Source organism: Crassostrea angulata, chromosome 4, assembly GCF_025612915.1.
Source record: "Crassostrea angulata isolate pt1a10 chromosome 4, ASM2561291v2, whole genome shotgun sequence".
In the NCBI taxonomy this organism is placed as follows: domain Eukaryota; kingdom Metazoa; phylum Mollusca; class Bivalvia; order Ostreida; family Ostreidae; genus Magallana; species Magallana angulata.
The window spans coordinates 28561173-29013965 of NC_069114.1; the positions used below are offsets into that span (position 1 = coordinate 28561173).

At 34.0% G+C, this 452793-nt stretch overlaps 27 protein-coding genes, 2 non-coding genes and 2 pseudogenes across 50 annotated transcripts; 14 read left to right on the forward strand and 17 right to left on the reverse strand.

Annotated features, from left to right (window-relative positions):
- Positions 1–4017: 4017 nt before the first annotated feature.
- Positions 4018–15356, reverse strand: LOC128181527 (G-protein coupled receptor 83-like). Of its 2 annotated transcripts, none has more exons than XM_052849954.1 (2): positions 14841–15356; positions 4018–5333 (listed from the first exon to the last, which is right to left on the reverse strand). In XM_052849954.1, exon 2 carries the CDS (start codon positions 5264–5266, stop codon positions 4031–4033), a length of 1236 nt encoding a protein of 411 aa, XP_052705914.1. In that variant the 5' UTR covers positions 5267–5333; positions 14841–15356; the 3' UTR covers positions 4018–4030. The 2 variants fall into 2 exon arrangements, with proteins under 2 accessions (XP_052705914.1, XP_052705915.1); XM_052849955.1 differs by lacking the exon at positions 14841–15356 and adding an exon at positions 9471–9535.
- A 12477-nt stretch (positions 15357–27833) lies between these two features.
- On the reverse strand, positions 27834–39386 carry LOC128180429 (succinate--CoA ligase [ADP/GDP-forming] subunit alpha, mitochondrial-like). Of its 3 annotated transcripts, XM_052848540.1 has the most exons (10): positions 39280–39386; positions 38902–39005; positions 38506–38622; positions 37966–38178; positions 37354–37573; positions 35903–35976; positions 35394–35582; positions 35229–35250; positions 34500–34535; positions 27834–28205 (listed from the first exon to the last, which is right to left on the reverse strand). In XM_052848540.1, the coding sequence occupies exons 1-9, from the start codon at positions 39314–39316 to the stop codon at positions 34513–34515; spliced, it is 999 nt and encodes a 332-aa protein (XP_052704500.1). In that variant the 5' UTR covers positions 39317–39386; the 3' UTR covers positions 27834–28205; positions 34500–34512. The 3 variants fall into 3 exon arrangements, with proteins under 3 accessions (XP_052704500.1, XP_052704501.1, XP_052704502.1); XM_052848541.1 differs by lacking the exon at positions 35229–35250; XM_052848542.1 differs by lacking the exons at positions 34500–34535; positions 35229–35250.
- Positions 39387–39480: 94 nt separating this feature from the next.
- On the forward strand, positions 39481–42276 carry LOC128180428 (5-hydroxytryptamine receptor 1B-like). The gene has a single exon (XM_052848539.1). The coding sequence runs from the start codon at positions 40632–40634 to the stop codon at positions 41706–41708; it is 1077 nt and encodes a 358-aa protein (XP_052704499.1). The 5' UTR covers positions 39481–40631; the 3' UTR covers positions 41709–42276.
- A 999-nt stretch (positions 42277–43275) lies between these two features.
- Positions 43276–54227, forward strand: LOC128180430 (retinol dehydrogenase 11-like). The gene is made up of 6 exons (XM_052848543.1): positions 43276–43531; positions 47315–47557; positions 47983–48072; positions 48953–49138; positions 49709–49812; positions 53475–54227. Exons 1-6 carry the CDS (start codon positions 43381–43383, stop codon positions 53679–53681), a joined length of 981 nt encoding a protein of 326 aa, XP_052704503.1. The 5' UTR covers positions 43276–43380; the 3' UTR covers positions 53682–54227.
- A 2339-nt stretch (positions 54228–56566) lies between these two features.
- On the forward strand, positions 56567–59466 carry LOC128180793 (glycoprotein 3-alpha-L-fucosyltransferase A-like). Its single transcript, XM_052848949.1, has 2 exons — positions 56567–57545; positions 58597–59466. Exons 1-2 carry the CDS (start codon positions 56629–56631, stop codon positions 58919–58921), a joined length of 1242 nt encoding a protein of 413 aa, XP_052704909.1. The 5' UTR covers positions 56567–56628; the 3' UTR covers positions 58922–59466.
- Positions 59467–59816: 350 nt separating this feature from the next.
- LOC128181159 (uncharacterized) lies at positions 59817–65604 on the reverse strand. The gene is made up of 12 exons (XM_052849453.1): positions 65591–65604; positions 65215–65423; positions 64662–64824; positions 63138–64022; positions 62668–62854; positions 62394–62499; positions 62073–62210; positions 61868–61966; positions 61637–61730; positions 61531–61578; positions 61390–61475; positions 59817–60763 (listed from the first exon to the last, which is right to left on the reverse strand). Exons 2-12 carry the CDS (start codon positions 65378–65380, stop codon positions 60738–60740), a joined length of 1998 nt encoding a protein of 665 aa, XP_052705413.1. The 5' UTR covers positions 65381–65423; positions 65591–65604; the 3' UTR covers positions 59817–60737.
- Positions 65605–71402: 5798 nt separating this feature from the next.
- Positions 71403–80286, reverse strand: LOC128180890 (uncharacterized). The gene is made up of 11 exons (XM_052849073.1): positions 80200–80286; positions 79327–79499; positions 77411–77573; positions 74166–75056; positions 73892–74078; positions 73652–73757; positions 73003–73140; positions 72475–72573; positions 72264–72355; positions 72051–72154; positions 71403–71889 (listed from the first exon to the last, which is right to left on the reverse strand). The coding sequence occupies exons 2-11, from the start codon at positions 79487–79489 to the stop codon at positions 71865–71867; spliced, it is 1968 nt and encodes a 655-aa protein (XP_052705033.1). The 5' UTR covers positions 79490–79499; positions 80200–80286; the 3' UTR covers positions 71403–71864.
- Positions 80287–93989: 13703 nt separating this feature from the next.
- On the forward strand, positions 93990–98324 carry LOC128179436 (collagen alpha-1(XVI) chain-like). The gene is made up of 5 exons (XM_052846851.1): positions 93990–94026; positions 94798–94937; positions 95660–95749; positions 97022–97156; positions 97266–98324. Exons 1-5 carry the CDS (start codon positions 94009–94011, stop codon positions 98173–98175), a joined length of 1293 nt encoding a protein of 430 aa, XP_052702811.1. The 5' UTR covers positions 93990–94008; the 3' UTR covers positions 98176–98324.
- A 6885-nt stretch (positions 98325–105209) lies between these two features.
- On the reverse strand, positions 105210–120803 carry LOC128179437 (uncharacterized). 6 transcript variants are annotated; one of them, XM_052846854.1, is made up of 3 exons: positions 120669–120803; positions 106352–106501; positions 105210–106137 (listed from the first exon to the last, which is right to left on the reverse strand). In XM_052846854.1, exons 2-3 carry the CDS (start codon positions 106387–106389, stop codon positions 105465–105467), a joined length of 711 nt encoding a protein of 236 aa, XP_052702814.1. In that variant the 5' UTR covers positions 106390–106501; positions 120669–120803; the 3' UTR covers positions 105210–105464. The 6 variants fall into 6 exon arrangements, with proteins under 6 accessions (XP_052702814.1, XP_052702813.1, XP_052702816.1 ...); XM_052846853.1 differs by having other exon boundaries at positions 106352–106498; positions 120669–120781; XM_052846856.1 differs by lacking the exon at positions 120669–120803 and adding an exon at positions 109148–109286 and having other exon boundaries at positions 106352–106498.
- A 15664-nt stretch (positions 120804–136467) lies between these two features.
- On the reverse strand, positions 136468–159771 carry LOC128179435 (major facilitator superfamily domain-containing protein 1-like). Of its 2 annotated transcripts, none has more exons than XM_052846850.1 (14): positions 159469–159771; positions 155705–155913; positions 155126–155193; positions 153709–153817; positions 153290–153392; positions 152814–152912; positions 151963–152074; positions 142197–142253; positions 141779–141935; positions 139219–139316; positions 138237–138349; positions 137839–137886; positions 137404–137477; positions 136468–137164 (listed from the first exon to the last, which is right to left on the reverse strand). In XM_052846850.1, exons 1-13 carry the CDS (start codon positions 159632–159634, stop codon positions 137404–137406), a joined length of 1413 nt encoding a protein of 470 aa, XP_052702810.1. In that variant the 5' UTR covers positions 159635–159771; the 3' UTR covers positions 136468–137164. The 2 variants fall into 2 exon arrangements, with proteins under 2 accessions (XP_052702810.1, XP_052702809.1); XM_052846849.1 differs by having other exon boundaries at positions 136468–137168; positions 137408–137477; positions 159469–159770.
- Positions 143436–149324, forward strand: LOC128179438 (uncharacterized; annotated as a pseudogene).
- A 185-nt stretch (positions 159772–159956) lies between the features above and the next one.
- LOC128179439 (chromatin complexes subunit BAP18-like) lies at positions 159957–164092 on the forward strand. 2 transcript variants are annotated; one of them, XM_052846859.1, is made up of 6 exons: positions 159957–160062; positions 160410–160504; positions 160745–160846; positions 160978–161159; positions 162029–162118; positions 162861–164092. In XM_052846859.1, the coding sequence occupies exons 1-6, from the start codon at positions 160045–160047 to the stop codon at positions 162881–162883; spliced, it is 510 nt and encodes a 169-aa protein (XP_052702819.1). In that variant the 5' UTR covers positions 159957–160044; the 3' UTR covers positions 162884–164092. The 2 variants fall into 2 exon arrangements, with proteins under 2 accessions (XP_052702819.1, XP_052702820.1); XM_052846860.1 differs by having other exon boundaries at positions 160745–160795.
- A 2734-nt stretch (positions 164093–166826) lies between these two features.
- Positions 166827–179401, forward strand: LOC128179440 (uncharacterized). 3 transcript variants are annotated; one of them, XM_052846864.1, is made up of 3 exons: positions 166827–167055; positions 178346–178522; positions 179001–179401. In XM_052846864.1, exons 1-3 carry the CDS (start codon positions 166945–166947, stop codon positions 179049–179051), a joined length of 339 nt encoding a protein of 112 aa, XP_052702824.1. In that variant the 5' UTR covers positions 166827–166944; the 3' UTR covers positions 179052–179401. The 3 variants fall into 3 exon arrangements, with proteins under 3 accessions (XP_052702824.1, XP_052702822.1, XP_052702823.1); XM_052846862.1 differs by lacking the exons at positions 178346–178522; positions 179001–179401 and adding exons at positions 167315–167494; positions 167594–167824 and having other exon boundaries at positions 166842–167055; XM_052846863.1 differs by lacking the exon at positions 166827–167055 and adding an exon at positions 177915–178115.
- Positions 179402–181659: 2258 nt separating this feature from the next.
- LOC128179432 (VPS10 domain-containing receptor SorCS1-like) lies at positions 181660–202339 on the forward strand. Its single transcript, XM_052846841.1, has 26 exons — positions 181660–182001; positions 184218–184279; positions 184733–184832; positions 186149–186304; positions 187354–187424; positions 189088–189149; positions 189407–189525; positions 189803–189898; positions 190399–190575; positions 190909–191070; positions 191481–191660; positions 192314–192405; positions 193274–193381; positions 193790–193907; positions 194237–194364; positions 194582–194701; positions 195235–195406; positions 195849–196032; positions 196539–196675; positions 196790–196925; positions 197389–197501; positions 197845–197958; positions 198087–198198; positions 198323–198494; positions 198819–198991; positions 199289–202339. Exons 1-26 carry the CDS (start codon positions 181699–181701, stop codon positions 199360–199362), a joined length of 3441 nt encoding a protein of 1146 aa, XP_052702801.1. The 5' UTR covers positions 181660–181698; the 3' UTR covers positions 199363–202339.
- A 3216-nt stretch (positions 202340–205555) lies between these two features.
- On the forward strand, positions 205556–216791 carry LOC128179433 (U2 snRNP-associated SURP motif-containing protein-like). Of its 3 annotated transcripts, none has more exons than XM_052846844.1 (24): positions 205556–205679; positions 207735–207833; positions 208014–208131; positions 208369–208496; positions 208670–208743; positions 208834–208976; positions 209088–209161; positions 209383–209548; positions 209690–209916; positions 210375–210418; positions 211708–211812; positions 211920–211986; positions 212169–212356; positions 212469–212631; positions 212800–212879; positions 212966–213053; positions 213174–213278; positions 213573–213750; positions 214520–214633; positions 214865–214964; positions 215059–215173; positions 215279–215389; positions 215669–215787; positions 216014–216791. In XM_052846844.1, exons 1-24 carry the CDS (start codon positions 205611–205613, stop codon positions 216123–216125), a joined length of 2787 nt encoding a protein of 928 aa, XP_052702804.1. In that variant the 5' UTR covers positions 205556–205610; the 3' UTR covers positions 216126–216791. The 3 variants fall into 3 exon arrangements, with proteins under 3 accessions (XP_052702804.1, XP_052702806.1, XP_052702805.1); XM_052846846.1 differs by having other exon boundaries at positions 213579–213750; XM_052846845.1 differs by having other exon boundaries at positions 208014–208125.
- Positions 216792–231880: 15089 nt separating this feature from the next.
- Positions 231881–234416, reverse strand: LOC128182199 (collagen alpha-3(IV) chain-like; annotated as a pseudogene).
- An 8044-nt stretch (positions 234417–242460) lies between these two features.
- LOC128179431 (collagen alpha-1(IV) chain-like) lies at positions 242461–270934 on the reverse strand. Its single transcript, XM_052846840.1, has 40 exons — positions 270686–270934; positions 268698–268754; positions 268403–268537; positions 268201–268245; positions 267178–267240; positions 266944–267024; positions 265991–266065; positions 265802–265864; positions 265518–265598; positions 264959–265123; positions 264285–264347; positions 264068–264166; positions 263655–263708; positions 262587–262683; positions 262147–262269; positions 261528–261833; positions 261014–261192; positions 260390–260587; positions 259819–259987; positions 259322–259432; positions 258741–258955; positions 258330–258489; positions 257628–257744; positions 256726–256896; positions 256318–256407; positions 255871–256032; positions 255514–255609; positions 255208–255297; positions 249001–249134; positions 248291–248597; positions 247867–247917; positions 247377–247562; positions 247077–247210; positions 246533–246677; positions 245861–245992; positions 245058–245265; positions 244782–244894; positions 244247–244452; positions 243725–243811; positions 242461–243555 (listed from the first exon to the last, which is right to left on the reverse strand). The coding sequence occupies exons 1-40, from the start codon at positions 270752–270754 to the stop codon at positions 243304–243306; spliced, it is 5289 nt and encodes a 1762-aa protein (XP_052702800.1). The 5' UTR covers positions 270755–270934; the 3' UTR covers positions 242461–243303.
- A 725-nt stretch (positions 270935–271659) lies between these two features.
- LOC128179430 (collagen alpha-2(IV) chain-like) lies at positions 271660–307092 on the forward strand. Its single transcript, XM_052846839.1, has 40 exons — positions 271660–271982; positions 272134–272188; positions 281590–281664; positions 283177–283311; positions 283608–283652; positions 283802–283864; positions 287200–287319; positions 287423–287458; positions 287569–287631; positions 287755–287952; positions 288837–288890; positions 289722–289784; positions 290133–290177; positions 290290–290409; positions 290591–290795; positions 291151–291450; positions 291794–291972; positions 292398–292485; positions 293552–293667; positions 294797–294974; positions 295392–295508; positions 296051–296140; positions 296972–297079; positions 297448–297723; positions 298298–298468; positions 298779–298922; positions 299129–299263; positions 299968–300143; positions 300241–300304; positions 300752–300931; positions 301329–301436; positions 301562–301633; positions 301884–302111; positions 302299–302433; positions 302603–302737; positions 303123–303275; positions 303769–303885; positions 304358–304549; positions 305039–305325; positions 305778–307092. Exons 1-40 carry the CDS (start codon positions 271870–271872, stop codon positions 306042–306044), a joined length of 5406 nt encoding a protein of 1801 aa, XP_052702799.1. The 5' UTR covers positions 271660–271869; the 3' UTR covers positions 306045–307092.
- LOC128179434 (solute carrier family 22 member 4-like) lies at positions 306912–321051 on the reverse strand. 2 transcript variants are annotated; one of them, XM_052846847.1, is made up of 9 exons: positions 320892–321051; positions 314788–315156; positions 314079–314500; positions 312895–313125; positions 312271–312405; positions 310193–310275; positions 309425–309548; positions 309192–309264; positions 306912–309016 (listed from the first exon to the last, which is right to left on the reverse strand). In XM_052846847.1, exons 2-9 carry the CDS (start codon positions 315142–315144, stop codon positions 308873–308875), a joined length of 1569 nt encoding a protein of 522 aa, XP_052702807.1. In that variant the 5' UTR covers positions 315145–315156; positions 320892–321051; the 3' UTR covers positions 306912–308872. The 2 variants fall into 2 exon arrangements, with proteins under 2 accessions (XP_052702807.1, XP_052702808.1); XM_052846848.1 differs by lacking the exon at positions 320892–321051 and adding an exon at positions 319725–319991.
- Positions 321052–328063: 7012 nt separating this feature from the next.
- Positions 328064–333715, reverse strand: LOC128182411 (uncharacterized). Of its 2 annotated transcripts, none has more exons than XM_052851027.1 (6): positions 333586–333715; positions 332718–332815; positions 332455–332611; positions 331570–331875; positions 330462–330560; positions 328064–330017 (listed from the first exon to the last, which is right to left on the reverse strand). In XM_052851027.1, exons 1-6 carry the CDS (start codon positions 333665–333667, stop codon positions 329860–329862), a joined length of 900 nt encoding a protein of 299 aa, XP_052706987.1. In that variant the 5' UTR covers positions 333668–333715; the 3' UTR covers positions 328064–329859. The 2 variants fall into 2 exon arrangements, with proteins under 2 accessions (XP_052706987.1, XP_052706986.1); XM_052851026.1 differs by having other exon boundaries at positions 332443–332611.
- Positions 333716–335895: 2180 nt separating this feature from the next.
- Positions 335896–349402, reverse strand: LOC128181747 (chordin-like protein 2). 5 transcript variants are annotated; one of them, XM_052850260.1, is made up of 12 exons: positions 349315–349402; positions 347153–347215; positions 342881–342993; positions 342055–342145; positions 341726–341898; positions 341387–341483; positions 341179–341223; positions 339107–339204; positions 338617–338812; positions 338186–338482; positions 337696–337794; positions 335896–337140 (listed from the first exon to the last, which is right to left on the reverse strand). In XM_052850260.1, the coding sequence occupies exons 2-12, from the start codon at positions 347208–347210 to the stop codon at positions 336995–336997; spliced, it is 1413 nt and encodes a 470-aa protein (XP_052706220.1). In that variant the 5' UTR covers positions 347211–347215; positions 349315–349402; the 3' UTR covers positions 335896–336994. The 5 variants fall into 5 exon arrangements, with proteins under 5 accessions (XP_052706220.1, XP_052706221.1, XP_052706222.1 ...); XM_052850261.1 differs by lacking the exon at positions 349315–349402 and adding an exon at positions 347428–347612; XM_052850262.1 differs by lacking the exon at positions 349315–349402 and having other exon boundaries at positions 341726–341874; positions 347153–347405.
- An 11130-nt stretch (positions 349403–360532) lies between these two features.
- Trnal-cag (transfer RNA leucine (anticodon CAG)) lies at positions 360533–360616 on the reverse strand. Its single transcript has one exon. It is a non-coding gene; the product is annotated as a tRNA-Leu (tRNA).
- A 213-nt stretch (positions 360617–360829) lies between these two features.
- LOC128182604 (interleukin-1 receptor-associated kinase 4-like) lies at positions 360830–364642 on the forward strand. The gene is made up of 2 exons (XM_052851327.1): positions 360830–361119; positions 361347–364642. The coding sequence occupies exons 1-2, from the start codon at positions 360902–360904 to the stop codon at positions 362737–362739; spliced, it is 1611 nt and encodes a 536-aa protein (XP_052707287.1). The 5' UTR covers positions 360830–360901; the 3' UTR covers positions 362740–364642.
- A 1090-nt stretch (positions 364643–365732) lies between these two features.
- Positions 365733–382606, reverse strand: LOC128182602 (alpha-1,2-mannosyltransferase ALG9-like). Its single transcript, XM_052851325.1, has 17 exons — positions 382518–382606; positions 381620–381755; positions 380954–381088; positions 380604–380674; positions 380325–380487; positions 374370–374431; positions 374154–374241; positions 372894–372999; positions 369556–369644; positions 369150–369186; positions 368740–368810; positions 368450–368521; positions 368212–368341; positions 367746–367896; positions 367321–367450; positions 366693–366823; positions 365733–365898 (listed from the first exon to the last, which is right to left on the reverse strand). Exons 1-17 carry the CDS (start codon positions 382595–382597, stop codon positions 365775–365777), a joined length of 1776 nt encoding a protein of 591 aa, XP_052707285.1. The 5' UTR covers positions 382598–382606; the 3' UTR covers positions 365733–365774.
- LOC128182610 (U2 spliceosomal RNA) lies at positions 374769–374961 on the reverse strand. The gene has a single exon (XR_008243438.1). It is a non-coding gene; the product is annotated as a U2 spliceosomal RNA (small nuclear RNA).
- LOC128182607 (golgin subfamily A member 6-like protein 26) lies at positions 375108–377993 on the forward strand. The gene is made up of 4 exons (XM_052851331.1): positions 375108–376011; positions 376510–376641; positions 376750–376971; positions 377775–377993. The coding sequence occupies exons 1-4, from the start codon at positions 375796–375798 to the stop codon at positions 377973–377975; spliced, it is 771 nt and encodes a 256-aa protein (XP_052707291.1). The 5' UTR covers positions 375108–375795; the 3' UTR covers positions 377976–377993.
- A 7-nt stretch (positions 382607–382613) lies between the features above and the next one.
- Positions 382614–395619, forward strand: LOC128182603 (propionyl-CoA carboxylase beta chain, mitochondrial-like). The gene is made up of 17 exons (XM_052851326.1): positions 382614–382862; positions 384161–384274; positions 384377–384445; positions 384725–384781; positions 384903–385016; positions 385115–385175; positions 385512–385561; positions 385681–385722; positions 391167–391233; positions 391635–391755; positions 392555–392636; positions 393050–393173; positions 393695–393802; positions 393890–393990; positions 394435–394533; positions 394904–395000; positions 395279–395619. The coding sequence occupies exons 1-17, from the start codon at positions 382656–382658 to the stop codon at positions 395398–395400; spliced, it is 1635 nt and encodes a 544-aa protein (XP_052707286.1). The 5' UTR covers positions 382614–382655; the 3' UTR covers positions 395401–395619.
- On the reverse strand, positions 387577–391080 carry LOC128182606 (beta-1,4-galactosyltransferase galt-1-like). Its single transcript, XM_052851330.1, has 2 exons — positions 389899–391080; positions 387577–389596 (listed from the first exon to the last, which is right to left on the reverse strand). The coding sequence occupies exon 2, from the start codon at positions 389225–389227 to the stop codon at positions 387824–387826; it is 1404 nt and encodes a 467-aa protein (XP_052707290.1). The 5' UTR covers positions 389228–389596; positions 389899–391080; the 3' UTR covers positions 387577–387823.
- A 1159-nt stretch (positions 395620–396778) lies between the features above and the next one.
- On the reverse strand, positions 396779–408545 carry LOC128182605 (uncharacterized). 2 transcript variants are annotated; one of them, XM_052851329.1, is made up of 12 exons: positions 408418–408545; positions 405221–405301; positions 403835–404439; positions 403656–403712; positions 403361–403432; positions 402011–402154; positions 401337–401423; positions 401048–401137; positions 400487–400627; positions 400047–400106; positions 399165–399344; positions 396779–399040 (listed from the first exon to the last, which is right to left on the reverse strand). In XM_052851329.1, the coding sequence occupies exons 2-12, from the start codon at positions 405237–405239 to the stop codon at positions 398948–398950; spliced, it is 1548 nt and encodes a 515-aa protein (XP_052707289.1). In that variant the 5' UTR covers positions 405240–405301; positions 408418–408545; the 3' UTR covers positions 396779–398947. The 2 variants fall into 2 exon arrangements, 1 of the variants encoding a protein (XP_052707289.1); XR_008243437.1 differs by lacking the exon at positions 396779–399040 and having other exon boundaries at positions 399287–399344; positions 400446–400627.
- A 6482-nt stretch (positions 408546–415027) lies between these two features.
- Positions 415028–422737, forward strand: LOC128182200 (propionyl-CoA carboxylase beta chain, mitochondrial-like). Its single transcript, XM_052850803.1, has 5 exons — positions 415028–415061; positions 415407–415514; positions 415860–415960; positions 416383–416481; positions 422714–422737. The coding sequence occupies exons 1-5, from the start codon at positions 415028–415030 to the stop codon at positions 422735–422737; spliced, it is 366 nt and encodes a 121-aa protein (XP_052706763.1).
- Positions 422738–424384: 1647 nt separating this feature from the next.
- LOC128182201 (uncharacterized) lies at positions 424385–441137 on the reverse strand. Its single transcript, XM_052850804.1, has 5 exons — positions 440514–441137; positions 440348–440404; positions 430929–431027; positions 424651–424713; positions 424385–424393 (listed from the first exon to the last, which is right to left on the reverse strand). The coding sequence occupies exons 1-5, from the start codon at positions 441135–441137 to the stop codon at positions 424385–424387; spliced, it is 852 nt and encodes a 283-aa protein (XP_052706764.1).
- Between the last annotated feature and the right edge of the window lie 11656 nt (positions 441138–452793).

The following is a 452793-nucleotide window of genomic DNA, read 5'->3' on the forward strand; positions in this document are numbered from 1 at the left end:
TGCCCATTAGACATTTTTTCTACCTGAGTAAGGCGTGAATATTTTAGCCATGAGATAGACATTGGATATACATAAGAATCGGTTATTCAAACCTGCTAAAATCGTTTTGTAATTGCTTCCGGAGCAGTGATGTAAGTGTACTTTTGGGTTACAAAATATCTACTCCGCACCTGTTCGCGAACTATTTTGCTCTTTTTTCTCTCAGCTATTGTAAAATCCAAGGTATCGTTCTCCTTTTAATTTATCTAAAATTATCCAAAATGATTTGAAAGGACTTAAAGACGATTTGAGCTCATTTTCCACTATTGTAAAATCTAACTTACGGCATTGAATTTTCTTTTAATTTTTTCTACAATTACCATAATGATTAAAAAAATTTTAAAACAGTTTTGTTTGATTGAATCAGCAGTTGACATCTCATACACACTACATGTAAAATAATAGTGGCATTGGTCTTCAAATCAATTGATTTTATGGCATAAACCATACGTCTGGTCTATGAAAGTGTTTTGATGATCAATATTTATCAAAAAATGAATATACAGTAAAACACGGTTATAACGAACACGCTTATAATGAATTGACGCTTACAGCGAAGTGATTTTCATTCCCAGTGACTATATTATATAAATAGTGCCTGTTTGGGAGGGTAACAGTTGAAATTGACACCCCGTGAAAACCATTGTCAACCGACGCGAAGCGGAGGTTGACAATGGTTTTCGAGAGTGTCAATTTCAACTGTTATCTTCCCAAATAGGCACTATTTATTTTATTATACTGAATGTCATAATTTTATAGATGTTTTTACTGCTTTTATATAGAAATGACGTGAATTCCACGGCGAACCGTACGCGCATAATTTACGCGCATGTAACAATTCGTTGTGTTACCCGTTGCTAAGTGTGTTGCTAACGCTGAGGGTAATAGAACGGATTATAAACCGCGTCTTAACCAATAATCAGATTTCAGTATTTAACATGATAACATAATAATACATGTTGTAAACTTGACGGATATAACGAATTACGCTTTTAACGAAGCAAAATCGCCCATCCCTGACGCTTCGTTATAACCGGGTTTTACTGTACTATTCCACTCGTTCATAATTTGTTAAATGATAACGAGTTTACTGGGCATAGTTTTATATTTAACATATATTTATATATGTTAAATATAATACATTTATATTATAACCCTCTTAATATTTCTTTCTCTTACTTTCTAGTAATATATGTTCTGACCAAGATTTTTTGCATTTAGTTTTGCCACTAAATCAATATTTTATTTCACGATTAAAAATTAATCACATGCTATCCCAAGTTATCATTTCAAAGACGGTGGTGTGGAAGGACCAGATTATTAGATAAATAAAACTTATTTGTTCGGACGAGTTAGGATTTGTTTCGGACAAATTAGGAATTGTTCGGACGAATTAGCTATTTGTTCGGACGAATTAGCTATATGTTCGGACGAATTGGGATTTGTTCGAGAATTTATATTATGTGTGTAATTTAAATACAGATTATATTCTACTTGCCATGCAAAATAACATATTGTTGATTTTAAAATGAATAATTAATCGATAAGTACTGCCAGTACTTCAGTACTTTGATTATTGTTTACAATGCATTAGTACTTAATGCAGTAATGATCAGCGAAATTACGACTGACACTTAAAACTTTTAAGTGTCAGTCGTAGAGTTATGAGCAAGATACATAAATCACAATTCCTTGTTATGTAAACAAGGCTCTTACCATGGTTTTGATTACATTGGTTCAACATACCGGTGCTTTTTCTTCCTATCTGCTTATTTATTTTTGAACATATCAAAACGTTTCCTAGTGTCTCTTTCATACTCAATTTAGGTCTTAATCTGGAATTTTCTTTTCAACATTCAAAAATTCCGTAATGCATTAGATTCTTCCTCCTTGAAATGCACGATATATGAAGGACTTATTGCAATTGTATTGAAACCGGCTTTTTGTGACAAATTTTTAAGCAGCTAGACATTATAGTGTTGGCAGTTTGACAGGAGGTGAGTGTTGTTCATCTTCTAAGAGTTTGAAGCAACAGAAATAGCATGAACCTTTTATCGGTCGGTTTGATCATCTTTATTTCCGAACTTATTAGTAGCCTTTAGCAACTAAGCTTACATTGATATTTCCATTTATTTTTGTTTTGATTAATAAAAAAACGTAATTACAAGAAAATGTTGCCTTAACAATTCCAAACTTGATTATTATCAAAATGGGAACTTGAAGGCACAATATGACACAACGAAAATCTCGTTGGAATAAGTATTCTTCATTATATGAGTAGGAGTATGATTATGCAAATAAAAAGTGCAGAAAATGTCAATTACCGCAAATTAAAGGCATATTGCTAACTAATCTTTTTTAATGGATCAATTTAATGTTTAAAACGAAGGTAAAGTTTGACGGCAGTAGCCTTGAAATGAGGGGCTTTCATACCGGATTTGTCATATTTGTATACTTATATCCGCCGTTTTAGTTGATTTGGGGCTTGTTTTCAAGGTTGAAACAAAACTGAACCTATTTTCTTATATAATCTGTTTTGATTGTAATATTTCAAGTCGACCTTTAAATATCTTTATGTCTTTCTTTGTTTCGGATAATTTTTCTGCTATTGTGCCAGATGGCTTTTTTGAGAGAGTCACGTGTTCGAAAGAAGAGCAAACAAATTGTGTTCGAATCCATTTGAAATTTTATCATAATTGCTAACTTTTGATTCTTACATCTCAAAGAATTTTATTTGGTCTTATTTGATTGATTTTAATCTTTATTTGACGACTGTTCAGTTTGTTGTTTTGAAACAACATTTAGATTATTGTAAAAAGAATAAGTCAGTAAAGACTTATAGGCATACCATTAAGGAGGCTGAATAATCAACAGATAACGCATTTGATCTCCTTTAACATGTAACGTTTGTTTTTCGAGCCGTAAACTATTATTAAGTAACAAAATTCAAAATGGTCACGTTCATTCAGACCTCTACAATATTGGTTTTTTTTTCTCTACAAAAATATATATTTGGTGTTTTGTATATCTTTATCATTCTATTTTGCTTAATGTATCCTTTACAACATGTGTAATTTTAAACTTATAAGAAGCATAATGGTGTGTATTGGAGCGTAAATCCGATGCTCAGTAGAATATTTGCTTAATTGAATTGACCTGAATAGTTCGGAAATGCAATCCCATTTTTAATAGAAGATTTTAAATATCACATTTTTCTAAGGGCATGTCCAATTCTCTCAATTACAAAGTGAAGTCCACTAAATTGATATCAACTGTCAATGGTGTTAGGTGTTATGATAATATATCTATAATTGTGTGCAATCCCTCCCGTTGATAGCTAACTGCAATTCGATGTATACCATAAAACTGCAGCAGTAATTGAGGCAATTGCAATTGATAAGAGGCAGATCATATGACATGCTAAAAATCCGCTTTTGATTTAATCTTTATGCGCATTTAATTTCCATGTTTCATTAAACCATGTTTCATTAAAACGTTTTCAGGTACATGTACTAACTTCTTTTCCTGGAAGAGATTTTTATTGACATTTTTCCAAGTCCATATTCCTTAAAGTACACGGTAGCTGTTGCCCACCTTCCAAATCTTGATCCTCTTTTTTCATTTAATATTTAATACATATACTAACATTTCACATTTTCCTGTATCTTTGTCGCTGATAACACTACGGGTCATTTTTGTAATGTATACTAGTGGAAATACATTTCATTAATGACTATTTCGATGGTCATCAATTAAACAATCGCTGAAAATTATATAAATATACATGTACATCTAAGTAATGAGGAATAATTCTTTGAGTATTATGAGGTGATCAAATACGCTCTGATGTGATCAAATCTATCATAAATCCCTTCTGGCTAGAATATTTTAGATTACCCCTCGACCGCCTTTGATCACCTTATAATACGCAAAGAATGATTCCTTATTTCTTAAAAAGTAACGAATTTAATTTGCTTCGCATCATTTTATTTCATATGTTACTTAATTTATACGTGCACCTACAGGTGAATTTACATTTCTTGGGAATTTCTCTCTCTGATCGCCTTGAATCGGAAGAGGAAGTGGATATCAGAGGGTTCGAGACCGACCTGCGGTCTTGTCGGTTACGAGAATTGGTTTCTTTCGTGAAAGGTTCTTCAACGTCATGTGAGCAATTGCTACGTTTCGTTAACGCACACCTTAAACAAGTCACGTGCTTTTTAATCTCAGAACGGAAGGACTGGTTCATCCAACAATAAAGAATAGGATTTATACAGGAACTGGAGACGGCAATCCAATGGCAAACAAAAAAAGCTGTACCGTTGTAACGGAAGGTAACTCTGTTCGGATGAAGGTCCGTCAAGAGATGATAGAAATTGATCGGCGCCCAGCATACTGTGAAGACTAACATGACAGCAACCAATAACTTGATTGTTTTTCTTTTCTTTTGAATTTCTATTCTTCTCTGTGTTTCTGTCACCACCCCCAGGTGCGTTCGCAGCCAGAGTTTCTGTATCACCCTTGAATAGGCTATAGCAATAACCCCCACAGGCAAGAAAAACTGTAGGACCGTTGTGGTAATGGTCAGCGCCTGCTCCCACTGATGAGCAGGATGAGGAAACACGGTCGTACATCGCTTAAGCTTGGCCAACAGGAAATCAATCACTGCCACTTTGGTGAAAACCCCATACGGTAATGCTAAGAGGATTGACACGAACCAAATAGCAAAAATGATTACGTAACTTATGCGTTTGGTGATTCTAGGCTGTAGAGGATAGAGAAGCACCTGATGCCTGTCTAGAGCTATGGCGGTCAAAGTGAAGGTCGAAACGTAAACTGACAGCATCAATGAGAAGTTCAACATGTGACAACAGAAGTCTCCCAGGGTCCATTCACGCGCTAGATGTCTCGCGATATTAAGCGAGACATTCAGAGACACTAGAATTAAATCCGACACGGACATGTTCACAATGAAGACATTTGTCACCGTCTGCATTTTCTTGTTTTTGCCCACGACGTAGCAAACAATGATGTTGCAGACAAATGTAAGCATGGCCAGAGGACCAAACATTGAAATTAGAAGAATCTGGGTCGTTGGGTTGCTATCGAAATACTCAAAGTTTGATGTATTTTCAAAATCATCCGAGAAAACGTCATGTAATGTATCATTGTCCAAGGAATAAAGTAAGTTTTCTATGTCATCCATTTGGAATTGTAAAAAAGACATCGCGTCTCTGAAGAAGACTGGATGTCACGCACTATCCTAGAAATACTGTCATCCTATACACACACATCTGCAAAATGAAAAAAAAATGATTTACGTAATCATCTTCAAACTGATATAATTCACTTAAATTCAAGAATTAAAAAAGGGGGGTTTTTTCTAGGTATAGTTATGTTCCGAAATAGAAATCATAATGCACATGAAATTGATTTTAATTGTATATGCATGCATGGATTGATACAATTGGTTGAGGGTTTTTTTTAGATTAAAAGTGAAGCTTTTAATTCACAATCATTGTATTGTCATTCACAGTGAAAGGTAGATAAGGTACGCGTGCTTAAAATGATGAAAATCCGTCATTGTAAATGGTGTCCTGCATACTGCAGTTCAGCTACAGCTTTACGGACTCAAGAATCTTGTTATCCAGATAACCACAACCTCTCAGGAGTTTACGTTTGTGTTGCAAAATTCAGTATCCCTTACTGTAGATGGTTCTTCGCTCTTTTCATCCAAAAATAAAACAAGTTCTTCAATAGACCCGCCGGTATTTCCTCATTATCTTTGACACAAAACATCCCCGATAACGTATGGACGATTGCTTCTTACAAAATTTGAAAACATCAAGATTTTTAGCGTTACTAGTATTTAATTTTATATGAGCAAGTCGTTGTAATTTCTGCGTAAAAGCAAAACGGCTAAATTTTCGAAACTGACAATTTTTATTCGATCCAACAGTATATCGCAGAACTAGTTCCGAGGTCGCTTTAGCTCCTATCCTATTATCCTATAATTCAAAGCAACGTTAAACATGTTGAGCCTTCGTCATTCTCGGCAACAAGGACATAATTGCAGATCTAAAAGAGAGCTTTGTTCGTTAAAGATGTGAATTGGGTCATTACTCAATACGAAGGCTTTTCTGTTTAACCTAGAAGATTTGAAACAAATGACTGTCCTCTATCGATCTCAAAGTTGCCATAAAAAGAAAGTTTTTGCAGAATGAAAAAAAATACGTTTTTATCATTTTGAATATCGTGGTTTTGTTTTCTGAAATCGGTTGATCGATTTTATTGAGTACAAAATATCCTTGCATTTTGTGTAAAATTGTTGAATCATGGGTTAATTTTTTAACATTAAAATTTCAAAAAATAGATTTGTAATTTTATCGTTTTTACAGTAAAAAGGTTCGTGGAATAATCAATTGAAGGCAATCCACACTTTAAGCATAATAAAAGACATCATAATAAAATATTTACGTTAAACCACCTATTAATAGGAGAAAGTAACTATATTTATTTTCCTTGGCCCCATCAAATTTTAAGTGCATGTAGATCACAGTGCCTTAAGGCCTAGATCATAAACCAGATGTAATTTTCTATGCAACACTTAGCGACGAACATTTTCATTAATTTTAATCACTACTATAGACCAGTTTCAACATCAGAAACATAATTCATCGGAACGACATTCCTATGGGAATAGTATTTAGATCATATCAAACTTTTGCTAAACCGAATGGAAAGATTGCTGCAAGACTACATTTGTAAATTTCAATTGCTATTTTGGACACTTGAGAGAATGAGAAACTTATGTCAGAGAATAATTACAGAATAAACTTTAGAATCATTTGAAAAACTTTTTAGAATAATTTTTTTTATTTAGAAAAAATTCTAAAAATATAGACCATCATATACAGGTGCTTAAAGAAATTGTAAACAGTGTAAATAATTTGAGGCATTATTTTATCAAAGTACTGAAGTACTGAAAGCCGGGCTCTTTTGGTGTGTTTTTATGCATATTGTGTAGTAAAGACTGAAAATCTCTCTCTCTCTCTCTCTCTCTCTCTCTCTCTCTCTCTCTCATGTTTTTAATGTCAGCAAAGCGTCAGAGAGCGATCAAATTTTGTAAGCGGCTATAAACAAAAATATGTCTGTCTAGTAAAAAAAAAAGTTCAACAGTTGCTGCCTTGAATTTTGCAACAAGCGTTATAAATTCGATCCCCATTTCTTCGACGCGCAGCAAAGTAGTTCATGGAAATTCATGCGAATTGTATGTGTCCAAAATGCATAGTCTTGTTTTTAAAACACTTTATTTATAAGAAAACTAAAAAAAGATAGACAATTTTCTCGAAATTAAAAAAAAAACCAAAGATGGCAACACTTTTGACAAAACGTGGCTCTTTGTGTAACTATTTGGTATAACGGAAGCTTTTTGATGCGTTTGGTCTTTTGTTTACTTTTAAAGTTGTGCTATTTATAGTAACATAGGCGATTCGCCTGCCTACAGCCAGGATTCAGCAGAGCCCGGCTAAAAATGAATCTAGCTCGAGTCTCCTATTTGTTTACATGTAATGTAAGAAATTGCCATTTCTTTGACAAAATTACTTATAGCGAACAAGATAAAATCATTTAATGTGTTCATAAATAATTAAATCAACAACAAAAAGCAACATTAGACTGATTTAGAAACTTAAACCAAGTATAACACATATGAAAACAATAACAGGACTCGAGCCAAGAAGTCTAACCTCTGTAACTCGCTCGTAACTTGATATTTGACTTTCAAATTTTGATCAAGCATTTGAAAAATCCATATTAACCATTCTAGACATTAAAAATTAAAAAAGAAAAAAGAAAAATCTGAGCTGAAGTCGTGTCTTAAATCCTATAAAATGTAACTGAATTTTATCAAAATTAAAGCATAATTTACCGGTTCATACGTGTAAATGCAAAGTCACCATTTTCCCCTAAATTGCATCTAAGAATACACATTTGTAAGAAAAACACTTTAAAAATGTATGTTAATAAACATTTAAATTGTCTGTAAGTTGGAAATTGACAATTATATATCTTTTTAAAGACAGACAGAGGGGCAGACGGACAGAAGGACGAACGGACAAACAAACCGGTGTCACGACTGAGTTATTATTGATAGTTGTAAACTTTTCTAATGGTCCTTAATTCCAGTAATGATCCCCATTTCAGCTAATTAACAATTCAAATGATAGTTAACAATTTTATTGACTATATGATGACCCAGTATTCACTCGAGCTCGTACATGGCGTGGCATGTCACACGGCAAATGCCTCTTCTGCAGCACGTGTGAGCCCACGTGTCAGTTGTTTCTCTTTGAGGACATATTTAAGATAAAGTAGAGAAACAAAAATGAAAACAAAATTGAAACAAATAAGCAAAAGAAAAACTGCAGTACAAACGAAACTGTTATGAAAGAGCAAAAAATATTATTGGTTACCGTATACAGAAGCAAAAGAAAAAAATAGTTCATGCATAATTGATATAGAAAAAATCCATAGTTATTTAAATGATTTGAAAGCGCCAAAGAAAAAATATGTAAGGAGGCAAATGGTGAAGAAGATAAATGACTGATATAAAAGAGAATCGATGTTTCTATTACACGTTGTACTTTAATTTGAAAGAAGAACCACTCATTATTGTTTTAGCTTATACAATTAAAAAAACTTGGCAATCATTGGGTTTTTTTACATCACCGGTAGTGGAACTTGTTCTACTGTCTCAATATAATCAGTGATAGACGTAGTTTAAAAATACCCTTAGCTTTTTTATGACTTTACATGTGATAAAATCAGTGTAGCTAAGTCCTCTAAATTGAAAATGATACCAAAAAAAACCTTCAATGTTGAAAATAGTTTCACTTGCTCTTTTAAAGGTCATAAGACAAATTAGTATTGGATTCTCTATGAAGAATTACCAGACATGAACTAGAATACCTTGTCTTGATGAATCGAGTTCGAATAGACACAATTGCTCTGTGTTTGCAACTTTGTCTTTTGATTAGTAAAAAGGAAGTTGCATCCTACCTCTATAGTCCTACAATAATTAATCATTTACCATAGAACCACGCATTTTTCTCTGTTGATGGTTTTATGCATTATCAGATATCGAAATTTAGTGATAAAATACTTTTTGACATCAGGCGTTAGACACTGCTAGTAGGAATCACCGGCAGTTGTTCAGACATAAAGAGCTATAAACTAAAGCAAAGTTAAACATTCAAACCAAAATTGGTATATCATTTCGCCCCATCAATATTCTCTCTCTCTCTCTCTCTCTCTCTCTCTCTCTCTCTCTCTCTTAAACACACACACACACACAAACACACAAATTTAACAGCAACCATAACACTTATTCTCCATTTTATGTCTACGAATTTGAAAAAAAAGTTCATTACCTTTGCTTGCTCACGGTTATTATATTGTGTTAAGACATTTCCTGCATGCTTTGAGGCAAGCTTTATAATCGTCCATTCAATTATTGACCAGTGCAAAATGTTAACGCCCACTATTGACGTAAACACGAGCGCGAGCAACTTGGAACTGACCATAACAGATTAGATGATTAGTAATGGTAATTAGACGCTTAAATTTATTCAATATTGCTTTCATCTGAAACTTATTACATAAACTCTTGTGCTTTTATGCACGACATAAACTACTTTGACGAATACCTAAACCTATTAAAAACAATTAACATTTTTCTATGTTTGTTTGTCTATTTGGTTGGTTGGTTTGTTTGTTTGTTTGTTCGTTCGTTTGATTTAGAAAAAGGCTGACGCTTCGATATTTTGTTGACTGTGGAATTTTTTTTTTAACAGTTAGAAATAATACATGCTAGTATGCACTCGTCAACTCGATATATGCATCCAATTTCATCACTGAACTAGGTCCACATTTGATTTAAATTGGGAAAATTGTATTGATAAATTTATTTGATCTCAGTCTCGAAATTATAGGAAATCAAATGATTTCGAGATGGATCAAAGTTATCCGTTATGAAAGCTTAGAGCGTCGATGTAACACTTTTCTTCAAAGATAACAAATGTCCATTTTGTAACGATAGCTGTCGTAAATAAGCTTAAAGAGCATTTCAAATCTTTTTGCAAATGTATCATAAAGCCCTGTGGATTTGGTCACCCCGACCGTATTTTAGCACCTCATAATACCCGAAGATCCTTAGATAAATATGAAACTGTTTATATCTTATAGAAATGAACACTGAATAGTTAATGCATTTCAAAATGCGTATATGACAGGCACGTAGCATTGTTTCTGAAAGTAGTTGGGGGCCAGATTCATCCAAAAAATCTTAACAAGCAGAAAAAGGCAACTTTCAAAAATCATGAAAATTCCTAATCCTTGGGAGGAGGGGGGTTAGCGTAGTACACCTATAACTTTAATTTCATAGTTCATTTTCTTATTTTTACTTTTCAATTTTTCACTTGTCTTCTCTCTCTCTCTCTCTCTCACACACACACACCAATACAAATAAATTTTGCAACAACTCTCAGCATGCCCATCTCTCTTTCCCTAGGGCCAGAAGAGACCGAGAGTCAATGACCAACTACAGTAAGTCTTGGTCAACGACCCGCATATTTACCACGTTTGTATCCAGAGAAAGAAAGTCGGGGGTCAGATACCCCGGGTAGGATGACCATAAATAGACCACAAAACACGCTTGTGGTGTTATTGTAATTTCTTTTCTATACCTGATGTCCGGATTATTGCTTTCCTGCACGTAAGGCGTTTATAATATGTGGCTGGCGGGTTTCATACGCTTAGCGATCTTCTTTTTTATTGCAAAGTACTTTAAAGAAATTGCTTTCCTTATTGGTATTTTATCATTTTCGTCTAATTTAAATTTTCTTTTAGCTGTTAACGATGTCGGAAAATCAAAAAGTTGTTATTATTTTGTCTCGACTGTTGTTAAGGCTAGAATTCTAAGATTTTTTAAAGAAAAAAAAAGTTTCACGTAAATTACATTCATTTTTACTAATTCTAAACGGAAATGAAATGGTTAAGGGAAGAGTTATTTTGTCAACGTGAATAGAATCATTACCGGTAAATGGCTTGTATTTGTCTTCTAAGGCTAATGAAAGCATGTCAGTTTGTCATCTGCCTCATTGAGTCCCGTTCGAATATCGCAGGGAGTGTATATTTTTCAAAGATCTATCAGGAAAAGTGATAAGTAATAGCTACCTTGATTTAATACTTATTTCCCTAATTAAATCCAGTCGACATGGAGGAGCGCTACCGATGATCAAGCAGAATCAAAATCTCTTCATCAGATCATTCTCTTATTGCTACCTTTTATACTATGACACTTTTTTTCATAAACTCTATGTCCCTTAATTAACCACCAGCTCTGGGTAGCCTTCGCATTTTTCTATCCGTTTCCATATTGTATTTTGATTGTCCAAATATGGGGCTTTACGATCACTTGTATCAAAAACAACTCCAAACAAAAAAACGCCTAAATATTTTGTTTTGGTAGAATAAAGAAAGGGAATATTAAAGGGTTTCTTTACCTTTGGGTCGACCCCCAAAGGGACATAACTCAGCAAACTATTTGTAAAGTAGTGATTGCCAATTATAAATAAACAAATATTCAAGTTAACAAATACTTTTTTCGTTACATTGCAGCTGAAAGTCATTTAAATTTCATTTAGAACTTGAGTAATTGGTAAAAGTTTTGATTTTATGCTTTTGATTTCCGAAATTTTACCAATAACGTTTGTATTCTATACAATTTAAAGTAAAGCTTTGAGCAGCTTTCCACGGAAGGATGCAAACAATGATATTGGTATTTTTGACGAAAACTTATTTCTTTTGCTAATTAAGTTCGTGTTAGCTTCTCTTCATTGTGGGTCCTTCTTGAGATTTTTTTCTCTATGATTGCTTGTTCTGCAGCCATTACGATTTGGTTTCTCTCTAATTCTCGCATCTTCGCTAGCCAAGGGTTTCCGATACACTACGCTTCTCATAATGAGAAGCGTGGTGTATCGGAAACCCTTGGCTAGCGAAGATGTAATTCTCGAGAGAAACACCCAGATGCTTACACAAAGATGTACCTGTATTTTATGCGGGTAAGGCTATTTGAAAAGTGTTCCGTAAGCTATTGAGAAGGCTTAATGGTCAGCAAATTAAAAATCAGAAATAAGATCTATTTGGAGGTCCGTGTTGCTCTGCTTTAAATTTGTATTTCGTTTTATGGATTTTTTTTAGATGGTTTACGGTTTGTTATTATCATTTTTTTTTCAAATCTACCTTTTATTTTTCAACGTCGCCCATAAACCATCATACATGTATGCATTTAGTGAAGAAAATATCCTAATATTTTAGCTTAATAAAATTTGAATATTTTTCTATAATCTTTAAATAGAGCTCTTCCGAAGAAGAAGATTACCGAATAAAACTAAGAATGGGTTATTTACGACCATCCTGCTGTCCTCTCAATTCGATCACTTTAACCCATATGTCAACGAGGTGTTTTTTATGCATCAAACCATTCTTTTTTATAGTAAGACAATCCTTTGTCACAAATATGAAGTCAATGATGTAGTCCCCTGAGGAACAGATCACCGCCTTTTCTTTACGGTTAATTCTGTTATGTTGCAATTATTTGACTCGCTCAAAGCCAGCGGTTTATCTGACAAATTTAAAAATCGGGTTTCTACGTATATATACCGTATACTAGTAAATCTAGGATAAACTGACATCAATCACAAGTTATATATCATGTAAGCTATTCCTTTGAAGATATTCATTAAAAGGATTGACTCTATGGAACAAAGTCACAAATAAGGAAATATAACAAAAGCGTATGTATTAATGTACGTCCAATATAATCCTATATCTAACAATAAAACATGTTCATTTTGAATTGGTAATAAACAAAAAAATATGTTATCTTTAGCTTAATTACATATATAATAATTACGTTTTAAACGGTCATGTATAAGTTTTAAGAAAAAAGGCAAAATGAATGAAATTTAAAAGCGGGATTGAGAATGTGTTTTATCTATTATTTATCTTAAATGATTATTTATCTTACATTGACCTAATCTATACAATAACATTAATATTAAAATGTATACAGTTAATAAGCTTCATAAAAATAGACGCCAATTTCAGAAACATGCAGTCAATTCATGCCCAGTCCTGCTTGCTGTGGGGTGGGTTTTACCCCTATGCAATTACTTTGGCAAAACGGAAGTGAAGCGGAGTTTGGACCTAAGCACAAATCAACATGCTGACTAGTCTTAGTACTTGAAAATAATCGATAAATTCGATGTATTTCTACAAACAATTTAGATATTTTTTGTAGTCGTATATGTATTCCTACGCCAGAGTTCAATAAGACTGGTTCGCTGTCTTTGATTACCAAGCGCCATTTTTACAGAGGTAACGTTTGGAATCATGGGTAGACTATTCAATTTAAAGATAGAACACGTGCTGGCGTAGACTAGACTCTGTTGTAATTTGTTTGTCAAAAAACTGCTTGGATACAATTTTCAGAAATGTTTCGATTACTGATACAAAATAAGAGTTTGGTGGCCTTATATCTATCTTTAAATATGAGTAATACACAACAGGATTCATATGGGATTTACGTGTATTGCTCGGAATACTTATCGGAGAAGACCGGTAATTCTTATTAGAAAAAAATGTACGTAATTAATAAGATACAACTAAGAAACTACTTGCCATGCGAAATTACGTTAATCGTTGAATTTTAAACAAAAAATAATCAATAAAATCAATTCACATCAGTACTTAAGAACTTTAATTATGATGTGGTATTAAAACTGTAGATTTTTTTTTTGCTGACAATCAAAACCTAAACCACAACCATTACAAGAGAACGGAATTTGCTGAAAACCGTGTGGAGTGTTGGGATGAATGAAGATGTTAGCTAGAATAGGAACATTCACAAAAACATCCTCGATATACACTTCAAGATGCTATCTGACGCTGACATACATGTATGCCCTGTTACAAAGCACTTTGAAAAGTTTAAGCAATATGAGCTGTATTTCTTCGAATTTTATTTTGCTGCAAAAAGCTGCTAGTATGATAAGGCTGCATGTAATTTAAGCTTTAATGATACATAAGATTTTTAAAAAACATTAATTTTTGTCAGAAGAAAGATTTCTCTTCAAAGGAATATATGGCATATCAATTTTTGTACAGGATGACAATAATTCAATTTTGCTCCAATTAAGGCTTCTTAACGGTTTTTTTCCACAAAAATATTGCTAACAGAAATTCAAAAACCATGATAATTATATTTTGTCATTTTAGTAGAAAATATCATTTTCGTAAAAAAAAATTTCAACATGAAAATTGCAGCTCATATTGCTTTAAGCACTTTGCGTTGCCACAATGCAACCTATCATAAAAAAATATAACGTATAAAAGATAACCTGAAATATGTTTTCATTGTAATTTTTTTCTCATTTTTCATAGATAAGAATACTATGAAACAGAACTAGCCTTGTAATTTGAGTCCAATAGAGTCTTTCGCAAAAATATACCGCGAATTGTCATGAACACAGCGAAATAACCCCCTTGAAATTATCTACATATGAAGCAATGATTGAGTAATTTTACATTTTTATCTGACGCAAATATTGTAAGCATCAATATATGACAATCAAAAACAAGCATATTAGGAATTTATTATAAGCTTAGACATTAAAGATGTCCAAATTTTGTTATATATAAAAATAAATACAACACCGGTATTTAAACGTAAAGTTTACCTTTTATTCGTTAAAAGCCAAAATATTTCTGGTTTCCTCTCTGTATTTCTTACGGAAAGCATTTTTTAAAAAATCCATTCACATCCCTCTCCAAGGTCCATTCGCGAAGCAAATGGAACAACCCATGCAGGTCGATATACAGTATAGGTACAATCTTAATGGATGCGAAACATGTAGGCAGTTTTCATGTAAACATATTGAAAGGTAATGGCGTGTGACTAACACTGTCACCGAAGAGAGTTTTAAGTTTCATTTTCGAGAAACAAGATATTATTCGCACTAAGCGGTAGCTGTTATATAGACGTATATATCATCTGTTTTAAAAAAGTGCACAGTGGGACAAGCCATGAATCAAAAATCTCTCCCTGGGTGGAAGTTTCCCTTTGCTACATAACTTGAGGAGAGCCATTTAAAGAAACATTTTAAAGACCTCTTGGACAGGATTGCAAATTCCTATTTTGATCTTAAATATATCCGTTCGTTTCCTGAGCCCTTTCGCACATAAAAGCATCCGCTCCCAATTTTTTGAACGTCTCGGGGCTAAGTTTTTTGGAATCGATGATAATAGGATGCCGTAAAAGTCAACCACAAGAATAACACCCATGTGTCACTGAAAAAGGGAAAAATACGCTCAAAACATTGGCTTTTTTATTATATGCCAATCAATAAGTTGCATTGACTTATTCATATATATATTTTAGTAATAAGCCTTACAGCATTTTGGAAGAAAGTAATTTATATTCCAAGAAGCTTAGTATTGAGGAACGACATCTTCAAATGGGGCTTTAGATACATGTTACATTTTCTAAGGGACTTAGGTCTACACGATTTGACTTAAATTTTTCAATTTTTTTTATTTTTCCATTTTCCATGTTTATAAAGATAAATATGGAAGTTTATAATGCTGTGTCAAAATTTGAAAGTCAAATATGAAGTTATATGCAAGATACAGAGTTCATAATTCTTTGTTTTGTAAAAAAAAAAAAAGAAGCTCGAACATGGTCATTTTTACATATGTGTTGTATTGGTGTAATTTTCAATCAAATGTATCTTTCTTTTGTTGATAACAGTAGTTTTAAAGATATTGAATTAGTTTAAGTTGTTTTTACGTGTCATTTTGTCTAAGAAATGGTAATTCTCTACATTTCATGTTTTGTAAACAGCTATAAGACTCGAGCTTTGTTTACATAACAATCAATTCTTACCTCTTTATCTCGCTTGTAACATGGCTTTAACATTCAGTATTTTGGTTAATCATTTTAAATGCACAAGTAAACCATTTTATACATTAAAAATAAAAATAAAATTTTGATCTGAAATCGTGTCCAAGTCCCTTTAAAGGTGCATCCATACTTTAAAATTGTTAAGACGAAAAGTTGAATATTATTACCAGACATTTCACATTGATTCTTTATTGTGTTAATCCAAAAACGAAGAAATGTGCGGGGAAGGGGGAACACAACGCAATTCCTTCTCGTTTCTTTTGTTTTATTAACCGGGTTTTCTAAAAGAAAAATCGGGTTATATTGAAATGTTGAAAATGGCGGACAGACCGGGCGGCTGCCAAAAGAGTGCCCCTATTGTACGGGTAACTCCTCCAACAGTTTTAATTCAAGATAGGAAGTTGTTGTTTTTGGAGATGAATTGCACATATATGAGAGATGTGCATATTACTTGGATTTTGATTTTTGATTATTTATAATCTATGATAAAAATACTTGCTATAATTTATGAAAAAAATACTAGCTGATAAACTTAGTCATTTTCTCGCAGAATATATCATATATTTTACGGTTAACTCTTCCTACAGTTTTCAAGATAGGAAGTTTTTGTTTTGTATAGTAGTTGGATTTTTGATAATTTATGGAAAAAAATACTGCATGTATATATTGCAAGTAATGTACTCCATTTCTCAGGATAGGTAGTGTTTATCAATTCAGGGTTGACATATGGATACTGTTCCAATAAAAGAAAACCCAGTTTGCTGTCACATTGTCAGCTTTTCACTTGTATCAAATTTGAGATAAAATCATAGGATTGATAGTTTAGTTCCTAGGCCAAATTTTATAAAGAAGGGTGTCGTGGACGCATTTGCATTGAGTAAACGTTATTGTCAGAAAGGCCATAGAAGTTGGGATGGTCGTATTTTAAGGTAGCTCAATGCATCAAGACCAACTACATCAAGACCAACTACTATACAAAACACAAGATGGCGATTTAATGTTTTGTTAATTTTTTTTATATCGATTTGGTTGAATGTCATCATAGCTCAATGTGTGGTTAAAGTTTTGGGCCAGTGAGGCGCAAATCATGAGTTTGGATCCGCTTGGGGCTTATGTTCATAAGTTTGGTAGCATTGTTACCAAAATGGGGTAGGCTTTTCCGGTAATTTTTAAAGTCGACGAGTATAATTCTAATCTTTAACAAGGAAGGCTATACAACGTGTATGAAGTTTGATATCCGGTTGGTTATGATTTGCTTCCTATATTTACCCACTCCTCAACATGTAATTGTTATAAGACTATAGGCGAGTAACGATCTAATTCATATTGTTCACTGTGGAGTTTCAATTGAATGGTATATGTAATTACCTATTTAAAGGCTTAAAAAGCATTTAAAAACTTTAAAATCAAAGAAAGTGCCTGTTTAGTTATTTATTGCATATCAAATTAACATTATTTTCCAAAAAATGTATGAAGATGTTAGCTTTCCATACAAACATTTTATCTATATGATTTGAATAAACAGTAAGTTTTTCCTTCTTCTTTTATTGTATTTTTGTTTGTTTCGGTGTTTATCATTAGGTTTTAGTATATTAAATGAAGAAAAATGTCTCAAATGCTGCAAAAATTTACGAAAACTTCAAGAACCCGAACAAGCATAATTTGATATACGTTAACATTATATATATAACACATTATTTCCACTTTTTAATTAAAGAAAAAAAAAACACGCACACTATTCCATTAACATACATGTAATTTTGAAATTGGAGTATATATATACCAGCTAATTGGCTACATTGATTTCAATCCTTATCATAAAGATAGTAAAAATATACCTTGACCCGACCTTGTTACGAAAATTTGTTCCATTTGATCTCTGTAATTGGTATCATTGATTTCCTTGTGTAATAATACAGTGATTTCTTTAATAAAAGGCATTTCACACAACTGCATCCTCAATTTTTTAAATTGATATTAATGACAGAAAAGGTAAGCCTTTTCATCACGTATGTCCCATTTACTGAATTTCACCAAGTCAAGGTCTGCTGGATTGTTTTTCTGAAGTAACTAAAGACTAGTATAAAATGAATTATTACAGTCAACAAATACTTTATACTAAATCAAAGGGCTGCATACGAACCCCCAGGGTCATGGCAAGTTATAAAAGCAGCGTACTTTATATTAAACGTTTCAACCTTTTCAACTAATAGCAGATAACCGACGCTGTGGAACTCGACCTTAGACGTAAAGTAAGAGGAAGAACGAGTTGTTTACCGGTGAATGCTGGACGTTATACGTGGCGCACGTATAGGAGAAAGCGCTAAATGTGTTTTTGGAAGGAATTTGCTCACCAGGAATTTTTCTGAAAGACATGACATATGAATTTTTATAGAACATTTCCGTTATCCATGCGTGGATATGGGGGGGGGGGGGGGGGGGGGGGTCAGGGGGTCTAGATCCTCCCCCCTGCAAAATTCAAATTTCTTTAGATTTAGATTACAATATTACCTAAATTATGCCTTAGACCACTTTGAAATTTTTTTTTTCAAAATCCGTGATTTTTCCTAGGTCGCTATAGGTTCGGACCAATAGATAAACAGGGCGTGTCGATATCTGCCCTGTCATTTTCTTGTCAATTTCAGCCGCTGTAGATTTCGACCAATCGATAAATGGGGCGCGTAGATATAAGTCTGGCTGTTTCTATAGAGCTATGAATTAACTTTAAGTTTCCGTAAGAAATACAGGGAAAAATACTTGGGAGATGTAAATATATAATAATAAACCAATTATTATTTGCGGCGACTTTATTTCGCGATTAACCTTAGATGAACGGCGACTACTTTTTGCGACCAATTTAGCCTTATCCACACCTGGTTTTTTTTTTTTCTAATAACCAATTCTAGGCAAATACTGGTCCATGGCGAGAAATATTTGCGACAATAACGCTCTCGCGAAGCTCGCGGAAATTTCTCGCACGCGAATAAAAGTTGGTTTGCAGCAATGAAAGGAATTTTTGACACTGTGCCACATTTTGCAACTGAACTAAGGACTAGCAATCATTATTTACCAGACATGGTGAAATGTAAATTTGTCAATTATAGTGATTTTTTAATCCCCACCCACCCGATTTTCATGATTCGAGACTCATAATGAAATAATTGCAAGTTCAAGCACATACATGTACTTTAGCTTATCTATAAGGTTTAAATTGCCCGAAGAGTTGTAAAAGCAATCAAACTAAAAGCCTCGTAAATGAATGGAGGAGTAAAAACTGAAAAGTATTATGTCATAATGGTCCTTTCAGGGAGAGAAGATTTACTCCAGCATTATTAAAACGAAGTTTTTACCGACAATGTGCATTTCCTGTTCATGTATCTGTTTTAATTTGAATAAAAAATATGGAAGGTCTGATATGGAAAGAAAGAATGATAAGTCTCCCGTTTGTTAGTAGAATTTTCAAGTTGTCATTCTTATGAAAATTTCAGACAAGATTTTAAGACATTAGGTACTACATTGTATTTATTCTCTTTATGGACTATAATGAACTTTAAGCAACACTAAAATTCGTACTACATGTAATACTATAAGGACACATGAGATGTTTCTCAATTTTAAAATAGATTTCCATGAAGATTAATACCTTATTTATCTGCACTTAAACATGTTTATGCCAGACTTTTCGAGGCACATTACCAGGCTACCTTTTGAGTAAGCACATTTTGAATTCTCCTTACTGAAGAACGCAAAATGCAATTGGCTGCATGGAAAGACGGTCAAAGTATATGTTTTCCTTTGAAACTACATATCAAAAACAAAAAATGATTTTATAAAATGAAATAACATCACGGAATTACGTAGTGGAAATCTTCACACTGTGGAGATAGAAAATATTGTTAAGTAATGAACGATACTTTCTTGAAAATATGGAAAACAAGAACGACAAATTATTTCCCTTGCCCATTCAATTTTTGCATCGCACTGGTCAATAATACGACACATACCTTTCTTCGCTTTGAACTGATATTTTATTACATTCATTGTGTGATTTCACATATTAACCCATTTACATCTTCGTTAGCCAAAGGTTTTCGGTGTTGGTGGGGAGGTGGTTGATAAAAAAAAAACCCATGGTAGCGAAGAATACTCATTTATTGAGAAATTTTGAAAACACATTATTTTAACAATTGCTTTCTTTGGTGGTTTAATACGAGGATGGATTGCAAAAAACAAAACAAAAACAAAACAAAAAACCAATAATCCGCGTGCGCAGATTTGACAATTTTTCCTGCAGCAATTACTACTTTCAAAACCCTAAGAATAGAGAGAAATTTTTATTTGTTGTTAAACTAAATCACCTAAATCTCTTGTCGAGTGCCTGTATAAAAGTAAAGTAAATAAATTTTCGCCAATGTCAGTGTGTTCGATAGAAGGAAAAGACAATTTTACCATGCATGTAAATGCATAGTGAATACAACGTTTTGGAAATCTTACTTTCATAATTCCGTGTTGTGTGACAAAATTGCGATTAATCGCAGAACAATCCATGCACCCAAGCCTCAAGAGAATTATATTACATAATAACAATGTTATCATTATTTATCATATAGATGTATGAATAAACCATGTCAGTTTAAATAGCCTGAAGTTAAGACAGTTAATTTCTTTGATATATGTTATCTGCATCATATTTTAACCTTGTTAAATACTTTTAACTTCCTCCAGCATCAGAAGCCTAAATATGGCACAGAGACAACATGCAAACATGTAAAACATGTCAATTAAGGAACATCAGTACTAGCCACTGGATGCCTTTTTGCCCAAATTAGATAATCAAAAAAAAACAAGAAGTCCAGGGGCCCCGTCGCTCTTCTGAGAAACAATAGCCATAACTGTGATCAAATCAGCATTACAGCATCAAAATATCTTTACAACTAAGTACAGTATATCTTGCTCAGAAAGCCTCTTCTGTTGTTTTAGTATTTGTAAGAGGATTTATCTCTATTCCTATATAAAAATTTCACATTTTGTGGCCCCGCTTTTCTCTAGGGAATAACGGTTGGGTCAAACTTTAATCTGCACAAGCTGTGCTTTCATACAATTTTCTCCTTTTTGGACTGGATGCTTTTCCTGAATATTTTTTACAGATTCTTCTTTATATCTTCCTATGTAAAAATTTGTGCCCCCCCCCCCCCCCCCCCCGCATGTGGCCCTGTCATACCCCGGGAATCTACACTATCTGTGAATGCATCCACACAAGTTTAAGTTTTCCTGGCCATATTCCTATGTAAAATTTTGACCCCTCCCCCCACTGTGGCCCCAACCTATTCCTAGGGGTCATGATTTGAACAGATTTGAAACACAACACGAGAATGCTTCCACTTACTAGTCGTTCAAACTGTTCTGGCTGTATGGTTTCTGAGAATTTTTTAAAGGTTTTCTCTATTTATTCTTATGTAAAAATTGACCCCCCCTCCTTACTGTGACCCCACCCTACCACCGGGGGCCATGATTTAAACAAATTGAATCTACACAACCTGAGGATGCTTCCACACAAATTTGAGCTGTTCTTGTCTAATAGTTTTTGAAAAAATACCATAATTTATTTTAAATCATCTCCCCTTTGAAGAGGGTGTGGCCCTTCATTTGGAAAAAACTTAAATCCCCTTCACCCAGTGATGCTTTTCGCAAGTTTGATTGAAACTGGCCCAGCGGTTCTGGAGAAGAAGATGAAAATGTAAAAAGGTTACAACGACGAAAACAGAAAACGGACAAATCTTAATCAGAAAAGCCCACGTGAACCTTTGGCTCAGGTGAGTTAAAATGGACCAGTAATAGCTGAAACATGGAAATCATGGGGCACCTGCTTCAAGAACTTCAACGAGCTTCAAGCACCGAAAACAGATATATGTGCCATCTTTAGGATGGTAGCGATACTTCGCTTTAGATAACTTACATTTGAATATCGTAAGATGATATTTCTATCATAAATTTAATAATTTTTAGTGTCGATTAAAATAATCAACCAAAGCTAAGCTAGCATTTTGATAAATTCATAATTTCTAGCTTATTAATCACCTCATGAATTGTGAATTTTCCACGCTTATTTTCGCGTTAAAAAGCTTTCATTTGAATTCCATGTGGAAAATAATAGTGTACTATACTATCATTATATAAATAGTGCCTGTTTGGGAGGGTAACAGTTGAAATTGACACCCCGAGGAAACTGTCAACCGACGCGAAGCGGAGGTTGACAATGGTTTTCGAAGGGTGTCAATTTCAACTGTTATCCTCCCAAACAGGCACTATTTATTTTATTATACTGAATGTCTTAATTTTAGAGATTTTTTTCCCTGCTTTTCCATGGCGAGCCGTACGCGCATAATTTACGCGCATGTAACAATTCGATATGTTACCCGTTGCTAAGTGTGTTGCTAACGCTGAGGGTAATAGTAAACAATTATTTAATGCTTGAGCAGTCAATAGACCAGAATATTTTTACCGAGGTGCAGGGAACAGCTCAGTATGATCTATTGCCCGAGGCCAACGGCCGAGGGCAATAGATCATACTGAGCTGTTCCCTGCACCAAGGGAAAAAATTCTGGTCTATTGACTGTTCAAGCATTAAATAATTGTTTTATTACCTAATTCCTTTTTTACTTTTCGGGGTTTATAATTTGCATATTGCAGATGGTTTTCGTGCCATTATGCAATATACTAAGATTTTTTTTCATCTTTTACGTGCACAACACCTGTTGCATGCATTACAACATCTCAATTTAATATTAGTTTACACAAAGAAGGGGGAGTCTTCAACCCCTTAGATTTTAAATCCATGTAGTCTTTTACCTTATATGAGGCTTTAAAACTGTTGATTATTTGATACTCCATTTTGATATAGCATTGAATTTGGTTTCACCAAGTACTAAAAACAGCGTCTGTGTAAAGGAATATACATTCCCTGAGAACTATCAAAAAGATGTAACATTAACATACCCGCGTTCTGAAATACGTTGCCGGTCCAATAGATCGCAGTCTATTGACCGGCGGTCCAATAGATCGAAGTCTATGGAGGGTAATCGTGTTCAAAAATCCAGACATGTAAACTTGTAAATCCGAATATGCAATCGTGTTGATGTGTGAGCCTGAGCATGAATATGTGTAATTCTGATCGTGTAACCTATAAAACTCGGGCATAAACACGTGTAAGATTTGACTCAGTTCCTTCGCATGATGCACATTTTGCAACTTTATTGTTTACATTATTTAGTTAATTAAACCTTCAACTTTGCACACTTTCAATCCGTAGTTTCTGCGTTTGTAACGTCAGGCTCGGCAATAGCACATCTGACATGATACAAATTGACAAATGTAAAGTCTACAAGTTTGTCAAATTTTGACATGACCTTATATGGAAACAGTGACGTTACTGATCGAAAAAGGCTAGCTGCAGGTAAAGGCATGCCGTAATCGCCGGAATAGGGACGGAATAAATAAATAAAAAAAATATTAGGTAAGCATGTAATCATATTATCTCTCGATAACATTTCATAGAATATCATTTTTCGGAAAATTAAATAATGAGATTGGTGTACATTTTATCAAGAGAATGTATAAAAGATGCGAGTAAAGAATTCGATCGGCTTCAGATATCCTCTTAGAACTGAAAAAAATTACATTTAATTTATGACTTTGTTTGAATACACATGTATAAAGATATATACGCATTTTTATTCATAGGCGTCTGAACCGGGAGGGGGGGGGGGGCTAAGTCCCCTCCCCCCCCCCCCCCCCACTTTTTTGCCAAGTTAGACCTAACCATTAGGAACATAGCAACAGGGAGGATTCAACCCCCCTACTTTTTCCTTGCAACAAACAAAATTGTTCCTTAAAAGACCTTAAAGAGAATGAAATATTAATAGTGATATTGAAAATAAGAGTCATAGTAGGTATACTAGCACACCCCACCACCACTACCACCACGACGGATTAGGAATTTCATGATTTGGGGGGAAAATTGGGCAGGTAAGAATGGATTTATTGGTATACCCTCCCCCCACGGATTAGAATTTTCATGATTATGGGAATTCTTGTCACTATTTTTCATGATTAGTTTAGCCCCCCCCCCCCCCCTTCAATTTGCTTCCGACGTCACTGTTATTAGAGTACATGCAACAAATTGTTAAAGTATAGGCCTCGGCTGAATTAAGAAAATATCTCCAAATGCATCCTTATCGCTACCAAAAAGTTGTGACAAGACCCCCCCCCCCCCACGCGAAAAATTACACGGGGTCCGTCAGCTGAGTTGCAAAGTTATCGATAAGAAAAACAAACTATTTAAAGACATTGGTTTTGAGATTGTGATTACCCCGTTATATGAGACATAAGAAGCGACACCCTCTTTAAAAAAATGAATAAAAATTCCAAAGATAAGGTTAACTGTCGTGAAATTAAAATGTGTATAAATTATTTTTAGAAATGTTTCTTTGCATTGTCGGCAATATATAGGGAAAAAAACCTATCATGCAGGTAAAAATTGACATTTTTAAAAATTATTTTAAGCAATTATTACGGGATTGAGTATTACGTCCTGAATGTCGGTTCAATACAGACTCACTTTGTGAAGTTGGCTGATAAAAATTTTCTGGAGAGCTAGTATAATACAGCTTTACAGCCACTTGTGAACTACCTGCAGGTTTGTAGCTCCCTATCTAAAAATACAGATGAACGATCTTTGAGCTACAGTGCCTCCCATAGTAAAACTTCAATTTACGGCGCACATAAAATATGCGCTAGTTTTTTATTAATATTATTGAAGATTGTGTTATTATTTGTCTTTCACTTACACAACAACAAAAAGTATAAATACATGTAAAGTATCATAAATTTTCCGCGAAAAATTACCAAATCCTTGCAGGTCGTTTATTCTAACAAATTCAGAAAAATAACAAGAGTAAAAATGGGGTACTCTATATGCAATGTTTTTGCCCAAAAATGACTAAGTTCAACAGCTGATATTTTTATAAATTATCAGAAATCAAAATCCTAGCAATTTGCATACTTCTGATATATACGTATAAATGATCTGCAAAAGAACAACTTCCTATCTTGAAAACTGTTCGATTTTTTTAGAGATATAAGATATTAGGCATTTCCTTTTATAATTCCATGAGAATTATATTACGGAAATTAGCGCATTCGTCACATCGGCAACAATTTTTTTTTCTACATGAACCTCTTCCTGTTTGGTCCAGTTTCAATCATACCTCAATTTTTTTTTTCTAAAAATAATACCGGTGTTTTCGATAGAAAAGGTGTCGTTCATTAAAAGCTTATTGCAACAGTTTAGCTGAATATTATGTTTATTTTTCGTTCATTCCGGTCCGGCGGTTACTGCATGCCTTTTCCCGCAGCAAGGCAGTTGCCATATAAGGTCATGTCAAAATTCGACAAACTTGTAGACTTTACATCTGTTAATTTGTATCATGTCAGATGTGCTATTGCCGAGCCTGAAGTTACAAACGCAGAAACTACGAATTGAAAGTGTGCAAAGTTGAAGGTTTAATTAACTAATGTAAACAATAAAGTTGCAAAATGTGCATCATGCGAAGGAACTGAGTCAAATCTTACACGTGTTTATGCCCGAGTTTTATAGGTTACACGATCAGAATTACACATATTAATGTTCAGGCTCACACATCAACACGATTGCATATTCGGATTTACAAGTTTACATGTCTGGATTTTTGAACACGATTACCCTCCATAGAAGTCTATTGACCGGCGGTCTAATAGATCGCAGTCTATTGACCGGCACTTCAAAATAGACGCAAATATTTAATTTGTAATAAAACAACAAAATCCCTTTGATTAGGTAATAAAACGGATTATCAACTGCGTGTAAACCTATCAGATTTCAGTATTTAATATGAAAGTATAATAGAATCTAATGTCGAATGCATATGATCCTTTTTAAGCGCAACTAAGCAATTTTGCACCAAAATATGTGAATAAGTTCCACGGATGAAACAAATGAAAGAAAATCATCAGTTGTACTAAGATGTTTATGCCAGATAACCATTTGATTTCTTTTGTTTTCTGAAGACCGCTAATCATTTCTTGTTATAAAATATTTTTTTTAATTTTGCAACAAGCGTACTCAGAATCACGAGCAAGAAATCTGAGAGGAAAGATGTACGTTTCCGTGTTTCAACTACTCGGTTGTTTTCAGTACTCCTGTACCTATTATTGACTTTGTTACTTGACTTTATAAATTATCTTGAAAAAATGATTATCTACAAAAATTTGTTATCAATATTTTTAGAAAGCAATTTTTGGAAACGTAATATTTCCCTCATGTATACATTCTATGGTTTTTGTGGTTTTTTGTTTTGTTTTTTGGTTTTTTTTTTTTAATTTTTTTTACAGACCCTTCATTATTTATTTTTATTGAACCTCCTTTCTTGTTTTTATATGTAATATACCTGCAACTCTATTAACTGTTTTTGTATGAAGAAGCTTTCACAATCATATACAAAAGTCTATATATGTATATATGTGCTATCGTACCAATGTATGGTATTGACTGACACATCATTTATTAGGTCATGAAAACTCTTCTAATATTTAGAGTGTGTTATCTTAAATACCATTGCAGAAATTGGCCACTCGTTTTCGAAGTTGGGGAAAGTCTTTCTGCAGCTGCTCATAACCTGATCTAAAGTCATTATCTCTGTATGACGTGCGTCTTAATATACAACCAAGTGAAGTGCATACCCAATACTATCCAACTGGGTTAACGAAAACTTAATAAAATGAATAAATAAAAATGAAACAATATATAAATGGGTTTAAAAAAAGAAAGAAAGCAAATTTGCAAAAGATAAAGAAAATAAATACCCCCCCCCCCCTTGAGATATTTTTTTTATCTAGATGACAAACAGAAGTCAAGACTAGAAAAAACTGACGTATTTTTACTATATTTTCAAAAGAGCCACGTCTTTAAATAGCTCAAAATGGTAAATGTTCCTTGCTTAACTTGGCATCACTACTCTATCTTATGATCAGTTTGTCGATTAGAAGCGACACATTTTCAATATATCATCAATAGTTAGACCCCTATACGGTTCAGTGACGTCGAAAGCGAACTGAAAGTGGTTGGGGGTGGGGCTAGGCTTATCAAAAAATCTTGACAAGCAAATTAAAAAAAAAACCTTTGGTTATGGTTATATGTAACTTTTCCAAAAAAGTGTGTGTTGGGGGGGGGGGGGGGGGGGAGGGGGGCTAATTCCTCTGACTAAATCGCCAACAATAACAAATAGACACGCTTACGATAATTTGATGTTTGAAACAACTACCAAAATTCCATGGTTTCTCTAAAAATGGTAAATTTTAAAATATTAAACAATCTTGGACTCTTCAACCATTTCAAATCGAACAAATTTCGAACCTGGGAGCCAGTCTAACTTAGTCTGTGCAGAATTCATTATACTGAAGCCTTTTTCCTGCACTGATAATCGAGATGATTTAGGTTTGATTTTAACAGTTACTGCACTAGTTGCACTAGTAGGCGTTTTTTTTTTTTCGTTTTTGCCTCAAACCACTTAATGCAGCTGCTCAAGAAACCATTTACTGGGTGCAGTTAAAGTCAAAACGCGGCCTCTATACACATTTATTCCAAGGGACCTTCTGCTACATGTACGTTGGTTGAAATAAATCCCTTATTTTATAAAATATTCTATTTGAAAAAAAAAAAAAAATAACCAAGGAAATCATTCATTCTTCCGACGGAAGATAAAATACTTTTTTTATTCATTCAATATCAATTCCATAATAAATAATCATTTCTCCAAAATTCTAATAACATAAATTTCAACACTTTTTTTCTTACGAAGTATAATTATACAGAAGCAGCGCTATGCAGCAGAAACATTGGTATTTAGTGATTTCATCATCAATGCATGAGTAATCATCATTTGCTTAATTCCACAGATATTTTAATAGTTTCATACCAAAGCGGTTTTATAATAAATCACACATCTTTTTTTTTTAAATTCAATGGTTGGTATTTCACCGACAGATCGATTTGTTGTCCTCATTAACTCATCACGTGACGTCATTAGTGATCACCTCCTCCCATTCTCTGTAAAAAAAAAAAGTAAAAACTTGATCACGTGTCGATAGATGTGTCATCTATATCCGTATTAAATATCAGAATGAAATGAAGGTCTTTTGATTAATAAAATATAATCTTGTTGTTCCGCTATTAAAATGTATAAGGAAACAGTGTCGTTCCAGTCCATTAACTCTACACTTTTAGTTTAATTGCTACGGGTAGCATGCAGTCGGAAAAGCCATTCCGCGAACAACTAAGCTTCAATCTTACATGGCAAGCTTCAGATTATTCCTTCGCTACATGTAGTTGCACTGATTCGTGCGTACAGTAGATCAAGTGTTTTATCAATGGACTCTTTTTATTATTTAATTTTTCCTAAGTTTACTATGGAACCTGAACTTGAAATTTGATTAACGGAAAAGAGAAAATTTCATTATTCCGAATGCATCCAAAACAATGAACAATTATATGCATGACAAGTCAGAAGGGAAATCATGACAAAAATTTAATTAGTATGTTCAGTTTATTTCATTGGTGGTTCATTTGGTATGACTGTTAAAGCGAGAAGAAATGTGTATAATTCATTCGCAGACTAACTGGTTTAACTGGCTAGATTGTGATTTGCTTTGGTCAGATGCATTTAAACACAATCGAATTTCTTAAGAAATATGAGAAAAATGCGCAGAGGATGTAAACACAGGTACGTGTAACTATGTTCTTTTCGAAATCTCACTCTGTACAAGTTCAAGTTCCATCTGAGTTCCAAATCTGATGTCAACTAAAGCCTGGTGATATATCACAACAGATTATTGTTGTGTCCATGAGATCCAAAATCAGCCTTCATTAACCAAATTTTTAACATTCTCATTTCTCTACCCCTGGGCTCAGAAATGTGTTAAATACAGCTAATGCTCAAAGAATCAAAGTATTAATAGATTGATCAAAAACCTAATGATAGCAGGAAGAGATAATTACATGCTTTTGGAAGTCACTAATCAAGTACTTGCAATAAATTTCCTGCAAACAAAGGCAAAAAATGTGTTTATTCAGAGAAAACCATTTGGATACAAATCTATTATTTTTAAAATAGTATCCAATGCAAAAGCGATGCTATAATTCAATCAATTCTGCGAGAGTACCCGGTATGTTACATTATTTTTTCATGTCTGCATCAAAGTTTCATATACTCTATATAATTGTAAGTGACGGATATCATTGACAACGTCTTTTCAACAATATCAATGCAGGCAGGATAAATTCTGAAGACTAATCTAAAGATCGATATTCAGAATTTGAATTTCTTACTTATATTTATACATCAATAAGAGACAAACACTTATTCATGCTTGTTTTCTGAACTTGAGCCTACTTCATTTCTATTAAAAGCATACTACTTGTGTAATGATATTTCATTCATCCCTGCATCTCCCTGAAAGAAAAACCCTATTATCCAAGACAAAGACAAGACGTACATGTTAAATGATGTATACTCCTGAAAAACAATTGTAGAAATGGGGAAGGTGGCATAAGCAGAACAAGACAAAGCAATGGCTACACATAAACAGTTTCTATCATTCAAAAAAAAATTTCACTATTTTGATTTTTTTCAAAACCTTTTAAACAATAAAAATATGGATACTTTTTTAATGTATAAAATAAACAAACTCTGAACTGTACTGGTATTTCTTTAACACTAACAGATTACGTGGTCAACACACCAACCATTAGATTTGCCTTCTGTATATCAGTTATAAATGTCTTGATACTTTCAAGGCAGTAACTATTACTTGGTAAAGAAAACAAAAAATGTTTCTAATATCTTTTAAATTAAAAATTTAATTCTATTTGAATGGTTTGCTATTTCTTAAAACAAACAGGTGCCTCTTCTGATCAAGAAGGTTTAAATAGTCTGTAAATAGCTATGACACTCAGTTCTTTACAGTGCTAAGTAGAGTACACATGTAGGTTTCAAGGTCTCTACTTGAGTGATCTGTAAATTGGTAGGGTACAAAGTATCTGTTGCTTGAGGCTGAAGAACAGAGTCGATCATTTCACTGATCAATTAGTGCTCTTGTGCCAATCGAAGCATTTTCCACAACAAAAAATTATTGGGAACCTTTTGGGTTTTTTTTTTAATCAAATATTTATATATATTCACCTGGAAAATGAATCAGTTTGTGAAGAACTCTCTCTCTCTTTCTCTCTCTCTCTCTCTCTCTCTCTCTCTCTCTCTCTCTCTCTCTCTCTGTTTTACACTGAACATCTCATCTTCTGCAATTGTATTGTCACAAGCCTAGGATATCAGGCATTTTAGCTTCAAAAAGACTAGATCAAAAGGTAATGGAGGATGAGCTTGAAAAATCAATACACTTTTATTTCCTGTTAATAGGTTTCAATGCTTGCAAATCAGGCACAGTATTTGCAATGTTTTACAATATCACTTTAAAAACGAATGATATGACTAGTGCTAAGCCAAACGAGTCTTGTTTTTTGGTTCAATCATTTAATTGCATGCAAAGATATCAATCTAGAATACCAGTCAAAATGAACCACTTTCTTATAATAACTTTTTTGCTTGATTATTCTTTTCAAAGAACTATATATGATATGAGTTAAATTTGGCCCCCATAATTCACCATTTTTTAAAGTGTTTCTTGTACAATAAAATGTTAAGTTATATTTTAGAAGAGTTGATGTAAAATATATTTTTCACCTATTTATTTGATTTATTTGCACTCACTGGCAGTATATGACATCAAAAGTGACGCTATTTCTATAATTCAATCAAAATTACTCAAAAATTAACATTTTTCTTATCTTTTTATGAATGGGAATGGGAGATACATGCTTGAGCAAGGATAACTTTTTTGTCACTTATTAGTCTTGTTTAGATACATCTCTGATTAAAATATTTTGTTTGTTCAAGTGTGCGATCTATGTTTCCTGAAAGAAAAACTGCTTGAAAACAAGCTGTTTAATGTTAAAAATGCAAAAATGGCGGGAAAAAGTTGTCTTCACGATGTCATATTTCTAAATTAGGGGCAGCTGAATCACAATGAACATAATGTAAAAACATCGCATATATATCTGTACAAAGAAAACAAATAATAACAGTAAAAAGATGATCCTAGGGTTCATTTTAGGGGGCCATTTTAGGCCCTTATCATATATAGTCCTTTATGCAATTATTCAAAACAAAAATCTATACAGTGAAACTCCAACATGGATAAAGTAAAGTTTTGTGGAGTCCCCGGAATTTTTTTTTAACAAATCATTGCAAAATTTATGGTTATAACCATTTTGGATATTACAATTTTATGGATATACCGACTTGATTTTGAGTCCCTAGGACTAAACAAGAGGCCCATGGGCCACATCGCTCACCTGAGGAACAATAGGTATGATAAAGTCAGCTTAATGGAGTCATAATACAAACAATCTGGACAATGTACAATAATACATGTAGATCCTGTATAAATAAAATCCATTTTTCCCCCTTGGAACTCGGATAGCCCTGATTGCTGCCAATATTTACAAGAGCAGACTTTAGTTACCGCTCCTGCACATGTATAGGGACTCAACATTACACAGGCAGGGATGTCCGCACACCTACCCAACTCAACAGGTACCAACGTTAACGCAAGCAGGGCTAACGCAAGCAGGAATGACTGCACACTTGCGCCAACAGCTCAACATAACACAAGCAGGGAATGCCGCACACTTGCGCTAGAAAGGCCAGAACACCAGCAGAAATGACCATTTACTAGTGCTCCGCCACAACCACCAACCTGTTCAAGTTTAACCCCAAACAGTCGCACATTGTTATGGAAGAGACACTGTCCCTATATATGTGCCGACCTAAAATAATTCATAGTATCTAAAAATTGGAAATCAAAAATAAACTAATCCGGCCTGACCCAAAACTACTTACGCAGAACAACTTATATACATTGAATATTTATTATTGTATAAAAATAATCATCACAATAATTGGTTAACAGTGGATGCATTAATTAAAATAATCAAGAATCAATAAATCAAGGGCAATAACTCAATACAGAAATACAAAAAGATTTTAATGAAGAAATAGCTGCCTGCCTCAATTTTATAGTCATATCACATGTTGAGTATTGCAGTTTTCAAAAAGATCCTTTTCAATTGTTTATATATGGGATTTTTAGCTGCATCAAACTCTGAACCTTCTTGTGAGGCTGAAGAATTGTCCTGGAGCCAAAGTCTTAACAATTATAAAGTATCATCTTGCTGATCCGTTTCTAAGAAGAAGATTTTTAAAGATTTGCTCTATATATTCCTATGTAAAACTTTAACACCCCCCCCCCCCAATGTGGCCTCACCCTACCCCCAGGGATCATGATTTTCACAACTTTGAATCTACACTACCTGAGGATGCTTCCACACAAGTTTCAGCTTTCCTGGCTGTTTAGTTTCTTAGAATAAATTTTTAAAGATTTACTCTATATATTCCTATGTAAAACTTCGACCCCCATTGTGGCCCCACCCTACCCCCGGGGGTCATGAATTTCACAACTTTGAATCTACACTACCTGAGGATGCTACCACACAAGTTTCAGCTTTCCTGGCTGTTTAGTTTCTGAGAAGAAGATTTTTAAAGATTTACTCTATATATTCCTATGTAAAACTTCGACCCCCCATTGTGGCCCCACCCTACCCCCGGGGGTCATGATTTTCACAACTTTGAATCTACACTACCTGAGGATGCTTCCACACAAGTTTCAGCTTTCCTGGCTGTTTAGTTTCTGAGAAGAAGATTTTTAAAGATTTACTCTATATATTCCTATGTAAAACTTCGACCCCCCCATTGTGGCCCCACCCTACCACAGGGGGTCATGAAATTCACAACTTTGAATCTACACTACCTGAGGATGCTTCCACACAAGTTTCAGATTTCCTGGCTGTTTAGTTTCTGAGAAGAAGATTTTTAAAGATTTACTCTATATATTCCTATGTAAAACTTCGACCCCCCCATTGTGGCCCCACCCTACCCCCGGGGGTCATGATTTTCACAACTTTGAATCTACACTACCTGAGGATGCTTCCACACAAGTTTCAGCTTTTCTGGCTGTTTAGTTTCTGAGAAGAAGATTTTTAAAGATATACTCTATATATACCTATGTAAAACTTTGACCCCCCCATTGTGGCCCCACCCTACCCCCGGGGGTCATGATTTTCACAACTTTGAATCTACACTACCTGAGGATGCTTCAACACAAGATTCAGCTTTCCTGGCTGTTTAGTTTCTGAGAAAAAGATTTTTTAAGATTTACTCTATATATTCCTATGTAAAACTTCGACCCCCCATTGTGGCCCCACCCTACCCCCGGGGGTCATGAATTTCACAACTTTGAATCCCCTTTGCCTAAGGATGATTTGTGCCAAGTTTGGTTGAAATTGAAATCTGGTTCTTGAGAAGAAGATTTTTGAAAATTTCTCGAAATTTTTCATTAATTTCAAATTATCTCCCCTTGAAAACGGGTTTGGCCATTAATTTTCACAACCTTGAATCCCCTTTGCCTAAGGATGATTTGTGCCAAGTTTGGTTGAAATTGGCCTAGTAGTTCTTGAGAAGATGTTGAAAATGTGAAAAGTTTACGGACAGACGGACGGACAGACGGACGACAGACAAAATGTGATCAGAATAGCTCACTTGAGCTTTCAGCTCAGGTGAGCTAAAAACAACGAAATTAAAATTTTTTATTTGGAATTTCCTATTAGTTGAAATAGTTTGCAGTACCAATTGACATAATAGTTTGAATGAGCTTTTTTTCACACAAATCCTTCAAGTTTTAATCCGATTATCATTTTATGCCTCAATTAGCATAAATTGTAGCCAAGTAAAAAAAAACACGTATCTAGCGAATTTGGTATACTTATCATTACAAAATCATTTTATGGATATCGTGAATTACGGAATTACGGACATAGTAAATCCACTGGTCAATAGGACTTTGTCAAACCAAAATTTACTGTAAAATCACCCAGTACTATCTTTATCAGTTACATTCTTTTATACATGGAGATATACAGTAAGCATGTTTTTTTTTCTTTCTTTTTTTTTTTTTGTGGGGGGGGGGGGGAGGGGGGGGGGGGGGGGTTTGTAGTGAAATGTAATTCCATTAATACAATGCACCCCAATTCAAAAGTCTAGAATCCCCCCCCCTTCCCCCACAACTCTCTCTCTCCTCCATCAATCTTCTGATGTAGTTTCAGACAGAAAGTGTTTTGTTACAAGCAGAAATCAAACCAGGAGAATTCTGAGGATCAATAAAGCAGTGTCCCTACCTGTTAGTGTCGTTTATACCTCAGGACCTCCATCGACTGGTGTAACAAATAAATCACAGAACAAGATTTATCATCAAACAGGAATTATTAGTTACATTGGAATTTTAAAAAAAAAAAACATTGCAAAATATTCAAACTGCAAAAATTATTATGGCATGAAAGAAGAATCTGATTAATGTAAGATTTTGAATGATGAAATGAACTATTATCAACATTTCAAGGTTTTTTCAACCATTTTTATTGATATGGATCAGCTGTACATGTATATGACACAGCGATTTTCCATGATAGGATTTGACCTTATGAAGTTCCTTATCAGTATTGTGTTTGCGTAGATAGAAAGTAAAATAAGAATTTGTGTAGAAGCGTTAATCAATTTAGAAATTTGCATATGCAATGTGATTTTATGAAACTTAGTAAAGGGCATTCCACATTTCTACATAGACTGTGGTTATGATGAAAAAACATTGATAGAATGTAGGCAAAGAAAATCATAACTTTTATAAAACAAAATTTGAAATACATGTATCTGGAATTTATGGAAACATTAAATTTTTAAAAATCTAAAAAAAAAAAAAAAAAAAAAATAAGAAAAAAAAGAAAAAAGATAAATTCAAGAGATACAAGAATGATGAATGATATTTTATTTGACTGGAAGCAAAGAAACATGTAACACTGAGAAAGCAGTTGAGGACATTTATACCATATATGACTACCGTGGGTATATACCTTCAACTGGTGGATAGAGAGTCTAACAGAAAAAAGTATCACACATAAAAACTATAAAATCTGTCTGAATAAAAACATCTATCAAAGTCTTGTTCATTCAAATCTATAAACTAGAACTACTCAGTTAGTAAAGAATCCAACACAAGGAAAGACAACTCTACTGACCTCTAACATAGTTTTTCCTATTTCCGCTGGAGACATTGTGACCGTTACACCAGCTTCCTTCAGGGATGCTATTTTTTCGTCGGCCCCTCCTTTACCACCGGCAATGATAGCACCTGCGTGGCCCATTCTCCTACCGGGTGGGGCAGTCAGCCCAGCAATGAAGGACACAACAGGCTTGGCAGTAGGACCCTGAAATGTTTAAAGAAGCATTAGTCAAAGCAGGACTAAAGAATATGTGACTGAGCTTTTAGGAAGCTAGATAGTCAACAAATTGGCCATCAGATCTACCTTAAATTTTTAGATATTAAAGATATTATTTTTTTCTAGCCATTAACAATCATTTAATAAAGAAAAATTCCATGTAATTTAGCTTTGAAATTTCAATTTCAAAGCTCTTCTACTTATGAAGATAGTAATAAGCTAAAAATGGCCACAACCATCCAGCCCTCTTATTTACCATTTCTCTTTTTGGAAGAAGTGTACATAATAAGAGATTACATCTGACTTACGTAGTTGTTGTTTCTGAGGTATTCTGCTGCTTTTTCTTCGGCTCCGCCACCAATTTCACCAATTAGTATAATTCCTGTTGAAAAAAAAAAAGTTTGTATATCAAGATAATATAATATAATTGCAAAATGAAAATATATCCATTTATTTCACAATCTGTTCTGATATGATTCTCCTCGAGAACATCTGAATCAACTTGCTTAGAGGTGAGGACCAGGCTACGTTTTGATAAATCAATCAAATCCAGGCTGGCAAAACTCTGCCTGCAAAATTTGCGCGAATATTAGTATTCAAGGTGGTACCATTGTCAAGATTGAAGAAAGTGCTACAGTAACTCCCAAAAAAATGTACAGCTATGTAACATGTGCATAGTATTTGGGTTTTTGTTTCTGCAGACATAAAAACCCACTGAAAAGGCTTGGATTGTATTGAATGAAACAGACATCTTGATTTTATTCCTACTTCTGAGAGTATTTAAGGAAAATGAATATTGATTTGACAAAAAAGGTTATGACCTTATTTTCAAATATTTAGATTCTTGGGTCACTAAGAGGTCATGTGCCCTCTATGCAAGTTGATTCAGATCTTTGAGAGAGGAAGCATATCAGAAAAGGCAATTTCAATCAGATTTGTACATTTCTATAGAAAAGGCTGCTTGTTAGAATGATAATGCCACAAAAACATTGGTACTTAGACTGTTTTTGTCAAAAAGTGGGTAAGAAATTTTTTTTTTACTTCGTAAAATAGGATAAATTATTCTTTTTGCAACGAAATCAGTGTGTTTACAATCAAACTAGAGCTTAGTGTGTCTTGATATATTAAATTTGGTGATTGATTCAATTGCAATTTTCTAACTAGTCCGGATCATTATTTATCCTCAACACAAACATAAAGTAAACTATATCATAATTATTACTGATTGGAGTACTGTAAACATAATTATTTACTGATTGGAGTACTGTAAACATAATTATTTACTGATTGGAGTACTGTAAACATAATTATTTACTGATTGGAGTACTGTAAACATAATTATTTACTGATTGGAGTACTGTAAACATAATTATTTACTGATTGGAGTACTGTAAACATAATTATTTACTGATTGGAGTACTGTAAACAGACTTTTATTCATGACACCTTTCTTTCGAGAGTTAATAGATACTAGTAACTGGTTCACTGCAACAAATTTTCATGATCAAGATTTGGATTACTTAAAAATAATATCCCAGAGACATTTTATGACCTTTGTGGCGAGGAATATTCACATAAGCATGGCTCTCGAGACCTCATGAAAATTTCTTACACGCAAATAAAAGTAAAAGTTGAATCTTAAATATTTTTTTAGTTTGCACCATTCATGTGAAAGGTATCATTGATACATGTTTAAAAATCAAGATGAACAAAATGCCTTGTCCCAAGATAATGGCAATTAACATGAAGATAGTCATACCTTCTGTCTTTGGGTCTGCTAGGAACACCTCCAGGCAATCTACAAAGTTGGTTCCATTGAAAGGATCTCCTCCAATGCCCACACACAGGGTCTGACCCAACCCGGTCATGGTGGTCTGGTGGACAGCTTCATAGGTCAGGGTTCCGGATCTGGACACGATTCCAATACGCCCCCTTTGGTGAATGTGACCTGGCATGATTCCAATCTTGCATTCTCCAGGCTAGTAACATCAAAAGGAAAAGCTTGTTTACATCAAGAAATGTCTGGTTCAAATATTGTGAATGTCCATAAATTAGGGCACTAAATATTAATTAGCACAACATTTGACTGATCAGTGTAATAATAAATTAATGCATATAGAGATAAGCTTTTATGGGTAATTCAAATATCTGGACATAATAGCAAGTGCTTGAAATAGTGAAGAAGCAGCACAAAAATGTGCTAAATTAAGTATGTGTACAATAGAGTTAGTTCAATTTTTAATTTTATTTTTTCAGAAGTAATACCTCTATATTATATATCCATAGTCTCTTGATTAGTTACCTTAACGTACTACGTATATTATTAATTCTGTGCTATAAGTACCTTCTTTTTTCATCACTCGCTACTCACTTTAATAATGCCCGGACAATTGGGTCCAATGAGTCTAGTTTTATTCTGTCGTACAAGCTTGTGTTTGACTTTGACCATGTCTTGCTGGGGAATTCCTTCTGTGATACAGACAACTAGTGGGATTTCTGCATCAATGGCTTCAACAATGGCTGCAGCTGCAAATGGTGGTGGCACATAGATGACGGAAGCATCACAGTTCGTTTTATCCTTAGCCTTCAAATAAACAACCATATTTTTTATTTCAAAACCCATCAAAATTCAGGCATGAGTTTTGCATGAATATCTGCTGTATTTATTTATTTAAGGAAAAGGTTTATCATCTGAATATCCAACCCAGTGCCCCCAATGAAGGCACCAATAAGATTTTTTATTCAAAGATGAATCTGTTCCTTGCGTTATAATATAACTGTGTTGTTTGCAAAATAGGCTAAACATGGCAAGTTAAATATATATTGATGACAACCAGAATAGTGACAAGAATGTAAGCATGACTTGGAGCACTAAAAAGTATGTAGCATAATTTCATCAATCTGCACGTACCTCTTGGACTGAGTTAAAGACAGGGAGACCTAAGTGAACCTGGCCACCCTTACCAGGGGACACACCGCCAACCATTCTAGTCCCATACTCAATAGCCTGCTGACTGTGTATGGTTCCCTACAAAGACAACATCATTTTGAGTAAAATCATGGAAGTAAGAGTAATACGTCGTGTTAATGCGAAAAAACGTTATCATAATATCATCTCTTAAATCATAATATGCTCTAATATTTCTGTGTATTGCTTTGATCTTCAGACAATCTTGAATCAATTCATGTTTTGGTGTGAGAAGGTTAAAACTATTAAATGTGTACATCACCATTATTTGGATAACTTTATTAATGTCAAGGACATCTATATCATTATTCGAGCTTTTATTTCTGGCACCTAACTTACCTGTTTTCCTGTAAATCCCTGACAGATAACCTTGGTATTTTTGTCTATCATCAAATTTTTACGTGTTGTGGTGTAACATGACCTTACTCCAGACTTTGTAATGCCTACAAAACATGGACATTGAAAAATATCGACATAACCAATGTTATTCAGTTATAAACAATGCATCTCTTCAAAATCTAAATAACTAAAGCAAGATTTATAGCGCAAAACGTTTATAAAGAAGTAGTTGAGGAAATTCGAAATGATAATGTCACCTTGTCTTAAAATAAAATATCAATGCACACCATATTCGTAGCTAATATAAGAGAATTCGAAGATGATTTTGCAACTAATCTTAAAATTAATCAATTTCTTTGTCTCCTGTAAAAATCATACCCGAAATCCGACAGAGAAGTTTTCCGGCCGCAGCCATCGTGTAAAATTCTAATAGCTAAAACCCTTTAGATGGGAATGAAGTGTTCCGAATAAACGAACAGTGAATGTAGGAATATATGATAACCATAAATGAATTGCCAACGTACATGTAAAAGTAATTCACTTTACAATAATTTTTATCAAGTTTTCCATGCATCGCAGAATATAATGTCTAAAATGTTTAGGTTTACAAACAACACCCCATCCACGTACTAAGTTGTATACGATTGTCAGTTTCAATATATGCATGTACATTCTGCAACCCGAGTATTCATCTTTTCACAAAAATGCATGCTGGTATAACTATTCAATCCCAAAGTTAATTTGACTTCACGAAAACCCGTGGTTCTGCACAAACACTCGTGCAGGTGTGACTGGTAAATTAAAAAAAAAGAGATTTGTTCAGTTCAAATCTGATAAAGTACCGGTAATTGAAAATATTGATCAATATGTTCTTTTATTTGAACCACATTGTAGATGAAATGTACATAAATTTCCATATTTTTTTTTTCATATTTACAATTTTGTATAACTTTAAGGAAAGAAAACCCCTTATTTACATGTACATGCATTATGATAGAGGCTTAATGAGGAAAATGGTGTAAAATTAGAATATTGTCTAAATTCCTGTAAATCAAAAGGGCATGCTCACGATTTCAACTAAAATTTGCAACCTTCCACTGCAAATGATAATCAAAAGGTGCTAAAATTAAATCATTTAATGTATATATGATTTTAATGCCAGTTGTAAAATTTAAATCGAAATACAGAATGATAGAGCTCATATGCACGCAAACTAAACGAAATATGTGATTGTAATACTAGTAGATTATAAATACTAGCTAGAAAAATTTAATGCATGATTTCATATGTCATGCTCTTGCATTTTGTTAATAAAAATCAATGTGTCTAAATATGGTTAACTTTGTGGGGTTTTTTTATTTTGTTAAAGATTTTACATCTTGTGTTACCGACCAAAGTTCTTTACTGGAATTTTCTTCCTAAGACGTCCAAGTCTTATCTTTGGTCACCAATGGCAACTGATCCGGAGCCATCAGCATTTTATATGCAGATAGACCATTACATTGAGCGAGTTAATCAATGTAAGACTAAGGAACAATAAAAATCATAAAATCATCGCTTTAATTGTTCCGTAATAGAACGGAAAACATTGACATTAATTGGCTGATAAACATCAACGCACCATTAACCAACACGCAACCTTATGGAGCAGAAACCTTCATCTCCCAGAATAGACCTTCCAAGAGTTCGAGAGTCCCGTGTTTTACGTTTTGAACAGCATCACTCCCAATATGGCTCCGGTGCTCAGATTGTTGTCCATCTCTCTATACGTGACTTCAACACTGGTCGTTTTCCTGCTGAACCTTCCAGTTATCATTATTTTAATCAGTGGTCGGTGTATGGGGCGGAAGATCCGGAACGTCCACATCCTGAGTTTGAGCATCACCGACTGTATGGTCAGCGTCAGTAGCGTGTTCTTATTCTACGCCCTACGTGTCACCGACGGAATTAACGACCCTAAACCTCCACTGCAGTACGCCAGGTGTTGGGTGGCCCTGGGTGTTTACCTGCTTACCATTGTGGCCTCCCTGTTACACCTGTGCTTCATTTGTGCAGATCGTTGGTGGATATTAACCAAAAATTATTCGACAGAACGAACTAAAAGAGTGTTTCGATTTTGGATAATCATCATAGCAACGTGGGTCTGCTCTTTTGCAATTGTGTTTATACCATTTACCGCTTTAAGGAGGGATCATACAATAACTGTATGTTCCATTCCGGAACTGTTTTCGGATTTTGGTGCTCATATAATATTTCGTTCGTGGGCAATTCTTCTCTTTCTTGGCCTCTTTTTCATCATAACGTCCTGTGGGTGGATGTTATATCGAATTCTTAATCTTCAAAAATCGCTCATACACCCAGCAAGGAATGGTCAGAAGGATGTTTTCACAGTCAGCAAACCTCGCGTCATCTTTGTTCGGCCTCGATCTGTTGTTCAGGAAGGCAACCATGCTCCATCTAAACCAGATAAGCCCATGAGAGTCAAACTAAATCGACTTTCGTTGAGGACCGTCAAACTAGTGGCCCACAGGAAGGCGGTGGTAACTTTGTTGATCCTAGCAGGATGTTTGCTCTTCTGTTTATCTCCCCTGTGTGCCGTTAACTTCCTGATGGGCTGGAGCCATACGTTTCCAAAAAACGCGCGTAGCCAAGATGCCATTTATTTTGTCTGCGTGCTTTCAAGCCTGAATTCCGCCTGTAACCCATTGGTGTATGCGTTCAGAGTGAACGAAGTGAGACACAATTTACGAGCGCTGAAGAAGAAACTCACATGTTGTTTCTGTTCATATTTGTGGCATGTTGACTGATACAGGAAATGTTTTATACCAAATAAATTCTCTTCTTTATGTATATAATAGAGCCAATTTTACGCTTCCACTTATTGATACATTATCTTTAGCCTATAACTCTTTATATAGATAACTACAACTTTATACAGTGGTGGAGCGGAAGACCATTGGGATCGAAGAAATTTAATTCATTGTGCAAGTCTTAGGAGAGAGAGAGAGAGAGAGAGAGAGAGAGAGAGAGAGAGAGAGAGAGAGAGAGAGAGAGAGAGAGAGAGAGAGAGAGAGAGAGTTAAGCTTCGATTTTAAGACATCCCTAGTCCCTGGAAGGAACACGGCACTGTACAATATATCTGGAGAGAACTATTCGGACCTCAAAGAAATTCTATGATTATAAAAAGCACGTCCTTTCAGGCACTTTTCGTCAAGAAAATAAGTAATAGGTTTTTGTTTAATTTGCTTATTCTATATGCATGCATATAAGAAATAGAATATGTCATAAAAGAGAGTTATAGAATCTAACAAGAAATTCGCTACAACTTTGTGAATATTCAGTCTTTTCGAAACATACCTCAACTTACACAAAATTTATTTAAATGAAAATAAATATATTAATCGATATGAGAATCTTGTTTAAATATAGTTTATTTGTACATTAAGTTGTAATTAGTTAATCTCTAAAAATAGACATTATTGAACGAAGTCGCAAGTTATATTTTTTACCTCATTGATCAATTGTTCAAAGGTACTTACATGTATATCAACGTGTATGGAGATTATTAAAAATGAATATATTTCTAGTCTTTTTATATTGGAGATTTTTACCGTACCAAAATGCATTTTACATTTTCAAATTTTGATAAGAAAAGCTTGTAAAATTTTATATCACTAATTAGGAGTATACATTTTTAACAGACAATCAGATATCTATTATAAGCAAAATCTATACGGGTAACTATAATTTTGTATCACTGATATATAAATTTGAATTGCGGGGCGGGGGGGGGGGGGGGGGGGGGGGAGGGTGTTAGCATATGATAGGACTCTTATATGAATACGTTAAAAATCTTTTAAAAGATATTTTTTATCATAAGAAATGAAAGTGAATGTTGTTGTTTTCTATAAATTATGATTTAAGAAAAATTGAGATCTTTATTTTGGAGATAAAACTGATTTTACAAGGAGAAAACAATTCACAACATTTTTTTTTCTAATTAATCAGAAATATACTGCGCCCCCGAAATACAATTTATGCTTAACATCTAAGTTAATGTTTTTAAATCAAAAAGGATAATTTATCACAATCACCATAATTTTAGACACAGTGCCATGTACGTTTGTGTAGATATTGCTCTTGACCATTCTTGGTCTGTCTGAGCCTCGGGAACTATTTAAGCGAGGAGGAAGCTAGGACATTAACTGCAGTCTGTATTCATGATTTTATCTTTCAAAACATTGCTCAAGGTGAAATGTCATTGTTTTTTACTAATGCACAGTATGAATCGATAAAAATAATTGCCAACTTCAAAGAAGCAGGTAATTTCCGGAACAATCATTAACGAGGTAGACGTTTACTCATATTCTTCTCCCACCCATATCCGGTTTGATCTTATAAAAGTGAAACTAGATCTGGTCTGTAAGGGTAAAAGCTAATATAAAAGCCTCTTTGAAGTTACAGTCTTTAAAGATTGCAATGGATCTAATTTCCATATTCTGTGGATTTTGTTTATTTGTTGGGATAGTCCTCACAGCGGTAAAACTATACGAAGTGTCCATAAAGAAGCCTTTCGTATCTGAAATCAAGTTACATGGTAAAACGGCTATTGTTACCGGTGCCAATACGGGTATGTTGATTCATCTTTGTTTGTTATGTAAGTTTACTCGTGTTTGTTTCTTTGATCATCAACACGAATGAAATACCAAACACTGCTGAAGCACAAAATCCTATTTTCAGCTGATTTGTTGAGACAGCGATTTACATTAAGCAATCTACAATTAAAATTAGACTTGTACAGGTAAAACTGCTCCTCTTCTTACCATGCTTGGACTGGTGATCAAGCATATTTTCAGAAGTTTTACCCTTGCATGGCTGTATGTCTGTCCGTATCAAATTTATAATGCATGTTTCTCAGCAACTATTAATTAGGCCTAAAAAAAAAAAATACTGTGTGTTTAGGGTAACCCAACCTACCAATCATAACATTGCTCGGCTTTATAGGTTGTTATTTTCATATTATTTCCATGAAGGTATTTGATGTATAACGGCCACATTTTGTACCAAATAAATGAATGGTCCAATATTTTTAATCATGATATCATTATGAAGGTGTTATCAAAATAAAATACTCCACCGAAGGAATTTTCAAATGTTGATTATGGTCCAACTGATTACAGTAGTTCGCCATAAGTATGTTCCCAAAATGGTCGACGTTAACGTAGATCTCGTCATCGCCTGAAGTTTTTTGACTAACTTAACTTCTAACAACAAAGAAAACATACTTATGGCCAACTAGCTACTGTACAACTTGAATTTTGCATTGAAGTCTATGGGCCACATATATGTTTTATTAAGATATTGTAAAAAGTAACTTATGATTAGTAAAACTCTCTTGGTTAATACCTACATTAACTGTCTCTATTAAAATAAAATTAATCATTTACCACAGATATTATGACGAAATCAAAATTTTCTTTTTTTTATCAAGGGGAGATAACTCTTAAAAAAAGTAAGGTGCAAAATGACCAGCTCCTTATATGTTGTCTGTCATGTGAATTTGGTTCATTTCACTTTCATAGTTATCTAGCAATACATATTTAACTACTTTAAAATGATTCAAAATTGTTCAATATCCCTTTGTTATAAATGAATACCTTAAAACCCACATTTTTAAATATGACACAAACAAATATTCTAAGGATTTTAAATTAAAATTGCATTTATGCCCTCATGCCAAAAAAATACGATAAGAATTTTAAAAATCCTAACTCTCTAACCTATTGTTTTCATCAGTGTAACCCAAAAATAAGCTCAAATTTTTGGGGGGCCTAATTTCACCTAAATGGTTGTAAATATTTTTAACACGTACTATATGGTTTTTGAACAAATTCAATGTCAACTTCCTGTTGAATGTCAACTTTGCTTATTTTGTGTATTCACATCACAGCGGAAGTACAGAATCAGAAGTATGCATTGGCCTACAGATATCTTGTTTTTTTTTAAGACATAATTAAAATATCAAACTGCTGTTATGATTTCATTATCATCCCAGCAATGATTCAAACAAGTGGTTGGTATCTGATAGCTATTGTTGATATGTATCATAAGGTCTATATAAGTGCAGAATTTTACAATTTTAGGCAGATAATAAGTTTTACTCTGACTGTTTGGAGGTTGAAGTCAATATTTCACTATTCACTTTAGTCTTTTGATTCATTTGAAATGTACAAACTGAATCTGCATATCTATTCATTTATTATATTAAAGATCCCTTGCTCAGACGTGATGAAGTCATATAAAATGCAGATTTCACTTGACAATTTCTGTAAATGTGAAAAGGCTTCAAACAAAATAATAATTTTATGGTAGATAGAAATTACCTGTTGTAGGAAAGACTGATATATTATTTTAAGACTGATATATTTTATCCAACATTCAGAATTTGAGGTGCAGCCTGCATGGGGTTTTATCTGAGATTCTGTAAAAATGTCTTTAGACAGCTAGGATTTTAAGGTGAAAGATTTAAATGGCAACATGTAATGGACTGCCAACTTGAAGTACATTTAAATTTGTAGAATACTGGTACATGTATTGTTTTTTGTCTAAAGAAAAGTTTTCTTCTCTTTTAAATAAATGTAGTACGTTATCTATAGAGAGGGCTTAATTTGCTCTCACTGACCCTTTAGACCTGTTAGAAGGCTTTGAGAAGGAAATATAACCATGCAACTGCAGGAATTAAAAGTAAGACAATTAAAGGCAAAGATTTTTTTTTTGCATTTATTTTAACAATGCTGAGGTACAAAATTTATCTGTAAGTATTAAGGAATTTTTATGTACCAAAGATGGAGAACTATAGTATATTTTTATATCACTATGGTGACCACCCCTCCTGATGTACGATTTAATTGCTGTAGGTAATCTAGCCCTCTGATGTCGATTCACAATTTAGATTTTTATCAACTTGGTGATTCAGATTGAGTGTAATTACTAATATTGTTATCTTCAGGTGATCAAGGTTCATTAGTGTTTTCTGATTGCATGAAGTCAGTAAAACATTCAGTATGCACATAGATTAAGGAATTAAATCAGGATTGGTTTAAATACTGTAATCAGGGGTTTATTTTATTTTTGGGTCCGTTTACTGGACCCATCCCCAAAAAATCATCAATATTTTCCCAATTCAAGACCATTTTTCCAGATTAGGTACCGGTGTCCATAGACGTTGGAAATTAAGAGCTGCATGTTGACATTTTAAGAGACAAAAAAGAGCAAAATATCATTGTAATAAAGTCATAAGAATCAATTCCTAACCTTTCTGATAACTAACCCACAGCTTTTTTCTTCACTTTTGTTTATATTTTGAAACTAGTAGTACTTTTAGAAAATTTATTATTTTTCCAATATCAACATGATCAACAGTTTAAAAACAGTAGGAAAACCCGGAGTAAATACAATGTAGTGTTGTTATTGAATAAGACTCGTAAAGCCGCTCCTCTATGGTACACTATGCAAAATGTAATGACATCCCATATGAGGTCATCTCAGAGCAACCTTTCAAGTATGAATAAACATAGATATGTAAGCCAATCTGATTCAAGCTACAATAAACAAGTCTTTAAATAGTAACTTCGATAGCTTTATCTATTACCACTTTAATGCTTGCTCATTTATTAGAATTCTTTTTTTACCATTTATAATATCCAATCCTACTGATATTCTTCCATGAATCATGCAAACAGCAAGAACATGGACTTACAATTGACACATGCACTTCGTCATACTATATGAGGCACCTCTGGGATTAAGGTTCATTGGTGATAAAGAAATACATGTACATAACTGAACTACCAGCCAAGATTTTGACAGCAGTGACTTCATTGGCTATTGGAAAGGTCACTTTGAAATGACCCTGTGTGGAATGTTAGAAATTTTATAGCTATCGCAAAGGAGCAGTTTTACAAGTCAGTCTAATTTTAATTAGATAAATATATCACTCTGTTAAAATTACATAGGCGAGTGGAAAAAAGCCAAACATTAGCAATAAAATTCATCTTTAAGTAAAATTACCTTAATTTAAAACCATTTTAACAAGATCTTGGACTTTGGGCAGTTGTGTCAAACAGCAATGTGTCGTAGGCCTGTCTATTTCATTGCTGGCCACTCGACCATAGCTCATTGAAATCAACTAGATTTATCTGGCTTTTGTGTGAGTTTAACCTATGCAATTGCAATCAATGCAGACTTTGCTTGAAACTAGCATCATTTTTAACTTGTTTTGAGGCAAGAAATAGATATATAGTTACTACTATGTCCTACCAAAAGTCCAAGGTCTTGATAAAATAGTTCTATCATGAAATATACAACACTTTGAAATTAAGGAAACCATGAATGTAAATATCACATTTTACAGGGCTTGGGTATTGGACAGCACTAGATCTAGCCAAACGAGGAGCTCACGTCATTTTAGCTTGTAGAAACTTACAAAAGGCAGAGGAGGCAAAGAAAAAAATCCTGAAGGAACTATCCGATGGAGGTGATGTGGTCGTCAGACACCTAGATCTGAGTTCTATGCGATCTGTACGGCAGTTTGCACGAGAAACTTATGAACAAGAATCCAGATTAGATATTCTCATCAATAATGCAGCAGTTTCAAGTGAGTTAGTTTTTTTATTCTTTGAATAAATGTTTCAAGTTCTGGTGAACTTATCATAGTAAGTAATTTTCATTCCATAAAATTAAAGGGAAGTTAGTGTACTGAGATTATTGTCTCCTTTAGGGCTGTAGATAATTTATCAGTATGACTCCCATTCTATGCATTTAAATACACCTGCAGTTTTAATATGTTGAATACTTTGTTTATCAGAAAGTTTAATCTGGGTTATATCGTTAAATTGAATATTTTTAGGGTCATCATGCAACTTGCAGTTCATTTTAGACACTAATACTCAGTAGCTCAAACTATAACAATAACACAACAGAGTTCATTACACAAAGGTGAAGGTTGAGATTGATAAAATTATTTGTATAAATGACTGACTGATAGTTATTAATTATTTTTGTCTCCTTATATTTTGATAGGCATGCCAAAAACCATTACAGAGGAGGGATTGGAATTTACGTATGCTACAAACCATGTTGCACCATTTCTTCTTACCGATCTTCTTCTTGGTAAGATTCAAATGATGGGAGAAAATTGATTAAAAAATTTTAATTATTGAATACAAATTATAACTTTTTTGAAGAGGATATTTAACGATCATTGCAAGATACCATATCCACTAAGTTAAACAATGATTGTATTGCAGTTCAGTCAATTAATTAAGGAGGCTGGATGGTTAACAAGTTACCTGTTAGATCCATCTCAAGATTTCAGATGTGATTTGTTTATCATAAAAGAAAAATTCAGTGTATTTTAGCTTTTAAATTAGAGTTTTTTCCTACTGTCCCTGAAACATTGTACTTTCCCATATGAATGGTTAGTGAACGGTGAGCGCACGCTGAACGGAATTTGGTGAGCGCTTATGAGCGGTGAACGGTAAGCGAATGCAGAGTCCAAAGTGAATGGTGAACGCTATGTTAACAAAAGATAAAAGATTTATTGGAGTACCTGGGGAGTTATCCTTACATTGTGTTTTGTCTGTAATCGGGAAACAATAACAAAAAAACTACATGTATGTATTGTTATCAGCCTAAATATGATATTATCTGACTGAACGAAAAGTGAACGCTGAACAGACAGTGCATGAGCGCAAGGTGAAAATTGCAGCTCATATTATAGCTTTATTATAGAGCTTTTTTTTCAAGATCAATTTGTCTGAAAATGGTCCCAACCATCCAGCCCTCTAGCCTGTTATAATGGGCACTTCTAGTGCATCAGCCAATAGATCTGTCGACAAAAGTTCTGAAAATGTTTCATGAGTACAACATCAAATGTTACAAAGCACTCATTTCTTTTCTTCCAACAACTACTCCTAAAGAATTGTGGAATATTGTTGTTAGATAACATATGCATATTTCCTGGGAATTTTTTTTTTTTTCAAATTTGAAGATTTGCTTAAGAAGTCTGCTCCAAGCAGAATTGTAAATCTGACCTCCATCATGAATACTTTCGGGAAAGTGGACGTAGGTGACCTGCAAGGCAAGAAGGACTATGATGGCTTCTCATCCTACTGCAACACAAAGCTGATGAATATTCTGTTTACCAAAGAACTTGCTAGGAGGCTGGAAGGAACAGGTAAACTGTAGCATAAAGATAAATATACATGTATGATACTGTATATATGGTTATTTTCAACATGTGTTATTATTGCCCCTCTTCACTTGCAAACGGTTTCTTCCCATCTTGAATTCGCTTAGACACAGTTGTATTTAAACAGAGATTTTGGAATTGGCCCGCTGAAAACAATTTGAAGGGGGCAAAAATAAAAAGGGGGCAAATATTTTGTGTAACAATGATTTAATTGTTGAACACTGAACAATAGATGAAGTTATGGCAAACTTAATTTGCAGATGTGTAACAGTGATTAATTGAACAGTGCACAGTAAAAATCAGTTAAAGCAAAGCACCAGACACAAGTGATTTGTTTTATTTGTAATCTTTTACATGAGTAATTGTTATAAATACAATCTTGTAAGGGGAATTAATCTGACTTCACTGTAAGCATGAATTCATTTTAAGCATGGTCATTGTTTTATCTTTTACTGTTATGGTGAATGATATATGATGCTTTCTCAAGCTCACCTTCTTGAGAAGGTGGTGTCAGAGTGTACGTATTTCAGGCTGTCCCACATATAAATGTTGTAGGTGTTTCTACCTGTTGTGTGCACCCTGGGGCTGCTGGGACAGAGATTTTCCGAGGTCTGCGGGGGAACCAGCTGTTCACACCTTTCCTCTCACTGTTCTTTAAGGTCAGTATACAACACAAGATAAGCAATGAACAGAACTACTGAACAGAATTTTGAACAAAGGATTATGCATTTCTCGCCCCAAAAAGTAAAGTTCTATAGAGAGCTTTGAAAATAAGGTTAAAGATAGTTGAAATCATTTTGAAAATAAGTATATAAGTTAAAGGTTGTCACCACAGTGATGTCATAATGTAGAATGACGTTATTAGTCCCCTACCGGTTTTCACCAGAGGGGACTATAGCTTTCCTCTGTGTCCGTCAGTCCGTCCGTCCGTCTATCTGTCCCACTTCAGTTTTCCACACTTTTTAGCTCACCTGAGCTGAAAGCTCAAGTGAGCTATTCAGATCACATTTTGTCTGTCGTCCGTCTGTCCGTCCGTCTGTCCGTAAACTTTTCACATTTTCAACAGCTTCTCAAGAACTACTGGGCTAATTTCAACCAAACTTGGCACAAATCATCCTTAGGCAAAGGGGATTCAAAGTTGTGAAAATTAAGGGCCACACCCGTTTTCAAGGGGAGATAATTAGAAATTAATGAAAAATTTCGAGAAATATTCAAAAATCTTCTTCTCAAGAACCAGAAAGCCAGGAAAGCTGAAACTTGTGTGGAAGCATCCTCAGGTAATGTAGATTCAAAGTTGTGAAATTCATGACCCCCTGGGGTAGGGTGGGGCCACAATGGGGGGGTCGAAGTTTTACATAGGAATATATAGAGTAAATCTTTAAAAATCTTCTTCTCAGAAACTAAACAGCCAGGAAAGCTGAAACTTGTGTGGAAGCATCCTCAGGTAATGTAGATTCAAAGTTGTGAAATTCATGACCCCCAGGGGTAGGGTGGGGCCACAATGGGGGGGTCGAAGTTTTACATAGGAATATATTGGGTAAATCTTTAAAAATCTTCTTCTCAGAAATTAAACAGCCAGGAAAGCTGAAACTTGTGTGGAAGCATCCTCAGGTAATGTAAATTGAAAGTTGTGAAAATCATGACCCCCGGTGGTAGGGTGGGGCCACAATGGGGGGTCGAAGTTTTACATAGGAAAATATAGAGTAAATCTTTAAAAATCTTCTTCTCAGAAACTAAACAGCCAGGAAAGCTGAAACTTGTGTGGAAGCATCCTCAGGTAGTGTAGATTCAAAGTTGTGAAAATCATGATCCCTGGGGGAAGGGTGAGGCCACATTGGGGGGGGGGGGGTGTTAAAGTTTTACATAGGAATATATAGAGTAAATCTTTAAAAATCTTCTTCTCAGAAACTAATCAGCAAAATGATTCTTTATAATTGTTAAGACTTTGGCTCCAGGACAATTCTTTGGCCTCACAAGAAGGTTCAGAGTTTGATGCAGCTTAATATCCCATATATAAACAATTGTAAAGGATCTTTTTGAGAACTGCAATACTCAACATGTGATATGACTATAAAATTGAAGCAGGCAGCTATTTTTTCATAATAGAATCTTTTTGTATTACTGTATTGAGTTATTGCCCTTGATTTATTGATTCTTGATTATTTTAATTAATGCATCCACTGTTAACCATTTATTGTGATGATTATTTTTATACAATAATAAATATTCAATGTATATAAGTTGTTCTGCGTAAGTACTTTTGGGTTAGGCCAGATTAGTTTGTTTATTTTTGATTTCCAATTTTTAGATACTATGAATTATTATAGGCCGGCACATATATAGGGACAGTGTCTATTGCATTATGATGAGCGACAGTTTGGGGTTAAACTTGAACAGGTACGGATAGAATGAGTGTGTGGACACCCCTGCTCTATCTAATCTTCACGTTTTCTAACCTATGAAACAGAGTTTGCAGTCATTCCTGCCCTGCATCGCATTGATAGAAGTGTGTGGTCATACCTGCTTCTGGTGGTTGCGGTGGAGCACTAGTGTATGGTCATTCCTGCTGGTGTTCTGGCCTTTCTAGCATAAGTGTGCGGTACTCCCTGCTTGCGTTAGGTTGAGCTGTTGGCGCAAGTGTGCGGTTATCCCTGCTTGTGTTAACGTTGGTACCTGTTGAGTTGCGTAGGTGTGCGGTCATCCCTGCCTGCGTAACGTTGAGTCCCTATATATGTGCAGGAGCGGTGATTAAAGTCTGATCTTGTAAATATTGGCAGCAATCAGGGCTATCCGAGTTCCAAGGGGGAAAAATGGATTTTATTTATACAGGATCTACATGTATTATTGTACATTGTCCAGATTGTTTGTATTATGACTCCATTAAGCTGACGTTATCATACCTATTGTTCCTCAGGTGAGCGATGTGGCCCATGGGCCTCTTGTTTTCTTTATGTGTTTGAAGAATAATATGAAATTTGCTGAACAGCTTCAAAATGCCAAACTACAGATCAAGTATACACTTTTGTAGCGTCTGGTTGACGTATTTTCGAAAAAATTGATTTGTTATATTCCAATTTTTTAATGTTCAGGTTCGATATTCTGCATAACAGTGCATTGTTTTCACAATTTCCACAAACCGGTAGGGAAAGTGTATTGCTTATGCAATACTCTCAGAATGCTTGTTGAGATTGTCTTAATTTGATAAATTCATATTTTCTAGCAAAAAATGGGTACCGGTTTTTCAACTGGAAAATATTGAGTGCAGGCTTGCTCAAGTACCATATTTTAACTCTGATGTGTATAATTATATGAACAAAACAGTGTGAAAGTTGTACTTGAGCAGACCTGTGCTTTATACTTCCAAAGGCAAAATATGAAGGAAAAATTACAATATTTTCATTTACATGTATTTGTAAAATTGCAGGAATAAGCACATTTTAGTGACATTAAAGATAAATAGCTTTAGGACAGTGATGACTAATATTAAGATTATTGTGAAAGACATCCGCTGTGTAATGTTTCATGGAAAATTTGATTTAATATGATACTATTCAAAGTGCCATATCAAATGTAGGCCTTGTACATGCAGAGTTATATGCCAATTATTATTTTCATCTAGTTGTATGTAAATGGAAAACAATTTTGACAATTTGTCCAGTTTGAAAATTTACAAAATAAAACAGTTTTGAGATACTAAACAGAAACAGAATTGGCCATTTTAGTTCAGTTTTTAATTAGCTCTTTGTATCAGCAAAAGTTGAATGAGACAAATATAAACTATATGTTGTGAAGTAGATAAATAAGGAATAAGGAATCATTCTTTGAGTATTATGAGGTGATAATTTCGGTCGGGGTGTGATCAAATCCAATAAAGCCCGAAGGGCTTTATGGTAGATTTGATCATACCCCGACCGAAATTATCATCTCATAATATTCAAAGAATGATTCCTTATTACTTATATTTATATAATTTCAAGCCATCATAGGATTATACAATGTATATTAAAATATAAATAAGCAAACCCCGCTGGCGCCTCGATTTGGCGTCATTTGTATTATGGATTATATAGTACAAAATTGATACGTAGTGTTATCACAGGCAAAGACACTGGAAAATGTAAATATCTATAAATAAAGCAATTTCAATAAAGAATGCTGCAGTTTCAAACCAAAGATGATATGTCAGTCCCTTGATTGCCTCATTTTATTAAATGTATCCCTCACAAAGATTTAAAATCTGTGGTCCAGTCATTTGTCCTTAAATATGTAATAACAAGCAAAAATGTCAATCATTACATATATTTCCTCTTTGCTATGACAGACGCCCAGGGATGGTGCCCAGACAACACTGTATGCAGCAGTCTCAGAGGAAATGCGGAATGCTCGGGGTGAATACTTGTCTGATAGTCAGGTATACGACCACACCTGGTGGATCAGTGGGTCAGCATATGACCAGGGACTGAGTAAGAAACTGTGGGAGGCCACAGAAGCCATTATTGCTACAACTGATTTGTCCTCTTCAAATTAACTGTCATTTAATTTACATGATTGTGTACAAATGTAAATGTACACTTACATTTTAACAAAAATAATATTTAACTTCAGAGAGTTGTGATTCATTTTTGTGTGTTGTGTTTGTGCCATATGGCAACCTCTTTGAAAAGAAATAAGAATGTATTCTACAGAGCAGTATTTTAGTAAACAATCAATCCTATACAAATTTTGTAAACATTCCGGTAGTTGTGTAACATTTTAATGTTGTTTGCGTTTATGCCTTACGATAACCTAGTCCTTCAAAGAAATCGAATAACAGAACAGTATTTTTAGTTTTATACAGGTGCCTTTTTATACCTGAAAAGGTGTCAAGTCAAGCCTCAGGTGTACTTTATGAATGTATATATGTACAAGTATGTACAACATGTATATATGAATATGCTGAGTTTAAGCTTTTTGCAAGATGATTTACCAAATCTCAGGACTAATTTATATGATCTGATCAGTGTCAACTTGGTGCATTTTGGAAAATTTATTTGTTCAAACAATATTTTTAAAAAATATACAAAAAAATACAAGATGTAGTTTTGTTAATTCACTTTTTATTGATATAATAAATACTGTACATTTACATCATAATTCGTTTGTGATATTAATTATTGGGTGAGGAGTACCCACCAAATCCACGAATATTAAGCCACCGCTAATTCAAGTGATTCCACAGAACAGAATTGTTCAATTTGTGTCAATATTTTTCCAGAAAAAGTGAAGATTTTCACCGGTAATTTGTTTAATTTAAATGACTTTTGATATTGGTTTTCGTCGTCGTCGTGCGTCGTGGACGACCAAGGTTTTCCATCCGATTTTTTTCAGATCGGGAGCTACAGACCTGCAGCTATAAAATGACTAAGTCCAATTTGGTGTTAAACAGTGATTTATTTGACCCTTGGTATCAAATCTGATCTGATTAAGCATCTATTAACAGTGGGATTAATAGATATAGTTTCACATACACAAAGAGAGAACAATTTAGATTGGTTCAGACCGTCTGGTATAATCGTAAATAACTACATAACAATTCAAACTGGGTCATTTACAGATTGGATCGTTAGTAAAAAATAATTGGAAATTGTATTGAATACTTTAAAATGCGTCTGAATTAATTAAACTGTATAATTTGCAGACAGTTTCTTCTATAACCAGAGATATATATGTCTCTGCTATAACTTATACATGTATAGATCGTTGGTCGCGTTTCCAGCAACGCTAAAAGCTAAATTGATAATATTTAATACAGCAATTTATTGTTCATCACCTTCTCAACTACATTGACTCATCTACATGCAGTTCACAATACGGCCAAAACCGCTGTCTGGTTACACGTTTACAATTTTACATTTCAAACTTTTTGAAAACTACTAAGTACAAGACCAATTTTTAACAATTTTAGTTTATTGCATCTCACACATGATAAGAGGAATCTTAATTACCTTAACACCCCCCCCCCCCACCCACCCGGGACTCACGCGGGGCCAAATATGCCAAAAAAGCCACATTATAACGATTTTCTTCCTACGTGATGACTTGAGCTTACAATTTGTTCAAAGATTTCCCTTCCTACCCGAAATGATAAAGAAGTTTCGTTAAATGCATATACGCTTTTTGAATCGCGGATTGGGAGGGGGTAGCTAGCTAGATAACTTGTTTTTTTTCTATTTAATTAAATCAAACAGTAAAATATGTTTTCAAAACATAAAACAGGTCTTTAGACATCCTTGAAATGTTTGGATCATATGATAGTTTGAAAATTAGTTGAATTGCGACAAAAAGCTGTCGAAAAGGGTGGACATATCCCACATACTCACAAACTAATTTAAACCATATGAAAAGAAAATTCGAGGGAGGGGGTGAAGACTGTCCAACACAGGCGAGGACCGTTCTCTTCAATGAACTCTTCTAAAGTCTTAATGGAAATGTCTTTTGGAGAGAGAGTGTGTATGTAGAATGGGCATAGTTCAGGTATTGTCTCCTTTTTATGGTTTAAAGTTTAGTGCCCCATTCTAAATCAATTGAAAACACAAATCTATTAATCCGGATTTCCTTAATTGAAAGACATCTAGCACATAAATACGAGATCCCTAAATAAATGGGGTATGCCAGTAGGGGAGATGAACATGGATTGTCAATTCCCAAACATGATTGCTTTATTGATAAATATAATTTTGTTTTAAGGCTACTCATTTTTACCTTTAGTCCAGGTAACGGACAGTATAAAAAATGTTTTTGAAGAATCGTGAACCCTTTTCCTGAAAGCATGGGGCCCTGAACGATTAAGTGTCATTTTATCTTTCAACTAACAAGACATATAGACTTTGCTCATTTCTTTTTCAAAAACATTTAGACGCATATTTCCCCCCCCCCCCCCCACCAAGTAAAGTTTATCCGAATATCTTTTATAAATTAATAAAATAAATCCACAGGTCCTCCAGGACTTCGCTATATCCGAGTTTTATTGTATTCTAAAGAAATTCATGTCGGTAAACAATTAAGGGTGAAATCGAACAAATAAAGAGAAATTAAATAGATTACATACTTGTCCAATACAAGTTGTGGTGCTAGGATAGTATAGTGTAGTTTGAAACTAGAAGCGATGTCAACATTTGGTATATTATGAGATTTCAAATCGATATTTATATTTTCAAGTACACGCATATACAGATCGAGTGAACGTTTATGATAATAACAAAACTTTCAACTTTGCATACTTTGCGGAATATCAAGCTTATTCTCAGGGGTTTTTTTAAAATAAAGGTAAAGCACTCTATAGTCAATTACATGTAATTGTAAAATATCCCCTTATCTGTCCTCATATAGGATCGTTTGTTTAAGAAAATGTTATCAAGCGTAGTGGTAGTGCATAATTATGTGACACGACCTTGGTGTTATCTAAGAGGAGTCGACATTTTAGGGTTTCCCCCAAGATGGAAAGACTTTATCGATATTTTCTGTTTGTTGTCATTGTATTTATAATAGCCAGTTGTGTCATAAATTTTTCTTCGATATTTCGGTGCACTTCACTTCAAAAGAGGGAGCTGTCTAAAGCCGTTCCGTGTGTTCCCGTGAAATCTCGCGGAAGTGCACGAGACGTGGTCAAAGTGCTCCGCAAGGAGACGTCACCAAACTTGACTTCTGTGTGGGACGCCGCATCAGGTGAAGATCGAATTTATCAGCAGATTACTTACAGACCGGAAGTGGACTTGTCTCGTAATAGGATTATTTTGATATCTGGAAGCGGAGATTTTGACATTCCAAGAGGGCAAGAGAAATTTATCCAAGACCAATGTCCGATTAAAAATTGTGAAATACATCGCGACGATTCAAAGTCATTGAAAGCCGATGCAAGGCTTTTCAATATTCAAATAAGTAACAGTGAATTAGTTTTGTTCAAAAGAAACCCAGGTGAAATTTGGATCCTCTATATTTTGGAGGGACCACTGGCTACGCTTGATTACACTTTATTGGGTGAGGTCTTCAACTGGACTGCGACTTATCGCCATGATTCTACGATCGTAGCACCGTATGAAAAATGGCATGCATTTCAGGAGGGAAAAAAGAACCAAACTTTGTCTGTGAAAAACTATGCGGCGGGAAAGAAGAAACTGGCTGCTATATTTGTCTCCAACTGTGAGACCAGTAACAATAGAATGGGGTATGTTCGCGAGTTACAGAAATACATGACGGTCGATGTGTATGGCGCCTGTGGACACCATCAGTGTGATAGGTCTTCGGAGCTGGAGTGTTTTGAGATGCTGAAGAAGGACTATAAGTTTTATCTAGCTTTTGAAAATTCAAACTGTAGAGACTACATCACGGAGAAGTTTTTCAGAAACGCACTAATGTAAGTGATCGATTGTCACCTTTCTGTTGTTGATATGAGGAAACATCTTACTTTTATATAGGTCTGTAAATTTATCCCAAAAAGATGAGATACCGAGGTTAATGTTGGCAGCAACATTTTCATTTCGAAATTAAATCAAATGTTCAGGGCACATGAAATGTATCAATTTCAAGAGAAAATCATAATGCAAAGAATTATATCATTTCCAATCATTTAACGGTTTTGCCGCATATCCCCAGTGAAATTGGTTTGATCATTCAGAACTCTTCGAATGGATGTCCCACATATTTGTTAAGTGAACGAGACATTCTAGAAGTCCAATTAGGCATTCTATAGAGACTCGAGAGAGTGGCTTACATCAAGTGCTTTCGGAAACTCAATTGATTAGAAATCCGAGAGTAATTGAGGATATCAATTTTATTCAACTGCTCTGCTAATATCGTGTTTCCACTGTCTAGATTTGTTGTTAAAGATTTAGGAAACATACTTTTCGTTCATTAACTAATGAGTTATCATAAATGCTCTAGAAAGTAATTCTCGAGAGTAAATAAAAATTCTCAGATATATGTGTAAAATAAAATTGCTTATACATGTATATCTGTATGTAATTTGACTTTGAATGCATTGTCTTTTAGACCTATACATGTATGTGAATGCATCGAAAACAGTAGAAACATTATTTAGTACTTGAAAAAATCTTAAAAGTAAAGTTGATTTGGTTGGCTATAATGGCCATAAATTACACAATTTGTGCACGTGTACCATCGCACTTACGAAACCTTCATCTGTCATTTCCTCAAAAAATGTTTTAAATATGACTGTACTTTATTGTGGGAAGTTTTGGCAAAGTTCTTAATTCTTCGGGGAATTTTGCTGTTGCCCAATAAATCTGCAATTGATAAGAATGTAGCCAAGTGGTTTTGTTGGGATTCTTCGTTAGAGTCGTTAAACTGGTAAAATCTGATGATTTTTCTCAAACTACAATCATAATAATTATGACCATTTTGATATTTTAAGAAAAAATGATTTTCTGCATCTCTTCCATTGGCAGGAATGACGTAGTTCCGGTGGCGATGGGTGCACACCCAGACGACTATGCAAGATCCGCCCCGCCAAACTCATTCATACACGTTGAAGATTTTGAATCTCCTCAGCATTTAGCGCGTTATCTAAAAGTTTTAGACAAAAATGATGAACTTTATAATGATTACTTTAGATGGAAGGGAACTGGAGATTTCATAGACACGAAATTTTGGTGCAGGTTATGTGCAATGTTGAATGACCTCAATAAGCCAGAGCTCATTATCCGCGATATTGCAGCATGGTGGAGACAACCGGAAGTGTGTATACGAGGAGACCAAAGATGGCGGAGGTGATGTTTCCTCAATCTAGATTTGTTTGTTCAGTTCAGCCCTTTACAGTTGAAAATCGTTTGTTTGTTTTATGAAAGTTATAACCATTGTGTTCATGACGGCTGGTAGCGTCTAAAACCAAATGAAAAGACGGGCGTTAACTATTTGAATAAAGTCGTTCGATGACGACCCGTGACGTCAGACTAATGATATTCGACAAGGAACGACTCGCGGTTGGTGATATTTATGATATTTAATGTGATATGAGGTGAAAATTGTACATCAAATTTGATTCCAAATAGTTTTTTCTATTCATTTTACATGTATATACATGTATCTACTAAGTAGATTTGATTTTAGTAAATAATTTTGAAATGTTTTAAGTTGTAAACTTGTGATGTTGCAAAATGGAACGATTGTCATTTCTTAAACTATCCGTCGGGTAGTTTAAAATTTAAAAATTGAGACAAATGATACTTTTTGGAATGGACGCTTAAAAACCAAGATTCCATTATTTAGGTTCTATTGCAGCCTATTTTGACATTCGTAAATAAAAAGTAAGAAACTTCTTTTATCATTGACCTACTTTATTTAACTGGAGGATGATATGTATGAATTATTGATGAATCATTAAATAATTTGTTTACGAAGAGTTATTTTTCGAGGCACCAACCCCCACCCTCTCCCCAAATTATAGGGGCTATTCTTGGTTTCAATAAAAATGTCGGTAATAATATAACAGCTTTGTGTTTTTAGCTATCATGACTATAGCTAGTTGATTAGGTGTGTGCATGATTATTACATCAAAATAGTATAACGTATTGCTTTTGTCGAAGTTCACGAACATTTGAAAATTCCTCAATAATTTGTGCACAACAGTCAGGAAATGACGCTATGGTTGGGTTACGTGAATATTTTGAGGATATACTAGGGCAAGTGAAAAAATAAAGACTGCGATGTTCACAAAAACTATAATATACGGGATATCATATCCGAACGAAACAGTCGTGAGAGCTGACAGAGGTCTTTCAATATTCAAAAAACTACAAATGAGTTACAGTTTATATGAGAAAAAATAACCAAAGGGTGGACGATTTGTATTGTACAATAAAATGATCTTTACATTTGGCCACGTTCGAAGGTGTCTTTAAATATGTTGGTAAACTATTGTCTTAAAATCTCTAAAAATTTGATCAAGTCTTGTCAACCGATTTCAATGCGAGTTTTGAAACAAAATTTTATTTCATATACTTTACACAATGAATACAAAACATAAATGTACTTCTGTGAAGAAGTTAAGACAACCATAGTTTTAAAAAAAATTCTTGTATAACCAAGAAAATTATCTTAACGGAGATACACTTCCAAATTAATGTACCTTATAAAGGTTTTGATAATTCTTACAACACGCATACAAATAATAATATAAAAGTTAAAAAAAAACAAAACAAAGAAGTTAATACATATAATTTGAAAGTCCCTCCAAATTTAATTGCTTTTCTTAATATCAAAAAATTACAAAGCTTAAAATCATTTAGCTAGACATATACAAAAAAAGGTAATTTCAATTTGTAGTTAACTGCTCGAAATAACTTTATAAAATCATACTATAGTAATTGTAAATAATGAAAATTCTGAAGAAAAAAATCCGATTGTGGAGAGAAAAAAATTCATAAAATGTAAGCATTTTAAACGCACTTGTTAAAAACGAGGACAAACAGATCCATCACTACATATATAAACAAAGCGAGGACATAATTATACAAACAACACTGATCTTGTTATATACATGTATTATGTTGTCTTGATTTTACGCAAATTGTGTTCGCATATCGTATTTTTAATGTAGCCAGAAACTTTTGGAGCCTGAAAAAAATAAAGGTAAACCATTAAAGTGTATCAGAGGAATATGTCAATTAAGATATTGTTAATCGATGGTATTTACAACTTTCATTATCATGTTATTCTACAACTATGCACATGAGGTTTTGTTTTTGTTTTTGTTTTTTACATGAAAATGACATTTTAATACATGTAATTATGTGTGTCATTTTAAATGTGGTGTTGTAAACTAAATTCGCATATGTCCGTACTCTCCGGATATTATCGAGAAAAAAAAACATTTCACGTCAAACCATGCTATCTTTGGAAAAAAAAATTTTTATGATAAAATCATTAAAGATGAACCATGATACTTATGATATGATAACCGAAACTCCGTATCCCACCCCAAGATAATTTTTAAAAAAAAATTATGCAAGAAAAATATTTTAGACCCCCCCCCCCCCCTAAAAAAAATATAAAATTGATTATTAAGTAGCTATTGATAACTGACATTCTTTAAGCAGATGTCGAGCTAGATGCAGATTTTTAGCTGTACTGGGAAATTCGGGTTTATGCCCTAATCTACCAAATTTTTACGTATAGGAGCTACGGACCCGCGGCTAATATCGAGCTTGGGCACGTTCCCCTCGCGCCGTTTTTGGCCTCACCTGCCACTCTCTCGTGCGGCTCCTCGGGCTCGGTCTGCACAGAGTCGGTGTCCGTCTCCGTGCCGTCCACTTCCGCCAACCAGTACAAGATGTTGAAAATGTGAAAAGTTTACGGACAGACGGACGGACAGACGGACGACAGTCAAAATGTGATCAGAATAGCTCACTTGAGCTTTCAGCTCAGGTGAGCTAAAAAGGGCTTTATCCTAATATTTTTTAGAATACTAGATTTTGCTATTAAATCCACACCTTGGCTATGTTATCCTTTCTTTCATGCATTGTAAATCCTCCAATAGATGTCAAAATATCGTATGTAGTCTCACTCAAGTGTATTTTGTTGGCTGCATAAATAATACATGTACTAGTAAGTCATAATTAATAATCTATACAGCTGCTCAATTTTAATACCAAATGACATTTTGGCATCGCAAAATTATTAAATTTATGGACATTTTTAAATCGGATTCGAACAGCTTACCTTTTCCGAGAGATTCCATTTTGGAGGCAACACTCACAGTCTCCCCAAACAAACAATACCTCGGCATCTTGTTTCCCACCACTCCCGCAACAACTGTGCCTAAAGCAGGAAAAGGACGACAGTAACTAAATACATGCATATAGTTGCAGAATAACAGGGAAACAATCAAACATAATAAGGGCGCCATTTTTAAACAAATGCCTACCAGAGTGGCAGCCGATCCGGAGAGTGAACTTTATGCCGGGGAGATGCGGTATTTCTAAATGTCGTAGTCTTCTAACGAGGTCAAACGCCATCTTTGCTATTTCTGAGGCATGCTGTTTTCCATTATGCCTCGGAACACCTGTTTTTTGTATTTTACATGTAAATGAATGTCAAACAAAACGTCAATCTTTTTTATTTTGTTTAATAAAAGGAACGTTTCGCTCTGAAGAGCACAAAAAGCGATAAACATGCACTTTGGTCCTTTTGGCCATCCGACCCTTTCACTTTAATTACACAATAACTTCCCACAGTAAGTACGTACCTGACACTACCATGTAGGCGTCACCAATGGTCTCCACCTTGTACACATCATACATTTCTATCCTCTCGTCAAAGCACGTGTACAGACTGTTCAACATGTCGACCACCTTGTGAAATAACAAAAATACCGAGTAAATTCGGATTTAAATGTATGACATATCAGTACAAAGGCGTGTTCAGCATAACGTTTTTGCACTTTGGAAATGACGTCGGTAGAAAGAGCTTGACGCATTGAATACTAGTAGATTCACGTTTTATCAGACCTCTGGTTTTACCTGTAAAGGGGAACTAGACGAGGAGATTTTGGTAAAGCCCACAATGTCGCTAAAGAAGATGGTGGACTGCTCATACTGCTCGGCCTCCACTTGTTCGTTACATTTCAGCCGCTCCGCCACTGACTTGGGCAGCATCTGATACAACAGTGTGTCCGTTCTTTTCTTCTCCTTGTTCAACGCTTTTGTTCTTCACCAAAGCAAAGACAGAAAGAACTATTATTGAGATATATACTAAGTATAAAAAACACAATTTGACTTTATCCCAAAAATTCTACGTATTTTATAATATATAATATTTATAATAATAACTTGATATCACAAGTTTCAAAACTTGACTCCACTTGACACTTAGGGGATTTCCCTTCAGAATTTTCAAGTTATAAGAGAATTAATAGTACAGTGTACATAGGGATTTAATTTTGTAAAAAAAAAATATTATGGTTGTTTTAAAAAATTTTATAAATAGTTACCGATTAGCGATGGATATGGAATACTTCTGAATTTCAGACGTTAAGAAATAGACCCCTATAATCACCAGTGGACATACTACCATGATCAGCCCAAAGATACACGCAATGGTTATGATGGTGTATACGTCTTCGTCGCTTTTTGCAGTGAGCATGATGTCTATCTTATTAGCCAAAGCCCTCTGCGTGCCGCGCACAATATCTTGGTATATTGTCATGTTGTCGAACCATTCATTGGCTTTATCTAGCGACCCTGCGAGTTGAGCGCTTTTATTCGATCGTATGTTTAGCCTCATTGCCCGCACAGGGGCTAAAACCAAATCATTTTGTAACATCTGAACTTCATAGAGATTGTACGCCAGTTCAGAATATCGCCTACAAGACTGAAAAGTTATATTGGCAATATCCTGGGCTTCCAGAAACAGGAGGTAATCTTCTTTAGCTTTGAAACCGCCGAGAGCAAAGTAGGTCACACCCAAGCCTCGTTCTCGTCCGATGTATTCACTGGCTACGATGATTTCCTGGTAGGCAACAAGGGTTTTCCAAATGGCACCTGACCTGGCCTCTGACACAGCATCATAGAGCCAAGTGATGAAGACATCGATCACGTCCGTATAGAAGAAGAGCTCCTCCTTGGCCGTTCTGTTGTATAGGTCGAGCTGGTATCGATGACGGTTCAGAAACAACAGGAAGCGGTCCTTGGACTGGAACTCTTGACGATTATTCTTCTTGCTGACGGGCCAGTGAGACAGATTTTCCAGGGCCATGTCTGTGTCGGGGTAACGCTTCAGAAGGAACTCTTTCGTGTCGGGACCAATGGCGCTCACGTAGAGGGCGCTCATGTCGCGTTCTCTTTGCAGAAAGCGCATCATCTGACCAAGTTCAACACTGAAACAAAACCATTAAAAGGAGAGGTGTGGTGGGGGTTTAAAGTTGTGCCATAAAATATACAATCGGCAACTTAATTCTACTTTTGATGTGTACGTTTACAGATATATGGCTTTATTATATTTTTATCTTTAGTTTGTCTAAAAGCTATCAATTCAGAAACATGATAACATATCATCAATATTATCATAAATTAAACATTTTCAAGCTATTTTATCAAATTCTTTTGCAGAATAGTGTAAGAAATTGAAACTGATCACATGCTTGAACAGATTATATTTTTATCCACGTTGCTTCTTTCCAAGTAGTTGAAATTTGCGCCAAAGCTTTTATAGTACGAAAATCACTGATATTAACTTTGTCTCATAATTCTGATTGGATTGCACAAAAACACCCACTGTACGTCATACAATTAAAAATATATGCCATTTTTCTACAAAATATACTTGGCTTTGAAACAATTTTTAATAAAATTTTGAATTTTTATAGGAACTAAATTTGACTTTTGTCATTGTGTATAGTCCTCATATAAGAATGGATACAGGAGCAAGACTGGTAGCGAGATACAATTCTAATATTAAGATACATTTGATTAGATACATTTAATATACAAGATTACAATGTCAGATCTGTACTCACGAGAAGGACAGGGCCGATCTGGTCTCCTTCGCCTCGATGAAGTTTTTGACAGTTATCAGGAATACATTTCCCGTCATGCCTATCAAAATGGCCATCGGCAGCAACACGACGGACAACATCTTAAACAACTGCTTCCTTTTGCCGGTGTCGGTAATGGGGTTACCTTTTAAAAGGCATAAAATTCACTCATTGTTTTCATATAATATCGAATTTCATATAATATCGAATTTCATTAACCCCCCCCCCCCCCCCCCCCCCCGGTCCCTCTGAACGCTTTCAAGTTGGAACCCGTAAAATTTTACCGATGCATGTAAGCCTTTTTATCACTTTTTACCATCGTTAGAAGCTGACAGATTTTTAATTTTGAGTATGAATAATTCATGAGATACACGATTTGCCAACGAACTAATTTCAATACATTTTAATACATACTTATGTAATAAGTCTTAAACAGTTCATGCATGGAATGATTTTAAAAATAAAAAAAAATTCTTTGAAAATTGAATGAGTAAGAATTAAATGTAAAATGTGTAAAACTTCGGATTGAACTTACCCCTACATACATAATCACACCCGTGTGTGCTCTGAGTCAGATTCAACATCTCCATAATGGCCATGTTGAGCTGGGAGCGGGTCATTGAGCCTGTCGAACTGTTAATAGACTTGTTGGACTTTGATGAAGGTCGGATTTGGTTGTCTTTTCTCTTGAACAAACCCATTTTTTTGTCACTGCAATTCTCGCCGATTCGATTCTCCGATTTCCTAAAATTATGTCTTGGTCTTTTTAACAAAACTTGATGCCTATGGACATGTTATTAAGCAACGGTACCGGTACCTAAAATTATGTTAAGGCGATTCATTTAACGTAATTTAATAATATTCCGCTTTAGTTATAATATTTTAAAAAAAAAGACAACACATTTACTTACAAGAACGTCTGCCTTTTCTCAAACCATTAAAGAAAAGACCAAAAGTTTAAAATGTGGCAGATGTCGTGATAGCGGTTGCCATAGATACGATGTATTTACTATTTGAAAGTGTTAATCAAATTTCAGATGTGGAATTCTTTTTCTTAGAAAAACATATCGATCGATGTTTATGAAACAGTTTCAAAATATCTATCAACCAAATATTTTCAGTGACCATGAACATCAACAACGAATACAGACGTTGCGGCAAAAATAACACATTAGAAATGACTCTATTTTATACTACTTTTGTATTTCATTATATGATTTTAACATATAATTTTTGACACTGTAGTTTTCTTGTCTTATAATTTGCCTAAATTTTAATTTATACATTATTTATCTAATTAGGTGTCAATTAACTCTGAAGCTGTTTAATTTTTTGTTTGTTTGTTTGTTCATTTGTTTGTTTGCTAATTACATGTATTTTTTTTACTGCACTGAATAGTATTATTATGTTTTTCTTTTTTAAAGCCAAAATGGCGTATCATATCTTTATCAACACAATAATAACTATGATACAAAATAAAGAATTTGAAACACAGAAAGTGTATTAGTACAACCGCTATGCTTCAGAACAGAATTCTATTTATTATATCTTATCTTATGACTCACTTATAATTAACCAGAATTGTCTTGAATATCAACAAGTGGGTTTCTGTATGTCTTTGCTCTCTTATAATTTTCAAAAATAATTCAATTCATTCACATTCTTTCAGTAGTAAGAACAGGAAAAACTAAATAACTGGTGATTTACACCCTTGCCCCAATGGTTCCGATATAATAAGGGCTATGCTCTATCCGTAATATTTAAAATGATTTTGATCCTTTGTTAATATTTTTCTCCGCTAATTGGTTAGTATACTATTAGAAGACAAACTAAGCACAAGGGTTATGATGAGTGAGAGGAGCGGTGATGGGATGGTGATTTGTTGTTAAGTGTCCCACAAAAAAAGTATCTAGTATCAGCACAAACATATTTTAGAGATGTGAAGTTTTTGCATGCGCTCGACTTGAAAATGACAAGAAAAAGGTACAAGTCTGGCGGAATAAAAGCCAAAATTTTACAATTGAATGTATCACTTTTGATTGAAATAAAAGGTTCTGCTGTATTCGAACCCAGGACCTCAAAGTTACATGTAGTAGACCAATGCTTCAGTGTTAGGTAACTATTAATAACTTAACAATGGGTTGAAATTCGCCGGATATCTGCTTATTAGCGTACTGTCATATATAGAGTAAAATTCACGGGGTGTTGATGATCCTAAACTGAATATGCAAAAATGCATCTACATGACTGCACATACTCATAAAGTGTTTCGATATTCTTGTCTCAATGTAATGGATGCGGGATTGAAATTTGGAGCACACTTTTCAAATCCTCTTAAATATGCATAATACTCCCATCCCTTAATTAAAGGCACATGATTACTACTTTGAATTCGCTAACTTACAAGCAAATACTTAATACTTTTACCTAGGAATATCTTGTTGGATTAATCTTGAAATTTTATAAGCTTTAAGTTGAAAATCCTTTCTGATTGACGGTATATCACAATTTTCGTTATAACTGCTGTCTATTTTGATTAAAGGAGTGTTTATTTTATTCTAATAGGATTTTATGGTCGTGACTATCTTTATACTATTATATTAATCTTATTAAAAAGAACTTAATGAAAAGATGTTTAAAAAAAAACCTTTTTAAAATATTCATTTAAAGCGTAAATATTTGGAAACTATTTTCAATTTATTAATAATAGTCTATTGCTTAAAAAAACATAATATACTAAAACTGATTAGTTTATTAAATATCTACCGTCCTTAATTGTATAAACTGAGCATAGAAAATACATGCACAAAGTCAAGGAACATTGACAATTAGTATTTGTTAAAATACGCTGCATTTTTGTTTTTCAATGAACTGTTCAGGGATTGTTTCAAATTATGAAATTCTTGGTTTGATACGCAGTGCTCTGGGATATACGAGTAACTTAACATGCAAAAAAAAAAAACATGCTAGGTACAGGGTGTGGTAAAATCAATTATTAAGAATATCAGTAGATGTCTTTGCTAAAGGATTATTTATAATATCGACCTTATGTCAACAAGTGGGGTGTCATTAAAATTTTTAGTAACATGACCTCGAAAATAGATAAAAGAGTCACAAAGACTTAAGATAGGAGAGTGTATTAACGGTTCATTTTCCTAAAATCTTCCAAGTTTTGCAAAATATTGGGGAAACATATAACCTGACATTTTGAATCAATGATTATTTGTACAATCGTTTCTGTTATTTAAAAGTGTGTTTCCCCGAAATTAATGTCACACTTTCTTGTATTGTAATAAGTTACTCATTCTTCAATATACATGTAAAAGACCAAAGGCCGATTAATTTAAATGCATCACCTTTAAATTACTTTTTATGTGCATTCTTTCTATTTTGAACACTGTCTAACAAAGATAAATCCTATTGCAAATAAGGCATTAACTTTGGAACACTTGGTTTCTATGGTTATATTTACGCACTGCTTACCTTGGCGACAGTGTCAAAAATCACGTGACATGCAATTACCGAATTGTTGTTCTCACTGAAGAAAGACATATTTTGAAGCGATAATTAGTATTTGTGAAAAATAAAATGACATTTAGTTTCTCCTTTCTACGCACATAAAGATGACCTAGATATGTGTTTTCCAAACACTGTTAATTTAGTGTCTTAAACTTAAATTTTATTAAACATATACCTATGATATTTAAAAACGCAACTCTACATGTACATCTTGATAAGTATAGGTTTTATGTAAGTTTGTACGTTAAGCTATTGTGATGAAGGATTTTAATCTTTAGTTCACGTCGTTTGAGCATTTTTTCTTTTTTTAATTAAAGAATAACATCTAAGTATTTTAGAAAATATTATATTCATACCAAGATTATATCTCATTTTCCTATTTTCAGTTAAATATATTGTATATTTAGCATATTTTGCAGTTGTTCCAGACTCAACTTGTGTTTTGTAATTTAAACACCATTTGATTCTCACTCTTTTTACCACATGACGAATGTATTTTCCGTTTTCTAAATTTTTATGCAGATTGATGAATAAAAACACATTTGAATCTTATAAAACACCTCTTTTACATTTTCAGTTTGATGAACATGGCTTTAAATAATTTTAAAAACAGGAGTAAAGCTGTCAATTTGACAGCAAACCGGGTTTTCTTTTGTGAGAACATTATCTATAATCAATTTGTCAACCCTGATGAACACTACCTTTCCAGGGAAATGGGGTACTCTATATGCAATACTTTGCCAAAATATGACTAAGTGTATTTTTTTTAAAAATCATCAGAAATCAAAATTCTAGCAACATGCACAACTCTGATATATGTCCAATTGATCTGCTGAAGAACAACTTCCTATCTTGAAAACTGTAGGAGGAGTTATCCGTACAATAGGGGTACCCTATATGCAATATTTTGCCAAATTAACAGCTGGTATTTTTTTCATAAATTATATTATCAGAAATCAAAATCCTAAAAGAAATATGCACACCTCTGATATATGTTCAATTGATCTGCAAAAGAACTATATTTCTTATCTTGAAAACTATTGGAGGAGTTATTAGTACAATAAAGGTACCCCTTTGGCAGCCGCCCGCCATTTTCACCATTTCAATTACCGGGTTTTTCCTTTAAAAATCCCATTTAAAAATGTACTGTGATTTTGCATTGCAAAACACAAAAGTACCCGAGCGATGTGCAAGTTGTTCCCAATGACTTTGGAATGGAAAAGGTGTCATATTTACCCATCGGTGTCGAACTTGTATTAATTTTAGTTCCTGTGAATTTCTCTGGATAGAAATTGATTGCATGTCAATAATAAAGAATTGGATTTGACCCCTTTCATAAATTTCGATTGACATATACTCCATCTCAGGCAAGTGTAACTTGGTTGATAATCGTCAAAAGTAAAGGAAACTGTGATTTGGAACAAACTATGTAAGATAATTATGGTTGCCCGCGTATTGATATGCGCATTTCACTTACTTTTTACAGCTGCATCAAATGTTTTGTTATCTAAACGTTAAATCAAATAAATACGTTTAAAACTATCCATTGGTTCTTGGGGCTTTTAGTAACAAATATATTGAAAGCACGAACTCTATGACCTTGCATACGCTCACCTCAGACTTCAACTTACTTTTAGTCACCATGGTAACCTTCAAACAAAGTGAAAAAAAATATGCTGTTCTTTCTATATTACCTGCTGACCGACGACAACAATAACTAACTTACCTGTTTTCACTTGTTATGGATAGTTGAAGAAAAGAATTTTTGGTATTTTATATAGACACTGACTTTATTCGTTGTACAAACTTTATCTTATTGGTTTTTTTTTTAAAAAGATGAATGTATGATGTACATCTCACTATAATGATCTGCATACGTTGTTTTTTTAAAACTTAGTCGAAATCTTGGCCAAATTCAGCACGTACCACCACTACTCAACTTTCACAATTACTAGTAGTTTGATTTTAGACTGCTTCTTGAACACAGTTTTTTGAAAACTACAAAACCACAAAATCTAAAAGAAAATATAAAATTGGAAAGATATGTTTCAAAAGTTGGATTATATTTCAAAAGTTGGATTTGAAACTTTTTTTTCCAGAGATACGTATCCCTGAAATATACAAAACCGTGCTCTAATATGTTGCACATATTTTGATTTGTTTCAGTGATAAATTTTTATTTCTAATATGTTTTACGGTGCTACCATTCTGGCGAGCGCAGCAAGAAGTACACATACCTTGCATCATTGTCAACCTAGTGTTGTTTAGGTATCAACGAACGTCAAAGAATTTTTTAGAGAGTAAAGCTCTACAATAAGTATGCCAGAGGTACTAATTTTAATGGTTATGATACATACAGAGCAGCCCCCTACAGAGAGAGAGAGAGAGAGAGAGAGAGAGAGAGAGAGAGAGAGAGATAACCCGGTCCTTGTTTGTAGCTGTGTAATTTCCCACTTTTAAATTTAATGGTGTGACTACATTGTATATGCAATATCTACATAAATTTTTTAACTGTTTATTTTTTCATTTTATTCCTTTTTATTTAGTTCAAAATGTCCTATTGTTTATTTCCTCCCTACTCATATACTTACCTGCCTACTCAGGTACATGCATGCACAATTAGCTTAAAAATGGATCGATCTGACATTAAAGTATGGCTCCTGCTAGAATATATTTATATAATCTCTATATAAAAAAAATAAAAACAAATCATATGTCAATGAGGCAGGTATCGCAGTCTATACTGAAATAGCTAGTACACTCTTTACAGATGTTTGATCCACCTCTAAATTTATCGCGGGAAATATAGCGCGAGGGCACTGTGACGTCATCCATGACTTTGTTTGTCTTTGTTTACTTATCTCGACTCAATACGAAGGTATGGAAGCATGTAACAAATCTTTTGAGTCTCTCCAAAGCATATGCTGTACTCAAAACGTGTCTTCAAACTGTAAGACACCTTAAATTACGAGTTAAAAGTCGGCCATTTTTGGCATGGCACCACGGGTGAAAACATTAGAGAGCATTATAGGACGTAGACAAAAAATTTTGTTTGATGAACTGTAGGTTTAGCTTCATTTTCCCGCGCACACTGGTTCTTAGAGCTCGCTTCGCTCGCACACCGGCGCTGCGCGCCGGCGAGCTGCGCTCGCTATTAACATTTCAAAACAATCAAGCGTCTAAAATAAATTTGACCACAAACAAAAACATATAACATTCAGAAAGCAATTCTAATTGTGCAAAGGTAGCTTTATGCAAAAGGCTTTTCCGATTAAAAAAGTGAACACAGAATCAAATGCATTTTCAAACATTTTCAAAAAGAAACTATAGTATATATACACAATGGACTTGTTTTTTTAGCTCACATTATTATAAATAGAGCGATAATTATATAAATGTATGTACAAAAACACAAATTGATTGAATTAAAAATGAATACACACTTTTTATAGTTATATATACAAAAACTAATGAAAACTAATATCAATTTCAACAAAGTGTTTTAAAAATGTTGACAAAACATATGAAATGAAACGAAAAACTATTTGATATTGACATTGCAAATGTTAGAACTTAAGCTGAGGGTATATATCATTCCAATAATTTCCCTGCCCTCACGTATTTCTCAGAAACATGTGGTCGCAGTCAAATAAAAAATGTTAACGTTTAATAATCCATATCCATGCTTTGACTACAACAGAAAAACAAAATATCAATTTAAAAAAAATAAATTAACATCACTCAACGCACAACCCATCTCCTTCCAGCAAATGGAGGCTTTTCAGATAAACAGGACGCATATGACGTGGATGTGTAGATCAGTATAAAATTTGTTCCACCTAAAATACTTACTCATCAGACATTGTTGATCTCTCGTCGGCGGGAAACTTCATGGATCCCAAAAGCCAGTAAGTGTGAAAAGTTCCCTTAAAGTGAGTTTTTAAATCCAGGTCCTCCTAAAATTTAAAAGGAAGAAAAAAATTATTTCAAGCACATAATATGCTTGACATTGCTCTCTCTCTCTCTCTCTCTCTCTCTCTCTCTCTCTCTCTCTCTCTCTCTCACCTGAACACTTTCATCCAAACGTTCCGTCATCTTGAATCCGCCAATGGATAGCAGAATATCGTATGTCGTCTGGCTGATATGAATCTTGTTCGCTTTGAATGAAGACATAATACTTTCTATCAATAACAACCATTTCTTTTTTTTTAACCTTTTATTTATAGTGTCAGCAAAATCAAGATTGGGCGATTCCATTCAGGAACCAGGTACATACCCTTTCCCAAGGACTCCATCTTAGAAGCTGTGTTGACAGTATCGCCAAAGAGGCAGTATCTTGGCATCTTAGTTCCCACGACACCTGCTACCACTTGGCCTGTTGTCGGGGATCAAAAAGTGAAGTTAAAATTACCATTTGATCACTTATATGGCATATCTTAGAAAACCTTTGTCCAATAGCAACAAGGGACTATGTTAGGTAGAGTGAACGCTTTAGTTTTTTTTTATTTTGGACATCGGCCCTAGCTGTCTTAAATTTTTATACCAAAAAAACTGTAAAGGTTTTTTCACATGCGCTATTTTCTTTCACTTCAATTAGCTTGTTAAAATATTTTGGGATGGTTCTGCCAGCCGTTTTGGCCCCTCCACTTTGAAAAAACAATGCTACGGGCCTGTGTAAGCCCAAAGAGGACTGACAAGTATGATTTATTAATAATATTTAGTTTTAGTAATATTAAGATATGTGCATTCTTTTAGATACAGAATCGTTTGGAATTAAAAGATGAACTGTCCCAATATTACATACCAGTATGGCAACCAATACGCAGACTGAAGGTCATCCCGGGCAAATGAGGAATTTCCAGGTCCTTGACAGTGCGCTCCAAGTCTAGCGCCATGGACGCTATTTCCGCGGCATGTCGATTTCCGTTCTGACGAGGGACACCTGTCATTTAACAAACGAAGGTATCAACTGTTTAAAAAAGTAGGCATTTTTTATCAGTAGGTTAATCATTTCATTTACTCTTGAAGGGGACCACTTCTTCATCATAGATTTTATAAGGAAAGCTCGGACTAGATAACAGTACAATGCGTCTATTTATAACTTAAGCTAGTTCAATTTCTGCTGTTTTTAATGTAATCTTTTTTCATGATATTATGACTAAATTTGTGTAAAAGAATATTATAACGTTGCTGGTAAAATAGTAAAGCACAAGCGTGCATCGAGTGTTCAGTGCATAGGTTTCTATTTTACACGTTTGATTATAAGGATACTATTTGTTAAGCTGCATTTTGATATCAGTAGAAAACAACAAAATATTAAAATTCAAACTTGGTAAGCATTGTTACACTTTGCTAAAAAATAAAAAAAATTCGATTCATTGTTTTTGCAGGGGGGGGGGGGGGTTGGGTTATAAAATTAACGCTCTACATGTTCGTAAATTTAATAAACTCACCCGAAACAACCATGTAGGCGTCACCTATGGTCTCCACCTTGTACACATCATACATATCTATCCTCCCATCAAAGCACGTGTACAGATTGTTCAACATGTCGACCACCTTAAAAGATTGACCAAAGAATGAAATGAAATGACATTGAGATATGGACAGAATGATGTGTGAAGAGAGAGAGAGAGAGAGAGAGAGAGAGAGAGAGAGAGAGAGAGAGAGAGAGAGAGGAAAATGCGAAAAACCTGATATGGTGAGCTTGAGGATGCTATTTTAGTGAAGCCCACGATGTCGCTAAAGAAGATGGTCGCCTCTGGAAAGTGCTCAGCCTCTACCACTTCATTGCTCTTCAGTCGCTCTGCCACCGACTTAGGTAACATCTGGTAGAGCAAAGTGTCAGTTCTCTTTTTCTCTTTGTTCAAGGCCTTTGTTCTACAATTACACAGTTGCACATCATGAAACCATGCATATTGTTTTCCTATTTCAACCTGTCTTTAATGAAAAAAAGAGAAGACAAACCTGTTTGCAATAGTCACTGAGTAGTTTTGTATCTGGACAGTTAACTTGTAGACGCCAGTAACTACCAATGGACAGATGATCATAACAGCAGCAAAGATACAACTGATCGACACGATTACCTCCAGGTCTTCGTTTTCTCGGATTGTCAGCTGTTTGTCGATTTTCTCTGCCAGTTTCTTCTGTGTTTCTCTGACTGTCTCCTGATAGTAGGTCATGTTTTCAAACCAGTAATTGGCCATTTCAAGAGACGCGTTTAGTTGGATGCTGCTCTTGTTGGAGCGTATCATCAATCTCAGGTTGGTTATCTGGACCAGCAGTTTATTCTTACTTTTAAGCTGTTCCTCATGCATCTGGTATGCAAGTTCAGAGTAGCGTTTACAAGATTGAAAACTGATATTGGAGTTGATTTGAGCTTCCAAAAAAAGTAAGTAATCCTCTTTGGTATCAAATCCACCTCTTGCAAAATAGGTCACGCCTAAGCCTCGTTCTCGTCCGATGTGTTCACTGGCTACGATAATCTCCTGATAGGCTACCAACGTCTTCCATATCGCACCGCTCCGGGACTCGGACACACTTTCGTACAGCCACAAGATGAACACATCTATCAGGCTGGTGTAGAACTCGATCTCCTGTTTTGAGGTTCTGTTTTGCATCTGGTCCAGCTGATACCTATGTCGGTTGAGGTACAGCAGGAATTTGTCCTTAGACTGAAATTCGAAACGCTTGTTACTCATCCTGACCGGCCAGTACGACATGTTGTCGACCGCCGCGTCAGTTTCTGGGTACCGTCGAAGTAGTAGGTTCTTGGTCTCCATACCAATGGCGCTTACATAGAGGGCGCTCATATCGCGTTCTCTTTGCAGATATCTCATCATTTGACCGAGCTCGATACTGAAAATATGACATCGTGTAAGTTGTTAAAAAGTAAATAATAGTGTCATTTTTGTATCATGTTTGAAGTTGTTTGTCTAAAATTTGCTCCTTAGAACCCACAAATAAAAATATCAAAACCACTTGTATCATGTAAAATGTCATGTAAAAAGATTGGAATTATATATATATTTTTATGTGGCACATATTACACAAGAAAGCATAGTGGGGGCCGTTAGTTATGGTGGTAATAGTGTTATATTAAAAGTTTAAAATCAAAGATTTTTAAACTTATCTATAACAAGATTGTTATAGATAAGTTTAAAAGTCTTTGATTTTAAACTTTTAATATAACAATAGTTGTATAATTTATGTCGACTCAAGTTACATGTACATATTTGCTATATATTTACATCTATTGAGTATGATTCAGTTTATTTCTTACGGAAACTTATTCATAATTGGTAGAAACATACAAGACTGAAATCTACCCGCCCCATTGTCGATTGGTCGAAACCTACATCGACCTGAGAAAAATCACTGACTGTTCTCATAGGAGACGATTTGGCTAATTTTTTTAAGCTAAAGTACTGATGTACTTTAACAGTAATTTAGTTAATTTTACTTTGTACAATCATTTTATATACTAGCATTTGTTAAAAGAAAGATGTAAATATATTCTTGCGGATTATGAAAATAGCGGATACAAAATTTTATAACACGTTAACGCATGTTATGTATTTTTTCTGCAATGTCGCCGCCTTCCTAGCCAAGAGTTTTCGGTCCACTCCGCCTCCCATAATGGGGAACGGAGTGGAATGAAGACTGTTGGCTAGCAATGATGCCACCAATCACCAAAGAAAGCATTACATTGTTTAAATATACAAATTTGCAAATACGGTTCCTTGTATGAACCTACAGAATTACGAAACGTTCAAGTCTGTACTTATTAACTTTTTCATGACGTCACAATGATCATAATGCTCAAACGGTTTGTTGGATTATTGTATACATAAAATCTTGGTAATTTTGACAGTTCTTATTGGTTTGCCCTTTTCAAATGAAAATATAAGTAATAAAAAGCAATGTTAAAAAGTTAATCGGGATATGAACTTGGTTGGTATGTGATCAAATCTTCTAAGAAGCCCTTCGGGCCTCACGAACAGGATTTGACCACAGGACCAACCAAGTTCACACCCCGGTGAACTTTTTTAACTTGCTGTTTATTTCTTAATTAACGATTGTCTGTCAGTGACAGGCGTACGTTAATAAGTTTGAATAATCTTGCCTGACTCAGTTATTTTTTTGTTTTTGCAGAGGAAGCGACTGTAGGAACATGCTTACAAGTCATCTGTACGTTATTGGACGAACTAGTTGGTAGGTATAGGGTAGGGCAGCTAGTGTCATAAACAACACTTTTCAAAGGAGTGTTAGTTTGTATCTTTATCATAAATATCAACATTATCAAAACTTAGCCTAAAACTGATCTGAAAATCGGTTTTTTATGTTGTTTGAAATTTCAAAGATATTTTATTGTCTTTTTAACTACTAAATTGAAAATTTTTACCGATTAATCCAACCCAGTATTAAAAGGCTAAAGTCGCAATTTTAGTCAAATTCATTTTTTCGTTGTTTGCAATAATTCAGTAAGGCATTATGATACTTAACTTTGAATGTCATCGGTCGAGTTATAAGATACAGACAACCAAATTTGAATGTCAGTGGTCGAGTTATAAGCAAGATACAATACTATATTAATATATATTATATATTGATAGAGTTTACAATTATATGTTATAAAAACAAAGTTCATGTCATGTTTTTGTTAACATTTTGAATGTTGAAAAGAAAATTCAAGGTTAATGCTTTAAATATACATGTATGTGGCACATGCTAGAAACTATTTATTTCTGTTCACAACGAATTTAGCAGACAGAAAAATCAGTCAGAAAAAAAACGTTTTCTGGTATATTAAATCAATGTAAACAACAGACATATATCGAGTCTTGTTTACACAGTAAAGATTGGTTGGCTCTGTATCTTTCTTATAACTCTACGACGGACATTTATAATTTTTGTTGATCTTTAGAAATACATTACTAATAAAAGCATTGCAAACAACAATAACAGAAAATACCTAAATCGGACAATATTAAACATTGAGCATTGAACAACCATTCAGTAGAGATTAAACTAAGGAAAAAGCAAAAATCGTGGCCACGTCCTTTTAATGCATGAAACAAAACATAATTTCCATTCATCATTATCTACATTGATCCGTCATTTTGCAATAAGCGTATAATTCACGCTTTAAACGTGCCCATTTACACCCACAAGAAGCGGTGGCATGTTTTTTGTAATGATTGGTCACTTACGAGAAGAACAGAGAACTCCGGATTTCAGACGACTCGACATAGTTCTTCAGGACGGAAACAAACACATTGGACATCATTCCCACCAGGATTCCCATGGGGAGGAGCACAATCAATAGCATTTTCAACAGCTGCTTTCGTTTTCCAGAATTGGTAATTGGGTTGTCTAAAAAAGCAATTTTTCTGAAATTGTCCATGTATTTATCGTAAATTTTGTTTGTATATATCTTATTATTTGTATCCTTATTAATTTTGTCATGATTTAAATTTTAAATTGTTCAAGCCATTTATTATATAGAAAACAATGTTTACAAAAGATGGAATTTACATAAATTCAAATGTCTACTTGTGGCGCGCGTTTTCTTTCTGTTTATTTGTACACTTGTGTTCCTTTAGTGTATAGAGTTCAACTACCCCAGCGAAGTAGATTTTTTATCATTGCGAATGTTTTTGCGCAATATGGTAAATAAAATGTATTTATACCCTTTATGAAATCGTTTCAAAACTATTAATGAAATAAAACATAATTAACAAATTACAGTTGAAAATCTTTCAGTTTTTTTAAGGAAAAATCAATTTTTTAAATGAATTTCCGCTGTACTGTAGGTGAGCGTTGCCATTGTGCTTTTATGATGTTATGATAAAAATGAAGCTTTGTAGGAGTACGTTGTAAGAAATAACATAAAAAAAGTAAAGAGTGTGCGATTTTAAAATTTTTGTTACAGAATTATAATTAAGATTTTCCTCAATTTTTGAATGAATCCATTGTACCAATCTACATTTTTAATACTCTAAATACGTATCAAAACATGGTGATATTTTCATCAGTTTTAATATCTTGATATTTTGAGATGACCCCCATTAAAAACCAGATGGTAGAATTTAAAAAATGATATTGCTAATCACATTTTACAATTTGAGGATAATCGCTAATGTATTATTTTTCAAATCGGCTTCGAAATGTGGAAAATGACAATTTCCTATGTATTCCTATTGTAAATGTATTTTTTACGCAAAAACCCGAATCATCCTCCTTATATGTGAAATATATAATTCAAAAACAAAAATAGCAAACCCTTGGTCTGACCAATGTTAGCAAAAAAACATTTAGATTAAAGCGTATGTGCATGAGATGAATTTATTTTGCATTAAAGTAAAAAAAAATATTTTTCTTTTGGGGTAGAGATTCATGGTCTGAGTTATGTACATGCAATTCATTATATTTATCAAATTTGATAGTATAAACTAAACTCATTTTAAAATATATTTGTTTCCTTAACTAAGAATAGAAATCACAGATTAAAACAATGATTTTAATGTATGATGCATTTCATGTTAAAGGCAATTTTTCAAAAAAATCTGGGAGACACAAATACCTAAACAGAAAGACAATCTGAATCTTATTACATGGCATTTTATGTTTTCATTATCTAATATGCATGGTGCCTAGATGAGTTTACATAAGCAGAAGGAATTGGTATTTTCTACTTCTGTTGTAGGCTTTGAATTTTTTTTGTAAGTTAAAAATAAAACATGAAGGTCAATTGCAGTTATCATCAACTACCGTTCAAATAGCTGTGTTACATGTAACATAGTTCATTGAAATCATCAGAGTGGATTGAAAATGATTGTTTTTTACCAGGATATTTTTACTGTTTAACGCATTTTTAAGCATGATTTTGTTAGTGGTCAACACACTTACCATCAGATTTGTCTTACATTTTGGCATATGGTATTTTTGACAATAAACTAACATTAGTAAAGAAAAAATCCAAATAATAAAGCTTTAAAATTTGATAATTCTCCTAATTCATAATGTAGAACTCTTTTTCTTCAGAAGATCAAAGTGGTCTAAATATGGCCACGACCAACGAGCTCATTTAAAGGACCCGGACACAGATTCTTTGTTGACCCCTCACCTCTACACAGTGTCTTGCAGGCGTTCTCCGATTGAGGCAGACTCAGCATGTCCATGATGAGAGTGTTAAGTTGGGACGGCGTCATGGACCCCATGGAACTATTTATGGACTGTCCCATTTTTGACGACGGCCGGATTTGGCCTCTCTTCTTGAAAAACACCATGCTCTCCAACCTGTATTACCAAACACAGACAAAAATGACTATATGGATCGCCTGTTTGATTTTATCTTTATCTACAGTAATAGTTTTAGAAACACGCTGTATGTTTTTAAAATTATGACTGTAAATGTTGTCCTTAATTCTTAATAAAGCAAATCTTAATTTTCGCGGTTTTTTTTAAATGATTAACGGAATCAAAGAGAAAATAATCCTTGAAATGACATTTTTTTTCATTAATTCACTGTGAGGAGATATTAAATTGGCAAGAATAATGCTTGTATGCGCATTTTCGCATATACATGTAATCAGTGAATTTTTGGAACTATAACTTAAGATTTATATTCAGACGCTATCTTGTATTTATTATTGTATATGTACTGTTTGTTAAAAAAAAAAACTATATTCCTTAGAAGTAAACGTTTTATCATCAAAGGTTCAAAGGTCATGCTTCTAAATGGGCAAAGATACATTCCCCTTTATCATTTGACCTTTTATCTTGCAATCTCCACTTGGAAAATATTTTGAATCAGAACGAACCAAAACTAATTATCTGATCGAACGATGACCTTAATTAAATCTATAAGAAAAAGCAAAGGCGCTTACCAGGCTTAAACATTAAACATATACAGTACATCACATTTGAACTTGAAAAATTAATTATAATTTTTTTTTTTTTTTTTTGCGAAGAGCATATAATGTTAGTTTTCACCAACCTTTGGCAACAGATATCTCAGCCCTGTTTGCTGTATGTGCTATTCATGATCTCCGCCTTTCTATCATCTTCGTAATGAAGCTGAGAGTTTTAAATTAACAGTTACGTGACGTCATCGATCGATTCCGCAATCTTCGAAGGGGATTTGTCTAAAATCAAAATCATCACATTCTCTTCTCATTAACACTAAATACAGTCACGTACGTTTAGTTATTAGATAAGATTTAGGGATCAGAAGGTCTTATGATTAATTAAACATCGTATCAAATTCAGGTAACTTTATTCAATAGTTGCATCGTTATTAAAATCTATGAAAAGTTCAAGATGTATTACATGTATGTACTATTCTAGCTGACATCCTTTCCTGCGTTTGACTTTTCATGTCCATGCCTTTTTCTCCGTTCCTTCAATTCAATTTAGAATTGTTCATACCTCAGCTTTAATATTACGTTACATATTTTTTTTTCGCGAAAAAAAAGTACTACCAATAATTCGGCTTCCTCTTTCCCATCATTTTGTACCTCTGTCTAATCTAAGCATTCCAGATACGACTATCTGACTATTCCGAATCTCTTTTGTGTCTAATTCAAGTTATATTTTCTCACCGTTTCGAATCTCTAAGGGGCAATCTAAGCATTCCATATACGACTATCTGACTATTCCGAATCTCTTTTGTGTCTAATTCAAGTTATATTTTCTCACCGTTTCGAATCTCTAAGGGGCAACAAAAAAATGCTGGCAACAAACTTTCACCATATTGTGTCTCTGTCCTTGGCAACCAATAGTTTAGATACACTATTATGAGTTTATGTTGTATTCTATTCAAGTAATCTATATATGATTTAATTGAGATTGTTTTAATATTTTAATGTTTTAACATCAACGGGTTATTCTCTCTTGAAAAACTTATCACAATGCTACATCAATGATAAATAATCGTTTAAATTCTCAAATCAAAGGAAGCATTCTTACATCACATAGATCGATGGTCATAAAATTTTCATGATTTTTTTTTCAAATATTAAAAAAACAATTATTTACATGTATTACGCAAGTAATGATTATAAACATAATTTGTGTATTGTCTTTTTCTAATGTACATGCCAGCGATAAAGTACACAATATTTTTGGTATACTCGAGATGCTAGCTATTTATTAATTTCTGATGGTACTCGAAATCGGCCTTACCAATACCTACATACATCCATTTCGCTGTCTTAAGAAGTGAATAAGGACGTGTTTGTTAATTAAAGACGTGATAATGGTATAAATGAAAGATTCTCGTGATCCTCATCACCTGCATGTGAGATACATGATTCAGAGCTCCCGAAGTTTTTATTATGTAATCAAAACCATGTCAGGTTTTTGTTTGCAAATGAAGTAATTTGATTAAAATAAATTATACCACATCTGATACAAATTGACACGTGACAATCAATATAACTTGTTTCAATGAGCTCATTTCTTTAAATAACATTAAAAAAGTTTACAAACAGGAAAAAAATGATTTGAATGAAAAGTTTACAAACATAGCAGCTATTTTAACAACAACAAAAATAATCTTGACTTTTGGAAATGAAATTTCTAAATATCCATCCAGCTTTTTACGTATTGCATTAAATTTCGACTTGGCATTAGAGATTTTGAGTTAACCATAATAGGCAAGAGAAAAAAAATATATGATTTAATTTTTTATTAAGTCAATTTTTATTACTGTAATCCACAATCATGAGATTTTTTATGGAAATAGGACTCGTTTATGTTCAGCCGTTCGTTATGTCATGTTGTAAATTTTCAATTTACCGGATGGCAGTAAATACAAAATTTACAACTACAAACTTGTCATGCTGTAAATTTTGCATTTAATTTACAAGATGAAAGTTATCACAACCATTTGAGGAAACCAATTGAATTATGGTAAGAATCACTCTTGACACCTATTTTTAAATATTTCAATGAGCTCGAGTTTGAGTTGACCAAATGTCAGCATAATTGGCATAAGAAGCATATCAACGCTGGCCAATTACTGGTGGTAATTTTTGAGGATGTTTAATAACATTTGCGAATTCCATTTTAAATTGCAATATTTTTTTTCTGCAATAATAGCGACGTTTATCTTCATACTCACATGAATCACAAAAGAAAACGTTTGATGCTTAAATGAAGGTACGGCGAGTATTGTAAAACAAAAAATACACAATCCGTGAATAAAATGTGGTGATTATGTAATGGATAAATAACGAGATGGTGTTGAATAGTTTAGAGAAAACATTCCCTCCGAGGGCCGAAGGCCCGAGGAGGGGATGTTTTCTCTAAACTATTCAACACTATCGAGTTATTTATCTTACTTAAAAAAATTCCCCCATTTGAGCCTCTAAGAAACTTTGACCCATTCATATATCCAACTGTGATGTCATACAAAAGTATAATTCCAGCAATACAATACACAATAGCCTAACCAAACACACCTTTTTAATCATGGACGAGTGAACAGGTGCGCATGTTATAGAAAACCATACCGCTGTACTGAGCAGACATAGATTTAGAAGATGAATTTTTTAACGAAAAGTACACACTTGTACAATGTTTATAGAGATCCACAGTTCCTGGAAAGACATGGATACCGTTTGAATGAATGATATTTTAAACTTGCAAGGAGAAAGGAAAAATCAGAATTTTGACGTCAATTAACAGACGATGATTTCTCTAAAAAAATTGATAGGAGTCTTATGAAGTCATAGTGCGACAATATTTCCTATATTGTTAAACTAATTAGAAGGAGTGATATGGTTCAAGGTTCAAAGAGGAAGTCTAAAAGTTTATGAAAGTGATTTATATGTGATCCCGAATCTATCAAAATTAAGAAAAGGGGATATTTCTGCCAAAAAATTATTCGTGGCTTATCGGATATACATTTATGGATGACAAAATTCTGTTTTATAAATTTGGATTTATGTTGGAAATACACGTTTCAACATTTTTTCAGTTTTCTATGTTTAATGCCCAGTTGGATATTTAAATATCCAACTGATTGACGGTTGGATATTAAAAATATCCAACTCCTATCAGTTGGATATTTATATATCCAACACCTGCTGGTTGAATAGTGAAAATAAACGTTGACTAAATACAATGGGTGACGTCATAGAAGTTTTTTAAACCCTAGTGTCGATATGAGAGAAAAAATTTAAACAACGTTAATATTGGTCTTAATATTTAAATACGAGTCATGTCCGGCTTAAAATTGAGTTCAGTAACAAAAAACAATGCACATGTACATAAACTAATGGTTAAAGAAACTCAGTTTAAATACATATCGTTACAACTGGACCTTTTAAAAATTCAATCATACGTAATCATAAGTATTTTTTAATCCACGACAATTGTCCGCGACGATTCATAAGGATTGACCACAGGGGCATCGTATCCTTTCTATACTCTATGACATGTATATAAAAAATACACTTTGTGTGTGTGTGTGTATATATATATATATATATATATATATATATATATATATATATATATATATATATATATATATATATAACAAGCACAAACATTGCAATAACTCTCAAATTGACATATACCTGCCCATAGTGAATGATAAAGATATATATAAAGCACAGAGAAATTCACTTTTGTTGGAGCTCCACAATCCGCCCCGACCGAGGCTTGAACTCACGACCTCTGGAACCCATTCTCCTAGCAGTGACTGTGTAGTGCGCGGCCAGCGCGCTAGGTTCCGTTCGTTATCGAAAGCAAGATTTTTGTCTTGCCTAGATAGCCGAGTGGGGAGCGCGGTGGCCGCTCACTGCTCGGAGAATGGGTTCCAGAGGTCGTGAGTTCAAGCCTCGGTCGGGGCGGATGGTGGAGCTCCAACAAAAGTGAATTTCTCTGTGCTTTATATATATATATATATATATTTATATATATATATATATATATATATATATATGTCATAGAGTGTAGAGTGTAGAGTGTAGAATGGATACGATGCCCCTGTGAATTAAGGTGTATAATTTATATATATATATGTCATATAGTGTAGAATTGATACGATGCCCCTGTGAATTAAGGTGTATAATTTATATATATATGTCATAGAGTGTAGAATGGATACGATGCCCCTGTTGATTGACGGTGTTTGTGAACTCTAAAGGTTTTAGTTATATTTGTTGATAAACATGCATGGTTTTGATTCATGAGGAGATTCCTTAGATATTTACATTTTTATGTTTACAATAAAGTGATTTTCAATATAAAAAAAGTATCATTTACGTCGAATAAACACACTAAAATTATACATTAAAATTGCAGAGATAGAAATGCAGTAAATCTTTAAAGCATGAATCCCTTTTATCATTATAGCAATCATGTTTTTCCCCAATCAAGAATTCGATCTATCAAAAATTTTCCATTACAATCATTTACATGTCTTACAATTAACATATAAGACGGAAATAAAAAATGTTCTGTCAAAATACTTAGATATTCTATGTATTATGTAGATAAATCTTAATTAATTCAATAGATAAAAATTTCTTATGCACTGTTGTTGCACATTTATATGAAAACTGAAAATAGTTGCGTTTAGGACCATCTGTATACCCTACAAGGTACAAACTCACTTCTGTGAATTAGAGATGCAACAAAAAACCTTTTAAATAAATTATTTAAATGTTTTAAGGACATAATATTTATGAATATTTTTTTTTATCCCATAGGTTTCTCAGTGAACTTTTGGCATGCGACATTATTCTAATATATTTACATCTACCAAGTATGATTCCCTCTATTTCTTACGGAAACTTACAGTTGATTCTTAGCTCTATAGAAACAGCCAGACTGAAATCTACACGCCCCTTTTATCGATTGCTCGAAATCTACAGTGGCTGAAACTGACAAGAAAATGACAGGACAGATATCGACACGCCCTTTTTATCGATTGGTCCAAACCCATAGCGACCTAGGAAAAAAAACGGACTGCACGAAATAACCATGGCGATGTCAGACTCAAAGTCCCACAGGAGACGATTTGGCTGTTTCTTTTAGCTAACTTACTTACGTACATTAACAGTAATTTAGTGAATTTTACTTACTTTTCCTAGTCAATTTATCAATTAACTTAAAGAAAGATATTAATATAAACAATAAAATGCTTTCTTTGATGATTCATTCGGGTTATGAAGGTAGTGATCATTGCAGAAAAAATTTACATAAGCTGCTAACGCGGGTTATGTATTTTTTCTGCAATATCACTACCTTCATATCCCAAATGAATCACCAAAGAAAGCATTTTATTGTTTAAATAAAACAATATACATATAGGGCCTACCCACCTACAAACGAAGGTGGGAGAAACTATATTAATTTGCAAAATTAAATTATAATGGTTCTTCTCATTTTTTATGTTGATTTCAATTTCATTATTGATGCATTATGTTTTAAGTATATTTGATTTTAGATATCATATAAGAATTACATTTATATTGTTGTCTAAGAAAATTATACACATTGAGTCGAATTCTATAAAAGAAACCTCTGATCAAATGCAGAAAAACTGAATTATAATGGTTATAAAGCATTTGTAATTTAAGTGTAGGCTATGCATGGAATTTCCTCGATACTTTTGAAATATACATGCATCATCTAGCACAAAAAATTTCATCTTTTTTTAAAAGTTTGCTTTCAAACAAAATACACGTATCGTTATAGTTAAGACAAAATAATAATGCAGCAATTTATACAAATTTCGATTAATTGAATCGTTTCTTGAAAGAAAATGTCAATAATATTAAATAAAATAAGTATACTTTCCAGTGTCGAAAATAAAAAAAAAACCAGCTTAATACTTTTCCTTTTTAAGAGATGAGGGGTGGTAAATATATGTGGTACGACGAGCTAATCTCTTTTTTTTTTTATCTTGATGCAATATTTCCGTTCGACATAAAATAAAAATTGTGTTCCTAGAACGATAACATTTTCTAATTAACTGGAAAGTTAATGTTTTTTTTAATCTCCTTAATAATTTATGTACCGAAAAGAGGTACAATATATTCCTACTTGCGATAACATTGTACAATTTAAGCATGAAATTTCCCACGTCATGAACTTAACCAATAATAAATTTTTAAAAAAAAATTGCGTGATCAGTTTAAAGAAAGGCATGGTCATTTAAGTTGAAACACCCCCTCCCTTTCATTTTGGTGTTGATTATGCATTATTAGGGTATCTCCATTTTGTATTCGTGATTTGAATGTCGACTGTCGCATTTTAAGCGAGATACAGGCATCAGAGTTAGTTGTTTTGAAAATAAAGCTCGTGCTATGCTATTTGTTATTTGTGGGGTATTTTAACATCTGTTGCAAACTAGTAAAAACTTCATTTAATTCAGATTTTTTTCTATTAACTTATGGACCCTGCACACATTTGATCAACTCTACTGTATTTTGCTTTAAATGGGATATTTTTGTTTCCGAGAACCTCATGTACACAAAACATAATACGAACGTTGTTTCATAGCAAATTGAACATGACACCCTGATTCTGGTAGACCATTTAAAAAGCTTCTATTGCTTAAAAGGGGCATGGTCACGATTTTGTTCAAATTCAGTTTTACTATTTTTATTATTTAGAATGCTTTAGGAATGTTATTCTACTGATCAAGTGAAATTTGAGAGTCAGGTGTAGAGTTACGAGCAAGATACATGGGTCACAACACGTTGCCATGTAAACAAGCTCGTGCCCTGTTTTTGTTTACATAGGGTCAATATACCAGTAAAAAATCTTTTTCAAGCTGATTTTTCCATCGTATTATTCATTATAAGCATAGAAAAACAGTTTCTAACATTCAACTTCTTCATTTTAAGTCTAAAACTGGAATTTTTACTTCAACATTCAAAATGTAAACAAAAGCTTTGTTTACATAACAAAGAATTGTAAGGTCTGTTACTCACTTAAAACTCAGCAAATAGTACAACAAATGAAAAGTTAAAGTTAACGTATATTGTTGGCAATTTTTTGCAAATCATAACAAGAATTTTCAGTGTTGTTGGACAAACGTTGATTTCTTTTTAATATGTATCTGAGGTTTATAACATTAAAACAAACATAATTGCAAAACTAAATCAGTTTTCATCTCCTTAATGTACGAATCATCAAAAGTAGAGCATATTTATGGATACCCAGAAACAGTTTTTCCTTTTCTATAGTTGGGATTCAATCTTTAGTCTTTCTTACAAGAAGAACGATTCTACACCCCCTCTTATCATTTAAAATCATTTCAAATAGCAAAAACAAATTCCTCCACTTTTTAAAAAAATATGCACATATGTACATGTTTATATTGCATATAATTGAACAAAAATAGTACAGTAATTTAGACTATAGTCTAAGACAGCCACAACTATAAAATAATTGTTACTAGTTTATCATTCTTGTCAAGACTTATGGACTGAAAAATTATTCTATTTTTAATTAGCATGTAAAATTATCAGAAAGCAAAACAAATGAATCGAAATTATATCCAATTTATTTTTAAAAACTGTTCTACAATTATAAATAATTCACATACCTTGTACTCCCTCTCTATTTATCATTTTGTCATCAATTAACATTTTTTGAAGTTCCTTACCAGTAATGAGTTGAATTTGTATGGAAATACATTGGTGTACTAAAACCAAACCATGCCAAACCAAAAAAGCGAAAAAATATCTTTTGGTCTTTATAAAAATATATAATTATGTAAAAATTCTAGTCCCTCTAAAAAATGAGACCTTTTGTGATAAAATGAAGCTGGTACTAAGCACAGTTTTTTAAATAACATACTGTATAATTATCATTGTACTGTGTGGCTTATTGTCCTCCAAATTGATCCATACCCTTTTACAATGAATTTACAGTCCCAGTGATATTGCTACAATTAGTGTAAATTCATTATGCACGCACTCGTATAAATTATACAAAAGATTTTATGGAATAAATGATTATATATTCTTAAAATATAACCAACCCCCATCCCGGTCTTAATAGTTGTTCTACCAGTGTAAAAAAAATCTGCTATTCGGTCAATTGTAAAATTACCTACCACTTGCTCTAAGATGAGACTTAATGCCATGACTTTGGTGCTCAGTCATTTTTTCAAAACCTTTCCGTATTCTTTCACATGAAAGCATTGCAATTTATTTTCTATCGACTGATCTTCAAATGTGATGCCTGGCTTTACGACTACCTTATTCTTTAGATGTGAGTCCAAAGACAAACTAAGTTCGGTTGAAACACCAACCTCTTTATGTCCTGATTTCAAGCTGTCTTCAGACTTTTCAATGTTTTTCTGTATAACTTACCGTTATCTTTGCATGTACTGGGTATGATAATTTTTCCGCGTTTCGTAGAATAGTGAGTTGTGTCCAAGACACGATGTAGTACCGATATCGATTATATCGACAATATTGTATCGACTCATTAATTTCAATATTATAGAACTAAAATGCATAAGTACAAAACTAAAGCTGTCCATATTTTAAGTCGATATCGACGATATCGTATCAAACTCGATTTCTCTTTGTCCGCAACTGAAGTTGTCCATATACAAGTCGATATCGACGATATTGTATAGATATCGAGTCGCATATGTAAAAAACTAAATCTGTCCATATTTAACGTCGATATCGACGATATCGTATCAATATTGATTTCCTTTGTTTATAACTGAAGTTGTCCAAATTTCATGTCGATATCAACGATATCTTATCGACATCGATTTGCATATAAACACAACTACAACTCACCATATTTTAACGTAGATATCGACGATATCGAATCGATATCGATTGGTATATGTACAAAACAAAAGCTCTCTATATTTATTGTCGATATCGATGATGTATCGATATCGATTTGCTTTGTGCAGAATAAAATCAAGTACTTTTGAAAAATGTGCCATGCTTATCTTAAGTTTTACAATATAGACGATCACAATTATAATATTTTACAATCCTTAAATACCATCATTTAGACAGTCTTCCCATTGTTATTGATGTTGATTAATAGACTATGTGCGGTATTATGCATTTTTCGCCCAAAAAATTAAAGTTTTATAACGAGCTTTAAAAATAAAGTTTTCTAGTACAATGTGTATAATTATCTGAAAAAAAAAAGACATATTTAAAATCGTACTTGAGCTGACCTGCGCTCTATATTTCCGAATGCAAAATATAAAGCAAAAGTGAGAATATTTCCATTTGGTTGCAAATTTGGGTGACGTCATAGATAAACAGCGAATGAGCAATGATGACTTAAATCAAGATAAAAGTGAAAGGCGTCCACTGTACAATGATTTATGGAAATTTGATTTTTGTACGATACTATTTAAAAATTGGTTGAAATTGGGGGCAGATATTTGACCATACCGCACATAGTCCTTTTTATTTCCAATGGATTCAAAAGATTTCATAAGAGTCAATATCGAGGTTAATACTGTCATTTTTAATTATATTGTTATGGTTGTTTTAAAGCAATTATAAAGATCGCTATCGATTATGATATCGTCTTTTTGTGTACGACATCGCCTATACATAGTTAGTTTTGAAACTTTTTAGTGTCGATATCAATATTGTCATTTTGTGTACGATATCGTCGATATCGACAATATAATTGATTTCATTTTGCAAATTCATCGGTGAAAATCGATATCGATGTCGATATCGTCAAGTTGTGCACGATATCGACATCATAATTGGTCTAGCATTTTCCAAAATTCGATATTGATGCCGATATTGTCATTTTGTTGTCCATATCCTCGATATCAACAACAAAGTTGGTTTTGGACATAAGAAAATAGCGGGAAAACATTGTATGATAATAACGTGTTCGGATAGATTTGCATAGGAATACAGGGCAGAGCCATAAGAAGGCCAGTATAAAAGGGTCAGTGTTAATATTAAAGATCATTCTAGTCAGTTTCACTCAGCGCACGACGCTTAGATTCTTTTATAAGTTTTTTGATGTCGCAATTATATTTATTGAATGATTTATCTGTAATTAATAATAATATTGATAATAATGTATGAATAAGTCCAATATTTGCCCCTAGATGTTATTTACACTTGCGTTCGGACACATGTTTCCATAGTTTTTTCAAATATTTTATTTGTGATGTTTCCTGGGCGGTTTATAACGTCAATCATGGGGAAGTGTATTTATATGTTCATTTTATGTACACATGATTTTGATGATGTATTATCATTAAAGGCCAGCTGCTTGCAAAGCTCGTCTGGCTCACACCTAAGTTGTGTTGTTGTTAATGTGTTGGAAATATTCTTATAAGTGTATACCATACAATAAATTTTCTGTTGGTTGATGTTTCTGCAAAGTATGCGATGTCAATTGTTGTTCGATAGGTGACAATTACTTGAACTGTGTTGCTTGTCTAGACCTGCCAACATTTTATGACCCACCCCCGTCTCCCCAAAGAGATGCTTTTTATTGCTAAAATGGCAATTGTATTTGATTTTTTGTTCTAAGGTGAAAGGTGTATACTACATTACCTTGAGCTAGATCAAAACAAGAGATGTACTTACATTCGCCGAAACGTTGAATCAGATACAAAGGCACTGTATCCTGTTTACAAAGATAACTGTCAATTTCATCTACATATGCCCTAATAATATTTCATGGGTTATTTGAACATTGATGCGTAGCAGGTAAAGTCCCTGAAGACAACTTACAAAAATCGAAAGCGTCTTGTTTAATATGTTTAACTATCAGACAACCTTCACTAAACAATCATGCATACACTAGTTTTTTTCAATATGTTTTTAATTTTAATATCCTTACTGGTCCTGACATATATAATCCAACCCAACAAACTGTTAGAAACGTCTTGAAGTATTGTATGTTCCATAAGTAATGTACATGAGCCAAATTCGATACTCGCACATGGGTTCGACACTTTATTTCACATTTAAAAAGGTGGCTCTATACACCACTTTTTGATGACGCAGTACGCAAAAAAGTAAATCTGGAAACATGCATTTCCGGTACTGGCTGATTTAAACTGAGGTGAATTGTATGGGAACCGCTATTTTGAAAAAATTGTTAAATGGATAGATTTAATTTGATAATTGGAAAATTCATTACTTACAAGTAATGTGGTATGTGACACCTGCACGTTGTGTGGTATTATTTATCGAAATAAACAATAAAATCAAGTATAAATTTTTAAAGAGTTTCTTTAGCATCATCGATATGTTACACCGTAGCGCAGTGGGTCAGTGGGTTCACTACAAACCAGTAGGTCATAAGTTCGATTCCCGTTGAGGACAATACATTTTTTAACTTTCCAAAAATTTCTAAAACGTATTTTTTGGTTGAATACCGTGAAAGAAAATCTAAACAGGTGAAAATATTTCAATTATAATATACTTTAATGCACATTAATATCGACACCTAACGGGGATGAGAGGGTTGCTTTGAATTTCTCTCAGGTTGGGATACATAAATCCTATTAGCCTAGTCAATGTTCCCCTTTATTTATTTGACTTAGTTTTGCATTAAAGCAAATATATTCACTTATACAGGGCAAAATCTATAATGAAATATGCATGTATTTATCATTCCAACATTATATTTGGGAAATTTTCTTCAACTCAGAAATGAAAAGTCCCCAAGGTGTTTGGGCCTTGGGACTTAGGAACGATAACCCTTACATGAGGAACTTTCATACCAAATAAAATTTAAAATATTTTTTGTGTTTATTTGCAATGGTTTTCATTCAATTTTTTATGTCACATTTATTAAAATACGTTTTCTTATAACATCAAGCAACTTTTTCAGATGATTTGTCAACAGAGTAAGAAAATATGAAAAATTATGTTTTGGGGAAATACTAAAAAAAATTGCAATAATAACATTTTTGAATGTTAAGAAGTGTTATATTTTTTTTGTGTGTCCGAAGGAAATATCCATCATATGACAAAATAATTTCTCTCAATTTGTTGATAGCTGTCTTTTTAAAAAATATTTTACAAAAAAAACACGAAAAAACATTAAACAATTCTTTAAAAATACCTATAGTATCCCTATCGTCATTTTAATATTTGATAAGTAAATGTTTTGTGGTCTTCTATTGAAAATTGGAATAAACTGTGGGTGTATAGAGCCACCTTTTGTTTGATTTACCTGAGACAGTCCGATTTTGAAGAATATCAGTACTGTAACCACTGGTAACGGTCTGTCATTAAGAAACTCACTAATATCTGACTGTCACAGGTAAAATTTTAGAATGCAGGAACAAAGGAATGACAAATTAAAACAGCAGTGTTTTAAATGTACAGTATAACATTATACAAGCAACAATACATGCATAACTCAGTTTTAAAAATCAATATTTTCTTACTTTAAAAATTTATATTTGATTTTACCGCTCTGATTTATTTTATTCATGTTGTATGGATACGGCTTGTCCAGGTATTTTCAGCAAGCATACTTATATGTATTAAAGTATGTCAATGTCTAATCTTTCGTGACAAGGAATTTCAAAGTATATATATTTAACGTTAGAGAGGATTCCCTGTAAAGAAGCTTGGTGATCATAGCATTTGTTGTCTTTATTTATTTTCTTGAGAAAAAGAGATCTTTTTAAAGGAGGCTCAACAAATAACCATCAGACCTGCCTAAAATCTAATCATATAATTTGTTAAGCTATAAACTACATGTAATTATTAAAATTCCATATATTTTACCTATTTAAGAAAAAGGTACAGTTTCTTTCAATATTTGTCGTAAAATTCAAAAGTTGTTTAAATCTCATGAAAAATACACTTAAACCATCTTGAATATGTTTGTACATTAAGTACAGTCATACACATTAACCTTGGCACATTTTCTCGTAGTTTTGTGAAGAGGAAATGTGTCTGCAGCCATCGCCCGCAACAAAGTCAATATATTTTGAGTGATATCACACGAAAAAGTTATAATGTGAGTTTCATCGTGGGTGACAGCTGCGGACATAGTTTTCTTTTCAAAAATAAAAAAAAAACACTGAAAAACTGTTATCTTATATTATTGATTCTTAGTATATGTGTATTTATGTGTAAATAAATGTTACATTTCAATTCCTTGTGATATTTTAGATATTCACTCTAAAACAAAATATGAACTGAAACTATACCTAGTTCTTTGGGTATGTACCTATATTTTTTTTTATAGAGCTTTACTTCTATAAGAGATTAATACAGTCTCAAAAAGCTACGATCTTTGAGCCCTTTTAAGATCTAAGCATAATTATATTTAGATTTTCAAAGATAAAATATTGGATTTTACTTTATATTAATCAATGGCTAAAATAAAAGCAATTTTTAAAGTTGGTGATTTGTTGACCAGGGCACCTAAAACGACCCTTTCATTTAAAATTTTAAAAAGTATGTTCACTATCAAATGCGCTTTATACTTTAACAAGTTTTATAACATTTTGCAAATAGATAAAAATTATTTGCATAATGTTACGTCAGAAAAGATGTAGTCCTGCCTAGTAACTACAAGTGTAAGGTTTTTTTTCTCTTACATCAGATTAAGCAATAAAAAGAACTACCGACGATCGCTATTTGATTATTTTTATTATTATTTTTTGTGTGTGTCAAATGCGCATTTGTTGAGCAAATAAAACATATTTGCGAATAATCTTTTCAAGAAATCACAATAACTGAATTTTATCTTCTTTTTAATCAAACTTTGTAACACAATATTGATGTATAAAAGAGGCTCGTTTCCTCATGTCATTTGAGACAAATTCATAGCCAAGAAGGAGATGGAAGGAGCAATGGGTGTAAGTTCATTTACTTCTTTTGAAAATAGCCAGTATGTTCTATTTGGAAAAATTGCGTTCGTGGACTAAAATACATTTTGATTTAAAAATTACGATAAATATGTTCTCGATATGCCCGATATTATCCTAGTATTCTCCTATGTTATGAAATGGCGAAATAATATCAGGATATTGAGCGGCAATATAGGTGCCTATTTTACAACACGAATGCAAATCAATACAAAATTGACTACAGATCGATAGTTTATAACTTTACATAAGTCTCAAATTACGCATCGGATCTAATTAAAAATCTTCAGTTGTTTTTAGGTCACAATACGGGTGCAAAAATGAAGGGGAATCAAGCTTATTGGTGTGAAGGGATTTTCTTTAGGGGGGGGGGTAAAACTTATTGTCTTTTTATGTAAAATTAACATATTTTCTTTACTAGGATGTAGATACTTGAGTTAAAGAATGGAACAAATCATAGAGATTATGTTCTTTGGTTAACTGGCCCCGCTCAAACTGTATTGATGTAAAATATGTTTCTTAAATATTTAACTTAAACTCCTTACTACGTTAATCAGAAAAATGATTCCTTAAATACACTCGGCATGGTCTTTTAGATAGAGATACACTAATAACACGTCTTGCCGCACAGACAACTGCATCTATCTCATCTGTTGCAAAGTTTCTTCAAAGCAACACGTTGGTGAAACAGGTGACCTCCATTTTTAATAGCCTGAACACCTATCAAACTATATTTCCATGTTCTCTTTTATTCGTTTTCAGCTTAAGTCCCTGTTTATGCTCGTGGTTGTGTACTCAGAGTGGTCAGTCTTCGCATATAGTCAAGAACAGTATTGTGTGACCCAAGAGCCTCGGGATCCTAAGCTCAACGTCTGTACCAAACCACAAAGTGAGGATGTCAGGTAACCAAAAACGTTACTCAGTAACTGACGACCAGAGACTTAACACATCTCTTGTCAATTTTAGATATCACACCCAAGCTTTACACTATTATTAAGCTTTTTTAAATCTAAGGTTTATTTAGGAAAAGTGATCATTATTCTACGTTTCTTACAAAGGTCTTCTTTCAGAGGGATAGAAAAGGTTTTTTTTTAAATGGCGAGGAACAAGCCAGCTGTTTTAACTTCATTTCCGTGTAAACAATAAATGATCAATTATGTTAATCAAGTCTATGTACCATTCAAAAAAAAGTTGTAAATGTTGTATAAATTGAATAAACCTTTAAAAAAAGAATTAATCAGCATTGAAATGCATATGTTTATCATCGAGCCGCCTAATCAGAAAATCATTGTCTTCTTACTCAAAGCGATTTTATTTTCTCATTAGGCTAAAAACGGCCCACACAATCTTAAAACATAGGGACTTTTATTACTAATTACAAAGTGGAACTTTTTTTTATTTTCTTATATTCTCAATTATCATTCTTTTATTTTGAATTAGAGATGGCTGCCATGTTTTCTTTGTCCCCCTTTGCAAAATAAAATTATGTTATGCTAAAACGATGGAAAATACATCAATCACAGTTTCCTGCTGATATAAATGATGGAAGACGGGTATCTGTACCATTCGAAATTTGACAAAAAGATATTTTTATATTAATACATTTTTTTGTATAATGTTATAGCAAAAAAATAGAAGACGCTCTTGCGGGTAAGACAGACATCGAAGAGTCAATTGAGGAAATTTCTGCGGAAAACTGGAACGTTGAATTTGAGTAAGTAGGGTTTTACACAAAAGAGAATATATCTTAATGAATGATTATATGTTCCTGTATAAAATGATGAGCCTTCAAGTCGTTATCAATACAAGCATCAATATGAAAGTATTTAAACATTGATGAGTATCGTTATTCGTATATTTGATGATAATTTTTTATACTTTCCTAAACATAAATTAAACAGCATGTTACAATAATAAGTACATGTAAGAGTATAACATAAGGTTATTTTCATTGCCGAATGAATAATTAATTGATAAATTATGGGATTTCTAAAAACAAAAAGACAGGGTATCTCAAGTTGGACATCAAAACACTTTCATTAGGTAAACATGCGTATATAATAAAGGCAATCTTGGTGTCCATTTTTCGTCAAAATAAACATATTACTAGCTATATGAATAAGCAAACAATAGCTTTTCATGTAAATTTATTTAGTTATATAATTACTATATTTTGTCTAAAGAAATTCTTGCATAAATTTTTGCTTAAATTTTCGATGTTCATAAAATAAATATCTTTGAATTCAACCGAATTTCATTCAGTAGTATAAACCACTCATTATATTTTTACTTTAAAGCGTCTTTTAAGTTTGTCGGGTTTGAAAACACAGCTTAAAATGAAAAATATGTAAGATTTTCCCATTATATTTCTCTGTAAGCATTCTGTTTTCTTTTTTCGTTCCTTTGAATATTTCTGAGTAAAACATAACATCGTGTCTATGAAGAAATCGTTATCTTTATCACTTTTATCCGTTTCTGTTACACTTTGTTGACAGATATGTGTATTTTCATTAAAATCGTTGAAAAAAACTGCCAGAAAGGGTAACGTTGGTCTACCTTTATTAATCACACACACACACACACACACACACACACACACACATATATATATATATATATATATATATATATATATATATATATATATATATATATATATATATATATGTATATATATATATATATATAATGCAATCAATTTTTGTACATACCCTTTGTATATGAAATGTGCGACAATTATTATCTTTTTTACACTATATAGATATAATATCAAAACCATTGGTTGTCGTCCTTGTCATTTGAAAAACATGCTGCTCATTAAAAAAACTTTTAAGATTTCCACAACATAAGTTACCCTGAGTGCTTTTTTTGCCGCTAAGTTGCTGCATATTTCAGTTTATAGGGATGCTATATGAATATATGTGCATACAACCGGAGTGTACATTTGTATTTATAAAATATATTATAATATAATTATATATTACAGGGAGCAAGAGTACTCCAATCTCCTTACGGCGTGCTATTATGAACAACGTTATGTAACAACTGTCAAGAAAGACGGAAAAGAATGCTACGTTGTTAAACCGGAAATCCAAAAGATTCTAGTGGCAAAATGTCTGAAGTAAGATTTTAATCATATCGTGTTAAAATTGTTTTCATACATGTTATAACCTGATGATTACATACACTTAAAAACATGCACAATTATAAATGATTAATTATAATTTCAGCAAAAAATGTAATAACCAGGGCTATTACAATCCATCTGGCTATGAAAGTAATTGTTACAGAGATGGCCTCAAACAATTTAAACTTTGGATATACTGTGAGGAAGAAACCAGCAATCTTAAGATGATTGAAATTAATTTGCCTCAATATTGCTCATGTAAATCTTTCAAGTATTGTGGTGCACCATATGTAGATAGACCATCGAGTTATGGTAGGCATCGGTGTCAGTGTGATTCATGTATCCAAGGTCCCCCGGGTCCTCCTGGAGAGAGAGGTCCCGGGGGTGAAACTGGAGAGCGCGGGCCTAGAGGTGATCCAGGTAATAAGGGGGATGTTGGACCTCAAGGGCCGAAGGGTAATGACGGTGCAGTGGGAATGAAAGGGGATCCCGGGATGAAGGGGGAGAAAGGTGATCAAGGACCTCCTGGACTGTCAGGTGTACCTGGAAAAGACGGTCGTAAAGGAGATCCGGGTATGAAAGGAGAACCGGGACCCCCAGGTTCCAAAGGGGATCCAGGACCACCGGGACAAACAGGCCCAGCTGGACCTCCTGGACAACCAGGAATGAATGGTATGCATGGAATGAATGGAATGAATGGAAATGGAGGAGGCTGTGGTAATTGTGGAAATGGGGGCGGCTGCGGTAATTGTGGAAATTGTAGTCCTGGAAGTCCTGGAGGCGGCAATAGTCCTGGAGGTGGCAGTAGTCCTGGAGGCGGCAGTACTGATGACGACTGTAAAAATGGTAATCCTGGAGAAGATGGAAATTGTGGCAAAGGAAATGATGATGGAGACCCTGGAAACACGACAACAACTCAAGGAAGTACGGAAACTCCAAGTCCCACTCCCGCTCCCACTTCCACGACAACAACTAAAGGAAGTACGGAAACTCCAATTCCCACTGCCACCTAATCCATGAAGTTCAGAAACTCCTATTTCCTTTTCAACTTTCAGGCCCACTCCACCTTAATGAAATCCTGTTTTTACAAAGATTACATATATTTACTGATATAATATACCAATTTAATTTTGTTGCAATTGTAAGATACCTTGCAAGAATAAACGCATTATGTTTAATGAAACAGTACGAAATTATTTTTATTTACTTAACATTTCTTATATGATAAATACAAAGAAAAGGAAAGTCAAATGCACTTACAAATAAAATTGCCCAAGGATAACAAATACATGTATTGGGAATCTATCACATTCTTCATGTTTTATGCGATGACGTAAAAATAACACTTCCTAATTGATCTTTTCTGCGTGTATAATATCTTTGAGCATTGATTTTTTTCTCTCAATATTTTACTGGAGATTACATGAAATTGTTTACGACAAAGAAAAATTTTTCATATCCACAGAAAGTGAAAACACACAAAAAATTATTTTTTGCTTAAATACTGTACGTAACGGCCTTTGGTGTATTTGTAGTTTTATAACTTCAGGTAAGCAGTGAAAACAAACACATTATTTAATGTAACATTTTCGCTTTCTCGTTATACACAAATGAGATAATTTTATTACTTTTACCATTGAAAATATCATTTCTCGATAAATAGGGGAAGTAGGGGGTGGCTCGCTTAAAGAGCGGTTAGAGGAAATGCGGGCTGAATCGTTCCCCAGTTTTTCTGCTTTTGCTGAATCGCACTGGTAGTATTTATATTGCCCTCTCTGAAACAGTTATATTTAAAAGGAAATATTTATATTGCAGTCCCAAAACTGTTTTATCACCCTCGCGTGCAATACATAACGTAATTCTGCTTATTAATTACGCCGGATTCGCAATTTAGCTAAGTGAACGTTAGGACAGCGTCTGCTCTTTAGAGGAACTTACTTGATGGTTTAGATTGAAAAATTATCTACTTATTGAAAGCACCAATAGACATTTTACAAGACATTGAGTTGTAAGATTTGAAGATGCATTAATAAGTAAAATACGCTTGTTAATGAGGTAAACATGTTCTTAAACTGATTTTGATTTTTGAAAATTTTATTATATACATGTATATTACATCGCTTCGAGGGTGACATAACAGAATATTTGCCCCGAGGTGACAGTAAAGCCAGAGAGTGTAATGTCGCCCGATGTCGAAGGTAGAGGGCGACATAATAGCATTTTTATTGGTCAACCAAATTTTGAGATATAGTCGTCGAGTTATAAAATTATTTAGAGCCCTTAATTCTTTTATTATGTAAACAAATTCCGTGTCATGTTACTTTTTCCATACCGAATGCTGCATCGGAAATAACTTGTACCAAAACTGAATTTGGCATATGCAAGTAACCAAAAACTAGCAATGAGAGAAATGTTGCTTAAAACCGAATTTTTACCAGTACTTGTGATCAACATAATCATAAACATGGCACAAGTGTGCTTATACAACAAAGAATTGTGAGCTTTGTATGTACATGCATCTCCCTTATTGCCTGACAAATAACATTCAAATTTTGTTTGGTTATTTAAAAAAAGTTTTAAAAAGCATTGTAAACATAAAAACTTCAAAAATAAAATCTGGGGATTGTCAATTCCAATCTTAAATCTGTGTGACTTGGATTGAGCTTGGCTTAATACATGTATTTTAGTTTGTATGAACGGGAATTATTCATTTTTTCACCTTTGCAAAGGAGTTTTACCTACATTCGCCGAAGAAAAGATTTTAGCAAAAAACACCCTGTTCCTTCTTCAAATAAGTAAATATGGCGTTTTTACATATAGAATTGTTTATAGGCAGATCTATGTAACGAATAAAAAAAATTCTAGGTATTTAAGAGTTATCAAACATTGCAGAAGATCGCAGATTGCTAGTGAAAAAAATTCAAATATTTCATCACTGATAATAATAATTCTTTTTAGGGTTGCACAATTTCAGGCCGATGGCAATTTACGTACCAAGGACTTTTTCAGTTGGCCCTGTCACACGAGGATGTTTGCGTCTAATGATTTCTTGAAATAGTCACCTATATGACCTAAATCAACAACAGTAGACAAATGAATAACGAAGGAATATAAATAGTTGGTTATCATACTATATACAGTAATATTCCTTTTTTTCGTTTCACGTAATTGAATATTTCCAGTTATCCTCAACCTTCAATGTAATATCCTGCGTCTTGATATTAAACAAATATATTTAAAAATAATTTAGTGTAAATACCAGATATTTGCAGAGAAACTCAAAACCAACTGTCTACTTCACATAGACCGTATTAAACAAATTGCAGTTTTGTGAACATGACAAAGACACTGTTTCTATTGTGACACAATATGCTACCAAATAACCAAATTAGTAAGCATAACTTATTTTGTAACAACTTTAATCTCGATTTAGCTATAAAATCATTTTTATGACTACAATAAGAGCGTAAGTTTTATTTTTTTTTTAATCTTTAGAATCAGTTGTTAAACAATGGTGGCATACATTTGTATATTAAAGTGTTCAAAAGTATGTTTGGAATAAAAGGTTGCATTTTTCTTTATACGAGTGAACAGAAAAGATACATTTTGTTTTAACAGTGTTTGAGCCAAACATACCATTATCCCTTGTTCAGAAAAAAAATCACACTTGAGATATGGGGTTTTTAATATCATATAAAGAAACAAGCAATATTTGTTATTTGATAATGCACCATATAACAGGTTTCAACCCCCGAAGTCTTTTTTTTTTAAAAGTCCATAACATAAGGTAAGCTCTAACCCTTTTTTTTCAAAAAATGACTTTTATATATTATGATGAGAAAGAGATTCGTGGTTTGTTAATTTGATTTGTATGGAAGCTTGTATGGGGATACGTCAACGTTTTTCCAAATTCCGAGCTACAATGATTAGTAAAGAGCAAAAAACGAGATGAATTTTAGGAGTTTTAAGATTTTTTAACGAATGGGCCCATGGATTCAAACGAGTAACAATCAAACCAGCTTTTAGTTATACATAATATTCTCAGCAATATGGAGGTGGGCTGTATTCTTTACTGAAGCAAATTCTATTCATTTATTCTTGTGAACGTGTTAACGTCAGAATTGGTAATGTTATACACTCAAAGCTATGTTTGACTCAGATTTATCTGCACATAACATATACTAGTATGTTTTCAAGATATGGGAACCTATTTAAATCGCGTACGATAGGCAAGTTTTTATTTCTTTACATCAGACACATACATTTATACTAAGGAAATGAATAAAATGAGTCAGTTACCAAATGTCAAGGCATATCATCGGCAAAACATGAGTCAAAGCAGAGACATTCACTTGTATTTACACGTTGTCCAGAACTTAAAAAGTAAACGTTTTCGAATTTATGGATTTGAATACAGGCTAAAGCAATCATTTGTCTTAAGAGATTAGAAGAGCGTGTACAAAATGTTGTTATAAAGTAAAACCCTTTGAAAAGATACCATATTTAAAAATTGATATTGAATCAAGCAAGGTTAATAATGCATGTAATCAGAGGTTATTAATAATAAGGTGTATTTAAGGAGGATACATGTATTTAAAGTACACGATGTGAACTATATTCGTGTAACATAATACATTGATTATTACATATAATAAAAGAAAATATGACGTCTGTATACTGTATTGTAAAATGTTCACATAGCGTATACATGTAAGTATAAATAAAGGTAAAAGAAATTTAAACGATGCAGATTTTTAGAGGTAAACATATAAATGTTTTCTTTTAAATAGTTTGAATGTTAATGTAATTGTTTACTCAGACTATTCAGTTATTATTTTTATAGACTGTGGGGTAACATTTGTGTTCAGAGGAGAATGAAAGAACACTTTCTATTCAAAGAATGGTTCAAATTTTTCATCATTCAAAAGGTTAATTAAGAGATGAACAATTTCGGGCCTATGGCAATAGTCGTACTAAAGAAATACTTCAATTGGTTCTTTCACAAGAAGGTGTTTGCGTCAGTTGAGTCGTGGTTTAGTCATATATATGACGCATTAACAGCCGTAGAAAATCTATTTATAAATGAAAATAAATTATCAGTTATCATATTCTATTCAGTAACATACCATTCTTCATTTGACGTAATTGAACATTTCCAATCACCATTAGCATCAAGCGTAATGTCCTTTATCTTTGATGTTTTAAAACCAATTAAACAATATTAAAGACTAAGAATGGTTTTCATACCATACCAAATATGTGTAGAGAAATTTTTAAGCCATTGACTTGTTCTTATCTGGATCATATAAAACATATAATAGTTTTGTGAACATGACACATACACTGTATGTATACTAAGGATGGTAACTCCCACTTATTTTAATTCAACTAGCTTCTACAGGCAACCAAATAAGTATTTAATTCTCAACTTTTGGCAAATTGAATCTCGATTTAAATTTTATATCATTAGTATAAGTTTTGTTTTGTTTTTGTTTTTTTAGAAAATCATGTTTGATTACAGCAGGAGGATAATGCTTAGTCTTTGATATTGTCAAATCGATTATACTATAGATATTGCTATTTTAGAGTAAGGACGTTCTAATTTGTGGATGCAGATTCCTATTTCAGTTTAAAAAGCTCACAAAACCTTAGATATTGATATACTAGTACGTGTAGTATCTAATGATAAAATACAAGCTTTTGATAATTTAACAAACTTTAAAATTTACTGAAGTCATAAACTAAGAAGTAAAAAAAAAATTATAATTATTTTTTATTATTATCATTATTATTATTTTTATTATTATTATTCACCAAATATTTGGCAGGTTGTGTTAGAAGAGAGAGATATTTCCAAAACTATCCCATTCTTTTGTGCAATAAATTGCCTGTTTGCCATATATACATGTTTGCTGAAATTTTGATAGAAGTCTTTAAAAAATTGTCAATAATAATAATTTGTATCAGGGGTTTTTTTTTTTGTTTGTTTGTTTTTTTGGGGGTTTTAAAAAGAAATAAATCAACTCAACCTTCCACTTTCCGTTAGATGACATTGGATGCAAGTTTCCGGTTTTTGACATACATGTAGTATAGTAACTAGACAGGTTAAACGGGTCGCTTATTATTGCAGACAAATGTCGGTAGAATAAATCAAAAGTTTATCCAATGTTTGAAACTATGAAACATTTTAAATTTTAATTTATGGTTTTTATTACAGTTATATACAGAATAATCCCAAAAGCGATTTGAATGACGCAATATTAATTCGATATCGGGCGAATAATTTTACCTTTCAGAGGAAGTGCGAAATTTTCCAGAGCAATAAAATAGATGTTATTTTTAAAACACCTTGCAGGTTTAAGAAATATGATATATACAATTCTAATAACTAAGCAATACAACTCATATACGACGAGCCGAAATCGAAATTGAAGCTCTCGGTGTCTGCACTGTCAAGGGTAAAATTTATTTGTAGTAAGTGAATGCATTTAAATTTTAGGTTTCTACGGCAGAAAAAAGGAAAGAAAAAAAAAACAGTGTGACTAAAAAGTGAATGACACCCTGTGGCTTTTTCTTGGGAAAATATCACTGACAACCCAATGTAGGAACAGAAGTCACTGAATTAATGGGAAGAATCAAACATGTCGCATTTTTTGCGGTCGTCTTGTCATTTATAGATTTCTATGGCACTGCATGTATGGTGTAATTACTCTCAATTTGGACTGAGAGATCAACAGTAGGGCAGGGAATGTTTATACCAGTAAACCGACAGGTAGTGATCCACCTAAACCTTAGGCTTTTTTTAACACTTTCATGTGAATTCTATGTTTTTACTTGATTTAAGTTATCATCTAGGTCCATCGAATTTCAGATTTTGGGGGAATTCAAATTTTGTATATATTCCATGCCTTACTTTAACTTATTCTCCTCACCAATTACCAAGAAAATATCAACCAAAAAGAATATTGGCGAAGTATCCCATTGTATTTTTCATCTAGAAATGTTTCATCTACGATTTTGAATCCATAACAATCTGGCAATTTTATACAATGTATTAAAATGGTCTCTAAGAGATCCAAGGTGGAATAAGATTTAGTAAAAAAAAATATTCAAAAATATTAGTTTTAAGATTTGAATATCATCCGGTATCTTTGAATGAGACTTTTTGGTCTCATAAAGATTACTATAGTCTATAAATTAAAAAAAAGATTGTATATTATAAATGTGTTTCTAATTCTTTTTCATACCATGAATATAAAATACCTATCTGGCTTGTTTTAGCATTTATCTGTAATCAAAACTAAGTATTCATTAACGAAAAAATCTGGGCTCTCAATAAAGTAGTTTGTTTTAAACAATAACAATTTCTCCATTTCGTCTTAAACAGAAATACATCGCCTTCTTAGAAAGATTAATGAAAGGCCTATCAAATAGATTGTGACGTCACTTAGATAAAATTGATCCATTTGCAAAGGGTATATTTGAGGGTAAAATTGTCAGAATTTTAAAGCATGGCTATTATTCATTATTTTGGTTGTAAAAATACGAAATTTTACTACCTAGAAGTAAACAAAATCTAGTTATTTAAATTTTTTACACACTGAACAGGGTAGCTTAGTAACATTAATATCTCACTGCTAGCACTGGAAAAACAAACGACGGTAAAACCTTTCACTAGCTTTTTCATCACTCTAAAATTCGCTCATTTTTAGCTTGTAATTTCTTTTCAAGACAGGGCCGATGGCTGTAAGTTTGATCTAGACTGACTGGTAATTAAGTTAGACTGATTCTTTCAGGAAGTCCTAAACCATGTGTCGCACTTAAAATCGGGTTTACCTCCATAAAAGACGCATTATTTCTGTGTTCTTGTTGCAGTTGACGATGGTATTATCATTAAAGGAAGTCCTTATTTCCTTTCCTCCTATCAAATGTAACACTTTTTGTCTGATGGTACACAGTTTCTGAATTCATTAACGCACCTGTTTTACAATACTCTAGCAAATTATTTAACGTTTTTAATCCAGTAAAAACTAAGAAGAAACGACCAAAAATAATTTTTATTATGATTTGTGCATGCTTTGAACAGTCTGATATAAATATATTTTTACAAAAAACAAAACAAATCTATAAGTGTAAATTGATATAACAATAGCTTTTTAACTCTTAAAGTCCAGTTTATGTCAAGAAGGAAAATATTGTTCAAAATTCAAAAACGTTCGTTAATAGTTAAATGATTAAAAAAATTTCTTTTGATAGCTGAAATTCAGAAAATGTTTTTGATCCAAATGCTTGAACCGTGTTTTCAGTCCTCTTCGTTTCCGCCTTTCGAAAAATCAGGAAAACTTTGCCTTTTGCCAACTAGACCACTAGCAAGGGAATCAAGGGTGCGTTTCCCCACCAGTCCGCTGGCTAATGAATCCATTGTCCTCTTTCCCACCAGCCCACTTGCTAAGGAATCCATCATACGCTTACCAACCAATCCACTTGCAAGGGAATCCATCATCCTTTTCTCCGCGGCAGGAAAATCTGGATAAGTGTTTGAATGATAGTCCATTTTCCTTTTCCCAACAAGCCCATCTGCAATAGAATCAAGTCGGCGTTTTCCAACCAGTCCGCTTGCAATGGAATCCAGACGACGTTTTCCAACCAGTCCGCTTGCAATGGAATCGAGCCGACGTTTTCCAACTAATCCGCTCGCGATGGAATCGAGTCGTCTTTTTCCAACTAATCCGCTCGCGATGGAATCGAGTCGTCTTTTTCCAACTAATCCGCTTGCGATGGTATCTAAGCGTCTTTTTCCAACTAAGCCACTAGCCACTGAGTCTAATCTCCTCTTTCCAATAAGCCCGGACGCAAGTCTGTCAAATTGTCGTTTTTCAACAAGCGTTTCGTCTTGATCTTGGTACAAGTTTTCGTCATATCTAAAACTTTTCTGACTCGCAATTGGTCCGATTGTGTAAACGACATAAATAATTCTGAAAAGAAAAGAAGACTGAATGGCAACACATCTTTTACAAAAATAAACAAAAGATCATTTTTAAATGGAAAGTCTAAAGAAATGAACTTTTATCGTATTCCTAATTCTTTTACAAAATAGAAAATTAGATACAATGATTTTGAAAAATAACAACATATTCACTCTGCACTTTTCTTTATTTTTTTTTAAGAAACATACATCAATGTACCTACGTTGTAAACAAAACTGCATTTGATTTTGTTGTCGCCATTTGAAGTCTTTTTTTGGAGTTCGAGTTCTGTCCTTTCTCTTGTATTCTCGAGTCTTTGTGTGTTGAAGTGAATTTCTCTTATTTCAAAATCAGATATCTGGTGTCATTTCTGCTAAAAATAAAAAAGTTAACAAATTACATCTATGAATACTTTAATAAAGATCACCGTATGCAGTATAACCAACATGTTCGCAGTACCTTCTCCTATGGTATCCGTGAGTGATGTAAGATACGAACAAATCTAAATATATTTATACCTATATGTACATTCAATCTCATTAACACCTTCCAATAGCGTCATTGGCAAATGTGCAGGTATCAAAATAGATGAACAGTCATTTGGTAAAACGTTAATCAGTAACTTTGGTGATCAAAATTATTAAGTCACAGTTCTTCTTCCTCCAACAGCATTGAAGATTCTCAAAGCCTAAATATGGAGTTGTTACAAATCAAATACTTATAATTAAAAAACGGTCTTTTCATTCCTTTTTTTTTTTTTTGGAATTAATAAATTGTTTACTAGTAAAAAGACTGTAATTTTCCATTATGATTGCCAAACACCTTTCGCAAAACTCCTTGTAGTTCTTCGTGTTATCAATACTAATTGAGGAGTGGATGTTTACCCTTTTAGGTCCACATTCTATAACTTATTACGATAGTAGCAAAAAGGCTTTAATTATTTATCGATGAGAGGTGAGAAAATTAGCAGATTGTTTCATATCCTATGAAACATGAAACTTTAATTTTCGCTAAAAACATATTTGGTACTTGAATCTTCCAACAAGAAATGAAGAGCGTAAATGACATCATTGATGTTTTTACCTTTCAGCAAACAAGACAAATAAGTATCAAGTGGGTTATGCTTATATTCTCATTCATTAACTGCGAATCTACATTTTGCGATATCACGTGAGTTTACTTCACGTAAAATATCATCGCCACTTATAAAAACGTGACCAAGGCCAGCTCAATATTAAAATTCATTCTACTCTCAATCATAGTACCGGATATCCTGACCAAAACGTTGCTTCGGGGATTTTTTCAAGTTGGCAAACATATTTTCCAGGGGTCACATAGTGTTATTGCACTTTTTATGCTTTTTCTTAAGTACCCTGAATATTAGTCGAAGAATGATTTATAGATTCTTTATTGGATGCGTGATTAGATTCCAGCTCATCTTCTATCCTTGTTGGTGAGTTTGATGTCCTTTAATCTTTATTATTAATAAATCTAATGAACATGAGACTCCTTTTTCTACACACCTCTCAAATACTTTCAAGGTCCTGGCTATCTTTTAGATATATTTTTACGTGATGTATTGTATTATACGTAAAATATATCAATGATGCAAATAAAAATTTCAAAATTGATAAATCCTTGCTTAATAAGATAAGAATCATTAAAATTCGTTGAAAACTGTCAATACTGTACGTTTGCCATTTACTTGAATTCAAAACTTCTGAAGAAATAATGGTTTAATGAATGAATTGTTCAAGGTTTATTGGTGCCCAACGTCAAATCATGTTCTGATAAAGCTACAAGAAAATCAAAATCAATTGTACAGAATAAGATAATTTCCTATACTATATTAGCTTAAGCAAAACTAAGTAAAAGAGCAGGGTACTGTGATTGTGATACAAACACATCTGCTCTGTTGCTTATTCAATAAACGAACATCAGATAAAATAACCATTATGTTTTGTTGGCATCGTATTATTTTTAGTGGATTATTTCATCGACGTAATTTTGGTGCCTTATTTACTTGCAAACACTGCAACCGATATTAATAACCATTAATCGTTTATTGGTCTTGTATTACATAATGAAGATACTTAAAGAAAATAAGCCGTGTGTTTATATCTGTCACGGAAAAGGCGAACAATGTTTTCCTTGAAAAGAAAATTCAGTTAGTTTTTGTTTTTTGGGGTTTTTTGTGGGGTTTTTTTAGGGGGGGTGGGTAATCTAAGAAAACAAGTCCTTTTCCTTTGTCAAATTACACAAGATAAGCTCACAGAACACATAGTGTTATTGCAAGCAAGAATAGTAATGTTGAAAAGAAAATTTGCTCAAATTTCCTTCAATATTTGTTGACATTTCTCTCTGAATCTTTTTCCTGGTGTAAATTGTCCATCCATTAAAGATTGCCACAGGCCATACAATTTATGGTCCAAAACAATCCAGGATTTGATTTGGGGTTTTTCGGAAGAGTACTTTATGAATAATAATAATAATCGGGTGTCAAAAGAAAGATTGCTCAGAAAAAATAAACAAAGGAAAGACAAATTTCCCTGTGAGCGATGACGGATGGATAAAAAAAATCTTTATTGGAAACTTTAATCAAATGAAAATTGACAGGTAATGTTATATGATTCTGCCGAAGGAAAACCAATACAGAGCAGCAAAAATGATGATGATCAAGCATCATACAATGTGATAAGTACATTTATATGCAACATGTATCTCATTGTGATTAAACTTTATCTGCGAAAAACATATTTTACTTAGATTGGGTTCATATACCCTTCAATAGAAATGACAAACCTTTTGAAATTGGAGTTTAATTTGCAATATGACCAAATGAAATTCATAGATCGCATTTTCTTTTTAAAATTATAAACTTACCATATTCTGCATATGAGTTAATCCTGTATCTAAATGGCTTGAAATTTTCAATTTGTCTGGTATTTAAAACTCCTGGTTTTATAATCGGAATAATTCAAACGCATGAAGTGAGATATTTTCATTGGACATGACTTACGTAATTAGCGGTTAGATCTGCCTGAGATGTGAGCACCAATCGTGGCGTTTGATGACATCTGTCACCTGATGTTTCCCGCGCTTATATCCCCGCTATATGCAAAGCAGATATTTGAACTCTTTTAAGGCCTACGTGTTAAGATTTGTCATGCGTGGTTTTGGATACAGGGAGTAGGATGAACCCAAAACTATGGTGATGTACCGACTTCATCTCATCAAAAGCTGATATTTATGTCTGCCTGTCTTAACATGGCTGATTTAAGTGATTATTGCTCCTCTCCATTCAGTTGATGCTTGTCCCGTTTCACTTAATGATACAGGCGTTATGGTTTGGTGTTCAAGTGTTGAGATGTTTAAGAGCAATTCATTTTATTGCACTTATTCATGCTTAAAGGGGGAAAGTAACCATTTTCGGTTATCACCAAAACAATTTTTTTTATTATCGCTGTCATTTGATATCAAGGAATGTTCTTACATTAAAAATATGAATGATTAGACTTCAAAACATGTGATTTTTAACACTAACAATATGTTGAATTACTGCAGGTTCTTATGTTGTGGTGTTGGAATGAAAGAAAGTTCTTTTATGAATGGATGTTTGGGGCAAATCAAATTAATCTATTATAACAAAAAAATGACGAAAAGTGGTTTATATTCCTGCTGCCAATACGAGAGCATAACGAGAACGAGGAATTGAATTCAATAAACATTAAACAGTGAATAGGACAGTTAGGTTCATATTTAATCCAGTTTTAATCTGATGTTTTCATCTAATATATTTGTACTTATTAAGACAACACATCTAAGTGCTTGTAAGAAACAATATTATGAGGATATTTAACAATATTAAGCAATTATAAACACACATTATTCTGTTTTGGAGTATTTTCTATGTTTGCATTTTCTTCTGCGTCTCTTAGAAATCCGATTGTGTTTAAAATGGTTTTAACAAAGTTTAAAACAGAAGTTGTCATCGAATATTTACTCAGCATACTTTAGATTACTGTTGCATACACGTTACCCAATTCCAAATATGGAAGTTACTACACCTTTATTAAAAGTCGAGCACTTTTAATGAAGATGAAAGTTTTGATTGATCGTGAAATAATCCACGCATAATGACCACTGGTTAAGTTAACTGGCCGTGTAAAAATTATTCATTAATGTACTTTGATAGACGTTTGTAATGCACCAAATACTGTTTTGGAAGAGTTGGCTCTTCCTTGTAAAATTGTCAAATCAAAATAGACGATAAAACGTACTTTCAACACAATTTTCACAATTGCCTGCAAATTTAAGGAGAGATTCAAAAAGAAATGTAAATTTGAAAAATAGATTACATGTACAATGTATTTGTTTACGGGATATAGTACTAGCAACCATTGCAGCAAAACTACAGTCCTTATATGATTCTTTATTCCAATGTTTGCTAGAATATACCCTATTTTTCACCAAAGAAAACATTTCATTGCTAAAATATATCATTTAATATACATGTTCTTGGTTTGATCATTAAAATTTACACTCGTTATCTTTAATTACAAAGTCAGACATATATACATAAATGGTTATACAAATGATTCGTTCAATGACGACGAGCCTCACCTACTCAAGCGCCTACCTGTCTTATCCGTAACTTACGATAAGTCTAGAAAATTGTATCACTCGGTATATTTCACACGTCTATCTCCATACTTGTTAAAAACAACAAAAGAAGTTTAAATTATATCATTAAAATTAAATTCTTCTCCTTGCTTCTCGAAAAAAAGAAGGATTGCCTTTAAAAGACTACACGAGGTATAATAGACTGTTTTGCCCCCCAAAATCAAAAGAATCAAAAGAGCTTTTAAAAAGTGCTGAATATTAATGTTAAAAAAAATAAATCACAGTGTGGATATGACATCATGAAGATCATTTAATTTTTAAAACTTAATATTTAGGTACAAATTTGAATGTCGCCCCCTTGTTTTTACTAAGAAAATCAGGCTTCTGAATTTTTATTCAATGTTGACTAATAACAAGAATTTCCTTGATGGATATTTTCTTTTTGATTTGTAACGAAAATATGTAATGCTACGATACTACTTAGACAGTAGTAAAAATGACGGCTTGTACTGAACCATATCAAATATAGTTCTTAGATTTTTATTTTTATTTATTTTTTTTTTGGGGGGGGGGGGGGGGGGGCTTGACATGGTCCACGATATTCATTCCGTCATATTACATGCATTATTATAAAGCAATTATTATAAAGCACGTTCCAGGTTTTTTTGTTAACACGAGGCAACAGGGCACGTGACAACATTAGTGAGTTCAATTCGGTTGGGGTTTCGTTTCTGAGCCTATCACACAACACTATGAACAGGATAATTATTCATAGTTTTCTACCATCTCAATGGTTTCCTTGTGATTACAACACAGAGAAAATTGCTAAACCTTAACGGTATAGGTCAACCGTGACGTCAATCTAGACATAGTACCAGTATGTTGTTTTGTCATTTCTAAGGATTTTTTTCTTCATTTTTTACAAATGTTAGGTATGTACAAGTATTTGGTAGTAAAAAATTTTCAGCTTTATATGTCGAAGTCTAGCTGATATACGCTAGGTAACCAAATAGCTTTAAAGCCAGAAATATCTATATGGGTCGTAGTAACAAAGCAAGGTTTTTATAGATTGAACGTTATATCTTCTTTCATTCGGTATTTTGTGGATGGTCGACTTGTAGCAATGTTCGGAATTAGCAGTCATCAAAAATAGAAAAAAGTTTGATCATGGCTTTTAACTTTAAAGCTTATGATATTTTAAATATGATTAAAGAACTAAATTGGATGTTAATATTCTTCCCGCGGGTAAACAATCGGTGTCAAACAATTTCTCGGGTGTCTGTTAATGAAGCACTGGGATCTAGCTGTGTGTAAAGCGCTCTGTAGAACCGGACGCGTTCCGTTCCAAGTACAATCAATTTTCGCTGCCTTTGATAGTTCGCTGTGGTGTCTGTGATATATTACAACGCCGGCTTTTTATCGCATCACTAAAGGGAATCCAGTATAGTACATTCCTACATCCGATTCTTCACGGCTCCTCGGGACTGATCTGGGATTTTTGCACATTGACAATTCTTTGGAAGACCTTCGGGACACCTTAGGTATTTCTGAAGGATTATGGTGCCCCGCTCCCTTTTTCATTCATATGAATTTCAATTTACAGAGATTATCCGAGACTGATTCGAAAAGGTCACGCTTTATTTCGTTCTTCCGTTCTTGACATTCATAATAAAATCCTAAATGTGATTTTAATGAGATAAAAAGATAATGTAGTTAGGAAAGAGAATAATTATTTTCTAAAAGACAATGAAAGTTGTGTGTCAAGGTTTTAAAGGATTTGTGTTGTCCAAGTTCATAATTCATTTCATTAAAAATAATTTGAAGCCCATAAAATATGGTTCTACTCTAATTCCGTAATATCGTGTGATTTATTTGGTATTATTAAAGTTACGACAGATTTGTAAGGGCAAAGTAATTTGAAGGTGATCACCATTTCCTCCTGATCAGCCAAAATAACATTTAGTGCTTAAATGTAATTATTGTTATGAAGAAAATAATACTCGCAATTTCTGTCAATTAAGAAAATTGTTGATATCATATCCATTGGTATTTAAGACATTAAATAAAGATAAATATACAGATAAGTGATATGGCATAGACGATACATCAAAATCGAGTTTTAAAAACCACTAAGGTATCCAAAATACTTTCAGAATTACAAATCACCAAGAAGAACCAGAACACACTGAAATACAGTTATGGGATTAATGCACCAATTTTTATTTCTTTTATCGCCCCCCGTGGGGCTATCGTGTCTTAGATGAAACCTCTTCCCATCAATCAAAAACATGCGCTATTTCATAGTTATAAAGGAAATAGTTTTTTTTTTTAAAGAAAAAATAAATAAAATGAAGGAAGGAAGAAAATTGGAGATGTCTTTTATCTGTTACAAAAATATACGAAAATCAAAAGCAAAAACTAAACAACAACAACAACACGTCTGGACAATGGAAATGGTGGTCAGTTTACCTGGTCTGATTTCACCAGACACAAAGATGAAAGTACCCGTGCCAAAGCAAATAAACTAAGCAGTCAGTGAAAGACACGCGATTTCAGGACACAGAGTCCGCAACAACCTTTGGATCGGTATGTACATGCTCGTACTTGTCTCACTTCTTTGGTATACTACTTGTTTAGAAATCAGTGGAAGGAGAAAGTCGGTTAAAGTAGGAAAGTCGGTCCTGGGTCGTCTAGATTTGTGTTCTGAAAGCTGTGTAACAATTCATAATTCAGCAGTATACCTTTTAGATTTTTCCCCTTAAAACACTTTAACTCCTTAAATATGCATGACAAGATCTGAGTTAGTTGTATCCTGTAGGGAACGCTAGAGACTTTTTACTATCATTTATCTTGCATCGTGTTCTCTAACAAGGGTCATAAAGGGTAACAATGATTTTGCAAAAAGGAAGGAACATCTTCGACAAAACTGAATATTAACTGACTCTGACGGGGTGATGATAGAAGTCTGAAATGACTCTCTCTCTCTCTCTCTCTGTGCCATGATTTCTGTGAAATTGCTTGTAGTGAGAGTTTTGAGACGGGTAACATTTTCCGAATTTTATAATTTGATAAATCGCAGACAATACAGAATAAAACATTTACATTTAATGTTATTTATATTACGGCAAAGTTAACGTTTTCGTAATTTTATTCAAATTGTGTTTAAATGAAACTTAAATTACAAAGTGACATTGACTGACATAACTTAAATACCCGGTATATTTTAAAAGCCTTTTTTAATGAAACTGAATTTTGGTCCCAATCAATCCATATTTATAGAAGAAATGCCGGACAGTAAAGGATTTCATTTATTTGGGTTGTTTTTGTTATTTTATTGTAGAAAAAACGAAACACATGATATTTTCTCACTTAAAGTCAGACGACACGTTCCTCGAGCATCTTTTTTGTGTCTCCTCGTAATGAAGAGTTCCAATAAAAATTATTATTCTTATAATGATTTTTAAAATGAGTAAGATTTACTTGCCTAGATGGCCAGGTGGTTAGAGCCGTGGCCGCTCACTGCTAGGAGTGTAGGTTCTAGAGGTTGTGAGTTCAAAGCCCTGCCCAATACAGTGAATTTCGCTGTGCTGTATTATTTATTTATTTTTATACCAGCAATATAAGTGTATTTTTAAGAAGATTTTATAGGAAATTGCATTTTCTAGAATTTTGCAGAAATGCCTGATAAGGTATCCTAAATTTTTGCAAGAAAGCTTGTCAGAGTGGAAGTAAACCATTAACAAATTCCTGGAAAATGATAAATAAAATTGAGGAACGTGTCGTCTGACCTTAATTTTCATAACTTACCAACTGGAAGTACATGACGTCACAAATGACATTAGTTTTGTAATAAATTAAAATTAGATAATCTTTGTACTTTTCTTTATTAAGCTGTTCCTTTTTGAGTCAGAGAGCGCAGCTTTTAACAAACAAAACATTTTTCTGTCAACTATTACGTGTAGGTTTTGGAAAAACCTTTTTTAAGAAAAGAGATATTTGTCTGGTAAACTTGAGTTCAATGTTTTCTTGACAAAAATGTTGCTAAAAGATGATAAGCACTTTAATGAAGTAAAATTTATTATTGCATTGATATCAAAATAAGGGAATATATCAAATAGATAAACTTTAACAGAATATTTATGCTTACTGCCTCCCTACATTAAACTTATGCTTGAAAGTGTTACGACTTCGTCTTATTTTTTTTTAACTAAAAAAAAATTTATATTCATAAAGCCTGGGAATCTCAGTCAGTATGAATTCTTAATGCAATGAAAATCAATATTTTTGTCAAGTGCTGATGATCTTGGAACCAAATCAAAACAGTCATTGAAAGAAACCAATGTTTCAAACGCTTTGCAATAATTCGATTTGATTATTGCTGATCAACAAAATCTTCTGACCATTGAAAACCGGTCATAACGTACAAATTACAACAGTCCCACTTGCCAGGATAAAAAAATCTGTCTCTCAGACCATCGCTTAAGATGTCTTTTTTGACAACCGGTATTTGATATACAACTCCAATTGTTAGCCGTATTTCGATTCTTTCACTGTATCACTTTGTTATCAGCGGAATGAATATTTCATTATAGATTTGTTCATCTACACTTTAAAACCAGTGAAGGGCCCACCATCTTCATCACTTGTCTTTTTGGCGGGTAATTACCGCAGACGACACAGAATCTAACTGGATTCCCGCTAATGAATTGATTGCAGGCTGACAGAATAAAGAAGTGGCTTTCAAATTTTAAGCCTCGTCTAGTCGTGCAATCTTCGCTTCCTTTAAAAGGATTTTTTTTTCATATTAGAGTCCGTTACGCGTTCGATTCATATTCTGGTTGTTATCAGCTATTTATGGTAATTGTTTAGATTCAGACAAGAGCGTCGATATTTGAATGGTGATAGTGTGTGACAAACAGATCATGAAACATTAGTACTTGTATGTACACTGTAATACAATAGCAAAAGAAGTACTTTTTGTAACATAAAATTGGTGGTTTTCTCTGAATCGGCTGTGAACCAGCAAGTATTAATTTCTTCACCGACGTTTATTTGTTGGGGTTTTTTTCCTATTTACATTACAAAGAGAATACTTGCTTTTAGGTATATTTTATTCTTCCTGAAAAGCGTGTGTCAGTGATTGAATTCATGCAACTCGATTATGCCTATATTCTGTCTCAATTAGTTCAATGTCTTTTATTCGAAAGGCCGTTCTCTGGAAATTGCAATACCTCAGCGGAGTTATTAATTCATTACTTGGTTAATTAGTCGCGTTTTTAACAACGTGCCTAATAGCGACCTTTGTTTTTCAAACCATGTTTGGAAAATGTGTATTTATGCAATGCAACATTCAGTAACATAAAATTCCAGTCTGTTGAACTTTGACAATGTTAAATGTTTGTGATTTCACAGACAATTGTTTATACAGGTTTGTCTTAATTGCTTTCATACCTCTTTAAAACAGAATGTCGCCATTAAGCAAGTTGCGACTGTAAAATCATATCGTGGAACTCTTGCATAGATAGTTCTGATAATTTCTAATGAAAATGTTATATAGTTTGCTTTCAACAGCATTTCAGCACCAACGAGATGTTAAAGAACAATGGAGTTGTTGGAATGGGAAAACACATGATATAAATATGAAAATATACACTTCTTTCAATTTCGCTCCTTTGCCCTTGTCGCCAGCAGGCAAATTTTAGATTGGGCGAATTCAAGACGGGACGAAACCGCTTAATGTAACTGTAAAAGGGCAAATATCACAAGGGGTGAAAATGCATATATATATGCAACACAGGCTACAGGCGGATTCGAACTCGTGGTCTGCAGTTGACATGATTGATACTTTAACCACTGAGTTGTCATGATATTCATCAAAATCGATTGATACAAAGAAGTCAACAAAACATTTTAATCGCAATTTTTATGACTTAGCGTCATAAAAAGAAGTGAGTAACATGTACCTCCAATCTCTGAAATATCTTCTTCAAAAGTTGTATCTTAAATCTCTAATAAGTTTGGACATATTTGAAGAATCTTTCACCTATCGCAAATGATTAGAATTCAAAAGTTAAAAAAAAATTAACTGCTCGCATTTAATGGTAGTCTGAACAAATCCCATTTCGTTAATTAATAATTGACTGTTTGATTTGTACAACACTTAAGTCGGTTGGGTCCCTTATCTCTTTTGAATTGTTATGCCTTTTATCTTCGAACTACAATATACAAATCAATCCTGTTTTAATTTACAACATTAAAATTTATATCGAAAGCCGAAGCACTTTAGGATAGTTCAAAGTAATGTTTGAACCAAAACAAATGACAACGCGACATTGCTTTTTCTGAATTACGATGTGCTTCATTCTTCCATACTTGATATGGCAAAAAATGGTACTTTTAAAAGGAGAGTGCATATTTGAATGTCATCAATAATTCACTATCAAACATTTTAAGTTACAGTACGGAAACACTTTCTATTCCTCCGTGTAAAAATATAAAGTCTCTTATAAGGGTTTAACTTTTCGTCAGTTTTAACTTAAAATATTATGGTTTAAGTTTCTAATTAAGTTGTAGAGTTCAACATAGTGCAACACAAAAAGGCACCCTACTCTAGTGCAGATATCTGAACAGAGTTAAGCTTGACTCATCTCATCTGTTTTTGGTATCCTTCCGAGGGGTTTACGCATTGGTTAAACATGTAATACTAAAGTATATGATACCATTATATTTAGCTTTATACCTTCCATTGTTTTTGGCGGGTTTTTTTCTAACAGGAATTCTGATTTTTTTTCTACAAATAACATTATACATGTAATTTGAACAATAAATGAATTTGCTAAATATTCTGAAATAAACAGATAGAAAGATTTACTATAATTGAAAACTTATTGAGGTGTTTGTTCCATAAAACGGCAATTTATATCAAATATTTTCCTATGTTTTTATTTCGATTTCGTTTTGAGTACGAAATTTTACAAAAAGAAAATCAAAGAAATTTCAAAACTAAACTTTTAAAAGAGAAATAATAAGACATTTCGAAAATAGAATATTCTGGATTATTCATAATGAACCTCTTGGGATACAATTGGCGGATTGCAAAATCACCTTATGAATGGTCGTCTGCATATTTGTTTTCGAAAAGACATTGATCATGCGCCAAATAGGACAGCATTTGCTGTTATCATACTTTCATGTTAAATACTGAAATCTGATTGGTTTAGATGCAGTTGGTAACACGTTCTATTACCCTCAGCGTTAGCAACTCGCTTGGCAACGGGTAACACAACGAATTGTTACATGCGCGTAAATTATGCGCGTACGGTTCGCCGTAGAATTCACTTCATTTCTTATATGAAAGAGTAAAATTTTCTTTAAAAATAAGACATTCGGTATAATAAAATAAAAAGTGCCTGTTTGGGATGATAACTGTTGAAATTGACAACCCTCGAAAACCATTGTCAACCGACGCGAAACGGAGGTTGACAATGATTTTCTTGTTGTGTCAATTTTAACAGTTACCCTCCCAAATAGGCACTATTTATTATTATTATACTTTTATGTTAAATACTGAAATCTGATTGGTTTAGACGCAGTTGATAAATGTGTTGCTAACGCTGAGGGTAATAGAACGGATTATCAACTGCGTCTAAACCAATCAGATTTCAGTATTTTTAAAACATGAAAGTATAATAATTTCAATTGTTACTCTCCCAAACAGGCACTATTTATATACTGTATTAGTTTGCATTTGAGTCAAGTCCTGGCCTCGAGAGTTTGAGACACTCAAGGGAATTGAGTTCGTTTTCAAAAAGCTGTGTCTTAATAATTAGAACAACTGTATGTTTAATTCTTTTTTTAAAAAAGTTAACCAAAGCCAAAATTAAAAATCGATTAAAACAACACTCGTCTTGATGGATTTCAATTTAATTACAATCGTGTTTATATGACTCTTAATGGCAACGCACACCTTGAATGTCAAAAGGTTCACATCTTGTCGCAAACAAAAATCAAATGGGTGTTATTTAGTTGAAACGAAATAAATAAAACACAAGAATACAAAAGATGTAAATAGATTACATCCATTGTTGTAAATCGATATGATCACGCTCAAGTTTTGACAAAAGATAAATATTTTACTTCTACAAGTGATGTAATATCTAGAGAAATAAAACATTAAAACACAGCAAAACCGTGTTACGTAACACCTGGGACGTCCATTTATGCAACAGAAAATCCTTGTGGCCGATATCCGTTTTACCTTTGTTAAAAAGGTTTACCATATAAATGTTATTTTATTACCTTTGTTTCATATTTTGCCACAACTTCACAAGCATACGTTAGACACCAAAAAGGATATCAAAACAAGAACATTAGATAATTTATTGTTCCTTCAATTCAGAGAAGGGATGATATTGAAAATAAAGAGGAATGACCTGTAATTGTGCGACTTTGAGTGGAACAATTAGTCTGACTAGAAGACCTTTAATGGAAGATCAGGCGACAATTTAAAACACAAGTTTCCTGAGATTCACTCAAAACGTAAAAAAAAAATGTATATACAATGTATAGCATTTCGACATTTAGACTCCAGATAAAAGTGTTGATTTCATTTACTAACAGCCTCATCGGGATAATTTTGTTTATACACCAATTATTAGCGGCGGCAAATAAGTTTCGATGCAGATTTGGTGTAGATTAATTTAATCAAGAATAAAAATATAGCTGCACATGTCATTGGTAGCATGGAGGAAAGGTGTGTACGTGAAATTTTGTTTAAATATGATGATAGTAATAAAAGTTGTAAATGAAAAAACGCAGTAGAGGAGGGTTTTCTTTATAACAGTTTAGATAATTTCAAGCAGAAATCGCAAACAGAATTATCATGATTATTAATGTTCAAAAGCACATCTATGCTTAAATCCACTGGGGGAGGTTAAAGTGGTTCAATAATAGTCATCTGTGAAAACAGCTTTTAAAAGATAAATTGCGTGAAACGAAACTTATATTTAACAAAATGAATCGTGAAGCCAGAACCATTTATTTCAACAGTGACAAAATAAATGACTTTTTAGTTTTGATAAAACAGTCTATATAATTAAACAAAGCGACTTTATATTTTTATTTTTTATTTTTTGTTGGTCTCTCCTAACTCCGCATGCTCATTTTGTGTTGATAATATTTCATTGTTGTTCCTAAACAGACTTCTGTGACGTAATTAGCAACAAATGTAGGATATTGGGACCACACATGCACCGGGGCACACATCTTGCCCGATCTGGTTTCAAAGCTAGCGTTTATCCGTTTGATTCATCGCCTAGCGCAAGACTGGTGGACAAGCATCGGTTATGTCTTTCATATTAGTTGTCAGATAAAAATCATAAAAGTCAATTGTATCGTAACATTTAGTAGAAACGCTAGAGGTGCTAGACAGTATCATTATCCCCAGAAGCAAATAAATTGTCAAAAAACAGCTAGCCATTACGTGTAATCCTCCATTATTGGTCGACCTTTGAGTAAACGGCCCGTATCATGTTTCTACAATGTCGACGTTGTGAGTACTTTTAATAGTCCCCTAGCAGATAGTTATTTATTTATTTTTTTCGAAAATACTTGGTCCGATGAAGCAAGATTACAACTGAAAAAATTGTAATTTTCCAGATAGGCCGCCTGCTTATTTAATAAATGTTATGTCAGTATCAATAGTGACGCAATATGAACGTGTTTTTTTCATATTTTAAAAAATATGTATACAAAACCTTTAATAAAATTTACAAGTCGAAGAATTCAACTGGTTCTAAATCATTAGAATATAAACCTAACAAATATTTCAATCAGATTTTCAATCTCTAAAAGTACCTAGAAGTTTACTTAAATAATGAAGTTTTCATTGAAGCAAGTACATACTATAAAAAGCTTACCTTCCGAGGCCGATCTTGCTGGAGAGTTCCACTGATTTTGCTCGCAATAATTAGCGGTTCCTTGTCTTCATTTAAACTCTCCGGCATTGGCTAGATTAATTTTAATCAATGTTAGAGTAGCGCTTTAAATGTTATTACGAATATCGCTAAGGATCAATCGCAATCGATCTTGCGATCTGCAGCCTTGTCACAACATCGCATCCTTAACCTATTAAAAATAACAAAGAAAAAGGATGATGAATAATTAAACGATAGCTGAGAGTTTTTTTATTCCCATCATTTTATTTCTTATTTCAAATTCATCTATATCGATAAAAGATGACGGGCATTAATATCAAATAAGGATGAGGTGGGAGAGATTCGATGGTCGTTTGTCATTGCGATTGTCCCATATACGTCCTGACACAGGGTGATTCCCCTTGATTTACGACCGACAATTCATGTCTTCTATGAGGAATCTTTGTAACCTAAGTGTCAACAGACAATAATTTACCCGAAAAAACGTGCACATGCTTCCGGTGTCGCTAAGCAATCATTTAACTTTCTGCAGAATGTATCACATCTAGGACTCGCAGACATTTAACCTATGACAAGGAACATCAAAATATTGTAACATTTTGGAAACCTTGACATTTTTAAGTCTTTCTGTATAGTTCAAAGTTACAATACCCCTTAAGCATCATAATGAAATCTAAGATTTGTGTTGTTTTGTTTTTGTTTTTTTTTTCAAAATGGCCCATTTACAAACTGGGCAAAATACCAAATGCAATGAAGTACAGAGGACATCTTCATATTCAGTAAATCACAGAAATAAATTTTATGGAACAAAAATGACTGGTATTGAAAGAGTAAACGGTGATATATGAAGTTGTTTCGAAAGTTAACAGATTATGCATTTTTTTTAGCTTAAAAAAAGTTTGAATTATTGTAGTTTAAATAGTAACCCATGGTTCTAGCACAAGGGCTTCTTTTTTCATATTTTTTTCTATACATGTATATTATACAAATAAAAAGGTTTTGAATGTTCGGTAGTGATTTTTTGGTGTTATATTTTACACCTATTTAGTTTGATTACTGAAAGTGCAAGGTGATTTTGAGCTGATGTTTTTGCAATTTGTAATAGAAAAAGAGATATGTGGGTGAGGAAAAAACCACATCATGGTTCTATATAGTATAGTATGATCAGTGAACATACCAGCTGAACTACACGTGGGAAAAAAAACCAGTTCAGGATCGGGGTTTGGTTCGGGGAGTTCGGATCGGAGTCGGCCATGAAACTGTCCTGAATGATGTATGCGTCTCCTACCACCATGTAATGAAGAATCGACAAAATAATTGAACAGACCAGGACTCCAACAAATGGTGTTCTTCTTAATCAAGCCCGTTCCCAAGAGACAGACTAATTATCTCTAAGATCCCGCGCACAAACAGTGTTTCAAAGTCTTTGTGGAGAACCTGGTGGATGTTATTAGGTATACTATTGCAATTCTCGGAATTTCAAATGAGACTTCAAACAAACGACTTGTCGCCTTGTTAGCATTTGATATATTCTAATATTAGAAATGTGTGTAGAAGTTATCGTTTTTGACAATGTCATTTCTTTTTGCTTTCTTTTCTTTTTCATTATTCTTGTTTTTTGTTTTGTTTTTTTTTGTTTTTTTTGTTTTTTGTTTTTTTTTGGGGGGGGGGGGGGGTTGTAATGAATTGCTTGAACACTCAGGTAAGTAAGTGTATAATTCTGTTCAACAATAATATTCAATTATTCCAGATGTTATTTTAGTTCTAATAAACCAGCGTCGTTTTATTTCACCCGAGCTAAAAGCTGAAATGAAAATTTCAGTCACATTTTGCCAGGCGTTCGTCTATGCATCGATGTTGTACGTAAACTTTTACATTTCCTACTCTTTTTCATAATCACTCTGCTTATTTTAACCGAACTTGGCACAAATTTAAATCATTCCTTGGGTGCGGGCTTACCAGTTTGTTCGAATGAAAGACTAGTCATCTTCCAATCGGGCTTCAAGGGTTTTGATCACGTGACCGACCAGGTGGATATCTCGGTGAACTTTTTCACTTGCTGTTAATTTCTTAAATGAAAATATGGTGGGTGCATGTTTTTTAACCTTTTGCAAGAACCACGTGGTCTGAAAGATACAAACTGTTACGAAAGCTTCCTGATATTTTGTAACTATAACCACCATGGGTCACCAAGGGGCTTTTATAGGGGTTCAGTACTCAAAACTGATATAGATATGCACTATTTTGAAAAAAAACACGAAGCCTATAATTTGTGAAATTTATATAGAATCTAGCCAATAGACAGATTTTTGAAGTTGTGTCGTTATCAAAAAAGATTCTTCAGAAGCTAGGAGTGATTAACAAAATGTCACAACCTGACTATAACGTAATATTAGAACGAACGCAAAAATAAAGTTGAAGTGTTGTATTTCGATGAATGGCCTAATCAAAAACAGAATAGTGAATATTTCCTCTCTTTCTTACAATAAGCACCCGTACTGTTTTGTTACTCAGAACTGTCCAGAGTTAAAAGATTTATTTCTTTGATGGCGGAAAGTTCAGTACGTCTAAATCACGTACGGGAATCTCTACGGCGGAACTCAAACTGACGCTTTCACACAACGCGCATCTTTCACTCAAACATTAACACGCAATATATATATATATATATATATATATATATATATATATATATATATATATATATATATATATATATATATATATATATATATATATATATATATATATATATATATATATATATATATATATATATATATACACACACACACACACACACACACACACACACACACACACACACACACACACACACACGAACTCTCACGACGGTGACTCTTTGATGGGAAGAATGACGCTTATCTTAGGCAAAACAAGCAACACATATACTCTTTAGCCTTGTCCCCAGCCCTTAGAGGATTTAAAGTAAATGTTTTTAATTAACAAAGAATTAGAATTAGAAAAAGAAAAAGTCATGTTAGAAATAGAGTTTTTCATTAAATTTACAATGTGATAATTCCTTCCCTCTTAATTAGTCATGGACTCATTGACTAATACAAATTGTTAATTAGTTAAAGACTATAATAACATAGTTTAATTGAAATTTACATAAAAACTTGATTTAGAAGTTTTTCTTTAATTTTAAAATCTTCTGAATAAAATATGAATGCAATCTAATTGAAATTGGGTTTGTAAAATCGCTCCTCTACGATATGTATTATACATAGAAAAGCTGTTTTACAAGTCAAAATTTAATTAGATTGGCCTTGTGAAGTATTATGGAAGCAATAAAATAGCTTTTTTATTTACTCATATTGTAATTCCTTTGAGATAGTTTCTATTCTTTTTTATTTTATTTATATTTCATATAAAAATGAATCAGGAAAATATTTTGAAGCCAAAAAGAGTAAAAAGCATAAAGAAAGAAAGTAAGACAAAAAAAATTGATTCGTACCAATTGTTGGGAGGGGGGTGCTTAAAAAATATACAGCTGTAGAAAATCTAAGCGTAAACCAGTAAACTTATAGAAGCATTGCTGCACAAGTTGCTGCACAAGAGTTTTAAATTTAGTCATACACTTATCAAAGAGGTCAAAGAGACGCCACTTTATGGGTAAAGTCCAGTTTCTAAGGACAGAAAATATGAAAAATATGATAACTAAAAAAAAATAGATAGTAAATCGCATTATATTCTACTATAGCTGGTTTACAGAACTTAAAGTGTATTTATTCTGGAAGCCCAGGGAGATGCCAAAATAGATCAGGTCACTTTGGAAAGAATATACATTATTTTATAAATTAAGAATAACACCTAGTGATACGAATATATTATTTGTATTTTTAAGAATCAATTAAGCGTTTGTTTTCAACACCAAAGAAAGCATTTTATGAAGAAAAGTGTGTATGTTTTCAGTACATAAATTCACCGATAGCTTTATTGCACGTGCATTAACTGTGTTGCGTTGTGTAAACGAACACATGGAAAAAATCCGTCTGATGGTTGTCTTTGTGGCTAGTTTCATGAAGCATAGAATGTACCTTATAAAACTTCATGAGACAATAAATTATTCTGTTTTCATGAAAATATAATGCGCATTCAGATTTATCGTTTTATTGTATTTATTATATTTAAACTAGCAAGCAGTATACTTTGGTCGAGCAGTTTGGTCCATTGGTCTCCTTTCTTTCCATGTGCAAATTTTTTTCGATTAATTTTATATTTTGTCTGACGTTGAAATATGGTGAAAAAAAAATTAACACTTTTTTTTACCATTGAACATACGTCATACAAAAATTTGAAATTATATATTTTCACATAAATATTGTCATTAATTAAAGTTTGAAACTTCGGGATAAATTGTTATGGGACCTAATTACCGAGATGAAATAAAACCGATCTTTGGCATAAACCTTTGAAGGACCGGAAACAAGCAAGGTTAACCAGGGAGCGGCAAACAAGTTTTGCATAATAACTGAAAATCAATGTTTTTTACGATATTAAGTCTATAATTTGTCATTGATATTATATATACTAATATAATATATTATGTAGCTTATTTCATATGGCAGATTGTGTCATGCGTAAAAAAAGAGTGTTTTATGATATTTGAAAAGGAAACTTAATAGTTATATAATAAGTCATGCCCGGATCCAGAAAATTTTTCCAAGAGGGAGGGGGGGGGGGGTAAATTAATTTTGTTTAAATTCACGTTAAGATTTTAAGTAGACGATATGTAGTGAAGAGTTTTTTTATTTAGACGAGAAACGAAAGGAGGTTTTATGTAGATGATTAAAGTTAAAAATGAATGATACATTGATAATTTGAAGTAAAGAAGTTAAATGAAATGAGGTGGAGTGGTCGAGAGGTCTTATGGGGGATTGTAAACGGAAAGTGTGCTACATTGATCATGAGATCGAGGCAAAACGATCCTGTGAAGATGAGACAATGGTATGTAAGGGGTTCTGTGAAGATGCTAAGGAGCTTGATGATATATAAGGTTAAGATATACGGATTTGAATGTATGACATAAGGTTCTTCGTTGACTATATTATTAAGGTCTTCCGTTTCCAACGGAATACCTTACATTGACTTTATTTCTTACTACCCCCCCCCCCCTTTTTTTTTTGGTCGGCAGAATTTCTCAGAAATGACTTCATAGATTTTCCTAAAAATTTAAGTGATGATAGAAAATGATAATACCTCGAGGCTTTTTTGGTCAATTTTTTCTAAACTGATTTCATTTTCTCCATTTTCGGTCCCTAGACGAAAAAACTTGAAAAACCAACTATTGTGGGATAAAAGCATGTGTATAAACCGTTTGATTCGGCGTAACTTCTGGTCATCACAGGACTCCAAATATAATAGATTTTTTTTCATTTTTTCTATTTTACATGGAATTATTATTAAAGTTCAAATGATTACATATGATATCTATGCAATGTTAAATAAACAAAAAATATCTACCTTCGATGAGATATCTCAAAATATCTCAATTAGCTTTGTTTTTTGGGGTTTTTTTTTTCAAAGTTTGTCCACGCGAGACCCCAGAAACTGTAAGTGATCAAGAAACTGTAATGATTATGCCTTATTATAATAAACGTTGTGATGAATTAGATTTGGGTGGGGAAAATGGAATAACCTGACTACCCTTGGAGTGGACTACTCCATGGTTATATAAACAGCTGTGCTGTACATAGAGTCTGGGAGAGTCGTCTTGAAACAGCAGAAAAGAAACTTGTGATAGAAAGAAAGAAATAGAAAGAAGAAAGATAGAAAAGTTAAGAGGTAGGGTTAAATAGAAACTAGTGGCAAGACACCCAGTGAATTGAGGTGAGGTGCTTGGTGTAGTAAATCTGAAGAAGATTGAGTCACCAAGTACCTCTCTCTCAATAGGAACCGGGTAAAGACACACATTATCCCGATTTATTATTGATAGTGATTTAAACGTTACCAATTAGAGAAAAATTATTATACCAATCATTATTAACTCAGGTAGAGTTAGAGGAAAATTAATTTCATACATTGATTTAATGAATTTAATTTTGTTGTTTTTGAATAAACATATTGCGGGCGTATTGGAGACTAGATACCAGGTGTATTGTTACCGGGTGCTTTGAACCAAGTGAAGTGTTACCGGGTAGTGTGTACCAGGTTCAAAGAAACCGTGTATCTGAATTTTAAATTAGTGAACGATAAGAATAAAAGAATTAGAAAACTTTTGTGTAGTATTTTTCTATTAGTGTAGATAATAAAAAATTTAAAATGAATGAAAGAAGCTGAACTTTGGGCTGATCTTAGCGTAATAGATGCTAGACGTGAGAAGCTAAAAGAGACATTGGATAGATTGAGATCTACGCCATATACATCTAATCCTTCTATGATACCAGATTCCGGGGTAGATTTAAGACCAAAATATGATACAAGTATGGATGATAGATCATCTCAGTATGCTAACACTGCAAGTGCAAATGTTAAATCGGACACAGCGGAGAATTTTGGTTATTCAAAATACCCAAAGTCAGATTTCTCTGTTTATCGAGGGGATACAAGTCAAGAAACGTACAAAGCGAATAGTGATTACTTAAACCCTCGATCAATTGAACAACCAAATTTTTCGGAAACGCTACTCGCAGGTAGTTTTCCACATAGTACACACAGTCTCGGTGCCACATCAACTTGTGTTACTTGGACATCAAGACATGATGCATGGAATGATAGACCACATTCAAACCAGGTCTTTAATCGAAGTGTTATCTCACAAGTTAACCCTGAAAACAACCTTGTAGATAGTAACATGGGTAAAACTATCATGAAGCCAGCGACATTTGATGGCACTTCCTCATGGATAGACTATAAAGCTCATTTTGAAGCCTGCTGTAGTATTAACCTGTAGAATCCTCGACAGAAGAGTTTATACTTGGCAGCATCTTTAAGAGGACAAGCACAGACTGTACTCGGAAACATAAAACCAGGCACAGTTTACACATATGAGGATTTATGTGAAGCATTAGAGGCTAGGTTTGCACCAGTTAATCAGACCAAGTTGTACCAAGCAATGCTAAGGGAAAAACGCCAAAAAGCGACAGAGACTTTACCAGAGCTTGGGGAAAGCATTCGTCGCTTGACTCTTCTTGCATACCCTACGGCACCAAGGGATGTAACTGAAATGATTGCCAAAGATCAGTTTATTGATGCGCTGTCGGATTTTGACATGCGACTGCGTATTCAACAGTCCCGTCCTAAATCTCTGAATGATGATGTAAGATTGGCAGTCGAAATAGAAGCGTTCTGTAGAGCCGAGCGTCAACGTAGGCACGTCGTCGGATTTGCTCGAGGTGCTACAAATGACTCGGTAGATACAAATTATTAGCTTTTGACTTCTGCACAGAATAGCATTGGTGTAAATGAAGGAATTTTGAAGCTTCGTCAAGAAATTCAACAGTCCATGAGAGATCTGGAAAATAAAATATCAAAACTGTCTGCAAGCAAGGGGTCAGAAAAATCAAATGATACCGATGCAGATCATGTCGATCGCTTCCCTTTTAAATGCCATCACTGCGGAAGGTGTGGACATAAAATCAAAGATTGCTTTATTAAGTTAAACCAAGAACACACTCAAAAGAAAGCTGCTAAATCTAAAGCAGGAGAACATTGTGAAACCCAGTACAAGAACAAAAGCCACGATACAAAGTCGCGATCGAACACAGCCACTATTAAGAATGCTACAGTCGGTACAGAATCTGGTTTGTTTATTAACACGCTTGTAGACATGGTTCCATGCAATTTGCTTGTTGATACCGGCGCAACATTAACAATTCTAGCCGATAGAAAATTTGAGAGCATGGAAAAAGCTGGTCCTATTACTTTGGAAACAGTTGCACAAAACATAGTTGGTGCAGATTGAACTTGTTAGGAAGTGAAAGGAAAAGGAAATTTCAGAATCCAATTAGGGGAATATAAGTTTGAATGTACAGCTGTTGTTGCCAACATTAGAGCCGACAGAATTTTTGGGCTTGAATTTCTGAAATCAAGCCATCGTGTAATAGACGTATCTCAAAGTAAAATGTATATACAAGGGGTGGAGCATGAATTACAGTTGCAAGGCCACATTGGGCGTTCCTATATTAGACTGAGAGAAAATAATGAAAAATTGACACCTAGAAAACCAGAATTTCTGAGTACTAGATGCTTGTTTCGACTTCAGTCAAAAGCTAAACTGAGTAAACATTTGTTAGATTGTGGTTTGGAAGACATGTCCAAGTTTGAATGCGAGTTTTGTGATCAAGCCTTTTGGAAAAAGACAATTTTAACCAGGCACATCAAAAGAGTCCACGGTGACGACCGAGTGAAAACAGCCACCCGAGACCAGGTTCTGTCTACCCCAAAGGGTGTTGGAGAAGATGAAGATTGGGATAAAGACCCTGGAGAGTTGATATTTGACGAAGTGGAGGTCGGAAGAACATACCGAAAAAGAACCACCCCAAGATTGCCAGGTGTCAAACGCAAAGCTGTAAAAGAAGAGCCAGTTTTGTCAGAGGGACAGGGTAAAGAAGGTAGAAATAGAGATCTGTGAAACGACGTCCCAAAAAGAACCACTAAAAATGAGTCATTGCTCTTGTTGTAAGGCTGTTGGGAGAGAAAAAGTAGACGTTGGAACGCAGACCAACTTTAAGGTCGATGATCAAAAGAAAAGATGCAACCAGAAGATTATAAGAGTGATTAGAAAATATCAAGAAAATTGTGAAAATATTGAGAAATTTGAAGAGGAAACGTGGTTTGATTAATTCAAAGGAAACAAACTCTCGAAAAAACAGACACTGATTTATGGCTAGACTAGTTGTCTTATTTCAGCCAATAATAGAAAGTTATGTTGGTTTTGTCATTTATATTTGAAAAATAAATATCTTTAATACCTTTGAAAAAAAAATTTTAAAAATAAAAAAACAGAAGACATGCGGGACGCATGGTAAAAGAGGCGTGGGTAATGTAATGATTATGCCTTATTTAAATAAACGTTGTGATGAATTAGATTTGGGTGGGGAAAATGGAATAACCTGACTACCCTTGGAGTGGACTACTCCATGGTTATATGAACAGCTGTGCTGTAGAGTCTGGGAGAGTCGTTTTGAAACAGCAGAAAAGAAACTTGTGATAGAAAGAAAGAAATAGAAAGAAGAAAAATAGAAGAGTTAAGAGGTAGGGTTAGATAGAAACTAGTGGCAAGAAACCCAGGGAATTGAGGTGAGGTGCTCGGTGTTGTAAATCTGAAGAAGATTGAGACACCAAGTACTTCTCTCTCACTAGGAACCAGGTTAAGACACAAAGTACAGAAAACCCACTTCCCACATTATCTCCATTTATTATTGATAGTGATTTAAACGTTACCAATTAGAGAAAAATTATTATACCAATCATTATCAACTCAGGTAGAGTTAGAGGAAAATTAATTTCATATATTATCCCCGAGAACCCAGGACAAAACACGTTACAAAACGAAACTTTTATGGAACAAACGCATTTATTCCGGAAAAAAAAAATCAGGATTTAAGAGATTTTAGTGATTTTTATTGTGTTATAATTAGCCTGATAAACGTAGAAGATAAATGTATAAAAATAACATTGTTCTATTAAATGTACAAGATTTATAAACTTTTTTGGCATTCAGCAATATTTGGTTTGTCCGTTATATACCAATCCCGAGACAAAAAAAACTCTCAACAAGATCTCAGGTGTGGCACAGACTTGAACAACCAAACTTTCGGGAAAGAAAGACGTATGTATGTAGATATTTTTAAGTATTTTGTTTGACTCGGCGTAATCTCGGTCGTCACAGCAAGTACTCCAAAATTGATTTTATTTTTTATCATTTTCGTTGCTTTACATGGAAGTTAGCTCTGAAAACTTCCTTCACAGTAAATTTTTTTCCATGATTTTTTTTCTCTACATAAAAAGCGAATGATTACAGATAAATAACATGTATTTAAGAACTGAAGACCTTTTTGTTGCTATATCAACAAGAGTGTAGTTACATATTAGGTTTGTTACTGACTGACTACGGAAATATATGCAGGTGATCAACCGCAAAGACGGTGAGAGGAAACCATCTTTTAGTCACCTTTCAGTTCAATAATCGGCTTTCTGTACTTTTTAGGTTAATAAGTTGGAATTTTTGCAGGTGTTACTAATATGCTGCACAAATTCCTGTCCTTATTTGATATAGGGTGAGATACAAGACAGGAAGCATGATTGACAAATTACAGGATGTGCAATGATTTAATTGTCGAAGGAAGACCAACATCTAGAATTCATACGTAAATCACACGTTCTTTTACGTAAATTAATGATTCTTATATATAAATGATATATAAAAATACATGTATAATATTCTTAGGGAACTAGTTTTAAAATTCTTGACACTCTTGAAACATAGGTACAATGCATCAAATGTTTGGGACCACCAACATTATATTATACATGTATCAAAAGTATAAAAAAGTATAGTTTAATTCTTATCAAATAAATCTAATACTGTATAATATAATTCATTCCATATCAAATAAAATTTTAAAAAATTTATTTTTCAAATATTATATATTATACATATCATAAGACATTGTATTTAAAGATAAATCAATGTATCATATCTTTAAGTCAATTAAATTAATATCACATGATATTAGAACTACATTATATGATACAAAATCATTTATATTACCAGATATAAAACTACTAAAAATACCAAAGTATCCAATATAATTACTTCCTCCACCATCTGAAAATTTTGGCTCTGATTTTGGATCCAAGTCTTTTAAGTCAATTAGTATTTAAGAGATTAAGTTAATACTAGTGATAATTTAGATATCATTATGGGACCTGTTCCAATAATTAAACCGGAAATCGATGTCGAAAAAGAAGACAAAAAATGTTCATATTCCTTATCCGTACATGTAAGTGTCTCTGTAATGGATAAATGACGAGATGGTGTTGAATAGTTTAGAGAAAACATTCCCTCCGAGGGCCGAAGGCCCGAGGAGGGGATGTTTTCTCTAAACTATTAAACACTATCGAGTTATTTATCTTACTTTAAAAAATTCCCCTATTTTGAGCCTCTATGAAGCATTGACCCATTCATATATCTAACTGTGATGTCATACAAAAGTATAATTCCAGCAATACCATACACAATAGCCTAACCAAACACACCTTTTTAATCATGGACGAGTGAACAGGTGCGCATGTTATAGAAAAACATACTCTGTACTGAGCAGACATAGATTTAGAAGATGAATTTTTTAACGCAAAGTACACACTTGTACAATGTATATAGATATCCTGGAAAGACATGGATACCGTTTGAATGCATGATATTTTAAACTTGCAAGGAGAAAGGAAAAATCAGAATTTTGACGTCAATTAACAGACGATGATTTATCTAGAAAATTGATAGGAGTCTTATGAAGTCATAGTGCGACAATATTTCCTATATTGTTAAACTAATTAGGAGTGATATGGTTCAAGGTTCAAAGAGGAAGTCTAAAACTTTATGAAAGTGATTTATATGTGATCCCAAATCTATCAAAATTAAGAAAAGGAGATCTTTCTGCAAAAAATTTATTCATGGCTTATCGGATATACATTTATCATATGGATGACAAAATTTTGTTTTATAAATTTGGATTTATGTTGGAAATACACGTTTCAACATTTTTTCAGTTTTCTTTGTTTAATGCCCAGTTGGATATTTGAATATCCAACTGATTGACGGTTGGATATTAAAAATATCCAACTCCTATCAGTTGGATATTTATATATCCAACAACTGCTGATTGAATAGTGAAAATAAACGTTGACTAAATACAATGGGTGACGCCATAGAAGTTTTTTAACATCGAATAGTAAACTATACACTTTCAGAGTCTCATTTTTAATGTCCCACAAAACGTCGGAGGCCAACTGACTTTCAAAACCACGAAAAATTCAATATCGTGCATGTATCCATACCTTCCTGCATGACACCCCTCGGCTGCGCAAAAATACCGCGCTTTTTCTCCTTCACCAGTTTCAGCCATCACCGGAAGTATCAATTGCTAACAAAATCGCGAAGTCACGTGACCCCGATGTATAAATCTAGAATTAAAAAAAAACGTTGTTCCAGCAGTAGTATCACAAGATGCTCCATATTTCTAAATCTGGTAAAGATTAAACTAATATAAACTAATATTTGTTTATCAAAGGGCACCTGCTCAAAAGACTTAAAAGGGGCATGGTCAGAATTTTGGTCAAATTCTGTTTTTCTGTTTTTAATGTTTACAATGCCTTATGAATGCATTTCTAATGATCAAATAGTGAAATTTGAGTGTCAGTCGTAGAGATAAAAGCAAGATACATGGCTCACAATTCTTTTTCAAGCTGATTTGTGTACCTTCTTACTCATTTTAAGCATAGATAAACAGTTTCTAACATTTAACACATTTATTTTAGGTGTAAAACTGGGGTTTATACTTCGACTTTCAAAATGTAAACAAAATTAAGCTTTGCTTACATAGCAAAGAATTGTAAGCTATGTAACTTTGCAAGTTTGGTGAAGTTAAGATCCATAGTAATTAAGACATGGCTATAAAATGGCACATGCTCCAAAAACTTTAACCTGCTCTTAAAAAAAACCCCAAAAACATAACCTCCTCCGGCATCTGAAATTTATGGCGCAGATTCAGCATAGAAGTCCTGTAAGTCCCTAAGTAGGTCAAGATGCACCATCCATGCAAGTTTGGTGAAGGTAGGATAAGTAATTACTGTACTCAGATTCAGGACCTGTCCCAAAAACTTTAATCAGGTCCGGACTCCGAAGCCGTGGGTGTAGCAAAAGCTCTCCCCGACCTCGTCTCGATGAGCTGAACAGGAAATTTAATTTACAATTCAACTTACATTTTGTATGATAATTTGATTAAACATTAACACTTACAAACTGCAATTATTATGAAAACATTAACTTATATTGTATGTTTTTAAAAAAAAAAGCACTTGCAGAGTGCAATGACTTTAGAACCAGTCTTGTCAATATGGCGACTATTATATCGATCACCAATCAATGCACACACATTGCTTGTTTTTTAATTTCTGAGTGAACAAAATGCTATTAGCCAGGAATGGATTAAATGCTCATTAAAAAGTCAACTATAATATAAAGTGATCTTGGCCACAAGAGATTTTGCCGTTTGATTTAACAAAGAGAGCAGGGGAGTATATCGATATGTAATGCCCATTTAAAAAACAGACCAAAAAATTTTCCACAGTGTGTTATGAAATATAAATACATTTAAAAATATTTATTACATATTTCAATGTTGCTGACAGCGAGCTAACTATTAAATAATTCAAAACAAAACCAATTCTAAGTAAGGCTATTGTTGTGCCCAACGCGCCAGCTTGAGCAAGAATTAAAATAAAGCAGTACACTAATAAATCAAAACTTTATTTCATTAAATCAATATTATTTAAAACAATTCTGCAATGTGCATCAGTCCTGCAGTGCGGGGGAAGCCATATATATATTTAACGTGTTAGTTGCTATAGTGAGCAATTCATTGTCCGTTGTGCATCACAGTCGTAATTTATCTCTGTCTGGTAGTGGCAGTACTTTGATTTTTGCTGACTGTACCAAGTGCAGCGTAGGCGCTCCCTATTAATAGATGAGACCCTATGTTAAAAGCAGTTTTCATATCGCTTCAAAATCTAAGACGTCAATGTGTGTCAGTCTTCTCTCAGTTGAGAGTCTTGGGATCATACATGGTCGTCAGCAACTACCCTATGTATACAACTCAAGGAAACTTTATTATATATGTAGTAGTATATCCCATTAATTTATCAAAACAAAAGATCATTTGAATTTTTAACATCACATTTAGTTCATTCTGTCTTGATTTATTAGATTTTTTGTATTTTTTTTTTTTGAATTAGTGAAATGTTTGATTGTTACTAGTTAGTATATTTTTATGTTACAAATATTAGTTTACAAAAACGCGATACAAAAATCATTTTATTGTCAAAATTATTTTGCAAGTTAAAATTTGAAGTTTTGAAATAAAATATGGTCTTCGGCCAAGTCTCAAACATTAACACAAATACCAAATAACCTGGTGATTTGGGGGGTATACAGACCTAGGCATGGAACAGAATCACAGACTCCTAGTTTGACAGGATGTTCTATCGTCCAACGGCTCGTGTATCATGCACTAGGCTAAGGTCCTGGTTCCAGGATCACGAGGCCGCTCTGACTACATTCAAAATTTCTACACTATATTTCAATGTTTAATTTTAAAATAGGCCTACAGAAAAACAAATTCAAGATGTAATTTACGATTTTTCCCATGTTTTTTTTTATATTAACACATTTCAGACGTCGATATTTGATAAATACATGTAAGTATTTGAGGAATGGCTGATATACTTATTCCTTAAATATACAGGCTATGGTGACATAAAGTTTTAATTTTTCACGAGGTGCTGCTGCAGCTGGTTCGATCCTCACACTTGGATATATTAGGAAATATATAGTAATATTAATATATCCCATTTTACCAATACAAAAAGATCTCTTGAATTTTGAACTTCATATTTAGTTTAGTCTGTCTCGATTTATTTATTTTTTGAATTTTTGAATATTAATACAGGCACGTAGCATTTTTTTGAAAGGGGGGGGGGGACAGACTCTTCAAAAAAATCTTGACAAGCAAAAAAAAAGGGGAGGGGGTAAAAATTCTCAGAATCCTAAACCTAATGCGTGGGGGGGGGGGGGGGTAGACTGACATAGACATAAAACATAAATACAGACTCCTAGGTTGACAGGATGTTCTACGTCCAACGGCTCGTGTATCATGCACTAGGCTAAGGTCCTGGTTCCTGGATCAAGAGGATGTCTTAGATTTCATTCGAATTTCTACACTATAAATTAATGTTTAATTAATACAGAAAAGCAAATTCAAATGTAATTTAGGATTTTTCTCATGTTTTTGATATCAACACATTTCAAACGTTGATATTTGATAAATACATGTACATGTATGTATTTGTTTCATAAATACATGTATGTATTTGGGGAATGGCTGGTATTTATAAAGTTATGTAAAGGTTGTTTTTTTTATATAATCCTTTGCCCTGTATCTGTACACAGCGAATACACCTATATACCAGCTATGGTGACACCAAATTTTAAAAATGTCCACCCCCCCCTCCCCCGACAAGGTTTTTCACAAGTTGCAGCTGGTTCAATCCTCACTTGGATATATCGAGAAATGTCTAGAGACATAATTAATTAATCATTGTATTCTTCAATTAATTTGCTACGATATATATATCATTAAAGTGGCATTTGTAATTTCAGACTATGTGTTGCGCGAGGTATCCTATTTAAACACTTTTAAAACAGAAGGAACCCAGGGAATTATATTTTTAGATATATTTTTTTAAGGTTATGTACTTAATGACCTGGCAAAATATTGCATGTTGATTTAATTAAAGTTTCTTCAACCCTACTGTGCATGGTATTGGACATAATAAAGTCACAACTACACAGTTAAAGAATCTAATTGTTTAGATTTTCGCCAAACTGTGTGGTATTCAAAGACTCCTTACTATTTTTACAAGGATTAGAAAACAACTCATTGAACTCAAATAAATAATACTGATAAACAAACAGACAATATTGATTATTTCCTTTACCTAAAACTTTTGTTTTTGAGGAACTCACTGGCAAAAACAATCAAGAAGACAAAACAGGTCTTTAATAAAATAAAATACATGTACTTGTATACAAGCAACAATGCACACTTTCATCACAACAACATCATTATATCACATGTTTTGCATGATTCATGAGCAAAGTAGGTATCGAGACACAAAAATTGTTATTTAATGAAATTGATATAAATTACACAGACAAATAGTACATACATGTAGTTCAATTTTGTTGTTCATTCATTGACAATGAATAAGCAGATTTGCAAAATCCACTAAATCTACATATACATGTATATGTAGATAAAAGTATGCCGTATATGTAGATAAAAGCATGCCTTTAGTAACTCTTGTTGATTTAAGGTAACCACTTTTCGGTCTCTCATGTAGTAATAACTGTTTTGAAAAAGTTTATTGAACTGGAAACTAACTTAGTAAGATTCTGTGGGATGGGTCTCAGACATGTTAACGAGATGACGTAAATGTTTTAATGATTGTGAATGAAAAGCACCAAGTTCTGAGGTAATTCCTCATATTCAGATAGAGAAATCTTCAGTGTCTTTATGGTGTGTGTTCATGGAGTTCACCTGAAGAAAAAAAAACCCTTCTAGACGAGTCTGATGTTTACCAGCGAGTCTTCAGATGCCCTAAACTTTACACAATCAAATCATCACTTCACTACAGACAAACTCCCACCAGTGTTATCATCAGTCTAATAACTTCTTCCTGAAAAAAACAAAAACAAAAAAAATCAACGTCATCAATTAAGGTTGTCCATTCCTTGGCAAGGTTTTTTGAAACCTGTATTAATCAAATTCTAGATTTTGCTGTGAATATCATAAGAAGCTCCATCTTCGCTAGCCAAGGGTTTTCAGTCCACTTCGCTCCCCATATGGAGTGGACCAAAAACCCTTGGCTAGGCAAAGATGAAGAAGTTCAGTCCTACATCATATACTAGTACTTACTCTTCTTCTTCTTCCTCTTTCAAAGCTGCTAACCTCCTCCTTTCTTTGGCTGACCTATTCAGCTTTCCACCTGAATGGAAAATCAAAATAACTTACTTTTAACCCCCCAAAAAGTAATAAAAGATTTATTGATTAGGATCAGGTATGAAAAGGTTAGAAAATCCACAGGGTTTAAAGTTTCTTGGTGTGGTGCTTTATAACATTATTCTTAGTCAACATTCTTTCACAGTTTAGCACTGTATTAATGTAAAGAATAAATTAAATGTATATTATAATCGATGCCTTCTGAGATTTTAATTTCACAAAGAGAAGATTTAAACACTAAAAATTATTGTGATATTTCATTTTTTTTGTTCATGACTTAAGTAAAAAGTACTCTTAAACCTCAACTCAGAACCCTTTTGAGGATTGGGGTAAAAATGTTTTCTTACCTCTAGAGGCATCCACTAGATATAACATCACAGCTGCTATGAGGGCAACTAAAATGGTATAAAAGAATTACATGTATAGACCAAAAATTCAATGTCTGCAGACAGTGTGCCCTAGAAATCTTTACTATCCTTTTGTTATATAGAATTTAATTTTCAGTTTGCAGATGAAGATTTATTCCTAAAGGGTGAATTTCAGAAAGAAATACTGTATACAGGATAATGAGCCCCAAATCGCACATTTAAAAAATACCAAAATTCTGTTTTGAAATTTGATTGGTTTTAAATTTGTGAGTAACTGTTTTGAAATCTCCCAATGAAGGTTTGAGCTAATGGGACACAATTAAGCCTGTATACATATATGAAAATGTTTGACAAGTCAGACCAAGTAGTGAACGTACCACAGAGGCATGCCAGAAAGAAAACTTCTAAGATGAGATAGCCACTAGAGTCCACAATGGCACCTGCTACGATGGCTATCACAGCCAAACCCAGGTTCTGTATAGCTTGCATGCTACAAAACAGACCCAGACAACCATTAAAGAATTAACATATCAACAGGTATAAGGGTTTATTCTTCATTTAATGAAAAATTATAGACTGTTCAAGGTGCTTTTTTGGGGGTCAGAGTCCAACAAACTTCTTGTTGAGCATTCAAAAATTTATCAAAATGTAGTTATTTGTTCCTTATATAATCTGAATATTATTTTTTTTAAAGAAAGCAAAGGATGAGACATTTGAAGCAGATTTTGTGTGTCTGGCGACATGCTTGTCATGAAATGTCTACAGCAAAGAGAGATTTGTCATATGCGAATTTGCATACTTCAAACCAATTTGATGTACATATTTAAAATATACACACTTCACATATTGATCTTTGAAACTTAAAAGAAATGTATGCATCACTTGCAGAGCAATTTCACTAACATCAAAACTGAGACTAATTTAGCAAATCCAAGGTTGCTCATTTTTTTTTGGTTGATACATTCCTTTGAGAGTTGTGTGCCTGTTGAATAATTCCAAGAATTCTAGGAATTTTTTTTATTTAAAATGAATTCATGTTTTTTTTTGCTCACTCCTGGTAATAATGAATTTTTCACACCACTTTCAGATGGCATATCAAAAAGGTTTTTTTTTATCTACATACATGCCATTAAGCAATTTTTCAAATAGTAGATCAAAAAGATTTGTTTTTATTCATATAATTTTTTTTCACTTAGTTATGCCAAAAGTAAGCCATAACTGAGTATTGTTTCAGATGGTAGATCAAAAAAAGAATTGGTTTTAATCAGTCAAAATTAAGGAGCTTTTTTCATACTTACAGGCCGTAGACAGTAACTGAGTATTTTTTTCAGATGATCGAATTGTTTTTATTCTACTTACATGCCATAAGCTGTCCCCAACTGACTATTGCGTACAATTTGGGAGGCTATCGGCCAGAGAGCACTAGCGAGGATGGAGTAGGCTAATCCCATACAGGACTTTGAAAAAAAAAAAAGCGAAGTTACATATTATGAAGAGAAAATGGATATTGAAGCATTCACTGACATCTTTACATTAATACAAAATTGCAGAGTTCACTTATTAAGCAAACATTTAAAAAACTATAGTCTACAATTAAACAATTAAAACGGTAAAAAAAATTACAGGGTGGGTGATGTTTACAGTGTCAACCAAACTGTAAACCAACTTTAATTTATGTGCAAGAAATTTTCATGAGGCTCAAAAAAGCCTCATCGTCTCAAATATTTCTCCCAGCGAACTACTCCTTGTCAGAAACTTGTTATAACAGCAAGGGTCTGGTTAAGGTTTAGCTGCAAAAATTAGTTGTCGTGCACTAGTTTATCCCCAGTAAATCACGAAATAAAGTTGTAGTGAATAAAAGTTGGTTTACAATAACTGTAATGGCAAGACTAACGGAGTATAAATGTTCATAAGAATTAAAGATATCATTTAGAATTCTTAGGCCAGTTTTATTTTTGATGCAAAGTTTCTTTTTTCACCAAAGACTTTTTATTCAGAATTATCTGTTAAGGTATACGCAAAGTACAAGATATTTTACAATTTATCAAATATGAAAGGACTATGTTCGGTATGGTCAAATGTCTGCCCACGATTTCAACCAATTTTTAAATACAGTCAAACTTCGTTATCTCGAACTAGATGGGACTGTTTAAAAATTTCGAGATATCCAAGTATTCGAGATATCGAGGGTAAAGTACTTTATAAATAAGGGGTTGGGACTTACAAATCACTTTGACATATCCATTGTATTCGAGATATCAGTGTTCGAGATATCAAAGTTCAACTGTAGTATCGTATAAAAATCAAATCTTCACAAATTATTGTATAGAGGATGCCTATAACTTAAATCTTGATTTTAGTCATCATTGCTCATTCGCTGTTTATCTATGAGGTTATCTAAATGACCTAATTCCCACAAATTTGCAAAAAAATGAAAATATTCTCATTTTTGCTCTATATTTTGCATTCGGAAGTATAGAGCACAGGTCTGCTCAAGTGCAATTTTAACATATGTTTTTCTTCAGGTTGTTATACACATTATACTAAAAATGGTACTTGAGCAAGCCTGTGCTCGATATTTCCCAGTCAAAAAACCATCGGAAAACACCCATATTTTGCTACAAAACATCAATTTATCAAAAAAATGCAATCTTCATGATGTCATTCCTACATTAAGACGTCACTCTGGTGATAACCTTTTACACCTTTATTTCCGATATGATTTTAACTATCTTTCACCTTATTTTTAAAGCTCTTTCTAAAACTTTGATTTTGGGGGCAAAAAATGCATAAAACCGCACATAGTCCTTTGTGATGTCATAAGGAGTGTATTTTCCAAATCTCTAAAATAGATCTATAAAATCTCATTATCTGTGTCAAGGAAAGTTATTAAATACTTTAAATAACCAGTATACAGAATTTGTTTTAAAATATTGCTTGAAAAGCTTGAAAAGTCGCAAAAGTGCTTGGAGATTATATGAATTGTCATGATATTTCTCTCTATTTAATCCCAATTAAACCAAACTGATGAAAATCCATATCATTTTTATTCAGTTAGATAATATCTACTAGGTGTACACATACTTCTTGCTCACAGAATATTTTTCACAAACAACTTTGGTCTCGCGATCACACCAGGCTGAATTTACATGCTTTGACTTATCCTCTTTGAGTTGTTTACGTTAAGTAAATGATGATTCAGGTCACCTTTTGTATATTGACATTCAACAACATGTACTTCATAAAAATCAACAAAATTGATGAGTCATGGATAAACATGTGTACGTAAACTTATCATTCGTAGGAGATCAAGAAAATATCTTGTTAATGAGATAAACAATTAAACGTTCTATCACAGGACCATCCCTGTTAACTGCCTCAAAGAGAGAATAGTGTGACATCAGTTACAATCATAAGTCAATGTATGAATTCAAGGAATGGGTACACCAGTACATGCAATATGCCCGTTTCCCAATCCTTACTGAATAACAGAATTGATTCAATAAAAGTATGTTTTATGGCAATTAATTAATGCATGTATGTACTAAAGCAATGGGCCTCTCTGTACATAGATAGAATGTTCTATAGTTAAAGTGACAGACTCCTGCAGACCTGAGCGTAGCCTGGCCCCGGGCCATAAAACTTAGATGAGCTCACTTTTGATCTCAGTCTTACTTTTCCACAAGGAATATATAGTAGAAAAATGAGACTTAGATCAAAAGTGAGCTTGTCTAAGTTTCATGGCCCCGGGGCCTGGTCACGGTAAGATTATTCTTTCTACTCTGTACGGAACAGTGTTTGTTCAGGTATCCTTAACATAAAGCTCTACGTATAAATACATTACTCCTTATAATCAAAGGACTTAGCAGTAGCTAGATTATGCTATGGAATTTCAAACAGTACATTTGTAGAAGCTCACCATGGCAACATATGGATTGAGAAATGTAAATGCCAGCAGCGCGTGACAGCCAATGGTACACACCGTGCCCAGAATGACCCAGAAAACATTTCTTCCTGTTCGATCAATCAGAAAACCAAAGACAGGGGAGGCAACTGCAGAGATGATGTACACTAAACTGAAAAATATTTCAAAGCATTGATACTGGCTATTCAAAGAGTGCATTTTTAATAATGATAATATTCAACCAAATCGGTTGATACAAAAATTTAACAAAACATTTAAATTGCCATATATACTGTAGTGAGCTATCTTGACAAATTATTAAGACAATGACTTTTTACACATTTGTTCTTTATTGAAATTATCTGTAAATGCTTCCATCTTTACATTAAAAGTCATTTACAATCTTTCAGTATATGATAATACATGTACGTACCTGTTTACGTTGTTTGCTAAGTTTGGTTCAAATCCCCACTTCATTTCAAAAAATACCCTAAAACAAAAATTGATACGTAACATTTGATAAACTTTAGGGACAAGTTGAATAATTTAAAGTGAAACCATAAGTTATGTTATGTAATATTTAAAAAACCAAGTCTCAAAATAAGACCTACATCTTCAATATTCAAAACTAACACAGGTGCTGAACTGCTTTAATAAAATTCATTTTAAAAAGCACATAATGAATCATTTCTATTGATCCACTAATAGAAATATGAAACATATAATACAATCAAAGTTTTTATGTAAATTGCCACTGGGATGACAAGTTCAAAGAATTTATTTTTTTAAGACAATGACCATTCTCCCTTTATCAAATCAAATTCAGCGATTTCATCTACTTTCAAAGATATTGTTAATTGTATAGGCCATCACTACGTGTGAAATAGGAACAGCAACTCTTGTAAGAGATTGCAACTTAATTCTAGTAATATTGACAGTACACAGCTTTCAAATTTATAGCATTAATGCTTATTGAATGAACGTTTTCTTTTAAGGTAGTCCATCCACATTTCATACCTAATAGATTGCAAGTTTGATTGCTAAAATTTTAATGTGGTTTTAAGGGGTTTATGTAATAATAAAGATTCATCTTTAAAATTTTTAAAAATTTTGAATTTTAACAAATTTATCCCATCTTGAAGTTAACATTGAAGTCTACAGGGAAAAAATGCATTTTTAAATATATCTTTATAGCACAAATAATTTTCTCACAAATATCTTGGTAAAAAGTTGCAAAAGCTTTCATGTTCTTTGACAATGCTGAAAAAATTAATTATTTACCATAAATATTTTTGATAATTGAATTTTTTTTAATTTTTGCAAGGGGCAGACAACTCTTTAAAAAAGTTCCAAGTGCAAAAAGTTCATTTAATCGACTGCATACATATTCCCAAGTTTGGTTTATGTCGGCATCATAATAATTTTAATAGATATTCAAAATAGTTAAAATCTATCAAAATTGTTAAATTTACCTTAGTTATGGATGGATTACCTTAGAAGCTTTACATCAAGTCATAACGATAAAAATAAATGCAAACAAATTGCACATTATGATATTTATTTCCATATTCTGCTGCAATTATAACATTCCCTTCCAAAATACTGATTCACTGCTAATATGCAGTTACTGGTACGTCATTTTCAAGTAATTTTTTTATTGTCAGAAATATTATATAGTTAAGAGACAATGTCAGTAATCATTGAGCTTTGTCCATATTATAAGTGGAAAGTGTAAAAAATTATTTTTCCTTGATATTGTTATGTTGATTAATACAGGTAAGCGGTATTTTAGAAATGTGGTATTTTTGGCCACAGGGTCATTGTTTCCATGGCAACAACCAAAAATAGACAAAAACACTAAAATACCAACAAATCATCAAATTTGTAAAAATAACAATGCATATCAACATAAAATTTTGTTAAATTTGAAAAAAATTGATAACACTAAATTTTGCATTTATTTGGAAATCAGAATGTCAAAGTATTATTTCCCAAATTGCTTTTTTAACATTTTTCATTGTAAAATTTAAAGTATTTTTAAAAATTAATTTCTCTAAAAAGCAACCTGAATTTGTTTTGATTCTATATTAGATAAAAAATTCTTACATTGGTTTATAAGATTTATCAGTGAAAAACGGTAGTCAATGTGTATAAAAGAAATAACATTAAAAGCAAAGTAGCCAAACTTTGATTTTGAATATGTAATATTACCCCCCTTTATGGAACTCTTCTGCGGCGGAGGTTTAATTAAACTAACAGGAAGTGGAAACCAAACATGCTGTCTGCTCAGTTGGTTGTAGTCTGCTTGATTTTGCAGAGGACTTACAGCAACTTGTAATGGTAGGTGATATTTTATAAATATGTCTGATCTATGCCAAAAATATTTAATGTAAAACATCTATATTGCTTCATAAACGGATAAAAAATTTGTGACTTTTTGATTGATTTTACAGGGAGTTGTGGTTGCTTGATGTTTGTTTAAAATTGCAGAGGAATGACATCCGATTCAACTTGTAAATGTAAGTGTTGTTCCGTCAACATATGTGATGAGTTTAGAATAATTTCAATTAAATTGTTAATTTCTAAAATAAAAATACACTCTTTGCCAATTTTACATAGATTTTTAGAAAGAATTGTAATGACTCATGAACTTTGTCTTAATTGTTTTAATTGTCATCCGCTTGAAGTTGCGGAGATATGACAGCATCTTTTGAAAATATGTGTATTTTTGTCAGTATGTTGGATGGATTTCAAATAAGTTACCAGTAATGATGTAAAGCATTCATGAATTAATGCAAATTTATATGAAAAATACATAACCCCCACCCCTATCTCTCTCTCTCCTCCCCCCCCCCCCCCCCCCCCACTAAACATATGAAAAGACAGAATGTTTATTATACATTCTCTTTTAATGGGCAATTTTAATTTTCAATTTTTAATTCCAAATCAAGCCTCCATGATGATAAGATTACACTATCATAGTTAGACTCTCAGATGTAGTACATGTATGTTTGTTTTGGAAATACATGAATGCTCAATATCAGTTTATTAACAAGCTTTTATATTAATAAGATATCTTGTTCTCTTTTAGATGGAAATCAGTTTGTCTGTAGCTTAGCTTTTTCACACCGAATGATACCTGTGGATATACAAAAAGACCTGGCCAAGACATATTATTCCTATGACATGTTGTAATCTTTCCATAGATGCACACCTCCGACAGTTTTCAATTTGAAGAAGATTAAAATCAGAATCAGAATTATTGAAAATAAGGGGAGGTTTTTTCAGTGAAGATGATGAAATACTTACCATCTGTCCAAAACACAGGTATGTGACATGTCTTATGAATGTATCATGTTTCATAGTATGGTTATGAATATCAGACAATTAAATTCAAAGACTTGCAGAATTTACATTAAACACCTTTATCAATAAGAACATGTGATTAGTTTTGAAAGAGTTGCTTGTAAATCTCTGAATTAACAGAAAAAATGACCCATAGAAATTGTTTTACATTGAGTGACAATTGTAAAACTGTCAGTGGAACAAAAATTAAGCATTAGTAGACATAACTGGGAATGTAGAATTAAAAAAAAATATGCCTGCCAGATTGATTATATCAAAAGTATGTGTAAAAACTTTTGATTGCATCATTACTTGACCATGCAGTGGGCATTTGTGAAAAAAATTAGTTAAGTAATGAAAACACATTTACAAATGAATTTTAACATCTTATTTAGATATGTTCTTGGTGTTGGATGGAGGTCAAGTATGATGTGTTCCCTTGGATGGACATGTAATCATCAAAGCAAGAGCAATTCAAAAGGAACCATAACAAAAGAGCAGTCATTCTTCCTGAAGAAGTATTATGATTGTCTTATTAGAATTGGTTCAGGTTTGTCAATTATTAAGGTCTTCCGTTTCCAACGGAAGACCTTATAGTGATTGTAATGTTTCTTATTATTATTTTTTTTTGTCCGTTTTTTGTCCGCAAGATTTCTCAGAGATGGATGGATGGATTTTCTTGAAATTTTCAGGACTGATAGAAAATGATAATATCTCCAGGCTTTTTTTTCATTTTTTCAAAATTCACTTCCTGTCGTCCGTTTCCTGTCCCGCGACAAAAAGCTATGGACAATGAGATCTCAGAAACGATAAAGACTTGAACATCCAAACTTTGAGGGATGATAGACCTATAGTTGTAGATGTGTTTAAACTATTTTGTTTTGTTCGTCGTAACTTCCGGTCGTCACCGGAAGCTCTTCAAAAATTATGCTTTTACGCATTTAATATATTTCTCGGAGAATTGAAATATAAGTATAAATGCTTACATATGTCATCTATCCGATGATTAATAAACATAAAAATTCTACTTCCGGTGAGATATCTCAAATATCTCATGAAGCCTTTTTTAAAGTAAATGTTTGAACCCCGAGATCTCAGAAACTGTAAGTGATCAAAACACGAAACTTACAGTGATGATAGACATTTGATAGAAGATGTGTTTAACCGTTTTTATTTGGTTGACCGTCACTTCCGGTCCACACAGGAAGAGTTCAAACAAATGAAGTTTTTTAAAAGTTTAACTCGATTTTTCAGAGATGCATGGATGGATTTTTTTGAAATTTATAGGACTGATAGAGAACGAAAATATCTCTAGGTATTTTTTTCATTTTTTCAAAATTCCCTTCCTGTCGTCCGTTTCCTGTCCCGCGATAAAAAGCTATGGACAATGAGATCTCAGAAACGATAAAGACTTGAACATCCAAACTTTGAGGGATGATAGACCTATAGCTGTAGATGTGTTTAAACTATTTTGTTTTGTTCGTCGTAACTTCCGGTCGTCACCGGAAGCACTTCAAAAATTATGTTTTTACGCATTTTATTTGTTTAACACTGAAATGATATAAAGGTATAAACGCTTTCATATGTCATCTATCCGATGATTAATAAACAAAAAAAATTACTTCCGGTGAGATATCTCAAATATCTCAGGTAGTCTTTTTAAAACAAATATTATGACAGCGAAGTCTCATAAACTGTAAGTGACCAAGACACAAAACTTACACGGATGATAGACATTTGATAGAAGATGTGTTTAACCGTTTTTATTTTGTCAACTGTCACTTCCGGTCCACACCGGAAGAGTTCAAACAATTCATGTTGTTTAAGAGATTTACTGCTTCTGTTTGACAAAGTAAGACAAATTGATAGTCAATTAAGTCCTGTTGTCTAATGGTTATGAAATACTGAGAGAAGCAATGTCTTACAGTTAAATTGATACATGTATATCAAAACGGAAGACCTTTTTGTTGCTTTTGCAACAAGAGTCTAGTTTTGATTATTATGGCATTGAGATTAAAAACACAGAATCTTTATTTCTATATTATCTCTCTCTCTCTCTCTCTCTCTCTCTCTCTCTCTGTGTTGATAAATAAAGCCTAGGACCAGTAGTCTGTCAAAATATATTGGCCTGCAAAAAAATTTACTTGCCCCCATATATCCATATGTGTAATATTCAAAATTGATTACAAATTGTTTTAGACATTTGGCTTTTAAAATATTTACAAGTCCATCATACTTTTCAATTTTTTAATTTCACTGGCAGGAATAAAAAAAATTTCTGGCCGCAGTCTTCGGACCACTGAGTTTTTGTAATGACTTATGTTACAGTCCAAATTAAATAAATTCTTTACTGCGAGTGCTTTCAGCCATGTTGGCTCTTCAAACAGTTACACAAAATTAAACGAAAGTAATCAAATAATTGATTTGCTTTTTATTATCTCACCTGAGCTGAAAGCTCAAGTGAGCATTTCTGATTACTTTCTGATTACATCCACATGTCTGTCTGTCTTTCCATCCATCTGTAAACTTTTTGCATTTTTGACTTCTCTCCAGAACCACTGGGTCAGTTTTAACCAAGGAATATAAGTAGAAAAAATCTTTTGAAAAGTCTTTTAAAAAGGGATTTGATTTTTAACATAGGAATATGTGCAGTAAATTTTAAAGATTTTTTTAAACAAGGTATACTCTTAATTGTTATTTTAGATATTTTGTTCTGATACCATGAAGTTAATTTGATGAGCTATTGTTGCTCAGATTAGTGATGTGGCTTCTGGGCCTCTTGTTTGAAGTTGTTAGATGATATCTCCATCATTTACTGTAATAGTTTTTGAACTTTTACAGGAGTGTGTTCCAATTGTAGAAAACATCTTATAAAAAGGATGGAATCAGATAAGGAGAATACACAAGGGGAAAATGAAGTAGACACATATCCAGTTGGTTCTGCTGAAGTTCTTCACAAAGGATGGGCTTTGAAGTCAAAATATTAATGCAAGTTTAAGTGATTCACTGAATCTCAAAAATCTTTCTTGAAAGTTTGAGGTTGTAGAAAGCAGTGGTCATAAACTTGACCCAGAAGATGTAGCCTCCGAGATGAGAAGAGTGAGAAATGCAGAAGGAAAGCGCATTTTCAGAATTGATGAGTTCCTTTCAGGAAATCAAGTTTCCAGCTATTTCTGCAGATTGGACTTAAAAAGGAGGAGGATTTCTGTTGTGATCAGATGGTTGAAGAAAAGGACCTAGAAGCTGAAAATGATTTGGACAATTTTAGAAGCTTGGCCACTTTAGCATTTTATTAGAACTTCTGATTCACTATTTTTAGACCACCCGAGTCACTCAGGTGACCTATTGCTGCAGCTATCTGTATTTGTCCGTCATCATTCGTTGTACATTGGTTGTAAACTTTTGAACATTTTTAGCTTCTTTTTTGAAACCACTGAACCAATTTAAACCAAAGTTAATATATGTACTGAAGTACATACCAGGTATATATTTATGATGAGGAAGAGTGCCTCTTCCAAAATTGGGAAGTTCATGGCCCTGGGTGAGGTGTTCTGGTTTTAGGGTGGGGCTCTAAATGCAGTAGTTCTCCTATGCTCCTGGGTATTAATCCGATGAAATAAGTATATAGTTATGATAAGGAAGAATGCCTCTTTCAAAGTTATGAATTTCATGGCCCCTGGATCAGGAGTTTTCTTGTAAGGACAGGTCTCTAATAGTTATGTATTGGGTAGGGTGGTGTAATTTTTGCCCATTTATTTTTTTGTTCTTAAGATTTGTTCAATTATGTCACTGTATGTTATGCTATGACGTTTTAATAATTTTTTTTAGAATTTTGAAAGTTTATTGGATTAATCTATCCCGGAATAATAAAAATGATTTCATAATAGCCCTATAATTATAATGCACATGAATATACAATGAAAGAGCCACACTGCAGGTACTCAGGTGACCGATAAGAACCATGGGCCACTTGTAATATGTAGTATTGTTTGTGTGCTATGTGAACGCATCATGTATATTTTCAACTGAAACTCTTCACTTTGAACTGTTGAGGTTAGTCATTGTAGATGTCATAAACGGGGGTTGTAATTTTGTTAAAAAAAATTAGGAAAAACAAATTTAGGCAATGAACAATTTTTATATACATGTATGATGTCCTTCTGTTAGAAGCAAGAAATATTTAAATAACTTTTTATGTAACCAAGTCAAAACTTTACCTTAAGGAAGGAGTCTTTTCATTATCAAACATACTTCTTATAATAAGAAATGCATGAAATTTTGACACAGTCAAACGGATCATATTACTTAATGATTCTATCAGTTTAATTAAATTTGACCTTTCTGTTTTCGGATAAAGGTCAGGTCAAGGTCACTACCTTTTCCCTCAACGTAAAGAGTGATAAAAATAAGTGTAGCTCTTTATAGTTCTGTTGACATTTGTTTAAGATTTGAAGATTCAAATTTTCAATGAAATCATAGACCATGAGAGTGTCTATCAGCTTATACTACTAAATTGGAATAAATATTTATACTAAAATTGATATTGCTTAGCCCGCATTTCCTCTAATTTTCTTAAATTTTGAAGAAATTTTGATTATTTTATTATGCTTCCAATAATAAAATATTTCTAATTTTTATGTATTATGAAGACTTTATATAAAGATATAAATTGACAGAAAAGCTAATATATTGACCGTTTCATTAGAGAGAAAAACTGACTTTAGTGATTTTTTCACAAAAATCAATGTATAGAATGGGCGCTTTAAAAAGCTTATAAAAATGTTGTTTGATAGGCAAATCATATTTTAAAAACATATTCTGAAACCCAAGTATCATATTATATGTTCACGTTAGTAAAAAAAAATCCAACATTATTGTTATTGTTTTTAAAATGCTAAAACAGACTCATTATATATATATAATCTGCAGCAGTTCTGAATTGCGCAACATGTGATATTTTCCTACGCCAATATTATGCCAAAAATATAGTTCTTGTTCCATTCTAAACATTGATTACATTTTTCTATGCCAAGTTGTATGATAGTAAAAAAGAAAGAAAATATACTATTTTAATTTCCTTTCATCTTGATTTAATGAACAATTAATCAAATTTACGTTTGACAAGTCGAAAACCAGAAAAGACTCCTTCCTTAAACAAATTTGTATGGTTAAAATTGCATTTCAATTAAATTAGTAAGGTAGAGTATATTCTGCTGTTAATTTTGCTTAACAAGAAAACAAATTCAAACAATTGAAAAATTACCGCTATGTATAATGGTTTTTTTCTGTTAAAAACACTGATTAAATTTATCAAAATTATAAAGTTTGTATCTCCGTCAAAGTGTGTCCTTCTCTCTCTCTCTCTCTCTCTCTCTCTCTCTCTCTCTCTCTCTCTCTCTCTCTCTCTATATATATATATATACACACACAAAGATAAGTGTTGCCATACAAATCCTTTTCATAATGTGTTTTTTATTATTTTGGTAAAGTTTTTATGAGTTTTAAAATTTAAACATTTCATAATTGTAACTTATAAAGTGTGTGAAGGCTTATAAAACCTATCTCGAGTCTGATTTGTATGGCAAAAATGTGTTGCTAGGGAGAATATAATGTTGCTATGGACATGATTTAGAAAAACTAAAGAAAATGGAAGTGATTGGAAAGAAATAATGATGTTTTTAAAATATCAAATATAGCTACATACAGTCATTAAAAACATATTCTAGGTCTGATTTCTGTGTCAAAAAATGTGTTGCTATGGTTAAAATTATGTTGCTATGGGAATTATTTAATTGAATAAAAAGAAAAATATGATAATAAAATGTTCTTCTCATAATATTTAAAAAATATATATATAAATAATCTACATACATGCAGTTAAATAAACGTAAATAAATTAATGACTTGATGTGTCAAAAAGATGTTGCTATGGACAAAATTGCGTTGCTATGGACCTAAAGCACAAAGAAAAAGCATTAAAAAGTAAAAACTTAACAATCAAGTCATATTGAATGTTTAGTTTATATTTACTTTTACTAATACATAATTTTTATAGGCTATGTAGAGGGCCAACTGAAATAAAAATGGTGGAAAATTGCAAATATTCATCATTCTGCCAAAAAAATTAGGAAAACCAACTACCCAAATTTATTGAATATGTACATAATATTGACCACTGTCATTATGCTGATATAATTTATTTTTGCAGAGGTCGTTGCTTTTTTTAAAAAAAAGGGTTTAAAATGGCTTTGTTTTATGACAATACTGTATCTAGTAAAACATATCTTCTTCTGGTTGTCATAGCAACTATGATGTCATTTCATTGAATAATAATTCCATCCAAATTATATTATACAAATGACTGTCTTTTTAGGTAAACTATTAAAAAGGTATATTTTTAACTCTGAAGTGGCCCATTTTGTATATTTAGATCTCTATTTTTCAAGGATTTTGTTCACTAATAGACAATATGGAACAAAACATTTGTTTTGTTGTTATGGAAACCAAGCAAAAAAAAATATCACTCAAAGTTTGCTAAAAATTTGTTATTTGCTTCTCCTTTGATAACTTAGTATGGTTTTAAATGATTTTTAAAATTTTCACTTTCCATGCGAAGCTCGATGCTTACTGACATTGTCTCTTAATAATTGAAATATCATGGCTTTTACAGTATATCATTGGTTGAATTTGGAAACATTTGATCGTAATTGTGACAATCAAAATATTAGACAGGTCATTATATATAAAGCATATTATGATGTTTGAGTTATATATATAATCACACCAGAAAGTTAATCTATAATACATGTACAACATAAAAAGACATGTATAAGAAATATATGATTTTTACTTACAGTCCTAGACCAATGAATGGGAAGACTGCTACATAATAGCCTACACAGATGATACTCAGCAACCAAAAGGTCAAGGGGAAGTCCTTCACATCTGTTATCCTGATCTGTTCATCTGTAAAAGTCAAAGGTCAAAGTTGTTGTATTGTAAATTCATGCAAGAGCTACCACAATAATATTTATAATAATTGCATGCAAAAAAATTCACAATACCACAAAAATAAAAAGTCTTCAGAGCAATGTTGAGGCTAGATCTGTTATCACTTTCAAACCTTTAGACAAGTACCCCTATATATTTCCGCCTTCTGTTAGGGATTGTACAGAATAACCCATTGTTTGAAACTTACATGTAATAATGCCTAATTAATAAATGTTGCTGGAGGTATATTTGCAGCAAACTTTAAGTTTACTGCCTTGTTGAAATACAATGATGATTTTTTTTATTCATTCATATAACAAAACTGCTTTCCTTGTACAACAAGAGAGCAATTGTATATTTCCTGGTCAGCAGACAATTAAACCCCATCCTTCCCAAAGTATATACACTTGTAAACATTACAACCATTACTCAGTTGCATGCTATTTTTCAGCTTAAATACTGCAGATTCATAATTAAACCAAAGGATCAAATTATTCAGAGTAAAATCACAAGAAGCATCCCTTGCACCCCTTGTGAATGTTAAAATCCTGCTTTTATTTTTTGAACGTCATGTAGGCCTACTACATAAATTTATTTTTAAAAATTTGTTGCGTGTGATTTTATATTCTCGCAATCTGATGCAAATCCGCAAATCAAGGAATAAAGTACTCATGTAAAAAAGGGAATCTACAGTATATCTCTTGATTTCTTTTACCTGAAGTAACAGCAGCTCGTTTCAATATTCTGTCTGCTCTTTTGTCAAAGAAGCTCAATGCTAGAGCACAGAACAGAGAAAACACACACATGATGGCTCCTGTGGAAAAAAAAAACAATAGAAAAATGAGAAAAAATACTGTGAAGTATATACAATACAGAGGGGAAATCAAATGCTGCAGAATAACAGAGCAAGTACGACTTTTATGAGATTAATCATCATACAATCATAAAATATTTTCAGAACTGTATTAGTCAACAGTGACAAGTACCAGTTATTACATGTACTTTATTGCATGCAGAACATAGATAACTCTGATGAAAGTCATAACAAGAAATGTACCAGTACTTCAAATAATGGTTAAGTTACAATTCATAGTCTATCATGTGGGGTTTTTTTTCACTAACAAGTGTGTATATGGGTATCGGTTGGTGTGTTTTGAGTCGGTAAGTGAAGCATTGAGTTGCCTCCCTTACCAATCATAAGGACCACTCCTAGGTCCGTGTAGTCGTTTTTGAATCCAAATCCAGTGATCCACTGATAGATGGGCTGCATGATGTTCATATTCACAGTACTTCCCTACAATGGTGATGACAGCTAGTGTTAACCAATTTAAATTCAATGTGCATTAAAATGATGAGGTTCTAGTGAACCTTGCAAAATTTGGAGTCATCATCGCAAATATTTCTTGCTCCGAAGAGGTCCTGCATTTGAAATTTTTCAGCAAAAGCAGCTCTGATGTGAAAAGTCCCAATTAGCTAGTTGTTCAATTATAAAGTAAAGTGATTGCTAATAATAAGAGTATTCAAAAGTCAGTACATTGTATATATGAAACCTTATGGTATATGGTTGGAAAATCTAAGACCTGACTATGCTTTAAGATAAAGAACCTCACCACTCGAGAAAAGCTCAGCTGAAGACCAAACACCATGTTGAGTTCTTTCCCTTGGAACCACTTGACAGCATACGTATTTTGGGCGACACATAATGATTCCCCACCAATACTGTAACAAATGAATCAAACATTAAAAAAAAAAAGTAGATCTAAGGTCACAGCTCATACAAAATATTGTAAATGTAAAGTGGATTTCTGCAATTGTAAAACAAAGGTTACAAGACCAATATATCCAAAAATGGTCTAGTGACATTAATGACTCGTCAAAAGGGCAAATTTCCAAGATTTTTAAGTAAAATTTTAATTATGAAAATTACATTAATTTATTGCCACTTAGGCCCAGAAAGGTTTTAATGAAATTTAGAACCTCAAATCACCATCTCCCAGTGGAGACTGGGAGATGGTATATACACCTTTAAACCAAAGAGTGTGTAAACTGTGTAATTCTGGTCAAATTGCTGACGAATTTCATTATATTCTCGAATGTAAAGAACTATTGACATTTAGACGTAAATATCTTGATGAAAAATACTGGTCAGCACCAAATACTATTAAGTTTTGTGAACTTATGTCTTGTTCAAATGCTACAAACCTGAAAAAATTATGTTATTTTATTATCAAAATATACAGTTTGATATAATAGTCTGTCCCCATTATTATACTTTTTCCTATCTTCATTGTATATATTGTATATTTATGCTTATTTACTATTTATTTACTACTTATCTATTCATTTATACAATGTACCTCTGACTTTTGAACTGTATATAATGATTGACCTCATGTACCATTCCATGGTATGAGCGAAATAAACTGAATTGAAATTGAATTGAATAGACCCATTTTAACAAGACCTTGGACTCTGATTATAATATATGTAATTATTTACTTGCATCAATTAAAACAACCAAAATATGACACTGGTCTCAAGTAAAATATCCAGAGATATGAAGGAACAGCACTAGAGCTGGTCAGATCTGTTTATTTCAATAAGTGTTGACAAAATAGCCAACAAGGAAATAGAAAAAACTATGTCACATTGCCATTTGACACAACTACCAAAAGGCTAATAAGTTAAATATAGGCATATAACATTCACCTGTGACAAAGTTGATACATCACATAACCAATTTCAGAATTCTAAGAACACCAGCTTCAGTCATTAATGATCATGGTCTGAGAAATTTCAACTGGTTGGAGTTTTTAATTACATGTATTTCCCTTTCCCAAATTAGTATACCATGGCATTTCCTTACTTAATTTAAATCGAAACAAATACATTTTAAAATGAAATGCATTGCAAATATGACAATCTTTAATCATACACACTATAGATTTTTAATTAATCATTAAATCACACCCATGTTTACTTAAATAGCAATCCATGAATGCATCTTTCTCATCACTGTTCACTTACCCAAAAACAAACCTGCCCAAATTCATCAGCCATACGTGGTTTACAAGGGCACCTGCAGCGAACAACACCTATTGAAGAATTAGAATTTGATATGTATAGTTGTATACATCATTTTTCCTAAAAGATATTAATCTTTATTAAAAGAATTTACAGTGTACAAACTTTGCATGACAATTTGATATGACATCATTCTGAAGGTGATGTTCAATGTTAATGAAGCTGACGGCTGGCGTAATGAACAATTTCATTGAAAAGCTTTAAAACAACCATCAGTTCTGGGTCTTTGAAATGCTTTTTAACATATTGAGACCCTTGATAATTTGAGAACTGTAGATTCCTAATTAAACATGAGGAATTAAAATCCGAATAAAATTGCAAGAAGCTTCTCTTGCGGATTTTAAATTTTCTGTCAGTTGTGAACTACTTGACATTTTCACAAAGGTTTGGTGCTCACAATTCTATGTTCTTGCAATTTGATACAAAAAAGTGGATTCACAAAATAATTAAAGTACTAGTGAAAAATATATATGGAATCTACAGTAGATAGCGACTGTAATGTGAACGAGTTTTGATCTCTACCTGTCCTGCAGTGACAAACAAGGAGAAGATGATGGCCCCCATCCTGACCCCAAACACACGGTCAATGAGAAAGCCTCCGAAGAAGCAGAGGATGACATTGGGCCAAGAGTACCAGGAATAGAAGCCCATGAAGGTGCTCTCCGAGATGTCCAGGGCCTTGATCATCGTGTCCTGAAGGGCGGCAGGGTTGTCATAGCAGAAGTAGCTCCCTGGAAATAGTGAAAATGTTTACTGAAGACATATACAGTAAAACACGCTTACTGGTATATAATAACGGTCGAAGAGCCAGGAACAGGCGAGTTTACTTCATTATAAGCGTAATTTGTCAAGTTTACAATATGTAAAAAAAAGTCATGGGGGTTGGGAAATGAAAATCACTTCGTGTAAGTATCAATTCATTATATGCATGTTCGCTATAACCATGTTTTACTGTAAACATGTAACTGTTACTTTTGATCAATAAATGTAGACCTGCAACAAAAAATGCAATTCAGCTATCATCTAATAAATGAGCTAGCATCTACAATTACATGTACTTATATTGTAAAAGTGCAAATTTCATCTTGTGTTGAGGAACTCAATATTTATTTTAGTGTGATGAGGTTATATCAGTTTAGTGTTTCAGCTGTTTAGCTAAATCATCTGAAAGCATTTTGCTTGTTACATTAGGATATGTATAAGATGTATCATAATTTGGGTATTGTAAAGTGAAGTGCTATACATGCTTGAAACATTCATGTTATGAGGGCTCTTTATTAGCTATCTTTTTAGACAAAATTTTTATTCTACAAAACCTTCTCCAGCTATATATATGATGTATATGTGTGTCTTTGAAGTCAACAGTGTTAAATCATTTAAAGACTTTTTTTAACCCTCAAAGAATGCAAAAACTACCGTAATCTACTTTAACAGTTTTCTAAAATCAATTATTCAAACTAAATGTTATTATTGGTCAGAAATAAATATTTCTGCAATTCAATTGAGAAAATATTCTGAAGTAGTTAATGCACCTTTTAATACTGGTATGTTATCACATTTTTCTGAAGTTTCAAAGTGCACAGTCAAGTTAGGTCATGTGAGGTTTTACACGAGACATTCCTTTCATTTCAATGCAATATCATTAGTACACTGGTATAAGCCAGCTAGGTCATAGATAACTCACTTGCAATAACTTTGGTTATACTTTTAACCAAATAATAATACGTGTACTGTTACATATTTCTTGTGATAATCCTAGCTATTATGATAATATGACCCCTAACATTAATGTAATGATATCAACCATTTGGTATCGATGGTAAAAGGTCTCTCAAGTTTCCCATAACATACAATACATCTAGCTCTGGAAGTAATGTATCAATCACTCAAGGACACTTACTGTGTATTTGGTACTTCGATTTACTTCCTCTGGTAATATATAGATCCACATGTACATGCTGCACACCATGGTAGAATTCAAACTGTTGCATGTAACTACACCATTTAAGTCAGAATGGCTTATTTATTGAAAATCACTAATGGGCAAATGCATATTACATGTGCTTCAGTTGCAATTTATGACAAACAAAAAAGTTGAAAAACTTGCGATAGTTGTGGACTAATTAACCAGCAGGCATGTTCACGAAACTTTCCTAAGATATAACCTAAGTGGTTCCTAAGATATGACTTAGGAAATAAGTTAGGAACATCCTAAGATCAACTTAGGACACGTCTTAAGATGTAGCTCGACGGTTACTTAGGAACATCTTAAGTTAGGATATCCTAACCTTCTACAACCATTCTTATTTTTTACATATATTCATTCAAATCGAATTTGAGAGACTTGTATAGGGATGAATCATGAAACATTTTGCCAGAGAAAATTGTACGTCTCGGTAGTTAACACAATAGGCCTAAAACCAGTAGTTTTAATGTATACATTTTAAGAATTTTACATTTACCTAAATATATATCTGTGACCAATAACAATTTAGTTTTTTTTTTTTAAATGAACCCCCCCCCCCCCAAAAAAAAAAAAAAAACAATATTCAAATAAAAAATATCACAAGCCCCAAAAAATTCAAATAACTGTTCTTTTTTAAAAAAGAAAATATGTATCAGGACAGAATTGGCTTACAAGCAAATAATTATGTAAACAACACGTGTGTATTGTCATTTGATAATTAACATTTGAGAATCTTGTCATTCAAGTACATGTAATACATAAACACGCGATTTTCGTAGAATTTGAAACGTTACATGAGGAAACACATGTACAAACACAACCAATTTCCCTTTAATCTGCAATATGTTGAATACATGAACATGTTAAATAAGAAATAAGTTGTAATATATCTTTAAAATATATAAATACAGTTCATTCAACATTACAAATTTTTTAAAGATTATTTTTTCAGAATAAATTGATGAAAATTAGGAATGATCACGCATGGCCTATATAACCTGATGTAAATTTACTTTTTAGCAAAGGATATTTAAATAATTGTTATCAAAAATTATTATGATCAAATAATCAAAACAATGAATGTAACTCATTTAGTGTACAGTGAAGAAAAAAAAAAAAGTAATTGAATCATTTTCATTCGTCAAACAGATATATTATTTGCGAAATTTTTTTTCTTAATTTGTCAGCTCCAAGGCAGGCATGTAGGAACGGGGAAGTGGTGAGAGTTCGGGGTCCCCCTCCACATCATTTTGTTAAAATGAACATACATGATAGAATAAATGACTATGCCCCCCCCCCCCCCTCCTGGATTAGGAATTTGATGTTTGTCGAAAATGCTGGAACTGTGGAAAATATTGCTTAATTCTACCGGTCTTAAGAAAAGTCTTCACTACATCCCAATATCCCAAAAATCGTGATTTTATAGCTTTAGGATGGTCTTAGGACAAGAAAGGTGATGTCCTAAAGTTAGGACAAAATTATGGCGGTTCCTAAATTTAGGAGAGCTTCGAGAAACAGACTTAAGACTAAGACGTATCCTAAGATGTACTTAGGACACACTATAGTCCTAAGATAGCTTCGTGAACATGCCTGCTTGTTTCCACACAAATTCTGTGACAATAATCAGTACTTATTCCATTGAATTCTTCCAACAATTTACTACTGATGCTGTCCCTGTACTTTCCACATTCAAATTTTCTTTTAAACAATGCTAACTGGCCTAGAAAAATCAAGTGTGTTAAATTCATGTGCATGCAGATCGAGAGTTGACATTTTACAACAAACTACACTACTTCACTTAACAGGGCTGGTGAAGGATATCTGAAGCAAGTAAAGCGAAGATTGTAAAATTTCTCAAGGAATTTTCTGGAATCAAATATTTGTAAAGAATGGGTTGGAAAATAAGATTTATCAGTCCAAAACTAGTGTAAGCTTTTGTGCCCGGTAAATTGCAACTTTATAACATGTAAAAAAGAATAAGGAGCAATAGCTCCTTGGTCTTCCATCCAAATTAACTTACAGACCTGCAGCTATAGGCATTTTTAAATAAGAAAAAACCCATAAATCTATCATATAAAACCAGTTCCATGAACTAACCAATTAATAAACGCAATAAAAAAATGAAAACTGGGATCAACATCCTTTAATACATGATTAAGACTTTTGATATTCAAGTTTTTCGCATGGTTTTTATACAGACCTACATATGCAGCTCAACGTAATTGTAGTAAATTATATTAATTAAAATTGTCAAAATTTTCTAAATTTCGGAATTTAAACAGAAAACATGGGTCTAATGAGTTTATTAAAGAGCTCTCACCAAAGCTGAGGAAGCACATGATGGCCAGCACCAGGTATCGATGCAAGGGACGGTGGGGGTTGCATGCCATGGTCCCTCCACATCCCTCTAAAACTTCCTCCTCCCCATCGTCTCCCTCATTCACTGCTCCCAACAGGGGCTTCTTTTCTGACTGAGAATCCGTCATTTCTCTACCGTGGAATCAGTGATGTGAAAATGTGCTGTTAAGTCGAGGACATTGTCGAGTGTTTCTATGTGTCAGGCTCTTCAAAGTACTTGTGATTATAAATCATCATACGTTATGGTCACGAGATCTCTCAAAATAGTAACGTATAGCCTCTAAATTAAAAAAAAATTAAATCCGTTCGAAGTTACGACTTCTAAATCATATGCTGTTTCAAGATCATAAAAGTGATGCCGATATTATATTGATGACTTTAACGATCATTTTTATCCAAAAATATTATCAGCGTAAAAAATAATAATGAATTCTTTGAGTAGAGATTAACGTAATAGTTCCGGTGTAAACTTCCGGTACAGTTTTCTCATGAGAAAGAAACTTTGTTAATTTTTTGTGCACAAAACTGCACAGCAGAAATGAGTTCTGCAAGCAAGGTATATTTTGTTAAAGTGGGAATTTAATAACCTATTTATCATTTTCCCAAATGAAAGATCATTTGCATTATAAAAGATAATTAATTCAACGTTAGCGTTCAGTCACACTGTGCACTAATCCGAGACTCCTCTGACTCTAACCCCCATTTTTATATTGTGACCCCCGCAAGTCACAATATAAAAGCGGGGGTTAGAGTCAGAGGAATCTCGGATTAACTGTGCACTTGCATTGTGCAAGATAACTTTGTTTTATTCCTTATCATGTTTGTAGGTTTAATTTTACACATTCGTGTATTTAAACATGTACTACATTTAATAACCGGATTAACTTGTGTGTCTGCTTAAAGGTTGGTGAAATATTCACAGCAGCAGGTGCTGCCTTTACAAAACTAGGGGACCTTACTCTACAACTTCACCCTACATCAGAACAAAGTCCATCAAGGTGATCAGAAGAAAAGAATGTCTACTTGAAATAAAAATAAATGGTTCCAGCCTGAACAATGCATATGATCTGTAGTCTAGAATTGTTATGAAAGGCTAGATTAATCACAATATATTTCAACAGAACTTTAACTGTTCAATGGTCTAATGGCAAAATGGGATACTTTTAATTTACCAGTAATATTTATGACCATTTCTTTGTTTAAAAAAATCAAATTTCTATATAATTATCTTCTTTTAGTGGAAAGTGGACCCCTCATGAAGTGGACATGCTGAAGAATGCTGTCAAACGGTTTGGAGATGATCTAGACAATATAAGTGAAATAATAAAAACTAGGACTATGTAAGTCAGATAATTAAAAAATTATATTATAGTCATTAGAAGCTCAAAAAGATGCAGAGAAGAAAAGTGTTGGATGAATGAAAGTGAAAAAGAGATTCAGGTGTAAATTTCTTGAAGTTTTTAAATTTTAGATCTCAAATTAAAACACAAATGAAGAGGAAGGCATATGAAGATGCAGGACTTCCACAGCCAACAGAACCATCCCCTAAAAAGCAAGCTGTGAGAGCAGAAAAGACTCCGCAAGTAGTTACAGTTACAACAGCCACAGTTAGTGCTTCAGTAGAATCTCAGCCCAAAAAGCAACCCCAGAATGGTACATGATTTAATATTAAAATTAGATACATGTAAATGATCTAAAGAGTGCTAACTTGTTAAGAAAATTATTATTTTTAAGGTACCCGATCCATAATAGCCTCAGATTCAATGAATTTGGGTGCATAACAGATATGTATCGGCTTAACACTCGGTATACTTGAACATAATGTTCCTATTTAAGTATCAATATGTAAGTGTGGAATGTGTCCTAATTAATGACCTTTTCCTTTTTTGAAGAGTTGTCCCCCTTTGCTTTTATTCTATAAGAATTAATTCTAAAAAAATCGACATGGTATAAAATTTATTTTCAAAAGTTTTTGTTTTCCTATTGATAAAATACATCTTTCCACCAAAGCATTTTTTAATACTCCTAGTAATTACTTTTTTATTTTAAAAAATGTGCTTGTCTCCATAGACCTTAATGCAATCTTCATTAATTAATTACTGCTTAGTTATTAATATTTTTGAAAATTTCTCTCGGTTAATCTTTTTCTACTCTTAAATGCTTTAAATGAATATCAAAGTATTAAAAACATTATTAATATTCAAGGTTGGAAAAATTTGGTCCTAATATGGATCGGATACCTTAAAGTGCATCTTTAATATATAAGATACCAGTAGCCCTCTCAATTTGAACAGTCATTTGAAATATCACACCAAGAATCTGATGCAAAATATGAATACAGACAAACCATCTACTAATAATGCATGACAATATGAATAGTTGAGTACAGATATCATTCATGTGAGAAGAAGAGTAATTACTTTTGACTATTTATTTTGATATTCCGATAAAGGAATTTCATATGTAGATATTGATGTCTAAAACAACTCCTCAGGGCTGTGTTTGAACTATCTTTATTTTAGATGTGACATTAAGTGCTCTAAATGCTCCTGAAAGTGATGTAGATATTGAAGGAGATTCTTCCTCATCAAAACGGTTAGATTTTGATTCAGGTAAGAGAGAATTATTTTTACTCCTTGCTTTTTAATTTCATAAAATTATCACAGCAATCTCTATTTATATAGACAAAAAGTCTGTTTATGATACTGATAGATAGTTTATCTTTTCATGAAAAGATAAACATAAAAACTAGTTTAAACAAACCATTAAGTGGATGAATAAAATTCATATTAATGCTAAGAAGTAAAATCTAGCTTTATTATTTTTTATAAACTCTTAAATTAGGAACAGTTATTGTAAAACAGGAGAGAGTGGAATAATAAGGTTATAAATCAATTTTATACAGTTATTTTTGACAGTTTGTTGCATTTGTTTTTATACTTTGTCACTTGCTTATTATTTTTATTTATTATTTTGTCTTTGTATTTCAAACAAAATTTTGCATGCCTTATTGTTAATTTTAAACTGCTGTTTTATTAATATATTATATTGTTTTACAGTACAAGTGAATTTAAAAGCATATCAAGACTTACAAAAAAATATGACAGTAAAGCAAAATGAACCAAACATTCTGAAATATTATATTTTTTAATCAAAAAATATGTAAAGTTGAACTTTGATATCTCAAACACTGATATCTCGAATACAATGGATATTTTTTAAGTATTTTACCCTTGATATCACAAATACTAGTACTTCGATGTCTCAAAGTTTTTAAACCATCCTGTCTAGTTCAAGGTAATGAAGTTTAACTGTATATGTTTCTTTTTCTGAATACTTACTTGTTTATTGTAGATGTAGATTCCAGCATGTTGTGAACTCAGTGTGTTAAGAGTTCCAGACCATGGCAGCATTTACTAACAGTTAGGTCTTCTGTGACACACTGATGAGCGAACGGCAATTATTTATATTTCAACACTTGGATCTGCAGATTTTACATTGTTTGGATTAAAGGCTTGAAATTCAAGCGATTCCTGTTACGTAATCATGTTTATTCTCCACTTTTATTGATGGTTCATGCTGAAGGGGAGTTAACTTGTCTTCACCTTAATGTGGGAGATAACTAGTCCTCTTCTGCTCAATTTTCTTGTCGAAATTTAAAAATTGTCTTATTATGAAAAAGTGAATACATGCAATTCTGGTACTTAAATTAAAATGTGAGTTGATCAAAGTGAACAAAATACATGTATATGTGAAACAAGTAATTTATTTACAAGTTCATGTAATAAATCTATGCCTACTGCATTGGTTGTTGCCCCTGATATGTATACATACCTTTTAAAATATTTCAAGAGTTCAAAATTACACAGAGTTTCAGAATGAAAATTAAATTACCCTTAACTTTAATATGATGTCAGGAAAGATGCAGTTTGTTGAGATGTACAAGAACAAAAAAAAATGTAGAATATCACAAATGAATTCAAAAGAAAAAAAAATACCCATAGATTAGACAGTATGTGTTAATTAAATAATGTTTTGAACCTTTGGAAAAATGTATGTTGTTCATTAGCAGGCATTTTTTTTTTCATAATTTTTCATTCAAAACAAGCGTGATGGAGAAATTGGTGCTAGACTTCCATGGAATACCTTTTCTTGTCTGTATAACTATGTCTCAATTAAACTTTACAAAATGTGTTTTCATGTCACATTAGCAATCCGTGGGTTGGTACTACAGTACTTTGTGGCTCACTCACATTGGAGCGTGTCTGAGTCGATATCTGATATTTAGAATAGTTTTACTGTTCATATTTTACATGTATCACTATATCCTCATTAGATGTGAATGTTTTATCATTTTTTTGGTGTTTTAGAAGAATTACGTTATTAAATACTGTGAACAAAAGAAAAGAGTTTTGATTTTTTTTTCTTTTTTGAGTGGTATTTTATAATTGTACAAAGTAAATTCTCACATATGTAGTTAGAATTATCATTGACTTAAAAGTCCAATGGACCAGGTGTTTTATTTCTGTAAATGTACATTCTTTATTGTAAACCATTGTCACAGAAATAAATGATTTACTTTAAAACTTATTTACTGGTAAAAAAAAAAAAATTGGTGTTGAAACACTATGCACATTCTTGAGTGTTCCAAATCGCTCATCTGACCAACAATGACCAGCTGTTGACCTCAATCTGACCCAGGTAAATTTACGAATTCAAAAACGGAAAGAACACGAAACTGGTATGAATGCACAAGTAATGTTTTCATTGCTTCTACGTGTTGTGTTTGTCAAAATTATGTGGAGTTTCGAAGCTGCATTAATTGATGAGCATGTGATCATGAATTCATCACGGATCTAAAGCTTTCTTCGCCAGCCAATAAATACATGTATAACATATTGATAAGGAATGTTGTGTATCAGAAACCTTTATCTAGCGAAGATGTGAAGCTATATGTACATTTTATTTTCAATATTTTCATATTAACACTCCTTGGAAGAGTGACCAGCCCTGTTTTTAAAAAAAAGTGAAAGCTTCGTGGCTCTAGTGAAGGTAGCATAAATGTATAAAGTTTACTGACAGATAGATCGGAAAAGCTCATTTTCAAGAGTTTTCAGCTCATGTGCGTTATTAATATACCAGTATTTTCTTCATAAATTTATGCATTTAAGCCTATCTTAATTATTTTTTCTATGGTGATTCATGCAGGTATGAAAGCAGCAAGTACTGCAGAAACAAGAGGCCAATTGGCCTTAACAGTCACCTGAGTAGCAGATAACCCATACAGAAACTTGTTTAGGAATCTCATATTTGCATTGAGTTAGTTTTCATTCTTGAGTAAAAAAAATTTATAAATCTGTAATGACGACCACCTCCATGGCTGAAATCTTTCAAAAAGAACTATGAAATCTATAATTTTGGTAAAAAACTAATAGATCTGGTCTACAAAATCATGAATTCAGTTTTCCTTTCAGGTGTGTGGGAGTAAAGAAGATATAATATTTAAACATTATATGTATTTTAAAACACCTATACATCCATTTTGGCCCTCCCCTAAAGTCAAAACCCATACTCCAGGGGACATGAAATTTAAAATTTTAGTAGAGGACTTCCTGGTAAACATAATTATGAAGTCAGTTTTTCATACAGATGTGTGAGAATAGAGAAGAAGATTTTTAAACATTATATGCATTAACACTATATTGCCCCGCCCCCCCCCCCCCCATGTCCTGAACCCCTGACCCAGGGGCCATGAATTTCACAATTTTGGTAAAGGAGTTAGTGGACATCATAATCATTAACATTATAATCATGCATTTAGTTTTTAACAAATATATATGGGAGTTGAGAAGAAGATTTAAGTTTTGATATATTTTTACTATATGGCCATATTGGCCCCACCCTAGAGCCTGAACCCCTGACCCAGGGGTCATGACTTTCACAATTTTGGTAGAGGGATTCATTAACATAATCATGCATTTAGTTTTTAACAAATATATATATATGGGAGTAAGGAAGAAGATTTTCTAAGATTTAATACATTTTTACTATATGGCCATATTGACCCCACCCTAGATCCCGAACACCTGACACAGGGGTCATGAATTTCACAATTTTGGTAGAGGGTTTCATAGGCATTATAATCATGCATTTAGTTTTTAACAAATATATATGGGAGTTGAGAAGAAGATTTTCTAAGATTCAATACATTTTTACTATATGGCCATATTGGCCCCATCCCAGAGCCAAAACCCCTGACCTAGGGGCCATGAATTTCACAATTTTGGTAAGGGCTTCATGGACATCATAACCATGCAACCAGTTTTTTCCTCACATGTGTGGGAGTAGAGAAGAAAATTTTGAAAATTTGGCTTTTTTGGTGCATATTTGGCCCCACCTGTGTTGCCCCGGGGGCGGTAGAGTTAACGTGTTAACGCACGACGGACGACGCGCGACGACGGACGAAAACAGAAAGCAATAGGTCACCGGAGTTACTTTACTCAGGTGACCTAAAAATACGTAACCCGCGTACACACTGGGAACGAGTAGTTGATATTTGTTTATTAAATTGGAATATATATATATATATATATATATATATATATATATATATATATATATATATATATATATATATATATATATATATATATATATATATATATATATATATACATGTAGGTAGTTTGAATTGCAACGCTTGTCCCGTTTCTTACACCTCAAACACCATCCACCTTTGAGAATTGGGCGTGTTTTGATTTAACTTGAAATTTGACACCCATCCAGATCCATCGTTTCAAACCACGGTCCGGATTTCGCATAGCTCTCTCCAGATGGAAGAGAATCGTACATATTTGCAGTGGTTTGCGACGATAACACCCCCCCCCCCTCACAAATCTCCGACACAAGGCAAAATAAAGAATAAATAACTAGTTAAGATGAAGATTTGGTTTGAAAGTTAGGGATATTATACACCTGCACCTATATACTCTTCCTGGAACTAAGATTCATTTTTGACACTTGAAATTCTATTTAACAAGACAGTCGACATTGAAATTTCGACAAATCTTCTAAGATTTTATACATTAAAAATTCAGCTTAAATCGTGCCTCTCTCTCTCTCTCTCTCTCTCTCTCTCTCTCTCTCTCTCTCTCTCTCTCTCTCTCTCTCTCTCTCTCTCTCTCAGATTTTGCAAATAGGGATTACCGGTATACACTAGTATATTAGATTTAACAAGTAATCAGTATTTAAATCTATCGGCAATTAGTTTTTATTCGTCATATTGGAATAACCCATTGTTAAGTCATAAGGGATTTCAATTTTTTAAAATCCTGATTCATGTTTAATGTTACTGCCATGATTAAACGAATTTTTAAAGAAGTACCGTTTAAATAAAAGGCCTTATTCTGTATTGAAAGATCAATGTGTATGTATAGTTATGGACAAGAAGACATTTGCCTCATTAAAGAGTCTTTGTAGCCCTCCAAAAGTTGTTGTAGATGTCATGAAGGCGTTTCTTTTACTCGTGTACCAATCGGAGGATGTAAAAGTAAGTGAACATACTATTTGATGTCGGACACGTGGTGTCAAAATAGGGGAGGGGATACCCCCTTATTTTCTCGGAACAGACCTTTCTTCTGAATTTTACCTATATAGAATAACGTTATTATGATTTTGAAGATTGGCAGAATTTTTTTTTGTCGTGATTTTCTACGCATGAGTCTATCCCTTTCATAAACAATGCTACACGTGACTACGTACATGTAAGTAGTTTGTTTTACTTATAAAATTAGGATCATATCTTTTAGGACTGGAAAAGTTGTCAAAAGAAATTGGCGGACCCATCAAATCTTATAACTAAAATGGAGCATTTTGATCCCCTGTACTGTACTGTATCAGCTGCTCAGAAAGCTGAAGATTTGATCGCAACGGAAACTGTGGATACGGTCAGACATTACAGCTTAGATGCTGGTCAAGTTTACAAATGGGTAAGGACCTCCCCCCTCTCTCTCTCTCTCTCTCTCTCTCTCTCTCTCTCTCTCTCAATATAATGTCTAGTAACTTTCTTTTAATGATTTTTAATTTAGACCAAGGCCATGATAGACCAGGTGAAATCCAGTGGCGGGCTCAAAGCGTAAAACCTGCTGTACACACCTGTAGGTTGACTTAATGGAAATCTTCTTAATCCTGACCATGTACTCAGTTTTATCAATATCCCACCTTCAGCCATCTACATGGATCTATATATATATATTTTGTATTCAGACATATTTATTTAGTGTCATGTAATCGGATGTAATATCGAGCAAAAAATGTTACCCCCCCCCCAAAAAATAATAATTTAAAAAAACAAACAAACACGGATATGTAGAAATTCTAAAAAAGGAAAATTGAATAAAATCAACTGAACAGAACAGGGCACGGAGCATCAAATACCAATGCACTTTGTTACCAATGTTCCTTTCTTTAAATTTAAAGAATTGCACTGATTCACGCGGGGGGGGGTGATTATAAATACTTGTATGTTGATATAGCTAGCTACCCGAGAAATGTGATGGCTGAAATAATTCATATACTGGTGTTGAAATGAGTTTTCGACAGGTAACACAAAAAGTAAAAGGGATTACCGTAAATAAAATTGAAAATGTTTGTGTTTATGTGTTTTATAGAGAATAATCCCAGATGCAGGGCATTATACATAACTAGAATTCGAATTTTAATTGTGTTTCTAGATTCTTATTAATACAGCCAATTTCATAATAAAGATACTTTTTTTTCTGCTGCCTCTTTTTAGTATAAAGATTATGGATAACAGAGAAAGAGAATCCAGAATATACTAAATGCATTTATTTAATAATAAAAAAGGACAACCAAAAAAAAAAAAAAGAGCAGGATAAAAGAGGAAACAGAGGCCGAGTCTTATTATATTACCCTAGATATTTTGATGAAATTTCTTATTGTAATCAGTGATGGTAATTCTATATATATCAATTATTTTTAGATCAAAAATAAATTTATTTAGTATTAACCCGATTCTCCAAGGGAGGGTCGTCTCGAAAGTTATCAATTTTTGCAACCCTATGTGAACTTGAAAAAGCGCAAAATTTTCACATATTTTCCATACTTTTGTATTTCTGCTCCAGGGATTTCTTTTTCTTTTATATATATGAAACATATTGTAAAAAGTCACCAAACACTGAAATTTTCAAAAATGTTTACCTCGTCGTTTGGTCCAGGGATAATACAAAATCAAAAACAATTTTTTACACAAAAAATTGGCATAGTGCTGCACATTTGGGCTTATAAATAATAAAAATCAACAAAATAACACTTATAAAAAGTTTAAATGATTCTCTAAATTCTCTGTCAATAAATTGTTTTAAAAATCCATCGTCGTTTTAGCATTTTACATTATCAGAGTCATAAAATCACTGTGTCTCAACTAAAGAACGTTGTATATCAAATCAATTTTGCATAAAAACGCCATACAAAAGTTATAACCTTTTACCTACGGCTGCAGGAAAATATAAAAGATGCGTTAAGCCATGCACACTTGAACTAAACACACTAGGCTAGAGAACACAACTCACTAGGCTAGGGACATCTCGATCGGTGAACAGGGAGACCACGATCAGTGAACACTATTCACTAGGCTAAGGAGACTCCGATCAGTAAACACTACTCACTAGGCTAAGGAGACCCCGATCGGTGGACAGTACTAACTAGGCTAAGGAGAGCCCGATCAGTGAACACTACTCACTAGGCCAGGGGACCCCGATCGGTGAACACTAATCACTAGGCTAAGAAGAGCTCAATCAGTGAACACCACTCACTAGGCCAGGGAGACCCCCGATCGGTGAACACTACTCACTAGGCCAGGGAGACCCCGATCGGTGAACAATTATCACTAGGCTAAGGAGACCCCGATCGGTGAACACTACTCACTAGGCTAAGGAGACCCCGATCGGTAAACACTACTCACTAGGCCAGGGAGACTCCGATCGGTGAACACTAATCACTAGGCTGAGTAGACCCCGATCGGTTAACACTAATCACTAGGCCAGGGAGACCCCGATCGGTGAACACAACTCACTAGGCTAAGAAGAGCTCGATCAGTGAACACTACTCACTAGGCCAGGGAGACCCCGATCGGTGAACACTACTCACTAGGCCAGGGAGACCCCGATCGGTGAACACTACTCACTACGCTAAGGAGACCCCGATCGGTGAACACTACTCACTAGGCTAAGGAGACCCCGATCGGTGAACACAACTCACTAGGCCAGGGAGACCCCGATCGGTGAACACTAATCACTAGGCTTAGGAGACCTCGATCGGTGAACACTAATCACTAGGCCAGGGAGACCCCGATCGGTGAACACTAATCACTAGGCTAAGGAGACCAAGATCAGTGAACACTACTTACTAGACCAGGGAGACCCCGATCGGTGAACACTACTCACACTAGGCTAGGGACATATCGATCGGTGAACACAACTCACTAGACCAGGGAGACGCCCTTCTCACTGAGCTAGGGAGACCCCGATCGGTGAACACAACTCACTAGACTTCGGAGACGCCCTTCTCACTGAGCTAGGGAGACCCCGATCGGTGAACACAACTCACTAGACTTCGGAGACGCCCTTCTCACTGAGCTAGGGAGACCCCGATCGGTGAACACAACTCACCCGGCTACGGATACCTTGACAGGGGTAAATTCTATATGTTCGTCATGTTAAAACTGGAACATACAATTCCTAAACATCAAGATGTTTAATTTTCTAAAACATTATTTTTAGCTCACCGAGACGAAGTAACCCCCGGCGTCGGTGTCGGCGTCCGAACCTGGTTAAAGGTCCTGTATCTAAGTTATTACTTGTCATATCTTCACCAAACTTGCATGGATGATGCATCTGGACCTACTTATGGACTTGAAAGACTTAGATGCTGAATCTGGGTTCTAAATTTCAGATGCTGGAGGAGGTTAAGGTTTTTGGAGCAGGTTAAAGTTTTTGTTGCAGGTGCCATTTGATAGCAATATCTAAGTTACTGCTGGTCCTAACTTTATCAAACTTGCATGGACACATGAAACTGATGCACCTGACAGGCTTGAATGCTGAATCTGAAACATAGGTTTCAGATGCTGGATAAGATTAAGGTTTTTGGAACAGGTCACATGTTTAATAGATAATAGTACTATTTCAAACTTGCATAGTTGTTTAAACTATAATATGAATGAATTGCAGAGGTAACTTCAGATGCAGAGCTTGATCTTCATTATCAAGGATGCCAAAAAATATATCTTAGTTATTACTGGTCATAACTTCAACAAACTTAAATGGAAGGTGTGTCTAATGATACTGATGCACCTGACAGGCATGGATGCTGAATCTGAGCCATAGGTTTCGGATGCTGGAAGAGGTTAAGGTTTTAATAGCTGGTTAAAGTTTTTGACACAGGTGCCCTCTGATGATAATATCTTAAACATTACTGGTCTTAACTTCACCAAACTTGCATGGATGATGCGTCTTATGATACTGATGCACTTGACAGGCTTAAATGCTGAATCTGAGCCATTAGGTTTCAGATGCTGGACGAGTTTTAAGATTTTGGAACGGGTCACATGTTTTATAGATAATAGCTTGCATAGTTGATTTAACTATATTTTAAATGAAACGCAGAGGTAGCTTCAAATGCAGAGCCTGATTTCCATTATCAAGGATGCGAAAAAAAAATCTGCTACCTCACTCAAACCTGCTTGATAGATAGATGTGTTTGATGTTAAATGAGATAACATTATTCCTATGATAAAGTATTGAATAATATGAATTGAATAATTGAATACTATTGTTTAATATGATACAATATGATATCATATGTTATATTGTAAAAAAGCTAATGGATACGATATAACTTTTTATCAATTTTTTTAAATTTTGATATGATATTCATTCATTATATTGTTAGGTAAAGTATTGTATATTATGATACAGTATTGTATAGTATGATATTGTATTATTTATTTATTACGTAATCACATGATACTGTTACATATGATACTGCAATATATAATATTGTATTGTAAGATACAATATCGTATATGATTTAATATTGTATCATACGATATTGTATAATATGATATTGGTTTCTATAATATAGTATTATATCACATGAAGTATTAAATTATATATATATATATATATATATATATATATATATATATATATATATATATATATATATATATATATATATATATATATATATATATATATATTTGTATCATATAATACAATATGTAAATATAATATTGTATTATATAATATTTTACTATATCAAATGGAATTGTATATTTTGATATGATACAATGTTGTGTCAAAATTTATTGAATTATATGATACAATATCATATTATGTATCAAATATGATACAGTATGATATCATACAATACAATATCATACTATATTATACAATATAATATCATATGTTACAATATTATGATGTATTATGTGATATGCTATTGTATCATATATACTTTATTGTATTATATATTAATATTAATATTACAACATTGTATTATGTGATAAAATACAATTATTTATAACACAATGCAATATTTACGGAAGCCCGTTGGTGCCACTTTAAAAAATATTTTATCTGGCGGCCGCCAGATAATTATTTAGCGGCCGCCACATAATTATCTGGCGGCCGCCAGATAAAATATTTTTCCAAGTTGCACCAACGGGCTTCCGTACAATATCATATCATATGTTACAATATCATATCTCATCATTGTTTATTACAGTATTTTATTGTATATATATATATATATATATATATATATATATATATATATATATATATATATATATATATATATATATATATATATATATATTGTTAATATGATAGGATGCAATATTGTATTTTATATTATGGTATTGATAAACATTGTATCTTATATTACCGTATGATATGAACATATGATTATCATACGATATTGTGCCAAAACAGTATCCATGAATATCCAAGATCATAAAGTATGATTTTCATATAAAATTATAAAGGTGGTCTCATACAGGTGATGCCTCAGAAAGGTGATGCCTCGTCTCGGTGAGCTTTGTAATCCGTGACCTATGTTTGTATATAATAATAGCATAATAGAAGGAATCAATGAGTGCTTACGATATCTAGCCTCATCTATTTGAAATTACCAATCATCTGCTTTAATGATTGCACGGAATATGAAGGATTCGCATTTACGGTACCGGACACCAAACAAAACAACAACAAATTTACATGTCAATCGTAGGGGTTTTTTCGACGAGCTGTCTTTCGATGAGATGTAAACCAACAAATTATTGAGCTCAGATTTGCAAAACGGGAACTAACCCAAATTCATTTTCCATTAAAAAAAATGCATGCTTACAAAAAAAAAAAAAGAAAGTCCACACCCCCACCCCTCTTTTAACTGATACTACGTGCCTAATATTATTTCAAAGATGCTCAGTCTGATTTCATCACAAACTGTATGCCCGTTGTAAAACGATGATTTTGTTAGTATTTAATTTATGTAATAATTAGCATTATAGTACTCTTCCCCATAATTATTGGGAAAAGCTGATTTACAAAGTCAATGAAGTAAAAGGTATAACACTTAAAACTTCATGCTCATGTATTAAATATCATTATAGTCTCAACAGAAACGATATATATCATTAAAAAACACATTAATTTTTCATTTTGTTTTTAATATATCTATTCGTTTATTCACTTACATATATTAATTCATTCAGGTAGGTTTTTTTCTTCCAAATTGTTCATGTTATGACGGTCATTATCTTTCATTATTATTAACTTCAAGCTCATAAAGACTAAAATTACATCAGTTTCAAAGGCAATTCCAATTCACATTGACAATCATTATTATTTTCTGGATATTCTTTCGATAATTCTAAGCGCTGATCTTATATGATAATATTTTTTGTTATACTTTCATGTTTTATACTGAAATCTGATTGGTTAAGACGCAGTTAATAATATTTACTATTACCCTCAGCGTTAGCAACGCACTTGGCAACGGGTAACATTAAAAAATGTTACATGCGCGAAAGTTATGCGCGTACGGTTCGCTGTAGAATTCACGTTATTCCTATATAAAAGCAGTAAAATTTTCTTAAAAATTTTAAAAAAGACATTCAGTATAACAAAATAAATAGTGCCTGTTTGGGAGGATAACAGTTGAAATTGACACCCCTCGAAAACCATTGTCAACCTCCGCTTCGCGTCGGTTGACAATGGTTTTCTCGGGGTGTCAATTTCAACTGTTACCCTCCCAAACAGGCACTATTTATATAATAGTTAAAAGTCACTTGCATATGTAAAGAAATTTCATAATGTTAATAACGTCAAGTGCTTGTGAATTACGCGCGTTATGATATCTTTTAAAAGATCACACTGAAAAGAAAATGTATTGTAGATATCTAAATGATGTCGGTCACTTTTGCGTCGCTTGACATCGTGTGTGGTTTGCTGACTTTTGCTGACCTGCGAATTTCTTTTCTGATCATTGAACCACAAATGTGATCTGATGCAACTCGAACTATACCCATGAAGTCAATGCATGATTCCCTGACTCTGAAACCACGTGTTTTCTAAGGGAGACAATGGATTATCAATTATTGAATATATATATATATATATATATATATATATATATATATATATATATATATATATATATATATATATATATATATATATATATATATACGGTATAAAAATTAATGAAAATATTGCATATAGGGTACCCTCATTATATGGATAACTCCTCCTACATTTTCAAGATAGGAAGTTGTTCTTTTGCAGATCAATTGTACATATATCAGAGGTGTGCACATTGCTAGGATTTTGATTTCCGATTATTTATGAAAAAAATACCAGCTTTTGAACTTAGTCACTTTTTGGCAAAATATTGCTTATAGGGTACACCATTTCACTGGATATGGGTTGACATGGATTATGGATACAGTTCACATAAAAGAAAACCCGGTTTGCTGTCACATTGACAGCTTATCACTTGTTTTTCTTTTTTAAGTGGTATTTTATAATTGTACAAAGTAAATTCCCGTATATGCAGTTAGAATTATCATTTAGTGTTGACAGTGACTTAAAGGTCCAATGGACCAGGTGTTTTATTTCTGTAAATGTACATTCTTTATTGTAAACCATACACAAGTCACAGAAATAAATGATTTACTTTAATACTTATTTACTTGTACATAAGATGGTGTTGAAACACTATGCATACTCTTGAGTATGCCAAAACGCTCATCTGACCAATAATGACCAACTGTTGACCTGAATCTGACCCAGGTAAACTTAAGAATTCAAACGGAAAGAACACGAAACTGGTATGAATGCACAAGTAATGTTTTCATTGCTTCTACATGTTGTGTTTGTTAAAATTATGTGGAGTTTCGAAGATGCATTAATTGATGAGCATGTGATCATGAATCATCACGGATCTAAAGCTTTTTTCGCCAGCCAATACATACATGTATAGCATATTGATAAGTAATGTTGTGTATCAGAAACCTTTATCTAGCGAAGATGAAGCTACATGTACATTTTATTTTCAATATTTTCATATTAACACTCCTTGGAAGAGTGACTAGCCCTGTTTTGGACAAAAAATGAAAGCTTCGTGGCTCTGGTGAAGGTAGCATAAATCGTTAATGTTAAAAGTTTTCTGACAGATAGCTCGGACAAGCTCATTTTCAAGAGTTCTCAGCTCATGTGCGTTTTTTATATACCGGTATTTTCTTCATAAATTTATGCATTTAAGCCTATGTAAATTATTTTTTCTATGGTGATTCATGCGGGTATGACAGCAGCAAGTTTATTTCAGAAAAAAATACTTAACCTGCGTACACAAGCTGTGAACGAGTAGCTGATATTTGTACCTGGCTACTTATATTGGAATATAGCTACATGTAGGTAGTTGGAATTAGGACTCTAGTCCCGTTTTTTACACCTCAAACACCATCCCTCTTTGAGAATTGAGCGTGTTTTGATTTAACTTAAAAATTTGACATCCACCCAACCCCATCATCTCAAACCACGGTCTTGATTTCGCATAGCTCTCTCCAGATGGGAGAGGATCGTACATATTTGCAGTGGTTTGCGACGATACCCCCCCCCCCCCCCCCTTCACAAATCCCCAACACAAAGCAGAATAAAGAGGAAATAGCTAGTTAAGATGAATATACACCTGCACCTATACTCTTCCTGGAAATAAGATTCATTACTCCATTTCACTGTATTCCAACTATTAGAAACATATCATAGCATTGTCAAAAGTATAGAAGATGGGAAAATGTGTTGTATGATTTTTTGTGATTTGTCTAAAGCTTTTGACAGGGTGTGGCACGAAGCCCTAATTTTTAAACTTCAAACTTATGGTATAAGTGGGCATCTTTTACAATGGTTTAACAGTTACTTAAGTGATAGAACACAAAGGGTAATGTACAAAAACAAGTTATCATCAACGTTATGTATCAATGCTGGTGTTCCACAAGGGTCAGTATTAGGACCACTTTTATTTCTTATTTACATTAAGGATGTAGCAACGAATATGTTATCATTTTGTAGACTTTATGCTGATGATAATTCATTACAGCATTGTGATTTATATACTAAAAACATTGAAATTGTATTGAACCAAGATCTGAAAATTCTCAGCGATTGGTCCGACAATTGGTTATTGAAATTTAATCCGTCTAAAACAAAAGCTGTTTTTTTTTCACTAAGAAACATGTAGAAGAATTTCCTAAGTTATTTTTTCAAGGGTGTCAATTGGACTATGTTTCAACCCACAGACATCTTGGTTTACTTTTTTCTAATGATTTAAGTTGGTCTCAATATATTAATAATATAGTAAACAGTGCATACAAAAAATTAGGACTTTTGAAAAAACTTAAGTTTACTCTAGGTAGAACTAATTTATCAAAAATGTATATCACGTTTATTAGACCAGTTCTTGAATATGCTTCTGTAGTATGGGACGGTTGCAATATGTTTGACATGGAGAGATTAGAAAAAGTTCAATTAAGTGCTACAAGAATTGTTACTGGTTTACCCATTTTAGCATCTACAGAATCTCTCTACACAGAAACTGGCTGGGAATCTCTGGTCAGTCGACGAAATAAGGCTAAATTAATAACCATGTTTAAAATTCATACAAATCAAGTACCTGAGTACTTGAGCAACATTATTCCTCCCGTAACAAAAAATGTCTCAATATATCACACAAGAAATAGCGAAAATTATAGTGTTCCAATCAGCAGATTAGAACTTTACAAAAAATCTTTTGTACCTGACACCATTCGGAAATGGAATTCTCTCAAATTAGAAGTTAGGGAAGCAACGTCTCTCAATATATTCAAGAAAAACATTACTGAAAGTATTCCTCAACCTCCAAAATATTTTTCATTTGGTAAACGCACTATTAATATTTTACATACAAAGTTGAGACACAACTGTATTTTGAATTATGATCTGTATAGAAGAAATATTATTGAATCACCCAATTGTATTTGTGGTCAAAAGGAGGATGTTTATCACTTTTTCTTTGTATGCAAGAATTATGTAAATGCAAGAAACAATCTTTTTGAATTACTTTTTAATAGGCTTGATGAAACAATTTTAATTAACTCACATTTGCTTCTTTGGGGTAGTGACAATTTGTCTTACAATACAAACTGCTTTATTTTTTCAGCAGTTCAAAAGTTCATTAAAGAGTCTGGAAGATTTAATAATTAAATTCTCTTTTGCTTTTGCTTTCTATACTGTATATTAACGTTATCTACTATATATTTGCAATTACTTTGTAAATGTATGTCTATGAATTTAATTATTATTAAGTCAATAACTATAAATAACATGTAATATTACATGTACTATGACAATTGTATATATTGTATGTATTATCATTAGGAGAGGAACTTGTAAGTTGCAAGAACTTGTTTCCAATCCTTTTGTGTTATTTACACAATAAAATATGTTCAAATCATAAGATTCATTTTTGACACTTGAAATTCTATTTAACATGACAGTCGACATTGAAATCTTGACAAATCTTCAAACATTTTATTCATTAAAAATTCAGCTTAAATCGTGCGCCCGCCTCTCTCTCTCTCTCTCTCTCTCTCTCTCTCTCTCTCTCTCTCTCTCTCTCAGATTTTGCAAATAAAGATTACCAGTATACACTAGTATATTAGATTAAACAAGTAATTAATCAGTATTTAAATCCATCGACAATTAGTTTTATTCGTCATATTGGAATAACCCATTGTTAAGTCATAAGGGATTTCAATTTTTTAAAACCTGATTCATGTTTAATATTTATTTACTGCCATGATTAAACGAATTTTTACAGAAGTACCGTTTAAATAAAAGGCCTTTTTTCATATTGAACGGTCAATGTATATGTATAGTTATGGACAAGAAGACATTTGCCTCATTGAAGTGTCTTGGTAGCCCTCCAAAAGTTATTGTAGATGTCATGAAAGCATTTCTTTTACTCGTGTACCAATCGGAGGATGTAATAGTAAGTAAACATAACATTTGATGTCAAACACGTGGCGTCAAGAGAGGGGAGGGGGCGCTCACACTTTTTCTTGGACCTTTTTCCCCCCTTTTTTTAAATTTTACCTGTAGAATAACTTGTTTGCGTGAATTTCTTCATGTAAGTCTTCTCTTTTCGAAAACAATGTTACACGTGACAACGTACATGTAAATAGTTTGTTTTACTTATAAAAATCGGAACATTTCTTTTAGGACTGGAAAAGTTGTCAGAAGAAAATGGCGGACCCAAATCTAATGACTAAAATGGAGCACTTTGATCCCCTGTACTGTACTGAATCAATTGCTCAGAAAGCTGATGATTTGATCGCAAAGGAAACTGTGGATACGGTCAGAAACTACAGCTTAGATGCTGGTCAAGTTTACAAATGGGTAAGGACCCCCTCTCTCTCTCTCTCTCTCTCTCTCTCTCTCTCTCTCTCTCTCTCTTAGATTGGGTTGTTTTTTGGGGGGGAGGGGGGGGGGTTGTCTCTCAAAATTTGCAATGAAAAATGAAAAAAAAATCTGATATGCAGTACTTTGCATCATATCTCCACAGTTTATACTTCCTTATCTCCACCCCTCCCACCCCAACCAAGATATCATGCAGTTGTCCATTCCTGCAAGCTAAAGTGCAGCAGACGCAAAGTTGACACCCACCCCCTCTCACAAGTGCGCTCTCTCTCTCTCTCTCTCTCTCTCTCTCTCTCTCTCTCTCTCTCTCTCAAGCCTCGGTCGGGGCGGAGGTGGAGCTCCAAAAAAAGTGAAATATTCTCTCTCTCTCTCTCTCTCTCTCTCTCTCTCTCTCTCTCTCTCTCTCTCTCTCTCTCTAATTTCTGATAACTTTCTCTTTTTATGATCTTTAATTTAGACCAAAGCCATGATTGACCAGGTTAAATCAAGTGGTGGACTCAAGGCGTAAAACCTGCTGCACACACCTGGAAGACTGGAGATTGGCGTGATGGAAATCTTCTTAATTCCGACCATGTACTCAGTGTTTATCAATATCCCACCTTTAGCCATCTACATGGATCTATATATAATTTTGTATTTAGACATATTTATTTGTTAAAAAAAATGTCATGCAATCCGATGAATTACTGAGAAAAAAAATGTTACCCCCCCCCCAAAAAAAAAACAAAAAATAAAAAAAGGATGTGTAGAATTTAAAAAAAAAAAGGAAAAAATTATTAGAAATCAATTGTACAGAACAGGGCACGGACCATGAAATACATACCGATGCATTGGTTTTTAATTCTGATATTAAGAAAATTACGGATTTTTTTTTTTTTTTTGGGGGGGGGGGGGGGGGGTTGGGGTTAATGCTCGATATGTTGATAGAAAAGATTATCGTAAATAAAATTGAAAATGTTTGTGTGTTATATAGAGAATAATCCCAGATGCAGGACATTATATATAACTAGAATTAGTATTTTAATCATGCATGTTCCTAGATTTTTAATAATACAGCCAATTTTATAATAAAAATCTTTTTTTTTCTTCTGCTTCCTTTTTTGGTATTAAGATTATGGATAACAGAGAAAGAGAAACAAATTCAGTATATCCAGAATATACTGAATGCAATTATTTGATAAAAATAGGACAGAAAAGAAGAAACACAGGCCGAGTTCTAATTATTTCTACCCTAGATATATTTCACTCTATTTCAAGTCTATATTCCATGACTTGTCCTTTCTATGAGCTGTGCAATCTGTGAGATGTCGCATGTACATGATGATTTTTTTTTCGAAGAGTTGTCTTTCGATCAGATGTCATAGACCAACACCTTTATTGTTATTACTGAGCTCAGATTTGCAAAACGGGAACAAACCCAAATTCATTTTCCATAAAAATGTGTGCTTGGGGGGGGGGGGGAGACCGCCCCCTACCCCTTTAACTGATGCTACGTGCCCAGTGTTATTTCAAAGATGCTCAGTCCGATTTCATCTCAAAATGTATGCCCGTTGTAAAACGATGAATTTATTTGTATATAATATATATCATATATACATCATATATTATGTAATAATTAGCATTATAGTACTCTTTTTGGAAAAGCTGATGTACAAAGTCAATGAAGTAAAAGGTATTAAACTTAAAACTTCATTGTCACGGTCATGTTTTAAATATCATTAGTCTCAACAGAAAAGATATATATATATATATATATATATATATATATATATATATATATATATATATATATATATATATATATATATATATATATATATATATATATATATATATATATATATATATATAACATTTTCTTGACATTTCATTTATTTTTATATATCTATTCGTTGATTCATTTACATAGGTTTTTTTTCTTCCAAATTCTTCATGTCACGACGGTCACTATCTTTCATTATTATTAACTTTAATCTAAAAAAAGACCTAAATTACATCAATTTGAAAGGCAATTCCAGTTCACATTGACAATTATTATTTTCTGTTATTCTTTCGATAATTCTAAGCGCTGATCTTATTTTATAATTATTATAGTTAAAAATCACTTGCATATGTAAATATTTTTTTTTAAATGTTACTGACATCAAGCGCTTGTGAATTACGCGCATTATGATATCTTTTAAAAGAAAATGATGATATCTAAATATCTAAATGGTGTCTGTCACTTTTGCGTCACTTGACATCGTGTGTGGTTTGCTGACTTTTGCAGATTTTGCTGACGTGCGAATTTCTTTTCTGATCATTGAACCGCAAATGTGATCTGATGCAACTCCAACTATATCCATGAAGTCAATGCATGATTCCCTGACTCTGAAACCTCGTGTTTTCCAAGGGAGACAATGGATTATCAATTATATATATATATATATATATATATATATATATATATATATATATATATATATATATATATATATATATATATATATATATATTAATGAAATATCATAATTATGCGACGAAATAGAATGATGAATAACATATATATGCAAATATCTTTTTAGTTCTTTGTTGTTTAAAATTATTTATAATTTATACAATTCATTGAAAAGTTATTTTTTTTTATCATTATTCATTGATTATGAATGAAACGTTTATTGTATTGATATCAAAAACAATTTAACCCCCCCCCCCCCCTTCCCCTTCCATTCACAGAAACACCATTTACATCGAAGGTAGCTAAAAAAATAAACACATTGCACTTTTGACACTTGAGCTTGTCTGTGATGATGCAATATCACTATCACCGGAATATTGACCTTGATCATACAGGTATAATTTACTTGATTCGAGGTTGCCGGAGGTTTTGGCACAAGTGCCGCTTTTTATTAACGTGACTCAGATTGCAACACTAAGTTCGATATAAAAGTTTTATTGTATCTAAGAAAGTTTTCACTACTTATCTACAGAATTTATTTCGGAATGTCTAGAAATTTCACGTTACATGTTTGGGTAAAAGTTCCCCCCTTAGTACCTCAACTCATGTTATGAATGAAAAGGCAATGATGCAATTGTGGCCACGTGAGTAATTTACATATCAATCATGACCAATGAAATGGCTTGCGAATGATTACCGCGAAACGGTAGTATCTGCTATGGAGGACGTAAACACAGCAGCTTTTGCGGTATGGGTGCATGTTTTGTTAATTTTATCGATACACCCAACAGAAGGAAAATTCTACCGGTGGGGAAACGATGACCCAAGTGTTGTGAAATTAGAATTTAAAAATGTCGTTCACCAAAATGACCATTTAATGCGGTTCAAACGCGAAACAAGCAGTGGTTCTAACATTACTACTGACAGTGGCATGGAACACCACGTAAGCAGCAATACATTTGTAATCCCCAATACAAACCATACACAAGCCGTAGTTCACTGGTTCGGCGATGGAAGTGATGTAAGTATAATTACCCATGTTTCTGAGAATTTTATACTAAATCAATGCACGTGGATGGTGTGTTTTTAGAATGGGATTGGTATGTAAACAAAAGAGATTGGGCGTAGAGTGTGCGCACGTGTGGCGTTGTGTAATGGCATGCTGATTTATTTAAACGGAATTTAAGCTGATAAGTATGTATGTGTAGTTAGAACCCTCGGTGTGAAGTACAGTATTACTTTATTCATACCATGTGTAATTTTCCGTCGGCACTTTGATAATTTTTAAAACATCTGCAAATCATTATAAAGTAATGTGCATAACAGCTAATCATCATAATTTTTTTTTTTATGAGCTGGAATTTCGGTCACCGAATAAAATCCAAAAAATGTAAAATTTGAAAAAAAACAAACATGTTCCATTGTGGGTTTCTAGGACAGTAAAATCTGATCTTATGTACTTGTAAAACACTCAGCAACTTTATTTGTGATTAATTTGTTTATGTGTATCATGTATGGTGTACAGTTGTAACTTAACCGCACTAATTAGAATGAACATGAAATTAAAGTATCTCAGAAACAAAACAACGAGACAAAGTTAATCATGTGACAGCACCATAATGAGAACAGTTTAATCCATGTATATAACTCACGGTCCAACCTCGGCAGAACATTTTGTACAGCGTTTCAAGGCCACCTGCTCTGATGCAATGGGTCCCTCTCAGCAAAAAAAAAAAAAGTTACTGACATTTTTCAGCATACCAAAAGCTACCTACGTGTGGTTTACAATTAGATTTAACTACAATATAGCAAAACATTTCATTTAGATATTCAGACTCTGAGAAACTTGATTACAAGTATCTATTTGACCTCATACTGGAATTTTTTTTTAAATTCAGGGGAAAATTCTGAAATTTTCACTTATGGAACTCATTGTCAATGTCCAAAATTACAAACTGAAATTCTTCATTTTTTTTCTCCATAATTATCATGATTGTTAGCTAATTTTAGGAGTATATACTCTGGATCCCCTACCCTGGGCTCATCATTACATGTATTGCAATGGTACATAAATGATTGAAAACACACACATATTATTTTGGAATGTAACTTTTATTATAAGCTCCGCATTACTAAACAATAAAACTTCATGTGCTTTCTGCCCCATGGATTAGGAATGTAAACATTACGTGGACATGTTTTATGTAAAGCTGTATATTTCATACTTAACTAGTCTTTGTTGGAGTCCGGTATTGGCAGATTATTGGCAAGACTGCATGTTTATCTCATTAGTTCATGGACAAAACATTACCGCGTCATTCCGAGGGATATAATCTAGGATATGTCTTGGTCTGCCGCTCTCTTAATTTGTTGGAAATTTTCCATCGAGATTTACTTGGTACATACGTCTAAGGTCAAAGTTCAAATAAGGCTATGCATTTAAATGTGATTACAAAGTTTAAATATTTAAAAAACTAATTATGAAAACAGTCTGTTGTATTGAATTTGTATTAAATGGTATTTTCTCTACTGTTATTCTAATTATGCTTCATAATGAAAAGAATTTAAGCTTTTAAAAAATTGTTAGCGGAATTAAAAAAAAAATTCTGCAAAGGTGCGTGAAGATAGAAGCCCCAAAATCACATCATCTTGATAAAACTGGTAATACAAGAAGATTTTTTTATCGAAGTCTGTCAGATTTTGCTGAAAATCACTTACTTCAAACCAGAGACATCTAAATTGAGCTCCTGAAAATTTTATTCAATCATAAATCTCATTTAATAAATCTGTAAACACTCATATGAAATCATTTTATGATCTTTTTTTTTGGAGAGAGAGAAAGAGAGAGAAAAAATCATATGCGGTACACACAATCTAGATAAACAAGTGACATTTTAATGTTTTAAAGAGTTGAGATGGAGGGTGTTGGTTTTCAAAATCCTAGATAAGTTTTTTCAGCATATGATTAAATATCAATGAATGTAATGGATAATCCTCTGAAAAATTGCATGTCAAAGTGTTTCATAAATTTTTTTTTATCTGTAACTATCAATCGGTTGTTTTTCTTCTACCTTGCCACACCTGTTCATTAATTACATATATCATTATACATACGTAATTCGTTGATGATTTACAATTTTCATACCTTATGTAACAATTAAGGTTGTTTTGGGGGAAATCCATCAATGAATTATGTTTTTGTTATTATTAATATTGTGTTTATTTTTGTTGGAGCAGGTGTTGTTTGTTTTAACCAGAGAGTCGCAGGCTTATCGTGTGTTGGACAGTACATTTTGGAGGTAAATAAAATTAGGTTTAAATTTTTTTTATGAAATATATGTTATACCTATCAACAAAACACATGCTTTACAGCAGATACTAAGCATTAACTATATACTGGTATATAAATAAATATTCACGGTCATTTGGTGCTCTGTTGAACAATGGACAGACTCAAAATATCAACACACCTCTCGTCTAGTATGTGTGTATTAGAGAACGTTAAATAAATATGCATATAGATGTCTGTCAAAAGGAATTTTTAATGGTTGATATTTTTGGATTTCTAAGCCATGATAATTTTCAAAGAATAACAAAATATATAAACTTGAAGATTTTGTTGGTTTATTCTATAAGATGCAATCACGTTGCATGGTCTAATACCACAGGAAAACATTTCCTGTTGGCAGCATGATGCAATAGTGTACTCTTGCTTGTTTTATATTTTAGAAATAATTATTTCTCTTTTAAAGGTCATCAGATTATGGCAAGACGTTTAAAAAGATTGCTTTTGATTCTGACGCTGTTCTTGAAATGGTTTATAAATCAACAACTCAACCAGGACAGAAAAAGGTATTTTGAAGAAAACCTACAAAATATTTGATACTGAAAAGAAGTAGGTTCAAGGGGAGAGAGAGAGAGAGAGAGAGAGAGAGAGAGAGAGAGAGAGAGAGAGAGAGAGAGAGAGCACCTGATTGTAAGCTGGGGGTGGGGGTCAACTTTGAGTCTGCTGCACTTTAGAATGAGCAACTGCATGATATCTTGGTCGGGTTAAAGGGTGGGGATAGGGATGAATTAATTGTGCAGATATGTTGCAAAGTACCGTATATCAGATTCTTAAAAGAGACCAAAAAAAAAACACCAATCTGTTATATATTATATTTACATAGGTCAATCTATTTCAATGCATGGGATTTTTTAAAAGATTAAAGTTTCTAAAACTTTACAATCCTTATGACACACAAACAGATACAATTTCCATTCATCTCATTTTTGCAATACACATTTATGCAAATGAAAAGGACCGAAAATAAATATTTTAACCCAAATTGGTAAAAAGGTGTTTGGGTTTTAAGTGTGGATATTAAACTGGCACATACATGTTTACTTAGGTTTTTTTGAGCTTAATGAATACATGTATGCAACATTGGCCAGTAAACCATGCTGCCATGCTGAATTGATGCATAGAGAGAGAGAGAGAGAGAGAGAGAGAGAATGTGTTTACTGTTATTCTTTGGCTACTTATACAGTAAACATTCCTAAGATATGCAGTATCTTAATGAAAATCTGTGTTATAATAGAATGTTATCACAACAACCTGTAGAATGACCTCGGGGGTTCTTCCGTGGTCAGTGTTGAACTTGGTCTCTCTCCAGAGAAACCTGGATCTGTACCAAACCCAGGTTTTCCAAGGTTAGCCTGGTCACTGAACTGTCTGTTTATATAGATAAAAAGAAAAATTTTTTATGGCCCATTGATTATAGGGTCCCCCTTTATATGGGTACTAGAGTTGTCTCTCTGGTCATGCATGCACTGCTTGTCTGGTCAGAACTGGCTTCTTAACAATGACCTTGACTTCAAAATGATTCAACTGACAATATGATAATATCGTATCTTATAAAGATCCAGCAGGGTCAAAGTAAAAATATCTTTAGGGTCAAGGTCAGGGTCACTTTAGTTTTTGACATTTTGACAAAGAAGTTAAAAAATTTGAAGAAAAAAAAAAATTCTCCAAGTATAATAATTCCTGTACACCCCATCCTCCCTAAACATACTCTACTGATTTATCATATGTCTGAAACTTTTGAAACAATCATCTTTATGTTGCTGAAGTCATTGTGAAAGAGGAAATGAAAAATTTCAGAATTGGTTTTCATTTTTTTTTCCAGGTAATTTTAACGGATTGCACCAATAAGCGTCTATATTTGTCTTCTGATGAGGGCTTGACCTGGAGTAGGATTGACATTCCCTTCCCCCCAGACACCTTGGTACTCCACCCCTCAGAGCCCGGCTGGATTCTGGGTTTCTCACTTTTCGACATGCAGGTAAGTGTTAAGAAATTGATCTTCTATTCTTGGAAAACTTTATGGTGAAAATTGAAGAAGATGGTAGCTATTTTGACGCAGGAATTATTTGGTCCAAGAAAATAATTCTATTCTTGTGACTGTTTATCGCCTGCTTGTGATGATAATTTGAGAAAAATGGCACAAAAATGAAAAAAATAAAAAAAACCTTGTCGATGCTGACATGGAGTGATAAACTACAGGATACGTTATTTTTTGGTTTGTGTTAATGGGATGTTCATGGGAAATCCAGACAGAAACTGTTCAGATGCATGATCCCATCTTGAAATTATTATTATTATTTGAAAGTTTTTGTTTCGTAATTCATATTTTTTTTCTACAATGTTGTCGTGCTGAGAGTAAATGACTGTGCTTGTCATTGAATAGAATTGCTGACATTGCATAACATTGCCTTTGCTTGTCACTTTCGTCTCAACAATAGCTTCATGTCACTGAGTATAAAGATGGCATGTTTCTTCTTGGTTCAGGGCAAGTTCAGTCCCCGGGGAGATGGGTTGATGCCCCAGGAGTCAGCAGTCTGTATTTCTGTCTGGTCTAAAATAAAATTCTTACGTACCTTTGTAATACCAACAAAAAAATGTTGCTGATTCAGCATATGGCTCAGTATCAGTTTTTCAACCTTTAAAAAAAAAACCTAAAAGGAAATAACCTATTGTGAATACATGTACTTTGCCTGTGGTTTTGAAAACTGAAAAAAAAGTTAAAGTACATAAAACAAGAAGTACAAAATGAATTTTTAGATACTGTAAATTCTTTATTTTATGCGCATACTTAAATATGCGATTCCGCTGTTTTGTATCAAATCATATAAGAATATAAAATCGCACCACCATTTCTTGTTATGATTTCCTATGCTTCAAAACTGTCTGAAAAATGTAAGTAAGATTTTATGCAAAAGTTTATTCCTCACGTTTAATTAGGAATCTACAGTATACATGTACATGCAATAAAATTAATGCCGTTTGATTTAATAAGCAATTGAATTGAGATGCTCTCTCTGTCTTTTTCAGTTGTTTGTCAGTAGTAACTATGGTAGGAACTGGACCCTTCTTCATGAACATGTGATGCAAAACTTCTTCTGGTAAGTTCAGGGAGACATGCGCCAAATCCATAATTAAAATAAGTTAATGTATTCATCCAATTACCCAGATATTCTCTAACATTAGTTGACTTGTTTATACTTTGGCTCCCACATCACCTGATATTCACTATTCACTTGTAAAATAATTGGACATGCAAAGAATAGCATGAATAGAGTTTAAATCTGCTTTTCATTGTGTGTTGAGCAAAAAAAAAAAAACAACCTTTTATAGACAATGCAAATTGATATGGATATGAAGCTGAATACAGATTTTCACAAATGGTTGAATGAAGCGTCCTCTTTCCTTCTTTATCTTTTTTGTTGATTCTGTTTGCTGGTAACTATCATGCATTACTTGGAGAATATAATGAATTATCACATGATACATTAATGAGAAGGATACATGTCTCCGGATAATTGAATATTTAAAAGTATTTTTTTTTCAACGTATATATGTGAATTTTGTCGTAAATAGCCTTGTTGACTTGGATCTTATATCTCAGAGGTGATAATATGTTTTTACGTCAGTAGGTTTTATGACAGACTTTATTTACTTCATTGTATTCTTACATCCGATGAACGTAATAATTGTTTCCTTGAGATAATTAACACATCTGACCATCCCTCGTCCTTTTAAAGCCCCTACCTGTATCAGTCGGCACCACACAAGGTCATCTGTCAGATCCCCCTATATATGTGTGTACTAATCACTGTGTCTGATCCTAAAGTGGACACAACATGGTAATACACTAATTCTGTCTATTTCTGTCGATTCAGTGTCGCCCGAACAAACACATAACATCCTGCGCCTAAAAAAAATCTTCTTATTTCTAATTATCATTGCGACCCAAAGCCAGAAAAATCCTCTGTTCAAAAGGGTAGAATACAATAAGTTGATCCCAAACAATGGCTTTAAGGCAAACTCCTGTACATTTTATCAACTGATTAGTGTAAGACTACTGCATCTTCAAGAACTCCATTGTGTTAGTTCTGGAAGAATTTTCAAGAACTTCTATGTGTTATTTCCGAAAGAATCTTCAAGAAATTCTTTGTGTTATTGCAAGAAGATAATAGATCTCTATATGTTATTTATAATTGTAATGTTATTCATGTACTTTTGATGGAATAGCAATAAATCAATATGTTCTAAAGAAAAGTCATTAAATGGGTCAATTGTCCAAAAAAAAATGGAGGGGGGGGGGGGGGGGGAGAAGGTGGTGGGGGTACCAAATCTTTAAATATGTGAAATTAATAGTAAGACTAGGCTGTTTATTTAGTTATTGAGAAGCAGAGACTTATTATATCTTACTTGTACTCTAAATCAAGGAGCATTAGTATGGCATGTATTTTAAGAAACGTAATAAGCCACCGTCTTGAAATGAAACATCTGGTAGAAGATTTTCATAATGTATTCAGTAGGTGACTCTGGGCCCCCCATGTGATGTATTAGCCCCAGGGCCAAGTTACTTTGATCTCCCACAGTGTTCACTTATTCTCTGACAGACAGTCTTTAGCAGTGACTTTTAATATATACATCTAGCTTGCTAGCTGAGAGATAAATCAGAATTTTTGCTTTACTTTATTAGTGAGCAAAAGTACGTTTCTATTAATCAGTTTTGGTGTCTTCTGCTGTATTGTAGTATATGCTCTGTGTGTTTTTCAGGGCTACAGAGAATGAGGACCAGAATAAATTTACAGTCCACATGGAAATCACAGATTATCTTGGTAATGAATGATATGAATGATACATGTACAAACAGTAGTCTAGTTGCAAAAGTTTATTTTCTCTACTAAGCACTGGAGTTTATCAACATTCCAAACTCATTGTACCAAAAAAAAAGAGGAAAAATTATGCATCAAAGATGAAAAAAAAAATGTCAAGTATTTGAAATTTGCAAAACCTCATCAAATGACATCGAAAAGATACATGACCTGTGTATTGATCAAGGGAAATATCGTGTAAATCTTCTTTTCACCTACAGCATTTTCTGAATACAAAGCCTGCGTTGCACCAGCCTGCACAGATGTCACGATGGACAAGAGCATAGGAACCATTGATCCGTTTTCTTTGTCAGTTCAAAATGAATATATCTTTATCAAGGTAAATAAGTCTGTGGCTAATTTATATACATGTATATATAGAAACCAATATGCTAACCTAATTAATATCTATCCAGCAAATGATGTATAGCTGAAACAAAATTGAATATTTGTTAATTAATGGTTCCAAAAATTGCTTTATTCATAAGAAAGAACACACATAGTGAGAATTTAGTTTCCAAAAATGTCTGTCATTAATGTCTGCAAATTATTTTCCCGCTGTGTTTCATCTGCATAGAAAATTGTACTGGTTTGACCTCGGTGTACCGATTTTTCAGAAAACCAAGCCTGGAGACCACAACCCTGAGCTGTATGTGTCCTATAAGAGGGGCCCATTCAGGAGAGCCTACTTCCCCCTGAATGTACATCCACGGGTAAGGACCCTACAGAACTACATGTTGACATGTCTTGTCATACACTGCTACAAAGGGACCACAAATACTTGATAAATTACTATCTTCTCTAAACAATACACAAGAACGATTCCCACAAGTTATGTTCCTTAAGCTAATCCCTTGGAATTTGTTTAGATCCACGTGTCTATATATTACTGGTAAATGCAAATCCTTAATATTTCTCTACTCCTTAATTTGGGTGTGTTGAATTTTCACATCTTTTTCAACATCCTCCAGTTTTTGTTCTTTTAATACTTGCTCTAGTTTGTTCTCTTCCCCTGATCACCACAAATTTTTTTTATTTCTACCTGAATTTGTACTTTTTTAATGCCTTTTCTCTCCCTATTCCTAACTAGCTATTTCAAAACACGATTTCTCTGTCTCTGTGCATAATTTTTTTTCATACCTATTCAAAATAAAGTTCATTCTTGGTTGATGGACAGAAAAAGTACTGTCTTGAACTTCTTTTCTTAATTTAGGATTTCCTAATAGTGAATGCCCATCAGAACCAGGTGTTCGTGGCTGCAGACCACGAAGAGAACCTGGTCACCCTCTACCTGTCTGACCCCACCGGTCAATTCTATGTCCCCACCCTGGAGAATATTGTCAGTGACCAGGAGAGTGGGTGGTTTCAGCTGGATATTGATCTGCACGAGGTAGGTTAGAATCATGGAGATTTTTTTTTAATGATTTTGCCATAAGATTTAGTTTGAACAGCTTGACATGACATGAACTCGCCTGTGGTTGAGAAGTGCAGAGAGTTTAATCTTATGATGACGCATGTTCATGCATTAAGTAAACGTTGGTGAGACATTAAACTTCTGGAAATCAAACAACTTCAGGGGGCCTTATTGGGTTTTTTTGCAGAGGAAAAAAAAATGACCTCCAAAAATGTTAATCGTATTGAAAGAACTTTTGTAAAATAATAGATTGAGACATGTTAAATCAATAAACTCTAGACTTATTGATGCATATTGTTTTCTGACCAGGTTAAAGGTATCCCAGGGACGTACATCTGTAATCAGTATGATGTACCAGACCCAATGGGGAACCAAGTATCAGAAAGAACATTTATTACCTTTGACAAGGGAGGTAACTGGAGACTTCTGGAACCACCAGAAGAATTGAAGTCAGGATGTAAAGATGCACAGGTAAAATTTAGAAATAACAGCAGTTCATTTGATGTGTAAACACATATACAGAAACATGTTGTATTTATCAAATTCATGAGCAACTGGGGAATATTATTTGAATTTATAGGTGTAAAGTTCTGTGGATTGTCACTTTTTTCAAGGTTGTTTGGATGTAAATTTTGGATTCATTCCTACGTATTGAAAAAGGTTAAGTAAAAGACCTGTTTTATTATTTTTGGGTGATTTTAATTTGTGGGTATTAAGGGATACTCACTAATTTCAAGACAATTTAGAATCCAAGAAAATTTAGACTTCACAAATACTAATAATTCCTTAGTAAATTAATCAAATAATTCCTACTTGTGTTTGAATTATTCAAATTATGTACAAAATAGAAATGATTATAAATATATATCTGCATTTTCCAGAAGTGTACCTTGAATCTTCACCAGACATACAGCAAAAATAAGTTTGACATCCCTGGAATAGTGTCAAAGCCTGAGACCCCGGGGCTGATCCTGGCCCACGGCAGGGTGGGTGAGAGTCTGTACAATGGGGTACAGGCCAGGGTCTTCATCAGCAGGGACGGCGGGATCTCCTGGAAACAGGTGTGTACAACATGTATTACAGCAGAGACATTTAATATCCTAAAAGAATGCGCAAATATTTTGTTATGTGATTTCTTTGGTCAATACACTGTACTTATTTTCAATACTAAGTATTGGGTATGCAAATATTGCATTATGGGATTTCATTGGTTAATTTTATTTCCAATAGCTGGAATCGGGCTTGTTGAACATGTGTTTGTTAGCTTGCAATACAGGATACCCTCAGTGTAATGCCATTGACAACTTATAATAAATTCTCAGGGCTGTGTTAAAACTGCCGGTTTATAGATATGAAATCACATTCATGTAATTCCACATAGAATTTGCACTGTATAACAAGGTCCCCTGTTTTATGTATTGGTAATGGAGCAGCAGATGACATACATCTACATGTATAACATTTTGCAAAGAGAAGAACAGGACCGGTGTCTATACTTGTCTCTCTATTTTAATTGGTTCAGAATATCTCGATCAAAAAAGCATCACTATCCTATATGTCAAATTGACATCAATCATGCATTTGATGCAAGTTTGTCAATATTTTTTGTCTGGTCACCTTAAACTGTTGAACATCTGATATTTTATCAAGAAAGATGTCCAAATTGGCAGGATTTTTTGTAGCTTTATATAATTATGTATTCCTCTACTTTTAGGCACCTTTTGCAGGGTATTATCATCTCAATATACTGGATCAAGGGGGAATAATTACTGCCATTCTACAAGACAACATGACCAACACTGTGTAGTGAGTGAAAGATTTAGAAAATTAATAAATTTTGATTCATATATAGAAAAAGCTTAAGTATAAGCTCATTTACAAGCACGTAGGCATAGTTTATATCAAACGACAAATTAAGTACAGGAGAGGATAAATTGAGAATGAATGTGCATCTGGTTTCATCTAAGTTATAGAATCATTTCAAGAACAGTGGGAGTACAAATACTTGCTAACATAACTTGTTCATGTAGCTCCACGTGTACACGCAGATGTACACATGTACATCAAACGCTAAACCTCTCAAGTACCAGTATCAATCAGACTACGGTAATTGTGATTAATTGAATGTACTATTCTGATTAATACATCTGTAATGCAATTTGCTGTTTATGATTAAGACTGCATAAAAGTATTTAAAAAAACAACAAATAATAACAAGTCTAGACCCTCTGTGTTTTATTGCATCAAATTGAAAACATTTTCGCAGTTTTCAGTGGTTTTTAACACTTTCCAATGTTGATTGTTCTGTTAGCAGACAATGAGTCCAATTACCTTTTGAACCATTTGAACAGAGAGCATTTTCTTAATTACATTTAATTAAGTGAATAGACAATTAGACACAAACTGTTTACTGAATGTTATATCGTGCTTCTAATCATTAGGGACAAATAAGGTCTCAATATACACATAAGAATTTAATGATATTTAAATCAAATTATTTCATACAGTTGAAACACCCACATGACCTAGATGAAGCAACTATTACATTAGATAAATTAGATTTGGTTGCCTTTACATAGACAGTTAATTAACAATTGATTGCTTTTATATAGTTAATAATCAACTGATTACTTTTCTGTAGACAGCTAATTAACCATTGATTGCTTTTCCCTAGTTATTCCACAGATGAGGGTTCTACCTGGTTTTCTCACATGTTCACAGACAAGCCTATGATTGCTGATGGCGTACTGAATGAACCTGGCATTAACACACTAATGGTCAGGTAAATATTGACCTACCATTGCCCTTCAGGAATATATCTCTCTTCTCTAATTTGATTTTGTTGGATAAGCTGTTAAAAAAATTTGCATTAGAACAATTTTTAACAGCATGTCATTGCTATATTTTGAGACCTTGGTAAAACGAGTACTGTAAATTCCTAATAAAACGCGAGGAATTTATATCCGCATAAAATCGCGAGAAGCATCCCTCGCGGATTTTAAAACCTCGCAATTATTTTCTGAGAGTTGATAACTATAAGAAATATGGATAAATTTTCCGCATTTGCGATTTTATATTCTCGCCATTTGATACAAAACAGCGGGATCGGGGAATTAAGTACTCGCGTAATATAAGGAATTTACAGTAAACAGACAATTCTTAACATTGGTTGCTGTGTTCCGTGTTTTAGTGTGTATGGGCGTCTTAGTGAGGCAGGGAACAGACAGATAGTGCAGATAAACTTCACTGATGTTCTCCCTCGGAAGTGCTCGGACAATGATTACGAAAACTGGACTGTCTTTGAAAAGGTAGCAAAGAAATACTGTAGACGTGTTACAGTTGGCTGTGTATTCTATTTAGAATTTTTGGCAGAAAATGGTGTCTGCCAAATCAAGTATATCACCAAATGTAAAATATATAAGAAGATAAATAGGCACATTCAGAAATCAAATTTACGCTAACTTGTTAGAAAATCATATTCCGTCAAATATTGTACACGCTAAATAAAGGATGTTGACAGTACAAATCAAGATATGTGAAACAGTTTAACATGCATACAACTTTACCATTTATCATTAAAAGCATAAAATGTTTCACTGAAATAACAAAAAGCGGTGAAATTCTCTCTTTGTCCCAGGGATGTCTTTTGGGGAGAAAAATGATGTATCATCGGAGGAAGTGGGATGCAAAGTGTTACAACGGGAGGGATTATGAGCGGCCTTCTATCTCCTCCACATGCTTGTGTTCAGATGAAGACTATGAGTGGTAAGTAACGGCCATCCCATGATTAGCCATACATCACTTAAAGTGGACTAGGCTTTAACTGATGCTCACTAGATTTTATGAATATGAATATTTTGATTTTCTTCCCCCAAAGTTTAAAAACATGTATATTTTTTACTATAATATTTCCATTTTGATGCGGTGTCAGAATTTCAGCAAGTATTTCAAATTTTAAACTTGATTTGTATTTTGACTGTAGTGACTATGGATTTGAACTCACTGATGCGAGAAATAAAATTTGTACCAGAGCAGACTGGTTCGATGAAAACCTGATAAAACAGAACTGTAAAGGTGGACACACATACAACAAAACTCAGGGGTAAGAATGGAAGAAAGAGGTCATAAAAAAATGGAGACACAGAATTACTGTTAAGTATGAATTCTTATGACAAGGTTTTAAAAAAGTTATGTTAAAGCTGTCCATTGCATTACTCCAAACAAATTTTAATTACAAGATTTTTGTGTATAGTTTTTGTGAATAGTTTAATTCTGATTTTTCAATTTTTATGAGAAATTCATAAACTGAATAACTGTTTGTCCAATTGAGTTATTTTCGAGTCTTTGATTGTACATATATGCTAATTTAGATAATATACTTTGGTTTTCCATTATCATATTCTAGAGTGAGTGTAATTGTATTTTTGTCACTGATAATATGTAAAGAGAAAATTGTGATAAAAAAAAATTGACAAATTCATGAATTTTTCTACGGAACTATTTTATAATATGTCTAATACATGTAGTCATAAATCTTATACATGTAATATGTATGCAAAAATGAAGTTTTTCACATGCATGTATAAAGTAGACCTTATTGTAATTTTACCAGAGAATATTATTTCTTGATGACAGGTACAGAAAGGTGGCGGCCGACCACTGTGTGGGAGGGGTGGAGAACTCAGACAAATATCGACCAATCACAGCCACTTGTCCCGTCCACACCCCTTCAGGTCTCCGCCTCAGTGTGTCCAAAGCAGCGTTCTCCACAGGGGAGAAGATCTCATTCACACTGTCACAAGCTCAGGTGAGTACAATATAGACAATAAGACAAGGTTAGTGTCTCTGAAAAAAAAATATACAGTACCTATTGTCTTGTCTAGAAGTAATTGTATTTTATATGTTGCTCCAAAATTTACAATCACAGTTCTAAAAATATCTTGATACATGTAATCAAAGTAATGCTTATAAGATAAATCAGATGGTGACATAAACTTATGTTCATTCAAAGACTACATCATTGCTCTGCCAAGGGACATAACTCCAATGTCACACTTGGAATGGATGTGACTTTTTGCTCTGATGGACAAGATGAGGCATGTAAATAATTGCATTCGTCCAACAGACATGTTTTTATAACTTTGTCATGATGATGTGTTTCTGGCACTATAGATTGTTCCAAAAATAGGTCAGGGGTTAGAGCTATTGACCAATTATCGTAAATATAAATGTGATGTTCTGTTGGTTAGGGTTCAGAGTTTGTGACCAGGTACCAGTGGGACTTTGGAGATGGTAGTGTGGTTACGCTGAAGGGTCTAGCTAACTCTACCCAGAATACTCACATCTACACCAAGGCAGGGAAGTACAACGTGACGGTTACAGCCTCAAACACGGGGGGAGAGGCATCTTGTTACATCACCCTACACATTGAGGGTAAGGGAGATCCTTCAACCAAGTATGGATTATTTTTTAATTACCGGTATCAAAATTGCTATAAGATAAAGGTGGCATGGGACATCTGTCATTATGAATGTGGATTAAAGTACATTATTATAAAAATACTTGCAGTTTAGAATTTTTAAATTTTACAATATTTGACCAAAAAAATTGTTTTAAGAAATTTTGGAAAGGCAAACATTTTAAAATCCCCAATGGGATTTGAACTCAAGACCTGAAATTTTGTTGTGAATCTTCTAATACACTGCACTACACTGTTGGGTGACAATTTTGGGAGAGAAACTATTCATAAAATTACACTTGATTTTATTGTGATAAATAGTACATCACAGCATGGAGGTATCCCATACCACCCTAAACCAAGTTTACAAATGATTTTACCAATTAATGCACATGTTCACTAAATTTTAATTTTCTGTGGGTTTTTTTGCAGCTTTCAAGAGTTGGTTGTTACTTTTAATTATTTTTATAATTATTAACAGATGTCTTAAAAGCAGTGTACTTGGAGCTCCCCTGGGGAGCCCAGGTGGGGAAACCCACACAGGTGAGGGCCTCACTGTTTGGGGATCACCTGATGGACTTTGGCCAAGTTCACTATGTCTGGAAGTTTGGAGACAAGGTAATGGATCTTCTTTTGTTTTCGTTTTTTTTTTATACACGTGTTTGGTGGTATTTTTGTTTTACCACTGTCTACCATTATAAGACAAATACAACATCAGGTGTATATTTTCAGTACAAGGAGGATCCTTATCTCACCTGGATTTCCGCCACCTCTCACCTGTACAACAAGACCGGGGAGTACACCATCAGTGTGGAGGCGGTCAATTCTGTGGGCTCAGTCACCAGAGAGAAGACCATACATGTCTATGGTAATGGTCCACACATCTTTATCTTAGTGAATTTCAATAAAAATCACTTGAATTCAAATTGTAATTTTTTTTAATTTAATCAATACTGGGGGAGGGCAGTTGCTAAAGGGGGGGGGGGGGGGTATGTGATCATCACCGGGGGCAGGGGTAAGGGGGAGGGGAGTTGCTGGGAAGGATGGTGGTGCTGAATAAAACTTAGAAGGCCATTTAACTTGAGTGAGACTAAGGTTTTGTAGAGAATGTTAATTTTATGCCGATGAAGCACTGCTTAATCTCATGTCATCAAAATACTGATTGATATTTATGTATGTAACATTGTTTATTAATGTTTGGTATTTATTCGTTTGTCAATAACAATGATCTGTAATATATAAAAGAATAAAAAGTGTTTGCTATTGATAGATTATTAAAAAATATATGTGGGTGATACATGTATACTGATTTTACCTCTGGTATTTGACAGATCAAATTGCAACAGTCCAGCTTCAATTAAGCAAAAACTTCCAAGTGGTAAACAGAGCAACATTTCTCAGTCGCTCAGCGGCATCTGACCTTCTGACCCTTGAACTTGCCAAGGTAACTCTTTAGAAATTTGAAGTCAATACTGTATAAATGAAAAAATCATTTTAGAAATTTTGTACCTGAATTCCGGCAAGAAGTATTCTTCCAAAAGACTGTTTTAGTTAAACTATTCAGTTCCTTCTAAATCAGCAGTTTGCTAGATTCATGTATACCTTTAGATTTTTATCCAACTGCTTTTATATATCTTTCAAATATCTATTTGAGATTACATGATATTGATCTATTGATTTTCTGTATGTCTGTCTGTGCCTTAAACCTTACAAATATCAGTTTGTGGTTGATATGAGACAATATTAACATGGGACACCTCCAATCATCTTTTCTCCCTTCACTTCAGATTTTGCACATCCCCTCAACTAGATTGATCGTCACTGTTCCTTCCAATGCAACAGCCCAAGTTATGGACGTTACAATTCTACCCCCAGAAACCAGAGGACTGTCCATAGCCCAGGTAGGCGGTGGAAAAATTACTCCAATATGCTCGTGGTTTCATTTAAGAAGTCAAATCATATGGGACAGAACTGTTCATGTATGATGGTTGGAAATTAATTGACTCTAACTATGTTGTTTTTTCTGTAGGTTATTTCAATTCTTCAGGATAAAGTTCATGGTCGAGAAGTTATCTTTACATTGTTAATAGATGCAGAAAACACTATAGAAGCTGTCAGCATGAAAGTCATACATTCTCAAGGTTAGTACACACCACTTGAAAGCCAGAAGAAACAGACATTGTTTTTTTTTTTCTGTACAGTGTTTAAAAACAGTGCACATTTAGTATCTTTTAAACTAAAAGCAGTATTTTGGTTTTGAAACAGATGTTCCAATACCACAAAATGCCATTCCATTACATGTAGTGACGCCCACTTCTTCACCCCAGTCGGCGGACACAGCCACTTCCATAAACACAAACATTCCTGTGATTGTGGGGGTGTCGGCGACAATTACAGTGTTTCTTATTATAGGAATCAGTATCTTTATATACAGAAGGTAAGATTTTTTAAGGAGACTAAGGGCCATAGCCATTTTCACAGTCTTTTCTACCTCCACCTGTGAAGAGCTTGAAAAATGATGATTATTTAATAATATAGTGTGAAATTGCCCCCAGTGATCTACTTTAATCTAAGAGTATCGTTATATCCTTGAGGTGATTAATGTGCTAGAAAAGTAAAGAAATTGATATGTATAGCCCACTTACTCACCACTCAGACCTCTAAATAAGGAACCAACTTATGATGAAGTTTTGTAGTGAAACATATACATGTACTCTTTTTATGAAACATATGTATATTAGATGCATTCTATATTTTGCAGGAAAAAAGTGAAAAAAGATCACAATTATTCTCTGATAATGAATCGGTCACAGCTAACAACGACAGATGACGAAGAGGATTTTATGGATGACGATGACTTTATTGAAGGCATCGATGAATATTTAGATGGGGATGATAATTTAGATGGCAGCTCAAATATTGTCATAAATACAGGTAAATTTCACAAAAGGTACTATATAGACTCTTTGCCTGCAGCTCAATACATTCATTTGAATAAACGACTTAACAAAGTATCTCAAACACTGATTTTTCGAATACCATTAATATGTAAAAGTGATTTGGAAGTCTGAACTACTTATTCTCACAATAATTTTACCTCAACAAATTGAATCGTCAGATACTTTGAATTTTTATCTCCTTTTAATGGATTTTGAGATAGCAAGGTTCAACTGCTTGTTGAAAAGATAATTTTATATTTCATTAACAAAAATATGGGATTCTTTTTTGCAGGTCGACATCCTACATTGGTAATGATGACCAATGGTCGTTCGATGAGTAATCCCGAAACGTCATCTATATGCTAGCAGTACTTAGTTCATGTGTTTTATTTTCAAATCATATTTGTCATGCAGATATAAATTGTTTGTTGGCATTACATATGTATTAATTACGATTCCCATGAATCAAGCATGTGATCAATTTTTTTTTTCATTTTGTTAAAAATGAAACGTGTTCAGCTTGTTGAATGATCAAAAATCTATTTTTAATTAGATGTCACAGTTTATTTTGTTTTTTATTTGTTTGAGGATGATAGTTTTAAGACTTGTTACTTTTACTCATAAAATTGATAGCCTTAGAAGTAGATGGTCGTTAAACTCTCTTTGTTTTAAATGAAAAAGTGCCTACAATTACAATGATTGTATTTGTGTAATTAATGCATGCTTACTACATGTATTAAAAACTGTTACAGGGTTATTTTCGCCCCGTTAAATCTAATTATCGGTTAATTTGATCATTTTTCTCTGACAAATTGACTATCAGATTAAGCGGAACCCTCTGTATTAAAAACTCTTTACAGGGTTATTTTCGCCCTGTGTTACTTTCGCCCTTCTACACTTGCAGACGGTTTTGCCTTGTCTTGAATTCGCCCAAACAAAGTTCTGTTAATTAAATGAGGGATAATTGAGACATTGGAACTCACCCAGTCTCAAATTGCCCACTGACAACGAGGGCAAAAGGGGCAAAAATAAAACGGGGGCGATTATTTCCCTTTATACAGTAGATACTTTTGAAAAGAATCTCAATATGACTACCAGTTTAGTGAGAAAAGAACTGAGTAGTTTTAGACAAATTCTCTGTTGTTTACATGACATTTTTTCTGTATAGATTTGAATCTGTGTTGATTTTTATTTTGTTTGTTTGTTGTTTTTTGTATTCTGTCCATTTCACTGTATTGTTGAGTTGATATTTAGTGCTACATTAGCTTTCTCTGTTTTTATCTTTGTCTCCTGTTTCCAGGGTAATTATACATGTATAGAATGATGCTTTTCCGAGTTTTATGCATTTTTATGTTGTTTGTGCACATTATTAAGCCTTTTTTAAAAGGACAGAGAATTGAAAAGTTCTCTTACTGTGTGATGAGTGTGAACATTGCTTTTCCATTTGATATCACAACTTCGGGCATTCAAATATTTATATTAGCTCTCATTTTTATTTACAAAAAGAATTTGACCATTTGATCTCACTATAAATGATTTCATATAAATTGCACACAATTTTTAATGTTTCAAATTGATAAATGTGCAAGTCAAAGGTACAAAGGTAAAATTGCTTTTGGATATATATATATATCATTAAAACTGATGACTAAAATGTAAAATACAAACTTGATCTCTACTGCATTCACTGGTTGTCTCACATAAATTATATTTTTGTTTGGAATTATTGTGAATAGCATTTGCTTTATCTCTATATTTCAAGGTCATGTATTTAAGAGGGCTGGATGGTTGTGGCCATTTTTTAGGCTATAAAGAACTCCTTTGAATGAAGAGCTCTGTTTAAAGATATGGGAATATGTTTAAATTTGAAATTGAATATTTTGATTTTTTTCTTCCATAGATAATACATGTAGTTTAAAAATACCACAAAAAATATCATTTTAAAAGTTTAAAGCAAATTTGATGTGTAATTTTTATGACCACCCAGCCTCCTTTAAAAGCTTAGAATTTGCGAAAGAAAATAACGTAATAATCACATCATTATGTGCCATCCTGATGTTATTGGACAGGATTTTTTTAACATTTTGTATGACATGATGATTTAAAAAAACAGATATGGGGATTTGCCAATTGAATTTGGAACACTGTGCCAAAGTTAACAGCCTTTACTGTATTTTTTAAGAGCGAATATCTATGTGGTTTATACTTTTTGTGCTTTGCAAGGTAACACATATTTATCTTAGTTTTACATATGTAAATTCAGAGAAAAAAAGTGTAAATAAAAAAGGCATTATTTCAACTATACTTATTTCACTTTTACACATAAACTGTGTCTTTTTTTTCTCTCCTTTAAGGAATAATTATAGGAAAGATAATTTCATTGATCAATATATATATAGAGAGACAAAACAAAACAATTTTATTAATGTTCAAAATAACATGTTATTTACGTCTTTGGTTCAAATAAGAAGTATTTTGATTGATTAATTCATGAAAACTCATAATTAAAAATATTTTGTAATAATTTTTTATTTCATGCTGTCTCTACCTCTGTTCCTTACTGATCTATTTTTGGTGCAGCTGTAATACTTAATTATGAGGTGCAAGTCTCAAGATGAATTATTAAGCATCATTTTATGTCTTCTGTTTTAACAAATTTAAAATTTGATTTTAAAACTATGACATGTGTTGACACTTTTTTGTTGAAGTTTTAGATAATTTTATCTGTAACTCTGTTCATTTACATGTTTGCCTGAGAGAAACAGACAAGAGATATAAAGTCAGCTCCTCCTGTAATGAATCTATAAATGGAATGTTTTCTTAATCTCTTTTTAAATCATAAATGCTTTAACAGGTATTAATATATATTTCCCTTGTAAATATCACTGTTTTTGAAAATTAGTTGGACCAAGATTTGGAAAAGCCATGTGCTTTATGAGTTGCATGTATATCAGTTTACCAGTTAAGTAAAGCAACAGATAAAAAGTGGACACTTGTTTGAATGTCTATGTTTTAAATCACTCCATTTTGATTGCGTTCTTTTTTTCCGAAGACTAAGATGTGCTTAAATTGTTGAAATGACACATTTATTGCAAAGACATCATGTGATAGGGTTACAAATGGGCATTTGATGAAGCAAGCTTTTGATTAGAATTATTTAATTAATATAAATGTAGTATATGTGATGTTATGTGCAGCTTCTAGTACAGAAATAAAAAAAAAAAGTTTCCATTGTAAATTTCTGTCACAAAACTTGTGATTTAAAGACATCAACTCCTAAGTCTATAAATTATATAACACTTTGGTTTGCCCATATATATATATATATATATATATATATATATATATATATATATATATATATATATATATATATATATATATATATATATATATATATATATATATATATATATATATATATATATATATATATATATATATATATATATATATATAAAACACTGTTACTGATATTTTCATTACACATCAAGCTTTAAGCTTTATGTTGATATACTGCCTGTATATATATTGATTTCTAAAAAATTATGATTTATAATATCTTGAATGACTGATGCTGTCTGATCCATAGGTTTTAAATGTGAAGTTGTTTATGGTCCAGATTTGAATGTTTGTAGGTATATTACAGTACCAGAGCTTGTTCTGCTAAAAGTCTTTCATACTTGTATGTAAACATTGTAACATCCATTGCTGTTTTTCCAAATATCCACTATTCATCCATTGTTGCTAGCCGAGGGTTTTCCGTCCTCTCCACTTTCCACAGACATGGAAGTCCAATGGAGCGAACAGAAAACTGTTGGCCAGGGAAGATGTTATTCAGTGAGAAGTGAACAACTAAATAATGATCAAATAGTTGCTAAAAGCATTTTGGGTTATAAAATGCAAAAAAAAAAAAAGGATTTGTTCTCATCTGAATTTAAATTGATTTTAACAAAATTGTTTCATGAGTGATGAAAGAGTTTTTAAGAAGTTTTTTTTGTCATCTGGTTCAAGAAGTATTTTTAAAAGTGATGTTTGAATTTTATTATATAGTTCTCACAATATTGTGTGAAGTGCTTCCGATGCATTTATATATCTATACCAATAAAATTTGGAGCATGATATGATTATTTTATTTTTATTATTCATAGACTTAATGTTTTGAAAACATTATTGGTCTGCTTCTAAAAACTTGGGAATGATTTTCTTTTAAAAAAAAATACTAAAGTATAAAGACCAGAGTCTGTTTTGTGTGTTTTTCAACTTTATTAGCCAAATATTTGAGAATAAGATTTTTTTCAAGGTCAATAAATTTTCATTATTTCCTAATTATCTCCCCTTTAAGGAGGGCATGACCCTTTATTCTGACAAACTTTAATCCCTTGGCCTAGTAATGCTTTGTTCTAAGTTTAAATGAAATCGGCCTGGTGGTTCTGGAAAAGAAGATGAAAATGCAACGACAGACAACGGATAAACCTCACTTGATCCTTTGGCTCAGGTGAGCTAAAAATTCTTGCACTATCGTGCTTTGGGGCTCTTCAGATTCTTTGAGGGTATTTTTGTTTAGAAAAGAATTATATATATATATATATATATATATATATATATATATATATATATATATATATATATATATATATATATATATATATATATATATATATATATAAGTATTCCTTATCATTTTCCTTGGGTTTTGCTTGCACCTTATCGGGATCGCAAACAGGATAGATAAGGACGAACTTCCATGGAATAAGATCCGATTACCATTTAACCTACTTTATAATTTCCTACATAAATCTACAGGTTTGAGACATTTTTGACGGAAAGGTAAAGGTTGCATCACATGGAGCATTCATTAAGTCTATTTTCTGATATTTAAAAAAAAATAATTTTCTGATCAAGAAAAATACAAATCATTCATTTTTATATCAGAAAATAATATTTTAGTGTCAAGAAATCAAATTCATGATTTAAAAAAAATAGTTTTCATATAAAGAACTCGAGTTCGAATTCTTTATACCAATAAATCGATATATTTTTTTTTAATATCGATAATAACTTTTTTTTTTGTCTCAGAAAATCATTCTTGATATTATATTATCAAATATCTGATATTAAAAAAAATCAAATGTCTGATATCAGAGTTTAAATAAAGATTTTGTTTATTTATATAAAAAATTTCAATTATCCATGTCAAAAATTCAGTTTTTGATATTAAAATATACCTCAAAAATATTACAACGGCGCCTCATAGTAACATGAGTTCTGAGTATGATACCGGTAATTCATAAATATGAGGAAAACATTTGAAGAAACTCAAATGATCACGTATAAGAAACTCTACAGACAAAGTGGAGATTAATTTTGTAGCCATCAAAAAGTTTGTACATGTATGTTATATTAGAACTCATCAGGTGTCCTAGATTTTATTAAGTTGAAAAAAAGTATTCTTAGATATCTTTTTTTTTTTGTCTCTAGCTATCTTTTTACTTTTTTATTTTCTATCAAAGACTTTATCCAGGCATTTCTTTCAATCCCAAACCACAGGCAACTGTTTTTTATAAGTGCATTTTCAAGAACGCAGATATTATCCTATTAAAATAAAATATATAATTTGTGGTGGTAATGATAATGTTTATGTAAAATATGTTAAACTGAAATGTCACCAGTAGTAACAAATTATGGTGTGCTTTTTTTAAATTTTGTGTGTTTTTTTATGTAGGTATTTACTGATGATACTAAAATAAATAACTAAATATGCATCTGGAATGTATGGTGGCATAGATCTGCCACCACTTGTCAGATAATTATGTCGACTTGTCAGATCTTGATGTCGACTTGCCAGATAATTATGTCGACTTGTCAGATAATTATGTAGACTTGTCACTTATCCACGTGTTTAAATTTTTTAACACTATAACCTTTCCACGCCCAATTTGTGCCATCAAGTTAAAATAATATTTTCTGACAAGTCGACATAAGGATCTGACAAGTCGACATTAGCATCTTTTAAGTCGACATAATTATTTGACAAGTTGACATAATTATTTGACAAGTCGACATAATTATTTGACAAGACGACATAACATCTGACCAGTCAACATGGTTATTTTTTGACAAGTCAACATAAAGATCTGACAAGTTGACATAAATATCTGACAAGTCGATATTTATAATCATCTGACAAGTCGACATAACTATCTGACAAGTGGTGGCAGATCTATGCCACCATAGGAATGCAAAATCAAAACGAAATACCATATGTATTTCATCAGACAATTCCATTTTTTGCGATAAAGATGAAACATAATGGGGTGGGGGGTGAGAGTATATTTGTCTTTTGCTTCGGTAACGTGACGGCTTTTCGATCTATAATATTTGCTCGTCATGCATTTATGCAATCATAATTAACTTTTTTAAATTTGCCCCACCCCACTTCCCATTCAACTTCTCGTATTTTCGACTTAGAAATATTTTGATTGAAACAACTTTGAAATAAGGAAACTATGAAAATCATTCAAAGGTGTGTTTTACGAGACTGCGATTTATTCCGGATTTTTCTAGTCCTTCCGTTTTCTTTTTACACTTTACCAAAAAACACGACGGAATCGATGAAAATGGCGGATAAAAATTTGCCATGGGGCTTGATAAACGACAAAATATCACCAGGATCAGCCAAGGTGGGTTTCAATGCGATAGTTTAACATGGGAAATGTCACATGCATTTCCATAAAGCACGTTTGCAATGTTAAAATTAGAGAATAATGGCGACCCGGCGTGGCGTTAGACATGTTTGTCTACGCAATTCTCTCATTTTTTGCGTTTTGAAGTCAAGACCGTTCATTGCATTAGAAATGTAACAGTTGTCACAGCTATTATTCCGTGAAAAATAGTTCACATCTTTTCCATACATTGTACTGGGTAGATATTTACAATTGACAAGATCTGTTGTTAAAGGGGTTACTGTTATAGCGTCCCATGCATAAGCGCCCCCCCCCCCCCCCCCCAATTTTTTTAGCGCCCCTATTTAGTATTACGTTTCACGAGCTCTCCAAATACATTTCGCGAATGCCCCCAAGTAAAAATTACAAGGTGCATAATAGTTTTGGGGCAAAGTGACCAGCACCTGTAAAAAGAATAGGGGATGTTTCTCTAGAGAAATTTCTCTAGCCCTGACTTTTACTTTCTCTAGCCCTGACTGTATAGATTAGAAATCCTGCACGGAATAAAAAACATCAAATTCTCATCACTCAACCCTTTTGTAATCTTCTTTCCATTTGGAATAAAACTCTCTTTTTCTCTTTTCATTTTCATATTACTTTGTGTCTGCTCTGCCTTTAGCTTTAGATTTATTATTTTCCATTTTTTCCATGGAGAGACTGAAATCAAATAACAACGTCAATATACATTGTAACAATAAGACAGTGTAAGAATTGAAAATAGGTCCTTCAAGTTTGTCTTGGTTCCATAAAATCAATGTTTCTCTGTCATTAAAATATTACAAAAGATACTTTCTTTCATATTATTAGGTAACTTTATTGGATTTATTATTTCATAAAACAAAACGATAAAGAAATCGATGATCAATTGATCAGTTGTTGTAAAGACTTTTCAGCCGAAAAGTCAGTGGGCACCCACCCTTGTATGTATATATATGACAAAAAGATTGACAGACCTCGGTAGTTGTATAGGCATTATAAATAGATTTGAGCAACAATACCAACAACTGTAACATGTTGAATTTTTAAGTATTTTTGAACTCATAGCTTTTGATTATTAGTTCTGTTGTTCAATAGTATTACAATGAGTTTGCTTGAATGACCAACAGAGTGAAATTTTAACACGATCAGTCGGGCTACCATGCTGCAATGTTTATTAGCGCGGACCAAACTTTTACTATCTAGACTGAGTCGGTCGGACGTGCCTTAGTGTTGAGCCCTGTCTATATACACATTATTACCGGTACATCAAAAAGTACTTTAGCAAACAAAGTCTTACAGAATAGTACAGCAGAATATCGTACTCGTATATAAATCTAAAAAAAAACCAAAAAACACCTCCTTTACCAGTATTCAACAATATAGTGTTTCCAAATCCTGGTTAAAAAGTTAATTGAAAGGCACTACACTGATGCTTGTCCATTTGTCAGTTACCTGCCAAAAAAATTGTGGACAATTTATTAAATTTTGCCTGTCACATTATATCCGATAGAACAAGTGCTTTTTATGTGCAGAAATCTCCTGAAAATCAAAAGAATAACAGTTGAAATTTACATAGGTAGTTTAAAGATGTAATCCATAAGTGCATGGAAATCAAACTTCAGTTGCTATATGTATAGTAATTGGGTCACTTTTACCGAAATCAAAGTTCACTAATTCAGTAATTGCATACTACTTGTGATGGATCTTGTGACATTAAATATTGTTAGTTGATTTCACTGTTTTAACCTTTATATTACTGTTTGTTTCATGTGCTGTTTCAATAAAATCACAAGTCAATCAAACAAGTATATAATGGATTTTAATTTAAATCAAACATACTGTAATTTTAAGTTGACAATATAAGATCATTATTGAAAAATTTTCAGAAAAGCAAAATTGATTTTCTGACATATAAATGTTAATTGCACTTGTCAGAATAAACAACATTAAGATTAACGAATTAAAGTTTATATTGAGCACAGACTTAACACAGCTTCTGGATGATGATTTTGAAATATTTCTATTTATTCTTAGACAATATCTGAGAGTAAACTAAAGGCATTTGAAGTTGGAACCATGAATATCGGTAAAAAGTCATTGTCAAAACGAGAGCAAGAGGAACTTAGAAAAAAGGTATGGTAAATAAATTCAGAAATAATGTGTAATTTTGAGACTGTTTCCATCAAAATGAGTGTGTAGTTTGAGCAGAGCTTTAGTGCTTACTGGTTCTGGTATTGGACGTGATATTAACTACTGCTATGTCTCTTGTTGATATTCTTTGATATTACTGGTTTCAATTTTGATTTTCTGCAGCAAGATGAAAAAGCAACAGCAGAAGTTTACAAGGAGTTCGTGGCATCATTTGATGACGCGGGGAAGCTGAACAAGACATGGGTTAAAGGGGGGACATTTAACCCAGAGAAAAGTACAAGTAATAGTCAAAATTAAAGTGTACCTTCATTATTAAAGCCATGAAAAAAAACAAAAATATCACTACATCAGGGTGGGTAGATTATATGTCAGTGAATGTTCGGAGCCAAATATCTTATTTACAAAGGAGTTACTAGTTTTTCAACTTATGGTACACCCTGCTGAAAATTATTGATAATTTAGTACATGTTGTAGTTTCGATGACTATTAAGGCCTTTTTGTCTCCTGATATTTGTAGAGGACAAAGGCGGAGGGAAAACAAAGATCTATAAGCCAACTTCTAAACTTGCTGAGTTGGCATCTACGTTCCAATCTGTGAAAGAGGCCAAGAAACAGGATGATTTTATGGATGATTCACTGAGACCAGTAAGTTTATGAAATAAATGCAAGGCCTGGACATTGAAAATTAGAGTTTGTTTGACCCTTTGTTGATTTTATTTGTTTCCAAAGAAGTAACCAAAGTTTAAATATATTACGATTAAATCAGCTGGCCTATTTAGGACATAAATCTTTATAATATTGATCTTTCATTATTTTAGCCTGTTCCTGGCAAGAAGAAGACTGAATCAAAGAAGAAGAGTAACCTAGAGATTTTTAAGGAAGAGCTAAAGCAGTAAGACTCTGTAGCAGTTGTTGTTAACTTAGATTTGTTGCTTAACTTTGTTGTTTTTTAAGTTTTAATACCATGTCCCTGAATTTCAAGAATGCAACAGGAGAGAGAACAGAGGCACAAAATGAAGAAGATGAGGAACCAGCCCCCTGACCCTGGGATCCTCACACCCCCCATGGAAGATCCCTCTAGGGCCTCCAAGTTTGAACCCATGCCTGCAGACTTTAACATTGCAGGTAATTCCTTAAACACTTGTTTTTATGTCTATGCATAATGTTTCATTTTATTACATGCATACTATTCACCACTTGTATTTTCTTGATGCATTTTGTGCTGTTAATTTATAGATATGAAACTTGGGCCATATGATCCAGTAGATGAAACGACTACAAATATTTATGTTGGAAACATAAACCCCAAGGTATGTGTCCTGTTGTACCAATGATTTGATCGAGCTGAATATCAGTGTTGCAGTTCATTAAGATTATTTTGCCAAAATACTTTTAATCTACCCAAGAATGATATTTTGATCTAACAATAAACGTAAACCTGGTTAGCATAGCCATCTCAGTTTGAGTAAGAAGGATTTTATCTATCCAATGAGTGCAATCTAATTGACTTTGTTGATTGATTGGCTTGTAGATGACAGAGCCTGAGCTCTGTGAGATCTTCGGTCGGTTTGGTCCCCTGGCCAGCGTGAAGATCATGTGGCCCCGCACAGACGAGGAGAGAAGCAGGGGACGAAATTGTGGTTTTGTGGCTTTCATGAATAGAAAGGATGGAGAAAGAGCTCTCAATGCATTAAAAGGTCAGTAATGGATATTAATTGTATAAATATTAGCTGTACATGTGCTAGTATCACATTAATTTCATCTGCTCATCTTTTCAAGTTTGATAATATTCGTTGATTTTACCAACTGTTGAAATTATGCCTTTGATTTTCCAAAAGGCAAAGATATTATGCAGTATGAGATGAAGTTAGGGTGGGGTAAGGCTGTGCCTATCCCTCCCCATCCAAAATACATCCCCCCGGCTTTAGCAGAGATGACCCAGCCCCCACCCCCCTCAGGATTACCATTTAATGCCCAGCCCTCGAGAGGAAGGGATCGCAGAGGAAAAGGCCTGGGAAAAGTCCCTCCCCCACTGGGCCGAGAGGAGGAGGAGGGTGGAGAAAAGGTAATAACCAACAAATGCAGCTCTGATATAAACTGTTAAATGTTTAGAGAATAAAACTATTGTTTTATGTAATGTAGATATTGTTATCAGTTGTCGTGTATATTTTTGGAGCCCTGGAGCAATTTTCTAAATCTAAATTACAACCTGAATACATGTACATGTATGTTAGCTTCATAGCTTTTCCGTGCATGAATATTTAGAAATACTTATCATAGAAATTGTCTGTAAACAAGTTTCAAAATTGATCTATGGTAGGTATGCATTTTCTTTCCTGTTTTTTTTTTTTTCATTTATTTATTGATTTATTTTGCAAGTAATTAACAATTATAAGTATTTTGGCTAGGTAGTTTAAGGATAGTTTAAGAAAAAATGTTGAGATTACTTTGAAATTAACATGATGTAGCTAGCAACCATACTTAACACGACTTAATTTGGTTTTTCAACTGCGATTTCTCCAGAGTTTAGCCAACGCTGTTGTCAAGGTGGTTATCCCTACAGAAAGGTATCTATTCTTAGTTTGTATGCATATTTCGGTCTAAGAAATGCAAGGTTTACAACTAGAGTTAGGGCTGGTTAGGCATAAACCACCACTGGCCGGAGGAGAAAGGGATCTAAAGAAGAAACGTAGTCTCCCCAGCTGAAAACCACCACCCAGAAACAAAAACACAGGTGTGGAGAAAAGAGTCGCATAACTTTTGATAATAAATAAAGTGAAAGGATTGAAAACTATTTGTACATTTATTTTCTCTACAAAAGTCAATTGATGTCATGGCGACTGAACTTCTTATATTAGTAGAAACCACATTATTAAATTTTTAATTGGTAAAGGTTTTTATGTGATTTTTTTTTTTTAACAGTTTGATATGCAAATGAAGTAAATATCTCAAATGTATATGTAAATCCTTTCAAATTCAGTGAACTGTATCTTTGATTCTATAAGTATGTACATGTACAAATAGAAGACTTATGTTTGATGTTGAGTGTATTAAGTGAAGAGTGGATTTTATAATTTATTTATATGTTATTCATAATGTCGGAGATATGTGATGTACATTGCGAGCAATAATCATGACGGTAGGATTATTGGGGTTATTTTTAATCTAATTTACCCATGATAATTATGATAAATCCATGGATTAAAGATCAAACTCATACACAAAATAAATCTCTGTATAAGGAAAATGAAGCTTTTTTCATGTAGATTCAATCAGATATAGAAATGATGAATGTCTTTTTTTCTGTACAGGCATGTTAATGTGAAGTAGTAACAGTTTATATTGTCACTGTAACCAAACCATTTCATTTTTTACTTACAATTTTTTCGACACCTTGTGAAATGCCAAGGAAGTTCTCAACTAGTTCTGTATTTTTGGGGGGATGTGGATATTGATTGTCTGGTAACAGAATGATGCTACTTAGGTTGCTGTGAAATATTTTTCTAATTTTCATGTTAGTTAGATTGAAGATATAAGCAGGGATTTCCAAAACTTTGAAATAGTCAGGAATCCAATGGAATTCATGGCTTCTTCCTAATTGTAGTACAGTTGTTACGACTGAAGATAATAATTTTTTACATTCCACAAGATTGTCATTTTTTGATACTTACATTGTTATAATACTAATTTAATTGAAAGATCTTAAATCAACCATTCTTTTTCTTTAAAAGAAAAAAAATTCTAATTTTTGGGCAAAAATTCAGAGATTTAAATCTCAGTCAATTGAAAATGAAAGATGAAATTGGGGGTTCTTGCCCGTGAAAAGGTTGCGAATTTGTTTTTGATCTCTTCACAGAAACCTGCTGATCCTGATTCATCGCATGATCGAGTTCGTCGTGCGCGAGGGTCCCATGTTTGAGGCCATGATCATGAACAGAGAACTCAAGAACCCACAGTTTAGGTTTGTATTATATCCATGTAGTCAGAATACAAATTTTAAGGAAAAAAAATGATATAACATGTACATGTAAATATAAGTTTAACCATTGAAAGTCTACTTTTTTTCAGATTTCTATTTGACAACATGAGTCCAGCACATACCTACTACAGATGGAAGCTATTTAGCATTCTACAGGTAAATCTTGCAAAATTTTTACATTTTACAGGTAAATCTTCATAATTGTGACCACTAAGTATATGAAACTAATGGTTATGTAATCACTAATGCATGTGGATCCATTCTATCATAACATAATGTTGCACATTAATCTAATAATACAAAAGGTGTACGTCATTCTGCATGTGTTTTGATTTCAGGGAGATTCCCCATACAAATGGAGGACAGAGGAGTTCCGAATGTTCAAGGGGGGATCCCTGTGGAAGCCACCGCCTATGAACCCATACACACAGGGCATGCCAGAGGAACTGGTACAAGAAGACTATATGGAGAAAGTGGTCGAACAACAGACTCCCTCAGGGCCCAAAAAGGGGCAACTTACAGACAGGTGAGAGGGACAAAGCATTTGTAATATTCTATTTCATTTCTATTTTTGCCAGTCAAAGAGATATTTTAGGATACATAGACACTTATTTCAAATTTATCAATGTCTTTAAAAGTCAAAGGGATAGACTAGAGGACATGCTGAGAGAATTGACCCCGGAGAGAACAAAGGTTGGAGATGCCATGGTGTGGTGTTTAGATCACGCTGAGTCGGCAGAGGAGATCGTTGAGTGCATCACAGAGTCACTGTCCATTCTACAGACACCAATACCTAAAAAGGTAAGAATAATAAAAAAAAAAAATCAGCTATCAAATCAGCCACACTGTTTATTCTATAGATGCCCCTTTCATAACAAAGCAAAGCAGAAGTAAAAGCCTTCGAATTATCTCAATGGGAATTAAGTGTCATAAAATGTACAGAATTATAAGCAAGTTTTTGTATCACAGATTGCCCGGCTGTTCCTGGTGTCGGACATCCTGTTTAACAGCAGTGCCAAGGTTCCCAATGCTTCCTTCTTCAGGAGGTGGTAAGTACCATCTACATTCACCATAGAAATCAAAAACACAAAAAACTCTGACTCTGAATATCTTATTGTATATTTTCCTGTTACAGTTTTCAGCATAAACTTCAAGACATATTTAAAGATGTCCATGAAACCTATGCAGGCATTGATGGACGGCTAAAAGCAGAGCAGTTCAAGGTACAACAAAATATGTCTGAAAACTTAGTAGACCTAGAAGACCTTGAAGTAATCGTGTTCTGTGTTTTCTTATAATGTAAAGTTTGATGTCTAAAAAATTGTTCATAAAATCTTCCACAGCAAAAAGTAATGTCTTGTTTCCGAGCTTGGGAAGACTGGGCAATTTATCCTAACGATTTCCTGATCAACTTACAAAATGTTTTCTTAGGACTCATTCCTTCAAAGGTAGGTTGTTAATACATTTGCATTGACTGAATGGTTTCTATTGGCTATCTTTTGAGCTCTGTTTGAAAATTCATCCCATCAGAATTTCCTAAAAATTTTTAACTTTTACAAGGAAATGTAAAATAGAATCTAGTTGGAAATCCCAAACTTTTGTTATGTCCATTGAATTGCACCATCTGTAATGGACCTAAACTGGTTTTACTGTTTTATTCATATTATTCATGGGCAAGTGAATTCAGTGTCTAACCATGTTCACCTTGTGGACAATGTAAGTGACACAATCAATGTTTGTAGTTACAGATGGAGGATGAAGACATTCGGCATGAGTCAGACATTGATGGAGCTCCCATTGAAGATCTGGATGGTCTTCCTCTGGACTCCAAGGAGGTGGAAATCAAGACCATTGATGGCAAACCCCTGGTGGAGGATGTGGATGGGGACAGTTACACGGAAGAATTAGACGGAGCACCTTGTAAGTGGATAAATCCACAATACTTAGTGCCTACATGTAGCAAATGGCAGAGTTTATAATACCGAGCACTTTTCAAGTAGCAGAAGTTTATAGTACTTAGCTCTTTGCAGTTAGTGGAAGTTTGTGATACTTAGCAGTTTGAAAGTAGTGGAAGTTTGTAATAATTAGCACTTTGAAAGTAGTGGAAGTTTATAATGCTTAACTCCTTGCAAGTAGAGGAAGTTTATAATACATGTACAGTTGAGCTTCGATATCTCAATCACTGATACCTCGAAGATAATGGATATGTCAAAGTGATTTGTAAGTCCCAACAACTTTTTTTTTAAGTATTTTACCCTCGATATCTCGAATACTCGGATATCTCAAATTTTATAAACAGTCCCATCTAGTTAGAGATAATGAATTTTGACTGTACTTTGAACTTTGCAAGTAGTGGAAGTTTATAAAACTTGGAACTTTGCATGTAGCAGAAAATTACAATACCTAGCACCTAGCAAGTGGGAGAAAGTAGATTACTTTGTATGCCATTGATATCAAGATATCATCAGAGAACTACTAATTTAAGCATAACTGAGATTTGACATTGGAGATGCAAAAATAAGTGGTATGCCAGAATCAATTTTAGAGTTGATTTAGTAAAGAAAGTTAAAACAGAATGACAGCCTATTTTCATGCAATACCTGTCATTTAATATGTTCCATATCTCTAATGGATACTCTGAATTTTAGTCATGTTTCTCTGTAAATATACACACAATTGATGCTTTTAGTGGAAGACATTGATGGAAGTGTAATGGAACCAGAAAAAGAGAGGTCTCCTCCCCAGCCCAGGTTTGCCAGCTCAAAATGGGAGACAGTTGATGAAGCCGAGTTAGAGGCTCAAGGTAATGTGTACTGAAGAAGGCACTACATGTATTTGAGTCAAAATATGCAAAGGCTTATTAGAAAATTTATGGAAGTCTTTACAATTGTAGAGTACATGTATATACTATTCATAATATATATATTATTTATATGATCAGCTTACTGCTTTTTTCAGTTTAATTTTAAATATGCTCTCAGCAATTGATTGACAGCATATTGAATTAAATGTATAAATTATTGTATATCTGTAGCTATGACAACATCCAAGTGGGACTTGTTGGATCAACAGGATGAGGAAAGAGAAGATACGCAGTCATCTAAAATCGAGGAGTCGGAGGATATCGACGGAGCGTGAGTAGTGCTTAAATTATTAGTGGTTAATGTGAATCAACACACAGAGCCACTGGCAGTGTTTAGCTTCAATCATAATGATTTTTATCCACAGACCTTTAGAAGATGAAGGGGCCTACTCTGACAATGATGACGATTTCAGTAAAAGTTTTGATGGCTCCAAGCAAGAAATGACAGAGGAGAGGAGAGCGAAACTAAGAGAAATAGAGGTAAGGTAGAGGATAGACAGAGAGGGAAACACAAAAATCACTGTTGTCATGTTATATGCAGTTGTAACTAATTGTAATTTGTTGTGTTTGATTCCTTCTTCTCAGCTCAAAGTGATGAAATACCAGGATGAGATAGAGAGTGGAAAGAGATCTCGGAAATCTCACATGAATATCTCACAACAGGTTGAACACTACAGAAAGAAACTTTTACAAAAAGTAAGTCTCTCTTTTTTCTGCAAGCATATAATCCTTCTCAGAATTTTAAATGCTTAGGAAAGGCAAAATATTATTTTCTCAGGAAGAGTAGAGAAACATACAAGTATTTTTGATATATCTGTGGCCACAAGTATTAATACTGTATATTTAATACTGATTGCCAGTTTGAATTTTTAAATTTTATTGATTACTTTTTCTGTGATTTTGAAAAACTGTTCCTTGTGGAAGAGAGATTTAGCATACCGGTAAATTTAAGTTGGTATTGTTTCTGTTTTACAGGAAGTGCTAGATTCTCCCGGTGGAAAGGAGAGGAAGCGGCATCGATCCCGGTCATATTCTCCGGACTCCAAGTCATACTCCACGAGTCCAAAACGCAGCTCATCTAAAAGATCTCGAAGGTAAGAACAACATAAAGATTTAGATCTTAAAAAGGAAGTAAAAAAGCATTTGCATACACTCGAAAATTTATTCTAATTTGCGAATCGTGACAAAATTTTGAATGAAACTTTATTAATTGCAATTAATACATCACAATCATAGATAAAGAAGTTATCAATTTATTTCTTATATAAATAAATGTATTATTTAAAAACAAAAACTTGACATCCTTTTATTTTGTTTCAGTCCTAAAAGGTCACGGAGATCTAGATCAAGGTCACCTCACAAACGCTCATTATCAAGAAGCCCTAGTCGCCATCGTAGGAAAAGCAAGAAAAATAAACATAGTAGAGACTAACAAATATCACCCATCCCATCATGCATTGTAATTACCCATTCATTGTTGTCTATCATTTCTATGCATTAGTAACAGGTGTTCTGTAAGATTTTGACTTTTTTCTTGCAATACTATTTGTTTTTGATCAAGATGTGTCCTCTGCAAGAAAATTAACAAGTAATTTGGTAGTTTAGAAACCAAGTAATTGAAAAGATGTCAAATTGATATGCTTTATAAGACATTTTTATTTTGACATTTCTTTTAATACAAAAGGAAAGCATGTTGGTGCTCTTCCAAAGATGAAAATAATCATGAGATCATTAACCATAAAACCTGAAACAAACTACTTACAGAATGACATTGATGAATGTGTATGCTTTCTGAGTGATCTTTGAACATTCAGCAATGGGCATTAAATGAGTACAAATGAAATATGAATAGCAGGAAGACTATGAAACTAAGAGAATGAGTGCAATTCTGAGAGCGTTTTTCGTTGGTAGTGGCTGCTGTACCATTCAAGATGATAGAACCCTTTCTCTCTGTCTTGTTGCTGAGATATTGCAGTGGGATATCTGTATTTGTATCATAATTTATGCATGTAAATAAGAAATCAAATTGTAAATACTGAATGACACAATTCTTGAGATATATCTAATACTGTGAGTAATAAATCAGGAGAACAAATCATTGATTGTTGTTGTGATGGACCAACCTACTCGATGATTGTTGTAAGATACAAATTAAATTGGTAAGAATTCCATAAATTTATATTCAATGATGGTATTCCTAATTCCATGGATTTTACGCTTGTTTAAACTACATGTATGTAAGAAAATATGTGTTGTGGTGTTAAAACTTGATTGCAGAAATTCATCGTCTATAATGACTCCCCGTGCTTTTTGCACCTTGTATAGGCCAACATTTCATATACCAGGTAGATAACTACAATGCACCACGATAGCAGAGCCCCAAAGTCCTTATTTTATTATTAGGACTACTGAGTATATTGTTTATAAACTTTTAATTTAAAAGTATACTTGTTGATAATCCGAAAACAATCCGAACTCCTTAATATTTTGAGGAAGACTATTACTACAGATGTGATTGGGCAAGAATATCGTGGAGATAATATGTCAAAATGACCTTGTTTAAAAATGACCTTGTTTACAACAAAATTGAATCATACACTTGTATTCCTGTTTATTGCAAACTGGTCTTTGATTCACGTTTCCTCTCTTACTTCATTGTATTGGTGTGTAAATAGCTATAAAGCTTTTGTTGTCCAAAAATAATATGAGAGTTAATTTTCCTGTTTACTATAACGAGCATTGTAAGCAAAAACTATAGTTTTATACTGATAAACAACAATTGTGAAGTATAGTGTCAAATAACCACCCCACCCCAGGCAATTGTCACGTTCACAATCTTGTTTACGGATGCCGTTATTGGGTTGGTTGATATAATACTATTTTTCTATCGGACAGTGTACATTACCAGTATACAATTATTGCCGTTTTTGAGGCCATTACGATGATTTAGCTACCCGAGAAGTACAATTTTCACCGAACCGGATGCCTTTACATTTAAATGACCGATTCATGAAGAGAAATAAGGAACTTTATATCAAACCATCAAAATTATTTATTGTTTCAAATATTGTCTAGTTTTCTTTTCATTACATGTAATTTTGTAGACATAACAGATGTTTACATTCCAACGGTTTCCTATACAAAAGACAAGTCACTATTTTAACAGAGTCTTCCACAACTGGAACCTGAAAATGAATTTTTATAATTTTCAAGAAAGTACACGTATGCATGTGTGCATGCAACAAAATCATCATTCATTTGGCTCACTAACCCTTGGTTCACAGCATAAATTATCAAGGTCATTTTATGATTAAAATAAAAAAAAAAAACAATATTTACGTGTACGTGCTTCTATACGCGTTTTTAAGGAAAAATGTATTAAGACCAAACAGGGAAGTTTAATGAAATAAACAGGTATGGCAACACTAGTATATAAATAAATTGACCGAAGAAAAATGCTACAGAAAGCCCAACTGCTTTCAGCAGGCTTATGATTAGAGACCTGCGTTGGTTTTTCGAATTGTACTTCAGTATAGCTGCTTGATATATCCGACTGGAAATCATAGAAACAAAATTAATTGTAATATTCCACAAGTTAACGCCTACGAAGAATGCAGTTAATAATTCAACTGTTCCTATTCATATCATTTTTGTCGGACATTTTTGCTCAAAATGTTACCACGGAAACTAGATCAACTCCTTCTGCCAACAAAGCCTGTAGCCTTGTCGTTCTTGGCAAGAATACCAAACAAAAATTTGACGAGAAATTCAACATGAAAGACACGATGATGTTAAAGGTCCAGTTTAGTTTTGAGAATGCATCAAAAGGAGTTTTCGCCGGTCTAGCCAACACAGACATTTTTCTACCTCTCGCATGGACCAAAACGAAAAAACCTGAAGGAAGAGGTTTGCTTCTTCTGAAGGAGGAGTTAATATCTTTCCCTTTTTCAACCCTGAGTTATGGGGTGGAAAACTTTGCTGTGGATATAACTGAGAGTCCTCCTAACTGTTTTTTCTTAGAAAACCTAAATGTCACTCATCTTCAGACTATGCTGATGAACTTAGTGTTGGGAAATCTCGATTCCACAAACAAAGATGAAAGTCCCAATGGCCAGAGTGCGTGCAATCAGCATATAAAAGACAACGGAAAAGGAGTGGCGGAGTTTGACTATGTTTGCTGTCAGAAAGATGATAATGGCGAAGTAAGTTGCTCTGAGTTGTCAGAAGATGTGTGGCTCACTCTATTCTTTCACGTTATGGTATTTATTAGCGTCATAGTTGTGCTATACAGTCCACTGTTGGTTCCAGAACACTGGTACCGTGAGAAATACACAAATCTAGTGTACAAACATGAGCTTAAAGAACAATTCAAACTTAAAATCCTAATATCAGCTAAACCGCCGACGGATGTCAATATTCGAAGTGAGAAAATAATCATTCTTAAAGATATTAAAGATGATCCTGATATACCAATATTCAAAGAGAAAATTGACAAGTTAGAAGAAAACCATGTATACACAATTGCAATTTCCAAACTACTTTTCAAAATAAAAGCGGATCGCCTAGTCTCTGCCAACTATGCCCCCGTAGGAGTATTCAAGACATTATATGACACAATAGTCCATTGCCAAGTTCGACAACGTTATGCAGTCAGAGATTGCTGCCACAGCAACATGTTTGGTATTTTTAGACCATGTCGGAAAACTGTACAGTGGCATGAATGCCTGCAAAAGTTAATGCTGCTCTGTATCCTGCCTGTGTTTGCAGCCCCTTGGATACTCCGAATCTATTTTTATTACGTATATGAAGATATCCAACGAACACAGAAAACCGCTGCAGCAGGGTCTAAAAATCTAGAGCCAAATTATCCAGGCAACCTTTTGGCTTACTTAAATCCAGTTCATGGACTATTCGTGTTCTGCTATGCTGTACTAGCTATTGATGCTCTCTTATTTGGGATTCTTCGGAAGAAATTGACAGAGCGATCTCGATACATAATAAGGCAGTGCTTCAGGGATATGCGAGGCACGAACCGATCGAAAGCATTCGGATACAGCATATTCACGCTCCTTATTCCCATTAAGAAATTCGGGATATTTTCCCTTTTCGTTGCCTGGATCTACTGGCTGATTGCTTTTCCGGTCCTGTTGCTGGTCATTGCCTTCTACTTCATGCCGATGGTCAACATAATATGTCGCCTTCTTTTCACTTTCCTTGAGACTATACTTCCATTGCAAAAGTGCTTCTTACCATTAGTAGATGCTTACCACCGCCTGTACAAAGAGGAGTTTTCTTTTCCTATGCCCATATTTGTAGAAGATCATCCAGGTACACCCAAAAAGCCCATCCTGGCAAGTGATAAAGTCCTGGATATGTTAATCACTCTGCTGCTGATTATTTCACTGGTCTCGTTCACAACACTAGCTCTAGAGTTTCTGATTGTATTTGTGGAATACATCTTGTATCAACTGGTTGGACTGGTATTGAACTGGGGCCCCTTGTCTGCGCTTGTTGGACTAGCTCTCATCTCGGTCCTGTATGCCATAAGGTGCTTTAGAAGCGTAACTAAAAAGTATCTTGCTTTTAATGAAAAACTGATACCATATCTAAAATCAAAAGCTGGAAAAGATATTGAATCAGTCGAAAAGAAAACCCCAAATGAACAGGGAAACTGTGCATTTCAGATCGATGAAAATTCCGATTCTAAATATAACCTTCAGTTGTCTGTTCAGAACTCACATTTACAATGGAACATGCCTCGAGTTGTACTCTTCCTAGACAAAACTGATAGAACGTACATCACTGAGAAATTTTTCTTTAAGGCCTCCAAAATGCCAAACGCTGGATGTCCTGGTAGTCTAATGGCAAACCTGTTTTCCGCATTCTGCGACTTAATTGTTATTCTCCTTTTTCTGCTTTTCGTTCTCTTGGTTATTGTGGCGTTTGGTGATAAGTACGAAGTGTCGCACATTAATCAGGCGATATTTGCAGCAGCTGCAGGAATTTTGCCATATGTCTTTGACAAAATCCTCTTCAAAAAGCGTCCTGATTTTGAGTTGGATACTACCAGTCCAAAATTTAAAAACGCTCTTGATGAACTTGTCGACGACCATATCGAACACGCCTTTGTCTATGATATCGAACCTGCTGATGAGATAAAAGAAAGCTCCGACCAATCTCAAGTGGATCTTCTTATTCTCACAGCTGAAAAGAAAGAAAGGGCATCGCTTCTCTTGGCACATATTGTTTGAATCTTTGTTTGGTAAGGTACATAAAACATGTTATATTTTTAAAATTGAATAACTGTTTACTGTTTACTGGTTTGCAGTGTTTTCTTTTTACGAGTCTTGAAACAATTTTCTAATAGTTTCGTGCTTTAGCTTTTATGGGTGTTTGATTACATTTACAGACTCAAATACTATTATGCATTTATTTTGAACAATAGATAATTATGCAATTGCCGGTATATCATTCACGCAATGCTTATATATAATTATATGTATATAAATTAATTAATGACAAATGTACATGATTTTTCGATTCAATGTAATGTATGTGTATCTTTCAAAAGATGGAAGTATATTATAATAAAAAATATGTGTAGTCAATTAAGTGAAATCACGTTTCATATGCTTACATGTGAGTCTTATTTGAAATTATAATATGTTTACATGCAGATGTACATTTATGATATTCCCAATTATTTGGGATCGTAGCGCTGACAACCTTGTGTACGATATTAAATCTGTGTTGTAATCCTTGTCTTATTTCAAATCATTCCGGTAAACAAAGTATTACTAGCAAAGGAGTGACCATTCCTTAACAGACGTGTCACGTTTACACACTTATTTACGGAAGTCGTTCACACTTGGCTATCCGTATCACCGAGTAGGATTGTTTTCAATTCATTTCAACGGGTTCGATATGTATAGCGAGTACGTATTGTTATTTGATAAGTACTGTATACAGGGTTATTTTCGCCCTGTGTTATTTTCGCCCGACTTCACTTGCAAACGGTTTCACCCCGTCTTGAATTCGCCCAGACAAAGGTTTCTTTAAAGGGAGATAACTTAAGACCTGGGAATTCGCCCAGTCTTAAATTAGCCCGCTGACAACGAGGGCGAAAAGGGCGAAAATAAAACGGGGGCGAATATTTCCCTGTATACTATACTTCATACACTGTAGAAAGAAATTGAATATCAACAGGCTTAGCCTGTCTAATAGTAAAATAATCAATATGTATTTACGCTGCATATATAAACACAACTTATTTAGCGTGTAGATTGAAAAAAAGTTATAAAGTTATACTGTAGACGTACTTTTGTCCGCGTGGTATTAATTTACGCTATGAACGCGGGCACAAATTTTCCGCGGAATTTTTTCCCAGCGTACTTAAAGTGCATTTTGGAATGAAATTTTGGAATTGCATTACATGAATAAGGATAATCGGAAATTACTACATTATATAACACTTGCATATACCACCATATTGCGTGTACCCAATGTATATCGTTTTTATCTTTGCAAATTGTCAAACAAATTTGTATTGAGAATTCAAATAATAAATAATTTAATCTCCTAAAGATTTGAATTTCCTGTAAATTTACTTGTATGAAATTTAAACATCTCCCAGCTTGAGATAACGGCGCATGTCAGACGACAAATAGCCCCAAGCGGGTCTGTCTTTCAAAGACCCAATTAACTACACGCTAAGATCCGTGTTTTTACTGCAATTTTTAGATTCCTTTGTGTTCTGACTTTTAATTGATAAAACTGATCAACTCATAATTTAAACGACATGTGAACCAATAAATTCAATTTATTTGGCTTTAAAAATACGACATGCATATAAACGGATGGGTTGGGTAAATATTTATCATGTGGTGTTTCACAAGACAATTTTAGCCAGCGTCGTAACATCTTGACGGCTAATTAATGACTACCGACCAGTGCACAACCGATAATTACTGTTCACTGTGAACAGTTCTTACAATTTAAGTCCAAAGTTGGACAAATTCTAGGTAATGAAAATCGCTCAGGACTAAATCTAATAATAATTATTCAAATGATTTTTTTTTTCATTCAAAGAATCCGCGTAAATTTTTACCTGCGGATTAAATTGATATTGTGATTCCGCGGAATTATGACCCCGTGGAAAAAAATACGTCTACAGCAAGTTAAAGTTAAAAAAAAAGAATACAAAATCAAGCATGGTTAATTCAAAAATAGCTGCAACCATATGATAACATTAAATCTAATATGTAGAAAATAGGCGAGACATTCATCAATATTTATTGCTATAAAGAAAATGAGGGAAACATATACACTTGTACATCTTAAAATGGATTATTTAAATCTGCAAAACAATACCTTAAAGTAAACTAATTAAGTGTTTTTGATTCATTTCGTACAATTAACACGGAATTTACGAAAGCTGACTCACTTGAACTAAAGTTTTGTATTTTAAATATATTTATTAATAGTAACGCAATATATTATTGAAGATTTCAATATTAAATACACCTGAGACGTTTGTATGAGATATCAAATATAAAATGCAACAAACCTCTTATGCAAACATTATATTTCCAAAACAAAAATCCCGATACTCAATCCCTACAGACATGAATTTTAATAACAAAAGCATTTCCTTAATATTTCAAATTTTTTAGCGTATGAGGTAGGTGAATGGTTCAAAATCATATCAAACCAGAGAAATTGTGGCCATAAAATGCCATTTATTATCTGGGAATGCATAAAGTACGATTTGTTTTTCGTCAGGAGGGAAAAAAAAGGGGGGGGGGGGTGGGGTGGACTTGATGATAGTTAACTTTGAAATCGGGGAACCTCCGCGTCATATGTATTATTTATTCTTACTTGACTATAGTACTATTGGAAAAGAATGAACATTTAAAGACAGCGTGGGATTTAAAAGACATTTTGCATGTTTTTTCCTTGCACATGATCAACTTGGATTACAGCACGTATCATATTCTCCAATTTTTTCTCGCAGCGAACATTATCTTGAATTTACATATCAAAAAAATGAATAAAGATGCGTTTTGCCGACCCATTCCCCAACTTTTTGGGGAGCATGTATATAATTGAAGGGAAAGGAAAGAAATTAACATTGAAAACTGAATTTTAAGACAATTCTCTCTATAAACAAAACTTATTTAGATTGCAGGTCAAGAGACATACACTATTTAACTAAAGCTATTTTATTCGAAATATTTCACTACACATACTTTTTTTTGTTTTTTTTTTAAATATTCTGTAATAGCCTCTTTTTTATCAGTACACTAGAAAATAAATTATTTTACCTTATAGAAAAATCAATAAATAATGTTGGGCGGGTTATATTCTTATATCATATACCTAGTAGTGTATCAGCCCTGATACACGCGTTTTGGACTAGGTGAGACAGCAACTGCAAGCTAGGGCTGTATCGCCCTCGGGGCTGATATTTCTCTGTCTCAGCCCGTCGTCAAGGGGGTGTATTGCCCTCAAATTTCCAAATATCTTTGCTTTAAATTAAGACTAGTTTGTAAAATGACGATATAATAACAAATAAATAATACAAAGCATCACCTTACACGTCTGAATATTATTATTTATTGCTGAAAATTGATATACCGCCTCGATTATGTGTATTCATGCAGAAATTGCAACGGGAAGTTAAATGAAGTAAACAATTACGGCGACCATTGAGTAAATTTGTTGCTGCGTAAAACAAAAAAGGAAAAGTAGGAGTTTGCCGATCGCATTTTTAAGGACACAGTATAAAACCGCCGACAGGAAGTCTCTAGATTTATTTCATAAGGTGAATGCTTCAGTATGAAGTTTTTTGCGCGATTGATTCTATTCTTAGTATATGTGTCGGATATTTTTGCCGATAATACTACCACGGATTCTCACTCCACTACTTCTGTCAATCAAGCCTGCAGCATCGTCGTCCTTGGTAAGAAAACCAAACAAAACTTTGATAGTCTATTTAACAATGGCGCCACAAAAATGGTGAAGATCAAGTTCAATTTTCAAAATTCATCAGGAGGGGTCCTCTCGGACCTCGCGAACACGGACATTTTCCTACCCCTCTCCTGGACCAAAACGAAAGGATCCGAAGGAAGAGGTTTGCTCCTTCTTAAGGAGGCGTTGATATCTTTACCTTTTTCGGCCCTGAATTATGGAGTTGAGAGTTTAGCTGTGAGTATAGCTGAGAGTCCTCCTAACTGCTTTGTCACCCAGAACCTAGACGTGACACACCTTCAGACCGTGCTAAGGGACTTGGTGTTAGGTAATCTCGATCTGTCGAACAAGGAGGAAAGTCCCGAAGGTCAGCGTGTGTGTAATCAGCACATTAGAAATAACGGGAATTGGGTGGCGGAGTTTTTCTATGTCTGTTGTTACAGAAACGATGAGGGTAGAATGATATGCTCCGAACTGTCAGAAGATTTGTGGCTCACTGTGTTCTTTCACGTAATGATAGTTATTAACGTTATAGTAGTGTTGTATAGCCCACTATTGGTTCCAGAACGATGGTACCGTGAGAAATACATTAATGTAGTGTACAAACATAAGTTAAAAGAGCAAATTCAACTAAGAATCCTAAAATCAGCCAAACTGTCAAAGGAAGTGAACGTTTCAAGTAAAAGCACAATCAAACTGAGTGACATTGAAGCTGAACCTGGTATGCCAAAGTTCAAGGACATACTCTCTGATCTTAGGGAAGATCAAGTATACAAACTGACTATTTCACAGCTTATGTTTAAAATGAAAGCAGGTCGGCTTGTCCCCGCAAATCATGTCCCTGTAGGGGTGTTCAAGACACTGTATGATACCATTATTAAATGTGAAGTTCGACAACGTTATGCTGTCAGAGATTGCTGCCACAGCAACATGTTTGGTATTTTTAGACCATGTCGGAAAACTGTTTTGTGGCATGAATGCCTGCAAAAATTCATGCTCGTCTTTTTTATTCCTTTGCTTGCTGCACCTTGGATAATCCGGCTCTACTTCTATTACATATACGAAGATATCCAGCGAACACAAAAAAACGTGGCATCAGAATCCCGAAATTTGGATCCAGACTATCCAGGAAATTTACTTGCCTACTTTAACCCAGTCCATGGAATATTCGTGTTTTGTTATGCTGTACTTGCTATTGATATTCTTTTGTTCGGAGTTCTTCAAAAGAAAGTGGCAGAAAGGTCTCGATATGTAATCAGAAGGTGTTTTAGGGATATGCGAGGCATGAACCGATCGCAGGCATTCGGATACTGTTTATTCACACTCCTGATCCCCATTAAGAAATATGGGGTCTTCTTCCTTCTCGTTGCCTGGGTCTACTGGCTGATTGCTTTCCCCGTCTTGCTTTTGGTTATTGCGTTCTACTTCATGCCGATCGTTAACATCATGTGTCGTCTCCTTTTCACTTACCTTGAGTCTATATTTCCCGTACAAAAATGTTTCAGTCCCCTCGTTCGCACTTACCGTCGCCTGTACAAAGAAGATTTTTCAATTCTTTTACCCATCTTTGTAGAGGACCATGATGGGATACCAAGGAGACCCACCACTGCTAAAGATAAAGTTTTTAATATGGTGATCACACTGCTGCTGATTATTTCCATTGTCTCCTTCACAGTGCTAGCACTGGAGTTTCTAATTGTTGTGGTAGAATACATCGTCTATCAGCTCATTGGCCTGGTACTGAACTGGGGGGTTTGGTTCAAGTATGCTACACTAGCATTCATCTTAGCAATATATGCCAAAAACTGCTTCGGAAGTGTCACCAATAAATATCAAGTGTTCAATGAAAAACTGACAGCATTTGTGAAATCAAAAGCCGAGGAAGATATAAAATCATTCATATTGAAAGATCCAAATGAACAGGGAAACAATGCATTTCAAATTGATGATGAGTCTGACTCAAAACAACAATTTGAATTGGCTGTCCAAAACTCCCGCTTACAGTGGCATATGCCTCAGCTGGTACTTTTCCTTGACAATGCCGACGTGACCTACATCACTAAACACCTGTTCTTTGAGGCCTCTAATATGCCAAATGCTGGATGTCCTGGTAGTCTCATGACCAACCTGTTTTCCGCTTTGTCCCAGTTTATGGTTATTCTGCTGTTCCTGCTTTTCGTACTCTTGGTCATTGCGGCGTTTGGAGAAAGGTACGCAGTTTCTGGCATTAATCAAACCGTACTGACAGCAGTAGGAGGAATCCTGCCTTTTGTCTTTCAAAAAATCCTCTTCAAAAGTCCTCCTGCTTTTGATTTGGATACTAGCAGTCCCCATTTCCAAAACGCTTTTAATAAGCTTCTTCGTGAATACAACGAGTATGCCTTTGTCTTTGATATCGAACCAGCGGCTGATGTAGAAGAATGCTCCGACGGTTCTCAAGTGGATCTCCTGATAAATACCAGTGAACGGAAAGACAGGAGCTCTCTCCTCCTGACGAAAATCAGGCCTCTCGATTCTTTTTAATTGGGGCCGATATTCGGCCCCATTACAAACGTGAAAAGGGCATCTTTTTCCCAAAATTGAGTGTGTTTTCCCAATTTGAAATTGCCTAAAAAAATAATGTACCTTAAAAGAAAACCATACTTATTCTAAATATTTATCGTGTATATTCAGCAGTCATAAAAACACTGTGAAGATGTGCAACACTACTGCGTTGTAAACTGTTTCTTGTGATCGGTAACTTAGCCAGAATTTCCTCAGACAGAGACAGTGTAATTTTAATAAAGACGATGTTTATTACTTTTAATCATGATATTACAGTTAGATGATAAGCTGTTAATAGTTTATATTTCTGCAATAGATGCTAAAATTATTATAAAAAGGTTTGTCTAGACAGATGCTCCACAAAACGGTAGTAAGTGGGTCAGAGGGTTGGATTAATACCCCAAATACACAGAAATACAGAGACTGATTTTATAAATATTATCATTAAGCTTACACAATCAAAAAACATTTATTTGTAAAAGGTATAAAAAATAGATTAAATTTTACATTAAAACAATAAGATAACTTATTTTTAAATTCTAAAAAAAAAAATAATTTTTTCTTTGCATTTGACATTTAGTAATTACACAAAAACCTTTTGGGAAATTTTACATCTTCATTACCCAATTTGTAATACACACTGTGAATAAACTTTTTTTCCTTCTCATTATTATACACACATGTTTCCAGTTTTAAAAATAATTCTAAAAAAAATATTAATTTTTAAAAATCCAATTAATTAGTTTTTTGTTCAGGAGACTGTACATAAAGCAAGGAAATTTTTTTTCAATTTCTATCAAAACGTTGCACTTTTTCTATTCCACTGGCCCCGGCCCCAGTACCAAAAACGGGTGTGAGAGGCCTGAAAATTGTGTGACTCTCTTGTAAACCTATGAATCGTATGGTTCTTGGTAATAAACAATATATTACAATACCAAAGTGCTGCAATGTATATCAGCAGGAAATTTATTTTTAATTTTTACTTTATTTTGATCTGAACTTCTGATCTGAAAATTTATGTATGATGAATCTTTGGACTTGCATGCTTTTACTTTATAATATTTACATTTTCCAGTGTCTTTGCCTGTGATAACATACGTATCGATTTTGTACTATATAATCCATAACTTCAAATGACACCAAATTGAGGCGCCAGCGGATTTTGCTTATCTATATTCAAATATTTAATAATACGATGGCTTAAAATTATATAAATATAAGTAATATGAAATCATTCTTTAAATATTATGGGGTGAAAATTTTGGCAAAGGCGTGATCAAATCTATCATAAAGCCCTTCGGGCTTATTGGATTTGATTTGACGCCTCGACCAAAGTTACCACCTCATAATACTCAAAGAATGATATCTTATTCCTTAATGAAAGTTTTTTTTCATGTTTTATTTGAAGGTGTAGTTTTTACTTAAGCTGTATTTTCATATTAAAAAAATAATTTTACGTGTTTTATTTGTGTAAATGTAAACCATTAAAACATTTTGATGATGCAATACGTGTTCATGGTTTATATGAATTGCATTTTACAGTATCGTTATCTAACAAAATAAGAGTCTGTGGATAATGTTATAGTTTTCTTTTTGAGACAGATTAAACCAGGAGAATTTCGTGAATGACTGAATGAGAGTTTAAATATCAATAGCTAAATCGTTTTTACTTTTGATTTAATCGTTTCTTAATTTTTGGTGAGATCTAGATATTTGCCATCTATTCTAAATCTTATCAGCTATTTTCTAAGCGCTAATAAATGAGAAAATAAATGAGCAGTCATTTTTGAAAACTCAAGAATGTTTTATTTTTGTGATTCTAGTGTTTTTATATAATTTTTTTCTCAATAAAATTTGATAAAATTTGCAATTTTACACAAGTAAATATATATTAGTAAATAGCGTCAGATATTAAATTCAATGAATTTGCACCGTCTGAAATCATATCTTTATCATCAATGATCATAAACAGATAATATAAATGCCAGAAATGTTCAAATTAATTTTATCAATGACATCATGCTACTTTCTTTGATTTGTGGTTTTTATTTGAATTTTTATAACCGATTATAATAAATGAAAGGTTTTGCTGCTCAATAGTCACTCTGAATTTATTTTAGTCTTGTGAGACAGTAATAATTTATGCAGTTTCACAGACACTTTCAAAGCTGGTGATTATTCATGGTCGTCCTTTTCTTCTGACAAGATGGAGCTGTGTTAACAATAGCTTGGACTTTCGGTGGGATGTTACTATCTAGTTTGCTCATCAAAACAAGATGTCAAATATTTACCTTAATATTCATAAACTGTCAAAGTCAGATAGGTATTTTCCCCAAGATCTGCTCTGTGTGCAAACTTGGCGAAGTTTCAACTGAAATATACATATATCTGAATGAAGTTGGATTAGAGTCCTTGCCTTCAATGCATTATGCCAATAGCTGTACGAATATCAACTGATCAGAGTCCACGCTCTTGTAAAAACGTATCTAACTTGAAGGGCGTTGTTAATCAATTGCTTATAAACGTTTGTCCTTTACAAAGTGTGAAGTTGTTCTTTATTCAGCTCGAGCTCATCGGTTAAGAAATTTACACTCATAAATATTCAAGTTACCTTTTAAACTCATAAATATTCAAGTGACCTAGATAAGATAAGATAAGATAAGATGTTTATTTGGTACTTAAAGGCCATTGCCCACTGTACATCTAGGCATCATATTTATATGCAACATAAACATGTCATAAACATAATGCATAAACATAGAAAATTTGTAACAATACTGTATTGTTTTAACATAGATTGTCATAGAGTTAGCATTTCTTGTCTTATTGACAGACCTTTTTTGATAAAAATTGCTGTACATTTGATGACATTTTGGTCATTGCTGTGAAAAAGATGGTCATTACAAATTGGAACATCTTTTCTTTCTGATGGACAGTGAAATAAAAAAATTCTTCTTAAGTCCTCTAACATTGGACAGTGAAATAGAAAATGTTCTTCATTTTCAATTTGTCTTAAATTACAAAGTTGGCATAATCTATCCGCACTATCAAATCCCTCAAATCTACCCTCTTCAATACGTAATTTATGTAAGGAACACCTGAAAAAGGCTAATGCCTGTTTTAAGGGGTAGCTTAGAAAGGAGAGGTAACTCTCACATGCAAGTTGTTTTTTGAACATCACATAGAAAGCACACTTTGGTGAATTGTCTAACTTTGAGTTCCATTCCTGTAGGGCACAGTCTCTCACCCTTTGGTTCAATTCTGACAAAGACCTTTGGATCTCCAGGGCCACCACTTAACCAAACGTCCCCAAAGCCGTAGTGATTTAAGACGGATTTCAATTTAGATACCCAGTTTGGAGATGAATGATTGCTTCACAAATCCAAATTATAAACCATCTCGACACACTATCTTGGATATCTTGAAGTTTCCATTTTTTGTATTTTCAGCCAGTATTTCACTGGTTTTATCATGTATATAACATAATTGGGTAGTCTTCCACATTCTTCTCTAGCCATTATATTGGTGGCTTTTAGCTTATTCCCAATATCCATTTGCAAAAGTCATTCTGTACAGCTTCAATCTCTTCGTTGATATCAGTTCCCCAGACTTCTGCTCCATATGTTAGAATAGGAGCGATAATGCTGTCAAAAAGTTTAAAACACACCTTGGGATCACGGTTATTCAGGATTTTCAAAGAATATTTTAACATATTTAATGCTTTTCGTGCCTGTAGTGCCAGTGACTTACAGCACTGGGTCCATTTCAGTCGACAGGAAAATGTGGTACCCAGGTACTTGTAGTAAGACTCAACATCCATAGGTTTCCCGTTGAACATCCATTTTTCTGTGCCTGCAATTACTCCACCTCTCTTGAAAACCACTACTTTTGATATGTCCATATTTACTGTTAGGTTCCACTTCAGACAGTACTTTTGTAGTACGTTTAGTTTCTTTTGTAGTCCATTTACAGTGTCTGATATCATAAGAAGATCGTCAGCAGGAGGGCGGTGATATCCGATATTTGTTCTGTAATATGGATTCAAGTGACCTATCCTTTACAGACGCATATGACACGCTGAACGTTTGCCGAGTTGTTAAAAAATATCTGGGAATCATCACAAATGAATCAAAATCCTCATGACACTCCCAAAATTTTACATACCCGGAATAAAATATCAAAATTTCAGAACCACATATGTATGCCTTTTTTGATCACCAGAATTTGGTTAGTGTATGAAATTTGCCAGGTATACATGTATACATATAAATGATTTCGCAGCATCCAAAAAAATCATCTCCCCAGTGAGTGTCCTTGTTTGATGTTGCCCTTTATCATTACCAAGTTGTAAAACGAGAAAAAAAGTAAACATTAAACATATCATTATTGTAACTTTTATTTAAAGCATTTCTTTGACAATAAAAAATTGCCGTTAAACGTTAAATTCATATTTGAATCTGTTAGTATAATTTGAAAATTTTTGCATGACATACTCATGCAACATGCATAAATTTGGAATTAACAAGTAAAATACATTATATTCTTAAACTCTTCTGAAAAATTTACAATCAAGAAATATTATTTTTAGATATATATATATATATATATATATATATATATATATATATATATATATATATATATATATATATATATATATATATATATAAACTTAGGACACATAGAGATACATGTAGGCTGCTATTAAGAAATTCACGGGAACAGCTCAGTCGAACCATAACATGCACTCAGCCTCGACAATCATTCGTCATGGTCAAAACAGAAGTTATGAATATCTACAGATGAACTCGTGAATCTCTTCAAAGCAGCCCACCTGAGTATTGTAGCTAACCAACACAGGCGAACAATGTCACATAATAAAGTACAAAATCTCAGGTACGTAAAAGGCACATAATGTACATGTACAATTTAAAATACTCAAAACTTGAGCAAGAAAATATCTACACTTCTTTAAAGCACCATGTGAAATCAGACAGATATTTAAATTGAATCACATAGAGATATAATACTTAAACACAGATAAAAATGGGACGAATACATGTATAATATTTCATGACCATTTACAACCAAGCTCAACTATAGTTCATACTCCGTACACACACCCCATTAATTAATTAATTAATTAATTAATTAATTAAGACAAATAAGCAAATCGTTGTTGACAGTACCTGCTGAGATAATTAAAGTAAAAGACAACTGTTGCATAGTCTTGGGTCACCTTGAGTAGATGACAGTAATACTGTTGAAAGAGCAATGAGTATACAACGTAAGCCCGCTACTGGCGTGCACACACTCTGCAACGACTGATGCGCTGCTCCTGAGAGCCAGCCTCCAACGTGTCCGATATCGGGGTTCGGAACTCTTAGTGTTGCCAGCCAGAAGCTGTAGGATGTGGCGTAGTGGTTGCAACGACCATTGCCGTGGCATTCAATGAAAGAAGTGGCCCGGAAATCCTCCAGACAAGATCTGGGTGACTCTAATGCCTGGCCAGCACTCCTTCCTCCTGATCCAGATGTCTGAAAGACAATGGATAAGTTTATAACATTTTGTTAATAATGTCTGAAAAACATATGTTTCAATTTTTACTTTACTATTGCAACACATTTGAATGAGTTTTATTTTCAATTCTTTTTAAAAAATGTTTTTGATTTCCCAATAAAAGAGATAAGGGAAATAACTTTACCATCATAAAACTGAATCCTGTCCACATACTATGGAATCCACTGGGACAATCTGGAACTCTGGTTTCCTGACTGTGAACAACCACAACCTACAAATCAAATTTATAACATAAACATGACAGCAACATACATACATGTAATTGATATACCGCCCAAAAGAGAATTTGAAACCTTCACACTTTATTTTTTCTTATTGGCAACCACTTTTAAAAATATCTTTATATACAAAATGGAGTGCTTGTACAATCAAATTTTTTAAATGGTATCAAATACAGTTTTTTCAGTTCTTTAGGAAATAAGATATAGTGTTAACCTATGTTGTATTGGATATATGATGTTGGTTGGATACTGATTAACATATTAATGAAGTTTCCTTAAAAACATACATAGATCTTTTCACTTTCCTTGAGACTTTACTTCCATTGCAAAAGTGCTTCTTACCATTAGTAGATGCTTACCACCGCCTGTACAAAGAGGAGTTTTCTTTTCCTATGCCCATATTTGTAGAAGATCATCCAGGTACACCCAAAAAGCCCATCCTGGCCAGTGATAAAGTCCTGGACATGTTAATCATACTGCTGCTGATTATTTCACTGGTCTCGTTCACAACACTAGCTCTAGAGTTTCTGATTGTGTATGTGGAATACATCTTGTATCAACTGGTTGGACTGGTATTGAACTGGGGCCCCTTGTCTGCGCTTGTTGGACTAGCTCTCATCTCGGTTCTATATGCCATAAGGTGCTTTAAAAGCGTAACTAAACAGTATCTTGCTCTTAATAAAAAATTGATACCATATCTAAAATCAAAAGCTGGAAAAGATATTGAATCAGTCGAAAAGAAAACCCCAAATGAACAGGGAAACTGTGCATTTCAGATCGATGAAAAGTCCGATTCTAAATATAAGCCTCAGTTGTCTGTTCAGAACTCACATTTACAATGGAACATGCCTCGAGTTGTACTCTTCCTAGACAACACTGATAGAACGTACATCACTGAGAAATTTTTCTTTAAGGCCTCCAACATGCCAAACGCTGGATGTCCTGGTAGTCTAATGGCAAACCTGTTTTCCGCATTCTGCGACTTCATTGTTATTCTCCTTTTTCTGCTTTTCGTTCTCTTGGTTATTGTGGCGTTTGGTGATAAGTATGAAGTGTCGCACATTAATCAGGCGATATTTGCAGCAGCTGCAGGAATTTTGCCATATGTCTTTTAAGAAATCCTCTTCAAAAAGCATCCTGATTTTGATTTGGATACTAAGAGTCCAAAATTTAAAAACGCCCTTGATAAACTTGTCGATGACCATATCGAACACGCCTTTGTCTATGATATCGAACCTGCTGATGAGATAAAAGAAAGCCCAGACCAATCTCAAGTGGATCTTCTTATTCTCACAGCTGAAAAGAAAGAAAGAACATCGCTTCTCTTGGCAAATATTGTTTGACTCTTTTTTGTAAGGTTCATAAAACAAGTTAAGTTTTTAAAATTGAATAACTGCTTACTGTTTCATGATTTGCAGTGTTTTCTTTTTACAGTTAGTTAACACGAGTCTTGAAACAATTTTCTAATGCTTTCATGGGTGTTTGATTACATTTACAGACTCAAATACTTTTATGCATTTATTTTGAACAATAGATAATTATGCAATTGCCGGTATATTATTCATGCAATGCTTATAAATAATTATAAATAAAAAACAAATAACAAATGTACATGATTTTTCGATTCAATGTTATGTATGTGTATCTGTCAAAAGATGGAAGTAAAGCTTTGAGTTATATTATAATAAAAAAAATATATGTAGTCAATAAAGTGAAATGTTTCATATGCTTACATGTCTAATTAGAAAATATAATATGTTTATATGCATATGTACATTTATGATATTCTAATAATTTGGGATCGTAGCGCTGACAATCTTGTGTACGATAATAAATCCTTGTTGTAATCTTTGTTATATTTCAAAGCCCGGTAAACAATGTATAACTAGCAAAGGAGTGACCATTCCTTAACAGACTTGTCACGTTTACACACTTATTTACGGAAGTCGTTCACACTTGGCTGTCCGTATCACTGAGTAGGATTGTTTTCAATTCATTTCAGTTACATTTACTTACATCCTTCTACGTAATATATGGGGCAAATTTAATGATAAAAAAACTAGTTATGGTTTTAATTCGGTTTTGCAAACTTTTCATTTATTTGCAAAACTGGTTTTCAACTAGTTTTAAACTAAAACTAGTTTTGTATTTATTGGCTTTGAACTGAAACAAGTTTCCAGGAAACCTAAAACCACATCCGAGTGCGTTTCGGGGTTTTGAAATCCGTTCAAGATGGTGCCCGAAAGAGAGTTGTTGATACTCAAGTGTGGCACACGTGTGCTCATGAAAAAAAAAAAGAATTCATTGAAAGATCTGCTCATAACAATTTTATTTTAGTACACATTGTAATGCATGAAATAAGTTTGCCTGTCTATTTCATTGCTGGCCACTCAACCATGGCTCATTGAAATCAACAAGATTTGTCTGGCTTTTGAGCTAAGACCACGTAATTACTGCATATTTCACTTGACTCTAGTGTCATGGTTTTCTTGTTTTAAACGCCTTGAGTGAACCAAACGATATATATATATATATATATATATATATATATATATATATATATATATATGTGTGTGTGTGTGTGTGTGTGTGTGTGTGTGTGTGTGTGTGTGTGTGTGTGTGTGTGTGTGTGTAGAAAAATGAATATTAATAGTTTTTCATAGTAGCATTCACTTTTCCATAATATTGATGTGGTGTTCAAAGCCAATTTTGCAATGCGTTCGCAGAATATCCTAATATGTGGGCATTGCCAGGGAAAAATTGTCAGCGCTGTTTATTAGTGCAAATGCATATGAGTTCAAAAATTATCTTCTTCAAACTCCAAGAACAAGTCCAGTAGGTATGCGAGTGCAATGACAGCTATTTTTCTAAACTATCTTTCCATTTAGTGCCAAACCTTTAAACCACCCAACTGGTTTCAAACAGCAATGAAACTATTATTTAGACCATAAACCCAAACTCGAACTAGTTTTTGCTCAATAAATTCGCCATTAATATCTACAGGCTTAGCCTGTCTAATGGTAAAATAATCAATATGTAATCTGGTTGCATATATAAACACATTTGTTTTAAATAAACATGTAGATTGAAAAAAAAGTTATAAAGTTATACATGTAAGTTAAAGTTAAAAAAATAGAATACAAAATCAAGCCTGGTTAATTCAAAAATAGCTGTTAAAATACGTAAACATTAAATCGATGTGAAAAAATAGGCGAGTCATTGATCAATATTTATTGATGTGAAGAAAACGAGGGAAATATATACATCTTAAAATGGATAATCTAAATCTGCGAAACAATACCTTAAAGCAGACTAATTGTCTTTAATTCATTGCGTACAATTAACACGAAATTTACGAAAGTTGACTCACTTGAACTAAAGTTTTTTGATTTTAATATATTTATAGATATTAATGCCATATATAATTGAAGATTTAAATATGAAATACACCTGAGACTTTTGTATAAAATATCAAATTCAAAATGCAACAAACCTCTTATGCAAACATTACATTTCGATCCAAAACAAAAATCCCGATACTCAATCCCTACAGACATCACTTTTCATAACAAAAGCATTTCCTTATTTCAAATATTTTAGAGTATGAAGTTAGGAAATGGTTCAAAATCAAATTAAAACAAATAAATTGTGGCCATAGAACGCCAATTATTATCTGGGAATGCATAAAGAACGATTTTTCTTTCTTCATGAAGAAAAAAAAAAGCGGAGTGGGTTTGATGATGTCTAACTTTGAAATCGGTGGACCTCCGCGTCATATGTATTATTTTAATCTCACTTGACCATAGTCACCATAGTACTATGGAAAAAGAACAAACCTTTAAAGACACATGGGATGTATTAGACATCTTGCATGGTTTTTCCTTGCACATGATCAACTTGAATTATACAGCATGTATGTATATTCCCTAATTTTTTTCTCGCAGCAAACATTTTCTTGAATTTACTTATCAAAAATGATTAAAGATGGGTTTTGCCCCCCCCCCCCCCCACTTTTTGGGAAGCATGTATATAATTGAAGGGAAAGGAAAGTAATTAACATTGAAAACTGAGGTTTAAGGCAATTCTCTTTATAAAAAAATGTAGATTTCAGGTCACGAGACATACACTATTCAACTAAAGCTATTTTATTCGAAATATTTCACTACACATACTTTTTTTGTTTTTGTTTTTAAATATTCTATAATAGCCTCTTTTTTATCAGTACACTAGAAAATAAAATATTTTGCTTTGAATAATGTGGGGTGGGTTTTATATTTGTCTCACCCATTGATATACCGCCTCGATCATGTGTATTCATGCAGAAATTGCAACGGGAAGTTAAAGGAAGTAAACAACTACGGCGACCTACATTCATAGTTCAAACGACTGTTGCAAGTACTGCAGTGTGCAAAGTATGCTTATAGCTACCAGTGAGTAAATTTGTTACTGCGTAATATTTGACTCGTATGTGTACCAAAAAAAGGAAAAGTAGGAGTTTGCCGATCGTATTTTTAAGGACACAGTTTAAAACCACCGACAGTGTAGATTGTAGTGATATTCATACGGTGAACGCTTCAGTATGAAGTTTTTTGCGCGATTGATTCTATTCTTAGTATATGTGTCGGATATTTTTGCCGATAATAATACCACGGATTCTCCCTCCACTACTTCTGTCAATCAAGCCTGCAGCATCGTCGTCCTTGGCAAGAAAACCAAACAAAACTTTGATAGTCTATTTAACAATGGCGCCACAAAAATGGTGAAGATCAAGTTCAAGTTTCAAAACTCATCAGGAGGGGTTCTCTCGGACCTCGCTAACACGGACATTTTCCTACCTCTCTCCTGGACAAAAACGAAAGGATCCGAAGGAAGAGGTTTGCTTCTTCTGAAGGAGGAGTTGATATCTTTACCTTTTTCGGCCCTGAATTATGGAGTGGAAAGTTTAGCTGTGAGTATAGCTGAGAGTCCTCCTAACTGCTTTGTCACTCAGAACCTAAACGTGACACACTTTCAGACCGTGCTAAGGGACTTGGTGTTAGGTAATCTCGATCTGTTGAACAAGGAGGAAAGTCCCGAGGGTCAGCGTGTGTGTAATCAGCACATTAGAAACAACGGGAATGGGGTGGCGGAGTTTTTCTTTGTCTGTTGTTACAGAAACGATGAGGGTAGAATGATATGCTCCGAACTGTCAGAAGATTTGTGGCTCACTGTGTTCTTTCACGTAATGATAGTTATTAACGTTATAGTAGTGTTGTATAGCCCACTGTTGGTTCCAGAACGATGGTACCGTGAGAAATACATTAATGTAGTGTACAAACATAAGTTAAAAGAGCAAATTCAACTAAGAATACTAAAATCAGCCAAACTGCCAAAGGAAGTGAATGTTTCAAGTAAAAGCACAATCAAACTGAATGACATTGATGCTGAACCCGGTATGCCAAAGTTCAAGGACATAATCGCTGATCTTAGGGACGATCAAGTATACAAACTGACTATTTCCCAGCTCATGTTTAAAATGAAAGCCGATCGCCTTGTCCCCGCAAATCATGTCCCTGTAGGGGTTTTCAAGACACTGTATGATACCATCATTAGATGTGAAGTTCGACAACGTTATGCTGTCAGAGATTGCTGCCACAGCAACATGTTTGGTATTTTTAAACCATGTCAGGAAACTGTTTTGTGGCATGAATGCCTGCAAAAATTCATGCTCGTCTGTTTTCTTCCTTTGCTTGCTGCACCTTGGATAATCCGGCTCTACTTCTATTACATATACGAAGATATCCAGCGAACACAAAAAAGCGTGGCAGCAGAATCCCGAAATTTGGATCCAGACTATCCAGGAAATTTACTTGCCTACTTTAACCCAGTCCATGGAATATTCGTGTTTTGTTATGCTGTACTTGCTATTGATATTCTTTTGTTCGGAGTTCTTCAAAAGAAAGTGGCAGAAAGGTCTCGATATGTTATCAGAAGATGTTTTCGGGATATGCGAGGCATGAACCGATCACAAGCATTCGGATACTGTATATTCACACTCCTGATCCCCATTAAGAAATATGGGATCTTCTTCCTTCTCGTTGCCTGGGTCTACTGGCTTATTGCTTTTCCCGTCTTGCTTTTGGTTATTGCGTTCTACTTCATGCCGATCGTTAACATCATGTGTCGTCTCCTTTTCACCTACCTTGAGACTATATTTCCCGTACATAAATGTTTCAATCCTCTAGTTCGCACTTACCGTCGCCTGTACAAAGAAGATTATTCAATTCCTTTACTCATCTTTGTAGAGGACCATGATGTGATACCAAGGAAACCCACCACTGCTAAAGATAAAGTTTTTAATATGGTGATCACACTGCTGCTGATTATTTCCATTGTCTCCTTCACAGTGCTAGCACTGGAGTTTCTGATTGTTGTGGTAGAATACATCGTCTATCAGCTCATTGGTCTGGTACTGAACTGGGGGGTTTGGTTCAAGTATGCTACACTAGCGTTCATCTTAGTCATATATGCCAAAGACTGCTTCGGAAGTGTCACCAATAAATATCAAGTATTCAATGAAAAACTGATAGCATTTGTGAAATCAAAAGCCGAGGAAGATATAAAATCGTTCATATTGAAAGATCCAAATGAACAGGGAAACAATGCATTTCAAATTGATGATGAGTCTGACTCAAAACAACAATTTGAATTGGCTGTCCAAAACTCCCGCTTACAGTGGCATATGCCTCAGCTGGTACTTTTCCTTGACAATGCCGACGTGACCTACATCACTAAACACCTGTTCTTTGAGGCCTCTAATATGCCAAATGCTGGATGTCCTGGTAGTCTCATGACCAACCTGTTTTCCGCTTTGTCCCAGTTTATGGTTATTCTGCTGTTCCTGCTTTTCGTACTCTTGGTCATTGCGGCGTTTGGAGAAAGGTACGCAGTTTCTGGCATTAATCAAACCGTACTGGCAGCAGTAGGAGGAATCCTGCCTTTTGTCTTTCAAAAAATCCTCTTCAAAAGTCCTCCTGCTTTTGATTTGGATACTAGCAGTCCTCATTTCCAAAACGCTTTTAATAAACTTCTTCGTGAATACAACGAGTATGCCTTTGTCTTTGACATCGAACCAGCGGCTGATGTAGAAGAATGCTCCGACGGTTCTCAAGTGGATCTCCTGATAAATACCACTAAACAGAAGGACGGGAGCTCTCTCCTTCTGGCGAAAATTGTGTGACTCTCTTGTAAACCTATGAATCGTATGGTTCTTGGTAATAAACAATACAATACCAAAGTGATGCAATGTATATCAGCAGGGAATTAATTTTCAATTTTTACTTTATTTTGATCTGAACTTCTGATCTGAATATTTATGTATGATCAATCTATGGACATGTATGCTTTTACTGTATGATATTTACATTTTCCAGTGTCTTTGCCTATTTTACGTGTTTTATTCGTGTAAATGTAAACCATTAAAACATTTTGATGATGCAATACGTGTTCATGGTTTATATGAATTGCATGCACATTTTATAGTATCGTTATCTAACATCAAAATAAGAGTCTGTGGATAATGTTCTAGTTTTCTTTTGAGACAGATTAAACCAGGAGAATTTCGTAAATGACTCAATGAGAGTTTAAATATTAATAGCCAAATCGTTTTTACTTTTGATTTAATCGTTTCTTAAATCATAATTTTTTTTTGGTGAAATCTAAATATTTGTCATCTATTCTAAATCTTTTCAGCTATTTTCTAAGCGCTAATAAATGAGAAAATAAATGAGCAGTCATTTTTGTAAATTCAAGAATGTTTTATTTTTGTGATTCTAGTGTTTTTATATAATTTTTTTCTCAATAAATTTTGATAAAATTTGCAATTTTACACAACTAAATATATATTCGTAAATAGCGTCAGATATTAAATGCAATGAATTTGCACCTTCTGAAATCATATCTTTATCATCAATGATCATAAACAAATAATATAAATGCCAGAAATGTTCAAATTAATTTTATCAATGACATCATGCTACTTTGATTTGTGGTTTTTATTTGAATTCTTATCACCGAATATAATAAATGAAAGGTTTTGCTGCTCAATAGTCACTCTGAATTTTCTGCTTTGTCTTATTTTAGTCTTGTGAGACAGTCATAATTTATGCAGTTTTACAGACACTTTTAAAGCTGGTGATTATTCATGGTCGTCCTTTTCTTCTGACAAGATGGGGCTGTTTTAACAATAGCTTGGACTTTCGGTGGGATGTTACTATCTAGTTTGCTTATCAAAACAAGATGTCAAATATTTACCTTAATATTCATAAACTGTCAAAGTCAGATAGGTATTTTCCCCAAGATCTGCTCTGTGTGCAAACTTGACGAAGTTTCAACTGAAATATACATAGATCTGAATGAAGTTTGACTAGTGTCCTTGCGTTCAATGCATTCATGCCAATAGCTGGACGAATATCAGCTGCCCAAAGTCCACGCTCTTGTAAAAACGGCTCTAACTTCAAGGGCGTTGTTAATCAATTGCTTATAGACGTTTGTCTTTTACAAAGTGTGAGGTTGTTCTTTATTCGAGCTCATCGATTAGGAAATTTTAAAACTCATAAATATTCAAGAGACCTATCCTTTACAGATGCATGTGCCACGTGACACGCTGAACATTTGCCCAGTTATTGAAATCATCGCCGATGAATCGAAATCTTCATGACACTTCCAGAAATTAGCATACAAAAAAATCCAAATTTTGGAATTACATATCTGCCTTTTTTTATCAGCAGAATTTGGTTACTTTATGAAATTGGCCAGGTGTGCATGCATGTATACAAATAAGTGATTTCACAGCTTCCAAAAAACTCATCTTCTCAGTGAGCGTCCTTGTTTAATGTTGCCCTTTATCAATACCAAATTGTAAACAAGTGAAAAGCTGTCAATGTGACAGCAAACCGGGCTTTCTTTAATGTGAACTATATCCATAATCCATGTCAACCCGTATCCAGTGAAATGGAGTACCCTATATGCAATATTTTGCCAAAAAAGTTCAAAAGCTGGTATTTTTTCATAAATAATCAGAAATCAAAATCCTAGCAATATGCACACCTCTGATATATGTATATTTAATCTGCAAAAGAACAACTTCCTATCTTAAAAACAGTAGGAGGAGTTATCCGTACAATGAGGGTACCCTATATGCAATATTTTGCCAAAAAATGACTAAGTTCAAAAGCTGGTATTTTTTCATATTTTACCAGAAATCAAAATCCTAGCAATATGCACACATCGGATATATGTACAATTGATCTGCAAAAGAACAACCTCCTATCTTTAAAACTGTAGGAGGAATTATCCGTACAATGAGGCTACCCTTTTGGCAGCCGCCCACCCGCATGCCATTTTCACCATTTTAATAAGATTTTTCCGTTGAAAAACCCTGTTAATAAAAAGAGAAAAAAGTAAACATTAAAACATATTATTATTGTAACTTTTATTTAAAGCATTTCTTTGACAAAAAAAATTTGCTAAACGTAAAATTGATCATCGAATTTGTTAGTATGATTAAAAAATTGTGCATGACATACTCATGCAACATGCATAAATCTGGAAATAAAAAGTAAAATACATTAAATTCTCAAACTCTTCAGAAAAATTTACGATCACGAAATATCATTTTAAGATATATATAAAACTTAGGACACATAGAAATACATGTAGGCTGCTATAAAGAAATTCACGGGAACAGCTCAGTCGAACCATAGCATGCACTCAACCTTGACAGTCATTCGTCATGGTTAAATCAGAAGTCATGAGTATCTACAGATGAACTCGTGAATCTCTTCAAAGCAGCCCACCTGAGTATCGTAGCTAACCAACACAGGCGAACAATGTCATATGATAAAGTACAAAATCTCAGGTACGTAAAAGGCACATAATGTACATGTACAATTTCAAATACTCAGTACTCAAAACTTGAGCAGGAAAATATCTACACTTCTTTATAGCACCATGTGAAATCAGACAGACATTAAAAATTGAATCACATAGAAATATAATACTTAAACACAGATAAAAAATGGGACAAATACATGTATAATATTTCATGACCATTTACAACCAAGCTCAAACTATAGTTCATACTCCGTACACACACCCCATTAATTAATTAATTGATTAAGACAAATAAGCAAATCGTTGTTGACAGTACCTGCTGAGATAATTAAAGTAAAAGACAACTGTTGCATAGTCTTGGGTCACCTTGAGTAGATGACAGTAATACTGCTGAAAAAGCAATGAGTATTCAATGGAAGCCCGCTACTGGCGTGCACACACTCTGCAACGACTGATGCGCTGCTCCTGAGAGCCAGCCTTCAATGTCTCCGATATCGGGGTTCGGAACTCTTCGTATGCTCTCAGTGTTGCCAGCCAGAAGCTGTAGGATGTGGCGTAGTGGTTGCAACGACCATTGCCGTGGCATTCAATGAAAGGAGTGGCCCGGAAATCCTCCAGACAAGATCCGGGTGACTCTAATGCCTGGCCAGCACCCCTTCCTCCTGCTCCAGATGACTGAAAGACAATGGATAAGTTTTTAACATTTTGAAAATAATATGTCTGTAGAAATAAATAATTAAATTTTTACTTCACTAATGAAACACAACTTAATAAGTTTTATCTTCAATTCTGTTGAAATTTTTTTTTGATTTCCCAATAAAAGAAAGAAGAGAGATGATTTTACCATCATAAAACTGAATCCTGTCCACATACTACGGAATCCACTGGGACAATCTGGAATTCTGGTTTCCTGACTGTGAACAGCCACGACCTACAAATCAAATTTAAAACATAAACATGACAGCAACATACATACATGTAATTGATTTACCGCCCAAAAGAGAATTTGAAATCTTCACACTTTTTCTTTTACTTATTGGCAACTACTTTTAAAAATATCTTATACAAAATGGAGTGCTTGTACAATCAAATTTTCTAATGGTATCAAATACAGTTTTTCAGTTCTTTAGGATATAAGATATAGTGTTAACCTATGTTGTATAGGATGTATGATATTGGGTAGGTACTGATTAACATATTTTTTAATTTTCCTAATTACAGAGAATTGATACATGTATATGCAAAACATTAAGTGATAAAATTATTTTAGAGGAAGCTGCTTTTCGCTAAAAATGCAAAATTTTCCAAACGTAAATTATGACTCTCAGTATCTCCTGGCATGTGAAAGAAGTTGTCTAATGCTAACCTCTGACACAGCTTCACAGACGGAGCATCGACTGATGTACCGCTGGAGTGCGGGGCCTTCCACAGGATTCATCATTGGCAGCATGGGTTCTCTAGTGGACAGCCAATAGCTGTAGTCGTTTCTCCAGGCCACGTTACAGACGGTATTGATGTTACAAAACATGATGGGCATGGTGCTGAATCGCCTCAGACAGCTTCCAGAGGTTCCTGGAAAACAAATGGTTCATAACAAAATGGTTTTAAAACAATTTATCAGAAGAATTTCCTGTCATACAGAAGTCCCTGCATATCATATTATACATAATAGATACTAAGGACTAAAGGGTTATCAGTATTGTAATAACTGTAGAAATGAAATTTATTATTTTTTTCTTTGAAACTATGATGGAATATAATTCATTCTATTGATAAATGGATGCATATATACGGTAGATGTCTTGTGTTTGCACAGAAACATCTTTAAACCATGCAGGCTGGAAATGTATCCAAGGTGCCAGGTTTGAAATAAAGCAGTAAAGTTACTCAGTGTTACACACCTAAATCTTGTCCATGACTTCGGCCGTTTCCTATGACATGAACCAATGAGAAGCCGTCCCATAATTTGGCAGTTCCCGCTGGACATTGAGGTACAACAGTTGTCTGACTGTGCCTGTGGAGCGAATCAACATCTTATAGTCACATTCATTCATAGTTATAATGCAAAATAATTAATATTCTAAAAAACAAAATAATTATGCCAGTTGCACTTCCAAATTATATTAAGGACACACAGAAAACATATTTCTAGCTTTAACAACTGTTGGGTGTCTTACCTGGCAAAGTAGATTCCGTATCCCTCTCCCACTGCTCCGGATAATCCGGGTAGTCCTGCGAATCCCTTTGCTCCTGGTAACCCTTGTCTGCCCCGCTCCCCTGGAATTCCGGATAGGCCGTTGTTTCCTGGGGGGCCCTTTACTCCTGGTTCACCTATATCTCCATTTCGGCCTGGATCACCGGTAAAGCCTCTGATTCCATCATCACCTGTTGATGCAAAGTACATGTGCATGTAAATCTGGGGTTTTCATGACTCCTTTTATCTATTGCTTCTATCTCTTACCTACTCCCTTCTCAAGTCCTTGCATTCAACATAATCTGTTATTTCCATTACCTACTCTCTCTCTCTCTCTCTCTCTCTCTCTCACTCTCATTAAAGCTGAACACTACTCATAAATTGGCACCACCACATACGACTGCAAACCTGAAACTCGTGGCCAACTTGTAGTACATGTATATCCTAAGTTGATTATATTTTTGGTTTTTATTTCTTGTTTTATGTGCATTTTCTGTTTGTAAAAGATCCATTGACCTGTATACCGGTCCTTCATGTTACCTTTCTCCTGGCTGTTAAAAAGTACGGAAAATTTTATAATTTCATTTCAACCAAGTCTCACTGTAATGTAAAAGGTATTGGGTATGTCTACACAAACGAGAACCCTTCAAACGAAATACTTTACAGAGGGGTTGTAGGGATAGCGGGCAATGAGAGGGAAAAAAGGCGGACAATGCCTCTAAAGAGTAGAGTTAAGTTTTAAACAAGCCATGTAACTTTACATGGTTCAGTGTGTCAATGACCTACCTCTCTCTCCGGCCAGTCCATTCCGACCTGGTTCTCCCTCTGGACCGGGGTTTCCTTTCTCTCCTTTCTGCCAGGGCAGAGCCTCAAAGTTTGTAGGCATAGGTCCAGGATCTCCAGGCAAGCCAGGCAATCCTTAAAAAAAAGAACCCTATTTGTAAAACCCTTAACAATATCTCCAGGCAAGCCAGGGAATACTTTAAAAAGTTTAACTTTAAAAACGACCTCTGATTTAAAACCCTTAAAAATACATATAAAAATACATATAAAGTACTACAAGGTTACTTATCTGTGGGTGGGCAATGGAAGAAGGGATTAACACTTTTAAATAGAGTGAATCCATCAAATAGAAATTGAAGGCAAAATGAAAAAAAGAAAATTGCTAATATTTCATTTCTTATGTCATATTTTAAATTCAGGTGTTTTGAATCAACAAAAGATTCCAACCACTACGGTACTTGGATACAGTACCTACCAAGTTGATAATCAAAGAGAAATGAATAGAGACCAAACAATATTTTATTTTTTTATTGTCATTCCTAAAATGCAGGATTTATTGATAAGACTCTCACCCCTATATGGATACAGCATCTACTATTGACCCAAAAAGTCCATAAAAATTAAGCTACCTGAAATATAGATAAAGATATCAAAAGGAAACGAGGGAAGACATACCGAAATCTCCTTGCTCGCCCTTAAATCCATCCAGACCATCTGGCCCTCGATCACCAGGGACACCGACACGCCCATTCTCTCCAGGGAATCCCATCTCTCCTGTTCGTCCTTGTTCACCCGGAATGCCATCCAGACCCCTTTCACCCTACAGACCAGGAAAGAACCATTGCTTTAAAATCTGTTTGGACTCCCAAGAATTTCAAAAGAGACACTCAATTCTCTTCAATCTAACTAAATGAACATGGCAATAATTCTATTTCTCAAGTTTAGGTTTGATACCAGGTATTATTAGTGAATAAGAAAAGCATATTTATTTACAAAGTATTGTTTTTGTATCTGCAAGCCATTATAATCATGAAAGTTAAAAACTTCAGCATACAAAACACTGCTAAATCAAGAGTTCCTGTATAAAAGGTTACCACTGAAGCCTATAGCTTACAAAAATATTTGGATTTTTTACAAACTTGGAATAACATGCATACCATAATGCTGCAGAAGATATAACTGAGACTCAATTCAGACTTTCCTGTTAAGTAACTTTTACCTTTCGTCCACGGAATCCTTGATTACCCACAGGTCCCTCCTCTCCGGGGAATCCTGATAAACCCCGTTCTCCCTTCTGTCCAGGGATTCCATTTAATCCAGGCTCTCCAGGAAATCCCTTAAGCCCAACACGCCCTAAAATGATTTTGTCACATGTGAGTTGATAGAAAGTAGAGTACTTTAGAACATGCTTACTCAAAAATTCCTATACAATGCTGTCAAGTTAATAAGCAATTGTGTGAGGGTGCAAAAGATTGTTTTACTTTGAAAAATGGCTCTTGAACCAAATTCCTTTCTGTACCTCGTTCTCCGGGGAAACCATTATCTCCTCTCTCTCCTTTGAACCCTTGAGGACCGTAACCAGCCTCGCCTGCCATTCCCTTCAGACCGGGGAATCCTGGGAAACCGTCTTCACCTTCCATTCCTTTCTCACCGGGACGACCTGGCTGTCCGGGAATTCCAAAGTCTCCGGGCTCTCCAATCACACCTACAATTGCATTGCATATAAAAAATGCATACAACAAACATTGTTAGGAAAAAATACCGTTTATATCATAATTTAGCAATTCTCACGATTTAATTTATAATTTTAACTATATTACATATTAAAATAAGGTAATTTTTACAATTTAATACATTATTTAACTATATTCTTGATCACTTTAACATAAAAAAAGATATACAAAACACAAAATTTAATTGATCAGGTATTGTTTGCTACTAGAACCTTTCAAAATCATAGTGTTTAAATTGTAGTAAGTGCATACTTATCAAGTACTCAATGTACTCACCAAAAGCGTCCTCTCCTGGAGGTCCGGGACGACCCACAAATCCAAAATCACCTGGAAGAAAATTTGAACTCAGTTTGAGAAATTTAAAGAATGTAGGAGCAGAAACATTTGTTGGGGATTTAATTTCCTTATTTTCGTTGGTAGTCTTAATCAACGAAAACAAATCCGTGACAAATTTTTAACCTAAGTATTAATATAGTCAGAGTTATTGCGTAATTTATTTTAGAGATTACGATATGACAAAATTATATCCCAGTTAAATTCTATTTCCGAAATTTTAACCGAACGAATAATATGTGTTTCTACAGTATCTTTATATATGTTACTTGTTCAATATATTGCTAAAATAGAACATCTGAAAACATTTTTAAAACGATTAATTCCCCCAATTTTCCCCAGATCGCCTTTAATCCTCTTTACTTACCCTGATCTCCCTTCCTTCCTGGACGGCCAGCCCTACCCTCCTCCCCTGGGATTCCATCGTCTCCCTTCAGTCCTTCGAATCCAGGCAGACCATCTTCTCCAAGCATTCCTGGGAATCCTGGGAGTCCGTCCTGACCGGGATCACCTGGGAATCCTTTAAGTCCGTCGGGACCAGAACGTCCGGGCGTTCCGTCAAATCCTTGCTCTCCTGGGGCACCAACCACGCCCCGTTCTCCTGGGTAACCAAACGCACCCCGATCACCTGGGGCTCCGGGGAAGCCATCAGCACCTGGTAAACCACTCACACCCTGAACAAAAAAAATAAACTTTTTCAATTTTAAATAAAACATCTCAAATGTTTAATTTATACACTTTGAGTTGAATTTTGCAAAATCTTGATCAGCAGCAATTTCTCCAAATATCTGGGATGGAACATATTCCAACATAGTGCCTTTCCATCTTTTGTTTTGTCAACAACATTCTCTTTTCAGTAAATCTTGTTAAGGATGCCAATTCAATTCTTGTTTACAAAAGTGTTGACCAGGTCTATAAAAACCTTTTAGATATATACACAGCCCCTCTATCACTGTTCCTAACTTTACTTTCTTTCTCTCCTAATACTTAGTATTAATGTTTTCAGAAAAGATTAAATTGAACTAGAGTTCCTTGCTTTGTCCCCCCTTCCCCCACCCATTTTTTTCTACTACCCACCCTTTCTCCTGGGAATCCATCCAGTCCTTGACGTCCCGGCTCTCCATTCTCTCCCTTGAATCCAGGCAGTCCGGATCGACCTTGTTCTCCCGGTATTCCAGGTAACCCTATCACACCTCGCTCTCCATCATTGCCTATAACAATCAAAGCAAAATATACATACAGTGTACGTAAGAATTCTAATTCTTATTAAATATATTTATTCATTGTAAGTGCTTCTAGATGCTTTTGCTGATTTGGTTATAAAAACAATTGTTTCAAACTCTTTTGCAGAAATTGAAAACCTCTGAGTTTTAGTTATAAACAACCTTAGATTTTTTGTTATATATTTGAACATTTTAAGCCTTTTCCATAAAATGCTAGTTTCAATTCAATTCTGCCCCCCCCCCCCCCTAAAAAATTAAATTAAGAAAAAAGCCACACACAGTCACATGAAAATAATAAAAGTTTTTGATCTACTTCTATTTTCCTTTCTTTAAATTGAGAGCCCATATATTCCAGAAATAAACCATATCAATTTTCTATCAAAATCATGGCTAAAATCTGTGAATATTTCTCCATAAACTTTACTCCCAACCAACTTGATAATATACATTGTACATGTATCATTTGTTAATTCAGGAGTCATCCTTTTTACCTGGACCATGAATAACCGACCCATAAATAACTTCCTCATGAACCAATAACTTTTTAACTGCTCACAAATAATATTCCCTATCATCAAGACGCAATACCACTGACATTATCTGATTCAAAAATATTCCACAATTTTCTTTACCTACATTAGACAGCTATAGCAAAATCAATAAACAAGCTAGGTGTTTTCACTCCATTGACGTTTTGTATATAGAGGGAAAACCACTCTATCAAGGTCACATGTCATATAAAAATAGTAAACAACACAGATTGTGTATTCACGCATGTCTGTATATATTTATAAAAAAACAGAATTAAGGAAAGATATAAGCAAGGATGGTAATAAACTTAACAAAGGAAATAAGCAGGTAGACTAACGAACACACATAAAATCAATCAGCTCCAACTTTTGTCACAGAGCCTCAACACTGGTTTGCACTGGCTCTGCTGTACAGGTAGAGATGGAGATTTTTCTGCGTAGTACTGTACGTAACTCTAAATTGACTCATGCAAAATAAATCAAAAGAAGTGTAGGATTTTCATAAAACTGGTGTGTGCTTCGATCCGGACTTAATTGACATCGAATATTCCACCAAACTGGAAGCCTCAGGATTTATATACATCAGTGATAATTAACAGGTATAACCTGCAGAATGATGTTTTTATTATTACGTTTGTTTCTACTCTGTCTTTGTGTATCGGACATTTTTACTCAAAATGATACCACGGCAACTCCCTCTACTGGTTCTGTCAATCAAGCCTGTAGCATTGTCGTCCTTGGCAAGAAAACCAAACAAAACTTTGATAGTCTATTCAACAATGGTGCCACAAAAATGGTGAAGATCAAGTTCAGTTTTCAAACTTCATCAGCAGGGGTTCTCTCTGGCCTTGCCAACACAGATATTTTTCTCCCCTTAATAATGATTAAGACGAAAGGATCGGAAGGAAGAGGTTTGCTCCTCCTTAAGGATGAGATGGTTTCTATGCCTTTTTCGGCCTTGCGTTATGGAGTGGAGAGCTTCGACGTGAGTATAGCTGAGAGTCCTCCTAACTGCTTTGTTACCCAGAACCTAGATGTCACACACCTTCAGACATTGTTGAGGGACTTGGTGCTAGGCAATCTCGATCTGACAAAAAAGGACGAAACCCCAGAGGAGCAGCGTGTATGTAATCAACACATTAGAGACAATGGGAATGGGGTGGCAGAGTTTTACTATGTCTGCTGCTACAGAGATGATGAGGGCAGAGTGATATGCTCCGAGTTATCCGAAGACCTGTGGCTAACAGTCTTCTTTTATATTGTGGTTGTTATCAATATTCTAGTGGTACTGTACAGCCCGCTGTTGGTTCCGCAAGCATGGTACCGCGAGATTTATGTTAATCTAGTGTACAGTCATGAACTTAAAGAGCACGTCAAGTTACGGATCCTAAAATCAGCTAAACTTCCAAAGGAAATGAACATCTCAAGTAAAAACACGATCAAAGTGAGTAGCATTGAAGATGATCCCGACATGCCAAAATTCAAAGATATAGTGGCTAACCTAAAAGAAGATCAAACATACACTGTTGCAATATCCAAACTCATGTTCAAAATGAAAGCAGATCGCCTTGTTCAATCTAACGATGTTCCAGTAGGGGTATTCAAGACATTGTATGATACGATAGTAAAGTGTCAAATTCGTGAACGCGATGCAGTCAAAGACTGCTGTCACAGCAACATTTTTGGCACTTTTAAGAAACCATGTAAAAAATCTGTCTTGTGGCATGAATGCTTGCAGAAATTCATGCTCCTGTGTCTCCTCCCTGTGCTTGCTGCCCCTTGGATAATCCGACTCTACTTCTATTATATCTATGAAGACACCCACAGAGCACAGGAAACCATGGCTGCAGAAACACGAAACCTGGACATGAACTATCCAGGAAACCTTCTGGTGTACTTCAATCCCGTCCATGGAATATTCTTATTCTGCTATGCTGCATTGGCCATTGATATTCTCTTGTTCAGAGTTCTTCAGAAGAAAGTGACAGAGAGGTCCCGATACATCATCCGAACATGTTTCAGGGATATGCGAAGCATGAACCGATCCCGAGCACTGGGATACTGTATATTCACACTCCTGATCCCCATTAAGAAATATGGGATCTTCTTCCTTCTTGTTGCCTGGGTCTACTGGCTGATAGCTATCCCCATCCTGCTTCTAGTCATTGCATTCTACTTCATGCCTATCGTGAATATAATGTGTCGTCTCCTTTTTAACTACCTTGACACAATGTTTCCATTACAAAAGTGCTTCTCACCTATAATTCGTGCTTACCATCGCCTGTACAAAGAGGACTACTCCATTTCTATACCCATCTTTGTAGAGGACCATGTAGGGATGCCAAAGAGACCCAGCACTGCGATAGACAAAATCGTCAACATGGTGATCACACTGCTGCTGATTATTTCCATTGTCTCCTTCACAGTGCTAGCACTGGAGTTTCTAATTGTTGTTGTGGAATATATCATCCATCAGTTCATTGGACTGGTACTGAACTGGGGGGTTTGGTTCAAGTATGCTACACTAGCGTTCATCCTAGTCATATATGCCAAAGACTGCTTCGGAAGTGTCACCAAAAAATATCTAGTGTTCAGTGAAAAACTGATAGCATTTGTCAAGTCAAAAGCTGAGGAAGATATGAAATTGTTCATAATTCAAGAACCAAATGAACAGGGAAACAATGCATTTCAAATTGACGATGAGTCCAACTCGGAACAGCAATTTGAACTATCTGTTCAAGATTCCCATTTAGAATGGCACATGCCCCATGTGGTACTTTTCCTTGACAACACTGATGTGACATACATCACTAAACACCTGTTCTTTGAGGTCTCTAATATGCCAAATGCTGGATGTCCTGGTAGTCTCATGACCAACCTGTTTTCCGCTTTGTCCCAGTTTATGGTTATTCTGCTGTTCCTGCTTTTCGTTCTTTTGGTCATTGCAGCATTCGGTGAAAAATACGAAGTATCGGGCATTAACCAGTCTGTACTTGCGGCAGTGGGAGGAATTTTGCCTTTCGTCTTTCAAAAAATCCTTTTCAAAAGCCCTCCTGATTTTGATTTGGATACCAGCAGTCCAAATTTCCAAAATGCTTTCAATAAGATTCTCCACGAATATGTAGAGTACGCCTTCGTCTACGATATCGAGCCAGCTGATGAGATAAAAGAAAGCTCTGACCAATCGCAAGTGGACCTCTTGATAAATACAAGTGACCAGAGAGACACGGACACTCCTGGTGGCACCGCTCATATTGTCTGACTCCGGTTTGGTATATTGTACTGTATATATGTATTTTATATTATAGTGATCTATTTTTTGCTATTTTTCAGTCATTTTTATTTTGCAAAAAGAGGATGGCAGATTTTGTGTACTATAAAACACATTTAAAAATGTCTTACACAAATATTTTTTTTATCAAATTGATTTATATCTCATTTTGGCAGAATTTGGAACTCACACAAAAAATCTGTTTGATCTGTATTTTTTTTTTTTATATATTTGTTAAGTGCATACTTTGAATTTATGATATTCAATCAATTTATTCTCCTTACATATACATGTAAGTAATATAATACAATTGTAGCCTTTTGATGAGGTCTAAACAATTGTTTCCATAGAGCTGTTGAGAGTGTAATGGCCGAGGACAATGTCAGATGTTAATTGATATACTCCTTTGATATTAATTGATATACTCCTTTGATATTAATTGATATACTCCTTCGATATTAATTGATATACTCCTTCGATATTAATTGATATACTCCTTCGATGTTAATTGATATACTACTTCGATATTAATTGATACCTCCTTCGATGTTAATTGATATACTACTTCGATATTACCTGTAATTGATATACTCCTTCGATATTAATTGATATACTCCAGACCTATCAAGTCTAAGGTCTGTTATGATATCTTTTATGTAATAAAAACCTTTCTACAGTATTTTAAGGTTAACTTTTTTTTTTTTATTTCTATGACAAGTAAAGTTAGTTTTTTTTCACAGAATGTATACCATATATTAGAGTAACAACAATTGACTATATATAATAAAATATTGTTTAGGAGAAATATGATATTTTGTATATTTTTTGGTATGATGAAATTGTGTACTTAAATTTTGAAATCTTGCATAATTAATGGGACCAAAAATTAGTATGACAGTATATACAGTGTGTCTGGTACATGAACATACATTTTATCCCAACATTCTGGGACCTTAATTTCAACAAATTTTTTAGAGATTACAATTGTTCAGTTATTTATTTACATGCATCATGGATATGAAGTTTTTATTTATTAATATTATAGGATATTTTCAGCGACTCATGTTTTTTAACAAAATTCATTTTTCTTTGTGAAGTCTGTGTTCATATCTGACTATGTGAAAGATAATAATTAAAAGCTTGCACTGCCCAATTAAGATAAATTATGCTGTATGAATTCTTGTTTTACAATATCAATTATAGCCCTCATGATATTGCAACAGTTTTAATGCTGATTTATTAAGGACCACTCCTTGTCTGTATGACAGGTGTTGTGTTTTGCTCATTTCACACAAAGCAAGGTAGTTAATTACAATTCATTCAATGAGATGACCATGCGGTTCTAGAAGATATTAAATGAACGATAATCTGTAGAAGCATCTTTCTAATCTATCTTACATAACTTAATTTATTGTGGAAATTTAACAGCTTTCATAATGTAAAAACAATAATTGTTTTCTAATTAAGCTTTTCGTACACAAAAGCAAGCCATTTATGTAATAAATTAACAAGTCTCTACAGCTAATGATAACTAAAATATGATATTTTGTGTTTACATTTATGTATGAATGATAGAACAGTCAAAATAGGAATATTTTCATGGTACATGTCATAAAAGTCTATTTTACTTCGAAAGCGGGATTCAAATTCATTCTTTTGTAAATCATATTGTACAAACTATGAGGTAGGTAAATCTCTATCAAATATCACACTTCTTACATGAAGCCCCATTATACCTGTCATATTAAAGTATGTGCCAAGATATTTATGCACATTTGGACATTTTTTTTTTAAATAAACATACCTAGCTGTGAAAGAATTGCAATTAAAATTGATAAAAGGGAAAATATCCAAAATATCTTCACTGACACATTATCATACCAGTAATTCACTCGGAAAAATTCACAGGAACAGAAAGTTTTTTTTTACAAAGATTTAAAATGGGTAATGTTGACATCTTTCCTCCTTTTGGAAGTCACTTGGAAGTACCTTGGCAATTTTTAAACATTATCATTATGTTGCTATATGCAAATTTCCCCTAGACTTTTTATTATTAGTCCTTTATTGAAACCTAACATGCTGGAGGGGTGGTTCAAAGAAGAAATCTTGGGATTTTTTCATACTGTTGAATTAAGGCCATTTGAACTCTGGGGTATTTATAAATATCAAATAATTTTTAAAAAAAAACGTGCTGAAAAAATATCTTGGGACAGAGTATGGTATAACTCTTCAACAATGCCTGTTATAGTAAAATTCTCACCTGGAATTCCGCCAAGTCCGGGACCCCCTTTCTCTCCTTTCAATCCATTCAATCCGGGGAAACCATCACTTCCAGGTCTACCATTTCGTCCTAAAATCCAATTTGTAGAAATTTGACATTTTTACCAATGAATTTCAACAAAATGTGGTATATCTAAATGTATTTGTATATGTTTGATCATGAGGGACCAGTCCAGGATTCCAACCCGGGCCCCCTGAATCTCTATCCCAACTACTATACACCTCCACAAGGTTAAGCTTAATCAAAGGGTGGTTTCTATTTAATAACAGAAATGAGATCTCATACCCGGCTCTCCAGGAATGGAATTTCCAACCTCTCCCCTTTCTCCTTTCCGGCCTGGGAAACCATCTTGTCCAGGTCTTCCAACAACTCCTACTTCTCCTGCATAAGCAAACAAAATTGATGAAATCACAACTTCATATGAGAGTTAATTATCTCCCTTATATATATATATATATATGTACAGTTATTTCTAAGAGTGTATATACTTTATCTGAAAAACCTTTTATCCTAAAAAAAACCATGTTGAATTAAATCAGTGTGAAGCTGGATGGTTAATGAGTAATGTCTCCAACAAATGAACAGCATTTTATAAACTTATCTCATTTGTTATATCTAACTTCTTGTTGCCTCTCTTTTTACCTGGAATTCCGTTGTCTCCGGGAAGCCCTTGGAGCCCTGGTAACCCAGGTTGACCAATGTCACCCTCTGGCCCCGGGAATCCAACTTCACCAGGTTCTCCCTTGAATCCAGGCAATCCGAATGAACCGGGAAATCCGGGAAGGCCAGACTCACCTCTAGAACCTGTACAAGTCATAAAAGAGGCAAAGTTAACACTCAGGTATATTTCAAACAGAAAAAGAGATGATATCTATAAAAATAACACTTGTCTCAGGCATATTTTACATATTGGAAAAAAAACAGGCATATTTTACATATTAGAAAAAAACAGGCATATTTTACATATTAGGAAAAAACAGGCATATTTTACATATTAGAAAAATAAATAACACCAAGGTAAATTGAACATGCAAAAACTGACCCTGCCACTTCCCTTTTTGTGACATGTTTCAGCACCTTCAGACTTACCTTTTACACCTGGAACTCCTAATTGTCCAGGTAAACCTGGTTCACCTGATCGTCCCTGAAATCCAGTGGCTCCCTTCATTCCAGGCAGTCCTATATAGGAACAGAGTTGAATGAAATATGACAAAACAAACATTTTACTTATCACCTGCATTACCTTCAGGTGTTGAAGGTGTGGCGTATATTACACCTAACTCAAAGATTTGTAATTTAAATACAAAAGAACAACAAGTTTAAGGACAAATAAGTAGCCAATGAATTTTGCTAAAGAAAAATTAAATTTCAACATTTCTTTTTCTAACAGCATCAAGAATTAACAATATGAATTAAGAATCTTTGTTTCAACTGCAGTTGATTCCAAAAAAATGACACTGGCTTAATCTTTGATGGTAGACTCTTATTCTTACTCACCATCATAACCGGGCAGTCCTGAGAGCCCGGGCTCTCCCGCTGGGCCCTCACGCCCAGGAGTTCCGTCCAATCCAGGGGCACCATCCAATCCACGCTGACCTTTAAGCCCATCTTGACCAGGTAACCCTGGAAGACCAGGATCCCCTGGGGCACCAGTTAAGCCTACCTCGCCTGAAACAAAAACAACTCTGTGATATAGGAGGCTGGAGAATCAAAAACTTTATATGTATCATCCACCATTTAACCATGCATTTTAGAAATCATTTTTTTTTTTAGCTATAAACTATTTTTTCAAGTAAATGTATTGAATAATTCCAAATATTGTACATTTCATATCTGAATATTATCCTATATTTGTTATTCAGAGCTCTTTTTCTATAGAAGATTAATATCCATGTAGTATGAAAATAGCCACTAGCTGTTTTTGATTTGAACATATTTTATTATGCAAATATACATTTACATAAATGGATAGGCAGCAGGCAATGCCTATGTAAGCCTTCTCCATATGCCACTAGCTGTGTATATAACTATCCAAATCTCTTAAACATTAGGACACCACAGGATGTGGAAGACCATAAAAAAGTAGGACTTATGTAATATACAATAAAACTAGAAGAATTCTAATATTGTGATAACAAAATCTGACAAGTTGTACAATCTGCTGAAAATTAATCAAATTTAACGGAACCACCCAAAGCCTTACATGCATCACTGTTTTATCATCTAAAAACAACCCAAAGTCATTAAAAGATAGAACATTGGAGAGAAAAAGACCCACATTGTCAAGTTTCTTGAAATTCTATGGTGGCACCATAGAATTTCAAATGCAAGTACTGAAAGGTACACATGTATATAATCAGTGATTTTTCAAAACAAAGGAAAAAGTGTCCTGGATTTACCTGGGATTCCGTCTCTCCCTCTAAATCCCTTCAGGCCAGGAAATCCTCTGAATCCTATGATCCCCTTTTCCCCCTTTAATCCTGGGAATCCAGGGGATCCATACTCTCCAGAGTCACCTGAAATCAAATATTACATAATGAATTCTCAACCTCCACCTTCATAAAGTAAGATAAAGTTCTAAATAGGAAATGTACAAGCATTCATCAAATACTTTGTATTCAAGATTGTCTGAGCTGACCCTCAGTCTTTTAACTTTAAACTCATCATGGTTCATACTTAAGTTCATGTGTAAAACTAAATCAAGAGAATTTTTTATATTTTAAGCTATCAAGATGTTATACAAAGATAAGGCAAAAAATGCTGTCTAATTTTCTTGAAAATCTAAAATAGAAAAACATGAGGAAAAGTGGAAATTTCTGTAAGAATGTAAACCTATAAAATTCTAAAATGAAGAAATTGTCTTGACCCTTTTACCACTAAATAAAAAAATTGAATAAATTAATTGGTAATTTCCCTTTTTCCTCATAGAGACACTAATATACAGTACATTGTAATTCTTCAATCAAGAGCTTGATTTTTTTTTTCATTTAAACAGAAAATTCCTGAACTTGACAACTATTGCCAACAGTGGTACATATTTTTTCCCAGTAGATTGATAAGTTTAAGGAGAAATCCCCATTTTGAAGGAATTAGTATCTAACCTCTAATTCCCTTTGGTCCAGAGAATCCAGGTCTTCCCACACGCCCTATCTCTCCAGGGTATCCCCTCTCCCCATTCAATCCAGGCAAGCCTGGGTCTCCTGGTTCGCCCTTGAGAAGTTCCATGGGGGGTGCATCAAGTCCAGGAATCCCAGGGTCTCCCTACAGAAAAGACCAGCAAACTTGTATTGATTTCTGTCAGATTACTTAAAATAACATCATACAATTACTGTAAACCAACTATCATTCTCTACAACTTTATTTTATGATTTACCTGTGAGATGAACTGGTTCGAGGCAATTAATTTTTGAGACCAAGCCTTACCCCACACCTGATTTTTTACTACAAATATATATGGCAAACACTGGTCCCTGCGAGAAATATACGTGACAATGAGGCTCTTGCTTACTTACCGATAATCCAGGCAGTCCGACCACACCTGATTCTCCAGGTAGACCCCCGTTTCCAGGTAGACCAGGTAATCCAGCGAATCCTGGCACCCCAGGGTAACCCTTTTCACCCACGCGGCCTCTCTCCCCGGGGATACCTGGCTGACCGTCATCACCCTTCATACCAACTCGCCCCATTTCTCCAGGTATGCCGGGAAAGCCATCCTCCCCTTTCATTCCTTAACAAAAAATAATAAATTTAACCATTATAACAGATCAATACAAAAAAACACATGACAAACAAGCTTATAATGAGTTGACACTTAAATAGTGAGGTGATTTTCATTCCCCTAAACTTAAAAAATATATCGAACAAATGGTGGATATATACCAAATTACGCTTAATTATAACAAAGCAAAATTGTTATCCCCCTGGTACTTCGCTTAAAGCATGTTTTATGGTATATTATTAATTAAAAAAGTTCAGATAAATCTATCATGCTATCTATAGTATTTATGATTCTGCAATCAATTGCTATATTCCTTAAAAAAAAAAACCCAAAAAACACACAAATTTTGTCATACACACAGCATCAAGATCTCACCAAATATTCCTGGAAGTCCATCTTGGCCATCTTCTCCAGGAATTCCCATAAATCCAGGTTCTCCCTTCTTTCCAGGCGGAATGTTGATTCGGGAGGGTTCACCTTTCTCTCCTGAAGAAAAAAAGAATTCAAACATGTCACACAACAAATGAATAAGTAGATTCCTTATTTTACATAAATACAACAAATGAATAAGTAGATTCCTTATTTTACATGAGTATTTAATTCAGCGACTTAACGATTTTGCATCAAACAGCAGAATATGAAATTGCGAATGCTGAATTTTTATCATAATTCCATAAAGTTTACATCTGTCCCAAAAATAATAACAAGATTTTAAAATCCGTGAGATGTGTTTCTCGTGATTTTATGCGGACATTATTTCATTTTGTTTAATAAGGAATTTACACTATGGATTTCTACTGCACATAATGTTTATAGATAGACAAATCTCCTAGCCATATTTACTCTGAATTTTCTCTAACAAAAATCCATACCTCTGAGTCCTTTTAAGCCTGGGTAACCTTCTATTCCGGGAAATCCCTTAAGTCCAGTTCGACCCAGTTCGCCTGGAATGGAATCTCCAGGCATTCCAGGAAGGCCGTTTTCTCCCTGCATTCCAGGTAAGCCATCCAGACCCTCCAAACCTGGATCTCCTACTTGACCCTATTAAGGTCAAACACATTTTTAAAAAATGGATAGAAATGGGTTTGAAATCTGTCTTCTTCTATCTATCGATAAACTGTAGATTCTTTATTTTATGCCATTACTTCATTCTGTGATATTGATGTTTTGTGTTAAATCAAATCACAAAAATGTCAGAACTATCAACAAATTCATAATTTTGGAAATTCGACGCTACGAGCTATTTTAAGTTCTCTTTATTTTATCCTTGAATAAATATGTGCCCACACAGACACCCCCCCCCCCCCCCAAAAAAAAAATTTATCCTATGTATAAAAGCATGCCGAAAAGGACACAAGTGAGCATGATTTATTTAGAGGTCCATCAATCCTTGATCTCTACAGTATTCCTACGCTATGTGTGTGTTGGTGGTGGGATTCTTACTCTTTCTCCCGGTACACCAGCGTAACCTTTAGGTCCTCTAGGACCTACGGCTCCGGGTTGCCCGGCCCTTCCTACTGGACCTGGAATACCATTCTCTCCCTTAAGCCCTGTAAGGAGTTCTCCAGGTGGCATCTGAAATTCTCCAGGCTCTCCTTTCATTCCAACTCGACCTATTTCTCCAGGGATACCTGCTGGACCCTGAAATAGCAAAATCAAATTTTAAATTAATAGTTAATTCCCGAAAGAACAAAAACAAACTCCTGAAAAATTATATTTTTATTCTTTTAACACATTTTCCTGGGCTGAAATTGCCTTTAATTGACAGTATGTATCATATATGTTTTACAGAATTTAGTTACCTCATCAATCTGCAGGGAAATTAATTAAAAACTGTCCTAATGGGACTAATACCACTGCAAGGCTAATTTCAAATGAGACAAATATGAATATAATACATATGTACAAATTTTCAGACTATTCCATGCAGTATTAAATAAGTTTATAGGGTGGACAAAAATTGTTTTTACAGACAAACATACATACAGAAAAGTGGACAGACAGAGAGGGTGATTCCAATAAACCTCTTAACTTCGTTTGCGGAAGTATAAAAATGAACCTACTTACCGGTTGACCTTTAGCACCTGGTATTCCGGGGAATCCTGGCACGCCAGGGTCACCTGGTTGTCCTTGGAAACCTGACTGTCCTGGTTGTCCGGGAAGACCAAACAGACCTGGTTCACCAGGGTCACCACGGAAACCGGGCTCCCCCCCTGGACACACTCCACAGTCATCTCCCCTTGGACCTACAAATCAATTCAATGTCTTAAACACTTCAAGTCAATTAGTTTCTACTTTAAGGTTTACAAAGAAAAGTTCTCTGTTTAAAGAATACAGGTTTATTTGAACATAATTTTTAATGCATAAACATAGCTGGATTAATTAGCAGCCGTTATCAATGTAAGTATTTTCTTCTTCTCTTTAATGGAGAGAACTGTTTGCCTGCTGTTCAATCCATATTCATTTAATATATACTTCTGTGTATATTTCTGAATAAAATACTTCTTAAACTAAGCATTTTCCAAGAATACAAGTTCAAAATGATAAAAATTATGAGTATGCCATTGATTAAATTATGAACCTCTTTCCCCTGGAATTCCGTCCCTTCCATCTTCTCCTGGAATTCCTGGATCTCCCTCTTCTCCAGGAAATCCCACTGGGCCTTCTGGACCTGTTACATCAAATCCTAGACCCGGGACACCATCAAATCCCCGTGGACCCGGCTCTCCCCGCATTCCAGGAAGTCCATCCAGTCCAGGACGCCCAACTTGTCCTGATTCCCCGGGATATCCCTGTACTGTGTCTCCGAATGGTCCCTGCTCTCCTTCTCTACCTTTGAGTCCAGGAAGTCCAGGCAACCCTGGAACTCCATCCACACCAAAATCACCTAATAAAAAAAAAGATCATAAGAAATCATGTTTCGGATTAATAGATAAAAGATACTGTGGAATCATTCTATTTCCTGGGGGCCAATTTTCGTGGATTGTGGGTGTTTTGCTTATTCGTGGGGATGTAATTTCATGGATGCGTTAGTTTTCAGTTTAAGTACGTAAACTTAATCTTTTATAATTAATATTCTTTGAGGATGTAAATTCGTGGGCGAGGGCTTCCCTCGAATACCACGAAAATTGAGCCATCACGAATTCTAATGATTCCACAGTAAGGATTTAAAAAGAAAAACTCCTCCAAAGTATACGTACCTATATCTCCCCGATCTCCAGGATAGGAAAACCCTGGGAGTCCTCTGTTTCCTGGAATTCCATCAGGACCTGGGAGACCTGGAGGTCCATCTCTTCCGATAGGACCATCAACACCATCCAAACCTAAAGAGATGGATTTCAAATTTATCATTCATCTATAAATTCAATTTTAAAGCAATGAGGTATGTGCAGGTTGTCCCAAAATTCTATAAATTTTTTAAAAATCTGTTAACTGTATCTTTTAAATTTCTTTTGAGTCTTTTTCAAACAAAACCGAAAATTTTTAATCCAACAAATGCTTTGCTTACTGCTTGAAAAAGGAATTTTAAGTTAAATAGTGTTACATCAGGTTTTCTTTCATTAATTGTTAATGAAGCTTCATAGTGAACTTTTATACAATTCCATTGTCCAATTTACCGGTACTGTAATAATAGACTCACCAGGATATCCTTGAGGTCCCTCGGGACCTGGGTCTCCTGGACGACCTCTAGGACCAGGCCGACCTTGACCTCCTCCTTCAGGATCTCCACGCGGGCCCTGAAATTACAAGAGGCACAAAAAAAATGAAGATTAAATTCCTTCAAAAATATGAAAATCATGAAATTTTTTTTTATATAATTTGCTAATATTTTCAAGATGAAGAACTACTGGAATAAAATCATGGTTCACATTGAGAATAAGGAGAATATCAAAAAATTGGGTTTTCAAATAAGTATTCATCTATATGTATGTTTCCTAAAAATAAAAACTATATTTTTAAACATTTAAACCACATCTAGATTCAACTGAAAGATTTAAGATGTTTGTGAAAAATTCAACCAGGTCACAAGTTGAACCTATATATAACGGTTGAGCTTATTGCATCAGTACCAATTAAATCTGTACCGACATGTACCAGTTGAACATATACCCATACCATGAATCCAAAGTCATTAGTTAAAGATACATCTACTAAATACCGGTAAACCAAAACCCATAATACTTAAACCAAACCTATCAGTTAGACCAAAACTTACCAGTTGAACCCAAACCAAGCAGTTAAAAGATAAATCTACAAAATGACACAGACCCATAATAGTTAAACGAAACCTATCAGTTAGACCCAAACTTACAAAGTTGATCCAAAACCCACCAGTTAAAGATACATCTACTAAATGCAGGTAAATATCGGTATTTTGAAAACCCAAACTTACAAGTTGAACCCAAACCCACAAGTTGAACCCAAACCCACCAGTTGAACCCAAACCCACCAGTTGATCCTAGACCTATTACTTGATTCTACATCCCTTAGTCAAACCAAAGCCCATCAGTAAATCAAATAAATATTTTATTCAAGTATATAAGAATACATGCATTGGATCGAACAGCAGTGCCTATATATGTTCTCTCCCCCACCAGTTGAACCCAAACCCATCATTTGAATCTGCAGCTCCCAGTTGAACCCAAACCCTGTTGAACCAACACCTTCCGGTTGAATCTACAGCCAGCTGAGTTGAACCCACACTTACCCGGTCTCCCAAATCTCCCCTCATTCCCTGTCTTCCAGGGTCTCCAGTTCGGCCCTACAAAGAGAAATATTACAATTCTTATTTTTTACTATTTCCCTGTAACGGGATGCGAGAAATATTGACGAACCAGACCGGGACTCAAACCTGGGCCCCCTGAATCTCTAAAGACGTGCATTACAAACTGAGCTATCTGGCACCAGTATTTGTATCAGTCAGATCGTCACATCCCTAAACGTGTTTTACTAAGACTAGCATCTTCTTTTGAAAAACTAGCTAATTACATTTAAGATCGGAGAAAAACGTAATATTGACATTTTTTACTCACTACATTGGAGAAATAACACCTGCAGTTAAAATTTGTTCCATTACTAAACAAGAAAAGGAAATAACGGCTTGATTACAGAATAACTCACTATTTCGCCTGGTAATCCATCGTAGCCAGGGTTTCCGTTTGATCCCTTGTCTCCTTTGAATCCAAAAGGTCCTGGTGGACCATCTTTTCCACGTTTTCCCTAAACAAAACAGCAGATATCAAGACGTCATAAACAATTATCACTATTATCTACTGAGAGATATCAGCCTAGTAATTTTTGCTGAAAAATATGCTCTTCTGGGTTCTTTGTAGCTTACCCTCATTCCTTGCATCCCTGGCATTCCAAATGGGCCTTTATCACCTGCCATCCCGGGCAAGCCCTAAAAGAGGAATTGTTTTTTAAAAGCTGACTTTGAAAATTACACCGTAAAAGTACTCAATTTAGCTTTCATTAAAGAGGAGTAACGCTTACAAACTGTTCACTACTACATTCAATCAAACACCACAAATTCAAGTGCAAAAGAGCCGAAATTCCCGGAAAAATAATGGAACCAGAATTTCTTCATATCAAGCACATCTACAGTGTCCTAATTCCCTAAGGCTTCCAGAAATTCTCTGCAGCGCTTTAAGAGGAGTTGCGTTTATAAGAAAGAACAGGACTGACTGACTGGCAGGTCAAAAACATTATACCTTCCTCAACAAGATGCTTGGGGTATAACAATAGTGCTTGCTCCAGAGTGGGCAGCAATGTCACAAGATATCTGTCACTTATTTCTATGAGGGATGTTACTGTAGATTCCTAATTAAAAGCGAGGAATTGATATTCGCGTAAAATTGTGAGAAGCACATCTCGCGAATATTAAAATCTCGCTTTTATTTTTTGGGACATGTAAACAACATGAAACTATGATTAAAATTTGGCATTCGCAATTTTATGTCCTCGCGGAATTAAGTACCCGTGTAAAATAAGGAATCTAAGGTATTAACTAACATTTTCTCCCCTCTGTCCAGGATAACCAGGCACTCCAGGACGTCCGTCGTAACCGTCATCTCCTCGATCCCCTACGGGCCCCGCACTAATCTGGTTGGGCTTGTTGCCAGGAAGAGTTGTAATAATTCCCTTGGGGCCTCTCAATCCATCAAATCCTTTCTCTCCCTTAGAAAAACAAACAAAACACAAAATAATATGGAAGTACATGTACCATATATCCGGTAATTTTTGCGGTGATCTAATTTTAGCTTTTTCCGCGATCACTTTTAAATCGCAAAATATTCAATATGCAGAAATTATATCCGGTAACGTTTGGTAGAAAATCTTTTTAAATCGCAAAATATAACTGGCACAAATAAAATATGGTACACATTTTCTCTTGTTTTGTGAATTTTGTGACATGCGAAAACAAAATGGATGTATGGTATGATGTTATCATAATATTATGTCAATTCTGTATCGGACTCAAATAAAATCATTTTTATAATCTGCAAGAGATAATGAAATTTTGCTGCTCAGTTTCTTGGGCACCTAAAACACTCATGAAATTTAAACTGACCTTTTGACCTTTGGCTGGGTTTCGGGCTGGGTCTCCCATTTGACCTTTCGGGCCTTTGACTCCAGGAGATCCAGGTTGTCCCTGAAAAAATGCATTTGAAAATCAATTACAATTTCATCAATTACATTTTATAAAGTATGTTAAACTTCAACAAAACCAAAGTGTGGTCCAGTCTAAAGATGAGTCATCCAAATCTTTATGGTACTGTGCATCAATATCTGTTACATATATCTGATGATGATAAATCCCACATGAAATTTGTTTCAAAATCAAAGTGCCCTTACCCTGCGTCCCTCTGGTCCCTGAGGTCCCGGGGGACCTGGCCTACCTGGAATACCGGGGTCACCCTGAAGATATATATATAGATACATGATCAGAACATCAAACAGGTGTGTCAAAGCAAGAAAATAGACATGATCAATCAGATATGGAATATTATTCATCCAATGAATGTATCCAATCATGTAACTTACGGAGGGTCCCCGTCTCCCGGCGTCTCCTGGATCACCCTTTGGACCAAATCCATAAAATCCATCTCCAGGATCTCCCTACAAAGATAGTGGAGCATACTGAACTTTACTCACTGTCAAAACAGGCGTCAATGGAGTTAAATTATGCAATTAATTTAAGAGGGCTCAATGATCATAGGCATTTTCAGACTATTTTAATCTCCTTAAGATGATGGGGTCTGTATATAAAGATAGGGGGAAATGGTAAAATTTTCAAGTTATTTGGGTTTTTTCTTTACTAAATGTTAGTTTATGGTCAAAAATATCATATGTCAAAGTTAAAGGCAGATCTGATGGTAAGTGTGTTGCCCATCCAGCCTCCTTAATAATAACAAAATTTTTTTTAAGTGATAGTTTATTCATAAGCGAACTTCGCATCCCAAGGAAATAATCATGGATTTTAAACTGAAGAATATAATCTATTAACCTCAGGGTTGTCTCTAAAAATTGAGATAGAAGGAAGAAATGAAAAAGTAGAAGGGGGTCAGGGGGTCTTCTTTATAGCTCCATTGCATTTGGAATGCAATAATAGCCAGGTAATTAAGGCATTATAGGGGGGGGGGGATTTCCCGCCCCCCCCCCCCCCCAGCTCTTAGAGACAACCCTGTAAGCTCTTTTGGTATATTTTTTTTTTACATATGACTCTGCCTTAATTTAGATTTCAGACATTACAGTATTTCATCATGTTTATATGAGTATCATGTTTATAGATAATTAAACATGTATGCATGTGTAAACATTTACATCTGTTTCCTATCAATCATGCAACTCTTTCCCTTTTTTGAATGTGTATACATGTATTATATTGGTAAATGTAAACGTAAATAAACAACAATTTTTTTTTTGCTTCTGGAGAGCCTTTGTTGGTTAACAAGTTTAAGAATTGTACTGAGTGGAATATATTTAGTAGTCTGTACCTTGGTGCCATAAAATCCTGGCTCTCCTCTTGGACCCTGTCTCCCTGGCAACCCACTCACTCCTGGAACACCGGGCAAACCCTGAAAAAGGACCACAAAAAAAGGTACTGTTTATACAGGGCAGACTATGCTGTAAACAACTTTATGGGTACTGTGTATATTGAGTCACATTAAACAAATTTCATTTTAAACATTCTATATTAAGAACTTATATAAGAATAGCCGAACACCTACCTTTGTACCATTGCATCCTGGGTAACCTTGAGGTCCTACAGGGCCTTCTAAGCCCTCGTAACCCTACAAAACAATACAATGTATATCATCATCTTAAAACTCATCTGGAACTAGTGGCTAAGCAGAAGTATTGCCTGTTCTGAGAATAAATATCTAGTATTACAGAAAGCTTCCAAACTTATTTCAGAATTTAAAGCTGCTTGGTCCGATTTTATATCAAATTTTATGCACGCTTTTAAACGATGGCTCTGCTTAGTATATGTATAATAATAGACATTGCAGTAGTTTTACCCGTCATTTATGCCAAATTTCAATGAAGAAAAATACATACAAAATTTGCTAACAAAACAAACGACATTAAAAGGTACCGCATTATTTCGCCTCATGTTAAATTTCACCCCTGACAACGAGACAGGTATGGTTGTATTACGAATTTGACACCGCTTTAAATAAAGGTCGAAATGATCAGACAAATTACAAATAAACGTGTGTACGTTTTGTTCGCTAAAATTTCTAAAGTCTGCTTTCTTTACAATCGATGCATTGCATGCGGGTTGAATAACCCCAATCATTCGGGGGACGAAACCAAGCGGTTTCCTTTTCTAAACATTCCCGTGATGCATTTTGGTTTGTTTTTTCGTTTGCCTAAGGAGAAATTATTTTTATTTACTTTCAATATTTCTAACTTTGAAAGGAGACTGATTCTGCTGGTGTAAATAGGAGAAAGTCCATAACTTTCTAAGATAAATGATTTGTATGAAAAAAATTTTGATACTGTAATTACAAAAAAATCGGAGCTTTAATTGAATTTCTGACTTCAAGATTTCAAAATTTATTTCCATGACTTGCAATGTGAGAAACAACAATACTTATAAGATCACATTTTGTTCATGTAATAGATATGAATGAGGATTTAAATTTTGGGGTATGCAAATTAGATATCTAGTGGGAAGATATAGGAACACCGCATCTGACTATCTAGCAATATTGGATGGCATGGGAGACAACTTGTGAATGACTTACTGGAATCCCAGGAATTCCTGTCATTCCCTGTGGACCAACGTCGCCCTGGAAACAAAAAATCAAGAAAATATCACATCAACTAAATTCACTTGCATAACAATGAAGTTAAGATGCTGATTATTAAAAAAATAAATGTAAACATTATGTTTCAAGCAGAACTTGACAATATGTGTAATATGATATATTGCATAGCAGCACTTACTCTGTTTCCTATTTCACCGACGCCTCCTGGTTCTCCTCCATCTCCTCTGAATCCTTGAGGTCCTGGGGGACCTTCATTTCCAATAAATCCAGGTAATCCTTGGGAGCCTCCCAATCCAGGTAAACCAGGTGCTCCCTAAAAACACAAATATTGTCATATCTTGTTGAAGTCTGCATGCACATATACTGGGATGCAGAAGATCAAGTGAAATATGAACAAAAGAATAATGATGATTCATGTTTACATCAATGTTTATTTATGACTTGTTTTAAAATTATGAAAGTGTTTGTCTCACCCTCACTCCTTTCTGGCCGGCACATAAACACACGGTGGAACTACATCCTTTACAAGCCTATCGGAGAAGAAAACATGAACATGTTTATGATTTAATAAATAAGTGTGTAACTCAGTGGATAAATCATAAGACCTCCACTGTAGACAACGATTCTAACGATTCTGAATAAATTTGAATTTTTAAAATGAGATACATCTATATGCACTATAAATATCCAAATATTATAAAATTTAACGAGCTGACGAATACTTATATAATGAAGTAGAAAAACTAAAAACATTGTCAAAATTTATCAAGAAAATTTTCAATGTCATATGCTCTTTCTGTGCTACTCAATTTTTTTTTAATCTTCATAGATTTATGCATGTACTAATGGTTTTGGCCTGTTTTTTGTGATCATTTGTATGTACATGTACTTATGTTGAACCTCATATATACCAGTGAACTGGTCTTGAGAGAAATAAAGAATTGATTTGCTAATTTTTTTTAAATTGTGTCTTTTTGCCCTTATTTCTATTCTTCTGTCTTCGTCAAATTATTTTATATTGCAAAAACACCATAATTGTTATCCATAAATTTTTACTGTTTCATTTGAGAAGATTTTTAATAGGTGTTCTGTAAACCTAATCCACGAAAAATTGATTATGAAATGAATTAATATGTTGAAAATTTACAGCTTAACTCTAAAAAAATAATAATAAGAGCTCATAGTTTTGTGAGATATAGAAAGGTATTGCCAAATTTCTCATATTTCTTTTGGTTGGTTTTCATGAAGCCCAAGTTTTCAAAAAAAAAAAAATTTTGATTTTGTAATGAGACATGAAAACTTCTTGTTTATTGCTTGCAGATTTTCAAAGCAAGGGAGCAAACTCATTTTATTTCCCAGGCAGTTATGCTAAACATTAAATTTCTCAATAAACTTCAGTTTACAAACACATCATTTAAATAGCATAATTATAAATTAAATGAAATTTATTAATAAAGGCTACTATTTTTTAAAAAAAAACTAACATTACCAATCCCGCAATGAGTCATTGGTTTGAATTACACTATACTCTCGATCATGAAGGGGTGACCGAGGGGTGGGGTGGGGGTGGGGGTGGGGGGAGGGGGGATGGGGGGAGTTCTTATACTTAAATCATTATATCAGATAATTTAGATAATCATTAATAAATTAATTACAACCTGCACAGTTTTATCTTAATTTAGACAGAGATCCAATAACATGGCAGATATTTCTCTATTTCTTTGAGTTTGGGCATAAAAATCTCATGAGTTAGCACAAATAAATATTCCTTATGAGAGGATGAAAAAAACGCTCAACAAATCAGTTGTTAAAGTTTGAGAAAAAGAATAATACATGTGTATATGAATTCAGACATTAAAAAAAGTATATAGCTATCTAACATGATTTGCATAATCAACATGTAAAGTTTGCCTATTTGAAGAAACAAACTTAACATCATAAACCTATGTATACAGAATTTGTTCCTTATAAGAAAACATAAAATTAGTGGGCAATAAACAGCGCTATCACAAAAAAATTCAATTGTCAAAGGAAAGAGCATTTGCTTTTAAATAAATCCTTCATGTAAAACAATTTAACACAACAGTTTAAAATAAACGGATGATAAACAACAAACTACGGTTTGTATATGAATTCTACTTGTTTCAGATTCATTGCTGACGGTCGTCTTAAACGTAAATCACGACCCATGAAAAATATCCGACATTTCTGCAATCAAAGCTTTTTCTCTCATCTGCGATTTTAGAAAACACGGGTTTTTTCTTTTGTTCTTTTTTTTAAGGGGGGGGGGGTTAAGATTCAAAACAAGAAATCATTATTATCAACCTATATGATATTCATAAACAGTAAATGTCGTCTCAATAAAGTTAGAACGAATATTGTCGTGGATAAAAAAAAAAAAAACCAACCCGATCGCATTAGCCACTGCATGGCGTCGAAGTTAGAAACAGACTATACTTACTGCTCCAAGAGATAGATCAAGAGAAAGTCCAAGAACCACCAGGAATAAAATCACATCCCGCGGTCCCATGGTTCTTCGCTTCGTCCCCCTTAGTCCGCCGAGGGACAGTGTACAATACACTTCGCTTCCGTCACCAATCTATCGGTCTTGACCAAAAAAAAGAAGCTTCATAGAAGTTTAGCGGGACATTGCGACCATCTTGCAATTCCTTACTTCTCAGCGGAGCACGGTAGCTGCCTCAGTCGCCAGAGTGATCCGCCCACTTTTTGCCAAAAAAATCCCAAATTTTTAGACACTTCAAATCTACAACTATAGCACTATTATCCCCTCGGTGAGTCACTTTTGACTGTTGTCAAGAGGTCCTCTCTATTTAACAATACAGAAAAGAGGTTTGTGACCACAAAATTGCTGAAATCTTGGTGCACTATTTTCGTTGCGCGGAAGCGTTCGCAAGATGCTGCTGTATCTCACACTGGTTTCCAAAGTTCTTGGACGTCAATCAATGTAAATTTTCTGACGAATTCCCCCAAAACGTTACCCCCTCTTTGGGAGAATTTGCTACCTACAGACTTCTCATGCTGACTAAAAGTTTCTTTTTTCTTCTTGATCGTATTTTATTTGCATAAAGACAGAGGCGCTAAGTACCAGGTTGAGATAAGAGTCTGTAGTTTGATAATCTTTTGTGCTAATCCGATTAACGACAGATTATTATGCATGCGCTTTATCATCTGTATCCCATCATAAAAGAATAAAATCTGTTTGTAATCCCAAACCCCCTTATCATCAGACGACGTAAAAATTCTCTGCAATTTATATAACAGACTAGCTTTGTTTTAAACTCAGTTTGGTGGTATTCGAGTCATTTCCGTCAAAGTTTTTAACGTGAGAAATGTTTGAGAAATTCTCCTAACCTAACGGGTCGCTGAAACGTGATATGCAAACTCCGCCTCTTTTCTCCAAATCGGAATCTTGGGCATTTCTTGGAGCCTGTCTTCATCCGAAGAGAAAAGAGTTAGAGGATCGGTGTATGTCGCCAACTCTGATGTTGCTGTGGACATTTTAACGGATTCAGAGAGGTGAATTGTCCAACTCTAGCTGAGACCCTCTCAGCGGTGGAGGATAGGACGGCATAACGGCCGTTCTGTGACCAAAAACTAACCGACGTCAGCGAGAAATTCGTCCCAATGCCGTCAGAACGCAAGGGGGATTGCAGTTGTGCGCCGTGCGCCGAGAAACAAGACGTGAAAAACCGTAGTGCTTTCAAAACTTACAGAAATCACAAAGCCATGAAGTCATGGTAAGTTCTAACGATATTTTGAGAGGTTGTTTTTCGATTTTATTTAAAAGTTTTTTGTGTTCTTGTAACAATTTCTTTATTTTAGCGATATTGGCAAATCTACAACCTGCTCTGAAATCGACTATAGTCTGTTTCCACTTTCTCTTTGTAGGCTCTTACTCTGTGTAGTTAGCGTATTTATATCAAGCTCAGTTCAAGTTCATGCCGTAAGTACATTTCATTATTTTATTGTTTTAAATAGCTGAATATAGAAATTGTTAAATAATTACCGGTATATATAAGAAGTAATATTGAAAGGTATAGACATGAAAAGCTTTCAGTAGTTATTTTGAGAGAGAGAGAGAGAGAGAGAGAGAGAGAGAGAGAGAGTTCATTGTCCAGATTGAATTTTTAGATAATATTTATACTTTAATGAGATCACAAATTCAATACAAACATCCATAATACATGTAGGTGATGTTGGTTGTATATAATACTCACAATCGAACAGAGTACCACTTGTAATTCTGATATTCAGAGTTACCATGCATTTATATATCTTACAGCATCTGTAACATTTTCGTAAGATGTTGTCCTATTAATTAGACATTTGCTCTAACACAGTTGCAGTGTAATGTTACTAGTGATTTCTTTTGGCTTTGTGTTAATTTTACCTACTGAAGGTGAATGGGACCAAAATTTCCTTGTATATAGAACTTAAAAATAAAATGATGTATACCGGGTACATGGAAATATTCGCCCCCGTTTTATTTTCTCCCCTTTCGCCCTTTATGTCAGTGGGCAGATTTTAGACTGGGCGAATTACAACGTCTCAAATATTATATCTTTTTAAACACAAATGTGTGTTGGCAAATTCAAGACGGGGCGAAATTGTATGGAAGTGTAGATGTGCGAAAATTACACGGGGCGAAAATAACCCCTATACAGTGTCCGCAAACCTGTTTATTTCAAATGTTCATCAACAAATCCTATGAAATATAAAGAAAGTAAAGAAGAATTATTGTTCACATACAAAATATACAACAGAATGGGATTGTATTAATACAATTCCATTCTGTTGTATATTTTGTATGTAGGAAAAACATACAGATTAAGTCTCTCACATTAGAAATTTTTTGGAAGCTAAAATGTATATTAAGAGTAGATGGCCATGATGAACTAGCTGATACTCCCAGTATTACCCTGGAATAATTGACACAAAAGGCTGTCCAAATTTTATTCTATGTTGGAATATATAACCCAGTCATCTAGATTTTGGACAAATTATCATTTTTGAACAAACAACAAAAAAAAAACGCCTATCCAGTCCAAAGTGGTTTTACTTGTAATTTCAACAAACAAAAACAAAGACCTGAAGATTACAGTTTGCATGAAACATGCCAGTGAATGCTTACACTTTTTGTTTTAATGTAAATGAATAAAAATTAGATACTTTCATGAACAAAATTTTGTCAAAATTTTAACACCTTCCATTGTAGGTTTCGTATATTGAAGGTTCAATATAGAATTAATTTTGTTTGGTCAGCCTTAAGATTAGCATCACAGTACTGGTATACCCCCCTCAGGTTGATGGGAAATCATTTTGCTCTGGGCCACATACACTGTTGCCTTGACTGATCTCTTTCTTGGTTTATGCAACTGTAAAACATAAGTATTAAGAAGATTAAATGAAGCTGCATCCATGAGGGTAAAAAAGTTTGCAGTTTCATTTAAAAAGAGTTATGATTAAGATGTAAGATGGAATCATGGTTTCCCTCTGTTTTTTGTGATAATACATGTATTGGATATCGTATTTCCATTCGTGCAACATTCTAGAAAGAAACCAACCAATTTCCATTGTTTACTGTCCAATCAAGAATATTTTCGTGCACTTATGCAAGATGACACAATGTCAATTTAGAGGATTAGAATTTTGCATTTGTAGCCATTGACCAGAAAGTGATCTATCCTAAATTTATATGTAGAACTACTTTTACACCAAATACATATTTATCCCCAGGTTCTGCAACTTTTACATCCGGAGATTCATGTTTTTTGTTCTACATCTATTCTCATATACATGTATAAGCAGAAAAATGAAGTCGTTGGCAAAAGTTAAAATTAGTGGAGAAAAACATAAGATTTCAGAAATACATGTTTTATTGTAACAATTGAGGGAAATTTCTATATGAAAAAGGTAAAATTTTCTAAGAAGGGAAAGATACTAGTGTAGTTAAGAGTAGCTTGATAATTAAATCCCCGACTGATTGCCTATAAATAAGTTAATGCTGTAAAACTTTGGTTTGCGTAGGCTGAACTCAGTTTCAAGATTCCTCATGCATGTAATAAACACTGCCATTGCCAACAACTGTATCCTCTATAATAGTCTGAGGTATATTGACAGTTTTCAATATCAACTGTTTGTAGTGTTTGTGCAGAGGGGAAAATGGATCGATTTTTACTAAAACAATCATAGTTCTGCGATCCTCAGCCTCAAAGTATTCATTTCAACATTGAAATGTTATTTGTCTTTCAAACTTTATAAATAAAATAAATTAAAATGAATTTTTTTGGTGATGATATCCATGCATGCATTTTATGAATTAGTTTATGCAATTTTAGCCATGATGAATACTAATGGAAAAATAATGTTTACAAGTTGAGATCAAATTAGGAAAAACTGTTGTATTGGTGGCTCGAACCCCTTTACCCCTAGGTACAGTAAAACACAGTTATAGCAAACATGCTTATAATGAATTAACACTTTCAGCGAAGTGATTTTCATTCCCCATGACATAATAACGTGTTGTAAACTTGGTGGATATAACAAATAACGCTTGTAGCAAAGGAAAATCTCTATTCCTTGGTTCTTCCTTATAAGCATGTTTTACTGTAGTAGGTCTCCATGAAGCTACTAAGCTAAGCAGTTTGTTGAATTGCTTAACGTAATATTAGCACTTCAAGACTAATTAAATTTGGCAGATTTATAGTACGAATAAAGTTATAGAACATTGCTGAGGATCGAAGATCGATAAAGTACTCCTGATATTAAAAAGTTTCTATTAAGTAATTTCATAAAAAACAAATATATCTTTTATCGAACTACCATACACTCTTATAAATGAGGCAGTTTGCTGTAATCAGATGTGAATCCCAGAGTTGGGCCGGTGGAATTACTTTGATAAACAAAACAAGGAAATTTGGGGTAAACATTCTTTGCTGCATTTTTTTTAGAAGGGGAAAAGTTTGTGTCTGAGCTGGGAATTGAGCCCAGGACTCCTGTAATTTTATCAGTTTCACACCCACTGATATTCTTTAAGCTGGTATGCATGGTCCATTTAGCCCCAAAAAACTATGCCTTTAATGCTTAACACAACCCAACCAGGTTCTATATCCCTGGCTAAAGCAGTTCCTCCAATTCCAGGGGCATTTAGTCAACATCGGTATAGGAATGAGTTTGTGGGGTTTGATCCTGGTATCTTTGGTAATCAAGTCAAGTGGCACTAGCTGTCATTGAGGTTTTCCAGTCCGAAATATCCATTGTCCATTTAACCCAATTAAACTACCAGAACTAATCTTTAAAGAAATTCAAGAATTACCTAAGGTTGAAGGTTCCTCTCTTTAAGATCCAGGCATGATTATCATTGCTTAAAACTATTTACAGATCTAAAAATGAACCAAACAGTAGAAATGATATTTTCATGAGTATTATTAGTCAAACAAAACCAGAAGCATTAAAACAATAATTGTGCCACAATTTTCAAACCATCTTCAAGTTTGGTTAGTACCGGTACAAGAACTTTGCAAATACAGTCTTAATGATGTATTGGTATATGCTTGTAACTTAATTTTTTCAACATGTCATTCAAATAATACATTTAAACTTTGCGCAGTCAATTATTTAGGTCTTCCAAAAGTATTATAATTACATGTAAATTTCATAAAGATAATTGTGGGTTGTCAATCTGGCATGATAAGTATACATGAACGAACTCTCTCCTTAAAACAAAATAGTGTCAAAATAAATGGAGTTTTTTGTCTATACATGTAAATCAAAATGTCATTCCAAATGAAGAAGAAACATGTTTTGTCATAGGAATGATTTCCGTTAATCAAAACTTTGTTGATGCTTGAAATTGCAATCAGCACGGTTAATTAAAAAGCATCCTACTGGAACCCTAGAAAAGATAATGCTTTAATTAAAACAAAAAACTCTTCAATTGTTGCATACTTTTTGCTCTTCATAAAATGAAATGCAATCAACTTTTTCCAATGGAGAATAAGGTCTTTTAAAGGAAAGCAATAGCTAGGACATTTATCATATTAAGTTACCGTATTCTATAAGGATCTTTACAGTTATTCTGATGCTTTGGCAAGCAATAAACAAATGAGTACCCACGGTAGATTCATGGAGGTAAAAGTTATAATCTATGCATTTGTTTTGTCTTTTTCAAGTCCCCTAAAAAAATTTAATTTGCCCTAAGAATACAGTCACACTATCACCCTCCTGAGAAATTACTCAACTTGGTTCTCATCTAAAATCCGTAGGGATGCAAGTGCCTCAATTTGAGGTAAAACCTCAGATATGAGGCTAAGAATTAAGTTTATAGTGGGCTAGTGTTGAATCTTTGAAAAGATTCTGTATAAATTAATAATATAGATATTTAAAAGTTCATCTTAGGTCTTACTAGTTAAACATTTATTACCGGTACTTAATACTTTACTAACAATGGCCTCAGAAAGAGATTCTTACCAATGATGTTTCTGAATATTGTTTACTGTATGATGGTCAGGCCAGTTTGAATACCGGCACCAGATAGCTTTGTTGGTAGAGCACCTGACTAGAGATTCAGGGGGCCCAGGTTCGAATCCAGTCTGATCCGTCACTATTTCTCCCATCCCATTACATTTGGTACCATGACCATCCCCTGGAGTGGACAGGTTAACTCCTGCCAGAGGAAGAGCCTGGGGTGATCTTCGAAGGGGAAGATCATTTAAAGGGGGGAGGAAAGTGATGGTCAGACCAGTTAAAATACTAGTGCCTGATAGCTCAATTGGTAAACCACCTGACTATAGATTCAGGGGGCCCGGGTTTGAATCCCGGTCTAGTTTGTCATTATTTCTACCATTCTGAAACAACTGAAGTACCGGTATTGTAAAACTGCTCTGCTTCTGGAATCTATTTTTGATCATTTGGAAGTCTAAGCAGGAACTGAAAATAATAAAGAATTTGGCATACCGGTAATCTTAAAATTCATGAAAAGGTTCCGTAAAAAAAAATATTTCCTGAAATAGTTAGTTACCCATTTTAGTTTACTGAGACATTGATGGTTCAGTTCTGTATACATGAATTCCTACTTACTGGACATAACAAGTTGGTGGGTTTTTTTTTTGCTTGTTTTCAAAACCCAGAAACACATAGCCCCTCCTTTCTGGATATATAGTTTGGCATTCATTCAAGTCAGAGTTTTCCAGCATCTGATAATGTTTTCTGATGATTTTTCATGATAATCTCGATGATGACAAGAGTAGAGTGAAAGTCAGTATATACACACACATATATACACTGTCTTCTTGCAAACCCAACCTAAGCAGATTGGAGGAGATTTCAAAATTAATTGCTTCAGCATTATCTGTAAAGCAAGATGGTTGTAGATGTAGACAAAAAATATAAAATTCTGAAACTTGATTTTGATAAATTGCAAAAGGAAATAAGCTAGGGCACTTGTGGGGGTTTTTGGATTGAACACATTTGATGCGCATTTACATGCTCTAGGAGGAATGTGTGTGTTCACTTTGGTGCATTAAGGAAGGCTCTTTCATGCTCAATGTGGCTTTTAATGCTTTCAAGTAGTTTGAAATGTCTTTCATATCTAAACTCCTACACAGGATGACTCATCTCTCTCTCTCTCTCTCTCTCTCTCTCTCTCTCTCTCTCTCTCTCTCTCTCTCTCTCTCTCTCTGAGACAAATAGCTACAAACTTAAGTTTTTTTATACAAGGTATCTCTCAGTAGTTGCTTTATCCTGGAAACAGACCAGATGACCTATTTGTAGGATGCAACTGGTTATAATCATTCTGTAACATTGGGTCATTTCACAGCTGTACTGTAACATCATCTGTATTATAGTCAAATATAAATGAGATTCAGACTAGAAATTTTTTCTAAATAATTTTTGCCTTTTCATGATTTACCAGTATGGATGGTCATTTTTCATGTTTGGAAAAGATGGCGCGTATGCTCATGAAGATGTTTGATTTGGGATATAATTAGCATCATGTTGTTGCTATTGGAGCCACACCCCTTCTGGTTATACCAGCATTATGTGTCATACAGACGAGAAGTATATCCAGCTTTTGATGCTGAGTTGGCAGAGTACCACCTGACAGAGATGGCCAATTCCTCAAGCAGGAGGTGGCTGGGTACTAGTGGGTGATTAATTACCACTTATCTTTTTTTGTGGGGGTTTTATTTCAACCAATTCTGACTGACTGTCTGGAAAAACACACAAATAATCAACAAGCAGATGTCAAAAAAAAGTACATGAACATAGGGAAGTTATTTTGGCTGCATTCATTGAGTAATACGCAAAATATATTGAAGAATGATTCAGGGTTCTGATTCCACTGTATTTTGAAATTTTAAGAAAAACATTTCACAACTGATGAGCTGTATATTTTTTGTTTGTTTGCATTATGTAATGAAGAATTATTACTTTGCTTCTTTGGTCTTGTTTAAAATCAGCCAATGAATTTAAAAATTGTTAATGTTAAAAAAATCATAAATCAGTACCCATACATATAGTATGCTTATAACATCCGGTCCATTCAGTCAAAATGATAAACTAAGAAATGCTCTTAAGTGTACTAGAGACTTTTTGTTTGATGGTTTGCAGACATGAATGGTAAATGGGTACAGATGTTTGCCATTCATTTCGTGGCAGGATGGTTTAACAGACAGGTTTCTCTCAATTTATATAGGTCACCCCCATTTACCCATCACCAGCAGTTCTCAGGAAATCCTTCCTGGCCCAGAGCAACAGGGGTAAAGGATACAGCAAAAAAATAAATCGATGTCTTGGGCTCAGTTTTACCGAAATTTACTGCAATTTATTGGCAGAGACTTATATACAAGCCCATATATATGTATATTCTGACATTATCATATATAATATATCAAAAAATTATAAATAAGGGGGTGCATGTTGAACACTGTTAATAGACATGGTATATGATATGAAAACTGTATATTTTGTAAACCCTCCATCCCCCCCCCACCACACACACAATGATAAGAGAGCAATGGTAGAGAGGGTGAAAGCTGGGTTAATTACCTACAGTTAATGATGGTTTCCCTGAGGTCAATTACAGCAGCTATCCAGAGGGTGAAATTATAACCTACTTCAGATGGAAAGATAGCTGTTGGCTGTGTAACCATTGTTTGATAAATTGTCAGCTGTTACGCTACTGCGGTGGATTTTACAATAGGATCTTTGTCTTTCAAATATCGCATGGAATGATCTTCAGCATAAAAATTTATTACCAAACTATATATTCTAGGTTTTTTTCCGAAAGCAAAAATAATATTATACTGGCATCAATTCGGAAAAAAAATAATCAGCATATATGAATGTTGACGTACGTTCTGTTGCAATGAGTCACAAAAAATCTATCAGTGCATGCGTTGAATGCAATACTTCATTGTGAATAAAACAGGCAATAATACAGCTCATTGTCTTAATCCTCTTCAGACGAAGTGGAGTTCTGAGTGTATATATAAGTAGAGCAATTCTTATTACACAAGAGGTCCACGCTACCAAACACTATGCATATATCAACAGTTACATTGCTTTTAGGACTCGGGGGTTGTCAACAGACTACCAGCTCACTACAAGCTCACTACATTGTTATGAACTCAAATGTCAGGGTTGATCAACATAAAAGTCAGACTACTGAGGGAGAGAGTCGGAGAACAGTGGGGGGTTAACTACACAACCCCCCTCTTGTGTAATTCTGGAAGCTGTAACAAAGAAACTGATGCATAGATTGCAAAACTCACAACTCCATGTGTGTGATGAGCAGAAAATGTCTGATAAAGGGGTCTGGAACTCACTAAAGGTTCACAAGGGTCTTTCTAGTTCACTGTAGAAAGAGGAAATAAGAATTGTAGACAAGCCCACTGGGGCACATTTCTTGCATGCTTACATGAAAAGTTCACTTCTGACATTTCAACACGCTAATCAAGGACACCTGTCTCAGGAAATTTCAAAATTTCCTTGAAATTTCAAAATTTCCTTGGCTAGATCTACAATTTTCTTGAAGTCTCTTAAAATCTGACTGTCAAAATGGGTATATTTTGTTATTTTGTAGTACTAGGGGCCCTTGGCAACAGATATCCTTTCATTACCTCAGGTAGATAATGTAGGATCTATGTTTAATGGAGATTCACACAGTTTAAACAAAAAGAAAGTAGGCTAAATTCCTCCAACCACAGAGTTGCCAATTTTCTATCTGATTTGTGCAGTTTTTATAAATAGTTTTTAGGAGGTCATTAGGGCTGTGGAATAAACATGGCAGAGATCAGAAACTAGCCAGACCAGGGGGAGAACTTTGCTGAGTGGCTATTTTCCTAGATACTTCACCAGATAAGAAAAACTCCATCCATTACAATTCTGTAAACACCACTTGCACTTTGTACAAGTTTCCATGGAGATTTTACATAAATATTTCTTTAGGGTCTGATATATCTGGTCTGTGTTTACTCTTTAATCACGCTACCTTTTTTTTCAATTTTTGCTGAACAAAGCAAAATGCGATGATTCAGCAGAGAGAATCCGTCAATTGATTCTTCTAGGTCTAATTGATTAGAGAGAGAGAGAGAGAGAGAGAGAGAGAGAGAGAGAGAGAGAGAGAGAGAGAGAGAGAGATGAAAATGAGAGAAAGAAACAAAGAAAGAAAGAAAGAGATTACCGGTAGTTACTGTGGTTTCATTAATATTAAAGGATATCAATTTTTGTGAATTCAATGAAAAAAAACAGCTTAAAGGATGCGTAAATTCATGGCCTATATGACCATATCAATACAAAAAACAAATTGCACTTCAATGAACATATAATTTTGTAGATCAACTTAACAACGAAATCCACGAAAATTGTTATTAACGAATATTGATATGAAACCAGAGTATATATAATTCAGGCAACTTATAATTACCGGTATGTGTTTTTGCAATATCTTTGTCTAACTCCTTCAAAATTTAAACCAATATTTACTGTATATTGAGTTTTCTTTTTTCTTGGCCTTCTAATTTGACGAACAGTTTTGTTCAGTCTTGAACTCGCACAGAAAGTGAAATACATGTACATGTACTAGTATATGATAGCTACCGTATTCTTTCAAATTAAAACAGTTATTTAAAAAACTGTTCTGAATTCGGCCAGTCTAAGGTTTGCCCGCTGACAATGAGAGCAAAAAGAGGAGAATAAAACGGTTTGAACCGGGGGTGAATATTTCCCTGTGTAAAGTTCATTCAGTGTGCATAATAGTTCATGTATAGCAACAACTTTTATATACATGTGTATATTGTATATCAATATCCATATTCATAGACTCTTTATTCTTTTTTGCAGCAAGACTTAAAAGAATGTGGAGCCAACTGCCAGACAAATAATGGATGTAAATGTGTGGGTGAAAAGGGGTCTAGGGTAAGTATATTGCATGTTCACTGTAGAGAATAAGAAAAGATGAAAACATTAAAGAAAAAGGGAGTCCATTAGACTCAAATCTTTGATAGAGACCTTGGGAATAGGAATAAAAATGAATGTAAATGTGAGGGTAAAAATCGGTCTCTGGTATGTTTTTGTTCAGAGTTGAGAATGAGAATTGGAAGGAGCAAAAAAAAGCAAAAGGAGGTTGAAAACCCATTAAATATCGGATAAAGAAGAGGAAAATGTTTAAAAAAAACGACTTATGTAGTTTAGATTTCGGAAAAGTAGAGTTAAAAAGAACAGGCATAGCAAGTAAAAATTCAAGAAGGACACTCTTTCCCATGTGTGATGTGTGCATGGATGAAAATTTATATTATATCTTCAAAATCTTATAAACAACCAAACATTTGATTTTGATTTGAATCAACAGAATGCATTCTCTTTAGTTCTTAATTTCCCCAATCTTAGTGATAAGTGCTGGTAAGATATAGTACTGTGAGTTCTTGAAAATTAACAGCTCATCACAATCATGGTGACCGAACAGAAAATGTTTTCTCCAGAGCAGAGCACTCATTAAATTCGAATAAAGAAAACGTTGCCCTATTATTGCTGATGTAAGCAGGAGGTATGTGGGTAGAAGTAGATAGAGGCCGTGGTCATTGACCTCCACAGAAACCTGTTGAATTCCTCTCCAAGAACTGTATCTATCATAAACTCTCTGCAATTGTGAGCAACTACCTAGCAATAACTTCTGTAAAAGTCATCACCGTCATCATCAAATACCCACTGCATCCAACCATCCGACCCAAGACAAGCCAAAACAGAGACAGCAAGGGATGTTTTAAGGAGCTTTTTCTCTCAGCAGATTTGATTAGGTTGTGGTAGATGAGATACGACTTAGGGAAATAAACAACTGCTTTTAGATGCTGTGGTTTCATCAAAAGATGTTTGGAAAACCAGTATTAGCCTTGCAGGCACCACCTCAGAATCATGCAAGAAGACTTTCCCAGGGAAAAAACTTATTGCTGTGAAACCCTCAGAGAGAGAGAGAGAGAGACAGAGAGTTAGTTGAAATGGTCATTGTAGTATATACATTTTTATAGAACCTAAGTAAAATATGAAATACAGTTAGCATTCATATATTCATATAAATAGATCAGTAGTGTAATCACAACTTTTACTCAAAAGTGAGATGAAATGTGAGCTAAAAATTACCAACCAAAAATGCATGACAAGCCAAAAAGAGGTTCTCTTCAACCCAATAAATAAAAAAGTGTCAAATTGCGAAATCAGCATCCCTAGATGATTAAATTGATAAGATAGGTAAAGATCAACAACTTAAAATTTCAGCTTTTCTTAAATACATCTCAAGACTTGGGCAAAATGAAACTGATGTCACTAAAAGCATAAATTCCTTAAAAGTGCAATGACATTAAAATGTTTTGCTGCCAAACTAATTCCATAGTCTTTGTGTCAAGGCAAGCTATAATCACTGACCTACTTTTGTAGGGTGTTCCCGGAGCACTGGGACCCCCAGGACCTCAGGGTCTCAGGGGTTACCCCGGCATGGAAGGACTTCCCGGACAAAAAGGTCAGAAAGGTGAATCAGGCCCATTAGGACCTCTTGGACCAAAGGGAGACAGAGTAAGTGGTTTCATGAATACCTGTCCATTGACTCATCACCAACCCTGTAGGTTATATGATAAATAATTCGCTGAATTTACTGTTTGACCTAAATTGAAATCTTTCAATGGAAAGAACTTCTTTTACAGTTAAATAACAAAACCATTTGCTTATCCATTTCTAATTTTTTTGAAAAATCATGTGTCAGTATTTTGAAAGATATTTTGATTCAGTATCATCTACAGTCATAAGAGAAAATTGTACTAAAAATCAAGATTATACATGTAAAACATGAAATGTGTCTTTTCTTTCTTTAGGGAAAAATGGGAATGCCTGGGTTTCCTGGTATCAATGGAATTCCGGTAAGAATCTTATATTTTTTTTTTTTTTTAGATTTTTAGAAAAGTTTCATGGAAATGTTCAAAAACCTTAAGCTTTCTCAAATTTAACTGTATAATAAAAATAATATTTAGGTTAGTGTTGTCAGTAAATGAGTGTTATTTGCTTGTAGGGTATCCCTGGACCCCCTGGACCTAGAGGACCTGCTGGTATGGATGGATGCAATGGAACACAGGTAATTATATTGATATATGTACCTCAATATTCAAACAGTGCATATACCTACAAAAACATATCCATTCAAACAAATTAGCAGAAAGTGCTGTGGTTGTATATAAGCTCAAAGTTTCCAACAAATACAAGTATCGCTACACAAAAAGTGCCTTAATTGGTCCGTATCTATACCTGTACATATGTCTACAAAAAGTGCCTTGGTCCATATATATGTCTACAAAAAGTGCCTTAGTCCATATATCGTATGTCTACAAAAAAGTACCTTGGTCCATACCTACACCTGTACATATGTCTACAAAAAGTGCCTTGGTAAACATATGTGTACAGAAAAGTGCCTTGGTATATATCTACACCTGTACACATGTCTACAAAAAAGTGCCTTGCAGGTCAAATAGGTAGACAAATTGCTTTGGTCTGGGTTTTATTGTGTATCAACTTTTAGCAATCGTTATTTACCAGTATATTTACGCAGTATAAAACAGAACAGCCTAGAAATTCCTAGAAACAGCTGAATATCGTCAGCTAGCCCATTTATAACCAATATTTAAATACAGCGTCTTCATTTTCATGTGATAAGAGCAGTTTTAATGATCCACACTGTTTTTTTCTGATTTTTTTTGGTACGGTATGTGTGTTTTTAGCAAGCTCTTTCAAAATACCAAAAACCCTATATCTTTTCTGAATGAATCACTTGAGATAATGATTCACAGGCTCCTGTCCTGTCATACTTCATCTCTTTGAGAAGAAAATAACCTAGGATCAGTGGCTGGCAGTGCACAAGCTGAGGTTCCAAAGTTATAAGTCTCTCGGTCTGCTGACAAAGAAAACCGACCTGTCTTTTCTTTTGTTTCTTATAATGTCAAACTCTGACTTGTTCTGTGAACTGTATAGGTTGACTCATCTACAGATAAGGTCTATATAAGTGACAGATGATACATTTCTTACTACCATTGCAAATATGTTTTACTGTGCAATTAGAAGCCGCAAAAAAAACTATTGTAATAGACTATCCATGACCTCCCTTTCATACTATTATCTTGTGAAAATCAAAGGTCTGCTAGAAATACACTGATGCATATTGATAGTTCATATGAAGCGAGATCAAATTCATGAAAGAACATATGATAGGCACATGCATATAATTATTTTAGAGCAAAAATGTTGAAAAAACATTTGAAACCAATAATGTTATCATTTTTATGTTTTTCTGTGAGTGATGTACTTAGCATGTTTTTATGTTTTGTTGTCTGGGAATTTCAAAAATTACCCCATCTCAGATTTGCAGAGATCGAGATATCTCAATAAAATATCTGACGTAAATGCATACTACGCACAAAACACAACTTTTAGGCAAATTGTTTAAAAAAATATTCATTTGCACACATAGGATGTGTACACATGTGCACACATAGGAAAATATCTTTCCTTATAATCATCATCAATTTCAGAATTTTATTCCCACGATTTTGAATTTTCTTTTGTCAATCTCATGTTGTAAATTTCTAAAAGAAAAGGCATAGGATGATAAATTGTAGGGATTTGATTTTTTAACATAATGCTGCTAGCTTAATTATCTGTTTTTTATAATTACCATCAATTTCAGAATTTTATTCCCATGATTTTGAATTTTCTTTTGACAATCTCATGTTGTAAAGTTCTAAAAGAAAAATATCCATTTAAAGATTATATACTGTACATTAATCCTTATTACTGTAATTAGATGCAAGGAATTAATATCTGTGTAAAATTGTGAAAAGCAACTCTTAAGTATATATATGAAATTCTCTTGATGCTTCCGGAGAATGGCTGATCCAAAATGCATGAACAAAGTAACTGATTGCCTATATACTTATCTTCAGGTCAGAAGACACATTTATTGTTTAACAGTGTGCAAATTTTGGGGGGCATCATGCTGAGATAAGTCCAGAGCAGGAACACTTAGAGGGGGTAGAGCTGCTTTATCTGGTCAGATAAGATAATCTCATTACTAAAGACTCAGCAGGGATTCTGTGTTCACCCACACACATGAGGGAGGCTGGGTGATAGGTTCGTGTTGTGGGGTCTGATAAACTCCATTACATGTACTTATCACAGCAGGGGTTTTGACACCATTCAAAGTACTTATATACTTCTTCTGTTGGTTGCTACTTCTTCTGTTAATTGGTAGATAGGACTTCAGCTTTGTCACCCTCCTCTATTACAGCTAGGAACATGAATTTCAAGAACAAAACCCTCTGGGTCCCCTGCTCCCACCCCCCACCCCCACAAAAAAAAAAGGATTCCTATGAGAGAATCTTAAGGTGCTTGTGACCTTTGACCTATGTCTGTTAGATCACCAAAAATTTGATTTTAAATGTAAAGAATAATAATTATTAAATTCACATGCCCTCAAGCATATATTTAGAAAGGAATATCATGCAGTCAGGGGCTCGGAAGTTTGGCAGAGCGTCCATTCCAAACTGACCTACATACATGAGTGGTATGCCACATCTTTCAAACAATCTTTCCCACATTGCCCGGCTGCTGCTAGCTGCTGACCCACTCACACAGCTTAACACTGCCACTGCTGACAGATGCTGTCTGATCTAGATCAGTACCAAAGAAAGAGAACTCTTCAATGTGTAGATATGATTAGATGGACATCCGCCCATCACATTATTTTTAGTAGTATTGAAAGATTTGTCCATTTTCCATCCCTGAAATATATGGAATATACTGTTATACATGTATTACAATTGTTTCTACATAACTATAATTATGGCATACATATTTTAATTTCACAAGAAAAAATATTAAATTAGATTTATTGATGTGCATAGCCCAATTTCATTTAATTTAATTAAGTTATATACATATATCATGAAGAAAATATAAAGAAAAGTTTCCAGTTACCATTACTTATTTACTTTACATATATGCGCAAATTCAGAATCTTTGATTAAAAAAGTCATTCATTGTGAATTAACATTATATAGATATTTTTTTTGCTATTTGGATGTTAAAATTAACTTTATATATATCATGAAGAAAATAAAAAGAAATATTTCAAACTAGTGTGAAACTTATTTAGTTTACTTATATGCGCAAATTCAGAATCTTTGATTAAAAAAGCCATTATTGTAAATTAACATTATATATATTTTTTTGCTATTTGGATGTTAAAATTAACTTTATATTAAGTGCATTAAGATTTCAAAGGTCATAGGAAATCTATTTGACAGAGTTTAATTACTATCCTTACTTACATGTATTATAAATTTAATTCATTAATATTGAAGAATCAATTTGAAGAGGTCATATTGATAACTGACTGATGCTTGTTTCTGCTATTTACAGGGAGAACCCGGTATTCCTGGGTTTAACGGTCAGCCTGGTGCAATAGGACCTCCCGGTCTCCCCGGTACCAAAGGTGAAAAAGGAGAGCCCTCTGTAGGAGTCGCCATCAAAGGTCAAAAGGTCAGGATTATACAGCATACTCCGCAGTCTAATTTTTTCCCTTCAATTTGTTTTCAAAGTTATCTTATGATTAGCTTTCTATTTATTTTTTTAATTTCTGTAGGGAGAACCTGGAATTGAAGGATTTCAAGGTTTGCAGGTAAGATTGCACTGAAAATATCACCTTTAGAAATTGATTTAGTGGATAATAAAGCCACATTGCTGAAGGATATAACGTTAATATAAAAAAAAATAATTTCTGTCTTTAAGGGTCCCCCTGGAAGAGATGGACCATCTGGATTACCTGGACTAACTGGTCCTGAAGGCCCAAGGGTAAGAACATACTTTCTTAACCTAACCATTAATTTGTCCATTTCGGGCTTAACCTATGCAGTAGTTTTCATTTCTTTTTGTCTTTTCCATTATTAAAAGTCTTGAGCAACCTCCATTTTCTAGGGATACGATGGACTGATTGGTATGAAGGGAGAGGCAGGAAATCCTGGTCTTGGCAAAAACGGACAAAAAGGAGACCAAGGAGAACCAGGAAGTCCAGGTCCCCCCGGCCCCCCCTGTGATTCTACCAAGGAGGAGCTGCAACAAGGCAACTTGACCCAAACAGGACCCAAAGGAAACAAAGGAGAGAGGGGTTATTCTGTAAGATATCTATACATATCTATCTTCGCTAGCCAAGGGTTTTCGGTCCACTTTGTTTATGGGGAGCAAAGTGGACCGAAAACTCTTGGCTAGCGAAGATGATACTTATCTTTCTTAATCACAAAGTAAAATGCATTAGAAGAACACATCAATTATTGGGGGGGGGGGGGGGGGGGGGTTGAAAATGACCCTCAACTTTATTTCTCATTCATATGTGGCTACTGATTTTTATGACAGAGCCTTAATGTAGATGAACTTAACAAATACAAGATGCATTTACGGTAGATTCCTTATTTAAAGTAGTGTAGTCGGGTGGGCGGGCGAGTGGATGCCAAAAAAGTACCCCTATTGTATTGATAACTTCTCCCACAGTTTTCAAGACTGGAAATTGTTTTGCAGATTAATTGTACATATAGCAGAGATGTACTTATTACTTAGATTTTGATTTTTTATAATTTATGAAAAAAATACCACCTGCTGAACTAAGTAATTTTTGGCAAAATATTCCATACAGAGTACTCCATTTCTCTGGATAGGTAGTGTTTATCAATTTAGGGTTGACTGGATTATGGATACTGTTCACACAACAACAAAAAACCTGGTTTCCTGTCACATTGTCAGCTTTCCTCTAATTTAGTTTACATATGTCCGAAAAATAAAAGCAAGATTTTAAAATTCACAAGATATGCTTTTTGCGATTTTACGCGGATATTAATTCTTCACTTTTAATCAGGAATCAACAGTATTTAAAGGATGGGTTTTTTGTGAGAAATATTTGAAACTTCTGCTTTCTCATTTATAAGAAGTCCAGGGAAATTTTCTTGAAAGGTGGATAAATGTTGGTTTACCATGTCCAAAATTGTTCACATGTTTTCATTTTGCAGGGACGAGATGGATTACCAGGATCTGAAGGTCAAAAGGGAGAGCAAGGATTTCCTGTGAGTCTTAAAAAAATATTGCCATAGCAACCACCTGTTTCTACTGTGTGTTAATTTTGTGTGCATTGTCTTGATTGATGCATTTTTGTCTCCGCAGATAGTAGCTAAGATTTGTCATTAGTTAATTCTTAAAAAATATTTCTAAATACATTTATTTCTTTCTAACTGCACCATAGGTTGTACAGTAAAACTCGTTCCGTACGAACACGAATGTAGCGAATTCTCGGATATAGCGAAGTTTTTTAGAGTTCCCAGTTAAATTCTTAACAAAACTTTGCAAAATTTTACTGTTATAATGAATTTGGATATAACGAATTTGCAGATATAGGGAACTGATTTTCAGTCCCGGAGAGGTGAATAATAACGAAATTTAACACCTTTATAGCGAATTTCTTTACAGTTTAAAAAGTTTGTACTACCATGAACAAAATAGTTTGAATGAATTTATTTTTCATATAATTTTTCCAATTCACAATCTGATTTTTATTGGTATCAAAGTAATGTATTTTTATTTGAAGCTTCAGTTAGCAAAAAATATAGTCTGGTGAAAGAAAACATGTATATAGTGAATTCGCAGTAGATATTATTATGAATTCGTTATACGGATATAATGAATTACAGATATAATGAAGTAATTCCATTAGTCCCTAGGACTTTGCTACAACCGAGTTTTACTGTATGGTGGTTCAAGATGTGAAATATTTTTTTACATATATATAACAGAAATAAAACCTGCCTTCTTTGAACTGTGATTATGACATATCAGTACATATACATTGTATTAGTTTTAATTGTTTCTCTGGTCTTGATTCTGTGTCTAACCACTTACAGGGTATGAAAGGACCCCCAGGAATGGATGGAGAGAAGGGTGTGCCTGGTATCGCTGGTCCAAGAGTATGTACTATTTCTGTATATAAACCTCAAATCCGACCAGGAAAAAAAAAACTATCTCTCTGAAATTTATAGAATTCATAATGGCTGAAAATTTGTATATTTTTGTGCTCCCTCCCTTACTAACAAATATACATCCTTAATAAATTATCAAACATATGATGTAAATCCATAAAATAATAAGCCCCATAAATCTGTGAAAACTTGTTACAATAAACTAACAATAATAATAAACTCCTTATGCAGTTAGCCAATGGTTCCTCAGTGTACTTAATTGGGGTTTATTTGTTTTTCTTCAGTAGAAATTATACATGAAAATGACTTTGCTTTGAATACAACTTTGTGTTTTAGGGAAAACAAGGATTACCTGGTCTACCTGGATTACCTGGATTAAAGGTGAGAGGCTGTCTGGATCATAAATTTACAATGCCTGATTGAATTTTTAAATAAATGACAATGAGATAAAGATTTGTTCATTTTAAACATATCTCTTGATTGGTCCTTTCAGGGTGACCGTGGAATGGATGGGCTACCTGGATTAAATGGAATTCAAGGTGAAAAGGGCAACCCTGGTGTACCTGGTGTGAAAGGAGAGAAGGGATACCAAGGTCCCCCGGGACCTAGTGGGGTAAGCCCAATTAAAACATGTCAAATGCATTCATCAATATATTACTCAGTATCTATGTGTTTATAGGCAAAACACATGTATTTTGATTTTTGTTTAAACTGAGAAAGTAGTGATTTTAAAAAGCCATGGTCTGGTAGAGCTGTAGGAATGAAATATTGCATGGTGTCTTTTTCTCATGCAGGGAGAAGGTGGAGATGGTCCTGAAGGTCCCAAGGGTGAACGAGGTCCCTCTGGAGAAAGAGGTTACCCTGGGCTGGATGGACTTATGGGATTGCCTGGATCCCCTGGACGACCCGGACCTCAAGGAGGTCCAGGAACTCAGGGACTTCCTGGACCGGAAGGACCACCCGGACCCAAGGGAAACAAAGGAGATAAAGGAAATTCTGGTAGGAATTTCTGTTGCTGATCACTAAAGTATATTGCAGTACATGTATATATTTTTAACAGGAAAAAAAAAGAAGAAGAAAGATCAACTGCAAAGTTTGTTAAATTCTCTTGTTATAGGTGGAATCTTCATTGTACTTTATGTTGTTGAGGAATAACTTTATTTTTTGAAGTTGAGTTTCCAAAACACTGGCTTTAAAAAGGAAATAAGATGTTTGCTGAGTTCAAAACTATAAGAGATAAAACTTTAAGAAATAACATTCTTTGGTCAGAATTATTTTAGTAAAATTCATGAAATAACTATTTGATAAAGAGTTTAAACAAATATGTGATATTAGTCTTTGGTTTAAATTCAAGGTTTACCTGGAATTGATGGTTTATCAGGCCAGCCTGGCTTACCTGGAGAAAAAGGTAATCCCGGACCGAAAGGAAACGCTGGAGTGTCAATCCCAGGTGTAAAAGGAGCTAATGGTCTGCCTGGTCGTGATGGATTACCCGGAAGGAAAGGAGAGACCGGATTTAGAGGACTCCCTGGAATTCCAGGAAACTCCACCATGGGGCGCCCTGGACTTCCTGGACCAAAAGGAAGTAAAGGGAATTCTGGATTTCCTGGGGTGAGCGGTCGTGAGGGTCTCCCAGGTCTTCCTGGAGCGAAAGGCAAGTTTTTTGGAGTGAATTTTTTTTTTTGTTTTACTTGAATTACTGGTAAGTCAGTTTCTCTTACACTGTTGAATCTTTAATTCTACCCTGGCTGAGGCTGCAGCTCATTTTTGTGTGCTCCTAGCCCATGAATTGACATCCCAAGAGAATTATGAGACATAGTCGATTTTGATTCATTGCTCATATATGCAAAGAACTCGCATCCCAGAAAAGCTTCAAAAAAGATTAACAATCTATAAAAATTGACCTCTACCCCCCCACAAATTTTGAATGTTTTCACAGTATGATGACTTTGATAATGATGAAAAAGTGACTTAGAATTAGAAAACTGATACTACAGGTGATAGAGGAGGCTCCTGTAGGGATTGTTTACCTGGACTCAAAGGAGAGAAAGGAACATCTGGACAGCCCGGTACCCCTGGAATCCCCGGGGAGATTGGGCGCACTGGGGCTAAGGGTGAACCCGGACTTCGTGGAGACGATGGTATACCTGGATTCAGTGGACAGCGAGGAGAACCAGTAAGAACCCGGGCAAATTCAAGACTAATGGCTTCACTGAAAACCAACAGTCTGAATTACTGTAAACTGTAGCTTGAGAATATTTGTTAACTGGTGCCACTGTCACCAAATTTTCCAATTCTTCAACTCAGTCCTCAACTCAAATTCTCAAAAACATGTACACATACTTGAGATCAAAACTCAGACTTGAGACTGAGAATTCACTTGAGGAAACTTGGTGACGACGGGGCCTAGATGTACTACATTGACATCATATTACGGCAATCGATTGTGCTCGGTATAAATTAACGGTATTTACGAAACATTTTGGCCAAGCCATTCACCATGGATAAATACTGGTAACTTTTATTCGTTTCTCAGGAGGAATCAGGATAATATTTTTTAAAAAGACTTGAATTTAAAGTGTCCACTTGTTTTAATATCAGGGTCTTCCTGGTGTACCCGGTCGTGATGGATTTAAAGGAGACAAGGGAGAACCATACAAGCTGGAGTCCGAAAGTTTTAAAGATATGTGTAAGTGATATAATTGATTTTACTTAAACTGTGCATTGTTTAGTGGTTTGAATCTATAAATACCATACATGTGATTTGTATCGGCCGTACACAAAATGTACAGGTTTTCAACCCCATTCATGGAGTCCCAACAGGACACTAAAATTTACTGAATATGAAAATTTGTACAGTATTTTGAATTTCTTGCTAAATGCCACCATTTTTCCTTAATTCTCACTTGTGAGCCACTGAAAGATATCATCTGTTTGACACACAACCTTCCGATTCTTGTGTAGTGTACCCCGCCGTAGGTGGTAGGTGTGAACTGTCATTTGGGATAATTTTCTCCCTATAAATCTGTATCAGGTATCAGGTAGCTTTTATTTTAAAGGGGTACCTATAGTAATTATAACTGATAATGTTTTGTAACTTGATTGAATAAATTTAGCCAACTTTAGAAATATACATGTATTTGACCCAGCTTTCTGTATGTAATATGCACAATGATTAAACATGTTTATTTACAGCAAAACTCGTTTATAACGAATTTCAAGGGACCGTAGAAAAAACTTCGTTATAGCCGTAATTTGCTATACGGTCTTAAAATTACTTCGTTATAGCCGTAAATTCGTTATAGCCGTGTTCGTTATATACATTAATTTTCTAAAGGTTTATATAAGAAATTTGCCGGGACATGAATAATAATTCGTTATAGCTGTAAATTTGCTATATCCGTGTTCGTTATATTCGAGTTTTGCTGTACATGATAACACTGAAATAAAGTATATGGTTTTAGATTTTGTGTGCAAAAATTTATGAAAGGTTGAATTTGCTGATGCTATTTTACATTGCTGATGTGAAGATCAGTATTACGAACAAGGTGTAAATTGGAGACATCAACTTTCACGTTACACCATACACGTTTAAACTTGGTAAACTATCGTCTAAACATAAACTAACATAATTTATATGATTCCTGAGAAAATTGTGATTATAACACACTATATTTTAAAGAATTTATAAATTTTTAAGAAAACTCTCTGATAAAAAATAAATAAGTACATGTATTTATATATCTCCTGCACAGGTAGGAAAGGGGAGCCAGGTCTACCTGGACCTCCAGGTGAGCAGGGCCTTAACGGACTTCCAGGTCCCCAGGGACCTCGAGGAATAGATGGTTCACCAGGACTACCAGGACAAAAGGTAGACATTGAGTTTGATTTTGACTATTCTTTATGTTAGTTACTGATATTGGATAGGGAGGCTGTATGGTTATAAAATTATCCATCAGATTTTTCAGATTTGGTTTCAAATTTTAGAATGTTATATTTTTACCATAAAGTATGAATCATTTATCAAAAAAATCCAAATATTTTAGATATAGAATTTGAATGTTTTTCTACTTTTATTTATATAAGAGCTCTTCATCTAAAGGGGATAAATATTGTCTAAAAATGGTCACAACCACCCAGCTCTCTTGAATTCTACTTTTAGAACCACTATTACAGTTTCTTGATAAACTAATAAGGTCACATTGGTTCCAAGCATTGACATTATAACAATCCGTTAATTATGACAATTTTTTTGACAGAAATACAGAATTGGTTTTATTTCACATTTTCAGTCACAATTTTTTGTTAAACCTAAAAGAAGGTCACAGGGATTCTAAATTTATTCAAATCTATATTTATTATGTCTCCCCTTTCAAAGGGGAGACATATTGTTTTTGTCGACTTTCTTATCTTATTCTTCTTCATCCAAATTTGTCCAGGCCGTAACTTAAATACCCTTTGACATTAAGACTTCAACCTTGGAACATAGGTAGATGTATTCAGAAGGAGTGCACGCCACTAAAAATTTTATTTTAGGGTCAAATTAGAAAAAACTTCATTGTTCAACTCCTGAATAAACTTTGACAAAAGGACTTCAAACTTTAAACAAAGAACAATAATAATACACTTAGGTGTACTACTGATTTATATATGACCTTGACCTTGTTTTACTCAAGGTCAAATTAAGAAAAAGATAATAAAATTTTGTCTGGGTCTAGGTAACATATAGCTGACATCATTCTTTTTCAATTGTTAAATTTGCCCCATATTACAATCCTTGGGGAGAAGGGGAGACATGTGTTTTTTTGTAAAAAAAACAATACCCACTAGTTTAACACAAGTCGATACATTATTTAATGAATAACAGTGTTGAAATTTTAAGGAAATGATCCCAGCACGGAACATAATAAAATTATAACTACTGACAATGTATTCTTAATGTAGAGTGCTTAACATGAAAGGCCGGATTAATAAAGTTTTTTTTTTAAATCTTATTTTAGGGAGACAGAGGTGTTGACGGAAGAGACGGAATCCCTGGAAACCCTGGACTCCCGGGACTCATTGGTCCCAAAGGAAACCCAGGAATCGGTCTTCCTGGAATTCCTGGAGAAAGAGGCATACCTGGAGATAATGGACTTCCTGGATTGAACGGCATGAAGGGAGATAAGGGTATACCTGGTAAGCTAAGGGTTTTCTTCTTTGTCAGCAAAATCAAATTAAATTTTTCTGTTTTCTATCAACATTAAATGACATCTTATTTAGAATTTTTGGAAGACTCTAACCATAAATCAAAAAAAAAAAATCAGGAATTGCAGAAATAAATGTTTGTTTAAAAATCAACAAAATCAAATTCTTGGCAAATACTTCTGTATGCTTTCAACATTAAATGACCTCTTGTTTAGAGTTTGACTTGAATTCTGTTGTATAAGGTTACCAGTAATAAGTTTTGGAAGACTCTTTCCTGTAAACTTCTTGAAAACTGAAAAGCCAGGAATTGGAAAGATATTTTCAAAATGGAATTGAATTAAAGGTGATATCTCCTGTGGAAGTGTTATAGCCCTACATTTATTTTTCATGACTTGTTTCTTTCCACAGGTGAGACCATCAACGTTAATGTCGATCTTCTGAAGGGAACCAAGGGTGAGCCAGGATTCCCTGGAAACCCCGGAATTCCTGGAAGAGACGGACTACCTGGACTTAAAGGAGACAGAGGTAAAAAATATTGACATCTCGGCAATCCAACAAAAAAAAATTGTATTCAGAATGTTGTACACATGCAGTTTGACTTTTTCATTCAAATACTGTAAGAGAATTTTTTCTGTCTTTGCTGCACAATAAAACACTCTTACATGCTGTAAAGGCAATACATATGGCTGCATGTGTATTCTATTTAGTGCTTTTGGCAGAATACGGCTTCCGCTAAATCAAGTACATCGCTTAATCCCATGCATTGATATATGCATAAGAATAGTCATATTCAGGAATACACTAATTCAAATCTACGCCAACTTGTTTAAAAACTAATTTCTGCCAAATATCGTACACACCAAATAATAAAAAAAATATTTACAATATGTACAGTGAAGTGCAAGGGATGAACCATTTTCAATTGATTCATTATAAACGTAATTTATCATCAATACCATATTAAATAAAATGTTTTAGAACTAGGGGTAATGAAGCTGAATTCACTATAAGCATGAACTCATGGTTGCTTGGTTTGTTGCTCTTAGAAGATTTTTTTCTCTCAACAGGTGAACCTGGCCTACCAGGAGTTAATGGTCTACCTGGAATGAAGGGCGAGCGAGGATTTGATGGTATTCCTGGGGAGGCAGGACCAAGAGGTACTTATTACCAGCAATGGTATTATCAACAAATTGATAAATAAGAACCTCATTATTGAAAGTACTCTCATACCTACATTAACATTATCAACAAATACTGGTATCAATATTGTTAATCATTATATATTATCAAGATCAATATAAGCCTCCACATTATTTTGTTTTACCCCCCCCCCCCCCTCAAAAGAGTTAACTTTAAGGTTCCTGAAAGGTCAACAAAGTATCCATCAGAGCAGTACTTTAAAATTTTAGAATTGATTTCTCTAGCCATAAAATATTAAGGGCACTTTCCATTAATGTTGCCTCGCTGGCAACGTCATTGAGAAATGGTGACGTAAATGGAACGTTTGGCAACGTCAAAATGCTCTAGCGAGGACGATTACAGATTAAAACTGATCCTTACATTGAAATTTGATCCAGAAATTTTGGCTATTTGCAGTTTTAATGTCTTTCAATGTAGTTGAACAAATGGTAGTTTTTGAAAACCCGGTTTTGTAGAATATGATAACATCGACGCCATATTGTTTTCTAATCGGCAACGGTATATATCGTTGCCACAATCGCTCGCCTGCGACACGCGTTCCAACAATCGGCGACGAAGGCAACATCGGCAAATCCAGCGATGCCGGTTAAATGGAAAGCACTCTAAGTAAAGAGAAAATCCAAATATTTTAGCTTTTAAATTTGAATATTAATCTATATCGTCATACATAGCTCTTCTTTCAAGGAAGATAGATATGGCCACAACCACTCAACCATTTCATCATTGAATAATAATTATGTTTTTGTTTCAATAATTGTCACTTAATTATATTTTTGAATGATTTGCAGGACTTCCTGGTCCTAGAGGTGATAGAGGCTCTGATGGACCATCAGGATCTCCAGGGTTTGACGGACGACCTGGAGAACCAGGACCTCAAGGATTACCTGGAGTCAAAGGTACACAGCCATGCAACCAAAGAAGTGGAAGGATTCTTTATAATGAAAAAATATTATCTTCATAGGACAGTAAAAATTAATGTTTTGTTTCTCATGATCAGGCACTGCAGAGGTCAAATGCTACCACGTTTTAATTTTTGTTCTCTCTCTCTTTAAAATTATAGGATATAACTAAATTTTAGTTAAATAAGTTATACACTTTAAATTGAGTTATTTGCATTAGCAAATAATGCAATAAATTTGAAATAAAAAGGCCTGTCTGCTAATTCATAAATTGTCGTTTTTGATCCAAACTCTAAGATATAATTTTTTTGCACTTTAAAAAAAACAGAATTTAATTCAGAACATGACTATAATACTGATTGCAGGAGATTCTGGACAGCCAGGAAGAGACGGACGTTCTTCAATTGGAGAGAAAGGAGATTCAGGATTACCTGGGCGCCCCGGACTTCAAGGTCAGCCAGGTCTCCCCGGACAGGATGGGGTTCCCGGACAAGATGGTCTGCCAGGAATGAAGGGAGACACTGGTCCCTCTGGACTTTCAGGCCTGCCCGGATCCCCGGGATTAAAGGGTGAACCAGGAGTTGAGGGACCTGAAGGAACCAGGGGAGCCCCTGGAGAGGACGGTCGTCCCGGACTACCAGGTAAAGAGTCAAAGGTTATCGTGTAGACAAGGATCAAATAATTAAGCATCAATCTTAATTTTCTACAAAAGTTGTTGTCATCTTTGGCATATTTAGAATTATAAAAGATTGTTTTTTTTTTCCATTTTATCACTTTGTCTATACTAAACTTACATAATTTAGATCAATCGTATAGAATAAAATTGGTAATGATATATTGGTACCGACATAAGTTAGTTAAAATTATCCTTTGCACATATTTAACTATCTTTGACAATGAAGACAACAGGGAAACCTGAATCAGTCTAGCAGACCTGATTAGTTCAAACAAATAAAGTAAGAGAAAGTTAGACAGGAAAATAGGTAGAGAGACACCTTAATCTGACTTGAAATCCCAAATAACCTTTTTAACACAGTGTCTCTCTGAAAGATTTTAATAAGTATGTTTTTCTTTGGTTTTTACATTTATACAATGCTCCTCATATACATGTACATGTTTTCGTGCACTAAAAGCATGTAAAAATAAAATTTTGAACCAATAACTGTCTTCCGTTATAAATTTCAACAGTGTAAACTATCTTCTTTCCTTTAAAAGGTGTGGTTGGAGCTAAAGGAACACCTGGGCTCCCTGGAGCAGATGGCTTATCAGGTATTCCAGGAGAGAGAGGAGAGTCAGGCTTCCCCGGACAACCCGGTGCCCCCGGACTGGACGGTCCCCAGGGACCTCCCGGACTCCCAGGGGAGCGAGGCAGAGACGGATCCCCAGGTAGGTCAAGGTGTTCTCTGTGGAAATTTATGGGCTATCACCGTGAAACCTTTCCATACCTAAATACTTTGGGAAGGAAACGTTGTGTTGGAGCGGACCAGCTGCTTGAATATTCCTAAAATTGTAAATCCCTCCCAAAGTCGGCAGAAACTCACAGATTTAGTTTACACAGGTTGAGATATTCTGATACTACTGTACTGGAAGTTTTCTGTAAAATTTATGGCTTATTCACTTTTTTGATAATTATGTACCATTAAGAATATGTTGTTTTTTTTAATGTTTTCTCATCTTAATTTTATAAACATTTCAGGTCCTAAGGGAGAGCCAGGCTTTGTGGGAATTCCAGGGGAGCCTGGACGAGATGGAAATGATGGACTTCCTGGACTGCAAGGAATGAAGGGTGAAAGGGGATTCCCAGGGATCCCTGGCGAGCAGGGACGTAGTGGTGAACCAGGTCAGTGTGAAAATTTTAACAAATAATTGTGCTGATTCCATAGAATTCTTCGGTTTATTCAAGTACATGTGTACTCAATACGTGAAGCAGTGTTTGACTTTGATGAAAATAAATTCATGAAATAAAAGGGGAATAGTTTGCACACAAAAAAAAAAAAACCCATTGTGAGACCAGAGATACTCAGCTCTGTTTTTTGGATTATTTAGGACAAAAGGGTGACACTGGCCCCAGCGGTCTGCCTGGATTACAAGGTGTCCCCGGAAATGACGGACTTCCCGGAGTTAAAGGAGAGTCTGGTCGCCCGGGATCCCCAGGATCTTCGGGACTACCAGGACAGGACGGTGAGTCTACTCCATTACTGGTATTACTGTATACTGTGGTTTCATTAATATTCAAGGGTATCAATTTTTGTGGATAAAGTGAAAATCACGGTTTTTAAGGATACGTAAATTCGTGGCCAATGATCTTATAAATACAAAATGTTAATAGAAATTACACTTCAATGAACACTTTAAATTGTGGATCAACTTAATTACGAAATCCACAAAAACTGGTATTCATAAAATATTGATGAAACCACAGTACTAGTATCTGGTTATTTATATGATAATCTGATTTTTGCTTCTTATTTTTTTTTTTATCATTTTTACATTACAAAACATACAATATGATGAAATGTTAACCGGCATAGTTTGCGATAAGAAACTTTTAAAATCACAAAAAATGATTGATATAAATGACAAAAGGTTACAATTTTACACCACTTTTTTGCAAATTTTGTGACAAATGGAAAACAACAGATATATGGTATAATAAGTAGCAGCTTCTACAATAGATAGGAAATTAGAGACATTGTGTATTGTACTAGATCATTTATTTTACACAAGTACTTACTTCAGCAGTTCTACCATTTTGATAATTCGATCACTGTGAAAATATATAATATTGAGAGCACCAAACTTTGATTGTAATTTCATAACTAATATTGAATAGGGAACAATTTTGTAATTTTGATTTAAAGAATGTATTAATTTTTTATATACAGGACTCCCAGGACTACCTGGAATGAAGGGAGATCAAGGGCCCGCAGGTGTGGGTATCCCCGGTGAGTCAGGTATCCCAGGTGAGAGAGGACGTGATGGAGCCCCTGGTTTACCTGGAATGAAGGGAGAACCAGGACAGCAAGGACTCCCGGGATTCCCTGGCATGAAGGGAGAGAGGGTATGTCTCAAAATTCAATAATTAAAAAAATTCTGAAACATAAGGTGATTGAATACAGTGCGATGTCTGATTTTGGTGTATTTTTTCATCTTCCTAGGGTTTCCCTGGACCAGCAGGACAGAATGGTATTCCAGGAAATGATGGACTCCCAGGAATGAAAGGTTTGTATTATAACTCTTTAACCACCTCCACCCCTCCTAAAAATCTATTGTGAATCATTTGAAAAAAAACAATCAAGCAATATGAAAAAAAAAAATTTTTTTTAAATATTGAAGGATTTCTGTTTTTCTATAATAATACCTGCCTTTGTTATATTGACCTTAAAATCTATCCTGGGTTTTTTAAACAAAAAAAAAGAGGATAGGGTATTCAGACAAATACAATGTGCCACAATAAGGGGAATTAACTGTTAAGCTTTTTAAATTGTAATTGCCCTGACGTCTAATTGTATTCAGTTGGGTAAAGATTTGATATTAGGATGTTAGCAGTATATTTTCCTTTGATTTAAGCAGAGGAATGCAATTTTTTTTTACATAGCAGAGAGAGAGAGATGACAGTCATTTACTATCACTGCATTGCTCTTGATAAAATTCCTTTTTGTCTTTCAGGAAATCCTGGTTTGAATGGTGTTCCAGGTAGAGCTGGATTGAAGGGTGAACCTGGTCTTAATGGAATCCCGGGCCGTGAAGGGCCTAAGGGTGAGGCAGGGTTACCTGGTGTGCCCGGTGAACGCGGCCCAGAGGGTCTGAAGGGAGAACCAGGTCTCAACGGCCTGCCAGGCTCACCCGGTAAGTAATCACCTACAGGGTGTACTGGGTAGTGTAATCATGCATAGACAGCAGCAGCTGGGGGTAATCATGATCATTTGACTGTGACAGGCATAATTATGATTACATGGGTGCAATTTGGGAAGTCATGATCATTATACCATAACCGGCTAAATCATGATCATTCGACTATGACAGAATTAATCATTATCATTATACATGTACCATTACAGGCTCAATCCATCTGAGGAATAATCATGATCTTTTTTCTGTTTGAAACCCTATCTACATGAAGAGTATATAAAAAATGTGTGCCTTAACATTAAACAGAAAAAAAGGGGGTTGCACAATACTTCTTCTTTTGGTTCCTAAATCTTCCTCTTTTTTCACCTAAACATGTATGCTATTTCTATTATAGGCGTAGCTGGATTACCTGGAATGAAGGGAGATCGTGGCAGGGATGGAGTGAACGGCTTACCTGGACCTAAAGGAGATTCTGGATTGCCTGGAAGAGATGGCATTAAGGGTAACACACTTTTTTTATACTATTTTTTTTATTCCACAGAACAAAAACCTCATTTCTAGCTAGCTTTCATAAATCTTTTTTTTTTATAAGTTGTGGAGATCACATCCTCTTGTTTTTCTTTTTAGGTGAACGGGGATCCCCTGGTTTCCCAGGCCCAGAGGGAAGAGAGGGCTTACCGGGCATGAAAGGAGAAAGAGGTCAGTTTTTTTTCTTTAAAGAGTTTGTACCAATATTTCATTGGCTCACATGAAAAGTTAATAGGAATGTTTTAAAGATTCAGCTCTAAAAAAACAAAAGGAATGTACAGTATTTACCTGGTACTAGTATTTACAATTGTACATTATTTCAGTGTCAAAAGTTATTTTTCAAAATTTTGGAAAACGTTGAAAAAGTTGTCATTAACATTAATAGCTATGATTAAAAAGTTTTATACCCTGTCAATTTCAGGACCTGAGGGACCATTTGGAGTGAAGGGAGAGCCAGGTCGTTCCATTCAAGGAATCAAGGGAGAACCAGGAATACCTGGAGAACAGGGTCGGGATGGATTCCCAGGAATGAAGGGAAATGCTGGTTTGCCTGGACAGCCAGGATTACCAGGAATGAAAGGAGACCAAGGACTAGGATACCCTGGGCCTCAGGGTCCAAAGGGAGACAGTGGATTTAATGGAATCCCAGGTAAAACCAAAAGCAATTATGTTAATAGTGGAAATAAATTTACCTTTCTTTAGTCAAATGCATGGTAAGGGCAAAATGTATGAAGATTGATCTTGCATGTTCATTTCATGCAGTATGTTTTGTACTGCTACATGTATGAGTCATACTCTTGAATGATTTCCTGACTTTGATATCTATTTGTTTCCAGGTGAACAGGGATTGACTGGTGTTCCCGGAGAACCAGGACAACCCGGATTCCCTGGTCTAAAGGGAGATTCCGGAGATAGAGGTGTGCCCGGTCTTCCAGGATTACAAGGCATGCCAGGTCCTGAAGGACCTCAAGGTGTGTACTTCAGGGACTATCTCAAAACTTTAAATTGAATTAGACAGTGAAAAATGAAGAATAAATGAATACTGGGAACTTTATAAACATTGAGTATTGAGTAACATATCTGTTTTCTTTAAGTGTGAAGGCTTTTAAATATTTTTTACAATTTTGACATGATTTTCAGGTGAGCCAGGCGTCCCAGGATCACCTGGATTGCCAGGTCTTAAGGGAGATGCTGGACTTCCAGGACGTGATGGATTTGAGGGAATAAAAGGAGAGAGAGGACCATCTGGATTACCTGGAGTAAGGGGATTGAAAGGTAAGAATGAATTCCAGTTGTGGAGCACACTGGTTAACCAACTCCAACTTGAGTTTACAATTAAAAGGCAATACACTGATTCACCATGACTAAATTTCTGATTGAGTTTTTGTAAATAATCTCCAACAAGTGACACTGATGTTTAACATATAGTCATGGATTATGGGAATTATCCTGTCGGGCAGAAAATTTAAGGCCTAGCTGAGCCTGTTGATAGTCCTACAACTCTAATCTTAATATCTTTGCCCCCATCCATTATAAAGAATAATTATATTGGTCAATTTGTTCAATGATCAGTTACAGATAGATAAAACAGCCAGCCAAGTATTTTATATAAAACAGAAAATCTTCAAAGAAATTTCGCACAGTTTTGTTTTGTTTGTAGGTGATAGAGGTTTCCCTGGAGAGAAAGGTTCAATTGGACCACAAGCAAGCACTAAGGGCATGAGAATAAAGGGAGAGAAGGGCGAGACTGGGGATAGAGGCAGAGCGGGATTCCCCGGACTTCCTGGAAGCAAGGGTGATGCAGGTTTCCCAGGTAGATATTACCTACAGTCAGCTGTATAAAATGATCATTTTTATTTATATAAGCACAGTTATTGAGAAGAAAAAAAGGTGCATCAGAAAACGTATGTTTAACACTATACAGTTACTGGCTTAGTCAGAGGATGGTTTGATTGAAAGAGAATGAATCTATTGCTGGAAGCCAGCTGAAGGCAATTTATTGCTTTTATGTTAAAAATATCTTCAATATAAACAGTTATAATAATATGGCAGAAGAACACATGACTAGCATTAGCCAATGAAATCAAAGCAAACAGTCTGTAGGCCAATTGTGGTTAATGGATCAGACTGTTGATTTGGGTTCATTCAACGGTTCAATAGACTGAACAATATTCTGAAATGTAAAATTGGCATTTAAAATGTAAATGTTTAGTTGTATTACTTTTGTGCTGGTTAGATAGAAAAGAAAATAAAATCAGGTATATAACTAGCATTTCATAATTTTAATAACATTAAATGAATTCTAGGTCCTAAGGGTTTCCCTGGTATTCCTGGAGAGAGGGGTGTGCAAGGATTCCCAGGAATGAAGGGAGAGTCAGGATTCCCCGGACAGCCAGGCATTCCCGGAGAAGATGGTTTCCCAGGTAACATTCTAATTTCAAAATGCTGATGTTATTTTTCATTTGAAAGGTTAAATTCAAGTTGTGTTTTTTTTAGATGATTTTAGCAGAAAATTATGCAAAAACAGTTCAGATTTTTGTGAAAATTGTCTAGATTTAAAGTAATACGTGTATAACAATTTTGATTGACATTTATGGATATAGCAAGGTGAATTTGCACCACTGTGACTAAGTAAAATATATGCAAGCTGAGTAAGAGATAGCTGAATAAAAGATGCATTTATTTCAGCAACTCGCTTTGACTTGTATTGATTTATTTACATGTAGTACATGTACCAGTACAGTGTATATAAAAAATTGCTCCTTTAAAATCCGGGCAATTTGTATGACTTTTTTGATATACAAACTCAGCTTAAAGATGATGGCAGAATTTCAGTTAAACTAAACAACTGTAAGACACCTGTATCCTGTTTTAAACAAAGGACTTATTTTCCAGGTGCCCAGGGAGCTACTGGAGACCCAGGATTCCCCGGGCCCCCAGGCAGGACCCCACCCTCAGGTTTCTTGGTCGTGCGCCACAGTCAGACCGAGTCGGAACCAGAGTGCCCTGACAGTACAAGTCGCCTCTGGACTGGTTACAGCTTGCTGTATATTGAAGGAAATGAGAGATCTCACCATCAAGACTTGGGTAAGGTTGCTCATTTCAGACAATAAATATGATGCGTATCTGGTATTTTTCACAATGATATATTTGTCACATTCTTTTAGAAGATCATTTTGATGTCCCAATTAATAATGCAAAAATTCTGGCGGCTTTTTTTGGTGCGTGTTTGCAATATAATTTTTTTAAAAATCACATCCTATAGATTTAATTAATTTCATTAAAAGAATTGCACCACATAAAAAAAAATGGAAATGCTGTACTTTCAATTTCACTGTAGGCCTTTGTTTCCATTTGACTAGTTATTATGCACGGATCTAGAGGAGGAGGTCAGGAAAGTCCAGACCCTCCTGCAAAATTCAAATTTCTTTGAATTACATTATAAAATTACCAAAAATATGTCTTGCGCTCCCCCCCCCCCTCAACTCACCCCCCATAAACTCAAATAACCATCAGATGAGGCAGTTGTAGATATTACCAACAGGCCAGGTTTGACATTTACATTCCATGTTTTAGGCTGGGCTGGCTCCTGTATGCAGAGATTTAGTACAATGCCATTCCTCTTCTGTAACTCCAACAATGTTTGTAATTACGCAAGTCGAAACGACAAATCCTATTGGCTCTCCACCAACGAACCCATGCCCATGATGCCAGTCCGCGACCCAGAACTGAGGCGATTCATCAGTCGTTGTGTGGTCTGCGATGCCCCCGCCAATGTCATCGCTGTCCACAGTCAGGAAATGTCTATCCCTGAGTGTCCCATTGGCTGGAAGGGACTCTGGATTGGATACAGTTTTGCTATGGTCAGTTACTGCATAAATAATTATTATTAAAAAATATTACTTATCAAAATCTATTGGACTGTAGAGAAAGAATTATTTCTTGGACGACTAGTGCATGGCCACTGAATTTTAATATTGGTGTATTTGTAGAGAATTTTTCTTGATATCAGCACTTATATTTACAGCAAGAATATTCAAAACTTTAAATATATGACATTTTTATTCATTACCTTTTGAAATTTTCTTATTACACTGTGTATTCTTATTAGCGTTTTTGGCAGAATGCAGCTTTGGCTAAACCAAGTACATTGCCAAATATCAAACACACTCATTGATAAATAGGTACATTCAGGAATGCACTAAATAAAATCCATGGAAACCTGTTGAAAATCATTTTCAGCCAAATACTAAACCTACTAAGTACGTTTAAAGTATTAATTTAATGTAATAATTCTTGCTGTGTCTATTTTTAGCATACCGGTGCAGGTCCAAGCGGTGGGGGACAGTCCCTGTCCAGCCCTGGAAGCTGTCTGGAAGACTTCAGGGCCACACCCTTCATTGAGTGCAACGGCAGCGGCGGTACCTGCCACTTCTATGCCAACAAGTACAGCTTCTGGCTGACTACCATTGATCAGAGCCAGAACCAGTTTGCAACTCCGGTTCAAGAAACACTGAAGGCTGGCAACCAGAGGACGAGAGTGTCTAGATGCCAGGTCTGCATGAAAACCACAAGACCTTAATTCTCAATACAAACTCTCTAATAAATAAAAACAAAACCCTTTATTTTATCAATTTTTTTTTCTCATGATGACATTTTATGAGCAGCTTTGTTGTAATCTCTTTTTTTGACCTGATTTTTAAGGGTCATGTTAAGTGTGCAATGAAAAAAGTTATGTTGTAGAATTAACAAGCATTGGCAAACCACAAAGTGCCTTATACAGAACTGTGCAATTAAGCCATGTTTACTATGCAATGATTAATGTTTTTTATATATATAATTATGTATCTTTGTATCTGTCTCCTGTCTAGGATGTAAATGATTGCACCGTTTCATGTCCTTGTGTGTCTATATATACAAGAGGTTGTATGGAATCCATGTTTTTTCTCTGTATTTTGTTTATGAACTGCTTTTATATATATCAAATTAAGTATTATCAGATAAGAAATATTACAGGCACTGAAGAGAAGGGATGAATTTTAAAATTGTAGCAGTTTTACGCCTGTCACTGTTTCTTGCGCTTTGCTTCAATGACTAAAAATAGTGATGATGTAATACTCAATTTCTGTCAGGAATCTCTGTTTCTTTTTCTGCTCAGACAAATGTGTGAATGGGAGATGTGGCGATGCACTGGGATTATGTTAATTCATTATTGTAAATGCATTTATCACATCCTGTAGATAATGACATCATTCAAGACAATCATAATTCCATCTTTGATTCCCCCAATGATTCTAGCCAATCATGATATGTGAAACAAAGCACACAAAGGCTTTACACAATAATTCTGTGACGGCTATTCTGATTGGACAGTGATCATTGGGCTTGAATGAATGATTTTACTTGGTAGATGATGAACAAAATTAATGTGTGTTAAAATGAATATATGTATTTTTTTTTCATATTAACTCCATGGCGAGTTCATAGATGAAAGAAGGTCAATAAATGCAAATTTTTAACAACCTTTTTGGGCATGATCAAAATTATGAATTAATTTTTTTTTGCATATTTCAATGTTCATGGCATTAAAGCTAATTCTTTTAAAAATAAAGTTTCTAAGAAAAATATAAGTGATGTTTTTGAATTTTTGTTTAGTTGGCTAATAATTTTAAGATCACTGTCTATAATATTTGTCTTAATTCTCCTCTAAATTTACCACTTGTGTCAAACGTTATTAACAACTTGTTTAATCACTATTTTGAATCAGTTCCTTTTGAGATATGCATACAGAAAATTATGATAAAGAAAAATTGTGACCAAAATTTGTAACGTTCATATGCTAAGAATTATTATATGAGGAAAACTTAAGCTCTAAGTTTGTGAAAATAAAATGACAGCAAACTAGTATAAAGATGTACTAAGTATCCACTTAACGCATACGTTGTACCATGGCCTGTGTAGAACCTAAATGGTCCATATTTGTACATGTAATTCAATAATTCCAAAGTGATATCGGTATTTATGTTGGAGACTATCTTCTAATAAAACATGGGGATATGAAATGTGAAATAAGTACATAAGTTGGGTACTAAACGAGTATTAATTAAACAAAGACAGCACTATTACATATTTTTGATATATAAATAGTAAAGCTACATGTATAGTCTTTAACTTGTGTCAAAGCATAATAGTCTCTGGTGTCGAAGTTATACGTTCGTTGTTCAGGTGAGTGATACGGCCCATGGACCTATCGTTACCTAGAGAATTTTTTTTCTTGTGCAAAATAAAATACAATATAAATAATTTGTAAATTATTGTTCAAGTTTTGTGTATATTACACAAGACCAATTTTGGTTTCTCCATTCAAATAAGCTTAACTTTATTATATTTAATATATTAAGTTCTCTTTTTTTAGAGTGCTATAAAACTTTCCATTGTTGAAAGTGAGTCAAGTAAATTTAATATTCACAATAATTAAATGTTGAGTATTTTTTTTTTTCATTCCAGTATAAATAGAATATAAAACACAACTCTTTCGTTTTCAAAGCAAACACAACTTTTGAGAGATTCGTGGACCTTATATAATTACTCGTTTTTAAAATATAGGAACCAATCATTCACCCTGCATCTTTATTTTAAATGTTAAAAATATCTTCGTAAAGGCCCTTTCACAGATAGTGCACGTGCAGAAGCTACAGAATATCCGGGCGATTGAAAATTGGATCGTAAATTATTGCCGAAATAATCGCATATTAAAAAGTATTCGTATGAAATTCGCACGATCTAAAGCGACCGTTGTGCAATCAAAACGCATTAAATCTTGCGATATACGGTATCTTGCCTCCATATGGACAGTTGTACAATGAACGCGATTGGATCGCACGAGTGATCAGGTGATCGGACGATTGAACGTGCACCAATGTGATTGACGTACGAATGCTCGTGAGAGCCAGATGGGGTATATACATATGTATATCCATGGTCAATTGTGGTCTGAAACAGAGATGCTTTTTCAGCTAGTGTATATATATTATACATGGCAAATTGAAGCTAATAAATGGTGCAATAATAATCATACACCTAACGATCCAAATCTAAATTTTTCGGTAGCACGAATATTTTGTCGCTTCTGCTTGTGTGCAAATATAATTGTTAAAGGGCCTTTAGGTATGTGTTGCATCAGGCATTGTAGAGATTCGCTGTCAACCATCGAACTTTATTAGTCAAGCACTTGAAGAACATGCCAACGCCACTGGATCTGATTCAGTGGATGTATTCATAACATCGACATTTCATTTTTTTTCCAAAATATATTTATTAAAATACTATATATTCTAATACTTTTTCTACTAATATCTATGGTCACCCATTTGGGATACTAAGGTATATAAAGCCATGCAGCTGCCTTGATCACTTTCGGTTCGCCGCAACACGAACCTCCAGGTTGTCAGAAATTGTTTTGTCTTTAGTTTCTTTCAGAAGAAGGCACGTGATGGCTGAGGTTAAGGTCACAACAAAGCAGATGATGTACATCACTCCTGGTGTTACTTTGTTCTGAAATGCACAAACAAGCAAAAGACTGTTATTTTGCGTTGCAACGCATGCGTACATGTATCTTTTCTTGTCGGTACAATTATAACAGACGCAAGAGAGAGAGAGAGAGAGAGAGAGAGAGAGAGAGAGAGAGAGAGAGAGAGAGAGAGAGAGAGAGAGAGATTCTTTCACTAACCACCAAAACTAGCTGAGGTGCTATGAGAGCACCGATTCTTGAAATGGAGTTCTGAGTTCCATAGCCGATGTTCCTGTTCAGAAATAAAAAATTAAACGCTGTAGACTTTATAAAGTAAATTGAAAAATGAATGTAACTTTTATTAAAAGCGGAAAACTACAGTAGACTATACATGTACGAACTAGTGCATCGACAATTATAAATATTTCAGTGAATGTACATGTACATTGTACCTTACGACAGTTGGATATACTTCCGTTGTAAAAGCCATAATGGCAGCCCATGAGGCGGAAACTCCAAACTTAGCGGCGAGCGCGAAGCCATTAATCAAAGTTTTTTGAAGGCCAGAGTCCATATCTACAAAACATGCAAAAAAGTCATACACAATATAAACGTAACATGATGACAGATTTATGTAAGAACAGAATATGATTATTATATCAAATGTTTTCCGATCTTCAGGAAGTTTTAGTGTGTAGTATAATTACAGAAGTCGGCAACTTTGTTTAAAGATACATTTATGTTCTTAATAATTTCTGTTACATGATAGCAATTGCCATGCACATCAGTCCTTTTTTTTTTCTTTTTTTTTTAGTAGGCGGGTTTGAACCAAGGGTTCGCCGATTAAAAATTTCAAAAATGAAATTATGGCGATATTATGCAAAACTTTCACGATATAACTTTGAGAACAACCGCCAAACGGTCACGAATAAATGCCAAACTTTCGTGATAAAACGCAAATCGTTCACGCAGAAAAGCGTAACTTCAGGGAATAAACGCGCATTGTTTGCAATAGAGCACGCAACTGAAATCGCAAAACATGCGTGAAAATTATCTCCCATCTCATTTAGACATTGCAGGAGATTATGATCATAACTTAGCTTTTCATATTCCATTATCGGGCTTTTTGTTAAATACATATATAGTAAATGCGTACCAGATTATACATGTAAGCACATAGTGTTGTATTAGTACATACAAGGGTTAGTGAGCTATCTCACCAATCATCTGAGATACAGCAACTCCGAGACAGGCCGCCGATCCAATCATAAAATACCCCAGGCAAGTCCAGCGCCGCCCCAACCTACAGAAAAGCAATTATCGGTTATTTTTCGGTAGCTGATAGAACTTTACAAGTTACATACAAATCGGTATAGGAATAGAACTTACTATTTACTGTTCAGTAGTAACAGAACTTACCGGTTACTGTTCAGTAGTAACAGAACTTACTGGTTACTGTTCAGTAGTGACAGAACTTCCTGGTTACTGTTCAGAAGTAACAGAACTTACCGATTACTGTTCAGTAATGACAGAACTTATATTTGTTACGGTTAAGTAGTAACAGAACTTATACCGTAAACTGTTCAGTAGTAACAGAACTTATACTGGTTACTGTTCAGTAGTAACAGAACTTATACTGGTTACGGTTAAGTAGTAACAGAACTTACCGGTTACTGTTCAGTAGTAACAGAACTTATACCGCTTACTGTTCAGTTGTAACACAACTTACCAGTTACTGTTCAGTAGTAACAGAACTTACCAGCTACTGTTCAGTAGTAACAGAACTTATACCGGTTACTGTTCAGTTGTAACAGAACTTAAAGTGGTTACTGTTCAGTAGTGACAGAACTTACTGGTTACAGTTCAGTAGTAACAGAACTAACAAGCTACTGTTCAGTAGTAACAGAACTTATAGTGGTTACTGTTCAGTAGTGACAGAATTTACTGGTTACTGTTCAGTAGTAACAGAACTTACTGGTTACTGTTAAGTAGTAACAGAACTTACCAGCTACTATTCAGGAGTAACAGAACTTATAGTGGTTACTGTTCAGTTGTAACAGAACTTAAAGTGGTTACTGTTCAGTAGTGACAGAACTTACTGGTTACTTTTCAGTAGTAACAGAACTTACTGGTTACTGCTCAGTAGTAACAGAACTTACCGGTTACTGTTCAGTAGTAACAGAACTTATAGTGGTTACTGTTCAGTAGTGACATAACTTACTGGTTACTTTTCAGTAGTAACAGAACTTACTGGTTACTGTTCAGTAGTAACAGAACTTACAAGCTACTGTTCAGTAGTAACAGAACTTATACCGGTTACTGTTCAGTAGTCACAGAACTTATACTGGTTACGGTTAAGTAGTAACAGAACTTACCGGTTACTGTTCAGTAGTAACAGAACTTATAACGGTTACTGTTTAGTTGTAACAGAACTTACCAGTTACTGTTCAGTAGTAACAGAATTTACCTGCTACAGTTCAGTAGTAACAGAACTTATACCGGTTACTGTTCAGTTGTAACAGAACTTATAGTGGTTACTGGTCAGTAGTGACAGAACTTACTGGTTACTTTTCAGTAGTAACAGTACTTACTGGTTACAGTTCAGTAGTAACAGAACTTACAAGCTACTGTTCAGTAGTAACAGAACTTATAGTGGTTACTGATCAGTAGTGACAGAACTTACTGGTTACTGTTCAGTAGTAACAGAACTTACTGGTTACTGTTAAGTAGTAACAGAACTTACCAGCTACTATTCAGGAGTAACAGAACTTATAGTGGTTACTGTTCAGTAGTAACAGAACTTACTGGTTACTGTTCAGTAGTAACAGAACTTACCAGCTACTGTTCAGTAGTTACAGAACTTATACCGGTTACTGTTCAGTAGTAACAGAACTTATACTGGTTACGGTTAAGTAGTAACAGAACTTACCGGTTACTGTTCAGTAGTGACAGAACTTACCAGACAGTTACTGTTCAACAGCGTTAGAAATTACTGGTTACTGTTCAGTAGGAACAGAACTTACTGGTTACTGTTCAGTAGGAACAGAACTTACTGGTTACTGTTCAGTAGTAACAGAACTTACTGGTTACTGTTCAGTAGTAACAGAACTTAAAGTGGTTACTGTTCAGTAGTAACAGAACTTATACTGGTTACTGTTCAGTAGTAACAGAACTTACCGGCTACTGTTCAGTAGTAACAGAACTTACAGGTTACTGTTCAACAGCTTTAGAACTTACTGGTTACTGTTCAACAGCTTTAGAACTTACCGGTTTACTGTTCAACAGGTTTAGTACTTACCGGTTACTGAGGTACCAGATGCTCATCAGAGCCGGGATGTCTATAACACTGAGTAGAAACATGTTGAGGTAGAGGTCTCCTGAGAGTTGATCCACGCTGTACGAAATGGCGTAATACGCGTAACCACACGAAAACCTAGGGAAAATGGATCTGACGTTATACGCAGATTCATATCAAAATTAAATATATGATAAACGTGATATATAAATAAGATTTGATGTTATACATGGAATGCTATGGTATAGAGTAAGACACAAAAACACAGTAACAGCCTATGAGGAAAACGAAACAACACTGTATAACACGGGAAGCATAACGCATGTGTAACTTGAAATATACACGTTCATAAGAAGGTTCAAAAAAATATATAATTAATATCGTTATTTCTAATTTTGGGGGGTTTATGTGCATACAGGTGTCAGTTTATTAGTACAAATCTGTTTCTTGTAAAGTCATATCACCAGTTAACGATGCGAAATATTTTTTTTTGTTTCTTATGCAAGTTCCGTAGGCAGATATTAATATACAATTTGAGGCAATAATTGCAACAAAGTCGAAAAAAACCCTTAGAATTTCATTATACGAAGTAGTTCAATTGTGAAAGTCCCTCTGTAATGATATTACCAACCAACACCAGCCAGTGCCGTGGTTTTGAGCAGTGATCTGTCCCGGATCAGTTCCAGGAAGGTGTATTGGCGGCTCCCTTGGAACGAGGGGTCCGAATCGACGACAGTCCGTAGCTTATTTAGATCGGGTTTGGGATGATTATTCATTCGAGCTATTTTCTTGATGACTTTATCTGCTTCCGCCAATTTGTCATGGGACACCAACCATCGGAAGCTCTCTGGGACAATCCTGCAAAAAAAAAAATCTTAAACTTTGAAAATTGTAAGCTAATATCATGTCCTTGTCCCTTAATTACGTGAAAAACACAAATCACTATTGTAATCAAGGTGGAATAACACATCTGGAAAGTCACTCAAATTAACAGTAATTTATTTGATTATGAAAGTTATAATGACATATAAACTATATACATGTACATATGCCAAATAAGCGAAAAAATTGCAGTTTGGGGATAAAAAATTTGTTCTGTTAATTTAAGCTGAGGAAAATTAAATTCTGTACGAAAAGAAAGATGATATCCTCATAATTGCAACAAGATGTTATTTTACGTGCATATCAAATAACAGTCGTCACTGAGCAAAGTACATGTAGAGTTGTTTTAATTTCGCGGCTAAGTCATTTCATGAGAAAAACGTTTATCTTAACCGAATGAGCAAATACATAAATGTACATGTACATGTAAGATAAGAAAAGGGGGAACCTCTCAAATAAATGTGGAAGGATGGCTTTATTATAATCATCCCTTCCTAACAATATAAAACGGCAACATGAGACTTCCGGGTCGAATGTTCATAATAAAACCTAAATTCTAGAAAGAATATATTCAAACGTTGTTCTGTAAATTAATTCGCGTGCAAGAAATTTTTGCAAGGGTTGTAGTGAATATTTCTCGTGAGCCAGTCTCTTTAAAAATGTCTTCTTTGTTTTATATATGATTTCAAACATAGACTTGAAATTACGAATAAGTGACATCGCGAACAATTTTATCACAAATCAGTCAATTCAGTGGGTAAACGATACATAATCAGGATTTTCCAGGAGAAGTGACCATACAGCTTAATTTAAAAAGGGTTCAAGTAGTTTTAAATAAAAACATGAGAAAAAGCAAGTATACAACACTTGTATGTTCCTTCAAAATGACCTCTTGCTTTTTATGAATCAATTTTCGATTGCTAACTTACCACCAGGTAAAGAGGCTTAGTCCAGTTAGGCCCCCTGTCAAGATGTGAAGGCTTTTCCAGTCCTTCAGTATGTAAGAAAAGAAGCCCAAGAGTGCGGCCCATATGGACCAATCAGGAACGGCGATTTGAATCGGCCGGAATTTAGTGGGCGTAAACTCCACAGAAAAGGTGTAGAACACGGTCAGGTAGGCCCCGCACCCGAGCCCAATGATAAATCGAGTGACGGCGAACATGATCCATGAGGTGGAGAATCCAGCGACGATGTTGGAGACGGAGAGGATGAGGATGGAGACGTAGAAAGTCGGCTTCCGGCCAATCACGTCGGCGAGCTGTCCCCCCAGCAGACCGGAAATCAGGAGACCCGCCATCTGCACCGAGGAGACTGTTGCCGTGACCCACTTGTCGTCACAAATTAACCCCCACTGCAAAAGACGACATCACCTAGGTGAAGATGCTAAAGAAAGGGACCAAACTCGTTTGTAAGGTTAAAAGCTCAATTAAAATTTGGGATCTGTCTCAGTTTTATTCAGTACATAAAACACATTTTACTCAAAAAATTATCATTAAATACAAGTAAGCATGTATGCAAACCACGGACAATATCAACGATCATCTCCAACCTCGAGAGCCAGAGTTACGCCGTTTAAGATGGTGGCTAAAGACATGCAGCAGTTAAAGCATTGATTTCAATAAAAAATCAGACATTAACCTCGTTGATGATAGTTCTCATACTGTCATCAAACACGAAGGACTGACAGACAGAGGATTCATTGGACGGAGGGGTACAAGTTTGGAACGACTTCGTCATCTCCGGGACCGTGACGTTGGGAGAAGAAGAAGGTAATACGGTGGTGTTGTAGTTGATAGCGCCGCTGGCGGGGGTATATGTGGTGTTAGGGTACACACACCACCAATCCGGCGCCGCCCCCGCGAAGGCCATGATGAGGAGGCTCCAGGTGATGGAGACCTTGCTGAGGAGGATGCTGCCGTGGAGGAGGACCTGGAACTTCCCGAACCCCCCGATCTCCTCGATCACTTCCTCCAGGTAGTCACTTGTCGTCTTCATGTCGGGATCAATCTGCCAAAAACATTGAGATCTATACTTATAAATTTCAACATAAAAATCCCATCAATATGTAAATTGTTACATGTATTTCTCGTTTAAAAAACTTGAATCTCCTTCATCCAATGATGCTTTGTGCCAAGTTTGGTCAAAATTGGCCCAGTGGTAAAAAGTTTTCAGACAGACGGACGGACGGACGATCGGACGGACGGACGGACGGACGGACGGACGGACGGACGAACAGAAGGACCGACGGACACCGGGCAAAAAGTGAGCTTTCAGTTCGGGTGAGCTAAAAAAGGTTAAAACCAAATACTGGTTTGTGGTCCGCCCATTAAGCGGGGGGGGGGGGGGGGTTCAATTCCCAGTCTTGTAATTTGGGAGGTTTAAACAATACATTTTGTTCTCTTATACTTGAGCAATGTCTTGGTCCTTTGGTCTTACAAAGCAAAAGTACATGTAGTCAATAAATAGTCGAATTTCAACATGTTCTGCAAAATTTGCACCACTCGTCTGGCTATCTCTGGAATTTATACATAGTACATTTATATTAAGTTGTTTGACATCCACTGTAAATATACAAATTGCATTATTATTCAGCAAACTGACATCTCAAAATATTTGTTCCCATAATGGTACTGCTGCTTTGTTTTGACATTCTTTCTCCGCATATAGATTAAGGTGGAATGGGACATCTCCATGTTATGACGTGTTATTTATCAAAATAACCTTGTCAATACAATCAAGTATAGTTTTATAAATAGTTTCTTTCCGAAACTGTTAGCTATTGTCGTAGCGCTGTGGGCTAGAGGTTGCTCGGCGAATCTGTAAGTCATGGGTTCGAATCCCGCTTGAGGGTTTCAAGATTTTTACCTTTGCAAAAAAATTTAAAACGTATTCTGTTTATATATATATATATTAAAATTCTAAATCGGCCAAGATATTTTCATGTACTTTAATCCACATTAATTAATATCGACATCTGTCCCTTACCACCTTATTTACTAGTAACTTGTATTTTGATGACACCTTAGCATACCTTGACCTAAAAAGTTATTTGGAAACCACCAGGATGTGTTACACGGCACTACACTGATGATGTAGTACTAACTTGATTAACTGTTGCACCCAGCAGCAATAAACTTCAAACACTGTTCTATCACTAGAACCTGATTTCAGAGAGCAGCACCGGGTAAATTCCTATAGTCACTGTGTGTGACTAGCAAGAACATTCATAGTCATTCAGAAACCATTCAGGATTAACAGAAATCATTAACCTTTGAGCGTTATTATGAGTATTTATTTATCAATTTATCGTTAATTAATCAACTATCAATAAGTTAATTCGTATTAGAGTATCAAACAAATAGACTCAATGAGTTTTGAAAAAGTTATTGAGTAATCGATTATCAAACTGGTGAGTTGTGAATTATCGAAACATTATTTGAGTAACCGATTATTAAACAAGCGGTAATTATCAAACCGTTATTTTAAAGCGATTAAACAGCTATGGGGTAAAAGCGTTGGTTTTAAGCGACATTTGTGGTATTTAAATGGGTAACGTGTGAATTGTTTTTCTTCATTTGAATTAAAGGATTAAAATGTCAATTTTCATTTGCTTTTTATGCTGACAGGATCAAGATGTTCTTTATGTAGATTAGGAGATATTTTATAATTAAATAATTGTAATAATTTTGACACGATAAATACCTGAAGTTCAATCTTTGATCGCCTATAAAATTCGTCCTTGGGAAGTTTCAAAGAACAAAGTTTTGAAATGAAGTTGTGTAAGTAAGCATTTCATGCTGGAATGAACTTTCAATAAATTTAAATTTAATTAAATACCACTTCGGTGTGGATTGGAAATTTTGGTGAACTTTTGAGTCTCATTTCAACACCTGTCAATGCATTGTATTTGTAATTAATCTTTCATTGTTTTTATGAAGTGTACTTTAATTTAATCCTTGGATTAGGATCTTGTGTTTCGATTGATTCAAGAACGACGAAATTAACTATGCAGTTTTTATGTGAACATCGTGTTACAAACTTTGAGTTAACGAATAAAGGTTCAAACGTCACCGTAAATTAAAAAAAAAAAAGAACATTAGATGATATCGTTTAAGATAAGTGTAATATATGCTCCAGCATACAACTTAGCATTTAGTGGGCTTTTAAAATTCGTCCCTGATAAGAATTTAATTCAGTGTTTTAACGCATGCAAATTCCATGTTTTCTTTGTGCCTATACGCTCGAGTTAAATAACGTGATTAAAAAATAATTTTTTTTTTTAAATTGATCTGTCTGCTTTCAAGAACTCTTTTTCGTTTGCATACATTGATACAGGTCCTGAATCTTGTGTAGATTTCACGACTGAAAATTTATCGCTATAATACTTGTCTGGGAAATTTGTTGTGTTTTAGAAAAAGTGAAATAAGAGAAATTCTAGCATTGTTACAGTGCTTTCTACATGTAAAGGAACCCTTGCCAAACAAATTAAATATTAAAACGGGATTGCATGGCTTTATCAGACTTTGAACCGACCAAGCTTGAAATAATTTTCAACAGGATTTCAGGTACGAATAAAAGACACTAAAATCAGTTGCCGCTAAAGAAGAACAAGAATGTTGATTTTACCAATCAACTTTAAAGAAACTCGATCTATATATTACTACAGACTCACTGATGAGTTAAATAAGTACATTTGTTTTTAAAATTCGGGTGATCCTAAATCTGAACTTGGAATAGATGAGATTTAGCTAGATACGATATTTGCTCTCAAATGATACCTTATTTTGGAGAGAGTGTTTTGAGGCCAAGCAAAAATCTGGGGCAAAGCCAAATTTGAGACCAAAAAGTGAGGCCAGGTCAATCTTAGGGCCTGGCCAAGCCAATGAGCCTAGGCCAGGCCACGCTTTAGAATATGGCCCTTAAAATGTAGCCATCAAGAACAGGCGTATGACACTAAATATTGATGGAGGACTTCTCAGATGATGTTGAATTGATTTCGTGTAAATGCCCAAGCTGTTACACAGGTATTTGAAACATATAGTATACACAAAGGGTAAATGTCATCTACGCGTTGTTTTTCACTATTACATTTATGCGAGCAAACTTTTGGAATGCAAAAGAAGCATAAATTATCAAACTAATGATATAGACACTATTGTCGAGGCGCCTTGATATCCCTATTTCTGCTTTTACATTTGTAAATCTATTTAGGAGGGTGTTTTTTGTAATTTGAGGGTCAAAACGATTTTTTTTTTGGTTCAATGAGCAGAGCACACCTAACAGTGTGGATCCGAGTTCACCGAAAGGACAGCGATTAAATAAAAGCCCCCCCCCCCCCCCCATTCCCTGTCCTTCCCGGCCTAACACTATTGTGAGTTCGGAGCTAATGTGTAACGTTGAAATCAATAACAAGAAAGAACTCGTGATAAGCGTTGCAAAACGTTAAAAATAATGGTCGACCCGTTAAAAAAAAAACGTTGATGCTTGATAAAGCCTATAATATTACAAACATGTACATGTTTGTAACTTAAAATATGTTACACTATATTAATAAAAACGTCTGCACGAAACCCAGACGCTCGCTTCGCGGATCGTGCACTGATGAAGGACACTTGTGTTAGTGCCCCCGAAAAGACTTCATGACGAGTTGAAGAGTGTAAGATAGGAAAGCCCGGATGGCTCATTCGAGATTCGAAATACAAGATTCAATTTTCGAAATTCGAGATTCAATATGTCTAAATTTACCAATCAAATCATAGATCTGAAAACCTGTATCCTAGGGAAGGTGAAGAAGGTTGTCTGGAAAAAATATTAGGCCTACACAAATTAAATTAATCGAATTATAACATAGGCACGATAATCAAGTAAAATTTGTATTTCTGTACTTTGTTAAATATAATATTTTCCAAAAAAATATCATATTCTAATGGGTTTTTTTTTAAATTTCGTAATAGGTTATTGAAATTATTGTGGAAAAATATATGTTTGTGACAGTTAAGTTGCATTCAACAAGAAGCAGGGATTTATACATTTATGCTACTAGTACATAATTATATATATTTAACACAACTACGTCCCAGCAGGAAAAATTAACACTACCATCATACCGCACCTAATTTCTTTGAAGATTGAAAAACAAAAACCCAGGCTCATTCATGGAAACGAAAAAACTCAGCTGGCAATTGGTCACTGGTTCTATAGCCTTTTGTATACATAACATGACCTACCTCCTCCAAAAAAAAAAACCGCTTTAAAAATAAACCAAATAAACAAACAAACAATAGGAGGCCAACAACACACAGCCTTAGCTGGTTAAATGCTTCGACAATTGTTTGTACAAAGTAAAACATGATATCTATGATATCAAAATAATTTTTTTAGAGTTGTTTATCAAGGTATTGATTTTTTTTAAAATTATGTAACTGCCAAAAAAAGTTTTAAGAAAGAACATCTCTTGTTCTTTGCATTCTTAAACGTTTTTAGACCGTAGCACAACAATGCCGAAGGTAATTCGACTATACTGAGCGAATATCTGGTCATTCATTCACATCTGTAGGTAAATACTATACACTTACCGTGTATCAAATGCACGTGTGTTTGCTCCGTCTGCAACAGAAGAACATGCCCCGGGACTCGGCGCCGTTATGAAGTTATATAAGCAACATGTACGCATTTACTCCGGCGAGTCAAATTGTATTTAGCTGGGGAGTTAGTTGTGTAACACACAAAAATGGGAGAAAGGGGGGTGTTATGTCACACTCTATAAACACTGCGATTTGTTGACAAAACGTGAAAGAAAAACTGGCATTAATCGGATTTTGGACAGAATTTAAGCAACAAAAGTTAGGAGGCTCAGGAGTAAATGACTTATTTATCATCACGTGTGGCGCTTGTCACGTGTCTTTTTGTACCAGTTCCTCGTACATAGTTCTATTGACTACTTTGTTATATCATCACATTCGTATAATGTAAAAGGGAAAGGGCCCACACTGATGGATTTACCTGACAGGTAGCTTGTTCAGGTGAAGAAAAGTTTAAAGTAGCAAACGTTTTCAAAAGTTTACGCAACGGATTTTAACGTAAGCTTATGAACACTAGTTTCGTAACGTACAAAATAAATCAATTCCGTCTGCCAATATTATGGAAAATATCATGAATGTTAATTATGTTGCCCTGAATCGAGTTTGCATTGGACACAGTGATACACATAGATGAATGCTAATGGTCCCTTGGGTTTATGGGGGTGAGCTAGCTAGAGTGTTGCATTCCGATCTGAGGTAGCGACGGAAAATACAATGTTTTCTCTGCGCATGATGTTTCGATCTCGAGAGAGATTTTTTCAGAGCAATTTGTTTTGTATTTTGTGTCGTCCCCATTACTTATTCAATAAAGCGCCAATAGTCACATGCATAGCATAGTATAGATGTATACGTACTGTATCACTTATTATTGTGAACTTATTATTTCATTGACCGATTCATGAATTGATTGATAGATTGATATATTAATTGATAATCTTACCATTTCGCCAGTTTTTGACATGACAAATAATAACAACATGTCCTAGAGGCAAAAATTCGATTCTATTTCCAATTCAGTTTTTTTAACACTAACATTTTATTTTATTATCAATTTAATGTTGCTGCTGAAGTATTGAGGTAACCCTTATCCACAATCATATACAACTATTAAGATTGTCGTAAGCCGATACGTACAAAAGCATCTGCAAAAAAATCTTTTACCTGACACAGAAAATCCCTGGTCCCTCGTCAAAAGTATGCCAACTAAAACATGAAGTATGGCGTGTGGGTCTTCGCCCGACAAAATAATGAGCAGTGGGGGAAAGGCTTTATTTGACGTAAACCCCCATTGTGCTTGCTGAGTGCCGAATACTAAGCGCATTGTTGATTTCAAATGCGCTGAACCGTTTATTTTTTTTTTAACGTCGAATGCTTTAAATACCAAATAATTTGGAAAGTACATGGATCTTCATTATTTATCGAATTTTTATAACTTATCTAACTATTGTAGCTGTTGACTGAGTTGAAGTCCTCTTTTCATGTCTGCCGCTAAATAGAGCTGCTAGACTAGCTCTGTAATTCATACTGCATCGTCGTATTAAAGCTTTTTACATCTTTGTCATGATGATAAACCATTCGCCATTTTTTCTTACTTAAAATAAAATTGTATAAATTTGAGATTTAATTCATATTTAAGGAATAATGAATATTACAAATCCACTCAGATGTATAACAGTTCTAGATTTCCTACCTATTATAAATTGATACAGTCATATGTATTATCGTGACAAAAACTTCATAGTTGATCCAAAAGGTCGGATCACGTCGAGTTGCCAGGAGCGGATCATCAATCAGATAAAACTAGACGCGAAAAATGATGGGTGTATGTAATAACAAAGAGGCACAACAATTACAGATGATTACAGAGGAGTATATTATAGGCAACTACATGTACCTCTGAAGATCTATGTTTAGGTATATAAAGGGTGTGTAATCGTTATAGAGTGATTTAGAGCCATAACCGTTATAGAGGGTTTCAGAGGCTTTACCATTAAAGGGGGTTTCAGGGGCATTACCGTTATAGTGGGGTTTAGGGGCATTACCGTTATAGTGGGGTTTAGGGGCATTACCGTTATAGAGGGGTTCAGGGGCTTTACCGTTATTTAAAGAAGTTTAGGGGCATTACAGTTCACTGGCGTCGGAAGCAAATTGAAAGTGGGGGGGGGGGGGGGGGGGCTAGACTAATCCTCAGAAATATTGAGAAAAAAGTAATTCCCAAAATCATGGAAATCCTAATCCGGGGGGTGGGTGGGGGGGGGGGGAAGTATACCTATACTTCCAACTTTCTTACCCAAATTTTTTTTCACAATCATGAATTTCCTAATCCGTGGGGGGAGGGGGGGGGGGGGGCTAGTATGCTTCTGAATCCAACTTCTCAAACTTTCAAGGTAATTTTAGGAACAATAATCTTTCCTGCGAGAAAAAGTGGGGGGCTGAACCCTCTATCATGCTATGTTTCTAATGGTTAGGTATAACTTTGCAAAAAAAGTGGGGGGCTAAGCCCCCCCCCCCCTAGCCCCCCCGGTTCCAACGCCTATGCCGTTATAGAGGATTTTAGGGGCATTACCGTTAAATGGGGGTTCAGGGGCATTACTGTTATAAGGAGGCTCAGAGGCTTTACAATTACGAAGTTTCGAGGCTTTACCGTTATAGAGGAGTTCAGATGCTTTCCGTTATAGAGGGATTCAAAGGCTTTACCGTCAATATAGAGGGGCTCATAGGTATTACAATTATGGAGTTCAGAGGCATTAACGTTATAGAGGGGTTCAGGGGCTTCACCGTTACAGAGGGTTACAGAGGCATTACCGTTATAGAGGGATTCAAAGGTTTTACCGTTATAGAGGGGCTCAGAGGCATTACAATTATGGAGTTCAGAGGCATTATCGTTATAAAGGGGTTCAAGGGCTTTACCGTTATAGAGGGTTTCAGAGGCATTACCGTTAAAGAGGGGTTCAGAGGCATTACCGTTAAAGAGGGGTTCAGGGGCAATACCGTCATAGAGAGGTTCAAAGGCATTGTCGTTATAGAGGGTTCAAAGGCATTACCGTTTAAGGGGGGTTCAGGGGCATTACTGTTATTAAGTTTAGAGGCTTCGCCGTTAGAGAGGGATTCAAAGGCTTTACCGTTATAGGGGGGCTCAGAGGCATTACAATTATGGAGTTCAGAGGCATTATCATTTAGAGGGGTTCAGGAGTTTTACCGTTATAGAGGGTTTTAGAGGCATTACCGTTATAAAGGGGTTCAGGGGCTTAACTGTTAAAGAGAGGTTCAAAGGCATTTCTGTTATAGAGAGGTTCAAAGGCATTACTGTTATAGAGGGGCTCAGATGCATTACAATTATATGGAAATCAGAAGAGATTACACCGCCAAGGATATAGAGGTTTAACCGTTATATATATGCTCTGATATAAATACGGTTATAAAGGTGTTTCCGTTTTATTATTTAAAAAACCGTTATAAAGTACTGTTGACATAACCGTTGTAGATTAATGCATGTACGGATAAATTAGCGTTAGATATATTTACAGAGACTTTACCATAATGGATTATTACGACATTACTGTTAGGCTAGGTACATAAACATTACTGTAGTAAATAATTACAGACACTTTGGCGCAACTTTTATAAATAACAGAAACATAATTGTTACAAACAATTATTTATGTAATGCATGCATAGATAATGTATGGATTATAAGTAGTCGTGATTGTCTCGAAAGAATAAATAAAATGTTAAAAAGGATCACAACAAAATCACAGTAACATATGATAAAAATACACCTACGTAGTTTATGATCACATAAATACAGAGGTACTGGTTAACTGTTAAATGAAATAAAGTGATATTACTCTTACAAACAATTACATGTATTAGGTATTACTCTTACTGATTTTGCAATAGAGGAATAGCCTAGTATAAGAATGATGACAGTTGTTGCATCGTTACAAATAACCAGAGCAATAGGCCCTGGGGCCACATCACTCACCTGATTTCCATTGGTCAAAACTCTAGCGGACACGTTAGGAATTAAATACTTGCTATCCAGTCAATTACAAACAGTGGAATCTTAGTGCACAGTGTCAATCTATTTGTTAGAGCTGATTACAAACCATCAACGACTTCTTAGCAAAGATTTTCCAGCACTGTTCTTTCTAGTTTAATTCAATTCATTTAATAATTATTCAACGCGTTATATGTATATTCTGACCTACCAAAAATGATACATTTAACTTGAGAAAATATGATTTGCAACTTTATAAATTAATGTAAATTATTTCCCCATTGTAGACTATTTCCCTGTTATTAATTACAATACGCTTGTACTCGTAATCAATAACAACGAACCAGTTGTTGTTTGAATATACATATAACGATTGTTATTCCGACCTTAATTTGACTTCAGCATAAAAGAAATGTGATTTTAAAATTTCTTACCAATTAATGTATTCATTTGGAAGGTATTATTAGAACCGATTTGGTTGACTTTTTCCGATGGCGTCGCGTTCAATTCTCAATAACATAAGGCTAATGTTTAAGTTTGGTGATTACGGGCTTTTTGTTTCTTGAGAAGACGGCTTTTGAATTATCTTATCGTATCTTTACTCATGTTGTTGTTATTACTGAAGAGTAGCTTAGTAGTAGAAGACCCAAGCCCAATTTTCACTCTTTCCAAATTATCTCCCATTCAAAGAGGAACTGGCCTTGCATTTGAACAAACTTAAAAACCTTTCCCACAAGACTGATTTATTCCAAGTTAGGTTGAAATTGGCATAGTGATTCTTGGAAAAAAAATATTTTAAAGATCAAACACTATTTTAACTTTTTCTTAATTATCTCTTCTTTGAAAAAGAACTGGTCCTTCATATGAACAAAATTGTAACTCCTTCCCCCAAGAATGCTTTGTGCCAAGATTGGTTGAAATTGGCCAAGTGGTTCTGGAGATGAAGATCAAAATATGAAACGTTTACGATGACGACGACAACAAGGACTGACAACGGACAAAGGTCACTTGAGCCTTTGACTCAGGTGAGCAAAAATGATTACAGCTGTAGGATTGCCTTAAGTTTACAAATGATTACAGTTACAGCTTCGTGACAAATAATCAAAGGCATTACCTTTACAAATGATTACAATTGTAGCATCGTGACAAATAATATGATATTTTCATAAATGGCATTTTCGTTACACAGGTGTTTTGCAGCATTCTACGGTTTATTGTGGATACATATTAATTATTATAATCATAATACATACATCTATTGATTGATTACCCATTCTTTTTAGGTTAGTTTTTTTAAAAACAATTTTCTGTAGCTATATAAAGGGAAAAGAACTAGAAAAAACTATGAAAAAAATAAATTGATAGGTAATTTTTAATGAAGGTTCTATTGTATTTTACATGGATGGTTCTTAATAAATTTCTTAAGTCCATTTTTTTTTTCAAATACGCGTTGGGTGAAAATTTTGAACTTAAGAATATTCATACAATTGAAAGTTATGCAATTGAACGGGTTGCGACCTTTTTACCTTTCTATCCTTTTGCCAACAAACACCTGTGAGCTTTAGGATTTACGTACGCGGTACAATAGTACTTAAAGTATTCTAAGTCATTAATTGTTATCGCTTTTTCGCATTTTAGTCCATGCCTACTTAGCGGGACTATGTTAGTAACAAAAAATGCAAATTGTCACCATTTGACACGATCTGACACGATATTTGGCAGTTGAAATTCAATTGGAATTCAAATTGATATAAACTCTGTATTTTGCTATAGATAATACAATGTATACACATAAGATAGACTATCTAAAACCACGTGAAAGTCTTAAGAAAAGGGGACCTACTGACAAGAAGTAACATGTAGGGGTCCAGGGGTGGGTGGGGCCCACGTTTTTAGACAAAAGACAGGTGGGTGGGGCCCACGTGTTTATACAAAAGACAATTTTCCTAAATACATGTCAAGCAGTAACTGTTCCAGCCCCAAATTCCGAGATAGTCCACAAATGATCTTGAAAAGAGGTACTTCAAAAATTTTAGACACCCCCCCCCCCAAAGAAAAAGAAAAGGAAAAAAGGGTAGGGGATTTGAAGTATGGTAAATTTAGTTTTTGGTTTCCTCACTTTTTTTTACCCTTTTTCACATGTAAATGATGTAACAGAAACAAACGACTTTTGGTTTTTATCCATAAGTCGATATACGCATGTAGACTATATAAAACAAACTGGAATAATTTCTTGATAAAAGTATAAACTGTACTAGAATAGTTTAAAAAGAAAGAAGAAAAACAATTTATTACGACTATGAAGAAAAAAAACCGGTTATTCTTATTGTACATGTATGTGAATTGACAAATAAATATTAAAAGAATGTTCATAACATTTACAATTACTACAATGTAGTACTTATGTACCTGCCTCACGACGAATGGACTAAACTTAAACTTTTTCAACTTCTTCAGTAATGTATTAATTTTTTAACTTTAACATGTATACTCCTGCCTTGCCTACTAAGAGTGTACATCCGGGTTGTTTTTTTTTTAGACAAGTGATTAAACTTATACATGTAGTTTAATTCACCATTCGACGAGTTGAAGATCGAAGGTGAGGTACAGTACTCCATTAAGGCTTTTCCTAGCATGGGGTCCTATCCTTACAAACTGGAGCACTCGGCGGAAGAAATTGGATTTTTCTTCTTCAATGAATACTACTACCTTAATCTAAGCCATTACTACATTTCAAGAGGTTGTAACCTAGATAAAATTGTAGCTGAAAAATGAAGATCATCGGATAGAGAAACACGCGCGTTTCACGTGCATAATTTGAACATGATGTAGATGGTATAAGAAGGGCAATCTGGCTAATGAACAACTAATGAACAACACGATAGCATGTGCAATAAATTTGCTCAAGGCAATTATTTCTATAAAGAATCAGATTTTTATCTATTGATTTTTTTTTTTTTGGGGGGGGGGGGGTATTTTTTTCATCATCGTCATTTGATTTAAACATCATTTCATATTATATATATTTTGTGAGTATATCCACATCAGTCTAACTATCAGAGGACTATGCAATCAGAATAAGTTTGTTATGGAAATATTTCAACGTTACAGCCTAAAGTTATGACGACCTCTTGTGAAATTCAACGATCCCACGACTGTATATATATAGAGAGAGAGAGGAATGCATCAATAGCGGTCGACGCTTTAATATTTGTGTATAATAATATTTGTACAACATACTTTTAATATTCAAGTACAATGCGTTTTTGCTGATGTGTCCCATTGTTTAGCGTTTTTATGTTTAAGCAAAGCTGCAAATATTGTACTCCTTTTAATTTTTGTTTTGTCTTGGCCATGTGTGTTTTTGTGGGTTTTTGTTTTGTTTTGTTTTGTTTTTCTTGAAACATTCTAATTTATTACAGTTATCAAATCAGTTACGTGATCATTAAAAAGCGCATGCTTCAGTCTAATGGTCCATAGACTTTAAAGCAATATGAGCTGCAATTTTCATGTTGAAATTTTTTTTTTACGAAAATGTTATTTTCTACTAATATGACAAAAAATATCATGATTTTTAAATTTCTGTTTGCAATATTTTTGTGGGAAAAGCCGTTGAGAAGCCTAAATTGGATCAAATTTGAATTATTGTCGTCCTGTACAAAATTGATCTGCTATATATTCCTTAGAAGAGAAATCTTTCTTCTGACAAAAAAATAATGTTTTTTCAAGTCTTATCTAACATTAAAGTTTAAGCTATATGCAGACTTATCATACCAGCAGGTTTTTGCAGCAAAACAAAATTCTAAATGATACAGTTCATATTGCTTTAAGCTACACTAATTTTTCATTTCAAGGATCGTTAAAGTGTCTTTTTTCTGAAATATTTCATTTTTGAAGAACGAACGTAAACAACATGTGTGATTTACTGTTGTACTTCAATTGACCCTCCCCCCGGCCTTTCTTTATATTGACGACCTAGTTGTTAGTCAGTGATACAGTATCTTAAAAAAGATGTCAGGAAGAGTCAAACACGCATTTAAAAAAATTAAACCATTTCTGAAAATATGAATTATTTTTACTTGTATCTTTATGTCAAGGGCAAGATCCTTCTTTCATGGCTATTAATTGGAGTTATCTTTCGTTTCATTAACTTTTTCTTTGCTCTGCTGACAAGCCCCAAGAACTTTCGATTGTTATGGTTTTTAATGTCCTCTGTTCATTTGAAATTTAAAAAAAGGTCTGCTAATCGAGTGAAATAATAAATGACAATATGCATATATAATATATTCTACGCAAAACCTAGCTTTTCGATCTGATATGACAAAAACTGAAATCTATCTTTAAAAATTTTTTTATTTTTTCTCAACATGACGTCAAAATACAATATTCCGACATTTTATCAAGCATTCTTAATTTCTTTTTTTTTTACAAATCAGATTTTGATCAAACAAGGTTTCAATATATTTTTTTTAGTTTTCTGCCATCCTCATAAATGTACCTTTGAGCCAAATAAGAGTACATCGCGTGTATACGACACTAATTAACTACCTAAAAGGAATATTTTGGTTTTACCATTTTAAACATTTTAGAGTATTGTTTATTCATCAAGCCTCTAGGTCCTAATTTTATGCACTCTTAACCCAAAATGCAAATGAAGCTAGACGGGTAAGTGGTTCAGATGGCTTTTCATGACTTTTTTTCTTTGCAAAATTTTTTTAACCTTTATTGTCAAATTATTGATAAAAATTTATTCCAAAACAACTGCGATCTACAATTTCTATTCTCAAAATAGCCTTTAAATTGTCAAAATCCAGCAATGCATTGAATAAAGAAATGAAAAAATAAACACTCAACATGGTCATAAATCAAGTTTTAAAAACTCAATATTTTGAATATTTCACTGAAGGCAAAATGCTAAATAAATCGGATGAGATGGAGAAAGAACAATAGTAAGAGAGAGAGAGAGAGAGAGAGAGAGAGAGAGAGAGAGAGAGAGAGAGAGAGAGAGAGAGAGAGAATGAGAGAGAGAGAGAGAGAGAGAGATTTTCTCCATAATGTATTTTGTATATATCTTTCTATTCCTAATCTTATGAGGGAAGGGGTTGTATCTTTTTTCCATAAGTTTTTTTAATAGATAAATTCTGTTATTTTGCAAATTCCCAAAACACCATACCTTGACTAATGTACTCCTAGCAAAATTCATCTTTATTTTTTGTTTGTGAGATTTTTTTTCCTATTTCAATTTTTGCGAGTTTTTAATTGATAATTTGTTACATTAAAGTTTTGTTCTTCAAATAATTCAAAACGATCTATAACAATGTTATATGAATTCTTTGAATCGCAAAATTTTAATGTACCAATTATTTTGCAACTGAAATGACCTAAAAGCGAAATATTTCACCCACAGAGAACCCCAGATAAATAAAGAGCGTCTACGTTCTTCGCATGTCATTAAGCGTAGTTGGTTTAGCATCATCGATCTTGTTATATTGTCGATTTCATCTTATACTCTGTCCCGAGATTTTGCTTCCACCACTTTTCGCTTGATATTTCGATAATCATAAATACCTTTGAGTTCAAATTACGTTTATCCACTAATATGAAAAATATCCAGATAATCTGTTTTAAAACGTCACCTCTGCCGCTTCAGGTTTCAATACACATCCCAAAATAAATAGTCTACGGGGATTTTGCATTGCATCAGCCATTAATAAGCCCGGATGGTTACGTTGAAAAATGGAGCGAGGTGTCCTGAGTACTTCCGAATGGAAAAAAATATGTAAACATTTCCCATTATAAATCTCCGTAAGAAATTTGTTTTGGTTCCTGTGAACTTTTATGAGTGAAAAATGATTATTTGTCAATGAAGATATCTTGGATATATTCCCTTTTATCGATTTCAACAGCATTTCTTTCACAGGTATGTGTATTTTTATTAAAAATCATCAAAAAGTGATGGAAGCAATAACATGGGACAGACTATAGAATTTAAATAGTTTTATAAAAAAGAAAAAGAAAACAGAACAATTCAATAACGTAAACAATAGCCTCAGTCAACCAGCATCAACTGTATCCAACCATCTTCATATGACATCCCGTAATTCTGAACTCTGCCCATCACATGTTCTTTCAACTCTTACAGTTTCTCAGCAGTTTTGTCTTTGGAATCTCTTCGAGTTCAAAACAGACCAAGTGTTTGCGCACCGTTCTTAAGCGGCATCCCTTCTTTTTCTTCTCGCAGTCTTTCAGTCCCCTTCGTAATTTTCTTTGGAAATCCTTTACTGACTCTATCATGATTAAAAAGAAATAAGGCTGGCATGAAACTCCTCTGGTTAAAAGTTGTTCAATATAAATTGCCTTCAATGTGCTTTGATTTCAAGAAATTATTAACTAACGATATTTATGTTCTGCGCGTATTATTTTTTTTTATGATGTGAATTTTCCTTTTGAGTTTTATTGTGATTGCATAAATAAAAAAGAAATCATTATAATAGACTACACAACGCTACGATAAAACTTCCATAGCTTTACTGAACAGTAATGAAAATTCCTATATACCAGTACACCGGTATATAGAAAAGCAAGGGCATTTTCTGAACAGAACATATGTTCATAAATATATTCGTAAGATTTTTAAAAAAAACTTTATAAGGATTTATGAGTTCGTCATTGATAATTGCGGCATTATACCAAGTGAATATTGTCAATAGCGCCTGCCCTGTGTCACCTACTTGAACTGGCGGCGCCCAAAATGGCGTCCGGGGTCTTAAGCTGGGCTCTGAGGGAAGGGGACGGACACTTGGCCAGTACCTGTCTCTCCTTTATCTTTTCTGGAAGTGAAGACATTCACCAAATTAAAACAAGAGGCCTGTGGGCCACAGCGATCACCTGAGCAACGATACGTAATTATGACCGATGTACATGTAACTAAACTATCTATACCAAATATGACGCAAAACAAAAACATGTTTATATGGACATTAATTTCACTCAAATATTAATATTCTTTATATTTTTTTTCAATGCAACATTTTCATTTATTTTTGCAAACTTTCTTCAAGATTTTAATTAAAACGTTTATACGTGCAATGAAGATTGTCAACTTATAACAGTATGCTACAGTGTATACATCTCTTTGTCAATTTAGGTAAAATCGTGTTCCTTTTGAACACATTTAGTATATAAGTATGATTTTGAGAAAATGAAAGTTCTTGATCGAAGTTTGATTCTATACGCTTTGCGAAGTTTCTGCTTTTACCACTGTTTGCTTAATCTTCCGATAATCATTAAAACAGGTATGTCTAAACTACGTTAAAAAAAGATTTAATTTTTGAAAAAGCACGTGAAAAAAGTCCGGATTTTCAGTTTTGAAACGCCCTTTTTACCGCTTTACATGTTAATCCACAACCAAAATAACAAAGATGATAACGTTAAAAAATTGTGCAAGGTGTTCCAACAACTTTCAGATGGAAAAAAAAGATGTGAATATTTCCCTTTGTAAATCTCCGTAAGAAATCAATTTTCGTTCCAATCTATTTCTCCAGGTTAAAATAAATGAAATGTCTATGAAGAAATCTAGGATTTTCCCTTGTATCGCCGGACTTCGATTTCTCTCCTTTTACATTTATATGTATTCTATATTTAAAATTCTTCAAAAAGCGACGGGAACAGACTATTAATAGAAATTATGGAATCAGGTTGACACTTTTCATCAAGAAGCATAATGGTTTATTGTTAATGAGATATGTCCAAATCTCAACCATCTCAGTTAATGGTTTATTTACCTTTGTTAATGAGATATGTCCAAATCTCAACCATCTCAGTTAATGGTTTATTTACCTTTGTTAATGAGATATGTCCAAATTTCAACCATCTCAGTTTTTAAATGATCAAATGCTATTATCAAAGTGTTGTCATCAGTATCTTTTCCATGGGATATCTGCTTCCTGTAAACGATGTACTCGGTCCCTCTAGGTAAGCATAAATTATTATAATGACACGACAGAGCGCCATCTGGCGGCAAAGAAAGCGCGGGAATAGCTGGACACAGTTTGTCAGACATTGTCACATTGTGGGAAACTTTAACACTGCGGCATTTCATTGATCGTTTTCTTTCTTTCCTCCTGTTTTTCTTTCTCCTTTTACCTAAAATCAAACAAAAGCTTAATTATTTTAATTTTTACTTTGTCTGCAATCTAATTCAAACATAAATATGCATAAAAAAAGATGCTGGATGGCCGGAACCATTTTTATGCTACTTATTGATCTCCTAAAGAAAAGCTCTATATATACATGTATATAGATGCAATGTATAAGAAAATATTCAAATGTCAAAAGCGTAAATATATGGATTTTTTCCTAACCAAATAAAAGTTTATAGTAAAAAATCATTTCTGAAAATTTATGGTAGATCTGATGGTTAATCTGTTGATCATCTAGCCTCAACAGAGAAAATGTATAGCTTAGGAAAATAATGATTGGAAGCAATCGTTTTAAAAGATGTAAAAATGACATGCAATTTCACTATATCCGTGTTAGTACTTTACATGTACATAACTGTCATTTAAAAGCAAAATGCTTATCAAACATTTGATATTTTAGTGTAGAAAAATTTTAAAAGACGGTCTTTATCATCGAGTCTTGAAAACTGAATCTGGAGAGAGAAAGACCATGATAGATATATTGTACATAACTGCTATCCAACACTCCTACCTTTAGTTTTACCTCTTCTTCTGGTACGCCCCTTTCTAGCTGTCTTTTTAGTTTTCCTTTTTCTTTTCCTCTTTTTACGTTTACGCGATCTGCCTTTCTTTTTTCCACAAAGATTTTTCGGCTTTTCGCATTCTTCTTCCGGTCTTTTCGCACATGTGATAGCGCCGTTCTGTCATTCAAATATGATTTTGTTAGTGAAAAAAAATGAGAATGAATAGATTTTTTTTAGAATGAGCTAGAGTTCGCTCATGCAAGTGATGTCGATGTACACCTACCAAACAGGTACATTCTACACACGGGTCAGTTTTGTCGATAACATACGGGTTATACGATGTGGCATTCTTCACCAAGTTTCCGTAACCATCCCTGCAATCTGTGAGATCAAAGCAGAAACTATCGTTTGCTACGGTAACACATATCATAGGCTATCATTCATCTGTAGATTTCTAACTTCAGATATTGTCATGTGATGTTTCGTGTAAAAATTATTCAAAACCTCACATACATTATATCTAAAGCAACGTCTTGCACAAATTGTGCTGTATCGGAAATCAAGTTATGCATGTATAACTTTCTGGTATTATCTATAGCAATTTCCTTTCGGTTTCAAGAACCAAATCGTTTCTCGTCAATGATTTATCTGTTGTTTTGCAGAAAAAAAAAAATGAATATGTTTGGTATATATACACTCACTGAATGGCAGTGACCTTGAACCATAAACTTTCCAGCTGAACACTGAGGAGCTGAAATTTTTCACTGAGAGGCGCAAGATATTTTAAATTCTGACTAACATGTAAAAATAGTAACCAAATGCACACACGGGGGTTATAACGGTATGACAGCCCCCGCAAACATTGCTATAGTCTATCAAAATATATTACAACTGGATTTAGCAAGAAGCAGATGAATCTAATATACGTACATTGTATTTCTCATAGATATGCAAGTTTCTTATCTATATCTTTTCAGGTGTAACTATAAACTTTGCCCTATAAAATGCAACACCGCTTAGTGAAAGGAAAATGTTGTACTATAGCTGGGCCATCTATAGACATGTATATATTTGACAAGAGATACAACACCAAGACTAGCTCTTATTTTCTAAGTGAAAACCTGAAATAATTCAAAATTTCTGTCTCTTACCTCCTTGGTTTTTTGCAGATACGTACAAAGTAAAAACTCCTAAGATCAATGTTACGTATTTTATTAACCCTTCGGCAGCCATTGCTTTTGCCGAATGGAGAAGCCAAGGCGCGTGATAACTCTTAAAATAAACAAGAGCCGTTCGAGATAATATTGTGTTGCACTCGAGATGAAGTTTCGGTATGTATTTTTTAATGATAGGTATTTCTAATATCCGGGCTGCATTTTACAAAAGAACTTACGACAAAGTCGTAAATATTTACAGCTTCGTAAAATAATCTTTAAAGAACAAAATTGACATAAAACCAGTTGCTTTCAAATATATTAACAAACCTTTATATCTGTCCACAAGCACCTGTGATATTCCTATGTAAAACTTTGACTCCCCCCCCCCCCACCCAATTGTGGCCCCACCATGATTTGAACAAACTTGAATCTACAGTATCTGTGGATGCTTCCACACAAGTTTCAGCTTTTCTAGCCAAATGGTGTTTGAGAAGAAGAGTTTTAAAAATTAACTCGATATATTCCTGTAAAATTTTGCCCCCACCCCCCTTTGTTGCCCTACCTTACCTTCGGGGACCATGATTTGAACAAACTTAAATTTACACTATCTGAGGATGCTTCCACACAAGTTTCAGCTTCTCTGAATTACTAGTATCACCAAATTTTCAATAAATCCTAGTTATTTACTCTTAAAGGAGGGCGTGGCCCTTTATTTTAACAAACTAGAATCCCCTTTACTCAATGATGCTTTGTGCCAAGTTTGGTTGAAATTGGCCCAGTAGTTCAGGAGAAGTCGAAAATGTAAAAAGTTTATAGACAGACGGACGGACGGACAGACAGACGGACACCGGACAAAAAGTGATCAGAAAAGCTCACTTAAGCTTTCAGCTCAGGTGAGCTAAAAACACCTTTGATTTAAACCGAATTTTGCCACGAATGTGCTCTCTACTTTTATGATATCCAAGATTTTGTAGTCCTTGTTTTGATTTACTGTCTGCATACTAAGACTTTTCATTAATTTTCTGCTTAACTTTGATGAGAAAAAAAGTCCAGATTGATATAGTTAAATTAAAATTGGAGAGTTTTCGGACTACACAAATTAAACTACTTAAACTACATAAATAATCTTAACAATTTGTTATTGTTAAAAAGAAGTTTAGAAATCTTAATCTTAATAATCTTCATATAACACATGTACATATACACCTATTGCAGAGTGAGTAAAATTTATATACATATCGAGAGATTTTAAACAACGAAATTATTCACGTCCTTGGCATCTGCGCAAGAAACTCTAAAACAGTTTTAATCATCAACATTAGATTCTTGTACCAGTATATATTCACGTGTTAATTTTAATATACATGTATGTTTCAAAAATACATGTACATGTATTTGCAACTTCGGTTAGTACGTAAATTAATTTGTATTTATATTGATTTATTTTATAAAATTTATATCAAACTAGAACTGTCCTATGGGACTAATACCCCGCAAGGCTAATTTCAAATTGGACAAATAACTGAATTGAATAATAAAGGTTTGCAACATATATTAAATAAAAAGAATTCTAGAATTGTAAAAAAAAGAAGAAGATTAGTTATAACAAAGAAAAATTAAAATCAAAATACATATGTGTAACAGTAATACACTTACAAATTTATATATCTGATAATGTTTTTTTTAATTTAATTGTTTTAAAGAAAAACCAACAAAATGACAATAACCCCTCTCTTTGCAGTAAATGGAAATACCGGTAGCCAAGCTATGCTCTTCTGTTGATAAAACTTTGAATATCTTTCTAATAAGAGTCTTGACAGATGCAATTAGTTGTTTCAAATTTTCCTCCCTTTCTCCTTTGGTACAATGCAACTCCATATCAGAAAATTGATCCCATAGGACTATGATTTTCTTTGATGAGCTTGTTAAATTTATTAAACTCCCAAGACAGAACCATAATTACCATACTTTGTAAAAATATGTAAAAAAAAAAAATAAAAAATAAAATTTAAAATTACAAACAATTTCAAAATTGCCAAAACACTACAATCATATCTGTAGTTTTGAATTTTATTTAAATTAATGCCCTATAGGGTCACGATTATTAATTTTCCTTAAACACATGCACCATCTTAACTATGGCTCAGATAATGGCCCCCTTGAGATAAATGAATTCTGCCACACTTGTCTTTGATGTTCTTATTAGCTCTTATAAATTTATCATTGGCAAACAAAAATTTTGCATTGTCAGTTTATAGAATACTTATAAAAAATAAATTTAGTTAAGAAATAAAGACAAAAAAATCTCAATCTGGATGTATTTATATAAATATATTTTAAAGTGTTTTAAAACTATTAATTAACTAATAAAATTTGTAAGGATTACCTCCCTTACTTTTCAACATCAGTGTACAATATATAGAATGAGGAAAATGAAAACTGTCATAAAATCATTAAATCTTGTCTGATCTTCAAAAAACATTGCAGGTGCACATCTTCAGATGGTGTTCAACATATGTACAAATTTTCAGACTGTTCCATGCAGTCGTAAAAAATTCTCATGGGGGGGACAAAGTTGCGTCTAGAGACAGACGGACATGGTGAAACAAAATATACCCCCAAAATTTCCTTTGAATGCGCAGATTTATGATTTCTTTTGCAAATATCTGTAGTTGATGAAAAAAATTAATCGAATTAAAGGATTAATGTAATACTAGTAGTAATACATCTAGATTCAAGGCCTCCTACTATGAGATAGTGTACTAAGTTATTGTAATAGACCACTAACAAATCTAAACAACATGTTTGTGTTGACTTCACTTCATGCACAAATGTATACATTTTTAACGTATTCCAAAGAAAGTGTGTGTGTGTGTGTGTGTGTGTGTATATGTGTGAGGTCAAATCTCGTGGTAACTTGTTAGAAGTGTATTAAACTACAAATCCCAAGGGCAAGCTGCGCTGAGTTCAAACAAGAAGCTTCCTCTTCATATAGATAAACTTCTGTAGAGATAAACTTCTGTAGATACTACCTGTACAAGCCATTAACTAAAAGTATCAAGACCGGCTTTGGAATTGGCATCATTAATTTAATGTCATGAATAACCAATGATTACAAATGGAGGTTTGATACAATGATCAACATGAAATATGCAAAGTAGAAAACATAACAGCGAAACATTTCCACAGAAACTATAATAGTGTCATTTACCCGACCTTTAACAGATTTTAAATTAACAAGCAATAACGGCACAAGTCATTAAGGTAAACAAGTGTACAATCAACACCCTCTTCATATCACATGTCACGTGGTTTTGTACAATCCACAATTCGGAGTTCATGCGCATGCTCTGCTTATCACTTGACCTTTAAATCATAGTTTGTGTTTTCGATTTGGTTTTGTTTAGTTTTGACACTTTGGAACATCAATCTCTTCAAGTTCAAAACAGATCACGTGTCTGCGCACTGTCCGTAAGCGGCATCCCTTCTTTTTCTGCTCACAGCCTTTCAGTCCCCTTCGTAATTTTCTTTGGAAGTCTTTTACCGACTCTATCAAAAGAAAGCAAACTAAAGATATATTTGTCAGTTTTGGTTTCGTTATGATTTATACGAAACAAGTCGAAAATATCAATGAATGTCCATAAAAGACAATCAAGCTTTGAAAAATACATGTAGATTTTTGTCACTGAATAATTAAACTAGAGGAGAACTGAACTTCACACATTTTGCTAGTTAACCAACCATGGCTGGTTTTACAAAATAACTTAATACGACAAAATCTTTTTCCATACCATGGAATGAAGCTCAACCGGTAACACTTATAAACTATAACCATTTACTAGTATATCGAACAATTTCTCAATTCCTTCTCTTTTGTTTTACTGCTTATTAAGTTGGTAGCTTATCGATTGATTTGAAAGCGAGTACTTTTGAAAACGCAGCCTATATTTACAAAATGCATAATTGTATGTTGTCATTAAACATTAAAGCTGGTGGAAGTTCTTGCTTATAAATTTCGGTTTTTTTTTTTAGCGTTAATCATTTCTTTATGGAAAAAAATTAATCCATATGGAAACGTCTCTACAGCGATACAGTGACACTTACTTGCACTGGCGGCGCCCAAAATGGCGTCCGGGGTCTTAAGCTGGGCTCTGAGGGAGGGGGACGGGCACTTGGCCAACTCCTGTCTCTCCTTGATCTTATCTGGAAGTCAAAACATTCACCATTAAACCATTACCCTTTTTTTCCTAAGGGTGAATAACTGTAGCATACCAAGGACTAAAAGACTATTTTGCGTTTTAGACAAATCAACTTTGGGACATAAGGACAAAAACGCATAATATCACTTTTACATTTTAGACATCACATTTCACATTCACAGGCTACATTATTTTTAAAAAACAAAGTACTGTACTTATCAGACATTATAATAGCTAGAACATCATCCACCAACTACCAAAAGACAAAGAGGAGTGGAAAAGAATGGTTGGTGGTTGAGGCTCTGTACTCATGAAATTCCATCCACCTATTTGTCTTTGCAATACTATGGTAAAAAAAAAAAAAAAACCAAAAGACAAAGTTCGAACATAGTTACCTTTGTTGATGACATATGTCCATATTTCCACCGTCTGGGTTTTCACATGATCAAATGCTATAATTAAAGTACCATCACCATTACTTCCGTTGGATATCTGCTTCCGGTAAATGATATACTCAGTCTTTGCTGGTAAGCATAAATTATTATAATGACACGACAGAGCGCCATCTGGCGGCGACGAGAGCGCCGGAAGAGCTGGGCACAGTTTGTCAGACATTGTCACATTGTGCTGAACTTTGACACAGTTCTTTTTTCTTTTTCTTTGTCTCCTTTTGTTTTTCCTTCTCCTTTTACCTGGAATTAATCAACAGCTTTTTGATAAATTTGTAATCAAAATCTAACTATCGTTTTCTGCTGAAACTAGAGAAACCTTTGGTATTCTACAAAACAAGCTAGTCGATCACTGCACCAAACGCAACATTCCTCACCTTTTCTCTTGCTTCGCCCATTTCTAGGTGTCTTTCTGTTTTTCTTCTTATTTTTTCTATTCTTCCTACTTTTCTTTTTACAGAGACCTTTCTTCTTTTTCTTCTTGGTCTTTTTTCTGTTTTTCTTACTGTCCTCGTTGTCATCTTTTGTTTTTTCGCATTTTCCTTTCAGTCTCTCACATGTAACTGCGCCATTCTGTCAATTAAATAGATAAATATATAAATAATGTCCTAATTATATATGAAGTGGACAGACAAATTCTACATCAGAAATCAATGGCATCGTCTTTAACTTTCCTCATAAAATTTACAGCCTCAAATATAACATTTTACGAAAAATTATGCAAATGAATTTTGAGGAAATCAGTTTGGAAGTGCGTCAAGTAATTTTCAAAATGGTGGTGACAGCGGGGCCTGGTACATTTCTTTACAATAAAATACCAAGTTCATTTTGGATGAGTTTGCTACGAAGATAAAAGTAAGCACCTACCAGGCAAGTACAGGTGATACAATTGTCAATTTTTTCTGCAACATACGGGTGCCACGATGTGGAGTTTGCTTTCAGCTTTCCATAACCATCTGTACAATCTGTAAAAGCAAATTGCTACAGTTATAAATATCAGAGGTGGGGTGGTAAACAGTTGGTCCAAAATACCGTATTCAAACATAAATTAATTAAAATTAAAAGTTGAATTCATTTTAGGTATCATAATTGACGTTTTGGAACAGTTTGCATTCAGTATCCCGTGAAGTATGTCACTATTTTCTTGTCGTTTTTAGGATCAATATAAAATACTTATCTAGTAAATATATGTAGCCTTGAAGTAGTTGTACAATTTTTTTTCAAAGAAACTTAAAAATTAAACATTCTATATGATTAATATCCCAGGAAAATTTGCGGTGTTATACTTTAGACTGATTAGATTTTTCGCAATATTAATAATGCCATTTAAAATGTCATTTAAAATCTCGCGGAAGGGGATTAAAATATTAATGTTTGACCATTACTTATAATTTTTTACTACGGTGGGGAAAGAATAGTTGTATATTTTAAACTGAAATCGATCCGCTTACGTTTTGAGTTGTCTGTTTAATTACGGCTGTCTTCTTCAAACAGCGGAAATCAATTGACTTTACAATCAATAGTTACATGTATATAAGGTGACCAAAAAAAAAATCGAAGAAATTCTAAATATGGAACAGCAACCAAAAACCATGACCGTGATCTTGCATGTAAAGCCAAAATCTTGCACGTTTAACAAAAGATTGACTTTGGCACATGCAGGGGTTACTGCTTATGTATATACAGTGCCAATATCGACATATGGCTCTAAAAGAGCAAATCCTAGTGATAATGTTTTCCAATTGCCCACTGAATATCTAAAGTCTCGTCTTCATGAAAAATATTGTATATATTAAGATATTAGGTAGAATCAATCGCTATTGGACTAAGGATTATTCATAAATCTTATCCTTGAAATTTGGAGTGGTTTAATGCTAAGCTCAAACATCCTACTCAAGGAATATAATGACTGGGTCAATGAGAAAAGCGCCAAAAGATACAAAACTCAGCCGCCAAATACGCCTTTGAAAAAGCCAAGAATAATTCTAGATTTGTACGTGAATACTTTAATCAACTATCTTACCTTCCTGGATTTCAAGATCTGCAGATACGGACAGAGTACAAACTCCTAATATCAATATTGCGAATTTAACAAAGCACTCGGCGGCCATGATTTCTTAGGCCCAATAATGAATTAATCACTCAAGAAGCCAGATGCCAGAGTCACGTGACAACTCTCAAAATCACAAAGAGGTTTTACGCCGTTCCAGATTATATCCTAAGTACATACGAGGATACGTAAATTGGTAAAGCACTACTAATACATGAATTGGGCTGTACTTTAAACTGACCTCGATATAACCGAACGCAGAAAGTTATTTTTTTTTTGAAAGTCAATTTTTATTGATCTAAAGATTTGGAATGAGAGCTAATCATCATTTCATATGAAAAAAAATCAAGCAATGTCAGAGATGCTTTTTAATGAAAACATATGCATGTAAATATATGATAACTGGATACATTCGAGCAATATTATACTATAAAAGTTAGCCGTGATATAGAGACTTAATTTCATAAAGACTTGTTAATAGTAAATCAAGGGAATAATAAATAATAAATATTTGAAATATATCAATATATACGAAAAATATCATTTTATGTTCATTCAAAATTTAATTAAACTACAATCTACAATTCTACGTCTAGTTTTGAAAAAAAAACAACCGTAAAATTACCCTTTGAAATACCAGTAATAAAAAATCTCGGATTTAAAAAAAAATGAATTTCATTTTACATGTAAATACATACATGTAAATACCTATGCTAAAATGCAAGCAATCTTTTCTACAATATATGATTTCTTTTTATTCAAATGTGAAGCACATCTTTTACAACTGAAGTTAGTTTTGGGGGTCCCAATGAAGAGGAAACAAAAGAAAGACCAAACACCCAGAAACACTATTTGGGCTACACTAATAACAGAAAACTACAAAACGTACCTTCCGGTTTCTTTTTTTGTAGATTTTTTCCTTTTGTTTTGCTATCTAGAGATAGAAAGTCAAACCATATTGGACTACTAAGAAGTCTCAGGATTCACTTTAAAATCCACTATTCATAATTTAAATTTTGGTCAGGAATCTGGATTTTTTGGGGTTTTTATTTTTGTTTTAAAATGATAAAATTCTATATCGTCTGAAAAATACATACCGACACAAATTGGACAACAGGTGTCTGGAGACTGGTAAAACTTGCTGCATCCGGGAGTGATGTCACACGTCTTCAGATAGCAGTAGATTTGTCCGGACTAAAAATAAATGTTCGGATTAAACAAAGCTCTCATGGGCACCTGACCGTAAATATTTTCCTCGCTGCGTAATAATGAAAAAAAAATATATCCCTTACTTTATAATATATAATTAGGTAAAAAATGTTTTTTAATATATTAAATGGGAAAAATAGATAACGAAAGGTGCATGTGACACGACTATTAATTTTCATAAAGAGCATAATTCAAAGATTTTCGTAAAGAGAGTTCAGATGATGTACCTGACATATACAGTTAACGCACTGGTTGGAGCGGGTGGGTGTTATGTGGGTGTTGTTGTTAGAGAAGAACTGGTTGTGTTCGTAGATCCGCCCCTCAAACTCACACTTCCGGTCCTTGTCCCCCGCCTCCCCTTCATCTACCGGGGCCACTGTAGGAATGATGTTTGTTAGATCTAGGTGAAAATAGTGCGGGATCTCAGGCCAGCAATACTAATCAGCTGTCGCCCCACAACATCAAGTTTATGTATGTGCATGTAGAAGATAGGTGAACGAGAGAGAGAGAGAGAGAGAGAGAGAGAGAGAGAGAGAGGAGAGAGAGAGAATGATACCTTCGCAGACGGGACAACAAGCTCCCACGGGATATCGAGGCACTTCACAGTCTAATATTGGACAGTCTTGTTTACTACAACTAATTGTTTTCTGTAAGAGATAAAAAAAAAAATATTGGTTAATTTCTATTTGATAACATCCTTTTTTCATAGAGAAAAAACGTCAAATTAATTTTTTCCAAGTTAGCATTTAATTAATTGAAAAGTTTAATAACAATGTTTTTGAAATGAGTTATTCTTTTAACTATAACAGTATAATACATTAAATGAAGTGCAGATTGTGAAATATGCGGTAATTCTATAGAGACCTGTATGTGTGTAATATAATATTTATTGTACTGTACATAATTATTAATTGAATATAGACGAAATGTAGATTTCAATTACATTAGTTTTCTCATATGCAAGAAAGAAAATTGATTAACAGAAAATGAAAGAAATTCTTGTTTTGGGAAATAACTTTTATGTTTTCTCTACATAGAAAGTCACATAATATTTTTTGTTTTTCATTTTACTTTCAACCCATTCTTCTTATGCAGACGTTCGACTTTTTCATATCGCCAAATTTAATTATGACATTTTATATATGTGATAAAAAGTGTTTGTTTTCTAAATCACAAATTTGTGTCATAATCCCCTGTCTCTTTGTGAGAAGAAAAAGCCGCTCAAACAAACACCGGGAAGAAGCAGACTTTCTCACGATTTCACGACGACACGAGGCGACTTCCCGCCAAATAGAGGATAATGGCGCAGACGCGCGGGCCAATTGTCGTTTGAATGAAGTCAGTTGAGTATAAAATTGACTGTTCGTCTGAAGGAAACTTACGTTTAAACAGGTACAGTTGACACAGCCCGCGCCGATCTTTTGGGTGTCTTGGACCGGGTTCCAATAAGCTCCCTCGGGATAAAAATTAATGTTGTCAAGTGTGCACTTGGCCTCTACAAAAACATTTTTTTTTTCATGATTAAAAAACTTTCAAATAAATAACTTTTGTCGGAAATAAATTTGCATGACGAATTATCATTTTTTTCTTTTTTCATTTACATAATTGTGTATTCCCTTTGGAAATTACAATGGCGGGCTTTTAAAGTGTTGGATTGCAAATTGATGTTCCTTTTTAAATTCCTTCGCTGACTTCGGAGAAGATCAATTACCCAAAGCTCTTGATGCCTGTCATTTCCAACAGGAACATTTTATAATTGATTTTGTAAATTTAAAAATAATCGTCGTACATTTGAACGGATCGGCGCGTGGGGGCGCCAGCAGTGCCCAAATCTCTCTGCGTGAGAGCAGACGAGAATTTGAACGATCAATCAGTGCAATGGCAGAAAGCATTTACACAAACTTCTGAACTTTGTACACCGTGTTTGTCGACTGTTAGTCGCTGTCTTAACACAACAAAGGGCTTGAAATAAAAAAATTGTGGAGTAATAATATGCTACAATGTGTGAAGTTTACGTCGTAGACGAAGAAGTCTTACTCCAACGCACTTCGCCACCTTCCGCTAACAGAAATAGAGGTCGCTTGCACCGATACAAAAAATGTAGAAATCTATGAATAAGGAGAATTCGAAAACTGTGGTTTCTTTTACTTTTTAGGAAATATGAAATGTGAAATGGGTGGAACGTGAAATAGAGGGGCGTTTTCCCCCAGGTCGCGCTAGATACTAATCTGTGTTGGTACCGCCCAAAAGCCCCACCAGTAATGCAAACGCTTTTACTCCTATTATATTACCAAACAAAAAGTCGATTTGTATCTTCGTAAAAGTTAATCTCTGTAAATTGATCAGCAAGTTCCTCCGAAACACAAGTTTCAACTTACATAGCTGTGATGAAATGTAGAATTTAAAAGAATCTTTTATTCAACAAAATTGAAAATCAATCTGAAGAATAATTAATTTTCCTTGTCATAACTGATTGTATCTGAGATATAGAATTACAAATATGTATTTAATATAAACTGATTCAATAGGGTGGGACGTCTCGATATTTAACTTTTTTGAAAATGAAAAACGTTACATCATTGAAAGGATTTAAATATTTTCTATTCAACCAGTACTGACCTAGGAAATTTACGAGTCAAAAAGCAAAATATTTTTTTAAATTTTTATTAGAAAAACAAGCTGGCTCGGCAATGACCCGTTGCATTCACTGATCAGATAGACTGACAAACCCTGTCTTGTAATAAACTTATCTTAAACAAAAGAATTTGTTATCGCGCCAATCGAAGGCAAAAGACCAGCCTTATTTTATTGTCTATCGTTTCTAAATGAAAGGTAAGCGTCGCCTTCTAGATGCCTGCGCAGATAGATATGATCTTTCATTTTTTTAATATAAATAAGAAGGCTAGTCATTTGGTTGATCCTTTCATTTTTTTTATATTGTTTGCATTGTTTAGATAATGTATTAAAATATTTTGTAATTGTTCTAGACTTATGTTGGCAGATGCCGGAACTGATAAAAAACGTAAGTTTTAACGTCAAATTGAGACAGGGCCTGGCCTATAAGTATGGGAGAGTTGGGAGAATTAAATCCGAGTAAATTAAAAGGTTTTGTTTCGTGTGTATGTAATCTGTCTAGGGAACAATCATCCCTTGATTACGGTCGGTCCCCTACTCGAGACAGTGAGGGCCATGGACTTGTGATAGGGATGGCGGACAAAATACGACAATTTCAAAAGGTTTGGCAGACGATTGGAAGCACGCGACTCCAGGGAAACGTCGTCAGGTGTGAATTTCTTCTCGTCTGCTGGGCACGAGGGCGCGCTTTGAGCGAGATGTTGGGTTGAGCCCTGATCGATAACATCGCGAGTATGGGTTTATCGCATTAACATGACATTTCATGGCATGCTCTGTGATTATTTTATAAGCAGGTAAACGGGCTTATTAGGGGGGTGATAATGTTTACCTGTTGAGACTGCCACTAGATAATATTGAATACGATTATAAATCAATTAAAACCCCCCATCCGTCTGGACTGAGGAGATAATGACTTGGCGTTTATTTGTTCCACTGGTTGTGTATCTATATCAAAATGAGATTAACAATAGGAGATTAAAATCTATGGAATTTTGTTGTTTATAATTAATTACATAAAAAAAAGAGAAGAAGACTAATTCCAAATTTAGTTCATTCAGACATTAAGCGGCATTGCAGCGGCTTCCCTTGTTGTATTTGCCTTCAAAATTTGATATTCTAATTCGATACAAAAAATTGCAAAAATACCTGTTTTACAACCTGTACGACCATGGAAAAGCTGTCCTACCCTGGGTACCGTATCAGGTGGGATTGTAAGATGATTTATCAACCAAGTTCAAGTAAACCTCTACATATACATATATCATCGTGAAACTCTAGCTTCTACCTTTATCGGAAAAGTCATAAAAGGCAATAAAGAATCCGATGCCTTCAAGAAAATTGTACAATTAAAGCTAAAGATAGTGTTAATGTGATGAAAGTATCTACATTTATGTTTTTTATAGAATCGCTGGCGACTACGAAATGGTTTTCTGCTCTGGCAGGCAATCCATTTATCAGAAATCAGAAAGTCGGTACGAAGAAGGCCATTTCCTTAAGTCAGTTTACGGAATTTTGAGATTTCGTCTAATTATAAACGGTTTGAACATTGTTTTTGTCATCGAATTCATTACGGGTCAATTTTGAAAAAAAATTGAAATAAAGAAGCAAAGGTTTGGTTTATTGAGTAATTTTTTTTTCCCACGAACATGCATATTTGATTAAGTAACTCCCTTTATCGTGAATGAAATAATTTAACGACATCCGATCACGTTTCGTACAAAGATTCCGTAAAAACAATTAAACTCGTATGAAAGAAGAAAAAAAAATAATTTCTCAAAATACCATGTCCTTAATTTAAACTATTAGTAGGAATGTTGTTCTCATAAGTCCGGAATAAATAAATTTGGCTTTTGGAGCCGATAAATTGCCTATAATGATCGATTGACAAGCTAAATTGTCGTCAGACAAAAGTAATACACTGAGGAAAGCGTCCGTAAGTGGAGTCCTCAAAACCCACAGACGATCTTCTGATCGACTAATTACCGAAAAAACACGGCCGACCCCGGTGATAGAATGATGTCTCCCTAACAGACACGACAGTAGCGCCATAATGTACTAAATAACAGCTTTTTTGTTAAAGACACTTTTCTTTCCTAAACTAACCTCTCCCCTTTATCCCCTTTTACGCATTGCATCCATTTGAAATACATTCTTGTGTAAGTGTTTTGGGGAGTGCAAAAATTGTTGTTTTTGTTTTCTTTGTCAATACATTTAACATGGATTTTTTAAAAATAAAATAAAATTTAGAAATTTGTCTATAGCAATTTAACAACAAGATGTTGATAGTCATACAGAGACATTATTGTCCCGTCGTTGCATTAAGATAGCATCTTGCCAGAAATTTAAACAATTCAAATTAAAACAAGTCTCGAAAAGAAGACCCTTTTTCAAAATTACCCGTCAATAGTTTAACTAACACTCATCATGATTATATATTAATGACAGTTTCTGTTTTACAATTTTTAAATAAAAAATATTTTCACAGAAAATCTTCATTTATCTAATGCTCAATTTGCAAGAATACATTATGCATACATTTTACATTGCTTCACCATAGCAGTTTCATTCATTCATAATTTAAGATATACCGCATATCATATTTCTAGATGTAATATTGATCTTATAAAGCAGATGTTTGATTTTTTTCCCTTTGAGCCCTTGTTTACTATCAAAACGAGGACTTCTCAAATATCAAGGGAAGAGATGGTTAAGGCAGATGAATTCATCTTCTGACATCACTTATCTTATAACTAGCATGCCATCCGAATAAAATCTAGGCTATTCGATTTCAAATGATGATTATATCCAAAAACACAGCCTGATAAAGCGATCGACTTTGCTGGCTTAACAATGCTTGATAGAATCATGCAATAGATATCGCTTGTCGGTTAAACTTCTTGTAAAGAAAGAATCCTTTCACTTTGAGCAAACGCTTTAAATTCAATCTGATCATTACTGGAGCCGATAACATCTTTTGAAATTTGAAGACCCGGTATTGAAAAAAAAGTCTGAAATCTTACCTGTAGAAATTATTCCACAAAAAATAATTGTAGTAGACACCAGCAAACCTTTCCACATGTTATCTAAACAAAAAAGTTACAGTCAGTTTTAAATTCTACGCGTAAAACGTCACTCATCTCCTATATAGAACAGGGGGAAACTGAGGAAATAAAATTCACTGCAACAAAAAAAATAAAATCGGCTTCAAGTCAATTGTTCGTCACTTTCAGCCTTATATTCTGGAGTTAAACAACACTAAATCCGTTTTTGGAATAAATACATATATATATATTACACAGGCCTGCTACTTTTCTGGTAATGTTGTGATAATTGAAATTCTGACGAGCCAATCATCGGTGGTCACGTGATCACCCGCCGCCTAGGGAGGTCCAAACCCAATACCCAAACCGAATTTTTCAAAGATAAATGAAGACATTTATTTTCCGCTCTAACTTCGCCATACACCGAGTTTTTCTTTGCTGGCGTCTTTATGTTGTATGGTCTGTTTTTAAATATTTGACGCGCACATGATTATTAGGACTCTATTTAATAACGTTCGACTATCGTCCCAGTCCTAACCCTATAGCGGCTCAGCGCTGATATAAAAGACCGATTTGTCGCATTAGTTCGGCGCGGTATCCGAGATGATGAAATGATTCTTTAATCGTGTTGTAGATATCCTGGCGCCCACGATCGCATCTTTTACTAATTTTATATGTATATAAGGAATTGTCGATCTCTCGCCATGTAAGCAGTAGGTTTGATTTTCTTTTTATTGGAGTTTAGAGTGTAAACGGGATTTTTGATACAACTCTGCATACTGTCTTGCCGTCAGCTGCATGATTTATAACGCTTAACAAAAATTAGTACTACATTTTACAACCGTATCTATGAACGTATATATGTATAGTATATAAGTAAAATACAGGTCTACCTTTTCAGACTGTCTTTACAAAAATTATTACTTCTGCTTTACCTATAAATGTACATAAAACTTAAGTATACTGCGATTCTACATTTTCAGACGGTTTCACACGTTCATACAAAGAAGAATTCTATTGATTTTTTTTTTAAATAATAAAACTTAAAGTTTATTTTCTTTCTATCTTAATCTTAAGATTCGTTTTATTGTACATTAATGAATCTTTTTTTTTTTTGTTCAGATTACGACACCCGATGAAAGTTTCTTTTTTCTATTATGATATTATGGCTTGATTGAAGAATAATTCATAATAATTCATGTTGTAAAATTGCAAGTAACAAAATGTCGGCAGCTACTGAAATACTAATCTTTGATCAACATGAGGAAAATATCTTTGAACTAATTTAAGGAATTTTCATATAATAGGATAATTTTGGAAATTACTTTTATTTGTCCTTTACTCCAATTGCAATTAATTCCTGATTTTATTAAGTGGCCACTCTATTGTTCAACCACCTTTTGTGAAAAAAAGTCTTTCCGATCAAAATGTTTAACCATGCATGTCAATTCACCACTGGAAGATCGTATTTCTTAATCTCCCCCTTCCTTCTTTAAACATAAGAAATTTCTAGATATATTCAAGATTAAGATAAATGAACAAATATAATCAATTGAAGGTTAATTTGACTTAAGAATAGTACAGTATATAAAGAATTAAACATTCACAAATGAATTTCGGCCAAATACGATAATTGTTTATAAAAGTACGGATTACGAGCCAACGAGTTTCAACGTCTACCTGTGTATTAAATCCAATATCTGTTCGACATGCTGAGTAATTACGTTAAAGTGTGTCAATATGGACTAGATAGAATGCATCAATAGCAGGGATAAGTGTTTATTGCACAACGCGCATCGGGAAATAAGAGCATGTTTAACATTACTACAGGTTATGGTTATAATATATATAAATAAAGCCGAAGTGTGGAGAGTTATGGTACGAATTCAGCACACTCCAGCATGATATATATACATGGTAATAATATACTTCTACACAACTTGAAAAGGGTCTATGATGTTCAACTAACTTTTAATAAAATATTTTCTGATTACAAGAATAGACACGTATATGTACTTGTGCTGTAATAGCCATGCACCAAAAAGACTATCTCTGCCTGCATGCTACATTTGCATTGATTTGGGGAATAATGCTATTTATTAATTTATTTTCCATCTTTAAAGTCTGATAAATACACTCACCACAATACAACTTTTGTTAATATAAAGAAACTGGTACCAAGTTTTGAAGGTTTCTTGAAATGGTTAGCTTTGCTAGTGTCATCTTTTCCTGCAAATGAAAAAAGATTCAAAAAGATTTATTGCACTTCCGGTGTAGTAATGACGTCACATGATGATCGGAACAGAAGTCGGTTGATCGCTTTTTCTTTGTTTTACACTCCTGAAAAAAAATAGTCATAGATTGCGAAGGATGAAATTAGATAGAAATGTGGTATTATGTCACAAAATAGCTTTCATCACCAGTCGTATGAGTTTCCTTCGGCCGTAAAATACGTAATAAATCATCATCAAAATTCACAACATCCACACAGAACTGGCGTTATTAGGAAATAAAACTCCGACATGGATATTATGACTGCGGCAATCAAAATAGTGCCTTACATCATTGTTATTCCTATTATGGAAACAAAGTATCTAAATAACAAACAAATGGCATGTTTATAGAACTGAACATTCTTTACTCTATTCTCAATTAAAATATTGCATATAAATTCAGAAAATTATATTCCAACTGAAGTTACATGTAATAATATTTGATGATCGATGTATTCAGTCTTATAGATAAATGTGCTTGAAATGACGTTTAAATCTTGAACGCTGTGACCCCTGGCCCTTCCTCTTCGTAATGGTATTCATATCAGTAATTATCTTATGGCTTCTTTGTCGTCAATCACTCAAAGAACAACATTAGCTCGTATATTAGAATTGTCTGCAAGTATGCCTTAATGGACGTAAAAACATAAACATCAATAGCATGTTCAAACACTGGACTAGAATATTATCGATGACGACAGAAATTTTAACTCTCGCTTCGTTTGGAGAGTTTAGATGTTATCTGTAGGGTTAATGAAGGTTAATTAGAATATATCCGCTCTTTAAATTACTTTAATTAATTTATGTGAAGGAAAGGTGGTGGTGTCTTAATTTTTATGGGAATACCAAACATAATATACATTATAATCATTCCATAATTAGATTTCAGTTTCTCTGCCTAGATTTAATGGACTAACTCTCCACTGTCATTATCGAAAGACAAATTCAAAAATGAAGACCGACGAGTGGGTGTTCTTTTGATAACACATTCATTTGTATACGTGGATGCCTGTAATGTGTTTTATTTAATCAACAACAGCAGTTCAATGGACCAGCTTTGTACGATCATTTTCTAACAAATATTACTTGCAACGTCGAAAAACAAGACGACACTTAACCCACTATAGATATTGATCAACGATTTTTATTTTTATTTTGGAAATCCAAGTTCTCTTGTTTTGCATAACAATTTACATACTTACTTACATAACAATTTAATGAATGGAATGATTTTATTTTTACAAGAAAGCTCACAATAATTTTGATTATTTAATATGATGTATGATAATACGTAAAAAATGTGGGGGGGGGGGGGGGGTGGTAACAAGTGCCCTGAGTTCATTTTGCAGGAACATAACATTACTGATAATTTTGACTCTTAGAAGTTACTGAAATTAAGACCCCAGCAAGGGTATTATAAATGAGAAATATAATTTTTACATGGCCTTGCTGTTTGAAACTTGAAACCGTTTATAGTGATCCCCATGAGAGGAAATTTGTCAATGAACGCTTCGCCGGAAGTCGAACTTGAAATTACGTAACACTAACAGGAAATGAATGCTACTCACTCGCTGAAGCGTGCATTCCTAGATCAGTTATCAATGAATGGGTTCCTTTGGACAAGGAGAGGTCTGGGAGACAGGAATCGTAGCGTAATGACCAAATATTCGGTGCACAAGTAATTAATTGTCAGCATGCGTCTGTTGCGTAAGCATAGTTCAAAGGAACATACAATATGGATCAATCATTTTTTTTTGCTAACTCTGGAAGAAGAAAAAAAATCGAATGTGCCCAATTTATACAAATACATTGCATATCATTCGAACACTCCGCAGGTTGACGAACTCGGCGCCTGATTTCAGATACTGTACTTTTCATTTTAAATTAAACTGACCTCCAAATGATGTTTTGTCGATTTGGGAACTAATTATATGTCCTTTTACCTGATAATTTTTCCCCATTTCGTTTAATCCGTTCCAGTTACATGCATCGTTTTACAATCAAATTTGCATTAAAACAGACTCGTTTTAAGATAAACTACATGTAATTGCAAACATATTAAGCTTTATGCTATGTGTGTAAACATCTAACTATTCCATTTCTGAATTTGTTGTCTTAGACATAACCAAAAAAACCCCCATTTCTTTGCCTTTAAACTTAATTGGTCTATAAAAGATTAGTTGGTGTTACCTGTTTTGAAAATACATGTAGCAAATGAATAAAGTCATGTATATGTATCACTAATAGATTGAAGTTATGAAAAGGGAATTAATTGATATCAATATTGGTTTTGTATATATACAAGATATTGTATACACAAACATCACTGTACAATTTTAATGACTCGCCGTGGCTAGACAAGGGCTCATTAAAAAAAGAATTCCGAATCAGTTAATGGTTTCTTGTTTTACGTGTGTTTTTCTATTTCCAGGAAGTGAACAAGCGTTTTTGGAGCAAAGATCAATGGAAAGCGACGCAATGTTTGTAAACAAGAGACAACGATTTGCCGTGATCAATCAAAGAACACGTGTATTTATTCATAATCCGTGAAGTTATGGCGGATGGTCCCCGATTCTGACGACAGGTGGAGCATTAACGATGACAGAGGAACATTCCTCCGCCACAGTAAACACTTGAACATCCTACTCTGACCGAACACTCTGCACTATTCGAATCCAATGCCACACTGCGCATGCTCCAACTTTGTCCTTTAGTTAATTTTTTTTTTAAACTGGAGATACAACTAACGTACAATTGATGATATATAAATGCGGTCATTTGGTAAAAGGATAATTCCCATTTCATTATAAAAGTTACATGTTTTTCATATGGAGAAATAAAAAAAAAAAGACTGTTTAAATTCATCACTTCTTGCGCAATTCTTTTTTCTATTGTCTGATAATTTCAATGACTTGTACTTTAAGCATATCAACGGCAGCTGCTAATCAACTAGCCGGCTTATTCAGATTCTTTACAAATGTCAAGAACCATAATTTAACAAAAATAAAGCAGAAATTTTACTTTTTATTTGGTTACTACAGTACATATTAAAATAACAATTAATGCGAGCACATTAATTATTTGATTATTACGCATTTGTGTCGTTTTATTTAAGGTGTAATTTGATGTTTAAGATATTTATAATATTCATACTTGAAACAGAAACTGCGGAAACTTACAGTTGTACAATGACAGTGCGTTTTTTTCTTTGAAAAAAAGAAAGATTTGATGTATATTTGTTTGATCTCTAAATAAATGTAGTGGGGTAGGGAGAAACATGTTTTTAATTTCCAGGTTTTTGAGGTTGGGAAATTTCGTATGGTATGTGGTCTACCAAAGTAAAGCGTTGTTCCATTGTTTAATTAGACTGCTTCTCCGATGTTTGATTAGTTTAATCCGTCGTTTGGACGACACAGTGACTCTTGTGTAGGCCAATTGTCTAGTTGATTGTGATTTCTTCAACAGCTTTTTGTTTGATCCATTGGCTTACAAAGGGAACTAATCCATTATGTTTGTTCCGTATACCAGACCAATCGAACATGAGGAAGCGCCTTTATGAGTTGTTGTTTATTTCATGTTTCTTTTTAATTTGTGTAGATAAATCAAAGACCTAATTTCAATTTTAATGGTAATTAGTAGTGCAATTTTGTTTTTAAAAAAAATAGAATAAAAAGGTCAACGGCAATTGCAATGCAATTTGTTTTTCAGAACGTAAGGAAAAAGTATTTTAATTTACGTTACTTTGTAATCATTAATACATGCAGGACTCTTCTTTCATGGATATCTTGGGTCCGCTTTTTATGCACTTATTTAACATTCCCATACGAATTATAAAACACTATATTTTATTCATTAGAACACAGACTCGCTACCCCGAAGTTGATCTAAACGAACCTATAAAAATTAAAAATCTACGAAAGTTGGCCCCCGCGAATTTTACTGAATCCTAAGTGCTCTGAATTGTGACAGGTGATCAGTAAGGTTTATTGCCACCCTCACTTCGAACGTTATATATATTTTCGGTGTGGGAAAAAAACTAAAATGACATCCGTTAATGGGGACCTAATCATGTTCTGACGATCCCAACGATTTAAACGCCTAAGCGGCCCCGAGCAGACGGTCAGTAGACGTGCGACTTCCGTTGCATTCAATTGAAAGAGAGGTAGCAAGGGTCGCTTGTGGCATAGAACATAAGTTATCTTGTGTTGCTTATATGATATATTGACAGCTACATAGCAATTTACCAAAAAAGGGAGAGAAATTATATTTTTTATACGAGTACGGTGTCATAATTGGTATTAATTTGTTATAAAACGATGGTTAAACTGAACAAAAATAATTCAAGTCTCCCAGGTGTTTGTGTAGTTAAGAATTAAGATGATGCAGCCAATCAGAAGATTAAGGTTGTTATTGTGTGCACGGCTAAGGGAGTCGTCTGTTTTACTTTAAAATCCCAGTCTTCCGAGACTTCTTGACATCCCGTTATGTAATTTCGTAGGTTTATACCTGCGTTATCAATCCTGTTTAAGCATTCAACACAATCCTCCATCAGACACACACTTAACGGATGATCACAATATCAATGAAAATGGCGACATCGCATTGTCTCCGTTCGAGTCCTTACCCCGGCTGAGTAAACACGCCAGACGCGCACACAAGTGGTCCCCAATCGTTTTCACATTGCAAGGTATAGAATGCAGAAGCCATCTGGAAGGTCCTCAAGGTTTTTGCCAAATTTGAAGATTTATATACAATTTAAGAGGAAAAGAAAAAACATTAGGACCAATTTGACAAGTGACACACGACTATCGTAGACGACAGAGAAAAGCCAAGAAGATGACAGTCGCCTGCAAAACCATGGAGAGAGAGAGAGCAGTAACACTACAATATCAAGAGCACTCGATGCATTGTCCAATTAAATAAAATGAAAATTTAGATATTGATGGCGCGATGTTGAGAATGCATTATCTTTAGAGACAATCTTGGTTCATGGTTTTGTCTGTCTGTATGGTTAAGTGGTGTATGGGTGAAGGTGGTAGTGGTGGTGGTGGGGGGGGGGGGGGGTAGCGCTCTTAAAATGGGATATCAACATCCTGACAGGGCATAATCCTCTGTAGTCAATTGAACATTGAATTGCCTGTCGGTGGACGTATCGGGGATATAAACACACAGTACGACATATCCCTCATTTTCTCACCTCTGTGACAGGCGCCTAGCTCCGAAAACTCTCCGCTGTCTAAATGTTTGTTCTAACACTTAAATCTGGAGATTTGATTACTTGCCTTCACAGCGAGTAGATAGCAGGTGTCTACAGAAATTGCTTCAGTTGTTTAACTGAGAGCTCCTCCAATGCAAGGGGGCGTCTATCTAAAAGTTCCAGTGTACGTGTTTGCTATAATGTAGGAGATAAAGTTTTAAATTCAGCGAAACAATTTCATTTAATTTCAAAAAAGTTTCTCTGTTTATGATACAATAAGACATGCTTTTCATAGCATGAAAAGATACCAATTTGTAATGTTTGATTTAAAAAAAATATATCATCCTTTAAAAATTTAGAATTCTTTTTTAATGTTTATATTTTGGTTGCATGTATATAATATTTGTATTACTTTGTCTGAAATACTAGTAGACATGGTTAATAGATGGGCAAATTGTCGTCGTTTTTGTTGATGGCGATCATTTTAAATTGTTTTGAATTTTAAAAAGATTGTTATCTACAGAATGATTCGGCAAATATCATGTTTTGGTTTTTGTTTTGTTTTTGTTTTGGTAAGCAAATAAATGATGGTCAATTTTATGTGTTTTATAAAATATTTGTATGTTTTCTGTTGATTCTTTACCTCGCTAAAAGGATAATCCGGTATAAGTGGACCGGTAAAGGTTCGATTTGGTTCCAACTGCATACTAATACCAGTAATCAAGATAGCTGCTGTTATGTTCAGCAAAAAGTGAGGAGATTTGCAGCCTGGTAAATTCAGTACTATATTGTTTTGTGAGATCACACACCAGATATCAAACTCCTTTTCCCCCAGAGGAATATTTTTTTTACTACCGATGAACCCCGATGAACGAAGCTAACAGTTTCAACAAAATGCAAGTTTATCTAGTTTGATTTTTGTTTCAAGGACAGAGTACCCAGTTTTCTTGGTTCGAGTACTGGTAAACAGTACACCTTGACCGATTCTGGAGTCATTTAGATTAGGTACGAATCGGCCGAGGTATGCTGAATGACGAAGTACCGTAGACGCATTTTGATTTGCGCTGACGTCATACTTGCGTATTAACATAGAAATCCGGGACATCTTAACGTAACATCATAATAGCTACAAGGGGCCGCAGTTTTAACATTCCTAAGTCAGGGCGTTTTTGCACTCTAACCTATTTGCAAAATACCCGTCGACGTACTAATCTCTCCAGAGTGCCTCCAGGGCTGCTAATATTTTTTTTCGCTTAACCTATGCAAGATTTTCAACTCGATATCAGGATAATTCCTTTAAACTGTTAATCTTCTAGCCTGCTATTGGCCGATTAATCGGCCATTTTATCACTGTTATCTGCAGCATCATCGACATTTTGATCTGTGTGCCATTACTGAACGCGACACACCAGCGATGACCGCGCGATATCGCGACAGAGGTGACATTTTACCTATAAGTCCAGGCGTTTTACCTTCCGTGTTTTTATCGCAAAAACAGACCTTGGCATGCTTATGATGTGATATAATAACAGTAATAAAAAAACTGAATATTTTAAAAAGTCGAACAATGAGGTCGATTATAAACATTGACATAATTATTCAGTTTTTAGAGAGAGAGAGAGAGAGAGAGAGAGAGAGAGAGAGAGAGAGAGAGAGAGAGAGAGAGAGATATTAAAGGACATTTTTCTAAAGTATGGGACAGTATACAATGTTTTCCATACAAAATTCACCGTCAACTACACTTGTACAATAAACTACCCAATGATATTGTCGACGTAACCAAAGCCATCCAAGTTATGTAAAACAAGCTTGTATAATGCTTCATATACTTAATTCTTTGAAAAACGCAATTTGTTCCGCTTTTCAGAGTGTAGTTTATCAAAATAATAAAAATTAAAGGTCGCTTAACATAGAGATAAAAGATTAAAATATTAATCAAACCTATAAACTTGTTTCATGTAAACACCAACACCCCCACACCCCCACAAAAAAGATCAAAACTTGTAAAAATGACGTTCAATTGCTTATGACCTTCAAAAATTGACGTTTTTAACAATTATTATTACAGTGATATATTAATTTTAATAAGTAAACATCATATTTAATATACATTTTTATGCAGATATCGCATGACTGTTTCCTGATCAAAGTACTGAAAGATAATGATTATATAAATAGTGCCTGTTTGGGAGGGTAACAGTTGAAATTGACACCCCGAGAAAACCATTGTCAACCGACGCGAAGCGGAGGTTGACAATGGTTTTCGAGGGGTGTTAATTTCAACTGTTATCCTCCCAAACAGGCACTATTTATTTTGTTATACTGAATGTCTTAATTTTTAAGAAAATTTTACTGCTTTTATATAGGAATAACGTGAATTCTACAGCGAACCGGACGCGCATAATTTTCGCGCATGTAACATTTTTTAATGTTACCCGTTGCTAAGTGCGTTGCTTACGCTGAGGGTAATAGAAAATATTATTAACTGCGTCTTAACCAATCAGATTTCAGTATTTAACATGAAAGTATAACAATAGTTTTTGTTCACTTGTGCAGATGTGCTATTAATAGTAACAATTGTTTTGTCTATTAATAGTAACATTTATGTTTTGTCGACCTACAGCCAAAACGTTGCTTTTAGCAAAGCCCGGCAAAAAGGTATTATATACTTTGTCGGATACCCATGACCAGTATAAACTACGGTTCCATATAACTGAAGATGTTGTGTGTTGCAATTTATTCATCAAAAATTTAAATAAAACATTAACGATAAATTTTACCGTAAAAAAAGAATGTAATTAAAATACAAAATTAAATTGGTAAATTGATATTTTCCTTAGTTTTCTGCATTTAATGCTACACGAAACCTAACAGAAAAATGAGATCGACCACTTTTATGGGCTTTTGTTTTCGGGGGTTTTCTTGTCTATTTCATTTTTTGGATGTTCTCCCGATGATGTGTACAAAACAAAATTAATCAGACAGTTGCCAAAGTTGTAAGCGGAAGTTCTTAGCAGGTGTATAAAATTAAAACCGAATACGTGAAAACGTGGCTCTACTTAAACTGTTTCACTTTTTTTTTTGTTTATCTATTCTAAATTCCAGGGATAATTATTATCATGCTAAGTACTACAGTGTTCATTTATTGCTTAAGTTTGAATCATTAACATATTCTATTCAATTTTTTGTACACCGACTCGTTAGTTAATGTTTGGTATGCGGTTAAGTTAAATAAATAAAGGACCCGTGTCATAAAGCATTGTGATCAAGCGCACATACATCTTCGTGTCTCCGTCTCCTCTTGTTGTCGTTGTACCGTAGAACGGGTTTTGACTGTGTATTGTATAGCCAGTGTTTGTACATGCGTACATAACATACCGCGCGCTCTTTGAAGTCTCCCTAATGTTTATTTTGCCGCACTGCCCTCTAACGGACGCCGATATAATCGTCCGCCTGTAGTCACTCTGACCATAACCAGCTTGTATTACGACATCTACAAACACGTCTCTTGGACGAGGCAGTCCCAAAAATGAAAAGCTTTCTATCGTATCCAGGCGCACGGAATAGTTCGGCGCAGACTAATAACCGGCTGGGATGGTGTGGGAACATCGGCGATCCCCCACGCAGGCCGTCAGACCGACTGGCTGGCTAGCAGTGAGTGAATTACGTCAGACAGACTTATCTATTCATCTGTCACTTTCTGTCTATTAATAGTTCGGTATAAGAGAAAAAAGAAAAGGCGTCAACGGAGGACCAAGAGACATAACTCGTAAAACTCAAGAAATAAGTAGTTAAATGTATGCTTTCGATTACAACTTAATGCAAGAACATGAAAAATTTATCGCAATTACATTCAAATTTAATATTCATCAAATATAAATACTGCAAAAGTTTAAATGTTATCTTACCGTCAGCTTGTCCGATTTTTAATCCAACAATGAGTTTTAAAGGGAGTTAATCCAAAATGGAAATGAAATTTCTGGTCCGAGAAAAGTTCGCGAATTTCCTTGCAAACGCTAACTGTGTGTATATATACTGACCTACCCATTTGCTCTGCTATATTTATATTTTAAGCAACCGATTATATTAGGGATTTCTGTTGATGAGAAGTCTAAATCGTTTAAAATTCAAATTCCTCGTGGAGACGAGCGTCCGCCGTATTGTTGATGAAGAGGTTGAAATCAGAGGCAGACAATTAAATGTGGGCTGCGTGCATTCTGACAATGTATGGGTTTGAAGGTGCAAGGATCATTGGAAGGCGCGATAGAAAAACAAATAATGGAGCAAATTCTGGCGCTTTTATTTGTTTAGATGGTAAACAAATCTACCATTAAATCGTTCATAGACTGAAAAACATCGACACTTTGTCGAAGTGGGGGAGACAGAGCGATCGACTCGTCTCTCTCGTCTGAACCATTGACGTCCCAGCTACCTCCAAATTCCTCGCACCTGCCAAAAACTCGCGGCGCTGTTTTCTTTCCATTTCTTTTAAGGTTTTCCCTGTCTGAAGTTAATTGTTTCACGTCTGGACAACTCCTTTCATTTGCAATCATTTAAGAAAAAAAAGGAAAAGAGAAGGAAATATTTGTTTTCCAAATATACAGAGATAGAAATAATTTGGTACTTCCTGCATAGGTGTCTGAAATGTTCTCTAGTTGACATATGTTCCCATATATAAGATATACATGTATATATTTTTTTCATCATTTTATTAATGATTAAGTTACTTACTCAGTAAGAATGTAATCAAACTTAAGATTATTCTACTTTCGTATCAGTCTAAGTTTTGGACTGTAAGCTTGACCTTTTGAAGTTATAAAGTTGTAGTCTTTGAGTCCTTTTTTTTTAAAGATTGGCCTAACATGAATAAGCAAAAAAAAAACCCACATAACATGCTGACATTTTTCTGTTCATTGATATCCTAGCATGCACTAAAAAAAGAGTGTGTTTTTCTTTCTAGTTTATTTTTGTGTCTGCATGTTGCAAGTGTTTATATATTTAAAAAAAAATACAGTATAAAATATCAATCAAGCGACAAAACATACCGCTACTCACTGTAATAAAATCAAAAGAAATGAACACTTAGTTTTCTTCCGTTTACTTTTATAAAAATGAAATAATGATGCAAAGTAAAATATTAGACAATAGCCAATTGTTTCTGTAATAGAAGTTTACCTTTAAAAAGTCCGGAATATCTGACGTTTTCCTGACAAGTAAAATATCAAAATCGTTAAAACGGCCAGGAAAGCATCGGATATTTTGGACTTACCCACATAATGTAAAAAAAAACCCGTAATGTGCCAATGCTTGCATATACATGTAGAAACGTTTCAATTCGCTCGGTGGATTGCATAACGGTAGTTTTTCTGTAAGTACATGCATTTGTAAAGAATAAAAATACACCTCCAAAATCTTTTTTTTTTTAAATTCAAGGTAAAATTTGTTTCATGACTTTATACTAAGAAACGATGATTCTGTTTTATTTCTTTAATAGAAATTTTTGTGAGTTCATATATTTGTGAGTGATCAATCATCAAGGAATAGATACATGTATCTAACGTTAAAGATTAATCAAATGCAATTTAAGACCCCTTGCTTCACATTTTTCACCTTTTTTCAGGCTTCAACTAAGAATAACATCACACTAGGAACTATCATCATTTTTCAAAATATATCGACGGTTTTATTTATCGAGGGATACAGACTTTGTTTGTATTGAAATACTTTTACAGTGTACGGACATTTTCGGGAATGGTATAAAAACTCTGATAAAGGTTAGTTTAGTTTATATAACAATACGTTGTTATGCAGATCAATTATTCCATATGATATGATGTAAATATTTTCAAACCAAAATCATTTTAAAAAAAAAAAGAAAAAAAACTTTAGTGTCAGAAGTGGGATTCGAACCCACGCCTGGAGAACCAGACTGCGACCTGAACGCAGCGCCTTAGACCGCTCGGCCATCCTGACTACATACTACACTTCGATTATAAACAAAGCAAATATTTGTAAAGTTATGAATCTCATAAACCTAACGTTTTAATCGTTTATTATTGCTATATTGATGTAAAACATTTTAATTCTAGGAATTATTGATGAAAATATTAAGATAATAGATCCAATAACTTGTAATCCATTTTAAACGCCGATTGGTCTATTTTCACCTCTGACGTCATCCTGGAATTCCCAACATGATTATTGACTGACTTCCGGGTAAAGAGTGAAAGTTTGGTGCGGAAAAAACACTAAATTGAGATGTCGAATCAGGTAACAGCGGAAACTTACATCCGCAAACTCCCGTATTCTGCCATCCTAAAACTCGTAAATTTCTTGGAACCAGACCAGCTGTGGAAAAGGTTTTTGTGTCACATCCCAAAACAACTGGATGGAAATAATTTTGAGGAGAGATACAATACATCTCAGGCGCAGATGATCGAAAACAGAGCATCCAAACCTGGTGCTTACGCTACCAAGTATGTAGATAAGCTTAAACGATAAATGATTTGAGAATACTATTATATTTACATATTTTTCATAAAATTTAACCCCAAAAAAAGCCTGTTCAGCTCCTAGTTATATAATCTAATTTCTTTCTGGCATGGCCATGTGTGTCATTTTTTAACAGTAATATATGGAAGTACTTATCGGTCTGTTGCCATTACAAAAAGCAAAGATTTTCATGAATCTTTCTTTATTTCAGAATTATACTGGAAGATTGGGGAACACAGAATGCCCGTGTAAGACATCTGATCAAAGTTCTGTGTAAGGCTCGACTCTATGCAGCAGCGGATTATCTATCTGTCACTCAACTCAAAGGAGACCCTGTGCCACGAGAAGACGAACCCATTTTGTCACCTGTAGGTTCCTGCTCTCTAACTCCAAATGAGCAGAAAAATCTGGAGAACAGAAGCTTTGAAAAAAGAGAACTATACAACAGAGTGAAGGTGCCAGACACTGCCTCTGTCCAGCCGGACAGCTCAACAGATAATGACACAAGCACCACCTGTAGTAGTCAGGACTCAGCGAGACACGATTCTCTCTCCTTCGCGCATCGTCACCCCTCGGAAAATGGTGTGATGGTGAACAGAATCGAGTCCTATGACAGTGGAAAACAGAGTCCCAATCTGGATGCTGCACCGTCCTGTTCAGAGTCCTCAGAAAAACATATCCCAAAACAACTCTCCGCGGTCTACCAGCCCGGGTCTCAAGCCATCAACTTCGCAGTGCTGCAGTATCACACTAATAACTTTGACGATAGGCCAGCTTCCCAGGGCGGTAGTGTTATAGGAAGGGGAGGCTTTGGAACAGTGTATAAAGCTAGTTTTTCCAACCAGTATGTTGTGGCTGTCAAGAGACTTAAAGATCCAGAGGATCCGGTCATGCAAAAGCAGTTTGAGACAGAACTGCAAACACTTGCAAATTATCATCATGAAAACATTGTGGAGCTAGTGGGGTACTCTATCGATGGTCCAGAAAAGTGTTTAGTATATGAGTTCATGCCCAATGGCTCTCTAGAGGACAGACTCCACTGCTTGAATGGCACGGCACCCTTGTCCTGGCACTTAAGACTAAACATAGCCTGTGGAACAGCAAAAGGAATTGTGTACCTGAATGACTGTGGTTTAGTTCACAGGGATATCAAAAGTGCAAACGTTTTACTGGACGAAAATTTTGTGCCGAAAGTAGGTGATTTTGCCACCGCGAGACTCGCTCCATCTGGAAGTAGCACCACAGTGGCTTCTACAAAACTAGTGATCGGAACTTCTGCCTACATGGCTCCGGAGGCCATTAGGTTTGACATATCAGCTAAACTAGACTCCTTTGCTTTTGGTGTGGTGCTTTTGGAAATTTTAACAGGTCTTCCACCGAGTGACAGCACTCGAGAAGAGACAGACCTTTTGAGTCATGTTGTTGAGAATGTAGAAGAAAGTATCATTCCCCTTCTCGACCCCCGGGCAGGGGGTTGGTGCACCCAGACCGCTGACGATCTGTTCATGATTTCACAGCGTTGTTTGGTAGATAGAAAGAAAGATAGAGTCCTAGTCAAGGATATACTTCCTGATATACAGACTCTGGTGGCCAGATTTAGCTGAGAGATAGAGAAAGATTGAGAGCTAGAAAGAGCATAAACAATTACAGTTTCGATGTTATGAAACTTTGAATATGGTCATTATTGTTTTGCAGAATCTTGATAAATTTTTTTCACCAATGCACAGGTAGTGCAAATAGTGAATAGATCTATTAATCTTTTTTTTTTCTTTTTTTTAACAAATTATAGTTGATTGAAAATAAGAAAGCCCCTATTCCCTGAAACACGAAGATTTGCACCACAAAATTTAACTGAATCAGATAAGTAAACTTCACAAAGATACATGCACATGCGAAGGGATTCATATACATGTATATCCAACTTTGTAAAATAATATTTCCATTTCTTCTTTTGGAATCTTTTAGAGGAATTGTGTGCATACATAGAGTTTTGTGTGTAAATGGGGTGTTAAATGAAATATAAGAGTTTATCGAAACAGGTTAACTTTTTTCTCTTCATACTTTATTTGTTTCTGTGCATTTGTTAATGCAGGGCATTATTCAAGTTTGTACTTTCATTTATAGTGTTAAGGGGGGAGGGGTGTTGAACCTATACCTTTCTAGATAAGTGAAAATGCTGATTTCTGCAGTTATTCTGTTTGAATTATCAAGCTCAATATTACTAACATATCTTTACAATACCAATATGGTATAATGAAAACTACTAGTATTGCACAGACGTAGTAAGCATTGATATCTTGATTTTACTTTATATTAATCCTTGTGCCAAAACATAGTGACAAAGAAAAGTCATTCCAACAATCGTAAAGTCACTGTACAATAATGACATTGTGTATACATTCCTAATTTATGAAATATTATTAGTTCATTTAATAGTTTGCTAATTGGAATAACTAAATGATCTGTAGTACTGTAAATTCCTTGTTTTACACGAGTACTTAATTCCACGACTCCACTGTTTTGTATCAAAATCGGGAGAGTATAAAATCAGGAGCACCAATTTTTGGCTATAATTTCTTAACCCTAGTTCAAAACTGTCTGAAGAATATAAGCGTGCTTATAAAATCGGCGAGGGTTGCTTCTCGCGATTATTTATGGATATTAATTCCATGCGTTTAATTAGGAATTGATCTACAGTATCTTTGTAGATGCTCATTCAAAGGTTAGTGAAATTGATACAGCATGCACCCTGGCTACCACTTCAATCCCCAGTTCTTTGGAATCTATTCTTAATGTACAGCACCTGATGAATTGTACTAGTACTGATGGTGTATAGCATCAAGTGAATTACTATTATACAGTTTTCTGGCAAATTGTACTGGTTCTGGTAATGAAACCTGGTTCATCTGTTGCCATCTTACACTGGCAATATCTGAGCGCATTTTGTACAGGTGAACCATATTTGTTTTTTCATGTTTATATGTATGTCTATAAATACCGATAGTTTTAGAATTTGCACAGAGTTCATTTTAAACCACTGATTTGAATTTTATCTTTTAAAAAAATCCCTAGATATCAATTGTTTTCCTTATTTTTAAAAATATGAATTATAAAGATCATACTCGGATCAAAATTTTTTAGGTAGAAATTATATCCATGTCATATCACCTGGCTTGTATACTTTTTCAATGTAGGCAGTTATCAGCATTCATTTCAGTAAATGATATGTTTTATCCCTGGACTGCTCTGACAAGAGGCTAGGAAGGCCGTGGTCATTAACAGGGGGGTATGTGTTTACATGGCAACCAATACTTGGGAACTGGCTGTCATTCAGTAACTCCACCATTTCTTAATTGTTATGTATTTGTATCAGTTGTTGTTAAGTTTCCATGGTCTTGTATGTTTCTCTCCATGACTGTTAGTCATTTTTTGTAGAAATATGTAGGTATGTGGACTGGTTATCAAATGATTCATTAAATAAAAACAATAAAAGAGTAGAGCGTACAACCTTGTCATTTGTTAATTACCTGTAAGTGATGTAACAGGATGGAAAAATAATGATGGACCAGACCGGGATTTGACCCTGGGTCCCCTGAATCTCTAGTCAGGTGCTCTACCAACTGAGCTATCTGGCGCTGGCATTCGAATCTGTCAGACTGTCATATTCCTTCCCCTTTAACTGATCTTCGCCCTCGAAGATCACCCCAGGCTCTTCCCCTGGCAGGAGTTCACCTGTCAGTTCCAGGGGTTAGTCATGGCACCAAATGTAACGGGATGGTAGAAATAATGAAAACATATGGCTGGACCAAGAATCGATCCTGGGACCCCTGAAACTCTAGTCAGGAGTTCTACCACTGAGCTATCCAGGCCAATATCCATGATCCATATAGCCCCAACTTCCTCACTGATTTAAAGAGAGCCTATCCTATGGAGATTCAACAGCTAGAGGAAATATTACTGGTAAATGATTTAAAAAAAAAAAGAGCCTTTCACATGGAAGTCCAATAGTTATAGAGGAAATGAAATAGTTGCATGTGTGTGTCTCTGTCAAGATCTTCAGCAGGACAGGGAACTGAATCTCCATGGAAGCAGTGGAAATCCCCGAGATGGAGGAGGAACCATAACCTACTCTGTGACCGACAATTGTCTAGCATCTAGTGGTACTTATACCATCATTAAGGACATAATTGAAAACACTAAATGCAGAAATTACAAATAAATGTGTTGTTATAACTAGGTCATATCTCATAATGAAAACACAATTATATTGTTTATTTGATCACTTAAACAAATTTTTGTCTGATTCCTACAGAGTACTTGTGATTTTATCAATGAAATGTTAGGTTATAAATGTACCAGTACTTCATAATTGGTACATCAGGAGAATCAGGAGAATTAAAACATGGCCTTGATGAACTCCATAATGAACCCTATTGGGCATCTTCCCTATTCAAGGTTTTTTTGGCCCACTCTGCAGGAGCAGATTTGACCAAATGCTCTTTTTAAGTGAAGATGCCTAAATGGTAATCACGAGTTTATCAATGTAACTTTTATATTTTGGCTCTAACCAGTATATTAATTAAAACACAAAATCACATTTTCCTCCAAATCTACAATTGGTTTATTGCCTACAATATAATTAAGCATTTCTATGCGCAGAATTCTTCTTAGTCCTTCTAGTTTTTAGTAAATTGTAATTCACATAGGTGCAGTATCTTGATGAGATGAAAGGAATGTAGAATGCCCTTAAAAGTCGATGAGACCTGAAAAAGAAAACAAAAATCCAAATTTTACAACTTTAAAATGAGATTCTTCAAGCAAAGTGTATAGATTATCACACGCATATTTCCTACATGGAGAGACTGTGAGAATTAATACAGGAAATTGTTGTTTTTCATTAAAAGAGCTCTTAATTCAATTTCTGAACAATTTTATTGGGGAGTTCCCATGACTTAGACTTTTCAATTTGATTACCCCCCCCCCCCCCCCTCCCCCCCCCCCCCCCCCACTTCCTTTGAGCAAGCTTATCCTGATTTATTTACATTTTCCAGTGTCTGTCTTTGATGACACTGTGAATCAAACTTGTAAATTATAGTTCAATAAAATCATCAATGATGCAAGTGACATACTGTGGGACCAAGCGCAAGCAGCATAATTATACAAAATAAAAGTAAAATATATATTTAATCATATCATACAATTGCTGGAAATTATATAAGTGACAAGGAATCATTATTTGAATGTCATGAGGGGATCATTACTGCCAGGGCATGATAAAATCTATCAGAAAGCACTTCAGGCTTTAAAGGATTGAGTCACGCCTTCCCCTTGAAATACTTAAAGAACGTTCCTTAAATGATAACTTGTACATATATGTAATATGGTACATGCGTATTTCCTTATTGGAAAGACTTTGAGAGCACCAGGATACTGTTGTTTCCAGTGCTTATCAAATATTGGGCAATGTCATTGCTATGATCACATGACTTTGACCCCTCCCATTTGATTGAACATCCCTCCCCTCTCCACATTATGAATTAATTAAGAATCTCGTTACCTGCTGGCATCTAGGAAGGGCACTGAGTGAAGGACAGTCCACTCCTCAGAATTAGCGGAGTAGTTCGGTTCATATTTTGTGTCTGTCTGTGTGTCCAGGTCTATCAGATAATGACACCTGCTAATGTTTACCTGTTAAGTAAAATTGTTTGGTAAAAATGTACATGTATTACATTTTGTATTAAAAAAAACCTCTTATGAATAAATTCATAAATTCACAATTAGATGCTCTACTTCTAATCCTGATAAATTCCAAGTTGCGTAGTACGTTTTTATTTAGTACAGCTGTGTATTGTTGATGCTACTTCATACATGTTTTTCAATCCCTCTAATTTTTTCATAACTTGATCTTGCTCAGTTCTTTATCATTATCATCACTTTCTACCTGTATGCTATGAAATGCTATGATTGCTAATGGTTAATGTATCTAAGGATTACTCTTGTTTTACAAACCATACAATAACATATCTACGCTGCCTTACAAGCAATAAACTGACCTAGCTGTAGTGACACCATTCAATAAACTGACATAGTTGTAGTGAACTCATTCAATAAACTGACAAAACTTCAGTGCACTCATTCAATAAATTGATATATCCATATTGTACACATGCAATATATACACTTACATATCTAGACATTTCTTCTCTATTGAGGTCATTCATGTCTGTTGGAATTATTTTTGTTGCATCCTCCCCTGAACTGTATGGCTTTGGAAGTTGGCCTCTAAACTCTGACCTTAGAAACTGTAGATTCCAGCTTAAAAATAAAATTTATGAGAATTAAAGACAAAGCTACAAGTATAGAAAATTTTACTTTGAAGAAAGTCTTTCAGTATATGAAATTCCTTTACTGACTCGATCATACTGTTAATGTGTTGTGTTTAATGCTGAAAATGCATGAAAATAATAAAATTATCAACATAGCTCAGCCATGAAATTAAAGATGTCAGACAAACAATATTAATTTTACTCTACTAAGTAGGCATCAGTACTTTGGGTACAAACAATCACAGATACAGGTATCAGGTAAAAGGAATAACACCATTACTTACTTGTTTCCAGGGAGGAAGAAGTTGCTAGGGAAACGATACCACTCTTTTCCAACACAAACATTTACTGACTTGTCAGGTGGTAAAGTATGAACTTTTGGATCGGAGGAAATTCTGTTGAGTTCTACATAGATATCTAATGGTGCATGGTATCCTATGATAAATAGATATGTCTAAAAGTTAGATTTTTTATCTTCTACAAATATGCATATACGTAGAAGGATAGGGCATATTACACATCGCACACACACAGAGTTACTAACCCTGATGCAGAGCAATATGAGAGGAAGAGAGGGCACTTTATTATATATTGCATGCGCAGAATTGCTTTCTTTGTTAAAGGGCAATAATACTATAGAAGAAGATGGCACTATATAAATGACTTACAGAGTTATTTACCCTTAAACAGAGCAATGTTAGAGGAGGAGAGTGCATGAACCTTATGTTAGACACACACAGAGTTGCTTACCCTGATACAGGGCAATAATACGAGAGAATGAGAGGGCACTGAACAGGACACACAGACAGACGGGGATCCAGTTGGTGTTGGTTGTGTAGTGTTGGCCCCTCTGTCCAGGCATCAACAAACAACACAGCTTCTGAAACCAAACAACATTCATACATGTATATATTGTTCAGCAGAACTAATCGTATAATACAAACTCTGAACAGATCATTCTAATCAAAATTATTTTGTTTGCACATACCTGTAAATAATCAATGCTCACAGCCCCAAACAAGGCCAACAGTGGGTAGATTGGGAACAAAAATCTCTCCTCCTGCAGAGAACACAAAAGTTTAACAAAAAGTATACACCTAGTCCAGTGGTAAACATGCACAAGCCATTTATTTTTTGAGTCTCGAAAGACTTGAAGAAAGAATGCATTGTTGTATATCATCATTTCATATGATTTTTGAGAGAGAGAGAGAGAGAGAGAGAGAGAGAGAGAGAGAGAGAGTGAGAGAGAGAGAGAGAGAGAGAGAGAGAGTTGGTTACCTTATGTGGCCTAGTGAAGAAAATGAGCATCCAAAGATACATAGGCAGCATCAGCAGCCATGTTGGTTTGTCTACAAAATAGATTTATAGATACTCTACCATTGTACAAGCATACCATTCTATATAACATGTTTGTATCTTGTAGCTTACTAATATTGTATTTCCTTTAATTCTCTTCATTATTCTTTGAATTTTTTAAATTGAATAGCAATTTTTGTAACCATTGTATTAAAATATCAGTATTTGCCTTATCAACAGATTATTTCAATTGTATGTAAGCAATTTAATTGAGGAGCTCTATTTAAAATAAATGCATACCAAAGTGAAAGTGTATCTTATCTTATGATTCAGATCTTACGATTCAGATATGGGCACTCAACCCTACAAATGTCATGTATGTATAATTTTACCTCTATCTTCCAGTTTCAATAGAAATTTGACTAGGTACTGAAAATAAAACAGATGATTTAGTTCACAGAACAAACCAGAGACATGGAAATAGAACCATTTTAACAAGACCTTGGACTTTCAGTAGGACGTAACTATATATTTCTTGCGACAAACAAGTTAAAAATGACGCTGATTTCAAGTGAAATATACACCAATTGCTATTCTTAGCTCAAAAGGCAGACAAATCTTGTTGATTTCAAAGAACCATGATGGATTGGCAAGCAATGAAATACACAGGCCTACGTCACATTGCTGTTTGACACAACTACCTAAGTCCAAGCTCTTGTTAAAATGGTTCTATGTATACAATTTATATGAACCAAATATTCCTGGTATGATCATTTTTCGAGATGTTAACTTACTTACAACTAGGGGTAAGCTGAGCAAAGCCAAAATGAACATCACATTAAAGTTCAAAAATCCATTCAGAAAGTAGAAAGAAAATGGTTCCACACCTGAGAAATAACAATGACAAGGTAAGTACATGTATATAACTAAAATACCCTGGTAACTAAAATCAAATTAAGGTGGATATCTTATGATTATTGCCAACAATATTCCAACAATTTAGATATACATGTAAAAGGTTTTAATATTTTTCAAACATGGGATCTTGATCAGGAATCATGCTTTGTGAACATGTTATAGAAAATTCATGTTCATTTAATACATTCAAGATGTTTTTCTTTGCTCAAAAGGCCTGAGAAATTACAATTGATACAATTTCATGTTCAGTAAGCTTGCCCTAGTGTAGAATAACCCACCATAGAGATCAGTAAGCTTGCCCTAGTGTAAAAAAAAAACCCACCATAGAGATCAGTAAGCTTGCTCTAGTGTAGAATTACCCACCATAGAGATCAGTAAGCTTGCCCTAGTGTAAAAAAAACCCACCATAGAGATCAGTAAGCTTGCTCTAGTGTAAAAAAAAACCACCATAGAAATCAGTAAGCTTGCTCTAGTGTAGAATTACCCACCATAGAGATCAGTAAGTTTGCCCTAGTGTAGAATAACCCACCATAGAGATCAGTAAGTTTTCCCTAGAGTAGAACAACCCACCATAGAGATCAGTAAGCTTGCCCTAGTGTAGAATAACCCACCAAAGAGATCAGTAAGTTTGCTCTAGTGTAAAATAACCCATCATAGAGATCAGTAAGCTTGCCCTAGTGTAGAATAACCCACCATAGAGATCAGTAAGCTTGCCCTAGTGTAAAAAAAAAACCACCATAGAGATCAGTAAGTTTGCTTTAGTGTAGAATAACCCACCATAGAGATCAGTAAGCTTTCCCTAAAGTACAATAACCCACCATAGAGATTAGTAAGCTTGCCCTAGTGTAGAATATCCCACCATAGAGATCAGTAAGCTTGCCCTAGTATAGAATAATCCACCATAGAGATCAGTAAGCTTGCTCTAGTGTAAAAAAAAACCCACAATAGAGATCAGTAAGCTTGCCCTAGTATAGAATAATCCACCATAGAGATCAGTAAGCTTGCACTAGTGTAAAAAAAACCCACCATAGAGATCAGTAAGCTTGCCCTAGTGTAGAATAACCCACCATAGAGATCAGTAAGCTTGCTCTAGTGTAAAATTACCCACCATAGATATCAGTAAGCTTGCCCTAGTGTAAAAAATAACCCACCATAGAGATCAGTAAGCTTTCCCTAGAGTAGAATAACCCACCATAGAGATCAGAAAGCTTGCCCTAGCATAGAATAACCCACCATAGAGATCAGTAAGCTTGCCCTAGTGTAGAATAACCCACCATAGAGATCAGTAAGCTTGCCCTAGCATAGAATAACCCACCATAGAGATCAGTAAGCTTGCCCTAGTGTAAAAAAAAACCACCATAGAGATCAGTAAGCTTGCCCTAGTGTAAGAAAAAACCACCATAGAGATCAGTAAGCTTGCCCTAGCGTAGAATAACCCACCATAGAGATCAGTAAGCTTGCCCTAGCGTAGAATAACCCACCATTGAGATTAGTAAGCTTGCCCTAGTGTAGAATATCCCACCATAGAGATCAGTAAGTTTGCCCTAGTGTATAATAACCCACCATAGAGATCAGTAAGCTTGCCCTAGTGTAAAAAAAAACCACCATAGAGATCAGTAAGCCTGCCCTAGTGTAGAAAAACCCACCATAGAGATAAGTAAGCTTTCCCTAGAGTAGAATAACCCACCAATGAGATCAGTAAGCTCGCCCTAGCGTAGAATAACCCACCATAGAGATCAGTAAGCTTGCTCTAGTGTATAATAACCCACCATAGAGATCAGAAAGCTTGCCCTAGCGTAGAATAACCAACCATAGAGATCAGTAAGCTTGCTCTAGTGTATAATAACCCACCATAGAGATCAGAAAGCTTGCCCTAGCGCAGAATAACCCACGATAGAGATCAGTAAGCTTGCCCTAGTGTATAATAACCCACCATAGAGATCAGTAAGCTTGCCCTAGTGTAAAATAACCCACCATAGAGATCAGTAAGCTTTCCCTAGAGTACAATAACCCACCATAGAGATTAGTAAGCTTGCCCTAGTGAAGAATATCCCACCATAGAGATCAGTAAGCTTGCCCTAGTATAGAATGACCCACCACAGAGATCAGTAAGCTTGCCCTAGTGTAAAAAAAAACCCACCATAGAGATCAGTAAGCTTGCTCTAGTGTAAAATTACCCACCATAGAGATCAGAAAGTTTGCCCTAGCGTAGAATAACCAGCCATAGAGATCAGTAAGCTTGCCCTAGTGTAAAAAAAAACCCACCATAGAGATCAGTAAGCTTGCTCTAGTGTAAAATTACCCACCATAGAGATCAGAAAGTTTGCCCTAGCGTAGAATAACCAGCCATAGAGATCAGTAAGCTTGCCCTAGTGTATAATAACCCACCATAGAGATCAGTAAGCTTGCCCTAGTGTACAAAAAACCCCCACCATAGAGATCAGTAAGCTTGCCCTAGTGTAGAATAACCCACCATAGAGATCAGTAAGCTTGCCCTAGTGTAGAATAACCCACCACAGAGATCAGTAAGCTTGCTCTAGTGTAGAATTACCCACCATAGAGATCAGTAAGCTTGCCCTAGTGTAGAATAACCCACCATAGAGATCAGTAAGCTTGCCCTAGTGTAGAATAACCCACCATAGAGATCAGTAAGATTGCCCTAGTGTATAATAACCCACCATAGATATCAGTTAGCTTGCTCTAGCGTAGAATAACCCACCATAAAGATCAGTAAGCTTGCCCTAGTGTAAAAAAGAACCCCACCATAGAGATCAGTAAGCTTGCCCTAGTGTAGAATAGCCCACCATAGAGATCAGAAAGCTTGCCCTAGCGTAGAATAACCCACCATTGAGATTAGTAAGCTTGCCCTAGTGTAGAGTATCCCACCATAGAGATCAGTAAGCTTGCCCTAGCATAGAATAACCCACCATAGAGATCAGTAAGCTTGCCCTAGTGTAAAAAAAAAACCCCACCATAGAGATCAGTAAGCTTGCCCTAGTGTAGAATAACCCACCATAGAGATCAGTAAGCTTGCCCTAGTGTAGAATAACCCACCATAGAGATCAGTAAGCTTGCTCTAGTGTAAAATTACCCAACATAGAGATCAGTAAGTTTGCCCTAGTGTAGAATAACCCACGATAGAGATCAGTAAGTTTGCTCTAGTGTAAAATAACCCATCATAGAGATCAGTAAGCTCGCCCTAGTGTAGAATAACCCACCATAGAGGTCAGGCCCGTGCTCTGTTAACACATTATACATGACGATGTTCAGCGGAGCAATCAGCAGTTTCCCATAGTAATGGAAGTCCACCTGTATGCTGGGAACCTGTATGCAATCAGAGGAAAATTCATTAAATTGCTATACAGTAAAACATGGTTATAGCAAATGCCCTCATAATGAATTGTCGCTTAGAGCAACATGATTTTCAATCCCCATGACTTTATTTACATGTTGTAAACTTTATGGTTATAACGATTACCGGTAGACTTATAACAGAGCAAATTGCCCATCACTGGCCCTTTGTTATAGGCGTTTTTTACTGTACAAGTAATTAATTAATAAATTAATCTGCCATAAGATAAGAGATTTTACATTTACTTATATCAATTCAATTGTACTTTGTATGTTTTATGCTGAGAATGTTACATGTTCAGTTAGCTTTGATAGCACAATTAACTTAGCTGAATAAATTCATGAGTGAAAATGCTAGTGTTATTTCTTCTGAGAAAATAAGGATGTTAACAAAACAAAGCTGACATTCTAATTGCCATGTTCACATAAACACCTCAATATTGTAACCTTTCTTTGGAAATACATGTAAACAATAAATCTAAAATAACCCTATTTTTCTTTTCGCCATTTTGATGTGATTCTGTAGTTTTGTTCTTTAAATATCATTACATGAGACTGAAAATATTTACGACTCTGGTGTAAGATCTTTTGTAAAACGCAGCCCAGAACAGCAAGTTATGAGTTTGAAACCTACTGGAGGTTTTACATTTTTAAATCTTAATCAATGTAAGATTTATATAAGGAATAAGGAATCATTCTTTGAGTATTATGAGGTGATAATTTTGGTTAGGGCGTGATCAAATCCAATAAAGCCCGAAGGGCTTTATGATAGATTTGATCACGCCCTGACCGAAATTATCACCTCCTAATATTCAAAGAATGATTCCATATTACTTATATTTATATAATTTTAGGCCATCGTACGATTAAATATAATAAAACAAACCCCGCTGGCGCCTCGATTTGGTGTCATTTGTATTATGAGTTATATAGTACAAAATCGATACGTAGTGTTATCACAGACAAAGACACTGGATAATGTAAATATAAAAGGTTAAATACTGTAAAATTTAAAATTCAAAACAATGTTTAGATTTTGAATTATATACTTTCATTCCAATTGATATCTCTCAAGAGGTCCCTTACCACCTTGAGCAGATAAGAAGTGAGATATCACTTTGAATTACCAAGAAGAGGACCAGTGCCACCAAACACCACTTCATGAAAAAACCATAGTGTCTTCTCCTCAGCAGTAGGTCCAGGGCTATGGGTACTCTGTTTAAAAATAAAGATATTCACTCAAAATGAAATTAAGATACATGTAAATACAAAAACTAGATAAAAGGATTAAGGGGAAAAAATCTGACAAATTAAAATGAAAGGTAAATGTGGTTGAACTTTACCCTATAATTCCTGCAAAAGGCCATCCCAATATAGCACTTGCTGCAGTTGACAAAATGGCCACCTAAAACAAATCAAAATTTATCAACCTTTGGTTTACATAAAAATATCAACAATAAAAAAAAAGGCACATGGCTATATCAAACGAGAAGCAGACAAATGTATTCTAAATTTTCATTTTTCATCAACCATATGATGATATACCCAAGTACTGTGAAGTCCCAAAAGTTTCCTAAGAGCATTCCTAACTAAAAAGAATGATTCAATTCAGAGAAAAAAAAATTAATGAAGGGTTGAGGAATTATAAAGTTATAGGGTGGGGAGAGAGGGTAGATAAAAGTTGGAGAGAGGGGATAGGTGAAGGGTGTGGAAATCTTTCATTATTTGATTTTTCTCCCCGAGGGGAGTGGGCCGATCCTGGAGGTACTGCAATACCAGGCCAACCCGTGGCGAGAGCGGAGCAAGCCCCTGACATCTCACCTCTGACCAAAAATCAGTTTAATATCGTAGTTCCCATGTAGGGAACGTATCAGATATTAAGCTGATAAGAACAGATACTACACTTTGATCTTAGCCAAAAGGCCGAGAAGCGATACCATATATTGGGCTAAGAAAGCTTTTATATCCTTTGCATGAGTTCTGTTAATCATATTTAGAAATTTACATGAGCTCTCACAAAAATCATTACTTTTTCCACTGTAGATAAAAGTTCTTTAATCTAATTACAAGAATTAGTAAGGTGTTGATGTACTTAACATAATCGCATATTCAAATCAATCATTTAACTGAAACAAGACATTGAAAATTACAAATTATGTATATCACACTTATAAATCATAGCGTCATTTCCCATCTTTATTCCTTTTCCTTGATTTACATTTAGCTCAGTAGAGGGCGCTTGTTTACACTATTAACGCTCTACCGCCTGCCACTCGTTAAAAGTATGTCAGGGGCCTCTTGATCTGATAAAGCTGTGATAAGCCATGTGTACACATGTTCTCTTTGTCTGCAGGCAGCAAAGAAAACACTTATTTGACACAACCATATCACAGCAGCATTTTGTATACATACAGCAGAAATTCCAATTATTGATTAATTTAGCATATTGGAAGGAAAACAGTTCCATTCAATGTTGTGAAAATACATCTTCATTGATCACAATAAAGATTAGATTTCTGTATATAATCCCAAAAATTTAGTCCCCTTTAGCATTCTACAACAAAAAAATTTCATTTACTGTAATGATTAATTCACTGAATTCTTTTTGCAATAAACTGTATTTCTCTTGAAAGATTTCATCAATTATCCCCCATCATTTCCCAGCATGCATCTGAGTGCAAGTGTGCTCTGACGTACATTAGACACATGTACTGCTGCTAGTGCCTGGGTCAACTCTACAAATTGTTAAAACTTACTACAGGAAAAATCATGCCTGAATGCCAAGCAAAATTTTGCACTGTCAGAAGGGGACAGGGATTCAATACATTTTCTATTCCTGACCCTAAGCATGACTATGAATTGTGCAAAAGATGGATTCATAACTTGGGGAATAAGAAACTAAACATAAAGACTTTTGTTTTTGCATATCATAAAATTGTCTGTGAAAAACACTTTGAAGAGGATTGTTTTGAAGATGATGTTGAGGTAAGAATTTACTTTAAATTTTTCAAATCAAGGTACGTAAATGGTTTACTACACCCTGATATAGTTCCTGAAATCAGCAGAAATTTACTTGATTATGATAGACAGCATGATGCAAAAGATGTATACAAGTCAAATAAGTCAAAAATGTGCAATTTTGTATGAAAAATTATGATTTTCTAAAATTCAAATTTGAACAAAAGCCCCAGGATGATTCGAACTTATAATTTGCTGTTCACAATCCCACGACTTAATTAAACTATTGAGCAATAATGAAATACAATCAACTAAACTGATACAAGCAATATTTAACAAAACATTTCAATCACCATCTCTTGTGGTGTTGTTTCTTAAAATGCATTATAAGTCTTGATGTAGTGAGGTACCTTAAGATTTATGCATTCAAGATATTCAAAAAGATTTATATAAAGAAGATACTAGCATAGAAATATTTTAATCAATTTAAAATCCTAAATAACTAGCATGAAATTTCTCTTTTAGGCACGCCTTATGAATTTCAAACCAAGAAAAAAACTGAAAAAGGGGGCAGTTCCTACTATTTTCAAAGACAGCAAAACTCCCAAGAGAAGGGAAGCAAGTGAAAAAAGAATAAAAAAGAAGGAAAAATCAGAAGTGAGTAATATCATAAACACTATAGAAGATAAAATTGAATTCATAAACATGGAATCTCTGTATTAAATAAAAGCCTTAATTATTTTATTGTCATTTTGTCATTCACAGCTACTTAAGAATATTCTTGCCAATGCTGAAGATGACAAACTTGTACCGGAAGATGAGGCAGGCTGTTCTTACAAAGCTTGGAGATCTGAACAGAAAAGGAAAGAAGAAGAAGCTTGGAGATCTGAACAGAAAAGGAAAGAAGAAGAAGCTTGGAGATCTGAACAGAAAAGGAAAGAAGAAACAATTCCTAAGGGAAAACCAAAAAAGGCAAAGGTTACTCGGGTAGATATTAAGTGTTTATGCCAATATCTGTTTTGTATATAAAGAGCAATGACATTTTCACTTAAGAGGGTTCAATAGTCGTGGCCATTTTTAGACTGTATACGTCTCCTTTATAAGAAGAGCTCTACTTGAAATTGTAAAAAAAAAAATAACCAAATTTAAAAAAGTAAATTATATGGATATTTTCTTTACTAAATAATATCTTTATATAGCTAAACAAATCATATCTTAAAGTTTTATGAAGATCTGATGGTTACATTGTTGACACCAAGCCTCCTTAGGGTATTCGATGTATAACGACCACATTTTGTACCTAATAAATGAATGGTCCGATATTCTTAATCATGATATCATTTTGACAGTGTTATCAAATAAAAATACTCCACCAAAGGAATTTTCAAAGTTTTGATTATGATCCAACTAATTACACCTTGAATTTGCATTAAAGTCTATGCAAAACATATGTTTTATTAAGATATTGTAAAAAGTAACTTAAAATTCGTAGAACTCTCTTGGTTAATACATGCATAAACTTTCTCTTTATTAATCTATGAAAGAAAATGAATCACTTACCGCAGATATTTTGACAAAATTAAAATTTTCTTTTTTTGTCAAGGGGGAGATAACTCATTAAAAAATTTTGAAGTGCAAAATGACCTGCTTTTTATATGTTGTCAGTCATGTGAATTTGGTTTATTTCACTTTCATTGTTACCTCGCAATACATATTTAACTAGTTTAAAATGATTCAAAATTGTTCAATATCCCTTCATTATACATTGAATACCTTAAACTGTTTTGTAGAATTCAAAGAACACTGTGGACGCTGCGACTCAGTATGAATATATTGATGACAGAACTACGAAGAATATGGGCACACAGTGTGATATAAGAGCTGAAAAACCAATCGAATTCTGTGTAAACTGTAGAGCAAGAAAATACCCTAGTCTAACAACATCCGATCACAGATATTTTAAAAAATGTCAGGACATTCCTTCAACTTGAGAAACAGAAAGCTGACAAATTACTACACTTTTGAAATCTGCTTAGTGCTTCTCTGAAACACAGATTTGAATCCTGTCGAATCAACTGGCAGCACAGCTGAGCCAAATTTCCCTTCCATTCCATTAAATGAGTGAACACTGCAAAATATCATGCAAAAACGCTTCATCAAGCCTCTGCTGTCCAGATCAGAAGAATTTTTTCAAAGAATTTATATGCATTTTCACTTTATGACAAACAGAGGAACCTTTGCTCATTTTAACCATGAACTCAGTTTGCCTGCTAGATGTCATGGAGTAGAGAGAAGATTTTAAAGCTGCTTGGTCCGGTTTTATATCAAATTTTATGCATGCTTTTAAACGATGGCTATGCTTAGTATATGTATAATAATAGACATTGCAGTAGTTTTACCCAATACTTATGCCAAATTTCAATGAAGAAAAATACGTACAAAATTTGCTAACAAAACAAATGACATTAAAAGGTACCGCGTTATTTCGCCTCATGTTAAATTTCACCCCTGACAACGAGACGGGTATGGTTGTATTACGACTTTGACATCGCTTTAAATAAAGATCGAGATGATCAGACAAATTACAAATAAACATGTGTACGTTTTGTTCGCTAATATTTCCAAAGTCTGCTTTCTTTACAATCGATGCATAGCATGCGGGTTGAATAACCCCAATCATTCGGGGGACGAAACCAAGCGGTTTCCTTTTCTAAACATTCCCATGATGCATTTTTTTGTGTTTTTTTTTGCCCAAAGAGAAATTATTTTTACTGATTTTGAATATTTCTAACTTTGAAAGGAGACTGATTCTGCTGGTGTAAAAAGGAGAAAGTCCATAACTTTCTAAGATAAATGATTTGTATGGAAAAAATTTTGATACTGTATTTACAAAAAAATCGGACCAAGCAGCTTTAACAATATTGATTAGAATCAATTTTTACAGGGTTGCCAAAATGTTTTGGCTCTATGAAACAGGTCAATAAATTAAATACAATTGCACTTTGATATCTCAAACACTGCTATTTCGATCACAGTGGATATGTTAAGGTGATTTGTAAGTCCCAGCCACTTCTTTTTTAAAAGTATTTTAACCTCAATATCTCGAATATTCTGAAATCTTGAAGCTTTTAAACAGTCCCATCTGGTTCGAGATAACGAAGTTTAACTGTATGTACAAAATTCCATTAAGGTTGCATGGTCAAGTATTTTCAAAGAACAAGCAGAATGTGGTCCTTGATCAACGACTATATAGTGAAGGGCTTATTGTAGCTTTTCTAAAAAACTAAGAATGTCAACCAATTGAATATTAATTTTTGGATCAAAAGTGAATTTAAGCAATTAAAATACAGATGATACCCAAGGTCAGACTTCTATTATAGAAGCATGACTAACGATGCATAGTTTGACCCGGAATCTGACCAGTTTCAAAACTATTCTCATTAAAAACCCTATTGCAAATACATTGTATCTTTGAGCAGGGAAAGTACTGCCTTTATTGTAAACATAAATATGGTACCAAGAAATACTATCATTAAATGCACCATGTATCCTCAAGGAAGAATCATGTGATACATACTTAAACTCATCTTGTCATTACTAATAAACATATCAAAAGACATATCACATATTACATGTACCAGCTAGTATTGAACACCCAATGACAGTAAATTAACTGCTTAGAAAGCTAACTATTCTTGATCTTAATCAGTATTGAAATGTCACATTTGGTAAGGCAGCTGTGGGTGGTAGCAGTACATATCAAGTCTATATCTAATCAGGAACATGTATCATAAGAGGAAAATTGTACCATGATAAGTTTAATATATCCTAGCTTTCATCATGATAATTCAAGTTCTTACACTGGCAGAGTACCATGAAATGTGTCATGATTTTTTCAGAAAATATATCATAGGCTGATATCAAAACATGTTTATCACAATAGATCAAGTTGTTTCACTGTCAGCTTTTTCAATAATTATTTTGCATATAATTCATGGAGAGAAAAAAATCTTTAGAATTTACTTTTTTTAAAAATATCTATTATAAATTGTCCTGCTGAGACAAAAGGTTTACCGTAAGTAAAACTAAGACTCTAATTTAGCCTTTTTCCTTAAAACAATTAGCATTCCCGATTGCTGTTCATTTAAAATACATGTACTCAATACTTACTCCAAAGCATGCACATAATGATTAGAATTTCAATTAGCACTGAAAATATTGATTATGTATCATTATGTATCAATGTATCATATCAACTACCCCCGGAACACAATACAGTACATTGATAAATTGCTACTCCCCTACACCTAAGGAAGTTTTAATGGAACACAATGTTTTACCTGTAGATGGCCAAGAAACCAGGCTCCCATTGATAGCAGGGTCATGTACATACAGAAACTGCTGGGCAGATACGCCGTGGAAGAAATAAACATCCCAGCACTGAGCAACAAGACCGCCAGAGTTATCCTTCCTGTGTTAGCTCCAAACTGCTTACATACACCCCTTTATAAAACAAACAAATAAAGCTATTTACTATATACCTTTAAACCAGTAATACATGTATTATCTGATTCAGGTATCAAGGGTCTTACCAGAAAATGCATGGTTTAACTACTTACTTGTAGAAATAAATTTCACACAAAGCACAGGCAAATGCTAAAACACAGCGTAGAATATAGAACAGCATGATCTGAAAGATGAAACCAAGATCAGTGTCAAAACAATGATTCTGACATATCTACTAAGTCAAATACATTTGTACAGTGCAAAAATGCACATTATACAGTCACTCACAAGCAGAATCATGATGTTACAAGCTATTGGTCACAGATTTTATGATGTATCCAGTGATTATCAAGATTTATTCCACAAGTATGAAGGTTTATTCAAGGACTAGAGTGTGTATAGATATGCATTGATCTCTTTTAAAACAGTCTATGAATTGATATCCTAACAGAGAGTTATCTACCTTGTTTGTGCTGAATAATATTTTGTAAAGGGAGATTGGTAAGGCATGGATCCAGAGATAAGCATAGGAGCGGATTGCATATGTAGGGGAATACTCCCATGTCTGGAATCCTTTACCAAACATCAGGTAGTGCATCTAAAATCAAAGAGAAAAAACAATTGTAGTACTTACTAGTAGATGTGGAAAATCAAAAATATAGGTTAAAATTTGAGATTAAAACTGGTGGTTTAAGTTTAAAAGTAAAAAACTTCAAAAAAAAACAAAAAAAACCAATGATAAATAAAATAAATAATTCATTAAGAATTATTAAAGAATATTCCCTTAGAAAGAGAAGGCTTGATATCATGCAGTGAAAAATTTAATGTTAGAATTTTTCTGTATTATTAATAATTCAATAATACACAAAAGTGTACAAGTGACTAGTACAAACACAATGTAAGAAGTCTCAAAATCTACCACATGGTTATTTCAGAGAAACATAAGACCAAAGTCAACATTATTTTGAAATATTTTCCCTGCATGGACACAAAATTTTTATAGGTTTCTTTGAGGGGACGCAGCAACTACCGGTAGATGAATAATGTTCTTGTAAAACATGTACAGGAATACAACTAGTGAAGCAGCCTTCATTTTAGTGGCATTAGAAGTTAAATAATTTGAACTGACCGGCTCCCAGTAGTTGTAAGTTTCATCACAATCTCCAACAATGTTCCACACCGCTGCACACAGACGAGCAGACAGGAGGATCTTGAAAGCAGTGTAGCCCTTTGGTGTCCATGGAGATTCAAGATGGGTGTCTTCCCTTAAAATCATATATTTGAATTATATATAAATAATATATGAAACGACTAATGAATATCATACATACAATTTATATTCTATTTTTACGGGGAGTGCTTTAATATAAATAATTCTTTATTGCTAATCAAATGTTAAAATTTGAATTTATATGTACTAAACACTGATCCATTTGCAACAATCTGATATGATAAAATCTATCAATAAATTTTATTATGATCATTATTTTTATACTAAAAAGGTAACAGTCAATCAAATGGTTAATCCTTGTCAAAAGTAACCATTAAAAAGTTGCATTGGCTGGGGACAATCTCTACAAATTGGTTTGCATTTTCAGTCAAAGACATCTTTGAATGTTTTCATGGTAAATGCTTTTCTGACAGAGAAGTTGAAAAGAAATGTCCATGGCCTATGCTCCATAGGGGAGTAAAAAAAAGTAAGACAAAGCATCTCTGACAAGATTTGCAGTATTCTAAGGCTGAACTTTTAATTTTATATCCAGTCAATACTAGGAACATGATTTTGAGCAGCATTGCAGATTGAGTTGCTGAAATGTGGGTAAGGGGTTTAGGCGCCCGAAGATCAAAATCCTAAAAACGTCATCCAGTGTGCATGCAACTGTGTCAACACTTGATCTGCAGACTCCCCATCATCTTATCATGATCACTTGCATCGTAGTATTTATAACTGTAAAGATCTGGTCTCCGGGGTGCAACTGGAAATTTTACATTGCAGTTAGATACTGTATAAAAATAAAAAAAATTACCCTCTGTTGTCTTGTGCAGTCAGTTTTCCCGTTTTCACATCTTTCTTTTTCTGGACCCGTTGCTTCATGGTGGCTGACATGTTGCAGGCCCGCACTGAATTTGAGACGACCTTCACCCCCGTATAAACAGGCAACGTTATGGCCTCCGTCGGTCGGTTTACCGCTAGACTTCTTAGAAATCCTGCAGTTTTACGGGCAGGTCGACAATGGCAGCAGACGGCCCGGTGCAGTGTTGTCGCAGGGAGTGCACAGCATACACTGAGTGTCCGAAAACGCATCGAAGATATGAAGAAAGCTGCACTTCTAGGGGGAGGACAGAAGAGGATAGACAAACAGCATGAGAAGGTGATACATTGATTTTAAGCTCTAGGTCTTCATTGTTATGTTTAACTAGAAAAAGCATCACTATGATTCTTCATTTTACCTTGTACACCAACATGCTCTCATGCCAGTTACTATTTTTGTCCAATGTTTCTTAAAATTTAATTTTTGGTTTAGATTTGATCCATTTCCTAAGGTCAAAAGTAGGGGAAAGTGAATAAAATACTTCAGTGAATGAGATAAAGCTTAGTTACACCTTATGGGATAACTATATGAGACACTCAAGCGATTGCTATTTTCTTGATCTGCTCTTTTACGTTTGTTTGTTTATCTCGTCTTCTTTTTATTTGCTTCTATGGGGCATTTTCGAAAGCCAAGGGTTTTCAGTCCACCCCGCTTCCTATAAACCCTTGGCAGATCTCATTACGAAAACTCAGTGACAAGCTCTGTTTAATGATTGACTGCAGCTGCGAGTTGCTGATCCAATCGCAGAGTTGTAAACAAGCACTTATAAATAAACTTTTATATAAGAAACACACCCGTGATCTTTGGTAAAACATTCTCTGCTTTTCACAAGTTGAGGCACAAATGTTCGAGTACAGTGCCTCCACAAGTATGTTCTAACCAATTCACTTAAAAAAAACGACATATTTTACTGGATTTAACAGAGATTTACAAACTTGTCAAGGCTCGTGTGATCATATGGAAAGTATAAACATGGCGAATGAAAAAGTTGCCTACCCGTTAGTATATATGTCCCTTCTAATGATTATTGCTTTTAAATGGTCAATGAACTGTATTATATTTAATTAGTTTTGTCAACAATAATTACGACAATGATACCTGGTTTTATGGCTTGAATGCATTCATATATAGTGACTTTTTTTTTACTCGGTACATGTCTCTACAAACACTATAAATAAATCATTCCTTGCTTTCTCTATGTTATATCTTCATTCCTATTTAATAGCACCGTTATTTAATTATATTCCTATTCTCGCTAATCAACATGTTTTATAGTTGTATTTATGCCATAGCGTTGTACCCGTTACCCGTTGTTCCATTCGATTAAAATGTAAATATACAAGGGGCGCAACTCAAGTTGCTCACAAGATAGCGCCATCGCATCACCGAGCTTTCGTAATGACATCTGCCAAGGGTTTATGGGGAGCGAAGTGGACCGAAAACCCTTGGCTAGCAAAGATTTGTCTGGGGAGGTCTGATGAAGTCCTTTCTAAGTATCAGAAAGTTTGGAGCTTACCGATAAATAATGATACTTATAGAATTTGAATTATATTTTATTTTTTATGTTATGGTTAAAGGGTAAGCTGACTGCTAGAGAAAGAATTGAGCTTCTATTGGACCAGGGGTCATTTGTGGAGTATGACATGTATCTGGAACATGACTGCACTGACTTTGGAATGGAAAAAGAAAAGGTAAGGAAATCTTTGTTGCAAGCATGATCAGATTATGGACATTAAAGTGTTATCTGTTTCACGTACCTGTACTAGGTTATATAATTGGATCCTCTCTTTCAGTACCCCGGTGATAGTGTGGTCACAGGCAGGGGAACAATTAATGGAAGAGTCTGCTTTGTGTTCTCCCAGGTAAGGAGAGAGAGAGAGAGAGAGAGAGAGAGAGAGAGAGAGAGAGAGAGAGAGAGAGAGAGAGAGAGAGAGAGAGAGAGAGAGAGAGAGAGAGAGAGAGAGAGAGAGAGAGAGAAGTGACAGATGGAGAGAGAGAGATGGAGAGAGAGATGGGGATAAACAAATGCATATGGAGAGAAAAAATGATTTGATAGAAAGATTTCAATCCTATGTTTAATGAACATTTGTATAGATATACCAATACAGTATTTATATGAATGCTCTCTGTTTTCATTAAAGGACTTTACTGTATTTGGAGGGAGTTTGTCAGGAGCTCATGCCAAGAAGATCTGCAAGGTAAATCTTAACAAATGGAAAAAAAAACCCCTAAAACAATACAACCAATTACTAGGCAAAGTTACTTCATTACACTGTTATTTACCATTATGTAGATTTGATATTGGTTGTTGTGTTGTAGATTATGGACCAGGCCATGTTAGTTGGGGCGCCTGTGATTGGTCTTAATGACTCGGGCGGGGCTAGGATTCAGGAGGGAGTGGAATCTCTTGCCGGCTATGCCGACATCTTCCAGGTAAGGATGCTTTGGGCATCGAATTAGGTAAATATTCACTGAGTCCTCTTATTAAACATTTTAGGTAAACTATAAATGTGAATAATTGTTTATTTCAGAGAAATGTGAATGCTTCTGGTGTTATCCCACAGATATCTCTCATCATGGGACCCTGTGCAGGTAAGGTTCACCATACTACACCATACACACAGCAGTAAAAAATTTAATTTATCGAATGGTATACTCATTTATCTATGATGTTTGTAGATACATGCATGTATAATATAGATCTGATAAGATTTGAAAAATCTCAAATTGCAGTGAGTCATGAGCTTGTAATATCGTGTCATCATGAAAATTTAATTTACAACAATACATTTTTTGTTATCAACACAATTAATAAACCCTAGATCTACCAAAAATGTGTACCGGTATATGTACATAAGATATACAGTGATATGAAATAGAATGAAATTGTATAAACCATGGTGTTTTTTTTTTGTTTTTTTTAATTAGGTGGAGCAGTGTACTCCCCAGCACTGACAGATTTTGTTTTTATGGTCAAAGTAAGTACATATGTCTTGTAATTAAAATGTCCTTGCTTACTTTCACTGACCATTGTGTAATGAAGCTAGAAATACCGTTTAGTTGAGTGTAACTGGTTTGTCTGTCTGTCTGTTTACAGGACACCTCTTACCTGTTCATCACCGGTCCTGATGTAGTCAAGGTGAGTCTGGCATGTTGTTCACTTTCTTTATTTTAGTATACATTGTATATATAAGTATTCTGCAATCCCTACTATTTCCAATCGTTATTTAACTGTTTTAAATGTAACTTGATGTTATTCCTACAGCTGGTCATAAAATAACTATGATAGCAAAATACACTTTACAATACCCGTACTCCAGAATAATTGCCAAATTACTGTAAAAGTGGTTATTTATGCTGGTGGTTAAGTATGTGTTTTCCTTAGTCAAACAATATGCATTGATATTAAATAGGCTATTGCGTGATTTACCACTTTAAAGTTTGTATTATTGTAAACATACGTGTGGAAGTATTTTACAGGTTTTTAAGCTAACTGTGTAACTAGAGTACCCTGGTATATTTCCTCCATGCGTAAATAACCACTTTTACAGTAGTAATTTTTGTCAAACTTGTATGCATGTCAGGATACATGTGTTTGGTACATAGTGTATATTGAGAACCTTGCATACATTTATGTAAGGAGTGTCATAAACCAATGACTCGATATTAAGTGACATTAGTTTTTTCTATGCATTAGTATGTCACTGAATCATTTGGATTAGCAGGTTTTGATATCTTGTCATATCCAGTAACTCTCTCTCTCTCTCTCTCTCTCTCTCTCTCTCTCTCTCTCTCTCTCTCTCTCTCTCTCTCTTATGGACCTGACTCTTGTCGTAACAAGTCAGTATAATAGCAACGAGATAAACCTTATAAACAATATTGTTTTCTCTTAGACAGAAATGTCACACTTTCATTTGTTTAAACATGGCATGTAAGAGCTGGATATATCTCTATGTCTGTCTGATGAGAATTGATATTGGGAAATAAGGATTACTCATCTTGACATTTCATATTTAATACAGAAACTGCATTCCATCAGTTCTTAAAATATCTGGAGTAGTTGCCCTTTGAGATAACTTAAATAAGAGCACTTGCTCTTTAAATTAATGTCACATTATTGTGTTTGGTGCAGAATAAAATGGCACGCCACAGTGTCAAGATTTGTTCAAACCAGGGAGAAAATGTTAAAATTAAGTACCTAGGGTACAGCAAACATTTTTAAAGACAATTTAAAAGGTGAGAATGAGAATTTTGAAGAGTTTGATTAAGTTGCATTGGACAAGATGTGAGGCCACTTTACATTGCTTCTTGTGAAATAAATGTCTCACTTCATAGTCTTCGGAAAAACAAAACACTTATTTCATCTCGCTGTCTTTCGATTGATCAACCTGTTATACTTTCGTAGTCAGTCAGTAACAAACCTAATATTTACTGCAACATCTAGTGGCTGTGATTTGACCATATATATACCAGTAGTATCAAATCAATTGCCATAAACTAGATTAAATTAAGGAGTTTTATAGACAACAAAAAAGATTTTAAAGTGTTGACTGGATGCAAATGACTTACTGATTAATTCTTATACATGTACCAATATTTAGCACTATTCAAAGTAAATTATTGTTTCAGAAAAGAAAAAAGTTAGGAATCAGTTTTATTATGGCAACATAACTTCTCGGATCATCCAGATATTTAAAGGGACATTATAATATAATAATACTACTTTAACATACTAATTCATTGAAAATCGGAATGGGATATGTATGTATAATCATGGTTTAATTAAACTAAGGCTTAAACATCTCATAGATATGTATTGAGAAAGAATGACTGTTAAGTGTTTATGTATTATGATCTGGGTCTGCAGTTTGACTTATGGCCAGTACTTTTCTCTGCTTTGAATACATACCTCTCAGTGATGTTTCTTTTCTAACTGTTTTGAGTTTTTCTAAATAGCTGTGGCTTTGATACTTGAAAACAAGGCTTCTCAATATAAGCTAAATCAGAAATCTTTTATTACATAATATAAACATCACTATGATGCAACATATGTCAAACATTAAATCGTTTATATGAGAGTTATGAGCTTTCTTATTCGGAGAAGTATTTGGCACAAGAAAATATAAATTCATTTGCATTCACAGAATACTAGTATATGTCTCCCATACAAACTAATTGTTGTTTGTTTTGAGCTTTTTCAAAGAAATGATTAGAAATTCAACTGTATAGGCAAATAATGATCAGTCTTTGGGCATGAATAATTGTAGGGACTTCTTGATGATATTTTTGTAATTGGCCACCAACTTGTCTGCGTATTTGAGTATAGTATCATCCCTGACCTCCGGAACACATCGAGCGTCTGAATCAAAATTTTTGGCACATGTTCTATAATGATGGATTTTGGCAATGTCCGTGGCAACGTTCACAACAGATGTGGATTTTTCCACATGTCGACTGACATGGTGGACTCCCATCTCTTCCACTTTGAGTGGCTGGACGATCAGCTTGGTTCTCTTGGAACTGAAAGAATCTGTCCGCACAAGAAGTTGGAGATAGGTCAGATATTGTTCAGTGTCTAGAATTTGATTAGGAGCAAAAAATGTACTTTTGAATGAGAGCCCGGTGTTGAGAGAGTCGCTGTAGATGCCAGAGGATTCGAGTTCTTGGATCATGTTGAGAAGCGTGAAGTTAATGGTCGGAATGATGAATTCATCAAGGTCCACGAAACTGAGGTAGCGGAATTGCGACATGTTCCTGTAGAGACAGTCCTGAATGGCCAGTAGCTGGCCATGGTACCAGATCTCCGTGTTTTGTATGTGATCGGGAAGTCGCCAATTCAACAGAGTCACCTCCCCTCTCGAATGATAAAAGTTTAACAGGCGACTTATTGAGGAAGAAACGTCGTGGAGATAAAACGTAAAATGAGAAGCACCTAAGATCTTCCACAACTCGATGAACTGAATGGTGGCCGAGATGGAAAGTTCCCCAAATAAAGGTGGTACACACAGACCCAGACCTTGTTTACGTGAAGGCTTAGATTGTGTCATAGGCCCCACTTTCACTTTTACCAATGGTCCACTATTGCACGAGAGTGGCATATAGGAGAGTTCTGTTTTGTGTTTTTTGTGTTCAGCCAGAACTGAGATAGGAATGTTACACTCATAAATCCATCCTCCAAACTGTCTACCATGATTCTCGCTCATTTCTCTGAATGAAGCTGTGACATTCCGAAAGAGTCTTCCTCGGATTCTGAAGTGGCAGTGAATTTCAGCCTCTTCCTTGCTTTTCCTCAGCACTATCATCTTAACTTTGGGTTTGTCCGGCTGCCTGTTTTCCAGATAGGCCGAGTACACATACACTGAGTTTGCCAGTTTTTTGAAGGCTGACTTTTTCTGCACTGGAGACTCAACTTGAAGTTTACCATGATCTTGAAGTGGTTTTAAATTGGGAGCCTCATTTTGAATGTGGAGTATCCATTTTTGCCCAAGAATTCCATCCAACCCTGGATCATTGGGTGGCCCGATGACTTCTTCCGTAAGATCCTGGGTATTGGGAATCCCAAGTTGAATTATGACCATGACCCCGGTGTAGAAAAGAAGAATCATGGGAATTGTGAATCGCAGGGTACTTCCTCGAATCTTCATTTTAGTGTCCTTATTTCATTTCCTTAGTTAAATATCCATAGAAAATTTAAACAATGCTGAAGAAAAGTAGTACATGTACATATTTTAGAAGCTTGCCACATCCTTTAGATTCATTAATAAATCACTTGTTTTATCCACAATGTAGTAGTCCTTGGTTTCATTTTTGATATTAAAAGAAACAAAAATCTGCTTGACAGTGTGTTGATTGATGGTCAGTATAGCGTGAAGGGGTCATTGTTTTTTCTGAAATCTATACACTTCCTGAATATTCCTTGCATATAGACCAGTAATGTGCAGTTGCATGGTGTCTATGTGAACTCGCTATCACATGGTTTAAAGTGGGTGATTTTCTGCAGTCAGTGCACAAATCTGCAATCATAAAAAAAATATTATGCATGCGTTACTAATTGTTCCAATGTTTTCTACTTGTAAGTTTTTAAGCATTGTGAAATCCGAGACCTGTTAAGTGGAAGTTATGAGTCAAACAATACTGCACTGTACCTACAACTTGAGAATTTTGTCAGAAATTTAATGCCATGGAGCTGTGTGTATATTCAGCAATATGATACCAAGAGCCTATAGATAGAACATAACTCTGTAGACGTGCATGGCTAGGTCATATTAGATATGATTTATAATAATCTGCTTTAACAAGGAAAAAATTATCTTACCAGTTTATTGGCGTTAAGAAAGCAGCAGAAGGAAATCCACAATAGAGCATGGTATAGATCCCAGCCTGTCGAAACTTCTCAGCATCTGATAAGTTTTTAATCTTCCCTTGATGGAGTCAGTGAGAGGCCCCACAAAGGGGGAAACATAAACACAGTGGAACCCTGTGTTGGGGTACACTATGGGGAAGGTCACAGGAATGATAATTTGTTTATTTGCTGAGCCGTTTGGAATATCATATCAAAGCCTGCCTGACCCCTGTGTCAATCAGCTAGGATCTCTCATTGGTTCACTGAATCTTTGTAACTACTGCAATCGGAGATTTTAAAAATCGTCACAAAATATGCATAGGAAAATATATGCCTAGACACATTGATGTCCCAGTAAAAGACAGGGATTTACAGATAGATATACTTATTATATCACCAGATTAAAGCTAGATTAGCCAGCCAGCTGTTGTAGATAGCAGTAGTGAGTCTCTGATGATCAGGCAAGCATGTAAGTGGAGCAGATTAGATCTTCGTTTGATCATTATCGAATGGTTCAACTTGTATAAATGCCACAAATTTTAGGTGGAAGGTTTTTTTCCCCAGTACTTCTCAGTGATTAGGACAATATGATTTAAATGAGAAAAAACAATGCTGATTTTTTTTAACTTTATGTAGACATGCTTTTATCTCTCCATGAACTTAATATTTTCTCAGAGGTAAAAGAGGACTTCCTTGGTTGTAAAAAGCATCAATTCCATTCAAATGAGATTTTGACATTACTGACTATTTCTACTGAAATTTACTGTGCAAAATTGGAAAAAAATATTGACTAATTTTTGTTATAAATCTGATGAATATACATTAAATATGGGTACAGCAACTTTTGGTTAGGAAGTTGTAAACCTACAGTTTATATATAAAATAGATTTCCAGGAAGTTTTTATCTATCCTTAGGGATCAATCTCCCAAGCAGTTGGGCTACAGAAAACTTGTTCACCAAAAGTTGATTGTCACATTTTATTTGTTTATTTGCAGATTAACACAATATATTTTGCAAATTAAAAAAAATCTTATTTTGCCCTGTAATTTTATATTCAAGTTGGGATAATAAACATGTATAACCTAAATGGGCTATCAAAACCCATTTGGATGATAAGTGTGGACTCCAAACCTGCATATAAGTTGTCTATTAGAATCCAGTACAAAGCATATTTACCAGTGTATGGATTTTATTGGTGATTATATCTTACTTTTCTCTGGATTTTGTTATTTTTCCATAGTCTGTAACTGGAGAAACTGTCACTCAAGAAGAACTGGGCGGAGCCAAAACACACACAGCTACATCTGGTAGGTGCATGTTTTAACAAAAGTTTGCATGTGACTTAAAGTAAATTTGTTGACTTGATAAAAATATGAAAAAAATTTATTATATATTGGTATAAGAATGAATTGAAAATTTATCACCATGGAACAAATATAGAATGATTTGAAGTTTTATCAAATTGATACATGTATATGCATATCAGTAAGTAATAAGTCATAGAAAGTAATGAGCTAATTGAATGTAATGAAACATACTGTATGATAAGTAGTTGGTACCAGTAATTTGGATGCAAATAATGGTAAACAAAAATTGCCAAGAAAAAAATGCCAATACTCTTATCATATTTATTTGCTTATTTTGATGGAAATAGGCCAATATGAGAAATAGCAAATATATTTTTGACACATTTTTTTCACTTGTACAGGTGTGGCTCACAAGGCATTTGAGAACGATGTGGAGGCCCTACTCCAGGTCAGGGATTTCTTCAACTTCCTGCCCCTCAGTAACGAGGACCCCTCCCCCATCAGGCAGTGCAGTGACCCCTGGTAAGTGAACTAATTCACCCATATGCATCTATTAAATACCGGTAGTCATGTATCACAACAGTGCATGTTTTAATCAGTTAGATTTTTAGGCTGTGTTTGTTATTTGACATGGTTGTATGAGCTTGTTGTACTGGCTATGCTCAGCTGGAATATGTAATGTTAGAACTATTTCAACAAGACCTTTGGACTTTAAGCAGTTGTTTCAACAGCAATGTGACCTAGGCCTGCATTTCTATTTCATTGCTTGTCATTCAGCCATGGCTCTTTGAAATCAACAGGATTTGTCTTGCTTTTGAGCTTAGACTACGTAATCGATATATATTTAGCTTAAGAGCAGTGTCATTTTGATGCAAAAAATATATATACACAGTGTACTTACGTCCTAATGAAAGTCCAAGGTTTTGTTAAAATGTTTCTAATTAATCACTTGAATACTGCTGGAGTTTATGGTTATGTGTTTACTTGCAGTTGTTTGTGAGCTGATTAGAAGTACCTATACAAACTTCAGTCCAGATGCTATATACAATTTGCAATGTTTTGTTAGTCTGATGTTTGATTCTGTGTGTGCTTTTTGCCACTGAACTGTCTGGAATAAATTTTTCATGTTTCATGCCTTAGAATACACATTTGTTTTAAAAGTTGAAATTGTCTGTGCCTACATAGCCTGTATTGACATAAGTAAATCATCTACAACAGAACAGAATGAAGTGCATATCATATTTTTCTTTATTTACAATTTGGATATGACATTGATTATAATTCTGAATTGAAGATACAATAATATTTGTTTTTCTTGCAGGGATAGAGAGGTTGCTGGTCTAGACACAGTTGTTCCCCTTGAAACGACAGCAGCTTATGACATAAAGGCAGTCATCAGTGGTGTACGTACATGTATTACAATAGAAATGTAATCAGTGTATTACAATCAACTACATGTATAATCATTGTATTACAATATAAATGTAATCAGTGTATTACAATAAAACAGTTATCAGGATATCAAAATATTTATTGCAGTAGAAGTGTAATGTATAATTTATAACCATAAATAACATTTGATAGGATTATCAAGGTAATAATCAAAAGATAAAAATGAAATGTGAAAAATGCAGATTAGATGTGGAAATCATCTTGTTTATAAAAAACCCTTGTAATACTTATACTTTTTTATGCATTGATTACATCTTTCCTTAATTATATTACTGATGTGAACACACAGTACACTGATCAGATAAAACTTTATAAGGTTGTGCAGATTCTTGTTTTACATTTATTTTTTTGAAATTTATTTCAGGTTGCTGATGATTCTGAGTTCTTTGAAATCATGCCAATGTATGCCAAGAATATCGTGGTGGGATTTGCTCGAATGAATGGCAGAACAGTGGGAATGGTGGGAAACCAACCCAAAGTGGCAGCAGGTGATTGGTCGCTGATTTTAACATTGATTTACCGTTTTTTTCAATTCTTTAAAGAATGTATACTTACAAGATAATGTAATATCTTTGAGGAAAAAAATTCAAGCTTGGTTTTGATTTTGGAAATATAGATAAAATGAATGTTTTATGTACAGTGAACAAAATTATTTTACAACTGCAGAATGAAGTTGTAGAATTTTGGTTAAGGAATTAATGGAAGAGGTCAATGAAACGATATCAAATTGTCTCTTCTATCATTATGTGAATCACTCTACTTGTGTATTTTTCAATGGGAAAATTTCTTTTAAGATTGGAACATGTGAATTACCACTCCTTATGTATTTCAATGGCAAAGTTGGTTGGGTTGGGATAATACAATGTACATGTATTAACGAAAAAACTTAGTACATGTACCGTATATGAAGTATTTTTTAAGTGCTCAAGCTCTTGCTCATTAATCATTATACCATTGTGACTTTGTAGCTGACTTTATATTACCATAAAAACTTCTTGCATTTCATCAGGCTGTCTGGATATCAATGCTTCCGTGAAGGGGGCTCGCTTTGTTCGGTTCTGTGATGCTTTCAATATCCCCATTGTGACGTTCGTAGATGTGCCGGGATTTTTACCAGGTAAATTCATATTTATTCGTAAAAATTACTATCAATTGTAACAACGATAAACCTTGATGTTTGCAAACATCTGCACAATTCTTGTAGGAACGAACCAGGAGTATGGAGGAATTATCCGACATGGAGCCAAGCTTCTGTTTGCTTATGCTGAAGCTACTGTACCTAAAATCACGGTCATCACGCGTAAGGTGAGTTAAAGTAACCTATATAACTGATATCTCTCATTTACTTGTTAAAAGCATTTCTAAAAATAAATACCTGGTGGTAATCTCCCTTTATAGTGAATAATGGTACTCAAAACAATTAACAGTCATATGTCATATACCATATATGAATTCCCAACTTCATTCCTAATTTGAAATACAGGACATGAAAGCATAGTTTGAGTTACCGTGTCATATCACTGGTAAGATAAGATATGTACAGAGAAAACACCCACATCATAGTTAACAGTCAGGTATCTTGTTTATGTATTACAGAATCATGTGTTATCACATTCATAGATTATTAGTCTGAATTGTATAATTATCAAATAGCATGTGTTGTAGTTACGAACTTGTTTTGGCGTATCTAACACTGAGGTTTGACCTGTGTTCTGTTCCTTTAATTCCATGTTTTTCCCTTTATTCCAGGCGTACGGTGGGGCCTATGATGTAATGAGTTCTAAACACCTGAGAGGAGACACAAACTATGCTTGGCCCACAGCAGAGGTCGCTGTCATGGGAGCAAAGGTCAGGGGCCACTATGCCTTTATATTATTGAACGTTCTACATAATAAAAACCAAAGAATTGAAATATTTTGTCAAAGTATTTTGAAAGAATTTTTCAAAATATGTGTTTGATATTTTGAAAGAATTTTTCAAAGTAAGTGTTTGATATTTTTGCATGAGATGATACATTAAAACACACTTGATTTTTAATTCTAACATGATGATACATTAAAACACACCTGATTTTAAATTCTAACAAGAGGCATCCTTTTTTTCTAAGCTAAATTTTACTATTCAAAAAAGTTACATGTATATTAATACATGTAGTAAGCTATTTATCTACATTTTTCTAGTTTATAAAATTTGATACAATTGTTGATTATTGTCATAGGGGGCTGTGTCCATCATCTTCCGTGGTAAAGACCAGGCAAAGAATGAGGCGGAGTACATCGAGAAGTTTGCCAATCCATTCCCTGCATCAAAGAGAGGTATGAAGTAAATGGCCATTGAAAAAACTCCAAAACTGTTGATATTTTAATAGATATCTTAATTAAGTTATCAACAAATTTTATCGGATAATCGGTCATTATTTTCAATTATTAGTGACAATGAAACTTGTCAACTTTCAGGGGAATACAGAGTCAGAAGTTATAATCAAATCCTTCTGAAGTTTTGAATACTTTTTTTGTATCAAGTTTGCAGAATTTATATGATTGTTTTAAGTTTTCAGTCTTCCATAGACTCTCAATACTTTTTCCCTCTTTAGGTTTTGTGGACGATATTATCGAACCCCGGGCCACCAGAAAACAGATCTGCATAGATCTAGACATGTTAGCCAGTAAAAAACTGGGCAATCCTTGGAAGAAACATGCCAACATGCCACTGTGATCTCAAGGTCTTTTGTTATATCCAGGCTTATCGCTGCCTCCCTGCATTCTCATTACCCATAGTGCTGTGGACTTTTTTAAGCTTCCTGCTGGACAGTCTTATAATCTGTCAAAAACTCAATAAAGGGGGAGTTTAAATGCATTATATGTAATGATATAGGTTTTTATTGTACAATGTAACTGTTGCTGACTGAATAAATGTTGAGTGAATTGATTTGAATCCTTGGACTGATAGTCTTATTTATTTAAAACTTCCTTTTGTCAATATTAAAATTCATTTTTGTTTAGTGCTTTCAAATAATTTGTACATATTGCTGTCAGTTGTGTTTACATAGAAGTGCATATTAAATTATGATATGAATTTATGAATTATAGAACATTTGTGTGCTTTGTTTCTTATCAATCAAGCAAACACTTGAGGTTTTTAAATCATAGCATCTGACAGCTATATTAAAATTGAACAGATACCATCTTCAAGGTATTATCAATTCATACTTTGATATAATTATATTTGGATTTGAGAATATGAAAATTTAACATTATTCAATTTTACTCTTTTTGATCCAAGATAATTCATTTTTTCATTCTAAAAATGTTTGTTATATTCAGTACTATATTCTCAATCATTATATAACTCTATATAGACGAATTGTCAATAATTGTAATATTAGCTCATCCGAAAAGTATTGACTGGTCAATATTATACAAATATTGACTGGGGTTGAGGGCAACATTGATTATATTAGCCCCCGAGGGATGAAATATTGCCCGACGCGAAGCGGAGGGCAATATTTTCGTCCCAAGGGGGCTAATATAATCAATGTTGCCCGAAAACACAGTCAACATTTGTTTTGTTATATGAAGAAACAAACCAAAATTTAAGAAAGTAATTGAAAACAGATCGCCGTAATTTTCTCAGCTCAACAAAGAAATCACGAATTCAATTTTGTGCAAAGTTCATTTCCAAAATATCCTCAGCATCAAACAGTCACTGGTGATATTCCGCCGACCGTAAGAATTAAAATACAGATGTTCTACCTGATTTTACTTCACAGTAATTCGCAAATCCTTATATCCGTTATGAAAGCAAACCATCGCATTGCGCGTCCGTTGTTTACTTGCCTTGACTGCATGACTGTCTATTATGACGTCACCTTGTTTTGGAGTCGTGAAGAGTTATTTACGTCATCGTTTACGAATCAACAAATCAGAGGCGATTATTTGAAATAGAAGGAATGATCTCTAGATATTATTCCTAGCCGGTCAATATAAAAAAAATATTGACCGGTCAATATTTTTCAGACGAGCTAATATTACAGTTATTGACTATTTGTTTATATAGAGTTATATAGCGAGAATATACTACTGAATATAACAATTTTTAATATTGACTGGCTAGGAATAATATCTACAGGATATTCCCTCTATTTCCTAATTTGTTGATACGACAGTTTGATGCCGACGATATTTTGGAAATGAAGTTTGTGTAAAACTGAATTCGTGAATTTGATCTATGTTGAGCTGAAAAAATAGTAGCGATCTCAAATCCTTTCTTAAATTTTGGTTTGTTCCTGCATATAACAAAACAAATTTTGACCGAGTTTTCGGGCAACATTGATTAAATAAGCCCCCAACGGACGAAGTTCGCTTCGCATCCTGCAATATTTCATCCCTCGGGGGCTAATATAATCAATGTTGCCCTCAACCCCAGTCAAAATTTGTATAATATTGACTGTTTAAAGAAACAACAAACATTTTCTGTAAAAATTCAATTTTATTTTCATTCTCATTAACAATTGAACCAACAATAACAGTTCAAAAACCAATAATTTGTATATCACATTTGATATACTTTTAATAATAAATTAAATACATGTACCTAAAAAAAATTATCAACACATATAAAATAGTATAAAATATTTCTTTAATATGTCTTAAAATTTTTTATGAACTAAAATGGTGTCTAAAAATGTTTGAGTAGAAATGATTTGTTCAAAGTGGATAAATGACAAGATCTGATACCAGTAATAAAATCCTGCTGCTGTACCTTAGCTGCTACACAAAGAGCTGCTCAGTGAGACAGAATTTAGAGATCATAAAAAAGCTAAGACTGTCACATATAAAAATTTATGAAGTTTATTTCTCAAATTCATACATATCTTGGAAGAAACAACCAAAACTTAAAAATGCTTGCGCAGTTAAGACAAAAACCCTTCAATAAAAAAATTTCTTTGACTATTGAATATCAGTTCAAAATCTATATGAGTTTTGATAAGGACAATGGTGACGTCAACCCGTTATTTTTCTCTTTAATGCACTTCAATTAATATATGTTGCATGAGATTGCTCAACATTAATTACATGTATAAACTTTAATAAAGTGAATAAATACATTGTATGGCAAGTCTCGTGTATATTATGCACCTGTGTATGATTTGCACACCCATTGTTAGTACTATGTTAAACAAAAAAATAACGTGGTAAAAATGGTTTACTGGTAATATTAGAAAAACTTGCTATTAAATATAAGTACCTGGGTAAATTAATGTTTATTTCGTTTACTGACCTTAGTGGATAACTAATTTGTTGGTCCAATTTTTTGTTTACATTCCTAAAATTTGTACAGTGTACAAGTTGTTGAGAACATATTATGGTAATCTTGCTATGTTTATACAGAACCGGTATTTTATCGATGAAATAGATGAATAATTTGTAAACAATTTGTCAATGTAATGAAAGACTTAATGTAATTAAAGTCCAATTCCTTACCCTTTGAAGGGTCTACCATTGCATGGTTCAAACAAAGTTAGACAATGCTATTTTGGTTCTTTGGTGAACTAGTATCATATTTTAAATATGAAAGAACATAAGAATAAAACATTGTATACAGCATGACACATATTGTTCTACAATATATCCACCGGCTAATATGGTTCATAAAATTTAATAAAAATTGTTTCAAAGCCTTTCCTTAATTAAGTCAACACATCGTAAAAATCATATGAAATTGTCTAAAAACAACACAATAATTGTAAAGAGTATTGCATACAAAACAACAGCTACTACAGTAATTGTATACTGTAGACTCCTTATTTTACCATTTTATCCTTTTGCATCAACTTGTATTAAGAATATAAAATCATGAAGGCATGAATTTTATCATAGATACATTAGGTTTACACCTGCATGTCCAAAAATTAGATTTCATGTACATGTGTATCATGTATATGTTTATGTATAGAACAAATCTCTGCGTGCATTTGGCATCACAACCACTTTGCATAGTTAATCTCTGTAGACATACAAAACCTATACTCCTGTGAGTTACAGATATTCTCACTAACATCTAAATGTACATTTGTAGATCTCACTATAATTCACATCGATGAATAGGAATTCATGCCTCCAAAATAAATTCATGCACCTATTCAAATCATTGTCAACAGCTAAAAATTGCACCTTTGGTACAACTTATAGTACACAATTTTAACTGCACAATGTTCTATCACAGATAGTGAGAGGGATCTAACTGTTTCTTGGAATAGGCCCTAAAAATCATCCAATAACTTCATAATGTCTGCAAGTTCTCCTGAATCAGATATAGTTGTATCAAATTCTTGCACTGTTGATGGTATAAAATCCTTTAAAAAAAATCAAAGTTTTTAGAAAACTTTTTTCCCCCCAAAAAAATACTCACACTGTTAACTCTGATTTCAAAACAAAGTATCAGTAATTTATTGTTTTTCTTTCAAAAAATATTTTTACCTGAGGAATCGTATGGCCATGAAGAGCATTATTAACACTGGAAAAAGCAGATATATGCTCTGAGCTGGGAATGCCAGAAGAAAAGGTTCCCCAGTTATAGTTGATTCCAAATTTATCAGCTGCAGAGCTGAGATTCTCTTGGTCCATTAAGAAACTTGAAACTGTATGATTCTCAGAAACCTATGAAAATGCCATTTGTTCAGTGCTTAATGTATATACATGTACAGTGAAATCATTAAATTTCGTGGGGGCCGATTTTTGTGGATGGCTTAAATTTTACAGGTTTGTGGGGACGTAATTTAGTGTATTCTTATATATCTACAAAATGGAATATGACGTTATTACTTGAATTTTTCAATTCGTGGAAGATTTATTTCGTGGATGAGAGGTACCTACGAAATCCACAAAAATTGAGCTACCACGGAATCAAATGATTCCATGGTGTGTGTGTGTGTGTGTGTGTGTGTGTATATAAATATATATATATATATACACACACACACACACATCTTGCATGACTAAAAACAGTCATATTGAATGTAAAATTAATTTTCATTAAAAAAGAATCATTTTCCATCAAAATTGTGTCAATAGAAAACTACCCGGTAATAGGAATTCATAATAATTAGTGTAGGAGAATTTTGTTGCATGCATTTATTACCAAAATACCAATGGCCCAGTTTTCAACAATATAAGACACCAAAGTAATTTTATAAAATTTTAAATATCAATCTTGTTTCAGACATTGACCCATTATTTTTCTAATTTCAAATTTTTCTGCAGTTATTCTAAAGATTATGTCTTATAAAAGACACAATCTTTAGAATAACAACAATATACTTTGATGCAGTAGATGTACACTTGCAAGTGGTTTTCAATTACCTGAATGTTATCGATACGACTGTCTTCAACTATACCATGACAGTAAGGAGGAGATGGAGGCTGAAAAATAATTAGAAATGGAGGATACCCAATATAATATACCATAGATATATGTATTGAAAACAATTATTGTCTGTTGAAGAACTCTAGCTCTTTTTCTTCTGATTATTCTAGAGGTGCAAAGCATTACCTGGTATACTGTAAACATATTATATTTGGCGTATACGATATTTGGTGGAAATAAGTTTTTGAACAAGTTGACGTGGATTGGAATTAGTGTATTCCTGAATGTTACTATTCTTAAACATATATATGCATTGTATTTAGTGATGTACTTGATTTAGCGGAAGCAGCATTCTGCCAAAAGTGCTAAATAGAATACACAGTCAAATGTAGTACATTTACAGTATCCTCCTAAATGGTAATATTCCGTCCCTTACTGAATCTTGGTAATGTGCTGTCTTTGGTACACTGCCAGAGAAACATTCTAAAAGAGATCTCAGCTCAGCTGAATTGGTATAGAACCCAGCCATATTGCTTTGGTCACCCTGAGAGTCCTCAATGGAGCTGCCTGGTTCAACCTTCATAAACAATTAACAATTAACAGGTATAAAAAACTGGCTTATAACTGGCTTATGATATGACAGATAAACAAAACTGGCTTATAATATGACAGGTAAACAAAACTGGCTTATATGAATTGAACATGCATGAGCATTTGATTTTATGTCCGTGGGGTGAAAATACCTGTAGTTAATTGTGGAAGCTATAGAAAAACAAAAGGCCTAGGGGTCTTAGCGGGAATCTGAATATACATGTACATGAAACTTTACAAAGGACAGAATAGCCTTTTAATGATTTTTCTTAAGTGTATTATAAAGTCAAATAAACTTTGAAAGGAATGTATGTTGTTAACAAAACAAGCCTAACAATACAAATAACTAATATTGAGGTGAAACTGTACAATACTCAAAAAGCTGTAACAGCAAATTTAAACTTACAATGTTGATGAATCTTTCTGATTGCTGGGGGGCCTGAACTTCCCATTCTTGAGGAGTGGCTATATTTATGGCTCCTTTGTTTGAGGTTCTCTTTCATTTAAATAAAAATAAATAGTTATATTAAGCTTAGTATATTTATCATATCACAGGTTAATCTCCTCCTGCTTAACAATTCAATAACACTGAAAAAAATTGCTACAGTTTACTCACTCACTCCCCTCACAAAAATTCTTAATCTATACCTAAAAATAAACTTTATATAATTGATATGAATATAATGAATATATACCTTCAATTTCTTCCCTCCTTTAAAACCAGTTTCTTTATATTGGCCCTGTGACAATCTCTTTCTCCCTTTTCCTTTCATTTGCTTCATCTAAATTTGGATACAAAACAGAAAATCACACCTACAAACATGCATGCCTATAGTGACAGGATCAGAATACTGTCCACAATATTAAAATTTAAGTGGATGCAAAATATTTCGAAATTCGGGAAGTTCAACATTTTGAAAAGAAAATGCAAACTGGTATATTTTGAACCAACAACCAACGTACAACATTACTCTGAGATTCAAGTACATATTTTTTAACATAGGCAAAGTTTGATAACTCTTATTAATTCCTCCCGTTTAATTAGGATCTAACAGTAATATGACAATAAGTCACAATATATGGCCATTTTGACCCATTACGGAACTTGTTTACAGCGCCAAAGTTGGACCTTTAATCTTTTTTATAGCACAGTGGGTATCATAGCTTTAATTTACTGACCTGCAGGTCCTGAGTTCAAATTCATACAGCAGAGACATCTTTTGTTTTTATGAACACTTTGTCTAGTGATAAATTTTTAAAAGTTGATTTATCCCCAATTTTTCTGTCTTTTTTAAGTTGAACAAATGCTACAATTCAATCTCTTATAATATAGAAGAGTGGACTTAAATTGTAATATTCAGTCCCTTACTGAAACTGGTTGATACTGTGCCATCTCTGGTCCAATTACGTCAGCTAAGCATCCTGGAAAGTGTGGCTCAGAAATTGGTGCACAGGGAACGGCCATATTGCTTCGATCTCCTGGACAATCTTTTGCAGAGCTGCCTGGTTCAACCTACGTTGTTCAATAACAAGACTGTCATATGAAGATCATGCAAATATTTGTACCCATTTTTCACAACATGACCTCCATGTGTATATATAAGCATGTAATGGCAACTAGTGTGGTATTCGTCTGGCTTTAAAACATGTACTAGCTATAATTCAAGGAAAATTACATGTTTACCTGTCAGAGGGCTCGATCACTACACCTTTAAATAACTAATATTGTTTCTTAAATCAGCAGAAAACTAGACACTATTGAGATGGTAACCATCTCATAGGGCCTTGTTTAAATAATGGACAATAGGATGAAAAGCATTTCAGAGAATTTTTCTTTGACCTTGCCCTATAACTTTGAAATTTTCCAGCAGGCATAATTTAACAGTTTAAATTCAATCTCATTACTCCTTACACACAGGCATTTTTGTTCAACTTGAGCAAGATTAAGCAAATGGGGAAATAATCTACAGTCTAAAACTGATTATAAAGAGATCCCATATCATTAACCCAAAAGCTCTGTTAATGTGAATTTTGCATGATCCAAGATGACCTTGACACTTGACCTACAAACATCATTCAAGGTCACTGCATACCCTTTGATTGTAGGCACTCTGAGTGAAGTAATAGCCAGATTGGATCAAAGATAGAAAAAAAGCTCTAGATATGAACTTTTTCATTCAATTCTGCAATGACCTTCACATTGACCTTGAAACTTGGTTCAAGGTCACTGCCTACCCTTTACTCAAAAGCTCTGTTCATGTGAAGTATGAATTAAATAGGGTTAAGTGGAGAATACATGTACATATGCTCTAAAAAAAGATATCCATGACCATGAAATATGACCTTGACCCTTGACCTACAAACTTCATTCAAGGTCACTGCATACCCTTTGTCCATAGGCAATCTGTGAATGAAGTTTGAGCCAGATTGGACTAAGAGGAAAGAAGATATGCTCTGGACAAGGATTTTTCGTATAATTCTGCTATGACCCTCAGTTATGATTCAAAGTCACTGCACACCCTTTACCCAAAGGCACTCTGTGGTGAAGTATGAGCCAGATTGAGCCAAGGGTAGAGAAGATATGCTTCAGACAAGAGATCTCAGATGGACAGACGGATGGATGGATGGACAGACAGACGGACAGACAGACTGATCACAGAGCGGGGTCCTTATTACAAAGTGATAAGGAAAGATATTGCATAATGCTAAATAAATATACCTTTAATTTCTTCTTTCCTTTTACACCAGTTCCTTTAGAGGAGAAACATTTATTCCTTTTTACTTGCTGTATCTGAATTTGTAAACAAACAAAATCAACTTTACAAGCATGCCTACAGGATCTTTAAAATATTGTTGACAAAATGGTACATTTTGATCCAACAATCCAACATGATTACTTAGAGATTGATGTACATATTTAGATTGCTTTCTCTTGCGTTTTATGTAGATATAAAGGTGTGGGAATATTCAAGCTCTTAATTTAAGTCCAAACCGGTCAATATCGATATAAATACCTTAGTAACTGTCTCAGTTGCTTGCCTCTTTTTCCCTGCGGATTTGGATTTCTCCACCTGAAGTAGAATATTAAACTATTAAGACGGCCAATAAATAAACCATTAGTTACATTATCAAATTATACATAAATGCAACTAGCTGGTTTATCAAATGACACAACAACATAATTGTGTAGTACCGTATGATTTGTTTTATGTTCCATTGCATCTAAAACTTGTTCGACAGCAACAATGATGTTGTTAACTCCATCATCTGTTGATCCTATGATGCCTTGCTTGGCCTTTTCTGCTGCCTTTTTTAAAACTTCAATGAAGAGATTATCGTCAAGATTGTCAATCACTGCTTGTTTATTTTTGATTGACTTATTTTGAGAAACATAGTTTTCTAGGGCGACCTTCCACTTTGCCTCATCGGGATTCCTTTTTGAATCTCTCAGCTTCTCATAGCAAACAATCACATCCAATATATCCCTGGGAATAGGTCTCACATCCTTCTTAAATAATTTAACTAGCTTATCAAATGTTTGACTGCCGCCTGTCTTTATGTTGCATATATTTTCAAACTTAGTTTCTTTATCAAATTTGTTCCAACCTGGTGGATCTCTTTCGTACAGGTGTGTTGGGAGGTCATGCTTATTGTCAATGTATATATGCTTCACAAGTTCAGACTGTATGCAACGTCTGAATCGACGCAACACTTCTGATCTTGGAGACGTTTCTGGGGGAGGTCCAGGGTTTCTCTCAACATCTCCGCAGCTCAAAATTAGTAAGCAACGGAGGCTTGCTGTAGGAGAAACCATTAACTGATATTAGTAAACCAAGAACTGTATACCAATTTTTATGATTATGAGAAAATTTAGCAAGTTTCATCATATTGCTAACATTTCTTTCTGTGAACCAGTTTCTAGAATGATGTCTTTCTGAATCACATATGTACCATTATGATGGTCAGGAAAATTATTGTGAAGCAGTTTATTGGTGGTAATTAATCATAAAATACATGTAGTTTACATTTTTCAGTGTCATTGCCTGTGATAATGCTATGAATCAATTTTGTAATGTACAGTTCAATAAATTCAGATGATGTATTACATGTATAATTAATATTCTCATAATTTTGATTGGGGGGTGGTCATGCAAATCCAATCAATGATTATGATATATTTGACTGAAATTATCACCTCATAATATTAAAAGAATGATTGATTCCTTATTACTTATATTTATATAGTTTTCAGCAATGTAATTAAATATTAGTACATGTATATTGACATATTTCTGTGATTTTTATTTCTTTTCATTACATGAAAACCCTGCTTGCTTCCACACAATGCATCATTTGAATTTACTGGACTCGACAATACAAAATCCATTCGTAATGTTATCACAAACAAAGACACTGAAAATGTAAATATCGTAAAATAAGTCATCTTTGATATTTTGTACACTTGACTGTAAGAATGCGCATGCTCTTCAAGCAAGAATCCAGAAAAATTTTCTGGCTCTAGATCTGCGCATGCTCTTTAACCAAAGGAAATCTATAGGTGAAAGAATCTTAATCTTACCCAGCCTCAAGCAGTCCATATTGTTTCACCCAGCTCTGCAAGATTTCAATTGTCTCAGTCACACAGGAATACAACAAATTTCTTAAAATCAAAATATGAATAATTAGGATCTTTATGATTTGTGATGTTTTGTAATATTCAATTTTGATTTTAAAAAAGTTTAATTTTAATTTGTGAGACACCCACTTTGTCAAAAATGCTAATGTCTCAAGTTGTGAACAAATTTGACATTTGACCTCAAACTTTTATACTGACTACAAAGACTGAATGTAAATTGAGAAAATTAAAACCATATGAGCTATAACTATAGCTATAAAATTGTGAATGCTAATTTCACCCAAAACTTTCACCTTCATGTAAAAATAAGATTAAAATGCATAATTTAGAAGAATGGCTACATTAATCATGCAGCCAAACTTGTCGTAAATTTACTTGGACAAAAAAGAGATGTTGCTATGAAAAACAAAAACTTAGTGGGCCTTAGTAAAGGACTATATGCGGTATTTTTGCCCCCCCCCCCCCCCCCCCCAAATTTAAGTTTTATGACAAGCTTTAAAAATAAGATGGAAGATAGTTAAAATAGTATTGAAAATAAGGGTGTAAAAGGTTATCACCAAAGCGACGTCATAATGTAGAAATGATGTCATAAAAATTGCCTTGTTTTGATAAATTGATGTTTTGTAGCAAAATGTAGGTGTTTTCCGATGGTTTTTCAATTAGGAAACATCGAGCGCAGGCTTGCTCAAGTACCATTTTTTAGTATAACATGTATAATTAACTGAAGAAAAACATATGTTAAAATCGTACTTGAGCAGACCTGCGCTCTACATTTCCAAATGCAGAATATAAAGCAAAAATGAGCATATTTTCGCTTGTTTGCACATTTGCGAGAATTAGGTCATTTGGATGACGTCATAGATAAACAGCGAATGTACAATGACGACTAAAATCTATACTACTATATTAAAATAATAGACTCGAATTTTTGGTCTTTAATACCGAGAAATCGGAAGAATACTGTCTTTTGTTTTATATATTTTAAACATCATTGGTACTTGAAGATTACCAATTTGTTTTTATTTTTTCTCAGTTAAGCTTCGCTAATTAATAATCAACAAAAAATTCCTCAAAAGATCCCGGAAATCACCTGGATTTTTTGGATTTTACAATCTTGCGCTTGCGCAATACATTCACGCTAACGGGATCTTTAGTTTATGTTTCCACGATATCACATCTGCATTAAAAACACAGAAATGATAATACAAATACGGGTAAATTTTCATTGGACTTTTACTATATAGTCTGTTCATAAATATTAATCATTTCTTATGAGAGAAAGTATAAAATAACAAAAATAAATTTCAACTAAGTACTTACTTTTGTTTTCGTGATGACAAAAAATATTTGATTACATGCAAAATTTACACTATATTTGTTAGGAGAGTGAAGATAGAATATGTTTTATCGTAAAAATTTAATAATGTCCTACGGACCCAGTTTTACAAAGAAGATACGTGTACGTTGGTGAAAAGGTGTTGAATTCTTTCATTTTATGGATTAAAATTTTTAGTTGAAGGGTATTTGCAGTCTTAAAAGGGTTTGTTGTGATGAATTTGACTGTTATTTTCAAGGCAACTTCATTAACTTTCTCCAAAATCGTTCCGGAGCGATTCTGCAATTTTCTGCTACATTACGGGTACATGGAAGGCGTTCTAACTGTGGTGAGGGCCTTTCCCGAGACACGGTTAGATTATTCAAACTAAGGAAAGTGTAGTGAAATTGATGGCATTATTGTAGGCTTATCGATGTACCTATTTCGTAAAATAGCAATGCAATGTCAACCCGTGCACGCATGGGTCAAAGTCTAGTCAAGATTAAAAGGATAGGCATCCACTGTACAATGATTTATGAAGATTTGATTTCTATACGATTCAATTTAAAAATTGGTTAAAATTGGGGGCAGATATTTGACCAAACCGCACATAGTCCTTTATGCCATTCATACAATATGTTTTGTGCAGTTTTATCTTGTTTACAGCTAATATGTAATTAGCTATAAATGCACATGCATAGACATACCAACATTCAAATATATATAAATAAAAGTATATAAAAATATATATATTTAAAAAATTGTCGTACACACATATACATAGGTGTCGGAACCGGGGGGGCTTAGCCCCCCCACATTTTTTGCAAAGTTATACCTAAACATTAGAAACATAGCATGATAGAGGGTTTCAGCCCCCCCCCCCCCCCACTTTTTCTCGCAGGAAAGATTATTGTTCCGAAATTTACCTTGAAATATTGAGAAGGTGGATTCAGAAGCATACTAGCCCCCTCCCCCTGGATTAGAAATTTCATGGTTGAGGGAAAAAAAATTTGGGTAAGTAATTTTTTTTTTGAAGTATAGGTATACTCCCCCCTCCCCCCCCCCCCCACCCCCCACCCCACGGATTAGGATTTTGGGAATTACTTTTTTCTCAATATTTCTGAGGATCCCACTTTCAATTTGCTTCCGACGCCAGTGCATATATATATATATATATATATATATATATATATATATATATATATATATATATATATATATATATTGCACCACTTATAAAGCTAAAACACAGGCAATCTTTGGATTTTAAGATTTGGTCTTAAGACAACATTGATATATAATATTGTACTCTACATTGAAATAAAGAGGAGAAAATGGGGATGGATAGGCCACACTCTACGTAAATCCCCAGAAAACATCACAAGACAGGCACTGGATTGGAACCCACAGGGAAAGAGAAAGGTGGGGAGACCTAGGCAAACCTGGAGAAGATCAGTAGAGTCAGAGGCAAAAGAGGCAGGCTTCACCTGGGCCCAGTTAAAGAAAGTAGCCCAAAACAGAGTCCGCTGGCGAGGAGTGGTTGCGGCCCTATGCTCCCCAAGGAGCGAACAGGAATAAGTCAAGTAAGTCATTGTACTCTACAGCTACATGTATATAATTCTCCTCCCAAAGTTCAGTAGAAAATATATATAGTCTCGCTATAAAACATCATGATGAATCGTGCATATGGGTAAAATAATTAAATTAAGAAATCATCAAGGCCTTCGGGAGAGATTTCAACTCCCTTTGATTAACGCGATGAAGCCATGTTGATCAGACCGATTACCAGATCACTTATAAATAGATCATCTAACGTTATAATTACCAGTAAGTCGAAAGGAATGATCTTCCATGAAGCCCCATATCCCAGTGACCATCACTGTCATTGTTTTGCTAGGGACAGGTATCCACTGGACCATCGCCCCACATCCATCCATGTCTGTTTGGCTTACGGCAAAACTGAAAATTCCCCAATCTAAATTTAAATAACCCGGAAGCACTAGGAAGCACTACTATTTGTACTATTTGTCTGCTAAAAAACGTAGTTGCGGGGGCGTGTACTAGACTATATTTTATACATATCTATATAGGCCAATATGCGATCCAATATACTAAAAGTATGCTGCACATAGGCCTATTTAGTAAAAGGCACGAAGAGCCAAGGCTAGCAGACGGGGGGGGGGGGGGGGGGGGGGGGGAGGGTTACATACAGAGAGAGAGAGAGAGAGAGAGAGAGAGAGGCGTATAAAAAAATTTATTTTCAATGATTTTGTCATAGGCTCCCCATCTCCCATCTGACCAGCATGCCACACCCCATTTTTCTTCTCGCAGTAAGCATGTAGAAAAGTAAAAATTATGATGGATTGCAACACCCCACCCCCCCCCCCCCCACACACACACACACACTTTTCATGCTTTTAAGGAGCATATTTAAAATTGAAGTAAAATAACCGAAATGAAATTAAATTGATGTATTTGGTACTACGCACTCGCAGCCTAGTGAATGGGTTTTCGGTATTCGGATGAGTCTCTCCCCCCCCCCCCCCCCCCCCTCCCTTTTCAAAATGATGATACGTGTTTTGGAAGGATGCTTTTCATGCGTGCCCAATAGCAACTTTTCAAGCAAAAACAGAAGTTTTCCAATTAGCACACCAAAATTGTTCGTTATCAAATGTAAAGTATGAAATATTGACTAGCTGTCCAATTATCTTATATACATGAACATTGGGGATGGGGTGGGGATGGGGTACGGCGAACGCTCTTTTCAAAACTAACAAGTAAAACAGGAAACATGGGGATAAAACCCTTCCTTTAATTTCTTAGTTGTTTATATGGAGTGGAATGGATTTTAAAAAAAACATGCCCCCCCCCCCCCTCACTTTTTCTCGCAGCAGACATTTTTCTTCATTCAAATATAAAAATTGAAGAAGCACGGGGTTTCTTTATTGGAAGGAAGTAAAGTAATAAATGGTAGTGAAAATAAGGAAATCAACAATGAAATTGGAGCTATTAAAAGGAATGCTACGCACCCCCTCCCCGGATTAGGGTTTTCATGATTTTGAAAAATATCCCTTTTATCTATTTTTTTATTTATTCACTTTTTTTTGCTTGTAAATATTTTGTTTTTCAATTGGAGGAGGCTGCCCCCCCCCCTTGAATAACGTTACTTCGTGCCTGAACGTGCCTCTTGGAAGTTTTTGGTCGTGTGAGTGTTTGTTGTTTCTGTCCGTTTGTTGTTTTATATGTTTGTGTTCCTTGTTTTTGTGTCTTCGTCTTTGTTGTTTTGTTTGTTTGTAAGTTGTTTGTTGTTTTCTGTCAGTGCGTTTGTTGTTTTCTGTCTGTGTGTTTCTTGTTTTCTGTCTGTGTGTTTGTTGTTTTTTGTCTGTGTGTTTGTTGTTTTTTGTCTGTAACACTGTGCCGGATAATTATGCCAGTGCCAAGGTGGCATTTTTGCCCCCGCTTAAGATGCAGTTTTGGAAAAATCCATATATACCAAATGGTAGACAATTGTCTAGAGAGTATATAACCACTTTTGTTTTTAGTGTATTTCACCTGACAGGTGAGATATTTACCTTTAAAAATTAATATCCCATAGGAAAATGATAATTCCCATAGGAGAATTGATTCTCCTACAGGAAATATTGACAATCCTGTAGGATTTTTAAAAAGTCCTATAGGAATTTTATTTCATATAGGGGAATGGTATTTCCTGTAGGAATTTGATTCAGACATGTAGTTTTCCTATAGGATATTAAGTTTTCATATCGGATTTAATCAAATCCTATCGGAATTGAAATTGCTATAGGAAGTTCTTTTATTCCGATAGGAAATTTCAAATTACCTATAGGAATATTGCTTTTCCTATGGGAAAAATTATTTTCCTATAAGAATTTATGTTTGAAAGGTAAATATCTCACCTGACAGGTGAGATACAATGATAACAAAGGTGGATGTAAACTCTTTAAGCAATGGTCTATAATATGGCATGAATTTTTCGATATATGCAGCTTAGACGGGTGCAAAAATGCCACCTTGGCACTGGCGTGATTATCCGGCACAGTGTTCTGTGTAGTTGTTTTCTGTCTGTGCATTTGTTGTTTTCTGTCTGTGTCTGTCGTTTTTTGTCTGTGTAGTTGTTTTCTGTCTTTGTGTTTGTTGTTTTCTGTCTGTGTCTGTCGTCTTTTGTCTGTGTAGTTGTTTTCTGTCTGTGTGTTTGTTGTTTTATGTCTGTGTCTGTTGTTTTTTTTCTGTGTAGTTGTTTTCTGTCAGTGTGTTTGTTGTTTTATGTCTGTGCGTTTGTTGTTTTCTGTCTGTGTGTTTGTTGTTTTCTGTCTGTGTAGTTGTTTTCTGTCTTTGTGTTTGCTGTTTTCTGTCTATGTGTTTGTTGTTTTCTGTCTGTGTCTGTCGTTTCTGGGAGTTGATTTTAATCAACTCTCCTATGCAGTTATTCAGACAAACCGAAAGTGAAACAGTGTTTGGACCTCAGCACAAATCATCACCGCTGACAAGATTTAGTTCTTGAAAATAATTGATAAATTCAATGTAATATATACTAAAGCATTGTTTTTTCAAGAAAACTTATTTATACATGTAAATACCTTTAAAATAGTCAGATTTTAAATGGTACGAACAATTTAAATATTTTTTGTAGTCGTATGTATTCCTACGCCAGAGTTCAATATAGTCTCGTTCAACTCGACGCTCGGCTGTCTCTGTAAATCCTTGTCGGAGATTTACGGGGTCAGCCGAGCGTTTGGTTGAACGATACTAGAGTTCAATATTGCTTGGATCCATACAATTTTCGAGAAATATTTCCATCACTGATACATAGTTTGATTGAATTAATTCTATCTTTAAATATTATTTAACATGATTCATATGGGGGTTTCTCGACATTCTTGTCGAAAAAGTCCAAAAATTCATATCATAACAATGTGCGTAATTCAAATTAGAAACTACATGTTCTTGTCACGAAAAATAACATATCATTGATTTTAAAATAAATAAACATGGACAAAATCAACTCCCGTCAGTTCTTCAGTACTTTGATTTGTCTGTATAATTGTTTTCTGTCTGTGTGTTTGTTGTTTTCTTTCTATGTCTGTCGTCTTTTGTCTGTGTAGTTGTTTTCTGTGTTCTGTGATCTTGTTTTTTCTGTCTGTATAAATGGTTTTTTTCTCTGCGCTTGTGGTTTTTTTTTTCGTATTGTTGTTCTTTTCTGTGTGGTAGTTTCCTGAGTCTTTGTTGCTCTCTGTGTGCATGGTTAACCGGTTGTTTTCAATCTGTGTTTGTTCGCTATTTAAATGTTTGTGGGTTGTCTGTTTATTGTTGTGTGATTGTTGTGAGTTTTCTTTGTCTGGTTGTTTGTTAATTTTTGTCCTATTTGTTTTTGAGCTATTGAATTGTTGTTTTTCCGGTATGTTGTAATACATCTATACCTTTTTCTTTAACAACAGAATTCTAAATTTGTATGTCAAGGGATGTTTTTTATATTTCGGAGTTGTCGACGTGCAATACAAAAGACGTTGTTTTAGCCGTTTTAACAACAGTGTGCATTATTTACAAAGAAGATGGGGGGATAAGGCGTGTAAAATGTCCATACACGGTCGGACAAGCTACTGAAAAATAAAAATATCAATAAATCTGGGGGTTTTGTTTTTAAATCATTTAAAACAATATACATTTTACATATCATTGATTTTTAATCTATAAACTTTTTTAATACTTGGAATATGTTAACCCAAACAGGCGTATACGTATCAAAACCTGCTAATGCTGTCATTTTTTAGAACTTCAGCTATATAGGGCATTTTCTTTTACAGAGTGGGTCTGTGCTCCATATTTTTCTCATAGTCTAGATAAGGTCTTTTGGAAAACAAACCGATTTCAATCAACAAAAACGTGAAGAGATGACCCACTATACATTAAAAATATAACTTTGTATCTTAACAACTAAACCTTTTAAAAAAATAATGCAAGTCCGTAAATTCGTGGTCAAAATCACACATAATATTTAGACAGTCTACATTGTTGTGTCTGAAATGGCTCAGTGGTTAGAGTACCTGCATAAGCTAATCTTTTTTTTTTTTTTTTTTTTTTTTTTTTGTATGTACCGGTATTTATTAATTAAACACAATACATTTGGATGCGAGATAAAACCTCTCTAGATATACATCACCTGAGGTGCCAGGGGCCCCCTGGATCAGTAATGCTGTTCAGAGGTATAAATGAATCATACATCTATATATAATGTACAAAGTATCTGTTTTCTTTAGTATTTATAATTGTATTTTTTTAAGCGTAATTAGACGTAGATATGAAATAACACAAAGTAATACAAGTAATATTCAAGTAAAATAAGAGTACTATTCGGGGAGGTATCATTCAGTCAATTGATATAATATTCGTATCAATATTGTGCATATATTTGTAAAGCATTTTTATATTTTGTACAAAGTATTTGTTTTCTTCAATATTTATAATTGTATTTTTTTAAAGCGTAATTAGACGTAAATATAAAATAACACATTTTAAAACAAGTAATAGTAAAGTAAAATAAGAGTACTATTCGGGGAGGTATCATTCAGTCAATTAATATAATATTCGTATCAATATTGTACATATATTTGTAGAACATGCCTGTTCAATAAAATATTTTTAGCAATAAATATATAATCGGAGCATAAAGCAAATATGCGGCAGGACTAACAACAACATCACAGTCCAAAATTGCCTACCGCATATATGTGAAGAGGGGCAGGTCTCCCTCTTGTTCATTACAATAGTACATTAATAAAGTTTATAATATTTCATTTATCATATACTATTTGATAATTTTTTCAAGAATGCTAAAGTTTAAATTTACACAGTTTGATTTTTTTTTACAGTAAGATACAATTGCATAAGCGCATTTTAAGAAAAAAAAAAAAACCAGCACATATCTTCAGATGACACATGTTCGTTTAAGATTCTACGTTTCATTTTATATTTGTAAATTTACCATGCAATGAATGACAGAGTGTTGTCTAAGATAAGAGTATATTTGTTGCTCGTGAAAATAAAGCCAATGACAATCAATTTCCATGTAACATCAATATTTAGTATCAGAGAAATTTTCCGGCAAAGTGGCATTATCAAGTCACACTCGTAGATTAAATGTTTTATATTTTCTGGCGTATTGCAATTATTACAGTTACCAATAATGTTTTTATCCCATTTACTAACCAATAGATTCGTGGTCAACAAGTTGTGAAGTAATTTTTAATTAACTTCTAATACAGATTTATCAAATAATGATCGAATCTTGTTCTTGTAGATTACATTAAAGTAGTACTTGTCTATTTGGAATTCTTTACACCATATATTTTCCATAATAGGTTTTTGGGATTTCTTGTTTATAAGAATATTGTAGAAAAATTTAGACTTTTTATTTGAAGTCTCTTCTAGCTTTCCTTCAAAATAGAAATGTAACTTAGTGAGCGAATTCGTGAAATTTATGGTTTGTAAATCTATTCTTGAAATGTGCAACTTTATTGCATTTTTAACTATGAAGTACTCATATAAAAAATTGCTTGTTGATTCCAAGCATTCTTTTATGTTGTTTATTGTTTTGAAGCCATTTTCATTAAAAGGGTCTTTTACTAGTAATAAACCTTTAGTCCAACTTAAAAAAAAATAGAGATTTACCCTTAAAACATATGTTTTTATTGAACCAGAATATTTTGATTAGCAAAATTGGTTAATGAAATATCTTTGCATTCGTGACAGGCCACAAAGACCTCTTTACAGAACACAGGGAGGGAGTTTAATTTAAATTCGGTGTATTTTTTAATGCTTGAATTGATCAAAAATGGAATATTGATATTATGTTTAACTACACAAGCGTTCAAGAGTGAAGATAGACTACTTCTATTTTGAATAATTTTCGAAACCCATGAAGCTTTTATAGCTTTGAGTTTTGATTCAATGTCTGTAATACCAATGCCGCCTTCATTTATGTTTCTAATTAAGGACGCGCTCTCGATTTCCCCAAATAAAAGAGAAATATATTTTATTACAATGTAATACTCTTTATGGGAGATTGTTCAGGGTTTTCTAAAAATAGTAGCCGTGTACAAAACCTTGGAGATTAAAAGAGAATTTATAAGATGGCATTTTCCAAAAATACATGTAGTTAATTTTCTACTTCGCCAAGAGTCAAGTATTTTTTCAAATTCCTTAAGTTTACATAACCAGTTTCTTTCATTATTTTCGGTTTTATTATGCCCCATATATATACCAAAACATTTCATTGTTTCAAAATTAATTTTTATACCTTTAAGAGTTGTTTTGCCTTCCATAGTATGTTTAAGCGCCCCTAAAGGAATACATTCCGTCTTTGATAAATTCAACTTTGTTCCTGATACAGATCCAAAGTTTTCAATAATTTTGACAACATGTTCAAGGGATTCTATGTCCTTAACAGGGAAAGTACTATCATCTGCATGTTGTATGTATTTAATTTCATTTTGTGTGTTGCTTATTTAAATCCTTTAACACCATCAGAATTATTAATTCTCGTTGATAAAATTTCCATTACAAATAGAAATAAAATAGCTGAGACAGGACATCCTTGTCTAATACCTCTATACATATGACATTTTCTAGAGACCCAACCATTGTTTTTTTATATATAGAAATAAGGATTTGTATACAAAATTTTGATCCATTTAACAAAATTGTCGCCGAAATTAAATTTCCTCATTAATCATTAGACCATTGTGACTTTCTAGCTGGGATTTTGTATTACCATAAAAACTTATTGTATTGCATCAGGCTGTCTGGATATCAATGCTTCTGTAAAGGGGGCTCGCTTTGTTCGGTTCTGTGATGCTTTCAATATCCCAATTGTGATGTTCGTATATGTACCGGGAATTTTACCAGGTAAATCCATACCGGTATTTATTTTTAAAAATGAAAATCAATTTTAACAATCCTTTGATTGTAATGGCTCAAAGAAAATCTCTTGTCATGTTAAAAGGTCTTGTATTTTAAGAGGGTTTACAAATTACGACCTACTTCTGCAATGAACTTGACGTGTGTAAAAAGACCAAGAATGAAGCTATTTATCAGTAGACAATGATGTGTGTTCGTTAAATTGTCTTGTGAAAAGATCTTATGTCAAAGGTTAATTTACAAATAATAACCTACTCCAATGAATTGGTGTGTAGAAAAATAATGAAGCTCGATAAATCTTGATGTTTACAAGCATCTCCACAATTTTTGTAGGAACTAACCAGGAGTATGGAGGAATTATCCGACATGGAGCCAAGCTTCTGTTTGCTTATGCTGAAGCTACTGTACCTAAAATCACAGTCATCACGCGTAAGGTGAGCTAAAGTAACCTATATAAAAGCATTTCTAGAAATAAAAAGTAATCTCCTTTTATAGTGAATAACTACATGTACTCAAAACACCAGTCATGATTGTAAAGATAAATATCCATTTTTGTTCCTGTGGTGATATACAGGACACAAGGCATCATAGTATGAGTTACCGTGTCATATCATGGTAAGATGAGATTTGTACAGAGAAATGCCCACATCAATGTGTACAGTAAAGTATCTTGTTTATGTAAAATAAAAGAATCATATGTTACCACATTCACAGATTTATAGTCAGAACTGTATAATTATCAAATACCATGTGTTGTAGTTAGTACAAAATTGTATTGGCATATCAAGTACTGAGGTTTGACCTGTATTCTAGTAATGTTTCTCCCTACAATTCCATGTTTCTCCCTTTATTCCAGGCGTACGGTGGGGCCTTTGATGTAATGAGTTCTAAACACCTGAGAGGAGACACAAACTATGCTTGGCCCACAGCAGAGGTCGCTGTCATGGGAGCAAAGGTCAGGAGTCACTTTATCTATTCAATGTTCTATACTATAAAAAAAACCAAAGAGTCAAAGTATTTTGATAAAAATGTCAAAGTATGTGTTTGATAATTTAACTTGAGAAGATAAATTAAAACACACTTAATCTTAATTCTAATTACAGTAGGCTTCCTTTTTTCTCAGCTAAATTTTTTAAATCTATTAAAAAAAAGCTACAGGTATATGTTGTACCATTTAAGTGGGAGTTGATTTTAATCAACTCTCCCATGCAGTTACTCAAACAAACCGAAAGTGAAACACTGTTTGGACCACAGCACAAATCATCGCCGCTGACAAGACTTAATTAGTTCTTTTCTTTTAAATAATTGATAAATTCGAAATAATGTACGCTATAGCTTTTTTTTTCAAGGAAACTTATTTATAAATACCTTGAAAATAGCCATATTTTAAATGGTACGAACAATTTAGATATTTTTTGTAGTCGTATGTATTCTTACGCCAATATAGGCTCGTTCAACTCGACGCTCGGCTGTCTCCGTAAATCTCCGACAAGCAGAGAGTTTCTCTTGCTTGTCGGAGATTAACGGCGACAGCCGAGCGTTTGTTTGAACGAGACGAGAGTTCAATATTGCTTGGATCCCTAAATTTTCTAGAAAAATATCTATAACTGACACATAGTTTGATTGAATTAAATTAATTCTATCTTTAAATATCGTTGTCCATCCATCCGTCTGTCAGTCTGTAAACTTTTAACATTTTTTACTTCTTCTCAAAAACCACTGGAAACATATTTGCGAATGTAAATATTAAGTACCGGTAATGATATTGCATATCACAATATGGACTTTAATGATTGCTATTCAGAGTCTGAATCAACAATGAGCATGCATACAAAATGGTAGCTCCACTTAAATTAAGCATTTTGTTGATTGAATCATGCATCCTTTCAAGTTATTATTACATACAAGGATATCAACCTGAAGTATAGTATATGAACTCCCTATTTTCCTTTCATTATTTTTTTGTTGTTGAGATTTTTTAGTTTGGGTAGAGGGTCATTTTAATCAGACTACAAACAATGTTGAGAATTTATAATTTATTCATGACACTTTGCATACCTGGATGAAACAGAACAGTTTCCGGTCAACAATCATCATTTTACAAACGAACTTGCAACAAAGTCATAAATATTTTTAAATCTCATGTATTGCTTTTTGGTGAACAAAATTTATACAAAACCATTAATTTACAACCATTTTGATTTCTGTAATTATATTTTAAAGCCATTAGATTGATTATCTGTGATAAATAGGCATCCATTAATTTGGTTGCAATTGTTATGTAAAGCGTAGTCCTGTACCACAATCATGTATCACATCAATTGAGAATATAAAAAATCTGAGTATAAATTGAGCATAAAAAAAATCAATACAGATCATAGGTTAACAACTCATTAACTAAAAATGCGTAGAATTCTAAAACTTAATATTTTAACATACATGTAAAAAGTATAAATAAGTACAAAAGAAAAAAGTCTTAAGTTTGTGGGAGATTGTTCAGTTAAAGCTGACATGAATTCATTAATATGCATTATTTCCCTTTTATCTTCGACTACCCCCATATTAGTTGTCAAATTCTATTCTTCTGCTCATCACTACACACTCCCAATATGAGGCTAAGAGCACTACTCATACTTCACTAAGTCAGGTTTTGCACATTACATTGGACGGAAAGATTTGAAGGAACAAAAATGATATGACAATCACTGCACTAGTAAGGAATATCCACTGAAAGATGAAACAAAACATACTGAAATCCAGGCACATATATTTCAAAAACCCTATATCATGGTAGAACATTCCCCTGTGTCATAAGGTTATTATAATATTGTATTTGTGCAAACCACATGCTGTAGCAGATCGTGCAGCGGCAGCATGGCCATCAGACTTTAAAAGACGGGGTGTTTTGGTAGAAACTGAAAGCAACAATGTGACATTGTTTATACATTCTTTGATTTACTATTGCTTATAACTGTGTTTGATTTGGTGTGGCTTAGGTCTACAATAAGATGTAGACATTATGCACTCTAAATAAACGACACACATGTTCAATTTGCATGTGAAGTAAGGCAGCACAGCACTATCTGTGCAAGATAATGTGGATACAATGGAAATTCTTTCAAAGAATAAACCATCCTTTATTTTTATTGATTGAAGTTTCCTTCATTTTTTTAACAAACATAGTACTATAATGTGTAGTTCAATTATTTTGGGGTCCATGCAACCTGAAAGCCTCGATTGGAAAGCAACCGACTGTAACTTTCTCAGTTGGTATACCCCAGAGGCATTTGAGGAGTGATCGAAACTAATGTTGCAACCAAATGGTTTTTTGAATTCATGTCAGCTTTAATGATTGATAACTGATTTCTCACAGGTCATGAAGATCATTAAAATTCATAAAATGATTTGCCACTTTTATTGCACCGTGTATAAGAAGACAGATTTCAAATAAAAATTTTAAAATAGTTGAGGAGATAAAAAGCTTTGGAATGCTTGAGTTAGCTGCAGGTCTGTAGCTGAAAAAGTTTGTATTGACGAGATCCATCTGAATTTTTTCAGAGCAGGAGCCACAGATCTACAGCTACATGTATGCCTGAGTATACTGTACTGTTTGCTCAGTTTAAATAAGACACTTTTTTTTTTTAAAAATAGTTGAGGAGATAAAGAGCTTTGGAATGCTTGAGTTAGCTGCAGGTCTGTAGCTGAAAAAGTTTGTATTGACAAGATCCATCTGAATTTTTTCAGAGCAGGAGCCACAGATCTACAGCTATGCCTGAGTATATACTGTACTGTTTGCTCAGTTTAAATAAGACATTTTTTTTTATATATATTAAAAACATTCAATGACAAGTAACGATACCCCCCCCCCCCCCCACCTTCACCCCCTCTAACCGTACACGCACAAATTTGCCATATCTTTTAAATTTATATTTGCTGGCCCATCAATGGCAAGACATGTTGCTACATACTACAAAAAAGAGATTATGTAATTTTGAATTACATAATAGAACACAACTCCACATAAATACACTGTATGCCATTTTAAAGACTGACATGTCTCGATTAAAAAAAATAAATAAACTACTTTTTTCCCAAAAAAGGAGACAATGGGCATTCACTGTGGAATCATTTAAATTTGTGGGGGCCAATTTTCATGGATTGAGCATTTTTTGCTTATTCGTGGGGATGTAATTTCATGGATGAATCAGTTTTCAGTTTCAGTAACAAAACTCTTTCAAAATATGTTTTCATCGAAGATGTAAATTTGTTAGGGAGGGCTACCCAGGAATACCATGAAAATTGAGCCACCACAAGTTGTTATGATTCCACAGTATTCTGCCGACTAGTATTTTACAGGGCAAACTAATGTAGAAGAACTTAAGACATGTAATACATTTCAAGATGAAGTTATCCTAATACTACCGTACTCATCCTAATTATCAAGAGGAATGATTCATATACATGTATAACTAATAAATATCACAACAAGTGAAAAGCTGTCAATGTGACAGCAAATCGGGTTTTCATTTATTAATGTGAACTGTATCCATAATCCATGTCAACCCGTATCCAGTGAAATGGACTACCCTATATGCAATATTTTGCCAAAAAATGACTAAGTTCAAAAGCTGGTATTTTTTTCATAAATTATCAGAAATCAAAATCCTAGCAATATGCACACCTCTGAGATATGTACAATTGATCTGCAAAAGAACAAGTTCCTATCTTGAAAACTGTAGGAGGATTTATCCGTACAATGAGGGTTCCCTTTTGGCAGCCGCCCACCCGCTCACCCACCAACCATTGCCACCATTTTAATAACCAGATTTTTCCATTGGAAAACCCGGTTAATAAAAATAAATTGAGTCAACAATTATCATCAAAAATATATAGGTACATGTATATCAAAATAAATCAGTATCTGGCTATAGCTTTGAGTACCAGTGCCTGTTTATATGCTAAATTAGTCACTATACACTTGACATCACAACAAGTTATCAGTGTAAACATACATACTCTCAAACCATGATTGTCTGGAACTTAGTCATTCCAAGAAAAGGACTGAGGTAACCAATGATTCAAGACATTATACATAAATTCATTAAGTCAGGGGTAGGGACTTTCAAATCACTTCAACATACATGTAGCCATGGCATTGAGATACTGATGTTCAAAATACCTAAGTTTGACTAGCATAGCTAGTATACGAGTATGTAAATATCACATATGAATATAAAAGACATTCCAAACATATTTTCAGGAGTACTCCCACTGTTGAAAAATGCACCATTATTATTTACTACACTGGGACTTGCACTGAATCAAAGCATCCACAAATAACAGGGGTGCCTCATAAAAGAGGTATACGAGGGTCAATCAAAAAATACGAAGACAATGTGGCTGTCTATCATATATTTTTCATGAAAGTCATACTTAACAGATTAATGTTATTGATATGCGAAGTTTTAGTCCATTTGATGAAACGGTATTTTTATTACCCCTTTTTAAAAACAACATGTTTTGTCACCACGGCGCACGTTAACGTTCAAAACATGACGTCAAGATTAAACACGCACAGTTTATAGATAAACCCCATCTTTATATCACGCTTAGTCTCTTGTGCCTTTCTCCTTACAATTCAAAATGGCACTGAATCACTTAACATCTTATTTGCACACATTTGTTCGAGAATCATAAGTTAGTTCTTCACAGTTTTCATTTTCTAACCATGTATCTCTTAGTTTATAGTAAGGACAACCCTGAACGCCGGTTGACGTTACTTATTTTTGTACCAAATATTTACAGATATTCTACTCTCTTTCGGACAATTTGATATTCAAAATACCACCCCTACAAAATTTATTGCAGTTAAACACAAACTTGCAAATAATTGTTGACTTATTTTTTGCACCATTGAGCATTTTCACAGCTTGTATCGTCCTTTTCCTGAGTTAAATCTGTTTTGTTAGTACTTCTCGTTGCGCCGTGACGTCCGGCGACGTCGATGTTTTTAGTCAATTCTAAAGAGAACTATCTGTCTTTAGTTACTAATATCTGTTCGAAAAAACAATATATCCCGTCATTATTTGGAACATAGAATACCATGACCTTACTAAATTTGAGGTTTCAATATTATTTGGTTTTAAGCCCGATTTATAGAGATATTACTTTCAACATTATATAGTTTATTGTTGACATAACACAAATTTTGACCGTGCGCCGTGACCTCATTTTTGCAGGATTAGATTCCTAATAATTCTTAGAAGTAAAGGAATTTATGAACTTTTTTTTCTTGCAAATTGTTTGAAATTATTGTTAAATTATGTCTACCAAATTTAGTAATGATATGACGTTAAGTAACATAGCTATGACAAAAGTCTTCGTATTTTTTGATTGACCCTCGTACTGATACATAATCACAGTTTAGCAATACAACAATCCAGATAATAAGAGTGATCTAACAGTGCCTTGGAATTGGCACTGGCCTGGAAGTTAATATTAATCACCGGTAATGATTAAACCGGGCTTTACATGTACAAGATAATCTATGAGGAAGTTATCCATTGATGAAATGTATCTATTGAAAGATTTATCATCACTGCATCCTGATCACTTGCAAAGAGCTGGAAGAGCTTAACATTGTTATTGAAAGAAAACATTCATTAGTAAGACAAATCTAGTGATTTTGAGGTTGATTTTGTCCACCATGTTCAGATATGCTTCATTAATTGTTGGAGCACAATAGTTGGTTGTAGCTGCAGAATGGCTGCATGGTGGCTGAAACAATTTTCCACATAACATCCACCTTAAGGTTAAATCCTGACATTATTAATTAAAGGTATTTCTCGACTAAATCTGGTATTGATGTGCGTTTTAAGGCTTCGTCTTCAAGGATGCTTCCAGACTAAAAAATTTAATGTGCAAATTAAAAAGTAATAGCATAAAAAGATAGTAGTGAGTTGACTATTTCTAAAGAAAATTTAGAAAAACATAATAAATACCAGACAATCTGTAGATTATTTGAGTATTTTTTTGTAAACAAAACTCCAGTTATTGCTATCCGAAAGTCCAATAACTGTGAAACGTCCGTTACAGTCATTACTACCCATTTTACTATCTTTGACATCAGTTAATGTGTTATAAGTGCAGTGTACTTGTAATTAAGTCCATATGTGTTTTCATTCTAGGTAAATTATCAGTCTAAAGCCTGATAAACTGAAGCTAAACTGAAGCTATTGACTTCTTTAAAGAGTATTGTTTTTGCAGTTTCATAGATTAAAATTGTCTTTGTCAGAGATTCTAACCAATTTGATACATATTCGCTGTGCCGCATTGACGTCAAAATTTGATATGCCTGGGTAGTCAGATTTTTATGGCTTGGTAAATATACTTATATTATTTTCGTATTTCAACTCACACAAAAGTGAAACTTAAAAGCAACATGAGCATATATAATTTCATGATCAACTTTAGGTCTACAGACACTTTTTAAATAGAAGTTAAAGGGTTTTTTTAATTGCCCAGTTTATGTGACTCTGCGGTGGGTACCCGATAATCAACTAGTTATAGTGTACCTAAAATATTTTAAAAAATACTAGTATACCTTTGTAAAATTATTTGTTCATTGTTTATGCCAATTTTCACTAATATCCGTACCTTGGAAAAGAAAATATCTGGGTTGTTGAACAACCCTCCTACATTCAGCGTATATTTCCACGTATGTTTGTATTGGAACTCTGCGACATTTAATTTCCTGTGAATACACTTACCCTATTCATGGTGAATAACCACGATCACAAATATAGAAGTCTTAACATTTTGAGTGTATTTATTACTGTTAGAAAATGATACATTTAAATTTACACAACTATTTTCATATGATGAAAAATAATCATTAAATCCTATCTACTCATTAATAAAAAAAAATTCTCTACAAAGTTTCTAGCACTGTATTTTTAGTTGAGAAAGCCAACTAAATAACATGTTAATATGGCTTTTCCATGTATGTTTCATATCCCTGACTAAGAGCACATATAAAGGCTTTAAAGGGACGATACACATACACTTCATACAAATTAAGGTGGTATGGGACACCTCCATGTTAAGACATATTGTTTATCAAAATAAACAATGAAATTATATAAGTAGTTTCTTTCTCAGTATAGTCACCTAACAGCGTAGCGCAGTGGGTTAGAGGGTATATTACGAATATACATGAGAAAGTGTATGCATGAATTGCCAAATGATCAAATAATTTTGTTCACACATGTTCAGCTAAAAGCAAAATACACTCAACAGAACTTTTAAGTGTTCACCCTATTAAATAGAATAATTTTGAAATAAAATAATATTTTGTAACTGATATGTCTTCTCATCAATAGCAAAGAGATAAAATAAAACAACACCGATTGAAATCATTTACCCGTGATGAAAAATAAAAAAAATGGTATTTTTCTGCACTTGCTTAATGTGATTATTTGTGATTTAGTTTAGTCTTTGGTGATAATTTAAAAAGAAAACCACTAAACATGGCTAAAATGGTCACTGCAAAAACAGCCTAAGCCGTTGGAATATTGGTGTCTTGTCTGCATTGTTTCCACAACAGATTGTATTCACTTTAAATTTTCAGTTTGTTTTGACCTTGACATTGTTTTAAATATTAAGCAATTCGAAGGAAACATTACCGGTATATTGATATCATTTTTCTATTTCATAAACGTAATATCATTTTCATCGGCAACTTAAAACAATCCAAAAGCTCTGAGCAAAATTCAAGGAAACCGAAAGGTCAACATCAGGTCGCAACCTTAGGTCAAGGTCAATACATCGTTCTTAACAATTTGAAAATTAAGTGAAAATCAGTCACCCTGATGGCAAGACAAATAATCAAATGTGCTTATTTCATAATATGAAATACATTATACTGGGTGAACTTTTACTGGGTGAAGTTTTGTTGAGTGTAGACATATTAACACTCAGGTAAAACTGACCTATGATAAACTCGTCTATTATATTGTTTAATATTCTAACAAAACTTGCATTTAATTTACAGTACCTTCCTTGTACACGTATATCTACTCTATGAAGCATGCATTCATACCTGCCTAAATTGCTTTTAAATTACCTGAAGGTCAATGTCTTCTGACTCAAGGATTCCATCACAATATGGTGAGGGAGGAGATGGAAGCTGAAAGGTAAGTGAAATAGATATATATTAGTTTTGTTAAACAAATGTAAAAGGTACATGTAATGCATAATATATATAAATGCAGAAAAACCCCTGAATCTTTACTCCTTCCATCTAACAAGAATTACCTTTTTGTATTTTTGGAAAAAATAAAGGCTATATATGTGTGTTTTTGGTTGCTAAAGAATGCTGTATTCATAGTCTAAATAAAACTCTGTTTAAAAAGGGATGTGGTGGACCCCCATCCCCCAACCAAATTTGGCCCAATCCTACTCACAGGGACCTTAATTTGAACAATCTTAAGACTTCATTACATGAAGATGTTTCCATATGAGTTTCATTTCTGGTCAAATGGTTTGTAAAACAAGGTTTTTAAAAGTTTTCTCTATTTATTCCTACTTTAGTATGCAAAAATTTGACCCTGAAGAGTATATATAGCCCCAACTTACTGCTGGTGATCTTAATTTAAACAAACTTGAATCTACTCTATCTGAGGTTGTTTCTAAACAAATTTCAACTCTTCTGGCCTTATAGATTTTGACTAGTACAAGATTTTTAAAAAATCATTTTTTTTTCAATATTTGTTAATTATTTTAATTATCTGTAATATGTGAATCCCCTTCACCCAATAATGTTTTTTTTTTAAAGTTTGGTTCTGGAGTGAAGTCAAAATTGTACCGTAAAAAGTTTTTTTAAAAACAGACAGGGTACATTAAGGTTGATTTTTGATGATTGAATTACTGGGCACCAAATAAAACACACCACTGTGATATTTTCCCAACCTGAATATGGTATAACAAGAGGTGTTTGTGAAACACTTATGCCCCCTCCCTTGGAAACGTCCGTGAAGAAAATGGCCATAAACTGCAAATAATTGGAATTTTTCTACATCCAAGGGGCATAACTCTGTCAAAAATTGCTCTATTGTACCCAAAATCAAACTTGGCCCAGATATTTTTATGATAATTAAATCTGTATATTAAATTTCATTTCAATATGTGCATCCCCTGCGAAGAAAATGAACGGAAACTGTTGGTGGACTGACCGTCCAACTAATAAGACAGCAGCAAAGCAATTTAATACCCTTCCTTGTTTGAAGGAGGCATAAAAATCAGAAAAGGGGATATTAATCAACATTATTTCCTTGAACAGAAAATTTATAAGTCATGAGATGAATAGGGGTGTTAATTAATTAAGCAATCAATTTATTTTGTGTTAAGTTTTTTTTAATAAGCTGTAATTAGCCTTTTACTGGTTCATCCTGCAATCCAATTTGTCGTGGTGCCATCTGTTCTGGCTCAGTATGTTGTAGTCTATATGATGGGTTTGGGTTTGAATACATCGGTGGCCGGATATGTAAATTAGTAACCATATTGAAATGATTACCAGAGGAACCCTGTAAAATCAAGTTGCATATTTCAATCTTTTAAGACAAACATTTTCAATATACCGGTACCAGAGTATACTGGTACTTTGGTTTCATTATAATTATGCAATTTCTTTTAGGTGCATTGTTACAACACACTTTGAAAAATTATGCACTTTGAAATTTTTTTTCAAATTAGTGCGTTAATTTTGAGACAAAGTCAACGCACTTTGAAAAAAAATATTTTTTTTCATAGTGCGTTGATATCGTCGATATTAATGCAGTTTGAAAAAAAAATGTTCATGGATTAGTGAAAATAGTTGATAGTTTTATATACAATAAATGATTGGTTTAACCTTGTTTAGCTTATTTAATAATTTGATATATCTAACAAGAGGCCCATGGGGCCACATCGCTCACCTGAGCAACAATGGGCGTTCAAAAGATATTGTGCCATATGGTCCCTCGGTAGAAAAACAAAAAATAAATATTGTAAAGTATTCGAATTTTACACTTTTTTTGTATACATGTAATCTTTGACATTGTACCTTCATGAAATACTATTTTTTACCAGAATAAGAAATTTCTACGCAAGATATAAAACTAAACATTTGGTAGAGGTATACTGTTAAGTTGTTAACTTCCAAATCCCTATATTTTCGTTCTGCCCCCCCCCCCCCCCTTTGTAAAGCGATCAAAATATATGAGAGCATATAGGTACATTTTTTTCATCAACTACTCAGTACTTACTAGTTATTGTATTAAAAAAAAAATAATAGTTATTGTTTTTTGATTATTTTAAAAACCCTACATGTATAGATGTGAAGAAGAAAATTGTACCTCAATGTGCTCAATTCCTCAAATTAAAAACATTCAAAAATTTTACTTGTCTTCTCCATTATAATTAAATGACTGTTATTTACTTCGCGTACAAACCAGGATAATTTTCCGCTGTGATATTCTTAGGAATAGCGATAATTACTTTATCCCCACAACAGAAATGTGTCAGAAATATGGAAACTGTTTTAAAGATGTCGTTTTTATTTACTCGTGTCTGAAAAAATATCAAAATTGATGTAGATTTCACATTATTTATTGTATAAAGAGAGGGCCCCAGAGAGTAGATATATATAGAATACTGTGGAATCATTAAATTTCGTGGGGGCCAATTTTCGTGGATGACTTAAATTTTACAGGTTCGTGGGGACGTAATTTCATGTATTCATATATATATCTACAAAAGGGAATATGACTTTATTACCCTAATTCATCAATTCGTGAAGGATGTTATTTCGTGGATGAGAGGTACCCACGAATTCCACGAAAAATAAGCCACCACGAAATCTAATGATTTCACAGTATCATTCTTTTATTTTGTTTGTACAAGTATTTAACATACTCTAACTAATTCATAGAGATTTTCTAATGTTCAACCAAAATTTCAGCGTCAATTGTAGAATTATAAGCAAGATACAGAGCTCACAGTTCGCCTAGGTTTGATTCATAATTTGTTGACATGAGTTTATTACATTCAGCTTATGATTTTTAACTTGGTATTTCCTATTCAGCATTTAAAATGGAAAAAAAGAATGGCCTAAGATTTTATATTCTTTTATTCACTCAAGACCCGTTCACTGGTATTTGAGGTTCAAAATCAGTTTATACAAATGTACACAAACACAGTGAAGGATCACATGTACAGTAGGAGTAATAATGACGAAAAAATGTTAAGTTTACAATACAATAAGATGTTAAAGTTGGTTTCTGAACGAACAGACTTTGAAAATTTTCTTAATAAATATTGACAAATTTTTTACTTTTTTAATCTTTAGTTTTTAAGATCTGTGTACAAACATAGAATTGTGAGCAAATCTCTGTATCTTGCTTATAATTTGAAGCTTAACACTCAAATATGGTTAGTAAATAGAAATTGAAAACAATTAAGGTTGTCCTATACTCGGCACTAAATGGGCTCATTCGGACTTTTATTTTTGCAATTTATATTCGCCCTCACATAAGGATGCTTTGTGCCAAATTTGGTTGAAATTGGATAAGCGGTTTTAGAGAAGAAGTTCAAAATGTAAAAAGTTTACAGACGGACAGACGGACGACGGACAAAATGTGATCAGAATAGCTCACTTGAGCTTTCAGCTCAGGTGAGCTAAAAAAGAACTCATTGCATTCTCAGCTAACTTGATAAACAGTTTCTAGATGAGAATTTTTTTCTTTTCTCATAAGACAATATCGACAATTTACACAGAAAAAAAAATCGGGAGGTTTGAATTATCCAATGTGACATAAACTTCATCGCTTAGCAACTGCATTTTCCTTTTTTGAGTATGCAGCAAAGGACTATGTGCGGTATGGTCAAATATCTGCCCCCGATTTCAACCAATTTTTAAAAAGTATAAAAATGAAATCTTCACAAATCATTGTAAAGAGGATAATAATGATTTTAGTCATCATTGCTCACTCCCTGTTTATCTATGACGTCACCTAAATGACCTAATCCCCGCAAAGGACTATGTGCATTATGGTCAAATATCTGCCCCCAATTTCAACCAATTTTTAAATAGTATCGTATAGAAATTAAATCTTCACAAATCATTGTATGGAGGATGCCTTTAACTTTAATCTTGATTTTAGTCATCATTGCTCATTAACTGTTTATCTATGACGTCACCTCAATGACCTATTTCCCGCAAATTTGCAAACAAATGAAAATATTCTCATTTTTGCTCTATATTTTACATTCGGAAGTATAGAGCGCAGGTCTGCTCAAGTGCGATTTTAATATATTTTTTTCTTCGGATAGTTATACACATTATACTAAAAAATGGTACTTGAGCAAGCCTGCGCTCGATGTTTCCCAGTCGAAAAACCATCGGAAAACACCCATATTTTGCTACAGAACATGAATTTATCAAAATAATGCAATCTTCATGACGTCATTTCTACATTATGACGTCACTATGGTGATAACCTTTTACACCTTTATTTCCAATATGAATTTAACTATCTTTCACCTTATTTTTAAAGCTCTTTCTAAAACTTTGATTTTGGGGGCAAAAAAAGCATAAAACCGCACATAGTCCTTTGCAAACAAATGAAGATATTCTCATTTTTGCTCTATATTTTGCATTCGGAAGTATAGAGCGCAGGTCTGCTCAAGTGCGATTTTAACATATGTTTTTCTTCAGATAGTTATACATATTATACTAAAAAATGGTACTTGGTCAAGCCAGGCTGCGCTCGATGTTTCCCAGTCGAATAACCATCGGAAAACACCCATATTTCGCTACAAAACATCAATTTATCAAAATAATGCAATATTCATGACGTCATTTCTACATTATGACGTCACTGTGGTGTTAACCTTTTACACCTTTATTTCCTAATGATTTTAACTACCTTTCACCTTATTTTAAAGCTCTTTCTAAAACTTTGATTTTGGGGGGCAAAAATTGCATAAAACCGCACTTAGTCCTTTACCTCTTATCTAGTATATTGGGCTATGCCCGAACAAATATGATTTATATATATGAATAATGGAGATCAATGTATAATATATTTTAACTGGCTTATTGCAAATATGATGTGAAAAAAGGATACCTTAGTTCTGTTTATCAAAAACAATATGATCAATATAATAATATCAATAATATGAATCATATTATTGAAGAAAATTAACCCACGTCCTAATGCTTGTTTTAAAGTTTATAATAATTTAATATCATTACCGTTAATATTCTTTAATTGAAGTGATTTATTTGATTAGAATACGAAAAGAGGGTTACTGTTGAAACACATTAGATTCTTTAACATACCAATGGAGAAATTATTGTTCGGCCAGCTTGTTTTTTCAATAACACTGCATGTACTCACACAGAGCATATTTCTTATTTACTTTGTTTACCCAAAGTTGCTGAATATCATATGTTTTGGAAGGAAAAATGAGGGGTAGGGGACCTTCTTCTTGTAATCAATAATTAAATGATGCACTGGTATTTGACCTATATCTTTTGTTACCCCCCACCTCCACCACCTACCCCATCCCCGTTCTAAATACGTTAAATTAGATTCACGAGTGTTAACAAATCATCATACAATGAACAAATTAGAAATTCAGTTCCAGAATTTGTGATATAGAAATATTTTTTCAAAGTGTGTTAAGAGTGTCTATACTAAAAATTGTTAATGTACCTTCATAACGCACTTTGAAAAAAAATTTCAAAGTGGGTTACTAGTAACTAATTAGTCCAAAATTTAATGCACTTCGAAAATTTCTTCAAAGTGCGTCATTTTTTCAAAGTGCGTTGCCACAGTGCATGGTACTCTAATTTCTTACATTGTCATGATCAATAGTTTAACAGCTAACTGTAACCAATTTATACATGTATAAACAATATTCACCCACTGTATATAAAACTTCAATCAAATCCAAAAATCACTGACTGCATGATTCATTGTGAGAGTTATCCATTAAAATGAATTTAATGACTGTGCAACATCTTGAGCATTTTATTTTAAAATGTTGTATAATGTAGATATTTATTTCATATATATGTAAATAATACTCAGTTTAAGCGTCCTGTCCCTTAAATGTTGTAAAAAATGGACCCCAGACCTCCCTTAATTGGCAAACAAAATTACACATCTGACCCCCTTCATTACCCCCTCCCACCCATCCATCCAAAACAAATTAATTTCTTAATCTGTGCAATATGCTTCAGGTAGGTAAATAAAGTTATGAAGGAAGTTTTTTTGATACAGAGCTAAATAAAATTAGTGATTGTACTGGAATTGGTTAAGATTTAACAATAATGTTTCTACAATTAAATTTACTTACCAGCAATATCTCCATGGAAGTGTCTAATTGCTGCGAGGTTGGGTGGCTTGATCCTTGAGTAACCATGGCTTTATAATGCTTTCCTCTATTTCGTATGATCTATAATTGCAGAGATTTTCTGTTATCAAGATGATTTTAAAAAATGTGCCAAATGATGATACAAATTAATACAAATATATATTTGCACAAAATAGAAAAAGGCTAGATTTAAAAAATATCATAGCTAATAATTAATTTCATGTTTCTAAAGTTATACAAAGTATTTATTTATCAGTCACGGTTTTATCAAATTATTTTTGTTCTTTTTTATCATAAATTTCTGCTGACTATCGATTTTCTTTAGCAACAGATTTTGCAGCGGTCGCTTAATTGCCATCTTATTTATAAAAGCCTTTTTTTGTTTTTGACTTGTCTCATTTAATAAAAACTTTTTTATATATTGGCATTTTTTTCTCTTATAGAATAATATAAACATATTGTAATTTTCCTTGAATTCGTGCCTGTAGTTCTTGTGATCAGTTTATGGGGTGACAGATTTAGTACCATTAATTAAAAGAATAATTAATATTTCACACAGATAATCAAGCAGTTATTGCTAATAATATTAAATGGGTAAGTTCACGTCAAAATCAGAGTGGGTAATATGACTCTTTTGCAAACCTTTGTACTAGCTTCCATGAAATACAATATTTTGTTTCGCACAGTCTATATATAGCAAGTAAGGGCTGTGATAGCTGACTCAATTTCTCGTAAGCAGTGATTCGATCCGGTTCCGGTTCCGGCAAGCAGCCCCTCACACCAGGACACAGTCTGAGTCATGCCAAATACACCAATCATTCCACAGCATCTCCAGTCTGAATTTGCTAAGCTTTTAGAAGCATCTACAGATCTGTGTCTGAAAACACCCACAAGTCCCACTGGGAATGATGGCTGGAGCAAAGTATGAAAACTGCTTGATTGCTTGGCATAGCTCCTTCATTCTAAATACAATTGTGCAATTCGTCCTACATTCATCATCATCTGGACTTGCATATACTACAGTAATGTCATATTTGCCTGCAATTTCATTAATATAAATTGCAAAACATACCAGACCCAACTTCAAAATTCCTTGTTTCAAAGTTACTGTAAAGAACGAAACATTTAAAACACAAGGCACTCTGATGCCATAAGATTGTCAATAACAATTCAATTCTATTCAGTTTATAACAAAATCCGTTTTACAAAACATCATCCAGGTTAAACCCATCATCTGTATCATAATGCTTTTGAAACATTGCTATATTTTCTGCAGCATTTTCTTTGGGTGATTCATGGATTTTTTAGAGTTGGGGAATTGACAGTGACCAGTAATATAAGTATAAGGTTCTTCAACAAACCACACTTCAGATAGACGATTTGGCATATTTGACCATGAGAAGCTTATATCCCTGTTACTGACTATCTGGTATGCCAAAACAGACCAGTTGGGTAAGGAAACATATTACAAATCAATTTACACTCCCCAAGGCAATTAAACACCTTCAATTGCCTAATAACTCAGGATATAAATCTCACTTTTCATTTCATATAGGGGCATGCACTGACCTTGCTGTAAGAGGGTTTTCTACTGATGAAATCCAGAAATCGGGTGCTGGAAGTCTTCTTCATATAAATCTTACATTCCCAAACCAAAGTTTTAATTAATTTCATTTTAGAATCACAGACAATATGGTTGTTGGGTTTTTCACTAATTAAACATGCATTTTTAGAGGCTGTTATAAGACCTAGCTGGTGGCACAAATCTCACATTAGACATTCGCTTTGGTGGCAAGGGTACAGTGGGCTCTAGTTATGCAAAACACGCCAAAAGATTAAAACATTGGAAAAGTTGGGTCCTGTGCCTGATTTTATATGTTTACACTGTGGGAGATTTAGGGAACCTTTTGGATAGAAAGTTTAGGATATGCTTAAATTCATGGGTAGTCTCGCTTTCCAAATGCTAGGGCAATATGGTGACCTTCATTCATTCTCCTGCATTTTCACTGGCACTAGTAATATTTTGCAAACCTAAGTGCCATGAACAAAACAAGCAAACTTATGAATTCATATGTAGCTACCATATAGTTTTGCAATCTTCGGGGGTGCAACTAAATCTGTCACACAGACATAAACCTGTTTCAATCTGCTTCAATCAGATGGCCGGGGTACATCTGTCGCCTTTAGAAATTACATTTTCCTTTACTCTCTCCAGGGGGGTCTTGAGGTCATCATTGTACACGACCATTCTACCTATCCAAGTAAGTGGAAATTAAGGTGTGGGTTCAACTGTTTCTGTTTGCCGCTATACCCCCACTTTGGTGGCGGATCGAGTTCATTGGCCCGATTTTTCAGTTATGATCATTCAATCTTGGCCAAGAGAACTTGTGGCTAAAAGCAACAATGAGCTTGTAAATATTATCAAGCTTTGACCTCTGCACCTCCAAGGGTCAATCCTTTCTACATGTTGAACTTGAATTTGTTGTGTGCTAATCGTGATCTGGTATGTTGTTTGAACTTTGACCTTTGAATTTGAGCTTTTGTTTGTGTAGCTGTAATGTTGTACCGTATATGCATATGTTTTGGGGGCATGCTCTTTGTTTTGCAGATCTTATAAGCTTAGTATATATATTTATCATTTCTCATGTAAATCTCATGCTGCTTATTACTGTGAAATCCTTAAAATTCGTGGGGATCGACCAATTTTCGTGGATTGCTTAAATTTTACAGGTTCATGGGGACGTAATTTCGTGTATTTTCGTATACATACAAAAGGATTATAACTTTATAGCCCTAATTTATTAATTCATGGGGATGTTGATTCGTGGATAAGAGGTGCCCACGAATTCCACGAAAATTGAGCCACCACGAAATCTAATGATTCCACAGTAACTGATTCAATATTAAACAAAGGAAAAAAATTGCTACAATTTACTGACACTTCCCTCACATAAAATTTGTATACTATTATCTATAAAGAAACTTTATATTATGAATATAATGAATATTAACCTTTGATTTCTTCTTTCCTTTTACACCAGTTTCTTTAGATTGGCTTGGTGACAATCTTTTTTTCCCTTTTCCTTTTACTTGCTGTAAAAATTAGTGAAAAAACAAGAAATCAAACCTACACTCATGCCTACAGGATCGAAATATTGTAGACAAACTGGTACATTTTCATCCAACAGCATAAATTCTTTAGAATTCATGTATATATTTTGATAAATGATCTTCAGACTTCAGCATCTGTTTGAATTTTAAGCTCTTTATTTACTAAAAAATTATTTGTTAATTAGTATCATAGATTTGGAATTTATCTTAAAGGTTAATATAATTAATTTATTTTTTAGTGGTTACCTAAGGGTCCTGGACACTTAATGACTTAATAGTGTAGATTCCTTATTTTATGCCAGTAATTGTTAAACAGCTAATTTCTACAAGTCAACTGTTTTGCAAAAAATCTTGAGAATATAAAATTGCGAATGCTGAATTTTTTTCATGGTTTCATTTAGTTTACATCTGACGGAAAAATAAAAGTAAGATTTTAAAATTCGCAAGATGCGCTTTTCATAATTCTTTGCGGATACTATTTCGTTGCTTTTAATGTAATATGACAGTATATACATCACAACTTGGCCATTTTGACCCATTATGGAAATGTTTATAATTTGCCAAAGTTAAGTGTAGGTCTTATCCCTATATAGCGCAATGGACATATACTTTGTCTAGCTTTGGTCTACTAACACCGCAGGTCCTAAGCTTAAATACAGCAGGGACATCTTTTGCTTTTATGAACAATGATGAATTTTTAAATGTTGATTTTCCCCCCAATTTTTCAGTCATTTTTAAGTTGAACAAATGCTACAATTCCATATATATCTAATAATACAGAAGAATGGTCATCAATTAATTGTAATATTCAGTCCCTTACTGAAACTGGTTGATACTGTGCTACTTCTGGTACAATCATGTCAGATGGGTATTCTGGAAACTGTGGCTCAGAAATTGGTGCACAGGGAATGGCCATATTGCTTTGGTCTCCTGGACAATCTTTTGTAGAGCTGCCTGGTTCAATCTATATATGTTGTTTAAGAACAAGACTGTCATATGGTGATAATGCAAGCTGGATTTATACATTTATCATAACATTTGATTGGATTAGGAGAATTATGATCCTCATGTTTAGGTGCATTCAGAATTGTACCGTTTTACCGCTGGCAGCATTTGGTTGCCATCGGTGAACTATGGTAGCAAATGGTCACCAAGTGGTGCCATTTGTAGCAATTTGTATAGGTACATGTAGTACCATGAACGGTTTTTTTGTCAAATTCAAACAAATGGTGGCCTTTGGTTACACTAATTGGTTACCAATTGTAACCATCTGAATATATAAAACAGTTGAAAACAAAACAAAATACCTTTCCTCTGTGAAGTGTGACTGTTTTCCTTTAAAATAGCTTCATTGATTGATTTATTATGCTTAAAGAGTCATCATACATGTAGTACAAAACTTTAATGACAATTTTGTTAAATTCTCAATTATACGAAGTCTACAAAATGACTACCAATCCATCATTAATACAAAAAAAGTAAAGATTAATTGCAAATTATTGGTAATAAATATATATAAATATATAAATTAGAATCAATTTTAACAAGAGCTTGGACTTTGGGTAGTTGTATCAAACAGCAATGTGACATAGGCCTGTAAATAATTTCTTTGTTGGCCATGGATCTCTGAAATCAACAAGATTTGTCTGTTTTATATATAAAGCAATTTCTACGCAATCGGTGCATATTTTACTCTATAACGTACAACATCCTTTTAACTTGATATTTGATGCAAGAAATAGTAACGTCCTACCTTAAGCCCGAATAATGTTTCTGGGTATAATATGGAGCGGGTTTTAGAAGCCCTCAGTTGTCTTAGATTGTCCTCAAAAAATTCATTCAACAAGATATGCATATACGGTATCTTATTCTAAAGTCTTAATTTATTTACATCAGTATCTGTAGGCATCTTATAACCCCCCATGTTGAATTAGCATAAAGACGTCATCTACCAAACTTGCTTAAGCTAGCTAGGCTGCTGGTAGATTTGGTGACCTCATTTGAAATTGAAAGTACACCAACATTGGCGGATCCAGAGGGGGGGTTCCGGGGGTTGGAACCCCCCCTTTCTCTGGGACATATGAATTTTTTTGAAAACGTTTAACGCCTATTTAAAGGCAATTTTCCCCATTTATAATAGAAATACTGTAATTATCTCTAATAAATGCTTTTAAAATTGCTTATTTAAAGAATTTCGTACTGCGTCCCATAATTTTGTTCTTATATGAAAAAACCCTATCGATTTTTTATCGAAATAAAGTACATTGAACTCCCCCTCAGCATCTGGTGTTTACTACACTGAGTAAACATGTGGAAAATTAACGAAAAAATACATAAATTAAGCAGTATCGCTAAAAACACAGATATATAATAACATCTACAATGAATCTTCTACTCATTTTTTTTTAATTGATTATAGTTCATAGTTTTGAACTGACGAACCATCGAGTAAAACGAAGTTCAAGTACGAGTACACGCATTCGTTTTACTTTAAAAAGCCGCTTTCAAATGTATTGTTTAGTTAATTAATTAAAGTAATTATAATATATGAATTTTACTTCGTTTCATACGAAAAATACAAAGAAAATTACATGACCCGCTTATGCGGGTTATGCTATTTTTCTGGAATGCTAGCTACTTTCATACTGTCCTTTACAAAAATTTAGATTATTGATAATCAAAATTTGTACATGACAATTGTCATGTTGTATATTTTATTTGTTAAAAATAAAATATATCGGAAAGGACAATACCCACATGAAACACAAAAGAAAGCCTTTTTTGTTTTGTTTCCAAGAATCGGAAATTCTGTAACAAAAATACCGTGTAAAGGGCACTGGCGTCGGAAGCAAATTGAAAGTGGGGGGGCTAGACTAATCCTCAGAAATATTGAGAAAAAAGTAATTCCCAAAATCATGGAAATCCTAATCCGTGGGGGAGGGGGGGGGGGGGGGGGGGAATAGGAGAATACCTTTAATTCAAAAAAAAAATTACTTACCCAAATTTTTCTTTCCACAATCATAAAATTCCTAAACCGGGGGGGAGGGGGGGGGGGGGGGGCTAGTATGCTTCTGAATCCAACTTCTCAATCTTTCAAGTTTATTTTTGGAACAATAATCTTTCCTACGAGAAAAAGTGGGGGGGCTGAACCTTCTATCATGCTATGTTTCTAATGGTTAGGTATAACTTTGCAATAAAAGTGGGGGGCTAAGCCCCCGCTAGCCCCCCCCCCCCACCCCCCGGTTCCGACGCCTATGAAGGGTTTATATATATTTTCCATTATGAAAATGCCCAACTTTTCAAAACTTTTCTAAATATGATTGCGTGTGTACTAGTGCCGGATGATGTAACGCATCCATTACAGAGGTCACATCAAGTTCCCTGGGACGACAATTGCGTTTACCATTGTATTACACACGTACCATTTATTCAGCAGATAAATTATCCCCTTTCTTTTGTCATATCCTATCATTTAGATCTTTATTTACGAAGACAATCGATAGAAATCAAAATCGATAAATAGTTCAGAATTTAAAAACATCAAAGACATAAAAAAATTACCAAAATATTCATTTTTATAATAGTTTGTCGTAATTAGTCTGAGTTATTTTTTGTTTCTTAGTGTTTCTTTTCTATCAAGCAGGGGCGCACTTTCTCATTGCTGGAGACTTGGGTTTCTTGAGGCTAGATATTATGCAAATCTTTCTTACCTAGACCGAAACGGCAAAACGCTCAATAATGCAGTGCACTCTGCTGTTGAAATATATATGAAATAGATAGTGAAGAGATAAATGTTTATCAAATACGGTTGTATACGCACGGAAATCGTTCAAAAAGTCCTTATTTATTGACAAATAATGAATTTTGTACATATTGGTTTTCATCAAATGGAACCCCCCCTTTTCCAAATTGCTGGATCCGCCTCTGACCAATGGTCAACATTGGTAACCAATTGCTACCATTGGGAACCATTTGTAGACATTGGTGACCGAACTTGCCGTTGGTAACAATCTGGTGAACTCTGAACGCACCTAATGAATACCTTGCTAATTGCAAACAATTTCATTTACTAGTATCAGTTGCATGTCTGACTTTAAACCTCGATCTATTTATAATTCAAGGAAAATTGCATGTTTTACCTTATTAAAGTGGCTAACTACGTACACCTTGAAATAGTTAGTTTTTCAAATGAACAGAAAATTACATGATTATGAAAGAAAGCATGATCGATGCATGAGAAGTATTTAAGTTTAAGGAAGGAGTCTTTTCTGGTTTTCGACTTGTCAAACGTAAATTTGATTAATTGTTCATTAAATCAAGATGAAAGGAAATTAAAATAGTATATTTTTCTTTCTTTTTTACTATCATACATCTTGGCATAGAAAAATGTAATCAATGTTTAGAATGGAACAAGGACTATATTTTTGGCGTAATATTGGCGTAGGAAAATATCACATGTTGCGCAATTCAGAATTGCTGCAGATTATATATATATAATGAGTCTGTTTAAGCATTTTAAAAACAATAACAATAATGTTGGATTTTTTTTTACTAATGTGAACTAATAATATGATACTTGGGTTTCAGAATATGTTTTTAAATATGATTTGCCTATCAAATAACATTTTTGTAAGCTTTTTAAAGCGCCCATTCTATACATTGATTTTTGTGAAAAAATCACTAAAATCAGTTTTTCTCTCTTATGAAACGGTCAATATATTAGCTTTCCTGTCAATTTATATCTTTATATAAAGTCTTCATAATACATAAAAATTAGAAATATTTTATTATTGGAAGCATAAAAAAATATTCAAAATTTCTACAAAATTTAAGAAAATTAGAGGAAATGCGGGCTAAGCAATATCAATTTTAGTGTAAATATTTATTCCAATTTAGTAGTATAAGCTGATAGACACTCTCATGGTCTATGATTTCATTAAAAAATTGAATCTTCAAATCTTAAACAAATGTCTACAGAACTATAAAGAGCTACACTTATTTTTATCACTCTTTACGTTGAGGAAAAAGGTAGTGACCTTGACCTGACCTTTATCCGAAAACAAAAAGGTCAAATTTAATTAAACTGATAGAATCATTAAGTAATATGATCCGTTTGACTGTGTCAAAATTTCATGCATTTCTTATTATAAGAAGTATGTTTGATAATAAAAAGACTCCTTCCTTAAAAGGCGAAAAAATATGCATTTCAAATAAAAATCTATGATTTTCAGAAAAGGAATCAGAAAATTTGAACAAAATCCCCATGCGGATTTGAACTCATGATCTGCGGTTCACAAGCTCAATTTTTTAACCACTGAGCTGTGGTGACATTCAACCAAACAGATGTTACAAAAAGTTTAACATATAACATCTAAATTGCCATCTTGTGTCATAAAAAGTATATTCTGCCTTGATGCAGTAAGGTACTGTAAAAATATTTACATTTTCCAGTGTTTTGTCTGTGATAACACTTATATCAAATCAATTTTGTTATGTATAGTTCAATAAATTTCATCAGTGACTAATAAGGAATCATCAAGCTTTATTGGATTTTATCCCCCCCCCCCCAACATATTTGATCACTTCATAATACTAAACCTGACAGGAATTCATATATATAGACATCCCCCATCTACTCCCTATTTATAATCAATAATTTCATTCAGAAATCTCTTGCTCCACAATTCAAATTAATAATACAACAAATGCTACAATTTACTCACCCCCTCCCTAAAAAAATGTTAATCTACAGTAAACATATCATTCGATATTTGCTGGAAATTGTGCGATTTTTCAAGAAGTTAGTGTGGATTTTTAATAAGTATATTTTTGGATGCAGTTATACTCTTATCTTATGTACACAAGCAACTTGATTTAGAGGAAGCCAGTTTCCGCTTAAAACACCAAAAAAGAAAATGTAGCCAAATGTGATATATTTACAGTAATTCACTTAAAATAAACTTTATTTTAATAATATTAAATACCTTTGATTTCTTCTTTCCTTTTACACCAGTTCCTTTATATTGGCTAGAGGAGAAACATTTATTCCTTTTTACTTGCTGTATCTAAATTTGTAAACAAATGAAATCAACTTTACAAGCATGCCTACAGGATCTTTAAAATATATTGTTGACCATCTGGTACATTTTGATCTAACAATCCAACATCATTACTTAAAGATTAATGTACATATTTTGATTGCTTTATTTTGTGTTTTATTTAGATATGAAGGTGTGGGAATATTCTAGCTCTTAATTTTAAACCAAACCAGTCCATATAGATTTAGATACCTTAGTAACTGTCTCAGTTGCTTGCCTTTTTTTCCCTGCAGATTTGGATTTCTCTACCTGAAGCAGATTATCAAATCATTCAGCCAGCCAATAAATGAACCATTACTTTATTTATATGATACTTTAATGCAACTTGTTAAACAAATAAAAAGACAACATATAGTACCGTATGATTTGTGTTGTGTTCCAATATAGCATCTAAAACTTGGTCGATGGCAACAACGATGTTGTCAAATCCTTCATCAGTTGAGCCGATGATTCCTTGCTTGACTTTTTCTGCTCCCTTTTGTAAAACTTCAATCATGAGATTCTCATCAAGATTATCAATCACTGCTTGTTTATTTTTCATCGACTTATTTTGAGAAACATAGTTTTCTAGAGCGACCTTCCACTTTGTCTCATCGGGATTCCTTTTTGAATCTCTCAGCTTCTCATAGCAAACAATAACATCGAATATATCCGTAGGAATAGGTCTCACATCCTTCTTAAAAAGTTTAACTAGCTTATCAAATGTTTGACTGCCGCCTGTCTTTATGTTGCATATATTTTCAAACTTAGTATCTTTCTCAAATCTATTCCAACCGGGTGGATCTCTTTCGTACAGGTGTGTTGGGAGGTTATAGTTATTTGCTTTATATATATGCTTCACGAGTTCAGACTGTATGAATCGTGTAAATCGACGCAACACTTCTGATCTTGGAGCTGATTCTGGGGGAGGTCCAGGGTTTCTCTCAACATCTCCGCAGCTCAAAATTAGTAAGCAACGGAGGCTTGCTGTAAGAGAAACCATTAACTGATATTAGTATAAAACCAACAGCTGTATACCAACTTATATGTGTGTGAGAAAATTTGGCTAGATTTTCATCATATTGCTAACATTTCTTTCTGTGAACCAGTTATTAGAATGATGTCTATCTGAATCACATGTACCATAATGATGAAAAATGCTTGGTCAGGAAAACTATTATGAAGCAGTTTATTGGTGGTAATTTTAAATTATAAAATATTTACATTTTTCAGTGTCATGGCCTGTGATAATGCTACGCATCAATTTTGTTATGTACTGTCCAATAAATTCAAATGGTGCACTGTCGGGGCATAAGACCGGTTTGCATATATCAATATTCTAAAATTTAATCCTACAATTGCTGAAAATTGTATAAAAATAAGTACTGGTAATAAGGAATCTTTCTTTGAATATTATGAGGTGATAACTTCGGTCGGGTGTGATCAAATCTATCATAAAGCCCTTCAGGCTTTATTGGATTTGATCACACCCTGATCGAAATTATTACATACCGCTACTCATATTACTTTAAGAATGAATTTTTATTCCTTAAATAAAATTGTCACCAATAAAAATTGGTTTACAGTATCAACTCTATCTTATCAGTATATGTTCTTTCATAAAGTGGATGTGAGTATATTTTACTATAATCGTATCGTATTTAGCGACTGTAAGATATTTGGCAGAAAATGATTTTGCAAAAGATTTGCGTGGATTTGATTTAGCGCATTTCTCAAATTACCTATCTATCTATAATTATAAATGTTTGACATTTGGCAATGTAATTCATTTGACGGAATAGTTAAGCCACATTCTGCCAAAAACATTCAAAAGAAAACGCGGCTAGAGTCATTGACAAATGTAATATTTTTACAATAATTTATCCAGGAAGTTCTCATACAAACATACATTTAAAGAATAAGGAATCATTCTTTGAGTATTACGAGGTGATAATTTTGATTGGGGTTTGGTCATGCAAATCCAATAAAGCCCAAAAGACACTTAATTAAGGAATAAGGAATCATTCTTTGAGTATAATGAGGTGATAATTTTGGTCGGGGCTGATCAAATCTTTCATAAAGCCCTTCGGGCTTTATTGGATTTGATCACGCCCCGACCAAAATTATCACCTCATAATACTCAAAGAATGATTCCTTATTAATTATATTTATATAATTTCAAACCATCGTATGATTAAATATTTAAATATAAATAAGACCGCGGAACATTAACTGGGAAGATTGGAAATATACAGCTTACGTCAGTTTCACTTGTTACAGTCAAAACATTTGAAATGGGCGGGAACAAATTGACACGGACGTCTGAGAAAACATTGGATTGAAACAGTAGTTATAGGAAATGTATTTTCAATCCACCTCAGTATTTCTAACTTGCATACTAATGTAAAGCGATCGAAAAACATTTTAATTAGTATCATTAAAGCGGTTGAAAAACATTTTATTTCATCAATAAGTATATAATCAGCAAATGTGAAAAAATACCAATTCTGAGATATCATACGCAGGGCAAAGCATTGTCCGATGACTTTTATGAATTTTCAAACATTTTATATATTCTATATTGGATATAATTTTAATCTTATTAATGGGAACTTTGATTGTTCTTCTCTGTGAATAAACCCCACTTGATATCAGACTTGTGACCACTGATTCTCTAAAGTCATCGGACAATGCCTTGCCTAGCATATTATCTCTCTCGAATTGAGATCTTCTTATATTTGCTGATTATACATGTATACTTATTGGTAAAATAATTTTTTTAATCACTTTGCTGATACTAAATATAATGTTTTTCGATCGCTTTAATTAACATGTATATAGCAAGTTAGAAATGCCGAGGTGAATTGAAAATACATTTCCTATAACTACATGTACAGTTTCAATCCAATGTTTTCTCAGACGTCCGTGTCAATTTGTTCCCACCCATTTGAAATGTTTTGACTACAACAAGTGAAATTGACGTAGGCTTTATATTTCCAATCTTGCCAGTTAATGTTCCGCAGTCTTAAGCAAACCCCACTGGCGCCTCAATTTGGCTTCATTTGAAGTTATGGGTTATATAGTACAAAATCGATACGTAGTGTTATCACAGGCAAATTCACTGGAAAATCTAAATATTCTTAGATATGATCACGCTTCAACTGAAATTATCACCTCATATTATTCAAAGAATGATCGATTCTTTATTACTTATAAATATATTTTTCAGCTATTGAATTATAAAATATCAGAATATTGACATGAAAACCCTGCTTGCGTCCAAACAATGCGTCAATTGAATTTATTGGACTTAACAATATGAAATTCATTCGTAATGTTATCACAAACAAAGACACGGAAAATGTAAATATTGTAAAATACGAGGGTTGTTCGGAAATTATTGAGACAACACGGATATACCCCTATCTAAGTGACGAATTAGGGTGAAAATTGGCATGAACATTGAAGAAACCTTAACAAATAATTAAAAGAAAGTAATATTTAAAAAATGTTTGATATTTTGTATACAATGGTAGTTAACAAATCGGTGGTCGGGGTACCCGGCGCAAGCATAAACTCGGAGAGTAAGAAAACTAAAACATCATCTATCTAAGTGTCAGCAAATTTACAGCTTATACTAAAAGAAATCAGATTATATATGTTCATTTTGCTATTTATTGGGACTAACTTTTGATTAAGTTTCATTGGTGTTTGAGTTGTAATACGGATATGGTACAGATATATTTACCAAGCAATAGGAATTTGAAAACGACGGCATATAGAAATTTGACCTCAAGGCGGCGCAGCGAATATGCATCAAATTGATGGAAATTTCGGAAAAAGACCTTTTAATTGCTTTAACAAAACATAGGTAATCACAGATTACAAAGCTCACCGAGACGAGGCATCACCCCTATGAGACCACCTTTATCATATTATATGAAAATCATACTTTATGATCTAGGATATTCATGGATTCTGTTTTGGCACAAAATCATATATCATCTGTTAAAAAATTGTATGATAATCATATGTTCATATATAAATCAATATAATAATATAAAATTAAATATTGCATCCTATCATACTTACAATATATATCATTAAATACAATAAAATACTGTAATAAACAAAGATGATATTGTAAATATGAAATGACATTGTATTGTGTTAAACCTTATTGTATTTGATCACATAATACAACATTATTATATATTTTAATACAATATTGTATTATATGATACAATATCAAATTACATAATACATCATAGCATTGAAACATATGATATTATATTGTATAATACAATATGATATATTGTATTGTATGATATTGTATAATATTTGATACATAATATAATATTGTATCATATGATACTGTATAATTTGATATAACACTGTATCATATCAAATGATACAATATAATTGATAAAGTAAAATATTATATAATACAATATTATACATACATATTGTATCATATATCATATAAACCAATATCATATTATACAATATCGTATGATACGATAATATATAATATTACAATATCATATAATACAGTTTTGCATGATATGATTGTAAATTACAGACCAATATCATATTATACAATATCGTATGATACAATTTAATATTGTATCATTATATACAATACTATACAAAACAATATCATGATACAATATCAAATCATAAAATATAAAAAAAATCGATACAATATCATATCGTATCGAATATAACTTTTTACAATATAACATATGATATTATATTGTATCATATTAAACAAAAGTGTTTCATATCATACAATACTTTATCATAGGAATCATGTTATATCATTTAACAACAACCTCATCTTACTATCAAGCAGGTTTAAGTGAGGTAGGAGATTTCTTTAGCATCCTTGATAATGGAGATCAGGCTCTGCATCTGAAGCAACCTCTGCGTTTCATTTATAATATAGTTAAATCAACTATGCAAGCTATCATCTATAAAACATGTGACCTGTTCCAAAAAAACTAAACCTCATCCAGCATCATAAACCTATGGCTCAGATTCAGCATTCAAGCCTGTCAGGTGCATCAGTATACATAAGATGCATCTCCATGCAAGTTTGGTGAAGTTCAGACCAGTAATAACTAAGATATCATCATCAGAGGGCACTAGCAATTAAAACTTAACCTGCTCCAGCATCCGAAACCTATGGCTCAGATTTAACATCCATGCCTGTCAGGTGCATCTGTATCATAAGACACACCATCCATTCAAGTTTGGTGAAGTTAGGACCTGTAATAACTAAGATATATTTTTTAGCATCCTTGATAATGGAGATCAAGCTCTGCATCTGAAGCTTCCTCTGTGATTCATTTATATTACAGTTTAGTCAACTATGCAAGTTTGAAATAGTACTATCATCTATTAAACATGTGACCTGTCCCAAAAAACTTAACCATATCCAGCATCTGAAACCTATGGCTCAGACTCAGCATTCAGGCCTGTCAGGTGCATCAGTATCATAAGACGCACCATCCATAGAAGTCTTGTGAAGTTAGGACAAGCAATAACTAAGATATAATCATCAGAGGGCACCTGTTTCAAAAACTTTAACCAGCTCTAAAACCCTTAACCTCCTCCAGCATCCAAAACCTATGGCTCAGATTCAGCATTCAAGCCTGTCTGGTGCATCAGTATCATAAGACGCACCATCCATAGAAGTCTGGTGAAGTTAGGACCAGTAGTAACTAAGATATCATCTTCAGAGGGCACCTGCAACAAAAACTTTAACCAGCTCTAAAAACCTTAACCTCCTTCTGCATCTGTAACCTATAGCTCAGATTCAGCACCAAAGCCTGCCTGGTGCATCAGTAACATAAGACGCACCATCCATGCAAGTTTGGTGAAGTACGGACCAGAAGTAACTTAGATATTGCTATCAAAGGGCACCTGCAACAAAAACTTTAACCTGCTCCAAAAACCTTAACCTCCTCCAGCATCTGAAACCTATAGCTCAGATTCAGCACTCAAGCCTGTCTGGTGCATCAGTATCATAAGACACACCATCCATGCAAGTTTGGTGAAGTATGGACCTGCAGTAACTTAGATATTGCTATCAAAGGGCACCTGCAACAAAAACTTTAACCTGGTCCAACAACCTTAACCTCCTCCAGCATCTGAAATTTAGGACTCAGATTCATCATCCTAGTCTTTCAAGTCCATAAGTAGGTCCAGATGCATCATCCATGCAAGTTTGGTGAAGATAGGACAAGTAATAGCTTAGATACAGGACATGCAACAAAAACTTTAACCAGGTCCGGACGCCGACGCCAACGCCGAGGGTATAGCATAAGCTCCCCCTGACTTCGTCTCGGTGAGCTAAAAATATACGATGGCAAGGGATAGAGAACTTCAGTTTATAGTCTTTTTTACTAATTGTTAGCTAGAATTCAGACAAAGTGACTAAATATCAAGTAATTTTTACACACTAACTGATGTCAATAGTTCTAAAATATGTACACAGAATCACTGTAGGAGACATTTCACAGTAATTTTACTTTCGGTTAGAAATGACCCGATTTTTTTTCACAAAAATCAAGAATGGAGGGAATATAGGAATGTTGACATCTTGAAATGTAAACAAAAGATGAGAAATGAAGAATTTATTCTAATTTCAGTTTAAAGCATAGGATCAATAAAAAGCGTTAAAATGACGTTGCAGTAAGTTTGCGGTTGTGCCGGGTCACTGGGCGATGGCAATTTGGTCAGTTTACCAGGAATGATCTAATCATGCTATGGACAATGAATTTTTTACATTGGTAAACTCTATCCTGGTGTACGTTTTGGTGAAATATCAAGGGTTTATCTTTTTTCCCAAGGAAATAATAGTAAATGTCTCAATAATTTCCAAACACTCTTCAAGCACGGATCCAGAAAATTTTTCCGGCTCTATAGATCTGTGCATGCTCTTTAACTATAAGAAATCTATACGTGAAAGAATTTTATTCTCACCCAGCCTCAATCGGTCCATGTTTCCCCCAGCTCTTCAAGGTTTAAATTGTCTCAGTCACACAGGAATATAGAACATTTCTTAAAATCAAAATATATATAAATAATTAGGATCTTTATTGTAATGTTTTGTGATACATTGTATTTTAAATTTTGATTTAAACACCCACTTTGTCAAAAATGATGGTGTCTCAATTTATGAACAAATCTGACATTTGATCTTAAACTTTTACTGACTACAAGGACTGAATGTTAATACTTTTAAAAGTAAAACCAAATGAGCTATAACTGATGGTAAAATTGTTACATTGTATTATATTGTTACATCAAAGTATGCACATCTGATGAAGTGGGCTTTTTTTATAATTCAGAAAACTGTGAAAACACTCTACAATTACCATTAAATCATAACCAGCAAAGGAATATTTAGCTGCAGGTCTGTAGCTCCCGGTCTAAACCACCAAGTCGTCCATCCAAAAAAAATTTCAGACTGGAATCAAGCTACAGACCTGCAGCTAAGGAATATTCAAAGTATGGTATAGAGTATTAATTAAGTCTAAGTAAATTTAGAAAAAGTTTGATTGACTGGTGTTCCCATTCTTACAATATGTTTTATGCAGTCTTATCTTGTTTTCAGTAAATATGTACATATATATACATGTACAAATGTAAGTATAACTATAAATGAATATACATATAGACACAAAAAGATTCTGATGAAAGAATATACAAAAAAAATTAAAAAAAAAAATCATATTGCAACATCTATAAAGCTAAAACACCAGGCAATCTTTGGATTTAGCTTAATTTTCAAGATTTGGTCTTAAGACAAACACTGATCTATACATGTATATAGCTATATGTATATATATAAATCTTCAATACTTACCATTAAGTCTAAACGAATAAACTTTCATGAAGCTCCATATCGAATTGATTGATGCCGCAGTGACCATCGCTGTTATTGTTCCGCTGGGGACAGGCATCTGTGGAACATGGCCCCACATGGCCACATCCTTCTTTTGACTTACGGCAAAATCCCCAATCTAAATTTAGATACATGTAACCCGGAAGCACGGTATCAGGAGAAAACGTACCCAAGAGAAAACGTACCCAGGAGAAAACGTACCCAATCTCTAGTGTACGTTTTCTCCAAGAGAAAACGTACCCTATGAAAATCATAATTATACTACTTAATAGTTTTAATACTTTTAAATACTATTTTGCATAATAAATATACAGAAATGTAAGAGTTTTATAGATATATATGAATTTAATACTTTATAATTTTAAAGGGGTTGGACATATTGATAAATAATTTTCAAATGCTACTTTATTGCATATTTCAATGCATAGATGTATAGAAATATATTCATTTTATGAATAATATCTTTATAATAATGGTAGCAACTTTTATTTTAGTACGAAATAATGACCTGTCATAAAGTGCTATCTGTCTACTTCTTCTAATTATCCATTTATCGGTAGCCTTACCGATTTGAGTTTCTCCATGCGAGATCCCCTGATTTTAATTATAGTGATAATCAATTAAATACCCGAGCAGCATGTCAGTGGCGTCAGAAGCAAATTGACTGTCCAATGTTACATTTCGTAGTAGTTTCCATATAGACTTCAGTGGACTTGGTTTTATTAAGCAACTTTGTTTTATAGATAAAGACTATATATGATATGGGCCTAAAATAGCCCCCTAAAATTAACATCATCATTTTACTGTAATTATTTGTTTTCTTTGTACAGATATATATATGTGAAGTTTTTACATAATGTTCATTTTGATTCAACTGCCCACAATTTAGAAATATGACACCCCCATTTTTGCATTTTTGGCATAAAACAGCTTGTTTTCAAGCAGTTTTTCTTTCAGAAAAGATAGAGCGCATGCTTGAACAAACAAAATATTTCAATTAGAGATGTATCTAGCCAAGGCTAATAAGTGACAAAAAAAATTGACCTTGTTCAAGCATGCGCTCTATATTTCCCATTCATAAAAGGATAAGAAAAACGTCAATTTTTGACTGATTTTGATTGAATTATAAAAATAGCGTCACATCTGACGTCATATACTGCCAGTGAGTGCAAATAAATCAAATAGATAGGTGAAAAATATATCTTGCATCAACTCTTCTAAAATATCACATAACATTTTATTGTGCCAGAAACACTTTAAAAATGGCGAATTATGGGGGCAAAATTTCACTCGTATCATATAAAAAAATGTAAAAAAAAAAAAAAAAAAATATATAATAATAAATAAAAAAAAAAAAAATAACGCGATATCGACTTCTTGAGATACTCATCATTTAGTTCTCCAAATGAGATTGCAATAAAAACTAATTATTTAACGGTCTCGTTTATGGTGTATTTAAATTGTCGACTAATTAAACTGCTCAGGCCATGTTCGTGTATGTTAAAAATTATTGTCTTAATAATTTAAGTACGTGACTATGCATTTAAGATCAATGCTACAAATGTTCATTGTATATTTTATTTTGTTTCATTTTAGAATATCCATGAAAACAATTAGATCTATTTATTATTTTCATAGAGTACGTTTTCTCCAAGAGAAAACGTACCTGGGTACGTTTTCTCCTATAAATTGGGTACGTTTTCTCCAGCATTCGGAAGCACTACATATACGAGGTTGTCCCAAAATAGCGTGGAGTCTACATGTGGCGTTATTCAGTTAATCGAAGACAAAGGAAGATGAAATTTGTGCAACAAAGGGTTCAAAACATTTGCATTCAAATAATGTTTTAAAATGTAATATTGTTTGAGATTGAATTAGTGAACTGAAAGCATGTTAGATCAGAAATTCGACATGCGGCGCAATGTCAAGAACAAAAAGTTAAAATCAAGATAATGAAATAAAAATTGCGAGGAAAAGTATTTTTCGGATAAATAAATTCAAATAAAATATACATTGATATTTGATAACAATTCTATTATTTACTTAGAAAATGTTTTGGCAATAACAAAACTTTTAAATATTTTATACTAATTAAATTTATAGCGCGTTTTGTGACAAGTTGAAAAGTTAACTCGTAATAAAATGACGATGTCAGGCGGCGTAGCAGTAACTGATACAATTTTGTAAAGACCATGAAATAAATCCTAAGCGGCTTTGGAGTAAATGAAATTAACAAAATCGATTAGAAATGCGTTTTGTGAATAAGTAGTTAAACAACATTGAAAATATTTGAACAAGTATCATGACAATAAATGACACATTTCGGCAAGACGGACGTTAGACAACAAGTACATATAATACAGGGCAAGTTTGGAGCCGACAGATTGTTTGTACTTAGAAAATATTTAAAAAAAACTAAACTAAAATATATGTTGAATTTGCACTCAGGGTACATGTTCAAAGATATAATATTTTTTTCTGAGACATTTTCGGAAATAAAACGTAAATGTAATCGTAAACGATGTGGAGGGTTTAGCAACAACGTAAAATTGAAAATTTTCGACGTCGCGCATTGCGCCGCCTGACAAAACTTGTTGTTACGAATTATTCATTTTCTCGAGAGATAAATAAAGTGCAGATTTGAATTTTTCAGTATTGTTTGCCAAAGAGTCATTGAAGAAAACATAGAAGTCTAATGAAATTACAGTGAACAGATTTTAAATTATGTGTCCTGTCTACATTATTTTTGGACAACCCTCGTAAACGTAAATATGTGAATCATTCAATATTAATTGTACTACATTTTCGATTATAAATATCTATATAGAGCGATATGCGATCCAAATTAGTAAAATTATGCTCCAAAGTGGCATATTTAATAAAAGTCACGAAAAGCCAAGGCTAGCAGAACTGCAGATCGGGGGGGGGGGGGGGGGGGGGGCATACACACATATGGCACAGAGAGAGAGAAAGAGAGAGAGAGAGATTTCCGCGTCGTGTTATACAGTTATTCTGGGATATCTCTCAAGGGGCTGTCTAACCCCCTTGTATATCATCCATATTTGGGCATTCATATTTGGTGAGGCTGGGGCCCACAGAGAGAGAGACAGACAGACAGACAGAGTTTGTTCGTATGAAAATGTAATACCATTGGTTTTGTTATAGACTCCCAATCTAACCAGAATTAATATATGCCCCACACACCCATTTTTCTTCTCGCAGCAAACATATAGGAAATTGAAATTGTGATGGATTGCAACCCCCCCCCCCCCCTTTTTGGGAGCAAATTTAAAATTGAAGTAAAATATTACCAATTTTAAAAGTGAAAAAATGTATTTGATGTATTTGGTACTTCGCACTCGCAGCCCCCATCCCCCTCCCCAGCACACACACATTGATTGGGGTTTTAGTGTATGGGCGAATTTTGCTTTTCAAGATTTTTTAGGTTTTCCGATGAGTCTGCCACCCCTCCCCCCTTTTCAAAAATGATGCTACGTGTTTAGAAAGGGTGCTTTTCATGCGTGCCCATTAGCAACTTTTCATTAAAGCGTAAACATTATTCCACTCAGCACACCAAAATTGTTCGTTCTCAAATTTGTAAAGTATGAGATATTGACAGTCCATTTATCATAGATATTTATTTATTTATTTATTTATTTATTTATTTATTTTTTCACCAATCAAGGGCCCTCAGGGGGCTATACATTAAAAAAAAATAATATCATGATTATAACAAATAATGAATGAAATAATAGCCCAGAATGTCCAGGTTCATATTACAGGCAACAATATGCAAAATGATTCATTAATACAATGAAATATGTATGGGATTTACGCATTTAACTGTGTGAGATAATGCGTGAACAGAACAGCTGTACAAAAACAAAGTGGCCTGAAAACAGCCAGAGAGTACCAAGGGACGGTGCCGGTGTAACGAAGAATATTGACCCGGGTTGAAAATTGACCCGGGGGTCATTTTTCAACGTTGAATATTGACCCGGGGGGTCATTTTTCAACGTTGAAAATTGAGACCAAAATCGTGAAATTTATACCCGGGGTCATTTTTCAACGGTATGAGAAAGATTTTTCTAAACTCTGATGACATCGACACGTTGAAAATTGATCCTGTTGAGAATTGACCCCAACCTCAGAGTTTTGATCTGAACTAGAACTTACTCTACAGTCTACACAGTTTAAATGTACAATCATGCACATATTTGAAAGTTTTAGTTTTAAAATGTTCATACTGTCCGATACATATGCGGACGGGCTAATTTCTTTTAGGTTGATAGGTCCAATTAATCATTTAATTTTGAGACTGAAAATATGATATCCATTTATTATTACTAAACTATGTAAATAAAGCTAAGAAGATGACCGATTGCTTCGGAATGGAACAGGCGAGTAGGGCTAGAATACTTTTTGACATAGATGACATGGTTTTTATTCCCTCATGTGACAGAATTTTAAGTTTCAACTTGTCATAATCTCTGATAAATATATCTAACAAATGTATTGCCCGTTATTGTCACGTTTAAGGCAATTCAACAGAGCTCTATTCGACAGGCACATGGCGTTGTATTTTCTAATAATTGAAAATATAACCTCTATACTGTTTTATTGGGTAAAGGGTATATATATTTATATCAAGACAAAAGGATATAATGTCAGATACCTATGCTTAATTTGAAGAAGTCAGCATCCCTGACAAAAAAATAAATGAATGGTTGTCATATTTTTATCT

Coding starts and splice junctions, on each gene's coding strand:
- LOC128181527 (XM_052849954.1), bottom strand. CDS start 5,266: ATGTCTTTTTTACAATTCCAAATGGATGACATAGAAAACTTACTTTAT.
- LOC128180429 (XM_052848540.1), bottom strand. CDS start 39,316: ATGGCTGCGGCCGGAAAACTTCTCTGTCGGATTTCGG. Junction 39,006..39,279: donor ACTTCTCTGTCGGATTTCGG/GTATGATTTTTA, acceptor CATGTTTTGTAG/GCATTACAAAGTCTGGAGTA. Junction 37,574..37,965: donor ATTGTCCGGGCATTATTAAA/GTGAGTAGCGAG, acceptor TGATGTTACTAG/CCTGGAGAATGCAAGATTGG.
- LOC128180428 (XM_052848539.1), top strand. CDS start 40,632: ATGGCTCCGGTGCTCAGATTGTTGTCCATCTCTCTATACGTGACTTCA.
- LOC128180430 (XM_052848543.1), top strand. CDS start 43,381: ATGGATCTAATTTCCATATTCTGTGGATTTTGTTTATTTGTTGGGATA. Junction 47,558..47,982: donor CAATAATGCAGCAGTTTCAA/GTGAGTTAGTTT, acceptor ATATTTTGATAG/GCATGCCAAAAACCATTACA. Junction 48,073..48,952: donor TCTTACCGATCTTCTTCTTG/GTAAGATTCAAA, acceptor TCAAATTTGAAG/ATTTGCTTAAGAAGTCTGCT.
- LOC128180793 (XM_052848949.1), top strand. CDS start 56,629: ATGGAAAGACTTTATCGATATTTTCTGTTTGTTGTCATTGTATTTATA. Junction 57,546..58,596: donor TTTTTCAGAAACGCACTAAT/GTAAGTGATCGA, acceptor TTCCATTGGCAG/GAATGACGTAGTTCCGGTGG.
- LOC128181159 (XM_052849453.1), bottom strand. CDS start 65,380: ATGGGTTTGTTCAAGAGAAAAGACAACCAAATCCGACCTTCATCAAAG. Junction 62,855..63,137: donor TCCATATCCATCGCTAATCG/GTAACTATTTAT, acceptor GCTTTGGTGAAG/AACAAAAGCGTTGAACAAGG. Junction 61,731..61,867: donor AATGGAATCTCTCGGAAAAG/GTAAGCTGTTCG, acceptor TTATTTATGCAG/CCAACAAAATACACTTGAGT.
- LOC128180890 (XM_052849073.1), bottom strand. CDS start 79,489: ATGGTGTTTTTCAAGAAGAGAGGCCAAATCCGGCCGTCGTCAAAAATG. Junction 73,758..73,891: donor CCTCAAGCTCACCATATCAG/GTTTTTCGCATT, acceptor CAATCTTTTAAG/GTGGTCGACATGTTGAACAA. Junction 73,141..73,651: donor CGCCTACATGGTTGTTTCGG/GTGAGTTTATTA, acceptor GTTAAATGACAG/GTGTCCCTCGTCAGAACGGA.
- LOC128179436 (XM_052846851.1), top strand. Junction 94,938..95,659: donor CCACAAAGTGAGGATGTCAG/GTAACCAAAAAC, acceptor ATAATGTTATAG/CAAAAAAATAGAAGACGCTC. Junction 95,750..97,021: donor AACTGGAACGTTGAATTTGA/GTAAGTAGGGTT, acceptor TATATATTACAG/GGAGCAAGAGTACTCCAATC.
- LOC128179437 (XM_052846854.1), bottom strand. CDS start 106,389: ATGGCGACAACAAAATCAAATGCAGTTTTGTTTACAAC. Junction 106,138..106,351: donor AATGCAGTTTTGTTTACAAC/GTAGGTACATTG, acceptor TTTTCTTTTCAG/AATTATTTATGTCGTTTACA.
- LOC128179435 (XM_052846849.1), bottom strand. CDS start 159,634: ATGACGGATTCTCAGTCAGAAAAGAAGCCCCTGTTGGGAGCAGTGAAT. Junction 153,818..155,125: donor TTGGGCAGGTTTGTTTTTGG/GTAAGTGAACAG, acceptor CATTTGTTACAG/TATTGGTGGGGAATCATTAT. Junction 152,913..153,289: donor AGGAGTGGTCCTTATGATTG/GTAAGGGAGGCA, acceptor TTTTTTCCACAG/GAGCCATCATGTGTGTGTTT.
- LOC128179439 (XM_052846859.1), top strand. Junction 161,160..162,028: donor CAAAAAGCAACCCCAGAATG/GTACATGATTTA, acceptor TCTTTATTTTAG/ATGTGACATTAAGTGCTCTA. Junction 162,119..162,860: donor ACGGTTAGATTTTGATTCAG/GTAAGAGAGAAT, acceptor TGTTTATTGTAG/ATGTAGATTCCAGCATGTTG.
- LOC128179440 (XM_052846862.1), top strand. CDS start 166,945: ATGGACAAGAAGACATTTGCCTCATTAAAGAGTCTTTGTAGCCCTCCA. Junction 167,056..167,314: donor ACCAATCGGAGGATGTAAAA/GTAAGTGAACAT, acceptor CATATCTTTTAG/GACTGGAAAAGTTGTCAAAA. Junction 167,495..167,593: donor CTGGTCAAGTTTACAAATGG/GTAAGGACCTCC, acceptor TTTTTAATTTAG/ACCAAGGCCATGATAGACCA.
- LOC128179432 (XM_052846841.1), top strand. CDS start 181,699: ATGGAGGACGTAAACACAGCAGCTTTTGCGGTATGGGTGCATGTTTTG. Junction 189,899..190,398: donor CCCTGAATGTACATCCACGG/GTAAGGACCCTA, acceptor TTCTTAATTTAG/GATTTCCTAATAGTGAATGC. Junction 191,071..191,480: donor CAGGATGTAAAGATGCACAG/GTAAAATTTAGA, acceptor TGCATTTTCCAG/AAGTGTACCTTGAATCTTCA.
- LOC128179433 (XM_052846844.1), top strand. CDS start 205,611: ATGAAAATGGCGGATAAAAATTTGCCATGGGGCTTGATAAACGACAAA. Junction 211,813..211,919: donor CTCAAGAACCCACAGTTTAG/GTTTGTATTATA, acceptor ACTTTTTTTCAG/ATTTCTATTTGACAACATGA. Junction 215,390..215,668: donor GAAAGAAACTTTTACAAAAA/GTAAGTCTCTCT, acceptor TCTGTTTTACAG/GAAGTGCTAGATTCTCCCGG.
- LOC128179431 (XM_052846840.1), bottom strand. CDS start 270,754: ATGGGACCGCGGGATGTGATTTTATTCCTGGTGGTTCTTGGACTTTCT. Junction 268,755..270,685: donor TTGATCTATCTCTTGGAGCA/GTAAGTATAGTC, acceptor CTTCTCCGATAG/GCTTGTAAAGGATGTAGTTC. Junction 261,834..262,146: donor TGGAGATCGGGGAGATATAG/GTACGTATACTT, acceptor TTTTTTTATTAG/GTGATTTTGGTGTGGATGGA.
- LOC128179430 (XM_052846839.1), top strand. CDS start 271,870: ATGCCGTCAGAACGCAAGGGGGATTGCAGTTGTGCGCCGTGCGCCGAG. Junction 298,923..299,128: donor GGGACGTAGTGGTGAACCAG/GTCAGTGTGAAA, acceptor TGGATTATTTAG/GACAAAAGGGTGACACTGGC. Junction 302,112..302,298: donor TGGATTTAATGGAATCCCAG/GTAAAACCAAAA, acceptor ATTTGTTTCCAG/GTGAACAGGGATTGACTGGT.
- LOC128179434 (XM_052846847.1), bottom strand. CDS start 315,144: ATGAAGACGACAAGTGACTACCTGGAGGAAGTGATCGAGGAGATCGGG. Junction 309,265..309,424: donor GTATATCCAACTGTCGTAAG/GTACAATGTACA, acceptor ATTTCTGAACAG/GAACATCGGCTATGGAACTC. Junction 309,017..309,191: donor CACCTCAGCTAGTTTTGGTG/GTTAGTGAAAGA, acceptor TGTGCATTTCAG/AACAAAGTAACACCAGGAGT.
- LOC128182411 (XM_052851026.1), bottom strand. CDS start 333,667: ATGGCTGCCGAAGGGTTAATAAAATACGTAACATTGATCTTAGGAGTT. Junction 331,876..332,442: donor AAGAAGAGGTAAAACTAAAG/GTAGGAGTGTTG, acceptor GTTTGATTTTAG/GTAAAAGGAGAAAGAAAAAC. Junction 330,561..331,569: donor GACATATCTCATTAACAAAG/GTAAATAAACCA, acceptor CTTCACTTCCAG/AAAAGATAAAGGAGAGACAG.
- LOC128181747 (XM_052850260.1), bottom strand. CDS start 347,210: ATGTGGAAAGGTTTGCTGGTGTCTACTACAATTATTTTTTGTGGAATA. Junction 342,146..342,880: donor TCAACTGTACCTGTTTAAAC/GTAAGTTTCCTT, acceptor TATCTCTTACAG/AAAACAATTAGTTGTAGTAA. Junction 337,141..337,695: donor TTTGGGCGCCGCCAGTGCAA/GTAAGTGTCACT, acceptor TTCTTTTGATAG/AGTCGGTAAAAGACTTCCAA.
- LOC128182604 (XM_052851327.1), top strand. CDS start 360,902: ATGTCGAATCAGGTAACAGCGGAAACTTACATCCGCAAACTCCCGTAT. Junction 361,120..361,346: donor CCTGGTGCTTACGCTACCAA/GTATGTAGATAA, acceptor TCTTTATTTCAG/AATTATACTGGAAGATTGGG.
- LOC128182607 (XM_052851331.1), top strand. CDS start 375,796: ATGCCTGAATGCCAAGCAAAATTTTGCACTGTCAGAAGGGGACAGGGA. Junction 376,642..376,749: donor AAAAGAAGGAAAAATCAGAA/GTGAGTAATATC, acceptor TGTCATTCACAG/CTACTTAAGAATATTCTTGC. Junction 376,972..377,774: donor AAAAGGCAAAGGTTACTCGG/GTAGATATTAAG, acceptor ACTGTTTTGTAG/AATTCAAAGAACACTGTGGA.
- LOC128182602 (XM_052851325.1), bottom strand. CDS start 382,597: ATGTCAGCCACCATGAAGCAACGGGTCCAGAAAAAGAAAGATGTGAAA. Junction 374,432..380,324: donor GGTTTCTTGGCCATCTACAG/GTAAAACATTGT, acceptor GATTTGTTTTAG/GTGGCCATTTTGTCAACTGC. Junction 365,899..366,692: donor CCCTTCCTAGATGCCAGCAG/GTAACGAGATTC, acceptor TTTCTTTTTCAG/GTCTCATCGACTTTTAAGGG.
- LOC128182603 (XM_052851326.1), top strand. CDS start 382,656: ATGGCCTCCGTCGGTCGGTTTACCGCTAGACTTCTTAGAAATCCTGCA. Junction 382,863..384,160: donor TAGACAAACAGCATGAGAAG/GTGATACATTGA, acceptor TTATGGTTAAAG/GGTAAGCTGACTGCTAGAGA. Junction 391,756..392,554: donor AGGCAGTGCAGTGACCCCTG/GTAAGTGAACTA, acceptor TTTTTCTTGCAG/GGATAGAGAGGTTGCTGGTC.
- LOC128182606 (XM_052851330.1), bottom strand. CDS start 389,227: ATGAAGATTCGAGGAAGTACCCTGCGATTCACAATTCCCATGATTCTT.
- LOC128182605 (XM_052851329.1), bottom strand. Junction 402,155..403,360: donor AAGGAAAGAAGAAATTAAAG/GTATATTTATTT, acceptor TGAACAACGTAG/GTTGAACCAGGCAGCTCTGC. Junction 401,138..401,336: donor AAGGAGGGAAGAAATTGAAG/GTATATATTCAT, acceptor TTTAAATGAAAG/AGAACCTCAAACAAAGGAGC.
- LOC128182200 (XM_052850803.1), top strand. CDS start 415,028: ATGTTCAAGGGATTCTATGTCCTTAACAGGGAAA. Junction 415,062..415,406: donor CTATGTCCTTAACAGGGAAA/GTACTATCATCT, acceptor GTATTGCATCAG/GCTGTCTGGATATCAATGCT. Junction 415,515..415,859: donor TGTACCGGGAATTTTACCAG/GTAAATCCATAC, acceptor CAATTTTTGTAG/GAACTAACCAGGAGTATGGA.
- LOC128182201 (XM_052850804.1), bottom strand. CDS start 441,137: ATGGTTTCTCTTACAGCAAGCCTCCGTTGCTTACTAATTTTGAGCTGC. Junction 431,028..440,347: donor CAACTGAGACAGTTACTAAG/GTATCTAAATCT, acceptor CTGCAATTATAG/ATCATACGAAATAGAGGAAA. Junction 424,714..430,928: donor CTTCCATGGAGATATTGCTG/GTAAGTAAATTT, acceptor CTTACCTTTCAG/CTTCCATCTCCTCCCTCACC.